General features: G+C 39.9%; 1 protein-coding gene and 1 pseudogene across 2 annotated transcripts; one reads left to right on the forward strand and one right to left on the reverse strand.

Moving 5' to 3' along the window:
• The first annotated feature begins 172,806 nt into the window (after positions 1-172,806).
• LOC101279525 (tropomyosin alpha-3 chain-like) lies at positions 172,807-181,260 on the forward strand (annotated as a pseudogene).
• Positions 181,261-192,319: 11,059 nt separating this feature from the next.
• PLCH1 (phospholipase C eta 1) lies at positions 192,320-433,232 on the reverse strand. Of its 2 annotated transcripts, XM_049709695.1 has the most exons (24): positions 433,052-433,232; positions 406,113-406,231; positions 303,221-303,367; positions 300,969-301,211; positions 292,692-292,822; positions 289,233-289,403; positions 273,351-273,444; positions 271,002-271,205; positions 262,760-262,880; positions 258,329-258,500; positions 252,891-252,998; positions 231,781-231,942; positions 225,810-225,881; positions 222,492-222,583; positions 219,481-219,578; positions 208,427-208,606; positions 208,228-208,335; positions 207,092-207,216; positions 202,748-202,832; positions 200,666-200,812; positions 200,347-200,426; positions 198,780-198,839; positions 197,988-198,342; positions 192,320-195,546 (listed from the first exon to the last, which is right to left on the reverse strand). In XM_049709695.1, exons 2-24 carry the CDS (start codon positions 406,189-406,191, stop codon positions 193,460-193,462), a joined length of 5,121 nt encoding a protein of 1,706 aa, XP_049565652.1. In that variant the 5' UTR covers positions 406,192-406,231; positions 433,052-433,232; the 3' UTR covers positions 192,320-193,459. The 2 variants fall into 2 exon arrangements, with proteins under 2 accessions (XP_049565652.1, XP_049565651.1); XM_049709694.1 differs by lacking the exons at positions 198,780-198,839; positions 300,969-301,211; positions 303,221-303,367; positions 406,113-406,231; positions 433,052-433,232 and having other exon boundaries at positions 292,692-293,328.
• Between the last annotated feature and the right edge of the window lie 11,909 nt (positions 433,233-445,141).

Raw genomic sequence — 445,141 nt, forward strand, 5'->3', positions numbered from 1 at the left:
TACCCAAATCAAAGGTTTAACAAGGGAGATGCAAGCAGAATAATCATGAAAACCCAAAGCAATACAATAGCAACAAAAATTTCTAACTTCCAATAACAGCTCAATTTAGAAGAGGGTTTATATCTTCAGAACAAAAGCATTCCTCCTTGACTTTCTAACCAGTCAAAATCTGTGTATTCTACAGAAAATCTGTGATTTTATTCCCATAAAACTACCCTTTACTGTTCCTGCCGCCATTGGTTTTCCTAAGCACTAGTGTTTTAATGTACAGGTTAAAAACAAAATCCTAATGTGATTTATTTATAATGTGTGTGTTCTTTGTCTTATCCTAGTGTGTAAAGTCTTCTCCATGGCTGGACCCCAAATAATATTCCTTTACGTTCGAAGTGATATCTAGAGAGTGGGAGAGGCTTAATAAATACCCTAACCCTAATGCGTACCCTAACCCATACCCTAAATCTAAACCATACCCTAACCCTAACCTGTACTCTAAACTGTACCCTTACCCGTACCCTAACCTGAAACCGTACTCTAACCCTAAACCGTACACTAACCCAAACCCTAACCCTAACCCTAACCCGTAGATGTACCCTAACCTGTACCCTAACACTTACCCATACCCTAAACCTAAAGCGTACTCTAACCATAACCCGTACACTAACCATAAACCCTAACTCATAGCCGTATCCTAACCTGTACCCTAACCCATACGCGAACCCGTACCCTCATCCTAACCCGTACCCTAAGCCTAACCCGTAGCCGTACCCTAAACTGTACCCTAACCCTAACGCTAATCCATACCCTAACCCTTACCCTAATCCTTACCCATACCCTAACCCTAAACCGTACCCTAACCTGTACCCTAAACCATAAACTAACCCGTACCCTAAACCTAACCCATAGCTGTACCCTAAATTGTCCCCTAACCCTTACCTGTACTCTAACCCTAACCCGTACACTTACCCATATCCTAAACCTAACCCGTAGCCATACCCTAACCTGTACACTAACCCACACCCTAACCCTAAACCTAAGCTCTACCCTAATCCTAACCTTAAACCTAACCCATAAGCTAACCCGTACCCTCATCCTAACCCTAACCCATACCCTAACCAGTAGCCATACCCTAACCTGTACCCTAATCCTAACCCTAACCTGAACCCTAACCCATACCCTATTCCTAACCTGGACCCTAACCATAACCCGTACACTAACCCATACCCTAAATCTTAATCCTTAACCCTAACTTAATTTTTTTTGTACTTTAAAAATTTTGGGGGGGGGGTTAAAACAAATTAGCAGAAGAACAAAATAAAATAGAAAGTAACCTGAGTGTCCCTCAAAATGCTAAGTCTGAAATATTTGGTACTTCTGTTCTATGGACTGTTATGTAGCCTATAAAAAGTGTGAGAGCTAAATCTGTTTTTCTACAGTGAGAAACAGGATGTTCCAGATGTAAGGAACACCTGGATAAAATGAGAAAACTACACATTATGCTGGTCGTTACAGGGAGTGGGAAAGGTTGGCAAGTGGTAAAATATTCTTTTCCTTTAATCTTTTAAAATTTCCCTTGTACAAAATACTTGAATTATAATTGTACTTTTAAAAAGTAACAATGAAAATTTAAAAAATATATATATATAGTGTGTTTAATTGTATTTCATAGACTTATTATCCCTGAATCATAATTCTGTTTGTACACCAGTATAGAGATTTTTTCCTAATATTTAGGTGAGAACCATTTCCTTCTGTTTTTGAGAATAATTCTCTAAACTCATTTCCAGTAATGGCACTCTTCCACAATTCACAGGTTTAACAAGGGAGATGCAAGCAGAATAATCAAGACTTCACAAAGCAATACAACAGCAACAAAAAATTTCTAACTAACTTCCAATAACAGCTCAATTTAGAAGAGGGTTTATATCTTCAGAACAAAAGCATTCCTCTTTGACTTTCTAACCAGTCAAAATCTGTGTATTCTACAGAAAATCTGTGATGTTATTACCATAAAACTACCCTTTACTGTTTCTGCTCCATTAGATTTCCTAAGCACTAGTGTTTTAATGTACAGGTTAAAAACAAAATCCTAATGTGATTTATTTATAATGTGTGTGTTCTTTGTCTTATCCTAGTGTGTAAAGTCTTCTCCATGGTTGGACCCCAAATAATATTCCTTTACGTTCTAAGTGATATCTAGAGAGTGGGAAAGGCTTAATAAATATGCTAACCCTCATGCGTACCCTAAGCCTAACCGCAACCCGTACCCGAACACTAACCCATACCCTAACCCTATCCCTAAAGCATACCCTAACCCTAAACCATACCCTAAACCTAACCCATAGCCATACCCTAACCCGTACCTTAATCCTAAACTGTACCCTAACACTAACCCATACCCTAACCCATACCCTAAACCTAACCTGTAGCCGTACCCTAAACTGTACCCTAACCTTAAACCGTACCCTAACCCTAACATGTACCCTAAACTGTACCCTAACCTTAAACCGTACCCTAACCCTAACATGTACCCTAACATGTACCTTAACACTAAACCGTACCCTAACCCTAACATGTAGCCTAACATGTACCTTAACACTAAACCATACCCTAACCATAACCTGTACCCTAACCCATACCCTAACCTGTACCCATACCCTAACCTGTACCCTACTCCATACCCTAACCCTAAATCATAGCTGTACCCTAACCTGTACCCTAAACTGTAAACCAACCCAACCCTAACCCGTACTCTAACACTAACCCATATCGTAACCCATACCCTAAACCTAACCTGTAGCTGTACCCTAAACTGTACCCTAACCCATACCCTAACCCGTACCCTACACCATACTAACCATTGGCACATTTTTCAAGAAAACCATTTGAAGAAGTAAGCTGTAATAACAGTTTGAAAAATAAAAGGACATGACTGAAAGCTCAATTTCAAGGGATTATGAGACACATGCAAATCGAACCACACAGAGGTATCAGCTCGCACCACTCAGAATAACCATCAGCAAAGAACCTACAAACAATCAATGCTGAAGAGCTTGTGGAGAAGTGCATACCCTCAACTTTAAGTGGGACGTAACCTGGTAAGAGCCACTAATGAGAACAGAAAGGAGGTGCCTTTACAAGGTAAACATTTTGCTACTGTATGATCCAGCAGGCCCACTCCTGGGCCTATAACCTAAGAAGACACAATTGGAAAGACACAGGCAGGCAAATGTGCATTGCAGCACTATTACAAGAGCCAAGACATGGAAGCAACCAAAAAGTCCATCAACAGATGAGTGGACAAAGATGAACTGGTACATGTACAGACGGAATATTAGCCAAGGAAAAAATGACACAATGCCATTTGCAGCACCGTAGATGAGTCTAGAGGTAATCACACAACTTGTAGTAAGTCAGAAAGCGAAAGACACCTATCATATGATATCACTTATAGGTGTTACCTAAAAATTGATAACAATGAAGATATTTCCACAGAGAAAGGCAATCACAGATTCATTAAACAAACTTATGGTTGCCCCAAATCGAAAGGTGTGAGGATTGGATACATTGCGATATTGGGGTTAACAGAGATATACAAACACATGTGAAATATATAATCACCAAAGACCTATGGAATACCAAGAGAAGACTACTCAACATTGTGTCATAACCTACATGGGAAAAGGATCCGAAGAAGAATAGATATATGTATATGTGTGAAAGAACCACATCTTGCACACCTAGAGCAAACAAAACATTGTAATCAAATTTGCTGCAATAAAAAATAAAAATTAAATTAAAAAGATGAACAAGAAATGAGACATAAACTTAAAGGAATTTTCCTGGCACATTCCATTCTAATTTACAACCTAGAACACGACTTCCATTAAGGCTCTGTTGCCCTGGTAAGCAGATTTGGTAAAGGAGAAATGCTGCCGCCTTGTGGCTGTTTCACACAACAGCAGCTTTAAACAAAGTGCTAATGGTCACTTAATATTCAAAATATGTGCAGGACTCTAAAGGACACTGGGCCTCAAAAAATTCCTTGGGTCGTAAGTCGACCAGAAAATTCAAAAGACGTCAACATTTCAAAAAGACAACATCAAGAGGCATATTTTACACACATTTTGTCTTTTCTTTCTTTTTGTTTAAAAATTACATGGAATAATGCTCAATATCAGGAACTAATAAAGCCATGCAAATCCAATCTACAAAAACGTTCACCTTACCACCGTCAGAGTGATCATCAGCAAAAGTCTATAAAACATGAATGCTGAAAGGGTTTTAGAGAACTGTTTACCCTCTAGCTGCTGGTGGGACGTAAACTGGTAACAGCCAGTAGTGAGAAGAGAATGGCAGTGCATTTAAATTAAAAAATTGAGCTAATCACTCTGTAATAACCTACATGGGAAAGGGACCAAAGCTGAATAGATAGATACATAGATATAATGAACCCGATTTTGTACACCTAGAACAAACACATTTTTATCAAATTTGCTCTGATAATAAAAATTAAATTAAAAAAACAAACAAGAGCTAAGGAGATATAAGCTCTTGTGGGTGTGTCCTGGCCCATTCCACTCTAATTTGCAGCCTACTAACACGATTTTCAGGAAACCTCTGTTGCCCAAAAGCCCAGAGTTGGAACTGTAGAAATGCTGCCGCCTTGTGGCCGTATCCCGCAAGAACGGATTTAAACCCGCAGCTAATGGTCACTTAACGTTCACATGGACTCAGGGCTGTAAAGGACACCTGCCCTAAAAAATTGTGCTGAGGTAGGGAATGACCAAAAAAATTCAAAACAGGCAAAATTTTCAAGAAGATAGTATGAAGACGTAAGTTTTACTGTCTTTTAAAAAACGGAAAATGGATAAAAGCTCAACCTCAGGAATTATTACATTCATGCAAATCTAATCTACACAAAGGTTTCAACTCACACAGGTCGACTGACCATCAGCAAAAAGTCTACAAATAATAAATGCTGAAGTGGTTTTTGAGAACTGTGTACCCTCTAGCTGCTGGTGAGATGTAAAGTGGTAACAGCCAATAATGAGAACAGAAGGGAGCTGCATTTAAAAGTAAAAATTGGGCTACCATTCGATGCAGCAGGCAGACCACTGAGCCTCTCACCTGAGAAGACCAGTATCCAGAATACACAGGCTGCAAAAGCTGCACTGCAGCCTTATTCACAATAGCCAAGACATGGAAGCAACCTAAATGTCCATCAACAGATGAATGGATAAAGAAGAAGTGGTCCATGTACACAATGGAATATTAGCCATGGAAAACAATGAAACACTGCTTTCTGAGGTACCATAGATGAGCCTAGACAAAATCACAGAACATGAGGTAAGTTGGAAACAAAAGACATATATCCTATGATATCACTTGTAGGTGTTACCTAACAACTGACAAAAATGGACATATTTCCACAGAGAAAGACACACACAGACTTAAAAAACAAACTATGCGTATCTAAAAGGAAAGGTGGTGGCAATGGATAAATTAAGGTTAGGTTTACCGTACCTGTGCAAATACAGATTAAGTACATATGTCAAAAAGCCCGAGCACATAGCAAGGGAGGGCTACAGAACATGCTGTAATCCTTTACATGGGAAAAGGATCTGTACATGAATAGATATATATGATGTACAAATGAACCAGACTGTGTACACCTAGGACAAACTGTATGCTAATCATTACTCTGATTAAATCAATTTAAACAATGAACAAGACATAATGAGACATAAACTTCAGGGGCTTTTTCCTGGCACATTCCATTCGAATTTACAACCTAGGAACAGGACTTCCAGAAAGGCTCTGCGGCCCTAGTAGCCAGATTTGGGAATGGAGAAATGCTGCCACCTTGTGGCCGTTTCCCACAACACCAGCTTTAAACCCAGTGCTAATGGTCACTAAATATTCACAATCATTGCAGGCATGTAAATGGCACCTGCTCTCAAAAAAAAATCCTGGGGTCGAAAATCGACCACAAAATTCAAAAGAGGGCAACCATCCAAGAAGGCAACTTCAAGAGATATATCATACTCACACTTTTTTTTTAACAGAAAAGAAAAAGGCGTGGAAAAATGCTGAATATTAGGAATTTTTAAAGACATGCAAACCCAAATTACAAAAACCTATCAGGTCACAGCAGTCAGAATGGCCATTAGCAAAAATGCTGCAAACAATAAATGCTGAAGTGCTTGTGGAGAAATGCGTACCCTCGGTTCTAAGGGGGACGTGGTAAGAGCCACTAATGAAAACACAATGGAGGTGCTTTGAAAAGGTAAACATTGAGCCACTAGTCAATCAGTCACACCCACTGCTGGGCCTATCACCTGAGAAAATGAGAATCAAAAAGTCACAGGCTGGCAATCTTGCACTCCAGCAATATTTAATATAGCCAACAATTGGAAGCAACGAAAACGTCCATCAACAGAGAAATGCACCAAGAAGTGGTCCATATACACAATGGAATATTACTCCAATAAAAATATAAATTAGGGCTTCCCTGGTGGCGCAGTGGTTGAGAGTCCACCTGCTGATGCAGGGGACACGGGTTTGTGCCCCAGTCTGGGAGGATCCCACATGATGTGGAGTGGCTTGGCCCGTGAGCCATGGCCACTGAGCCTGTGCGTCCAGAGCCTGTGCTCCACAACGGGAGGGGCTACAACAGTGAGAGGCCCACATACCACAAAAAATTTTTAAAAAAAACATTTAAAAACTTAAATTTAAAAAACAAACAAAAATAAGTAGACATCAGCTTTTGGGGGTTTATCCAGGAAAATTCCACTCTAATTTATAACCAAGGAAGACCACTGGCCGGAAGGTCTGTTTCCCTAGTACGAGCATGGAGAATGAAGAAAGGCTGCCGCACTCTGGCCATTACCTGCAAAAGCAGCTTTAAAACCTGTGCTAATGGTCACTTCATGTGAACAAGTACTGCAGGGCTGTAAATGAAACCTGCCCTCAAAATGTCTTGAGGGAGGTAATGGCCAATAAATTTCAAAATGTGACACATACTTTAAGAAAACACTTTGAAGAACTAAGCTGTAATCACAGTCTGAAAAATAAAAAGGACATGCCTTAAAGCTCAGTTACAGTGGATTATGAGTCACATGCAAATTTAACCACAAAGAGGTATCAGCTCACAGCAGTCAGAATATCCATCAGCAAGAAAACTACAAACAATAAATGCTGAAGGTGTTGTAGAGAAATGCATACCCTCAACTTTAAGTGGGATGTAACCTGGAAAGAGCCACTAAGGAGAACAGAATGGAGGTGCCTTTAAAAGGTAAACCCTGAGAAACCATATGATACAGGAGGCCCACTCCTGGGCCTATAACATAAGAAGACAGAATTGGAAAGACACAGGCAGGCAAATGTGCATTGCAGCAGTATTAAAATAGCCAAGACATGGAGGCAACCAAAAAGTCCATCAAGAGGTGAGTGAACAAAGACTAACTGGTACATGTACAGATGGAATATTAGCCAGAGAAAAAAATGAAACAAGGCCATTTGCAGCACTGTAGATGATTCTAGAGGTAATCAGGCAAATTGTACTAAGTCAGACAGCAAAAGACACATATCCTATAATATCACTTATAGGTGTTAGCTAAAAATTGATACCAATGAAGATATTTCCACAGAGAAAGGCAATCAGATTCATTAAACAAACTTATGGTTCACCAATGGAAAGGTGTGAGGATTGGATACATTAGGATATTGGGGTTAACATAGATATAGAAACACATGTGAAATATATAATCACCAAAGACCTACGGAATACCGAGAAGACTACTCAACATTGTGTCATCACCTACATGAGAAAACGATCTGAAGAAGTATAGATACCTGTATATGTGTAAAAGAACCACATCTTGCACACCTAGAACAAACAAAACATTTAAATCAAATTTGCTCTGGTAAAAAATAAAAATTAAATTAAAAAAAGAACGAGAAGTAATGAGACATACACTTAAGGGACTTTTTGCTGGCACACTGCATTCTAATTTACAGCCAGAAGACGACTTCCATTAAAGCTCTGTCATCACTAATAAAGCAGCTTTATAAGCAATGTTGAAGGTAGATTAAAAGAAGTCTCACTAATTATTGATAGTAACAAGCAAACAAACAAAAGTAAAAATCTCACTGCAAAAAGTATACATAGAGTAAGGGTAGTAGACCAAACACTTATTAAACTTCTGTAAAGAATAAAAGACAACAGTAGTATGTTTTTTTAAAAAGAGAGGGTCCAAATAAATCAGAAATGAAAGAGATGGTGTTACAACAGCCACCACAGAAATACAAAGTATCCTAAGATACACACAGGGTAACTCAGGGCTCAGACTGGAAAGAGCTCATTCTCCATTCCCCTGTACCTGACTTACAGGAGCCTCAGGAACTGAGGAGGTGGTTCCTGAAGACAGGCACAAGATAGAAGATGTTAGGCATTAACATGACTGCATTCATCTTAAAAGTGCCTGAACTACATTCACACGAGATGTTTTGTCCTGTATGTACATCAGCACCTCTCGTCGGAACTGCAGATCTTTGGGTTCACCACCTCTACTGACAGCATTAGCTTCACCTGCTGTGGACTGTCTCCTATAGGATTTCTAGAACCACAAAGCATCGAAGCTTCACAGGACCCAGAGTCTGTGCGACTCCACTCCAAGTCTCAGAGTCTGAACTGCACTCAGAGACTCAGTCTCAACAGAGACTCCACTCTTGCAGGTCACACACAAAGTAGTGTGCAAAGCAGGGCCCAGGGGAAGGAGCTGTCACCCCATAGGCGAATGACAGACCTACCTGCTAGTTTTAGAGGGTCTCCTGCAGAGGCAGGGTGTGGCTGTGGCTCACCATGGGGATAACAACACTGGCAGCAGAAGTTCTGGGAAATACTCCTTGGTGTGAGCCCTCCCAGAGTCTGCCATTAGCCCCACCAAGAGCAAGGTAGGCTCCAGTGCTGGGTCGCCTAAGGACAAACAACCAACAGGGAGGGAACCCAGCCCCATGCATCAGCAGACAAGTGGATTAAACATTTTATTAAAGTTTTATTTAATCCACAAGCAGATTAAAGCTCTGCCCACCAGAGCAACACCCAGCTCTACCCACCACCAGTCCCTCCCATAAGGAAGCTTGCACAAACCTCTAAGACAGATTCATCCACTGGAGAGCAGACAGCAGAAGCAAGAAGAACTACAATTCTACAGCCTGTGGAAGGAAAACCACATTCACAGAAAGACAGACAAAATGAAAAGGCAGAGGACTTTGTACCAGATGAAGGAACAAGATAAAACCCCAGAAAAACAACTAAATGAGGTAGGGATAGGCAACCTTCCAGAAAAAGAATTTGGAATAATGATAGTGAAGATGACCCAAGACCATGGGAAAAGAATGGAGGCAAAGATTGAGAAGATGCAAGAAATGTTTAACAAAGACCTAGAAGGAACAAACACCTAGAAGAATTAAAGAACAAACAAACAGAGATGAACAATACAATAACTGAAATGAAAAATACACTAAAGGGAATCAGTAGCAGAATAACTGTGGCAGAAGAACGGATAAGTGACCTGGAAGACAGAAAGGTGGAAATCACTGCCATGGAACAGAACAAACAAAAAGAATGAAAATAAATGAAGACATGCTAAGAGACCTCTGAGACAACATTAAACACAACAACATTTGCATTATAGGGGTCCCAGATGGAGAAGAGAGAAAGGACCCAAGAAAATATTTGAAGAGATTATAGTCGAAAACTTCCCTAGCATGGGAAAAGAAATAGCCACTGAAGTCCATGAAGCACAGAGGGTCCCAGGCAGGATAAACCAAAGGAGAAAAATGCCGAGACACATAGTAATCAAATTGACAAAAATTAAAGACAAAGAAAAATTACTGAAAGCAACAAGGGAAAAATGACAAATAACATACAATGGAACTCCCATAAGGTTAACAGCTGATTTCTCAGCAGAAAATCTGAAGGGAGTGGCATGATAAATTTAAAGTGATGAAAGGGAAGAACCTACAACCAAGAGTACTCCACACAGCAAGGATCTTATTCAGATTTGACAGATCAAAAGCTTTACAGACAAGCAAAAGCTAAGAGAATTCAGCACCATGAAACCAGCTCTACAACAAATGGTAAAGGAACTTCTCTAAGTGGGAGACACAAAAGAAAAGGACCCACCAAGACAAACCCATAACAATTAAGAAAATAGCAATAGGAAGATACATATTGATAATTACCTTAAACGTGAATGGATTAAATGCTCCAACCAAAAGACACAGGCTCGCTGAATGGATACAAAAACAAGACCCATATATATGCTGTCTACAAGAGACCCATTTCAGACCTAGGGACACATACAGACTGAAAGTGAGGGAATGGAATAATATATTCCATGCAAATGAAAATCAAAATAAAGCTGGAGTAACAATACTCATATCAGATAAAATATATTTTAAATTAAAGAATGTTACAAGAGACAAGGAAGGACACTATATAATGATCAAGGAATCAATCCAAGAAGATATAACAATTATAAATATATATGTACCCAACATAGAGGCACCTCAATATATAAGGCAACTGCTAACAGCTATAAAAGAGGAAATCAAGGGCTTCCCTGGTGGCGCAGTGGTTGAGAGCCTGCCTGCCGATGCAGGGTCACGGGTTCGTGCCCTGGTCTGGGAAGATCCGACATGCCATGGAGCGGCTGGCCCTGTGATCCATGGCCACTGAGCCTGTGTGTCCATAGCCTGTGCTCCGTAACAGGAGAGGCCACAAAAGTAAGGCCCGCATACCGCAAAAAAAAAAAAAAAAAAAAAAGGAAATCGACAGTAACACAATAATAGCGGGGAACTTTAACACCTCACTTACACCAATGGAGCTCATCCAGACAGAAAATTAATAAGGAAACACAAGCTTTAAATGACACAATAGACTAGATAGATTTAATTGATATTTATAGGACATTCCATCCAAAAACAGCAGATTACACGTTCTTCTCAACTGCACACAGAACATTCTCCAGGATAGATCACATCTTGGGTCACAAATCAAGCCTCAGTAAATTTAATAAAACTGAAATCATATCAAGCAGCTGTTCTGCACAATGCTAAGATATTAGAAGTCAATTACAGGGAAAAAAATGTAAAAAACACAAACACATGGAGCCTAAACAATACGTTACTAAATAACCAAGAGATCACTGAAGAAATAAAAGCGGAAATCAAAAACTACCTAGAGACAAATGACAACAAAAACACGATGATCCAAAACCTATGGGATGCAGCAAAAGCAATTCTAAGAGGGAAGTTTATAGCAATAAAAGCCTACCTCAAGAAACAAGAAAAATCTCAAATAAACAATCTAACCTTACACCTAAAGGAACTAGAGAAAGAAGAACAAAACTCAAAGTTAGTAGAAGGAAAGAAATCATAAATATCAGAGAAGAAATAAATGAAATAGAAACAAAGAAAACAATAGCAAAGATCAATAAAACTAAAAGCTGGTTCTTTGAGAAGATAAACAAAAACTATAAACCTTTAGCCAGACTCAAGAAAAAGAGGGAGAGGGCTTCCCTGGTGGTGCAGTTGTTGAGAGTCCACCTGCCGATGTAGAGGACACTGATTCGTGCCCTAGTCTCAGAAGATCCCACACGCTGTGGAGCTGCTGGATCTGTGAGCTGTGGCTGCTGACCCTGCGCATCCGGAGCCTGTGCTCCACAACGGGAAAGGCCACAACAGTGAGAGGCCCGCGTCCCACAAAAAAAAAAAAAAGAAAAAGGGGGAGAGAACTCAAATCAATAAAATTAGAAATGAAAAAGGAGAAGTTGCAACAGACACCACAGAAGTACAAAGCATCCTAAGAGACTACTACAAGCAACTCTATGCCAATAAAATGGGCAACCTGGAAGAAACAGACAAATTTTTAGAAAGGTATAACCTTCCAAGACTGAACCAGGAAGAAATAGAAAATATGAACAGACCAATCACAAGTAATGAAATTGAAACTGTGATTAAAAATCTTCCAACAAACAAAAGTCCAGAACCAGATTGCATCAGAGGTGAATTCTATCAAATATTTAGACAAGAGCTAACACCCAACCTTCTCAAACTCTTCAGAAATTTGTAGGAAAAGGAACACTCCCAAACTCATTCTATGAGGCCACTATCACCCTGATACCAAAACCAGACAAAGATACTACAGAAAAGAAAATTAGAGACCAATGTCACTGATGAATATAGATGTAAAAATCCTCAACAAAATACTAGGAAACAGAATTGAACAACACATTAAAAGGATCATACACCATGATCATGTGGGGTTTATCCCAGGGATGCAAGGATTCTTCAATATACACAAATCAATCAATCTGATACACCGTATTAACAAATTGTAGAATAAAAATATGATCATCCCAATAAATGCAGGATAAGCTTTTGACAAAATTCAACACCCATTTATGATAAAAAGTCTCCAAAAAGTGGGGATAGAGGGAATCTACCTCAACATAATAAAGGTCGTATATGACAAGCCCACAGCAAACATCATTCTCAATGGTGAAAAACTAAAAGCATTTCCTCCAAGATCAGGAACTAGACAAGGATGTCCACTCTCACCACTATTATTCAACATAGTTTTGGAAGTCCTAGACACAGCAATCAGAGAAGAAAAAGAAATAAAAGGAATATAAATTGGAAAAGAAGTAAAACTGTCACTGTTTGCAAATGACATGATACTATACATAGTGAATCCTAAAGATTTCACCAGAAAAATACTAGAGCTAATCAATGATTTTGGTAAAGTTGCAGGATACAAAATTAATGCCCAGAAATCCCTTGCATTCCTATACACTAACAATGAAAGATCAGAAAGAGAAATTAAGGAAACGATCCCATTCACCATTGCAACAAAAAGATTAAAATACATAGGAATGAACCTACCTAAGGAGGTAAAAGACCTGTACTCAGAAAACTATAAGACACTGCTGAAAGAAATCAAAGATGATATAAACAGATGGAGGTATAAACCATGTTCTTGGATTAGAAGAATCAATATTATGAAAATGACTATACTACCCAAAGCAATCTACAGATTCAATGCAATCCCTATCAAATTACCAGTGGCATTTTCTACAGAAGTAGAAGAAAAAAATCTTAAAATTTGTATGGAAGCACAAAAGACCCCGAATAACCAAGGCAGTCTTGAGGGAAATTAAAAGAGCTGGAGGAATCAGACTTCCGGACTTCAGACTATACTACAAAGCTACAGTAATCAAGACTATATGGTACTGGCACAAAAACAGTAATATAGATCAATGGAACAAGATAGAAAGCCAAGAGAGAAACCTACGTACCTATGGCTAACTCATCTATGACAAAGGAAGCAAGGATATACAATGGAGAAAAGACAGTCTCTTCAGTAAGTGGTGCTGGGAAAACTGGACAGCTACATGTAAAAGAATGAAATTAGAACGTACATAACACCATACACAAAAATAAACTCAAAATCGATTAGAGATCTAAATGTAAGACCAGGCACTATAAAACTCTTAGAGGAAAATATAGGCAGAACACTCTATGACATAAATCACAGCAAGATTCTTTTTGACCCACCTCCTAGAGAAATGGAAATAAAAACAAAAATAAACAAATGGGACCTAATGAAACTTAAAAGCTTTTGCACAGCAAAGGAAAACATAAATAAGATGAAAAGCCAGCCCTCAGGATGGGAGAAAATATTTTCAAATGAAGCAAATGACAAAGGATCAATCTCCAAAATTTACAGGCATCTCATGTAGCTCAATATCACAAAAACAAACAACCCAATCCAAAAATGGGCAGAAGACCTAAATAGACATTTCTCCAAAGAAGATATACAGATTGCCAACAAACACATGAAAGTATGCTGAACATCACTAATCATTAGAGAAATGCAAATCAAAACTACAGTGAGGTATCACCTCACAGCAGTCAGAATGGCCATCATCAAAAAATCTACAAACAATAAATGCTGGAGAGGCATTTATTGGAGAAAAGGGAACCCTCTTGCACTGTTGGTGGGAATGTAAATTGATATGCCACTAGGGAGGACAGTATGGAGGTTCCTTAAAAAAACTAAAAATAATAGTACCATACGAACCAGCAATCCAACTACTGGGCATTTACCCTGAGGAAACCATAATTCAAAAATAGTTATGGCGGCAGGGGGAAGATGGTGGAAGAGTAAGACGCGGAGATCACCTTCCTCCCCACAGATATACCAGAAATACATCTACACATGGAACAACTGCTACAGAACACCTACTGAACGCTGGCAGAAGACCTCAGACCTCCCAAAAGGCAAGAAATTCCCCACGTACCTGGGTAGGGCAAAAGAAAAAAAGAAAAAACAGAGACAAAAGAATAGAGACGGGACTTGCACCAGTGGGAGGGAGCTGTGAAGGAGGAAAGGTTTCCACACACTAGGAAGCCCCTTCACGGGCGGAGACTGTGGGTGGCGGAAGGGGGGAGCTTCGGAGCCGTGGAGGAGAACACAGCAACGGGTGCAGAGGGCAAAGCGGAGCGATTCCCACACAGAGGATCGGTGCAGACCGGCACTCACCAGCCCGAGAGGCTTGTCTGCTCACCTGCCGGGGCGGGCGGGGCTGCGAGCTGAGGCTCGGGCTTTGGTCGGAGCGCAGGGAGAGGACTGGGGTTGGCGGTGTGAACACACCTTAGGATGTTAGTGCACCACGGCTAGCCGGGAAGGAGTCCAGGCAAAGGTCTGGAGCTGCCGCAGAGGCAAGAGACTTTTTCTTCCCTCTTGGTTATCTGGTGCGCGAGGAGAGGGGATCAAGAGCGCTGCTTAAAGGAGCTCCAGAGACGGGCGCGAGCCGCGGCTAAACGCGCGGACCCCAGAGATGGGCAGGAGATGCTAAGGCTGCTGCTGCTAAGAAGCCTCTGTGCGAGCGCGCATCACTATCCACACCTCTTTTCCGGGGAGCCTGTGCAGCCCGCCACTGCCGGGTTCCCGGGATACAGGGACAACTTCCCCGGGAGAACACACGGCGAGCCTCAGGCTCATGCAACGTCACGCTGGCCTCTGCTGTCACAGGCTCGCCCCGCACTCCATGCCCCTCCCTCCCCCCGGCCTGAGTGAGCCAGACCCCCCGAATCAGCGGCTCCTTTAACCCCGTCCTGTCTGAGTGAAAAACAGACTCCCTCCGGCGACCTCAATGCAGAGGCGGGGCCAAATCCAAAGCTGAGCCCCTGGGAGCTGTGAGAACAAAGAAGAGAAAAGGAAATCACTCCCAGCAGGCTCAGAAGCAGCTGATTAAAGCTCCACAATCAACTTGATGTACCCTGCATCTGTGGAATATATGAATAGACAACGAATCATCCCAAATTGAGGAGGTGGATTTTGAGAGCAAGATTTATGATTTTTTCTCCTTTTCCTCTTTTTGTGAGTGTGTATGTGTATGCTTCTGTGTGAGATTTTGTCTGTATAGCTTTGCTTCCACCATTTGTCCTAGGGTTCTATCTGTACTTTTTAAAAAATTTTTTTTCTTTCTTAATTCGAATTTTAATTACTCTATTTTATCTTCCTTCCTTCCTTTCTTCCCTCCCTCCCTCTCTCCCTCCTTCCCTCCTTCCTTCCTTCCCTCCTTTAGACAACAAATCATCCCAAATTGAGGAGGTGGACTTCGAGAGCAAGATTAATGATTTTTTCCCCTTTTCCTCTTTTTGTGAGTGTGTATGTACATGCTCCTGTATGAGATTTTGTCTGTATAGCTTTGCTTCCACCATTTGTCCTAAGGTCCTATCTGTCCGCTTTTTAAAAAAAATTTTTTTTCTTAATAATTATTTTTTAATTTAATAGCTTTAGTATATTTTACTCTGTTTTATTTTACTTTATCTTCTTTCTTTCTTTTCTCCTTCCTTCCCTCCTTCCTTCCTTCCTCCCACTGTCCCTCCCTCCTTTCTTTTTTTCTTTCCTTCTTTTCTTCTTCTTTCCTTCCTTTCTTCCTACTTCTAATTCTTTCTCTCTAATTTTTCTCCCTTTTATTCTGAGCCATGTGGATGAAAGGCTCTTGGTGCTGCAGCCAGGAGTCAGTGCTGTGCCTCTGAGGTGGGAGAGCCAATTTCAGGACACTGGTCAACAAGAGACCTCCCAGCTCCACATAATGTCAAATGGCAAAAATCTCCCAGAGATCTCCATCTCAATGCCAGCACCCAACTTCACTCAACGACCAGCAAGCTACAGTGCTGGACACCCTATGCCAAATAACTAGCAAAACAGGAACACAACCCCACCCATTAGCAGAGAGGCTGTCTAAAATCATAATAAGTCCATAGACACCTCAAAACACACCACCAGACGTGGACCTGCCCACCAGAGAGACAAGGTCCAGCCTCATCCACCAGAAAACAGGCACTAGTCCCCTCCACCAGGAAGCCTACACAACCCACTGAACCAATCTTAGCCACTGGGGACAGACACCAAAAACAACGGGAACTACGAACCTGTAGCCTGCAAAAAGGAGACCCCAAACACAGTAAGATAAGCAAAATGAGAAGACAGAAAAACACACCACAGATGAAGGAGCAAGATAAAAACCCACCATACCTAACAAATGAAGAGGAAATAGGCAGTCTACCCGAAAAAGAATTCAGAATAATGATAGTAAAGATGATCCAAAATCTTGGAAATAGAATGGAAAAAAATGCAAGAAACATTTAACAAGAACCTAGAAGAACTAAAGATGAAACAAACAACGATGAATAACACAATAAATGAAATGAAAAATACTCTAGATGGGAATAACTGAGGCAGAAGAACGGATAAGTGACCTGGAAGATAAAATAGTGGAAATAACTACTGCAGAGCAGAATAAAGAAAAAAGAATGAAAAGAACTGAGGACAGTCTCAGAGACCTCTGGGACAACATTAAATGCACCAACATTCGAATTATAGGGGTTCCAGAAGAAGAAGAGAAAAAGAAAGGGACTGAGAAAATATTTGAAGAGATTATAGTTGAAAACTTCCCTAATATGGGAAAGGAAATAGTTAATCAAGTCCAGGAAGCACAGAGAGTCCCATACAGGATAAATCCAAGGGGAAACACGCCAAGACACATATTAATCAAACTGTCAAAAATTAAATACAAAGATAGCATATTAAAAGCATCAAGGGAAAAACAACAAATAACACACAAGGGAATCCCCATAAGGTTAACAGCCAATCTTTCAGCAGAAACTCTGCAAGCCAGAAGGGAGTGGCAGGACATATTTAAAGTGATGAAGGAGAAAAACCTACAACCAAGATTACTCTACCCAGCAAGGATCTCATTCAGATTTGATGCAGAAATTAAAACATTTACAGACAAGCAAAAGCTGAGAGAGTTCAGCACCACCAAACCAGCTTTACAACAAATGCTAAAGGAACTTCTCTAGGCAAGAAACACAAGAGAAGGAAAAGACCTACAATAATGAACCCAAAACAATTTAGAAAATGGGAATAGGAACATACATATCGATAATTACCTTAAATGTAAATGGAATAAATGCTCCCACCAAAAGACACAGATTGGCTGAATGGATACAAAAACAAGACCCATATATATGCTGTCTACAAGAGACCCACTTCAGACCTAGATACACATACAGACTGAAAGTAAGGGGATGGAAAAAGATATTCCATGCAAATGGAAACCAAAAGGAAGCTGGAGTAGCAATTCTCATATCAGACAAAATAGACTTTAAAGTCTATTAGAAGAGACAAAGAAGGACACTACATAATGATCAAGGGATCGATCCAAGAAGAAGATATAACAATTGTAAATATTTATGCACCCAACATGGGAGCACCTCAATACATAAGGCAAATACTAACAGCCATAAAAGGGGAAATCTACAGTAACACATTCATAGTAGGGGACTTTAACACCCCACTTTCACCCATGGACAGATCATCCAAAATGAAAATAAATAAGGAAACACAAGCTTTAAATGATACATTAAACAAGATGGACTTAATTGATATTTATAGGACACTCCATCCAAAAACAACAGAATACATATTTTTCTCAAGTGCTCATGGAACATTCTCCAGGATAGTTCATATCTTGGGTCACAAGTCAAGCCTTGGTAAATTTAAGAAAATTGAAATTGTATCAAGTATCTTTTCCAACCACAACACTATAAGACTAGATATGAATTACAGGAAAAGATCTGTAAAAAATGCAAACACATTGAGGCTAAACAATACACTACTTAATAACGAAGTGATCACTGAAGAAATCAAAGAGGAAATAAAAAATACCTAGAAACAAATGACAATGGAGACACGATGACCCAAAACCTATGGGATGCAGCAAAAGCAGTTCTAAGAGGGAAGTTTATAGCAATACAAGCCCACCTTAAGAAACAGTAAACATCTCGAATAAACAACCTAACCTTGCACCTAAAGCAATTAGAGAAAGAAGAACAAAGAAACCCCTAAGTTAGCAGAAGGAAACAAATCATAAAAATCAGATCAGAAATAAATGAAAAAGAAATGAAGGAAATGATAGCAAAGATCAATAAAACTAAAAGCTGGTTCTTTGAGAAGATAAACAAAATAGATAAACCATTAGCCAGACTCATCAAGAAGAAAAGGGAGAAGACTCAAATCAATAGATTTACAAATGAAAAAGGAGAAGTAACAACTGATACTGCAGAAATACAAAAGATCATGAGAGATTACTACAAGCAACTCTATACCAATAAAATGGACAACCTGGAAGAAATGGACAAATTCTTAGAAATGCACAACCTGCCAAGACTGAATCAGGAAGAAATAGAAAATATGAACAAACCAATCACAAGCACTGAAATTGAGACTGTGATTAAAAATCTTCCAACAAACAAAAGCCCAGGACCAGATGGCTTCACAGGCGAATTCTATCAAACATTTAGAGAAGAGCTAACACCTATCCTTCTCAAACTCTTCCAAAATATAGCAGAGGGATCAACACTCCCAAATTCATTCTATGAGGCCACCATCACCTTGATACCAAAACCAGACAAGGATGTCACAAAGAAAGAAAACTACAGGCCAATATTACTGATGCATATAGATGCAAAAATCCTCAACAAAATACTAGCAAACAGAATCCAACAGCACATTAAAAGGATTATACACCATGGTCAAGTGTGGTTTATTCCAGCAATGCAGGGATTCTTCAATATACACAAATCAATCAATGTGATAAACCATATTTACAAATTGAAGGAGAAAAACCATATGATCATCTCAATAGATGCAGAGAAAGCTTTTGACAAAATTCGACACCCATTTATGATAAAAACCCTGCAGAAAGTAGGCATAGAGGGAACTTTCCTCAACATAATAAAGGCCATATATGACAAAACCACAGCCAGCATCATCCTCAGTGATGAAAAACTGAAAGCATTTCCACTAAGATCAGGAACAAGACAACGTTGACCACTCTCACTGCTCTTATTCAACATAATTTTGGAAGTTTTAGTCATAGCAATCAGAGAAGAAAAGGAAATAAAAGGAATCCAAATCGGAAAAGAAGAAGTAAAGCTGTCATTGTTTGCAGATAACATGATACTATACATAGAAAATCCTAAAGATGCTACCAAAAAACTACTAGAGCTAATCAATGAATTTGATAAAGTTGCAGGATACAAAGTTAATGCACAGAAACCTCTTGCATTCCTATATACTAATGATGAAAAATCTGAAAGTGAAATCAAGAAAACACTCCCATTTACCATTGCAACAAAAAGAATAAAATATCTAGGAATAAACCTACCTAAGGAGACAAAAGACCTGTATGCAGAAAATTATAAGACACTGATGAAAGAAATTAAAGATTATACAAATAGATGGAGAGATATACCATGTTCTTCAACTGGAAGAATCAATATTGTGAAAATGACTCTACTACCCAAAGCAATCTACAGATTCAATGCAATCCCTATCAAACTACCACTGGCATTTTTTACAGAACTAGAACAAAAAATTTCACAATTTGTATGGAAACACAAAAGACCCTGAATAGCCAAAGCAATCTTGAGAATGAAAAATGGAGCTGGAGGAATCAGGCTCCCTGACTTCAGATTATACTACAAAGGTACAGTAATCAAGACAGTATGGTACTGGTAGAAAAACAGAAAGATAGATCAATGGAACAGGATAAAAAGCCCAGAGGTAAACCCACGCACATATGGTCACCTTATCTTTGACAAAGGAGGCAGGAATGTACAGTGGAGAAAGGACAGCCTCTTCAATAACTGGTGCTGGGAAAACTGGACAGGTACATGTAAAAGGATGAGATTAGATCACTCCCTAACACCATACACAAAAATAAGCTCAAAATGGATTAAAGACCTAAATGTAAGGCCAGAAACTATCAAACTCTTAGAGGAAAACATAGTCAGAACACTCTATGACATAGATCACACCAAGATCCTTTTTGACCCACCTCCTAGAGAAGTGGAAATAAAAACAAAAATAAACAAATGGGACCTAATGAAACTTCAGAGCTTTTGCACAGGAAAGGAAACCATAAACCAGATCAAAAGACAACCCTCAGAATGGGAGAAAATATTTGCAAATGAAGCAACTGACAAAGGATTAATTTCCAAAATTTACAAGCAGCTCATGCAGCTCAATGACAAAGGAAACAAACAACCCAATCCATAAATGGGCAGAAGACCTAAATAGACATTTCTCCAAAGAAGATATACAGATTGCTAACAAACACATGAAAGAATGCTCAGCATCATTAATCATTAGAGAAATGCAAATCAAAACTACAATGAGGTATCATCTCACACCAGTCAGAATGGCCATCATCAAAAGTCTAGAAACAATAAATGCTGGAGAGGGTGTGGAGAAAAGGGAACACTCTTGCACTGCTGGTGGGAATGTGAATTGTTACAGCCACTATGGAGAATAGTATGGAGGTTCCTTAAAAACCTACAAATAGAACTACCGTATGACCCAGCAATCCCATTACTGGGCATATACCATGAGAAAACCATAATTCAAAAAGAGTCATGTACCAAAATGTTCATTGCAGCTCTATTTACAATAGCCCAGAGATGGAAACAGCCTAAGTGCCCATCATTGGATGAATGGATAAAGAAGATATGGCACATATATACAATGGAATATTACTCAGCCATAAAAAGAAACGAAACTGAGCTATTTGTAATGAGGTGGATAGATCTACAGTCTGTCATACAGAGTGAAGTAAGTCAGAAAGAGAAAGACAAATACCATATGCTAACACATATATATGGAATTTAAGAAAAACAAAATGTCATGAAGAACCTAGGTGTAAGACAGGAATAAAGACACAAACCTACTAGAGAATGGACTTGTGGATATGGGGAGGGGGAAGGGTGAGCTGTGACAAAGCGAGACAGAGGCATGGACATATATACCCTACCAAACGTAAGGTAGATAGCTAGTGGGAAGCAGCCGCATAGCACAGGGATATCAGCTCGGTGCTTTGTGACGGCCTGGAGGGGTGGGATAGGGAGTTTGGGAGGGAGGGAGACGCAAGAGGGAAGAGATATGGGAACATATGTATATGTATAACTGATTCACTTTGTTATAAAGTAGAAACTAACACACCATTGTAAAGCAATTATACCCCAATAAAGATGTTAAAAAAGAATAGTTATGTACAACAATGTTCATTGCAGCTCTATTTACAACAGCCAGGACATGAAAGCAACCTAAGTGTCCATCAACAGATGAATGGATAAAGAAGATCTGACACATATATACAATGGAATATTCCTCAGCCTTAAAAAGAAACAAAACTGAGTTATTTGTAGTGAGGTGGATGGACTTAGAATCTGTCCTACACAGTGAAGTAAGTCAGAAAGAGAAAAACAAATACTGTATGCTAACACAGATATATGGAATCTAAAGAAAAAAGAAAGTTTATGAAGAACCTAGGGGCAGGACAGGATTAAGGACACAGATGTAGAGAAAGGACTTGTGGACACGGGGAAGGGGAAGGATAAGCTGGAACGAAGTGAGAGAGTGGCATGGATATATATACATTACCAAATGTAACATCAATAACTACTGGGAAGCAGCCACATAGCACAGGGAGATCAGCTTGGTGCTTTGTGACCACCTAAAGGGGTGGGATACGGAGGGTGGGAGGGAGATGCAAGAGGGAGGGGATATGGTGATATACGTATATGTATAGCTGATTCACTTTGTGATACAGCAGAAACTAACACTCTATTGTAAAGCAATTGCACTCCAATAAAGGTGTAAAAGGGAAAAAAAAAAGCCCGGAGATAAACCTACACACCTGTGGTCAACTAATCTATAACAAACGAGGCAAGACTATACAATGGAGAAAAGACAGTATCTTCAATCAGTGGTGATGGGAAAAATGGACAGCTACATGTAAAAGAATGAAATTAGAACACTCCCTAACACCATACACAAAAATAAATTCAAAATGGATTAGAGATGTTAATGTAAGACGGGATAGTGTAAAACTCTTAGAGGAAAACATAGGAAGAATACTCTGACATAAATCACAGCAAGATCTTTTTTGATCCACCTCTTAGAGTAATGCAATGAAAAAGAAAAATAAATGGGACCTAATGAAACGTACAAGCTTTGCAAAGCAAAGAAAACTACAAACAAGACGAAAAGACAATGCTCAGAATGGAAGAAAATATTAATCTCTAATATATATAAACAGCTCATGAAGCTCAATATTAAAAATAAAACAAAAACCCAATACAAAAATGGGCAGAAGATCTAAATAGGCATTTCTTCCAGGAAGACATAGAGTTGGGCAAGAAGCACATGAAAAGCTGCTCAACATCACTAATTATTAGAGAAATGCAAATGAAAACTACAATGAGGTGTCACCTCACACCTGTTAGAATGGGCATCATCAGAAAATCTACAAACAACAAATGCTGGAGAGGGTGTGGAGAAAAGGAACCCTCTTCCACTATTGGTGGGAATGTAAATTGATACAGTCACTATGGAGATCAGTATGGAGGTTCCTTAAAAAACTAAAAATAGAATTACCGTATGATCCAGCAATCCCACTACTGGACATATACCCAGAGAAAACCATAAATCAAAAAGACACATTCACCACAATATTCATTGCAGCACTATTTACAATAGCCAGATAATGGAAGCAACCTAAATGCCCACAGAAAGACGAATGGATAAAGATGTGGTACACATATAAAATGGAATATTACTCAGCCATAAAAAGGAATGAAATTGGGTCATTTGTAGAGACGTCGATGGATCTAGAGACAGTCATGCAGAGTGAAGTAAGTCAGAAAGAGAAAAACAAATATTGTATATTAATGTGTATATGTGGAACCTAGAAAAATGGCACAGATGAACTGGTTTGCAGGGCAGAAATAGAGACACAGATGTAGAGAACAAACGTATGGAACACCAAGGGGGGAAAGCCTTGGGGTGGTGGTGGTGGGAGGAAATGGGAGATTGGAATTGACATGTATACACTTATATGTATAAAATAGATAACCAATAAGAACCTGCTGTATAAAAAAAATAAATAAAATTAAATTTAAAAATTTTTTAAATAAATAAAATTAAAAAAATAGAATAGAAAAAAAGTTCTTCCCTTCGCATAGATGTATTTATATGAATGAATTATTTCCATGCTTATATCTATAAATACAAAAAAGAGGAATAAAATATACCTTGAACCAAAAAAGAAAAAAAAAAACAGAACCCACCAGTTATACAGAGGAAAACCCTATCAGGGCACTTGCTCCAGTGGTAAACAATGGTGAAGTTGGTCAGAGGTAGGGAATCGTCTCCCATGCAGCCAGCAGCACCCCCGCAAGGAGCGTCCTCATTGCAAAGCTGGGGCACCGTGCCGAGGCGTCTCTGAGTAAACGTGAGCTGAGCCCCAGGCCAGCTGCTGCTGAACTGTTCCCACCCTTCCCAGGTAAAACACCTGAATGCGTGCAAGGACTTGAAAGCCTAGAGGAAGGGCCGTGGAGCCACACCAGCCACAGCACGCAGGCCAACTTGGTGCCTGCAGGCCAGCCAGGATGGTCCTGGCCCTGGGTGCACTTCTGGAAGCTTTCCATTTCCCTTCCCCCTCCTGTCCCGGCCCCCAGTGCTTTTTACCTTCCTCACCTCTGCCCGGGGAGAAATTTCAGCAGCAGGTATGGGTGACACATCCTCTTGTTTAGCAGGTGGCAGCCTGGCAACTCCTGCAGAAAGTCCAGCAGAGCCCCACTCACACCAGGCCACCCACAGAGCCGTGGCCCCTCACTCCCTCCCACCAGCTCAGCCCTGAGACTGCTGACGGGGTAGAGAATATGGCGTCAGGCACAGCTGCAGGGGCTCTTGCTGCCTGGAGCAGTGTTTATATTGACCTCAACCCAGGCACACCTGGGGAGGGCTGGCCGGCAGGGTCAGGCAGCCCAGGTCAGCCAATCCTCGCCCCTCAGGGGCTCACAGTTGCAGGAAATGGACCTTGCTTTACCGGCCAAGTCCAAGGAACTGGTGTGGCGTCCTGAGGGTCAGGATAGACAAAGGGCTGCAGCCCTGGCTTGTTTTCTAATCATTTTATCTGGCCCATGAGTGGGAGACAATTTCAAGAAGACCCTCTCCTAATGAGAGGAACCCAGGAGTCAGGGAGAGGAGGGGTGGTAGATGGAGACAGAGGCCTCGTGCCCTGACTGCAGTGGAAGACTCTTGAAGACCAGGCGGAGGGAGGCCGCACAGAGTGATGCCCAGGGTCACAGACCTGTCGGAGCTGCTGTTTGTTAGTTCAAGTCCTGCTCTGAGGTGCTCTGTGTCAGCTCTGACCAACAGGTGGGCTGGGGGTGCTCTGCAATGAGGGCTATGTGCACGGTTCCTGTGTGCCCAGCCATGCCGGGGTACCTGCCCAGGGAAGCTCCGTATCCTGGGAGGGACCTGACCACGAGAGCCCCATGGGCTGCTGGGTAGCTGCACAGGTGAGCTCCATACCCTGGGACGGGCCTGACAACGAGAGCCCCGTGGGCTGCTGGGGACCTGCCCAGGAGAGCTCCATATCCTGGGAGGGGCGTGACCACGAGAGTCCCGTGGGCTGCTGGGGACCTGGTAAAGGATGTCAGGACAGTCAGTGAAGCCACCGAGGATATACAGCCAGTAGTTCCTAATTCCTACACCCTGCTGGTCATTCTACCAACCACCAGGACATGGTATTCTGTATTAGACTTCAATGATGCCTTCTTCTGTATTCCGTTAGTCCCAGAGTCACAAGAAATTTTGGCTTGTGAGTGGCAGGACTCAGCATACAACAAAAACAATACTGCTGGGCCGTCCTGCCCCAAGGGTTCAAAGATTCCCACAACATCTTTGGGGAAACGTTAGCTAAAGACCTAAAAGTTCTACCTCTGGAAAAGGGAACCTTTCTTCAATATGCAGATGACATTCTGATCGCCAGCCCTACTAAGGAATCCTCTGAACTATGTAGCCAATAAAGGATAGAAGGTGTCCAAGAAAAAGGCTCAGATATCAGAGACTAAGGTGACCTGCCTGGGCTTCATTCTCACAGAAGGTCGGAGAAGCCCATCTCAGGAAAGGGAAGAAGCCATTTGCAGCCTTACCCCTTCTAAAACTAGAAGACAGCTTAGGGGTTCCTGGGGAGGCTGGGGTTTGCTGCACCTGGATCCCTAACTACAGTCTAATAGCTGGGCCTCTATATGAAACACTGAAAGGAAAAGATGATCCTTTTGAATAGAATCCAGAAGCAGCCTTTCAAGAATGCAAAGAGTAGTCAATTCAGAGTCTTGCCCTGGAACTCCCTAATTTAGCTAAACCCTTTGACCTTTTTACTCCCGGTCGAAGGTGAATCGCCCTTGGAGGATTAGTGCAAAAACTGGGACCACTTGAAATGGAACAACGCAAGAATGCCCTCCAGGTAGGATAAACTACGGTCACCAAGGGCTTGGCCCACAGCCCCATCCAGACAGGATACTGGGGGTATCTAAACACCTGGAAATCAGCAGCCCACAAGGCCAGCTTCCTCCCAAGGGAAAAGGACCCCACGTGGTGATTCTAACCACCCACCATGCCCTGAAGTTGCAGGGGTGGCTCCGTGGGCACACTGACCTCGAGTGAGGAGGCCCTCCAACTCCAACCTCCAGAGAGACAACCGAGGCAACGGGCCCCCATGCCGACTCGTGTGACCATCACATGACCTGGAGTTTCTGTCAGAAAACAACAAGAGTGTGCCCCGAAAGAGCAGACTACTGCTTGCAGGACTTACTGCACCCAGAGGGGAGCTAATAAGCTTGGTATGGGAAACGTATATCACGCTGTCACCATAGAAAAGCCTACAGACACCTCGGTGACGGCGACCAATAAGACCGGCTGGACTCCTGGCTACTTCAAAAGGCCGTTGACTCAGTGGCCGTCATGGTCCTGGATCACCACCGGCCGTGGACTGTCTGGGAGTTGAGCAGGCAGGGCTCTGACACCTGGTGCTGTTTGTACGTTAATTCAGGGGCCTAATTGAAGAAAGCGCAGACTACTGGTCAGAGCATCTAGGCTGGCAGAAACCATCAGCCTAAGGTGGCCGAACAAATGTTGGGCGGGGTAAAACCGGCCCCCCACCAGCGTCTCTGTGCATCTCTTTCCTGGACCCTTAAAGGTCATTAGAATCTATAACGCTTCCAATGCTGATACTCAGGCGGACGAGCAGTGAGGCAGGAGGCCTGGGGACAATCAACCTCACCTGGAGGCTGCTGGGGAGAAGTTCTGCCCCTCCCCCCCCGGGTATGAGGACTCCCAACTCAGCACGAAGCAGTTACAGAAGAGGGGTCTGCACCCTCAGCACCCCAACAATGAGGAACGGGACAAAAGGCAGAGGAGGGGTTTGTCACCGGCAAAGCCCATTAAAAATATGTGGGAGATAAAAATAGAATCTGGGCAATAAAATAGAGTCTAACCTTTTTTTCCTTTGTGCTTTGTCTAATTTCACGTGCTCCTAGGGTTCCGCATGCAGAGGTCCCACAGCCGGTACTTCAGACCCGATTTCCTAGTGCAAAATGGCTGGGCCGACACCTCAGCTCGCGGGGCCCCGTGCAGACTCCGCGACAGAGCCTGAGCTGCAGCCAAACCGGCCCTTGAGAGCTCCGCCCCCTCCCTCCCGCCGACGCTGCCGGGATCCCTACACAGCAGCCCGGCCCCGCAGCCCGCGGGGGAGAGCACGCTCTCACCTCTCCATTCTCTGATCAAAATATAAAGTTTCCTTTGCTTCTGAACCACACTCAGTCTCGATCTGTTGGCTCCAATGACACTGGGCAGGGGGACCCTTGTTGGGGCCCACTCTGTAGGATCAGTAACAGAAATTGAGAACACTGTAACTTCAATGAACAGATGTGTGAGCCAAACTGTAGTTAACATAGAACAGTGTATAAGGCTCGGGTAAAATAAGATGTTTCTAACACTTCCATTGGATATTTCCATCACTTTATTATAGAGGTTTGTCTTATTTGTCAGGTCAACATTAGAGAAATGAAGTGATTTCTTTCCAAGGATGTACATCTAATAATCTTGGCTGAAGTTTCAATCTTGTTTTGAATGCTTTTCCATTGAAAATGATACCTCTCTTTCAGCTCCCCCAATTCTGAGAAGTATAAAATCTTATAATTTATTATTACCAAAGGGGAAAGGTGGGAGGAGGGATAAATTAACAGTTTGGGATTAACACATACACACTGTTATGTATAAAATAGATCATCAACAAGGAACTACTGTATAGCACAGGGAACTACACTCAATATTTTGTAATAACCTATAAGGGGAAATAATCTGAAATAGAATAGGTATTTTTATCAACATCATCTATCAACGACAGATAAAATGTAACCTAAGGGAAGCCGATGGTGAGCGCTTCTGACTCTGAAGGCTTCCCTGGTGGCGCAGTGGTTGAGAGTCCGCCTGCCTATGCAGGGGACACAGGTCCTGGAAGATCCCACATGCTGCGGAGCAGCTGAACCCGTGAACCATGGCCGCTGAAACTGCATGTCCGGAGAGGCCACAACAGTGAGAGGCCCGTGTACCACAAAAAGAAAAAAAAAAAAAAAAAACTTCCAACAAACAAAAGTCCAGGACCAGATGGCTTCACAACCGAATTCTGTCAAACATTTAGAGAAGAGTTAACACCTATCCTTCTAAAAGTATTCCAAAATATTGCAGAGGGAGGAACATTTCCAAACTCATTCTATGAGGCCACCCTCACCCTGATACCAAAACCAGACAAAGATATCACAAAGAAAGAAAATTTCAGGCAAGTATCAGTGATGAACATGGACACAAAAATCCTTAACAAAATACTAGCAAACCAAATCCAACAATACATTAAAAGGATCATACACCATGATCAAATGGGATTTACCCCTGGGATGCAAGGATTTTTCAATATCAGCAAATCAATCAGTGTGATACACCACATTAACAAATTGAAGAATAAAAACCATAAGATCATCTCAATAGATGCAGAAAAAGCTTTTGACAAAATTCAACACCCATTTATGATAAAAAAAAAACTCTTCAGAAAGTGGGCATAGAGGGAACCTACCTCAATAACAATAAAGGCATATATGACAAACCCACAGCTAACATCATACTCAATGGTGAAAAGCTGAAAGCATTTCCTCTAAGATCAGGAATAAGACAAGGATGTCCACTCTTGCCACTTTTATTCAACATAGTTTTGGAAGTCCTAGCCATAATGTTCAGAGAAGGAAAAGAAATAAGAGAAATCCAAATTGGAAAACAAAAAGTAAAACTGTCACTGTTTGCAGACGACATGATAGTATACATCAAAAAACCTAAAGATGCTACCAGAAAACCTGTAGAGCTCAACAATGAATTAGGTAAGGTTGCAGGATACAAATTTAATACACAGAAATCTCTTGCATTTCTATACACTAACAATGAAAGATCAGAAAGAAATTAAAGAAACAATCCCATTTACCATCACATCAAAAAGAATAAAATACCTAGGTATTAACCTACCTAAGGAGGCAAAATACCTGTACTCTGAAAACTATAAGATGCTGATGAAAGAAATCAAAGATGACACAAACAGATGGAAAGATATACCATGTTCTTGGATTGGAAGAACCAATATTGTCAAAATGACTATACTACCCAAGATAATCTACAGATTCAGTGCAATCCCTATTAAATTACCAATGGCATTTTTCACAGAACTAGAACAAAAAAAATTAAAATTTATATGGAAACATGAAGGACCCAGAATAGCCAAAGCAATCCTGAGAAAGAAAAATGGAGCTGGAGGAATCAGGTTCCCTGACTTCAGGCTATACTACAAAGCTACAGTAATCAAAACGGTAATGGTACTTGCACAAAAACAGAAATCTAGATCAATGGAACAAGATTAAATGCCTAGAAATAAATGCATACACCTATGCTCAATTAATCTATGACAAATAAGGCAAGAATATACAATGGAGAAAAGACAGTTTCTTCATTAAGTGGTGTTGGGAAAACTGAACAGCTACATGTAAAAGAATGAAACTAGAACATTCTCTAATACCATATGAAAAAATAAACTCAAAATGGATTAAGGACCTAAATAAATGTAAGACCACATACTACAAAAATCCTAGAGGAAAACATAGGCTGAATATTCTTTGACATAAATCACATATCATTTTGGATCCACCTCCTAGAGTAATGAAAAGAAATACAATAATAAACAAATGGGACCTAATTAAACTTAAAAGCTTTTGCACAGCAAAGGAAACCATAACAAAACAAAAAGACAACCCACAACATTGTAAATCAACTATACTCCAATAAAAATTTAATTAAAAAAAAGACAACCCACAGAATGGGAGAAATATTTGCAAATGAAGCAACTGACAAGGGATTAATCTCCAAAATATACAAAGAGCTCATGCGGCTCAATATCAAAAAACAAACAACTCATTCAAAAAATAGGCAGAATATCTAAATAGACATTTCTCCAAAGAAGACATACAGATGGCCAAAAAGCACATGAAAAGATGCTCAACATCGCTATGTAATAGAGAAATGCAAATTAAAACTACAATGAGGTATCACCTCACACCAGTCAGAATGCCCATCATCAAAAAGTCTAGGAACAATAAATGCTGGAGAGGGTGTGGAGAAAAGGGAACCCTCCTACACTGTTGGTGGGAATGTAAATTGGTATAACCACTATGGAGAACAGTAGGGAGGTTCCTTAAAAAACTATAAAGAAAAATATTATATGACCCAGCAGTCCCACTCCTGGGCATCCATCTGGATAAAACCATAATTCAAAAAGATACATGCACCCCAATGTTCACAGCAGCACTATTTACAGTAGCCAGGACATGGAAACAACCTAAATGCCCATCGACAGACGAATGGATAAAGAAGATGTGGTACATATATACAATGGAATACTACTCAGCCATTAAAAGAGAATGAAATAATGCCATTTACAGCAATGTGGATGGACCTAGAGATTATCATACCAAGTGATGTTAAGTCAAACAGAGAAAAACAAATATCATGATATCACTCATATGTGGAATCTGAAAAAAATGATACAAATTAACTTATTTACAAAACAGAAACAGACTCACAGACTTCGAAAACAAACTTATGGTTACCAAAATGGAAAAGTGGGGAGGGATAAATTAGGAGTTGGGATTAACATATACACACTACTATATATAAAACAGATAATCAAAAAGGACCTACTGTATAGCACAGGGAGCTCTACTCAATAATCTGTAATAACCTATATGGGAAAAGAATGAAAAAAATGGATATATGTATATGTATAAGTGAATCACTTTGCTGTATACCTGAAACTAACGCAACACTGTAAATCAACTATACTCTAATAAAATAAGAATTTAATTTGTAAAAGAAAAATAACTGTCACCAATTCCATTCTGGCTATGTGGCCATCTTTGTTATACAGAGATATTTATTCAATTATTTTAATATTTATTTCCATTTCATAAAAATGAGTGGAAAATGGAAAATTGCAATGTACCTTATTAAAGAAACAAAAAGCTCAGGTCTTATAAAATTGTGACACAGGGGCTTCCCTGGTGGCACAGTAGTTGAGAGTCCGCCTGCCGATGCAGGGGACATGGGTTCGTGCCCCGGTCTGGGAGGATCCCACATGCCGTGGAGCGGCTGGGCCCATGAGCCATGGCCGCTGAGCCTGCGCCTCCGGAGCCTGTGCTCCGCAACGGGAGAGGCCACAACATTGAGAGGCCCACGTAACGCAAAAAAAAAAAAAAAAAAAAAAAAAATTGTGACACAGATGAAAGTCCTTTCCTGTGTCTTAAGTGATAACTCTTTAGCTTCAAACTACAGTTCACTGGATATAAGGTGATCAAGTATGGGTTCAACTGTGAAGGAAAAACGCAAAGTTTAAAAACATGTAAAAATTGCTGCAACAACAGCTTCATAATGTGCTACTGAATGCAATGGTAAGTTAAAAATGTTTATCTTCCTTTTATTTGTCTTCTATAACAAAACTCTTTATAACACATAAATATATTGTTCACCTTTCAGACTTTTGACTTCAAATAGATTTTTCAGAAACTCATTATATAAAAAAGCAGAGAACTCTCTGTGTAAAACCTTAAGAACAGAAACATGACTACATTAGACCAGCAGTCCTCAATTAGGGGCAATTTTACCCTCAAGGGGACACTTAGAATGTCTGGAGACACTTCCGATTATCATGGCTGGAAGAGGGGGGGTGCTATGCACACCTAGTGAGTAGAAACCGGGGATGCTATAATGCATAGCTCCCGCAACAAAGATTTATCTAGTCCAATAAGTTAATAGCACACGGTAGAGAAACCTTTGGCTTAGGGTAAGAAAAAAGCTGTAAAAAAAACCAACCAAGCAAGCAAAAGATCTGCTGTCTCTGTGACAATACCAAAGGTTTATTGCCTCTGTCATAATCCAATGTGGATTGGCAGTGGGGGGCTCCTCTCCTTACAGGCATTACCCCTGTAATTACAGCCACTTACCCCTAAGGCTTCAAAATCTTCCATAGATCTTTACGGGAGGCAAAGACAGGAAAAGAGCCTTTACAGAAGTACATGGGAGAACTCTTGGGCTCTCCCTAAAAGTGATGTATGTCAATCTACCCACATTCCACTGGCTAGAACTCCACCACATGTCTGTATCTAATGCCAAGGGAGTCCAGGAAATGTAACCTAGCTGTGTGTTTAAAAAGTGGAAATAAGTTTGATGAGTACCTACTCATCTCTGCCATCATGTCTGGTTATCTTTGTGACTAACAAAATATTCTGCTCATGGGTGCTTATTAACAATAAATTAATAATATTAATTAATACAAAGAAACTTGTATTAATACAAGGTGATATTTCCTTTTAAAAATAGGAACTAGAAGAATCTGAAACTAACATTTAATACAAGGGCATCTACAAATTTTATTCTAAAAAATGTTATGTCACACTATAACAAGATTTGATGCTTGACCAGATTTTTAAGCACTGTTTCTAAAACAAAATTGTATGTATTACTCAATATTTATTTCATATCTTAGACTTACCATACTCTTATCTATATTAGCTAATGTAATCTATGTTTCTTTTCTAATTCATTTTTTAAGATTCCTTCTTTGTGAATTTTTTAATTGCTTGAATTTTAAAATAAAAAGCATGCAACATTCACATAAAAAGCAAAATTATCATTCTTTTAAAATTAATGTAAAATCAAATATTGGCTTTCTCTACCATTCTTACAAGGAAGAGAGACAAAACAGCAACAATGATTGACAGCATAATGTTTTAATTTGACCTTTTGATGTCTTTGAAGAGATATTTTTAAGCATACTTCCATATGCTTCCTTTAAAAGGAAAAGAAAAGGCTAACTTAAAAATTATGAGCCTTGCACCATACCCCAAATATCAGTGATCTGGAATTTTCCAAGCCCGGTTGCATGTTTATTTCTATAAGGGAGAAAAATAAATTTTAGTACCATCAGCAGGTAAACTAAATTAGCCGGCAATCATCTTCTCAGCTGCCTATATTGACACTGTTCTGAAATTAACCACTGGATTTAGTTTAGCCATGAATAGTATATTGGTCAAAAATAACCAGTTTCAACAACTTCTATATGATATTTTTCTCTTCATTCCTTTCTGAACGCCAAAGTTCCTCTCACTAATGGATTGCTTATGATATGCTAAGGAGTCCATCACCAGCCTAGAGTAAAGGTAGAGATAGAATGTGGTCGTGATGAAATTGCTGTATTCCATTGCCGAAGTGATAAAAATGCAGGGGGACTCATAAATATTTTTGACCCATTTGCTTACAGGGATGGAAGTATTTATGGTTTGGAAATCTCTGGCTATAAAAACGCATTCCCGTTTATTCTATGCTATCAAGTAGCCTTTTGTTAAAGTAGAGTTTATGGGTAAGTTATTACTGGGAAATCTGCCTTTAGAACATTAGTAATGCAATAAATTCCACCCAGTCCATCCAGGCTATTTTGGGCAGAACTATGTCTAAATGAGCCAACTGCGTTTCACCAAAGATATTATATTCCATTCAGAGGCTCATATGTGATTTTCTTGGTCCTTTTGGTCTTTTTGAGATTAGTAAAAGCAGGAATAGTCATGATAGGAGTTTCTTTTATTTAGAGAATTTCAATCAAAAGATGACATAAAAAATTCACTGAACAAGAATGGGTAGTTAAGCCAAGTAGTAACTGAACTGATCTTTATTAGCAACTGAATCATATTGCAGCTCCTGAAAATAGCATGTGAAATCCATGAAGATATTTTTCTATCTTGAATCCCTTGCATATGAAGTTTATAAATGATTCTTTCAAATTTGTATGGGCACTATGAAATCATAGTTCTTTGTATCATATGTGTTTGTTTTGTTTCCAAATTTGAATGAAAAACACATTGATATAAAGGATCACATATTCACAAGAGGCAGTTCAGCTTTGGAGTCAGATGTTCCGGGTTTAAACAATGGCTCTGCCGCTTATTAGCTACGTGGCCTTGGACAAGTTACAAAGCAATCTTGTGCCTCACTGTCCTGCTCTGTGAAGGGAGGATGATAAAAATATCTATTTTGTGAGGATCAATTAAGTATTTGCTCCTATTATTATTATTCTCCTTTTGTATGTTCTCACACACAGCATCCTGCAGAACAATGGCACCACAGGAAGCACTCAGTTATATTTATTGAATAAATTGGCCATAGTAGATTTCATATAGTTATAGAGGCATGTAGTAGCCTAGTACGGGTGAGAAGAGGAGGGAAGGCAGGGATTGTGGGTCTGAGAGAACTGAAAATCCAGTTTATTAGAAATATAGCCTTTACTGAGTAACTAAGTCTTGGTTTTATTCATCTGTAAAATGGTGCCAAGAAAATGATCTTTAAAAATTATTGGAATTGGAAACAACATATGGTGAGCATTGGCAAAATATCTGGCCCTTCATAAATGATAGCTATTACTAATACCATGATCTGTTTCTGCTCCCAGAACACCTTTGACACCAAATGTGTGGGGTTTTTTCCCGCAACGATGAATTCTCCAAATCCTGTGCCTTACAATTCCATTCCGACACTCACTACCTGGAGTTAGTGCGGACCCCACAGGTTGAGGGCTCGGTTCCACAAGATTGCCCCACCCCCACCCCCGCTTCAGATACCAATCGCAAGTCTGGGCTTTCTGTACTCCTGATTCACTGGCTGTAAATCAAGGGTTCCCATGACCCTCAGGTTTGCTAATTTTTCAGAACTCAGGAAAACGGTTTACTTACTATTACTGGTTTATCATAAATCTTATAATTCAGGAACAGATAAATGGAAAAGATGCAAGGGCAGGGTTTCCCTGGTGGCGCAGTGGTTGAGAGTCTGCCTGCCGATGCAGGGGACACGGGTTCATGCCCCGGTCCGGGAAGATCCCACATGCCGTGGAGCGGCTGGGCCCGTGAGCCATGGCCGTTGAGCCTGCGCGTCCGGAGCCTGTGCTCCGCAACGGGAGAGGCCACAGCAGTGAGAGGCCCGCGTACCGCAAAAAAAAAAAAAAACAAAAAAACGATGCAAGGGCAAAGTATGGCAGGCAGTATGGAGTTTCCATGCCTTCTCTTGGGTGCCCCATCCTCTCAGCACATGATGTATTCACCAGCCCAGAAGTTCTTTGGGCTCCATTGTTTAGGCTTTTTATAAAGGTTTCATTACTTCATTTACATAGGCATGATTGATTAAAGATGATTGAAAGATTAACTCAATCTTCAGCCCCTCTCCCCTCCCTGGACACCTGGGGGTGGAGCTGAAAGTTCCAACCCTCTAATCACATGGTTGGTTTCTCTGGCAACAAGGCCCCATGCTCCAAGAATCACCTCATTAGCATAAACTCAGGTATTAGTTGAAAGAGTCTAGTTATGAATAACAAAAGATGTTCCCCTCTCCCCAGTCAGGAAATTCTAAGGGCTTTAGGACCTCCACCATGCTGGGAACCAGATAAGACCACATACACATTTCTTACTGTCACAATGTCACTATACTGTGTGCTGGATGATGCTAAAAAAAAAATGACAACACTGACCTATAGGCACAGTTTCACCACATTTTAAAAATATCTACAGTGTGCAAGGCATTTTGCTGGTGACGTGGATGGAGAGATAGAAAAGACAGGACTTCTGTTGCTCAGTCTGTCGAGCTCAGTCTGTCTTTTAAAAGACCATGAAGTAAATGATTTTATGCAGAAGCATTGTCAAATGGCAAAACTAAAACAGTTTAGTAACAAGTTTGATGTCCTTTATTCACGGGAAAACAGTCCATGGATTGGGGGAGCACAGTACCTCCCAGGCAAGTGGCTCACTCTTTCCGGGGATTTTGGGTGAGAGTGAGTTTTATAGGGCATTAGAAGCAGCAATGAGGAAACAGGGCTCATTGGCTGAGGTTGCATATCTGACCTTATCTAGAAAGATCAAGGAACAAGGAAATAACTATAAAGCCCAGAGTTAGCTTGGCATTTGGGGATTGGCTGACTGGATATACTGTGTTTCTGGTCAAGCAAAGCATTTACAGGAGCACAAAAGTGCAGTTTGCTGACATAGTACTGTGGGCAGGAGCTGATCCGTCTTGGACCTAGAAATTTATTTCAACAGCATAAATTTTCAAAAGTGACCCCCAAATAAGTAAAAAAGCACAAATATAGATCAATAATCACAGTGTAGTAAACCATGGCCAGGCCTGTTTCATCAAAATCTTAAGTAGGTACAATAGCACAGTAAGAAATTAAAAACTAGGTTATATAAAAAGCACTTGGTAAATATTAGGTACTTCAGTGGTCCAAAGTGGTACTCAAAAAAATTTAAATCTGGAACCCAGAAAATGGGCCTAAGTAACATAGTTTAAATAAAATAGAAATGCAATTTTTAGTATAAACTCCTGAGAACCCACCTACACTTCCCCAACACAGGAGGTGATATCAGGCAGTCAGTCAGCTGCCTGGGGTCCAACCTAACAGACCCCTGCCTCCATGTGGACAGCTGAGGCCATAAGAGGGCAGCATCCCTCCGTGGGGAACAAAGGTGGTGCCAGAAAGCCCAGTGCACTCACACCATCATGAATTTTTATTCCCCTTGAAGAATAAAGAGAATAATAATAATTCTCTTTATTATCCTCTGAATTGTTTGTTTGCCAGTCAGGAAATCAAACAAAAAAAAATTATGTTGTTTAAGATAGTTGTTTTTTAAAAAAAAAAAAAAGAAAGAAAGAAAGAAAAAGAAGAAAAGAAAGTTGTGTTGCTCAATAAATAATTCTCATTGATCCTTAAATGTGGAATGACTTTTGTTGACTGGCCCATCTTACCAGAGAAGAAACTGAAAGAGGTACAAATTATTTGCATTATTATAGTGACTTTAAAGCATTGGAGGAAAAAAAAATCTAAAGTTTCCAATTCATTCTACAGAGCTAGAAAAGCTTTCAAAAAACTATAATCAAAAACAAAACTATAGGTCAGCATTTCCAAAACTGATCCACAAATCCCTCTTTCTAATACATATTAATGAATGGTGTACCCACAAAAAAGATTTTGTGATCAAACAACTTAGAAAAGTGCTACATAAATTTTGGGAAATTCAGCCTAAAATACATTTTAAAGGTACATTGATTTCAGTACTGAAGAGTCATAATTTTGTTTCATGAAAGATATTACAAAATTATGAATTCCTCTATTTATTAGAGAAATAAAATTTCTATATGTCATATATATATTTTAAATGTATATCAATCAAAATTTCTAGGCATTGCTTTTATATAAAGTCCACTCTGTTTTGTTTGCTAATTTCTAAATCTAGCAAGAGATCATAATACTAAAAACCCAATATTTTCTCTAAGAGGCAGATACCAAGAGTCTCAGCTGAATATCTCTTTTGGCTTGGTTAAAAGGTGGACAGAAGTTACTAAGTTCAATTATGATCCCCCCCAAAATCCCTAAATATTTCAAACAATTGACTTTTCATACAAAGCACAGGGTATACGCATATGGACTGGTATAATTAGCACCAGTTTAGGCTGTCTCTTTGAAATTTTCATTGTTTTTTATGGCTCTGATTTGAGTCACAACAATGAAAAGATAATTAGTCATAAGAAAAAAAAATCTGGTTTTAATGTGGTTCAGCTATATTACTTCTTATGAAACCAATATCAGACATTTAAAATTTTCCTTCTAATGAAGATGAAAACGGCTAGTGAATAAATCATATAGAGACACTATAAAAGGAAGAAGTGATTATCACACTAAGCAGTATCTTGCAATTTTTTGAAGACTGCTTCAATGTATCAAAAGAGGGAATGAGGTTTTAAGGATACTTGCGATAAGCAAAAGGAATCATTTTTACTCCAGAATCATAAAATCGCATCATTGTTTTTTAAAAAAACTACTGGACACTAGAGTGAAAACTACAAACACTGAATTTAATGTGTTAAAATTCCAGACAGCCAATAATAACTTCTCCAGAAGACTTCATCTTACTAGGATTCAGTGTGGACACTGGGGAAATTCACACCATTAAACAGAAAAAGTTGCCGTCTTTGGTCAGTTCCAGGGAAACAGACTCTGAGTCTGGGATTAGCGTGCAAGAGGCTTGTTAGGGGGCAGAAGCAGGGGGCAGAACACGGGGAGGTAGAAAGGGATGTGGGACTGGGCAGAGGGGAAAGTTGAACTGTGATGTGGCTGTGATCAAAGTCTCAGTCAGCTCCAGTGAATCCTGTAGGAAGCTGTGGAGCTGGGATGGCCTTTTCAGAGCTATGCAAACTTGAGGCAAGAGAGCCAGTTCCTTGTATCTCCATACTGAATATGGACTGCCCTAGGGAGGAGATGGAACCTGGGGCAAGATCACCCGCTTTGGCCAAGAGCAATGCCTGGGGAAGGACTCAGCTGTGAACCAGCAGCTGGTGGAACGTAGGGTTCCTGAGCAGTGCAGGAAGCATCTCGGGGACTACTGGTCCCAAGAGTGGGGACTGTTACTAATCAGTGATATTGAGCTGCAAGAATTCCTGACATTAGTGAAATGCAATGAGAAATTCATTTCATGCTTGTCTACTCAGGTAAAGTTCAAAGAAGAAAAATCAGCAGAACAAAAATAAATAAATAAACAAACAAACAAATAAATAAATACATGCTAGAGTAGAAGTTTGGGAAGAACAGAAATAGATGTAATGTAACTCTGGGATAATTGACATCTGCTGAAGTCTGATGTTAAGTATTTATTTAGATTTTCTCCCCCAGGCACATGCACATACCATACACACCATGATCCTTAAGTCAAGAAAATTTAGTCTAAGCAGTAACTCCTGGTCAGAGAAATGTGTCACCACTCTGTTGAACAGATATCTGCATGCTATTACATAACTCAGGCCAAAACTAAAACCACACACTTGTAGGTAGGTAATACCAATGCACAGCGACCTCGGCTTAGCAATAGCATTTTATTTCCCCCTATTTCCCCCTAGTATTTTGGCTGCTGAGAAAGTCCTGTTTCCAAACACCTAACCCAAATAAAATGTAAAATGTAATCTCCCTATTTCCTATTTCTCTGCCTTCACTGCATCTCAAATCTAAAATGGCTCACACCAACCTCCCTACCAAATTCACTCAGAGATTTTTTTCAAATTAACAAGATATAAAACAGACAAGATAGGTACATGATGCTCTCAGTTGCATTCACTAAAATCAACCTGAAAAGCAGGAAATCATTAATTATTTTTAAGTAAAAGGAACAAAATACTAGAAATTCGATCAGTTTTCAGTGACACAATTTTGGGGTGGAGGTGTTGATGAAATACATATCGTGCATTTTTCCTCAACCAGAAACCTACCCTTTTTTCAAGACTAGTTTCAGAATCACTTATATACCTGAAATACATTGAACAAGCTATTACATGTGAAGAGTACAGATTCAGAGCAAGAAAGGATCTTAGATCACCTAGTTCAACCCATTTTACAGGTAAGGAAAGTGAGGCTAGAAATGGGAAACAACTCATCAAAGAACATGGAGCTAATTAGTAGCCACTGCCACACAAAAACCCAACTCTAAAAGCAGTGTTCTTCCTACAACAATAGCTCTGTTAACATTTCGGGAAGTTTCAATGTGTTCTTGTTTTCTATGTCATTGCAATTAACATTTAATCTAGTAGGAGACTGTGGTTCCTAATGTGGCGGCTAATGTTTAAATGTTTAAGCTACTTTGGTATTTTGTGAACAGTGCAGGAAACTAGCCAGATTTTGTTTCTTGGATAAACCTGGTTATATGTTTTGTATGGCTCTCAAAGCTGGGTAATGTGGTTACCAAGTCACAAAATTTTAAATGCATCTAACGTTAGTTCTTTACCTAGGTTCCAGGCCCGGTACAAAAGAACTGAGTCCATGAGACCCATGTGCTAATGGAACCAGTGGCTCTAATAACCGCCAGCAATGTTCTGTCTGGCAAGAGGTTTCCAGCTTAAGAGGATGAATGGCCCAAAGCCAGCACCAATCTTACAGCATGAAAAATTAAAACCAGAATATAGTTTCAAAATCTGTAAGGCATTTTAAATGTCTGGCTAACCCTGCGCTATAATTTCCATTCTAGCTTTTCCACTGTATTCAGAATGGGATTTTGTGTTAAGAGTTTTAAAGAAGATACAGAGGGGAAGAAAATCCATAACCATACATCCTCCCAACCTCTAAAAGTTCTTTTACTTCTTTTTGCTTTTGCTTTTATTATGGTTCTTACAAGGAAAATAAAGAAAAGAATATATATATATATATGTATATATATATATATTCTCATATTTCACATATTTTCCTCCTCATTTCCAGACATGATACACTTTTGCTGAGTATATTTTATATATTATCTATGGCACTTTGGCTCATTCCATGCTTATGAAGCCAAGGTTAAAAGTTCAATTGCAGCAAGAGTCAATGACCTTCACTCTGACCTGTGGCCCTAACTACCCTCCAATAAAAGATGTTAGGAAAACCCCATACAGGAGTGAATGGTCTCCTGGAACTACTGGAAAATATCTTCAATGACATGTCCTTTGTCCAGAGACTGGTAGCACTATCTCCACATACAAAAAGCAGAGGCACTGACATTTTTTAAAAAACCAACTACATTCCAGGCCTTTCCTTGGACCCTGGGGACAGACATGTTAACGAGAAAGTTAGGTACAGTCTCTGGATTCTAAATTCTGCTTCTTCCAGGAAGCCTGTTGGAAAATTTCAACTAATCCTGATTCCTCTCTTCTTTGAGCTCCTATAGCACTTAGAGTCTGTAACTAGATATTAGAGCACCTTCCACTGGTATCTCTTGCTTCATTTTCAATTGTTCTTCACCACAAGAGGGTCTCATTTCCTCAACTAGATTACAAACTCTTTGAAACCAAGAACCATTGCTCTTTATTCTCTGTCCCACACAACGCTTAACACAAGAGTGATCACTCTATTGATACCAACTGTTGCATTTTAATTGCCCTTAAGCAGCTAAAAAAAAAAAAATTAGTTAAGAAGGAAGACTGAGTGATTGCAGATAAAATTTCGACTGAGAATTCATTTCCTTAAAAATTCTCTCCAAAACATTGACAATAACTTTTAATCCACATAAAATGCAAAGCCTAAACATAAACTAGTAAGTAATACACTCATACATGAATGTTAATACACAGTATACAATATTAGGTGAAAAAGCAAATTATTATCACTATATGTATAGAAAAAATAAGGATAGATACCAAAATATTGCATTAAGCCATAGGAAATTGTGCTTTTTTTGCTCAAGAATGTTCAACTCCCACCAAGTTCGTATGGCTAAACGTGTTATTAATTGTGTTTGGTTCTAGATGTGAACGTTATAGGTAAATTGAAATGCTCTTCACATTTTAGGATATTTCTATTACTTTTCTATTTTTCTACAGTGAGTGTTTATGTTTAAATTAGAAAAACAAAACATACTCTGATTTATTGACTATACCAATAATTTTTTTTTTTAATTTATGAAAAGATGGCTCTGACACAGGAAATCTGGCATCTAGCCTCCTGAAATCTTGGTCAGATTGGCTTCATTAGATTCAGCTCAATGCTCCTTGAGAAAGCAGCTTTTTAGTATCTAACCCCCTCTAGTGAGCAGATTGCAAAACCTCAGCTCACTCTTGGAATTACACTTGAAAACAGACCAGCCGTACATTGGACGCTAGCATTGTTCCTAATAGTTTTTAATTGCAGAATATTGCAAGCTCATTCCTCAATGAATTGTTTTTATTTATCTCCAGGCCAAATGAGTCCAACATTTCTTTTATTAATGGGTCCATCCCTTACCTTCAATTCAATTTGAATTGCAAAGACTCAGAGTAGAAAATGGTATCACAATTTTAAGAACATCAGGGTTAGCTGGATCGTCCACCACATTTCTAACTTCAGTGCAACCCACCTCTGTTACCTAGGGCACATGTCATAGGGATAATACCCACAGAACTGACAGGAAGAACCAAATATGTGATATAGTACAGGCGGGCTGGAGGGATCATTAAATGCTACACAACAAAGCTGGAGGCTAATACCAAACATGGCTTTCACTGTTGGTTTGTACTTATTCAGAAATTTTATCAATGTCAGTCTTTTATAGAATTTCAATTTAGCCTTCGGTTGAACTTCTCCTGTGGGTTTAGATTTATTGTGAAAATTTTAATTTGATGCGTCAAATAAATAAATGAACATCTAGGGACTTCCCTGGCGGTCCAGTGATTGAGGCTTCACCTTCCAACTTAAGGGGTGTGGTTTTGATCTCTGGTTGGGGAGCTAAGATGCCACATGCCTCGTGGCCAGAAAACCAAAACGTAAAAACAGAAGCAGTATTGTGACAAATTCAATAAAGACTTTAAAAAATAGTCCACATCAAAAAACTCTTTAAAAAAATTTAAAAATAAATAAATGAACATCAAATATACGTACTCATTTGTAATTATAACTCATTTCCTAGATTTATTATCCATTGCTTCCTGAGGCTGAATTACTCCTGAAGGAGTTGCTGTTGGCACATCTACAGGATCACCCCCTCTTCCTCCAGGAAGGTCCCACACACAGTCTCGTTTCCCTTTACACTTGGAGGAGGGCTCTTTGTGAGATGCAAGCCTCGGGCTGAAAACCATCTCACATTTCCTACTTTTGTTGGTTCAACAAGCATTTACTATGATCCCATTAGACATAAGTCACTGTGATGTGTGGAATATAAAGATGATTTAACTTTTTTTTTTTGAAAATGGAAAATTCCCCCAGGACAGCTGATCATCTAGAAAAGAAACTCACATCTATATGTAAGTAACTATAGAGTGAGGCAGAGTGTGACAAGAGGCCTCTGTGAAAGGTGCAAATGAAGCGGGGTTGTGAGGAAGCGGTAGTGTCATCATCACAGATGACCTTAGGGAGAAGGCAGCACTAGGTCTTAAACAACCACCCAGCTCAAAACCTTTCCTCTGCCCATTCCTACCCCAGTCTCCTCTGCACCAACCTCTCCTCTTCCAAATGTTTCCTTTTTTTTTTTCTTGCCTATCACCCATCAGAACTAAGTCATAGATAGGGGTTGGTCAGATACCAAGGGGGAGGTGGACCTGGGAAAAGAAAAAGAAAGTATAAAAGGCCAGGAGATCGAAGAGAAAGACAAAATGTGTCCCAGGGAGACAGGCAAAGTGCTCACACTGCAGGACTCAGGCAGGGGCAGCAAAAACCTGCTGCAGGTACCCCTTTCAACATGTAGCTTGGTGCAGGCCCAGGCGCAAGGGTACCATGTAGGTAAAACATACCTACGCCAAGAAATGTAAGTGCTTAGGGCTCCAGGTAAGTATGGCCCTTCTTTCAGCCAAGCCACAGCTGCCGTGCAGGGAAGAAGCATTTCTTCCACTCCCGCGATGGCCAAGGTCACCTAGCCCAGTGAGGAGGCAGCGCTCCCAGAATTTGAATGGCAAATTCAAATCTTTGCGCTCAGGCTCACTTGGTTTGGATCATCATGTTTCATGTATGTTGAGAAAGCAGGAAAAGACCCATTCTTCTAAAGTAGGAGTAGGATGGACTTTTTCTTCAGTGTCCCTAATAATCTCCTGTTGTAGAGAAATGGATAAAGAAGATGTGGTACATATATACAATGAAATATTACTCAGCCATAAAAAGAAACAAAATAGTGCCATTTGCAGAGATGTGGATGGACCTAGAGACTGTCATACAGACTGAAGTCAGAAAGAGAAAAACAAATATCGTATAATATCGCTTATATGTGGAATCTAGAAAAATGGTACGGATAAACTTATCTGCAAAGCAGAAATAGAGACACAGATGTAGAGAACAAACATATGGATACCAAGGAGGTGGAAGGGGGGATGAATTGGGAGATTGGGATTGACACATATACACTATTGATACTACGTATAAAATAGATAACTAATGAGAACCTATTGTATAGCACAGGGATCTCTACTCAGTACTCTGTGGTGACCTAAATGGGAAGGGAATCCAAAAAGGGGGGGATATATGTATACATATAACTGATTCACTTTGCTGTACAGCAGGCACACAACATTGTAAAGTAACTATACTCCAATAAAAATTAATAAAAAAAATATCTGTTGTAAGCACGGGATAGCGTGGAGTAGACCTAAGGAAACAATCCTTCAAGGACACAGCCCCACCTTGCATCCTTACACAAATGACAGCAGAAACGCAAAAGGACCAAACCAGGCAGGGAACAAGCCAGCAGCCCCTTCTGTTCTCTTATTGACACCCCTTTCTCTTCCCTGGTCCCCTGCCTCTAACCTACATCTGTGTCACCCTGACCCTCCAAGCTTTCAAACTCTGCCCTCCATAAAGACTTGGACTTGATTCCTCTGATAAATATCCAAGAGTCATTTAATCTCAATTCCTCGTTTAATCACAGTTCCTCATTGCCTTACCTGTAGAATGGAAATAATAATGACTACTTTACAGAAATCGGAGGATCACATGAGATGATGTTTATAAGTTAAATGATTTTATGTACGTAAATTTTATGTGCATGATTTATATATATATATATATATATATATATATATATAAATGATTTTAGGTGAGGCAATCTGCACACATTTAGACAATGTTGTCTACCACACAACAGTTCTTTAGCCCCCTTGCTGCTATCACCTTGGATTTGCTGTCGTTTATGCTATTACAGAAGTTAAGCATTAGTATGTGTGAAAGCGATTTATAAACTGTAAAGATCTATGCAAATGTGATATTGCTAACGATTTACTTACTCTGTACCAAGGGATATTTCCATTTTACTTGGAGACAAAATCTTAAGCTAAAGGTGATGCTATAATGGCGGGAATTCAGACATGGAGGAAGAGAATGTAGATAAGGAAGGCAATCCCCTCAAGGTCCCCCCAAAAGATATTAAGTAAGAAAGTAAAGCAGCTTGACACTTTCTCTACATATAAAGGCAACTCTGAGTAAAGTCAGTTAGTGATCGTACACCATGTTGAGGATAAACAGAAATAGATGGTTCCAAAAAGTCTGTCATAAAGATGGGACGTATTAGTCTTTGAGCATCTCAGGTCTCCTCGTATCTCCACCATCACATAAGGACTTCCGTAAACATGCAAATGCAAACATGCACACACCTTCCATCATGCAATACTGAACTTGCTTCCCTCCCAACTTTGCTCTCCCGCCAGACAACTGGGAGAGCATTCTCTTTGAGTTTAAGGATCAGAATCATTTACTATGGAAGCTTCCATTTTACACTCGTAAGTGAAGGCCAGAAAGGTCATGCAGCTGAGCATGAATCACAGTCCAGAGAGGGGCAGACCCAGCTGGAATCGAGGCGTCCTCTTCCCCCGCCACCCCGTGCCTATACGGCCTCATGCTGGCATCTGGCTTTTAGTCTAGGGTCTAAGGTGAATGCATGTTCCAACATCATTAGCCATATAAGCTATTTTAAGGGAGAAGCTTTGGTAAATTATGCCTGTTTGGATTTAGTACAACACCGATTCCAGCAGACGGCAATGAAGAGCTTCATAATTCCCACATATGGGTGAGGAACCCAATTTATGCTCTTAAGTGATTACAACAGCTTTGGTTCTTTTTTTTTCTTTTTTTTGGTAGGTAACAACTAAGTTTTTAATAACATTTAAAGATTTATGCAACCATCACCAACATCAAGTTTTAGAATATTTCCATCACCCCCAAGATTTCTCCATGCCCATCTAAGGTGAATTCCTGTGCCTACCTCCAGTCCTGGGCAACCACTGATCTTCTGTCTCTCTTTGTAGATTTGCTTTTTTCTGGAAATTTCACACAAGTTGAATCATGCAATAAGAATCTTTTGTGCCTGGCTTCTGTCACTTAGCAAAACATGTTTGAGGATCCTCTCTGTTGTAGCATGGTTCAGTACTTTGTTCCTATTCATTACTGAACAGCATTCTACTATATGGATAAGTCATGTTGTTCTGATGGACACTTGGATTACAACAGTTTTTGTTCTGATCTAACCAATGTTTAGGTACAAGAAGAAAATTGTTCTCTTCTGAATGACATTTATTTTTTCCCTTTTTGTCTGAATACCAAAAAATCTGAAATCTAAATTTGTTAATTCATCTGACCCAAAATATATTACACTATGGCTCTGAACCAGGTACAGTGGAGGTTCTGTGGAAGGATACTGAGATAAACAGACGTGATGCCCCATCAGATCAAAACAAATGAGTCTGGTCCATCCACGCAGGGACTTTCACAGACAGTTCAACAACCGGAAGTTAAAGAGAATGAGTTTTAAGGAGACCTACTTACTTCTGACTCTAAATGTGAAGACTTAATAAAATCATGAAGGTGGTTGGACCAGAGCAGCAACTCCCAGATCTGGGTGATGTTTTCTCAAGTCCTTCTTCCATATATTCTGATTTATTTAACTTTCAGATAAGCACTGAAAGTTATGTATTATGAAGCTCCCCAGGTGAATCTGATAAACCTGATGTCAGGTTTGGGATCTTCTTGTCTCTAGATGACCTTTGCTGTCCCTTCCAAGACCAAAGGCCCTCATTACTGTGGAAGGCAGCCAAGAGCAACAGAATCAGCTCCTGCTGGCCCCCTTGTCAGCTGAAGCCAGAGCTGAGAGCACTGAGAGTTTTGGAAGCAGTCTACTTGGAAATAGGGGTGGATTTTTTTTTTTTTTTTTTTTTTTTGAGGTACACAGGCCTCTCACTGTTGTGGCCTCTCCAGTTACACAGCACAGGCTCCGGACGCGCAGGCTCAGCGGCCATGGCTCACGGGCCCAGCTGCTCCATGGCATGTGGGATCTTCCCGGACCGGGGCACGAACCCGTGTCCCCTGCATCAGCAGGCGGACTCTCAACCACTGTGCCACCAGGGAAGCCCAGGGGTGGATTTTTTATTCTGCATATGGACCTTAAAACATGAGTTGTACACACATATGTATGCAAACACTGGTAATATATATCTCAACCAAAGGTGGTTATCAATATGAGGGCTAGAAAATGCTATTAATGCCATTTCCCTAAAAGAGCCACTATTTCAGCCTTTTAGAAAGCACCGTATGTGGTGAATACACTTTTGAAGAAACATATCAACATATATAATTACCGAACAGAAAGCAATGGGATGCATAATATTGCTAATCTGCTTTACTTGAAAGCAATTAGAACACTGAGCATTGGCTTATATTCCCTTTTCAGGGAACAAATTTAACTGAGAGCCAAATAGCACAAAGCTCTGTAACTTAGACAAAAAGAGTTATTAAAACTGTCAAGGCCAATACATACTTAAGGATGAAAGTAAACTGTAGCTGGCACCTTCTTTCCATTAGCTCACATCCATATTTCCCTTGGATGTGTGCTTGGAAATTCAAAATTATTAAGTTCCAAATGAGTCATTTGTTTTGTTTTGTTTTTTTACCATCTTTATTGGAGTATAATTGCTTTAAAATGTTGTGTTAGTTGCTGCTGTTTAACAAAGTGAATCAGCTGTATGTATACATATATCCCCACATCTCATCCCTCTTGCATCTCCCTCCCACCCTCCCTATCCCAACCCATTAGGCGGACACAAAGCACGGAGCTGATCTCCCTGTGCTATGCGGCTGCTTCCCACTAGCTATCTATTACATTTGATAGTGTATATATGTCCATGCCACTCTCTCACTTCATCCCAGCTTACCCTTCCCCCTCCCTGTGTCCTCAAGTCCATTCTCTACGTCTGCATCTTTATTCCTGTCCTGCTCTTACTGGGCATACACCCTGAGAAAACCATAATTCAAAAAGAGTCATGTACCACAATGTTCATTGCAGAACTCTTTACCATAGCCAGGACGTGGAAGCAATCTAAGTGTCCATCAACAGATGAATGGATAAAGAAGATGTGGCACATATATACAATGGAATATTACTCAGCCATAAAAAGAAACGAAACTGAGTTATTTGTAGTGAGGTGGATGGACCTAGAGTCTGTCATACAGAGTGAAGTAAGTCAGAAAGAGAAAAACAAATACCGTATGCTAACACATATATATGGAATTTGTTTTGTTTTGATGGAAATATCTGAGATTCTTTTTGGATGTTATTTCTGAAGTAGAAATAATGATGTACCCCTACTGATTATTGGCAGATTTATGTTTACATATGAATCCCTAAAGAATCCACTCGAGAAATACGCTGTCTTGATAGAGACCTTATGATAAAGGTCTTCAGCTCCAATATTCTCCTTCAGGTTCCTGCACCACCACTGTCAGAGCCATTCTTTGGACATTTGCTATATATTACTGATTTGTTGCAGCTTAGGTGTTTCTGTTTTGTTTTGTGTGAAGTGTTTCCTGGTAGACAACTGTTTGCAGGCTGTGTCCTCTGTCCAGGTTAGAAAGAAGGAACTGTTAGACTGTCCGAGTTGACACTGGTGCCCAGATATCTGAAGTGTCACCCTGGCCCTCCTCCTTGGGGGATGGGGTTTTGGTGTGACCAATGGAGTCCACTGGGTCTGTAAACCCACCAAGTGAGTGACTACCTGGTTCCTGAATTTATAGTTGGGAAAAGAGGGCTTAGTCAGTGGGTGTAATGCCCACATTGGATCCTCAGTCTGTGAAATAAGGGATCTCATGGTGGGGAAGGTCAAACTGAAATCTCTGAAACTGCCCACCCCCAAATTTAAAAACTTATCACATCCAATGGGTAGGGGATGGCAGGAATCAGTGCCAGCTTTAAGGATCTAAAGGATGCAGTGGTGGTGGTCCCCATCATATCTTCATTTGATTCTCTAGCCTGGCCCATGGGAAAACAACAGATGGGTTCTAAAGGGAACCCTCCTACGCTGTGGTGGGAATGTAAATTGATACAGCCACTATGGAAAATAGTATGGCAGTTCCTCAGAAAACTAAAAATATGGTTACCATATGATCCAGCAATCCCACTCCTGGGCCTATATCCAGAAAAGACAAAAACTCTAATTCAAAAAGATACACGTACCCCAATGTTCACAGCAGCACTATTTACAACAGCCAAGACATGGAAACAATCTAAATGTCCATCAACAGATGAATGGATAAAGAAGATGTGGTACATGTATACATAAATAAAAGCATAAAAAAGAATGAAATAACGCCATTTGCAGTAACATGGATGGACCTAGAAATTATCACGCTAAGTGAAGTCAGAAAGAAAAAGACAAATACAATAGAATTCACTTATATGTGGAATCTAAAAAAAAAAAATGATAAAAATGAACTTATTTACAAAATAGACTCACAGACTTCGAAAACAAACTTATGATTGCCAAAGGAGAAGAGGGAGAGAGATAAATTAGGAGTTGGGGATTAACAGATACACACTACTATATATAAAATAGATAAACAACAAGGAATCTACTGTATGGCACAAGGAACTATATTCAATATCTTGTAATAACCTATAGTGGAAAAGAATCTGAAAATAATATATCTATAAATATATATATGTATAACTGAATCCCTTTGCTGTACACCTGGAACTAATAGAACAATGTAAATCCACTATACTTCAATAAAAAGTTGTTTAGAAAAAAAAAAAGAAAAAGCAGATGGGTTCTAGAGTGGACCTTTGAAAACTCCACCAGGTAATAGCCCCAATTGCAGCCACTATGCCAGATACGGTATTCTTCTAGAGGAGATTAACACCACCTCAGGTACATGCTATGTGGCCATTGATTTGGCATATACGTTTTTTTCTATTCTAATCAGAAGAGAGGATGAGAAATAGTTTGCATTCACATGGAACAGGCAGCACCGTACATTTACAATTTGCCAGAGAACTATGTTAAATCTCCTTCCTCTGGTCATAGTATATTCCAAAATACCTGTATTATCTGGATATCCAACAGAGAATCACATTGATTGATTAGACATATAACATTATGCTACTGGGCAAGATAAATGAGAAAGCTAGCATGCTGGAGGTCTCGGTAAGACCCATGCACTCCAGTAGGTGGTAGACAAGCCTTAAAAAGATTCAAGGGGCTACATCAGGAAAAATTTTGGAGTCCAGTGGTACTAGGCATGCCAGTAAATCCTCTCCAAAGTACAACAAGAATTATTGCAGCTTACCTTCTACCCTGAAGTAGGAAGCTCAGTGCATTCAGGCTCTGACGGCAGCATACTTGATACCTGGAACGCTGCTCCAGTCTCGGTACCAGGTGATGCAAAATACTGCCAGCCTTGAGTGGGGCCCCAGGAAAGAAAGGGCTCTTCAGCAGGTCCAGGCTGTGGTGATACAACAACACTGTCCCCTTAGCCTTCTGAGCCAGCAGAACCTATGGTGGTAGAGAGATCCATGGTTGGAAAAGATGCTGTATCGAGCGTACGTAAGCCGCAGTGGAGGATGAAGTCCTACAAGTCCTAGGAATCTGGAGCAAGGCCATGCCGTAGGCAGGAAAGAAGTAGACACCTTTTGAAAGACAACTTCTCATTTGCTCCTGAGCTCTGGGAGGGATGGGGTGCTTGGCCACAGGGTACCAGACAACCATGCAGCCAGAAATGCTCAGCACAAGTTTGGTCCAATCAGACCCACCAAGGGATGACGTCAAGTAGGCCCAGCAGCGCTTCATCACAAGGGTGACGAAGGGTATATCTGGGATCAAAAGCCCGCCAGATCAGAGGGCATAAGCAAGCTGCATGCACAAGTAGCTCAGACCCCCTTACCAACCACTCTGTCAACCACTTTGCCATTCCCTCAGCTCAAGCCCACAGCCATTTGGAGAATCACGTCTGATCAGCTGACCACCACACTTTAAGGATGGGTTGGCTCAGCAGGTGGTGCAAACTAGAAATGGATGGCAGCTGTTTCACCCTCACTTGAAAGAACAGTTTCAACGCCTCAGAATGCTTATATCAGGACCAGAAAATAATCTGGCCCAAGGAAATTAAAGACCAGCAACATCTGACCAGCGCTGAAATGATTTATTTTTCAGTTGACTGATACCCAGGATACTATTATTGTCACCGGTGTTCATTATCAAGCAGATGTTAACTTTTTCACATTAACTGACAACCTGAAAGCCAGGCAGCTGAGCTACCCTCAAGCTAACTGCAAATGATGTTATTCAGAGTCCCAGATCCCTTCAGTTTCTAGTATCATCTTCTTTACCTGCTGAGGGGGGTAAGGCTTTGATACTGGGTCACCTCACTTCACAATACAAAACAGGTTTTGCCAGAAGCCTACAGCAGCCTAGGATGCAGACACGTACCCAGCAATTCACAGGAACAAATGCAAAGCATCTGCCCATGTTAATTACATTAAGATCAGTGGAAAACTGGCTGCCCCTTAAAACAACAGAGTTAAAATGAAAGGAAGGCTGGTTCTTTGAAAAGTGATAAACAAATGACATTATTCCTTCTTGGGAAACTTATTCAGAAAAGGCATATCATTTTACACACAGGAAGACAAATACACAGTCATTTCAATTACACCACACTCAGGAATCCAGCCCAGCACCTACTTCTTTACCACCGCAGCAACTCGATTAGCTTTCTCTGGTTATCATTTTATTTTGCTGCCACAATTTTGGAATGACCACCTTTCAAACACAATCATATTAACATGTAACATGCTGCCCTGTGACATGCCCCCTGCTATGCGGCAGTGGTTTTTGCAGAGCCTGACATGTGCTGCTTCCCCTGGCAAAGTTGTCTTACCTGAACCCGGCAGAGACTGTACAAAACCTTTCTGTTTCCTGTCCAGGAGGCAGGGCACACCATGGGGCCAAATCGTTCTGCTTTCTTAATCCCGTCTTCACTTAGCATATGGGAAGAGACAGGATAGCTTTTCCCAACCGACCCTGAGCAAACACGTCAATTAGTTCAAGAGGAGCTTCACAGCTGAAAGGAAATGTGGGATTCATCTAGACTAATACTCATGTTTTGCAAATTGAAAATCCATGTCCTAAATAATGGATCAGACTTCCACCAGGCCACTCAGCTAGAGAGCAGGGAATGTTAGCAGGCATGGGGTCATGACAACGCACCCTGCCAAAGAGAAGGCAACAGCTGAATTAGCGGGATTGCCTCAGCAATCCACCCACAGTGACTGCCTCCCATACAGCCCCAGACCTTTGCTCTGGCTACCGACCCTCTGCTCCGTCTTTGGCCTCTCTCTGGTTGGTTCCAGCTCTTCCTCTTGGTGTATGGCGTCAGCTGGGGTCCAGTCCAGAGGATAGTTATGCCAGTTATTTAAAACCATGGGGATTTAATTCAGGGACTTTGTTGTATGGTTGTTGGAACACTAAAAGAGCAAAAAATAGCGCGCAGAAATAACCCAGAGGTTAGTGATTGCAGGAAGCAGACACCACCACAGGTGGGGGAACAATAGGAAAGAAGTGGGGTCACAGAGGCTCTGCAGTCACAGGAATGCTCCCCAGGATGTAGGTGCTCCAACAGCCAAGGCTACAGCCGTCAGCTGGTGCCTCGTGGCTGATACCTGAATCCATGAAGGAATTGCCACGTGATTGTTGCTGGTCAAATCATTCCGATAGGACTTATTCTACCGCTGAAGAAAACAAACTGTTTATGAAAACAAACTCTTTTGTAACAGCTGAAAGCCTTGTTATGCTAATGAAAGATCATTTTATGTAATCATTAAAACCAGTCCCTTAAGGATATATATACTAGGTAAAACTTTGTAGCCTGGCCCTAATTACCACATGTAGTTAAAAGTAATCAAAAACCATTTCTTCAAAATTATTCTGTAATTAAGACGGCTCATCAGTTAGATGTGACTTTTTCCCTATCCCAACTTGTGCGAATTAGTAAAGTTCTTACCAAGAGCAATAAATCAAAGCCATTATAATTACACTGATTGTGTTCAGCCTCATCCATCATAGGTCTCTAATCATTTGACCTATAATTGCTTTTGTAATTGCTTCAGGCTTTAGTAACAATAATTGCTGCTATTTATTATGAGTTGATTATGTACAAAGTAAGTTATAAAAATTTCATTTGGGGGCTTCCCTGGTGGCGCAGTGGTTGAGAATCTGCCCGCTAATGCAGGGGACACGGGTTCGAGCCCTGGTCTGGGAGGATCCCACATGCCGCGGAGCAACTAGGCCCGTGAGCCACAACTACTGAGCCTGCGCGTCTGGAGCCTGTGCTCCGCAACGAGAGAGGCCGCGACAGTGAGAGGCCCGCGCACCGCGATGAAGAGTGGCCCCCCCGCTCGCCGCAACTAGAGAAAGCCCTCGCACAGCGACGAAGACGCAACACAGCCAAAAAAATAAATTAATGAATAAACTCCTACCCCCACATCTTCTAAAAAAAATTCATTTGATTGTTGCACTTTACCTGGGAGGTGTTATTCCCATTTCAGAGATGAAGAAACAGTTCTGAAAATGTCCTTGACTCACACTCACAGAGACCTTTTAGGAGGTACTTTATGATTTATAGTATTTATCTCTGTTCCTTATGCTACTACAGAGATTAATGGAATTATATAAAAAATAATCCAAAAAAACACATAGCAATAAAACTATCCAAAATAGAACATATGAAGCATTTTTATTAGAGTTGTGGTAGCATCTGTGTCTGCTAACTCCATCCTCTCAACAGCTTCTACTCTGTATCTCCTGATTGATTTTTCTTCTGGTTATAGGCCTTATTTTTCTGCTTCTTTGTATGCCTGGTATTATGGGTTAAATTTTTTTTTTTTTTTTTTTTTGCGGTACGTGGGCCTCTCACTGTTGTGGCCTCTCCCGTTGCGGAGCACAGACTCCGGACGCGCAGGCCCAGCGGTCATGGCTCACGGGCCCAGCTGCTCCGCGGCATGTGGGATCTTCCCGGACCAGGACACGAACCCGTGTCCCCTGCATCGGCAGGTGGACTCTCAACCACTGCACCACCAGGGAAGCCCTATGGGTTAAATTTTGTCCCCCAATAAGGTATGTTAAGTCCTACCCCCTGGTACCTTGGAATGTGATCTTATTTAGAAATAGGGTTGTTGCAGATGTAATTAGTTGAGACCTGGATGAGGATGGGCCCTTAATCCAATATGACTGGTGTCCTTATAAGAGGAGAGGGCAGAAACTCATGATGAGAGCACCAGGTGACAGAGGCAGAGGCTGGAGTTATGCAGCTGAAAGGCAAGGAGCACCACGGATTGACAGCCACCACCAGAAGCTAGGAAGCAGCAAGAAAGGACTCTACCCAGAGTCGTAGAGGGAGCACAGTCCTGCAGACACATTGATATCATCCATCTAGCCTCTAGAACTGTGAGAGAATCCATTTCTGTTGCTGTAAGCTACCTAGTTTGTGTTCCTTTGTTACGGCAGCCCTAGGAAACTAATAAACTTGCCAATTTGGATTGGATGCTGGATATTGTGAATTTTGCATGTTTGGGTACTGGATTTTGTTGTATCACTTTAAGGAGTATTGGGCTTGGTTCCAGCATGCAATTAAGTTACTTAGGAACAGTTTCATCTTTGTTCAACTTGCATTTTTTTAAACTTTATTTTATTTGTTATTATTATTTTTTTGGCCACACCATGTGGCTTGCGGGATCTTAGTTCCCCAACCAGGGATCGAACCCGGCAGTGGAAGTGCAGAGTCCTAACCCCTGGACCACCAGGGAATTCCCAGAACTTGCTTTTAAAGTTCATTAGGATGGCTCAGGAGAAACCATTGTCTAATGCTAACACCCTTCTTCAAACTATATTCAATGCCCACGTTTTACAAGGCCTCCCCACTGTGGTTGATGGGACTAAGAACTATTTCTAGCCCAGTGTGAGCTCCTGGAAATGTTTGTCCTATTGCTGTCTGTGGGTCTTTCCCCAGCCTCGGGGAGTTTCTTCTCAGGCTGGTGCAGATCAGGACTCAGCCAAAGACTGGAGAGGACCCATCTGCCCATCTCAGGAATTCTCCGGGTAGCACTCTCTTCTCTGGTGTTCTCTCCCACAAATTCTAGGCATCTAGTCTCTCAAAATTCTGATTTCTATCTCTTCAACTCAGCCAGACCTCTGGGCTCCACAACCTGGAAACTGCCTTTGGGCAGTAAGTTGAGTCGATTGTAGAGCTCATCTTACTGATTTGACTGTCCTTTTCTCAAAGATCAGTCCTGCACTGCCTTAGTCAATTCATGGAAATCTTTGTTTCACATATTTTATTTGATTTTCCTTTTTTTTGATGTTGAAGATTGAATCCAGTCCCTATTACAACATCATGGCTTGAAGGAAAGTATGTTATTTATTTTTTTAAGTAAACAAAAATATGGTGTTTTGAAGTTTCTTTCTTTTCCCCCCTTCTTAGTAGCTGGAGGGCACATCTCAAGTCACTACTGCACATGAATGTGAAACATATCATGTATCTTTTTTGGCACCAATAGGTTTCCTGTGAAGTCTCCGAGAAAGAGAAATCTAAAAAGTGAATCAGAGCCCGGAAGATCAGACCCAAGGACCCCCAATCTCAATAAACATCTTGAGTTACTTATGACTGTTAGAGGCAAACTGGTAACAGAAATCGCATTTTGCTTTTCAAGTGATTTCATGAGCCAAGCAGATGGTAAACTTCCTCACTAGTCAGCAAGTGCAAACTCTGCGATTGCCATCTTTGAAACAGTCTTACCTTGACACCGTGTGGGACCAGGCAGGGCTGGAGGAGACAGAAAGCACTGAGATGACAAGTGAAATGAGATGTCTTGTGTGGTGTGATCATTAGAAACCAGGAAATTTATGTAAAAGTAAGTTGGGCAAAAAGCAACACTCTATACTAAACACATGCTAAATTACAGAGAGTTCATAAACATGCCAAACGCCATATTTTTATAGCAATTCATAAATTATAAAACATTCCCACGTTTTTTTTTTTTTCAAACCTACTCTATACATCGTCTTCTATTTCTCAGCTGATGGAAATTCCATTTTCCAGACGTTCACACCAAACCTCCCAGTCATTGCTGGCTCCTCTCCTCTCACACACCTCCTATCCAATCCAACCCAGCAAATCTGGTAAGTTCTAATTGTAATAGATCAAGATGCAACCATGCCTTAATACCCCCACTGTCTGAGTAAATAACTGTCCTCTCTCCCTGGATTCCTGCAAGAGCCTCCTAACTAGTGAACCTGCCTCAAATCCAGCCTTCCAAGACTATTTTCAATCCAACAATCAAAATGGCCCTAATATAAATCAGATTATGTCACTCCCCTGCTCAAAACCCAGTGATGGCTCCCTATTTCTCTCAGAGGAAAAGACAAAGTTCTTACAGTAGCCTATAAGACCCCATAGGACCAACAACTACCCTACCTGGTTCTCCTTACCCTCGTCTACCTTTTCCTTTTGCCATAATTTCATCATCTAGCCTGCTATATAATAGGGTTATGCCAAAATGCAACCCAGTCTAGCAAACCAGCTGCCTTGGCTGATAAAATGATACATATAGCCTCAGCTAATACATCTGGTGAGGACCGGTTTCCATACTGTTGCTAACTACCTTAGCCAACATGGTCATACACAACTCTCCTTTTTGGTAGATAACAGTTATCCATAGAGCAGTTTGAGGTAGATGAGGGTGAATTGCTGCCACGCTCTTGCTATTTAGGTTATAACCAAAGCAAAGCTGACATGCATGCAGGTATGGGTTGAGCAAACAGTCATTAGCAAGCAGCACAAAACATCTCTGCTGAACTGTGTAAGTTCAGAGAGGTTCCAGCTCCCTGGATCCCTTTAATGTTACCTGACAAGTTCTCTCGAGGCAGACACAACATTTCAGAGGCAAGATTCTGTTAGCCTTTTAGACATCATCAAGCAACAAGAATCCTCTGAAACCAATGGACAGAGGATCATTTAGGGAATGAGCCTGGTGTGCCTTCCCTAAGGACATAGACTACAGGCTTTCCCCGGTTTTTATACATTACTCATGCAAGAGGTATAGCCAATCCTCTTATCTTGACCACCTCAAATTTCACAGAGAGCCCATTTCTAACATACATTGTATAGTCAACAGGTCCCCACTTTTATCAATAACACAGTTCTGACATTCAATTCTAATGGAATATCTAATTACATACCCTTGGTTTGCTCAAGATACCAATAATCCTTATGGTAGCCACGTCTAGTATGAGACTGCTATAGTCTAGAAGCTGATTACCCCTTTTGTATAGATTCTCCATGGGGCAAATCTCTGCCCCTAGATTTAAAACTTGTGTTAACTAGCACATACTTAATTTCACATTATCTACAGGGAGTATATTAGATTAGAGATCTTATAGCACATGGCAATGAGTTAACTTGTGCCTCCACTGACAAATAGTTCAATGCCTACTATTTTCACTATAACAAGTAGCAAGACAGAGTAGGTTTTATTTTCCTTTTTTTTTTTCACAGCCACAACTGTTGATCAATTCCTGGTATCATATAACATGCCTGTGGCAGAAATTGAAAATCCAGTCACAAAGAATTGGAAGACAGGAATGTCACATCAAAATGTCTTAAGTGTGGGTAACTGCCTGCTCTCCACCAAAAATTTCTTATGTCTGAAGTGAAAAAGAAGTGGAAAGAAGTGATGGAAGAAAAATGGGCTTTCTGCAAAATCAGAAAATTCATAACCTAGAACATATAGTAGAATGCAATCAGAGTCCTACATGTCAATCATTTTTATTCTTTTTAAATGCTTTCTTTTATCCTTTGTGACTTGAATGATTCTGTTGTGAGTGTAGGATAATTGGCTTTTCTGTTTGAAAAAGGAGTAATGTGTTTCTAGTAAAAGTACTAGATTAAAAATATTCTTTTCATTGTATGCCAATATTTTTCATTTTTATGTTTGCTAACATGTCTGAGCAAATAGAAACATCAGATAATTTAGACGTGAATTTCAATGTAAAAATTATTCATTGAACATGAGTCAACAATATTCCCTACAGAAAGCTCTGCCAAACACTATCTGTCTAAAAAGTATTGCTCTATCAGGCCATGCACCGTTCAGGGAGAACTGTACAAGAAAATCTTTCTTGGTTTTTTATTGGGTTTTGCCAAATAATATTTTCAACATTTATGACCTTCAGATCATAAGTTCTCTAAAATTAACTATTTAAAAAGAGATCTTGAATTGTGTTCTAGAAAGTCAGTCACCTGGTTTTTCCAAATTTTCAGTTATTGATGAACAAAAATAAAACCCGTATTGATTCCGGCAGGGCCAAGGTGGGGTTAAAAGAATCTTTCTGTCCTTGGAGGAGAAATGATTTGGCTGGGCCTTAGAGAATTGCTGGCATTCAGCTCATGCTTCATGTGTTTCCAGGTAAGAGCCAAACACGAGTTTGTCACAGAGACCAGAAGGAGCACTTGTCAGGGTGAGAGTGAGGTTGAGGGTGGAGGAGGAGAGTGAAGAGGGAGGGGTCAAATGAGAAAAATCAGCTTGGCAAACTCAGGGGCATGATCCAAGGAGCAAATTAAGCACTGGCTCAGGGCACGAACACAGCAGAGGTCCCAAGAAAGGAGAAATATTAAATTTTGCCAAGCTGATCTGGAATTTTACAAGCCAAAATTGTAAAAAAGGGGCTATTTTCATTTCAACATAGATGTGACTTGTACCTTTTATAGATGAGTGATGCTTTATTTTGAATATGTCAGATGAGAGATGGGAGTGGCAGGAGCTCTGGCACCATCACCTCCTTAGTTCTGGGGCCTCTGAAGGTCTTATTTGGGCTCCACGTGGAGCTCTAGAGGAGAAAGCTTGGAAACGTAACAGGAAAAAATACACTGGCACATCAGGGGAAAGAAAGCAGCATCTTGTAAGATGAATCGCACAGCGATATATGAGGTGGAGGAGAGCACAGTGAGAATTGTCACAGAGGGGTGAGGTGACGGGAACTGCCAGGAAGACTAGCCCAGGGGTATTTTGAGAAATATTTCGTTTATCAGTACAAAGAGGCAGTGTTGAAAGTAGCATAATCCGCTTTCATTCTATTTTTGTATGACAAAATTATCCTATTTATGTAGGTTAAATGTAACTAATCTGTTAATACTCTTTATCAAATATTCTCCTTGTAATAACATCAAATCTTATAAAACATACATTCATATATGTGTATGTATATATGCATGCATGTATATATACAAATGTACATAGAGAGGAAGAACTGATTCAATTCCTAAGATTACTAATGTCAGTGTATGTTTTTAAAGCAGCTTTGAGATAATAGTTCACATAGCATACAACTCAGCCATTTAAACTGTAGAACTGAATGTTTTTTAGTATATTTACAGGTACATGCAACCATCACCACCATCAATTTTAGAACACTTTTATCACCTCTAAAAGAAATCCTTTAGCTATCACCCCCTGCCTTTCCAGGTCACTCCCAGCCCTGGGCAACCACTAGTCTCCTTTCTGTCTCTCTTCTGGATATTTCATATGAATGGAGTCATATAATATGTTGTGTCTTAAAGAGGGGCTTTTTCACTTACAATGTTTTCAACATGCAAACACGTTGTAGCATGTATTTGTGCTTCATTCCTTTTTATGGCTGGATAATATTTCACTGTATGCAGGTATGTACCACATTTTTAAAAATCCATTCATCAGTTGATGGACATTTGGACTCTTTCCATCTTTTGCCTATTAAGAATAATGCTGCAGGGCTTTCCTGGTGGCGCAGTGGTTGGGAGTCCGCCTGCCGAGGCAGGGGACACGGGTTCGTGCCTCGGTCCGGGAGGATCCCACATGCCTCGGAGCGGCTGGGCCCGTGAGCCATGGCCGCTGAGCCTGCGCGTCCGGAGCCTGTGCTCCGCAACGGGAGAGGCCACAACAGTGAGAGGCCCACGTACCGAAAAAAAAAAAAAAGTCAATGGGAATCATTCCTACTACTTTAATGAGTAGATATCCATCATTTCCTCCAATGTCCTAATTCCAATCTTCCACAAATCTGGTACAGATAGAGCAGATGCATCATTTTAAAACGCTCATTCCCCTTGCTGATGGGCAGAGAAGGGTCTCAGAGAACCTCTGAAGCTTATTGTATTTTGAAATTGGAGGAACTTACATTCCAAGGAGAGAACACTGAGTTTTTTTTTTTTTTTTTGCGGTACGCGGGCCTCTCACTGTTGTGGCCTCTCCCATTGCAGAGCACAGGCTCTGGACACGCAGGCCCAGCGGCCATGGCTCACGGGCCCAGCCGCTCCGCGGCATGTGGGATCTTCCCAGACCGGGCACGAACCCACGTCCCCTGCATCGGCAGGCGGACTCTCAACCACTGCGCCACCAGGGAAGCCCGAGAACACTGAGTTTTGAGGAAGCTGATAGTGTTAGAAAATTACTGTTTTCTTGGCTTCTGACTGGGCTGATTTATGTCAATTTGTATGTATATTTATCATAGTTGGGTAAAATGTTAACTTGTCCTAAAAGGAAGAGCTCTAAAAAAAGGAAGAGCTCTAAACACTAAAATAATTTTCCCCAACTCATTTTGTTCAGAAATTTCTGGGAATACTAAATTCTAAAATACCTCGATGACACCTTGGAATTCAGATGTAGTCTCCCACCTCCCTTTTCAAGATATATTTCCCCAGGGGTTCTCTGGTGGCGCAGTGGTTGAGAGTCCACCTGCCGATGCAGGGGACACGGGTTCGTGCCTCCGTCTGGGAAGATCCCACATGCCGCGGAGCGGCTGGGCCCATGAGCCATGGCCACTGAGCCTGCGCGTCCTGAGCCTGTGCCCCGCAACGGGAGAGGCCACAGCAGTGAGAGGCCCACGTACCGCAAAAAAAAAAAAGATATAGTTCCCCAAAAGACATAGCTAATCAATGTACTCATAAACCAGTAAGAATAGGAGAAGTTTGTCACTCACTCAATCAAAACCACAAACGTAAAAGGTTCTGTTCATTATTTCTATTATTTTGCTCTAAATTCTTATTCTAGGAATGTATTTAGGGAGTAGACTTTACTATTGGAGCTTTAGAATCACTTTTAGGGTTTTTTTCCCAGGAAAATAAAACCGCATGATCTTTGCTTTTCATGAGAGTATTTTTCTGCCAATAAATATAAAACTCATTTGACTTTTTCCCATAGGAAAAGTGTTTTAGTGGAAATATAGGCTCCTCCAGGGACTGGGCATTTGTAACCAAATAGTGTGGCAGTTGAGTTACTCTGTAGCCTTTTAAATTAGCAGATTCATGTGACAAGACAGATGGCCAAAAAAGAGTTAGACAGCCTTGGGTTGAGCTTTGGTGATGTTATTCTTTTACTGTGTCATTTGGGGTCAGGTTAATCTGGCTCAATTTCTTCATCTCCACAAATAGGGGGGAAAAATGTCCATCTTACAGCTTTGCTACGATTATATAAGAAAAGAAAAAGAAAACTGTGTAGACGTTAACCCTCAACAAAACTATAAAATATTCCCACAAGATTCATGCATTTTTAATGCAAGCTTCCTCATATTCTCTGAATTATACAGATAATGGAAAAAAAAAAAAAAGCCCAATTCTGCCTTGTCTGACTTAAGATTAATATTTTAACTTTACTTGTCTTTTAAAACCTACATATTATTTTGGGAAATGATTTGAATGATCCATGTCACTACAAAAGATATTTAGGGAAGATTCTACTGCAGAATTTTCTGTGTGATACTCTTCAGGGAGCAGAGACTACTCAAATCATACCTTCAGCCATTTCCAAAACTAACGTGCATTTCTCACTTCTTGACACTAGATGGCACACCTCTGAAATAAATCAAGGAATTTGTATAAGGGAGGAAATGAATCTGGGTTAAAATAAGCCTCCTCAAACCAACATATCGTGACATTTGAAATGGAGGAAGATGAGAGTGCCTGGAAAACCATTTATCTTTTCGACAATTAGGAAATGACATGGGAAATTAACCATTCAGCCATTGTATTATTTTCCTAGGGATGTTGTAACAAAGTACCGCAAACCAGGTGGCTTAAAACAACAAAAATGGGGCTTCCCTGGTGGCGCAGTGGTTGAGAGTCCGCCTGCCGATGCAGGGGACACGGGTTCATGCCCCGGTACGGGAAGATCCCACATGCCGCGGAGCGGCTAGGCCCGTGTGCTATGGCCGCTGAGCCTGCGCGTCCAGAGCCTGTGCTCCGCAATGGGAGAGGCCACAACAGTGAGAGGCCCGCGTACCGCAAAAAAAAAAAAAAAGTATGACCTCACAGTTGTGGAGGCTAGGTGTCGGAAACCAAGGTGTCGTCAGGGTTGGTTCCTCCTTGAGACTCTGAGGGAGAATCTGTTCCAAGATCCCCTCCTAGCTTCCGGTGGTTGTCAGCAATCCCTGGCATTCCTTGGCTTGGAGATGCATCCCTCCCATCTCTGTCTCAGTCTTCACATGCCTTCTCTGTGTGTCCCTGTGTCATCCCATGGCCTTCTACAAGGACACCAGTCATTGGATTTAGGGCCCACCCTAATCCAGTATGACCTCATCTTAGCGAATTACATCTGCAAAGACCCTATTTGCAAATAAGTCACAGTCTGAGGCTCCAGGTGGATATGGATTGCGGGGGACACTCTTCAGCCCAGTACACACAGCAACACCCAAACTGGGCAGTCAGGTTTGGAGCTGAGCTGTGAGACGCAAGGACAAGCCATGTAACCTGCCTAAGAACCATGTCTTCATCTTGTGAAAAAGGAATATTAACATATGTGCCTCATAGTGTTGTTGTGAGGGTTAAATGAGGTCATACACACAATGTACTTAATGACTAGCACATAGTAAGTACTCAATAAATATTAGCTGCTACTGATGTTATTGTTGCTACTGGAATTCAAAAACGGGTCCTCCCACCTTACGTTTCCTCCAGAGCCTGACATAAAGGTTTCTCTGGTCTGAGTTTGACAAAATGATGAAGAGGGCAAAATGCATCTCTTAAAAGACCCAGACTTGCTTCTGTACTTCTCCTCTGTGGGAAAGGGTCCACCTGTGTCTTGATTTTTTTTATCATGTATTTATTAATCTTACTGAGTCTACTTTCCAAAAAGGATTTGTGACAACAATGTCCTTGTGTTCTCTTCCTGCTTCCACAGGTTCTAAATGTGCCCAGGAATGGTCCAGACCTAGAAGAGTGGAGGACTTCGCAGCATTTGAGTAAAGGGGTAATATGGACTGACAAGACGTAGTGACTGTCCAACCTCAAGCAGAACCAGTTCAGGACAGGAGAACAGAGTTGCACCTGAGCACACAGAAAGGGAGGGCCAGGCTGGGTCTGGGTGGGACTGCAGAGGTTGTAACAAAATAATCACACTTGGGGCCCAAAGCCAGCAGTGGATCTGGTGGGTAAAAGTGATGCTCTAGGGGAGGAGCCCCCCAGGCCACTCAGACGGGAAGGAGTTTAGGGACAGCCTGAATACCTGCCAGTCAGAAGGAGAAAGGCTTTCAGACAGAAGGTGGTACCAAAGAAGCAGAAGGTGAGGAGGAAATGTCTCTTTCCAAGGTAGCCAGGATCAGTGGACTCTGAAACCCTTACCTAGTTCCCTGGGCCCCTCAACTTTCATGCTCTAAGCAGACCATCACCCCTACCAGAGGCCTGCTCTGGCTTCCACATTCCCTTTCTCAGAGAAGGCCCTTCAGAATCACCAGCCAGAAGCAGGGGTCATTCTGGAACCCTCCCTCTCCCTCATGGTCCATATCCTGTGGGTTCTACAGCTCCAAAGTCACATGACTCCATCCCTTCTCTCCCTGCCCCTCCCCAGTACCTAAAGAACAAAGTCTTCAGCATGAACACAAGGCCTGTAGAACCTGAGCTCTTGTCTACCTTTTCAAACCTCACCTGCTTGGTTCTCCATCGGTACCCTAACCTCCCTCCAAGACAAACTGTGACAAGATTATTGCTGAATGAATACAGGAATGAATAAATGCATCGCTACAAACAGGAGGAGGTTTAGAGCTTCCAAATAGTTTTCTGTCAAATTCTACCTTTTAATAAAACAAACGTTCTGGGGTTCTCTTATTAGATTGATAAGATTGAATCCGTTGTGGATTTAAAAAAAAAAAATCCAAAAAAAAAAAAAAAGACCCTATCTGTTATGAGAGTAGAGATTGCATCTTTCTCAGTCCTAGCATGGTACCTCACACAGTGATATGTGTTGAATGGCAAGATCTAAATTCTCAGCCCTGGGGAGTTCAAGTTTGAGTTTTCTTCCAAGGTTGGGTCTTCCAATCTGCCTTGTATATGGAAGGAGCAGAAATGAGTGTGACCTGGGTGAATGCACCTGCTTCTGCAGCAAGAAGCCCTTGGCAGACACCTCTGACACAAAGGGCAGGAACTTGGAGGGAGAACTGAGGCTAAAGAGGAAGCAATGTGTGCAAGTAGGAGATAGGTGAGGGGCTAATGTTGATCTGTGGATGGAGTCAGTTGTGAAAGTCTTGGAGGTGAATCCCAGGATGGATTGTCAGGTGAGATACAAAGACATCAGTACTGGAGCCTACAAGGCAGGGTCAGACATCAGTTCACATGGGTGCTCCTCTCCCTGGGTCTTCTTCAAACTGAACTCTTTACCCCCAAAATTCATATGTTGAAGCCCTAACCCCCAGTGTGATGGTATTTGGAGACGGGACCCGTAGGAAGGTAATTAAGGCTAAATAAGGCCATAAGGGTGGAGCCCTAATCCGATAAGACTAGTGCCCTGACAAGAAGAGGAAGAGACACCAGAGCATTCTCTCCCTCTCCCTCTCCTTGTGCACACAGAGGATGGGCCTCGTGAGACACAGTAAGAAGGTGTCTTGTCTGCAAGCCAGAAGAAGATCTGTCACCAGGAACCAAATTTGCTGGCACCCTGATCTCGGACTTTAGTCAGTTTGGGCTGTTTTAACAAAGTACCATAGATGGGATGGCCTATAAACAACAGAAATTTATCTCTGGAGACTGGAAGGCTGAGATCAGGATGCCAGCAAGGTCAGGTGAGGGCCCTTTTTCGGGTTGGTTTCAGACTTCTCATTGTAACCTCACAGGGTGTAGAGAGAGCTAGTTAGCTCTCTGGCCTCTTCTTACAAAGGAACTCCACTCTCATGACCTAATTACCTCCAGAAGGCTCCATCTCCAAATACCATCATATTGCGATTAGGGTTTCATCCTACGAATTTTGGAGGTGACCCAAACATTCAGTCAACTGCAGACTTCTAGCCTCCAGAACCGTAAGAAAATAAATGTCTGTTGTTTAAACCACCAATTCTGTGGTGTTTTGTTATGGCAGCCCTAGCCACTAAGACAGGTCTCTCTGGAAGGATCAGGCCCTGCCCTGGTATAGGAAGCACTCTAGTCTTCCTATAGAAGCCACACACTGTGGTGGCTGCAGAAGACAGCCCCTGGCAAACACACACACACACACACACACACACACACACAGATAAAAGAATGTATCTATAACTGTGGAGTACTGAGTATCAACCGAACAAGGCAAAGGAAGATATCCTGAAAGTAAGGCTATGCAAGCTGTCCATGAGGCCAGATCTCTCTCCAAAGAAGTTATTTAGGGACCCCACAAAGCAGGGCATTAAAGCAGTGACTCGTGCAGTTTGGGGACTCACAGACATCAAAATGGTCAGTCACACTGTCCCTAAATGATTGGCTTCCAAGTGTCTGTCTAGGTTCTTACTTGTTCCTCACCCGCCTGCTGGCTGACCTTCACTGGGCTGCTTCTACTTCAAGATCAACAGTCTTATCTCCATGACCATGAGCCTTCCTGATTCCATTTATGCTTCACTTTGGAGATTTGGGAAATTAGAACCACCATGAAACCAGACATCTATCTTTTTATTTTTGCAGAAAAAGTCCTTTAACAAAATTATTGCTAATACTCCATGAAGATGCAATTAAGAAAGTTGCTTCCTCCAATCAATCTTTTTTGACTACTTCCCCTGTAATCCAAAGAGAATTTATTTATATGTCTGCAAAAATTGAATGAAGCCAGATATAAAGACATTTTTGAAAACCCTTTGGTCATGAAATATACAAGTTGCTGTCTGGCCCAACAGGTTTCCCAACACTGGAACATATAAAGTGATCCTGTAGTTAAAGCCCATGTGTTTAGAAGATGTGAAACATCCTCCCCTCTGTCTGTGAGTAGGGATGGTGCTTCGGTTTTTAACTACTACTAAAAGCAAGTTTGTTTTCTGTTGAAATCCACCAGATCAATCATTTCTATATTCCTGCATCATGGCAGGACTTTTGCATCATTGCTGAAAGGGTATCTTGACAACTGGCTTCTGTGTTCCAGGTGGACCCTTGCACCAAAATAATGAACCTACCATTACATGAACTTTAAAGAACGTCATCCAGTGCTTTACATGTAACAAGGAGGTCTATTACTCTCAAGCACAGTTTGGGGTACACTTACCATGCAGTTAGACCACAAAATTAGGGGGTTGGGGATCAGAATGATTTGTGCAGGCTTTAGGATATACAATAGAGGATCCATGAACCCTAGTGTGACACAAAGCCCCCTGCATCAGGAGCCTAGCTACAGAGTTTTTGAACAAGTAATTAATAAATAATAATTAATTAAAATTAAAATAATCAAACAAATGTTGAGTTACCAGTTTACTGTTTAAAACAACCTAGTTCAACAGGCTGAAAATCTTATTTTCTGGAAACTTTTCTTCAGTATTAAAAACACAAAAATATTTTCTTTCTTAATAAAGAAAAGTTTAGCTCCTTATGCAGCGATAGAAGGCTTACAGAAAAACTGGACATGTTTGCTAGTTAAAACTAAAACCTACGCCTCTGAACTACGTGATGGCATGGCAGTGGGATTCTGGACTGCACTTCTCTCTTTGAACCACCAGGGGTCATGATTTGCACTCTTTAGCAGAGAACAAAGCGAGCTGGCTGTGAAACAAGGTCAAGAGGGACTTTTTTCCTGGTAGTTTGAGCAAAGGCCCAAAACCAGGAACAAAGGCACTAAAGGCCCCTTCTTAGCTCACAGAGCTGCCAACACCTGCCTGCAGCTGGAGCCGGTTGCAGGGCCTGCAGGCTGGCTGAGGGTTCCTAAAACCAACCTGAGCTCCAAGAGCATCCTACCTGTTACTCAGACTAGACGAGAGGAGGGAGTCTGTCACTTGGGGGACTACAGCGTCCATGGAGAGAGACAAAGCCTTCCTTATGGGGAGAGAGACAGGGGTTACTCTCCCCAAAGTCTAGTGCAGGAAGGAGCCCCCAAGAAACTCTCTTGTTAAGATGGGGTGTCTGCAAGAAAGAGAGGAGGGCAGTCCATCCCCTCGACCATGTCTGCTCAGTCCCTGACTTGCTGATCTGCCCCCAGCAGAGAACAAAGAGAGGTGAGGTCAGGGCTGGGGAGGGGGCAACAGTGGAGCGGCTCAAACCCCTCTGATGGCCGCGGGAAGGGTGCCGGGTTTCCCCAGGGATGGGGTGGTCACCTGAGACAGTAGCTGAGCTCGTACTGCCTCACCAATCCTCACCCTAACGTGCACTAGCTGGGGAGAGAACCCAGCACACGGGCCCGGGGATGGGCTGAAGGGTGAGGTGAAAGAGGCCCAGCAGGAGCCGGCTGTCCCAGGCAGGGCAGGGAGCTCAGCATGGGAAGGCCTGTGGCAGCAGTGCCCACAGGAGGGGACACTGGGCCCCAGCCCCCCAGGGACTCTGCCTGAAAGGGCAGCCTGGATGAGCCAGAGAATGAGCAACAAGAAGGAACACCACAGCCTGCCCAGGGAGGGAGAGACACCTCTGCTCTTTGCCTCTCCCTCCCTCTGTTCCAATGACTGGAGGGCTTGGCTGGGGGCAGGGGAAGCTTATAAAGAACAGATTGTGCTCCTCCCTGTACACACACACACACACACACACACACACACACACACACACACACACACGGCCATGAAAACCATAGACAGTTGTGACCTCCAGGGGCAGGAAGAGAGTTTCAAAAGGAGTTTGAACTTGAAATTTTAAAATGAATGAGGGACTTCCCTGGCAGTCCAATGGTTAGGACTCTGTGCTTCCACAGCAGGGGACACAGGTTCGATCCCTAGTCAGGGAACTAGGATCCCGCATGCCACACGGCGTGGCCAAAAATAACCCCAAAAGAATGAAACTTAGTCAAATACTAAAATAAGATTGGGATAAATCAAAGTGACTATAAACTTAATGGTTACCCTCACGGTTGTACTCAGTTACTAGTCTTCTACTGTCCTTTTAGAGAGTGTCAGCTCTCTTTCCCCTAAACTGGGATTTGCAGTGAACCAGATCACTCAACACAGCAGGGAAAACAAAACGCGCACACACACGCACACACGCGTGCACACACACACACACACACACATAAATCAAGAATTCATGGAACTAGTACAACAAACCTTAAATATTATGAGAAAACTCATAATCCTGTTTGATAAAAAGATATAAATTCAACTTTATGGATAAAATACACCCTAATTATAGACTATTTAGGCAGTCAGAGTGGGTGTGGAGAAAAGGTGAAATCATGTCAACCGCCCATAGGGTAGGTCAGATGGAGGATCATTGCCAACCTGCGTCTTTACCTACAAAGTGTGGAACTTGGATTAGGCGGTCTGTAGCCTCCCTTGTCATGCTCTGATTTTATAATCTTATATATACATTTTTATTAAAGCACATTCTCAATTTCTCACATCCTTTTTAAAAAGGCATGTCAAAGTGCACCACACTGAAACTTGCAACTCTGGAAAGAAGGCAAGGTGGACTCCTGGGTGGGGGGCTTCCAGGGTCTAGAGAGGAAGGCAGACGGCTTCCTACTCCAGACAGATGGTGCCCTTCTACCTCCAGCTTCCAACTTGCCAATTGCCAGAGCTCCAAAAGTTGTTTCCTGGCCAATTGTTTGGAACTTGGAGCCCCAGAGAAGTGCAGTGACTTTCCAGTGTTGCGTGGCTAGTTAATGAACTTGGACAACAGATTGGTTCTCCTAGTGCCTGTCCAGACCTGAAAGTTAATCAGATTCACTCACATGTTACACAGAGTAGTGAGGACAGTGCCTCCCCAGAGAGGCTCCTTCTGCCACAATCTCATCCAGTCGCTAAGAGATCAAGAGCTGCCATTTCCGGGCTTCCATGGTGGCGCAGCGGTTGAGAGTCCGACTGCTGATGCAGCGGACACGGTTCGTGCCCCGGTCTGGGAAGATCCCACATGCCGCGGAGCGGCTGGGCCCGTGAGCCATGGCCGCTGAGCCTGCGCGTCCGGAGCCTGTGCTCCACAACGGGAGAGGCCACAACAGTGAGAGGCCCGCGTATCGCAAAAAAAAAAAAAAAAAAGAGCTGCCATTTCCATGGCCGCTGCCCATCCCTGGGTCATCTCACTTCTTACGTTTGTCTCCACTTCAGTCTTTGTCTCCCCATACCTGCCATGTCTCCCCTCCCTTTCCAACTCTCTCAACTCCTCCTGAACATAATAGTAATAATATTCTCTGTAACACTTTACAGTGGACAAAATGCTTTTGCCTGAGAGCACATTGCCTAAATTCCACCACAGTTCTATCTTGTGATTAGGGACCAACACAATTTTACAAACAAGGGTACTGGGGGCGGGGGTGAAAGGGACCTTCCCAAGGTGACAAGGCTAGTGTTAAAAACAAGACAACAGGCTAAAAATTTGAGTCATTTTGTTACTGAACCAAACTTGGGTCCCCTAGCGCACAGTAAAGCCAATCTACTGACACCAGGTTGTGGTGAAGGAAAGCACAGCATTTACTGCAAGGAGCCTGATGTGGGACTGAGCAAGGAGAACGAGCAGGGCAGCTCCTACTCAAAAGACCTGAACTCTCCAATGGCTTTCAGGGAAATGTTTTTGAGGGCAAGGTGAGGAGAGGGTGGCAGGGTGCCTGATCAGCTCGTGAACATTCTTCTGATTGGTCAGTGGTGAGGTAATCAGGAACCAATACCATCAGCTTTGTGGTTCCAACTATCTGGTGTCTAAGTACTTTGATCAGCATGCAGTTAACTTCTTCTACCTGGTGGGGGTCTTATTATCTGCAAAACAACTCAAGGCCATGACTCAGGGTATTATCTATAACCCTTGAGGAGGAGCTAAAAGCCTGTGACTTTGTTTTATGGCTCAACTATTATTACTTTGTCTTGCTTGACTGTTTCCCTTTGCTTCTGCATTTTCTCACTTCTGATTGAATTTGTTCTTTGGGACTCAGGAAAGGTCTAGAAGACTAAAGCTTTTCTACAAACAACAGGCAGGTGAGGGACATGGGCTGGTGGGGGGGGGGTCTGTCCCCAGGAAGGCCCGACAGTGTCCCACTCAATTTCAGTTTATGCTAAGCCCCACATCACCAAACCAAGCCGTAATTATGGCTTCCTTCAGGGTCTCCCAGAAATGGAAGCTTAAACCAGGCAATCAGGAATCACCTGATCAGTACTAGTTAGGCAATCTGCCTGATAGACCCTACTGTCCCCTAAAGGAAAGAAAACTTGCAACAATTACTCTTTTTGTGAGTCCCTTGTTCCTGCTTCCTGTTCCTGTTAAAAGTCTTTAATTTTATACAGCTTTTCAGAGCTCCTTTATATCTGCTGGATTGGATGCTGCCTGATTCAAGTTGATTTTTGCCAAATAAACTCTTAAAATGTTTAATATGACTCAATTTATCTTTTAACACTAGTATTAGTAGACTTGAGGATTTGTTCTCGTTCTCTGCGGCCCCCATCTTTGTTCCTCCCATTCTTTAAGATTGTGATTTTTTTTTTAAATAAGAAACTATGGTTCAGGAACCCTCTTGCATTGTTGGCTGGAATGTAAATTGATACAGCCACTATGGAGAACAGTATGGAGGTTCCTTAAAAAACTAGAAATAGAGTTACGATATGACCCAGCAATCCCACTACTGGGCATATACCCCGAGAAAACCATAATTCAAAAAGAGTCACGTACCACAAGGTTCATTGCAGCTCTATTTACAAGAGCCAGGACATGGAAGCAACCTAAGTGTCCATCGACAGATGAATGGATAAAGAAGATGTGGCACATATATACAATGGAATATTACTCAGTCATAAAAAGAAACGAAATTGAGTTATCTGTAGTGAGGTGGATGGACCGAGAGTCTGTCATACAGAGTGAAGTAAGTCAGAAAGAGGAAAACAAATACCGTATGCCAACACATATATATGGAATCTAAAAAGAAAAAAAATGGTTCTGACGGACTTGGGGCAGGACAGGAATAAAGACACAGACATAGGGAATGGACTTGAGGACATGGGGAGGGGGAAGGGTAAGCTGGAACGAAGTGAGAGAGTGGCATGGACATATATACGCTACCAAATGTAAAACAGATAGCTAGTGGGAAGCAGCCGCATAGCACAGGGAGATCAGCTTGGTGCTTTGTGACCACCTAGAGGGGTGGGATAGGGCGGGTGGGAGGGAGATGCAAGAGGGAGGAGATATGGGGATATATGTATATGTATAGGTGATTCACTTTGTTATACAGCAGAAACAAACACAACATTGTAAAGCAATTCTACTCCAATAAAGATGTTAAAAAAAAAAAAAAGAAACTATGCTTCATTATGGAAAACAGTGTTTGTGCATTTAAAATGCAAATCGTGTTAGTCATGAGTGTTTGACCTTACCACCCACCTACTGATAATGTGCCCTCTGATGACAACCTCACTGCTTTTATTCAATTCACTTACATCCACCAGAAAGGTGGGTGTATGGGGTATTTTCCTGTTGTTCTGTTCCCACTGACTTGAACTGTGCCTGACACTTAGAAGAGTTTCAAGAAATATTAAATGAATGAGTGAACAAGACAACCAGTATTTTTTTAAAAGCCAGTATAGACTCTTCTAGAGCTAGAAACATTGCCAAAGGTATTCCTCCTTGTGAAAAGTTATTTTTAAGTAAAACAGAATGATTCTAAAAGATTAACTTTAAACCTGATGAGAATTGTCATTTTTGTTAAGATTTTATTTATCCTTTCTTTTTTTCCCCTCTTCCACATGCCATTGCTAGCATTGTCCAAGAAGACCCTCTCCCAGTACCAGTCTGGAGTTGAAGTGAGAACCTAAGAGTTTGTGTATGCGTGTGTGTGTGTGTGTGTGTGTGTGTGTGTGTGTGTGCCTGCATGCACACACAAGCATGAGTTATAGAGGGAAGAGACAGGAGCAGGTGATAGACAAGTAAGACTGGGAAGGGGAGGAGAAAACTCCAGGAAGCAGTCTCCTACCTCTTTGCCACTTAAAGAAGCTGATATAAAAGCATATACATTCAGGAAAACGTTGCTTCCACCGCCAATGGGACAGATTCCAGGATGATGAGGAAGGGCCTCAGCAGGTAGAACTACTAGAAGCCACTGGTGGACATTCTGAATCTTGCATTTTACAAAAAGCTCTCATCTGGAACCACTGCCTCACGTGTCTTTCTCTGCATATCACATAAGCAATTTTTCTAATGTTGTCACATAAATTGATTTGGAGGGCAAAACTTCTCAGAGCATTTCATTGCTGATTCTTCATGAAGCCTAAACAAAAGCCTCTTGGCCTAAGAGATGTTTACAAAAATCATTTCTACTGTATGTGGTTCACTGAACTGAAAATGAATGAATCAGACTGAATTTTAAAATCATTTGATAAAAATAAATGGATTTGAGTATAACCATGACTGTTCTACCCTAGTCATTCAATTGTTAGGTAAGATTCTATTTGCAACCAGGTTATTTATCTCCCATCCTTTTCCCGAACCCATCCCACCTTCTCAGTTGAAGGACAGTGATATGCAAGTGAGGAGAACCACCCAGCTCCTCCACCCTCTGAAGAAGGGCATGCTGGCTTGTTGCTCCACAGGCCACTGCTCTAGGAATTAAATGTCACTGCCTAATCCTTGCAGAGTCTGCCTTCCTGCAAAGGCCACCTTGGAGAGGTTAGTTGAGCTTCAGGAGAATGGGATGAGATTGCCGTTTTTTGAGATTACTGAAATGCACAGTTACTATTTTAGAACATTGTTTACAAAATGTTGATAGAGCATTCATCACCTCCTTTACATAGCACTTTCTCAGAGATGGTAAATTATCGGTCCAAATACCAAGTTTGGCTAGTTGCCAGGCTTTTATTGGGCCCATTCAGTATACTGTTTTTTGATTAAATCAGTTGTCATCATTTAAAATTTGGGACGCTGTACATTTAAGAAATGGATTTCCACCTTCTCTTAAGAAATAACAAATGTCCTAAGTTTAGGTCCATGTTTTTTCATGAAACAAAATCTCTGGAGTTGAGTGGTAGCTGACCTTTTTAGTAGACAGGACACGGTCCCACTGCTTTCTACTGCCTTACACACAGCCCATTACAACTTGTATTATCTGCCTGAACCATTTGAATTTGCAACTTCTGCTTTTCACTCAACAGAATAGTTCTGAAAGTGTCCTTTTTATTGTTAATCAGAAATCCATGTGCGCTTGTTAGTAGTTTATGAAACATTGTGCATCTATAATTTGTCAGTTTAAAATATTTTTACAATGAGAGGCTTTAACGTGTACATTTAGTCTTGAGACATATAATAGGACATTGAATAGTATTTTTCTTCTTGCCTCAGAACTTTTAAGTCCCAATGCTCAGGGTAATTAGTGATAATGTCCTCAAATCCTAAAGAGAAGCTGCTGGACATATTTCGTGAGAATCACTGAAAGATATAGAAGGTCATCCCCCAGGCCTTCATTCACCTACATGTCCTATGTAAGGAAAAGAATAGCCATCCAGAGGGAAGGCATCAAAGTAAAGAGCCCTGGGGAGAGAGCTTTGGTTCTCCTCACTCTGGAACCAAGGAAGGGGGAGTTCAAAGAGCATCTCTTGGGAGGTTAGAAGTGCCTGCAGGGAGGGGATCCTGATAGCAATCTCCTTATCTGGATGAGGCCAAGAAGCAGAATCTCATAGGCTCACCTTTCCAAGGAGGAGCACAGGGAAGGAGCACCTAGGAGAACGTGCCATGCATCCTCTTAAGTTGGGGACATGCATGAGCAGTGGCTGGGGCTCACCTCTCACCTAGAGATGCTTTCAGGCAAGAGTCAAAGGAGGCTGAGCAGAGAGGGTAGCAGTGGGGTCACCTGCACCCTCCCCAAGGATGCTTGAGTGCCTCAGGGAGTCCTGAAGTTGGAAAATTTCAAGACTGTTATAATCTGATGTCTTGTTAGTCACTAAGGACTTGGATTCTTTCCCCTTAACAACACTTTCTGAAAAATCAAGCCCCCCCCAAGGTGCCTAGCATTCTGGTTTCAAGATGTCATTTCCTAGGGTTACATCTGCCTCAGTTCCATCCTGAGGGAAAGTGTGTCAGGGTTCCAGCATTTCAAGAAAGTGTCCCGAGATGTACTCCTGTTGCCCCAGCTAAGGGTACACTCCAGGCTTGAGCCAGTGACTATGGACAGGAGAGCTGTTGAGAGGGTAGAGGTGGTGATGGGCTTAAGCTGGTCAGCCTCCATCTCTGGAGCAGGATTTGAGCTTTGAGGGTAGGGGTATCCAACTGAATGAAAATCATTTGGAAGCAGGGAGTGAATTGGGTAGGCAACAAATATTCATTCTCTGCAGAGGCAATTAAAGATATTTAAGTAGGGAGTGACACAACCAATCATAGATTTGAAGTCATTTTGGCTACAGTGTGAAATTTGAAATGCAGCAAGGCAAGACTGGAATGGGTATCTTTCCTATAAATAAAGACTTGGCTGTATTTGAAAGTAAAACCTTGGCCTTTAATATGTGCCTTCATGCTTATTTCAAAACTGGGAGCAGTGAAGAAATGAAGGCAAATATTTCCTGAAATTGCCTAACATCCTGACATTGCCACGTCATCTCTGATGATGTGTCTTCAACCTATCAAAACCACTCTTCTGAAAACCGTGCTGTCAACATGGATACAATTTCCCATCTAAAGAGCACAAAAAATAGATGTGTCATAGATCTACAGAAGTTTGACTTGTTTTCAAAAGAAATAAATATCTCAGTTCCTATTTGCACCTAAATGCATACATACACATACATACACTCACACACTCACACACATATTCATTCACTCACATGTACTTACATACACTCACACACACACTCGTAATCACACACACAAAAAACATTCACATGCACACTCATGCACTCACATATGCTGTCACACACACACACTTTCTCACTTACACACTTAAATATGCAAGAGCCAATGCAAAGAGAATCATGTATTGATATTACTCTGTAGGACCCAAAATGGAAGAAGCAAAATGATGAATATTTATTTGGGTCCAGTTTTTAATATCTTGCTGGTTTACTTTTATATTTCAAGGAGAGAGGGGAGATCAGTCTAGGTTTGGGGATTCAGATCTTGGAAATTTCCATCTTCATTATGTATTCTAACTGTCTGGGGAAAGGCATTTTTCTCATTTCAGCTTTAGCCTGCTCAATCAGTTTGCAACAGCTAGCATCTCTAAAAGAAAGGGCATCAGCAGACTTTCTTGGAATCCAAACTGGAAAAAAATTTCAAACATATTTATGCCACTATCTTAAAAGAGAAAAGGATGAGGATAATATTATGTTACTAACAGAAATAATGGAACAACAGTGAAGTAAGCTGTGGCAGCATCTCAAGTACAGTCTAGAGAGACTTGGGGAACTGAGTGTTAGCCCCAGGTCTGCCCCTGACCAGCAAGGAGACTTTGGTTAAGTCCCTTGAACTTTTTGAGTCCAGTCTTTATTCGTTCAATTCTGATAACCAAAGTTTTTTTTTTCCAAATGTTTGCAAATTTTATTGGGTAATAGTGAGGCAGGTAATTTTCTTTGCAGAGTCTGACCTTAACCAGAGTCTGAGTCCTGGCGATAATATGCTCCGTGTAGCTAAACACTCATCCCCGGGAAACTCATTGCTGGGGTATCTGAAGCCCCTGACATGCTCCTTAAAACCTCAGCACAAATCCAGACCCCTCTCTCTGCTATGCCACGAGAATTGGTCACACCCACAGGCTGAGGACAGAGGCTGGAAGTGAGGAAATGTGGTGGGTCATCTCCACAGTGCTGCTCTCCATGGGGTGGAAGTGAGAAAGCGCTGTAGCAGCATCTCTCCTCCGAGACCCACTGCATGCAGCCCGGCCTCAGGCCTCATAAAACGATTTGTGTAAACAAAGAAGACACACCCTTATCTATGTCAGAATTTGTCATCCTTGATTTTCTTTTTTTTTTTTTGGCACTGGCTTGAAAATAATCTTAGCAAGTTAGACATACTGATGTCAGTACATAACAATATGACTCTATTACAGTTTTCATTCCAGTCCTAGAAAAACCCAAGAAGTAGGTGACCTGTGTGTGAGCTTAGGGTCCCTCCAACTTTACTTCGTGGGCTTTTAACCCCAACACTGAAGGTCTCCCCGCTGAACCTCAGATTCCCAGGATACTCCATGAAAGCCTCCATAACAGCAAGAAGCATCTCAAGCCCTTTGCCCTTTTGTTCCCTTCAAAACCTAGAAGTCCTAAGTCCCTATTCACTAATACACAACTCGTTGCCAGAAAAGCCATTAGAGCATGATGTATGCCTATTTAACTTGTGCAAATTGAATTATACACAGGTAGGGAGACAAAACAGAAAGATATACATTTATATAAACACGAGCCAAGTACCTCTCCTAGTGTTCAATAGAAGCAGCAGTCATTTATTCCAACTCTGGAGGAAAGAACTGCTGTCTGGGCCTTAACAAGAGGCAACAGAATCCACAGAAAACCAGGCCCACACTCTTTATAGACCTTAGCACTGTGCAACTCCACTATAACTCAAGGCAAAGAAATAAAACATGTAATAAAAGCTTAATATTTTACCCCTTGTGAGTCATTTTTCTCTCTTAACAGGGCTCGTTGGTATTCAGTGCCAAACGGAAGTTACTGTAATTTCCTGTTACCTACAGGATAAGTAAGTGACCACAGCAGCATGGCCCACCTGCCTCGTCTCCCTCCCTCAGTCTTTCTTTTTTTTTAATAACTTTTATTGGAGTATAGGCCGTTACAGAGCATTGAGTAGAATTCCCTGTGCTATGCAGGAGGTTCTCATTAGTTATCTATTTTACACATAGTAGTGTATATATGTCAATCCCAATCTCCCAGTTTATCCCTCCCCCACTGCCCACCTAGTGACCATAAGTTAGTTTTCTACATCTATGACTCTACTGTGTTTTGTGAATGAGTTCATTTGTACCATTTTCTTAGATTCCACGTATAAGTGATATCATATGATATTGAATATTTGTTTTTCTCTGTCCGACCTACTTCACTCAGTATGACTACCATCCATGTTGCTACAGGTGGCATTATTTCATTCTCTCCCTCAGTCTTCATTCTGGAACCTACCCTACACTTTCTTTAATTTTCTGACTGCATATTTTTCTATTAAAATAATATAAACTCATAAAAAGCTGAGTTTAAAAAATATAATGTAGCAAAAAGCAATATGTATATTTTTCTTCTAGACTTTTATATAAAAAAAAAGATGAGCTCATTCCACATAGACAATTATATTCCCTTATTTTTCTCTTAACTCTATAGCCTGAGCACCTCCCCACAATGTTAAAATCTCTCTGTAAACATCATGTAAAAGGTTTATGTACTAGTCCATGGTGGGACTATTTAGCAATGCACTTAGGCCTTCCCCTGTTGTGTCGAGCATATAAGTTGCTTCCGTTTTTCACTACGATAACGTGTACTGATCAGGCACACTATATGCTTCTCTGCTGTCGTTATGTTGTCACCTGCCTGTCAGATCTTTCCCTCTGCTCTCTGCCTGGTAAACTCCCACATACCCTTCAAGTCCCAGCTCAAGTGTCACCAGTTCTGCCTGCTAACCTGTTCTATAACTAACTCCTCTGGGTTAGTTACTTTCTGTTCTGGGTCTCTACATCACTCTGTGTATCTCTATTACAATACCATCCACACTGTATAATATTAAGATGTTTGAGCAACTCTTCCACCAAAATGTGATCTTCCTGAGTGTACACTCTTGTGTTTTGCATCTTTCTAACCATATCACCTAGTACAATGCCCAGCCCATAGCAGGTGCTCAACAGATATTTGCTGAATGAAAGGATTTCAGTCATTTTAGCAGAGTGTCTGAGGCCCAGGGGTGTTTTATTTTTTCCAGAACTCTTCAGTTATAGCATTCAGAAATTATGTCCATTCATTCTTTTTTCCATTTGTGCTAGGGGTCTGGTAGGCTCAAATAATTTCTATGGCTAAAGAGTGTATTAAAAAAATGTTTAACTTCCTACCAAGTATGTGCCCAGAACTTTGCAAGATCCAATATGGGACTCAATGGGAGAAGCTGAAGTACTTTTCAAAGGGACGTTAAAATGAGTGGGAAGACAGAGATAACTTTAAAAAAAATGTGAAAATCAAAAGGATAGTTATAACAATTTGCAAAAATGAATATCGGTTGCAATTTTCAAGGCAGATTTTGTGGAAGAGGTAGATTTTTAGCAAGAATACAGATAATATTCTGTCTCCCCTCACCCACCCCTCCCTTCTTTCTCAAGTTCTACCAATTCCATACCTATGTCTACCTCTTTTCATGGCTTAATTAGAACAAAAACTCTAGGATATGGTGGTTCTTGTCTCTCCAGTAAAGTGGGAGGAAAGTTTGGGTCTCCATTGCCTTCCTCAATCTCCTCTGCTTGTTACTTACATTGTCCTTATCTCCTCTTTCTATAGAAGAAAGAGTACAATACCCACTACCAGAAAATTCTTGTACTTAGTATTATATACGTTAATCTCTCTTAGTGAACTTGAATGTTACCTGCATACCTAAAATTTATATAAAGAAGTAGTGTGTCGGATTTAAGTAAAAATGATTATTTTTCCTTGTGTGAGAACTCCCAGATGGAATACCTAACAAGTGAATTTAGGAATCAATTAAAAAGGCCATTCGCACTAGGCTGTGTATGAGAACATGCAGAATATGAAGAGGAACACAAACCAGAGCCTGCAGTGAGCACAAGCAAAGCTGATAACGGGCGTTAGGGTGCCAGCAGACGTTTCCTGTACTCACATTAAAATGCCATCTTTGCAGTTTCCAGGGTCTAAGAAAAGTTTTACAGATCTGCCCTTCCTAGTGACAAAACCTGAGTTGCCTTTACCCAGGAAGCAGTTATCAGTACTAATTCTGATTGCTGGTTTGGTGCTTTGAGCACAAACTAGATTTTTCCCCCTGAAATACAATAATTTTCCTCTCCACTATCTCCAGTAAAATTTGCACCATTTTAGAATGTTCCCCCAAAATCTTATGAAGAAATGAGGTGGGCTGAATTCCATCCCCTGAAAATTCATACTAACAAAAATCATACTAACCCCAATACCTCAAAATGTGACTGTAATTGGAGATAGGGTCTTTAAAGAGGTAATTAAAGTTAAATAAGGTCATTGAGGTGGGCCCTAATCCAATCTGACTGATGTCCTTATCAGAGGAGATTAGGACACAGATACACACACACACACACACACACACACACACACACACACACACGAAACACCATGTGAAGACACTGAGTGAAGACGACCATCTACAAGCTGAGAAGAGAGCCCTCAGAAGACACCAACCTTGTTGACATTTTGATCTTTAACTTCCAGCCTCCAGGACTGTGAGAAAATAAATTTCTGCTATTGAGCCCACCCAGGCTGCGGTACTTTGTTGTGGCAGCCCTAGCAGACTAATACAGGAGGCTTTCACTGCCATGAATTTGACAGATACATAGGGAGAGAATTTGCAATGTGTGATTAACAAGATAAACTAACAAGGTGTGAAGTCTCATTTGTTTGTTTGTTTTTAATTCCTCGTGTAAAGAAAACGTTTTTAAATTCAAATTTCTTACCTCTGAATCAGTTTACCTATAATGTTTTATTTGAATACTTATCGTAAATATAATCTGTGAACCAGCTTTCTCATGGCTTTAGCTTTCATTGTACTCATTTTATTTCTAAAAGTCAGAGGATGAGGGAAGTGCTGGGGTGGGGGGAAGTGGGGGGAGAGGACGAAGGTGAATCCTTTGTGTGTAGAGGACCTCCAAAATGAGGCTGCCTTTTACTCGGGGCTGTCTGATGACCCACCTCCCTCCAGGTGGAACAAAAGGGAGTGTCTGAGTCTGCGGCCACATCGTCACCAGGGTTAGCTGTGGCTCTGTTACAGAGGTGTGTAGCTTCCCGGCAGTGGCTTCCCAGCTCTGCTGACACTTCTCCTCTGAGCTTTCTCCGCACTTCTGTTCTCATCTAAGGAGCTCCGGCTGCTCCCACCACCTTCCATGACTCGCAGGACCTGGCGTCACAAGCTGAGCTCACAGTGTGGCCACCCAGGGAATCAACAAGCTTTCTCTACCCAGGCTTTGCCCAGTTAATTGGACATGATATTCAAGCAAATGACTTCACTCAGTACTATGTCTAGAGGGAAAGTAGATATGTTTTCCCCAATTTCTTTAAAACAACAACAGCACAGGCAGAAAGGTAGTCCAGCCAATCCACAGAGACTATAGTAAATGTCACACATAAAGACTCAAAGGTGCTAAAATAAATCACAGGCTGCCTTATTTTTCAGTCACACCGTACTTTCCATGCTCACCTCTGTTTTCACAGAATCTCATTGAAAAGCTGCACACATCAGGGGCGGTCACCTCTCTGGCTTGACACACACACCCCTCAACATGGGAAACAGTGCTCCCTACCCCACAAAATGGAAATATATTAAGAGACCCACAATGACAGTCTGTCCCAGTTCAGTAAGATACAGATACGTCCAAGTGACATGCACCTTGGTAAAAGCCAAAATATTTAAGTTCCTTGATTCATGACCTGACTCCTGGGATTTAACCTTAAGAATTAAGGTTAAGGAAAATAATCCAAAAGAAAGAACAGTAGATTACAAATGTTTATTTCGGCATTATTGGGGGTGGTACAACAATCCCCAACAGGAAAATGGTTAAACAAAGCAAGATATTTGCACTTTAGTCTGTTATAGACTGATTTCTGGAGCCATATAAATCAATAGAATGGAAATTGCCTTAGAATAAATCAAATTATAGGAAGATGTGATAGAATTTCCCACTCATGTGCTAGGAAAAAGGAGTCACTACACCCCACACCTCACTCACCCAGAAAAAAACGTTACCTTTGGTATGTGAGTGAACAGCCTTGTCAGGTGAAAGCAGGGCCCAGAAAAGGCTGGAGCTGGTAGGTTGCCAGTCTCCCACAAGATAAGGAAAGAGGGGACCACATGGCAGCCACAAGCATTTGGCCTCTGGGAAGAGCCCTGGGAATGTCAGGCATGTAATAAATGGTGATGGAAGGTGCGTGGTGACAGTGCAATGCCAGCTGTGCCACATGTGATCCAAATGACCAGCTGGGCCAATCAGGAGCTGTCCTTGGATGCACATATACGGAAAAGAGCTGGAGAGGAACACAGTAAATAAAAACAACTGGTTTGTTACTGTACTAAGACTACTGACTCATTTCCCTTTAGAATTTTTATTGATATCATTGAACAGGAAATATTTCAAACATGTATTTCAATAGACTTTTAAAGAGTGGCACATGCTGGTTGAAGGAAACACCATGCATCTTATTTATTATATGGATCAGAAAGGGACTCCCAGATGTGGAGGAAAGGGAACCCTCCTACACTGTTGGTGGGGATGTAAATTAGTGCAGCCACTATGGAGAAAAGTATGGAGGTTCCTTAAAAAAACTAAAAACAGAGTTGCCATGTGATCCAGAAATCCCACTCGTGGGCATATATCCAGAAAACACCCTATAATTCAAAAAGATACATGCACCCCTATGTTCATAGCAGCACCATTCACAATAGCCAAGACACAGAAACAACCTAAATGTCCACTGACAGATGAATGGATAAAGATGTGGTACATATATACAATGGAAAACTAATCAGCCATAAAAAGAATGAAATAATGCCATTTTCAGCAACATGGATGGACCTAGAGATTATAATACTCAGTAAGTGAGAAGGAGAAAGACAAATACCATATAATGTCACTTATATGTGGAATCTAAAACATGACACAAATGAATGTATCTACAAAACAGAAACAGACTCCTAGACATAGAGAACAGATTTCTGGTTATCAAGGGGAAGGGGGGCTGGGGGAGGGAAGGATTGGGAGTTTGGGATTAGTAGATGCAAACTATTATATATAGACTGGATAAACAACTAGGTCCTACTGTATAGCACAGGGAACTATATTCAATATCCTGTGATAAACCATAATGGAAAAGAACATGAAAAAGTTGTATGTATATATAAAACTGAATCACTTTGCTGTACAGCAGAAATTAACACAACATTGTAAGTCAACTGTACTTCAATAAAATATATTTTTAAAAAAAGAAAGGGACTCCCAGCAGCAGGGACTTTCAGGATGTTCAGTGGCCAGGAAAGAGTCTTGTTTTCATTTATCAACAGTTTTAATACCTCCTGCCTCCTTCTCTTTCAGGAAAAATGACACCCTGACAAACATCTTGTCCTCTTCCACTGCCACTTTTGTGGCTCCTTTGCCATTCACCAGCCGCACTACAATTCAGATTTAATGTGGCCCTTTGTCAAATCCAAACAGCTGCCTTTGCCTCAGTATTCAGAACAAACTGTGCGGGCACATTCCCTCCGTACCCTTCCTTTAGTGCAGCTCCTTTGGCAAAGTCCAGGGCATACCTAATGGTCATGAGGGTCAAGTGTTGGTTCCTACTAACTTAAATAGCCCCCTTCCCTTTAAAAACATCTGACACAGAAATGAAGAAGAATAATTCAATCAAGTTTCTCTTGGGATTTATGCTAATACCCTGAACTCTGGGAGAATGATCATACTGCCAGGACCATCACTGCCTTAGAGTATTTGTTAATATTAATATTAATAAAATGCAAGCAAATTATTCATTCAATATATATTCATTGAGACCCACCATGGGTACTGGGTAGTAACAGAGCTGGGGCAAGCATCCAGGTCCATTCTCAACAGATTGAGTCCTTACTCCTAGGTGCCCCAGGTAGGTTCTTACTCCGGGCAATGCCCTCTTCTCAAACTAGAAGGATAGCAACATTTGCACTCTGCACACTTACAGTCTATTTGGTTGCCTAAAGTTCTCTGTTTTTTTCAACCCTCCCTGGAGGCTGTACTTCCTACAGCCATTACCTGGCAACCCCCATACATGCACCTACACTTCCATTTGCTTTTAATTTCCATATGTTTAGCTACACCTAAAAAGCTTTCCTTTGGAGGAAATGTCTTTAGCAAGTGTGTTGCCTACTTTGAACTTCTTTCTCTTAAGCCATCAGCCTTTCTCTGTTCCCCACTGTGAAACTGACTAAAAACAGCATGAAGCTGACAGGTTTTTGTATAGAGAACTGACATAGCATTAAAAAATGTCAGATTTTTGTTCCCTCTTTTAACACATGGCATCTTCCAGTGCATCTTTTTCTTCATGTTGTTATTATCATTATTCACCAAAAGTTTTTGTTATCCAAAAAGATAATTCAGAACTAGAAACTGTATTCAAACAATCGTTCTCAAGTGGAGCTCTCCTGGAAAATGACCTATACCCTAAATGCAATATTAAAACGCTTTCCTGAAGAATAAAGTAAGTAAAAATGGATTTTTCAGATTTTCTTTGCTCATTTGGGTTTATTCAACTCATAGCACATTTTTCAGTAAGAAATGGCAGGATATTCACCCTGCTCTGCTCAGAAAGAAAAAATACAGGAGGGGACACAGAGCTTTAAAAATAACATCCGTGGCAGAAGTAGACAGACATCTGGGTGTGTGTCTTACTTAACCTCATGTCCACTAGACAAAGCCCGAGGCCTGGCTCAGAGCAGATGCTCAATGAGTGTTTGCCAAATAAACCCATGAGTGAGCGGAATCTGTGCCCTGGCACCAGCTCTTTGTTGGAAGAAGGGCTGGTAGATAGAGGTGCTCAGTCAATAGCCTCACCACATTCATGGTCCTGGCCAGCTGAAGATAGGAAGAGGCATCTAACCCTACAACCTGCACCCACAACAGAGCCAACCTCAAGAGGACTCTGTTTGGACATGAGAGTCCTCTAAAAGCTATGTCCAAAGAAGGTTCTGGGGTCCCCTCCAGAAACTTTAGAGGCCTGAGGTCCCCAGGGCTATCTCTGGAGTCCAAGCTGGAGTGTAGGCCCACCCAGAAGCTCTCACAGCAGCATCCAGAGGTTGCTGCCCAGATGCCTGGCATCTTAACTGTATGCTTTGGTTCCCAAAATTATGCCTCCAGTCAGACAGTTTTCCTGGATCTCAAACCATTTCACATTTTCTCTTGAACATCACCCTGGGGGCATCTTATAGAAATGTCCCACTCAAGCCATTGACTTTCCTCTGAAATATGCACTACCTCTTGCGTGCCCCAATACCAGACTCACTGTTTGTGCCCCCAATGGCACCCTATCCTCCCTCAACACAAAACTCCCCACGTTTCCTGAACACCTCCACATTTTTGTGAGTGGCATTTCTGGTGGCTGAAATCTCCTTGCACCAATAGCTTTCTTGGAAAACTACTCATCCCTCAAGAACTTACTCCATGTCACTTTCCTCTCCTTACCTTTCCTCACTCCTCCCGCATGGAGTGAGCTTTCAGAGAACTTTGTTCAGGGGTTCAGCTAGCACTTGTAATTTATCTATGAGCTTATTTGTCACTTCCTGACTGTGACCGCCTCCCCCCAAGAGATTCTCAAACCCAAGTGAACATCCAAATCATCTCGGGAATTTTTGAAACAGAAATTCCCAGGCCTTCACCTGGCGATTCAGACTCAATAGGTCTGGGGTGGAAGCAGCAATGCTGAACCTCTAAAATCTGAGAGGATTCTGGAGATCAACCATGTGTGGGAGCCTCTTCCTAGATAATAGCTCCTGTGTTTTTTGGGTTTTTTTTCCCCTAAAGTGTTTATCCATTCAATGTATTTGTTATTCTAAATATTGCAAGGCAGGATGGGAATTTTAAAGATGGGGGATAGAGGACTCAAGCACAGACAGCTCACTCCACAATCATATTGCTAGAATACTGTAAAGGAATAGCTCCAAAATCACAGCCCCCACTGCCATGATGTACAATTTACAAGACAGGGTGTGTCAGGAGGAAAAAAACGCGACCAAGGAGAAGCCTTTGTGAAAAGAGTACTTCAGGACGTTCCCCATCAGACAAGCACAGCCCTGATCCTGTATGCTGTCTCATGCAGCAGGTGGCAGAGCATCAGTGTGTAGTAGAAGATTCATCGTTGGTGGGAGCATGGGTGAGTAGACAGAAAGATGTTTGGTGGATAACAAAGGACAGTGAGACATTCTGAACCACTACAAAACTGAGAAGATCCTGAAAGAGACTCTCAAGTTAGTTCAGAGCCTCTGGAAATAGGTGGCAGAATTGAGCCCCATTTCTAGCTCCAGAAAGCCTTGGCTACTCTGGGGAGCAAATTGAATTTAATTTCTGGTAGATTCTCTCTTCTCCCTTTGTGCATTTCTTCCCCATCTCCCCACTTCCTCAAAGGTTTTTATAGACCAGAAGCTTCTCTAGTCTTCCCTAAACCCCAGATCAGGTGTTTCCAAAGCCCAAGGGGATAACCTGGCTGAATACCAGGGGCCTGGTATGTGTCCAATAAATGGGTCCAGCTGTCCAAAAGGATCTCTGAATCAACCCTGGGCAGGGAATCCGACCGAACACAACTTCAGAAAGGTGAGAAAAACCTTGAGTTGGAGATGTGTGTGGCTGGTTCCCTGCTGTATAGGAAGGAGGAAGTTCCCTCCCACGGTGTTATCTCTGCAAGAGGCAGCCGGTACAGGCTCCCCTGCATGGCTCCCCTGCCATCTGGCAGCATTTGAAGCCCCTTGGGGACTCTGTTTAAGAGCCATTTAAATCCATAATTCAAACTCAAGAGCATTTTTGATGTAAAAAAAGAGTAATGCTTGATTTAATTTTATTGCCTTGGGCTTACAGGGAAAAGGGAAGTGGGGAGGGGAGGAGAGGGACATCTGCTGCTGGTGGGAAAATGCCCAGGGCAGAGCCTTTCTGTGTAATTATTCCTGGGCAGGAAAATAAAAACAATCCACATTTTCTTCCCAACCTACGGCCTCTTTGCATCTCAGGAAACAAGCTCTCTGCCACTGGAAACTTGACAGGCTGCCCTGCAACAAACATCAGCTGTCACAGGCATAGTGCAAGGAGAAGGGAAGCCTCCGGGGCCAAGCAGAAGCCATCAGGAGAGCTCAAATGTGCCCACCAAAGGGACCCTCCAGATAAGCATCAGAGAGCATCAGGGTAGGTTAGGGTCCAGCAGATGGCTCTCCAGGGTCTGCTTGTGTTTCAATGTCTGTTTTCACATGGAGAATTCATGGGCTATTTCTACACACAAATCTCACATCCTTGGAAAAACAACAGCAAGATTAGAGCAAAAAGAGATGCATCTAAACCAATATCATTGAACTCTTCAATCAACATAAAGTCATAGCAATCCTAGCACCCTCCAAATCTTCCCAGCCAGTATAGTCCTCACGCTCAGGTTGAGATGAGAGGAGGATGCAGCTCTCCTGGAGGTGGAGAGCATGCTGGCTTCTCCTGCTCCCTTGCCACCTACAGATGCTAAAGTGGTCTGGCCAGGGCCGCATGGCTCCCTGCAGCCCTAGTCTGTGAAGACCAGTGTCCCTGGAAAAGTTGGCAACATGGGTTAGTTTGGACTTCGCTGAATGTATCACATTTCAGTGAAGGAATTAATCGTGGGATAGCATATGGCAGTAAGCAAGTCCTCCAGTGGTTTGTATAGTATATGTATGAACAGCCATGCAATCTGTCTGTTGGACCCATCCCTTGCTCTGGGATTCCAGCCACACCCACCCAGTTAGCTATTTGGTACCATATAGTCCTGCAACCCTGGTTACAGCTGGCTGGACCACGGAGGTATGCGTGACTGAAGAGCAACCTGGCTCAGGGACCCTGCCCAACAGGCAAAACTGTGATCTAATTAAGCTGATCAGATCTCATTGCTTAGACCTTGTGAGAGCCAGCATTAGGGAAAAAAAAAAAAAAAGAATTAGCCGTTGGTAGAGGGAATAAAAACATTCTGCTTACCAAATATGCAGACAAAGTTCATATCTAATCACCAGAGTACCAAAAAAACTTATTTTGGAAATAACTGATATCTGTTTTATTTTATAAAAAATTAATCATCACAGAGGAAAAAATCAGAACTTTTTCTAGATTTATTTATATTTATCTTAAAACTCTGCACGGCAGTTATTTTGAAATTCAGGATCGGGAGTAGAGAGCAGTCTACGCATTTTCTGGTCTAAATGCCTTAATGTGAACCTGAAAAACTACAAGGAGAAGCAGCAGGATGAAGCCCTGAAGCAGTAGGAGTCAGGAGTAGGAGAGAAGAAAATATCAAGTGGCCAGAAGGCAGGAGCAAGAGGCGCAAATCAGAGACTTGCTGAGTCACCATAGTGACCGGGCAGCAGAGAGAGGACGCAGGCGCCCCTTTCTGGAGGTAACCTCTGAAATTTCTGCAGCGCTCAGAGCTGCTCTCTGGCCTCAGTGCAGCCTAAGGCTCCCTCTTTCCTCATGTAGCCTTATTGCAAATACTTACCTCCTGAGCTTGAGGTTTGTCTTTGCTTCTTGAAACCTAAAAGAACCTAACTAAGGCATCATATTAGCAAATAAAAGAAATATATGCAGATACTATAATCAAAGGTAAGAAACATTAAAGGGAGTGGACAGGATACTATGATTTGTGTGTCTCAATTGAGAGGCTTAATTCAAGAAGAGCTTTGAGTTGAGAGACAACATTACAGAACATAGAATACCTTCAGGAAGATGGCGGCCAGGATAAATACAGGTAAAACCATGTCTTAAATGGGCAGCAATCAGGAAGCTAGGGATGTACCACCAGAAGAAGAGAAGACTCAGGGGGCTCATGATAGATGGTGCCCTGTGTCAGAGGACTATCAGGTGGAGGAAGGATTGAAATTTTTTCATGTGCCAAAGGGAAAGAAACAGGAACAGGGAGAGTAAAGGTTTCATTTTAATAATTAGAAAAGCTTTTCAAAAATCTGAATTTTTCAGAAGAGGGGGTGGTCTGCTTTAAAAGGTAGTGAGTTTTTGTCATTGAAAATGTTCAAAGAAAGAGAAAATTTAAGAATCATCTCAATTCTGAAACTGTTTGAGAGAAAGACTCCTTCTATCCATGACATTTCCTATGTAGGGAGCACAAATTTTGGAGCCTTACTACTCAGGCTTGTATCTTGGATGACCCTAAGCAAGTTACTTGGCTCCTCTAAGCAAATTTCCCAATCTAGAAATTGAGAAAATACTAGTACCTATATCATAGAGATGTTGTGAAGATTAAATGAGATCATTCAAATAAAGAGTTTAGAACAATGTCTGGCACCTAAGAAGCACTAGATATATATATTGGTTGTTGCTGAGATTTGGTCCCCAGGACTTCTTCAAAGTGCTCATAGTTAAACTAATTATAACTGTGAAGAGAATATCTGCTCATCATTGAAGGAAATAAATATTAGAACTGCTTTATTAAGTGTCATTAAATTAGTAAATTAATGCTGAAAATGACCTTAGGTTTTGCGATATTCCCTTCTCCTTAATTATAAAGCCATGTATGACTTTTAAAAGAACAAAAAAAGGCAGGCCCAGGGGCTGTAATTGAATTCCACCACTGGTTCAGTAAATATTTGGGAGGTACCTTCCACGTTCCTGGTACTGTACTACACAAAACTAACACAACCAAAGAAATAACTTGCTCCAAAGGAACTTACTTAAGTCAGGGAAATAAACCATCAAGATGAAAACAAACAGGTGGCCAAGATGGCAGAGTGGAAACACCCTGAGCTCACCTCCTTCCACAGGCACACCAAAATTACAACTGTTTGCAGAGCAACTATTTATGAGAAAGACCTGAAGAGTAGCAGAAAAGATTTTCCACAACTAAAGATATAAGAAGGAACCACAATGAGATGGGTAGGATGGCCAGAGATATGATATAGTCAAGACCCACGCTCCCAGGTAGGCAACTCACAGGTGTAGCCAGCTGCCTTGAGACTCAGCCCCTCATACCAGCAGGTCATCCCCAGCCCAGGTCTCCCCAGACTCCACAGCCAGCTGCATCAAGACCCAGCTTTCCCCACAAGTGGCCAGAAACCACCATGAGGGGCAGGACATGGCAGCCAACTGGGCTGGGAGCCAGTCCCGCCTGCCAGTATGCACACAGTAGTCAGTCCCACTGCAACAGGAGGGCCTACTCAGTCCATATAGGGGGTACCCCTATAGCATATAGCTCTGGTGACCAGAGGGGAGTGTGCTACTGGGCCCCATAGGACATCTCCTACATAAGGCCACTTCTCCAAGATCAGAATCATAACTGAATTACCTAATACACAGAAATAAACACAGAGAATTAGGCAGAATGAGGAGACAGAGGAATATGTTCTAAACAAAGGAACAAGACAAAACTCCAGAAGAAGAACTAAGCAAAGTGAAGATAAGCAATCTATCTGATAAAGAGTTCAAGGTAATGATCATAAAGATGCTCAACAAACTTGGCAGAAGAATGGATAAACATAGTGAGAAGGTTAACAAACAGTTAGAAAATAAAAAGAAGAACCAAACAGAGCTGAAGAACACAATAGCTAAAATGAAAAATACACCAGAAGGAATTGACAGTAGATTAGATGACAAAAAAGAACGGCTTAGCAAACTAGAAGACAGAGTAGTGGTAATCATTCAAGCTAAACATAGAAAAGAAAAAAGAATTTTTAAAAATGAGGACAACTTAGGAGGCCTCTGGGACAACATCAAGTATACTAACATTTGCATTATAGGGGTCCCAAAAGGAGAAGAAAGAGAGAAAGAGGCAGAGAACTTATTTGAAGAGATAATAGCTGAAAACTTCCATAACCTGGGAAAAGAAACAGACATCTAGGTCTAGGAAGCACAGAACGTTCAAACAAGATGAAACCAAAGAAATCCACACCATGTAATTATAATTAAAATGGCAAAAATTGGGGCTTCCCTGGTGGCGCAGTGGTTGAGAGTCCACCTGCCAATGCAGGGGACACGGCTTCGTGCCCCAGTCTGGGAGGATCCCACATGCCGCGGAGCAGCTGGGCCCGTGGGCCATGGCCGCTGAGTCTGCACGTCTGGAGCCTGTGCTCCTCAGCGGGAGAGGCCACAACAGTGAGAGGCCCATGTACCGCAAAAAAAAATAAATAAATAAAGGCAAAAATTGAAAATAAAGAGAGAACCTAAAAGCAGCAAGGTAAAAACAACTAGTTATGTACAAAGGAACCCTGATTAGACTATCAGGGTTAGACTGATTAGACTATCAGGGTTAGACTATCAACTGACTTCTCAGAAGAAACTTTGCAGGCCAGAAGGGAGTGGTACATTATATTCAAAGTGATGAAAGAAAATAATCTTACAACTAGAAATACTCTACCCAGCAAGATTATCATTCATATTTGAAGGAGAGATAGAGCTTTACAGATAAGCAAAAGCTAAAAGATTTCAGCACCACTAAACCAGTTTTACAAGAAACGTTAAAGGGACTTCTCTAAGCAGAAAAGAAAAGACCACAACTAGAAATGTGAAAATTACAAAAGGAAAAATCTCATTGGTCAAGGCAAATACACAGTAAAGGTAGTAGGTCAACCACTTATAAAGCTACTAGGAAGGTTAAAAAACAGAAATAGTAAAATCATCTATATTCACAATCAGTAGTTAAGGGATATACCCACATAAAAAAATATGTAAAATATGATGTGAAAAACATTAAACATAGGTGAGGAGTAAAAATGCATGTTGTTAGAAAGCATTTGAACTTAAGAGATCAGCAACTTAAAATAATCATATATATATATATATATGCACATATATATAGAGAGATATATAGATTGCTATATATAAACTTCATGGTAAGCAGAAATCAAAAATCTATAACAAATATACACAAAAAAGAGGAAGTAATCCAAACATAACACTAAAGATATTCATCAAATCACAAGAGAGCAAAAAATGAAGAAAGGAACAACAACAAAGAAAACTATGAAAACAACCCCAAAACAATTAACAAAATGGCAACAAGTACATACTTATCAAGAATTACTTTAGGGGCTTCCCTGGTGGCGCAGTGGTTGAGAGTCCGCCTGCTGATGCAGGGGACACGGGTTTGTGCCCCAGTCCGGGAAGATCCCACATGCCGCGGAGCGGCTAGGCCTATGAGCCATGGCTGCTGAGCCTGCGCATCTGGAGCCTGTGCTCTGCAACGGGAGAGGCCACAACAGTGAGAGGCCTGTACCGCAAAAAAAAAAAAAAAAAAAAAAAAAAGAATTACTTTAAATATAAATGAACTAAATGGCCCAATCAAAAGACACAGAGTGATTGAATAGATTAAAAAAACCAAGACCCCCATATATGCTGCCTACAAGAGACTCATTTCAGATCTAAAGACACACACAGACTGGAAAGTAAGGGGACAGAAAAAGGTATTCTATGTAAATGAGAATGAAAAGAAAGCCAGAGGAGTAATACTTATATCAGTCAAAATGACTTTAAAACAAACACCAGGGCTTCTGGTGGCGCAGTGGTTGAGAGTCTGCCTGCCGATGGGGGGGGACACGGGTTCGTGCCCCAGTCCAGGAAGATCCCACATGCCACGGAGTGGCTGGGCCTGTGAGCCATGACCGCTGAGCCTGCGCGTCCAGAGCCTGTGCTCTGCAACAGGAGAAGCCACAAGAGTGAGAGGTCCACATACCACAAAAAAACCAAAAAACCCCCAAAAAAACACCATAGTAAGGGACAAAGAAGGACATTACATAATGATAAAGGGATCAATCCAAAAAGAAGATATAACAATTGTAAATACATATACACCCAACATAGGAGCACCTAAATACATAAAGCAAATATTAACAAACATAAAGGGAGAAATTGATAGTAACACAATAATAGTAGGGATCTTTAACACCCAGACAGAAAATCAAAAAGAAAACACTGGCCTTGAAACACACATTAGACCAGATGGACTTAATAGATATAGAATACTCCATCCAAAAAGCAGAAAAATACACATTCTTTCCACATGTACATGGAATATTCTCCACCTAGATAACATACTAGGCCACAAAACAAGTCTCAATAAAGTTAAGAAGAAATCATATCAAACAACTTTTCTGACTGCAACAGTGTAAGACTGGAAATCAACCATAAGATAAAAACTGCAAAAAAGCACAAACATGTGGAGGCTAAACAATATGCTACTAAACAATCAATGGATTGCTGAAGAAGTCAAAGAGGAAATCAAAAAATACCAGGAGACCAATGAAAATAAACACAACAATCCAAAATCTATGTGATACAGCAAAAGCAATTCTAAGAGGGAAGCTTATAGTGAAACAAGACTACATCAGGAAGCAAGAAAAATCTCAAATAAACAATCTAACCTTATACCTAAATGAACTAGAAAAAGAAGAAATAAAACCCAAAATTAGTAAAAAGAAAGAAATAAAAATCAGAGCAGCAATAAATGAAATAGAGACTAAGTTTTTTTTTAAAAAAAGCAATGAACTAAGAGCTGGTTCCGTGAAAAGGTAAACAAAACTGATAAACCTTTAACCAGGCTCATCAAGCAAAAAAGAGAACAGACCCAAATAAGTAAAATCGGAAATGAAGTAGAGAAGTTACAACCAACACCACAGAAATAGAAAACGTCGCAAGAGATTTCTACAAACAATTATACAGCAATAAAATGGACAACCTAGAAGAAATGGATAAATTCCTAGAAATGTGAAATCTCCCAAGACCGAATCAGGAAGAAATAGAAAATATGAACAGACTAATTACCAGTAAGGAATTTGAATCAGTAATGAAAATTCTCCCAGCAAACAAAAGTCCAGTACCAGATGGCTTCACAGGTAAATTCTACCAAACGTTTAAAGAAGCGTTAATACCTATCTGTCTCAAACCATTCCAAACAATTGAAGAGGAAGGTTTGCTTCCAAACTAATTCTACAAGGCCAGCATCAACCTGGTACTAAAAGCAGACAAAAGTGCCCACCCCCCAAAAAAGAAGAAAATTACAGGTCAATATCATTGATGAACATAGATGCAAAACTCCTCAACAAAATATTAGCAAGCTGAATTCAACAACACATTAAAAGAATCATACATCATGATCAAATGAGATTTAACCCAGGAATGCAAGAATTGTTCCACAATATCCACAAATCAAGCAATATGATACACCACATTAACAAACTGAAGAATAAAAATTATATTATCTTCTCATAGATGCAGAAAAAAGCTTTTGACCAAATTCAAGATCCATTTACGATAAAAACGCTCAACAAAGTGGATATAGAGGAAATACAATTCAACATAATAAAGGCCATATATGACAAACCTACAGCTAACATTATACCCAATGGTGAAAAAGCTGAAAGCATTCTTTTTAAAATCAAGAATAAGACAAGGATGCCCACTCTCACCACTTTTACTCAACATAGTATTAGAAGTCCGAGCCACAGCAATCAGATAATAAAAGGAAATAAAAAGAATCCAAAATGGAAAGAAAAAAGTAAAACTGTCACTGTTTGCAGATGACACTGCATATATAAAATCCTAAAGACACCACCAAAAATCTATTGGAACTAATAAACAGATTCAGTAAAGTTTCAGGATATGAAATTAATATACAGAAATCTGTTGCAATTCTATACACTAACAACAAACTAAGAAAAAGAAATTAAGAAAAAAATTTTCATTTACAATTGCATCAAAAAGAATAAAATACCTAGGAATAAATGTAAGGAGGTAAAAATCCTGCACTCAGAAAACTATAAGACACTGATACAGGTAATTGAAGATGACACAAACAAATGGAAAGATATACCATGCTCATGAATTGGAATAATTAATATTGTTAAAATAATCATACTCCCCAAGGCAATCTACATATTCAATGCAACCCCTATCAAAATACCAGTGGCATTTTTAACAGAACTAGAACAAATAATTCTAAAATTGGTGTGGGAACACAAAAGACTCTGAATACTCAAAACAATCTTGAGAAAGAAGAATAAAACTGGAGGTTTCACACTCCCTAATTTCAAACTATACTACAAAGCTACAATCATCAAAACAGTATGGTTCTGGCACAAAAACAGACACATAGATCAATGGAACAGAATAATGAACCCAGAAATAAACTCATGTGTATATATGCAATTAATCTATGACAAAGGAGGTAAGACTATACAATGGGGGAAAAGTCTCTTCAATAAGTGATGTTGGGAAAACTGGACAGATACATGCAAAAGAATCAAACTGGATTGCTTTCTCACACCATATACAAATATAAACTCAAATGGATTAAAAATTAAATGTAAGCCCTGAAACCGTAAGACTTTTAGAAGAAACATAGGTCTTTGACATCAGTCTTAGCAATTTTTTTATATATCTCCTCAGGCAAGGAAAACCAAAGCAAAAATAAACAAATGGGGCTACTTCAGACTAAAAACTTTTGTATAGTGAAGGAAACTGTCAACAAAATGAAAAGGCAGCCTACTGAATGGGAGAAGATATTTGCAAATGACATATCTGATAAGGGGTTAATATCCAAAATATACAAAGAACTTATACAACTCAACATCAAAAAAACAAACAACCTGATCAAAAAAATGGGCAGAGGACCTGAATAAACATTTTTCCATACAGGTGGCCAAAAGGCACATGAAAAGATGATCCACATCACTAATCATCAGGGAAATGCAAATCAAAACTACAGTGGGATATCACCTCATATCTGTAAGAATGACTGTTATCAAAAAAGACAACAAATAACAGTTGTTGGCGAGGATGTGGAGAAAAGGGAACCCTCGTGGATTGTTGGTGGGATTGTAAATTAGTGCAGCCACTATGGAAAACAGTATGGAGATTCCCCCCAAAAAATTAAAAGTAAAATTATCACACAATCCAGCAGTTCCACTTCTGGGTATATTTTCAGCAAAAAACAGAAACACTAATTTGATAAGATATAAGCACTCCAGTGTTCATTGTAACATTATATACAATAGCCAATATACGGAAGCAACATAAATGTCTATCAATAAATGAATGGATAAAGAAAATGTGGTATGTACTATATATATACACACACACACACACATACATATATATACACATACATATATACACACATACATATATATACACATGCATATATATATACACACATACATACATATATGCAATGGAATGTTACTAACCATAAAAAATTATGAAATCTTGCCATTTGTGACAACATGGATGGGCCTAAAGGGTAACATACTAAGTAAAATAAATCAGACAGAGAAGGACAAATACCGTATGGTTTCACTTGTATGTAGAATCTAAAAAACAAAACAACTGAACCAACAAAACAGAAACAAATAGATAGATGCAGAGAACAACCTGGGGGTTGCCAGTGGAAAGGGGGTGGGTGGTTCAGTGAAATAGCTGAAGGGAGATTAAGAAGTTACAAAATGAATAAGTCATGGGGATATAATATACAGCATAGGAAATATAATCAATAATATTGTAAAGACTTTGTAAGTGACAGGTGGTAGCTAGACTCATCGTGGTGACCATTTTGTAATGTATAAAAATACCCAATCTCGATGTTGTACACCTGAAACTAACACAATATTGTAAGTCAATTACACTTCAATTGTTAAAAAGTGAAAAAAAGATAACAGATGAAGGCAGGGAATAAACAGAGTGCTGTGATGAGTGTTAGAGAGAACAGTGAAGTGAGGGTGAAATGCTTGCCTGTGGCCTGAATCTTCAGGAAAAGACAGGGTCTTTATTCCCCTGGGGGGAAAAGTAAACGACTAATGCAAATCCTTGTTTCCACAAAGAGGAAGAGAATTGAGGATAGGTAAGAATCTCTGTTAAACATCTCAGGTTTTTTACCAAAAATAGAAAGATTGGCCATTTTTACAAACAAAAGAAGTCTCTGCAATGTTTTAGTCATGCAGCCTCCATATAATTATATATTCCATTTCTCTGCAACCACCTCAAATATTAAATTTCTCACTTTTCTCATAGTCCATTCTGCTTCAGAGTAATAAGATCACATCAATAACTGAAACTAATATATAAGCCAAAATTTTCATTTTAGTGAAAAATATCCAATTTCCTCAGCAAATCTTTAGTAGCCAGCATATCTTCTGATGGGCTAGACTAAAAGGAAACCAGAGATTAAAAGAGACATAAAGAGGCATACTCCTCCTGCACTATCAGCTCCCATGTAAGAGTTGTCTAGCTGAGCAGTTTATTAATCAGGTTAAGCTGCACTATTCTAATAAAGTATTACAAACCTCCAAATCTCAGTGGCTTAACATGACAGCAATTTATTGCTTTGGTCATTTAAAGTCCATTGCAGACAAGCAATTCCCCAAGGTAACTTATCCTCCACATGGTGACTTAGAGATACAGGCTCCCTCCATCATGATTTTAGGATGTGTGTAGCAAAGCAAGAGAAAGTGATAAGAGCTCACACCTCCTCTTAATTGCCTCTGATTAAAAGAAACACATATCTTTTCTATTCAAAATCTGTTAGTCAAAACCAGATACATGGTTTTGACCTCCCTGCAATGAGGCTCAGAAAAGTAGGGGAGCACATGAAATATTGAGGGAGTATTACTGCCTCTTTTGGTATATGCAATTCTCACCAAAATCAAACTCAGGCCAGGGATATTCAGATGTCTTGGGAATTCAACTCCAGGCAGGTGCAGGTATCCCAGCCTCAACATTCCACAGTTTAAGAATTTCTACTTGTCTATGTTTATTTTTTTTAATTAATTAATATATTTATTTATTTTTGGCTGCATTCGGTCTTCGTTGCTGCATGCATGCTTTCTCTAGTTGTGGCAAGCGGGGGCTATTCTTCACTGTGGTGTGCGTGCTTCTCATAGTGGTAGCTTCTCTTGTTGTGGAGAACAGGCTCTATGTGCGTGGGCTTCAGTAGTTGTGGCACTCAGGCTCCGTAGTTGTGGCTTGCGAGCTCTAGAGCGCAGGTTCAGTAGTTGTGGCGCACGGGCTTAGTTGCTCTGTGGCATGTGGGATCTTCCCAGACCAGGGCTCAAACCCATGTCCCCTGCATTGGCAGGCAGACTCCCAACCGCTGCGCCACCAGGGAAGTCCCACTTGTCTATGTTTAAAACACATGTAAGTTTTCCTCATAAGGAGAGTCCCACTTGTCTATGTTTAAAACACATGTAAGTTTTCCTCATAATGTTACACCCTGGCACTTGAATAAAGTGTTACAGAAAGCAAACTGAGCCCCAGTTTTGCAAAAGATGGAACTTTAAAGATAGCAGCAAAACCAGCACTGTTCTTGTCAGACTTGGTCTAAGATTTGGAGAATATCATACACCATAGACTGGACACCATGCACATAAGCCTATCATTGGGCATAGATCAGGTAATTAACAAACCTTTTTTTCAAATTATATCCACAACAAAACATAGTGCCTTTCTATTGTTCCATGATTTTTTTTCTGAAATGGTGTAGTCTTCAAAAAATTTTTATTTTTATTTTTGTGAAACTAAGATAAGTCTATCTCTCGGTAGGAGAGAAATACCTCTCTTATCTCTCTGGGTTTTTTTTTTGTTTTTTAGTTTTCTTTTTCTTGGAGCTATGTGTATAAAACTTCCAAGTGGATCAACCCACACTGTGCAACAGTTTTGCTGCCAGGTCTATGTGGCAATTTACATCATGACTTTTATCTAGTAGTGGTTGTTCTTGGAAAAGTCTTCAGTTCTTAGTGTACATATAGGAGAATGACATTCAGGAAAGAGACTCACAGTAATAAATCTGATTTAGGAAAGATATGTGACTGAGAAATATGAAATCATCCTAATAGCACCTGGAGTGGTAACTTTGCAGATTTTTTTCCTCTCTTTTTTTTAATGGCAATTAGTGACCTCCAGGTTTCTTTCCAATATGCACTGACTCTTTGACACCTTTCTACACAGCTATCTCTGCCATCGTCTTGGACAACAGGAATCTACTTATCCAATAGAAAGGCTCCTGGGCACTTCCCTCGTGATCCAGTGGTAAAGAATCTACCTTCCAATGCAGGGGACACGGGTTTGATCCCTGGTTGGGAAACTAAGATCTCACATGCCACGGGGCAACTAAGCCCATGCGCCACAACTACTGAGCTTGTGCGCCTCAACTAGAGAGCCTGCGTGCTGCAAACTACAGAGTCTATGCACCACAACTACAGAGCCCATTTGCCCTGGAGTCTGTGCACCACAAGTAGGGAAGAGAAAAAAACCCGCACACCACAACTAGAGAGAGAAGCCTGTGTGCTGCAAGGAAAAGATCCCACATGCTTCAACAAAGATCCAACGTGCCGCAGCTAAGACCTGACACAGCCATAAATAAATAATCTTAAAAAACAAGAAGAAAGAAAGAAACACTCCTGTCTCCACAACTTCCTTAACTTCAGTTACCTTATTAGGCTCTATACACATCAATCACCCATATAGGTGTGACCCAAATCCTGTGACTATCCCCAATAATTCAACTGCTCAAACTTAAACTCTAAAATTCCAGTCTTTAAGTATGATTTTCTTTTCTTAGAGTACACTCATTCTGTCAATCCGTATACCCACTTTTCACATATTTACAGCATCCAGTCCCTAATGCCTGCCCTGGGAGGTAGTGAGCTTCTTGTCTCTGTGGATTCAGGAAAAGGAAGGATGATCATCTGTCAGGGATACAACACAGGCCTACCCTGACCTTTTGAGAAAGTCATGTTGCCCTAGAAGGTGCAGGGATACGGAATTCATGGACATATTGCAACTGTGATTTAAATGCTTGATTCTAGTAGCTGCAGGGACCTGACCTTCCAGTAAGTTTTCCATATTTAAATGACCAAGGTTCTAAATCAAGCACTAGATAATGACAAAATAATTAAAGTGATAAATACTGAAAAACTTTAGCAGGATTAGGAAAACGTGTCAATTTAAATAAGTTGAGCAATAGGGGTAGGGGATTAAGAGGTACAGACTATTGTGTATGAAATAAATAAGCTCTGAGGATGTATTGTACAACATAGGGAATATAGCCAATATTTGAAAATAATATAAATGGAGAATAACCTTTAAAAATTGTGAATCGGGACTTCCCTGGTGGCGCAGTGGTTAAGAATCTGCCTGACTGTGCAGGGGACACGGGTTCAAGCCCTGGTCCAGGAAGATCCCACATGCCGCAGAGCAACTAAGCCCGTCCGCCACAACTACTGAGTCTGCGCGCTAGAGACTATGAGCCGCAACTACTGAGCCTGCATGCCACAACTGCTGAAGCCTGTGTGCCTAGAGCCCGTGCTCTGCAACAAGAGAAGCCACCACAATGAGAAGCGCGTGCACCGCAACGAAGGGTAGCCCCCCGCTCGCTGCAACTAGAGAAAGCCCGTGTGCAGCAACGAAGACCCAACGCAGCCAAAAATAAAAATAATAAATAAATAAATTTACAAAAAAAAAAAAAATTGTGAATCACGGGCTTCCCTGGTGGCGCAGTGGTTGAGAGTGTGCCTGCCGATGCAGGGGACACGGGTTCGTGTCCCGGTCTGGGAGGATCCCATATGCCGCGGAGCGGCTGGGCCTGTGAGCCATGGCCGCTGGGCCTGTGTGTCCGGAGCCTGTGCTCCGCAACGGGAGAGGTCACAAGAGTGAGAGGCCCACGTACCACAAAAAAAAAAAAAAAAAATTGTGAATCACTGTGTTGTACACCTGTAAATTTATAATATTGCATATCAACTATACTTTAATAAAATAAGTATAGATAGATAGATAGATAAAGCTGAGTAATGTTACAGCCAGTACCTTGCAAATGCAAGAAACAAGAGACTGTAATTAATGTAATACCTGGAAGGAAAATGGTGTTGCTCAAGAATCATATACAGTGTATAGGGTAACACTTACTAGGGCCATAACATCAGCCTCAAATCCGGTATGCTGAGGTAAATTAAAACTTGCCTCAGTTTTTATTTTTTTGCTGTACGCGGGCCTCTCACTGTTGTGGCCTCTCCCTTTGCGGAGCACAGGCTCCAGATGCACAGGCTCAGCGGCCATGGCTCACGGGCCCAGTCGCTCCGCGGCATGTGGGATCTTCCCGGACCGGGGCACAAACCCGTGTCCCCTAGCATCGGCAGGCGGACTCTCAACCACTGCACCACCAGGGAAGCCCTTGCCTCAGTTTTTAGACTCCAATTTAGATCGGACTCAACTGGAAGAAACTTATTTGTTGTAATAGAAAAGATAATACAAGAAAAAGAATCCTAAACTTACAAACTAAGTGAAAGCAACACAGTAAGTCAAATATACACAAACTTGTGATCAGTTGGAAGTACCTAAATGGTAATCTCCAGACTGCTGGGATAGAAATACTCCTGCATAGAAATCCTAAGCATTTATTGGATTTCGGATTATTGTTTTAGTATTCTTACATTGTCATCAAGGCAGATAATCATTAACTATACATATTTTTTTAGCTTAAGCGATCAAATAAGAGGATATTTTATGCATCAAAGAATAATGTCTCAGACATTGGTTACCAATTGATAAAATCAAAGGGTAGAATATTAGAAGAGACCCTCAAAAATCCTAGGACAATCTAATGTGACTATGGAATTATTTTTCTCTTCCTTGGGGTACAAAAGGAAGTTAATAGAGCATAACCATTGTTTGTAAGCTATTTACAAGAAGATCTATGTGCTTCCTTTCCAGAACATAAATACACTGAGGGAGGAGAAAATACAACTCCTGCCACAAACCTTGCTCAAAGCTCTTTGTTAGATGATGTGCTGACTTACTTCCTATGGTTCTTCTAGAGGAGAGAAAGAATCTCATCTCCCATTGTCCTGAATGAATCAAGAGAATTATTGTTGACAGACAAAATGGACCCAAAATTTCTGCTCTGAATAAAGTCTAAAGAAAAGAATCAGACCACCTTCTCATTACTACTGTTCTCTCCTGAAACAGCCACTGCATTTCTGCCCAAGATGTGAGAACTAAGAGTAAAACCTTTTTACTATATCCCATTACCAAACAAGACCTGCAACCTTGAGTTCCAGGGTTATTCAGATCTTTAAATCTCAGTTTTGTTGGAAAACTGGAAGCAAGGTAGACAAAATAAGATTATTTCTTAGCATTGTATTTGATAGCAAAGATAGGGTCAACAAAATGCTTTGACTTAAGAGTCCTAAATTGTCCATCTCATTGCAAGGAAAACAATATCAATAATTTCTAACCCTGGCTTCAAGAGACATCCTCTAATTTGGGGAAAGTTCTATGATACTTTATTCAGTGGTCGACTGGGCAAATAACTTCTAAGCTTCCTTGCAACTCCAGAGCATTACACAGTGCTTATTACGTAGCTGGCTCCTTATATAGCTCTGAAATAATATCTCATGCAAATGTTCAAAGGAAGGGAAAGGAGATACAATGAGAATACCTTTAGCATTCCCACAAAGGAAAAGCTGATCTTTCTCATCTGACGTGCAGACACTGGACAGACCTAGTCCACTTGTTAACTTTTCAGCAAGAATCCTAACGATGTTTAAGAGCTGCCACTGTTGTTGTTGGTAGTTCTGACTCCCCTTTAAAAATACATATAGAACTTTGATAGGTAATTCAAACCTGAAAACAATTTGTAAAATACGTCAGTTGTTTTATACTACGGAATATTAAGCAGACCCCAAGCTGCTCAAATGAAGTCAAAAGGGGAAAATATATCTAGCTTATTAGCTTTTCTCAGCCATCCCCATTATGGCCAAAAGTTCTTCAGGAAAATAATAGAAGACAAAAGCTAGTTTGAAACTAATGTCACAGGGAAAAATGGTCCTAAACTCTAAATAAGTTGAGTTCTAAAAGAAAAATAATGAAGCCACTAGATTAAAAGCAATATCAATTTTAAAAGATAGAAATGCAGTGGGGACTACTCTGCATTTAAAATGACTAAACTCTTTCATTTAATGCAAGCCAGGTATGATGTTTACACAAACCGTTAGAAGTTGCTGGAATATATGAAATCCTAAGGAGTCCAATAACACACACTGTGTGATGAATCACACAATGCTTCTGAACATAAAACAACAGAGACAACAAAAATTTGAGATTTGAAATCTTAAAAAATGAGATCTGACATCTTTGGTAGAAGTGCTTGTACTAATAATGGCACTTTAAAGTTTATATTAAAGAGAAAATAAGCAAATCCATGTTCTTTTGGAATGCATATGCCCATTAAGAGAAGCTAACAAGCTGACTGCAGCAAATCGTACATAAATGTCGTCTATCCCAAAGTCAGGCTGAGGAGTGTTTATGGCTTCCTCTCTCCCAGTCACATGAAGTTGCCTTGGTGACTATCTGTCTCGTACTGGTTTGGTCTCCAAAAATACAACAAGCCAGATGCCTGTGGGTTCGGGTGTGTCTAACTGAGCTACACTGAGCACCAAATGACCTGGAAATGTTTAATCCAGCTTTTGTCAGAACAAATTACTGGGATGTTCTCATGCCCTTTAGGGACTAATTTATGATTGAATCCCAAGTCCTGTGCAACACTATGGGCCAAGGCTGATGCCCTCCTTCCCCCCTGCATGCAGAGTCTCTGGGTATGGTGCTCTGATATGAAGAAGATCCACTCAAAAATGGTAGGACTAATAAGAGGATGGCCACATGAAATACTGCGAGGGTCCCAGAGAGAGGTGTGCATTTTGCGCTTTTTGCTCCTCAGAGAGCTCTTTTCTGGAAAGAGAGCCTCGGTATGCTATCTACAAATTGCCCTGTGACGTATTGCCAAAGAGACGATATAACATGTGTTATGGACTGAATGTTGATGCCCCCCAAAAAAGTTCAGGTCTTGAAACCCTACCTCACAATGGGATGGTATTAGGAAGTGGAGTCTTTGTGGGGGAGGGGTCACTAGAATTAGGTGAGGCCATGAGAGCGCAGCCCTCATGAATGGGATTAGTGCCATTATAGAGTCAGGAGAGAGCTTGCCCCTCCCTCTGCTCGTGTAAGGCTATAACAAGAAGACAGCAGTCTGCAATCAACCTGAAAGAGGGACTCACCAGAGCCTGACATGCTGGTCCCTGATCTTGGACTTCCAGCCTCCTGAACTGTGAGAACTAAATTTCTGTAGTTTATAAGCCACCCAGTCTATGGTACTCTGCCAGAGCAGCTGGAACTAAGACACCATGCCCTGGCAGTGAGCACTAACCTGGCAACTCTAATATTTTCAGTATCAAATTATTCCCATTTCATAAACACTTCACTAGGGTGCAGGACTTGCAGAAAGAAACTCGAAGATCAGGTCTGAGCTCGGTATATATTGATGTCAGGTGGGGGAGGCTCGGCCCCACTGAGCTCCCTCTCGACTGCCCGCCCTGCCACAGGGCCCTGAAGGGGCACAGGCTGCAGGGTATAAGCGGCTCAGTGGGTGTCTCCAGATGACACCTTCTCTGCACTCAGACCTCTCACTCGGTCTCATGGACTCACCCGTCTTGCACACTCCTTACTTTGTTATTGCTCTCCTTTTGGATTTTGGATGCAGAATGTTTAGTATGATATTCTTCAGTTTGAGGGTCTTCTATCATCATCAATCCATGCAAAGTCCTTCTCTTGTTTTATTTCTGTGTTTTATTATTTCTGTATTTTTCCCCATCATAACCTATCCACACACTTTTCTTCCCCCTGCCCCATAGGCATTAATTCTAATGTGTTTAATATATATCCTTGGATCTATATGGGTCTTGGAAAGATATGTGACTGTGATTTCAATTTATATGAATGGTATTGAATTACATGTCATTCGGTTTCCTCCTCTGCATCTACATAGGTACAGTGTTGTTACCTCTGACTGCTATGGAGTATTCCACTATTTGCATCCACTGCTTATTACTAAGTACAGTCATATTGCTCTGCAGAGATTGCTCCTTTACATTCCCAGGAGAGATGCATGAGGATTTCTGTTTGCCCACACTTGGTTTTATCCAACTTTCTAACTTTTACCAATCTGATGGTTGTAAAGTGGGTCTTATTACTGTTTCCATATGCATTTCTCTGATTGCTACTAAAATTGGACATCTCTTCACATACTTGATACCCATTTACATTTCTCTTTCTGTGGGTTTCCTACTCATTTCTTTTGACCATTGTTTGTTTATTGATTTGTTCATTGTATGTCTTAGATATTAATCCCTTGTTAATATGCAGCATATATCTTCTTCAGGATGGTAGCAGAGTTCCGAGAGAGCACAGAAGTATACAAGGCTTCCTGGAGCTTTGGCTCAGAACTGGTACAGTATCACTTTTTGCTACATTCTAATGGCCAAAGTAAGTCACAAAGCCAATCCAGACTCAAGGGATGGGGAAATAGACTCCACCTCTTGATTAAATGAGCTACAAATTCACATTGCAAAGGGCACAGACACAGGGAGGAAAGGAAAATCAGGATCAGTTTTGCAATCAATCTACCACTCGTTTCAGTTATCTATTGGTTTATAACAAAGCACCCCCAAAATTTCGTGGCTTACAATGACAATTCATTATTATCTCTTTTCATTCTGTATGGTGGCCAGATTTATATGAGAAGTTCTCAGTTGGGGTCTCTAATGCAGTTACTGGAGTTGGATGATGGATGGCTGGGACTGGAGTGGTCTGAAGGCTCAGCTGGGCTAGACATCCAAGACGATTCCTTTCCTCCCATGTCTGGTGCCTCAGCTGAGATGACTGAAATAGCTGGGGACTTCCTCCCACGTGGCTTCTCCGTGTTGCTAGCTTGGACAGTCTCAGCATGCCTTCTCACGTTATTCACACTTCTTACACGGCTGCTCATTTTCACCAGAGAAAGCATTCCAAGAGATCAGAGCAGAAGCTTCAAGGCTTCTTCTCACCTAGCTTCAAAAGTCACACAGTGTCTCTTCCAGAAAATTCTATTGGTTACACAGGGCCAGCCCAGGTTCAGTAGAGAAGGGGGCTGCACAAAGTTGTGAATACTGGGCATTTGTGATCACCTATATGTGTAAGTGTGTGCAGTGACATATATGCATGCGATGCAATATCATCTTCACCTTTAGTTCTGAATCTGTAGATTTTTCTTCCATGTAAATAAATATATGTGTACATGATACTGCTTTTTTAGACAATACAGTTTACTTATTTTTCTATTTCCTGGAGTATTGGGTTTATTTTTATTCTTCCAGAATGTATAATTCTTTCAACTGTGTTGTCAGAGTGGACACTTTTGAGGCCTCGCGTGAAATGACCTGGAAAGAATATCTTTATTGCATACTCACTTTTAATTTTTTGACATTTCCTCCCTTCAATACTTTGTGTCTAGTGTTGCTATTAAAACACTTCTTCTCTAGGGTCATTAGACAAGTTTCCTTTGTCTTCACTTTTTTTTCCTAGTTTTGCTCTCCTTTTTGTCAGTCTAGGCTCAGTTATTACCCACTTCATCCACCCCCTCCCAATGTACTCATCAAGTGATGCTGTCTCTAAAGGAACTTCCAGGCATTGCTCTTTCTCAGTAGCTGCATCAGTGATAATCCAGTTCTTGAAGTGGAGAGCAAGGAAAGCAGGGAACATTCAGGGTCCAGTTCAAGGCTGCACTTGCTTTCATCCGTGCATCCTGCCAGACCACAGTGCTTGATACTATCTTGCAGCCTCCAGCTAAGGGGCTGGCCCTGCCATTGCCCCTCCTCACAGTGGCTTTGGGAAAGGCAATGTCACTCAGGGAGATGTGGGGCACAATGAAAAAACTCCCCTAGGCTACTCTACTCATACTACCTACATCTCCTCCATTCCAAGTTGCCCCTTCCACCCAGCCTTTGTAATTTCCACACCTACCTCTGGCATAAAGAGACTCAACCATCTTCCACCTCCTCAGGCCATTCTCACAATCTTTGTGTTCTGAGATATGCCATTGCCCCTGTGGGCTCCGTGTCATCCTCTGAGCAGAGATCACATTGTTTACCCATCTGATCAGGATCCACATGTCCAATGTCCCAGACCCTTCACTTCATTTTTAGATAACACATTATTATATTAAAATGCAGTCTTGAAATTAAAATATGCTAAACTTCAGAGCATAATCTTTGAAATAAGTTTTCTCAAACAACTCTACAATTCCGTTAGATATCGCACCTTATAGAATTACCTTGTTTTTTAAAAATGAGGTTAAAATGAATAAATTAGCACACATTATACATGTTTTTTTCTAAGTTTGATTAATCAATAAGGAATAAAAATGAAAAATTACAAATATATTCATCTTGCTAAAATAAAGGACACTAGTGTTTCCTTACAAATTAATGGATATATTCCATTGTTTCCCTTTTTCCAGGACATTTGACATTCTTTATCAACTGGTACATAAAAGAATAGAAAAACAAAGGTTTCTCATGTTGTCCTTTGTACTTCTATATGAATAAATCAGAAGGATAGTCCACTAGAAATTAGTAAATGACTTCAATTATAGAAAGGAAAGGATCTGCCTTACCATTTTGATAGGGCCAAAAGCAACTGTTTCTTATTTGGGCTCAACCTGTTTCAAACTTTGAAGTCACACACTCGTGAACATTTTAATTGCTTTTTTCCTTTGGTATGTATAAATATAATTATTTTCAGTATGGAATCTTTTTCTTACTCAATTCACGCCAATCACAACCCTCTTATCGTTCAGGGTTTGTTTTGGGGGTTTTTGTTTGTTTGTTTTGTTGTTTGTTTTGCATTTAATACATGGTCTGTCAGGGTCATTATTTTTGCCTCTACTTTGAAGTCTTTTTTACAGATGAAGATACATACCTTTTCCTGATACAGAATTGGGACCAGGTAAACCAAGCACCACATTCTAGTCTTTTTCTCCATATTCTTTTACATATATATATTATGTATATTATTACATATATAATATGATTATATATCTATAATATATATATTATATGTTACATATTGTATTAATTTATCATATATAATTTATATTAATATAATGTTATATATAATATATATATTTACATCTTTAGATTCTAAGAGTTTTGAATGTATAGCAGTACCTTTGCATCTGTTTCTTTTGGATGTTTATTGATGTGAATCAACAATAAAAATCTCACAATCTATTCTATTAGTACATTTTCAACTGGAACCTCACAGGTATAACTGAAAACATTCTTGAACCATCACTTTGGAAATACTTTCTTTCTCACTTAGCTGAGCTTTTGGAAGAACTTCTTAAGTATAAGTTTTGAAGGGAATATTCAAAAATAATAAAGTAGTTAATTACTATTTATATTCTTTGAACTATTTTCTTTGAAAAATTTGGGTGGATGAAGAGATATTTTCCAAAGCCCACTTTTACTCTTAGCTCCCTGCTTGCTACTCTCCTGGCCTCAGCCAAGCCCATGCCATTCCCATACTTCATCTTAGTGCCTGGAAAACCAGCTGTGTTCTGTGCCCTAGGTCTGTGCCCTGGGAGGGAAGTGAGACACTTAAAGCCTGTAACTGACCAATGTGAAGTGTAGCCATGATGCTCTCATGAACCTTTCTTGATAGCTGAGTATCAACATGCTTACTATTTGGGAGAAGATTGGAGAGAGGCAAGTTCATGCTTGCAAAGAATACAGCATGGCGAATTCAGTTAAATGAGAGGTTGAGAGCAACCATCTGCTTACTGTGTAAAGCAAAAAGCAGACATCTGGGGAGACAGGTGATGGAGTGGAAACAGAGTTGAACTGAAAATCAGGAGGCTTGTGTGATAGCCCCAGCTTTGCCTGTGCTGGCAGCATTGTGACCTTGTGTGAGGTCAATTAACCTCTGAGGACCTCCGCTTTCTCAGCAGCACATCAAGAGTATGAGACGAGATGACACCAAAGTATTTACAAACTCAAAGGATTTTTTCTTGACCCCAATTGACCTCTCCTGCTAATGCAGACACACATCAAACACAACTGTTTGTTCCTAATAGGGATTCAATATGCTAAACGGAATGTCCAGGGACAACCTAATTAGGCAGGCAGTGGGGCTGTGGCTTTATCTGATGTGACTCCAATGCCCTTGAAAAGCGTCCTTTGGTCTGCCCGGCCTTGACCCTAGCTGTCAGAGTGTTAGTGTTCTTTGCTGACTTACGGAGAACAGTAGCTACACCCATGTTGAAACTCGTTGTCACCTATGCAGAATAACATTCTTACTGAGTAGTTAATATACTTTATTCCATGTGCAGAAAGCTTTGGGCTTCAGTTGGTTAGTCTGTAAGCTAAGATAGAGTCATTTTTCCCAAAATTAGTTCCTATAAATATTGGCAATGAACTGAGGCAGTGGCAGAGGGACAAAGGGGAAAGGTCATATCTCAAAGATGAACGGTGACAGGCATCCCCATTCTCACCTCAGATGGCAAGATCAAGAGGTCACTCCCAATACTTCCTGGGGTCCTTTCATTAACTTGAATATTTTCATAAGTAAGAGTTACTTTCTTCTGAACAGGAAGGCATATTAAGTACCATAAGTTCCTGTGTCTTTTTCAGAAATTATTCACTGAGGATGAACATACCAAATAGGAAAACCGCTGTTAACAAATAGGGCAAGAAATATTACTATGACCCAAGTCATAGGTTCAGAAATTGTATACACATTGCAAAGAAGTAAAATATTGAATTGCAATAACAGGCTCGTCTCATTTTTTTATTGCCCGAATGGTTGGTGCAATGGAAACAGTGTGATTTCTATACTATATCAATAATTCAATAGTCTGAAGTGGCATTAAGGATAAAAACATTCATTTTGTTAAATTGTTTTACCACAAAATCCATGAACAAAATCAAAGCAAAAGGAGAACATCCTATGAGGATCAGTTTGCTGGAATGAGACTATTGTTTATTAATATAAATAATCTGTTAAAATAAATCCCTATTCCAAACAGTAGCATGCATCCCTTTCTCTCATTCTCCCTACATTTGACTCTCAAACTGAAATTAAGTGGTAACTTGGTTCTATTTTAGAATGATCTAAAGATACACATTTTTGGATACATTATAAAACCTTTCTTCTAGTTATTAATGGTATGTTTAATTCAAGTAAGAGCTTTTCTATCAAGTATATTTTTAAAATCTACTGTCTATACTTTATTGTCTTTTTTTCCAACTCTTATTATCAGAACTGTTTTGCTTCATCAATAGTCATTTACTGAAACCACTATGTGCTAGAATGATTTAGTTTTCTTCATTCTAATGGAGGCCTAGGTGTCATATAATTACGGGTCCTTCATTAGTAGTATTGCTTCTTCCTAACTCTTTTTATTGCCTTCTCCCTGATTACTTGAATCTTCAGGTTAATTGAGATTTCTCTGTACTGATGAATTGGCATCAGTCCATGGGCTATTCTAAATAGACCAGAAAAGAGAATCCTGCCTTTTCAACTATATACTAGTTGAAGCCAAAGGATGGAGAATGTTTCTTTAAGGACTCCTCAAGCAGCTACAGTGGAAATGACAGGATGGCCGTTTCTATCCGAAGTCCTCCAAAAATTCCCATGCCATCAGTGTTAGGAGAAGGTAGGTAACACTGTAATGACTAACAACCACAATGCCACATACATTTATTTCTTGCTCATGTCACATGAGAAAGGCAGGTCAATGAGGGGCTCTGCAGCACACCATAGCAGGGAGACTCAGACTGAAAGAGGCCTCTCTATTCCCAGGACTATTCTATTGGAAATATGTGACCTTCTCAGTCTCTGCAACAGAAAAAGAGAGTACTGGAGTGACTTGCACTTGGCAGTTAAATGCTTTGACCCACAAGTAACATGCCACTTCCATTCACAGCAAATGGCCAGAACTAATTACTTCCCCCTGCCTATCTGCCTAACTGTAATCCTCCTGTGTACCTGGAGGAAAAATAGGCAGGATATGAGTAAGCACTCAGGGTCTTTATGACACCACTCATGGATCAATGAATGCAGGATAAAGGCTTTGGGCTGGGGTGGCCAAATGGACACTTTCCCCATGCCCTCACCTGGTGCCATTTTTTCCCCATATGACACTTATTGTAACGCAGAAGAGGGAGGCCCACAAGAGTCTCATATCCACATAAGGAGCACAGCCACTAGTATTGACAGGAAGTCATTTGAGAGATTTGGCTCTTTTATCAGATGGCTGAAGATAAATGATGATTAGAAAAAAGATGGTTTACATAAACAGTAGATGCCAGCTAAGGATACAACGTCCCATTTTCACCCATATAGTGGTCCACATAAGCCACCTCACCATCCACACACATAGAATTTAGATGAGATTTGAGGGAGAAAGGGAGAGATCCTGAATTTATTTGAGGATATCCCAGAAGTCACTAGTCCTGCATTATCCAAGATTATGTTTCGGCTACAAGTGGACTGAAGGTTCAAGATCGATGTTACATCATTCTGGGTAAACTCATACCCTCAACCATGGTTTGCAAGTATCATGACTGGTACATGATAATGAGTTAGTAAAATAACTAAGGCGTTATAGAAAGACATATCAGTTAGGTGTGGAACATCTTGGATGAGAAAAGTGAAAAAAAATGGGAACCCTGACACACAGACAGAAAACAGGTGTTCCTGGACTAAGTAAGTAAAAAGTAGGTAAGAAAGATTTGGCCAAGCAGGGAATTATATTTAGTCTCCTCCAATTTTAATTTAATTTGTTTTGCCTCAGTGCTTTTTTAGGATAAGAATCGGGGCTTGATGGAAAGGAAAAGGTCAAATTATCTCTGTTTGCAGATGATACAATCATATATAGAGAGAATCCTGAAGACTCCACCAAAAAATTATTAGGACTAATAAACAAATTCAGTAGTGTTGTAGGATCCAGAATCAACATACAAAAATCAGTTGTGTTCCTGTACACTAACAGTAAATTATCTGAGAAGTAAATTAAGAAAACAGTCCCATTTAAAATAGTATCAAAAATAATAAAGTATAGGGCTTCCCTGGTGGTGCAGTGGTTGAGAGTCCACCTGCTGATGCAGGGGACATGGGTTCGTGCCCCAGTCTGGGAGGATCCCACATGCCGTGGAGCGGCTGGGACCGTGAGCCATGGCCGGTGAGCCTGCGCATCCGGAGCCTGTGCTCCGCAAAGGGAGAGGCCACAACAGTGAGAGGCCCACGTACAGAAAAAAAATAAAATAAAAATAATAATAATAAAGTACTTAGAAAGAAATTTAACCAAGTAGTGAAAGATCTGTGCACTGGAAACTATAAAACATTAATAAAAGAAATTGAAGATGACACCATTAAATGGAAAGTTATCCTGTGTTCACAGATTGGAAGAAGTAATATTGTTAAAATGTCCATACTACCCAAAGTGACCTACAGATCCAATGCAATACTTATCAAAATTTCAATGGCATTTTTCACAGAAATAGAACCAAAAGTCCTAAAATTCATATGGAAAAACAAAAGACCCAAATAGCTCAAGCAATCTTGAGAAAGAACAAAGCTAGAGGCATCACAGTTCCTGATTTCAAATTTTATTACAAAGCTATCAAAACAGTATGGTACTGGCATTAAAACAGTCACAGAGATCAGTGGAAGAGAGTAGAGGGCCTAGAAATAAACCCATACATATATGGTCAACTAATCTTTGACAGGGTGACAAGAATACATAATGGGGAAAGGACAGTCTCTTCAATAAATGCAGTGGCCACATGCAAAAGAATGAAATTGCCCATCATTCTCAAAAATTAACTAAAATGGATTAAAGACTTAAACCTAAGACCTGAAACTGTAAAATTCCTAGAAGAAAACATAGAGGGTAAGCTCCTTGACAATAATTTTTTTAGTCTTGACAATAATTTTTTGATTTGACACCAAAAGCACAGGCACCAAAAACAAAAATAAACAAGTGAGACTACATCAAACTAAAAAGCTTCTGCCTAGTAAAGGAAATCATCAACAAAATTAAAAGAATAGGAGAAAATATTTACAAACCATGTATCTGAGAAGACATTAATTTCCAAAATATATAAGGAACTGTGACAACTCAATAACAACGGCAACATTAAAACAAATAACCCAGCTGAAAAAATGGGCAAAGAACTTGAACTGACATTTCTCCAAAGAAGACATGCCAATAGCCAATGGGTACATGAAAAGGCACTCAACGTCACTAATCATCAGGGAAATGCAAATCAGAACCATGAGCAGCTATCTCATCACACCTGTTAGGATGGCTATTATTGGAAAAAAAAAAGATAAGTGTCAGCAAAGATGTCGAGAAAAGGGAACTCTTGTACACTGTTGATGGGAGTGTAAATTGGTGCAGCCACTATGGAAAACAGAATGAAGGTTCCTCAAAAATTAAAAACTGAACTACCATATAATCCAGCAACCCCATTTCTGGGTATATATCCAAAAGAATTGAAATCAAGGTCTTGAGTGATACCTGTACTCTCGTGTTCATTGCAGCATTATTCACAATAACCAATATATGGAAACAACATAAATATCCAGAAACAGATGAATAGATAAAGAAGATGTGGTACATACACACAATGGAATATTATTGAGCCTTAGAAAGAGGAAATTCTATCATTAGAGAAATGTAAATCAAAACCACAATGAGGTATCACCTCACACCAGTCAGAATGGCCATCATCAAAAAATCTACAAACAACAAATGTTGGAGAGGGTGTGGAGAAAAGGAAACGCTCCTGCACTATTGGTGGGAATGTAAATTGATACAGCCACTGTGGAGAACAGTATTGAGGTTCCTTAGAAAACTAAAAATAGAACTACCATACAACCCAGCAATCCCACTACTGGGCATATACCCTGAGAAACCATAATTCAAAAAGAATCATGTACCACAATGTTCATTGCAGCTCTATTTACAAGAGCCATGACATGGAAGCAACCTAAATGTCCATTGACAGATGAATGGATAAAGAAGATGTGGCACATATATACAATGGAATATTACTCAGCCATAAAAAGAAATGAAATTGAGTTATTTGTAATGAGGTGGATAGACCTAGAGTCTGTCATACAGAGTGAAGTAAGTCAGAAAAACAAATACCTTATGCTAACATATATATATGGAATCTAAAAAAAAAAAATGGTTATGAAGAACTTAGGGACAGGACAGGAATAAAGATGCAGACATAGAGAATGGACTTGAGGACAGAGGGAGGGGGAAGGGTAAGCTGGGATGAAGTGAGAAAGTGACTTGGACATATATACACTACCAACTGTAAAATAGATAGCTAGTGGGAAACAACCACATATCACAGGGAGATCAGCTCTGTGCTTTGTGACCACCTAGAGGGGTGGGATAGGGAGGGTGAGAGGGAGATGCAAGAGGGAGGGGATATGGGGATACATGTATATGTATAGCTGATTCACTTTGTTGTACAGCAGAAACTAACACACCACTTTAAAGCAATTATACTCCAATAAAGATGTATATATATAAAAAGAGGAAATTCTGCCATTTGCAACAACACAGGCAAACTGGAGGACATTATGCTAAGTGAAATAAGCCAGGCACAGAAGGACAAGTACTACATGATAATACTTATACATGGAATATAAAATAGTCAGACTTATAGAAGCAGAGAGAATAATAGTAGCTGCCAGAGGTTAGGGGAAAGGAACAAATGGGGAGGTGAGGGTAAAGCAGTACACAGTTTCAGTTATTTAAGATAAATTAAGTTTTGGAGATCTGCTATACAGCATAGTGCCTACAGCTAACAATACTGTATACATAAAATAATCTAAAAGGGTAGATCTTGTGTTCTTACAATAATAATAATGATGATAATAATGATAATAAAGGAAGTGGGAGGAAACTTTGGAAGGTGATGGATATGCCTGTAGCTTTGATGGTGGTGATGATTTCAGGAGCATATACTTATCCCCAAACTCATCTAGTTGTACACACTAAATATGCACAGCTTTTTACAGGTCAGTCATACCTCAATAAAATGGTTTTTAAAAACAAAGAAAAAGAATTGGGATCTGAGACAGGTCAGAATTGAGATGAAATTGCCCTATGACTAATTAAAGCATTGTTTTGACTGCATCCTATTAGCCCATTGTTGCCAGAATGACCTTTCTAACCCAAATCCCATCCTTCCATCTACTACATAAAACTTTCATTAGATCACTTTATCCTTGTAGGACAAAGTGCAAACTTCTTAGCATAGTGCACTGTTCCCACCTTCCTCTTTATCTTCATGTTCTCCAAACAATCATGGTCTAGTTATGTTGAAAAATCTATAGTTCTCTGTCACACTCTTTTATTTCATATGTCCACATGTTCTGTCCACATGTTCATAAAATGAACACAAGCATCACCACCCCCAGCACTAGTGCTACTAGCACCACCACTACAAGCTCTACCATCACTTTTAATCCATCAACACAGTCACCACCACCACTACCAGTATCATGTCCACTGGTACTGTCACCACCACCAGGATCACTTCCACTGCCACCACCAGCAGCCATCTGGCAAAGACCCTCTTCAACTTTTAAGACTTGGTTTTAAGTGTTAGCTATTCTACAATATTATCCTCTGTGCCATCAATGAACCCTTGTGTCATCAACATCCTTTCCTAAAATGTGATCATGGAAGCATTTGCCTCCAGATATTAATATTTGTTCCACACAATTACCTTTATTAATAGCTGCTTTATGTCATTTGAACTAGGCCTTTAATATGATTTAAAATAATGTTTTTAGAGGAGGAACCAAGATGGCAGAGTAGAAGGATGTGCTCTCACTCCCTCTTGCAAGAACACCAGAATCACAACTAGCTGTTGGACAATCATTGACAGGAAGACACTGGAACTCACCAGAAAAGATACCCCACATCCAAAGACAAAGGGGGAGCCACAATGAGATGGTAGGAGGGGCGCAATCACAGTAAAATCAAATCCCATAACTGGTGGGTGGGTGACTCACAGACTGGCGAACACTTATACCACAGAAGTCCACCCACTGGAGTGAAGGTTCTGAGCCCCACATCATGGTTCCCAACCTGGGGGTCCGGCAATGGGAGGAGGAATTCCTAGAGAATCAGACGTTGAAGCCTAGTGGGAATAGATTGCAGGACTTCAACAGGACTGGGGGAAACAGAGACTCCAAACTTGGAGGGCACACACAAAGTAGTGTGCACATAGGGACCCAGAGAAAGGAGCAATGACCCCAGGGGAGACTGAATCAGACCTACCTGCCAGTGTTGGAGGGTCTCCTGCAGAGTAGGGGGTGGCAGTGGCTCACCTTGGGGACAAGGACACTGGCAGCAGAAGTTCTAGGAAGTACTCCTAGGTGTGAGCCCTCCCAAAGTCTGCCATTAGTCCCAGAAAAGAGCCCAGGTAGGCTCCAGTGTTGGGTTGCATCAGGCAAAACAACCAACAGGGAGGGAACCCGGCCTCCCCCCATAAGCAGTCAAGTGGATTAAAGTTTCACTGAGCTCTTTCCACCAGAGCAACAGTCAGCTCTACCCAAAACCAGTCCCTCCCATCAAGCCTCTCAGATAGCCTCATCCACCAGAGGGCAGAGAGCAGAAGAACTACAATCCTGCAGCCTGTGGAACAAAAACCACATTCACAGAAAGATAGACAAGATGAAAAGGCAGAGGGCTACGTACCAGATGAAGGAACAAGATAAAACCCCAGAAAAACAACTAAATGAAGTGGAGATAGGAAACCTTCCAGAAAAAGAATTCAGAATAATGATAGTGAAGAGGATCTAGAGCCTCAGAAAAAGAATGGAGGCAAAGATCGAGAAGATGCAAGAAATGTTTAACAAAGACCTAGAAGAATTAAAGAACAAACAAACAGAGATGAACAATACAATAACTGAAATAAAACTACATGAGAAGGAATCAATAGCAGAATAACTGAGGCAGAAGAACGGATAAGTGACCTGGAAGACAGAATGGTGGAATTTACTGCTGTTGAACACAATAAAGAAAAAAGAATGAAAAGAAAGGAAGACAGCCTAAGAGACTTCTGGGACAACATTAAACACAGCAACATTCGCATTATAGGGGTCCCAGAAGGTGAAGAAGGAGAGAAAGGACCCGAGAAAATATTTGAAGAGATTATAGTTGAAAACTCCCCTAACATGGGAAAGGACATAGCCACCCAAGTCCAGGAAGCGCAGTGAGTCCCATACAGGATAAACCCAAGGAGAAACATGCCGAGACACATAGTAATCAAATTGCCAAATATTAAAGACAAAGAAAAATTATTGAAAGCAGCAAGGGAAAATCAAAAAATAACATACAAGGGAAGTCCCGTAAGGTTAACAGCTGATTTCTCAGCAGAAACTCTACAAGCCAGAAGGAAGTGGCATGATACACTTAAAGTGATGAAAGGGAAGAATCTACAACCAAGATTACTCTACCCGGCAAGGATCTCATTCAGATTCGTTGGAGAAATCAAAAGCTTTACAGAAAAGCAAAAGCTAAGCGAATTCAGCACCACCAAGCCAGCTCTACAACAAATGCTAAAGGAATCTCTCCAAGTGGGAAACACAAGAGAAGAAAAGGACTTACAAAAACAAACCCAAAACAATTAACGAAATGGTCACAGGAACATACATATTGATAATTACCTTAAACGTGAATGGATTAAATGCCCCAACTGAAAGACACAGGCTTGCTGAATGGATACAAAAACAAGACCCATATATATGCTGTCTACAAGAGACCCACTTCAGACCTAGGGACACATACAGACTGAAAGTGAGGGGATGGAAAAAGATATTCCATGCAAATGGAAATCAAAAGAAAGCTGGAGTAGCAATACTCATATCAGATAAAATAGAGTTTAAAATAAGGAATGTTACAAGAGACAAGGAAGGTCACTACATAATGATCAAGGGATCAATCCACAAAGAAGATATAACAATTATAAATTACATGCTCCCAACATAGGAGCACCTCAATATATAAGGCAATTGCTAACAGCTATAAAAGAGGAAATCATCAGTAACACAATAAGAGTGGGGGACTATAACACCTCACTTACACCAATGGACAGATCATCCAAATTGAAAATAAATAAGGAAACAGAAGATTTAAATGACACAATAGACCAGATTGATTTAATTGATATTTATAAGACATTCCATCCAAAAACAGATGATTACACTTTCTTCTCAAGTGCGCACGGAACATTCTCCAGGATAGATCACATCTTTGGTCACAAATCAGGCCTCAGTAAATTTAAGAAAATTGAAATCATATCAAGCATCTTTTCTAACCACAACACTAAGAGATTACAAATGAATCACAGGTAAAAAAAACGTAAAAAACACAAACACATGGAGGCTAAACACTACATTACTAAATAACCAAGAGATCACTGAAGAAATCAAAGAGGAAATAAAAAAATACCTAGAGACAAATGACAATGAAAACACGATGTTCCAAAACCTATGGGATGCAGCAAAAGCAGTTCTAAGAGGGAAGTTTATAGCAATACAAGCCTACCTCAAGAAACAAGAAAAATCTCAAGTAAACAATCTAACCTTACACCTAAAGGAACTAGAGAAAGAAGAACAAACAAAACCCAAAGTTGGCAGAAGCAAAGTAATCATAAAGATCAGAGCAGAAATAAATGAAATAGAAACAAAGAAAAAAATAGCAAAGATCAATAAAACTAAAAGCTGCTTCTTTGAGAAGATAAACAAATTTGATAAACCATTAGCTAGACTCATCAAGAAAAAGAGGGAGAGGACTCAAATCAATAAAATTAGAAATGAAAAAGGAGAAGTTACAACAGAGAGCACAGAAATACAAAGCATCCTAAGAGATTACTACAAGCAACTCTACACCAATAAAATGAACAACCTGGAAGAAATGGACAAATTCTTAGAATGGTAAAACCTTCCAAGACTGAACCAGGAAGAAACAGAAAATATGAACACACCAATCACAAGCACTGATATTGAAACTGTGAATAAAAATCTTCCAACAAACAAAAGCCCAGGACCAGATGGCTTCACAGGTGAATTCTATCAAACATTTAGAGAAGAGCTAACACCCATCCTTCTCAAACTCTTCTAAAAAATTGCAGAGGAAGGAACACTCCCAAACTCATTCTATGAGGTTACCATCACCCTGATACCAAAACCAGACAAAGACACTACAAAAAAAGAAAATTACAGACCAAAATCACTGATGAGTATAGATGCAAAAATCCTCAACAAAATACTAGCAAACAGAACCCAACAACACGTTAAAAGGATCATAACCATGATCAAGTGGGATTTATCCCAGGGATGCAAGAATTCTTCAATATATGGAAATCAATCAATGTGATACACCATATTAACAAATTAAAGAATAAACACCATATGATCATCTCAATAGATGCAGAAAAAGCTTTTGACAAAATTCAACACCCATTTATGACAAAAAAAAAAAAACACTCCAGAAAGTGGGCATAGAGGGAACTTACCTCAACATAATAAAGACCATATACAACAAAAGCAGAGCAAACATCATTCTCAATGGTGAAAAACTGAAAGCATTTCCTCTAAGATCAGGAAGAAGACAAGAATGTCCACTTTCACCACTATTATTCAACATAGTTTTGGAAGTCCTAGCCACGGCAATCAGAGAAGAAAAAGAGATAAAAGGAATACAAATTGGAAAAGAAGTAAAACTGTCACTGTTTGCAGAGGACATGATACTATACATAGAGAATCCTAAAAATGCCACCAGAAAACTACTAGAGCTAATCAATGAATTTGGTAAAGTTGCACAGAAATGTCTTGCATTCCTATACACTGATGATGAAAAATCTGAAAGAGAAATTATGGAAACACTCCCATTTACCATTGCAACAAAAAGAATAAAATACCTAGGAATAAACTTACCTGGGGAGACAAAAGACCTGTATGCAGAAAACTGTAAGGCACTAATGAAAGAAATTAAAGATGATACCAACAGATGGAGAGATATACCATGTTCTTGGATTGGAAAAATCAATATTGTGAAAATGACTATACTACACAAAGCAATCTACAGATTCAATGCAATCCTTATCAAATTACCAATGGCATTTTTTATGGAACTAGTGCAAATCAGCTTAAAATTTGTATGGAGACACAAATGACCCCAAATAGCCGAAGCAGTCTTGAAGAAAAAAAACAGAGTTGGGGGAATCAGACTCCCTGACTTCAGACTATACTACAAAGCTACAGTAATCAAGAAAATATGATACTGGCACAAAAACAGAAACATAGATCAATGGAACAAGATACAAAGCTCAGAGATAAACCCATGCACCTATGGTCAACTAATCTATGACAAAGGAGGCAAAGATATACAATGGAGAAAAGACAGTCTCTTCAATAAGTGGTGCTGGGAAAACTGAATAGCTACATGTAAAAGAATGAAATTAGAACACCCCCTAACACCATACACAAAAATGAACTCAAAATGGATTCGAGACCTAAATGTAAGACCAGACACTATAAAACTCTTAGAGGAAAACATTGGAAGGACAATCTTTGACATAAATCACAGCAAGATCTTTTTTGATCCACCTCCTAGAGTAATAGAAATAAAAACAAAAATAAACAAATGAGACCTAATGAAACTTCAAAGCTTTTGCACAGCAAAGGAAACCATAAACAAGACAAAAAGACAACCCTCAGAATGGGAGAAAATATTTGCAAATGAATCAACAGACAAAGGATTAATCTCCAAAATATATAAACAGCTCATGCAGCTCAATATTAAAGAAACAAGCAACCCAATCCAAAAATGGGCAGAAGACCTACATGGACATTTGTCCAAAGAAGATATACAGATGGCCAAGAAGCACATGAAAAGCTGCTCAACATCACTAATTATTAGAGAAATGCAAATCAAAACTACAATGAGGTATCACCTCACACCTGTTAGAATGGCCATCATCAAAAAATCTACAAACAATAAATGTTGGAGAGGGTGTGGAGAAAAGGGAACACTCTTGCACTATTGGTAGGAATGTAAATTGATACAGCCACTATGGAGAACAGGATAGAGGTTTCTTGAAAAACTAAAAATAGAATTACCATATGACCCAGCAATCCCACTTCTGGGCTTATACCCTGAGAAAACCATAATTCAAAAAAAGTCATGTACCAAAATATTCATTGCAGCTCTATTTACAATAGCCAGGACATGGAAGCAACCTAAGTGTCTATCAACAGATGAATGGATAAAGAAGATGTGGCACATATATACAATGGAATATTAGTCAGCCATAAAAAGAAACGAAATTGAGTTATTTGTAGTGAGGTGGATGGACCGAGAGTCTGTCATACAGAGTGAAGTAAGTCTGAAAGAGAAAAACAAATGTTGTATATTAACGCATGTATGTGGAATCTAGAAAAATGATACAGATGAACTGGTTTGCAGGGCAGAGGTTGAGACACAGATGTAGAGAACAAACGTATGGACACCAAGGGGCAAAACCGCGGTGGGGTGGGGATGGTGGTGTGCTGAATTGGGGGATTGGGATTGACATGTATACACTGATGTGTATAAAATTGATGACTACTAAGAAACTGCAGTATAAAAAAACAAAAGAACAAACAAAAAAACCATAACTAATACTAAACTTTCTTTGGGTTATTTGTATGGAAATATGTTAATATAAATGTTTCATATATGACATGAAATTTCTAAAAATCTTATATGTACTTTTATAATGTTATAAGTCATAATTGTAGTTATTACTTTAAAATATGTATCTCAGAAGTAACTAAATTTCCTTGTCAATTGCTTTATTATGAACTTTCATCAAATCTTTAACCGTGGTCATTTTTAAGTCTTTTGTCATTACAGACAGTTCTGGGTTTACTGTGATGCTTTTGCAAATATGTTCCTATAAAAGGGTTTTGCAAATATGTTCCTATAAAAGTAAGGAATTCATGGAAAACACTCTGACAAGTACAGGTTTCTGGTAACTGACTATACTGCTGAACTGAATGAATAAGCATTTTCAGAACTCTAATGGAAAACTGATGAATTCATAAAAATGCTAACAAAAGACCATGATAAAAAAAATTAATTACATGGGACTGAGTGAACTGATAAGGATGATTATAATTTGGGGGACTTTCTGTTTGAATAAAAAAAAAATCCCACAAGGACTCAGAGGCAAAAAATATACAAATCAATTTTCACTGCAAAGTAAAGGAGCTGTTACAGTGGAGGATTACTGGACTGAATGTCAATATTATGACATAGTATGAGTGTGTTTCGTGTTTGGTAATTGCAATCATTGTTGCTTTTGTTGTGGTCATCTATTTACAATGCTTGTTGTCAGTTTATTTACCTCTTGTAAAAATAAAATACAGTGTGTGTGTGTGTGAATAAAATAAAATAATGTTTTTAGATAGTATAAATAATAGAAAATATAGTTTTCATGCCTTTGATGTAATAATTATGAACAATTATGATAGATTTACTATCCTTTAAGTAATAATTTTAAACTATGCTGTTTGAGAGTCTTTCTGTGTTGGAATTATTTAGTTATATTTAAACCTAGTCTTTCCTCTATTTTGTGTACTAATATTTAGACTACATCATTGTTTAAGGAGGTTACATTTACATATACACATATACATATGTGTGTATATATACAACTTCCTTAAATAATGATGTAGTCATATAAATATACACACACACGCACAGGTGTGTGTTTGTGTGTGTGTGGTTTTTTAGATTAAAGTGGTATAAGTGTGACGTCCTTACGCAGATGAGGGGAGATGGGATTCCGTGCATAAGCAGTGTTACAGACAGAAGGTTTTGTCCCCTAAAATTCATGTGTTGAAACCCTAACCCCCCAATGTGACTGTATTTGGAGATAAGGCCAGTGAGGTGACAAAGGTTAAATGAGGTCATAAGGGTGGGGACCCAATCCGATAGAACTGGGGCGTATAAGAGGAAGACACCCTAGGGTTCTTCTCCCTGCCATGTGAGGACACAGCTAGCCAGGAAAAGAGCCCACCAGGACCCAAATTGTCCAGCACCTTGATCTCGGACTTCCTGGCCTCTAAAACTGTGAGAAATAAATTTGGTTTTTAAGCCAAAAAAAAAAAAGATTTAACTGTTTATAAAGATGTTTTTTTCTAGCCTTCTTGGTTACAGGTGAAAAACCAAAAGCAATGTGTAGGTGGATGCTCATGTGGCATGGCACTCTCAATACTATGCCAAGGGGGAGAAAAGTTGTAAAACCCATGAGATACATTTTCTATTTTTTAAAGCTAAATCTGCAACTTAAGTGTTGAAAAATTTATTCTTTCATCCATTCATGCAAGTAGTATTTGTACAGTGCCTTTTCTGTGCCAGGCACTGAGCATCAATGGTAAACAAGACTGACCCGATCCTCATCCTCAGTGTAGATTCCGTTCTATCAGGGCAAATGGATTTTTTTAAAAAAAGTTAAACAAAATAATTACAACTTGCATTGAGTACTGTGAAGAAAAGAGGCAGAAAGATAATTCAGGGAGGCCTGTCTGTGAATTGAAAAGTGAGAAGGAAATTAGCTAAGCAAAGATAGGAGGTTAAGGACGTTGTAGGCAAAGGGTACAGTATATACAAAGGCCCTGAGGCAGAACAGGGCTTGGCATGTTTGAAGAACTCGGAAGAAACCAAAGCAGAACACAGTAAGATGACAAGACTCAAAAATCTAGGCATGCCCTGGATCTGGCAGAAGATTCTAAGCCAAGGTTGGGAGTTTGGATTTGATGACATGGCCCCAGGATTAAAAGGTTTTCAGCAGGGGGAACATGACCTGATTGATGTTTCCAGATATCCTAGCTTTTGTGAGGAGGCAGTGCTGTTGAGGGGAAAGATTAAAGCAGGGACAGCAGTTAGGTGGTCCAGACAACAGATGATGGAGGTCTGGCCCACATGGTGCCTATGGAGATAGAGAGGGCAGTAAGGAACTTTTCTGACTTGTCACCAACCCTCAGAACTGTCCTGCCAGCGAAGTGCTGGTATCAGCACAGATGAGTGGCTTCTGTTAACTCATCTAGTCAACTGACAGCTGAGGCCAGATGGAATCCCACAACTGTCTAATTCTCAAGCACAGCTTTTTCTGCTGTACTGCCAGCCTCTTACTGCCCTTGGAGGGCTGCCTGCCCCACATCAATTTTCCTGCTCCTGATTAGAGGCTGAGATACCACTGTTATTGCCAGTAGGGAGATATCCTTTCCCTTTTTTCCTTTCTTGGAACATAGGTTCCCATCCTAGGGTACCTGTGACCATTCAGCTGGCAGATAAGGATCAGGAGAACGTCCCCCAGATTCCCTCCAGGCTTAGCCGCGATGCCTGTCCCCTCTGCCCCCTGCCCTCGTTCAAATACCCCAAACACCACCATACTGAGAGTTCAAGCTTCAAACTATGAATTTTTCAGGGGGACACAATTCAATGCATAACACCGTGTGATGCTTCAAATCTTCCCTTTCTCAATTTATATTATTCCATGATTCTGATTTGTCTCCACATTTCCACTACCCAGGAGCACTGGCAGTGTCAGTGAGGCTCTGCCTGGTACATTTAGTTAGGCTTCAGTAAGAGACAGGATTTCATAACCTCTCAAAACAAGTACCGCAATCAATTCAGAGACCAAGGGAGATATCAGAGGCCCAGAACAGGTTAATTTACCCATTCCATATTTCATATGGCTGAAATTTAAGCTGTCTGCTGAGAGGCGCAGGGAATCTCTGCAACTTAGGTTTCTCATGTGTTGTTTCACACTTCTCAAATAATGAAGTGGATGTAAGAATTTAGTCTTCAGATCTCATTATCAAAACTGGAAGTGAGTGGGGTGGAGCAGCTCTGGAGTTCTTGCCTGTCTACGGTGGGTACAGTGGTTAGCACCTGGGTTCTAGCCCTGCTTCTGCAACATATTAGCTGTGGGACCTTGGCAAGTCACTTCACTCTCCTGAGGCTGCTTCTTGATTTGCAAACAGGGATAATAAAACATCCTCTGAGCATCTGACCAGATCACTGAAAAGGACCAATACCAATGAGGCAACTTAAAATGGTGATGCTGTTATGGTCACACCTGAAATGTCACCCTCTAGAAATGGTTTAAGGTCTTGGTTTCCCAGAATTACCATAAAATCAGCATTCCAGAGCTGCTTAGTAGAAGTAACCAATCTTTTCCACTGGCCTTGTGCATGTGGTTGCTCCCAGTACTTCTTTAACAGATCCTAAATATGATGAGAAGGGATAAAGTGTGTCCCTAAAATCAGAGCTCTGCTCTAAACACAGTCACTTGTCTCAAATGTCACTTAGGAGACTGTTGTCTGGAACTTCATTTAGCCTTTTTCTCTTCAAAGCAAAAGGTTCTTAAAGGATTGACTCTTTAACAGTAGCAAAACAAGCCACTGCTTTGCCTCTTCTAAAAGTTTAGGGTACTTGGACAGGCATGAAGAGAGGAAAAGTTATTAACTTAGACTTTTCCTCTTCCTCTGACTCTAGCTGCCTTGTCTCTTAACCAAACACACTTAAGTAAGCAGTGCACCAAAAATTAGGTAACCAGTCCTAGAAAGGGGATCTTTAACAGGTAGGCAGATACAACCAGTTTAGAAAAACTAGCTGTTATGGGGCAGTAAATTCTGTGTACATACAGAGTAGTGAAGCTTTGAAATGAAACCTGAGATGTTAGCCAAACCTGCAGATAGCCTGCCTGGCTCAGGAGCAAGTGGGCTGCTTGGCAGAGCAAGGGAAAGGAGGGCTGCAAGAGGGAGTGATGGGCTGTGTGGGAACCTCAGGATGTGGCAAGGAAGGGAAAGGGTTGCCAAGGTCCCACTCTGGGTAGCCAGAGCATCTAGTTCAAAAACAAAACAAACAAATCTTAAGAAAGGTCTAAGATAATCATCAAGCTGTTTAAAGTTTCAGAAGGAAATTCCACTAACAGCTGAGTCATTCCAGAAGTCCAGACTCAGTCTCCAGACCAGCTCAGGGCCTTTCTGCACACTAGACAATCATTATGGGCTTGTGTTGCCCTAAAATTAACATGTTGAAGTCCTAACCCTCCCCCCCCAGTACCTTAGAATGTGGCCATATTTGGAGATTAGGCCTTTAAAGTAATAATTACAGTTAAATGAAGTTTTGAGGATGGAGTTCTAATTCAATAGGACTGATGTCCTTATAAGGAGAAGAGGAGACACCAGGGATGCACACACAGAGGAAAGACCACTCGAGGATACAGCAAGGATGCAGCCATCTGTAAGCCGAGGAGAGAAGCCCCAGGAGAAGTCAAACCTGCTAATACCTTGATCTTGGACTTCTAGTCTCCAGAACTGTGAGAAATCAATTTCTATTGTTTAAACCAGCAGTCCCCAACCTTTTTGGCACCACGGACTGGTTTTGTGGAGGACAATTTTTCTATGGCAGGCGGTGGTGTGTGGGGGATGGTTCAGGCAGTAATGCGAGTGATGGGGAGCGATGGGGAGCAATGGGGAGCAGCAGAGGAAGCTTCGCTGGCTCGCCTGCCACTCACCTCCCGCTTGCGGCCCAGTTCCTAACAGGCCGTGGACTGGTATTGGTCCGTGGCCTGGGGGTTGGAGACCCCTGGTTTAAACCACCCAGTCTATGGCACTTCGTTATGGCAGTTCTAGTTCTAAGTGTAGTGGGAACTAATTGCAATCCAAAATCCATTAGTACTTTATTTTTTAATAGTTCAATTTACAAGGATTTCAGAATCTGAACCCCCATATTCGCTCTACCCCGGCAGGGAACAATCAAACCACAGTTAGTCAGGGCATAGAGAAGAGGAGGCAAAGGCCCTATCTAGCCCTTGGGTGTTATGACATTCTTTTGTCCACATTGGTCCTTCAGGTGGGGATCTCTGTAAGGCTGCAATAGTCCCATTGGCCTAGATGCACCATTACATGTTTTTGTTTTCTGGAGTCACACCACCTCCCCTTGACACTGACAGAAAGCAAGACCTGGGACCCTACTCTTATACAGCATACAGAGGATGCTCTCTCTAGTATAACAGGAAGTTCAGTTTCACTATCAACTTTTTTCTGTCTATAACTACAAATATCATTCACTGGGGTAAAATCAGAAGATGGGTCTGATACCCTGAGAAATGGGCTATCATCCTTCCATACCCTAATTATAGCTATAGGCTGGAGTGGTCTAACCTTGCTACTGACAAGCCAGTAGCACTGGCATCACTTGGGAGCCTGTTAGAACTTCAATATCAGGTCCGAACCTAGAATCAGAAACTACATTTTAACCATATCCCCAGGGGATTTTAAAATCCATATTAAAATTTGAATAGCAGCAATATTGCACAATGATTCTCAAATTTTAGCAAGCATCAGAATCGTCTGGAAGGCTTGGTGAAGTACACATGCCTCGACTGCACCTCCAGACTCTGACTGTATGGCTGGGGTGGGGCCTGAGGATTTGCATTTCTAACAATCTACCAGGTGACGATGCTGCCAGTTTGGGGACCACGATTTGAGTCGAACTGGTACAGAACATATAAAGATACATTAATGTTTTATAAGTTAAGAGATCTCAAGTAACTTTTTCTGACTATTTCATTATTAGTTGAGGCAAGCCTGTCATACATAACATTTGTGGAGTTCAGGGCAAGAGTACAAAGACACCCATGTACCATTTACATAAATATTTAACAGTTATAAACCAGGATGAAAGAAAAAGGATTTAAAAATATTCTGTCCTCTATCTTGACAGATAACTTTGCATGATGATGTGGAAGATCAGGTTCAAAGGTAGAATTCTCAGGAGTTCTCAGGATCCTCAGAATTCCGTGCCTATCCTCGTCCCAGCCTACCTGCTTTCTCTTCCTAGTCTCGCCCCCTTCCTCAACCGGGAAGAAGACTCAAGAAGTGGGCTCAAGGCCTTTGGACAAGGAATTCCAGCATCTCAGGAATTCAGAGGAATGGGCTCAGAAGGGACACACAGACTCCAGGGTGTCATATCACCTGACCTCAGGGACTCATTGCCTAATGGGGAGGAGGAGGCCAGAGAAGGACCAAAATGCACAAAACAAAATCAGAGAACACAGAACAGGACTCAACATGGTCAAATCTAAGTGTAGTACAGATTGGAAGTCTTGAGGCAGCCTATGGTTTTCTGATAATATTCTTAGAGTCATAAAACTATTTAGTGCCACCTAGGAGGTCTGCAAGATAAAATATAACAGTTGACCTACTAAGTTCTGTGACTCTCAGTGTGGTCCCCAGACCAGCAGCATTGTTATGGACTGAATGTTATTGAATGTTTGTGTCCCTCCAAAATTCATATGTTGAACTACTGTGAACAAAATGTTGGTAGAAATATGCACAGTAAAGGCCATGCTGGTGATAGACAGAAATGAGGAAAGGATTATTGGGAAGTGGACAAGAGATGATCCTTTTTATAAAGTGGCAAAGAATTTGGCTCAACTGTGTTCTAGTGTTTTGTGGAAGACTGAACTTGTGAATGATGAAATTAGATATTTGGCTGAGATTTCTAAGCAGAGTGTTGAAGGAATGGCTTGGTTCCTCCTGACTGTTCTTAGTAAAATGTGAGGGCAGAGATTAATTGAGGAAGGAACAGTTAAGCAAAAAGGAACCAGAATTTGGAGATTTTGAAAATCCTCAGCCAATCCATTTTGCAAAAAATGAGAATGCTTGTTCTGAAAAGAACACTGAACAATCATTTAATAAAGAGATCATGTTGCAGTTCATGGACTTTATCAGTCATCTCTGAAGAAATCAGGAGCAGAGGTGGGATTACACTGGCAGAAACACTGTCAGCTGGGATGAAAAGGGCAATGGAAAAAAAATGGGACAGAATGAAAGATGGTCAGACCTCTGGGATTCTATAGAACCGGACAATAGGCATAGAGCTATCCAGCTGCAAACATGTTTTATTCTTCAAGAACAGAGAAAAATGACCCTGAAGATAATTCGCAAATCATCAGGCTACCACCTCTACCATAGACCCAAGGTCAAGGCTGCTTATTCCTTGGCTTCAAAGGGTGGGGCACTCTCAGAGAGCTGTAAGGGTGGTGCCCTCTGAAGCCAAAGGGGTGACGACCCCACTGAGCCATGCGGGTGACACTGCCACCCCAGTCAACCTAGAAGGTAGAGCATCAAACTAAAGAGGATATTCTTGAGTCTTAAAAGCTCATGGAATTTGTCCTGCTAGGTTCCAGATTTGCTCGGGACCCACCATATTTTTCTTCCTTCCAATTTCTCCTTTTGAAATGGAAATGTCGACCCCACCCGTCGACAATACAATGTCCCACCATTGTATTTTGGAAGCTTATCTGGTTTCACAGATTGCCATTGTAGAGGAATTTTGCCTCAGGCTGAATCATATCTCAAGTCTCAGCTGATTTCCATGATATTTAAATAAGACTTTGAACCCTAGACTTTAGAATTGAGGCAGGAATGAGTTAAGATGTTTGGGGGCCGTCGAGATGTTATTTCCCTAAACTGAAGATGCTGTTATAATTATATAATTCACAGAAAGAAAAAATGCACAGCTTCCAGATCCCCCTTTTTCCGGAAGAGAGAAAACTCAAGGAACTCTTGTTGTTCAAGTTTCTACACAGGCGTGGGCCCTGATTGGCTTTCATCAGTTTCCTTGCTTCTAGTCTGCACAGGGAAGGGGTGATAGGTGGGGCTGATGAATTCAGAGGTGACCGTAATGAGCCACCGTGGTGGTCAGAGGTTAAACCTTCCTGGAAAAAAAAAAGTTGTATACATATTTTGTAGTTTCCAAGCACCCTCAAACAGCTAAAAATCTCCCTGAATCTAGCATTTTACTCAGAGTTCTTACTTCTTGGGAGAGCTGATTTTGTCTCCTAGAAAAGATAGATGAGAATTTGGCCAATGGCCTCAAAGAAACCTGCTATTTTAAGAAGGGGATGTATATCATCAAATTCCTTTCCTGCCCTTCAGAAGTGGCACTTTGCTAGATTCAGGGCATTCCACCTTCGTAAGTGTCTACCTAGGGAAGTCCCCACCCAGGAAGTTTTACCACATAGTCTAAAACCACAGAGTTTGTCGGGCCAGTCAATTGAAGGAAGTCTAGTTGATGAGTCTAGTTGACCACTGGCTAAAAGAGGGACTAGAGAGCTCTGTGGCAGGATTCAGGAAAGAGAAAGCTTGCTTATCGTCCCCAGAATTGGAAGGGCAATGCCTGCCTATTAGAAAAACAAGCACATCCCTGGTGCTAGAAGTGCAGCTGTTGCCATGGCACCCATCCAGCCAAAGTTTCATTTGCTGTGGAGGCTCCACAGAGACCAGGTCCTCAGAGCTGACAGCAAAAGTAAGATGCAGCTGCTAATTATATATTAAAGTAACAAGAAAACCCCCTCTGACATGCTGCATATGGTGTCATGTCCTGAGGTAAGCTCTTGGCAAGAACAGAGCTGCCATTGATAAATTCCCCTTGTTTGTCCATTAGAAATGCACAATGCTGGGTCATGTCTGGGGCAACCAAACCCAGTCTATGGAACATTGAGAGTATATACCTCCTTTGCTTGTCCCTACAGTTTACACTGTAAATTCTGCCCCTTTTTACCTTTAGCACATTAGGACACCTTTTATTTTCATGGTATGATCTTGGCATCCATTTATCCAATTCCTTCATTTAACAGATGAGGAAACTCATGTTCAAAGGTGTATACTCCCTTTCCCAAATCACGTAGCTAATAAATGATGGAGGCAGGATTAGAACCCAGGTCTGTCTGATTCCAAATAAAACCCATGTTTTTCCTCATCAATCTGCATTGCTTTCCTGAACTAGTAGAAACTGTATTATGTCCTGTATCAATTAGGAATGATTTTGACTGCAAGTAACTACAAAAAAACAAACAAACATAAACACCCAAAACAAAACCGAAAACAAATCTAAGAGTATCTTAAACTATACAGAAATTAAATCAGAACATAGGTAGTTCCAAAACTGGCTCAAAAGCAATACAGGGTCAGGACCCCAAGTCAGCATCTCTGCAGTTCTCAGGCCTTCATCACATGATCACAAGACAGTCAGTGCAGATGCAGGCATCAGGTCCGCATGAGCATGTCCAAGCCAGGATCAGTGGACAGCTTTATAATAGGAGGAGGAAGATGAAGGTGAAAGGAACTATTGTGATGGTCTCTCCTTTTCTTAAGGAGTAAAATCCATCCCAGAACCCTCCCAGTGGATTTTTTCTCAAGTTTCACTGGACAAAACCAGATTATATGGACAACTGTAAGCTGCAAGGGAGGCTGGAAAAGTGAGGATTTGGCTTTTCTCAACTGCTCTAATGGGAAGTAGTTAATAGAAGTGCATTGGAATGGCCATTAAGTAGCCAAACACAAATTGTCTGCCACAGGTCCTAACAGGCTCCAGGGAAACTGTGCTCAATGGCAGTCCCCTGGCTCTGTGCTCTTGATCATTTTCTAGCACTACTCTAAGAGCCTCCTAACTGATATTCCCTGTCCAGGATTTATCCATTTAGCAGAAAGATTTGTCTGAACCTTCCACTCAGCCCTCAAGCCTTTTCCATCACAGGACCTAACTAACTATGCATACATTTAAACATAAGCATTTAGAGAACTGTTGTTTAGATTTTCTATTCCGTGCATAAGTGGAGAATATTTTCAACAAAAATACAGCAGAAGAACCTACTGTCTTTCTCTTCCCCAGACCACCTCTCTCACCCAGGGTCATTTCATACACGTTCTCCAAATGATCTCAGTCCCAGATGAACTTGAAATGTACTCTGTCTGGAGGAAGAAACACACACACACACACACACACACACACACACACACGCTAAAATCAAGAGTAAAAGCAAGACAAAATCCTTACAGACTTACAAATTGACTACATGGAAATTTAGAGGTTTTCTTTCTTTCTTTCTTTCTTTCTTTCTTCCTTCCTTCCTTCCTTCCTTCCTTCCTTCCTTTCTTCCTTCCTTTCTTCCTTCCTTCCTTCCTTCCTTTCTTTCTTTCCTCCTTCCTTCCTTCCTTCCTTCCTTCCTTCCTTCCTTCCTTCCTTCCTTCCTTTCTTTCTTTCTTTCTTTCTTTCTTTCTTTCTTTCTTTCTTTCTTTCTTTCTTTCTAATATAATCATTTCAGTATGGTTGCTGGTTTTCAGATTTATTGACTTGGAAAATTAAGGCTTTCCTATGGGACATTTTACGTTTGTCACTTGATAAAGTCCCTGCCTATCTGATTCGAAGGCCCAGACTCAAACAACTTCATCTTAAAAGGCACAGAACATTTACATTTACTTTGTATCCATAAACTAGGGCTGGAATGATGCATCCATAAGAATGCATAGCAGCATCCCCCCCAAGCATTACAAACTCCAGGAGGAGCCATTCACATATTATATGTAAATGCAGCCCCCTGGAGCTTTGCAGCTGCTGTCCTAACAGTAGGTGCTCCAAGAAACAGCAAATGGTACACCAATTAGCCTGAGAGCTAGTCCCCCAAGGTATGTGCTCACAGCAATGAGCCAGTCCTTTCTGCTGCTGCCAGAGCACGTGTGTGAAGGTTACACATAGACCTAGAGTCTGTCATACAGAGTGAAGTAAGTCAGAAAGAGAAAGACAAATACCGTAGGCTAACACATATATATGGAAATTAAGAAAAACAAAATGTCATGAAGAACCTAGGGGTAAGATAGGAATAAAGACTCAGACCTACTAGAGAATGAACTTGAGGATAAGGGGAGGGGGAAGGGTGAGCTGTGATAAAGTGAGAGAGAGGCATGGACATATATACACTACAAAATGTAAGGTAGATAGCTAGTGGGAAGCAGCCGCCTTGTACAGGGAGATCAGCTCGGTGCTCTGTGACCACCTGGAGGGGTGGGATAGTGAGGGTGGGAGGGAGGGAGATGCAAGAGGGAAGAGATATGGGAACATATGTATATGTATAACTGATTCACTTTGTTATAAAGCAGAAACTAACACACCATTGTAAAGCAATTATACTCCAATAAAGATGTAAAAAAAAAAAAAAAAAGAAATGATTGTCCTGTTCAGAGCCCAGGCTGATTGCACCCCAAGCGGAGCAGTTGCTCCTTTAGTCTTTGTATATGATGCATAGCTCTTGTTTTTAAATGACAAAAGGAAAGGGGGCCCTGGTGTTTCAAGCCCTCCTCTCCTCAGAGAGAGTAAAGACAAAGGACAGAATAAGGGAATGAAGGTTAGGCAAGGGACAGAGCAAGTGCCAGGAAGATACTGAGCAGAACTGGGAGCACACAAGCTTTTTATTCTCTGAGAGAAAGAGGCAGGTGATTTTTCAATCAGAGAACATGCCAATTTGGGGGGAGCCTGCACACACGCAGAGTGTGTTGGAGCAAAGAAGAGAAATTCCAGCTGTTAGATTAGTCCATGGGTAATCTGATTTAGCAGAAGAGAGCAGTCACAGAATTTTTATTGTGCTTTTCATTCATTCAACAAAAATGTATCGTCAAGCACAGTTCTGTGCCAGGCACCGGGGCTGGGATTCAGCAGTGGAGGCACGCATGGTCCTTGCCACCAGGAAACTTATAGTCCAGTGGGTAAGGAAGACATTTAACAAATAATCACACAAATAAGTGTGCAATTTGAATTGTGACAAGTGATGGGGTTTGGGGTTCAGGATATGCTACCCAAAATATGGCAACTTGGCATACTGAATATCTCAAGCTGAGGAAATTGGAGAAGTGGTGTATGCAGGAAGGACTTTCTTTCCCCTGAAGATCATTAAATCCTCATGTGAGAGGCGCCCTCCCTATACCTGGAGTTGAAAGGAGCATCCTTATCTATCTCCAAAGATGAAGAGACAGAGAGAACTAACAAGCCTTGCTGGGCTTCCCCGAATTTACTACGCTTAGTTCACCTTTGTCCTATTACATCTTTCCACAACTTTCCACTCTCCATCAAAACTAGAATAAAACACTCAGGTCTGTTTCTTTGGGTCTTCATTTCCTTACAAAGGCTCCTGTGTCACATAAAACTTAAATAAACGTATATGCTTTTCTTCTGTTAATCTGTCTTTGTCAATTTAATTTTCAGATCCAGTCAGGGACATTAAGGGGGTCAAGGGAAACTTCTTCCTCTCGTACCTCAGCATTTCAAAGGAAAAATACAGGGTACCAGAAGAGTGAAAAAGAAAGGAAAGATACCCAGACAGGGCAGAGTGCACCCAAGGAAGGGATGTTTAAGCTCATGAAGGATGAGTAGGGTTCAGTCAAGTGAAGAAGAGAAGTGCTAGAGGCAAAGGGAACAGCACGTTGGGAGACCCTGAGTGTGGAAAAACTTGGCACTTTTGAGGACAGAAAAGAGACCAGCATGAGCAAGGAGAGTGGTACTGGAAAGCCGAGAGCTTGGATTGGCTCTAACATGTGGGGACTTTTAGAGAACATTCAGGTCCTGAATCCTCCCAGGTCATATCACATCCACTGCAAAAGTGTCCCAGTCATCAGCTCATCAAACACCAGGCAGGAAGCCACCTTGCTTTGAGAACACTGCCGCCTGCTCTGAACCTTCAGCAGAGTAGAAATTTGCATCCCAGAGTAATTCAGAGGTATTAGTAGAGGAAGCACCAGGTCAGGGCAGGTCAATGGCTATTCAAATCTCTGACGTTTGGGGCACTGTGTCAGGTTCCTGGGGCCTCCCTTAAATCACACATGGCAACTGCCAACGCCAACAGGTAGGGGAACTGGCTTCAGACCAAAGCAGCAGATTCTCTCAAAGAGTTCCCTCCCCTTCCTCTCTCCTCCCACTGCAGACTAGTAATAGCCCAAAGCAGCCTGGCCCCTGGCTTCAAGACCTCTTTGGCTTCATTCCCTAGTAATTGAAAAAGGAAGCATTTCCATAATATGAGATTTCAGGATTCTAGTGGTTTCAGTTACCTGTTACCTGATACATCAGCAATTTCTCCACAGTAGACAGGAGAGGAGAGGAGAGCTAGGATGGAAGGAGGCTGTTATCCAGGCCTCCTCACAGGCACAGCCTTGGCATTCAAGGGGCCAGAAAGAATTTACCCATGCTAACTTCCACTAAAATGCTAATGTGGAAATATCTGGAGCTCTTCAGATCTGTGGACCTCAGAGAGAGGCTGCTCCAGAACTCTCTAGAACAGCGTTGGGCAAAATAGCAAAGTGAAAGGCATAACTCTAGTCTTGTTTTGTTTAAAAACAAAAAAACTAAACTAAAATCACAAAGGACTCAGTAATGAGAGACTAAATATTCAAACAGACAATGGCCAGACAATATATAAAAGAGAAATCTGACCCACAGCCTGCAGCAACCAGGCCAGGAAAACAATGCTTTACCTACATTAGCCCGGCCAGGAAGTCCATCTGCTACCTAAGTCAGGCTTACAGGAAGTCAGACAACTATCTAGTACAACCCAGGAATCCAATCAATAACCCCTGTAACTATCAGGCCAAAAAGGCCAGGACTTGATTAGTAATTGACATCTTCCCTAATATTTGTCCTTGCTTCCAACTTTGGACCAATTAAAGGAAAGCCTGCCACGCACCTCCAACCAATCACATCGATGCCACCTACAGCTTCCCCGCCAACAGGCCCCAATCAGGCATGTCTGAAGCCTTCCCTCTTTTCCACGACAAAGCTTTCCCACTCCTCTGCCAGTCTTTGAGCCTCTGCCTAAACGTAAGTGACAGTGGCTGATTCCCTTGCTATAGCAAGCCCTGAATAAATAGCCTTTGCTTGCTCTCATTTGGTTGGTCTGCATTTATCTCCACATTAGGGTTCCATCTTTTGCTGGGTACCTGATACATACCTGCTCATCGTCTCTGGACCTCGGTCTGCTCCTCCATAAAATAGAGTTGATATTGCTAACCTCTGTCTTCTTCATAGTATTAGGAGGAAGAAATAAGTGCTTTGGAAATGAAAACACTGAAGCAACAAAGTTATTACTTTGGGTGTCAACACTGCCCTCCATCACCTTCCTCTGCTCTCCCTGTTCCTCTTCTCATTTTCGCATCTCCATCTTAGTTCAGCACTTCAATTTTAGTATGTAACACATGGAGGAAGCCATGTAAATGTCTATCAATTTAAAATGTTAGACATAGAAACACGGAGTGTTTTTCTCCACTGCAATGTCTCTTTTAGCCCTTCTTAGCTTCCTTCCTTACCTCTCTCTGGCTCTCCCCCCCCTCCACTTTGATTTTTCTTCCCCAAAGTGTGTCTTTTGTATTGTGAACTTCTCTCTTTCTCCTTCCTTCCTTTCCTAATTATTGATGTTTTCTGTTCTCTGATGCTAGATTCGAGGATTTCTTTTTAACACCTTTATTGGAGTATAATTGCTTTACAGTGGTGTGTTAGTTTCTGCTGTATAACAAAGTGAATCAGCCATATGTATACATATGTCCCCTCAAGGATTTTTTTGATATTTTTTAAATATTGAAGTATAGTTGATTTACAATGTTTCAGGTATACAGCAAAGTGATTCCGTTTTATGTATATATGTATATATATATATATATATACACATACACGTGTATATATATATATACACGTGTATGTATATATATATATATATATCTTTTTTCAGATTTTTTTTCATTACAGGTTATTAAAGATATTGAATATAGTTCCTTGTGCTATACAGTAGATCCTTGTTTATTTTATATATAGTAGTGTGTATCTGTTAATCCCAAACTCCTAATTTATCCTAAATTATCCCTCCACCCTCTTTCCCCTTTGGTAATTCTTTGTTTTTTATGTCTGTGAGTCAATTTCTGTTTTGTAAATAAGTAGTAATAAAAAATTTTAAATTATAAAATCCTGCAAGTTTTCCCTGTTTGAGGACAAATGTCTGTCTGGAGGGTCTGACACCATTTTAAAAGAAATAGTTTCATTACTCCCAAGGACAAAAGACAACACTGGTTGAAAAGTGAATAAGAAAGCCTTGCACTTGAACAGATCAGAGTTGTAATTAGCCTATTCATTGTTTGCATGCAAATTCAGGCTCACAAACTGAGAGTATTTCCCTTGTTTGTGCTCTTAATTCCGTTAGCAAATCTTATTCTCTGAGATGCAGAAAATCCCATTACAGAGTAATATTCATCATAAAAATTAATCCCAGGGTCTCCCATAATCACACGTATTAATCCCTAGGACTGGTCCAGTGCTTTGTTCACATGATTACAACAAATTTTCCACACGTAATAACTTCATACAATAGATGCTGTCACAGCAAAAAGGCCTGCCTTGCTTATGCATCCAGAGTGGTGATTCCCAGGGCAGCGTTCTCAGACTTGAGGGTGATTCTGCACTGCCCCCTCTCCCCCTCACCTTCTTGAATTTCTGAGTCAGGAAATCTGGTGTGTGCAAGGCGTGAGCATTTCTAAGAAGTTCCCAGATTATGTTGATGCTGCCAATCCAGTGCCCACACAAGAGAACTGCTGCTTTAAGTGTCTGAGAGATTGGGCCAGACTTGAGTCCAGCCAAAACCACTCTGGTCCTCTGATGCACACTTTCAAGTTATGAGCTTTCCAGCTGAGACCAAGCCTCCTGTCCTTAGAAATCAAAAGGTAACCAAGGACTTCAGTTCATGCTAAGACACAATGAGTGATATCAGCTCCTACCAGATGCTACCTTGAGAGGAGATTGGAGGGAGGACAATGACAGTGAGTCAACTGAAATGACAGGGCCAGAGGGCAGAGAGGAGACCCTGAGAGCATGGAACAAGCTGTGTCCACACCATCTGTCTAACCCCAACTGGCTTTCTCAACAAGAGCCTCTCCCCATAAGGACATGCCTATTTCTACATCTTCCAGTTGTAAGTGAAACAATAAAAGGAGAGCTGAGAGTCAGGGTGTGGTTGAATGATTCTGGGTCCTTGCTGGCCCATCTACCAGTCAACTACATTTATCTCCCGTCCTGGAGCTTTCTTACAGTTCTACCTATAGTCATCTCACTCTGGGACTTTAGAATCCTAAAGGATGGGAGTCACATTTGATAGCTGGTATCTTTTGTTTAGATATAAAAGGAACAGGACAGATTTGTATTGGCTCTCTTGACTTGGAGCTCTAAGAAGGCTCTGGTTTCTAGGTATCACTAAACTGTGTGCACTGAGCATAATAAAGCAGTAGAGCCAATATGAATTAGGTTCCCACTTCTCTGAGCAGGACTGAGGGTTACATAATACAAAGCAATAAGTTCTTGCTGCTGATAGAATAGCTTGGGGTAGAAGGGCCTATGAGGGGGATGATTCAAAATGCTTGGGGTAAAGTGAGGAGCTCTGGAAGAGAACTAAGTAAGTGCAGGCAGGATACTCACCTGTTGATTATACACTTTTTGCCTGTTCACATAATAGGCTGAGGCCACCTTGATTTCACTGACTTCTTCAGCGAGAAAACCAAGCAGTTAAAATACGTGGGGACAGAGACAAGTCTTACCCAGAGTGGAACTGCAGGAGCATGGCCACTACTGCAGGGCACTTTCTCAATGTCAGGGACTGTTTAACAGTTTTTAACATAATGTATGGACATGGTAATTGTTAAGACAATGATGAAAGAATTTAAAAATGAAAGCAAGGCTTCCTACATAGGCTCATTCTACTCCTGTAAGTACCTCTTAGATTCATCTGTGGGTTGGCTAAGAGTAGAATAAGAATACATGTTATAATAAGCATAGCTTGTGGTTGATTATGAAGGAAGTCCAAGGTAGTGGTGAAAAGAGCATAATTATTTTCTGAGATGCAGAAAATCCCATTACAGAGTAATACACATCATAAAATGTAATTCCTTCCATGAATACTTTTACTGAAAATAGTAGGCAAGAATCCCTCCCATCAAGCCTCTTAGATAGCCTCATCCACCAGAGGGCAGAGAGCAGAAGCAAGAAGAACTACAATCCTGCAGCCTGTGGAACAAAAACCATATTCACAGAAATATAGACAAGATGAAAAGGCAGACGGCTATGTACCAGATGAAGAAAAAAGATAAAACCCCAGAAAAACAACTAAATGAAGTGGAGATAGGAAACCTTCCAGAAAAAGAATTCAGAATAATGATAGTGAAGAGAATCTAGGGCCTCAGAAAAAGAATGGAGGCAAAGATTGAGAAGATGCAAGAAATGTTTAACAACGACCTAGAAGAATTAAAGAACAAACAAACAGAGATGAACGATACAATAACTGAAATAAAACTACACGAGAAGGAATCAATAGCAGAATAACTGAGGCAGAAGAATGGATAAGTGACCTGGAAGACAGAATGGTGGAATTTACTGCTGTGGAACACAATAAAGAAAAAAGAATGAAAAGAAAGGAAGACAGCTGAAGAGACCTCTGGGACAACATTAAACGCAGCAACATTCACATTATAGGGGTCCCAGAAGGCGAAGAAGGAGAGAAAGGACCCGAGAAAATATTTGAAGAGATTATAGTCGAAAACTCCCCTAACATGGGAAAGGACATAGCCACCCAAGTCTAGGAAGCGCAGTGAGTCCCATACAGGATAAACCCAAGGAGAAACACGCTGAGACACATAGCAATCAAATTGGCAAATATTAAAGACAAAGAAAAATTATCGAAAGCAGCAAGGGAAAATCAAAAAATAACATACAAGCGAACTCCTGTAAGGTTAACAGCTGATTTCTCAGCAGAAACTCTACAAGCCAGAGGGAAGTGGCATGATACACTTAAAGTGATGAAAGGGAAGAATCTACAACCAAGATTACTCTACCCGGCAAAGATCTCATTCAGATTCGATGGAGAAATCAAAAGCTTTACAGAAAAGTGAAAGCTAAGAGAATTCAGCACCACCAAACCAGCTCTACAACAAATGCTAAAAGAACTTCTCCAAGTGGGAAACACAAGAGAAGAAAAGGATCTACAAAAACAAACCAAAAACAATTTAAAAAATGGTCACAGGAACATACATATTGATAATTACCTTAAACGTGAATGGATTAAATGCCCCAACTGAAAGACACAGGCTTGCTGAATGGATACAAAAACAAGACCCATATATATGCTGTCTATATGAGACCCACTTCAGACCTAGGGACACATACAGACTGAAAGTGAGGGGATGGAAAAAGATATTCCATAAAAAAAAAAAAAAAAAAGATATTCCATGCAAATGAAAATCAAAAGAAAGCTGGAGTAGCAATACTCATATCAGATAAAATAGAGTTTAAAATAAGGAATGTTACAAGAGACAAGGAAGGCCACTACATAATGATCAAGGGATCAATCCAAGAAGATATAACATTATAAATATATATGCACCCAACATAGGAGCACTTCAGTACATAAGGCAACTGCTAAGAGCTATAAAAGAGGAAATCGACAGTAACAAAATAAGAGTGGGAGTATTTAACACCTCCTTTACACCAATGGACAGATCATCCAAAATGAAAATAAATAAGGAAACAAAAGCTTTAAATGACACAATAGACCAGATTGATTTAATTGATATTTATAGGACATTCCATTCAAAAACAGCTGGTTACACTTTCTTCTCAAGTGTGCACGGAACATTCTCCAGGATAGATCACATCTTCGGTCACAAATCAAGCCTCAGTAAATTTAAGAAAACTGAAATCATATCAAGCATTTTTTCTAACCACAACACTATGAGATTCCAAATGAATTACAGGTAAAAAAACGTAAAAAACACAAACACATGGAGGCTAAACAGTACATTACTAAATAACCAAGAGATCACTGAGGAAATCAAAGAGGAATTCAAAAAATACCTAGAGACAAATGACAATGAAAACACGATGATCCAAAACCTATGGAATGCAGCAAAAGCAGTTCTAAGAGGGAAGTTTATAGCAATACAAGCCTACCTCAAGAAACAAGAAAAATCTCAAGTAAACAATTTAACCTTACACCTAAAGGAACTAGAGAAAGAAGAACAAACAAAACCCAAAGTTAGTAGAAGGAAAGAAATCATAAAGATCAGAGCAGAAATAAATGAAATAGAAACAAAGAAAAAAATAGCAAAGATCAATAAAACTAAAAGCTGCTTCTTTGAGAAGATAAACCATTAGCCAGATAAATTGATAAACCATTAGCCAGACTCATCAAGAAAAAGAGGGAGAGAACTCAAATCAATAAAATGAGAAATGAAAACGGAGAAGTTACAACAGACAGCACAGAAATACAAAGCATCTTAAGAGACTACTACAAGCAACTCTATACCAATAAAATGGACAACCTGGAGGAAATGGACAAATTCTTAGAAAGGCATAACCTTCCAAGATTGAACCAGGAAGAAACAGAAAATATGAACACACCAATCACAAGCACTAAAATTGAAACTGTGATTAAAAAGTTTCCAACAAACAAAAGCCCAGGACCAGATGGCTTCACAGGCGAATTCTATTAAACATTTAGAGAAGAGCTAACACCTATCCTTCTAAAACTCTTCCAAAAAATTGCAGAGGAAGGAACACTCCCAAACTCATTCTAGGAGGCCACCATCACCCTGATACCAAAACCAGACAAAGATACTACAAAAAAAGAAAATTACAGACCAAAATCACTGACGAGTATAGATGTAAAAATCCTCAACAAAATACTAGCAAACAGAACCCAACAACATGTTAAAAGGATCATACACCATGATCAAGTGGGATTTATCCCAGGGATGCAAAGATTCTTCAATATAAGCAAATCAATCAAAGTGATACACCATATTAACAAATTGAAGAATAAAAACCATATGATCATCTCAATAGATGCAGAAAAAGCTTTTGACATAATTCAACACTCACTTACGATAAAAGTTCTCCAGAAAGTGGGCATAGAGGGAACTTACCTCAACATAATAAAGGCCATATATGACAAACCCCAGCAAACATCATTCTCAATGGTGAAAAACTGAAAGCATTTCCTGTAAGATGAGGAATGAGACAAGGATGTCCACTCTCACCACTATTATTCAACATAGTTTTGGAAGTCCTAGCCATGGCAATCAGAGAAGAAAAAGAAATAAAAGGAATACAAATTAGAAAAGAAGTAAAACTGTTACTGTTTGCAGATGACATGATACTACACATAGAGAATCCTAAAAATGCCACCAGAAAACTACTAGAGCTAATCAATGAATTTGGTAAGGATGCAGGATACAAAATTAATGCACAGAAATCTCTTGCATTCCTATACACTAATGATGAAAAATCTGAAAGAGAAATTATGGAAACACTGCCATTTACCATTTCAATAAAAAGAATAAAATACCTAGGAATAAACCTACCTAGGGAAACAAAAGACCTGTATGCAGAAAACTATATGACACTGATTAAAGAAATTAAAAATGATACCAATAGATGGAGAGATATACCATGTTCTTAGATTGGAAAAATCAATATTCTGAAAATGACTATACTACCCAAAGCAATCTACAGATTCAATGCAATCCCTATCAAATTACCAATGGCATTTTTTACAGAACTAGAACATATCATCTTAAAATTTGTATGGAGACACAAAAGACCCCGAATAGCCAAAGCAGTCTTGAGGGAAAAAAATGAAGCTGGAGGAATCAGACTCCCTGACTTCAGACTATACTACAAAGCTACAGTAACGAAGACAATATGACACTGGCACAAAAACAGAAACATAGATCAATGGAACAAGATAGAAAGCCCAGAGATAAACCCACGCACCTATGGTCAACTAATCTATGACAAAGGAAGCAAAGATATACAATGGAGAAAATACAGTCTCTTCAATAAGTGATGCTGGGAAAACTGGACAGCGACGTGTAAAAGATTGAAATTAGAACACTCCCTAACGCCATACACAAAAATAAACTCAAAATGGATTAGAGACCTAAATGTAAGGCAAGACACTACAAAACTCTTAGAGGAAAACATTGGAAGAACACTCTTTGACATAAATCACAGCAAGATCTTTTTTGATCATCCTCCTAGAGTAATGGAAATAAGAACAAAAATAAACAATTGGGACCTAATGAAACTTCAAAGCTTTTGCACAGCAAAGGAAACCATAAACAAGATGAAAAGACAACCCACAGGATAGGAGAAATATTCGCAAATGAATCAACGGACAAAGGATTAATCTCCAAAATATATAAACAGCTCATGCAGCTCAATATTAAAGAAACAAACAACCCAATCCAAAAATGGGCAGAAGACCTACATGGACATTTGTCCAAAGAAGATTTACAGATGGCCAAGAAGCACATGAAAAGCTGCTCAACATCACTAATTATTAGAGAAATACAAATCAAAACTACAATGAGGTATCACCTCACACATGTTAGAATGGGCATCATCAGAAAATCTACAAACAACAAATGCTGGAGAGGGTGTGGAGAAAAGGGAACCCTCTTGCACTGTTGGCGGGAATGTAAATTGACACAGCCACTATGGAGAACAGTATGGAGGGTCCTTAAAAAACTAAAAATAGAATTACCATATGATCCAGCAATCCCACTACTGGGCATATACACAGAGAAAACCATAATTCAAAAAGACACATGCACCCCAATGTTCATTGCAACACTATTTACAAAAGCCAGGTCATGGAAGCAACCTAAATGCCCATCGACAGACGAATGGATAAAGAACATGTGGTACATATATACAATGGAATATTACTCAGCCATGAAAAAGAACAAAACTGAGTCATTTGTTGAGACATGAATGGATCTAGAGACTGTCATACAGAGTGAAGTAAGTCAGAAAGAGAAAAACAAATATCGTATATTAATGCATGTATGTGGAACCTAGAAAAATGGTACAGATGAACCAGTTTGCAGGGCAGAAGTTGAGACACAGATGTAGAGAACAAACGTATGAACACCAAAGGGGGAAAACCATGGTAGGGTGGGGATGGTGGTGTGCTGAATTCGGCGATTGGGATTGACATGTATACACTGATGTGTATAAAATTGATGACTAGGGCTTCCCTGGTGACGCAGTGGTTGAGGGTCCACCTGCCGATGCAGGGGACGCGGGTTCATGTCCTGGTCTGGGAAGATCCCACATGCTGTGGAGTGGCTGGGCCCGTGAGCCATGGCTGCTGAGCCTGCACGTCCGGAGACTGTGCTCCACAACGGGAGAGGCCACATCAGTGAGAGGCCTGCGTACCGAAAAAAAAAAAAAAAAAGAAAAGAAAATTGATGACTAATAAGAACCTGCAGTATAGAAAAACAAACAAACAAACAAAAAACAAGTAATACTAAACTTTCTTTGGGTTATTTGTATGGAAATATGTTAATATAAATGTCTCAGACATTACATGAAATTTCTAAAAATCTTATATGTTCTGGTATAATGTTATAAGTCATAATTGTAGTTATTACTTTAAAATGTATATCTCAAAAGCTTTCACAAAAATATTCCTATAAAAGCGTTTCATCTTCAAGGAATTCATGGAAAACACTCTGACAAGTACAGGTTTCTGGTAACTGACTATACTGCTGAACTGAATGAATAAGCATTTTCAGAACTCTAATGGAAAACTGATGGATTCATAATAGTGCTAACAAAAGATGAAGTTGAAAAAAATATTAATTACATGGGACTGAGTGAATTGATGAGGATGATTATATATATATATATTTTTTTGCGGTACGCGGGCCTCTCACTGTTGCGGCCTCTCCTGTTGCGGAGCACAGGCTCCGGACGTGCAGGCTCAGCGGCCATGGCTCACGGGCCCAGCCGCTCCGCGGCATGTGGGATCTTCCCAGACCGGGGCACGAACCCGTGTCACCTGCATCGGCAGGCGGACTCTCAACCACTGCGCCACCAGGGAAGCCCTGATTATAATTTTTGTAACTTTCTGTTTGAATAAAAAAAAGAAAAGAAAAGGAACTAGTAGGCAAACAGATTCTAGCGGGTCAAATTCAGATTGGTATGGGCTTTTTTGTTTGTTTGTTTGTTTGTTTGCGGTATGCGGGCCTCTCACTGCTGTGGCCTCTCCCGCTGCGGAGCACAGGCTCCGGACGCGCAGGCTCAGCGGCCATGGCTCACGGGCCCAGCCACTCCGCGGCATGTGGAATCCTCCCGGACCGGGGCACGAACCTGTGTCCCCTGCATCGGCAGGCGGACTCTCAACCACTGCGCCACCAGGGAAGCCCCTGGGCTTGATTCTTCTGTGAATATGTTTAATTGTGATCATTAGATTGTGATAATTACTAATACAGAAGTGAATGGTATAACTACTAGTAGTTAATACTAGTAGTATTAACTATAAGTGACCTTTCAAATTATTTCTCTCTTGTTTCTCTCTTGGATTTATGTCAAAAGTAGCTGATTTGAAGTCAGTTGTACTATTAGTACTTGAAAAGTAGGCTCCTCCTCAACAAATTAATACATGAAAGAATAGTCATATGACATTTTCCAAGGGTCAGTATCAGACAGCAGTTTCAAGCCTAAAGCACTGATTAGATGTGAAGTAAAATTTTAGTTGATGTGAAAAGTATATGATTAAGAGTTCTGTATCAATAATTATATGTGATCCATGACATCCTATTTCTCTCAACAATGCTGTCAGAAATAGTGACTCTCTTTCATAATACTGTGAAGTTTATAACTATGTAACCTCTTAGAGCAATGGTAATAAACATTGGTTGCAATATTTGTTTATGATTTCCTTCTATTAGACAGTGGTGAACTGAGATAATAAAAATGCCAGAAGTTGGAAGGATTGAAGTGTTAAATAATGGCACTTCTAGTGGATGTAATAGGTAAATACCTCTTGTTGGTCAGCAACTGCCAAGTTCTAGCATAGGTCTTATGTTTGAGTGATAGAAAACTCAGAAATATCCAGCAAAGAAACATGCTCCTGATAGAATAAAGAGTATTTTTCCACATCAAAGTTGTTTTATACACCGATGTGTGACAACCGTGGAAAATATACTCCTATACAATGTCTCATCATCATCAGTACATTGTCAATGTATTGGTTAATAATCCTAGTATTAATGGAGTTGATGTGTTGAAATAGAATTATCAAATCAATCCTGAGATTTTTAATAGGTAATAGGAGCTATACAAGATTGAAAGTAATTTTGAGGAATTTGGTTCTCAAGGGGTTTGATGTTTCAAGTGTTTTGAGTATTTAACTTTTTTTTTTTTTTTTTTTTTGTGGTATGTGGGCCTCTCACTGTTGTGGCCTCTCCTGTTGTGGAGCACAGGCTCCGGACGCCCAGGCTCAGCGGCCATGGCTCACGGGCCCAGGCGCTCTGCAGCATGTGGGATCTTCCCGGACCGGAGCACGAACCCGTGTCCCCTGCTTTGGCAGGCAGACTCTCAACCACTGCGCCACCAGGGAAGCCCAGAGTATTTAACTTTTGTATAAGTTGGTTCTTCAAATGTCTGGTATGATGGAGGGCATACTTCTTCTTTTGAAGCAAATGCTCCTCTAGTTATAAATATTATTAGTATTACTGTTTTTAGTGAAGTAAATGACTCTATGAATGAGACAGTGTTTATGCTGTATAAACATGTAGAATCTAAATAGTCTGAGTATTTCTGTAGTATACCAGAGAAACTAAGAATATTTTGAGAGTGGGAGTTAAATTAACACCTAGTAATATCACTGTAAGGTGGGCTTTTGTCTCATGGCCTATACCCTGAAAATAATGAGAATCAGTATACAAAGCCACCTGCTTTTTATATAGAAGGACATAGTGGAAATGGGCAAAAACATAATATATATCCTTGTGATGGTCAATTTTGTGTCTCAACTTGGCTAGACAATAGTACCCAGATGTTTGATCAAACACAACTGGATGTTGCTGTGAAGTTATTTTTCAGATGAGATTAACATTTAAATCAGCAGACTTTGAGTAAAGCAGCTTGCTCTCCACAATGTGGGTGGGTCTCATCCAATCAGTTAAGACCTTAAGAAAAAAGACTGATTTCCTCAAGGAAGAGGGAGTTTCTCCAGCTGATTGCCTTTGGACTCAGGCTGCAACATCAATTCTTCCCTCAGTCTCCAGACTGTCAGCCTTTAGATTTTGGACTTGTCAGTCTTCACAATTGTGTAAGCCAATTCCTTATAATCAATCTCTCTTTCTCTATTCCTCTCCCTTTCTCTCCCTCCACTTTACATATATATGCATGTATATAGATAGATAGATAGATAGATAGATATATGATTGGAGATTATCTATTCACCTATCATCTATCTTTCTATTCTATATCTATAAATAGAATATATATATTCAATATATAATATATAATTATAGATATGCTATATATGCATATATATCCAGGGTTCTTCAGACAAACAAAATCAATATGTTTATATATACATATAAAGAGACTAAGGAACTGGATCACCTGTTTGTGAGCACTGGCAAACCTGAAATTTGTAGGGCAGGCCAACAGGCTAGAAACTCAGGCAGGAGTTAATTCTGCAATCTTGAGAGAAAATTTCTTCTTCTATAGGAAACCTCAGTTTTTGCTCTTAAGGCCTTCCAACTGATTAGATAAGGCCAGCCACATTATCAAGGGTAATCTCCTTTACTTAAAGTCAACTGATTGTAGATGTTAACCATATCTACAAAATTCCTTCACAGCAACACCTAGATTAGTGTTTGATTGAATAATTGGTACTACAACCTATCCAAGTTGACACAAAAAACTAACCATGGCTTCCACCAACAGTGAATAAGAAAATAAAGTCTAAAACTTATAGTATATCTGGCCATCACTTAATATTTCTTCTATGTAAAGCAGCTAGTCAACTGAAGAATTTTACTCTTGTTGGGCAAGCAAAAATTATTGTAGCAGATGTGAGATATGCTTTGTGTCTAGAACTATTTCTGTGATAAATATATGATGTACTCACAATGTATCCTAAAAATCTAACTGATGGTTTTGCTCATATTATTTCTATACAACCAAAGGATTCATTTGGCTTCCTGCATAAATAATAAGTGAAATTATTCTGAATCCAGATAAAATTAGAATAAATCCTTCAGGAAGTTCAAAGAATCATAATAAATACTGATGTGAAGTTGGGTCTTCACATCCCACTTGATCAAAGAAGGCCTATTAACAGTATAATAGTTATGGCTTTAAGTACTAGAAGTAATAATAATACAACTGCAACAATTAATACATATGGAAGAGAATGTGGTGTGCTGTTTGGGGTATACTAGGTAGTTTTTTTTGTTTTTTTTGTTTTTTTTTTGCTGTATGTGGGCCTCTCATTGTTGTGGCTTCTCCCGTTGCGGAGCACAGGCTCCGGACGCTCAGGCTCAATGGCCATGGCTCACGGGCCTAGCTGCTCCGTGGCATGTGGGATCTTCCTGGACCGGAGCACTAACCCGTGTCCCCTGCATCGGCAGGCGGACTCTCAACCACTGCACCACCAGGGAGGCCCATACTAGGTAGTTTTAAGTTAATAATTGCAGTAATGAAATTAATGGCGTCTAAAATGGTAGGTACCTGCTAAAAGAAGGGAGAAGATAGTTAAATATATGAGATACCTGCCATATGTTAGATTTCCAGCTAATGGTGTACATTCTTCATCCTGCTCCAGTTCTTTAGGGAGAAAGTCAAAGGATGTAGGCTCATTCCAGTAGATGAAAAGTTATAAAAGCTTTCTGCAATTCTTTAGGCATCTCAAAAGGGCAATCCTAAGGAATATACTTAGAATCATTCCAGTGAGAATAATCTGCCCAGTATGCTCTACTTCAAGCCAGTGTTACCCCAGCCTTCAGTGAGTGCTGTCTCCACACCCCAGGGATATCTGCCCCTGGGAATCAGAGCAAGGCCGCAGCCCAAGCAATGAATGGACAGATCTGCGCTTCCAACCCTACCCACTCTTCTCCTCACCCCAAATCTGGTCCTGTCACTTCCCTTAGGGGCCATTGAGAATTGATGATTTTTTTCAAGCTGACTCATTCTTTCTGACACATGCCTTGGGCGGGTTAAAACATTTGAATCTTTCTTTACCCCTCACCTTGAGAATGACTGCTGGGTTCAACTCTGCTGACAGAGCAAGTTATCCTCATGGGTCTTGGGGAATATTATAGATTGGGAGCCCAGATTATAGTTGGGGACCCTTAGTGTATTCATTGGTATATTAGCCAGATAGAAAATCCTCTTCATGATCTGGCATCTTCCTATACTTCTAACATTATCTCTCATCACTATCCTCCACTCCCATCACCACACACTATGCTTCCAACAATCACATCATACTTATTCACCCCTAGAAAGACTTTTCCCTTCTTGTCATTTTGGATAGTCTATACTAATTCTTCAAGACCCAGCTCGGTGAACTCTGTGAAGTCTTTCCTGACCCCTGTCCTGGGCAGAAGAAATCACTTCCTTGCTGTTGCTTCTACAGCATCACTCCACTGTACTGATAGGTTTTTTTTTTCATGCCTCTCTCCCTACCTGGTAAGCAGCCTAATGGCAGGAACTAGAGCCCAATCATATCTGTATCTTCCAAATTTTTGATCTCCTGGGACGGAGCAGATATTCAATGAATGCTTGTTGAAAAAATAATGAAAGGCAGCAGATTATAATCCTCAACCCCATGTGTGGTGTTTGTCAAAGTGACAAACTCTCTTCCCTTCTGCCCTTCCACCACATCGTGAGTCACTGATGACACCTGTAGTAGAGCTGACAGGGATAAAGATACAGGTCTTTTTCATTGGAAACCTCTCCAGACCTCAGATAGCTCCCTTGTTGGATGATTTCCAGACCTTCCCCTGGGGTCCAGCCTTTGTCTCTTGAGGCAGGGTCGAGATGCACTGTACCTAGTCTGGATTTTGTTCTCCTCGGGTCACCTCCCACAAGCTATACTTTATAGTTATACCCCTTTCTGGCACAGTCTGCAGGCAAACTTCTATGGTACTTGGCAATAAACTCAGTCTTCATAGCATACCTCACAAGGATGAGGAGCTATTCTATTAACTCTTTCCACAGGCTGACACAGGCACCCAGCCTTCCAGAGAAGCAACTTGCTCCTTGCTAATGGCCTTCTGTTATACTGTGGAGTTCTCTGTACTTTTCAAATCTGTTTCACACATAACATTTTCATCTGACCATTACCATAGCTCCCTGTGCTAAATAAGAAGAGTAGATCTAGTATTCCAATTTTCAGATGCAGAAGAGACTCCAAGAGTTCTCAGCCACTAGGTAAGGACTCTAACCAAAACCTGATTTCAGATCTTAAGACACCTAGTGTCCTGTTCTGTGTACTATACTATACCATATTATGTATCAATATATTCCAAGCTATCTCCAAGATCTGCTCATTCAGTACAAGTTAACTCAGCTAACCATTTCATGGACTAGTTCAAGGAATTTCCAGCACAAGAAGCAACAGTAGCAGCAGAGTTGGTGAGCTAAGCTAGAAACACTAGTTAACAAAAGTATTCTCAACTACAAGTCCATTCTTAGATATTGCTGGAATTGGGATGTGAACATACTGAAAATATTTTTAATTATTCCTTAATCAAAAATTCCTTCCACTTACCTAATGTCTATCAAGTGGCACACTGTGGCTTTCAAGAGATGGGAAGAGATTGTATGTCTCACTGACCAACAAAGGAGTTTTCAAGACTACAGCTTACCTTCATATGAACTCACCACAGTCCTTCCCCAGAAGCTTCTGTTCTGAAATGTTAAAAGGTAGCTGAAGAGGAGAAAGGGTGAATTTTTGTTCCAGAAAGCCCTTCTCTCTCTCTCCCCCTCTCTCCCTATTTCCATGCCTTCTTCAATTTAAGTTCTTAGATAAATCATCTCATCCCATTCAAAATAAAACTAAAGGACAATTCATTCAAAGAATACTAATGACTGACATTGTCAGAGAAAAATTAAATATTCTAATGGTATTTCCTTGCTTTTGTCAAGAATTCACCTTTAAAGAAAAAAATAAATAAATATGTGCTTTGCAAAGTTGAAGTGATTCATCTTATTCCTCCAAGGTGAGGTGACCCATATCATTTCATCCTTTCAGACTAGCAGTCATATGAGGTTTCAAAATGAAATGTGACTACTCAAAGGTAAAAACCAAGCATACCACAGTGAAAAGTCAAAATTTTCATTTCTCTATTTTGCATTTTCAACTCCTCCCTGTTTACATCTCTTTCCACCTTGCCAGAATAAGACTTTTTTCTTCATAATATCAAGCATTTAGATGTGGAACTGTCTGTCTCAATTTCACTGTATATGGAAGAAGTCCAGTGAGAAAAACCTCAAATATTTCTTTGATCTCCCTAAACATCTCAGGACCTTGACTCAGTTCCCTAGGAATGGTCAGAGCCTAAATCTTATTTTCTTAATAATTATAATCCCAATGTTGGGTAGGAGAATGGTAAATTTGCCTACCCTAAGAGGCATGGATTCTCCAAAACATTTCCCCTAATTTATTGGATTTTCCAACTTCCTTGCACAGATAATACAGAACTTTACAAATACTTCTTTGTTCCTCTCCTTTTACTCCTGGATAACTCCTTAATATTTACTTTAGATATAGCCTCTAAGCTTCTCTCCCTCTTTCTCTGAGATGGGTACTCCTCCTTTCTGCTCTCATGGAAAGGTATGCATAGTGGCTAAAATATCTGAAGACCAAGATTTGAACTCTGGTTTTTCCATTTATTAGTTTGTAACTTTGAGAAAAAAAGAAAAAGAAATTAGACTCTCTCAGTCTGAGTTTTCTTATCTGTAAAACCCGATGAAAGAAATTAAAGCAAACACAAATAAATGGAATGATATCTCATGTTCATAGTTTGGAAGAATTAATATTCTTAAAACGTCCATACTATCCAAAGGTGATCTACAGATTCAGTACAATTCTTTAAAAAACATCACAAAGTCTTTTTTCTAGAAATAGAAAAAAAAAATCCTAAAACTCATATGTAACTGCAAAAGACCCCAACCAGCCAAAGCAATCTTGAGTAAAAAGAACAAATCTGGAGGCATCACCCTTCCTGATTTCAAAATATGTTACAAAGCTACAGTAATCAAAACAGCACAAAAACACTGGCACAAAACAGACACATAGACAAATGGAATGAAATAGAGAGCCCAGAAATAAATCAATGCATATATGGTCAACTGATTTTTGACAAGGGTGACAAGAATACACAATGGGGGAAAGGATAGTCTCTTGAATAAATGGTTTTATAGAAACTGGATATCCACATCTAAAAGACTGAAATTGGACCGTTATCTTACACCATACATGAGAATTAACTCAAAATGAGTTGAAGACTTAAACATAAGATCTGAGACTGTAAAACCCCTAGAAGAAAACATAGGGAAAAATCTTGACATTGGTCTCAGCAATGATTTCTTGGATATGACACCAAAAGCACAAGCATCAGAAGTAAAAATAGACAAGTAGAACTACATCAAACTAAAAAGCTTCTTCACAGCAAAGGAAACCATCAAAAAGATGAAAAGGCAACCTAAAGAATGGGAGAAACTATTTGCAAACTTTACATATGAGAAGGGTTCAACTCCCAAAATATATAAGGAACTCTGACAATCAGTAGCAAAAAACAAACAAAAACTAATTTAAAAATGGGCAAAGGACTTGAGTAGACATTTCTCCAAAAAAGAGATACAAGAGGCCAACAGATACATGAAAAAGTACTCAACATTACTAGTCATCAGGGAAACGCAAATAAAAACCAGGAGATATCTCTTCATACCTGTTAGGATGGTTATTAAAAACAAAGATGAAAACAAAAGATAAATGTTGGCAAGGTTGTGAAGAAAGGAAACTCTGGTACACCACTGGTGAGAATGTAACTTGGTACAGGTACTATGGAAAAAAGTACTGAGGTTCCTCAAAAAATTAAATAAATAACTACCATATGATCAAGCAATCCCATTTCTGAGTATATATCCAAAAGAATTGAAACCAGGATCTCGAGGAGATATCTGCACTCCCATGTTCACTGCAGCATTATTCACAACAGTCAAGATACAGAAACAAACCAAATGTTCACTGACAGATAAACTGATAAAGAAAATGTGGTGTATACATAAAATGGAATAGCATTCAGCCTTTAAAAAGAAAGAAATCCTACCATTTGCCACAATACAGATGGACCTAGAAGATATTATGCTAAGTGAAATAAGTCAGTCACAGAAGAATGAATATTACATGATTCTTCTTATATGAGGCATCTAAAAGAGTCAAAAGTATAGAAGTAGAAAACAGAATAGTGGTTTCCAGGAGATGCAGGGGAGGGAAATATGGGGAGCTATTATGTAATGGTTATAAAGTTAGACTTTTACAAGATGAGTAAATTTCATAGATCTGCTGTACAACATAGTGCCTATATATAACAATAGCTATCATGTACCAAAACTTTTGTTAAGAGGGTGAATTTCATGTTACCTTTTCTCACTGAAACAAAGGGGAGACAGGAAACTCTTGGAAGTGATGACATGTTTATTATCTTGACTGTAACATAAATGCATACATATGTCCAAACTCACCAAATTTTATACGTTAATTATGTGTAGGGTTTTTTCTTTTTGGATAGCAGTTATACCTTAATAAAGCTGGGGAGAAAAAAATCAATGCCTTGATTTTTATAAATGCCCAATAATGCCAGCTATCGACATAGTTATTATTCTAATATTTATGGTATTGTTGTAATTTATGTTTGTATGTCTGTCCCCCACCAGTGTCTCTTCCAAGTACTTCTTAAGGACAGGAAATATGTTTATACTTATACAATTATGCTTATAAAAATATAATACTTTTGTCTAGCAAACCATCTAGCATAGAATGGGCCTTCAAAATATAGTAGAAGAATGAATGACTAAAGAAATCAGGTTTAGTGATGTATCTGTGATAGGGCTCTACATCCTCTTAACCTAATTAGGTCAGAACAAAAATCTGTAAGACAAACCCAAAGTTCTGAGAGATTCAAGGCACTCAGAGGCCCAAGCAATGTGTTTATACCAACTGTCTGATCCATCATATCCTGGACACAATTACAGTGACATAATTAAAAATATGGATTCTGAGGTCAGGGCTTGAGACCTAGCTCTGCAACTTAATTGCTGTTTGACTTTAAACTGCATAAGTCACAGCTTTCTCATACATAAAATAAGTATAGTTCTGCTTCATTGATTTGTCATGGGAATTAAGAAAAATAATTTACAAACAGTGCCTAGCATAATTCTTGGCATATAGTAGGTGTTCAGTTTCCTGGCAGTGAATTTTCCTGAGTCTTGTTTGTCTAAAAAAAAATTTTATTTCATCTTCCTCTTCTCTGGTTATATATAGAAATTTAGGTGGGCAAAATTATTTTGTTGAGCACTTTAAAATTGTCATTCAATTGTTCCCTGGCTTTTATTGTTTGGGTTGAAAAATCTACTGTCAGTCCTACTGGTGATCCTTTGAAAGGAATGTGTCTTTGTTCTCTGTTTTTAAGATGTTCTTTTTGTCTTTGAATCTCAACAATATTATGTGACAATGAGATTTAAATTTTTTTTTCATTTGTAGTTTGTGACCTTTTTGATTTTGTAAAACTCTTAGCCATTATATCTTCAAATATTTCTGCCCCAATATCTTCCTCCTCTCCTTTTGAGACTGTAATGAATATATGTTAAACCTTTTCACTGAGTCCCACGTTTCTAACATTTGTTTCTGTATTTTCAATTTTGTTTCCTCTATGTACTTCATTTTGGATACTTTTTATAGACCGCTTGGCAACCTGGTGTGTGTGTGTGTGTGTGTGTGTGTGTGTGTGTGTGTGTGTATTTGTGTGCATGTGTGTTGGAGCCTCCTCACTCTGGCAGGGGATAATTTATTTAATACTGAGGAGATCCCCATTATATTAAGTCCTTAAAGTGAGGGAATTTTTCTTCTTTTTCAGAAGTTCAATCTTGACAACACTCAAGATCTGAAGAAATACACCTCATTTTAATTCCTTACTGAAAAAAACTGGATGTTTGTGTTTCCCCAAAATTTGTATGTTGTAAACCTAATCCCCAGCATGAAGGTATCTGGAAGAGAGGCCTTTGGGAGGTGATTAGGTCATAATCATGACCTAATGAATGGGATTAGTGCCCTTATAAAAGAGACTGTGGAGAGCTCCCTCATCCTTCTGCCATTGTAGTTACAGCGAGAAAACAGATATCTCTGAACAAGGAAACAAGCCCTCGCCAGACAATGAATATGCTGGTTCCTTAATCTTGGACTTTCCAGTCTCCGGAATTATAAGAATTAAATCTCTGTTGTTTATAAGCCACCCAGTCTATGGTATTTTGTTATAACAGCTCTAATAGACTAAGGCACTTACTTTTTATTACATAGGTTATTATTCCTACCTGTCATTCATTAACATTTTTCTTTCCTTCATTATTTTGGTTTCAATGTTCTCTATGCTTTTTAATCCCTTGTGGGCTTGCTTCTAAACCAGGACTAGATATTCACCATCAGCATCAGGGGTTCTGCTATAACCAACAGAAAATCTGGATGGAGATGGGCAGAGGGCTAAAATCTTTTCCAGTACACTCTAGAGCTATAGTAGGGACACTTAGACCAAACAAAAAAATCACACCATGTTTCTTTCTGGTAATAGTGAGAAAAGATTAATATGATCTAAAAGAAGAAAAATGGAGCACTGCATGAGAATTAACAGACATCTTCAATTTGCAACACTCCTTAGTGTTTATTATAAGAAACTAAAAACCAAGAATCTTCTGTGCTTTTAAAAATGTAACACTGGCACACCTAAATATCATTTAAATTCTCCTGGAAGAGGAATATTTACAATATATGAACATTTAGAAACCTGAGACATGAGAGAATGTAAACCCTGCATTTTTTGGTTATAGATATTCTGAATAGAACTAGGTTCATTTCAGGTGAATAAACATGAGGAGGCAGCTACAGAAGTGTTCCATGTTTATTTAAGTAATTACTCCCCCTCAGGGAAAACACTTTATAACAGCAGTGGGGAAGTGAGGTGAAATCATGCAAGTTAAAATGCCTTCAAGCATAACCAATGGCCTGGGGACCCCAGAGAAGAAAGCCATATGCTAAGGAAATATACAGCTTTGCAACCTTTAGAAAACATTCCAGAAGCAGAAACTTTCTGGTCCTTTCAACTGCTCTAACAAGGGCTCCTGCACATCATCTGCTGCCATTGCCAGCTGCAGTACCCAACCTAGAAAAAAGCATTAGATTCTGAGGAGAAAATGGATTTTATCCTCAAAACTAGAGGTAGAGTTGGCAGGGGGGTGGGAAATGGGCAGAAATGGTTGCACAGAGAAAAATGTGAGTAAAGATAGCCCAATTCTCTTGTCACTAGCCCTCCCCCTCAGAGTTTCTTGATAGTGGGCTGCATAGCCCCTTGAATATTAATATTAATCATCTTCTCAGATTATATATTAAAATAAATTATTTTAGAATTCTTAGAAAAAATTCTATGGGTTGCACAGCTCTCAGATATCATTTACTGCACTCTGCTTTCTGCCACTAAATAAAGCATGTTAAGCAGTAACTGAGAAATGAGGAAAGCTTCCTCGTGCGTGTCCGGCGGTGTTACAACCAAGCAGAACTTTGCAAGATACAGTTGATTCAGAGACCCTTACAAATCCAAAAGAATGCCAATGTCTCCACCTCTGTAAGTGGTCAGCATTTACATTAAGAAAGAAGAAAAATTACTGAGAATCCACTTGTTAAATATGTTTATAGGCACAGGATAAAATGGACAAGCAAATGAAACTCTGATCCCCTTATCAAAGGCAAGAATGGCTACTCTTGGTTTTGTTTTTTCTTTTCCTGTGATTGTAAGACCTCTGCAAAGTAACATTTTCAAAGGTTTTGTTTACCTCTGTTGACTACGGAGATTCTGAAAAGTGCAGTCAATAAAACAAGCTAAATGGCACAATATCAACTCCATCATCTTTAGCCATTTGGATTTCAATTTTCACTAAAGAGTATTTCATTCTCCCCCACCCCATCCTTACTGCAACAGACCTGGTACTATCACCTCCAGAGCTCTTTCTTTGCTCTTTGATGCAATGAAATTAGTTGTTTCCCGAATATTTTGCATGACTAAGAAGAAAGGAATTGAATAAAATATTATAATTTACAAATCTCACTTGGGAAAATATGTGCATATAAATCAACATTTCTGGTAAAGGCCCCCAAATCCCTTTAGTCTCCCACTGAATTCACTCAGTGTTCCACCTATGAATACATTCAGAGGAATAACACATTTTGAAAGTGATTCACTTGATAAAGGTGGTTAAAAAATAATTCAACAAGACAATCCCAGCTTTAAGTCTCATTTGAGTCCTCAAGGCAAAGGTGGGCATCAGTCATAACTATTTATCCTAAAGCTGCCAAGGTGAAGACCCAAAGAAGAAAGACATCTAGTCTTTAGCCATATAAATAGGGCCATTCTACTCAATAAAAGGACTCTTTATAGGCACACACTCATACACATTCTAAGAGACACTGTGGTAAAATGAACAGAACCTAGACAGGGCTTCAGAGTTGGGAAGAACTAAATTTGAACCCGAGCTCTTCACCATGGTCAAACCACTCTTGACCTTGGTTAGATCATTTAACCTTGTTGAAATTCAAGTCCTTCATCTGGAAAATGAAGGTAATAATATCTACCTCCTGGAGTTTTGTGAGTATAAGTTCACATCCAATGGTGGTCATCACAACTTCATCCTCCCTATCTCCCAGCTATAACAGTCTGGCAAGGAATAATAAAAGCACCATAACTCAAGTAATAGTTCTTAAATTATATCCAGTCTTCCAAGCTCTATGCCTTCTGTCTAGGAAAAAAAAATCACATATATTCCTGAAACCCTAGTATTTTTGGCTTCACATGGAAAGAGTGGGGTAGTAAAGTCTAGATCTAAATTGTCTTTCTGTTAGCCCATCAGACATATAGAGTCCCAAAGAATATATAAAACATTTTATTTCCTCCTATTTGACTTTTTACTGGAGTGGGACCTTAGTTCTTAACCCTTAAGACACCCACCCACATAGCCACCACCTTAGAGACAGCAGAGAAAACTCCTCTCCTATTCCATCTTTATCTTCCCCAAGGCTCCTTGGACATGAACAAGATTTCTCTTTAATTTTGCATCTTTAGAATAGTCTCTTTTTATGTGCAGGTAATCATCCCTTCACCCCACCAAATACCATCTAGATGGTTCTTGGGTAGGGCATTCTGGGAGGGAGAGGAGACTAGGGACAGAGAGAAAGAGGCATGCATAGCTATTTTCATTGAAGATGCTATAGCTTCTTGGTGATGAGCACTTTCAATGTTCAGAAATCCTGTGGACATTTTCAATGTGTTTTTCCACCAATGAGAACAGGAAAAGGAAAAAATAGACCCATCCTGCTATGCACCCTCTCTATGGAAATTTCTCAGTCCTCACAAAGGTCAGTTTCCCTCCCCAACTCCACTTGTGGGTGAAAAGGTACTGAGGTTACTCCATACATACTTTGCCTACATCATTTGGTCTCTAGACGTGTAGCTAGTCTCCCAGAAGCAACAGCTTACGCACAGCTCTCCACCACTGGTACTCCCTCTGTCACCCCCATACAGATCCTAGGTCACTCTGCTTCCAGTGAACCATTTTCAGTTCCCTTCTGGACACTGCTGGCTTCAGATTAAGTTCTTTACAAGGGGTGCACTTCTTCCCTGTTTAGGAATGGTAGAAATCTCCCCACGCACCTGAGGGGAGAAATTCCGAGCCCTATGCCCACAACTCAAGTGTCACCCTCCCACAGTACATCTCTCCCTATCCCTAGGGAGGTCAGAGGGGACTCTTCTTGGCTCTGTAGTAGAAACTACTAACCTCTTTATGGAAGACAAGGTCAGCGTCCTGAAAAGCAGCAGATCCTCTCTCCACTGGCTCCCAGCTGAATAGGAGAGCATTCTGAGCCCTGGTTTGGTGCAACCTTGAAACAAACTTCATAAACTTGATGGTATCCTAGCTGGCCTTTTATTAGATTGAATGGTGAGTTCAAATATGGTTTAGTACCCATCTATTAAGTATTCTGGGTTGTTGATGCCTCTGTGGGTGACAGTGGACTAGTTCCAGACTTTTTTTTAAAGATTTTTTTGATGTGGACCATTTTTAAAATCTTTATTGATTTTGTTACAATATTGCTTCTGTTTTATGTTTTTGATTTTTTGGCCACAAGTCATGTGGGATCCTAGCTCCCCAGCCAGGAATCGAACCCGCACCCCCTGCATTGGAAGACAAAGTCTTAACCACTGGACCTCCAGGGAGGTCCCAGTTCTAGACTTTTTAACCCCAAACAATTGAAATACTTTGGGTGGTAAACAGCTCTCAAAATTTCTCCCTTGGGGCTTTCCTGGTGGCGCAGTGGTTGAGAGTCCGCCTGCCGATGCAGGGGACACGGGTTCATGCCCCGGTCTGGGAAGATCTCACATGCCACGGAGCGGCTGGGCCCGTGAGCCATGGCCGCTGAGCCTGCACGTCCGGAGCCTTTGCTCTGCAACGGGAGAGGCCACAACAGTGAGAGGCCCGCGTACCGCAAAAAAAATAAAAATAAAAATTTCTCCCTTGATCAGAATGCACTCAAGAGAGAAATCTTTAAATTGTTAAGATTTTTTTCTGAACCTGTATGGTATGTGCCTGGGGGAAAAAGTGGGTAAACAATCCATTGCCACCAATATATTGCCAAGGATTCAGATGTCTGGCCCTCCAACAAGCAAAAAAGAAGTCAATGCGAATTAATTCTAGGGGTTTGCTGATTAAATAGTTTCTAGATGGGCTGCCTTCGGGGAAAAATATTTTCTTGAATGTAGCAAACCCAGGGGTCTCACTTTGTCACCCCATCTCCACCATCAGAGGCTGAAGAACTGTCCTAAGCACCTGTGGTGCTTCATTCCTCTCCAAGCGGCTTAAGTCATCATGCATCACCCTGGGCCTAGAAGGCACTATTTCCAAATGCTTCCCTAGCCCACATATGGGGCACTCAAAGACTTTCAATGATATTCCACTCCTGAAGCAGAGCCTTCCTAGTCCTGGAAAAGTTGGGTAACCTTCCCTGCTGCAGGGCTCAATTTCCCCCTTCTTCCACCACCCATAGCTCTGAGGCTTCTCACTGAGCATTTTGCCAACCCCTTTCCCACAGCAGCAGTGGTGAGGAGTCTGGCCTGATAAAAATTCACCACAGAGTGTGGGCATCTCTGAGGGCTTATCTTGTCTTCCTCAGTCAGGAGTCTCTGATACAACCACTTCTCCAACATAAAACTGAAAACAGCAACCCTTTCCCAACAGTCTAAGCCATTCAGAATCTGCAGCACAGTATACTGATCCTTTTTTGCCCATTTGTTCAATATTATACTTTCTTAAAGAATGTTTCCTTCCATTATCCTAGCACTTTATATGTCCTATGCTAGGAATAGGAAGGGAAAAGAGATGTCCTTCCACTCACAAACATGCACAACCTTGTATACAATCTTGTATGCCAGCCACTGTATTAGTTTGCTAGGGCTGCTGTGACAAGTACCACAAACTGGGTGGCTTAAACAACGGAAATGTATCATCTCACAGCTCTGGAGGCTAGAAATCCAAAATCAAAGTGTCAGCAGGGTTGGTTCCTTCTGAGGACTGTGATGGAAGGATGTGTTCCAGGCCTCGCTCCTTGCCCTGTAGATGTCTATCTCTGGGTGCAAATTTCCCCTTTTTGTAAAGACACTAGTCGTATGCACTAGGACTCACCATGACCTCATTTTAATTTGATGACCTCTTTAAATGCCCTAGATATCCTTCTGGGGAGGAGGGAGTCACACAATTCAACCCACAACACCGCCCATTCATAGACTCTGTTCAAGAATGCTCGGAATAAAGCATCACCCTGGTACAAGACAGACTCTAGTGGCAATTAGAAAAGAACTCTGTCAAGTTCTCATCTTGTTGCTCAATCAACAGCAAGAAAACTGTATTCCCACCCACTGATTCATAAATCTCTCCAATTACATAGAAACTATAAACATTTCTTTATTCCAAGATTCTATCTTTAACGTGAACCCTTTCTAGCGCCTTAAAGCTCAACTTTTACATGGGTTATTTTTTAAATGCTCTTGGTGTTTTAAATTAATTTTGTTCATAATATTGTATACAATTATGAAAATATTTTTGAAATTTATTAACTTTAATGAATTAACAATATGTGCTGAACAAGTTGCCAGAGTGAATAAGATCGCATAGAAAATTAGTTGTCCACTTGCCAATTTTCTGTGTTTCGCTGCCTGAGCAGTTACCTACTTGCTTCTGTACTCAAGCAAGACCAAGAAATTATCATTCACATATTTACCCATTTTAGCTAAGCTCAATGAAATTTGAAAATTTTCACCTACTTTAGAAGCGCGCTCTTCAAAACAATAAAAAAAACCTTCTTCCATTGTCCTTTGAACAAATGGCATCAAAAGACAAATTAAGTCAGACAGGCAATAAGGTTTTTAGAAGGCATATTGGTTTTACACAGAGTTGAAATTTCAGAATCACACCTGCCCCCTAAGCCCAGAATCTATTTCAGAAATTAAAATCACATTTTGCTTTCAGCTTTCAAGTTGGCTTTTGGGATCTTATTTCCCTGACCAGGGATTGAACCCGGGCCTTGGCAGTGAAAGCGCTGAATCCCAACCACTGGACCACCAGGGAACGGCCATCAGCTTTCAAGTGTTGATAAAACGTAAATCCCAATTTTTCCCTAAAAGTCCCATCTTAGGATGATACCATCTTTTCATAAAGGTTTAAATACTCTTATATTCCCATACAAACCCCAAAAGAATTCTGGAGATTCCATCAAATAAAAAACACAATGAGAAAAATCAATACTGGGAAACAACATAAGCTTAATTTTCTTCTTTTATATTTAGGTGAAAACCCTGAAGCACTTAGCGACTCAAAGTTTCCAGGAAGGGTGAGGTCACCTGAGCCTCAAGTACTTGAATCAGGCCAATTCTACGGTGAAACTTGGGGGTTGGGGGGAAGAGGGGAATATCCAGGACACTGTGTCATACTGAATAACTGAGACAGTTTATCAATGTCCAATACCACTTTGGAGTACAGATAGTTAATATCCTTCTACACTAACTTTATTGGACTTAGTATCTATTTTCAAAAATGTGTCCTAGGTGATCTCCCAGCCTATTCATCTACTCTCAACACTATTCAGTCTGAACATTTGAGGGGGTTAAACAAAGGGGGTTTACCCTTTAGAACTCACAGCAGGCACAACTGTGCCAGGCATGTCAGGTACAAGCCTGAGAAACTGACAGTCCAGCTTACCTGGCTCCTAAAACAGTAGCCCTTGTTTCTATCTCTTACATCTCTATCTCTGGGTTCCCCAACCCTGGCCAGTGTCTCCTGTATTCCTTGGGTTGGCCCAATGGACACAATTATTAGCATCTCCATAGTCTGGAATTTGTGAACTAATTTGCACGTCAGTTTCTTCTGGAATATTATGGATGATACATCAGTATTTAGAAGTTGTATAAGCAATTTCATTATTTAGATTTGTGACTTGGTGGGTAGACCCAGTTTCAGATGGAATGGCCAGCAATAATAGGATACCTCCTTTATGATCATGGCTCAAATTGTTCTGGGTTTCCACTTCAGATCTTGGAGCATTTCCTAAATGAGTAGGTTAGTTTGGGTTCTGTCCTCTTCCAGTGTTTTTCCTCAAGTCAATTATTGGAAATTGGGGATTGTTTCTCATTGATTCATGTACTGGTCAGAGTTCTCCAGAGGACCAGAACCAGTAGGAGATACATATAGAAGAAGGTTTATTATAATGTAATCGGCTCACATGATTATGGGACTGAGAATTCCCATGATCTGCCATCTGCAAGCTAGAGACCCAGGAAAACTGGTGGTGTAGTTTAAAGGCCTGAGAGCTGGAGGGCTGATGGTGTAGATTCCACTCTGAGTGCGAAGGCCTGGGACCTAGGAGTGCTGAGGACAGTAGAAGATTGATGCCCCAGCACAAGAAGAGAGGCAGAGAGCAAATTCAACCTTCCTCTACCTCTGTTCTATTCAGGCCCTCAACCGACTGGATGATACACATCCACACTGGGGAGGGCTATCTGCTTCACTTAGTCCAATTCAAATGTGAATCTATTCCAGAAACGCCCTCATAGACGCACCCAGAAATTATGTTTAACCAGATATCTGGGCACCCCGTGGCCTAGTCAAGCTGATACATAAAATTAACCATCAAAAGCCATAGCCCCTGGGATTGCCACATGAAAAACAGCTTACTTCCCCATTGACTTGCTTCCTTCTAAGTCATAAAAATGAGGGTTATTTCTCATTGACCCATCAGCTTAGTAATTCTTAGTAAACAGCAATTAGCAATACTAGGAACCCGCACATATTTGCAGTCAACAGTTACTACTTCATACAGATTCAATCTGTTATCTCCAAATGGTATGTGCTGCACATAAGCTAACTTAATGCTTTCTCTCATTCCTTTATCTTGTAAGGCAAGATAATAGAACAGAACAGAGAATCCCCAATACATTCAGGTTAACTTGACCTAGAATTCATTCTTAACGAAGGCATGAGGGGGAACACCAAAACAAGAGAAATGGAATGGAATAGACAAAATGGCGAGTTGCATTCTTTCAAGCTGCAAAAAAAAAAGGGATCATTGTTCTTCCACAATTGCATATAACTTAATACCACACTATAATGCACATGACTTTGGAGACATGTTCCAATTAGTTTAACAACCCTTAAATTATCTAAACAATTTATTTTATAAAAAATATATATAGTATGAAATATATCTTTTCTCCTCCTCCTCCTTTTTTTTTTTTTCTCTTGGTAAATGCTTAATGGTATGAGGATAGAGAGTATTCATTAGATTGCAATCAATCATCTCCCCTTATACATTTTATGTGATGCTCTGCAAATAAAAGAAACTTATGTACAGGATTTAAATCAGTAATACTCTAATGGAAATTCAGTGATATTTAAAATTTTCATGGAGAGAAGACAAAATTAAATACAGCAGTTTATAATTATAGAAAGAATTACTATCTATTAAATTGTTTTCTCATTAAAGAGTAATTTGTATTAATTGTAAAAGGTTCTATGTTCAATTACATGTAAGTGAATATAGAATTCAAATATAAAAATATTCTTACTGGGCTTCCCTGGTGGCGCAGTGGTTGAGAGTCCGCCTGCCGATGCAGGGGACATGGGTTCGTGCCCCAGTCTGGGAAGATCCCACATGCCGCGGAGCGGCTGGCCCCGTGAGCCATGGCCACTGAGCCTGCGCGTCCGGAGCCTGTGCTCCGCAATGGGAGAGGCCACAATAGTGAGAGGCCCGCGTACCGCAAAAAAAAAAAAAAAAAAAAAAAATTCTTACTGTGTAAATAATTTTATAAATGACTTTTTCTTAACTTAGCTAAGTGATCTGAATATTTTTTCTTATCATTAATAGTTTTGGACAAATTTTTTAAATTGATCTCCACAAAGAGAGTGTTTGTTGGCAATCTGTATATCTTCTTTGGAGAAATGTCTATTTAGGTCTTCTGCCCATTTTTGGATTGGGTTGTTTGTTTTTTTGTTATTGAGCTGCATGTAGCTCATTGTTTTTTTTGAATTTCTTTGACTGTAGGTTGAAAAATGTGTGGCCAATTCAATGACTATTTCCTTTTCAAGTTACTCATTTAGGGGTATTCACCTTGTTCTCATTGGCATGTAAGAACTCTGTATGTATTAAAGATAGTAATCCTCTGTCTTTCATAAATGTTACTAAAATCGTTTCCTTTTCTCTCACTTTATCACTTGTCTTTATATTTTTAAAGTGTTTTTAATGTCCTGAAGATTTCCATTTTCATGACATCAAATCTATATATTGTACCTTACTGTTTCTACCTTTGGTGTCTGTCTGAGCACTGACTCTCTACCTTGAATCTTTATAAATACTCACCTATGTTTTGTTCTGCAACTTTCATGGTTTTGTTTTTTATATTTATACCTTTAATCCACCAGGAATTTATTTAGATTTAAAATGTAAGTTGGAAGCTACATGTTCCTCTGTGCCCCACCCCACATAGCAAGTTGGCCAATTTCTCCATGATTTACTAAATAAGTCATACTTTCCACATAGCTTTGACCCTCTTCATCACTCTTCCTCACTAAAAACAAAAAAACTCCTGTATGCAGATTCTTCCTTAAGGTCATTCTGCAATTTTTGTCATTTCTGTTTTCTTTTAATCTCACTGTTATGTGATTGGGATTACACTATATTCTGAATTTACGTAATAGGAAGGGGACTGACAGTTTCACAAAATTAAGCCTTCCCTTCAACAGCTCTTTCTAATCAAGTCTTTTATGCCCTTCAGTAAAATGTTTCAGCTTTCTTACAGAGGACTTGTTGAATAAGCATTTTACATTTTTATTTGTGATTTGGAATGGAATCATTTTTTCCCTTTTATTTTCTGTCTGATTGTTGTTCCTGTGAAGAAGGGTTTTTTGTTTTTTTGCTTGCTTATTTGTTTTGTTTTCTTTTTCTGTCTATTACACTCCTGAAGATTTCTGGCTGAGGAGAATGGGGTGATGGTATACATCTGAATTACAAGGGATTCAAAATTATTTCTAGTTACTATGGTTTGTTGCCTATAAGGATTGAAAGTAATATTAAATATCTGTTAGAGATTAGTGAAAATAAAGATGCAATTTTTTTTTCCATCCAAGTTCACAAATCCCAGGTTATAACCCCTGATGGCTCTGGCATTTCTTAGGGTATCTTTGGAGTTTTCTGCTGGGTCCCCTATAATCAGCTGCAAGAGATGGGGAGAGGGAACATGCCCTTAACCACTATTTGCCTGGGATACATTTTCCATTCTTTATTTTTCAGTCTTTCTAAGTCTAAGATGAAATGACTCATGTACACACCACTCTTAGACTTTAATCTGGTCTCAGTCACTCACATTTATTATGAATACTGAACTACTTCAGACTTACTTCTGCGATCTTAATTTCCCTTGATATTTTTCTTTCATGCTTTTGTTTTGTTTGGTAATTTGTTATATTTTCTTTCCTCCATTTTTTCCTTATATAAATCTGGAAGTTTTATACAACCAATTTCTATCCTTCCAGAGTTTTAAAATATATGAGCTTACATCTTTCTATTGTTGTTACTATCAACAGTTACTTAAGACCAGAAAAGAAAAATAAAGATAGCCATATCTGAAAGGATGTTTACTTGTCTCTCTCCCACCCCACGTGCCCATTTACCTCCAAAGAACATAAAGGAGACAAGAGGAGAATGGGAGAAATCCTATCACCCACCTTCTAGTCGTGGCAGGCACTGAGGGGTAGAGAACATATAGCTAATAGAACAAGACAGAGCAGTATTCCTACACTTCTTTGCGGATGACAAGTAGACATGCCCCTTATCAAATTCTGAGTTAGAAGCAGTCCAGGAAAGTGATTTCTTCTTGAGGTAGTTTGCTTACGATTGTAATGCCATTAACTGGGTGTAGACTGACAACGGAAGCATGACCAGGAGCCTGGTCTACCAGTTGCAATATTTTACCCAGGGTGAGTATCCATCTATCTCTCCACCAGGGGCTCCTCACCTATTTTCTCTGTGTTTTGGGGTCCCTGGTTTAAAAGACAGATTTCACTTCCAATGAAGGGAGCGGGGGTTCGCTCCCTGGTTGGGGAAATAAGATCCCACATGCACAGCCAAAAACGTACTGAGGGAAGGAAAGGGGAGTCTCCCATATGTTGAGGAGTCCCAAAAGCCCCACTGAACTCATGTATGTGTTGTCTTAGACCCCGCATGTTCGTGACACCCAGGGCAGGGGAACGTGGGGAATTTTACAGTCCCAGCGACACACTGCCACCTGGGTTCTTTCTACCCAGCCCCTTTCTCACAGTGCTTGGCCTGTGAAATCCTAGTGGTGTGTTGCATTCTGGGAAATGTAGCTTTCACGATTCTGTGCTATATTCTCAGTGTAGGGGATGGGGGCAGGGGTGAGACCTCTGAAATTATCTAGGAGAAGTAGGGATTGGGGAAGAATTCTTCTGGCCTTCTTAAAGAAGCGAGTGTCTCTTTTTTGGTTGATGTAGACTGGCTCCCCGACGACAACAGAGGGGATACAAAGTATCTTCCTACTGTTTTTATGCTCTCTTTGTTTCCAGGATAAAAGACAGAATAAAAATTTTTTTTCTCTCAGTCCAGCTCCATTTGGTTTAGACTTAGTGAACTTCTTCCCAGCTTATTATAATCATTTTTAAGTTATAGCTTTTAATGGCATTGCACCTTTTTTTCTTTTGCTGTCATAAGCAAGTTAACTGGAAGCTGTTAGAAAACTGTCATTTGAAACAGGAGTCTCTGCTACCATCTTTTCCTTTTTTAACTGTTATTAAAGTCCCAGATGTGTATGATTCTAAAATATACAGTAACAGGTTACTTAGTGCTATTCATTTAATTGCCTAGAGTCAGAGAGTTGGTTCTTTGAAAAATAAGCCAAGTTATGGTTTGTCTTTCCAGAGAGAAAACTTTTGCAATCAAGCCCTAGTTTCCTACTCATTTGTAGTCTACTATTTTGAGTTCCAAAAAACTGTATAAAGGAAGCTTCTTTTACATTGCTCTGAATTATCAAGCAAGAGCCATTATTTCTCATCTGATCAGCCAAATAGACTTGTTCCCAGGAGGTTGCTTGATATTGGATCTCAGGAAATACTCAATTTTCTCAGGAGAAAGAGGACGTGATTGAACTCTGCCATCAGTGACTGTAATTCCAGGTGGGAATTCCATGGTGGGAATTCAGGAAGTTGTGTTTCAACAGCGTTGGTGATCTGGGGCAAATATTTGATACTGCTGTTCTTGGACATTGAGAATGTTGTTGCCTTGTGTCTTATCCTGTTGACGTTGAACCCAAGAGCCATGGCCTACCCCCTTTTCTACACTGGCAGAGCCTGCCTCTCGTGAGACAGGTTGAAAACGTCAGATGCTTACTTTGTCAGGCTCACCTGCAGCTAGAGGTGCCATGCAAGCCAGTTCTGACTGGTGTGGTGCAATGGAAAGTCTGTAGTGATGAAAGATTTTTCTTCCCTGATTGGAAGGGGAGGGGAATTGGTAGAGAGAGGCCCCACTCCATCTGATAAAGAAGCTAGGAAACCCCACCCTCCTCTTCCTGCTTTTGGATACTGACATGAGAGGATGTGACAGTTGGAGCTGCTCTAGTCATCTTGTGACAAAAAGATGTCCCTGACAAATCAGGGACAGCAGATTGGAAAGACAGGAAGCACCTAAATCTTCAATAATCACCAAGCCACTGCAACAACCGTGGTACTGTCTACCCCCAGATTTTCTAATGGAGAGAAAAATAAACCCTTGGGAATACCTATTACCTCTGGTTGCAAATGTCTTGTTCTTCTCTACTTCTGGACACACAGGAGCACAGCACTTCTCTGCCACCAAAGTATGGCTCACACATCTGTGACTTGAAATGATGTGTGACCAGAGTATTGTATTTTGTGTTCAGTGATTGATCCCTGGTGCTCTTCCCTGCAGTGGTAATCATGGGAGCATGTACATTTGTGGAGGTGCCAAAGATCCAAGCAGCCTGGAATAATGAGCTAATGCCTAAAAAACCGCTGCTGTGCTGTGGACAGTTGCCTGGACCCTCAGCTGATTTTGCATGAGTAAGCAATAAACTTCTGTTGTGTTAAGCCACTGTTGGAGGCTGTTACTGCAGCATAATGCAGACTATGATGCCAGATACAATCTCTATTCTTTTAGCCACTTGTATTTTTATATGCTCCTACTTGTAGCTGAAAGTACCTAATTGATACAACATATATAGCAATTTGACCTGCAGACAACTGTTTCTGAAAAATGAGATGGTTGCATTGGTGGGGAAATGAACATTTACGATTTTCTCCTGCCCAGACTTTAGTTTCCACCTTCTAGTAACAACATCCCAATTTTGCTTAAGGAAACCACTCTGGCAGACATATCCATTCCCTGACCATGTCTTCTCAGCACTTACTTCTACCCACAGAAAGCTGCTCACTTCAAACTCTTATGACTCCTTGTCTGAAAACTTTTGTCTAATTGTAATAACATGCTGAATTCATACAGAGGACAAGCCAGAATTACCTAAGAGTTAATGTCTCAGAAGCTCTCAACCAACCATGTAAAGACAGATGGTTAGAAAATATTCTAGTTTCTTCATCTCTCCGTTGAAATAACTCTGATGTGCATTCTAAACTGTCTCCCTTTGAGAGCAAACCCCAGTTGCCAAGAGTGGGAACTGCTTTGATAACACATCTTTTATTGGCTTCTTCCCCTTCCTTGCCTCTCTTCCCCACTCTTGAGTAAACCTCCCTGGGGTCAGCTCCCGAATGAGCGTTTGCTCCTGAATCCTTGTCTCAGAGTTAGACTCTGGCGGAACCTAAACAGACACTATCCCTCCCCAAGTGGACCCAATCTTTCTGGGACTATCAATAAAGGTACATTACTTTCTCTGTCTTTTGTATGTGGACCTTGAATGGAATCACACAATGACTATCTTCAAGAAGTCAGAGGCTCTTCAAAAGGTCTACTTATTAGTTCCTTCTTTATAGATTCCTGCAGCCCTTCTGACACCTGCCTTTTCTGAGCCAGATACCTTAGTTGTTTCCCCTGGTTCAATGAGTAAACCCATATTCTTTTAATAGATTCATTTTGGGATGAGATAGCTAGAATTGCTTTCTGTGATTTGTAGTCAAAGCAACCAATGGATATAGATGATGTATTAGACCTCTTTCAGCTATAAAGATTTCATGATAAAAATGAACGAGTTATAAAAAGTATAAGATCACTAAATGCTGTATGTTATTCATAAAATCAAATCCATAGAAGTCACTTTAAAATGTCAGTGTTTTCATATTTCTTCACATTTTACTTGAAATAGAATCTCTAGCTTGTGAGAATGTCTTTCTAACATTTCAACACAATTCCCTTAAATAGTTATTGACCTGAAAGAGTGAAATAACTTCATAGTTGTAGGGAGGGGTCATTGCAGTTGCTGCTATTTTGTTTCTATCTGGGTGACTATTAAGTTCCCATTATCTGGTGTAAAATCTTTTGAAACATTTTTAAGAATAAAAAGTTCTTAAGAAATTTCTATGCAAAGAAATCCATAATGCTAAAATCATAGAGAAACCTTGTTTATTTACATTAATCTTACATACCTGAACATGAGAGTCACAGAGAAAAACTATTTAAATATACACTAACAACAAAAGATCAGAAAGACAAATTAAGGAAACAATCCCATTTACCACTGCATCAAAACAAATAAAATACCCCTAGGAATAAACCTACTTGAGGAGTAAAAAGACCTGTACTCAGAAAACTATAAGGTACTGATGAAAGAAATCAAAGATGACAAACAGATGGAGAGATATACCATGTCCTTGGACTGGAAGAATCAATATGGTCAAAATGACTATATTACCCAAAGCAATCTACAGATTCAGTGTAATACCTATCAAATTACCAATTGCATTTTTTCACAGAATTAGAACAAAAAAAATTTACAATTTGTATGGAAACATAAAAGACCCCAAATAGCCAAAGCAATCTTGAGAAAAAGAAATGGAGCTGGAGGAATCAGGCTCCCTGACTTCCTACTATACTACAAAGCTACAGTAATCAAAACAGTTTGGTACTGGCACAAAAACAGAAATATAGATCAATGGAACAGGACAGAAAGTCCAGAGATAAACTCACACACCCATGGTCAACTAATCTATGACAAATGAGGCAAGAATATACAATGGAGAAAAGACAGCCCCTTCAATAAGTGGTGCTGGCAAAACTGGACAGCTACATGTAAAAGAATGAAATGAGAACACTCCCTTACACCATATACAAAAATAAACTCAAAATGAATTAAAGACTTGAATGTAAGGCCAGATACTATAAAAGTCTTAGAGGAAAACATAGGCAGAACACTCTCTGACATAAATCGAAGCAAGTTCTTTTTGATCCACCTCCTAGAGTAATGGAAATAAAAACAAAAATAAACAAATGGGACCTAATTAAACTTAAAAGCTTTTGCACAGCAAAGGAAACCATAAACAAAATGAAAATACAACCCACAGAATGGGAGAAAGTATTTGCAAATGAGTGACTGACAAGGGATTAATCTCCAAAATATACAAAGAGCTCATGCAGCTCAATATCAAAAAAAAACAAACAACCCAATCAAAAAATGGACAGAAGATCTAAATAGACATTTCTCCAAAGAAGACACACAGATGGCCAAAAAGCATATGGAAAGATGCTCAATATCATAAATTATTAGAGAAATGCAAATCAAAACTACAATGAGGTATCAGCTCACACCAGTCAGAATGGCCAACATCAAAAAACCTACAAACAATAAATGCTGGAGAGGGTGTGGAGAAAAGGGAACTCTCTTATACTCTCAGTGGGAATGTAAACTGGTACAGCCACTATGGAGAACAGTATGCAGGTTCCTTAAAAGACTAAATATAGAACTACCATATGATCCAGCAATCCCACTCCTGGGCATATATCCAAACAAAACTCCAATTTAAAAAGATACATCCACCCTGATGTTCATTGCAGCACTATTTACAATAGCTAAGACATAGAAGCAACCTAAATGTCCATCAACAGTTGAATAGATAAAGAAGATGTGGTACATATGTACAATGGAATATTACTCTGCCATAAAAAAGAAAAAATAATGACATTTGCAGCAACATGGATGGACCTAGATATTCTCACACTGAGTGAAGTCAGACAGAGAAAGACAAATATCATATGATATTGCTTATATGTGGAATCTAGAAAAAGATGGTACAAATGAACTTATTTACAAAACAGAAATAGAGTCACAGACGTAAAAAACAAACTTATGGTTACCGGGGGTAAGGAGAGTGGAAAGATAAATTGGGAGATTGGGATAGACATATACACACTACTATATATAAAATAGATAACTAATAAGGACCTACTGTATAGAACAGGGAACTCTACTCAATACTCTGTAATGACCTGTATGGGAAAAGAATCTAAAAAAGAGTTGATATATGTATATGTATAACTGATTCACTTTAGTGTACACCTGAAACTAATACAATTTGTATATCACCTATACTCCTATAAAAATTTAAAAATAAAAATTTAAAAATTTAAAAATTAAAAAAAATAAATATCATCTTCCTTTAAAAAAAAAAAAGTATCTCCTAATACCCAAATCTAGGACAAGATGAGAAAAAAATGTAAGAGTAATGGATTATAGCCTAGTATATAGAATATATAATTCATGAGTCCATACTGATATAATTGAGCAAATAAATGGGAGAGAATTCCAATTAATAAACGTAGAAGGAATAATGGCAATATAAAATAATCATTTGGCAACATAATAGTAATAATTATCTCAGTCAAGAATCATTAAGAGATGCTAAAATTAGCAGGAGAAAGTACAATGAGAAGCAGAATATTTACATACTCCCAAATATCTCCTCACAAGATACTTGCCAAATACAAAGAGGAAAATAGTAATGTTACAGTGGAGAAATTTAGAAGACTCTGCCTTATTCAAGCACTCCAATATCACCACTAATGAGACTAAGTGTCATCATGTGCCTCCTGATTTGATATGCTGAGAACGTGTCATGGTTAATTTTATGTGCCAACTTGACTGGGCCATGGGGTGCTCAGATATTAGATTAGACATCATATATGGGTGTATTTGTGAGAGTGTTTCTGGATGAAATTCACATTTGAATTGGTAGAATGAGTGTAGCAGATTGCCCTCCTCAATGTGAGTGGGCTTCATCTGATGTGTTGAAGGGCTGAATAGAATAAACAGGTTGAGTAAGAAAGAATTTTTTGCTCTGTGTATCTTACTAACTTCAAGCTGGGACATCAGACTTCTGCCTTCAGGCTCAGACTTGGACTCAAACTATACCATTGGCTCTCTTGGGTCTGGACTTCTCAGCCTCCATAATCACGTGAGCCAATTCCTATTTATATTTGTGTGTGTGTGTGTGTGTGTGTGTGTGTGTGTGTGTGTGTGTGTACACATACACATATACACACACTATTGGTTCTGTTTCTCCTGAGAAACCTCACTAATACAGATATTTTGGTACCGAGAGTGGTTCTAAAGGAACAGAATTTTAAGGATGAGTTTTCTGAATTGATTCTGGCCTTCTGGAATTGACTCTCGAATCTGATTAGATTTAAAGATGCAGAATGACTCTGCATCCAATAGTAAAGAGAGCACTTATAGTCCATGGCATGATCTGGCAATGGAGATACAGAAAATATCTGCATTGGATACTCCTAATCAATCCTTTATAAGAAGCAGGATGTTGGGTGACTGTGTATATGATACTTTCAAACATTTTGGGAAATCTAACATACCAATATAATGAGGTTGGCTGGTTGCTCCTAATGTTGCTGGACAAAGTGATAAAAAAAAAAGGATAAAAAAAAATAAAAGTGATAAAAAAAATTGAATTCATGGGTGAATTCAATTTCCCAGCTCAGACACCACATAAATGAGCTGAAAGCTTCTATACATGCCTTGGAATACTCTTACCTCCTGTAGCTGCAGGGCCGAGATTGCTGAAAATCAAAAGAATCTCACCCTGTGATTAACTGAATTACAGGTTAGAGTCCCAGTCTCACAGAGTGCCTACCGTTAAAGTGAGGGCATTGACTGGGGAAAAAATGGGATCCTGCATGCTACCATGGGGATATGTGGGAAGAATCTGATGAAGCTGGAGACACCGAACCCTTAAATTCTGATGAGCCTTCTTTGCCGGTGGAAGAGGGCTCTGCACTCCCAACTGGAAGTGGCATTGGGTCAGGTATGTGGGATTTTTGCAACAATGCATAACCTGAATTTAATCATGAGAAAATATCAGACAGACCAAAACAGAGCGACATTCTAGAAAATAACTGGCCAGTACTCTTCAAAAAGATCAAGGCCATGCAGGACAAACAAAGGCTAAGGAACTTTCACAGATTGGGGGAGACCAAGAAGACATGTCAACTAAATGCAATATGGGATCACTGATTGGAAACTGGTCCCCAAAAAAAGGTCATTAGTGGGACAACTGATAAAAGCTGCATAAGACTGTAGATTAGTTCATAGTACTGTATCAATATTAACTTCCTGTTTCTGATCATTGTACTGTGGTTATGTAAGATGTTAACCTTTTGGAGGGATGGGTGCAGTGTATGCAGGAATTCTTTGTGCTATTTTTACAACTGTTTTGTGTCTTAAATTATCTCAAAATGAAAAGTTCAAAAGTTAAAAAAAATAAGTTCAAAGCATTATTTAAAGTGAATTACACAAACATGCACTGAAACAGCAACTGGAGATGGAGAATATACTGAGGGAGTAAATGTAAAAAATATCCGGAATATTGATTAGGCTCCCTGAAATCATACTGTGTTCAAAACATGCCACGGTCACACTGTGCAAAGCAAAATGGAAATAAGAAACTAGATGTAAAAAAAAATCACAAACAGCCTGAAGAACAATGCAAAATGACCACTTATTCAACCCATGAATTGAAAGGAATTTGGAGTAAAGAACTGATTAAAGAAGGGTTTGGAAGATTTAAGAAAAATGTGACTGAACACAAGTGAGGATTTTGACATATATAAGTGATTTCCCTCCTCTACTATTTCTGATAAGAAAGTATAAATATGTATTTCTCTATAGATGAATATATTCTATTTCTTCTAGTAAGTATGCATGTGTCTATAAATTATGAATAGAAATTTATCATCATCTCTATAACTAGGAAAGAGTGAATATAAAGAACTGTGCATAAGTCAGAAAATTCTGCAAAAAAAAAAAAAAAAAACGGAGTTGTACACCAGGGAGAAAGAAACTGATCAGACCAGTGGTTACACAGGAACTAAATGGAAAGAAGATCTAATAGTATATCATCATCATTATCTTAAGGCAATTATAGTAGAGCAGCAAAAATCTGAGCATTTACTATATACCAGCTACTATTAATCAAGGACTTTATATGTCAATTCACATAATCCTCACAACATATGAGGTTAGTCTACTATTCTTCCCATTTTACAGATGATGGTAAAATGTAAATGGCAAAAATGGGATTTGAGGACAAGCAGTTTGGCCCAAAAGTAAAGTTTTTAATCACAAGGTTTAACCACTGCCGTGAATTTGCAAGAAAAGACTTGACTCAACAGACTGGTTTTCCCTTCTCCTGGGAGATGAAGTTTCTAATTTATAATACTATTATGCCTTAATATGATCAATACCCAGGATTAGGATCTTCCTGTCACCAGGAGGTGATGGACTAGGGCATGTGTGGCAAGGTGAAGAGTTGAAGGTAGGGAAGGGGTGACAAGAAGGCTCAGACCATAGGATGGAGAGCCCACACCCCTCACGCCAGCACTGAGGCTGGTTGTAGTTCCCTACTGGCCAGGGCTCTCAAAGGGACCAGAGGCAACTGCTCCTGCCATACAGACACTGCCTTGTTGAATAGAAAATTGTCTTTCGGGTAGAATTTGAACTGGTGATGTCAGGCCTTGTCACACCTACCACTTGACTTCAAATTGGCAGCTGGGAGGACAGTCAGCAGAGGGCAGTGGACAAATGCTCCTAAGTGTGAATTTAGATTTGAAACACATCCTCAATCAGTTAATATATCCTGTGCTCAGAAAATATGGACACCAACAGTCAGGACTCACTGCGGTTAACTGACTAGGAAAAATAACATGATGAAAACATTTGTTCTGGAAACAGAATTTGCAAATGAATTTAGAGTAGGGTCAACTCAAAAGCCTACAGAAGACGAGGTAATGGATTCTAATCGAGTAAAACAGGCAGAGCTGTTTCTTTTGAAGAGACTTTGTTTCCTTATTAAACACATAGACTAGTCATCACTTCCACAGAGAAACATGCCCTCTCCAATGTTGCTCTTAAAACACACAGCTCTTTTGGGCTATCTTTTGCTTTCGTGGCTTTGATGGAGAGACGCACAGAGAAATAGTTCTCTCCTGTGGGACTTTCAGTAATGTAGGCATGATGATAAATGTGGACTGACAAGCCCTAAGAGGGAGACAAGAGGCAGTGGGTGGGAGGATGGGAGGATGGACAGCACACGCACACTGATGAGTACAGGCTCTGTTGGCTGGCAGCTGGTTTTTGCCAAGCAGAATGTGGGCCCTGTGTTGTCAGACCTCCGCATTGTTCAAGAAAGCCTGAAAACATTTTTATAGGAAATATCTTGGCTTCCAATATTTACCTCAAGCTTTCAAATTAGGTGCAGACCTCCTTCTTAAAACACTTTCATCATCCTCTTCAGTGACACTCTCCCAAGTGTCTCCCTTCTGTACTGGATGCTCCTAAGCTCCTTTTCTGGGTCCTCCTCTTCTGCTCATCATCTAAAATAAGGGTGTCCCAGGTCCACTTCTCTGCTCTATCTACATTCTCTACCTGGGCAACCTCACCTGATCCCATGGCTTTCAGCCATCTGTGCCAGAGATTCCCAAACTTATATCCAGCCCTGACCTCTGCCTGGCGCTCCAGACACTTGTTACCATGACTTCTCCAAATAGATGTCTAATAGAAAACTCAAATTAACATGGCCAAAATGGAACTCTCCCCTGACCTACCCATACCTTCTCCTCCCCATCTCAGGAAATGGAACACCATCCACCAAGGTGTTCAAAACAGAAAAAAAAAAAAAAAAAAACATTTCATGCTTTATGTAATATTTACGTGTGGTATAATTTTATGCTCATACTTGTTTATGTTATTCCCCCTTTTTAGGAGACTCTTTCAGCCCCTTCCTCATCCCTTTCACCAGGAAAATTCCTATTTATCCTTCAAGAATCAGTTCCAGCATCATCACCTCCAGGCAGGGCTGATCACATAATTTTCTGGGCCCCGTGCAAAATGAAAGTGTGGATGAAATCAATCTACTTGTCACATGTTTGGTCGTCCCAAGCCAAGGGATCGTAGCCTCTGCACGGGACACTCCTGGCAGCTGAACTGAGGGTGAGAGAGAGGTCCTCATGAGTTGCCTAGACAATGAGCCCGTGGAACTGCCAGCGCAGGATAGGGACAACTGCCACCTTGCCCCACCCCAAGACACTGCGGGGCACAAGCCTGACCTTGACCCTCCTTGCTCCTCTGCCTGGTCTCGGCCTAGGATGGAGGGTGATGGCAGTACGCGGGCCTCCCCCGGCAAGGTTCACTGCCCCATGGCTCCAGTGGCTGAGGATGGGCTGCTGAGAACCCCTCCTGTGGAGACCGGGAAGCAGAGGAAGGTGGGACTGCACTGAGCTGGGGTTCCAAGCCCCGGGTACATGCCCATTGTCCCACTGAACTGCACCTACAAAACACACATTTCAAGGATAAAGCTACAATATTGAGAATTTCGAAAGGTGACCACAGAGCATTAAACCCCAAGCATGAGCACTTCTGAGCGTGAGGCCCTGAGATACTGGTTGTATGCCCATGAAGCTGGTCCTGCCTCAGAAATTTTCCCTGACCGGTCCCCCCAAACTGAACTAGCTGCCCCTTTCTGTGCTCCTTGCTTACCCCATGTTTGCATGTATCACTACATTTAGCACATTATCTTACATTATCTACTTATACGTATGTTTCACAAAATATTTTGTAAACTTCATAAGCTCAAGGAATTTGGTTAAATCCTTTTTTCTTTTTAATTTCTAGGCCCAGTATTGAAATTGCTTATCAGTAGACCTTTGATAGGTGTTCAAATGGCCTGACAAATATACTAACTGGCTGAGCAGAAACCAATTTATACACCATCTCTTTTCGGCCCTGCCAACACGCCTACCATGGTTGTCTCCCTTGTGTTCCAGCCCCAGCAATGGATCACACCTGATCCACAGTTTTACGTCCCCACTACTATAGCCACTGCCACCACCACGGACTAGGAAGTTTCCATGCACAGCTCCAGCTGACAAGGAGAGATCATCACATCTGAACATCTGAACACTTGCCAGATGGGATCCACAGAGGCTCTGGCTTCCTCTGGGGAGCTGGGAAAGGCTGCATAACATAGCTGGAAAGTGAGAAAGTTAAAATCCTAAGGAGGCAGAATTCAACAATGAAAGGCACGAGATAGAAAGGAGTCAGCAGATATTTACCTGTCTTTCCTTCCCCTAATGGATTGTGCTGAAATGCAGTCATTTTATTTGGCCTCTCTGGAAATGTCCCACAAGGCTGGGCAACCAGCCATATTTATTCTGAAGTCATAGCCAGCTTGCCAATACTCCTCCTTGCAGTTTCTTACCCTACTTAGGGTAAGCTTAGGGATATCAATTCGCTACTGCAACTGATCAAATGGGGGTAATGATAATTATAGTACTTTTGCAGCGGTCAGCTACTTACGATGGCACTGAAACCCTTGATAGGTTCGGGGCAGCAAACTATCATTTTAAGGCATTCTGTGAAAGCCATAGATGGCTTTAAGGCAGGTAGTAAGTCCAGATCATGAACACATCAAGCAAGAACCAGAGGAACATCTGTGGGGGTAGATCTTGACGGTGTTGGACGCTCAAGTGGAAATGGAATTTTAAACTAAGCAGGAGAAATTTGTTGAAATTCGGCAACTCATCCATAAGTTGGAATTTAGTGTCTAGCAAGTCTTAATACTGTCCTAATAAAATTCAGTGTTTACCAGTCCTAATAGTTAGCTGGGATGACTCCATAAAGCCTGGATTCACAATGGCTCAGTTAGTTGAGGTGGATTTGTTGGAACTTAATTGGCAGAGTAATGAGAAAGGGGTGAGAAGGCTCAGGAAAAAGAGAATATTGGAATGAAGACATGCAAACCCACTACCTGAGTGTATTCTCCAGGAGGGGACACTCCCCTCGCTAAGAAGTGTACCCATGATGGGAGAGCCAACATCACTGAGAAACTCACTGTTGGTTGTCTTCTTCAGGCCAGGGTTGACAGTGGAAGATCCTGGCATAGCACTGGACTTTATATCAATGGAGATATTGGGATTCTGGAAAGGCAGAAGCCAGGGGAGATATAATTACTAAACTGAGTAGTATGGTCAGAATGGCAATCAAAGTGCCTTGGCCCAAAGTGATTATTACCTCAAATTGATGATGGTTTTCCCAAAGGTAACATAGACAAACCACCATCTAAGAGCACTGGTTGTCAAAGTGCTGTCCTAAGATCAACAGCTTTAGCATCACCTAGGAACTTCTTTGAAAGGAAAATTCTCAAACCCCACTCCAGACCTACTAATATAAAAATTCTGGGGATGTGGCCCAACAATCTATCTTTTTTTTTTTTTTTTTTTTGCGGTACGCGGGCCTCTCACTGTTGTGGCCTCTCCCATTGCAGAGCACAGGCTCCGGACGCGCAGGCTCAGCGGCCATGGCTCACGGGCCCAGCCGCTCCGCGGCATGTGGGATCTTCCCGGACCGGGGCACGAACCCATGTCCCCTGCATTGGCAGGCGGACTCTCAACCACTGCGCCACCAGGGAAGCCCCAATCTATCTTTTAACTAAAGTTTAAAGACCATTGATTAGGCTTTTGTTTGATTTGTACAACCAAAAAGAATTCAAAACTGATGATCATAAAGCTGATGTCAGACACTGATGGAAAACTGAAATTTCCAGTTACTAGATCCAAGCCAGTTCACAGAGCCGGAGCCCATTGATTAAAGGGAATATTGGATCCCCACAATGCCACCACAGCATGGCAAGTATCTCTCTAACCTTTCCTCAAAGCCAGAGTAATTGTGTGCTGAAGAAAAGAGAATACCCAGATTTTTTTTTTTGCTGCACCACGAGGCATGTGGGATCTTAGTTCCTCAACCAGGGATCAAACCTGTGCCCTCTGCAGTGGAAGTGCAGAGTCTTAACCACTGGACCACCAAGGAAGTCCCCAGATGTCTTGAGGATAGTTAGAATGAGATCACAGCTGACAACAATATTAGAGAACCCCAAACACCACCATGGTCCTCCAGTTAAAAGGGAGCCTTATAGATACCAGATTGTAAATGGTGTTTGGGTTCAAGTGCATCTCACAATGGATCCAATAGATCCAAGGACCCACTCTGTTTCTGTATCTCTAGTCTCTGAATGCCTAATGGGATAGATATACTTAGAAGTTTGCCCTTGGTTTCCTGACCTATGAATTAAGGAACATTATGATTAAAAAAGGTGCAGGGCACCTTCCCTCCAAGCCAGGACAGTACATCAGAAGCAATATCACCTGCCAGACAAACTGCGGAAATTAGTACCAAAAAAGGCTTAAAAGATTCAGGGATGGTGATTCCCATAATATACCTAGTTATTTCACCTACCTGGCCTCTGCAAAAAAATCATGTGGATCATGGTTGGTGCCAGGGGACTACTATAAACTTAAAATAGTATCCCCAATTATAGTTTCTGTGCTAGATATGAATTTTATGGGAGCAGATCAACTCAATCTCTGGCACTTCATTTGTGACTACTGTTTTGCTAAATGCTTTATTCCTGATTCTCATCAATAGAGAGGATCAAAAGCAGCTCATCTTCACGTTTCAAGGACAGCAGGAAGTCTTCACTATCTTGCTCTAGGTCTGTGTTAATTTTCTGCTGTCTGTCATGGTCTATTCTATAGCGATCTCCATCATCTTGCTGTTCCACCGTGCATCATGCTAGCCTTCTACACTGATTGACCTTTTACTAATTGGACCTAATAAGGAGAACAGGTCAAGTAATTCAAATGCCGTATTAAAACACATATGTGTCAGAGGGTAGGCAGTAAGTCCTTGATGATCAAGGGGTCTGCAACATCAGTGAAATTTTTAGGGGTCCAGTGGTCTGGAACATGAAGGGCCATACACTCTGAAGTAAAGCCTGAGAGCCTGACAATGGTACACCAGGTAACTGTGCAATTGGGGCTGCCCATCATGAGCTTAGTGTTAACAGAAACTCCCAGAAGAAGGTTGAGAGTCAAAGAAGCAAACTATTGCATGAAAGAAATGGTAGATTTAGGGAGACTCAAGTACTCCAGAAGATGCAAAAAAAATATGACTTGTTGGCCTAGACCTCCATATCGCCTGCCTCTGCTGCATTGATGCAACTCTCTCAGTCCACACCTATTCCAACTGAGGGAGAAAGAAGGACCTTGAACTCAAGTCAAAGACAGTTTTGTAGTATGCTATATTGGGTCCTATAGAAATGGATCACTGCCACATTATGCCACAAAGAGACTCTTAATAACCAGGTAGATAGAATGACTTATTTTCTGGGTGTCAGTCAGCTTCTCTCCTTGCTCAGTTCACTGCTTGCACAATGGGCTAATGAACAAAGTGGCCATGGTGGCATGTTCAGGTCCTGTACACGAATCCAAAAGCAGGGGCTCCAGGGGAAGTAGGGGTGAGAAGCGGCTGCAACTCTGGGCAGAGGAGGCAGGAACCCGAAGGCGAGCAGGGGTCGGGTGGGCACCACGGCGGGGGTCACCAACGAGGCGGTGAAGCGCGAGACCCATGTTCTGCAGCAGCAGGTCGGTGACGCGGAGGAAAGGGCCGAGCGCCTCCCACGGAAGTGGAGGGAGAAAGGTGGCCTGGGAACAGGCTGAGGCGGCCTCCTTGAACCGTAGGATCCAGCTGATTGAAGAGGAGCTGGACCGCGCTCAACAGCGCCTGGTCACTGCCCTGTAAAAGCTGGAGGAAGCCGAGAAAGCTGCTGATACAGCGAGAGAGCCATGAAGGTCGCTGAAAACCGAGCCTTAAAAGAGGAAGAAAAAATGGAGCTCCAGGAAATCCAACTCGAAGAAGCTAAGCACATTGCAGAAGAGGCAGGTAGGAAGTACGAAGAGGTGGCTCTTAGGCTGGTGATTATTGAGGGAGACTTGGAAGGCACAGAGGAGCAAGCTGAGCTGGCAGAGTCCCGTTGCCGAGAGACGGATGAGCAGATCAGATTGGTGGACCAGAAGCTGAAGTGTCTGAGTGCTGGTGAAAAAAAGGACTCTCAAAAAGAAGACAAATGTGAGGAAGAGATAGATTCTTACTGATAAACTCAAGGAGGCAGAGACCCGTGCTGAGTTTGCTGAGAGATCGCAGCCAAGCTGGAAAAGACAGTTGAAGATTTGGAAGATAAACTGAAATGCACCAAAGAGGAGCACCTCTGTACAAAGGATGCTGCACCAGACTCTGCTTGACCTGGATGAGATGTAGAGCGCCCTAGTCCCGCCCTGCGCTGCCCCTCCCTCTGACCCCGACTCCGCTGAGGCCAGCCTGCCCGAAGCTGACCTTGAAACTGATGGCTGATCTCTAACTGGAAGGCTGCTTTCTCCTTTCATCACGTCTCCCACCCCCTCCCCTGTGTCCTTTTCACCAAACTGTCTCTGAATCTGAATCTCTCCAGAGATTCCAGTTGGACTAGAGGCTGAGCACTTTTGGGAACAACCGTTTAAGGGAATGTGAGCAAAGTGTCTTTAAAAGCATGCTGTGATGTACACATTTTATAATTACCTTTTTTGTTGTTGATGTAGCAGCCATTTGTAAAACATTCCAGATAATTCCATAGTTCTGAAGCAGCAGTCTAATCCCTGTCTCACTTTTGGAAGGTAACTTTTCAGCTTAACGCATATTGCCCTCTCCGCAGAGGAGGGGAAAAGGCATGGGCCTGCCTTCCTGAGAACCAAACAGCCCAGAGAAAGGCTCCATTTTGGGAAACCTCATTGCTCTGTAAAAAGTACCCACCAAACCAGAGAGGTGATTCCAGGAGGAGTCAGCAAAAGAAAAAGTACTGTTCAGGTTTTCAGCTGAAAATGGTATCTTTGGGCAACTTTTTTTTTCATCAGAACTGACCAAAGGAAAAGAAGCCATTTTGAAATATGCTAGAGGATTCTGTCTTCTCAACAACCACCCCCACCCACCACCCCCAGGAGAAACTATTTTACCAAAACTTAACCTGCTGGGGTTTTATCAGAGCCTGACCAACTTGAGGAAAGGGAAACACCCAACTCCAGCCCCCTCTAAGCATCCTGTACCACCTAAGGGGTGGGTGGGGGGGGGATACTGAGAAGTACCGGTGAACTTCACAGTCGAGGCACACAGACTCATGAGAAAAGGGAGACCTAATCACAGAACTTTCAAATGCTGCCCTCTCCTCCTCCACATGTTACCACCACAACAATAAAGACCTACATACTTCAATTCCTGGTACATCACATCCACCTTTCAACCAAAAATTACAAGGCATACTAAAAGGCAAAAAATACTGTTTGAAGAGGAATGACAATCATCAGAACCAGAGTCAGATATGGTAGGAATGTTGGAATTATCACAACAGTAATTTGAAAAAAACTGTGATTAATATGCTGAGGGCCTTGATGGTAAATGTAGACAACATGCAAAAACAGGACATGTAAGAACACGAAGTAGAGAGATGGAAATTCTAAGAAAATATCAGAAAGAAATACTAGAGATCAATAAAGACATTTGATGGGCTCATTAGGAGAATAGATAGAGCAGAGGAAATAATCTCTGAACTTGATGACAATGGGAACTTCCAAAACTGGAAAGCAAAGAGAACGACGAATTACAAAAAATAGTACAGAATATCCAAAAAATGTAGAACAATTATAAAAGGTATAACATACACATAATGGAAATAGAAGGAAAAGAGAGAAAGGAACAGAAGAACTATGTGTAACAACAATGACTGAGAATTTCCCCAGATTAAATGTCAGACACCAAACCACAGATCCAGGAAGCTCAGAGAACACCAAGCAGGATAAATGCCAGCAAAACCACTACAGATTGGTATTGAAACTTCAGAAAATCAAAGCTAAAGGAAAAATCTTGCAAGAAGCTGGAAGGAAAAAACCCTTATCTATAGAGCAACAAAGATAAGAGTCACAACCAACTTGTCCCCAGAAATCACAGAAGCAAAAAGAGAATGGAATGAAATATTTAAAGTGTTCAGAAAAAAAAAAAACAACAAACAACAACCAAACCCTATTATCCTAGCACTCTGTACCCTTTGAAATATACTTCAGAAGTGAAGGAGAAATAAAAACACTCTCAGACAAACAAAAATTGTGGGACTTTCTTGCCAGTAGACCTACATTGCAAGAAATGTTAAATACTTCAGAGAGAAGGGAAATGATATAGGTTAAACTCATATCTACATAAAGAAGAATATCAGAGAATGAATAAGTGAAGACCAAATAAAAACTGATTTTTCATAATTCTTCTAACAGCTAGCAATTTATTCAAAATAATTACAATAACATTTTTGATTATGTATACTTATGTGTGTACATATAAAACGTACATATATATGTGTATATATGTATATGTGCTTATATATGCATATATACAATGAAATGAATGACAGCAATGAAACAAGGGAAGGGAGGAATTAGGATTATTTTGCTATTATAATGTATTCACACTACCTGTGGAGTGGTACACAGGCATACCTTGTTTTATTGTGCTTTGCTTTATTGTACTTTTTACAAATTGAAGGTTTGTGGCAACGCTGAGTGAAGCAAGTCTACTGGCATCATTTTTCCAAGAGCATTTGCTTACCTCATGTCTCTATGTCACATTTTGGTAATTCTTGTAATATTTCAAATTTTTTCATTATTATATTTGTTATGAAGATCTGTGATCTTTAATATTACTACTGTAATTGTTTTGGGGTACCATGAACTGCAACCATATAAGACAGCAAATTTAATAAATGTGTGTTCTGACTGCCCCACCTACCAGCCATTCCCTGTTTCTCTCCATCTCTCCTCAGGCCTCCTTATTCCCTGAGACACAACAATATTGAAATTAGGGCAATTAATAACCCTACAATGGCCTCTAGGTGTTCAAGTGAAAAAAAGAGTTGCACATCTCTCACTTTAATTAAAAGCTTAGTGAGGAAGACATGTCAATAGCTGGGATAGGCCGAAAGCTAGGCCTCTTGTGCCAAACAGCCAAACTGTGCCAAACAGCCAAACTGAACAGCCAAAGGAAAAGTTCTTGAAGGAAACTAAAAGTGCTACTCCAGCAAGCACATGAATGATCAGAAAGCAAAACAGCCTCATTGCTGATATGGAGCAAGTTTTATTAGCCTCCAGAGAAGATCAAAATCAGCCATAACATTCCCTTAAACCAAAGTCTAATTCAGAGCAAGGCGCTAATTCTCTTCAATTCTCTGTTGTCTGAGAAAGGTGAGGAAGCTGTGGAAGAAAAATTTGAAGCCAGCAGAGGTTGGCTCATGAGATTTAAAGAAAAATGCTTTCTCCATAACACAGAAGTACAAGATGAAGAAGCAGGTACTGAGGTAGAAGCTCCAGCAAGTTATGCAGAAGATCTAGCTAAGATAATTAGTGAAGGTGGCTACACTAAATAACAGGTTTTCAATGTAGATGAAACAGCTTTATATTGGAAGAAAATACCATCTATTACTTTCATAGCTAGAGAGAAGTCAATGTCTGTCTCCAAAACTTCAAAGGACAGGCTGAGTCTTGTTAAAAGCTAATGCAGCTGGTGACTTTAAGTTGAAGCTACTGCTCATTCACCATTCTGAAAATCCTAGAGCCCTTAAGAATTATGCTAAATCTATCCTGCCTGTGCTCTATAAATGGAACAACAAAGCCTGGATGACAGCACATCTCTTTCCAACATGATTTACTGAATATTTTAAGCCCACTGTTGAGACCTACTCCTCAGAAAAAAGATTCTTTTTGAAACATTATGGCTCACTGACAATGCACCTGGTCACCCAAGAGTTCTGATGGAGATGTACAATGAGATTAATGTTGTTTTCATGCCTACTGACACAACATCCATTCTGCAGCTCATGGGTCAAAGAGTAATTTTGACTTTCCAGTCTTATTCGTTAAGAAATACATTTCATAAGGCCATAGCTGCCATAGAAAGCAATTCTTCTGTTGGACCTGGGCAAAGTAAATTGAAAACCTTCTGGAAAGGATTCACCATTCTAGATGCCATTAAGAACATTTGTGATTCATGGGAAGAGGTCAAAATATAAACACTAACAGGAGTTTAGAAGAAGTCGATTCCAACCCTCATAGATGATTTTGAGGGGTTCAAGACTTCAGTAGAGGAAGTGATTCAGTAGAGGAAGTGGTAGAAATAGCAGGAGAACCAGAAGTACAGCCTGAAGGTGTGAGTGAATTGCTGAAATCTCATGATAAACTCTAATGAATGAGTTGCTTCTTATGGATGATAAAGAAAGTGGTTTCCTGAGATGGAAACTGCTCCTGGTGAAGATGCTGTGAAGACTGTTGAATTGACAACAAAGGATTTAGAATATTACACAAACTTAGTTGATAAAGCAGTGGCAGGGTTTGAGAGGACTGACTCCAATCTTGAAAGCAGTTCTACTGTGGGTAAAATGCTATCAAACATCATTGTACACTACAGAGAACTCATTCATGAAAGGAAGAGTTAATCAATGTGGTGAACTTCACTGTTGTCTGATTTTAAGAAACTGCCACAGCTACCTCAACTTTCAGCAAACACCACCCTGATCAGTCAACAGCCATCAACACTGAGGCAAGACCTTCCGCCAGCAAAAACATTACAACTTGGTGAAGGCTCAGGTGATGGTTACCATTTTTTTTTTTTTTTTTTTTTTTTTGCGGTACGCGGGCCTCCCACTGTTGTGGCCTCTCCCGTTGCGGAGCACAGGTTCTGGACGCACAGGCTCAGTGGCCATGGCTCACGGGCCCAGCCACTCCGCGGCATGTGGGATCTTCCCGGACCGGGGCACGAACTTGTGTCCCCTGCATCGGCAGGCGGACTCTCAACCACTGCGCCACCAGGGAAGCCCTGATGGTTACCATTTTTTAGCAAGAAAGTTTTTTTTTTCTTTAAAGCTGTGGTTTTCTTTTTTTTTTTTTTAAGATGTTGGGGGTAGGAGTTTATTAATTAATTAATTAATTTTTGCTGTGTTGGGTCTTCGTTTCTGTGTGAGGGCTTTCTCTAGTTGTGGCAAGCGGGGGCCATCTTCATCGCGGTGCACGGGCCTCTCACTATCGCGGCCTCTCTCATTGCGGAGCACAGGTTCCAGACGTGCAGGCTCAGTAGTTGTGGCTCATGGGCCTAGTTGCTCTGCGGCATGTGGTATCCTCCCAGCCCAGGGCTCGAACCCGTGTCCCCTGCGTTAGCAGACAGATTCTCAACCACTGCGCCACCAGGGAAGCCCGAAAGTATTTTTTTTATTAAGGTATGTACATTTTTTCAGAGATAATGCTATTGCACACTTAATAGACTACACTATAGTGTAAACATAAACTTATATGCACTAGGAAATGAAAAAATTCATGTGACTCACTTTATTGTGATATTCACTTTATTGTGGAGGTCTGGAACTGAACCCTCAAAATCTCCAGGGTATGTCTGTGGGCTTGGATTAGGTGTAAAGGTATATTGCAAACTCTATGGCAACCACTAAAAATGGAATCATAAAATTATCAATTAAAACCACAAAAGGCAAAAGAAGTGTGAAAGACAAAAATAGGAACAAAGAACAAGGGCAACAAATAGAAAATAGTAACAAATATGGTAGATATTACTCCAACCATATCAATAATCATTTTAAATATCAATGATCTAAATAAACCTATTAAAAGACAGATTTTCAGAGTGGATCAAAAACCAAGGCCCAATTATATGTTGTCTATAAGAAACCCACTTTAAATATAAAACCACATAGAGATCAAAAGTAAAGAGATAAAGATATACCATGCTAACACTAATCAAAAAGAGTGAGAATAGTTACATTAATTTCAGACAGCAGACTCAGAGCAAGGAAAGTTATAGGAATAAAGATGCACATTAACATAATGATAAAGGGGTGAATCCTTAATGTGTATGTATCTAACAACAGAGTGTCAAAATATATAAGGCAAAAAACTAAAATAGATGGAATACACTAATAGAGTTGGACAGTTTAATACTTCTCTGTCAGTAATGGACAGATCCAGCAGGCAGAAATTCAGTAAAGGCAGAGTTGAACTCAATAACATCATGAGTCAACTGGACATAATAGACATTTATTGATTACTTCATCCAGTAGCAGATGACACATCCTGCTCGAGCTCACATGTAACATTCAAGATAGACCGCTTTCTGGGCCACAGAACATACCTTAATAAATTTAAAGAATATATATCATACAATGCCTGCTTTTAAACCACAATGTAATTAAACTAGAAATCAATAATAGAAAGCCAACTGGAAGATCCCCAAATACTTGGAGATTAAACACCACACTTCTAAATAACCTATGAATCAAAGAAGAAATCTATATTCACTAAAGAAATTGAATTAATAACCTTCCAAAACAGAAAGCACCAGGCCCAGATTGGGTTCCCTAGTGAATTCTACCAAACATTTAAAGAAGAAATTATACCGATTCTCTACAGTCTCTTCCAGAAGATAGAAACAGGGGGAATACTTCCTAACTCGTTCTATGAGACCAGTATTACCCTAATACCAGAACCAGACAAAGACATTATTTAAAAACTACAGCCTAATATCTCTCATGAACATTGACATAAAAATCCTCAACAAAATATTAGCAAATAAAGTCCAACAATGTGTAAGAAGAATTATACACTATGACCAAGTGGGCTTTATCCCAGGTATGCAAGGTTGTTTCAACATTCAAAAATCAATTAATGTAACCCATCACATCAACAGGCTAAAGAAGAAAAATCACATGGTCATATTAATAGGTGCAAAAGAAGCATTTGACAAAAGCCGGCATGCATTTATGATAAAAACTCTCAGCAAACCAGGAATACCAGGGAACATCTTCAACTTGATAATGAACATCTACAAAACACCAACAGCTAACATCACACTTAATGGTGAGAAATTCGAAGCTTTCCTGCTAATATCAGGAATAAGGCAAGAATGTCCACTTTTATCTCTGTTTTTAAATATTGTACTGGGAGTCCTGGCTAATACAACATGACAAGAAAAGGAAACAATAAAAGGAATAAAAGGTATTCAGATTGAAAAAGAAACAAAATTGTCTTTGTTCACAGATGACATAATTCTTTATGTAGAAAATCTAGAAGAATTGACAAAAAATTTTTAAAAACCTCCTGGAACTAATACATGACTATAGCAAGGTTGTAGGATACAAGGTTAATATGCAGAAATCAATTGCTTTCCTTATACCAGGAATGAACACGTGGAATTTGAAATTAAAAACACACTACCTTATACATTAGCACCCCCCCAAAATGAAATACTTAGGTATAAGCCTAACGAAATGTGTACAAGATCTCTATGAAGCAAACCTCAAAACTCCAATAAAATATCAATATATCTAAGGAGAATAAAATAAATGGAGAGATAGCATGTTCATGGATAGAAAGACTCCATATTGTCAAGATGTCAGTTCTCCCCAACTTGATCTATAGATTCAGCACAATTCCAATCAAAGTCCCAACATTTTGTGGACATCAACAGACTAATTCTAAAGTTTATATGAAGATTAAAAGACCCAGAACAACCAATTCAATATTGAAGGAGAAGAACAGTACTAGCGAGGATGTGGAACAATAGGAACTCTCATTCATTGCTGGTGGGAAGGCATAACGGTACAGCTACTTTGGAAGACAGTTTGGCAGCTTCTTATGAAACTAAACATACTCTTACCATATGATCCAGTAATCATGCTCCTTGGTACTTAATTAAATGAGCTGAAAACTTATATCTATGCAAAAACCTACACATTGATATTTATTGCACCCTTATTCATAATTGCCAAAATTTAGAAGCAACCAAGATGTCCTTCAGTAGGTAAATGGATAAACTGTAGTACATTCAGACAATGGAATACTATTCACACTAAAAAGAAATGAGCTATCACACATGAAAAGACCTGGAGGACATTTAAATGAGTATTTCTAAGTGAAAGAAGCCAATATGAAAAGGCTGTATGGATCCAAGTATATGACATTATGAAAAAGGAAAAACTGTGGAGACAGTAAAAAGATCAATGGTCTCCAGGGTTTGGGGGTGGAGGGTGGAGAGATGAATAGGCAGAGCATAAAGGATTTTTAGGGCAGTGAAACTATTCTGTATGATATCACAACGGTGGATATATATCATCATACATTCATCAAAACCCACAGAATGTGCAATACACCAAGAGTGAACCCTAATGTTAACAATGGACTTTGGGTGATAACAATGTGTCATTGTAGGTTCATCAACTGTAGTAAATACAGCTACTGTAGTGGATGATGTCAATAGTGGAGGAAGTTGTGGATGGGGCGTATGGGCGGGAACAGAGGGCATAGTGGAAATCTCTGTCCTTCCTGCTCAGTTTTGCTATGAACCTAAAGCTGCTCTAAAAAATAAAGTTTATTAACTTTCAAAAACTGGGTTATTCATGGACGTCATAGGCATGGCAACATAACTTTCTAATTCTTTTTCCTTATATTTTCAACTACCACACGTAATATTGTTTCTAAATGTTTGGACATTTGGAACAAAACCAATACATTATGTCTCAGCATCTCTACCAGCTGGTGGCTCCCTAAAGACAAGTCCCTATTCTCATAATCCCAGCAGCCAGCTGAGTCTCTAGCCCAGAAAGGATGCTAACCAAATATGCACTAAAGTCTTCAGGAAAGGCAATGGTGTATAGAGGAAAGAGAACCAAAGTAGGAGTTGGATTAACCTTTCTTGGTGATTTCCTAGGCCCCATGACCTTGGGCAAATCACACGTTCACTGAGATTAATTTTCGGAAGCTATGAAATGATAATAACCTCATCTCTTCACAAAATTGTTGTAAGGACCAAGCGAGATGCACCACATATAAAACTATTTTTAAATTGCAGAATCCTTTACAAAAATCAGCTACTCTTACTCATGGGGAATGAAATAGATACTAAATTAAAAAGGAGAGAAAAAGATGGGCTGGATGGAAAAAGGGAAATGAAAAAATTAAAGGGAAACAAAGATAAATTGAGTCATCACCACACTTGAAACAAGATTCTGTGCTTCCTCCTCCTTCCCTGCACACAACAAACTGTGACAGCAGACACAGGTTTTCTCTCACATTTTCCCTAAGTTCTCATTCATCAATGTATCAAACATTTACTGAATACAAATAAGTACCAGGCCTTGAGCTAGGAAAGGGCACAAGGCCTAATCAGTGCCCTCAGAGAGGTCTACGTCTAGTGGGGGAGGCATACAAGTGAACAGACTGATACAATCGAGTGCAGTCAAAGGCTTCTAAATGGAGCTGAGGGATTCTTGATGGGTTGGGTACAACCAGGGAAGAGGAGATGACAATCAGAGAAGGCTCTCTAGAGGAAAGGACCCTCCAGGATACATCTTGGAAAAGGTAGTGGGTAAAGGAGGAAAGGGCAGTCTAAGGCAGAGGAGACCAGGCTATAGAAACAAAGGTACCGAATAGCAGACCTTATATGCAAAGGCTATGGAACCTTATTCCATAAGAGATGGGGATCCACTAAAGGGTTTTAAGTGGGAAAGATGGCTTGATCAGATTTATGTTAAGAAGCTTTACAAGAGGGAGGGGATATGGGGATATATATATATATATATATATATATATAGCTGAGTCGCTAAAAAAAGAAAAAAAAAAAGAAGCTTTACTCTGTCCTCTGTGGATACTGCCACTGCTGCAGGCAACTCTCCCAGGCACCTGTCGCTGCCCAGGCTTGGAATATTCCATTCAGCCTCTAAGAAAGGAGTCAAATGAGAGAACTATGAAACCTCACAGGGCTTGCTCTAGTCAGACTTGGCAGAGAATGGGGGCTTCCTGGACTCTCTAGCTCTCAAAAGAAAAAAATTAGAAAGCCTGTTAATATCTTGCTTGAGATCTCACTGGCTGTGTGATTTCCTTGTGACTGAGTGAGTCCCTGATCCATCTTCCAAACAAATGAAACCCTGGTCAGGAGTCTAACCCAAGCACTGAAAGCTTGCAGTAAAATTTAAGCTTTATTGCTTCCTCTTCCTTATTAGGCAACCCCCAAATAGTCATCATGAATTCACTTTCCCTCCTCTTCCTAAGTCTATCAGTAGAAGAATACTTCATGTATGGGCGACAGACACACAGGGTACCTGGGGGATTGGTCTCATAACCCATCACTTGGCACCAACCATTTATGTTACTACTAAATCACCTTGAGATAGGGTTGACATCCATATGTAAACTCCTGAATTTTTTTAAGAATACAGATTTCTGGGACTTCCCTGGTGGCGCAGTGGTTAAGACTCCACGCTCCCAATGCAGGGGGCCTGGGTTTGATCCCTGGTCAGGGAACTAGATCCCACACGCATGTCACAACTAAGAGTTCACATGCCACAACTGGAGCCCGCATGTTGCAACTAAGGAGCCCATGTGCTGCAACTAAGGAGTGGGTGAGCTGCAACTAAGGAGCTCGTGAGCTGCAACTAAGGAGCCTCTGAGCTGCAACTAAGACCTGGCGCAACCAAATAAATAAATAATCAGAATGCCTCTATATCCATTAAAAAAAAGAATACATATTCCATCAAATTATAAAAGGCAGATAAATTCTATACCTTTTTGCAAATGAATTTCAACAACTTTATACCATGTTAATCTCTTTAAGACAAAGATACTTTAAAAACAAACCAAGGTCTAAGGATGGAACTTTGTGGGTTCAGAACCCCCAAGATGATGAAATATCTCAGGTTCACTAAGGGATGGAAAATGGGTCCCTCTCCTTTCATTATTACACCCGTACCCCAACCAGCGTCCCAGTGCTTGTCCAAAGAGAGGAAGACCCTCAGCACTGGGGAGAAGTTCAGGGTTGGGAACTGAGAGAAAGGGGAGTCTAACTGCTTTCCTCCCCACTCTCCCCACACACAACAAAGATTCAGGTGGCCTAATTTGCCAAATACAGCCTTTTGCCTGCATTGCCTGCATATCCTCCACCGCCCCCCCCGCCCACGCCCGTCACACGCAGGATTTGGGAAGGATTTTTAAACTAGCAACATCATCACCAAATGCAAATAAACTCATTACATTGAATTTCTTCTCAAGTCGCCTTACAAATATGGTCTTTAAAGCACAGTGAGAACACTCAAAGACATGAAACGCTGCTTAAAACTGTCCCTGTAGAAGTGATCTCTTCTGCTGCAAAGAGATGAAAAGGCAAATATTTCTGAGTGGTTTGGGTTCCCTACTCAACAGTCATCACATGAGCTTCAATTGCAAAAAAAAAAAAAAAAAAAAAAAAATTCACGAAGTGTTTAAAAATCTCCTTTAATTATATTTTCATGAACTCCAAGAACATCATCATTGCAATTAATGTTACAAAAAAGCAAAGAGGGACATCTGAACATGCAATAAAAAATGGATTCACAGTGAAAATAATGTATGTTGGTACTAAAATATAGTTACTTGGCTCCCTGAAGGGAAAAGCTTTCTTCTAAATATCTATTCACTTGGGTTTTATCATGAGAAAATATTTTTTTTCTGGAAAGCTTTGGGAAGTTTTCAACTTGTGCTACTGTTATTGTTAGCATCTGCTGGAAGTCCCTCATTCTGAAAGCCATTATTTGCAGTCTATAATTTAATCAGAAAATTCAAAAGTACAACAAATAGCTTGGCAACTGTGTTGTTACATACAAAGCCATTAGCAAAAATATGTAACAAAATTTATGTGAAACAAACAATTTTGTCCTTATATACAGAAGTTTGCTTTATTCCTCATACCCTCACAGCCTACTCAAAAATGAGAGGGTGTGGCAAAAAAAAAAAAAAAAAAAAAAAAAAGAGAGGGTGTGGAAGGAGCCGGTACCAATCTCCTTTGAACTCTCCTTCTGGGTAGGGTAGAGAAATCTTAAAAGGTAAGTTAACTATTTTAATCTTCTTTTAAATGAGTTACAAAAATGCATCTGGGCTTCTTAATAAAGAACAAAAACTAGGAAAAATGATAGTTGCTTTAAAATAAAGAATTCCTCCCTTTGTCCTTTGTAAAATCTCTTAACAGACAGTAAAAATGGCTACATTTGTGACTGTGATCTGAGGACAAAGAGTAAAGAGCATCTTGGTGAAACATACGGACGGTAGAAACCAAGCTGCTGAGAAGTTTCACATCTAGGTCATGCACATACATCATACCAATAGAGTTTATACCTCAGGGGAGAAAGGTCAGAAAGGTACATGGGAAATGTCACCCGAAGCTATATACAAACGCATGAACAAGAAGAACACATGGAGTCAAAGGGAGACGGTAATACAAGTTTAAAAATACATTTTAAAATCATCTCAAAGCCAAGGACCGTATTTACTGAAAACTCGGACATTCTACAGAATATCTTGTAAACAGTGAAAATGCAGCTTATTTAAAATGTAAAAAAAAAAAAAATGCAGCTTCATGTAATTCACAGTCTCAAAAGAAAATAAATTTCTGGTTTATCATCATTGCTCGGCTCGGTCTGCAAAACGGAATGATGTGAACAGAACTGGTCGGCATGCCCGGAGCGCAGGGCTGCGCACGCGCCCTCGGGGATGCCGCGGCCCTCCACGCCGCAGGCGCCCTTGGCGCTCCGCAAGTAGCCCGCGATGTACGAGCCGGTGGAGTGCCGGTTCCCCACGGGCGCCGGCGCGCAGGGTTTGCTTCGAAGAACCACTCCTCCCACAGGGCTGGGGTTCACACTTTTCTGCTTGTTGGCTTCCTGCTTTTCCTTGGCGCGACTGGCAATGTTACGCACTCTGCTCTGACTTCTGGATGACAACTTTCTGACCAGTGCCCTGGGGAACTGATTGACATCTTGCTTGGAATACAGCACTTGGCAGCCGTCTTCCTGGTCAAAGGACACAAGCTTCCGCAGCTGTTCGGTCAGGGCATCTATAGGCTCTAACGACTTTGTTTTCACAGTTACGCTCTTCTTGTCTCTGATGCCCGTTGTAACAAAGCTCTTACTAATACACTGGTACTTGCTTTCAAAATTACAGGCGATGTCCTCTGATGTTAAGTCTCCCAGACTTTTGGATTTGCAAGGACTGGGCAGCTTCAGAGCAGGCAGAGGAGGGTGTGTGGACCGCTCGGGGGCAGGGTCATGCATGTCTTGAACGCTAGACAGGGGCCCAGGGGTCTGGTTCTTTTTTGCATCTGAATTTGAGAAACGGTTATGCATAAAACCAGCACCCTGATAGGCTAGACGAGAAATATTTTGATTTTTGACATCTTGAATACTACTGTTGAATATTTCAGAGACAGAAGAGTGGAGAGTCTCTTTACAGTAGCCATTTCTCAAGCCTCTTTGAAAATGTTCCACCACATCCTGACTGTATTTCAGTTTTAAAGGAGAAGCGAGGTGACTTGTGCCCTCTCTCCTATATCCATAGGTTGTTAAAGGCAGACTTTGTGAGTCTCCATCCATTTCCACGAGACTGCTCTCCCCAGAATTTAAACAGAGAGTGGGATCCACCATTACATCTTTCAGTGTCAAGTCAGTGGAAGTGGCAGGGCTGTGGTTCTTCAGTATTTCCCAGTCTTTTTTGCGGGTGGGACTTTTTAGTAACCAGCAGTGAGGATTAGTAGAGGACAGAGGCAGATTGTTTTCCATGGCCCCTGTCTTGGTCTTCCCAGAAAGGTCATCATCTGCTTTAGTTTTAGAGACAGGAGTGCAGATAGATTCACAAACAGCTGCATGTGTTGAGCATTCAGAGTTCTCGTGCCCCAAGAATGCAGTCTGCTCAGGAGATGAGCACAGGAAGGATGACTTGGGTTTTCCACTGGAAAAGCCATGCTTGAAGGGCATTTTTAGGTCCATGGTAGGCAAGGGAGGATGGCCTGCTATCACACTGGGGCTCTGAAGATGAGACAAAACTGTGGGGTTAACCTGGTCGCTGGTCTCATCAAACTGGCCAATCAGTGCTGAGATGGAACTGCCAGGCTCATTCTCATTTGTCAAAGTGACATTATCAATAAGATGGGAAATTTCACTCTCCTGGAGAATTGCAGTGGAATGTAAGTCAGGTATGTCAGAACAGAGCGTAGAGACGTCTGACAAAGAAAAGGATGTTGCAGCTCTGCCCTTATCCCAATTACCTTCCAGCTTCTTAATCTCCAGATTGCTTTGAGAAAGGATGCTTCCTGACAATGCGCTTTTCCCTACCACGAAGCCCCCAGCATTCCCATTTTCCTTGGTTTTCACACCACATAGATCTTGTGTTAGGCTAACTGCAAGGTCACGAGCCAAATGCTGCCTTGGGGAGAGGGATTTGTTGGTACACTGGTGTTCCTGGCGATCACTTAACACATTTGATTTGGTTCTCCCACCCTTTGGACCTGGTAGCAACTGTTCTGTGATTGACAAGTTGGCGGTAGAAACAGCAGAGTCCCCGTGGCTGATGTCTTTGTGGAGGAGAGCACTGGAGGAAGCGGATAACTTTTTGTTGAAATTTGGAAAATGTTGGTCTTTTATACTTGCCTTCCCATCTCTTCTGTCATCCGTATCTTCTGCTGAATGAAACAAACAATATTTTAAGTGACAGGTATCACTTTATGTAGGACCTGCAAACACTCATGTTTGTCTTCAGACAGACAAATGGAAAATGTAAATCTGTTACATCGTGACAATATAATTATGGATTGCATAGATTTGCAACAAAGTGTCTGTGTGATGGATAAATGGTAAAATTTCACTGAAACTTCCCTTTGAATAGCTATTACATCAGCTAAGGATGTAATATTCATTGTAAAAAAAAAATGTCAATGAGTTACCATACTTTTACAGTGAAGATTACCTTAAGTTGTTTCCTATTCAGATTTGTACTACACAGAAGCATGGCAATAGAAACAGAACAAGACAGCTCTGTTAAACAAAGTATTGTGGTACCTGTAAGCAAGATACTGTAAGCTTTCAAAGTTATACATGTGTTAGAAAAAAAAAAACCCACACAAATCATTTTGAAAAACATTTTGTCAAAATACTGATTTTAACCAATTAATTTCTAAAACAAATTGGAGGGTGCAATAGATGCATTAAAATATCAGTATCTGTTGACTTTAAAATGTAAAAATAAAGACTTGGTCACCAATTTTATACCATTGCTAATATCTAAGTTTCCATTGATCCTATTTTTTGGTTTTAATACATAAATTTCATATTGCACTCTCCCCTAAAAGAGGCAGTAAGATATCAGGCACAGTAAGGAAAACTATAAAAATACACAATTCAAAGTAATTTGGGGTACCCCATCCTGTTTAGAATAGTGCTAAGACAATATTGATATTAGGTGTTCAAGTGTTCTTAATCACATTATTTTAACGGATTTTATGCTTTCAGTTATGAGAATCAAGAAAATATGTTTAACTTTTTATTAAATATTTTCCTAACTAAAAAAAAATCATAAAAATTTGATAAACCCAAAAACTATAAGGAAAAAAATAAAGATTATATGATGTTACCACTCAGATAGCCACTGTAAGCTTTTGTAGAGGGATAGAATTATGTATACAATTTTTTATTCTGAATTTTTTCCACTTAATTTTTCTTCTACATGATAACTTGAATCATTGCATGGTTATGTACTGCTCCACATTTATAAGTTTTATACTTAAGTATTATTAAATATATTATGCTATATATATATGAATAACTTATATAAATTTCCTGTTTTTTAAAGGGAGGAAAGAAACATAACTGTTGCTTTCTAACTCACCTTAATGGTAGTAACATCTGAATTGTGGCATTACAGGATTAATTATTACTAATTTCTTTTGCTTTATTTTCCCTCAAAAATGGAGTTATTTATATTTACATGTAGTTTACTTTCCCCCAAAATGGAATTTTGAAATAAATTTTAAAGCATATATTTCATCTCTTCTCTGATACTGCTCTTAGCAAAATTTCAAACTTGTTAACTGCCTTTTTCTCCTTCAAATAAGCCATTCAAAAATTGGTTTGTCTCCCTACAATATCTTACAATAAAAATCAAAACAAGCAAAGTGGTGTTTGTGAGAAAATAGATCACTGAAATTAGATTGCATGATGAAAGACTTTTGCTAAAAGAAACAGGTATCACATTCTCCTGTCTGAAGTGATTTTGATTTAATTAAAACATTTGTTGCAGAGACCTCACATGGACACAGTTTGGGTGCTTAAATTATCTAAAATAGGGTGGGGGAAGAGTCACAGACACAAGGCAAGAGCTCTTTGGTACACTGTAAAGCAGATATCACTCTTTATCACGTTCTTGATATGAGTGAAGCATTATGCTCAAATTAGGGGAAAAGGTGGGTAATGCCTGCTTCCTATGCCTGAGGACTCTATGAATGGACAGGAGCTGCAGACATGCTGCTTCCTTCCCTGCCAACATCCAGGGGTCAGGGAAACGAGGCCACAGGAAAACAGCTAATAAGCTACCTCTTGTGGAAGCAAAGATTTCTCAAGTGAAGAAGGTGGATTACTTTTAACATCTGGCTTTTCCTCTTTCTCCATAAACATTTCCAATTGTAGAAAACATGTTATATGGTGGGAAAGAAATATAACTAAATTCAACCTCGGAAAAGTCCATTTAATTCTATTCCTCCTCAGAAAACCAGTAAATATTGTGCCCACTTAGAAAACCATGATCTCTGCTAATATTTTGCAGGTTTCATCTCCCTCTGTTGTGCCTCATAGACCCGTAGGCTCCATTCCATCACATCTGACCCCTCACTGTCAATTTCAGATGTCAATGTTATTTTGAGGCTTTAGGTGACTAGGAGATAGCTCTTTTACCACCCACTCTCCAAAGTTTAAAATATGGTATAAAAGGTAACACTGTAATGTACTGTAATGATTTATTTTTCAGTATATTTTACTTTGACTACAAAATGTCAGCCATGTAATAATGGTAATTAGGGACCAAAATGGGCCTTAAAGGGGTGTATTCTTAGAGAAACTTAAAGCATCTTACCCAGAGAGTTTTCTTTTCCTTCTGTGTCTTTTGCAGTTTCGGATATAGGCAGCGACAGAGCCCCCAGAAGACTTCTGTCAACAGGCATAGAGACGGGGCGTGCTTGCAAACTCCGCGCGGTCCTTCTCAGGACCCCATCTTGTCCTCTTGCAGCCTCAGACACAGAATCCTTTACCTCTACCATTTCTTGGAAGCCCATTTTGCTCTTTTTTCTGCCTTTGGCTGGAGCACTGGCTGTGCGTCGCAGAATCCTATCTCCAATCGATCGCTTCCGAACATAATGGGAACTGTTTTCTGAAGAGCTGTGCCTGGGATTCTTATTGAACAGCCCCTTCAGACCTTGGAGCTGTCTGTTCTGAAGACACAAAAGGACCAAGCACAAGTTAAGCAAATACCACTGTGTCAACTGCTTGCCTTTTAAATGACAGCTCCATGAAAAATGGATACAAAACGAAATCTCACAGCCACTGAAGAATATTCAAACCAAGAAAACAGCAGCTCACAGCATGTTTGCACAACGTCATGCACATTTTATCAACCCGACTTCGGGAGGAAGGCAGCCTCCCATTTTCACAACCAAGCTTTCCCACAAGTTTTCTGCCCGAAGATGACAAGGTGGTAGGAAGAGTTTCCACAGTGAAAAGACTGTAATGAACTTGAGCCACCTTAAAGCAACGGATGCATGTTTTAAAGTGGTAAGCAGGAAGATGGAGCGATGTGAGCGAGCATGCCGCCGTGACCACTGAAAGAGAAACGTGCCAGCAAGAACCAAGCACCATGCTGAGAAACTACCTTTGTAGCTCCTAGAAAGTGCAATATAGTGTAACTGGGGTTGAGTATTAAAGGGCTCCACTGCAAGGGGGAAAAAAGCACAACAAAACACATTTTGGGCTCATTCAAGAAGGCTGCACAAGTAAAAACAGAAGGAGATAGAACACATATGCTCTATAAACCCTTTCTCCCACTTTGGATTTTTAGTCACAAGTTCATTCATCGCTCAGTTCGCCACCATCATGTTGCGGTTTACGCATATCAACCCAAACACCCCTTGAAAGTAATTAATGACTTACACATGGACATTTATTTAAGGAAAGAGAACACAAGTCCTACAGAACACCTTCTTGGCTCAAGTTTTTAACAAACTGATTTTTATTATTTCCCTCAAGCATGTTAAGTGCTAGAGATGCTGCTTTGTTCACCTGGGATTCCTAGAAATTCAAGAATCATTTTTCGATCATTTACATTTGTGTATGTTTAGGCCAGAGGAGAGAGCCCAACAAGCACAAATAGAAACCCAGGACTAAACACAGAAAGTCGTAAAACTTTATCACTCTTAGAAATTAGGATCCTTAGCACCTCACCCCTCCCAACTGATGGATGTGAGAATAAACACATACCTCCTATTTCAGGCCAAATTGGTCCACTACCTGCCAGTTGGATTATAGTCTCTAATAATATTAATATTCGCCAACATTTTTGAGCATTTACTATGTGCCAGGCAGCTTTTTAAAAATAAAGTATTTGTTTATGAAGTAGGTACTATTTTTACCCACATGTACAAATAAGGAAACGGAAGCACAGAGAATGTATATACCTCTGGAGGAGGAGCTCCAGGCAATGCAGACCTTCTGATAAAGAGCACTGGACATTCCCGGGCCCTGGTCAATGCTACAGTCCCTCCAAATCACATCTAGTCCTGAAAATTGATTCCAGTGGCCAAGTCCCCAATTACTTGGCATTACCAGAGGACAGCCTACTGATTTGTAAATCTCAAGTGAGCTCTGCAATGAAGAAACTGGCATCAGCAAAGAGCTAGAATACACTTTTATGGTCTCTTCCTTTTAAGTCCTGTGGGTGGCTTTTAATTCATTCATGATTTTCAGGTTTCCAGTTGAATACAATGGCACTGAATGAATGCATCCTGCCTAGAACTGGCTGGGATCATAGCCCAGTTAGTACAGGTAATTCAAACATCTGAGACTACATTTCCCACTGCAGTCAGCTGGGTCTTTTTAAGGATTATAATAAAATTCAAATATGTAAGTCTATCCTTCCTGTTTTAGTCAAACAAATGATTGCCCTAGAGAGTAATAGTTTTCTCAATTCTTTTAAGCCCAGAGAGGGCCCCTAGGTGGAGGGAAGGAGTACACACCCCTAAAAAGAGGAAGGAGCGCACACGGATGGCGACCTGTGGGCAGGAGAGCACACAGAGCACAGTGTGGGCTGGGCTTCACTAGAGTTTTCTGTTAAAAAAACAGCTTGTCAAGATACACGTTCCCTTTTATGAAATGAATTAGAAAACTTTATTAAGGACCATATTACTGTTGCATGTGGCTTTAAGCCCTGTGATCTTTCTTACCTTTCCATAGATTTCATTGATTGTTATGTGGACAAAAATGGATGCTTCTGTCAGTCCTTCCAAATAGACATGCCGGTAGCCTGATAAAAGTAGAGAAAGTAGTTTCCTTTGAGTTGAACTTGTGTTTGGCTTTCCCACGGGTGCAACAGAATTAAATACCTGACTTTACTATAGTTCTTTATGTTAACACTCACATTATCATATAACACATATTTTATATATCATATATGCCATGTATCATGTATGTCACATATCATATATTAAATCTTCCAAAGAAAAGGAATGGTCAGTCTAGAGAGAAAAGGCCAGCCAGACTTACCAGGCACTAAGCTGCTAAAGGTCACAGTTCTTTGCCCAACAAAATCTCGTCCGATCGGATCGTGATCCCACACAAGGAACCGAACCAAAGCTATTTCTGGCATGTGTACTGTAAATGTGAGGGTTTCTTCCCACACAGGGTTAAATCCTCAGAGAAACAGGAAAAGACAAATTAGAAAAGCAAAGGGGTTGGCTAAAAATGATTTAGCAGCAACATCTGCAAAGCAGACAGTGAAAATTGCTTGCCATGGTTATTAAACTCGTGAAGACAACTGAGCCACCCCGGGATGCCTTAGTGAAATAAAGCCTTGGAATTTACCCCATTGCTAGAAAATAATTGGTAAGAAATTGCCTGTAAATTATTACATCAATTCTAATAATCTTTGATGCCACATTGCATTGTAGAGAAAGCTCTTTTAGACAATATCTAGAATGTTTCAATAAGCTCAAAAAGTATCTACAGTAGCGATCTAAGAATAATGTTTTAGCAAAAGCAATAAAGAATGACTCCTCTCCTCCACCCCCATCCCACCCCAGTAGAATGATGCTTCTCACCCAGCAAAGATTCTGCTGCTGTAAGCATCACCAGCAAGCATTTTGTAAGGTTTCAATGCTATGGTACATATACCATCCTATTTAATTCTTATGGTAATCCTCTAAGGGTGGCAGGGCAGAGGTTTTTTTCTAATTAAGAAAAAATATATATTACTGACTTTCAAAAATATATAACACTTAAAAATTACACAAGTAACCCATGCTCACTTTTCAACATAGGAAATATAATGCTCATTTTATAGTTGAGAAAACTGATGTTCAGAGAAAATAACATGCCTAACATCATGCAACTAGTGACAGAGCCAAAGGAGACAAGGCACTGCTGATTTCCAGTGGCTTCTCATGAAGCAAGACCTTAATACATGAAAGATGACATATTTTCATAGCTACTGAAAATAAATAGAAAGGCATATAATTCAACTCAAATTCTAAAAGGCAAAACCATGTTTATTTCTTGGTAAAATTCTCTCAGATAAAATAATTAAACTGATAAAAATTCAAGCACTCTGTAAGTTTGTTTTTCTTTTCTAAAAATGAAAATTCATGTTATTAAATGTATGCATTCAGAAGGCATCAGCCACTTAACCCTAATGCCTTAGCTAATGAAATAATTATGGACTGAAAATCATTGAGATGTCCCTCCTGAACAAGAGAAGGGATACTTTTTGTTGACTTAGTGATGACATCTCAATTATTTCTGAGACCAAAAATAATATATTGAGCATTGGTAGGAAAATGCAGTATGGGAAGTTTGCTTATTTTAAGCATGTTATTTCCTAAATAACAGGTTTGTGCTACTCTTGAACCCTCAAATTCCTTTCCTTAAACACCTCTTAAGGTCTCTCTAGGAACCTCTAACTTCCCAAGCATTTTGAGGATTGGGGTTTAGATTTTTTACAGTATTAAGGACTAGAGATTGAGAAAAACAGGCATGCAATAATGTTTGTCATATGTATGAATAAATACAACCTTAGAAGATTACTAAGAAAAAGACATGAGGCTTGAGTAAAGAAAGTTTTCTTTACATGATGGCCAAAACAGAAGAAGAACGCTGCCCACGCACCACAAGTACATATTCAAGAAGTAAACTTGCCAGAGCACGCTGCACTTGCCTTTACAGTTGTACATGCTCCAGAAAAAAATGAGAAATCATTGGGACGTGGGCTTCACAAATGAGAACTTTGAAGCAACTCATGTCATGAAAACAATATAAAAATATAACGAGTCATTTTCCTACATGAAGTTTTAACCCAGATCTTTAAAATATCATTCATTTCACTAGAAAAAAACATTTGCTTCAAAAGCAGAAGTCTTGAGAGCCTAGATTACAACATCCATCAAAATATACCATGCATCAATACCATATTTACTTAGTTTTATGTGTTGAAAAATCTTAACAAAACTCAGATGGCAGTTACAGATTTTAGAAATTTGTTTCTCTTCCATGTAGACAAATTCTCTTTTTCAGTGCAAACTCTATTTCTAGAGCATCCTTATTAAAAGTGAACAGAGATTATTATAATCTTACCATTGTCATCTACCACACGAGTCTGATCTTTACAACAATCTACTGGCAATCCGATAATTTCAACTTCTACAAAAGGATCAATGATCTATATAGATAAAGAAAGTATTACTACAACTGATAAATTTCTACACATGTTAATTTAAGAATATTGGCCAAAATATCACATATCAACAGCAACCCATTTATTTAGGTGCTTACTAAGAAAGAGAAATTGTACCAGATTCAACAGAGTCAACTATGAAGCAGGAATAAAAAAAAGATTACATTGTTATTTGCCAATATCTACTAATGCTACAAAAACTTAACCCAATGAACCTTCAACTCCAGTTGAAGGTATATACCCAACAGAAATGAGAGTGTCTATCTATGCAGAAATGCTCAGAGCAGGTGAATTCATAATAGTCACACATTGGAAGCAACCTCAATGTCCATTATGAGTAAGATGGATAAACTGCAGAATATTCATCTAATGAATACTACACAGCAATGAAAAAATAACAAAGTTGTGCTACACAGCCATAATGTGGAACAAGCCAGACACGAAAGAGTGTACACCGTCAGAGTCCGTTTACATAAAGTTTGAGCACAGACTAAATTAATCTGTTTTGACAGGGACTGGTATTTGATGGGGGGAGGGGAGGGCTGGGAGTAGATATTGACTGGGAGGGTGGACGGAAGCCTTCTGGGGGTTCTGGATATGTTCTACCTTGATCTGCTTACACAATAATTAATCAAATTATCCACATTTGATTGGTGCACTTTAAGGTAGTTAAATCAATTGTGTACTATGATGTAAATTTAGAAGTATTTAAAAATAAAAAGATGAAAAGGTAATCAAAAGAAAAAGATGAGTGTTTAGTTCCCCTCTTCCTCACCTTTACCTCCCCCATATCCCCTGCCCTCTGGGAGAGGGATCCTCCTTTGTTTGTCATCTGTAAGCTCTCCTTTGTAGTGCCAGTACTGGATAAGTAGCAATGAAGGAATAAAATCCTAAGGAACCCAGAAAGGAGAGAATTATGAAGTCTGGGAAACCATATTTTTAGGAGCTTGGAGACTAAGGAGAATACAGTTTTGGAGGGAGCTTCATGGAATATGAGCTAGAGGTATGATAGAAAAACATTTTGAGACAGTTAGGTGGATAGACACGCTTTTTGTTCACTAAATAAATCACAGCTAAAGTTTACTAGTTTTCCATTAATTCTTTGATGCTAAAAGTTTTTCCTTAGAATAGAACACTGTGGTAAAACTGTACCATTGGGAGTCTTGGATTTGGGGACAGCTAATAAATATGACTAAGGAAAATAAAATTAAATTCCTTAATTTTAAGGAATTTAAGAGGATTAATTTAAGTCTAAATTAAGGAATTTAAGAAGCCACAGGCTTGAAGAACAACTTCTTGCTTCGACACTTGGTTCCTGTGCTGGACTTTGGCAAGTCGTGTAACTGTCTGTGCTTCAGTTTCCTCATCTGTAAACCTAAGATAACAGTGTCCGCTTCATCATGCTGTAATCCAGGTGACATGCTGGGAGAATGGAACTGGATAGTGGTAGCAAGATTAGGGAGAGATTTGGGAGGTAGAATGTCCAAGAGATGCTAATTGAGTAGATGTGGAGAGCAAAGAAAAGGTGAAAATTAAAGATGACAATCAATTTTCTGATTAGGAGCAAGAAAAATTATTATTTCATTCTCAGAGATATGAACAATGTGAGAGATCACAGGTTGAGAATTCAGGGGGACTAGAGGGGGGAGAAACTATATTTTCATTAGCCTCTGACTAAAGCACAAATAGTAGAGTATTAGTACTGTAATTTTGTGCCTGGCAGAAATCACAGATGCTTTCAAGTCACATTATAGTTGCTGCAGAAATCTCCGTGTATCACCCATACTTATCACAACTTCAAAATTCTAATAGTTATTCAACCCCCCTCTAGAACCTGCTATTTATTGCATACATATTTGTATGTCACAGTTTGTTTTTAATATGCTGATAAGTGAATTTCAATATAATCTGTCCTGTGTACCTTTATCTATTTTATTTTATGCAAACACATTATTCTGAGAAGGGGTCCAAAGGCCTCATCAGATGCCAATGGGTTCTATGGCTCAAAAAAGAGTTAAAATCTCCTGACAGAGAACCTCATAAATCACAATAAGGAGGTTGGATTTTATTTTAATTATAATAGAAGATAATCCTCATACATTTAAATGATTACTCTAACCCCAAAGACTATGTATTACAAAGATAAAGAAATACCGATGCAGTGAAAAACACCTGGAAGAAACCTCCTTATCCAAGTAACATTATCAATCCTGGGATAAACTGACATAATATGGCCCCGGATATGATACACTGAGAAGGATACACATTGCCCATGTAGTATTCCTGCCAAATATGTTTAGTCTGATTCTAATCATGAACAAACAATCAGGTAATCCAAACCGAAGGACAGTCTGGACACAGCTGGCTTGGGCATTTTTAAAAATATCAATATAATGAAAACAAAAGCTGGAGAACTGTTTTATATTTTAAAAGACCAAAGAGAAATGACAACTATAAGCAATGTGTGACTCTTAATTGGATTCTGAATCTAAAAAGAAAAAAAGAAGATGTAAGAACAATTTGGGGACAATGGGGGAAAATTGAATATAGATTTTATATTAGGTAACATTCTTGTACCAACAAACTATTGGGTATAAGATAGGCTCAAGGATGTATTGTACAACGTGGGAAATACAGCCAATATTTTGTAATAACTGTAAATGGAAAGTAACCTGTAAAAATTGTACAAAATTTTTTTAAATAAAATTTTAAAAAATGAATAAAGTTCTGATGGTCTAAAAAAATAAAATAAAATAGAAAAAAATATACTATTGTACCAATATTAAATGTCATGGGTGTAACGACTGTATTGTGGCTATACAGGAGGGGTCATGATGTTAACTTACTCTCAAATGACTCTCCAAAGAAAAGAAAATGCATATATATACACACATATATATAATTAAATTTTGTTATATTTGCTTTATTTCTCCCTTTCATGTGGATAAGTATATATGTATGTGTATATGTATATTTATGCACACATTTACACATGAAAGGAAGATAAAGCAAAAGTAACAAAATTTAATGAGTTAATTGGTGAATCTAGGTGCTGGAGATACTGTGTTCATTTTATTCTTATTGCAACTTTCCTGAGGTTTGAAATATTTCAAAATAAAAAGTTTTGGGGAAAATATAGGAAGTGAGTCTTCCTTTTTGCAGACAATAAAGAAAAATGGAAAGAAGAGGAAGTAAGGATAAACTTTCTGATACTACCAAAATAACTATTCTTGCTGCTGAGAGAACAGAACTGGAAGCAGGGAGGCCAGTGAGCTGGGAGGCTACTGCAGCAGAACTGCCAAGAGATGATGGTGGCTTGGATTAGGCTGAAGGCAATGCAGTTGAAAGACATGGTCCCATCTGAAGCTCCTACTTTCTGAGAAGGAGGACATGGCGCCATCTACTGGAGAAAGTGATGAGAACAAATGTTTGAGGAGAGACGAGGTTGAAAATAGCCACTGTGGAGAACAGGATAGAGGACTGATCAGGTGGAGTTGGGATGGCAGTGCAGCACTACGTGTGGGTCAGTGGAGATTTGAGACAGAGTTGATGGTGGGACCACTGCAGAGCTGCATGGTTTCACCATCGACATTCAAGATCCAGAAAGGATAGTTTAACAGGTGGGAGTGGCAAAGAGCCTGAAGTGATGGACCACTCCTGAGAGGAAGGACATGAACAGAGGAGGGGCTGACAGGTAGGGAGAAAATGGAGGCCAAGGAGGCCAACAGCAGGTGGAATGGGAATAACGGAATGAAAGCTCTGGAAAGAGCGGAGGCTGTGGTCACAGAGGGAGACATTTTAAAATCACGCAACAGAAATGCATCAAGGCAAGAGCCAGCCTGTGGCCAGGGAGCAGGTGGCTGATGTGCAGCAGAGATGAGGGTCACAGTGGATGAGAAAGGCGGATGGAAGGTTAAGATGTTCTCCTAGGCAATGTGTCTATTAATAACAAAACTGCTTCTTGCATCTCAGTTTAGCATTGCCCGTGTCAGTCTTGAATCATGAATTGAACTGTATTGCACTCGTGCCTCCAAAATAGATGATGCACTGCACTCCAGAAAGAATTGCGTGTGCTTTGCCAATAAGTCAGTTAATATCTGATGAGCTGAGGTCAGTGCTCATTTACACACACACACACAGACACACACACACACACACACACACAGCCCTTAAGACATTTCAGATGAAATGTAAACACAATAAAATAAATCACATAATTAACCACTTGGTCGTATACAGCTTACCTCGCCTCGGTCTCCAAACATGGAATCTGGAGGTTTGGGGAGTTGTTGTCCACTAATTACTTTCAGGATGAACTGCTTCTTAGGGTTGGCAGGAAGTGGATCACCAGAGAAAGGGTTGAAAGTACCTAAGCCAGGTAAAGCTGAGGTTAAAAATCTAGGTTTGGTAGCATGGAAACCTAGATACCCACATACCCCCACATACCTTAAGCTTGTAGAACAAAGAAACAATAAATGCTGGATTACTATAGTGTTTCTTAAAGCAAAGAAATTATCACCTAACTATCAGCGTGGCTTTTGCCTGAAGGCAATGCCAGCTGGCATTTCCATAGCTGTGTTTTTTTGTTAGAATCTATGCTCCCAAAGGCCAGAAGAATGGACCAATTTAAAACAAGCGTCTGCGATGCAATTATCAACCAAGGCAGGGGGTAAGAGGAACATTTTATTTGAATGTCCATAGTATAGAGAAGGGGAGCAGCTGTCAGATTCACATAATTTTCTATCCTAAACTATTGCAGGTATAGAGTGAATATAATAAACAGAAAGAAGACCTGAATTAAGTAAACAGCATAGCAAGAAAACACGCAAAGCACAAAATTCTGAAGACACATCTGTCAACAGTTTTGTACCTGAACTGTTAAAAATCCAACTTGGAAAATTTAAAAAGAATTTTGATGAGCAGAACCAAAAGGAAGTGTTTTTGATATAACATTGCATTACCTTTTGTTGTTGTTGTTGTTAGCACTGTTTTGTAATTGGAATAAATTGACTAAAAGGGCTTGATAAAATTGTTTCAGGTGTTATTACAATTTTGCCAGCAGGTCTCAGACTCATACTCCCTTAGAGAGTTTCTGAAAGCATTCAGTTTACAAATAATGCCTAGTGAATATAACGCTGGACCACCGGATTTCAGGTGACAATCCATGCTATTATCCATGTCCCTGTTTAAGTGCATAACATCACAAGGAACATTGTAAACATCATGCTACCCAAATATTAAACAGTTGTGACAAGAGTTCTTTATTTACATTTCAATACCGAATTTACCTCTTTTTTAAAAACCATGTTGCAAAACAGAGGCATCACACTTTCCACAGAGCTCCTTCAATAGAGGCTATGACTATGAAATTAACACACACCTTTGCACATCTGCTGGGGTTTGAGGACATAGCCGCAATTGCCATTTGTCTTGAATTTGGCTCGATTTAACTGCATCATTCGCCCTTCAGACTGGTAGTTCAATGCCACTGTGCAAGTTCAAAGTTTAAGAGAATTAGGCAAGACAGCAGCATAGAGTCAAGACACACGGAGAACCGCTCCTCCCCGAGGCATACACACCTAGCTGGCAACCTGCGTTCCAGTAGGGCAGAGGGTTGAAATTACTGGAATCGATGCGGTAGGCAGAGGGATAAATCCTCGTGAGCTGCTTCTGATTATAAGTCATGAACTGCTCAGATTTCTGCTGAACCACCTGATGTGCTCTTGTTTCACTGAATGATAACACATTTCCTGTGGTTCCTACAAGTTTTTAACAAAGAAAACAGAAATGTGAGAACTGCTGCAAAGAAAACACCACTCATAAAAGATCTTATAATGCTGTCCGTTTACACCCATAATAAAAGGCAGAGCAAAAGAGTGAATTCAACCAGAGCAGGCACAGCTCCTAAGTAAGAAAGGTCTAATAAAGTTCCACTCTCGGGACTCTTTTGCCATTTCAGATCAGAGCTGTGCATCTTGCTCAGATAACTGCCTGTTTCTGGATCCCATATTCTCCCAAGAATTCAATCATCTCACTACTTCATGTCTATCTGACTAGTATGAAGAGGACAGAGAGGAAAATTATTTTCTAGGCGCATGATTCAAGCAGAATAGCTTTGCCAGAGATCAAGACACCTATGGATAAATAAAACTATCTTTGTAACTCATTCCTGATAAAAGGGAGACATTCGTTGAAGGCATTCATCTAAAAAGCATACATATGAAACACATTAAGTGACAGCTTTCAGAGTCGAAGAAAATAAAGGGAAAAGACCAATTCCAAAGCAGGAAAATTGGGTTTTAAAGTTACTTTGAATAGAATTATGAAACCAGTCAAAACCTATTTGGGAGAAAGGAATCATAATGGAAAAAGAATTCAAAAGAACATCATAAAGAAATAAAAGTTTCAGAAACAAGAACAGCCATCCCCCTAGCCAGATTTATAAATAATGGAAAAGTAAAGGGAGGTAAAAAACAGGAAGCCTATCATCAGAAAGGGTTAATCCAGGACCGACGAAGCCACAAGTTAGGGGGTCATGATGGAGTAAACCTCCAATTATTTAATATCTTACCCTTTTCTCCCAGTACTACCTTTTGTACCACATCTAAAATGCTCCCACTACTCCCACTCCTTCACCAAACATCCATACCCCACCCCCCAAATGACCACCCCATGTCATCTGGTACCTGTTGGAATAGACCAGCCTAGATAAAGATCCAAACGTGCCCAGAGTCTCATTCTCATTCCAAGGTGTGCTCTGAACCCAGACTGAGGGACATGGCCCATGAAACAAAGGAGGTGAATTATAATCTTACTGAGCCTGAATGGTATCCAGACTCTGCACGTTTATTCATGCACACAGTCTCCCAGGGCCCTTGCTGTCCTTAGGGTTGTACAGCCTTAGTTATTAAACACTGGCCAAATGACTAGCAACTACACTCTACAACATGGAACAGTCATAAACACAAGTGGAAGGCAAAGAAATTAGAGAATTACAGTGCTTAATCTGATGATTTCCCTCAAATAGACTCTTTCCTTATCACATATATCAATATCTTACTGACATAACTTAGCATAGTTTACATATCTCAAGCATACTAAAAATGACCATATTTGTAGATTTTGATGAGGAATACTTTGAACAGGGTAAGAGAAAATATAGTCTTTTTGACAAACCACATTCAGGTAGAGTAGCACTAAAATTAGTACCACTATTTTCTCTGTCTCTCTACATAAATTATGCACACCACATTATCAATAAGATGACCTTGCTAATTAGGTACATGTCAATTAGTATATTAATAGAGTTGAGCTGCTTTGCATTAGGATGAGCCATGCATTCATTATCTATTGCTTATTTTGTGGCTAACACACACACACACAAAAGACAAAAACAGATAAAGTTCAAGAACTAAACAGTCCTCAATATTATTTTCCATTAAGCTAATAGGATGATGATTATCTAAGGCATGTAGTAGAAATATTTCTATGAACCAAATATACCTTTAACTCCATTAAAATACTTCCTGAGTTTATTTTCTAGCTGTGGGCAGATATTATAAGAATGTGATGTTTAGGTACCACCTCACACTGGTCAGACAGTCATCTCAAAAAGTCTACAAATAATAAACGCTGGAGAGGGTATGGAGAAAAGGAAACCCTCCTACAAGGTTGGTGGGAATGTAAATTGGTGCAGCCACTATGGAGAACAGTATGGAGGTTCCTTAAAAAACTAAAAATAGAGCTACTATATGATCCTGCAATCCCACTCCTGGGCACATATCCAGAAAAGATGAAAGCTCTAATTCGAAAAGATACACACCCCCCAACGTTCACTGCAGCACTATTTACAATAGCCAAAACATGGAAGCAACCTAAATGCCCATTAGAGGGATGGATAAAGAAGATGTGATACATATATACAATGGAATATTACTCAACCATAAAAAAGAATGAAATAATGCCATTTGCAGCAACATGGATGGACCTGGAGATTATCATACTAGCTAAGTCAGACAGAGAAAGACAAATATCATATGCTATCACTTACATATGGGATCTAAAATATGACACAAATGAACTTATTTACAAAACAGAAATAGACTCACAGACATAGAAAACAAGCCTATGGTTACAAAAGAGGAAAGGGGAGGGATAAATTAGGAGTTTGGGATTAATATATACATACTACTATATATAAAATAAAGAACAAGGTCCTACTGTGTAGCACAGGGAACTAAATTCAATACCTTGTAATAACTTATAATGGAAAAGAATCTGGAAAAAAAAAAGAATGTGATGTTCACTTGCTGAGAATCCTATAGGGTCTCATGTTCTCACATGTGAAATTAATTTTTTTTAATAACTGTCACCATCTAAAGAAAGAATCAACACCAAAGGGAAGAAAATCTGCAGATAGAAAAAGATACACTTGTGGAATGGGGGGGGGAATAAAGATCTGAGGAAAGAATCCTGGAGGTTGTAAGGACATAAGACTCAGCACAGGCAGTCAACAAAAACAAAGATTGAGAGGGGGAAGATGGCGGAAGAGTAAGACGCGGAGATCACCCTCCTCCCCACAGATACATCAGAAATACATCTACACGTGGAACAACTACTACAGAACACCTACTGAACTCTGGCAGAAGACCTCAGACCTCCCAAAAGGCAAGAAACTCCCCACGTACCTGGGTAGGGCAAAAGAAAAAAAGAATAAACAGAGACAAAAGGATAGGGACGGGACCTGCACCAGTGGGAGGGAGCTGTGAAGGAGGAAAGGTTTTCACACAGCAGAAGCCCCTTCGCGGGCGGAGACTGTGGGTGGCAGAGGGGGGAAGCTTCACAGCCACGGAGGAGAGCACAGCAACAGGGGTGCGGAGGGCAAAGCAGTAAGATTCCCGCACAGAGGATCAGAGCCGACCAGCACTCACCAGCCCGAGAGGCTTGTCTGCTCACCCGCCAGAGCAGGCAGGGCTGGGAGCTGAGGCTCGGGCTTCGGGCTGTCGGAGCGCGCAGGGAGAGGACTGGGGTTGGTGGCGTGAACACAGCCTGAAGGGGTTAGGGCACCATGGCTAGCCGGGAATGAGTCCGGGGAAAAGTCTGGAGCTGCCGAAGAGGCAACAGACTTTTTCTTCCCTCTTTGTTATCCGGTGCGCGAGGAGAGGGGTTTAAGAGCGCTGCTTAAAGGAGCTCCAGAGATGCGCGCGAGCCGTGGCTAAAAGCGCGGACCCCAGAGACAGGCAGGAGACGCTAAGGCTGCTGCTACCGCCACCAAGAAGCCTGTGCGCGAGCACAGGTCACTCTCCACACCTCCCTTCCGGGGAGCCTGTGCAGCCCGCCACTGCCAGGGTCCCAGGATCCGGGAACAACTTCCCCTGGAGAACGCACGCACGGCGCGCCTCAGGCTGGTGCAACATCACACTGGCCTCTGCCGCTGCAAGCCCGCCCCGCACTCCGTGCCCCTCCGCCCGCCCGGCCTGAGTGAGCCGGAGCCTCCGAATCAGCGGCTCCTTTAACCCCGTCCTGTCTGAACGAAGAAGAGACGCCTTCCGGGGACCCACACGCAGAGGCGGGGCCAAATCCAAAACTGAAACCCGGGAGCTGTGCGAACAAAGAAGAGAAAGGGAAATCTCTCCCAGCAGCCTCAGGAGCAGCGGATTAAATCTTCACAATCAACTTGATGTACCCTGCATTTGTGGAATACCTGAATAGACAACGAGTCATCCCAAATTGAGGAGGTGGACTTTGAGAGCAAGATTGATTATTTTTTTCCCCTTTTCCTCTTTTTGTGAGTGTGTATGTGTATGCTTCTGTGTGAGATTTTGTCTGTATAGCTTTGCTTTCATCATTTGTCCTAGGGATCCATCCGTCCGTTTTTTTGTTTGTTTTAATACTTAAATTGTTTTTCCTAAATTATTTTTTATTTTAATAACTTTATTTTATTTTACCTTACTTTATTTTATTTTCTTTTATCCTCTTTCTTTCTTTCTACTTTTTCTCACTTTTATTCTGAGCTGTGTGGATGAAAGTCTCTGGGTGCTGCTGCCAGGAGTCAATGCTGTGCCTCTGACATGGGAGAGCCAACTTCAGGACACTGGTCAACAAGAGACCTCCCAGCTCCACGTAATATCAAACAGTGAAAATCTCCCAGAGATCTCAATCTCAACACCAACACCCAGCTGCACTCAACGACCAGCAAGCTACAGTGCTAGACACCCTATGCCAAACAACTAGCAAGACAGGAATACAACCCCAGCCATTAGCAGAGACGCTGCCTAAAATCATAATGAGTCCACAGACACCCCAAAACACATCACCAGACGTGGACCTGCCCACCAGAAACACAAGATCCAGCCTCATCCACCAGAACACAGGCACTAGTCCCCTCCCCCAGGAAGCCTACACAACCCACTGAACCAACTTTAGCCACAGGGGACAGACACCAAAAATAACGGAAACTATAAACCTGCAGCCTGCAAAAAGGAGACCCCAAACACAGTAAGATAAGCAAAATGAGAAGACAGAAAAACACACAGCAGATGAAGGAGCAAGATAAAAACCCACCAGACCTAACAAATGAAGAGGAAATAGGCAGTCTACCTGAAAAAGAATTCAGAATAATGATAGTAAAGATGATCCAAAATCTTGGAAATAGAATAGAGAAAATGCAAAAAACATTTAACAAGGACCTAGAAGAACTAAAGATGAAACAAGCAACAATGAACAACACAATAAATGAAATTAAAAATACTCTAGATGGGATCAATAGCAGAAAAACTGATGTAGAAGAACGGATAAGTGACCTGGAAGATAAAATAGTGGAAATAACTACTGCAGAGCAGAATAAAGAGAAAAGAATGAAAAGAACTGAGGACAGTCTCAGACACCGCTGGGACAACATTAAATGCACCAACATTCGAATTATAGGGGTTCCAGAAGAAGAAGAGAAAAAGAAAGGGACTGAGAAAATATTTCAAGAGATTATAGTTGAAAACTTCCCTAATATGGGAAAGGAAAAAGTTAATCAAGTCCAGGAAGCACAGAGAATCCCATACAGGATAAATCCAAGGAGAAACACACCAAAACATATTAATCAAACTGTCAAAAATTAAATACAAAGAAAACATATTAAAAGCAGCAAGGGAAAAACAACAAATAACACACAAGGGAATCCCCATGAGGTTAACAGCTAATTTTTCAGCAAAAACTCTGCAAGCCAGAAGGGACTGGCAGGACATATTTAAAGTGATGAAGGAGAAAAACCTACAACCAAGACTACTCTACCCAGCAAGGATCTCATTCAGATTTGATGGAGAAATTAAAACCTTTACAGACAAGCAAAAGCTGAGAGAGTTCAGCACCACCAAACCAGCTTTACAACAAATGCTAAAGGATATTCTCTAGGCAAGAAACACAAGAGAAGGAAAAGACCTACAATAACAAACGAAAAACAATTAAGAAAATGGGAATAGGAACATACATATCAATAATTACCTTAAATGTAAATGGATTAAATGTTCCCACCAAAAGACACAGACTGGCTGAATGGATACAAAAACAAGACCCATATATATGCTGTCTACAAGAGACTCACTTCAGACCTAGAGACACATACAAACTGAAAGTGAGGGGATGGAAAAAGATATTCCACGCAAATAGAAACCAAAAGAAAGCTGGAGTAGCAATTCTCATATCAGACAAAGTAGACTTTAAAATGACTATTAGAAGAGACAAATAAGGACACTACATAATGATCAAGGGATCGATCCAAGAAGAAGATATAACAATTGTAAATATTTATGCACCCAACATAGGACACCTCAATACATAAGGCAAATGCTAACAGCCATAAAAGGAGAAATCGACAGTAACGCATTCATAGTAGGGGACTTTAACACCCCACTTTCACCAATGGACAGCTCATCCAAAATGAAAATAAATAAGGAAACAAAAGCTTTAAATGATACATTAAACAAGATGGACTTAATTGATATTTATAGGACATTCCCTCCAAAAACAACAGAATACATATTTTTCTCAAGTGCTCATGGAACATTCTCCAGGATAGATCATATCTTGGGTCACAAATCAAGCCTTGGTAAATTTAAGAGAATTGAAATTGTATCAAGTATCTTTTTCTTTTCCGAGCATAACGCTATGAGACTACATATCAATTACAGGAAAAGATCTGTAAAAAATACAAACACATGGAATCTAAAAAATACATGACTTAATAACAAAGTGATCACTGAAGAAATCAAAGAGGAAACCAAAAAATACCTAGAAACAAATGACAATGTAGACACGATGACCCAAAACCTATGGGATGCAGCAAAAGCAGTTCTAAGAGGGAAGTTTATAGCAATACAATCCTACCTTAAGAAACAGGAAACATCTCGAATAAACAACCTAAACTTGCACCTAAAGCAATTAGAGAAAGAAGAACAAAAAAAACCCAAAGTTAGCAGAAGGAAAGACATCATAAAGATCAGATCAGAAATAAATGAAAAAGAAATGAAGGAAATTATAACAAAGATAAATAAAACTAAAAGGTGGTTCTTTAAGAAGATAAACAAAATAGATACACTGTTAGGCAGACTCATCAAGAAAAAAAGAGAGAAGACTCAAATCAATAGAATTAGAAATGAAAAAGTCACATATTAATCAAACTGTCAACATACACTGCAGAAATACAAAAGATCATGAGAGATTACTACAAGCAACTCTATGCCAATAAAATGGACAACCTGGAAGAAATGGACAAACTCTTAGGAATGCACAACTTGCCAAGACTGAATCAGGAAGAAATAGAAAATATAAACAGACCAATCACAAGCACTGAAATTGAGACTGTGATTAAAAATCTTCCAACAAACAAAAGCCCAGGACCAGATGGCTTCACAGGCGAATTCTATCAAACATTTAGAGAAGAGCTAACACCTATCCTTCTCAAACTCTTCTAATATATAGCAGAGGAAGGAACACTCCCAAACTCATTCTACGAGGCCACCATCACCCTGATACCAAAACCAGACAAGGATGTCACAAAGAAAGAAAACTACAGGCCAATATCACTGATGAACAGAGAGGCAAAAATCCTCAACAAATACTAGCAAACAGAATCCAACAGCACATTAAAAGGATCATACACCATGATCAAGTGGGGTTTATTCCAGGAATGCAAGGATTCTTCAATATACGCAAATCAATCAATGTGATAAACCATATTAACAAATTGAAGGAGAAAAACCATATGATCATCTCAATAGATGCAGAGAAAGCTTTCGACAAAATTCAACACCCATTTATGATAAAAACCCTCCAGAAAGTAAACATAGAGGGAACTTTCCTCAACATAATAAAGGCCATATATGACAAACCCACAGCCAACATCATCCTCAATGGTGAAAAACTGAAAGTATTTCCACTACGATCAGGAGCAAGACAAGGTGGCCCACTCTTACCACTCTTATTCAACATAGTTTTGGAGTTTTAGCCACAGCAGTCAGAGAAGAAAAGGAAATAAAAGGAATCCAAATCAGAAAAGAAGAAGTAAAGCTGTCACTGTTTGCAGATGACATGATACTATACATAGAGAATCCTAAAGATGCTACCAGAAAACTACTAGAGCTAGTCAATGAATTTGGTAAAGTAGCAGGATACAAAATTAATGCACAGAAATCTCTGGCATTCCTATACACTAATGATGAAAAATCTCAAAGTGAAATTAAGAAAACACTCCCATTTACCATTGCAACAAAAAGAATAAAATATCTAGGAATAAACCTACCTAAGGAGACAAAAGACCTGTATGCAGAAAATTATAAGACACTGATGAAAGAAATTAAAGATGATACAAACAGATGGAGAGATATACCATGTTCTTCGACTGGAAGAATCAATATTGTGAAAATGACTCTACCAACCAAAGCAATCTACAGATTCAATGCAATCCCTATCAAACTACCACTGGCATTTTTCACAGAACTAGAACAAAAAATTTCACAATTTGTATGGAAACACAAAAGACCCTGAATAGCCAAAGCAATCTTGAGAACGAAAAACGGAGCTGGAGGAATCAGGCTCCCTGACTTCAGACTATACTACAAAGCTACAGTAATCAAGACAGTATGGTACTGGCACAAAAACAGAAAGATAGATCAATGGAACAGGATAGAAAGTCCAGAGATAAACCCACACACATATGACCACCTTATCTTTGGTAAAGGAGGCAGGAATGTACAGTGGAGAAAGGACAGCCTCTTCAATAAGTGGTGCTGGGAAAACTGGACAGGTACATGTAAAAGTATGAGATTTGATCACTCCCTAACACCATACACAAAAATAGGCTAAAAATGGATTCAAGACCTAAATGTAAGGCCAGAAACCATCAAACTCTTAGAGGAAAACATAGGCAGAACACTCTATGACATAAATCACAGCAAGATCCTTTTTGACCCAACTCCTAGAGAAATGGAAATAAAAACAAAAATATACAAATGGGACCTAATGAAACTTCAAAGCTTTTGCACAGCAAAGGAAACCATAAACAAGACCAAAAGACAACCCTCAGAATGGGAGAAAATATTTGCAAATGAAGCAACTGACAGAGGATTAATCTCCAAAATTTACAAGCAGCTCATGCAGCTCAATAACAAAAAAACAAACAACCCAATCCAAAAATGGGCAGAAGACCTAAATAGACATTTCTCCAAAGAAGATATACAGAGTGCCAACAAACACATGAAAGAATGCTCAACATCATTAATCATTAGAGAAATGCAAATCAAAACTACAAGAGATATCATCTCACACTGGTCAGAATGGCCATCATCAAAAAATCTAGACACAATAAATGCTGGAGAGAGTGTGTAGAAAAGGGAACACTCTTGCACTGCTGGTTGGAATGTGAATTGGTACAGCCACTGTAGAGAACAGTATGGAGCTTCCTTAAAAAACTACAAATAGGGCTTCCCTGGTGGCACAGTGGTTGAGAGTCCGCCTGCCGATGCAGGGGACACGGGTTCATGCCCTGGTCCGGGAAGATCCCACATGCTGCGGAGCGGCTAGGCCCGTGAGCCATGGCTGCTGGGCCTGTGCGTCTGGAGCCTGTGCTCCGCAACAGGAGAGGCCACAACAGTGAGAGGCCCATGTACCGCAAAAAAAAAAAACAAAACAAAAAAACTACAAATAGAACTACCATATGACCCAGCAATCCCACTACTGGGCATATACCCTGAGAAAACCAAAATTCAAAAAGAGTCATGTACCAAAATGTTCATTGCAGCTCTATTTACAATAGCCCGGAGATGGAAACAACCTAAGTGCCCATCATCGGATGAATGGATAAAGAAGATGTGGCACATATATACAATGGAATATTACTCAGCCATAAAAAGAAACGAAATTGAGCTATTTGTAGTGAGGTGGATAGGCCTAGAGTCTGTCATACAGAGTGAAGTAAGTCAGAAAGAGAAAGACAAATACTGTATGCTAACACATATATATGGAATTTAAGAAAAACAAAATGTCATGAAGAACCTAGGGGTAAGACAGGAATAAAGACACAGACCTACTAGAGAATGGACTTGAGGATATGGGGAGGGGGAAGGGTAAGCTGTGACAAAGTGAGAGAGTGGCATGGACATATGTAAAATAGATAGCTAGGGGGAAGCAGCCGCATAGCACAGGGAGATCAGCTTGGTGCTTTGTGACCACCTAGAGGGCTGGGATAGGGAGGGTGGGAGGGAGAGAGACACAAGAGGGAAGAGATATGGGATCATATGTATAACTGATTCACTTTGTTATAAAGCAGAAACTAACACACCATTGTAAAGCAATTATACTCCAATAAAGATTAAAAAAAAAAAAAGCAAAAAAACCCAGACTCAACACAATGTTGTTTTCCCTTCACTGAGACATGAGAAAATGGGAGATTCTGACGTACATTTCTCTTCCACTAAAATTACAATTAGATTGAAAACCCATATGACCGCAGTTTATTTTCATAAGCACCCATTAACTGAACAAAATACAAGTGAGAAAGGAAGAGGATAAAGAGAAAGAGCAGCTAGCAGGAAACTCAGGGTAAGAACAGTTGTAACTAGAATTTCTCAACTCCACATATGGCAACTGATGGGTAAGAAACTGTGAAAGAGTCAATGCTGCTGAAACTTCTGCTCTTGTTGTTAAAATTGCAATCTGTGGATTAAATTATTTTCATCAAGGTCAAAATTTTCAATGAGAAAATACAGGGCGTTTCAAGATGTTATATTTGTCAATTAATTTCCTCTTTCTTCTAGTCATTCACACTTGGAACAGCCATCTGTGATCTGGCCATCAAACTAAGTCAAGTCTCCATAGTTTGAAGACTGGGAAGACCTTTCTCTGATACATTTGTCTTTTTAATAATAATAAAGTCTTCCTCTGACCTCTAGCCAATTAGGCAAAGTAATCAATAGAGCCCTCCCTGTGAGCTAAGCATTGTACCAGCCATCAGTTTCCTGACCCTCAAGCTGGATTCTCCACAGTTCCAGAAATGTGTGCTGATGATCCGATTAACAAAAGTTTAATTAACAATTGACAAAGAAAGGTCAGGAGTGTGTATCCAGAAGAAAAAGCGCTCAGGCCTTACCATCATCCACAATGTCCTGGGCTGCCACGGAGTTTGTGTACACAACCAAATCAGAGAGCTCTCGACAGAGCTTCATGGTTTTCCTTCGGCGGCCCAACCTGTAAAATACACACCAGGACTCATGACATTTTAGAGCTGGAAGAGGTTTGGGCTTCTGGTTACTCCACCTTCCCTACCTGCTCCTGATGGAGCCAGGATTAGAAACCAAGTGTGATTTTTAGTTCAGCATTCTCTCCACCACAACACCATACTCATGTGGCTTTTTTCACCACTCAGCCAGACTTCATTCACAGTCTCTTCTCCTGAATTTGTGAGTTCTATTGTGAAGGGCTCGATTCCCACCGTTACCCAACTGTGGCGTAAACCAGAATTTAGCAGGGAATCACTCTGCTTTGTCAGAAGGAGAACCTGGACTAAAACGCAGTAGGGATACTGTACTGTCAGTCACAAGAATCCTATACCTAAAGATAAATACACCAAACTTTCCATAGTCATTATCTTCTAGAGGTATAAAAGTACAGTGATTTTTGATTTCTTCTTTATGCTTTTTCTATATTCTTCAACTTCTTAAGACAAATATCCATTACTTACTCTCTCTGTACGTCTATATCTTCTGTATCCCATAAACCACTCCTAGGATCTGCTGTACAACTTTACAAATTCTGCTACTTACTCTTTGCCACAGTAAAATTCTCCATAGATTATCACATTCTCCTCACAGACACACTTTTCTCCTCTAGGAAAACATATAATCATTAAAAACTTCAATCCCCACCAAAGGAGATACACAAATGGCCAATAAGAACATGAAAAGAAGCTCAACATTAGTCATTTAGGAAATGCAAACCAAACTACAGTGAGATACCACTGCATATCTACTAGGTTGGCTATAACCAAAAAGGCAGGCAATAATGAGTGTTGGCAAGGATGAGGAGAAACTGGAATGCTCATATATTGCTGGGGAATTTTCAATGGTACAACTGCTTTGCCAACATAGTTTGGCAGTTCCTCAAAAAATTAAACAGTTACCATGTGACTCAGGAATTCCACTTTTAAGTATATACCCAAGAGAAATAAAAACCTATGTCCACATAAAAACTTAGAAATGAATGTTCATAGCAGTATTATTCATAATAGCCAGAAAGTGAAAACAACCTAAATATCCTATAGCTAATTAATAGATAAATGAAATGCAATATATTCATACAATGGAATATTATTCAACAATAAAAAGGAATGAAGTACTGATACATTCTGCAACATGGATGAATCTTGGAAATATTATACTAAGTGAAAGGAGCCAGACAAAAAAGGCCAAATATTGTAGGATTCCATTTATATGTAATGTCCAGAAAAGGCAAATCTATAGAGACAAAAAGTTGGCACCAGAGACCGGGGGAGAGAGAGATGGAAAGTCGCTGCTAATGGTAGAGTTTCTTTTTGGTGTGATGAAAATGTTCTGGAATTAGATAGTGATGATATAGATTTATTCACTCAGTGAATATTTATTGAGCACCTACTAGAGATAAAATAGTGAACAAATCAGAAAAAATTCTTACTGTAATGATACTTATATACATTCAACAAAAGAATTAAGGCCAAAATGTGTCAACAACTCATTTTGCCAAGAAAGAAGACATGCACATAGACAGGTATAAAAACCAACGGGAAGAAGAATCCATGTTCCTCCTTTACCACGTAATTAGGAAATTCTCTAGCCATTGGTAAAAGTCTGGTTTTGTGAAAGCAAATGATTATAAATCAATGTGAGGGAGGTAATGCCTAGAAATGACAAGTAAAACTCCCAGGACACTCCATAACACAGACAACTTCTGTATAACGTTAGCCCTTTTAATCCTTATCTTAAAATTGAATTAGTTTACTGAAGTCCCCAAAGGACACCGTCATCAATGCTTGAGCCTCGATAGCTATTACGGGCAAATCTCTAATTGACTCAAGAGCAGCATGCAACGTGATTTCACGTGATAGCTTCCCTGGCTATATGATTCAGAGTCAAGCCTTTCTCAAACTTATATCTGAGAAAATTCACAGCAGAGGTCTCCTGGAAGGTAATTCTATTTCTCTTATATCCTTTACTGTAACTACATATTGAATTTTCTGTACTCTAAGGGTAGGAACCATACACATCTCCTTTGCCCTCACTAATTAGTTACTATTTTATGTATGGACATTCTGTTGGAGTGAAGCTCAAATATAAAATTTAAGTGAACACTAAATGTGATTCATTCCTATAGGACCTCTGTGCCTCCAATTTCGTTTAGTTTCAGTCTTATGATAAAGTCACAGAGGGGTGTGTGTGTACATGTGCACGTGTTTGTATATTTATCTGTCTATGAAGGATATAATTTACTTTCCTTTGCGAGACTCTGTATACATAATTTGCCAGGAAATCCTGTATCAAATCATGTGTCACAATTTGGGTTCTACAATTTTGGCCATTTTACTCATCCCAAATTCTACTGGCAATAATAAAGACAACAGTAGCTAATGTTTTTGAGCACTTAGTTAATTGGAGTAGGGCTCATCAAGCCAAATAAACTTTAATTCCTTTAATCCTTACAATGACCCTAAGAAATAGATACAAATGAGGAGCCTAACTTGCCCCCATCTTAAAGTTGGAGGAACAAGAGTTTGAAGTCTGGCTGATTTCAGATCCCTGACTCTTCACATGTTCTCATCATCTATCTTCTCCTTCAGTCTCCTGTGAGAGCCCCTCTGTACTAGTTCATGTGGTCCCTCTCTCTTCTCTGAAGATATCTTTTACCTGACAACTGCTACAGCCAGCATTTATTAAGAGCTCACTGTGTGCCAGGCAGCACAAGTCCTCTACATGTATTATAATCTCATATCCTGTTGATCTTCACATGTCCCACTGCAGAGCTCTCTACCTTGCAATCTGATTTCCTAGACATGTACAACTAAAATAGCCAAGGTGGTGTGGATGGAGAGGCCCCAGGAGCCTGAGCAAGAAACATGGAGAGCTTTCTTACCTGTACAGCTGGCCAGTCTCCTTGCCAGGATTCTGCTGTGCGTCCTCCTCTTCATCAGCACTACAAGATTTGGACTGTGATTTTGTGGTTTTCTGCCGGAAAAATCAGAGTTCACTTAACACAAACTCAGCACATCAGGTACATCTACAACATACAGAGGAATGAGCTTTAAAATACACACACACACACACACACACACACACAAGGACAATTACTTGGAAAAAAACAACTGACCAAATATTGCAGCTTGCCTCACCATCAATAATAAGCATGTCTGTGGCCAAAATTATCTTAAAATATCAAGGCAAAACGGAGGGTTTCATGCTCTAACATTGACTTCTAAGCCACATAAAATGTAGGTCTTAGACTATTAGTCATGCATTGAAGGTCTCTGTGAGGGGTAGGGTTAAAGTTGTAATATCTATTTAAACGATTATAAGGGATAAAGGGTCCTTTTATATAGGAAGCTCACTATTCCCTTTGACTTACTTATAAAAGGCAGATTTGATAAAAAAGACAAGTAGTAATTTTTAAATGAATAACTACCACTCCTGCTTTTGTTCAGTATGCATTCAAAAACCCATCTAAATCAAACTGTTCATTTGAGACTTTGACCCATCTTAATTTCTAGAGCAGAATGAAAATTGTTACCTACAGGAGTCAGGCTGAAAGATTGTAGGACTAACCTGGTGTCTTTGGACAGATTAGCTGTTAGACATAAAACCTCTTAGGAATGATACACTTTCAGCCCCACCACATTGGAGATAACCCCAATATTTGGCAACACACACGTCAACGATACAAATGATGGGGAGGGGCCCTAGTAACTGCAGAAAAACTTGCCACCAAAATTACAGCTTCTACAAACAAAGGTAAGACCTTTAGACAGAGTACCCTGCACATTTTGGGAACATGGCTTAGAAAAGGAAAGGGATTCCATCCCCACATTACCATGGGACCAAATCAACTTCTAGATTTTCTCATTGTCAACAAATAAAAAATTCAAACTACCCTGTTGGCATAAACACATTCAACTCTACTGCACTGACGGCAAGGCGCCAATTTAGTCTAGAACATTTTTACATCTTATTTATGCCTTGAGAACTTCAGTGCACATGGCGTGGACCCAGGCATCTGATGATCTCATGTTCCAGATTGGCCTCTCACCAAGCTGATAAATTGGCTAATCTCTCAAGCTTTCTATTGTGCTTTTTTAAAGGGTAGGACAAAAACATCTGTCCTAAAGGATTATTATTTTTGTGATGATTAAATGAGATGACATGGAAAGTCATTCTGTAAACCATAATATTAACTTTCAATTTAAAATACTATTAATACTTATTTAAATAACCTGTAAATAATCTTGTAAACATTCACTCTTATGACTTGAGACGTAATAAATTCTAATTCTATACTAGCAAAGGTACTCCCTAAAAGCTTTACTTTGGAAAATAATTTTAATTTAAATGAGTGGTTGTAATCAAGAAAAGAAATATTCTCCAATTCCGCATATAGTTAGTAATTTGAGGTGTTACAATAATAAATCTGTCTTTCCCAGGTTCATTTTAAAATATAAAATGCAGAAAGTAGAAATAAGTAATGAATCGTCAATGATAGATATTTGGAGAAATGATGATATATTTTCTTTACATACAGTTTTGACACATCTTATCATAGTTAACATACGACATAATCAGTTTTTCATCTTACTTTTTTATTTAATGTTTTGCATGTTGAGCTCGTCAGAGTGATCATCTTTCTTTCTTTCTTTTTTTTTTTTTTTTGCGGTACGCGGGCCTCTCACTGTTGTGGCCTCTCCCACTGTGGAGCACAGGCTCCGGACGCACAGGCTCAGCGGCCATGGCTCACGGGCCCAGCCGCTCCGCGGCATGTGGGATCTTCCCGGACCGGGGCACGAACCCGTGTCCCCTGCATTGGCAGGCGGACTCTCAACCACTGTGCCACCAGGGAAGCCCAGAGTGATCATCTTTTAATGGCTGCATAATTGTCCACTGTGTGAATGAATCATGATTTACTCAAGCAGTCTTTATGGGAGAACATTTTGGTTGTTTTCAGTTTATTATGGCTATTTTGTCCAACCTTTCAATAAATTATCCTATTGATGGGGCAGGAAATTCCAGATACAATATTCATTAAAGTACAAGAAATGGTCTTGGAGAAACCTCATGCATAAAGTTCATCACCCAATAATTGACTTCTTGTTTAACATGTTTTACCTTTTTATTGAAGGTAAAGCATACACTTAGAAAAGCACAGGAATCATAAGTGCACAGCGTGATGGCTTTCCACAAAGTGAAACCACCCAAATGAGGAAATGGAATGTTATCTGCCCCAAAGCCTTCAGGTTCTCCCGTTCGGTCATCACCTTCTCCCCAAAGGTAACTACTATCCTGACTTTTATCCCATAGATTTTTTTTTGCCTGTTTTTGAGCTTCATATAAATGGACTCAAACTGTATGTACTCTCTTGGGTCTGGCTTCTTTTGCTCAATGTCATGTTTACAAAGATCACACTATTGCATGTAGTTGTAACTTTGTCATTCTCATTGCTGATAAATATTCCCTTATGTGAATACGCCACAATTTTTATCCTTTCTAATGCTGATGGACGTTTGAACTGTCTCCTGTTTGTAGTATTGCAACTAGTGCCCCTGTAAATATCATTGTTTGTCTCATGACACACACCTAACAATGGAACTGATAAGACATGGTTCATAGAGTGGCTTTAGTTGGTACTGTGAAACAGTGTGTGGAAGTAGCTGCACAAAGGCAGGTTCCCATTAGCAGCTGATGAGAGTTCAAGCTGCCCAGCATCCTCACTAACACATGCTGTTGTCAATCTCTTTATGTTTGCTGTTGTGGTGGGTGTACACGGAATTTCATCATCATTTTAGTTTGCATTTCCCAGAGGACTGATAAGGGCGAGAACCTTTTCCATATTAGCCACTTGGATATCTTCTGTTGTGAAGTTCATTTAAGCCTTTTGCTTGTTTTTTAAAAATTAGTGTGCCTTCTTTATTGATTTATAGGAACTCTTTATATATTCAGGAAAGAAATCCTTTGTGGACTTGTACAGAATATTGAAAATATTCTTTCCCAGTATGTTATTTGCTCTTTGATACTTCTGATGAACAGAAGTTCTTAAATTATAAAATAGTTTAATTATCAACTTTTTCCTTTTCTGGGGTCCTCGTTGAGAAATCTGCAGTTATTCCAAGGTCATGATGATAGTCTCCTGTCACCCTCTGGACTCTTTAAATTACCTGAATTATGCACACTTATCTTCCTTAAATCGTACCTTATGTTTTCCGAAGTTGGTCATGAGGGATCGTCCATGTGTTTTCTTTCCACTTTCCTTCACATCTGGATGCTGAGTAAATAAAGCATAATATGACTACTTTTCTTCTTTGCTTTTGTTTTCTCCTTAGTTCTGGTGGAAGGGCATGGAGTCCCTCTCTCCTTCCATCTCTAGGTGGGCAGCCAGCAGGTCCTGCTCATTTCCTCCTGCTCTACCCTCCACTTCCCTGAAGGTGGCTGTGTCTGCCTTGAGAGAGGGGGGATGCTGCACAGAGAGACCTGGGCACCAACAGGAGATGGCAGCTGCCAACAGCTCCCCAAAGCTGGGGTCAAGGACCTCTCAGTAATGCCCAGGTGTGCAGGCCTCTCTACTGCCTGTTCACAAGGCTCTCTACAGCACAGGATGGATTCCTATCAATGCCCTGAGGGGGAATAAATCATCTTCAGTTAAAAGTAGATTTAATTTTGAAAAATGGCCACAAGTCATTAACAGCCAATTCAGTTGACTAAAAAAAACTAATCAGACTGATCACTTAATTACTATTTAGAATTTGGAAACATTAAAAACATAAAATCCAAGTATATCTATGAGGCAATAAGATTGTTTTTCTTTAAGTAAACTGCAGCAGAGCTTATCTGTTCATTAAAATCATTCCCTCTGTGGTAAGCACAGGAAAGATGTATTGTAGATTCTGAATTCCTCCTCATGTGAATTAATTTTCCAGGCTAGAGATCTCTTTACTCTAGGGGACAGGAAAAAAAAAAAAAAGACCACTCTGCTAAAAGGGTTTAGACTCTTTTACCAATTGTCATCCCTAAAAATATGTATTAGGTGATTCACTGCTAATTACATGCTGTAAGAGGAGACCAAGAGGCCCCGGCCTCCCAGGACTTTCAGCTGAACAGAGATAATCTCATAAATAGAATAAATGTAGGTGAGCAAAACCACCCGAAATCAAAGGGTCAGGAAGAGCATCTACATATATCCATAGAAACTAATCAAAGATACAATGCGGGATGGGGAGGGGGAACTGTGAGAACTGGGTTGGGGAAAAGGCAGTTCAGAAAATAGTGGAGGAGGGTGGGTGGCAGGTTTACAGGGTAATTTTAGTTGACTGGTTTATATACATTGACTGCCTTTGAAGATCAATTAAAGCTGATCATTAACTATTCAAAAACCCTAGAATTAAGAAAGTAGTAAGATATGGTAATAGAAGTAACACTGCTCTTCAAGTTAGGAGACCCAGTTCTGCCACCATGTAGCCTCAGGTCCCCCATCTCTTTTTTTTTTTTTAAGGTGATTTAAAAGATCATTTTTAACCTATTAGAAAAGTTTTACAGAACTAGGCTTATTCAGTCTGAAGAACAGAGAATTGAAACGGTGTTTTAAGGTGAATGAGAGTCTCTCTGATGGATTTAAGTCTAAGCAGGAAATTATATACATCAATACATTGATGGGAAACAGAAGCTGAACACATAAGAAATACCCTGGGACTCAGAATCAGATGGAAAGAGAGGGATTAATAGGTGAAGCAAAACATAGGAGATTCCAGCACACACTCTGTGCTAAAGACTTGCTCCTCTGGGGTAAACACCCACCTCTTGACCTCAGTCCTCTTATCTGTGACATGGGGGAGGAATGGACCAATTAACCTCTGACTTCCTCTCCAGTTCTAGTAGTTCATCTATTAGTAGGGAGACCATGTCATCTATTGTCCAAAACAGGACTCTTAAGAGTGAAATGGGGACTTCCCTGGCGGCTCAGTGGTTAAGAATCCGCCTGCCAATGCATGGGACACGGGTTCGAGCCCTGGTCCGGGAAGATCCCACATGCCATGGAGCAACTAAGCCCATGCACCACAACTACTGAGCCTGTGCTCTAGAGCCCGTGAGCCACAACTACTGAGCCCGCGTGCCACAACTACTGAAGCCCGAGCGCCTAGAGCCCACGCTCCACAAGAGAAGTCACCGCAATGAGAAGCCTGCGCACTGCAACGAAGAGTAGCCCCCGCTCACCACAACTAGAGAAAGCCCGCTAGCAGCAACGAAGACCCAACACAGCCAAAAATAAATAGATAAAATAAATAAATTTATTTTTTTTAAAAAAAGAGTGAAATCGGGCACCTTTAATAATTACGCTGGGACAATAGGTATAAAGCGAGGTTGCCCCAAGCAAGCTGAGGTATAAGGTCATCCATTTTAGTAGGCACCTGCTATGCCCCAAGGATCATGCTAAGTGTATTACATATATTCTCACTTAATATATACAACCATCCCTGGAGATAAGTATAATTAAAATCCTAGTTTTGCAGATAAGAAAAACAGAAGTATAGTGAAGTTAGATAATATGCCCAAAGTTACAAAGCTAGTTGGTGATAAAACAGGGATTCTGTGTAGTTCTGTCTCCTCTCTGGCTTTCTCTCGCTCCCCCACTCTACACTCCTTCTTTATGTACCAGAGGAATACACACAGATATCTCTCCCCAACTTGACCTCTCCTTGAGCATCAGCACTGCATCTTTCATTGAATCCATGGATCAAACACTGTGCTAGGAACTCAACATGAATACAAGGGAGACAGCAAGCAAGAGAGATGTAGACTTTGTCCTCTCTGGGCTTGCACTCTTATGATGGAGACAAATGATCATAACACACTATAATAAGACTATGATGGGGAAAGTTCAGGGTACTGCCTGAGGGCACGGGAAGGCCATCTACCTAGACTTGAGGATCGAGGAGGACTTCTAAGGGGACATGTTACAAAAGCTGAAGCCAGAAGACAGGTAGACATTATCGACGTGAAGTGAGGAAGAGGAAGTGTGCAAGGAAAAAGCAAACACAAAGGCCAAGTGCCAGGAACATGGCACTTTCCAGGAAACAAAGAAAGGCAGGGGTTGGGTTGTGTATTTGTACTGTACACACGCACATTAATGAACAAATCAGAGCTGGGGTCAGATGATGGAGAAAGGATCTTTTGGGCTATAGCTTTCAATTTGAGCTTTATCCTCCAAACTATGAAGAGCATTTGAATGGTTTAAAATAGGAGAATGATGTGATCAGATGCATGTTTCTGAAATATCGCTATGGTAGTGGTATAAATGAGAGACTGGAGGGAGTGGGACAGCAGGGAGAGGTGCAAAAGTTCATGTAAGGAATAATTAAGGCTACCCAGATGGCTGTAGCTGGGATGTAAACAAAGAAGTGAATTCAGAACTCTAAAGAAGGCAGGCATCCTTCTACTAAGTTCTTCCAGCGTGAAGGATGAGAATTTCATTTTTATTTTACTTCGGAGATCTCCAGGAAAAAGCTGGCACCAGTAGCACACAGTATTGCACTTCTGAGTGACGACCCAGGAGGGAAGGGAGCTGAAGTGCTGAGCTGTCCTGAACCCCACAGCACATTCTCAGCCTTGGCTCTACATGTGTATATGTATCTGACACAGATGGACTTGTCTCTACAGTAACTTGTCTTTGCTTGCCACTGAACCAAAACCATATTTTAAAAACTAACACAACAGCAGGGTTAAAAACCTTAACACTTCATAGTCCAGTTTATTAAAGTTGCAGGCTCCATTTACTTTCTGCAAGTCTGATACATTCTTGCAGTCACCCAGGTTTAAGGGAGAGTAAAAAATAAAAAAGAGGAGGAGTTTTGTCCTACTACATCTCTGAAATTTGAAGTCCCTTACCATCTTACCTGATGGGGAAATTACCATTAGGATCTCTTCCATAAAAAGAAAGATGGGCTTGATTTGTTTCTTCAAAAATCCCCAAGACCTGCTGTTGTCTTTCCAGTTGGAATGATCTAGGATGGAGCAAGCAAAGACTTCTCCAAAAGCATAAGGGGAAGTGACTGGCCCAGATTAGCCAAAGAGAGTTCACCAGGGACAAGAAGCAGAAATCAAGCCGGGTTAACCGAATGTGATTTTACAGACATTTGTGTGGTTTAAACTAAGAGGCTGGAGGGTCAGGGAGGAAAGGGAGAGGCTAACTGGTATTTATAGAAATGTTCAAGAAAATTCAAAATTGTATGATAAACTATAAGGGCAGTAATGCTGTAAATGACATTTTGGTTGTCTCCCAACATTCCATTCTGCCCCTCCAGCATGCAGGGGCAGAATGCATTTTCAGAGGGGCAGACCTTGGTGCCAGTTCCAGGGGTAAGTTCTCAGTGGCATCAGCAAGCCAATGGTATCCTATGTCCTTGCCAAATTACTGTTCCAAGAAGGACACATATGCAAGGCCACCATGGGGATCAACTCAGGGGTGGGCACATGAGCTAAGATGCTCAACCAGAGCTCAGCACAAACTCTGGTTTGTTGGATGAGGCACATACACTGTCTCACTCTCTCTGTACTTGGACCAAGAAGCACATAGCTCAGGGGCCTGTTGGCAGTCACCCTGCAACCACCAGGAGAGGGGGAACCAACATGGGATGATGCTAATCACGTGGTAGGTAGAACAGAAAGACAGGTCTTTGATGACCCTGCTGAGCCTCTGAATTAAGCCCACCTTGAAGGCCACTCTGCAAATGAACTTGCCACTTACCTAACCCAACGCCTTTCTTCATTATTTAAGCCATTTTGAATTAGGTTTTCTATGTTTGGAAACTAAACAGACCTGAGAAACAGCCAGGCGTTTGAATGGCTGGACTTCTGTAGAGTCTAGAAAGTAACCACCAAAGCCGAGTGGTTGCTCACATCCAAAAGTGATGATCTTCCCTCTGCCTGGGGAGCTCTGAGCTCTGGAGGGTAGGCAGCAGTAGCAGGGGAGGCTGCTATCAGCTAAGCCAGGGGCCACATGGATCTCCTCTGGTCCAGAATAAATGCCCTCAATGTCCTGCCGTGATAACATCAGCAAACCCACTATCCCTCTTCCTTGCCCATTTATGATATTTTTATTAGAAAGCAGAATAAAAACCTCAGCCAGAGCCCAAACCATTCATTCACTCAGCAACTATATATGAAGGTCATACTAAGGTCCAGGCACTATACAAGTCAGGAAAACAATGGTTATCAAGACTGACATGGTTCCTGCCTTCACAGAATCTACAGTCTAGTTGAGAAGACAGATATTGAACAAATAAATGCAAATGTGTAGGAAAAAAAAAAAACTTCTTGAAAAAAGAAGATATAACAGGCTACCATCAACAATATAAAAGGGATAGCTAACCTAACCTAGGGGTCAAGGCAGGACTCATTTAGAATACCACATGGTTGCTGGAATTTAAAAGCCTAAGTAGGAGTTAGCTAGCGTAGATGTGGAAATGGAGTGTTCCAGGCAGAGGAAATGGAATGTGAGGAAGACCATGGCATTTAGATGGTTGTGGCTGGTGTGACGTCGTGGGTGGTGGTGTGACAGGGAAAATGGGGAGATCTGAGACAGGAGAGGTAGGCAAGGGGAATTATGCAGTTCCTTGAAAGCCCAGTTAGTTTGTAATTTATCCCAAGCATAATAGGAAGCCACTGAAAAATTTTGAACAGCGGAGTGACACGATCAGATTTGCATTTTTAAAACATCATGCTGATTTCAGTGTGAAGGTTAGATTTAAAGAGGGCAAGAGAAGTCTAAGTGAGAGTTAACATTGGCCTGAATTAGGACACAGCCGTGGAGAAGAAGTGGACAGACATACACATTCAGAAGGTGTGATCAACAGGGCATGGAGGCTGCCTGAATGAGTCCCCACCCTCACCTGAGCACAAGTGGGGAAGATGAATGCAGGGGCACTGGGGTTCGTCCTGAGGGTGCCAGTGAAGGAGCATATGAATCATTTCTACACCCACCCATGCACTTTAATCTATTATTCACTATTTCTCTCCATTTTTTCAGGAGCAGATTCTCATTTTTCCAGCAATATAAGGATAGAAATGGAAGAAACTGGAGAAGCCTTCCACAAATGACAAATGATAAGAAACAAAGCATGAGGTGCTTTCTTTTTCCTGTTGAAGGACAAGTACAAGAGGGAAATGTATACCTGCTTCAGGTGTGCATTTAAGCCTTCATGCGTGGCCTTCAGTAGTGCCCTCACTGTGAAACTATCAGGATCTTCCTTGTCTCGAATTTGAGATTCTTTTAACAGCGACTCCAGTTTTTTCCTTATGAAAGATTCCACCTGATGCTCAGTGGTCCCGTTATTCTGCGAAGAATTAAACAGTGGAAATAATTTCCCTTAAGGAACACAGAATCACTTAGAACACAGCCTTCACTCAAGCCAATATTGCTGCTATAATTTCTCTCTCAATTACCTGTAAAAAGTTAAGCTTAGTGTACAATTTTTTGTCCTTCTCCCACCAGCCCTCCACCAATCCCATAAAATAATGATGACTATGACTGCATTCAACCTTTAACAACCCTATAGTCTTACTATCATTCCCATTTCAGAGACACAGAATCTGATGTTTAGAGAAATAAGTTGATCAAGGTTGCAAAGCTAGCAAAGAACTGAGGCAGGATTCCAACTCAGGGCTCCTAAGTCCTTCTCCCCACATTACTTTATACTTTCACTAGAGGGAAGGCCAAGGAAAGTTTTGGGAGAATAAGTTTTCTATACCTACATAGGGAAATTTGAACAAGACTATACTATTTAAAACAAATCACTTCCTTCACTGAAGGGAAAAAAGTGCTATGGAAATCTTTGTAAAGGAGGATTATTCTGAGATAAAATGTCTTTCCTATCTCTGCCCCACTATGTAATTGGAGGGAATTCACTACTGACTTGTGCCGTGACTCAGCACTGTAATTACCTTAAGATCACAACTAATTTCAAGTGTTTTGGATAATAAAGCTCTGCCTGTGTCCAGGAGATAATTTACACAATGTTTAAGTGATCAAGGGATGCAGATTTCCTAGAAGTCTGCCTAGTGCAGGTTTTTGGCCCCCTTGTTCTACCTGAAACTAACGGCCCAGGCTCTGTTCACTGCTTCTCCCCTTCTCAACTCCCTTCTCAACTCCCTTCTCAACTCCCTCCCCCTCCCGCTATGTCCAACACCCTTCTATAAACTCTTCAGCCACTTGCCAAAGGCCAACCCACCCAAAGGCAAGGAAGGGGCGCTCCTCCACCAGAACAATGCCCCTAGTCCTCACCAAAAGTTTAAGATCCATTTTTCCACTTGCAAATTTGTTACTAAGAGGTCATTATATTTAAACAAGAGAATGGGCAGTTTTTCAGTAATGCATTCATTTTCACAAAATCTTATAAGAGCAAAGCAATATAAATACAAAGGGAAACTGGAAAAAAAAATGCTACATCAGAACAGGTTATTGAATTTCCCTGTATTAATACCACATGCACGAATATCTTTAATATACCCAGTGAATGAGGCACTCCACTTCACTGGAGGCCCTCAGGTCCTGCAGGAGATGCAAAGGTGGAAAAGAGCTGGCCTTTGACATCAGGAGCAAAGATCCCATCAGGCTAACAAAGGCATGTCCCCAAATATCCTACCCAGGTCCACACAGCTGCCTGCAAAAGCACAAATGACCAGCACAACAGTGGTTCTGAGAAGGAACACGGCATTCCTGCCTGAGTGACCAGGAAGACCTCAAAGAACAGGGGGGACTCTGTATGGTAACTAAAACTTCAACAGTGATGAAGAGATGTCATCCATCACTCTAGCAAAGATTTTTACATTCGCAAAGCATGTTTTATAAACATAGGAACAGATTTGTTTTCCTAGAGCAGAAGTTCATGAAGGGGGGTAGTGGCAGATAAAGTTGGAAAAGTACTTTGGGAATGGGTTGTGGAGGTTCCTGAAAGCAAGAAGTCAAGAGGTGTGGAGTCGCTGAGAGTCTCTGGGTAGACAAGTGCCTGAGTTGCATTTTAGAAATAACAGTAACCAGGCAGCATATACAGAAAGAGAAAAGATACCTTACAAATGAAAAGCCAGATGCGAGGATTGGTTCAAGATGGCGGAGTAGAAGGACGTGCTCTCACTCCCTCTTGTGAGAGCAGAGAGCACCAGAAGCATAGCTAACTGCTGAAAAATCAATGACAGGAAGACACTGGAACTCACCAAAAAAGATACCCCGCATCCAAAGACAAAGGAGAAGGCACAATGAGATGGTAGGAGGGGCTCAATCACAATAAAATCAACTCCTATAACTGCTGGGTGGGTGACTCACAAACTGGAGAACACTTATACCGCAGAAGTCCAACCACTGGAGTGAAGGTTCTGAGCCCCACGTAAGGCTTCATAACCTGGTGGTCCGGCAACAGGAGGAGGAATTCTTAGAGAATCAGACTTTGAAGGCTAGCAGGATTTGATTGCAGGACTTCGACAGGACTGGGGGAAACAGAGACTCCACTCTTGGAGGGCACACACAAAGTAGTGTGCGTATCAGGACCCAGAGGAAGGGGCAGTGACCCCATAGGAGACTGAACCAGACCAACCTGCTAGTGTTGGAGGGTCTCCTGCAGAGTCAGCGGGTGGATGTGTCTCACCGTGGGGACAAGGACACTGGCAGCAGAAGTTCTGGGAAATACTCCTTGGTGTGAGCCCTCCCAGAGTCCACCATTAGCCCCACCAAAGAGCCCACATAGGCTCCAGTGTTGGGTGGCCTCAGGCCAAACAACCAACAGGGAGGGAACATGCCTCAGCAGACAAGTGGATTAAAGTTTTACTGAGCTCTGCCCACCAGAGCAACAGTCAGCTCTACCCACCACCAGTCCCTCACATCAGGAAAATTTCACAAGCCTCTTAGATAGTCTCATCCACCAGAGGGCAGAGAGCAGAAGCAAGAAGAACTATAACCCTGCAGCCTGTGGAACAAAAGCCACATTCACAGAAAGACAGACAAGACGAAAAGACAGAGGGCTATGTACCGGATGAAGGAACAAGACAAAACCCCAGAAAAAGAACTAAATGAAGTGGAGATAGGCAAACTTCTAGAAAAAGAATTCAGAATAATGATAGTGAAGACAATCCAGGACCTCGGAAAAAGAATGGAGGCAAAGATCGAGAAGATGAAAGAAATGTTTGACAAAGACCTAGAAGAATTAAAGAAAAAACAAACAGAGATGAACAATATAATAACAGAAATGAAAAATACACTAGAAGGAACCAATAGCAGAATAACTGAGGCAGAAGACCAGATAAGTGACCTGGAAGACAGAATGGTGGAATTCACTACTGTGGAGAAGAATAAAGAAAAAAGAATGAAAAGAAATGAAGACAGCCTAAGGGACCTCTGGGACAACATTAAACGCAACAACATTTGCATTATACGGGTCCCAGGAGGAGAAGAAAGAGAGAAAGGACCTGAGAAAATATGTGAAAAGATTATAGTTGAAAACTTCCCAACATGGGAAAGGAAATAGACACCCAAGTCCAGGAAGTCCAGAGAGACCCATACAGGATAAACCCAAGGAGAAACATGCCGAGACACACAGTAATCAAACTGGCAAAACTTAAAGACAAAGAAAAATTGTTGAAAACAACAAGGGAAAAACAATTAATAACATACAAGGGAACTCCCATAAGGTTGACAGCTGATTTCTAAGCAGAAAGTCTACAAGCCAGAAGGGAGTGGCACGACATATTTAAAGTGATGAAAGGGAATAACCTACCACCAGGATTTCTCTAGCTGGCAAGTATGTCATTCAGATTCGATAGAGAAATTAAAAGCTTTACAGACAAGCAAAAGCTAAGAGAATTCAGCACCACCAAACCAGCTCTACAACAAATGCTAAAAGAACTTCTCCAAGTGGGAAACACAAGAGAAGAAAAGGATCTACAAAAACAAACCCAAAACAATTAAGAAAATGGTAACAGGAACATACATATCAATAATTACCTTAAACGTGAATGGACTAAATGCTCCAACCAAAAGACACAGGCTTGCTGAATGGATACAAAAACAAGACCCATATATATGCTGTCTACAAGAGACCCACTTCAGACCTAGGGACACATACAGACAGAAAGTGATGGGATGAAAAAAGGTATTCCATGCAAATGGAAATCAAAAGAAAGCTGGAGTAGCAATACTCATATCAGATAAAATAGAGTTTAAAATAAAGAATGTTACAAGAGACAAGGAAGGACACTACATAATGATCAAGGGATCAATCCAAGAAGAAGATATAACAATTATAAATATATATGCACCCAACATAGGAGCACCTCAATACATAAGGCAACTACTAACAGCTATAAGAGAGGAAATCGACAGTAACACAATAAGAGTGAGGGAATTTAACACCTCACTTACACCAATGGACAGATCATCCAAACAGAAAATTAATAAGGAAACACAAGCTTTAAATGACACAATAGACCAGATAGATTTAATTGATATTTCTAAGACATTCCATCCAAAAACAGCAGATTACACTTTCTTCTCAAGTGCGCACGGAACACTCTCCAGGATAGATCCCATCTTGGGTCACAAATCAAGCCTCAGTAAATTTAAGAAAACTGAAATCTTATCAAGCATCTTTTCTGACCACAACACTATGAGAGTAGATATGAATTACAGGGAAAAAACGTAAAAAACACTAACACATGGAGGCTAAACAATACGTTACTAAATAACCAAGAGATCACTGAAGAAATCAAAGAGGAAATAAAAAAATACCTAGAGATAAATGACAATGAAAACACGATGATCCAAAACCTATGGGATGCAGCAAAAGCAGTTCTAGGAGGGAAGTTTATAGCAATACAAGTCTATCTAAAGAAACAAGAAAAACCTCAAATAAACAATCTAACCTTACACCTAAAGGAATTAGAGAAAGAAGAACAAACAAAACCCCAAGTTAGCCGAAGGAAAAAAATCATAAAGATCAGAGCAGAAATAAATGAAATAGAAACAAAGAAAACAATAGCAAAGATCAATAAAACTAAAAGTTGGTTCTTTGAGAAGATAAACAAAATTGATAAACCATTAGCTAGACTCATTAAAAAAAGAGGGAGTGGACTCAAATCAATAAAATTAGACATGAAAAAGGAGAAGTTACAACAGACACGGCAGAAATACAAAGCATCCTAGGAGACTACTACAAGCACCTCTATGGGAAAAAAATGGACAACCTCGAAAAAATGGACAAATTTTTGGAAAGGTATAACCGTCCAAGGCTGAACCAGGAAGAAAGAGAAAATATAAACACACCAATCACAAGTAATGAAATTGAAACTGTGATTAAAAATCTTCCAACAAACAAAAGTCCATGTCCAGATGACTTCACAGGTGAATTCTATCAAACATTTAGAAAAGAGCTAACACCCATCCTTCTCAAACTCTTCCAAAAAACTGAAGAGGAAGGAACACTCCCAAACTCATTCTAGGAGGCCACCATCACCCTGATACCAAAACCAGACAAAGATACTACAAAAAAAGAAAATTACAGACCAATATCACTGATGAATATAGATGCAAAAATCCTCAACAAAATACTAGCAAACAGAACCCAACAACATGTTAAAAGGATCATACACCATGATCAAGTGGGATTTTTCCCAGGGATGCAAGGATTCTTCAATATAAGCAAATCAAAGTGACACACCATATTAACAAATTGAAGAATAAAAACCATATGATCACCTCAATAGATGCAGAAAAAGCTTTTGACAAAATTCAACACCCATTTATGATGAACACTCTTCAGAAAGTGGGCATAGAGCAAACTTACCTGAACACAGTAAAGGCCATATATGACAAACCCACAGCAAACATCATTCTCAATGGTGAAAAACTGAAAGCATTTCCTCTAAGATCAGGAAGAAGACAAGGATACCCACTCTCACCACTATTATTGAACATAGTTTTGGAAGTACTAGCCATGGCAATCAGAGAAGAAAAAGAAATAAAAGGAATACAAATTGGAAAAGAAGGAGTAAAAGTGTCCGTTTTTGCAGATGCCATGATACTATACATAGAGAATCCTAAAGATGCCACCAGAAAACTATTAGAGCTAATCAATGAATTTGGTAAAGTAGCAGGATACAAAATTAATGCACAGAAATCTCTTGCATTCCTATACACTAATGATGAAAAATCTGAAAGAAAAGTTATGGAAACACTCCCATTTACCACTGCAACAAAAAGAATAAAATACCTAGGAATAAACCTACCTGGGTAGACAAAAGACCTGTATGCAGAAAACTATAAGACACTGATGAAAGAAATTAAAGATGATACAAACAGATGGAGAGATATACCACGTTCTTGGATTGGAAGAATCAATATTGTGAAAATAACTATATTACCCAAAGCAATCTACAGGTTCAGTGCAATCCCTATCAAATTACCAATGGCATTTTTTACAGAACTAGAACAAAAAATCTTAAAATTTGTATGGAGACACAAAAGACCCCGAATAGTCAAAGCAGTCTTGAGGGAATAAAAACGTAGCTGGAGGAATCAGACTCCCTGACTTCAGACTTTACTACAAAGCTACGGTAATCAAGACAATATGGTACTGGCACAAAAACAGAAAGATAGATCAATGGAACAGGATAGAAAGCCCAGAGATAAACCCACACACCTATGGTCAACTAATCTATGACAAAGGAGGCAAAGATATTTAAGAGACTGTCTTTTCTCCACTGTATAAGTGGTGCTGGGAAAACTTGACAGATCCATGTAAAAGAATGAAATTAGAACACTCCCTAACACCATACACAAAAATAAACTCAAAATGGATTAGAGGACTAAATGTAAGACCAGACACTATAAAACTCTTAAAGGAAGACATAGGAAGACTACTCTTTGACATAAATCACAGCAAGATCTTTTTTGATCCACCTCCTAGAGTAATGGAAATAAAAACAAAAATAAACAAATGGGACCTAATGAAACTTCAAAGCTTTTGCAAAGCAAAGGAAACTACAAGCAAGATGAAAGGACAACCCTCAGAATGGGAGAAAATATTTACAAACAAATCAACAAAGGATTAATCTCCAAAATATATAAACACTTCAAGCAGCTCAATAATAAAAAAACAAACAACCCAATCCAAAAATGGGCAGAAGACCTAAATAGACATTTCTCCAAAGAAGACATACAGATGGCCAAGAGGCACATGAAAAGCTGCTCAACATCACTAATTATTAGAGAAATGCAAATCAAAACTACAATGAGGTATCACCTCACACCAATTAGAATGGGCATCATCAGAAAATCTACAAACAACAAATTCTGGAGAGGGTGTGGAGAAAAGGGAACACTCTTGCATTGTTGGTGAGAATGTAAATTGATACAGCCACTATGGAGAACACTATGGAGGTTCCTTAAAAAACTAAAAATAGAATTACCATATGACTCAGCAATCCCACTACTGGGCATATACCCAGAGAAAACCATAATTCAGAAAGACACATGCACCCCAATATTCACTGCAGCACTATTTACAATAGCCAGTCATGGAAGCAACCTAAATGCCTATTGACAGACGACTGGATAAAGAAGATGTGGTACATATATACAATGGAATATTACTCAGCCATGAAAAGGAACAAAATTGGGTCATTTGTAGAGCCGTTGATGGATCTAGAGACTGTCATACAGAGTGAAGTAAGTCAGAAAGAGAAAAACAAATATTGTGTATTAACTCATATATGTGGAACCTAGAAAAATGGTACAGATGAACCAGTTTACAGGGCAGAAACTGAGACACTGATATAGAGAACAAACGTAAGGACACCAAGGGGGGAAAGCGGCTGGGGTGTGTGTGTGTGATGAATTGGGAGATTGGGATTGACATATATACACTAATATGTATAAAATGGAAAACTAATGAGAACTTGCTATATAAAAAAATAAATAAAATAAAATTCAAAAATTCGAAAAAAAAAAAAGAAAAGCCAGACGCATTGGTTCCCACTACGAGCACTAAGACCAAAGTGCTGGTGGGGGAGTTAATACAGGTGAGAGAGAGTTTGAGAGCATTCTGCATAAAACAAATATATATTGAGCTGTTATATGCAAGGTGAAAACATTGTTAAGGTACAACCCCACTGTCATAGAACTCTCAGTGTCACAGAGGAGGCAGACACATTCGTGCATAATTACACAACAGGTGCATGTAGGGTGACAGATGGGCACACAGAGGAGGGGCACCTCGCCCAGCCTTGGGAATGCAGGAGAGACTTCCAGGATCAGAGGACGCTTGAGCCGAGCCTTAAAAGAGGCGTGTATTAGGTTCCTGTGGCTGTTACAATAAGTTACCACAAACCTGGTAGCTTAAAATGAAGAGCTATTTATTTTTTCACAGTTCTAGAGGCCAGAAGTATAAAGTCAAGCTGTTGTCAGTGCTACATTCAGCCTCCCCAAGGCTCTCAGGGAAAAACCTTTCCTTGCTTCTTCCAGTTTATGGTGGCACCAAGCACTCCTTGGCTTGTGGCAACATAACTCTTGTCTCTGCCTGTCCTTGCATGGCCTTCTCCTGTTGTCCCCACTCCTAACCTTAATAAAGGATGAGCTGCTCCCACAAAATAAGAGCACTTGTCATTGGATTTTTAAGGCTTACCCGGTTAATCCAGAATGATCTCATCTCAAGATTCTTAACCTAATTACATCTACAAAGAGTCTTTTTCCAAATAAGGTCAAACTCATAGGTACCAGATGGTAGGCCTTGGACATATCTTTCGCTGGCCACAAATCAACCTTCTACAATGGGCTGTATGAATAAGAGCTGATAATCTGGCAAAGAGTGGGGTAAAAGCATTCCAACATGAGCAACACTTAGCAAAGCAGTATCTATGAGAACGAGTAACCTATATGAACATGGAGAAAAGAGCACCGGGAAACACAGAAAAAGCAACTAAGACTTTATATGCTGTGCTAAGGCTTACAAAGCACTGTCATGTAACGACACTTTGAACCACCCAAGACCCTTTAAGGCAGTAGGGCTAGCCAAATTATGATGTTTCTCTTTTTAAAAAAAAAAACAAAAAACTTTTTATTTATTAATAAACTATAGAGAAAATTGAAAAAATAAAATAAAATAAAATGGATAACCAACAAGGACCTACTGTATAGCACAGGGAGCTCTGCTCCATGTTATGTAACAACTTAAATGGGAAAAGAATTTGAAAAAGAATAGCTACATGTATATGTATAACTGAATCACTTTACTGTACACCTGAAACTAATACAACATTGTTAATCACCTATACTCCAATATAAAATAAAAAGTTAAAAAAAAAAAAAAGACTAGCCAAATTTTACTCATAATGATGCAGAGGCAGAAAGATTCAACACCTTGTCCAAACACATATGCCTATGAAGTGGCTGAGGTGGGACCTAAGACTTCCAATTCAAAATTCTGTGTCTACTTCACCATACAGTGCTGCAGTCATCCCTTTTCTACTGTTACAGAAAAAGATAAATTCCTAAGTCAAATTAATCATATTTTAAATAATCTTTATTCCTACAGGGCATCTGGGAAATAAAGCATCACAATCCCTCTGTAGAAAAATATACAATAGTAGGTTTCACTTAAGGTCAGAAGTGAATCCAAGAGGGACTTCCCTGGCGGTCCAGTGGGTAAGACTCCACGCTTCCAATGCTGGGGGCGAGGGTTTGATCCCTGGTCGGGGAACTAAGATCCCACGTGCCATGCAGCCAAAAGTAAATAAATAAATAAAATTCTTTAAAAAAGAAGTGAATCCGAGAAAGGAAGTCCAGGTCTCAAACTCCCAACACGTTTCAAGTGACCCAGAGCCTGGCAGGGAGCACGTGTGTTGAAAGATACAAAAGAGAAAGTGTGTAAGAGCACCTAGCATGCCTGGTGTCGCACAAATGCCCCAAATAAGTAAGCATCAGTTTCCTTGCCTGGCTCAGGGCCACATGAGGAGTCAGAGACAGTGAGGAAATGAACCGTGGCAGTTATGCCCAAACACTTTCAGTGTCAGCAAAACAAGGCTAAAGATACAAATCTGGACCCACTGGTGCTGGTGAAATAATGAATGCTTAACACAAAGGCTATAATTATTCACCTTACATCCTCTCAACGCTGGGAGTTGCTGAAGGAACGATATTTCTGCCTGTTGATCTTTTTCTTCCTTGTGATTTACAGCACAAGAATAAATAAATGTGTGGCTGAGGTTTCATTAATATATTATCGTTCGGCCCTGGAACCCAATAGCACTACTGAAAAAAAGCTGAGACACACTTAACCTGGCAAGAGTCAGTCACCGTGCAGCTGCAGCAGGGACCACAGTTGAAAGCCATAAGCATCTTGCTCTTTTGTTCCCTGAGCGGTGGGAGAGGGAGGATATTGCAGCTGGAGTTGGGGGGAGGGGACAGCAGCCCTTCAATATGGTCTGGAGTAGTTTCCACCTGAGCCGCAATCAGGCTTCCTAATTCCCATTTCTGAGACGCAAATATGATCTAGGAATACCAACCACAAATAAATAAGTCAAACACAAAACACATTCTTGTTTTGTCTCCAGCGTGAAATGAAAAGATCACTGGAAACAGAGAGGGCTGACCACTTCCAGGCTGGGAAGCAGCAGGAAAGGGGAGGGAGTGGGTTGGAGGGGCTGCCCCTTAATGAGGGACTCTCTCTACCACCATGCAGAGTGGTGCTCTACCTGGGCTGCACACTGGAATCACCAGGGGCATGTGGCAAAATTCCAGGCCCCACCCCAGACCAATTACATGGGATCTCTGGGTGAGGACCAGGGCATTGGGATTTTTGAAAGCTCCCCTGTCATTCCAATGTGCAGCCACAGTTGGGGCCTTTGCTTTAAAAACGAAAAACAAAACACTGGAATATCTCACTGTCCCAAAATGTCTTTTTTCCCCCTCTGGGTTAGAGTTGCAGACAGGAAGGATAATATATTAGCTGCCCTTTGTGAGTGCCTTAGAGCTCTCCAAGCTGGCCACCTGAGTGTCTTGGGCTGAAGAGCAGCTGCTTCTCAGCCATCCGAGGCTGTGCATTTACTCCTGTCCTCTCCTGTCTCCTGCCTACTCCTTTAGCTCCTTAAAACACCTTCTTCTGCTCAAGGACCAGCTCAGGACTTACATTAGCGATAATCATGCTGCAGCTGCTATTCTTCTTATAGATCGTATCTAACATTTACTGAGTACAAATTATGTGCCAGGCATTGTTCTGAGTTCTCTACAGAGTATGAACTTAACTTAACCTTTATGATAATCATTTTCCTTTGTTTTCTTCAGTTAAATAATGATTTCATTCCTTTACTACATAATAAGTCAAATTTATACAACTATGGCAGAGGATGAGAATGGCTTATATTTCCAACCAGGAGAAGTCACTATTCCTTTTTGTAAAACTGAAGTATAGTTGATTTAAAATATTATATTAGTTTCAGAATGGGAGAAAATATTTGCAAACGATGCAACTGACAAGAGATTAATCTCCAAAATATACAAACAGCTCATGCAGCTCAGTATCAAAAAAACAAACACCTCAATCAAAAAAGGGACAGAGGGCTTCCCTGGTGGCGCAGTGGTTGAGAGTCCGCCTGCCAGTGCAGGGGACATGGGTTCGTGCCCCGGTCTGGGAAGATCCCACATGCCGCAGAGTGGCTGGGCCCGTGAGCCATGGCCGCTGAGCCTGCGCGTCCGGAGCCTGTGCTCCGCAACGGGAGAGGCCGCAGCAGTGAGAGGCCCGCGTACCGCAAAAAAAAAAAAAAAAAAAAAAAAAAAAAGGGACAGAACCACTGTGGAAAATGGTATGGAGGTTCCTCTGAAAACTAAAAATACAATTACCACGTGACCCAGCAATCCCACTCCAGACAAAACTATAATTCAAAAAGATACATGGACGCTTATGTTCATAGCAGCACTATTTACAATAGCCAAGACATGGAAACAACCTAAATGTCCATCGACAGATGAATGGATAAAGAAGATGTGGTACATATATACAGTGAAATACTACTCAGGCATAAAAAAGAATGAAATAATGCCATTTGCAGCAGCATGGATGCAACTAGAGATTATCATACTAAGTAAAGAAAGTCAGAAAGAGAAAGACAAATACCATATGATATCACTCATAAAATATGACACATATGAAACTATCTATGAAACAGAAAGAGAATCAGGAACACAGAGAACAGACTGGTGGTTGCCAAGGGGGAGGGGGGGTGGGAGAGGGTTGGACTGGGAGCTTGGGATTAGCAGATGCAAACTGGAATATACAGAATAAATAAAAATGTTTTACTGTATAGCACAGGGAACTATATTTAATATCCTCTGATAAACCATAATGGAAAATATGAAAAAAAGTGTATATATATATATATATATATGTATAACTGAGTCACTTTGCTGTACAGCAGTAATTAACATAACACTGTAACTCAACTATAAATCAATAAAAAATATATTTTAAAAAAATGGGCAGAAGATCTAAACAGACATTTCTCCAAAGAAGACATACAGATGGCCAAAAAGCACATTAAAAGCTGCTCGACATCACTAATTATTAGAGAAATGCAAATCAAAACTACAATGAGGTATCACCTCACACCGGTCAGAATGGCCATCATCAAAAAATCTACAGACAATAAATGCTGGAGAGGGTGTGGAGAAAAGGAAACCCTCCTACACTGTTGCTGAAAATGTAAATTGGTACAATCATTATGGAGAGCAGTATGGAGGTTCCTTAAAAAACTAAAAATAGAGCTACCATATGATTCAGTTATACATATACATATATCTATTCTTTTTCAGATTCTTTTCCCTTATAGGTTATTACAGAGTATTAAGTAGAGTTCTCTATGCTATACAGTAGGTCCTTGTAGATTATCTATTTTATATATAGTAGTGCATATGTGTTAATCTCAACCTCCTAATTTATCCCTCTCCCCTACCTTTGCCCTTTTGTAACCATAAGTTTATTTTCTATGTCTGTGAGTCTGTTTCTGTTTTGTCAATAAGTTCATTTGTGTCATTTTTTTAGATTCCACACATAAGTGATGTAAGATATTTGTCTTTCTCTGCCTTTACTTAGTATGATAATCTCTAGGTCCACCCATGTTGCTGCAAATGGCATTATTTTGTTCTTTTTTATGGCTGAGTAATATTTTATTATATATATACCACATCTTCTTTATCCATTCCTCTGTTGATGGACATTTAGGTTGCTTCCATTTCTTGGCTATTGTAAATAGTGCTGCTATGAACATTGAGGTGCATGTATCTTTTCAAATTATAGTTTTCTCTGGATATATGTCCAGGAGTGGGATTGCTGGCTCATATGGTAGCTCTATTTTTAGTTTTTTTAAGGAACCTCCATACTACTTTATCCAGAGATAAACCTATGTACCTATGGTCACCTAATCTATGACAAAGGAGGCAGAATATACAATGGAGGAAAAACAGTCTCTTCAATAAGTGGTACTGGGAAAACTGGACAGCTACATGTAAAAGAATGAAATTAGAACACTCTCTAACACCATACACAAAAATAAACTCAAAATGGATTAAAGATCTAAACATAAGCCTGGGATACTATAAAACTCTTAGAGGAAAACATAGGCAGAACACTCTCTGACATAAATTGCCTTAAGATATTTTTTGATCCACCTCCTAGAGTAATGACAATAAAAGCAAAAATAAACAAATGGGACCTAATTAAACTTAAAAGCTTTTGCACAGCAAAGGAAACCATAAACAAAATGAAAAAACGCACAGAATGGGAGAAAATATTTGCAAATGAATCAACCGACAAGGGATTAATCTCCAAAATATACGAGGAGCTCATGCAGCTCAATATCAGAAAAACAACCCAATCAAAAATTGGGCAGAAGATCTAAACAGAAGATTGGGCAGAAGATCTAAATGTCTTACTGTATAGCACAGGGAACTATGTTCAATATCTCTGATAAACCATAATGGAAAATATGAAAAAGAGTGTGTGTGTATATATATATATATATATATATATATATATATATCTCCTGTTCTCCTATCCTGTTCCACTGATCTATATTTCTGTTTCTGTTCCAATACCATATTGTTTTGATTACTGTAGCTTTGTAGTATAGTCTGAAGTCAGGGAGCCTGATTTCTCCAGCTCCGTTTTTCTTTCTCAAAATTGCTTTGGCTATTCAGGGTCTTTTGCATTTCCATACAAGTTGTAAAAATTTTTGTTCTAATTCTGTGAAATGAATCACTTTGCAGTACACCTGAAACTAACACAACATTGTGAATCAACTGTACTCCAAGATAAAATAAAATTTAAAAATAAATTGCTTATTCTTATAATATAGAGCCTATTAATTTAGTTGCTGTCAGTAAGAATCAGAATTTAGAACCCTTATTCTTTCTGTTTGTCTCAAGATTTTTTCATGTAGTAATAGCTTTTTTAAAGAGTAGAGATCCCCAGGAAGATAAGGAGATAAAATGGATGACTTCAAGATTCTCAAGATATTATGGCCAGTCACACAATGTATTTGTGCAAGGTCATGAGAGTCCCCTAGGTTTGTAGACCTGCTCCTTCTCCAGGTCAGAGGTCAATGTCAGCCAGGAGAGGACACTCCTACAACAGTTCAGAGCCAACTGGGACAACCCCTTCCCAGGAGTGTGAACGCAACTTATGAAGGTGGTAGGCAGGTCAGAGAGCCAGAAAAAGTTTTTTGACGTATTATTTTGATGTCCATTTAGAAGATGAGGATAAAGAAACAGGTCTAGAGTGGCAGAGCCAGGCTTTGACCTAGGCTCCAAAGCCTGTGTGTTTGATGACTGCTACCCAGTATGTCATCTGACCTACTCTGGGTATTCCAGGCTACCCTCAGCTCTCTTTCCTCTGAATTCACATTTTCTTAAGTCAATTCCACATGACATAACAATTTGTCAAGTTTGTTATTATTTGTTGCCAGTGTGATAAGTGTGTCTCTCCAGCTAGATGAACTCCCCAAAAGACATAAATCTGAGAGGTCATATAAAATATCATGCTTAAGAGCAACGATGGCCCATATAATTTTCCTCCTCTAAATTAATCACTAGATTAATTACTTTATCTAGCACAACCCCATTTTCCTAATCTGTAAAACATTAGAAATGATAGTTTCAACCCCATCCCCATGGCTATAGGAATAAAATGAAATTCTATAAGTATAAAGTCCTTAGCATAGTGCTGGTGCTAGTAAGAGTTCAACAAGCGTTTCATATTTAAAAGCTGATTTTAGCTCAGGTATAAAAAAATAATAGTACAATGTCAGAAAAATAGCAAAAGGTAATGTTTCTTCAGAGCTGTTAAGCATACACTTTTTTTGTGTGTGTGTGCGGTACGCAGGCCTCTCACTGTTGTGGCCTCTCCCGTTGTGGAGCACAGGTTCCAGACGTGCAGGCCCAGCGGCCATGGCTCACGGGCCCAGCCGCTCTGTGGCATGTGGGATCTTCCTGGACCGGAGCACAAACCCGTGTCCCCTGCCTGCATCGGCAGGCGGACTCTCAACCACTGCGCCACCAGGGAAGCCCAAGCATACACTTCTAAATGTTATTAGAGCAACCATTCTTCATATACATTAAGAAAAAACAAAAAAAATACTGTCCAAAATGAATGTAAGTCTGGGTTTGTGCATCTGTACATACATGTGGGTTTATATATGACAATGTACATTCATGCTTTAAAGTCCCCCACTGCTGCAATGACAGAAGAACTAACAAAGAGAAAAACCATAATCTTGGTCGAAATAAAATAAACAAGATCACTGCAGATCATAAATGTAGTTGAGCTCCACATTCACAGTGGGCAAAGGTGGCCAAGAATTTATATCTTTTAGTACAATAGAAACTAAAAGTGTTCCACATGCTGTGGGAGATTAGAGCTGGTCTCTCAACATGAAACCAGGTGGTGAAGAAAGCTGGAATGGGATCCTTGCTTATAATAGGAAACATTAAAAAAAAAAAACTATTGTGAGGAAGATTCAAAATTTAATATCAAAAGAGGTAAGAATGAATAAGAAGACAAACAAAGTGCTGGTTTGCTTGGTGACTGAATGGGTAATATCTTCAACATCTCTAGTGGCAGAGAACTCTCAATCAATGTAAGGTCTGGTTAGGAACCTGGGGCACAGGTGGGCTGTGTGTATATGTGTGGGTGCCATGGGGGTGGGGGTGCTTAGTGTTCAAGTAGAAGCAATCTCAAAACCACTAGATAAGAAGGTTAAATACAGAAAGAAGGAGAATGGAAGGGGAAAAAACATTCCACTCAAAACTGAATATTCAACCCAAAATTCTAAAACCCATGTGGAAAAACTAATGCTAAGATGGAGTGCTAAAAACATCAACACATGGAAAGGAAAGTTACTCTTTCACTTTGAAATAAGTATGTTTAGATGCTCAAAGATATACAGAAATAGCTCCATAAAAAGAACAAGAAACTAAGAAGCCAAACAGTAAAATAAGAACAGGTGTCTATGAAAAAAAAAACAATAAAAATGTTGTAAATCAAGTATATAGTCATTGAAATTAAAAGAATAGCTGGGATAAATTCTAGACCAGATGTAGTCAAAGAGATAATTAACGAATTGGAAAATAATACTGTAAACATATAGTACCCAGAATCAGCAGAGACATAAAGAAAACATTAGGGCCTCCCTGGTGGTGCAGTGGTTGAGAGTCTGCCTGCCGATGCAGGGGACACGGGTTCTTGCCCCAGTCCGGGAAGATCCCATGTGCCACGGAGCGGCTGGGCCCATGAGCCATGGCCGCTAAGCCTGTGTGTCCGGAGCCTGTGCTCCGCAACGGGAGAGGCCACGCCAGTGAGAGGCCCGCGTACCGAAAAAAAAGAAAACATTAAAGAATTAAGAGATACAGAAAATAAAGTAAGATTCTAACCTAAATCTAATAGTACTTCCAGAAAAAGAAGACTGATAAAATGGCATAAAACATATTTAAAGAACAAAACTGTTGAGAATTTTCTAGAATGAAAGAAAACATGAGTTCTCCAGTAGGAAGTGAATATGGAGTGCTAAGAAAAATAAACCTACTTCTAGTCATTTAATAGTGAAGTCACAGAACAGCTAGAATAGAAAGGAAAGACATATTACCAACAAGAAATAGTTGTAGAAAACAAACTTATGGTTACCAAGGGGGAAGGAGGGAGGGATAAATTGGGAGACTGGGACTGATATAGACACACTACTATATACAAAACAGATAACTAGTAAGAACCTACTGTATAGCACAGGGAACTCTACTCAATACTCTGTGATGACCTATATGGGAAAAGAATCTAAAAAAGAGTGGATATATGTATATGTATAGCTGATTCACCTTGCTATACAGCACAAACTGATACAACACTGTAAATTAACTACACTCCAATAAAAATTAATTTAAAAAAACAACAGGGATAGTTGAGTTCTCGGCAATAATTCTCAGAAGATAATAACTTTGAAATATAAGGGAAATATGTACATACACATATCAATAATACATACAGTACATTAGACCTTAAATGTTCATTACCTTAACTCTCTGGCAGGGCAGGGAGGAAGAAATTGTATCATATACTAGAAAACAACTGGAATCTTCAGCTCACCTTCCACTCCTCACCCCTTGTCACCAGGATGCGACAGCATGCCCGGCACGTGGGTGTTTACCGAGGAACAGGACCTCACAACATCATGAGGTAACTCATCCTTTCCATGAGTGCTGACAAGTCTTAAACCAACAAGATTCATAATCATCCTTAAAATGGCTCAAATCATAAAATGAATAACTTAGGAAAGAAGGTTAATCTAAGGTAATAGGGAGGGAGGAAACTATTAAAGTATTTAGTATGAGACATGCAGAGTGAATAATGGTTTTAGGGTACTAACATAACACAAAAAGTGGTTACATGTTACTCTACTAGGGCTTGTTTAAACTTGTTGGAAGGTTTGGTGTTCACGGGATGAGCTTCATATAGGAGACAGACAGCTTGATATTTGTGCCTAAGAAGCTGGCTGAACCCAGATTCAGAGAGTGCAAGGAACAAGATACTGAATAGCTCAGCAGAAGAGGAAAAAATCAGTGAGGTTGAACCAGGGGGGTGGAAAGTCTATAAGGCACACTGACATTAGAGGACCCCATAAAAATGAATAATGGTGAGCTGGCCCCACTGAATCAAATTTGTTAGATTACTGTGCTGTGGTTGAAAGAAAGCTGTCCCCGGAGTCTTTGAGCTGTGTGATTCTTGGGTCATTGAACACACCGGCTTTACCTATGGCTTATTACAGTATGAGCCAGATTTTCTCTATGGCTGAAGCCTCAGATTAATGAGGTAGAAGCTTAAAGGATTCAATTAATTCGAAACAAAGCATTTCTTAAAAGAGCAAAAGCTTTCGGTGTGGTTTGAATCCCTTAGCTTGATGGTAGACTAGGAGGAGTAAGAAGGCCAGCGTGAGGGTCCTGCCTCCCTCTCTGTTCTAACGTCCGGGTAAAGCTGGGCGAGCCACAGATCCTGCTTCTGACCTCTGCATCTGCTGTTTCCTCTGCCTGGAACAACCCCCCACCCCACCCCAGATATGAGCATGGCTAACCTCGCCTCTTTCCGGTCTTTGCTCAGGTGTTACCTTCTCTGTGAGACCTTTCCTGACCATCCCATCTAAAATGTCAACAGACCCTTTACACACACACTTTCTACACTTCTTCCCTCCCTTTTTCCCTTTAGCACTTACCACTGCCTAGTACACTACACGTTACTTATTGTCTATCCTCCCTTCTCCCACCAATGCAGAGACTCCACGAAGGCAAAGATTTTTGTCTGTTTTGTTTACTGATATATGCCCAACATCTACAGCATGTTGGTGCATCTCCAACAGGAGTTCCTCCATAAAAATCTTTTGAGTGTGCCAATGAATCTTGCATAAGCCCCATGACAGCTAGCATTCCAGTGTTCGCGAATGCTAAGCTGAAAATCTTTATTTATTGCAATAATTATTGCAATATCTATAACTTCTAAATCTAACCACATTCTGTTAACTTAAAACTGAGGTTAAGAACTTCCTCTAAGGTAATTATTGGTTTCACACAAACTATGCACAGTACATCCGCCTTTGCAGAAATATGATCAGACACTCGATTTAGATCAGACAATTTACGTTCAACACTCAGATAAGGCATCTGAGCCCTCTGCTGACAACAGAACTAGAAATTGACTGATTACGGGATAACACTTTGGCTTTCTAAATACAGCACTGCCTTTTCTCAGAAGAGCTCAAAAATAGACAAAAAAGATTGGAAAAAGATGAGTAAAAACCTTATATATTTCCACTAGAATGTTGATTTCTTTATATATTTTCTCTCCTAAAGTCTAACAAAGAGACACCTGTAAAATGTTACAGGTAAGGTGCTCTCCACTTTCACTTAGGCCCAAATCAAAGAATCCAAATGAAAGATCATGGCTATCTTTATGGAATCACATTGTAAACTCTCGACCTATATGGGTTCCTAGACATCAACCAAGAGACTTTGAAGACTGAGAGGAACCAAGTTGGATATTTTCACAGGTGAATTTATTGGTCTGTTTCCATAAAACTATACCTAATTCTCTTTTATAATTGTAGATATTTAACTTAGAAAGTTAGGAGGCTCACTGATATCAGAAGAAATTTTATATTACTGGGTGGATTTAGAAACTAGAATAACTTGGGTTTTACTCAGAGCAACAAATGACTATTGTGATAGTATCAATAGCTAAATTTCCACCACTCATTTTCACTAAAAACTACATTCGCTAAATGCATAACTTAGTCAAGACTCTCTGCTCCTTGCTTCTAAATGATAGACTACTCTGAGGCTGGCAACCAAGAGTTTTGGGAAACAAGAGGCAAAGATATTGAAATTCAGAGATAAAATCTGGCTTATAAAATAAAGTTTAAAGAACGAAATTACCTATAATAGCAAGTAATTAATTATAAAAATAGCAATTAGCTGGAAGAGCAAAAAAGAAACAAAAATATTAATTGTATTTTCACTTATGTAAATCTCTTGAGATTAATTTTCTGTAACCATAGCCCTATTAGTGGTATTTAATTGAGCTAATAAAAACTATTAAAAGGCAATGGATTAATACAGATGGTAATTTTTCCTTTTCACTTCAAGGCTGAGTCTTCTCCACTTCATCCCTTCTAAAATGCATCAAAGCCAAGAAAGAACTATCTACTGAGACTTCAGCTGTCATTAAGCCCTTGCCCTCTTTGAAAATAATACCAGCTCTCTTTAATACCTATAGGAAGCCATCACAGTTACTATTATTTCAAAGAGAGTAGACTTTTTTTAATGATGTAGTAATTGAATTCAGGGCAATAATGTAAATTAGCAGATTTTATACAATATTTCTCTTTTTTTAGAGGGTAGAATAATTGTCCAGACATCTAGAGGAATACTACTTTTCTGTAGAAATGAAATTGTAAACCTTATAACAAATTAACATGAGCAGGTGCTACTCTCAGATTGTCATATGTTCCTGGAAATCATGTGAGTTATAGAAGGTGGGGGAAGTCAAGAAGTCCTAGTCCCCCACAGTGATGGGGGGTGGGGGAGGTCTTTCTTTACATTTCTCCCAGGTTTGCATTTCCATTGGATTACCAGGCTAAATGGTGCTTTTCTACAAAGGCAATTCCTTGATCTAGGACAGAGGTCTGAAGCACCATGCAGGTGGCAAACTATTCTATGCCATTTTATCTGAAATGTGGCAAATGTAAGATTTAGCCAAGAGATCCATGTCTGGAAGAGCTTGGAAATCTTCTGGTCCAAGGTACATTCTCTTAGGGAGGGGATGAGCATTCTAGAGAAGCATACACACTTGCAGCTGGGTTCTGTGAGCCAGCCTTGACAGGCAGCATGGTGGGGCTTAAAGCCCATTTATGTCAGCAGACAGCAACATTTCCAACCGCAATTTGAGTTTTGACCAAGCTGTAATAGGAGGGAATTTGTCCCTGGAGAGAGGGTCAGATGGGTTAATCACTAACATTCCTTCCAACTCTAGGACACAAGAATCCTTGACTCACTCACTCAATAAACATTTGGGAGTCTTTGTGCCAGCACACAAAGTAATTTTCAATAAATATCCTTTTTACACTACAGCCACCATATCTGTGAAGATTCCAACACAGCAGCAATTTTTACTGTAGCACACAGAGGGTAAAAATTATGGCCAAGCCTGTAACTTACATAATGGAGCTTGAACTTGCACTCATCTTCAATTTCATCTGCGCTGTCTTCATCAGAAACTTCCCCTTCCTCTGCATCATCTCCAAGGTGATAAGGTAACTTCTTGCCCTGAAATGAAACAAAACACTCAATTTAAAGATGAAAATTCAGCAAGATAGGGGTATGGGAATTAAGAGGTACAAACTACTATGTATAAAGTAAGCTACAAGGATATATTGTACAGCACAGGGAAATACAGCAATTATTTTATAATAACTTTAAATTGAGTCTAATCTATAAAAATATTGAATCACTGTTATACACCTGAAACTAATATTAGTCAACTATACTTCAGTTAAAAAATAAAATAGGAAATGAAAAATGAAAATTCACAATAGCCAAAAGGTGGAAATAACCCAGTGTCTACCAACAGGTGAATGGATAAACAAAATGTGGTATACGCATACACTAAAATGTTATTCAGCTTTTAAAAGTAAGGAAATTCTGACTCATGTTACAACATGGATGAACCTTGAGGACATTAGGCTAAAGGAAATAAGCCCGTCACAAACGACGACTGTTGTATGATTCCACTTATATAAGGTACTCAGAGTAGCCAAATTCATAGAGACAGGAAGTAAAACAGTGGTATCCAGGGGCTGGAGGAAGCGGGTGGTGGGGAAGATGGGAGCTGTTTAATGAGTATGGAGTTTTGGTTTTGCAGGAAAAGAGTTCTGTACGTGGCAATGCGAATGTACTTGACACAGCTGAACTGTACACTTAAAAATGGTTAAGATGGTAGGTAAGTTTTATGTATGTTGTATTTTACCACAATTAAAAATAATTTTTAAAAACTGAAAAATGAAAATAGACTGTCATACTGAGTGAAGTAAGTCAGACAGAGAAAGAGAAATACTGTATGATATCAATGTGGAATCTAAAAAGAAATGATACAAATGAACTTATATAAAACAGAAACATCTCATAGACTTAGAGAACAAACTTATGGTTATGGGGATCGGGGAGCAGGGGAAGAGATAGTTAGGGAGTGTGGGATTGACGTGTACACACTAATACATTTAAAATGGATAAGCAACAAGGACCTACTGTATAGCACAGGGAACTCTGCTCATATTATGTAACAACCTAAATGGGAAAAGAATTTGAAAAAGAATAGATACATGTATATGTATAAATGATTCACTCTGCTGTACACCTGAAACTATCACAACATTGTTAATCAACTATTCTCCAGTATAAAGTAAAAAGGTTTTTTTAAAATAAAAGAAAAATGAAAATAAAATTTGTTATCTCCTTGCCAATCATTACTTCAGACTGACTTGAAGGCAGATCGCTTGAATTAGGGGCAAAGCAAAGGGAGAAGAGACTTTCACGAAAAGGCAGTTTTATGACTTCCAATTAAATACAATTAATTAGGGATACTATATTTACAAGTAAAAATCAGACCAGGCTTCTGTTCGAGAATATATGACTCGTCATAAACAGGCATCACCCCATCCCATGTCCTTAGAGCAGCTTGTTCTCCTGGGCAGGTTAAACGCGCCCTCCTCTCCTGCTGGTTGTGTCCTCTGCACTGACCAGACCTGCTTTTATGGACAATGCAATGACACTCCTGCCCAGCCAGAACATGCCCCTCGCAACCACTCACCAACACACTTTAGGAATCAGGGGCTTTTGGACAACAAGGGGGAATTCTTATAACAAAATGGTAGAAAACCCAAGTTATACAATTATATGCACATTACGATCTCAATGATATATAAAAATTCAGGGAAAAAAATCTGGCAAGAAATATGGTCAATTATTAGGAGTACGAATGTCTGGGTAACAGCATTATGGGTGATAGTTATTTTCTCCTTTTCTACATTTCCCAATTTATATTCAGAAAAAGTAAAACTAAATAAAAAGCAGAAGAAGGAGGCATGGCCCAGGAGCCTGATAAGGGCTTCCAGGACGGCTAATCATCTGTACCAGTAAAAGCATCTTACTTGTAAGCAGAAAGGAATATTAATAGGAAATTGACTCACTCCCAGAATCTTGGGGAGCAGAGAGGGCAGAACCAGACTCTGTGGCTAAGGGACCAAGGTCACTGTGGTAGACAGCCTCTAAAATACCCACAACGGTTCCTACCTCTTGGTATTCATGTACTTCTATAATCCCTTCCCGTTGAGTGTGGGCTGGACCTAGTGACCCCACTGAATGAATGGAATACAGCAAAAGCATGAAGATGGGGGAAATTCTTTAAACGTGGAAGGTTGTTCATGTGCTTGGCAGCCAAATATAATGATAAATTTCTAAACATCATCCCAGACTACTACCCAGGCTGATCTTCTCTAAACTAGAGCTCCAGTGACTTCTGTTACATATTCCTGCTCTTCACACCATGACTGGCCCACCTTCAGCACTCTGGATCTTCCCCTCATCCACTTCTCCTCCCTCCACAGGGCCACCAGCACAGTCAGATTTTCAGAGAACTCTCCCTCCCAGTTTCCTGTATCTTCCCTGATACCCAAAGCTCTTGACCTAAAGGGCTTGGCAAAGAGATAAATTTAAAGCTGGTTAAATCATTTATGTAATGAAAACAAAATCTATATTAAGAATCCAAACTCTTAGAATTTGAATACTTAAATATTTTTTTCAACTTACAAAAGGATGGTTATAGGTTTAAAAAGGTGGTATTTAATTTGCCTTCATATCCCTATGTAATATACTTCTTATTTGTATGTGCTATCTGCAAAGTGAAAACTACATTCTTTTCCACAGGAATATATATAGCTATAGATATATAAATATGGCACTAAGCTTCAAATCCCCTTTACTTAAGTGTGGCAGTAGGTGGGGAAGCAAGGAGAGAAAGTTGCCATCTAGAGTATTCACAAGGCGCCCTCATTTTCAGTCCTTTCAAAATCCCATTAAAAGATATCAGGCGGCTTCCCTGGTGGCGCAGTGGTTGAGAGTCTGCCTGCTGATGCAGGGGACATGGGTTCGTGCCCCGGTCCGGGAAGATCCCACATGCCGCGGGGCGGCTAGGCCCGTGAGCCATGGCCGCTGAGCCTGCGCGTCCGGAGCCTGTGCTCCGCAACGGGAGAGGCCACAACAGTGAGAGGCCCGTGTACCGAAAAAAAAAAAAAAAAGATATCAGGGCCATATCTTCTGCCAGCTTTTTCCACATTCATGGTCTTTGAAAGATACCTTATACAGGCAGATAGGAAGAAAAGCAACACCACAGAACATTGTTTCTTAACGTCTCTTATGAAGAGTGTTACACCTGAGGAAAATTATAGAATAAACTTAGGTAGAATTTTATGAACTTAACAGTGGCCCAGTGTAAACAAAGAATGACCTAGGAGTCCCCTTCTGATCTACATACTATTTCATGTGGGAGTCACACTCAAGAATTAGATTAATTTCTCCATGGTACTGAAAATATTTCTAGAGACAGGAACCATAGCCATCTCTTAGCTTTTAGCTGCCTGGCCCCAGGACCGCGGTAACTGCTCTATGACACATCTGTAAAAGTAAAATGCTTGGACCAGATAAGTGTTCTTTCAGTAATGAGCCTATGGAAAATTACTAAGTTCGTTATTATTTTTGTTCAAAAGCAAATTTTTGTTTAATTTTTAGGAGATAAGTACACACACAGTTGGCCCTCCGTACCCAAGGGTTGGTTGAATCCACAGATGTGAGGAGCCAAATGTACTAGGCCATTTCATACGAGGGGCTTGAGCACTGTGGATTTGGAACCAATCCTGTGGGTAATGAGGGACTAGTGTATATATCTGTGTGTGTGTGTGTGTGTGTGTGTGTACACACAAGGTTGGAAAGTTTGTGTGTTACAGTTATAATAATAAACAACTTACCCATCTCCAAAGTGGTAAGTAGCCATTCAAATGCTGCCTTTTGGATCACAGATTGCTCTGATGCTAAAGGAACTTAGGAAAATCAGTTCCCTTTTTGTTGTTTCAAATGGGAGTGTGTTGGTCTAGAGATCTAAGAAATCTCCTTAAAGTTTGGAGAAGGTTACTACCAGCAAATGGACTGCAGCTGCTTTGAAACACCCACAGCCCACATTGCTGCCACTCCTTCCAACGAGTGCCTCAGGTCGTCTGGCTTCAATTCATCCTGGTGCCCATTAGCCCTAGGACATTCTATGCCCAATGATCTAAAGCCCAGTTATGCACAAGGGATTCAATGAGTTCATATCAAATATTCCTTAAGTTCCACTGTCCAAATGAGAAGTATTTCAATCAGATGGACTCATTCTGCATTTAACCTTCTGACGCTTGGCTAAAGACCATTTGGGAACATGGAAATATTTACAAGGCTATAAAGCTGACACCGAGCTTTCTAACCTAGCAATCAGTTTTCACCACAAGAGACTGCGTTAGCAAGACTTCAGGAAAATTGACCTTAACGTTATTTCTCACATTATATAATTGGAGCTTTTATTCAAAATGCTTTCACACGTACAAATGCCCAATGACACCCCTTTGATGAATTCAGCCTATAACTCTCATTTAACTGATAGAAAAACAGGTTTTGACCCATTCTAAAGATGAATACTTTACATCTTCCCCATGTGCTGTCCTCTCTTAAAGCCCCAGTTAAAGTCTTGCTATGAAATTACACTATCTGACTTTCCTGCGCCTCCTCTGTGATATTTGGTTTTTGTACACACCCTTTTTAAGTAAAATATAACCCCATCTGATCATTAATACTCTACTGCTTTTCCTTAGGTTTTCAGTCTCAAAACAATACAACTATCCAAGATGCTTTTAGTCCAAATACACAAAATTAACTGGAATTAAATAAAATCACATCAGCAATCTGAGAACACAAAGAGCTGTCTTTCTGGCTATTCCTTGCATTAATAATATTCATTTCAGGTAGTAAGTTTTCTCCCTCAGAAGATCTGTTTATGAAATGCCACTCTATTCACCTACTGCTCCTCTGCCTACACATGAATCCTCTGGGGCACAGTGTCTGAACGTGTGCTCCACTTTGAAGTGAGCTCTTCTCACTTACATAACCAAGGCTGACCAACCATGAAGACTTTTTTTGACAGACAGTTATTGGAGCTTGAAATGGCAGAGAAGAATCTGAAAGAAATGCTTTTGGATACGGACACATGTAATCCAGGCCTCGCATACACAGACCCCTCTCCAGCGTCAACTACTACAGACTAAAATATTCAGTATTTGATTTACAGTACTGAGGTTCTCACTTCATAAAAACAAATCCCAGAATACATGACCAGTCAGTAAAAAGCTTTTTCTGAAGGTATGACTATAAGTAAGTTGGAACAAGGTGCATGCACAAATCTAGACAGCCCTTCATATATTGACTATTATTCTCTTGATAAACCAGTTTTCAGTCCTTAAGGGAGGGAGGGCTTAGCAGGTCATTAGTGCCTTTTATTGCATTCCTGAGGTAATTACCTTCACTAGGATTTTGCCTTTCAAACTTTGAGGGCTTGGAAGCTGCTTGGTCTCTCCTGTGTCTACAGATGACAGGTCGAGTTTGTCTTGAAATATTCCTTTCAGGTACTGAGCAATTTTCCTTTGCTGCTGGACACTGCAGTGATTCTCAATAGACAGTATGACCGGGAACCTGAGAGAACAGCAGTACATTGTAAAGGTGTCGAGTACAGCAACTCACAGGGACTTTTGAAAATTTTTCTGTATTCATTATGTTCTTACAAGCCTAGTGACAGTATTTGTGAGAGAGGTGATAATTAAAATGCTTCTAAAATGAAAAAGATGAGAGATGCATTAAAAAAAAAAACTCCTCTGGCCAAATATATTTTACCAGGCATAAGGGGTGAACAAAATACCAATCCATATGAGATGACTTAGTCTAATATTTTGTAGCTCTCTCTCTCCCTCACACACACATGCACACACACAGTACATATATTTTGTCTCTTTTACAAGAAAAAATAAAAGAGAAAATTTTGAGAGATAAGAAACCTAAAGAAAGAAAACTCATAAGGTAATTTTGTCTTGTTTATTCAAAAGTCTAGAAACATCTAGGAGACCACTATCATTAAATGAAGATATTTACTCTAAAAATATATATTTAACACACAGCTTGAAAATTACTATTGAGGATAAAATAACACAATGGAATTTTGTGTTTTATAGTGTCCTATGTCAGGCATTTCAAAATCATTTGTATAGAATTACATACTAGTCTTTACTTTCAGAAAGGAAAAAAAAAAAGTCAAGCATTCACTCTCCTCCAGCACTCAGGGATCTGTGCAGAGAATGTGAGACCCCAATGGAGCGATTAGTACAGACAGCCTTAGGAACCAGCAACGATTCCATGACCTTACTCCTCTTCTGACTTTGTTTTTTCCTCAGAAAAACAAATTAAGGCTTATTTTCATTTTTTTTCTAGTTTCCATCACATATCTTCTGAAGTACTAGGCAATATATTTTTTTCTGGAATAGACAAACCAATATTTAACTTGCGTAATATGTCTATATGGAGAAAAAAATTTATTTATGCGCTTGTATGAGAAGCACAAACTCCACAATACAGGCTGTGACCTCCTGAAATTACATTCTATCCTCATTAGTAAACCTGATGCCAGAGGTAACACGAGAGATGAACCTTTGTGACTGAGGTTGGTTTGGTTACCGGACTATAATCTGTTTGCTCCTGGGTCCTCACATGGGTTTTACCCCAGAGTGTTAGAAAGAGAAAAACAGCAGACTAGCAACCCTGAGTTGTCTGCGCAGTCACATCAGGGAGTTCTAGCAATGGATTTTTAAATTATCAATCTGTTTATAAAAAGGCTATCAGTGTCTAATGATGCTTGGTGTATTAAGCAGTGCTTCTCGACAGGGGCTGGGGTGACTGTGTGGCACTCCTTCCAAAGGGACATTTGTCAATGTCTGAAGACATTTTTGGTGGTCACAATGTTGGGGATGGGGGCTGCTACTGGTGTTTAGTGAGTAGAAGTCACAAATTTGCTCACCATCCTGCAATGCACAAGACAGTTCCCCATAACAAAGAATTATCTGATCCAAAATGTCAATAGTGCCAAGGTTGAGAAACCCTGGTGTAAATATGCAACTAAGGACTTCCCTGGTGGTCCAGTGGTTAAGATGCTGCCCTTCCACTCAGGGGTCGTGGGTTCGATCCCTGGTCAGGGAAGTTCCACGTGTGGTGTGTTGAAGCCAAAAAATAACCACACGTGAAACAAAACAAAACATTTTCAGTTTGGGACTTCCCTGGCAGTCCAGTGGTTAAGACTCTGCGTGTCCACTGTAGGGGGTTGCGAGTTCAATCCCTGGTTGGGGAACTAAGGTACCACATGCTGGGCGGCACGGCCAGAAAAAAAAAAAAAAAGATGCAACTAGATCTTAAAGCTGCACTTTTAAAATGTGCTAAACAAGCTTATTAATTGTTTTAATTTGAAGAGCTTTTCTCCTAAGGATCCCCAGACTTTAAGTAAGCATAGTCAAGTCACCAGAGGGTCCTCCGAAGTACATAGACAGCAGGTCTTCTCAATGCCCTACTTCACATGTTGGAAAATAACGGCAAATCACTTCATCAACTTGGCTAAGATTAGTAGCAATCAGGGTAAAAAGACCCATCAGAATTTAGTACTCGGATTCTTCCATGTGCAAGTCACCACAAACCAAACCTGCTATGCAGCAAGTGTCTCTTATCAGAACAGCATTTTAACTTCATATTTAATTAATGAGAAGACGAAATGTTAGAAATTTTAAAGGCTACTAATGTCTATAAAATGAATTTTATGCAATTGTAATTTTAATTTGCCTTTTTTAATGCAAAAATCATTTCTTGAATGTCTGGTATATTGCAGGCACTGGCTAGGCAATAAAGAATGAATAAGGGGGAGTTCTCTGGTGGCCTCATGGTTAGGATCCTGAGCTTTCACTGCTGGGGCCCGGGTTCAGTGCCTGGCTGGGGAACTGAGATCCTGTAAAACGCACACAGCAGCCAAAAAAGAAAGGCGGTGGGGGGGTGGGAATAAAGTTTTATTTTTAATTTCTCTTAAAAATGAATGAATAAGACATAGCCACATATTTTCAAGGAGTTCATGGTCCTAACTACTTAAAAGGAGGCAAGTCACCAACAATTGCAAGAAGGTGCTGTATGATATGATAGAAATATGTTGAGTGCTAAGGACAGCGAAAAGAAGCATTTAAATCAGTTGTAGTACTGGTAAGTTTGCCAGAGGGACAATGCCTAAGCAGTCTTCTAGGATGAGCAAGAATTGGGCAGGTGGAATAATGGAGATGAGTGTTTCAGACAGAGAGAACGGCACAAGCGAGGGTAGGGTCTGTGAAAGCACTGAGATCCCCAGGGACTCCGGAAGACAGTCAGTGACGGCAGAAGCCCAAGTCTCTGTGGAGCAACAGTGGAAGACGACACTGGAAGAGCAGGAAGAGGCCAGGCCTTGAAGGGCACGGAATGCATGACCATGAACAACAGGGAGTCTTTGAAGGACTTTAAGAATTACAACATCAGGGCTTCCCTGGTGGCGCAGTGGTTGAGAGTCTGCCTGCCGATGCAGGGGGACACGGGTTCGTGCCCCGGTCCGGCAAGATCTGGGAAGATCCCACATGCCGTGGGGTGGCTAGGCCCGTGAGCCATGGCCGCTGAGCCTGCACGTCTGGAGCCTGTGCCCCGCAACGGGAGAGGCCACAACAGTGAGAGGCCCGTGTACCGCAAAAAAAAAAAAGAAAAAAAGAAAAAAAAAAGAATTACAACATCAGCTTATATTTTCAGAAAGAAACATACTACACCAGCGTGGAGGATAAACCAAAGAGAAATGAAAATGAAGAGAAGGCAGTGGAGTCAAAAGATACTTTAGCAACTAGAATTGAAAAGATTGGCTGAATCGAGAGTGGACTCCCAGTTTCTAGGTAAAGCCATTGGTAAACAGTGCTACCCTCCTAACTGGAAGGAAATGGAGTAAGAGGAAGCTTGGCAGAATGAAATGCTGAGTTCAGTTTGGGGTGGAGGCCCCGTGCTGGTAGGAGTCTTATCCTCGCTCAGTGTTGAGGCTCCCCAAACCTATTATAGTATGCCTGGCTTAGAGTGGGCAACTTTAAATATCTAAGTAAATGTCTGAATAAATAATGAAATTTGTTAATTTTCAGGTACCTATGGGATACTCAGATGAATTTGTAGTAAGAATTTTTCAATATATCTCTGAAACTTAGGGAAAACATTCTGGATATATAATGGGCAAATAACCAAAAAGTAGACCAAGGACAACAACTTAGGAAATAGTGACTATTAAAGGAGTGAGGAAATGGACTAGAAGACCGTAGGCTAAAGAAAGAGGTCGAGAAGCAATGGCAGCAATAGAGGAGAGAATGCTATGATAGAGGCCCCCCAAAAGCAAGTATTAAGGAGAAAATTTTCACCATTATCAAATGCCAAGGAGAGGTCAAGTAACATAAGGACCCCAGGCACTTCAGTATACATAGGACATCCAGCAAGTCTGGAAACCAAGATATTATTATTTTATTGTATTGCAATATAATCCCAATAAGCTATTTATTATGTATAGTAACCTGTGTTTCTAAACTTCATAGACACTCTGTACACCCTGGCTTTAGAAATTTTGAGGTCACTCTTTATAAGAACGTGCTTCGAGGAGGCAACATCTTGAGAGAGAATGGGGTAAGGAATAAAGAGAGCACAAGAAAGTATCTACATGCGGCCCTTGTTTGTTCAGTGTTTTGTTGGGAAGGAAGGAGAGAACCAGGGCAGGAGAAAGCGAGATGTAGACTCCAGGGAAGTGTGTGGCTTGGTGGCCGTGTTACGTCAGGCAGTGCTGCATGTGCCAGCTGAGCCTGGCTCCCAGCTGCTGCTCTACTTACTCGTTCTTCACAAAGGCATGCTTGTTGATGGTCTCCACAACATCTCTGAAGAGGATCTTTGAAGTGAGCGTGTAACCGTGGTGTACGACCGGCTCTCCGTCGGGGCCATCCCAACAGTCAACTGCCAAAAACAGAATGTCACATCAACAACTCAAAGTTTCTGGTGTGTCCTGATAGTTCTGGAAATAGCAGACAAGTATTAAGTTTATTGTTTGAGCTTATACGTATTATGATCATGACAAAGATGTCAGACCGAAATGAGTGTTCTGGCATATTTATCAGAATAAGGAATTAGAGATTATAAATGATTTACTGCAAGTAAATCTGCTTATAGTTAACAAAGAAGTCATATACACAAGCAGCTTAGCCTTTACCAAGAACTCTCATTAGAAACTGCTCTAAATCCAACCGAGTATGCCTGAGCATAGTGATATTTCTTAACAGGTTGTTTCTCTATTTTACTTCTTCTTATTCAGTTTGCTATAGTCTTTTAATGTTTCAATGACCCTCTCAAATCAGTAACAGGGTTTTTCATCATTGTCCTCCTAAACTCATTATGTTTCCATTAGATTTATTTCCATTTGATTAATTCGACAGTAGTTCTAAAATAGCATTGACTTCTTAACTTCGAATCTTCAGGCCCTGCTAAGATTTATGTGCGTATGGGCGAATGATTTAATAATTTAAAGTATTGCTTCCCCATGCATAAAAGGAACACTAAGAACAGGACTTGAATCATAAGTTTGAGTGATTTATAAGTACATGAAAAGTTGATTATAAACCTGCATGGCACACAGTAATCATTATTATTAATACTATTGATACTGTTATGTGTATGGACAACCTCACTGACCCCCAGCTGGAGAAAGACAACAGCTTCCTCACCATCCTCCCCAACTTAGAGTTTGCCTTCCCTTGTTTTACACTTTGCCACCAGACTAATTTCTCAAAACACTGCTTTCTCCATGTCACTACTTTGCTCAAAAGCCTACTCAGTGCATAACATAGCATCCGACACACAGTATGCACTCAGTAGGTCTATGTTAAATTTATTAATAAACAACTTACAGCAGCTCCTGCCTGTTTAACCCCAGGGTCCCTATCTCTGGCACTAGAGACTGGCTAGCCATTCAACTAAGCCTGTTTTCTCTCTCGCCCTAGCTCACAGCTAGACTACAGTTCCCAGCCTTCCCTTTCAGTAGGACATGGCCATTGAAATGTGGGCAGAAATGATGTGCACCACTTCCAGGTCTGCATTATGAAACCCTGCCCTCACAGTTATCCATGCCCTCTCTTCTGCTGTGAGTTTGGAAGTCATGTGCTGAAGATGGCACAGACACAGAAGGAAAGAGCCTGTACCCCTAAATCACTGCTTGAAAGAGTCACCCATTAAGAACAGCTATTTCGGACTTCACATAAGAAATAAACTTCAGTTGCTTTAGGGCACAGAGATTTAGGCTTAACTGTTAAAGAAACTAGTTAATTAATATCTTAGCTCCTGTTTGACAAGTCAAACTTATTTTCTCCTACTTCTAAACTCACAGACTTATTCTTCCAGTTAGGCAAGCTTCCTCACATACGATCCTACTTCCATGCCTTTGCTTCTTTCATTTAAGATCAACTGAAGTGCCCTCTTTCACTTTGCTTATCTCAATCTCAACCAAGGGTCAAATCCTTGATTAAGGATTTAGATCCTAAACCAGGATCCCCCATAGAATTTTGCCAGCTCTCATGACATTGCCCTTCCTTATGACAGGGGGTCACAAATTCAAATACCAACAAGAACCTAGCAGGTCACATAAATAAATGTAGCAGCCCAACAGGGAATGTGTGTCTAAATGAGGTAACTATTTCTCACTGTCAGTCAATCATTCTTAAGTAGGAATAAGGACCCAGTTACCAGATCTGAGAAAAGTCAAAGGTCTCCTTCCTCTCTCTTTCTGTCTCTCTCTCTCTAGATAGATGAGAGTGGGGGGGGGGGGGTTCTGTTCCCTAACTAATACAGTTACATATATCAATTAAATACTGCCTATTAAAATATCCTTGGGCGGGGGAATGGAAAAAGGAAAAGGAGAAAGTACTTTCAAGGTTAAAACCATAGGAATACTGGAAACAAATTTTAAGAACAAATATTTTGGGATGCTATCATACAGTGTTATACCGTTCCTTTGGGCCTGTAAATGAGGTCAAACATATAAAGGCATCTTCTCAGGAGAGAGGCTCCATCCCTCTTTTGACATGTGCTTGACATTCTTTAATTTGCCTTTGGATATAAGCGTGAAAAGAATAAACAGATGTTTCAAAAGTATGTAACTTAAACAATATACCCCAATTTATACCCCATTTTGGAAGAAAAAGGGCTTAGGAGGGTTTCTCATAAATGAGCTCATATATTTTCAAAAAGAATGCAAAGTAGACGAGGCAATGCCACAGCTGACTTGATGGTCATGTACACATAAAAATATCTCTTCATAAGAAACTACTTTGGTAATGAAAGAAGGAGCCCTTTTGCTAACATTTATAACACAGGCAGAATATGCATAGTTGAGGATGGTTCTCCTAACGTTCACTTTTTAGGTCTATTTTATCACTTGTCTGTTAAATGAGGATAGCAACATCCCCAAATGGTGCTGCCATCTGAGCGTGTGGCATCCACAGTCAAGTTCAAATGGCCATGAAGAGCTCCTGTAAGAGCTAGTGCTATGATGAGAATGTTGGCAAAGTAGAAATCCTCTAACCAATTTCCTAGCCACAAAATAGCCAGGCCCACTTTTTCAATCAGACCACATGTTAGAAGCCCCCAAAAGCACCCTGACAAACAGCTGGTCAGATGTGAAGGCCAGCTGAGAGACTAACATGACAGCTTTTCATAGTGGAACTCAAAATGTTTCACCCTGATAGTGCTCCCAGAGATAACACGAAAAGTTGTGAACTGATTACAACAGCAATGCAACGTCAGTTCCATAATGAAAGTGAAAACCCCCTGGACAGAACATCCATATTTATAAAGCAACTAGGGCTGATAATCAAGGGAAAGGAAAGGCCGTGTAAAAAATGTCATCAATCTGATTTGCTGGCAAACCCACTTCACCAACAAAAGACTTACTCGTCTTCCCCAAGACACCATATATATCCTGACCGAGGACATTGTTGCAGCTGAACTAATGGAGATGGAAAACACAGTATTATCAAAATAGAAGCTTGAAAGTGGAGAGATTCTTCAGGTCACAATACCGTGAAAGAACTGTCCAGAATCATTACTCTCCATCTCTAAGAACTATACTTGGCAAAAGCTGCTTCAGAAAATTATCTGTGGGACCTGAAATTTTTAATCCATGACCTGCTACATTCTATAAATCAGGTTCTTTAACTCCTAGCTGCAGCTGTTTAAGAATAAAAACAACTTCATCCAGAAGCAAGGTAGATAAAGCACCACTGGGTGTGTATAGATTGGTGCCTCCAGGTCCAAGCTTGAAGTGTAAACTAAGATCTTCAAATTACAGGGCTGACAGAAATTGTCAGGAGAGCACAAAAAATCACGTTATCAAGTTCTAACGTCTTCAGGAATATCTAGATATTTAGATGCCAAGCCTAATCACAAGTCAAGCAAATGCCTCCTGTTAAAGCCAACCTCCTCTCTGTGCTGTGCACTGTTCTTCCTAGTCTTCCTTATGTGACCAGATGGCCCTTATTTGATCCCTCGCTTGGGTTGGTCATGTCATTCAATGCGTGTTCTTCCAAAAACCCCAAAGGCTTCCCGGAGAAGCAAAGTGGGGGAGTCAGACAACTTGCGTTCAAATACCAGCTTCCAAGCTTCCTAGCTATGGGACCTTGAGCCACCAACCCTACCCCAAATTGGGGTGCCTTCTTAAGGAGATTATTCCATCTTCCTTAGTGTTGTAAGAATTAAAGAAGGCTGTATGGAAAGCAGTTAACCAGAACCTAGCCCACAAAAGGGGACGAAATCATGGTGGTTTCCCTGTTCCTTCCCAGTATATTCAAAGCCAAGGTGACAACCATAGTTTCAGACAGGAAATAGAGCAAGTACAAAGCTGACCAAGTCTCCTAGATAAACACAGTATAATGCTTCTTCTCAACAAAACCTTCCAGAAATAGCAGCTTGACTTTCACTGTCCAGTCATAGATTATTCCAATAGTGAAAACTTCAAGCCAAACAACAGAGGAGAAGTTTGCTGATGCAGGCTTGGCGAGGGAGATATTTGAGAGATTGCACGTCCTTTGAAATTATATACAAGCTGTGCATCTTCTCAGTTTGTGTGAATGTCTGGAGCAAGCAACACCTTTTACACAAGGAGGGCAAAGATCAATAGCTTCTATTACTTTGGTGACTGGCAAAGAGGAGGAAAGAAGGTACAAGGGAAGGCCCATGTTCAATGTCATCTGCTGCACACAATTTCTAAAAGCTAATTTTAAAATTAAAAGATCCCTGAAAAAGCTAAAACTAAAAATTATTTGTGTCTTACTATAAATTATCTTAATCAGATAACTTTCCTTCTTAATAGCCCAAGGAATGCCAGAGAATTAGAAGATCTGATTGAGTAAGGAGTTGATCATTAGAACATGGTTAAGCTTGGGTAAGACACTGATTTTGGACAGAGAAATCCAAAAAGAAATGATTGGGCACCTGAAAGACCTGAAAAGCAAAGGAAACAGTACAGGGCACAGAAGTAACAAAATTGCAAAACTGCCTGGAGTTGACTTTCACTTCATGCAGTCACCAGAAGTCATTTTCCATATTTGGCCTCCAAGAAAATGTCACCATTTAAAATGATAGGCAACCATCACTCTCTGAAGCCAATAAGGGTGTGGGCCCTGGCATCTCTATGCATGACAGACTTGTAAAACTGCTTGAGTGCTGAGTGAACAAATGGTTGAATAATGGCTGAGAACAGAATGTCACCTCAAGACCTTCTGTTGCTCGAAAGGTTTTCCTTTATGCTAATATTTTATAAGCATCTTCATTATCCAGTTGCTTAAGCTACTCAATTATCAGTCACTACTGTCAGTAGGTGTTCTCTGCATCTACTGCAAAAATGCCATGTCTTAAATCATACACTTCCAGAGTGCTAAATTGGTAGTGGTCCTAATGGTTCTGTATGCAGATAGTTTTTAATACCTGTCCATTTTCAAAATATGTCAATTTGCCTTTATAACATTACTACTACTATTACTGTAACATTACATCTGCTACTTTTGTAGCAGAAAATTCTTCAAGCCAGAAACTCTCTGACAAAGAAGCGTTCCTCTACTCACCAGTATTATCTCACTGCCCTACTGCTTCATTCATCTCCTTACACTATTCCACCACCCCAAGAACAACTTGCTACCTACTGCTGACTCCCATATGCACCCACCAAAAAGCAATTCCCCTTTGCTCCATGGAATCTCCATTCCAGTGTAAACAAACCCCCTTTCATCATCAGACTCTCTAACAAACCCCCTTTCGTCATTAGACTCTCTAGAATTCTTCCTCAACCTCCTTATCTTGGTTAACAACCAGTTTACCTGGGAGGATACTACTTCCTTTCTCCACAGATGCTTTTTTTGTATAAATCACAAAATGAGGATGCTACTTTTAAACAATTGTTGTTCTACATTCATTTAAAAAATCCCCCCACTTTTTTTTTTTTTTTTTTTTGCAGTACGCGGGCCTCTCACTGTTGTGGCCTCTCCCGTTGCGGAGCACAGGCTCCGGACGCGCAGGCTCAGCAGCCATGGCTCACGGGCCTAGCCGCTCCACAGCACGTGGGATCTTCCCGGACCGGGGCACAAACCCATGTCCCCTGCATCGGCAGGCGGACTCTCAACCACTGCACCACCAGGGAAGCCCAATCCCCCCACTTTTAAACCTCACTTTATCCATCTCTGCCTTCCAGGAATCTTCCAAGTGCCTTTTCCGTAGCATTCTTCTTCTACTTAAGTATGTGGTTTACAGTTTTTAATATCGAATTTTTGATCTTTTAATTTTTTAGCTTTGAATCGCCCTGTCAGCATCCTTTGACTTAAAAGTCCATGTGGGCAATCTACCCAATCACTTAACCTTGACCTCAGTGCCAACAGCTCCTTGCTTCACTCTAATCATGCTCACCCACCACACGCCCTGCATATAGTCATTACCTCAACTATATCCAAAATCCCACCTTGTGATAATAATTCTCTGTTCTTGTTTACGGTATGCGTGATGCCGACATTCTCAGTATTTCTGTTTCTTTGAGTCTTCTAGTCTCTTAACCTCATTTTGTGGCCCCTTCATTTCCTTTCCTAGTTCATGGACCCACTGTCACTTACTTAAAAGAGCTCTCACCAACATCTTGAAGATATTTTATACGACCTGGAAATCCAGAGGCTTGATCAATTCTAGAATCTGTCTTCACTGCTCCTATACCTAGTCTGTTGGGAATGGGGTGGGGAGTAGTCTGAGCATGCAGACTTTGTATAACAAAAAGACTGTTCTGTTAAAGACTGTTTTTGAAATTAGCTAGGCCTTCCCCAGTTTATCTTGTCAACTCCTTACTCATTATTTGCTGATCTTTTTAAGCCTCCCATCCCCCAGCCAACCTCCACCCACTCTACACTTAGTGGATGGTGTTCTCTCCTACTATCCTGAGAAAAGAGAGGGTAACAGGCATGAACCATTTCAAAATTTCTTGTCCCCTACCCCATCTAAAAGCAAAATGAATGAATCCTCATTTCCCCCTCTTCCAAGTCTCAAAACCTCCCCAACCCTGTATCAAGTCTTCCCCTAATGCAGAAAAATGCCAAGTGACTAACTCACAGCAGATTATCTACCTGACCTTCCCACTGAAAGGCCACCAAAACTATATAGCAAAAGACACTAATAACCCCCCAGCTGTCAAATGCAACCGGACTGGACACTTAGTCTTTATTTTACTTTTCTATTGCATGGGACATTTTTGACCATTTCATCCCTTAGGTCCAAGTGACTGCTTTGCGTTAGTTGTCTTCGTCAGTTCCCCTTGTTCTTTCTGCTTCGAAAGGTTGGAATGCATAAGTCCTCAGGCCTTGTTCTCTTTGCCACTCCTCTAAGTGATCTTGTCCACTGTGATGTACATTTACACACGAAGGTCTCTGTAAGTGATCTTGTACGCTAACACACAGAAAACTCGGAATTGTGGAATCTTTATCTTTTCTGGATCCTTCTGTTGAGTTCACATATTGTTATTTGACTAATAAAAATGTCCATGTATATATTACAAAGTCACTATAAACTCAACCGATGGAAAGCTGAACTCATTAATGCTCAGTCCCCACAGTAGATGATGGCTCCATCATTCATTCCAGCTCTCCCCTTCAAGCCTTACATCCTTTGCTTTGCTCACCAGGTCCTGTAAGTGTACTTCTTTAATATCTGTATAAGCATCTCTCTCACCTAGTCTAAGTTTTTATGATCCTTCCTTTCACTCATTTCAATAGCTTTCCCACCATTCTCCTTGCTCTAGTTTCACCTCCCTTCCCCCACCACAAACATACATCTTAAAGAAAAATTATCTTCCTACACTGCTGCCCAAGCAATCTTTCTAAACTGCAAGTATGACCGTATCACCCTAGGTATTAAAACAATCCACCGGACCCTCGTTACCAAAAGCTAAAGCTGAAATTCCTTATCACAGCACTCAGAACCCTTTATCGCTGACCCAAGTCTACCTTCCAGGCTGATTTCTCATATTTTACGTCACCCCTCACTTTCTGTATCACCTCTCAACCACGTTTGATTCAACTGGTGGAATTCTCACACCATACTATGATTTTTACCGTCCACCCCTTCTAATGACTGTGAGCGCCTGAAAGATAGAAGCCACATCTTACATCTGTGTCCTAACCCCCAGGAACCTCCTAGAAATTTAATAAGTGTTGGATGATTGATAGACCATGAAGTACCTTAAAAATAAATATTTATCCTGAACCATCTTTACCATTGTTTAATCAAAAAAAAAAAAATCTTTCTAGGAAAAACTTTCACATTCATCACAATTTTTCAGCACCTGAAGGTGTGCCTCCCAAATGCTAGTACACATCTCTCTCTCTGTTTGAAGTGTCAGGAGGAACCGGAGAGGATTATGAGTTAAGAATAACTTTACAGTGAGTGGGAAAATAGTTCTGATTAGCATGAGTGCATTTTTTTAGGTCTCCATTATTTACAGTAGACGTGCCTGACTAAAGCACGTGTGCACCCACACACACTCGCGCTCAAAGCACGCACCTTCCACGCAGCGACAGCCCTCCTGCAGCACCCGTGCATACATGTCCACTTTGGACTGAGACAGGAGCTGGTCCCCGGTCAGGTATGTATTGTGGGAGGAAGCGATGTAGTAGTGGCACAGGGGCTGGTCCATGTCCTGGTACACTTCATGGTGCAGTGGGTTAAATATGTCACAAGCAGGACTACGCATGAAGTTCGTGAAGCCTTTGGAAATGAGAGAGAGTGAAGTACTATAGCTTTGAAGCATATATACTTAACCAACTCTAACAAGGACAAAAGAGATCAAAGTTTGTTCATACTGATTACCTCATTTACCTTCAGGACAGCCTTTGCAGGGAATACCAGGGCAATGAGAGATGTGCTTCAGATCAAATAGACAGTGTCAAAAACTGAAATATGACTTTGGGGAGTAGCAGTTTAAATATAACCTACAGAAAAACAGACTTTTTAAGAGTTTTGATTGAGGGAGGGAGGGGGCTTATTGCAAAGCTCTTCAGTAACTGCTGAACTCAAGCTATGATTATTCAGTGTGACCTAATGGGTAGCTCATGCAGTGTTCAAACCATATTTATCCTAAGTGATATACTGATCAACAGCAACCTGATAGGTTATTAAGTTGATTTGAAAAATAGTATTGTCAGTGCCATAGCTGAGGTAACAGGTCAGAAGTTAGGCATAGCTTAAAATCAGGGTATGATTATTTGACTATGAAACTGGTTTGGCAAGATGCTACTAATGGCTAGCACATTTGAGTAATGTGAAAAAGTATTTCAAGATTATGTAGAAAACCCTATCAGTTTTTCAAAAACATAGTGCCTGGGTAGGAAAGGCATTCATTAACATATTAACAGATATGTGAATGTCCTACAAGTACCTACATGGAATGATTATTAGGGTAAATTATTTCAAGTCTTCAAGAATCCTGTGGTAAAACTACTGGTAAATATCCTCTGGAACTCTGGAGAATTTCTTCATGCTCATCTTTATGGCCATAACTTAGAAATCAGGTTTAACTCCATCTTTTAAGGCCCCACCAAAGAAAAGATTCATTTATTGGTAAAGAAAGGTCCAAATTAGTTTATCTTCTTTGGTTGTTTTTAAAATAGCTTTTAATTATATAAATATTAAATAATTTCTCTTCATTTTAATTAGCCTCTATCCCTGGAAGTAAACATAAAATGTCATACCCCCTTGTCCACACTAAGCCTGTTTGGGAGAATAGGAGGCCAACAATCAAAATTGGTAAGATAAGCCATGGTATCATATGCTCTTGCAGGAAGTGGGATGCCCCAGTAGTTTTTTTATTAAGATTATCTATTCTGCCTGGGACATGTTCTCTTTTGGAGAGCAGCCTACAAATTTCTTTCCCTACATATTTTAAATACATATGACTTATAGATACACGTAGCTATATTCATGTCATATCATTTATACGTAATATCCTAGGAGCTAGATTCTAAATATATATTCAGAATCTAATATATATAACTGTGGGCAAGTTACTTATTTCTTTTTTTAAAAAATTTATTCATTCATTCATTTATTTTTGGCTGCATTGGGTCCTCATTGCTGCGTGCGGGCCCTCTCTAGTTGCAGAGAGCGGGGGCCACTCCTCATTGTGGTGCGCGGGCAGCCTCTCCCATTGTGAAGCACGGGCTCCAGGCGCACGGGCCCCAGCAGTTGTGGCACACAGGCTCAGTAGCCGTGGTGCAAGGGCCTAGCCACTCCAGTGTATGTGGGATCCCCCAGACCAGGGCTCCAACCCATGACCCCTGCATTGGCAGGCGGACTCTCAAGCACTGCACCAGCAGGGAAGTCCCAAATTACTTAATTTCTTTAAGCCTCACTTTCTTCAGTTATAAAATGAGATAGTCACGTTAACAAAATTTGTGGTCCCTACAACCTCTCTACCACTACCAACTAGGGAAAACAAATTAGTTGCCAACATTTAAAAAAAGAAAACAAAAAAACATGTTTACTTATTTTAGGGCCAAATTTCCCATCATGAGATTATCTGGTTGAAACTATTTCTAAAAATTAACCATTTGAGAAAAGTCAAAATATTTCTTGGCATCTATCATACATAGTGGCATCAAGTTCACTTGTTTGAGTGGAAAATGCTACTGTCCTTGCAAAAGTAAAAGAAACAGCAAAAAAAAAAAAAAAAAAAAAAAGAAACAGCAAAATCATGGCATCTGATTTGTAGGAAAATATGTGTGTCATGGGTTTTATTTGAATCATCTGTAATTCCAAGGTTATCTCCCTATTTCTTTTCCTAAAAGTTTTGCTAGAATATAACTTAGCAAACTAAACTGAGAAATGAGAAATTAAGGATATTGGTTATTTTACCTTCTATGCCAAGGACATTTTTTGCCTTATTTTCTTCAGAAACTTCAAATTTTCTTATGACGTCAATACAATAGTCTGTTGTCACATTCGTCATCTAAACAAAACAGAACAATAGTACAGTACCTGCAATTTCATGAGATATGTTCCTCTATGCTAAAAGGGCATACTGATTTTTTTAAGCATTCGTGATATAGTGCAAAATGGTTAAATGAGCCATATTTGAGGTTACTAGTGTCATAACTACTTAACCTTTGGAAAATGATCAAGATCTCAGTATTCCTTGTATCTTTCAGATTTAATCAGTGAAAACAGTCCTTCAACTACTAGACAAATATTTTCTATGAAGCAACAAGATTAATAAAACCAAGTCAATAATCACTGCAAATGCATTGCCAAGCATCCACTCACTGTAAGCTAGTAGTTATCTGCAAAAGTAATGCTTTCTACACAGACACTGAGGTTTGCTAATCATGAATTGTATGCAAAAAGAAAATGACTCTCTACCAAAGAAGCGTATGCTAGGTAAACCACCTGTGTGTTTATAGCTACAGATCCTTCAACCGATTCATGAGAGCAGTCGGCCATGGTGACTCAAGAACGCAAAGGTTAGCAAAAGAAAATAAAAAGGTAGGTGAGAATTCTGGAGTGAGAATTCTTGTATTCAAATCAGCTGGCTCATACTATTAACAGTGTGGTCTTAAATAAGTCACTCACCTTCTCTGTGGCTACCTTATAATGTAGTTGTGGGGATTAAATGGATTAATATTTGTAAGAAAAATGTATGGTACCAAAAAAGCAGTATATGCTAACATTACTGAGTTAGTCTCAAGTTTGCTGCATGTACATTTCATGCTTAGTATCACTGGGAAAAGCAAACTCTTTGAGAATAATTTCTTTAATACTAATAAAGGATGCAATATTTTTATCAAAAATCCATTCAGCCCCAAAATCTCACAATGATATTTAAATATGCTAATAAGCACCAGAGAGCAGACAGCAGAAGCAAGAAGAACTAAAATCTTGCAGCCTGTGGAACGAAAACCACATTCACAGAAAGACAGACAAAATGAAAAGGCAGAGGACTATGTACCAGATGAAGGAACAAGATAAAACCCCAGAAAAACAACTAAATAAAATGGAGAAAGGTAACCTTCCAGAAAAAGAGTTCAGAATAATGATAGTGAAGATGATCCAGGATACTGGAAAAAGAATGGAGGCAAAGATCGAAAAGATGCAAGACATGTTTAACAAAGACCTGGAAGAATTAAAGAACACCTAAAAGAAGAAAAGAACAAACAGAGATGAACAATACAATAAATGAAATGAAAAATAGAAGGTATTTCTACTTTTTTTTTTTATTCTAGAAGGAATCAATAGCAGAATAACTGAGGCAGAAAACGGATAAGTGACCTGGAAGACAGAATGGAAGAATTCACTGCCACGGAAAACAATACAGAAAAATGAATGAAAGGAAATGAAGACAGCCTAAGAGACCTCTGGGACAACATTAAATGCACCAACATTCACATTATAGGGGTCTCAGAAGGAGAAGAGAGAGAGAAAGAACATAGAGAAAATATTTGAAATGATTATACTTGAAAACTTCCCTAGCATGGGAAAGGAAATAGCCACCCAAGTCCAGGAAGCACAGAGAGTCCCAGGCAGGAGAAACCCAAGGAGAAACACACTGAGACACATAGTAATCAAACTGACAAAAATTAAAGACAAAGAAAAATTATTAAAAGCAACAAGGGAAAAACAACAAATACCATAAAAGGGAACTCCCGTAAGGTTAAGAGCTGATTTCTCAGCAGAAACTACAAGCCAGAAGGGAGTGGCACAATATATTTAAGTGATGAAAAGGAAGAAACTACAACCAACATTACTCTACCCGGCAAGGATCTCATTCAGATTCGATGGAGAAATCAAAAGTTTTACAGACAAGCAAAAGCTAAGAGAATTCACCACCACCAAACCAGCTCTACAGCAAACGCTAAAGGAACTTCTCTAAGTGGGAAACACAAGAGAAGAAAAGAACCTACAAAAAGAAACCCAAAACAATTAAGAAAATGGTAATAGGAACATACATATCAATAATTACCTGAAATGTGAATGGATTAAATGTTCCAACCAAAAGACACAGGCTCGCTGAATGGATACAAAAACAAGACCCATATATATGCTGTCTACAAGAGACCCACTTCAGACCTAGGGACACACACAGACTGAAAGTGAGGGGATGGAAAAAGATATTACATGAAAATGGAAATCAAAAGGAAGCTGGAGCAGCAATACTCATAACAGATAAAATAGACTTGAAAATAAAAAATGCTGCAGGAGACAGGAAGGACACTACATAATGATCAAGGGATCAGTCCAAGAAGAAGATATAACAATTATAAATATATATGCACCCAACATAGGAGCACCTCAATACATAATGCAAATGCTAACAGCTATAAAAGAGGAAATCGAAAGTAACAGAATAATAGTGGGGGACTTTAACACCTCACCTACACCAATGGACAGATCATCCAGACAGAAAATTAATAAGGAAACACAAGCTTTAAATGACACAAGAGACCAGATAGATTTAATTGATATTTATAGCACATTCCATCTGAAAACAGCAGATTACACTTTCTTCTCAAGTGCACATGGAACATTCTTCAGGATATATCACATCTTGGGTGATAAATCAAGCCTCAGTAAATTTAAGAAAACTGAAATCACACCAAGCGTCCTTTTTGATGACAACACTATGAGATTAGAAATCAATTACAAGGAAAAAAAATAAAAAGGAAAAAACACAAACACATGGAGGATAAACAATACATTACTAAATAACCAAGAGATCATTGAAGAAATCAGAGGAAATCAAAAAATACCCAGAGACAAATTACAATGAGAACATGACAATCTAAAACCTATGGGATGCAGAAAAAGCAGTGCTAAGAGGGAAGTTTATAGCAATACATTCCTACCTCAAGAAACAAGAAAAATCTCAAATAAACAATCTAAACTTACACCTAAAGAAACCAGAGAAAGAACAAACAAAACCGAAAGTTAATAGAAGAAATCATAAAGATCATAGCAGAAATAAATGAAATAGAAAAAAGAAAAACATTGCAAAGATCAATAAAACTAAAAGCTGGTTCTTTCAGAAGATAAACAAAATTGATAAATCTTTAGCCACACTCATCAAAAAAATGAGGGAGAAGACTCAAATCAATAAAATTAGAAATGAAAAGGAGAAGTTACAGTGGACACCAGAGAAACACAAAGCATCATAAGAGACTACTACAAGCAGCTCTATGCCAATAAAATGGACAACCTGGAAGAAATGCACAAATTCTTAGAAAGGTATATAACCTTCCAAGAGTGAACCAGGAGGAAATAGAAAATATGAACAATCCAATCACAAGTAATGAAATTGGAACTGTGATTAAAAATCTTCCAACAAGGCTTCCCTGTTGGCGCAGTGGTTGAGAGTCGCCTACTGATGCCGGGGCCACAGGTTTGTGCTCCGGACTGGGAAGATCCCACATGCTGCGGAGTGGCTGGGCCCGTGAGGCGTGGCCGCTGAGCCAGCATATCCGGAGCCTGTGCTCCACAATGGGAGAGGCCACAACACTGAGAGGCCCACATACCGCAAAAAAAAAAAAAAAAAAAAAAAAAAATCTTCCAACAAACAAAAGCCCAGGACCAGATGGCTTCACAGGGGAATTCTATCAAACATTTAGAGAAGAGCTAACACCCATCCTTCTCAAACTCTTCCAAAAAATTGCAGAGGAAGGAACACTCCCAAACTCATTCTATGAGGCCACCATCACCAAAACCAGACAAAGATACCAAAACCAGACGAAGATACCACAAATAAAGAAAATTATAAACCAATATCACGATGAATAGATGCAAAAATCTTCAACAAAATACTAGCAAACAGAACCCAACAACATGTTAAAAGGATCATATACCATGATCAAGTGGGATTTATCCCAGCAATGCAAGGATTCTTCAGTATATGCAAATCAACCAATGTGATACACTATATTAATAAGTTGAAGAATAAAAACCATATGATCATCTCAATAGACACAGGAAAATCTTCTGACAATATTCAACACCGATTTCTGATAAAAACTCTCCAGAAAGTGGGCAGAGAGGGAACCTACCTCAACATAATAAGGCCATATACAACAAACCCACAGCAAACACCATTCTCAATGGTGAAAACAAGAAAGCATTTCCTCTAAGGTCAGGAACAAGACAAGGATGTCCACTCTTACCACTTTTATTCAACATAGTTTTGGAAGTCCTAGCCACAGCAGTCAGAGAAGAAAAAGAAATAAAAGGAACACAAATTGGAAAAGAAGAAGTAAAATTGTCACTGTTTGGAGATGACATGATACTATACATAGAAAATCCTGAAGATGCCAGCAGAAAACTACTAGAGCTAATCAATGAATTTGGTAAGCTGCAGGATACAAAATCAATGCACAGAAATCCCTTGCATTCCTATACACTAACAACGAAAGATCAGAAAGAGAAATTAAGGAAACAATCCCATTCACCACTGCAACAAAAAGAATAAAATACCTAGGAATAAACCTACCTAAGGAGGTAAAAGACCTATAGGCAGAAAACTATAAGACACTGATGAAAGAAATTAAAGATGACACAAACAGATGGAGAGATATACCACGTTCTTGGATTGGAAGAATCAATATTGTGAAAATGACTATACTACCCAAAGCAATCTACAGATTCAATGCAATCCCTATCAAATTACCAATGGCATTTTTTACAGAACTAGAACAAAAAATCTTAAAAATTTGTATGGAGATACAAAGGACCCCAAATAGCCAAAGCAATCTTGTGGGAAAAAAACGGAGCTGGAGGAATGAGACTCCCTGACTTCAGACTACACTACAAAGCTACAGTAATCAAGACAATATGGTACTGGCACAAAAACAGAAATATAGATCAGTGGAACAGGATAGAAAGCCCAGAGATAAACCCACACACATATGGACAACTAATCTATGACAAAGGAGGCAAGGATATACAATGGAGAAAAGACAGTCTCTTCAATAATGGTGCTGGGAAAACTGGACAGCTACATGTACAAGTATGAAATTACAACACACCCTAACACCATACACAAGAATAAACTCAAAATGGATTAAAGACCTAAATGTAAGACCGGACACTATAAAACTTTTACAGTAAAACATAGGAAGAACACTCTTTGACATAAATCACAACAACATTTTTTTGACCCACCTCTTAGAGAAATGGAAATAAAAACAAAAATAAACAAATGGGACTGAATGAAACTTAAAAGCTTTTGCACAGCAAAGGAAACTATAAACAAGATGAAAAGACAACCCTCAGAATGGGAGAAAACATTTGTAAACTAATCAATGGACAAAGGATTAATCTCCAAAATATATAAACAGCTCATGCAGCTCAATATTAAAAAAACAAACAATCCAATCCAAAGATGGGCAGAAGACCTAAATAGACATTTCTCCAAAGACATATAGATGGCCAAGAGGCACATGAAAAGCTGCTCAACATCACTAATTATTAGAGAAATGCAAATCAAAACTACAATGAGGTATCACCTCACACCAGTCAGAATGGGCATCATCGGGCTTCCCTGGTGGCGCAGTGGTTAAGAATCCGCCTGCCAATGCAGAGGACATGGGTTTGAGCCCCGGTCCGGGAAGACCCCACATGCCGTGGAGTAACTAAGCCCGTGCACCACAACTACTGAGCCTGTGCTCTAGAGCCAGCAAGCCACAACTCCTGAAGCCCACGAGCCACAACTACTGAAGCCCACGCACCTAGAGCCCGTGCTCTGCAACAAGAGAAGCCACTGCAACGAGAAGCCCGCGCATCGCAACGAAGAGTAGCCCCTGCTCCCTGCAACTAGAGAAAGCCTGCATGCAGCAACGAAGACCCAACGCAGCCAAAAATAATAAATAAATAAAAGTTAAATAAATTAATTTAAAAAAATAGAATTGGCATCATCAGAAAATCTACAAACAACAAGTGTGGAGTGGGTGTGGAGAAAAGGGAACCCTCTTGCACTGTTGGTGGAAATGTAAATTGATACAGACACTGTAGAGAACAGTATGGAGGTTCCTTAAAAAACTAAAAATAGAACTACCATATGACCCAGCAATCCCACTACTGGGCATATACCCTGAGAAAACCATAATTCAAAAAGAGTCATGTACCACAATGTTCATTGCAGCACTATTTACAATAGCCAGGTCATGGAAGCAACTTAAATGCCCATCGACAGATGGATGGATAAAGAAGATGTGGTACATATGTACGATGGAATGTTACTCAGCCATAAAAAGGAATGAAACTGGGTCATTTGTCGAGATGTGGATGGACCTAGAGACTGTCATACAGAGTGAAGTAAGTCAGAAAGACAAAAACAAATATCGTATATTAATGCATATATGTGGAACCTAGAAAAATTGTACAGATGAAAAGGCAGAAATAGAGACACAGATGTAGAAAAAACATATGGACACCAAAGGGGGAAAGTGGGGGTGGGGGTGGGGTGGTGGGATGAATTGGGAGATTGGGATTGACATGTACACACTGATGTGTATAAAATAGACAGTAAGAACCTGCTGTATTAAAAAAAATTTTAATAAAATAAAAAAAGATCAATCAATAAATAAATATACTAATGAATAATGATAGAGGAAGCTAACTTGCGAGCCAGTATTTTATATTTCAATGATATTCTCAAAAATTCTATTATCTCTTAGGTTCAATACCTATTCTTTAGTGAAATCTAATTCAAACTGTCTATTTAATAGCATTTAACTTATTGCAGGGGGAAAAAAAGCTCTGTTATGCAACCATTTTTTGCATGTTTGAAAGAGCACAGAATGCTTTTTTTCCCCTAAAACTAGCTGCATAATGGCTAACACATTCTTTGAGTAAATTTTATAACCTTTACTCCATGCAGAGGCCTACATTACCAGACACCACACGAAAATACCATAAATAAATGAAACCATGCTGCCTGCGAGGAACTCAACTGACCAAGTCTGGCTTTAAGCAGCTCATTAATTTGTCTGCTATAAGCTAGAGAGGCTTATCACGTGCAGTCTAAAAGATAAATAATTTCTCACAAAATAGAAAGAACCAAATTGATAAAAATTGTATGTGCCATTGGAAGACTGAATTCACATTGCAATTATTTGGTTTACGAGGCCATTTGTCCAGAGATGTTGGGGACTTGCACTAGACTCAGGTAGTCTACCAGGAGACAATGAGATCTAAAAAAATTCAAGCAAACAAACAAAAAAAACCCCAGCATCCTGGGATGGAGCTAATTGCTAATGAGAACATGTTACTAGCTCAAAATACAAAGCAGGATGTGTTAACAAAAATCATCATATTTGAAAAGTATTCATTAAATTGATGAAAATATCAGTAGGCATTCTAGGAAGCCCAAAATTTCCTGGGCACCATGTAAGAATTAATGGGAGCTAATCCAAAATTCAAGTATTAAGGATTAACTCAGTGAAATACATTAAAACCTCATAACAACGAGAATTGAAATGTAAGTCAATCTGCTCTCATCCTTCCTCCATCCCTGCTTTCATTTAATTAACTTCCCAATAGCAAAATCTTGCATTTTACACAATTGACTTTTTCAGACCTCACTTTGAAAGTTACATTGGGATTTTACTGTATGAATGAAGGTTTAACATAGTTTAGTTTAGCTCTTTATTGTTCTTTTTCCCCTTGCTTTGCTTTCTATTTGACATGGCTGATAAGATGAAATAGAAACATTTTCTCCCTGTTTCCCATGGAGTTTACTTGAAAGTCTTGTTTGCTATCAATATCTGAGCCACTCACTGTCTCTTAACACTAGTGATTGTTTTTTCTATACAGAGCAATTTGTGCTAAAAGAAGAACTTGAGGAAAACTTGATTACGTTTATATAATGTAGTCAATGTTATGCAGTTTATAAAAAGTTTTTACATCCATAATCTTAAACAGTTCTTATAAACTTAGTATCTTTATCCCCATCCTGTAGGTAGGAAAACTGACACTGAGAATGGTTATCACAACCAAAGTCATAAAATCATTAAAAGGCAGCACCAAAGTTCAAATTTCAACCGTCTCAATTCAACTCCAAAGCTTTTTCTTTTACCTTGTATCTACTGTCTGGGTGTTTTCTTTATTTCTGCTAAGAAATTGAAATACTTACTTTTAAAAGTGATTATTTTTTTCAGTATAGCTGAAACTCCTGGATCTTAACTTTTGAAATTTTTGCAACTTTCAAATCAGTTATCATAATTTGACCTCTTTGATGATTCCAGATTGGAATGACTCCCAAAACACACGAAACACAAAATCATAATATAATTTGCAAAGAATTTTAAGGTTCCTAAACTCTTTTCCATTTATTTTTACTGAAGTAACATATCCATAATTAAGTCAGTCAAAACAGAGACGCTTATGACTAAAAGCAGAATTCCCCCTTTATACGCAGAGCCACTGTCCAGAGGTAATAATGCCAACATCTCTAGATATTTCTTGTGGAATGAGTCTTTATACTCCTAATTATTATGTTAATGATGTTATTTTATATTTCATATACTTTAAATATTATCTCTTAACTTTTTATTGTTTTTAAATAAAGACAACTCTTCTGGGCCAGCAAAACTAACTTTCGCCCTCTATCAATCCTCCCAATACAGTTATATCTTAACTTTTATTAAACTACAATTCAGTGTGTAAATTGTCCTGAATATGCAAATGTTAACATTAGGTCTATTGTATAATCTGATTGTTTCTATTCTTATAGAATTTTCTTCTGATTTAACTGCTAGAATTCCCATCCATTCATTTAATTTGTAATGTCCCTATCACAAATTCTTCCCAATGACTCTAATGGTCTCTTGGTATAATTTTCCACATCAAAGGCAAGAGGGAATCCATGAATTCCATTTTTTCCACTATAAAAGTCCTCCTTTTTCCAGGCTGGTTAAGTTCTAAAATTTCACTCAGTTTTTTGTCCCAATTTCATTCTGTCACTCTTATCAAAGAGCACTTGAGAGGTAAATTATTTATTTCTTGCACATATTTTTGTGTGTGTTTTTTATTCTGTGCCCACACTTGGTTGACAAATTGACCAGGTAGAAAGTTCTAGGTCGGAAATCATTGCTTCATGATTTTTGGCTTCCAGAGTTGCTGTTGAGAAGTCTGATGCCATTCTGATTCCAATCCTTTTTACAGGACCTGTCTTTGTTCATTAATTTGATAAGGCTTTTTTTTCCCCCTTTCTGCAAGTCTTTAGGGTTTCATTTTATCCTTGGCATTGCAAAATTTCACTTTGATTTGTCTCTGCGTGGACCTTTTCTACATTCACTGTGTTTGGCACTCAGTGGACCCTACCAATTTAGACATTCCTCCCTTTGGGCTCTAATCATTTTTTGTATTACTTATTTGATAATATCCTCCCTTCTATTTTTTCTTATCTTTTTCTGTAACTCCTGTTATTGAGATAGCGGACCTTCAGGATCGATCTACTAATGTCCTTATGTTTTTTCCATTTCTTTCCTGTTTGTTCTCCTTTGGGGACAATTTTCTCAACTTTATCTTCTAAGCCAACTAATGAATTTAGTTCTCTGCTCTCTTCTTCCTCTGAATCTTCTTTTCTCATAGCATCTTTCTCTTGCTTCACAGCTGAAATTTTTTTAATCGCTCTGCTGTATTAATGTCAGTTTTTAAAGTTTCCTTCTCCCTGCATTGCCTCTATTTCCTCCAAGTTTCTTGATTCTATTTGTTTGCCTTTGTCTCTTTTTTATAGCAAAGAATTTCCTCAAACGTGGTAAGCTTTGGTTATTTAAAGCCCATTTTTTAAACTGACTATTTAAAAACCTATTTCAAACTAAGGCAAGAAAAAATTGGCTGGAAGCTCTGTATTCATGAGCAGAGCTTACTGACTAGTGGGCTTCACCTTAGAATTCTCTGGCTGGACTCAGGAAATTTCTGATGTAAATATCTTTAGGGGTTTTTTTTCCTTGGGTTGGTGTGTTAGTTTCCTAGGGCTGCTATAATAAAGTACCACAAACTCAGGGCTGAAAACAACAGAAACTTATTCTCTCTCAGTCCTGGAGGACAGAAGTCCAAAATCAAGCCGTTAAAAGGGATGACTCCCTCTGGAGACTTGGACGGAGGATCTATTCCATACCTCTCCCCTTGCTTCTGATGGCTGCTGGCAAATCTTGGCATTCCTTGGCTTGGAGCTTCATAACTACAATCTCTGCTTCCATCTTCACACAGCCACCTTCCCTCTGTGTGTCTATGTCCTCTTTTCTGTTGCTTATAAGAACACTCATCATTGGGTTTAGGGTCCACACAAAATGTAGGATAATTTCATCTTAACATCCTTAAGTACATCTACAAAGACCCTACTTCCAAATAAGGTCACATTTACGGATACTGGGAGTTAGGACTTGGACATATCTTTTCAAGCTACTATTCAACCCACTATAGTCTGTAATATGCCTCCAAGGAAAATTTTCCAATGTCCTACTTGTAAGGGATAAACCTGGGATCTGAACCTTGGAAGAGGGTTATGGCTCTCACACTTCAATGCATAAATATTCACTTAATCTTTGTATTCATATCTATTTTTGTGAAACAAACCTCCCAAAACTTAGAAACTTAAAACCACCAGCACTTATCAATACTTGTTCACAATTGTGTAGGATGGTAAGTGGGACTGAGTCCAGCCACATGGTTATTGTGTTTTCACCTAGGGGTTACTCGTGTGACTGCAGGCATCTAGTCAGGTGACTACGGTCAGATGGTCCAAAATGGTCTCATCAACATGACTGTAGCTGGTGCTGGCTGTTGGCTGGGCCTCTTCACATCATCTCTCCTCCTCAGAGAAACTACTTGGCTTCCTCACATGATAATCTCACAGCCCCAACAGGGCAAGAGTGGAACTGCCAAGGCTCCCTGAAGCCTACGTTCCTTGTACATCTAGTCTGCTACAATCCATGAGTCACACCAGGTCACAAAGCCAGCCCAGATTCAAGGGGCAGAAAAACAGACTCCACTTCTTGATGGGAGGAGAGGCAATGTCACGCTGCAAAGCCACACACATACAGGGATGTGGGAGCTACTGTAGCCATCTTTATAAACCATCTGCCACGCTCCCCATGTTTCAGTGCCCACACTCAGGTGTGCCTGGTATGCCTCAGTCCAGATTCTTCTGGTCCATCCTCCTCCAGCTCTTATTTTCAGTTTTATGCCAGGGTGGAGAAGGGACAGCTGTCCTGCTGCAAGAGGTAGGGGAGAGAATCTGGAGCCCTAACTACATCTGGATCAGACTTCCAACCAGTGCTTGTGTTTTCAACCCCTGCTCTTCTGTTTTCAGAGTATCATGTAAATTTCATTTTTGATCTTTCTTGGGTTCTTCTGGGCAAATGAACATGCTTCGTGATTTCCTGCTCCGTGGGCTTGAGTTTCAGTGCTCTGGGGTCTTCTTTGGATCAGACAAGTTTTAAGATTTTGTTGTTTCTGTTTCCTCTCCCATTCTCTTTGTCCTTGTGGTTTTACAGGGGGGAGAGGTCTTTTTACTGTATTTTTGGGTAATTTCAGCAGGGAGTAGAGAAACATCTCTAAATGAACGGTCATTCAGTTTCCAGCTGAATAAGACAACCATGATAGCTATTTATCTCCCCAAAATGGCTACTCTCACTCATCCAAAAATTAATCCACAAATTTCAAAGCATTTAAATACATGACTATCTCACAGAAAAATGTCATTTGGGAACTATATTCAAGGGAGAAAAAATATTACATGACATAATTACTCTCAACAGTCTCTCACTGCTTTAACTGTGAATAAGAAAAATGAAACAAATTCAGGAAAGCCTCTTAAAGAACTGCTTTTATGATGAGGAGAATGATTTAAAAAAAAAAAAAAGAAGATAAAGGTACACTAGCACCAGAAAGGGGTAGTTATAGCAAAGAAGAATTTATAATTATTTCTCACAAGGGAGGTAAGATTAGAATGACCACGACTCTCACCAAACCAGTCTGGATTCAGTAAAGGGTAGTGAAGGGAGAAGGAACAAATGACACCTATAATTGGATCAGAAGAATCAAGGGAATATTTCAGCAGAAAGAATAAAAAAGCAAAATGAGCAACTGTTAGAACCACCACAAAGGGATAATGTATAGGTCTATGTCATAAAGTTCAGCAAGAAGAGGGCGCGCTAGCATGGGATCAGAAAAGTTCTGAAAACTCCCCTGGAATTAACCATCCACATGCATATTTCAGAGAAAAACACTACATAAATAGAAATCTGCTTTTGACTTATCTATGGAAGTAGCTTTTGCTCTTGGTTAACAGCTAGAAGGGTTTGAAAACTATAAGGACTCTTCAATATTCCTGCCTTCTCTTCCTCACTCTTCAATCCATGAGAAACAAAAAGATAAAAAGAAGGTAGAGGCTTGCTAAGAAAGGTTGTCAAGGAGAGTGGGGGGAATGAAATCAATTTCTCACTCCTGAACCAAAACTCTGAAAAGAATTGAACTCAAAACACATTCAGCGCCAGTGCCAAAAAATGGATAGGAACTCTGGAAGAGATGAAGGTTGCTTTTTGGCAAACAGGGGAAAAAAATGAAACAAAGAGCCTCAACCAACCCACGTACTCTGTCTGGAATCACAGACTAGTGGACATCTGTGATCTTGATCTGTGGATGCAAGGAAGCAACGGAAGAGAAACCTCAGCCAACTGGCTTCTTCCTTAACTGGCACTTCTTCACAGATATAAAAGACAGTAAGAATTTACCTTAGCACATCATATTTTAAGGATGAAAGTCCTAATCAAACAGCAGTTGGACCTGTCAAAGGCACAAATTCATTGTGCAAAGAGTTTCAGTGGAATAAAAATCTGACTCAGGGGCCAATATTTGAACTCCCATAATCCCGGACAGCATATGTGGCCGGCAGTGATACTTCATTTCACAACTCAGTAAATCTGTAAAATCTGAATACTCTGGTGTCTACACCAATCTTACACCATCAGAAATGAATGAATTACTGCCATATGGATCATCAAATTGCCTCAGGTTCACTCCACTGTGAAAATCCCATTTTGAAACTCAAAACCCCGCAAAACTCTTGACTAATGACTCTCCTGCTGCACTTTTAGATCATGTCCAATTTCTCTCTGTTTTAAAGAATGCTGAAATGCACAACTTTATAACTTTTTTTTCTATACACAATTATTTCCTTAGGATGAACTACTAGATGTAAAATGGATTGGTAAAAATTTTATATATGATATACAATTTAATGATAAAACTGCCCATAGAAAGATTGTACCATTCCACAGCTTCACCAGAAATATAAGAAATGGACACTATGTTTGGTAGTATATTTTTTTAACCTTTACTAATTTGATGGGTGATATATGGTCTCTTAACATTGTAAATCAACTATACTCCAATAAAAAAAAAATTTTTTAATGGAAATAATGCAGAAGCATATTAAAATAAAAAGTAAAATTCAAAAAGTCTTGGTTTTATTTCACATTTTTAAATTACTAGTGAAGGATGAACATTTTTAATAGATCATTGACATTGTGCAAATTTTTTTATATGTTTCAAATGTTTTGCACATTTTTCTATTGGGTAGTCATCTTTTCCCTCAATTGTCTGTGGAAGTACTTTCCATATTAAGGAAATTCACTATTTCTCTCTTTTGTATATTATAAATATTTTCCAAGTTTGCACTTGACATTCATTTTATGATGTTTGATATATTGGACCACATATAAAGTTTCAGGACATTAATATTTTCCTCTTGATATATGATAATTTTAAAAAATTTCTTTCATGTTATACCCATATGTAGCTTCAAGCTAGTTTAGAAAATTAAACTGGAAACGCGCGTAATCATTTGCCAGGAGCAGATGTCACAGAACACTGGCTTCTGTTTTCCCCAACTAAAATTTACTGGTTGAATGTCAATATAACAAAAGGAGGGAAGAAACATATGCCCCTTAGCAAGTGACATCCACTATTGCTATTCAAATGGATTGGGTAAATTCCACTAGCACAAATGAATTTGAAGTGCTTTCTTTGAACATTTTAATTTCTCACACTGCTGTGCTTCTGAATATCTCTGTCAAAGGGCTTTCACATTCATCATCCCAATCAATTTTCAATCTGACATTGTGAGATAAGAAAGGTAGGTATCAGCTCCCCTTTGTACAGATCAGGAAACCAAGGCTCAGAAACAATACTGATTGGCCTGCCCAAGATTCTCCAACTGATAAAGCTTGCAGGATATGAAATGCAGATTTCCTGTACTCCTGGTCTAAGGTTCTTTCCACTATACTGTGAAGAGTTCTTCTGATGACAATGCAGGAGTAGTTATAATTGCAGGAAACAGGGAATAATGATTTAGAAAGGGCATGTTCTCTGGGGAAAATAATTCTTCTATTACCCCATTCCCATTTTCTGCCTGCCTTAACAGCTAACTTTGTTAATGGAAAATCTCTGCCTTTGCCAAATTATCAAACTAAAATAACTGATTTTGATAAAACATTTTGCTAACCCTATCTGGCTTAATCCTTAAAGCAACAACAAAATGTATAAAATCTGGATCTGTGATTCCTAAAATGCATGTGATTGTGGTAACGGGATAAAGTAAAATATTACCAGGTCTAGTGTCTTTTTTCTGACACCACCAACTCTGACTCTCCGACACTAGCTGGGTATCCAGCAATGCAATTCAGTCATGACGCTTACCATCTGGAGTCAGCATTAGACCCTGCAGGGCTCAGTCCCACAGGCTAACCCTGCTTCAGATGCCGCAGATGAGGTCTCAGGCTACCCCCACTTCTGCCTGGCCTACTACAAATTTGGGAGTTCTGGACATTACTTAAAACAGTAAAAATAGATTTTAATCAGTAACTGTTACAAAACGGAAAAAGAGAGCTCAGTATAGAACTGGCTTATTTGTGAATACAAGTGGGGATTTATAGCCCAGGAGCAAGGTAGTGGTCAGTGGAGGCATAAGAGGGGATTCTGGCTAACCCAACCTAACAGGATTCTTCCTGAAATGCAGGCCAGGCTGATCAAATATCACCCAGGGAATAGTGATAGGCGAGGAATTTTATCAGATATTGAGGGCAATTAGATATCGAGGACGGAGACTCTGGTTAAACTGACTTAGGATTCTTGCTACAGCTGGACTCTTAAGGCCAAGGCCAAAGGATGGAACCTTCGAAAAACTGGCTCAAAAGAGCCTGCTTAGAGTTTGTTTCATTAAGGAGAAAGTCTTTGTCAATTCCCACAACTCAGTTTCCAAGATTCGCCAGAATGACTCACAGAATTCAGAAAAGTGCTTTACTTACTATTACTGGTTAATTATAAAGTATACGACGCAGCCAAAATGGAAGAGATGCACAGGGCAAGGTATGAAGGAAGATATTTACCAATGAATTACTATACTGCTAGTTAAGAATTATGTCATAGTTAATAAATGTCTAGCTATGTTATTACTATAAAGAAAACATTACCATGGTATCTGAAAGGAAACACATGAGTTAACTGCCACTACTCTGTGGAAAAATATGCATATTTAAGGTTAAAAATTGTATAAGTGTTCAATTTGTCACTCCCTCTTTAAAGATGCTGGAAACACATTTTAAATAACTCATAGATAAGATTTTTGTGGAATTGTGATATTTACCCCTCTATTCTAAATGTAAAGTATACCTACACCCAACCTCAAGAAAAACTCATGTATCTTTCACAAGTATTTTTAAGTAAACATTCAGTTTAACAGTCTAATGATACCTTTTGCTCCACCTTCAAAAACTGAGCCAGTTCTTCCACAGTTAGGTGATCTTTCTTGTCACTGTAGCTCAAAAGCAACAAATAAAGGTCCCGTCTCAATGACATCATTTTGTAAAAAACACAGAACTCTTCAAATGTCAAAGTTCCCTGATTCTCATCTGTATCAGCTTCCTGAAAGGGGCATAGAAAATAACAAGGCAGTGTGAGAGTTTGAAATAGGAAATTCAGTAGCCGGAAATAATATTTACTATAAAAAAGGCTAATACACATTTCACAAATGGTAAATAAGTTCTTTCAAGCACACATGGATCAATTTAAAAACTGACTATATATTAGGCCACAAAAAAGTTTCAAATTATAAAGAATCAACCTTATAAAAACTAATTTCTCTGATCACAGTAAATTTAAAAAGCAACAAACAAAGCTTAAAAAAAACTGTGTCTGGAAAAAACACATTTCTAAATAGGAAATGAAACGTACAGAAGTAAACGCATGTACCACGTGTTACAACTTGCGTGATGCAGTAGTTAGAAGGAAACTTGAAGTTTTCAATGTATAAGCAATGTAGATTAAAATCAGAGAAGCTAATAATTCAACTCCAAAAGCTAGAAAAAAGTTAAGCTAAAGAAAATAGAAGGAAATAAATTATAAGCAAAAGCAGAAAGCAATGAAATAGAAAACAAGCAGATATAACATCAAAGGTGAGCAATTAAACCCAAAGCTGGTCTTTTGACAAAACTAATAAAAGAAATTTTGGACAAGACTAATCAAGAACAAAAGAGAGAAAATACATTTAATACATGATGAAAATTCTAGTCTCTCATCAGCTTCTGAACTGCGATTCAATCAAATGTAATTTTTACCTATAATAGAATCTCTCTTAATTCTGCATAGGTAGCTTATTGCTCTTACAGCCATCAGCATCATTGGTACCTTTTCCTCCATAAAAGCCTGAAAAATCCATCTGGACTGATCACTAGTTGAAATTATTTGTTCCTAGTAATTATTGAGCAAGGATCTTTCGCCACGTACCTGCCTTCGGATTGGCTGAATTTGTCATAAAACCATAAAACTGTTGGGGATATATAATGAAAAACCAATCCATTTACATGATCTCCTATCAAGTGAACACAGTTGTAGCTGAGCAAAAACTGACAGGGACTGAATGGCATTTTGAAATTCATAGATGTTGTGACATATAGTCAGCTGGTATGTGGTTTTAAATACAGTTTTGAAAGTCAAAGTGTGTATAAAAATATACTTTTTTAAACTTTGCTAACTTTGGGTCAATTATGAGCAAACACTTAGACCAATATTTAAATCATACACTGTTTCTCTGTGATGCTGTTGCTTTCTGTCATTTTAAAGGCAGAGACAGATTGGTCTACAGAATACCAACATTTTTGGTGTTTGAGGCTCTTGGTTGTAGAGTCTTTGCATCCAAAGAAAGTAGGTCTAATGTTCATATTTCTGCCATAAGTTTGTTTCAAAATATCTAGACCTGGATAGAGAGATGATACATTTTTCAAGACTTCCTTGGAAATGCCTAAACCATTAAGAACAGTAAAACTCTAAGGTTTAAGCAATAGCATCAAAGACTTCAAAAGAAGCTATCCATACCTTAAAAGACTATTTTTAAAAAAAACCAGCTGAATCTTGCACTGCAACAAAAAGGCAAAGAAAATTCCAGGAAGGCTTTAATGTCTTTACCAGCAATTCAGTAAAAAAAAAAAAAAAAAAAAAAAAAAGTTCCTTAAAATAATACTAAGATCTTTGTTTCCATCACTCCACCCTGAGCACTCACAGAACTCTGCTACATGCAAGACCTATGATAGAAATATTCTACATACAATAGAAGCCCAGCTGCTTCTCTAGTCACTGCCGGCTTGAGAAGTCTTTCAGTCTTTAAATCCAAGGTCATAAAAAGAGACCTTACTGTTTTCTTAAAACTTCTCTAAAGCATTAACTTTGAACTTACAAGACTTTTGACATAAATATTTCCCGGTTTACCCTCTAAAATACTCAGTGTATTAGAGATAAAATGTGTCTGAAGGAGGAAAAAATATAGAAGTAAAAATAGTTTAATATCTTATGTTACTTCTCTATCTTATTTCCAAAAAGTACCCCCCAAATCATTATTTTTGTAGGTATAGATTTTGCCCTCCTATTTAAGCGTGGCCTCTCTGATTTAATCAGAGCTATCTCTCCAGTACTATGAATATCTCCTATGGAAAGGAATGCATGGGGAGGTGGGACTCGAAATAGAACAAAAGTAAGGTGTCACAGGGAGTGCCAAGAACATGGCAAACCTTTCCATATAGCTTAAAAACAATTCACTCTGTGACAACTCATTTCCCCTCCAAAGTCCCTCATTCCATCTCTGGTTCCTTTTATAGACTATCTCATTCCTTCCTCTTCTTTCCATTCTCTTCAGTGCAATGGGACCCTGTTCCCCCAGTGCAAACCATCTCCAGCTTCCAAGGACAAGACCACAGGACCTGTGACCGTAAGAGGTCACAGATCGAAGCCATTCTCCATCTTCCATTCATTGTTGCAACTCACCCCTCATGCTGTTTCTGCCCTTACCATCTCTGATAACACGAGGTTAGAGAACAAAGGAAGCACAAAACATTAAACATCATAAAATATAACGCTTATACTTAATTTTACATATTAAAAATATCACCTACCTAGTCACTTAGAAAATCACTGCAAAACATGGATTATACATATGACTTATCTCCAAATAAGAGCATTTCCTGAATTAGTAGTCTACTAATTACTAATAATCTGACATGTCTTTGCACCAACTTTAACTTAACAGAACTTACTTTTGCACCTTAGGTGGAAGACTGAGTACAATCCCAGCTGGGGGCCACAGAATAAGTTTGGGCCCATGGATTTTCCTCCAGAACTTACCAACAGGGAAAGAGCATCTCATCTAACACCAACAAGCAGCTGGAGTGAACTTCTGGAGGGCTCCCTAAATGGTAGAAGTGATACAGCACTTCTAAGCCTTAAGGATTCTAAATCTTAAACTCCTCTGGAACAAAATAGAGGGCTCTTGAGGATTTCCACGCGTGCTATTTTGTCGTGTTACTCGGTCTTTATTCTGATCCTCACAACAGACCATGAGGTTGGTAGATGAGATCTTATCATCCTCTCCAAGTGACTTGATCCCATTTACCCCATTATTTAAGTATCAGGTTAAATGCTTAGAATTACTCTCTGAAAATGGCAACAACAAAGCACTTTAGGAAGTGAAACTGTGGATGCATGTTAAGTTTAGGAAGTTTTCCTTGATGAAATAAAATGCCTCTGTCTTCAAAGAAAAACAAAACAATACAGAGTAGTAATATTAGCTTCCAACAAGGCAAAATAGCCTTTTGAAATACCTCAGTATATCGATAACCTCCAACGTGTATTTTACATAAGGCCAATCCAATTGTGAAAATATACCTGAAACATTTGTCTGACTTTTCTTCGGGGCAGATTGACATTTAGTTTGTGCATCAATTGGTGTATCTCTTCAATGTTCAATAAGCCATCACCATTCTTATCAGCTTCCTCAAAGGTCTGCTTCACCCACTTGCAGAAAGGTCAAGAAAAACACTTGCATTTTCATCAAAATAAAAACTGCTTTCACAGAATACTCACAAGGACATTTATCATTAACACCAAACTTGAGAAGAAATTCTTCTGAGGAGGACCTGCAATCCACAGGCTCTTAGTGAGCTACTAACAGTGACAACAAAAGGAACTGGGGGAAGGAGAGCACATATAGGTGATTCCCTTCACTGGGAAATGAGAGTCAAACCATATTACACTGGGAGCTTCTTTAAGATTTTATCCAAACTGTTAAAGCATCTCTATGATGTGATGAGACCCCATGTATACCAAATTTAGGCCTTATCTTCTCCATCTATGACCTTTCATCCAGCATTTTTTTTTTTACCTTCACAATACCCCTACACAACATGATCTTTTCAATTCCCTTTTCTCAGTCCCCCTCTTACAGTTAGAAGATTAGACCATCTCATTCAATCTCCTCATTGTTCAGATGAGGATATAAAACTAGAAGAGAAGGAGAAATTTCGTAAGAATTAGTAAGAGAACCAGGTCTCAACCCCAGGTCTCCTTCAACTTGGTCTAGCACTGTTTTCTCCTGCACAGAAGGCCTGTCTCTACACTGCTCCTTTTCCTATGACTAACTTTGACAATTCTTACCTAATATCCTCAACTTCTAAATCAAGGGCATTAATAGGAACTGCAAGCCTGATGTGATAGAGGTTGCTTCAAAGCTCAGGTATGATACTAGGTGCCTGAGGATATGAGTTTAGATACAAAGGATTTACATCATGTGAACTGAGATTTTAAAAGGCCCCCAGGAGGATGAGTCTTCGGTCGTTTTACATAGTGAGGAAGCAGAATAACTGGTAACAAATGGATGAGCTTAAAATTCCCAGTTAAGTTTTAGCAGAGGGCTTTTAAAAAATGTATGATTCACAGTTGTTAGGGGGTAGATAACAGAAGGTAGGAATGGTATGTACATTTAGAAAACCAAATTGAGCTTCAAAATTCAAAGGGTAATGAAGAGGAAAATAATGAAGATGATGGGAGAAAAACAGAATCAAAGTAAGGGAAAGACTTAGGTTTAAATCTAAGAAATGGGAGAATGGGAGTAGGTCAAAGGAAAGTGTCAAAGAATAACGTTTGCTTATCAAACAGGTGACATCAAACTGAAAAATTTTCATTTAAGACGAAATATTAACTAACCTCCCAGTAGTAACTCAGAACACTTATACTTCTTAGGTGATTCAAACTATGATTATAGGAGATTATACCTTAGAAAGTAAAAACTGGAAAATTAGTCTTATTTCTCCTAAAGTTAAATAGAAGTGATTTATCAATCATAAATATCTGTTTCACATTTTGTTCCCTTTATAATATTTGAATATAACCAGCCCAGTTCTTTCAAATTCAATTGTTCCTCATAGAGTTCAGGAAGGACCTCATTATATATGATACCTGGGAATTAAAGGGTGACCCAGGACCAGGGGAAAAATAACTGAAGAATCAAAAGAGTGAAACATTTGGGCCAATTACTAGTAAGTACCTGAATCTCATTTTTTTCTGTTTTCTGGGAATACAGCACCCATTGCATGAGCTCTATTTCTTTTGACTGTGAACACTGCTCTGTGCCTCACAAAATATTTGGCCAGAGTTCAAAGAAATGAATAAATGAGTCCAAGGATGGCAGCATTTTCATCCTTTTATTTTATACTTCTTTATCAAAGCATCTCAAAGACTTCTCCAGAGAAGAAGCAGATACAAGCAGACACTAAGCAGGAATATTCTGCAGAAACAAACCCTTTTGGGTGAGCCTGTGTCTGCAAGGCCTTCAGTGTCAACACACAGGCTGGCCTTGACAATTGGTTTAGGGGATCTGGGATTGGTAAGACAGAAACAGAGGCCGACTCAGACCAAGAAATATACACTACTTCTGATTCCATGCTGACCTGGCCCTGTGACAGTGGGTCACTTACATTACCTCTTGGGGCTTCCATTTCTTCATGTATAATGTCAGTGAGCACAACTAGATGACCCTGAAGCCCCTTCCAACTGTAAGATTCTATGAAAGGAAATACCATTCTCTCTCAGTAACAGTACACATGGTATAAGATATAATTACAGGTAAAAGTATTCTGATACCTCAAAGTTGTTGTTCATAATTGAGACGTGAGTGCCCAAGAAAACCCTGAATTAATGATTCATAGCCAATACATGATAAATTTAAGAAAAGAAATAGTATTTCTGCAAAGAAAAACTAGGAGAGTAAAAACTGAATGAAAAGTTACGGCCTAGTATTGTCTAATCAAAAAACTTTAGAAGAGGGCTTCCCTGGTGGCGCAGTGGTTGAGAGTCCGCCTGCCCATGCAGGGGACGCAGGTTCGTGCCCCAGTCCGGGAATATCCCACATGCCGCCGAGCGGCTGGGCCCGTGAGCCATGGCCGCTGAGCCTGCGCGTCCGGAGCCTGTGCTCCGCAACAGGAGAGGCCACAACAGTGAGAGGCCCGTGTACCGCAAAACAAAAACAAAAACAAAAACAAAAACACTTTAGGAGAATGTAAAGCATTGAACGGTATTATTTAGTGCAGGGGTGGGCAAATTTTTTCTGAAGAGGGCCTGATAATAAATATTTTAGGTTTTGCAGGCCATTTGGTCTCAGTTGCAACTACTCTACTATGCCATTGTTACACAGAAACTACCATAGAAAATACATAAATTAATTGGCTAAAATTTCATGTCACAAAACTTTATACTTCTTTCGATTTTTTTCAACCATTGAAAACCCATTGTTAGCTTAGGAGCCCATATAAAAAGGTGGTGGGTCAGATTTACCTATAGGCTGCAGTTTGCAGGACCCCTGATTTATAGGGAAGGTGTAAGGCTTCAGTTTACAACACCCATAAAGTCTTCTACAGGTAATAATTTCCCAAGTGGCATTAAGAGGTAAGGTGGGGGCACCAAGGAGGAGAATGATCTGATGGGGGAATATGCCAGCATCATCATCTTTGCATGCTGGGACCATCGAGTTTTCAGACATCAACCTATCTGAACAGGAAAAGCAAAAGATTTGCCAATCCTTATCTCTCTTTAGCAATAACAACAGCAGCTACTGTTTATAAAATGCTTAATATGAGCTGGACAGTGTTCAAAGCACTTTGTGTATAATCAACTCATTTGATGGTCACACAATGACATAGGGCAGACACCATCATTATCGTCATCACCACGTTACAGATAAAGACTCTGAAGTAAAAGAGTTTAAGTAAGTCCCCCAAAGTTACATAGTGCACGGCAGAGCTGGGGCTGGACCCAGACAGGGCAGCACTGTCTTGCTCCTTAACCACAATACTGTATTGCTTCTGATAGACCCGAGTACTTCATCTACCTCCATTCAACATGGCCACACTGCAGAAATAACTTGAATTTCACTTTACACTGGATGGATTTTTTTCACACAACTATTTAAGATTCATTATTCTCATTATTCATTCACAGTTGAAATTTTCAGGCCTAATTGAAATGTAATGATAATGAACATATCAGCTCTGTTCTCCTCAATTAATGTTATTAAATTTACATCCAATCAAGGATGTCATTTTGATATTAAGACATTATCTAAACCCCTATCCAATTCTGACAAATCTGTATGAGAATGGTTCTCTGACTCAATATAACATTCCCTATTTTTGACATCAGCTTCCTCTTCATTATTCATTAATTTCCTGTTTCTTTTTCTTTCCTCACTGACATAAACATCAACTCTTCAATATTTCTTGTAAAATTGTTCCCCTGTGTGGTTCTGGGGTACACTCGGTTTCCAGATAGCATATTTTCAGAATATGAAATTCCTCAACTGTCAATCTGATTAATTCAAATATGAAAACTTTCTACTGCCAGTAAACATGGACAAACAAATCATGTTAAAAAAACTATTCACCTAAGCTGGTAAAAATTCAAACTACAGTATTGTAATTTTAGGACATTAAATGTAATCCCCAAGGTAACCACAAAGAAAACAGCTATAGAATTTATATAAATGGGATTTAACTATTTTAATACAAAAAAAAGAAGACATAATGCAAGAAATAAGAGGCCAAGAAAGCTATAAGGTATAAAGAAAACAAATAGCACAATAACGGATATTAATCCTTATCAATAATTATTTTAATGTAAATAAATTAAACTCCCCAATCAAAAGACAGATTGACAGAATAGATAAAAACTCATGACCCTACTATATGCTGTCTACAAGAGACTCACTTGAGATCCAAAAACACAAACAGGTTGAAAATGAAAGGATGGAAAAAGATATTCCATGCAAATCATAACGAAAAGAGAGCTGGGGTGGCTATATTAACATCAAACAATAGACTTTAAATCAAAAAAGGCTGTAAGAAACAAAGAAGGATATTATGTATTAATAGAAGTCTCAATACAGCAGGAAGATATAACAGTTATAGACATTTATGCATCTAATGACAGATCATCAAAATATATAAGGCAAAAACGGTGAAAATTGAAGAGAGAAATAATTCTACAATAATACTTGGAGACTTCAGTACCTCACTAACAATAGTGGAGAGAACAACTAGACAGAACTAAGGAAATAAAGAATTTAAACAACACAATAAACCAACTAGATCTAACAGACATATACAGACACTCTACCCAACAATAACAGCATATACAGTCTTCTCAAGTGCACATGGGACATTTTCAGAATAGACCACATTTGAGGGCAGCAATTAAGTCTCAATAGATTTAAAAAGATAGATAGCAGAAAGAAGGAAATAAGAAAGATGAGAACAGATATGAAGTAGAAAAACAACTGAGAAAAATCAATGAAACCAAAAGTAGTTTTATCAAAAAGATCAGTAAAATTGACAAAACTTTTGTTAGATGGACGAAGAGAAAAAAAGACTCAAAGTACTAAAATCAGAAGTGAAAGTGGGGACATTACTACTGATTCTACAGAAACATAAAGGACTATAAGACACTACTATAAAAAATTATACACCAAAAAATTGAATAACCTAGATGAAATGGACAAATTCCTAGAAATATAAAACGTACCAAGACTATATCACAAATAGAAAATATGAATAGATCTATAACTAATAAGAAGATTGAATCAGTAATCAAAAATCTCTCAACAAAGAAAATCCCTGGACTTGATGGTTTCACTGGTGAATTCTATCAAATATTTAAAGAACAAATACCAAAATCCTCAAATTTTTCCAAAAAAAATTAAAGTGGAGGGAACACTTCCTAACTCATTCTATGAGGTCACCAAAGGCAGACAAAGACACTACAAGATAACTACAGACCATTATCTCTGATTTACACTGATGCAAAAATCCTCAACAGGGGCTTCCCTGGTGGCGCAGCGGTTGAGAATCTGCCTACTAATGCAGGGGACACGGGTTCGAGCCCTGGTCTGGGAGGATCCCACATGCCGCGGAGCAACTAGGCCCGTGAGCCACAAGCACTGAGGCTGCGTGTCTGGAGCCTGTGCTCCGCAACAAGAGAGGCTGTGATAGTGAGAGGCCCGCGCACCGTGATGAAGAGTGGCCCCCGCTTGCCACAGCTAGAGGAGGCCCTCACACAGAAACGAAGACCCAACACAGCAAAAATAAATAAAAATTAATTAATATATATTTAGCCTGAAATTTAAAAAAAAAAAGAAAAATCCTCAACAATATATAGTTGATCCTTGAACACCAGGGGTTTGAATTGTGTGGGTCCACTTATATGGGAAATTTTTTTCAATAAATAAGTACTACAGTACTACACAATCTGCAGCTGGTTGAATCCACAGATGCAGAACCTCAGATACAGAGGGCCAACTATAAAGTTATACTCAGATTTTCAACTGCTCAGGAGGTCTGCACCCCAACTCTTGCATTGTTCAAGGGTCAGCTGTACTAGCAATACAATTCAGCAGCATATTAAAAGGATTATACACCATGACCAAGTGAGATTTAGTCCTGGAATACAAGGATGGTTCAACATATAAGAATTGATCAAAGTAACATGCTGCATCAACATAATGAAGAGAAAAACCACAATCATCTCAATTGATGCAGAAAAAGCATCTGACAAAATTCAACACCCTTTCATGATAAAAACACTCAACAAAATAGAAATAGAAGAAAACTACCTCAATATAATAAAAGCAATATATGAAAAAACCACAGCAAATATTATATTCAATAGTTAGAGACTGAAAGCTTTTCCTCTAAGATCAGGAACAAGACAAGGATGCCTGCCTTCACCACTTCTTCTTAGCGTAGTACTAGAAGTTCTAGCCAGAGCAACTAGGCAAGAAAAAGAAATAAAAGGCATCCAAATCTGAAAGGAAGAAGTATAATTATCTGTTTGCAGATGATATGATCTTACACATAGAAAACCTTAAAGACTTGCAGAAGAGTAGAGCAATACCACACTTCTCACTAATTTCTTTTACTTTGAAAAAGTTATTTTTCATAAAAATACATTAACATGTAATAGTTTATTATAATTTTTAGTGAGATTTTTTGAAATTCTCAGATTTAATGTCTTATATGACAAATATCAATAGATTGAACCCACATAAAAACTCTTTGGGGTCTTCAGTTTTTAAAAATGCAAAAAGGGTCCTGAGATCAAAGTCCAATTATGTTAATTTCTCTTGTCAGAGGTTGGTTTAGGAATGGGCCTGTAATAGCATTTCTGGCCATTGATGAGAGGTAGTCTTTTGTGGAGCTCCTGGGAAGTTTTTCTTTGCTCTTAAAAAAAAATGGGGGGACGTTTATGAGAAGAAACTTTGTTCCCTCTGGGCAGGACTTCTCTGTGTTTAGAGCTGCTGCACTTCTCTTTGACCAAAGGGTAGCCAGCTAAAGGACCAAGCCAACATGCTGAGAATGGCAGAGCCTAGGTCTCTAATGACATTACCTAGGTCTCTAATGAGCCACTGAATTAACTAACCCTGAAACTGCTCTATCTCAGATCTCTTGTTCATGAGAAAATGAATATTCTTTATTGTTTGAGGCACTGTTAGTATGGTTCTGTGGCTTGCACCAGAAAGCATTCTCAATGATTCAGTATTTGTTTTTATCAAATGTAAAGGAGTTAGGAACCAAACTAGCAGGAAAAAGCACAGAAAGTTAATTCCTACGTTTATGTTTTGTTCATTTATGAATCCCAGTTGCATTTATCTGCATGCTGTGAATACTGATGAAAACATCATGGCTCATCAGCTTAGACCTTTACACTGTCAACATCCTTTCAGGGGCTGAATATTTCCAGTCTGCTCCAACAATGCCCTTGGTGAGGGATTATAGCTAAAGCAGCACAAATTTACCACCACTCTGGGAAAAAATTAGGGTGCACATTCCAATGACACCCAAGGAAGGAAGTGGTACTATTTCCTACGTGGAGAGGGGGAACATGTATTCTTAAGACCATTCAAAATGTGAGGAAGGGAACCAAAGCGGTCAACGAACCTAACACTCTCACTTTACAGATAAGGAAACTGAGCTCAGAAAGGCCATACATGTCACAGATTGTGAAAGTAAGTCCAGTCCCCTCAGAAGAAGTCTGCACCTCAGTTCACGCAAGCTTAAGTTTCTACGTGTTCTATGCATTCATTTACTTGGGGTGGGAGTGAGGAGGGGACAGAAAGATACTAAGGGTAAAGAAAAAAACAGCAATGGGGGGCTCCCCTGGTGGCACAGTGGTTAAGAATACGCCTGCCAATGCAGGGGACACGGGTTTGAGCCCTGGTCCAGGAAGATCCCACATGCCGCGGAGCAAATGAGCCCGTGCGTCACAACTACTGAGCCTGCGCTCTAGAACCTGTGAGCCACAGCTACTGAAGCCCACACACCTAGAGTCCGTGCTCTGCAACAAGAGAAGCCACCGCAATGAGAAGCCCACACACCACAACGAAGAGTAGCCCCCACTCGCTGCAACTAGAAAGCCCGCATGCAGCAACAAAGACACAACACAACCAAAAATAAATAAATAAAAATTAAATTAAATTTAAAAAACAGCAAGGAAAGTGGATTTAAGCCTCAGAATTATGGGAAAAAAATATAGTCTAATCCACACACACACACACACACACACACACACACACACACACACTCACACACAGTTTAGAATTAAAGTTCTAGGGAGGATATTGGTCGTGGGTCCTCTGCCTTTTGGCAAGGGAATCTTCATCACTGATGCCGGCCATCAGGTACTTGAGGCCTGTGATCCAGGTGCGGGCCTCCTCAGGGTTGGAGGTGATGAGGTCCAGGGACTCCATGTGGTTGCCATGGTAGATGGTGAAGCAGCAGCTGGGATCAAAGTTCCCCTCAGCCTGTCTGTGGAATATTTCAGACTGCCGACCCTCGGTGACTTTGTAAATGGAGTCAATAAGTACTGTGAGGAAAGAGATACACAGTTATGTGGCAGGTGAAGATATGTAGGGAAAGCAAAATCATCTTAAAATTTAAAAATAAAATTCATTGTCTGTGAATTGTGATATTAAGCCCGAATGTGAAATACAAGCTCTGTCATTTCCTGCTAGTAACCTTCTCCATGTACCACTTTACTCTCCTGGACAGCCAGACAACACCCTCCTGGGTGTTGCGTCAGGGTATTGAAATTTATGATAGGAAGACAGATATGCCCAGCAGGACAAGAAGGTTGGTAGAAAAGGGGGCTATGAATATGTCAAATGTATAGTTTATACGTTTATGCCAGGAAAACATACAAAGAACTAGAGCCAACTTTGACGTTTTACAATATGCATAAAACAGCCATTAAAAATTGAAGGGAAAAAAAAATTTGGTGGTAACCAAATAGCATAGCTAAATGTGATTGGGATTTATAGAGAGAAAGCTATGAGGGTAAAGGCAGAGCGGGGCTTAGAGAGGCGGAGGGAAAAACACAGTGGCAGCCCAGGGAAAGAGACATAAAGATACAGAAACATGAGGCCCGCTCCACAGATGTTAAACAGGCCATTTACACTGGACTGAAAAGCTCAAGAGGGAGAGTAATGGGAGATAGAGCTGGAAAGAGATAAATCGAGCTGGAGGCTAGATTATGAGGAACTGAAGTAACAGACCAGAGATTAGCATTATTTAGGTAGTGGAGCAATGCTGCCAGTGTGTGTCACAGAAGCACTTGCAGAGCGGATTACTTTAGACTAAGATAGTATTTTTTGTTTTTTTGCTTGCTTGTTTGGGGGCACGAATCAGAAGGGTTGTAATCTTACTGATTGCCCATATACACCGTCCACGCCTCTGCTCTGCCTTAATGGCACGTTCCCAATTTGTCTTTCTAACTCATTCTCCACATGACTCACAGGGAAATGAGCCTATGCCCAGCCCCCGGGCAAGTTCTAGTGGGTCCAAGCCAGTGGGGTGGCCCCACTTCTATGTCCTATGATTGCTTTAGGTTTGGGAACATAACCCAGTTCTAACCAAGGAGACATGGGCACCCTGCTTTGAGAGAAGGGTGTGGAAAGGGGTTCTTCGCTCTTGAAAAGGAAGCACTGAAGAGAAGGTCCCTTTCTGCATCTTCACCAGCCTATCAGTTGTGAAGCCAGGTTGCTGCTGCCTCGATTACAATGTCAACACGCAAGGGACAGAGCCAAGGGCACTCAGGGAAAACAGAACTAGAGACTCAATGTCCCACGCCTGAGGCCGGCCAATCTGAGTTTCTCGTTATGTGAGAGAATAAATTTGTGTATCACGAAAGCCTAATTAGTCGAGGTTGTCTATGAGCTGAAGAGGAAAGCATCTTATCTGATAGGGGCAGAAGAAACTAGCAAAATGGAGCTTGGTTAGGAGACTTTGCAATAGGCCACCGGAAAGGTGAAGAGACCCTAGACGAAGAAGACCCCTGTGAAAACAGGAGGGAGGGAGCAGATGAGAGAGACACTACAGGGGACTCAGCAAGGACTGGGTGCTGAGTGTAGAAGGTGTGGGAGAGAGACTTTACAGAGGAGACAGATCAACGCTATTTTACTTGATATCACTGAAACAATTTTGTTAATTCATTCATCAGTTAACTGTGCTCAGAATATGTCAAAACACTTTAAATCCCACTGGATTTATGATGTCCTTTACTTTTCATAGGAAAATAAAAGACGTCAAGTTATAAAACCTCATATCCCAACTACAAAAATATGTCTCCAACACAGGGGAAATATTACCGTTCACAGCACTCGTGGATAAGAAAACTTTTTATGGATTTAAATTCCTCCAGAGAATTAACAAAAGTAAAAATGGTCATCACTTATTCTGTCTCTTCACATTCTCTAACAACTGACCCTAAAACTTGCAGAAATATGAAGTCTACAGATCTGAAGCTTCAGAGCCCACTCAATAGAAGCCATGTGTTACTCTGTCAAGCCGAACAGAGAATTCAAAAGTTAGTCTTACTTTTTGCCTTCTCGCTCTTCCTAGAGGGTCTCCATCGGAGGCGGGTCCTGTGCTCATCCAGGTAAAAGAGCCGGACGAGCCCTTTGGTCCCACGCTTCAGTTTGATCATCTGTGTCCCGGACTGCATGACACTCATGCATCTTTCAACTGCAAACAAGATTAGAGTACATTCAGCTCTCATACAATGCAGGTGAGTCCTGGTGTTCAGAAACCTTACTGTCAAATAAAACTTCTGATCACACCCTAAAGGCTCAAGATCCAGAAGACAAATTTAGAAGAGGTACTCTGAAGAGACAGGTGTTAAAGCATTGATTCATCAGGCTTAAACCAGTGAAAAGCCTTACCGATAGAAAGAAAATGCTACTTCTAGATAAACAATGCATTACTGTTGAACAAAGCGTCTTTTGCTCTAGCTGGCAACATGTCTTTTGGTATAAGATCGATGATAATTTGGTGCTTGAATTTATGTTCATAAAACAAGTTCTCAGGCTTCATGTTAAAACTTGTGAATTTTTATATAGCCAGCAGTAAAAACATCTTATGATAATGCTTCAAAATGCAATTAGCAAAAACACGACTGGCAAAATGTTTTAACAATTGTTGGAAGTTGTATATGGGTTCACATTATAATTTTGGGTATGCTTGAAAACAGCTAAATAAATGTTTTAAAATGTGATGAGGGGCTTCCCTGGTGGCGCAGTGGTTGAGAGTCCGCCTGCCAATGCAGGGGACACGGGTTCGTGCCCCGGTCCGGGAAGATCCCACATGCCACTGAGCGGCTGGGCCCGTGAGCCATGGCCACTGAGCCTGCGCGTCCGGAGCCTGTGCTCTGCAACGGGAGAGGCCACAACAGTGAGAGGCCCGCGTACCGCAAAAAAAAAAAAAAAAATGTGATGAGGAAAAAAATCAAGTTTTTGCAATTAAACATAAAATATTTGTTAATGAATTTAGCTGCTAGGATTTTCTAAGTAGAGAAATAACTTGGTGATTGAACTCAGATAAAATCCAAATCACTTATTATCCAAGTCAATGCTATCATTTAAATTCTCCTCTTTGAGATGAACCTTGATGGAAGTGAGCATCTGTATCTGTTGGTGGTGTCTGTTTCCCTTTCTTTGTTAATTGCACCCACTTTTCCTTTGGAAATACTTCTTTCCCATTCCATGTGCCTTTGGTGGCCCGTCAATCACCCCAAGCAAGAAATGGCCACCTGACTTAAGCTGAGAGCAAACCTGACTCCCTTTCAAGGAACATACACCCTGAGTAAAGCACTGAATGAAAACAGAACTGAGTCATTTCAAAGTACAAGATTTAAGAGACACTCCTGGTTGGCCATCCCAAGATGTTACAGTTGTCACAGTTACTCTTCCTGAAGCTGGCAAATTATTCCATTTTCCCCTATGGCTCTCCAAGTTATACAATACTCTTCCAAACGCCCTTTTCTCACTGCATCAGCCAGAAACAGCTTCTGTTTCACCGACTAATATACATAGGACAGATGCAATCATTAAAGCACTAGGAACAACTGGCTCTGAGTACCTACCTGATCAAGCAGCCTACCATTAGATAAAAGAAACGCAGTAAGTCAACTCCAACAATGTTAGCCTTCGGCTTCTTTGGCTAACTTGTTTTTACTAGGAAAAATCCTGATCCCAAAGCTTAACATTGTATGCACAGAGTACTCAAGGTAACTTCAACATAACCAACTTCCACTATTTCCTCCATGCAGAGTCTTTCCTTCTCCCAAAGGAATCAAGGAAGAACTGCACAAAATCAAGCATGGTTTTGGGATTTGATTCTGCAAGAAAGGTGAAGTGTAGGTTGCTCTTACCCATTTCATATGACATACCAAATATACAAGTAATAAAATACTGCTTAAGAAAAAAAAAACACAAATTTAAAATGTTTACTTTGAAGACCAGAACAAAATCTGAGATTTGGTTTCATGCACATTCGTAAATTTACCTACCACTGAGCACCATTCATTTAGGTAATGAAAGCCACAGATTTGAATTCTTGACAGTCACCCTGACCATCTCACACCAGTAATTAGAGGGAGAACAGAAGACAGCCAGTGTATCAAGATTAAATCATCAAGTCTAACCACGCAAGCCAAAACTCCCAGAAAAATCTATTAGAACTTCTTTGGCCACTGACCTTAGGTCACATCAGTAAGCAGATATTCACAGTCACCCCCTGCACCATGCACAGGGCTATATAATGAGGTGAAGCAGAGAACAAGGAGACTTTGACTTAAAGAGGTTAACTTTCAAGAGCATGAAACCTTTAAAAAGATAACTTATAAATGGTGGTTTAGAGCTATGATTCAGAACAGTGTTTGGATCTAGACAGCCTGGGATGGAACTCCATATCTGCCACTTATTAGCTGTAGGAGGTTAGGCACATTATTTAATCCCTCTGTGCCTCTATGTCTTTGTGTATAAAATGGCAATAATGTTACCCCTTGAAATGTTGTTGAAGACTGAATGAGTTAATTCATGTAAAGTACTGAAAATGGTGTCTGGAACAATATAAACACTATAAATGGTAGCTATTATTACAGTTTTATTACTGATATTTTAAAAAATAAATGCCAAGACAAAAATACATGAGAGTCCATAGTAAAAAGAGAATACAGTGTGCTGGGATGGGGTTGAGTGTAGTAATAAAACAGTGTCAATGGAGGCTTGGGGACAGGAGAGAGCAGGGGTATGATCAGAGGATAGGAAAAGATGGTCCTCTGTCTACAGTGACCTAAAAGGGGATTAACAGGATATTTGATTCTTTGGGCCAGATAAGACTAGGTGTCGGGGGTTAGGAATGCTGGCCTAAGATTGAAATCCAACAGCAATAAGAGAGAGACTCACTCGATATTTCTGAGCAAAGGAGTAGTGGCATAAAAAAACATAATTCAGGAAGATGTCTGTTTGGGAAGAGAGAATAAAATGAACTGTTTATACCAGCACAGAAAATTGAATTAACTGTACCATCAGAGATCTAAAGCAAAGACTACAGACCTATGGAAAGGACCCTCTATATATCTGGCATGGTGCCCTCTACTTTATTCACACTGCCCCTTCCTTCCCTTTACTTTTCACAGTCCCATTTCTTTTCCCTGAAATGGAACTGCTATGGCTACAATATTCTCAGCATTTTAACAGGAAAAGCACAGCGATATAAAAGTTTAATCACTTACTTGAGCTAATAAATACCGCCTATCACTTAGCATCGTCCAAAGAAACCCAAACATTTTAGAAAGTGGAATCCAACCCCTTAGAGAGGGAGTGTGTTTGAATAATATATTAAATATTCGCTAGCTTCACATTTATCCCACCAACTCATCCATGGGCTAAAACTCCAGCATTATCCGTTGCCATGAACAAGTACATATGGTCAAAATATACTTGGCAGAGCTAGGGTATGAATCAATGTCCTGCTTAAAGTGTTTATGTAGTCGCTTTATGCTTTCTCCATGATGTTCCCTATCACACAAAAAAAGCCACATGGTCAGTCACCTTGAAAAAAATCAAGTCTAGTGAAGTCTTGAAAGTCATCTAAACCCATTTCTCCCTTCCTCAAACGAGACAGTCCATTGGAGCTGTACAGCTAACCAGAGAAGGAGAACCCTCCTTCTTTCTAACTCATTCCCACTGGGTAATAATCACCCATGTTAGAGGCAAAATATTCTTCCAGTGTCAGCTAAACTACTTAAGGGTCAGCATAATCTCTTCATGTTCTACCTTCAGTTGAGATAGGTAACAGTACCCACTATAAAAGTCATTCACCAGCCATGCCAGATCAGTAGATTCCATAAAATAGGGTGAGAAACAAGGAGACAAAGGCAAAATTCCAGGGGCAGGAAAACAAAGGAAGAGTGCCAGAGGCTTAGGATGATGTAACCTCATCACACACATTTCCACTGCTGCAAGGTATCTGGGGAAAGTCTGCAAATGCAGGTTACAGATTCAGGCAGCTACAAACTATGTCTCTGATATCACATTCTCCCTGTGGTAGCCTTAATATTTTTAGAAAAGAAGTTTATTTGGATACAATGCAGCAATGTTCAAGAATATTAAGGGAGAAACGCCCATGAGCCCATTACATAACACACATACTGTTTTTGTCTATTGTGCTCCAGGCCTCAATATGAATACATAGCTGACATACTTGTTGCAATCATGATATTTCAGCCATTTGGCACCCTGCTTTTTTTTCATTTGTATTGTAAACAGCTTTCCATGTTTTTACAGACTCTTAATAATTATTATTTTAATCGCTGCATAACAGAATAGTATAAATATTTAAAGAGCAGAACAGATGAGTAGATTTCTAACTTTACTACATAATTAGAGTTTTAAAACTCTCAGAGTCTCATCTGTAAAATAAAAGGCATAACAAAGTGGTCTATAAGGTCCTTTAGAATTCATCTCTTTAAAGGGATTAAATCAATCATTTCTGCCACAGTTAGTTTAAAATAAGTAAATTTTCTTAGGGTTTATCATTTCACTAAGTCCCTCAAGCAGAAAATGCTGTTAAAAAATACATTTCCTATTTGAAGCATTGTAGTAGAAAGTATCATTTGGGGGGAGAGATGCCTAACATTGCCACTAAGTCTATATGGCATCCAAGTGGGTTGAAGTCTTTAAGCCAAGGTCAAATCAGAGAAAATCACATTCTGTTAGGAATGCCATACATGCCACCTGATGACAGCTTTGAGATATAACTTACATACATTAAAATTCAAATGTTTTAAATGTACAGTTCCATCCATGGCTTTGGCATATTTAGAGTTGTGTGATGATCTAATTTTATTTTACTTTTTTTTTTAAAATTTTTTTGGGGTGCGTTGGGCCTTTGTTGCTGCACGTGGGCTTTCTCTGGTTGCGGTGCGCAGGCTTCTCATTGTGGTAGCTTCTATTGTTGCTGAGCACGGGCTCTAGGCGTGCAGGCTTCAGTAGTTGCAACACATGGGCTTAGTAGCACGTGGTGCCCTAGAACACATGGGCTTCAGTAGTTGCGGCATGTGTGCTCAGTAGTTGTGCCTCGTGGCTTTAGAGCACAGGCTCAATAGTCGTGACGCACGGGCTTAGTTGCTCCACAGCATGTGGGATCTTCCTGGACCAGGGATCAAACTCATGTCCCCTGAATTGGCAAGCAGATTCTTAACCACTGTGCCACAGGGAAGCCCCTGATGATCTAATTTTAGAAAATTTCCATCACCCCAAGAAGAAACCTCATGCCCATTTGCAGTCACTTCCCATTTTCACTCACAGTCCTAGACAACCACCAACCTACTTTCTGTCTCTACAGATGGGTCTTTTGCAGATATTTCATATAAATGAAAATCATACAATATGCAGCCTTTTATGTCTGGCTTCTTTCACTCAGCATAATGTTTCTGAAGTTCCTATGATGATTGTGTTCATTTGCTTTGTCTTCTCTTTCGCCTTCTTCCCTGACATCACACGAAACTCTTCCACTGTCACTTAGGGTAAAAATGATGTAGAATGGGAGACTGGCTGAATAAAATAATATAAACATAGCACAAGGCAGTACTATGCAACTATAAAAAATAATAAGATCTCTATGAACTGGTACAGGGTTTCCAGGAGATAATAGTAAGTGAAAAAGGCAAAGCGTTAAGTAAGCATATATACATTTATAGTATGCTACTTCTTGTGTAATAAAAAAGGATGGGAATTTTTTAATATACAAATATTGTTTATCATTACAAAAAGAAATATAAGAAGGATAGCCCAGAAAACAGTGAAGCTGGTTACCTATAAGGGTGGGAGAGAATTGAGTGACGAGGGTAAGGAAGGGACTGATACCGCTCGTAGGATCCTACATGTTCAAAGTTAAAATTGAATCAGTGAGAATGAGAGGAGTGGAAACAAACACAAAAAGTAAACAAATTCATACACACATAGACATGAGTATTCGTGTATGTATTTGTATGCTTGTGTGTACATACACACAAGCATACAGATCTTCTATTTCCTAGATCTGTTCTCTAAAAGGCCAAGAAGCAAAATCCCCTCCAATAGTAATGAGCACACCTGGTGCCCTGCTCATTCTCTGCTCTAAAGGTCACCTTGAGACAGTTTCTCACATACAGCCTCATGGCCATGCCTGTGCTGAGACCATACAAAAATATCACTTGCACTCTCTTGTAAACACATCTATTCTGGGACACTGACCAACAAAAACTGTGCGGAGCGGGCAAAAAAAAAAAAGTCCAGATCCTCTGCAAGAGAATCTTTTCAGCCAAAAGGTACATGAAAAATGTGAATTGATTTCTTGCCAGCTTCCACAGATCAGAGTAAATCTGTGTGGCTGAAAGGGATTAGTTTCTGAAAACAATTTCATTTCTATATGGCAACGGTACCAAACAATGCAGGTAATGTTTCTGTCAAAGGAAGGAAAGGGAGATTTCCTAAAATCATCAGAGCAGAAGTAAAGGGTATACTTAAGTCTCAGCATAGACCAAAAACATATTTTGGGACCTGGTACATAGTGAACCCTGAGACACCTTGTTGATGGGCTGGATGACAGAGTCAGTCCAGATTTAGGGACAGAAGGAGGGGTAGCAAAAAGAGCTCTGGTTTGGGTTCCGTCACTAGCTGTGTGGACTTCAGAAGGTCACTGAGTATTGCTGATTATCCTACTTCCCTCAACCTAAAAATACATTTTTCTCTAAGTTCTGTGATCTGGCTGATCTGGCTTTCACAAATATTATTTTACCTTTCGATGAGCTGAAAGCCTAGTTCAATCCAAATGCCTATTAGAATAACTTTAAAGGAAAAAAAAGCTGATTAACATCTGGATCTCTTACTACAGATATGAATTTTCAAAATGATCTTTATATAAAATTTAACTGCTCTCACAGGGAATGGCTTCCACTTGAAATGCTCTTTCATGCCAGTAATAAGGCCTTAAAGGCAAATAATATCAGCTTATAAGTGTGCTTACAAACAGCCGTGGAGACTCCACTCTTATTAAGTCATGATTCTTCCCAGTGAAGAGCAAACAATGTGAAGTTCATTGATTTTTTTTTCATTGCCTAAATCACTCTTGTGTAGAAGATAAGATTATTTGAAAGGCTTTTAGAAATTAATTGATTAGCAGTAACATTCTAGAAGTTGTTTGCAAACTCTATATACACATAATCACTATGTTTGCAAAGTTGATCAATACATATGGGAGGATTTAGGTCAAAGAAAGGGTGAAATGAATTAATCAGTAATTTTTTAAATGTCAGAACCTGTTTTCTATTTTATTACAGCCTTTAACATGATACTTTCTTTTTAAACAAGACCTGTCTAGGCTGCTAACTGGCTCACCATTGATAAGTCTTTCCAACAGCTTTGCCTCCAATTTTCTCATCTATAAAAACAAGGAATCTGTTTGCTGGTTCCTTAGACCCTTTCTAGCAAATACTAAAAATCTATAATATACCAGGTCTAGCTTTTGTAAACTTTATCACAGTGATACTACAACTTCATGGGAATGACAGCTCTAGTAAGTAGTATGTAAAAATAACAATAAAATAGGGGTGGGATGCAAAAAAAATAGGGACAATAAGGAATGGGGGTGGGGAATGTGGCATGGATCAGGTGAACTCCAGAGAAGACAGAGTTTGAGCCTGACCCCTGATGAAAATAATAAGAGCACTTGGTGCATTTTTTACATTGTTCTTGTTCTAGGTCTGCGCACATTTTTTCTTCCCACTTAGAGTATGCAAACAGTAGCTGTGATTACTTTAAATGAATGACAAATACTCTGTTTACCACAGTAAAAATTAGACCTTGACATTTCTTTTTAGTAACTAGAAAGCCAGTTTCATTTATTGCTTACTCCTCAACTTAGTTGTTTCCTTGGTGACACTGGACAAGGGGACTTAGTGAGGCTTAACCTTCCCTAAAACCAGTAAAATATTTTCCCTTAGTTCTACAAAAACTGCCATGTCAAAGCACAAAAGCATCTCTACTGGGCATATTAAAAAGAATAAAAAGTTTACTATACCATGTATTAATTTCAAAATGCTAGCTTGTTGTTTGACTGATGGTTAGGTCAAAATGGAAGGGTACACAGCTGTTAGGAGACGGAAGTCAAGTGTGATCCTTGGACAAATCCAACTTCTCTTAAGGCAGCAACTGGTCCCCAAGCTTGGCTTTCTTTGAGATAACAGACTCCCAGCCCATGTCTCCAGAAATCCTTGTTGCTTAAGAATCTGTATTTTAAAAGCTCTTGCAGGTAATTCTGAGGCCCATTTAAGTTTGGAAAACAGTTCCAGGCACCATTACTGCTCACCATACCTGTTGAGCATGTGGTTATTGGGAGCCAATCAGCTTCCCAGGTACAGCACTTAATTCAGAGTCACTTAAATGAAAGAAGCAAAGGCTTACTAGCTCGGTTGTATATTAGGATGTTAGCACAAAGTCTCATCCCCTACTGAAAAAATATGAAATATCCCAGTTAAAGCAAGTGTTAAAAGATATGAAAATTCTGATTTCCAAATAATCGTTATTGATTATGTCTCTATAACTTCTTGTCCCCTTGGGAGCTGCTCAGCACCTCACAATTTCAGATCTACTCTAACTTGTAATTAGCTGCTAAGTAGGGCAGAGGTGCTTTCTTAGTTCGGAGCCTTATGACCAGTCCGCATTTTATCTGATCTCACCTACACCCCAACCAGAGACACTTCTTTGAAAAGCAAGATACCTCGACAGGAAACTTACACAGTGGGCTACACACACTAACACAGAATAAGTGTCTGTTGAGGTTGTTAGTGTCTCATTTATTTCTTTTCTTTCTTTCTTTCTTTTTTTTTTTTGCGGTACGCGGGCCTCTCACTGTTGTGGCCTCTCCCGTTGTGGAGCACAGGCTCCGGACGCGCAGGCTCAGCGGCCATGGCTCACGGGCCCATCTGCTCCGCGGCATGTGGGATCTTCCCGGACCGGGGCACGAACCTGTGTCCCCTGCATCGGCAGGCGGACTCTCAACTACTGCACCACCAGGGAAGCCCTCATTTATTTCTTAAAGTCACTGTACACACTTTCCACTTACCTCCTGTTTTATTTTAATTGCATTTTAAAAGAATGTCTATTTTGTACTCTAACAAATTCATAAACCCCCAGCAGTTCCCAATTCTTACACTTAAGCCTCTATATCCCTCAGCAACCACTGGTTTGCGGAGTCGATCCTTTTTTGCCAAAAACAGCAACAACAACAACAAAGTCAAGAAAGTTTAACTGATTTCATGCAAACTGTCCTAATTTTGTCCACAGAAGTCTTACTTCTGTGTGCCTGTAAGGCTTTCTGTCTGTGAGTCAAAGAACAGAGAATGGAGAAAGAGATCACATTTTCTCTAGAAAACAAAGAGCTTCCCTACCCCCAAGTCTTTTTGCTTTCAGGCCAATGGTCTCCCAAGGGCTGAAGGAGTCAGAGACCACCTGCTGAGCTGAAGCAGGCCTGGCACCTTCCAGCCACAGCCAGTTGGAAACCAAGTTGTACGGCATTTAAAGCAGGGACCTTATTTCTGCGGCAGGTGGTTTTGTGCGGGGGGGGGGGGGGGAGAAAAAAAATCCATGATAAAAAAAAAAAGATCTCCCTGTGGTAAGGAAAATGCTTCAGCATATCCCCTCAGGTTTATTTTTCAAAAATCGTTTGCCCCTCACCCCAACCCTGGTCCTAATATCATAAGCTTTTCCTTTTTTGTTTTTTTAATACTACGTAAACATCACTAAGTAACTGAGCATTCACCATAGCTTATTTGTGGCATTTTGATTAGAATCGTTATCCCAAATCACTGACTACAGATCTTAAAATCATTTTTTTAAGTAGAAAAATCTAAAAATGGGAGAAAGATGAAAAAACCCGAAAACTTCTTTTAAGCAAAATTTGCATGTATAATCAGAGCAGATGTGCTATAAAGTTTTCTAAATAGTCAGTCCCCCCCCCAACAAAAAGGCTAGCATTAAAACTGAAACTAACTGGTTACAAGACTCCTTGAGTCTCTCTGCATTCAGAAATAATTACACACACTAACACATGCATGTGCATGTGAACACAAACATCCTCACACTTCCTCAGCAGTATAAGGATGTCCACCAAGCAAGAACAAACAGGGCTGAGAAGTGTCCATGATCACCCTATGACTGGTGGGGTAAATCTTGGGAAGCATACAGGAATTGACAAGGGACAGAAAAAATGTCAGAGAGGAGAATGTCAGGAGAATGTCAGGGATGGATCAAGAAAGAATAGGAAATATTAAACACAATGGTGGCAGGGACAAGAAGAAGCAACTGGAAGCAAAACTTTCAATGGTGAAGAAGAGAGTCAGTGAGAAAGAACCAACAGATAAGAAAGAGCTGTGGCCCAGGAAAAAAGTAGGAGGTAGGCAGAAAGTTGATGAACACCCGACAGCTGTCTTAATGTCAGAAACATAGGACACTGGGAGAGTCATATATGACATCAGTAGTCAATGGAATGCAGGACCTATTTCAGCCACTATCGCCTACACAATTTTAAGCACGTAAGCAACGCCATATGACTCAGTCTGTCCTCATAGAAGCTTTTCCAGAGTAAGGATTCTACACTTTCTATAACATAGGCAAAGGATAGAAGTCCTAATGGAAAAGGATGACAAACTTAACTACATGTAAAAATATCTATATAAACCATAAACATAATTCAAAATTAGCAAAAGATTAGGAGAAAACATTTGCAAAGAGACATAACAGAAAAAAGGATTAATATCCATGATCTAAAGGGTTCCTGCAAGTCAACAGGCAAAAGGATAAGAAGAGACAATTCACAGAAGAAATGACCAATAAATAGATAGAAGAAAATGCTTAACCTTACTCATGGTTAAAAGCTTAAAGTAAAAAGTGAAATGATATTTCACTTGATAAGCACAAATTTTAATGTGAAGAAAGCTATTGTGGATGAAGTTGCAGGGCTAATAATAAGATTATAAATTAGGTAACATTATTTGAATCAATTTAGCAATATTTACCTACATTTAAAATAAACATGCATTTTGACCTTGCAATCAAAATACCAGGGCTTTATCCTGTACAAATACTGGCATAATAAAGCAAGAAATAGAGGTAATATGGCTGATCACTACCACCTTGTTCGTAATTGTCTAAAAACAAACTAGAAACCACCTAAATGTCGATGAGGCCTGATTAAATTATAAGTTAATCATAAAATATTATGATGTCATTTAAAATAATACAATAGGTCTAAATTTGACAAAAGAGAAAGCTGTCCAAGATACAGTATTAAGTGAATAAAAAGTTACAAAGCAATATTTAGAGCATGATAGTTCTATTTGAGTTTTGTAACATACATAAATATATGTTATATAGTCTTGGAAAATTTCTAGAATTTGTGGAAAAGGAATGGTACTTAAAGAGGAAGAGAAAAGGGTACTTCAATTCCTACCTTAAAGCCTTCTGTACTGCTACAGGATTTTCTTGTCTTTGCTGTAAGCCAGTACTACTTTGAAAAAAAATTTTTTAACGTATGGGAAGTGTTATATTTACTTTAAAATTGCATGTAGTTTGCAAGAGCAAGCAAAATAAAATATTGCCACTCCTTTGCAATTCTGCCAACTGCAAACATGATGAAGCAAAAAAGAAAAAAAGTCCAAAGACCTGCATTCAAATCCTGGGTTCATTTCTCAGTCACATTGTCACCTGGCCTACCTAGCTGACTCTGAGCCAGTCACCTCACATGTTAAACACAATAATCATGGTAAAGATTCAATGAGATGAAGTATAATAAGTGTCATGCTCAATTCTCAGCACACATTGCACCTTCAACAAACACTAGTTTCTCTCCTTCCTAAATGATATCAAAGCTCAGAGAAACTAGCAGCTCAGGGTATTGTCAGCAGAATCTGAATCACTGAAAACTCTATGGCAGGACAATACAACTGCTTCCAAATACTGAAGGAACATTTGGTTTCTATACCACCCTATGCAATGTGGCCTAATCCTGGGGTATTGATTCCAGTCCACACACAGATGACTCCAAGTGTAGATCTCCAGCACCATTCTCCACCTTCAGTTTCAGGTGTCTACGTACAACTGCCGGATGACAGCGCTGGGATATCTAAGAATCTTAAACATCGTATCAATCCTAAACCTGCTCCTGCCCCAGCCTCCCCATCTCAGTAAATGGCTTCACCAATCCCTAAATTGTTTAAGCCCAAAACCAAGAAGTCATCATTGTTTCCTTTCTCCATCCTTCACAAAGTCTTGACTCTTCATCGAAAGCACAACCCAAATTCACCATTTCTCTCTGTCAGTATGGCAACCTGGTGATTCAAACCCCACCATCATCTCTCTCCTAGATGTCTAAGCATTCCAGCTGACCTCTCTGCTAAAAGTTCTCCATGTCATGACCTCTCTGCCAAAAGTTCTCCAAATTCCTCTCCTCATAAAAGTTCTCCATGTCATAGCTATTGTGGTATTTTTTTTCTTTTTCTTGTTTTTTTTTCTGTAGGTCCTTGTTCTTTATCCATTTTATATACAGTAGTGTGTATCTGCTAATCACAAACTCCTAATTTATCCCTCCCCTAACCCCTTTTCCCTTTGGTAACCATAAGTTTGTTTTCTATGTCTGTGAGTGTGTTTCTGTTTTTTATATAAGTTCATTTGTATATGTTTTTTTCTTTTCAGCTGCATTGGGTCTTTGTTGCTGCATGAGGGCTTTCTCTAGTTGTGGCGAGCGGGGGCTACTCTTTGTTGAGGTGCGCGGGCTTCTCACTGCAGGGGCTTCTCTTGTTGCAGAGCATGGGCTCTAGGCGCGCGGGCTTCAGTAGTTGTGGCACGCCAGCTCAGTAGTTGTGGCTTGCGGGCTCTAGAGCACAGGCTCAGTAGCTGTGGCGCACGGGCTTAGTTGCTCCATGGCATGTGGGATCTTCCTGGACCAGGGATCGAACCCGTGTCCCGTGCACTGTCAGGCGGGTTCTTAACCACTGCACTACCAGGGAAATGCCTGTATCATATTTTAGATTCCACAAATAAGTGATATCATATGGTATTTGTCTTTGTCTGACTTTCTTCACTTAGTATGATAACCTCTAGGTCCATCCACGTTGCTGCAAGTGGCATTATTTCATTCTTTTTTATGGCTGAGTAGTATTCCATTGTATATATGTACCACACCTTCTTTATCCATTCCTCTGGTGATACACATTTAGGTTGCTTCCATGTCTTGGCTATTGTGAATAGTGCTGCTGTGAACACTGAGGTGCATGTATCTTTTCAAATTAGAGTTTTCTCCAAATATAGGCCCAGGGGAGGGACTGCAGGATCATATATCTCTATTTTTAGCTTTTTAAGGAACCTCCATACCGTTCTCCATAGTGTCTGCACCAATTTACATTCCCACCAACAGTGTAGGAGGGTTCCCTTTTCTCCACTCTCTCTCCAGCATTTATTATTTGTAGACTTTTTAATGATGGCCATTCTGACCAATGTGAGGTGATACCTCGTAGTTTTGATTTGCATTTCTCTATTTAGGTCTTCTGCCCGTTTTGTGATTGGGTTGGGTTATTTTGTTGTTGGTTTTGTTATTAATGTGATATTTTTTAAAGGTCAAGTAGACTTTTCAGAAAACTCCAACAGCCTCTCACAATAAGTATAATCAATCCCAAACTCCTCGCTACAGGCCTACACAATCTCCCTCCAGTCTGTCTCTCTTACTCCTCTTCCTATGATCACTGAGCTCCACGTGGTTCTCCAGTTCACTGTGACTCACTGTCCCTTCTCTCTCGAATGCTCTCCCTCCATATTTTTGCAAGACTGACTCCTTCTTGCAATTCAGGTTAGAATTAAGTAACACAGAGGAATAGGTCCTGATCACCCAAACTGGAGAGGCCTCCTGGTTGTCTGTTATTAACAGCCATTTACTTTATTTTCTGTCATTTCCCACTAAAATGTTAGCTCCACGAAAATAGAAATGTTTTATTCACTCATGATTCCTTGTGCCTAGAACAGTGCCTGGCACACAGTGGTGATGCCACACGTTTTTGTTTATTGGATTAAAGATTTTGTGGTTCCTGATGAACAGATCTAAAAGAGATCCCCGACTGTTATCTGTCGCCATGAAAAAAAAGTATTTATGAATAAAAGCTGGGGATTGATTTGTATTTATCCCAGGAACAGTGATTTCTTTAGCGTTTAAAACTAAGGTTAGAGTAAGAGTCAATATGGATGATGAGAAATGGTAACTATCAGCTTAGTGGCAATCAATGTATCGTCATTTCTGCTAATAATGACTAATATGACTGACAGTGTTTTTATTAGACCTTTCAGAGTACAGTGGAGTCACCTAGCTGGCCGGAGGGCTCATCTAATCAAAATATTTTATTCTCCCAGAACTCCAAGTTAAGTATAAGTAAACTTCCTAAAGCTGTTCGTGAGCTCTCCATGTGATTTCACTGTATTATGGATGAGGCAGCATTATTATAAGCCCTTTCAGTTATTCTGGTGACTCATCTGCTCATTTGCTATCTACCATCTAGATTTGCTTTTTTCTGACTCCTGCACTTTAGTGAATCACACAAAAGTAAGGCTCCAACATTACATCTGTATACTGTACATGACAAGAAAAGGAAAAAAGACTAGAAGACTTTATACCAAAATGCCAACTATAGTCATTTCTGGATTACAGGGTTATGGATGATTTATCATTTTCTTCATTTTCTTCTGTGTTTTCCACTGTTTACAGTTAACAAGCAATATTTTAAAAATAACTTTTTTGTTTAAATATCTAATATGCTATTTGCCCATATAGAATAAGAACTGAAAAAGATTTGAAAATTAAAAGACAAATACTAAAATGCCTTAATATGATGGAGAAAGTTTTTAGAACTTAAAATATTCTTTTTCAGTTACCACAAAAACTACTTCTAATCTTTAATTTTGAAGAGAAAAATATCCGCCTTATTCCTAAAAGTCATTTCTCTTAACCCTAAAATTTGATCCAAATTTATTATTAAAAATTTTACTGATCCATATTTAAGTCACATTTGCTTGACTTAGAGCCATAGCAAAGCATAAGACAGAAAACAATTCTGGTAATTTTGGTAAATTCAGAAAAGCATAGTAGTAGATCCAACAAACAAATCACAAGCCTTAAAAATGGGATGAGGCTTCCCTGGTGGCACAGTGGTTGAGAGTCCGCCTGGCGATGCAGGGGACACGGGTTGGTGCCCTGGTCCGGGAAGATCGCACATGCCGCAGAGCGGCTGGGCCCGTGAGCCATGGCCGCTGAGCCTGCGTGTCCGGAGCCTGTGCTCCGCAACGGGAGAGGCCACAACAGTGAGAGGCCCATGTACCGAAAAAAATTGGATGGTGTACTTGCACATAAGTGATTGTATAAGCCTCAGTATAATGCTAGGATCATTGCCAAATTCAAGCTATGCTATGTTTAAACATAATGCATGTACCAGGAGCAATAGGACTTCAGTCCAAAAACAGCCAGTGAGGCAGCAGCATAAGTCAACACCCAGGAGATGCACAAGCCTTCCCAGGATGTCTGCTCGCCCTGCCCTGGGTCACAACATTCATAGGGGATTCAACAAGCTATAGACCCTCATCCCATTAGGCTGCTTCCCTAAAGATCTATTCACAGGACAATTACGTCCCAGTCTGCATGCTCTTTTAAATTTTTGCAACTGACTCAGCACTGCAATTGCTAATAAGTGCTGTAATCAGAAATTCTTTTCCTCTAGCAGAACAAGAACAATGCAAACATCGGAGTTTATCCTCACAATCCAGATCTGAAAGCGAAAAAAGCACCAACTAGGCCTACATCTTCTTTAAATCTCAGAAAACATTTGCAGCGCTGTGAAAGCAGTGTGATTCTAATGATAGAAAACACTTTTGATGAATAATGCAAAAGCATCTGTCAGTATTTAGGAAACAATCACCACTACTGGCCATTTGAACAAGTCCATTCTAGGTGAACGAATAACCGGAAGGACTCTTCTTTGTTTTTAAGTATTCAATTCAGGAACATAAAAATAATCAACAAGGTTCATTTAACTGGAATCATATTTCCAACCAATGTACCCTTCCTTCTGTTCTTGAAATGTGGGGATCCAAGTTTTAAGCCGTTCAAGCCAGCTTGACTCATCTAAAGCAGCCTTCAGTAGTTTCACAGTGACCATCAGCTCTGTCAGAGGGTGGATGTGGCTTCAGAGGGTCATACCAGCAAATGATAATTACTGTGTTAAAAGAGCTATTCTCAGTGGCATAAGTGTCCCAGCTACCAAAAAGCTACAAGTGGAAACCCTACAAAACCAGCTGATTTGTTGTTATAAAGTATCCTATTCCAACGCATTGCAAGCACTCACTACTCTCTGTATCTCTATCAAAACCAGAAAGTCAGATCTCCTTTAAATCAATTACCATGCTCTAGTCCAGAATTTGGAATTATTCAGGACAACTGAATCAAGTATCTATTACCTTCCAGAGCCATCATCATATCCATGAACAAACCAGCTATAAAGCAGTGTATCACTAGAGACAAAATATTTCCCAGTCTAAGCTGCAGGGTTTTTTTGTTGTTGTTGTTGGGGGTAGGAGTTTATTAATTAAGTTATTTATTTTTGGTTGTGTTGGGTCTTCGTTTCTGTGCGAGGGCTTTCTCTAGTTGTGGCAAGCGGGGGCCACTCTTCATCACGGCGCGCGGGCCTCTCACTATCGCCGCCTCTCTTGTTGCGGAGCACAGTCTCCAGATGTGCAGGCTCAGCAGTTGTGGCTCACGGGCTTAGTTGCTCCGCGGCATGTGGGATCTTCCTAGACCAGGGCTTGAACCCGTGTCCCCTGCATTAGCAGGCAGATTCTCAACCACTGCGCCACAAGGGAAGCCCCAAGCTGCAGTTTTTATAATACAATTTTCTGCCTTCCTCATCTGTATTCTGAGATGACTGGGCCTAAGTCAATTTAACTGTCTCTATATAGCCATGCCCATGTAAGCACTTTAAAATGCTTGATCACAAAAGATTGTTAAGGGCTCTGCTTAAAGGAAGATCTTACAAAAGGGGGAAAAAAATTCCCTGGTGCAGTTAATTTAAAATGAGAAAGACAGGGAAGGAGAAAGGGAGAAAGAGAGAGAGAGGAAGCAAGGAGGGAAAGGAAGAATTTCTTAAAGTTTCATCTGATTTATGGGAATCTTACTAGTAAATGAAAGAGGACAGCCTGCACACGACCTGTAATAGTAATATTATGAATGCTCATGGCATTCACATTAGGGAAGTAACCCCCATTTGAGTTTGTGATCTTAATAAAAAACTTGTTTCTAACTTGCCAGATTCCTAGGCTGACCTCCTTGCCCTATCCCTCTTAGACGACACATCAAAATTCTTTCCTGGAAAGAAACATTGCCTGCTAACATTGCCAATGATGACAACAAGCTACCATAAAATATTTTTTATGACTCTGTTTCCCCTCCCTTAAGTGTGAAGAACTCCTAAGTACAATATCTCCCTTTTTACGATGGTCAGTTTTACTGACAGGGCCAGAGGAGAGAAAGGGCAGAAGATGTGGTAGAACGTGAAGAACGCCACTCTTGAGAGTTGAGAGGGGTCTATAGCTTCCCTGGTGGAGGTATCAAGAGTTTCCTACTGTCAAGATGCCCACCTTCTCAAATGTGTCATAGTCCAAAAATGTAAATGTCCTAAGAGGCTACATATTTTAAATGTTATAATCTTCCTGTTTTACTTATAATGTCTGCCTCTCCCACTAGAAATAAGTTCCATGAGGTTAAGAATTTTTATCTGGAAATGCAAATCAAAACTACAATGAGGTATCACTTCACACTGGTCAGAATGGCCATCATCAAAAAATCTACAAACAATAAATGCTGGAGAGGGAGTGGAGAAAAGGGAACCCTGTTACACTGTTGGTAGGGATGTAAATTGATACAGCCACTATGGAGAACAGTATGGAGGTTCCTTTAAAAACTAAAACTGGGCATATACTGCCACTCCTGGGCATATACTCAGAGAAAGCCATAATTCAAAACCATACATGCACCCCGATGTTCACTGCAGCACTATTTACAATAGCCAGGACACAGAAGCAACCTAAATGTCCATCAGGAGAGGAAAGGATAAAGAAGATGTGGTACATATATGCAATGGAATATTACTCAGCCATAAAAAGGAATGAAATTGTGCCACTTGCAGAGATGTGGACAGACCTAGAGACTGCCATACAGAGAGAAGTCAGAAAGAGAAAAACAAACATCATATAATATCACTTATATGTGGAATCTAGAAAATGATACAGATGAATTTATATGCAAAGCAGAAATACAGACACAGATGTAGAGAACAAACATATGGATACCAAGGGGGGAAGGGGTGTGTGGGATGAATTGGGACATTGGGATTGACATATGTACACTACTATGTATAAAACAGATAACTAATGAGAACCTACTGTAGACCACAGGGAACTCTACTCAGTGCTCTGTGGTGACCTAAATGGGAAGGAAATCCAAAAAGGAGGGGATATATGTATACACATAGCTGATTCACTTTGCTGTATAGCAGAAACTAACACAACACTGTAAAGCAACTATACTCCAATAAAAATTTTAAAAAAGAAACATGAAAAGTCAAAAAAAAAAGAATTTTTATCTGTTTTATTAGTGCTTTATCCCCCACCCCATACCTGTCAGTAAACACTCTGTAACTAATTAATGAGTAAATCAAAGGATAAATTATAGCAAAGTCTCCATGCTGATGCATTCCTGACTCAACCATTTTTTAACTTAAGGTAAACATACATTTAGGGGGCTATGGGCTGAAATCCGTGACTTCTCCGAATTCCTGTGAGTTGTCTAACTATATCAGTAATTAAGCCTTAAGCAGACCTATAACACTCTGCTGCTTATCACCCTGGGATGGCAAGAAAAGTTTCATTTCAATATAAAATTAACTATTAAACTAATCTCACAAATCCTTCCGAAATGATCAAACGAATTTCTTGGAATCAAAACAGCTCAGAGGAAACAGGACATTCATGACCAGAAGAGGGATGCAAGGAGGCTGGCCATCTCCCCTCCATCGAAAAAACACGCACTGTGTTGTGCTAGGATGGTGCAACTGTGCTGTAAGCAGAGGAAAAACAGTGCTCATTTGCACCACCTACTGATGACTGGCGAATAGGAATAAGCACTGTCCAGGGTAGCAATGAAAAAGATAGCTTTTCTCCCAAACCACGAGGCACTTTCTGTTTTCCCATAAGGCTCGCAGTGGTGAGAGGGGCTGAAATGTTGGGGCAGCTGGTCACCAGGACCAACAGTGGGCAGTGGGGTGTTACTGAGCACTGGCAGGGAAATGAGGACTAAATGAAGGCTAAAAGGATCCACCCTACGTGGTCCAGAGCTAGGCTCATTGTCTAGGATGCAGAGCTGAGGTGTGGCTCTGGGCTACAGAAAGAAGGCTCAAGAAAATGACTTCCAGTAGCCTTCAGAACTGCTGCTTAATTAAGGGCCCAGGAGGTATGAGAAAGTAGACCCAGCTCCTCTAGCAAAAACTGACCCAAACTTCATGCCAGAGAAAGAAAGATCACAGAAAGAGAGGGAGGGGGGGACTTCCCTAGTGGTCCAGTGGGTAAGACTCTGAGCTCCCAATGCAGGGGGCCCAGGTTTGATCCCTGGTTGGGGAACGAGATCCAGTGTGCATGCCACAACTAAGAGTCTGCATGCCACAGCTAAGAAGTCTACATGCCGCAACTAAGAAAAGATCCCGTGTGCCACAACTAAGACCCAGCACAGCCTAAATAAATAAATATTTTTAAAAATTAAAATTTTTTTAAAAAGAGAGGGAGGGGTAGGAGCAGGGAGAGGTGCTCAAGGACCAACTATGTCGGTAACATTGAATCTCTCTAAATGACACAGTGGAGCACTGGATATCCGGGTGAGTCTTAAACTATTCTGTGTACTTGTCCATGCAGCTGAAATATTCCACGTGGAGAGAGCGTAGTTCAATGGTAAAGAGCACGGACTGTGGAATGTGTGGGCCTTGGGCAAATTACCTAACTTGCCTGGAATCACTTCGTTCATTGTAATAGCGCATGATAATGGTATCTGTTCTGCGGATTTGTTGTGAGGATTAAATGAATAAGTGCCTAGAATAATACCTGCCACATGTCAGACTCTTACATGCCATTTATTTCATAATTTTAAAAATTAAAATCTCCCAGCTCTATTGCCACTCCTCAAACACTCCAACTCCCAAAATGCCTGGTAATGGTGCTTTTTACACCACAAGGTGTTTCTCAAGCTGTGCAGCTTCTATCTTCCTCCATCTGAGCATTTCAGTAAACTTTAAAGGATAAGAGCAGAGTGCCCGGTGCGGGGAGAGAATGTGCAACCCTTCAGTCAGAGCTTCCAGCAGTTATTGATAATCCAAATCCTATAGCCTGCTCTGAGAGTACCATGTACACTGTGCGCTTTCCTTCACACTCTGAACAAAAGATGAAGACTTGATTTTAACCTATCCCACTCCAAAGATTAGAAATGCCCTGTATCTGAAAACAAAAACATCAGCTGTGATGCATCTTGTTTTTATGACAAATGCTAGTGCTGAAACGTATAGCTTGCAGAGCAAATCCTACAGAGATCTATTTAGCTGTTGGAGGCTTTTTGCCTGCAACTCTAGGAGCTTCCACGTGATGAAAAAACAGGCCGAGGGGTAGAGCACTACTTGGAAAACTGATTTTTAAACATCAATCAATTTTTGCTTTTCCTTAAAAGTTAACTCATTATTAAAATATACTCATTGAAGTTGGGATTCTCCTTGTGAAAATCTTAATATTTTTTTTTGCAGGGATGGGAATTTCTCATAGTGTTGTTTTAAAAATGTCAGCTAATGTTGAATTTAGTACATAATTTCAAAAATAAAATGATCAAAAAAATTTATAGAAAAGAAATATATATGCATTCAACTACTCCTAAATTACTCTGTGTAGATGCTTTGGGCTGCAAGCAAGAGAAAGACCAACTATTACAAATTGCTTAAATAATAAAGAGGATTTTTCAATTCCACATAGTAAGTTTGAAAGGTAATAACATGGTTAGTTCATTTAGCAGTTCAGTAATTCATTATAAAATCCAAGTTTCTTCCTAAACTGATAGGTTACACCAAATGTATAATAGCATCTCCAGGCATCATGTCTTCCTATCATAACACTATGTCATTTTTAATAGGAAAGAAAACTTTCTCCAAAGTGCCCTGATTTTCTTCACATCTAATTGGCTGGAATTGTGTCATGTGTCCCTGCCTACAACCAATTATTCAGAGGAAACTGGAATAACAAATCTGATCAACATTCACCCAGACTGGGCAGATGCTCAGATTTCCCTTGAATAGGACTGATTAACCGGACTGAGGTTCTGTCAGAAAAAAGGAAGCTGTTTTAGGCAACAATATTAATATAACAAATTTAAGTCAAGATACAATTCTCAGAAATTTCTTAAAAAGGAACATCTAGACATGATGTAACTTTTTCAACTTCAGCTGTACAATTACATTCAATGTCTCAAAACTAACCCCAGGACCCATGCTGGATATGATGGGTCCAAAAACTGAAAGAATATAGTACTTTTATAACATTGAACAGGTTAATTTTATATGTTAAATCTAATAAAAATTTGGAGCTTGTCTTTTTTATGTCTTGGTTTTTATCTCTGGTAATTTATTTTTATAGTATTCCACAAAATTATCAGTCCATGATGGCCTAAAAACTGAAAAACAAAAACCCAAAATAGAAGCCTCAAAGACAGCCTCATCCACCAGAGGGCAGACAGCAGAAGCAAGAAGAACTACAATCCTGCAGCCTGTGGAACAAAAACCACAGGCACAGAAAGACAGACAAGATGAAAAGGCAGAGGGCTATGTACCAGAGGAAGGAACAAGATAAAACCACAGAAAAACAACTAAATGAAGTGGAGAAAGGCAACCTTCCAGAAAAAGAATTCAGAATAATGATAGTGAAGATGATCCAGGACATCAGAAAAAGAATGGAGGCAAAGATCGAAAAGATGCAAGAAATGTTTAACAAAGACCTAGAAGAATTAAAGAAACAGAGATGAACAACACAATAACTAAAATGAAAACTAGAATAGAAGGAATCAATAGCAGAATAACTGAGGCAGAATAATGGATAAGTGACCTGGAAGATAGAACTGTGGAATTCACTGTTGCAGAATAGAATAAAGAAAAAAGAATGAAAAGCAATAAAGACAGCCTAAGAGACCTCTGGGACAACATTAAATGCAACAACATTCGCATTATAGGGTTCCCAGAAGGAGGAGAGAGAGAGAGAAAGGACCAGAGAAAATATATGAAGAGATTATAGTCAAAAACTTCCCTAACATGGGAAAGGAAATAGCCACCAAAGTCCAGGAAGCACAGAGAGTCCCATACAGGATAAACCCAAAGAGAAACATGCCAAGACGCATAGTAATCAAATTGGCAAAAATTAAAGAAAAATTATTGAAAGCAGCAAGGGAAAAATGACAAAAAACATACAAGGCAACTCCCATAAGGTTAACAGCTGACTTCTCAGCAGAAACTCTACAAGCCGGAAGGGAGGGGCATGATATACTTAAAGTGATGAAAGGGAAGAGCCCACAACCAAGATTACTCTCCCCAGCAAGGATCTCATTCAGATTCGATGGAGAAATCAAAAGCTTTACAGACAAGGAAAAGCTAAGAGAATTCAGCACCACCAAACCAGCTCGACAAAAAATGCTAAAGGAACTTCTCTAAGTAGGAAACACAAGAAAGAAAAGGACCAGCAAAAATAAACCCAAAACAATTAAGAAAATGGTCATAGGAACATACATATCGATAATTACCTTAAACGTGAATGGATTAAATGCTCCAACCAAAAGACACAGGCTTGCTGAATGGATACAAAAACAAGACCCATCTATATGCTGTCTACAAGAGACCCACTTCACACCTAGCAACACATACAGACTGAAAGTGAGGGTAGGAAAAAGATATTCCATGCAAATGGAAATCAAAAGAAAGCTGGAGTAGCTATACTCATATGAGATAAAATAGAATTTAAAATAAAGAATGTAACAAGAAACAAGGAAGGACACTACATAATGATCAAAGGATCAATCCAAGAAGAAAATATAACAATTATAAATATATATGTACCCAACATAGGAGCACCTCAATACATAGGGCAACTGCTAACAGTTATAAAAGAGGAAATCGACAGGAACACAATAATAGTGGGGGACTTTAACACCTCACTTACACCAATGGACAGAGCAACCAAACAGAAAATTAAAGAAACACAGGGCTTCCCTGGTGGCGCAGTGGTTGAGAGTCCGCCTGCCAATGCAGGGGACACGGGTTCGTGCCCCGGTCCAGGAAGATCCCACATGCCACAGAGCGGCTGGGCCCGTGAGCCATGGCCACTGAGCCTGCGTGTCCGGAGCCTGTGCTCCGCAAAGGGAGAGGCCACAACAGTGAGAGGCCTCCATATCACAAAAATAAAGAAAGAAAGAAAGAAACACAAGCTTTAAATGACACAATATACCAGATAGATTTAATTGATATTTATAGGACATGCCATCCAAAAACAGCAGATTACACTTTCTTCTCAAGTGCACATGGAACATTCTCCAGGAGAGATCACATCTTGGGTCACAAATCAAGCCTCAGTAAATTTAAGAAAATTGAAATCATATCAAGCATCTTTTCTGACCACAACGCTATGAGATTAAAAATGAATAACAGGAAAAAAAACGTAAAAAACAGAAACACATGGAGGCTAAACACTACGTTACTAAATAACCAAGAGATCACTTAAGAAATCAAAGAGGAAATCAAAAAATACCTAGAGACAAATGACAATGAAAACACGATGGTCCAAAACCTATGGGATGCAGCAAAAGCAGTTCTAAGAGGGAAGTTTATAGCTATACCTCAAGAAAGAAGAAAAATATCAAGTAAACAATCTAACCTTACACCTAAAGGAATAGAGAAAGAAGAACAAACAAAACTCCAAGTTAGCCGAAGGAAAGAAATCATAAAGATCAGAGAAGAAATAAATGAAACAGAAACAAAGAAAAGAAAAGCAAAGATCAATAAAACTAAAAGCTGCTTCTTTAAGAAGATAAACAAAATTGATAAACCATTAGCCAGACTCATCAAGAAACAAGGGAGAGGACTCAACTAAATAAAATAAGAAATGAAAAAGGAGAAGTTACAAGAGACACCTCAGAAATATAAAGTATCCTAAGAGACTACTACAAGCAACTCTATGCCAATAAAATGGACAACCTGGAAGATATGGACAAATTCTTAGAAAGGTATAACCCTCCAAGCCTGAACCAGGAAGAAATAGAAAATATGAACAAACCAATCACAAGTTATGAAATTGAAACTGTGATTAAAAATCTTCCAACAAACAAAAGTCCAGGGCCAGATGGCTTCACAGGTGAATTCTATCAAACATTTAGAGAAGAGCTAACATCCATCCTTCTCAAACTCTTCCAAAAAATTGCAGAGGAAGGAACATTCCCAAACTCATTCTAGGAGGCCACCATCACCCTGATACCAAAACAAGACAAAGATACTACAAAAAAAGAAAATTACAAACGAATATCACTCATGAATATAGATGCAAAAATCCTCAACAAAATACTAGCAAACAGAATCCAACAACACATTAAAAGGATGATACACCATGATGAAGTGGGATTTATACCAGGGATGCAAGGATTCTTCAATATAAGCAGATCAATCAATGAGATACACCATCTTAACAAATTGAAGAATAAACACCATATGATCATCTCAATAGATGCAGAAAAAGCTTTTGACAAAATGCAACACCCATTTATGATAAAAACTCTCCAGAAAGTGGGCATAGAGGGAACCTACCTCAACATAATAAGGCCAAATATGACAAACCCACAGCCAACGTCATTCTCAATGGTGAAAAACTGAAACCATCTCCCCTAAGATCAGGAATGAGACAAGGATGTCCACCCTCACCAGTATTATTCAACATAGTTTTGGAAGTCCTAGCCACAGCAATCAGAAAAGAAAAAGAAATAAAAGGAATACAAATTCGGAAAAGAAGAAGTAAAACTGTCACTGTTTGCAGATAACATGATATTATACATAGAGAATCCTAAAAATGCTAACAGAAAACTACTAGAGCTAATCAATGAATGTGGTAAAGTTGCAGGATACAAAATTAATGCACAGAAATCTCTTGCATTCCTATACACTAATGATGAAAAATCTGAAAGAGAAATTAAGGAAACACTCCCATTTACGACTGTAACAAAAAGAATAAAATACCTAGGAATAAACCTACCTAGGGAAACAAAAGACCTGTATGCAGAAAACTATAACACACTGATGAAAGAAATTAAAGATGATACCAACAGATGGAGAGATATACCATATTCTTGGATTGGAAGAATCAATATTGTGAAAGTGACTATACTACCCAAAGCAATCTACAGATTCATTGCAATCCCTATCAAATTACCAATGGCATTTTTTACAGAACTAGAACAAATTATTGTAAAATTTGTATGGAGACACAAAAGACCCCGAATAGCCAAAGCAGTCTAGAGGGAAAAAAAATGGAGCTGGAGGAATCAGGCTCCCTGACTTCAGACTATACTACAAAGCTACAGCAATCAAGGCAATATGGTACTGGCACAAAAACAGAAACATAGATCAATGGAACAAGATACAAAGCCCAGAGATAAACCCACGCACCTATGGTCAACTAATCTATGACAAAGGAGGCAAAGGTATACAATGGAGAAAAGACAGTCTCTTCAATAAGTGTTGCTGGGAAAACAGGACAGCTACATGTAAAAGAATGAAATTAGAACACTCCCTAACACCATACACAAAAATGAACTCAAAATGGATTAGAGACCTAAATGTAAGACCAGACACTATAAAACTCTTAGAGGAAAACAGAGAAAGAACACTCTTTGACGTAAATCACAAAAAAGCAAAGACAAAAGCAATATCTTTTTTTTTTTTTTTTTTTTTTGTGGTAAGTAGGCCTCTCACCGTGTGGCCTCTCCCATTGTGGAGCACAGACTCCGGACGCGCAGGCTCAACGGCCATGGCTCACAGGCCTAGCCGCTCCACGGCATGTGGGAACTACCCAGACCGGGGCACGAACCCGTGTCCCCTGCATTGGCAGGCAGACTCTCAACCACTGCGCCACCAGGGAAGCCCGCAAGATCTTTTTTGATCCACCTCCTAGAGTAATGGAAATAAAAACAAAAACAAACAAATGGGACCTAATGAGACTTAAAAGCTTTTACACAGCAAAGGAAACCATAAACAATATGAAAATACAATCCTCAGAATGGGAGAAAATATTTTCAAACGAATCAATGGACAAAGGATTAATCTCCAAAATATATAAACAGTTCATGCAGCTCAATATTAAAGAAACAACCCAATCCAAAAATGGGCAGAAGACCTAAATAGACATTTCTCCAAACAAGACATACAGATGGCCAAGAAGCACATGAAAAGCTGCTCAACATCACTAATTATTAGAGAAATGCAAATCAAAACTACAGTGAGGTTATCACCTCACACCAGTCAGAATGGACATCATCAGAAAATCTACAAACAACAAATGCTGGAGAGGGTGTGGAGAAAAGGGAACCCTCTTGCACTGTTGGTGGGAATGTAAATTGATACCACTATGGAGAACAGTATGGAGGGTCCTTAAAAAACTAAAAATAGAATTACCATATGATCCAGCAATCCCACTACTGGGCATATACCCAGAGAAAACCATAATTGAAAAAGACACATGCACTCCAGTGTTCATTGCAGCACTATTTACCATAGCCAGGTCATGGAAGCAACCTAAATGCCCATCGACAGACGAATGCATAAATAGGTTGTGGTATATATATACAATGGAATATTACTCAGACATAAAAAGGAACGAAATTGAGTCATTTGTTGAGACGTGGATGGATGTAGAGACTGTCATACAGAGTAAGTCAGAAAGAGAAAAACAAGTATTGTATATTAACGCATGTATGTGGAACCTAGAAAAATGGTACAGATGAACTGGTTTGTAGGGCAGAAGTTGAGACACAGATGTAGAGAACAAACGTATGGACACCAAGGGGGGAAAACTGTGGTGGGGTGGGGATGGTAGTGTGCTGAATTGAGTGATTGGGATTGACATGTATACATTGATGTATATAAAATTGATGACTAATAAGAACCTGCAGTATAAAAAAACAAGCAAACAAAAACAACTAATACTAAACTTTCTTTGGGTTATTTGTATGGAAATATGTTAATATAAATATTTCAGACATTACATGAAATTTCTAAAAATCTTATATGTTCTGGTATAATGCTATAAGTCATAATTCTAGTTATTACTTTAAAATTTATATCTCAGAAATAACTAAATTTCCTTGTCAATTGCATTATTATGAACTTTCATCAAATCTTTAACCATGGTCATTTTTAAGTCTTTTGTCATTTACAGACAGTTCTCGGTGTACTCTGATGCTTTTGCAAATATGTTCCCATAAAAGGGTTTCATTGGGCTTCCCTGGTGGCTCAGTGGTTGGGAGTCCACCTGCCGATGCAGGGGACATGGGTTCGTGCCCCGGTCCGGGAGGATCCCACATGCCGCGGAGCGGCTAGGCCCGTGAGCCATGGCCGCTGAGCCTGCGCATCCGGAGCCTCTGCTCTGCAACGGGAGAGGTCACAGCAGTGAGAGGCCCGCATACGGCAAAAAAAAAAAAAAAAAGGGTTTCATCTTCAAGGAATTCGTGGAAAATACTCTGACAAGTACAGGTTTCTGGTAACTGACTATACTACTGAACCGAATGAATAAGCATTTTCAGAACTCTAATGGAAAACTGATGAATTCATAAAAGTGCTAACAAAAGATCAAGATGAAAAAAAATTAATTACATGGGACTGAGTGAACTGATGAGGATGATTATAATTTTGGGGACTTTCCGTTTGAATTAAAAAAAAAGAAAAATCCCACAAGGACTCAGAGGCAAAAAATATACAAATCAATTTTCACTGCAAAGTAAAGGAGCTGTTACAGTGGAGGATTCCTGGACTGAATGTCAATATTATGACATAGTATGAGTGTGTTTCATGTTTGGTAATTGCAATCGTTGTTGCTTTTGTTGTGGTCATCCATTTACAATGGTTGGTGTCAGTTTATTTATCTCTTGTAAAAATAAAATACAGTCTGTGTGTGTGAAAAAAAAACCACAAAAAAACAAAATAGTCATTCAACAGAGATCGATTACCCCATGCAATGCATCTAAGTTTAGTTTAAATGCTATACATAGAACAACTTAAATTTTTCCTTTAATTGTCATAAAAAAATCTCAGCTTTTTTTAGGTCTCAAAGTGCTCCTAAATTTGTGGTCTGAACATTGTAAAATAGATTTGAATGTAAAAATTGTATTAAAAAATAAAACTGGCTAGGACTATTGAGCCCTAGGTCAGAGGTCCATTACTCGGTTGGCTAGTCAGTTCCAGAAGAAACTAGACCTTTAACTTTGGCCAGCCCCTGGACACATCAAGTAAAAAGGGAGTAGAAGAGAGCTGTGTATGCATTTGAGCAGGCCACTAATACTAGAAAAACCTGTTAGGTTCCCTCCTAACACAAGATGAGAAAAGTCCTTAGGATAAGCAAAATGCCATTGTTGGTAAGGACTGGTTTCAAAGTTCACATCCCTTTTTCCTTCAAATGAGAAAATCACCTACATTCAATTAGCACTTGAGCTCGTCTGCTATGGAAAATGTATTTTGTAAAGAGTCCCACATCTTATCATATTTATTTTCTCAGACAGAAATCATATTAATTAATTCTTGCACCTCTCCATAAAGGACAGGACAGACCTGTAGTTAATACTGAAGATTAGGAGATTACCTTTGCCATAATTAGTGTACATCAAGAGCACATTTTCATAACCAAAGAACCTTTCCACCTACTTGAGTATGTTTATTCAGTAGATTTAAAGTAAACTTTCAAATCACCAACTGCAGAGAAAACGTTCCATTTCAAAATGTATTCAAATTGGGCTCTTGTATGGTGTTTTTACGAAATTATTAACATACTGTCTTCTTATGAAAAGCTCTCCGACATCCCTGAGAGCACTAACCAGGGCATAAAGGAAGCAAGGTGCTCAACAGTTAAGAATTCTACACTGATTCTCAGACAGAAACTTGACAGCAAGGATCATCCTGAGCTTTAGCACATCTACTGATAGCATTTATTAGTGGGTTACACTTTCTTCTCCTTATTTATTTCCCATTGCTTATCCTGGCACAGCTCTCCAAGTGATTTTTTTAAGGTATTCAATTTTAAGAAGGCAAGTTCAAGTACACTCCCTCCCTTACTGCAGGAGAAGGTAATTTCAAATATTCAACAAATAGGTTTACCAACAGTCTTTTTGTAAGGGTTCCCTACTTTTCATCCACTATCATTCTAAGAAATATTCCCATGAAATAATCCCTTCAACAGTTCCCACATTAAGCCTTAAAATTACAATGCCATACCTTCAACCACACACAAGCCCTCCCACAAGTACCAGTTCCCACAAAGAGCTAAATTTAAGCCTGATAGGAGAGACAAAACTCCACTCCTCTTAGACTCTGGGACCTACACTTTGGACATGAATAGCTGACTTTGCCGTCAAAGCCCATCCTGCTTTTCTCCAAGTAGCCAGCTGTGACTTCATTTTGGGCTTTAGGCTATGATTTTTCTCTTTGCATGTAAATGTTTATTTGTGAAGTCTTGAACTTTGAGCTACCTGCAAATCTAGAAATGATTTGTGCAAATTGCCATGTTCATAATCATAAAGGCTCCAGCTTCCCGGATTATAAAAAATCTCTTGTTATTTAATTAATCTCAAACTCATAATGTCCTGTAACATTGCTATTGGAAAATTTCTGTTTTTCCAACATGTCTATTCTCTTACACATAACTAGAATGAGTAAAATTTCTGAATAAATCAGAGGCATCTGTACAGGCAAATGATTAAAGAGTTTGACTGCCTGCCACAATATTGGAACAAGATCTGGGAGAAAATATTACTGAATAAAGGATTATAAACTTGGACATGCAAGTAAATGCAGCTTAAATATATACCATTAGTTTCCTCAGAAAATAGACTTTAGACATGCTTATATTCCATGCATCTCTGTATTACAGCACTTTAAATAATCTAGGTAATGAATAAATATTTATTAAAACGAATACATCTTAAAAACCACAAGATATACCACCTGGTTGAAAAGGCAACTTTTTGGTGGCATTAGGCTCCCCCATAAATAAACCACACATAAGGCAATCACAGTCCTTGATACCAAAGACAAAAGCCCAAGTGTATTTGAAGATGTCTGAGGATAACTGGGGGAGGGGACTCAAAGGTGGAATATCTAAAAGAGTTCCCTGTGTTTTCACCTGGGAGCCTTTTGAACAGTCCCACCCAGCAAATGGCAGCCTGTTTTCACAACCACTACTACCCATGTGAACATCTCCCAGGCTCAGTGCACCAATGAGCCCATCTTACTCTCGTCCATTAGATTCACTTCCCCAAGAACTTGTAGTAGGGCCTGAGAAATTAGTTTCCATCTCTGCTGATCACTTGCAGGAAAGATCTAAATCAGGAGTTGTGAGATGGCCATTTCCTAGCATGCCAAAGCAAAGAAAAGCAGTCTACAAAAAAAGGGAATGAGGCAGGTAGTAGGGAGAGCCATGGAGATCAGAGTTGGGCATCCAGGACTGCCTATGCTCCCAGTTCCAGTCTCCTGTGAAGCCTGGCCATCAATGTGGTTCCTTGAGTTGACTCAATATCCAAGATGTCTGCAGAGTAAAATGGTGGGGTAGAATAAGAGAAAGGATGCAATGATAGTCTGGGCTTCCTTTGAGGGCTCTGGGAGCCACTGAAGGGCTTTAAACAGAGTGACCCATATTTGGGAATCATCTTTACAAGTACCACCCTGACTGAGAATGGGCTCAAATGGAGCAAGATTGTAGTGAGGAGGTTGCGTGGTAATTTAACAGCCTATGGTCCCAGGGAAGTATCTGTTGCTAATGTTTAATGCTGCCTGCTGGCATAATTTAAACAGATGGTCTATTTCTCTTCAAAGGAGCATGTTTTATGTAAGATCTCTAAACATTACACAAAACTCATTCTTTGTCACCCCAGCACAATGAATTATTAGATTGTTAGTCTAAACCTCCATGAGTATGTAATTAAATCATTAGCATTAGAGATTAAGTCACTAGAGAGTTTCCATTATTTAATAGCACTGTAGTTTGGAGAATATCACTCTACTGCTTTTAGCATATGGTCTCTAACATTTTTTCCTCAATGTCGTCATTCCTTTCTTTCCTAAGCCTCTCAAAGTAAATTTCAACACATGAATTCATACGGTATTACTTGGTAGCAGATACTTTTGCTAATTTCACAGAATCTTTCTAAATCCCTTAAGATTGGGTGCTTTTCTAAACATAATTGATTTTTAAGTTGGCTAAAGAGAGGGAGAGCACAAGTTGGGTATTGAAACAGGGACCAACTTCGCATTCTACAACTACTCAAGATCTACAGCAGATGCAGCTCTTGGAACACATTTTAAAAACTGATTTTCATTCTAGAAAATAAACCACAAAAACAAATACTTTTTAAGATTATTTCACTGGCACTGACATTTATCTTTTTTTAAATTAAAAATGTTGAGAATTTAAGTCAATATTTTCTATAAGCTGTCTTTATAGTTTTTTTTTTTTTTTTTTAAGAGTTAAATGGTCAGGAACATTATACTGACTCGTATTTCTATCTGTATAATAAGCCCAAATTTTCCCTAACTATGCTTGATCCATTTTGTGGTCAAAATTTGGGGCATCAAAACTCAAGTTTAGGGCACCTGAATCCTGCTAGTAGAAAATTCAACTAAACCTTCCAAAAAAACCTGTGTTATTCTGGCAGAGACGTTATCAAACACTATCAGCCCAAAATCTTAATAAAACCACTAATTCAAAGACTCACCAGCTACTGAAGGGTGGCATATTAAAAAATGGGTCAAGTGTAATTTTTTCCAGTTCTAAGAATAGTGAAAACATTAATACAATAATAAAAAAGAAGAGCTAAACTTTATCAAGCACTTAATATGTACCCACAATGCACTATTCACAGTGCTTGGCATGCTTCCGATCATTTAATAATCAAAATAACCCTGTGAGTAGTACTGTCATTATCCCTATATTACAGCAGAGGATACCGAGGCATAAATAAACTAAGTAATTTCCCCAAGGTCACTCAACCAAGAAGTGGTAGAATAGGATTCGAGCATCCACACTCAACTACTTTCCAAGACCCACATATTACCTTGAGTTAAAAAAAAAAATCACTGCATTCTTTAGTATAATGAAAGCAGAAAGAAAAAATATTCAGGGTAAATTGCAGACTCTTCCACGATGCTTCTACCATCACTTTCATTGAAAGAAGCCTAAGGGACTCCACTCTGCAGTAGTTTCTATAGCCAATTTTAAATAACCAATTTTAAAAAGACAAATGTATAAACAAGTGGCAACCTCAAGACTTTATATATTAAAATTACATTTAGTAGAACAGTCCTATGGCACCCAGAGGTGAAGTGCATTTCCCAAGTAAGGATCTTCCCAAAGCCAGGAGGTCAATAGAAGGTCACAGTTCTTTTGGGGACATGACCGAGGCTCTTCAAGGAGTACCCATACACTTAACTCTATCATGCATACCAGTGACAACCACACAGCAAACAGCCAAAATGTCAAAGAAATCAACCAAGTATGATCAGCTATTTGGATTTTCCCCATTAGTATTATTGTTCCCTTTAGAATAACAAGTGTTCCTTTATCAATGGTCTATATTCACATGGAAACAGATACCAAAAAAATTTTTTTTTAATGCATGAGAATATCCTTCCACTAACTTAAGATTTTTCTATAGTTTGTGTAGTGGAGGTTGGGGGAAACTGCACTGACCAAATTTTAACTAACTAAGTTGAATTTAGCTCACCAAATTTTGTTTTATGGGACTATGGTTTAAGAATCACTGATCCAAAGCCCTTCTTATCCTTTGTGATTAATCTATTTATTCTAAATAACTGCCTGCCATGCTAACTAGTAGAAAATTTTGCCTTTTCCCTCATCTCTTCTAGACATTAAATTTATGTTTGGGCTTTTTAAATAAGCAGGGAATTAGAACTAAATGTAGAACTAAGACCAAACATTCCTATTTTCTGGTTCAGGGAGATAAGGCTTTAGGCAAACAAGCAAAAAAAAAAAAAAGTCATGATAATTAGCTAACCCAATTACCAAATATAGAACAGAATGCACAAGTACCCTCTGTCCATTCTGGATGACGTCAAGCACTTGAATGAACAACGGCAGAAAATTCGCCTGAAAAGCTGCTCATATACAGGAACTTTATCTACAGTATTTGAATTTCTGTGGGCATATTAGGAAAACAAATTCTCCTGGTAAAATGGTTCTCAAACATTGGGGCCCTAGAAATCATCTCATTCATAAAAATAAACATTTTAGCTTTATTTTGTTAGGTATTTTCCTAAAAATAATAACCCTTGTGATCAAAAACACACATTTGCAAATTGTTTGTTACTGAAAACAAGTGGGTTTAATGGTCCACAATCAATGTACACAAGAAGCAAAAGAGCATGAGTTGTTTTTTTTAATTTAACCTCAGGCAGATGCTGCCCATTACTTATTCAGGCATGCTTTGGCCTTGTGCCTAGCTTAAAAATATTTCCCAGCCTCCTTTGCACATATGGGATACCAAGTCATGTTACTAATTTCTGGCCAATGTGATGTAAGTGCAAGTTCATGAATGGATTTCTATGAAAAGTATTCTAAAAGGGGACTAATTCAGTTAATGGGTGCCCTTTTGTTATTGATCCTTCCTGCTATCTGAATGTAGATTTTAATGGCTGGTACTGCAGCAATCATCTTGTAATTACAAGGCTTCCTTGAACAAGGAACCAAGAGCTTTCCCTTTTCCCTTCTCTCTCCCCCTTCTTCTCCCTTGTATCACACAGCATAATAATTACAAAAGTCCTAACAATGTGGGGAAGACAGAAGAAACCTGAAACCTGGAAGGGCACAGAGTTGCCACGACAGTCCTGCACTGCCTATCCTCAAGATTTTTACATGTAGAAAAATGAATTCTTGTTTAAGGCACTGTTATTTATATTTCATGTTATATACCTGGCTTTAATCCCGAAACAATACCTGTGGGAGCCAGCATCCAAGGGAGCTCACCCTGCCAGAGAGTCAAGGTATCTGACTATACCCGATATCTTTGTAGAGTCTCCTCCCACATTGAATCAGACAGCCTATAGCATATGGCAAAAGGGACCTGTGATTTCCAAAGCTAGGTCATAAAGGGCCTTGCAGCTTCCAAGCTGGTTTCACGGATCATTCCACTCTGGGGTTAATGTCACAACATCAAAAGGAAATTCAAGCAGCCCTGTGGAGATGCCCACATGAAGAGAAACTGAGGTCTCCCACCAGCAACCACTTGAGAAGCACACGAAGAAGCCATCTTGAAAGAGGATCCTCCCTCCTCAGTCAAACCTTCAGATTACTGCAGTCTCATCCGATATCTGATTGTATTCTCATAAGACACCCCAAGCCAGAACCAGACATTCCTGAATTCCAGACTCAGAAACTATGAAAGGTAATAAGTGGTTATTCATTTGGGGGTAATCTGTTATTGGCGATGGATAATAAAATGTGTGTCTGTTGGCATTAATCCTCCAGAACGCCCTGGTATTATAATGTAACACCCATGAAATTAACCTTGAACTGCTCAAAATTATTTCATTAGTTATACTCAGTATTCACAGGGGATTGGTTTCAGGACCCCTGGTGGACACCAAATCCATGGATGCTTAAGTCCCTTATATAAAATGGTGTAGCACAGTCAGCTCTCCATACCTGCAGGCTCCACATCTGCAGATTCAACCAACCCTGAATCAAACTCCATTGGTACAGACGTCCGAGTGTATTCTGCATTATCATTTTATTAGACCTGCCAACATGATGCCCTGTAGCACATAAGCTCTATGAGATTAAGGATCATGTCTGGTTTTGCTCATCATTGTATTTCCCCAATATAAGCAACAGAACTTGGTATGTTCAGTAAGCATTTGTTGAATAAATGAACAAATAAATGTATGACTGAAGAATGAAGGAATAGTGGCAGTCAGGTAATAAGGTTATTTAGTTGTGTGATTTTTATTTTCTTCTCTCTTTGTTGGCTAGTCCTGCCTGACCAGTGGCATGTTGTACAATACATGAAAAAGCCTGCCCAGTCCTTGATTGTTATCAGGCCCAGAAAAGAAAATTAACTTGAGATCACATCCTGAATTGGTTTCCATTCCATTTTGTTTTGAATTCCAAATAAAAAACAGAGCGACTGAGATGAAGGGTCAGTGATGTTAACAGACAGGTATAATCACAGAGGTAGCACCTTGTAGCAGAGAAGGTGACAAACACAAAGCTATGGGAAGATGAAGGGATGTGAAGGGTGGGGTTACATGGTCCCACTCTCCAGAGTCACAGCCCTAGTCACTCTCTGTGATCTCTGGGACCCAGAGCTATTTAATCCCCAATTTAAGAAGCACTTGAGTTGAATTCAACAAGTCTAAAACTACTAACTCCAAAAAGTATACCATAAAAGAAATAATTTTTTGAAGGAGAAAGAAAACAATTCCCAAGAAAGGAAATTCAAATCTTGATTTTATGCTAAATCATATTTTTTTATTCTTATTTTAGTCCTCCAATTACTATCTCTAGATCAGAACAAAGGAAAATACAGTCATCTCTCAGTGGATACCAAAATCTGCAGTTGCTCAAGTCCCATAGTTGGCTGACTCTCTGTATTCGCGGTTCTGTATCCACAGAAACAACCAACCAATCAACCAACTACATGTAGTACTGTAGTATTTATTGAAAAAAATCTGCATATAAGTCAGCTCATACAGTTCAAACCCATATTGTTCAAGGGTCAACTGTATTCACTTCCTAATACTCCCCTCTTCTGCTGTTAGGACAGGTTGCCCTTTTATTTATTTATTTTTAATTAATTTATTTAATTTATTTATTTTTGGCTGCATTGGGTCTTCGTTGCTGCGCGTGGGCTTTCTCTTGTTGCAGCAAGCGGGGGCTACTCTTCATTGCAATGCATGGGCTTCTCATTGCGGTGGCTTCTCTTGTTGAGGAGCACAGGCTCTAGGCGCCCAGGCTCAGTAGTTGTGGCACATGAGCGTAGTTCCTCCGTGGCATGTGGGATCTTCCCAGACCAAGGCTCGAACCCGTGTCCCCTGTACTGGCAGGCGGATTCTTAACCACTGCGCCACCAGGGAAGCCCAGGTTGCTCTTTTAAATATCAAACCCAAGCCAGTATAGTGGTAGCAACATCCTGCCAGGGAACTCCTATAACAGTTTCTGTCTAAATAGAGATTGACAAAATAATTTTTGTCAAATTTGATAAGGCAAAAATTCCTTTTTCACTTATTCTCGGCAAGGTACATCTATGTCAACAGTATATAGCCCTAGACTCTAAAGGAAAGTGATAAAATAAGAATTTTTTTATTGACATAGCACTTCATAATTTTCAAAGGCCTCCTCCTACATTATCTTACCTATTTCCCACAGCAACACTATGAGGCATAATGAGAAGCAAATATTGAGATTTCTTCCCTAAAGCCCAAAACCCATATGTCCAAATGCTCCTAGACCTCTCCATCCAGATATCCCAGTACCCCAGACCACTTCAAACTCAACAAGGATAAAACCAAACTCTCCATCTACCCCACTGTTTTAAGGGTATCTGGAGTTTGTTTTAAAATTCCAGTATGTTTGGTAGGACACATAGATACAGAAATGACTGTCATGTAGGAACAAGTTTTGTACACTCTCAGCTCCCTACAAACAGGAGGCACTGCAGTGCGGAGCAGGGGGCACAGAGGGAAGACCAGGGTCAGTCAAGGCAGAGGGGGCGTTGGGGTGGGGCGAGGGTGAAATGAGGGCAAGAGCCTTTCCTGTGGCTTCCACAGGAAGGACCAGGTGAGGCCAGGTGAATGAGCTGAGGATTCACTTGTTTAAATAATTTTAGCAGGCTGTGGGACTTAGGGGCTATCTCTAGCTGGTACCCGGGTGTTGGGTGATTAGGGCAGGTGAATAGTGACCTGGGTATAAGAGACTGATAAATGAGGCAGTTGGGGTGACAACTCTGGATTGCTTGGTTTGAATATATAAAAAGTATGCTCACAGGTGAGTTTTTAGCTCTAGGAATTAGCTAACCCCAGGAGGGTCAGTCCCCCAGGGTCAGTAAGATCCCAGATGTGAAGCATCAGAGTACAGAAAATAAAAAAAGAAACGGTTAATACACCTACCTACACATCGTTCCCCATCCGCTTTCAGTCTCATGAATGGGTGGCATCACCAACCTCCCACGGGCCCAAGCCAGACACCTTGTTACTACTGACTCTTCCACTCTCCTACACCACACATCTTCCCTTCTGTCTCCTGGATATCTCCCCTCAGACCCCACCCTGCTCAGTCCTTCATCTCTAACCTTGGCTATCGCACCACACCTTTGGAATGCTATCCTGGAAAAGCTAGCCAGTGTCATGTCCTAGCTCACCCACCCCCCTCCTCAGTACTGACAATAGTGACCTTTCAATGTGCAGCTCTAATCACTTAACTCCCATACTCAAATCCTTTGAAGACTTTTATCTTTATACGTGAAATTGTATCCTCAACTCCTTAATAAGAATCCCCCAAAATCCTTGAGTAAAACTAGCTCTTTTGTCCTGACACTCCCCTAAATGACCCAGAGAGTGAGGTTACCACAATTTGGGGAACACAGAACTAAGCAGAGAACCTAAATCAAGGTCTTTCTGGAGCAGCCTCCTAACCAGCCAGCCTCATTTCCCACACAGCCTGCCTCCTGCCCCAAGTTCACGCCCTTGACTCGCCACTAACTCTGAAAATGTAAACCCTGAACACATCATGCCTCTCATAGTCTTTGACCTGATTTTGCTGGGCTCTCTTTTTTTTTGCAGTACGCGGGCCTCTCACTGTTGTGGCCTCTCCGGTTGCGGAGCACAGGCTCCGGACGCGCAGGCTCAGCGGCCATGGCTCACGGGCCTAGCTGCTCCACGGCATGTGGGATCCTCCCGGACCGGGGCACGAACCCGTGTCCCCTGCATCGGCAGGCGGACTCTCAACCACTGCGCCACCAGGGAAGCCCTGGGCTGGCTCTTGATAAAAGAGTTCAGTGAAGCAATGGAGTGTGGACATTACAATACATAACTGTGGTGATTTAAGACATGTCCACAAATTCTTTGTCACTCCTGTCAGTGAGAGATCAAGTCCAATTCCCCAACTCCTGGATATGGCTTCACCTTAGCGACTCATCTGACAATCAGAACGCAACACCAGAACAAACACCAATATAGACTCAAGACTTCTTGCAGCTGTGCAAAATTAACTACCACCTTCATTCTTGATTTCCAGCTCTCCCCAGAGAGTGAGACAATTTTATATAAATGCAGTATCATGCAGGGCAAACCCCATTTGCTTTTCCTATTCAGTAGGCTGAAGATACGAAAGCTTAGCTAATGCATGTATTCTTAACCTGCGAGTCAATGAGGAAAATGAATGTGCTCTCCTACCCAGCATAACAAGAAGCATTTGGGCTCCTAACAATTTAAATAACTCCCTGCACACACTTTAACAGTCCCAGGATGAAAGATGCTTGAAGGCTTCATTCAAAAGTACTCTAACAACGTTCCTGGGACAGCACTAACAGCCAAGGCACATTTCCTAAACTGCTTTCTCTCAAACTTGCAGAATCTTTTAGATAGATCAAAGGACACAATTAACAGGAAATTGCATTTTCTTTGCAGATCAACAAAGCAGCCAATTTAGGAGATCAGAGAGAAAAAAAGTTGTACACAGAGCTTTAGGAAAAATATAGAATCCAGAGGCTCCTGGTAAAACAACGCCCACACAATTTTCGACACGGAAAAGGTTTTAACTGATGACTAGCAAACACTTAAATTAATCCCATGCCTGCCCTCTAAAATTTAACGAGAACTTCCAACGCCTTAAAAAATAAAGAAAAAATTTAACATTTAAAACTCCTGAGATAAGAGATAAAGAGATGATTGTCTGAAGAGTAAACATTAATTCTTTCATGCACTCAACAAGTAGTTTTAAGCATCTATGGAATATCTAATCCAGTACTAAGAATTTCTAAGCCTAAATCAGAGGTACAGTCTTAAATCCTGGGCACGTAACCTGTTCTCTTCCGTTTCCTTAGTATTGACTGTCCTCACTATATGTAGTAGAGGAATTTTGGCAGGGTTTTTGGAAGGAGCAATTTGTGTCTTCAATCTGCCATGTTTACCCACAGGCAGTAAAAGAGGAATTTGTACATGTTTTCAAACAGAAAGCTTGAAAATTTGACTCTTGGATCAAATGAGAGAAAAAGCATAACCATCAGTGATATAGTCATATAAAAATCCCCCAGCCTTAGGAGTATAGCTCTACTATACTGGCTCAGGAGATTGTATCCAGAGGGTCACAGCTCAGGAATTTAAATTCTTCCTCAACCCCAGGGGGCAAGGGTGGTGCTGTTGGAGATTTCCTGATATCTAACCTTAACCCTCTCACATTCATCAAGTCAGATTAAAAACCAAGAAACAAACAAAAAGAGGCAGAGGAACCATCACCATAAGATGTTGATAGCCTCGAAAAGGAAAAGAAGTCACTAAAAGACAGCTTAAGAGCAGGTGGGACCATTTATAGCCTAGGTATGGTTACAGGTCTCTGGTCTTGGTATCCTGCCCAGAAAAAGGGGGATCCTCCTTTGCAAAGGCCCCTCCTTCTCTGGCAAATGTCAGCTTCCAACAGGGAGAAAGGCCTGGTCACATTTAAATTTCCCTAAGTGCCAAATTATTTATGTAGTCATTCATTCTATCTTTCAACAAATAAATAGTGTCTACTGTGTACAAGATGTATTTCGAGGTGCTAAGGGTATAATAATGAACATGACACACAGAATTAAGCAAGCGTGATTGACAGTACACAACAAATTAGACAACAAACTATTTCATAATATTTGTCATAAGTGCTATGAAAAGAGCAGGATATAAAGAGAAAGCAAATGACAGAGGACCTGACAGAGCCTGGGCTTCCAGGGAAGGGAAGGCTTCTCTGTGGAGGTGGCTTTTCATCTGAGCTCAGACTGAGCATCAGCTAACAGGGAACAGGTAGGAGGGATCAGCGCATTACAGGGATGGACACGGGCGGGGCGCTGGGACGTGGCGGGAGGGGGAGCAGGACAGATCTTGTAGGATCTCCTAGGCCGCACTAAGGATCTCGGCTTTCATAATAAGAGCAACAGAAATCCACTGGAGGCTTTTAAGCAGGGAAGTGACATGATGAGGTTCATCTTTTCTAAAGATCAGGACAGTCTGGGAGGACAACAGTGAGGCTGAGAGGACAATCGGAGAAATACAGCTACATAAGGGGTGACTTAGACCAGGGCAGAGCTGAGCTATGTGGGCTCATAATTTGAGGTCTTCATCACTGATTTAAAGACATGTCTGCAACTGCCCGAAGAAAGTAAGGCAAAGAAGGCTCTCCTCCGGAGCCCTCAAATAATACCTTGATTAACAGAACAAACGCTACCACTCAGCAGGCCTTGTCCTCCTTACAGGGAGGTCAGGGACCCTCTGATGAGCACATACCCTTCAGGCAGGGCCAGCACATGTGGTGGGATGGCTGTGTAGACCACAAGTAGCACAGTACACATCCTATGCAACAGTACAGAACAAACCTGCTATGGGGGGGTGGAGGGGGCAGGGGTCTCACCTCCTACCCTGTAACAAGTTCCAACTCATTTTCTCCATCTCAACTTTCTAGTGATTACATCACTCCCTTATCCCAGAGCTACCCAGCTGACCCATCTTTAATCCAGCTTTGATTTGGACTCAGATGATTGTAGTGGGAATGGAGGGAAAGAGAACAATTCCAAAGTCTATTAAGAAGTAGAATTAGAGGGCTTCCCTGGTGGCGCAGTGGTTGAGAGTCCACCTGCCGACGCAGGGGACACGAGTTCGTGCCCCGGTCCGGGAAGATTCCACATGCCGCGGAGCGGCTGGGCCCGTGAGCCATGGCCGCTGAGCCTGCACGTCCGGAGACTGTGCTCCGTAACAGGAGAGGCCACAGCAGTGACAGGCCCGCGTACCGCCAAAAAAAAATAAAGTAGAATTAGGGACTTCCCTGGTGGTCCAGTGGGTAAGACTGGGCACTCCCCATGCAGGGGACCTGGGTTTGATCCCTGGTCGGGGAATTAGATCCCACACGCGTGCCGCAACCAAGAGTCCGCATGCCACAACTACGAAGTCCACACGCCACAACTAAGAGTCTGTGTGCCACAACTGAAGATCTCACGTGCCACAACTAAGATCTGGTGCAGCCTAAATAAATAAATAAATAATTTTTAAAAAAGAAGTAGAATTAATAAGACTCAGTGAGTGTGTGACATAGGGAGGCATGGAAGAGGGAAGAGTCACACTTTTACAACTTCCTGGGGTCTTCCTCAAACGGTTCCTTACTAGTCCCCCCTCAAAAAAACCTGTCACATGACTAATAAAAACTTGTATAGAGCCCTTTATAACTTATACTAATTTATTTTGGGTATATCATGTGACTACCACAACAGTCCTGTGAGACGTGACAGGCATAATCCTTGTTTCAAAAGTGAAGCTCACAGAAGACCACACAATTAGGTACAGCAGGAAAAAAAACCCAAACCAAGAACTTCTGAATCCAAATACACACTCTTGCTACTAAAACACATTGCCTGTAAGTGATACAATAATCTAACAGTGCCACAGACAAGCACTCGGTGGGCTTCTGTTATCTTGGAGAGGCTGCCACAGGAGATAAGCTGGCAGGCCTTCAGTGGGGACTGCTCTGGCCAGGGGGCTGGAGGCTTCACAGTCTAATGTTACTTGGGAGCCTGGAATTAGCCTCAAGTCACCAAACTAGAACATTTCTTCTTTTTTTTCTTTAATTAATTTAATTTAATTTAATTTTGGCTGCATTGGGTATTTGTTGCTGCGCGAGCTTTCTCTAGTTGCGGCGAGCAGGGGCTACTCTTTGTTGTAGTGCTTGGGCTTCTCATTGCAGTGGCTTCTCTTGTTGTGCAGCACGAGCTCTAGGCACGCAGGCTTCAGTAGTTGTGGCACGTGAGCTCAGCCGTTGTGGCTCGCGGACTCTAGAGCGCAGGTCCAGTAGTTGTGGCGCACGGGCTTAGTTGCCCCGTGGCGTGTGGGATCTTCCTGGACCAGGGCTAGAAACCGTGTCCCCTGCATTGGCAGGCAGATTCTTAACCACTGCGCCACCAGGGAAGTCCCTAGAACGTTTCTTTTAAACTAAAGAAACAGTAAAACACACCAAAGTCAGAACTTAAAAGAAAATGGGTAAATATGTTTTCAATATATACGACAGATATTCCATTTGCCTCACTCAATGAGTTATTACAAGTCAATAAGAAAAAGATAAACCAATACAAAAATGGTTATAGGACAGACAATATATAGAAAAGGAAATTACCAGTACACATGGAAAGATGCTCAACAATGCTAATGATTCCAGAAATGCAGATTAAAACAAAAATATTCTACTGTTGGCTGGTATCATCCAGTGTTGGCTAGAGTGTGGGTAAGCAGGCACTCCCATAGACTGAGGAAATTTAGCCACATCTAAAAATTTTCCTATTCTTTAAACCTGCAACTTCAAAGCTTGGAGTTTACATACTGCACAAGGGTACAAAGGCAAATGTAAGTGAATGTTTGTCATAGCATTATTAGTAAGAACAAAAAACTTAAGCAACCATCAATAGAAAACTAGTTTCTTAAAATATGGTACAGCCGTCATTATTGAAAACAATACAGTTGTTAAAAAGAATGAGGTGGATGTGTATTTAATGACATGAGTGTGTGTGTGGTTGTGGGTGTGTGGGTGTGTCTAGAGAAGGAAGTAAAACAAAACCAATTAAACAGAATGTATAAGGTCATACATTTTTATTGTTAAGATATGTATGTTTGCATGTGCACAGGTAAAGTTGGGAAAGATACACAAAATTGTCAATTGTGAATACCTACAAAGGTTGGAATAGCTCGTGAGGAACAGAGAAGTATAGCTCAAAAAAGGACTTTTACATTTTATTTCCTATACTTCTGTATCATTAAAATTTCCAGTGATAAGCATATATTAATAATTTTTAAACTAATAAGAATATCTTAATATGAAAAAAAATCTCTGGAGTTTAATGTTCTTCAGCAAGTGAACTAAAATATTGAGCAAGGTACTCTCTTCTTATTCCCTTTACTTCTGGATCACTTTGTTTCAGTATGAAATTACTTACCAGTCAATCTCACATGAAACAAGAAATAGCTGTTTTCTTCTTCCACTTTTATCGTTAGGCAGATTAGATGTTCCAATTATCTTCTCCGAAGAGCCGCTCTTTCTAAATCAGTCCCCGGAAATGATCAATTCTTAGCTAAGATAAACTAAAAGGAAACCTGAGTATCTACCTCTTGGCCTCCATTTTTCAAGTCTCAACTTCCTAGGCTTTCCTCCCTCCAGGAATCTCTAAAAATATGTAAGTTATGCCTCAGAGCCTTTAGACCCATGCAGTTAACCATGCAGAACAAGCTGGTTAATTTGACTTTCTCGGCGAACATAATGATCAAATCAGCCTAAATGAGCAGGAAGACAGAGCAAAGTCCAAGTGGGATGTTAGCGTTTATTTGACTTTACATCTAACCCTAGGTCTCACTTTTCCAAGCATTCCAGGAGTATTTAGGCCACGAGAGCCAGTTAGCTTTAATCACTCATGCTGCTCTATCCCTCAAACGGCTAGAACGTTTAAAAAGCACCACATTAAACTTCTTACACGTGATCATTTTATAACTTGCTAATAATCTACATTTGCACAACATCATTTATCTAATGCACACAAAGAAGCCAGCATGGCCTAGATGGCTAGACTCAGACTATAATCCACCAGAGCTCTGCAGAGTCAGTAGGACAAATCCACACTCAGTTCTGGGAGGCCAGAATTTCCCTTCAGGTTAGCAAAGGGAGAGGGTTCTGTTTTGTTTTTTGTTTGGGACTCTGTTGAACACATTCACATTTTCTGAGCCCACTCTGAACACAGTACAACATTTTCAAGATCATTCATTCACCAAACATTTAGGACTAGATACCATCTGCGTTGCACAGAGTGCTTATTACACGCAGGAAGATCTTTAAGCGCTTGATCTCATTTACTTCTCCTCACTGCTGCTTTCAGACCACGCTCCCTCTCACGCCTAAAACTGAAGCACATACCTCCGCTTATGACACCTGCTCCCTCGCCTTGCTGCGGACACAGGCACTCCCCCTATTCACTGACAGTTTCTGCACCCAGCTCCACTTCTACTCCTGTCCTCATTCCTGTTGACACTGACTTAGAGCTGGAAGACAAACCCAAGGCTCTGACATTTTTGTTCCTGGATCTCCTCACTTCCAAAAATCTTGTCATCAAACCACCTTGGCCCCCCCCACTTCAGTGGTGTCACCCTAGACCTCTAATTATACAATTACCACTAATTGTTTCATTCCTAAAATCTCCACTTCAAACTTTCCACTAGACTATCACCACCAGTTCTGTTTTGTTTTGTTTTCTCCCTTCCTCTGTTATCCCAATTACTTGACCCCATCATTAGTTTTTGGCTTTTGCTTTTAAACTGTCCATACGCCTTCCTCATGGCCCTCTTCACCCAGCGTTGGTTGGACAGCCTTGCACGCACACAAAATTCCTTCCCCCTACTCTCCCTCACCCACGTCAGCGCCTGTCTCCACTTCTTCTGTGCCTGCACTCGGTTGGCAAGAAGAAAACATAGGAACAAGTCTCATTTTTAAAGTTACACTGTCGGTTTTCAAACGGGCCCTCATTTCCCTTCTCAGTTCATTCCCTCACACTCCAAAATGACTTCTGTATAACATTTCACCAGTATGAGAAATAGGTAGAGAAATTACCCATTCCACCTGCCATCTTTATCTACTGTCCACGTGCACCGTTTCCTCTCTCTCCTGCATCATCAATTTGTTTTCTCTCTACTAGATGATACATAATAGTTTTCAAATGTGCCATAGAAAGTCCCTTAAATATTCCACACCTTGATGCCACACTCCTCTCTGGTGACCACCCCATGTCTCTATATATCTTTAGTGAAAAAACTCCTCAAAAACCGTTATCTGTCTCTCTCCACTTCTTTCCCTCCCATTTTCTCTTTAATCCATTCCAACCAGCCCTTTCTCTCTACCTCTCCACTGAAACCATGCTAATTAAGCATGCCCATGACCTCCGTGATACCAAATCCAATGGTCATTTCTTAGTATTCATTGTACTCAACTCCACAGTGGCATCTGACCCAGATGACCTCACCTTCTCCTTGAAAGGCTGCCCCGCAATGGTTCCTGCAACACCATATTCCCCTAATGTTTCTCATATCATACTGGCCAGTCCTCCTTGGTTTCTTTTGCTTGGTTCCTTCTTTCCTTGAGCTCCAAATCTGGAGAAATCCATCTTCTTTCACTCATTTCTTACAGAGCTAAGCAAGTTACTGTGATTTTAAATATACTGACAATTTCAAAAATGTATATCTACAAAGCTACACTCTCTCACCTATCAACATCTCCACCTAGAGGTCTAATAAACATCTCAATCCTAACATGTCCAGAGAAAAATTCTGGACACCCACCACCACCACCACCACGACCTGCTCTTCAGTCAAACCTTTCCATCTCAGAAAAAGGAATCACCATCACCCTATTTATTCTGGATGGTTCTCTGGCACATCCCATATCCAGCCAATCAGGAAGTCCCATCCAGTAAACCCTTCAAACATATTTTGAGACTGATCACTTCTTGTAACATGCCCAGTTGTCACTCCAGTTTAGACATCATCATCTCATACAATAACATTGTAATTAGTCTCCCAGTTTCTGTCAACTCATCAAGTCCATCTTCTGTGGTGCAGTCCAAGAGGTCCCTCTAAAGAGAATTCTGTCACTTCCCCCTTAACATCCTCCAATGGCTTCCAGTTACCCTTAGGAAAAAATCTAAATACCATGGTTGGATACACAAAAAAAAATTCAAAATGGATTAAAGACCTAAATGTAAGGCCAGACACTATAAAACTCTTAGAGGAAAACACAGGCAGAACACTCTTTGACATAAATCACAGATCTTTTTTGACCCACCTACTAGAGTAATGGAAATAAAAACCAAAAATAAACAAATGGGACCTAATGAAACTTAAAAGCTTTTGCACAGCAAAGGAAACTACAAACAAGATGAAAAGACAACCCTCAGAATGGGAGAAAATATTTGCAAACGAAGCAACTGACAAAGGATTAGTCTCCAAAATATATAAACAGCTCATGCAGCTCAATATTAAAAAAAAACAACCCCATCCAGAAATGGGCAGAAGACCTAAATAGACATTTCTCCAAAGACATACAGATGGCCAAGAAGCACATGAAAAGCTGCTCAACATCACTAAGTATTAGAGAAATGCAAATCAAAACTACAATGAGGTATCACCTCACACCAGTTAGAATGGGCATCATCAGAAAATCTACAAACAACAAATGCTGGAGAGGGTGTGGAGAAAAGGGAACCCTCTTGCACTGTTGGTGGGAATGTAAATTGATACAGCCACTATGGAGAACAGTATGGAGCTTCCTTAAAAAACTAAAAATAGAACTACCATATGACCCAGCAATCCCACTACTGGGCATATACCCTCAGAAAACCACAACTCAAAAAGATACATGTACCACAGTGTTCATTGCAGCACTATTTACAATTGCCAGGACATGGAAACAACCTAAGTGTCCATCGACAGATGACTGGATAAAGAAGATGTGGCACATATATACAATGGAATATTACTCAACCATAAAAAGGAATGAAATTGAGTTATTTGTAATGGGTGGATGGACCTAGAGTCTGTCATACAGAGTGAAGTCAGAAAGAGAAAAACAATTACTGTATGCTAACGCACGTATATGGAATCTAAAAAAAAAAACGGTACTGATGAACCTAGTGGCAGGGCAGGAATAAAGACATAGAGAATGGACTTGAGGACATGGGGGTGGTGGGGGAAGGGAGGGAAGCTGGGACAAAGTGAGAGAGTAGCACTGACATATATATACTACCAAACATAAAATAGATAGCTAGTGGGAAGCAGCGGCATGGCACAGGGAGATCAGCTCGGGGCTTTGTGACCACCTAGAGGGGTGGAATAGGGAGGGTGAGAGGGAGGCTCAAGAGGAAGGGAATATGGGGATATATGTATATGTATAGCTGATTCACTTTGTTGTACAACAGAAACTAACAAAACATTGTAAAGCAATTATATGCCAATAAAGATACTTTTAAAAAGTAAAAAAAAAAAAAAATACATACATACATACATACCATGATCGGACCTGTGGCTACTTCTCTGACTCCATGTCCTAATATTCTTTTAGCTCTTATACAGTCACTTTCTCACATTATTCGGGATTCTTCTCAAATGTCACCTCTTATAAAGGTCTTCTCGGAACCTTCTATCTAAAATATTCCCGTTTCGTAGCTATTTCTCTCTGGTACTTGGATCGATCTTGTACTTCCAGAATCTTTGCAGATAAAAGAAACTGCCTGAATCCAGATCTATCCATACATCCACAAAAGAAGAGCAAATAATATTGATACCATCTATAACCCATTCCCAGAGCATAGCTAGGAGTCAGAGTACACTACAGAGTTTGATTTACATAAAAGCAATCAAATACATGGCATAACCAAACATAGCAAGTCCCAGAATCAGGTAGCTATTGCATGAAAAAGAGAAGAGGATAGTAGTAGGGACCTGGAGATGGTGGAAAACAGACAAAAATCTCTCTCAGAAAGAAAAGGAACCATCCGAAAGGCTAGTAAACCCTAAGAAAACAGAAAGGAAAGAAGAAAATTTTTGAGTAAGATTACTAAATAAATTTTAAAATGCAGATTCCTTGGTAGAAAACACCAACAAAACAGACCAAAAAACAACGAAAAACCAATAACAAACCTACTCAAGAAAGAAAAAAGCAAAATAAAAAACTTCAAATAAAAACAAAATAAAAAACTTCAAAAGGGAAAAAATATTGATACAGACGTTATGTTTAAAATACCAAAAAACAATCTTTCACCAACTCTAAGCAAATAAATCTGAAAACCTAGATAAAAGGGATACTTTCCTTAAAACAATGCATTTTCTGCATTTCCAACACAAACTTAAACATCAATTTTCATAGAAGAAATAGAGAAAATTATTCCCTCATATAAACTACTGCCATAAAGCACCACAGGCCCATGTAGTTTTATGGGGGAAATTCTACCAAACCTTCAAGGAATTGATAATCCCTATGGTAATAAAACTGCTCCAGAGAAAACAAAAAGAAGCATAAATTGCCAAATTCATTTTATGAAGCAGATATAATACTGATACCTAAACTTAACTTTTAAAAAGACTGCCAAAAAAACCCTACAAATCTCACTTATGAATACTGATGTAAAACCATATATAAAAAGTGAGTAACAAAAAATACAAATATTGCATTAACAAGTGCAATTTTTTTCCAGGAATGCAAGAATGATTCACTTTTAGACATTATACATTCATTAATGTAATTTACCATCTTAATAGATTTAAGGAGAAAAACCATATGATTTTCTCTAGAAATACTAAAAGGGCCTCTGAGAGAATTCAATACCATTCCTGATGTCAAAAAAGAAAAAAAAAAAACCACTCAAAAATTAATGGAAGTGTATCCTTCAGTCCTAAAGCCAGCATCTTATTTAATGGGGAAACACTAGAGCCACTTGACTAACATCTGAAATAAGGCAAGGATGCTCATTATCTTTATATAATATTGTATTAGAAGAGGCATTACCCAATGTAATCAGACAAGAAAAAAGCAACTAAAGACATGAAAATTAGATATAATTGCATTTCCTTTCTATTTGTAGATTATGCAACAGTATACCTATAAAACCCAAGATAATTAAAGATAAAATTTAAAATAATTTAGTAAAGCAGAGAGTTATAAACTTGACATACCTATAGTCATATGTCATACAGTCACATAATTATGCAGTAACCAGTTAGAAGATATAATGGGAAAGAAAACACCATAAGCAGAAACAAAAAACCTTTTTTTTTTTTTTTTGGTGTTTCTGCAGGTAAACAAGTTGATTCTTAGTACAAAGAAAAATAAACAAGCAGAAGCTCAGAAAAGGGATTTCTGCTTCTGACCAAGACAGAGTAACCCACCATAAAAAAAAAAAAAAAAAACTGAACAAAATATATGAAAAAATAACTTTCAAGACTTCAGTATAGGGGAGAATTTACAAGGGTATTTTTCCTCTACCCTTGTAAATTCTCAACTGGGAACTCAACAAAAGGCAGATTAGCAAGAGAGAAACATACAAATTTATTTAATATAAGTTTTACATGACACAGGAGGCTTCATAAGGAAATGAAGACCCAAAGAAATTAAATCAGTTAAAACTGATTGTTTTTAATGCTAGGTTTCGTGAAGAGTGGAAAGTTATGCAGCAATATGATAGGACAAAGAGTAAGAAGTAAGTTCATTTAATGGGGGGAAACCTAGCAAGGCCTGTTTGTTCATATTCCTCTCTGTACCCCTTTGTCTTCAGAGATAAAGAAACTCTTTTCCTCTGGTTATATGGGCACCTCTTACATAAAAACTTCATAACTTGTTTCAGGGGAAGGCCAGAAAAGTCCTTCTTACAAAACACTCCCAAACTCATTTTAAAAGACTAGCATTACCCTGATATCAAAACTAGATAAGGACACTATAAGCAAAGAAAACTATAGACCAATATCCCTGATAAATATAGATGCAAAAACTCTCAACAAAATATTAGGAAACCGAATTCAACAGCACATTAAAAGGATCACACACCACAATCAAGAGGGATTTATCCCTGGGATGCAGCTAGTTCAACATACACAAATAAATGTGATACACCACATTACTACAATGAAAGATAAAAAAATCATATGGTCACTTCAATAGATGGAGAAAAAGCAATTGACAAAATACAAGATCCGTTCATGATAAAAAAAATCCTCAAAAAATTGGGTATACAAGGAACAAATCTCAACACAATAAAATTCATATATGATAAACCCGCAGCCAACATCATAACTCAATGGCAAAATGCTGAAAGCTTTTCTTCTAAGACCAGGAACAAGACGAGGGTGCCCACTCTCACTACTCCTCTTTAAAACAGTATTGTTAAGTCCTAGACAGAGCAATCAGACAAGAAATAAAAGGCATCCAAATCAGAAAGGAAAAAGTAAAACTATCTGTTTGCAGATGATATGATCTTACACACAAAAAATCCTAGGGACTTCCTTGGTGGCGCAGTGGTTAAGAATCCGCCTGCCAATGCAGGGGACATGGGTTCGAGCCCTGGTCCAGGAAGATCCCATATGCTGCAGAGCAACCAAGCCCATGTGCCACAACTACTGAGCTCGCGTGCCACAACTACTGAAGCCCGTGCACCTAGAGCCCATGCTCCACAACAAGAGAAGCCACCACAATGAGAAGTCTGTGCACCACCATGAAGAGTAGCCACCACTCACCATAACTAGAGAAAGCCCACACACAGCAACAAAGACCCAACGCAGACAAAAATAAATTAATTAATTAAAAAAAAATTTTAAAGAAATATATATTTTTTTAGTCCTAAAGATGCCATCAAAAAGTGGCTAGAACTAATCAAAGAATTTAGTAAAGTTGCAGGATAAAAATTCAACATAGAGAAATTAGTTGTGTTTCTAGGGACTTCCCTGGCAGCCCAGTGGTTAAGGTTCCCCCTTCCAGTGCAGGGGGCGCTGGGTTGATCCCTAGTCGGGGAGCTAAGATCCCACATGCCTCGTGACCCAAAAAACCAAAACATAAAACAGAAGCAATACTGTAATAAATTCAATGAAGACTTTAAAAATGGTCCACATCCAAAAAAAGATCTTTAAGAAAAGAAGAAGAAATTAGTCATGTTTCTATACACCAGCAAAAAAAAAAAAAAATTGGAAAAGAAATTAAAACAAAAAACCAATTCCATTTGCAATAGCATCAAAAACAATAAAAATACTCAGGAATAATTTAATCAAGGAAGTGAAAAATCTGTACACTGAAACCTACATTACATTGATGAAAAATACACAAACAAATGGAAAGATATCCCATATTCATGGATAGAATTAGTATTATTAAAATACCCATACTTCCCAAAAAAGTCTACAGATTCAATTCAATCTCTAACAAAAGTCCAATGACTTTTTCTCACAGACATAAGAAAAACAATCCTAAAATGTGTATAGAACCACAAAGGATCCAAAGTAGCCAAAGCAATCTTGAGAAACCACAACAAAGCTAGAGGCATCACATTTCATGATTTCAAAATATATTACAAAGCTATAGTAACCAAAACAGTATGGTACTGGCATAAAACTAGACATATAAACCAATGGAACATAATTGAGAGCCCAGAAATAAATCCTCACATATATGATCAACTAATATTTGACCAGGGAGCAAAGAATACTAAACAGGGAAAGTATCCTCTTCAATAAATGGTACTGGGAAAACTGGATAACCATATGCAGAAGAAAGAAATTGGACCCCTATCTTATACCCCCTCACAAAAATTAACTCAAAATGGATTAAAAACTTAAACATAATAACTGAAAATGTAAAACTCCTAGGATAAAACAAAGGAGAAAAGCAATGATTTTTTTGAATTTAACACCAAAGAATAAGCAACAAAAGCAAGTATTAGTAAGTGGAACTATACCAGACTAGAAAATACAGCCAAAGGAAAAAAGAATATATATCAATGAAAAGGTAACCCATGGAAGGGGATAAAATATTTTCAGATCATATATCTGATACAGGGTTAATCTCTAAAATATATAAAGAACTCATTTAACATAATAGCCACCAAAAAACTCTGATTAAAAAATGGGCAAAGTGGGCTTCCCTGGTGGTGCAATGGTTGAGAGTCTGCCTGCCGATGCAGGGGACACGGGTTTGTGCCCCGGTCCGGGAAGATCCCACATGCCGCGGAGCAGCTGGGCCCGTGAGCCATGGCTGCTGAGCCTGCGCGTCCGGAGCCTGTGGTCCACAATGGGAGAGGCCACGGCAGTGAGAGGCCCACGTACCGCAAAAAAAAAAAAAAAAAAAAAAAAAAAAGGGCAAAGGAATACATACAAATGACCAACAGGTACATGAAATCATCAGCGAAATGCAAATCAAAATCACAGTGAGATATTGCCTCACACCTATTTAAAATGCTATCATCAAAAAGTCAAGAGACAGCAAGTATTGGCTAGAATGTAGGGGGAAAAAAGGATCCTATGTACTATTGGTGGGAATGGAAATTGGTGCAGCCACCAGGGAAAACAGTATGAAGTTTCTATAAGAAATTAAAAATAGGGCTTCCCTGGTGGCACAGTGGTTAAGAACCACCTGCCAAAGCAGGGGACATGGGTTCGAGCCCTGGTCCGGGAAGATCCCACATGCTGCGGAGCAACTAAGCCCGTGCACCACAACTACTGAGCCTGCGCTCTAGAGCCCCTGAGCCACAGCTACTGAGCCAGCATGCCACAACTACTGAAGCCCACGAGCCTAGAGCCCGTGCTCTGCAACAAGAGAAGCCACCGCAACGAAGAGTAGCCCCCGCTGGCTGCAACTAGAGAAAGCCTGCACGCAACGAAGACCCAATGCAGAAAAAAAAAAAAAATAATAATAAAATAAAAAAGAAATTAAAAACAGAACTACCATATGATCCATCGATCCCACCTCTGGGTATATACCCAAAGGAAATGAAAATAGGATCTCGAAGTATGTGCACTCCCATGTTCACTTCAGCATTATTCACAATAGCCAAGACATGGAAATGACCTAAGTGTGCATCAGTGGAAGAATGGATAAAGAAGATGTGGCATATATATCCAATGGAACATTATTCAGACATGAGAAAGAAGGAAATTCTGCCATTTGCAACAACATGGATGAACCTTGAAGGCATTATGCTAAGGGAAGTAAATCAACCAGGAAAAACGAATACAGTATGATATCATTTATATGTGGAATCTATAAAAGCTGAACTCCAGGTCCTCAAGGCAAAGATGGGCGTAGATATCAGTGGCCAGGACAGCGATCAACCACTCTGGACAAAGGCCACCACCAGTAGCATGGGGGCAAGGAGGCCCCAAAGTGCAGAATAAAAGATGCTCAAGTCAGAAAAAAAAAAAAAAAAAAGCTGAACTCATAGAAACAGAGTGGAGTGGTGGTTACAAGGGGATTGCTAGACAGAGGGATGCCAAGAGGAATCCAGATACACGGGCCTTGCTAAATTTCCCCAAGTTTGCTACCCTTAGCTCATACCCTTTTTTCCTGTCACATTTTTCCACTCTTCATCAAACCTACTATAAAAACGCTCTGGCTAAACCAGTACTTCAGGTCTTCATTTCCTTATGAAGGCTCCTGTGTCATATAAAACTTTTATTAATTTGTATGCTATTTTTGGCAGTCCAATTTACAGGGCCCTCTGCCAGAGAACCTAGGAGGGTTGTAGGAAATATAATTTTTCCTCATCTATATTATTTCAAAAATATTTATTGAATTATAAAATCTGAAACTATACTTTTGATAAAAAGCTAAGGTATTCCCCATCATTTCCCATTTTTTACTCCTTAAGCTTTATTACTAGAGTATTAAATGTCATTTAGTAAAGAATATTTCTTAAAAAATAAAACTTGCTTTTAAAGAAGTATGTTTCCATAGTTAATCTCTATTCATCTTTGATGCAACAACTTAAGTCTGTTTTTATCTAATAGTTAAATAATCCTACTGAGAAGTATGCCTTTCTTACTTGGAAAGAAGTAGTCACACATTTAGCTGCATTCTTTTTCCCTTGGCTGCCTGCCAAAAACAATCACAGTTTGATATTACAGCTTCTCCTTCAGAAGTAATTAAGAAGTTAATCTTACTTAGAAAACATAATTACCCAGCAGCCCATAGAACTAACCTATCTACTTGTCAAAGCAGTAGTACCACACTCACAAAGACAAACCCAAATTGTCTCCCTAGCTATCCCATCACCACTGTTTGGAGCTGGATAGAGCCCATTATAATGTATCAGTCACTGGAAACCAAGCCTCCTCAGCTTCTTTGAAGCATGAAGAAGCAATGGAGCTGAAGATGGTGAAGGACATTAGGCACAGGTCAGTTAAGTTCCTAGTCATCAGGATAAGAGATATGTCTCAACAACCAAGGAGACTTCCCTAACTCAAAATTGCAAAATACTCCTTTATTGTTCCTGACCACCTGACAGCAGTGAGATGTTCACTCACCCTTAATCTTCTTCCAACATCAGTCGATCATGAGAGAACGAGGCCTTCTGCTTCATTTGACATTGGTATATCAAGTGCCAACTATGTGATTTCTCTTATTTAACATGGAAAGCATTTCTATCTCTAAATTCATTACCTATACCCATGAAAGGGGGAGCCAGATGTCTTCTAGAATGGAAGGATCTTTTGAAACGGCATCCACACCTGAATTATAAAGGCACTGCCCCCTCTGTGTGGCAGTCTTCATTGCCTAACAGGCTGAACACAATTAAACACTTTTCCCAATAGTGCAGATCCCATGGCCACCTGTGCACATCACCTTTAGAACTGTATTCTTTGCACAAGTCAACAGCCACTTTTACCAGCCTCTTCTCTCTCTAAGCTAGCTCTCAGAGCAAATTCTGAAATTCTTAAGAATGCTACAGAAGCTGAAGGCATGTGAAATTGAGATTGCAGCAGCAGACCAACTCCAAGGCTATTTCCAGCCAGCTACAGTAGGTCATACACAATAAGGATGTTTCAACAGTTAATAGCCCTTAAAAACCTGCTATGTGCACAGCACTATACTAAAAAGCATAGGGATTTACAAGGAAAACAGCATCCCTTAGAAACATATACTCCTCCTAATATCTTAATATTAGAAGTGATCTAACTACAGCTACACCTGAACTTTCGTTAAATTATTTCAACTACTGCAGGAATGGGAAGGTGGGGAAGGGGACATAAAATAATTCTTCTACCCATTTACCCATATCAGTCTCATGAGTTTTGCTTCATCTTTTGTGCATTTGGATTTTACATTATTAAAAGAAAATCAACATGCTCCTTTTAAAAAGAAATCCCTTTAAAAAAAAAATGGTTCTGAAGAACCTAGGGGCAGGACAGGAATAAAGACACAGACATAGAGAATGGACTTGAGGACACAGGGAGGGGTAAGGGTAAGCTGGGACGACGTGAGAGAGTGGCATGGACATATATACGCTACCAAATGTAAAATACATAGCTAACAGGAAGCAGCCACATAGCACAGGGAGATCAGCTCGGTGCTTTGTGACCACCTAGAGGAGTGGGATAGGGAGGGTGGGAGGGAGATGCAAGACGGAGGGGATATGGGGATATATGTATATGTATAGCTGATCCACTTTGTTATACAGCAGAAACTAACACACCATTGTAAAGTAATTATACTCCAATAAAGATGTTTTTAAAAAAAAAAGTAAGAAATCCCTTGTTGGAAAATGAATTGACAATTTTCCTTTTCCTATCTACCCTAGGATGAGCGGCTCCCCTAGAGTGACTTCATAGGTAATTGAATTTCATATGAAATTTACCAAGTAACAAAGGTCTGCTGTGCTCTGCAGAACATTCCATATAGCCCAAATCCCCACCTGCCTGAGGCTTTCAAACATAATGTCACATGGAAAACTGGCATATTGAGGAACAGGGGAGTACTGTCCCCTTGATAGGCCAGCAGAATCAATACAGAAAGCCCCAAAACTGACCCAAGATGGAGCTATCATCTCCATATCCTGGCTGGGGGCCCATCACCCACATAGTTCAATAAAAGGCCTTGAAGGTGCAACTTTGTACAAGCTTATCATGGGGACATTCATAATTATATAGAGGAACTACCATGATCTAAAAGCAATATATATTTTTTTTTACCATAAGCCTGAGACTACAAAATAAGAGACCAGAGAGAGCGGAGAATGCATTACAGCCAAATAGCCCCAGTCCCAATGAGAACTCTGAATTGTTCAGTGATTGATCTTTGCCTCCTGTGTCTATGTATTTGCTTTTTCAATAATTAAAAGGATTATTAAATTAAAATTCCCAATATTAAAACAGTAAACAATTATTAAGGACCAACTCCCACTGTTGTAGATTCTAGGGGGCCAAGTGAAATGAGACTCTATCCTTTTTCTGCTAGTTTCTTAGGAGTAATATATCTGAGTAGTTTCCTTTTTTTCCCCATTTTATTTTTTGAATTTTATTTATTCTTTTGTACAGCAGGTTATTAGTTATCTATTTTATACAAATTAGTGTATATATGTCAATCCCAATCTCCCATTTCCTCCCACAACCACCACCTCACCCACTTTGCCCCCTTGGTATTCGTACATTTCTTCTCTACATCTGTGTCTCAATTTCTGCCCTGCAAACCAGTTCATCTCTACCATTTTTCTAGGTTCAACATACACGCATTAATACCCAATATTTGTTTTTCTCTTTCTGACTTACTTCACTCTGTATGACAGTCTCTAGGTCCATCCACGTCTCTACAAATGACCCAATTCCATTCCTTTTTATGTGTGAGTAATATACCATTGTATATATATACCACATCTTCTTTAACCATTCGTCGATGAACACTTAGGTTGCTTCCATGACCTGGCTATTATAAATAGTGCTGCAATGAACATTGGGGTGCATGTGTCTTTTTGAATTATGGTTTTCTCTGGGTATATGCCCAGTAGTGGGATTGCTGGATCATATGGTAATTCTATTTTTAGTTTTTTAAGGACCCTCCATACTGTTCTCCATAGTGGTATCAATTTATATTCCCACCAACGGTGCAAGAGGGTTCCCTTTTCTCCACACCCTCTCCAGCATTTGTTGTTTGTAGATTTTCTGATGATGCCCATTCTAACTGGTGTGAGGTGATACCTCATTGTAGTTTTGATTTGCATTTCTCTAATACTTAGTGATGTTGAGCAGCTTTTCATGTGCTTCTTGGCCATCTGTATGTCTTCTTTGGAGAAATGTCTATTTAGGTCTTCTGCCCATTTCTGGATGGGGTTGTTTTTTTTAATATTGAGCTGCATGAGCTGTTTATATATTTTGGAGACTAATCCTTTGTCAGTTGCTTCGTTTGCAAATATTTTCTCCCATTCTGAGGGTTGCCTTTTCGTCTTGTTTGTAGTTTCCTTTGCTGTGCAAAAGCTTTTAAGTCTCATTAGGTCCCATTTGTTTCTTTTTGTTTTTACTTCCATTACTCTAGGAGGTGGATCAAAAAAGATCTTGCCGTGATTTAAGTCAAAGAGTGTTCTTCCTATGTTTTCCTCTAAGAGTTTTATAGTGTCCAGTCTTACGTTTAGGTCTCTAATCCATTTTGAGTTTATTTTTGTGTATGGTGTTAAGGAGTGTTCTAATTTCATTCTTTTACATTAGCTGTCCAGTTTTTCCCAGAACCACTTATTGAAGAGACTGTGTTTTCTCCACTGTATATCCTTGCCTCCTTTGTCATAGATTAGTTGACCACAGGTGCGTGTGTTTACCTCTGGGCTTTCTATTCATTTCCATTGATCTGTATTTCTGTTTTTGTGCCAGTACCATATTGCCTTGATTACAGTAGCTTTGTAGTATAGTCTGAAGTCAGGGAGCCTGATTCCTCCAGCTCCGTTTTTTTCCCTCAAGACTGCTGTGGCTATTCTGGGTCCTTTGTGTCTCCATACAAATTTTAAGATTTTTTGTTCTAGTTCTGTGAAAAATACCATTGGTAGTTTGATAGGGATTGCATTGAATCTGTAGATTGCTTTGGGTAGTAGAGTCATTTTCACAATATTGATTCTTCCAATCCAAGAACATGGTATATCTCTCCATCTGTTGGTGTCATCTTTAATTTCTTTCATCAGTGTCTTATAGTTTTCTGCATACAGGTCTTCTGTCTCCCTAGGCAGGTTTATTCCTAGGTATTTTATGCTTTTTGTTGCAGTGGTAAATGGGAGTGTTTCCTTAATTTCTCTTTCAGGTTTTTCATCATTAGTGTATAGGAATGCAAGAGATTTCTGTGCATTAATTTTGTATCTTGCTACTTTACCAAATTCATTGATTAGCTCTAGTAGTTTTCTGGTGGCATCTTTAGGATTCCCTATGTATAGTATCATGTCATCTGCAAACAGTGAAAGTTTTACTTCTTTTCCAATTTGTATTCCTTTTATTCTTTTTCTTCTCTGACTGCCATAGCTAGGACTTCCAAAACTATGTTGAATAACAGTGGTGAGAATGGACATCTTTGTCTTGTTTCTTATCTTACAGGAAATGCTTTCAGTTTTTCACTATTAAGAATGATGTTTGCAGGCTTCCCTGGTGGAGCAGTGGTTGAGAGTCCGCCTGTCAATGCAGGGGACACAGGTTTGTGCCCCGGTCTGGGAAGATCCCACGTTGTGGAGCGGCTGGGCCCGTGAGCCATGGCCGCTGAGCCTGCGCGTCCAGAGCCTGTGCTCCGCAACGGGAGAGGCCACAAGAGTGAGAGGCCCGCATACTGCAAAAAAAAAAAAAAAAAAAAAAAAAAAGAATGATGTTTGCTGTGGGTTTGTTGTATATGGCCTTTATTATGTTGAGGTAGGTTCCCTCTATGCCCACTTTCTGAAGAGTTTTTATCATAAATCAGTGTTGAATTTTGTCAAAAGCATTTTCTGCATCTATTGAGATGATCATATGGTTTTCATTTTTCAATTTGTTAATATGGTGTATCACATTGACTGATTTACATATATTGAAGAATTCTGGCATCCCAGGGATAAATCCCACTTCATCATGGTGTATGACCCTTTTAATATGTTGTTGAATTCTGTTTGCTAGTATTTTGTTGAGGATTTTTGCATCTATATTCATCAGTGATACTGGTCTGTAACTTTCTTTTTTTGTAGTATCTTTGTCTGGTTTTGTTATGAGGGTGATGGTGGCCTCCTAGAATGAGTTTGGAAGTGTTCCTTCCTCTGCAATTTTTTGGAAGAGTTTGAGAAGGATGGGTGTTAGTTCTTCTCTAAATGTTTGATAGAATTCACCTGTGAAGCCATGTGGTCCTGGACTTTTGTTTGTTGGAAGATTTTTAATCTTTAATCTTGTGATTGGTCTGTTCACATTTTCTATTTCTTCCTGCTTCTGTCTTGGATGGTTATACCTTTCTAAGAACTTGTCCATTTCTTCCAGGTTGTCCATTTTATTGGCATAGAGTTGCCTGTAGTAGTCTCTTAGGATACTTTGTATATCTGTGGTGTCTGCTGTAACTTCTCCATTTTCATTTCTAGTTTTATTGATTTGAGTCCTCTTTCTCTTTTTTTGATGAGTCTGGCTAATGGTTTATCAATTTTGTTTATCTTCTCAAAGAACCAGCTTTTAGTTTTATTGATCTTTGCTTTTGTTTTCTTTGTTTCTATTTCATTTATTTCTGCTCTGATCTTGATTTCTTTCCTTCTACTAAACTTGGGTTTTCTTTGTTCTTCGTTCTGTAGTTCCTTTAGGTGTAAGGTTAGATTGTTTTCTTGAGATGTTTGTTGTTTCTTGAGGTAGGATTGTATTGCTATAAACTTCTCTCTTAGAACTGCTTTTGCTGCATCCCATAGGTTTTGGATCATCATGTTTTCATTGTCATTTGTCTCTAGGTATTTTTTGATTTCCTCTTTGATTTCTTCAGTGATTTCTTGGTTATTTAGTAATGTATTATTTAGCTTCCATGTGTTTGTGTTTTTTGTTTTTTTCCCTGTAATTGATTTCTTACCTCATAGCGTTATGGTCAGAAAAGATGCTTGATACGATTTCAATTTTCTTAAACGTACTGAGGCTTGATTTGTGACCCAAGATGTGATCTATCCTGGAGAATGTTCTGTGTGCACTTGAGAAGAAAGTGTAATCTGCTGTTTTGGAATGGAATGTCTTAGAAATATCAATTAAATCTATCTGGTCTATTGTATCATTTAAAGCTTGTGTTTCCTTATTAATTTTGTTTGGATGATCTGTCCATTGGTGTAAGTGAGGTGTTAAAGTCCCTCACTCTTATTGTGTTACTTTCGATTTCCTCTCTTATAGCTGTTAGTAGTTGCCTTATGTATTGAGGTGCTCCTATGTTGGGTGCATATATATTTATAATTGTTATATCTTCTTCTTGGATTGATCACTGTGTAGTGTCCTTCCTTGTCTCTTGTAACATTCTTTTTTTTAAAGTCTATTTTATCTGATATGAGTATTACTACTCCAGCTTTCTTTTGATTTCCACTTGCATGGAATATCTTTTTCCATTCCCTCACTTTCAGTCTGTATGTGTCTCTAGGTCTGAAATGGGTCTCTTGTAGACAGCATATAGATGGGTCTTGCTTTTGTATCCATTCAGCGAGACTGTGTCTTTTGGTTGGAGCATTTAATCCACTCACGTTTAAGGTAATTATCGATATGTATGTTCCTGTGAGCATTTTCTTAATTGTTTTGGGTTTGTTTTTGTAGGTCCTTTTCTTCTCTTGTGTTTCCCACTTAGAGAATTTCCTTTAGCATTTGTTGTAGAGCTGGTTTGGTGGTGCTGAATTCTCTTAGCTTTGCTTTTCTGTAAAGCTTTTGATTTCTCCATTGAATCTGAATGAGATCCTTGCTGGGGAGAGTAATCTTGGTTGTAGTTTCTTCCCTTTCATCACCTTAAATATGTCATGCCACTCCCTTCTGGCTTGTAGAGTTTCTGCTGAGAAATCAGCTCTTAACCTTATGGGAGTTGCCTTGTATGTTTTTTGTCATTTTTCCCTTGTGGCTTTCGATAATTTTTCTTTAATTTTTGCCAATTCGATTACTAAGCGTCTTGGCGTGTTTCTCTTTGGGTTTATCCTGCCTAGGACTCTCTGCCCTTCCTGGACTTGGGTGGCTATTTCCTTTCCTATGTTAGGGAAGTTTTCGACTATAATCTCTTCAATTATTTTCTCAGGTCCTTTATCTCTCTCTTCTCCTTCTGGGACCTGTATAATGCGAATATTGTTGTGTTTAATGTTGTCCCAGAGGTTTCTTAGGCTGTCTTCATTTCTTTTCATTCTTTTTTCTTTATTCTGTTCTGCAGCAGTGAATTCCACCATTCTGTCTTCCAGGTCACTTATCCGTTCTTCTGCCTCAGTTATTCTGCTACTGATTCCTCCTAGTGTATTTTTCATTTCAGTTATTGTATTGTTCATCTCTTTGTTTGTTAATTCTTCTAGGTCTTTGTTAAACATTTCTTTCAACTTCTCAAGCTTTGCCTCTATTCTTTTTCCGAGGTCCTGGATCATCTTCACTATCATTATTCTGAATTATATTTCTGGAAGATTGCCTATCTCCACTTCATTTAGTTGTTTTTCTGGGGTTTTGTCTTGTTCCTTCATTTGGTACATAGCTCTCTGCCTTTTCATCTTGTCTATCTTTCTATGAGTGTGGTTTTTGTTCCACAGGCTTCAGGATTGTAGTTTTTCTTGCTTCTGCTGTCTGCCCTCTGGAGGATGAGGCTATCTAAAAGGCTTGTGCAAGTTTCCTGATGGGAGGGACTGGTGGTGGGTAGAGCTGGCTGTTGCTCTGGTGGGCAGAGCTCAGTAAAACTTTAATCTGCTTGCCTGCTGATGGGTGAGACTGGGTTCCCTCCCTGTTGGTTGTCTGGCCTGAGGCCACCCAACACTGGAGCCTACCCGGGCTCTTTGGTGGGGCTAATGATGGACTCTAGGAGTGCTCATGCTAAGGAGTACTTCGCAGAACTTCTGCTGCCAGTGTCCTTGTCCTCACGGTGAGACACAGCCACACCCCAACTCTGTAGGAGACCTGCCAACACTAGCAGGTAGGTCTGGTCCAGTCTCCTATGGGGTCACTGCTCCTTCCCCTGGGTCCCAATGCGCACACTACTTTGTGTGTGCCCTCCAAGAGTGGAGTCTCTGTCTGCCCCAGTCCTGTCGAAATCCTGCAGTCAAATCCTGCTGGCCTTCAAAGTCTGATTCTCTACGAATTCCTCCTCCCATTGCCAGACTGCCAGGTTGGGAAGCCTGACGTGGGGCTCAGAACCTTCACTCCAGTGGGTGGACTTCTGTGGTATAAGTGTTCTCCAGTTTTGGGGTTTGTTTTTTATTGTGATTGCACCCCTCCTACCGTCTCATTGTGGCTTCTCCTTAGTCTTTGGATGTGGGGTATCTTTTTTGGTGAGTTCCAGTGTCTTCCTGTTGATGATTGTTCAGCAGTTAGTTGTGATTCCGGTCCTCTCGCAAGAGGGAGTGAGAGCACGTCCTTCTACTCCGCCATCTTGAACCAATCTCCTATCCTCGTATTTTCAATGGCCAAGTTTTACAAAGATTATACTTTAAAATACAACTGTGCAAAACAAAAATGAGAAAAAGCTACAAATACATATGTACTATACATAGCTGTAAAAACATCCCTTTTGTAACGTGTGATTTAATCAACTTAGACAAGTGCCTTTGGTTAGGTTTGGGTAACTAAGAATATGCATGGAGAAGTAAAACTTGACCCAGTTCTATCACTAACTAACTGATGAAATCTTATACTTTTTTTTCTCTTTCCTCTTCTGCCCCTCTCCTTCACTGTCCATAACCTAGCCAAAGTTTTCCACCTCCTGATTATTCCAGTTGCACAGACTGCTGCTCCAGATATTGATGTCTATAAAAATATCATCTCCCAGGAAAATTCTCCCTATCTCTCAAAGGTAAGGAGATCTGCCAGTTCTTTGTGTATCTTCTCCCACTAAGCTGTATGTGCCTCAAGCAGAGACTCTGGCTTATTTATCCTACTATTCTTGGCACCTAGTCCAATGCATGGTGCATAACAGCTACTCGGCAGTTAATAAATGTTAGTTCAGTGAACTACCTCTCCATTACCTAGAGTAATATCTCTATGTGCTAAATGCTGAATTTGTACTGACTGACTGATATATATCTATATCTATATCTATCTATCTATCTATCTATCTATCTATCTATATATATATATTTGGCTGCTCCAGGTCTTAGTTGCGGCATGCGGGATCTTTTTAGTTGTGGCATGAGGGATCTAGTTCCCTGACCAGGGATCGAAGCCGGGCCCCCTGCATTAGGAGTGCAGTCTTAACCACTGGACCACCAGGGAAGTCCCTTATATATACTGTTAATTTGCCAATCATTAGAAGAAAAGAGTTATTATCAACTTTGCACTACCATTGTTCAGGCTGTCATGTCTTCAAACTTGCAAAAGTCAGGCTTCATAACAAGCAAAAGCAAACATTCATGAGACAGTGCACTTGTAAAATAAAAGCATTCCTCAGTCAACTCCCTTATTCTGCCTTTTACTCCCTGCAATAATCACTCACTTAATATTTGCCAGCGATAATGCGTTGAATAGTGATGCACCATAAACAGTTTGATGATTGGACCAATTATAATGATGAGAAAGAGCATTTGCTTCTGTTCAGAAAAGAGCCTGGCAAAGGCAGCATAGTAGAGGGGATTCAGCTGGGCCTGCACTCAGGGTGCCTGATTATTTTTGCTCTTTGGCTATTCAGAGAGTGCAAAGGAACCTACAGTGCTCATCCACGCTGACAGACAGGCATCTTTCCTCCTAAAGTTGCCTTCCGGCTGCATAATCTGAGCTGCAGGGCTCTAAAAAGAGATTTCAGACGCTCGGTAAAGATTCCCTGAGCATCTGCTACATCTCAGACACTACACTGAATAGCAAATGAGTGAGACCTCAGACACTCACAGTCTAGTCCAAAGGTCAGCAGACATTTTCTGTAAAGAGCCGTATAGTAAATGTTTTAGGCTTTGTGGGCCATACAGTCTCTGTGGCAATCACTCAACTTTGCTTGTAGTACAAATGCATCCTTAGAAAATATGTACACTATTGAACATGGCTGTGTTCCAATAAAGCTTTATTTACAAAAACAGGCAGCAGGTCAGATTGGCCCACAGGACGTAGTTTGCTAATTCGTGGTCTAATCCACAGGTCGGGTACATTCTTTAATGCAAAACAGAGATATCTGTGTTGGTGAAATCTCCCCCCTTGTATCTGTGTAACATTTCAGAAATAATGAAGCTATTTCATATATAATGACTCAAAGTTTAATCCTCATACCAACTCTTTGCAGTGGGTAGGTCTTATTATCCTCATTTTATAAGTGAGAAAACTGAAGCTCAAATAAAGAACTTTAAGTCATCCCACAACAAGGAGTGGAGGTAGGATCTGAGCTTCTGCATAATAGGCAGAGATTACTATGTGTTCACCAAAAGTAATTTCCTCTTCTACCAGGGCACACACCAGATTACATTTCCCAGGCTCCTCTGCAGTTAGGTATGTCCATGTGCTTGGGTTCCGGCCAGTAGAATTTCCACCTTGCCCCTTAAAACTTCCTCATAAAAATCTCCTGTACACGATTCTCTACTTCCTTTACACTTTTCAGTTGTCTGAGAAGGAGACACCCCTAAGGCAACCTTGTAAGTCACATGTTGACAAAAGCAGAACCACAAAATTGAAAGAGTCTGAGTCCATGAACCACCACCTGGAAGAGAGCCACCCAACCAGAAACATCTGCATTATTAGACTATGAAGGCTGCAGGAAATTTGCATTAAGCCACTGAGATACAGAGCTTTATCTGTTACAGGAACTCCCTTAACAAACGCAGCCTGTGCCCAGGTCCAGTGCTGTTTGCACTCAGCTATAGAAGAGATGCAAATGCTGTGTTTATCAGGCTGATGAAGCAGAAGAGATCATATTTCAGGCAAGAGATATATCAGAATAAGCAAGGGGTGCGTTTAAGAAAGTACAAATTGTTCTAAATGGTTACATAGCAAATTAGCAAAGCAGTGGAAGGAGAGCCAGCAAAGATAAGCACTGGAGGGGCTTCCCTGGTGGCGCAGTGGTTGAGAGTCCGCCTGCCGATGCAGGGGACACGGGTTCGTGCCCCGGTCCGGGAAGATCCCACATGCCGCGGAGCGGCTAGGCCCGTGAGCCATGGCCGCTGAGCCTGCGCTTCCGGAGCCTGTGCTCCACAACGGGAGAGGCCACAACAGTGAGAGGCCCGCGTACCGCAAAAAAAAAAAAAGAAAAAAAAAAGATAAGCACTGGGAAGGGACTTGTCTACAACCCTAAAGAAGGACTTGGAGAGAAAAAGAGACAGCCCAAAATAAGAGAAGTGCCATTAGTATACCCAACCAGAGGAAGAATAGGCTCGAGGCGGTGAGACCAACTCAACAGTCTCAGGATAGTCCTGGCATAATCAGAGCAGAGCTGTGAGCTAGCAGAAGATTGTTCTTTTCATAATTTGATTTTTAGGGTCTTTTTCTGATTATAAATGTAATATGTGCTAATTATAAATGTATGAAGAACTGAGAAGAAAATAAAACATACATAATCCCATAGTCAAAGGTAAATAGTATTGTAACTTTGAGGCATAAACTTCTGAACTTATTTTGCCCTTTTTATGCACATATATGTAGGCATTAAGAAAAATAGGAATATAATATTTTCCAATGAATATAACCATGGGAAATCTCCTCACATCAAAAGATCTTCACATCATTGTGAGTAGCTGCACTGCCCCACGATACAGATGTGTTATTTTTCAAAAATCAGTTATTTCCTAGTGCACATTTAGGTTGTTCCCCTTTTCTTGCTATTACAAAAAAATTACTGTAATACATTCCTATTGATAGATATATCTATGAAAATGTGCAAGTACTTTTACAAAGTTAAAAAAAACAAAGACTCTTTACCAAGGGTCAAACTGCCCTCCAGAAATACTAATTCAGATTCCCACTAGCTATGTATAAAAATGTCCATTTTCCCACACCTCTGCTGACACTGGATATCTTTTTTTTTATCCTTTGCCAGTCAGGTTAGGCAAAAACAAAAAACAAACCTCTCATTTAATTTTTGAAAACACAGTTAAACAATTTTTTAGTTCTCTTCCTTGTATTTTTTAAAAAACATCCTGTTTCATCTGTGGAAGATCCTAAATGCATAACATTTAGAAGTTATCTTTAAGGTGACAGTATGCTTAATTTATACAATTGGTCTTAGTGACTAGGAGCAGAGCAACTTCTGGATTTGAAAGACTTAACATGAAGAAATCAGCACGAACAATCAAATATTAATTTTTCTCAGGGGATACTTCCCAAGTGATACTGTATACTGTAGCTGAGCTATGACTATCAGAATTGAGTGGGTAATCTGTTTCTAAATTAAAAAGCTGTTTTGCTAATTACAATCAACTTTATTTAACTTATTGCTTCCTTAGGTTTTTTCTTTCATACTTTTATCAATGCTTGACTTATTTTTGGTTTTGGTTATATAGTAGGTACCTAAAAGGGTAAGTACCCAAGAATGAGTGGAAAAATACAAATAGAAACTGATAAAGGTTGTCAACACTGAGAGAAAGGAAGGAGGGGACACAGATGAGGGGTGTGTAGAACACAGGTACTGAAATGAGCAGGCGTGTATTATTAGGGGAGGGATGCGACATTCACTGAAGCCCTAGGTACCAAGCACTGGGCAAGACTAGTTGCACACATCTTCTCATTTAATCCTCACAACTCTTTGAAATGCATGGAATCCGTATTTGTTAAATGAGGAAAAAAGTGCCAGAGAAATTGACCCAGGTGATTACCTAAAAGGCTAAGCTGCTATTAGAACTTTTGGTTGTTTTTTGCTACTTTGTGTGTGTGTGTGTGTGGTACGCGGGCCTCTCAGTGCTGTGGCCTCTCCCGTTGCGGAGCACAGGCTCCGGACGCGCAGGCTCAGCGGTCATGGCTCACGGGCCTAGCCGCTCCGCGGCATGTGGGATCTTCCCAGACCGGGGCATGAACCCGTGTCCCCTGCATCGGCAGGCGGACTCTCAATCACTGCGCCACCAGGGAAGCCCATCTTGCTGCTATTTTGTTCCAGATCCCACATTCTCCCCCAGTGTACCACTGCACTGGAGAAATCCTGTGGTCTCCCTGCCACCAGTTTCCCTTGTGTCTCATAAAAGCGCACAAAGAAACAAAGAAATGGTAAAGTTAAAAATGTGAGAATGGGGGAAGGTCCCAGCAATACGAATAAAAGAACAAGGAAAATAAATTATGCATTGAATAAATGAGAAAATAAAGAAATTGAAGAAAGGAGTGTAAACGTGGAATTGTGTCCACAAGAATAAAGGAGTAGCACAAAACAATGGCATAAAAAAAACCCACATTAACATATGCACACTACTATATGTAAAATAATCAACAAGGACCTAATGTATAGCACAGGGAACTCTACTCAATATTCTGTGATGACCTATATGGGAAAAGAATCGGAAAAAGAATGGATATATGAATATGTATAACTGAATCACTTTGCTGTACACCTGAAACTAACACATTTTAAATCAACTATACTCCAATATAAAATAAAAATTAAACTTAAATTTAATAAAATAAGATTACAGATAGAAGAAAACACACATTAGTCAAATGAAGAAGTTAAGAAGTATAAAAAGGTAAATAAATAGCTAGTAACCGCAGAATTACAAAACTGAATTGTTCAACCAAGAAACAGTATATTCAGCCCCTTAATCTTGACCTGTTCCTAAAGGAACCCATTTTCCATTCTGTTACTATCCATTACCATACACCAATTTCCACCCTTTTTAAATGCAGTGACCAAAATTGAACTGGCTCTTCAAATAAGGGCCACGTCCACCCAGTAAATCCCAAGAGAACGTTAGCCATGGCCTGCTGACACTATTTGTACTAATGGTTGATAACTTTAGAACTTTCATCAGTTTGTTGCTCTCCAAGATCCTTATGGCTTCTGCCAAGCCTGCCAATGTTTTTGTTGCTTTGTTTTTGTTCTTAACAACACTTCTGAGCTCAGAATGAGAAAAATCACAGAAAGCATCTTAGAAAGATCCCCTAACTCAACATAACGGGTAGGTAACTGCTCCAAGATCTTACAGCTAACTGTGTCTGAACCAGAATAATACCAACCACTGATTCTGATCTTCATGGACTTGCATGTGGCTTTATAAATCAAATACATTCGAAATTTTATTTCTATGGAAAAAAAAGAACAAAAGGAAATTAGAAAACTAGGGCAGAGACGTTTAAAAACAAAAAAGAAGACTTTGTGGAAGAGAGGTCACAAGCAACAAGAGTGAGTGCTCAGAGTAGAAAAAGAAAGAAATGCAAGCCTAAGAAGAATGGGATAGCTTCATTCTTCATTCATTTTATTCTTCCTTTGTTCCTTTCTGCCTATCTTTCTTCCATCTGCCACATCTTCAGGGGAAAATAGGCATATATTTGAGACAGAAAAAAAAGTAAATAGTGAAAGAATATGAACTAAAGTTCAGAATGGCTACACACCATGATTAAATAAGATTGGTCAACCAAACTTTTTAAATAAGATGAAAATAAAGTGGTAAATAATATGAAACACGATTCCCCCCTTCCCCCCACTGCACCACCAAAATTTGTATATTCCTATTTATTACGCTCCCCATGCCTGCTTTCTTTCATTTTCCTACTAGATTTCCGGTTTTTGTGGGGGTTTTTTGCGGTAAGCGGGCCTCTCACTGCTGTGGCCTCTCCCGTTGCGGAGCACAGGCTCCGGACGCGCACGCTCAGCGGCCATGGCTCACGGGCCCAGCCGTTCCGCAGCATGTGGGATCTTCCCGGACCGGGGCACGAACCTGTGTCCCCTGCATCGGCAGGCGGACTCTCAACCACTGCGCCACCAGGGAAGTCCTCTACTTGATTTTCTGAGCTTCATTTTTCGAAATATCAGTGAGAACCCGAGAAAAGAAATGAGTAAATAAAAAGTACAAAAATGAGAGAATAAGGATGAAATAATACAAATTAACCTTAAAACCCCAGTATCAGGAGAATGCTAATTGTATGAGAGGAATTTAGTTACTAAATCTAGCTTAGTAACTAAGTAATTCTAGCTAAATAATAGCTGAGGTCCTACCTCATGTTCATACTGGGGCTCAACAAGTAAAGATGGGAAGGTAAGTTACGAACGGTCCACACAATTTATATTTTTCATCCTCCTTGCTGATTACATAAAAATTTAATTCCCCAGGAAACCTTCCCTACTGATGTAACACCTTTCTGTATATGTGTGCACACACATAACACACACTCCTGGAAGGATGCAAACCCACAGGCCAAAATACCAAGCACAATTATATCTGAGGAGTGAGAAAAGCAAGGGGAAATTTCACTTAGCACTTAATATAAAATCAATATTGCTTGTTTTTTTAAACAGTCTTTGGACATAACTTCGGACATTCAAAATAAACAATAAAGAAAAGGGCAGGGCTTCCCTGGTGGCGCGGTGGTTGGGAATCTGCCTGCCGATGCAAGGGACGTGGGTTTGTGCCCCAGTCCGGGAAGATCCCACATGCCGCAGAGCGGCTGGGCCCGTGAGCCATGGCCGCTGAGCCTGCGCGTCCGGAGCTTGTGCTCCGCAACGGGAGAGGCCACAGCAGTGAAAGGCCCGCGTACCGCAAAAAAAAAAAAAAAAAGAAAAAAGAAAAGAAAAAAAGAAAAGGGCAAATGAAGAACTTAGACATGAGGGGAAAATGTGCAAAGAGAAACTATGCGAGGGAAAGTAACAAAATTGTTCTTCACAGCTTTTACATCATTCCTTCTTATCTCTTCTCCTGATTTTGTACATTTGAAGGGGGGGGGGTGCCTCAGACCCCTGCTTGTATATTTTCTCAAATTTTATTTTTTCATACCCTCCCTTGGGGGAAAGACAGACAATACTGACATCAATTTTAAAGAAAAGTGAGAAGCAACAGGTCACTGGATTAGACGGAAACCTTATGTTACACACATCGACCACTGTGGCTTATTCTTTAAACAGATCAGTAGAAACAATCATTCACCTTTCTTCAAAGAGACAGCTTAAGTAACTCTAGCTCACTCATGGTAGCTTCTGTTTTGCTGACAAGTAATTAGAGACAGTAACAGATCATTCGTCAAAACCTCAGTGACAAGTGTTCATGGCCTTGAAATACCTGAACCAATTTCTCAAGTAGACTGAAGGACTCTTTATCTTTGGCTGTTGAATCAATCCTTCACAGCACTTCTTTCCTCCTTAAATATCCTATTTTTTCCTAAAATACCATTTTTTTCTGTAAAATACCACTTTTATATCATCCATTCACTCCAAAGCTTACCATCCTCTCCCCTTCTTTGTTAGATCCAGCCCAAACTCCTCATGGGCGTATCAAAAACCTTGTGTGATCTGGTCCCACGCTAACCATTATTATCCCACTGCTTCCCTATACCAACCCCCATGTAATCTACCACACATTATTCTTTCTGTTTCTTACTCAGGAAGTACTCATTTGCAGGTCCCTTTACTCAAGGTAATGTCAGGCCAGGCTGATGGCTGGGGAAAGACATCTGCAGAAAGCAGAAGTTAAACCAAGATGTCTGTAGAGATACAGTAGAGAACCCTGTACAGAGAAGGCAATCGATTGCTTCCTGCCTACATATATTACCACCTACAGGACAATAATATCATCACTAAGAGAGGGAACACGACTGCAAGTCGAGCTCCAAAGTCAGCCAACAGGATTCAAATGTCAGCTGTACCCATTACACTATGACCTAGGGCAAGTTACAATATTTTTCTCTCTCCGCACCTCAAATTCCTCACCCCAATAACGGAGATACCTATACTTGCCTCATTGAGCTATGATCAAGACTGCTAGTTGTCAAACTATCAGGTTCTCAATTTTCTCTAATGAATTTGATACCATCATGTGATAAAGAAATCTCCACAATCTGTCCTTTTCCTCATATACCAACTTCTGAAGTAGTACCCTTAAATAAAGTTAACTTAGGCAATTACCTTGCTCTGGTGAGCATTCATATAGTCAAAATTGTGTAAACGTATGTAATCAGAGTATATAAACTTTGCTTACTGATAATAAACTTTCTAGGACTTCCCTGGTGGCGCAGTGGTTAAGAATCCACCTGCCGATTCAGGGGACACGGGTTTGATCCCTGGTCTGGGAAGATCCCACATGCCGCAGAGCAACTCAGCCCACGCACCACAACTACTGAGCCTGCGCTCTAGAGCCTGCGATCCACAACTACTGAGCCCACACGCCAAGAGCCTGTGCTCCGCAACAAGAGAATCTACCACAACGAGAAGCCCACGCACCACAACGAAGAGTAGCCCCCACTAGCCACAACTAGAGAAAGCCCACGTGCAGCAACGAAGACCCAATGCAGCCAACAAAAATAATAAACTTTTAAAATCAACCTATTATTGAAACATGGAATGAGTATTTATAAATACAGAACAAGAATGGAAAAATTATTATACGTGAGAAAAGTTAGGAGGGATAACCGAGAGAAAGGACTGGTAAAAGGGAGTGCTATGATCACTGAATAGAGTATTTCTTTCTTTTTTTAAAAAAATTTACTTATTTATTTATTTATTTATGGCTGCTTTGGGTCTTTGTTGCCGCATGCGGGCTTTCTCTAGTTGCAGCGAGCGGGGGCTACTCTTCATGGCAGTGCACGGGCTTCTCATTGTGGTGGCTTCTCTTGTTGTGGAGCACAGGCCCTAGGCGCATGGGCTTCAGTAGCTGTGGCACATGGGCTAAGTAGTTGTGGCACACGGGCTTAGTTGCTCTGCGGCATGTGGGATCTTCCCAGACCAGGGCTCGAACCCGTGTCCCCTGCATTGGCAGGTAGATTCTTAACCACTGTGCCACCAGGGAAGCGCCCTGAATAGAGTATTTCTATTTGGCAGGGCAAGGAACACGAAAGTATAAAAGAATTGTTAAAGTTAGAAAGGTAAGCAACGGGGTAACTAAGAGACAGGGGTTATAAGTGAGTTAATTCCTCATCTACCATAGAATAAAATCAATAGACAATACCAAAAATCAGTAAATAGTATAGTACATCATTTAGAGATATGAAAGTAACACTAAAACTCTACAAAAAAGGATAGTAAAAGTAGTTTATTTAGGAAAGAGGTGAAGAGGGCTAAGAGAGGGAACTATACTTTTTGTGCCAATTCTTCTATACTACTATGTTTAAATTTTAACTATTTTCAAAAATAAGAAAATGTAACTGAAAAAAATCTATTCACAATACCAACTGAAACCACAAGAATAAACCTAAAAAGAAATGTAGACAACCTGCATGAAAAGAAAACTCTAAATCTTCAGACATAAAAGAAGACCTAAATATGGTGCCTTCTACTGTGTTCCTGAAAAGGAGGACTCAATATCTTAATGTTGATGGTTCTCCGCAGTTAATTTATAAATGTAATGCAATTCCAATAAAAAAGTTCCAACAAAATTACTCTTGGGACTAGAGAGGCTATTTCTAAAATTCATCTGGAATAGAAAATACATGAAAAGAGCCAAAATTTTTTGAATAAGGACAATGTTGGAGAACTTGCCCTAACAGATAGTTCAAGAAACAGACTCAGAGAATGAACTTGTGGTTACCGGGGGGGAAGGATGCGGGGAAGGGATAGTCAGGGAGTTTGGGATCAACATGTACACACTGTTGTATTTTAAATGGATAACCAACAAGGACCTACTGTATAGCACAGGGACCTCTGCTCAATGTTATGTGGCAGCCGGGATGGGAGGGGAGTTTGGAGGAGAATGGATACATGTATATGTATGGCTGAGTTGCTTTGCTGTGCACCTGAAACTATCACAACATTGTTAATTGGCTATACTCCAATATAAAATAAAAAGTTAAAAAAAAAATGTTTGCCCCAGTTGATGCTGCAGTTCCATTTCTTGGAGTTTATCCTGAAGGAGAGAGGCAAGTATGACAAGATGTGCATAACTGCTAATAAAAAATATAAAAAGTAAAAAAAAAAAAAATTGACAGATCTGTGGATCAGAATAAAGTACACAGCATCATGAGCGTCATCATCTTCATTAAATAAGGAAATAGCCATTTTCAACAAAAACAAAATTAAGTACCAAGAAATGGCCACCGACCTCCCAACTCTAACGTTTTAGTTGGAGTGATTATGCAAGCAACATGACAACACTGAAACCAATGTCCTACAACCTACAAAAGGTGGAGTTGGGGTTCTCTGAGCTTCTTGAGGAAATAGGTTTCTGTTCTCTGTAAAAGAAGAGCAGAGATACTCATTATTAGGCACAATTCTGTCTAATGGGCAAGAGGTTGCAAACTTAGTAAGAACAGAAATGTTAAATTTCGTATAAGGCAAACACCTACTTGTAGTTAATTTAGTTCAACTACAAGACAGTGATACAAAGCGTATGCCGAGGAAGAAGCAGTGTGGGTTCTAGGGCAGCTGTGACCAGGGCAAAGGACACCAACGTGGACTTGAGAGCCTAGTGTTTTCTCCTGAAAGAACATCTAAGCTAAGAAACCCAAGTTGAGGCCACTGTATTCTCACCTGTTTACTTCAACAGACTTCTGGTCTCCCTTGCTCAAGCCTCATCCCTCCCATCATTCCCTAAACTGTTGTCAGAGAGATCTGAAATTCAAATCAGGTCACTCTCTCCCCAGTTTAAAACCATCTGCTTTTTTTTTCTTGGATAATGCCTACATTTCTTAACCTGGATTATGAGGCCTTTTATTGGCCCTTGCCTACTTCATCTTCAATCTTTGCCTATCCACCTGATATAATCCTTCTTATCCTTCAAGGCTCAGTTCAAATGTCACCTCCGGAAATCCTTCGTTGACTTCTCCATGCTCAAGTTACCACTGGAATGCTCCTCTGCTACAGTGCTACCATAGTTACAATGATATGAGCATGTCTTTGCACTAGGTCATGAGTTACTGGAAAAGAGGTTAATACTTTTATTCACTTTCATACCCCCAATTGGCACCTTGTAAATAAAGTATATATTTGATATATTTGGTTATTCGTTTTCAGCAGTTAAGAATTCCACAAGAAACTCTGTTTTCCTCTCCTTAAAAATGGCCTTGAACAAAGAATTCAAATGACACAAGATGAGAGAGATCACAAATATCTAAAGGTTTAGCATCTGCTAAAAGCAAAAATCTGTATTTGAAGAGAGTGGGTCCAACCATCATGATCTGGGAACTGGAGGGCCTGATTCCAGTCACAGATCTGCTCCATGTCTTAAGAGAAAATTGCACAGCCTATGCTTTTTTCTCCTTGAAAAAGAGAAGGATTAATATGGTTTCTTCCTGCTCCAGGAATCTAGGACTCACTCCTACATTGACATCAGCCCTTCCATAAGGCATTCATACACAGCACGCACACTGCTGGCATGTAGGTTATACCAAGCCAAGGGGAAAATCAGTAGCAGATGGTACCAAGGTTCTAGGTCAAAGTGCTTTTGATTTGCACTCCAGAACAAATGCAAATTCTTTTCAACTAAAGTAGACAGAATATGCCTTATCCTTATTTTCATGACTGTATCATTTTCCATTTCTGTCGTCCTTTTCCATCTTCCAAATGCTTTCAGAGACATTATACCAGTAATTCTTATAACAATCTTGTGAAGTAAAGCAAGAAAGCAGTGTTCTCTCGTTACTAAAAAGGAAACTGGGGTTCCTAGACATGATGAGATTATAAAACACTTGCCTTACATGCCCGAAGCTTGCTCTGACTTCTGTTTTTATGCTGCAAATCAAGTCCCTTACACATTCAGTGTTGTTTTAAGAATCAATAAAGATGCCTTCTAATTTGGAGGTTTATAGTACATTGCATTAAATTATAAGGCAAATGATGACAATAAGAATAATTCCCTAAAGATATGCACAAATACAAAATGTAGGAGCAAACATGAGTTTTACACTTAATAGATGTTTTAAGACTAAAGATATACCATCAAAGCTCAGGTTTCTTCTTTCTGGTCTTCCTGCCTCTGAATGAACATTTTTGAACTTCGTACCCGCATATATTGAAATCACTTCCACTGACATTACTGTTAAATAATGCAACTCAGATTTCAAGAGAATTCAGCATCTATTAATTTCACACACTTGGAAATGGAGTTGATCTGTATAATTTAAAAGGTTCCACTTAATAGTGATTTGGAATTCAGAAGAAAGATTGATTCTTAAAAAGTCTTGCTACCCACTAAGATGATTTTAATACCAAGATGGACAGTCCATAAAGAAAATTTTTCACTCAGCAAAATAAATCAGTAAAATGAATAAATGAAAATCTATTAAGTAAAATATGAAGTATATGCCCATTTAAAAAATCTCCAGTAAGACCATCTCTTTGTGACTACATCTACCTTCAAACAAGACACCTTACATTTGTCAACTTTAAGAGCTTATCTGACTAGAAAAATTCATTCAAATTTCCATTAGGTTTAAGAATCAAAGCTTAATTTTAACTTTAATCCTAAAGATTACTTTATGTGGTAAAAGTAATAGAAGTCATTTTCATCATTACTTCCATGATGTGTAAAGCAAGACAATTCTGATGCTATGCTATGCCATTCAATTGACTCCCACATTCAGCATACCAAAGAGTTTCCAAACATATTAAAAGATAAAACTAATGGAAAACCCTTCTGACAAACTGCATACGGAGTAAACCAAATCCTACCCCATTTCTGTATAAAAGCTCCTTCTTAAGTCTTAGAAAAAAACCTCAAGCATGGTTTAATTTATATTTTGAATAAAAAGCAAGCATCCCTGCTGGTACTGCAAACATGGCACATTGAAGTTGCTATCATCAACTAGCAACAACCTCCAGACAGGCTCTCAGAGGGTGCATTCACATGATAAAGTTACATTTGAGTAGACGCACATGAATCATCTAAATAGCTGACAAATTTCAGTTTGAAGATAAGTTCAGAAGACATTTCTTGACATGTCATTGATTCTGTCTGACCAGGCAGGAACATTTCTTATAATTCAAAAACAATCTCCATATATTTCAAATTTCCGATCTCCTAACCCATACTTTAAAATGTTTCTTTCATGCAGGGGAGCTGACAGATAGGCTCTGAGAACATGATACGTGGATTCTGCCTCCATTTTATCCATGCTGAATACTTATGCCATTTCATTTTCAAAAGCTACTTATTTTCACTCTTCATGACTTTCTTTAATTGATACAAATTGGGAATGATTTTGTCCAGATTACTGGACAAAGTAGGAAGTTAAAATAGAGTTTTATCCATCATTATACAAACTGAGTAAGACTAGACAATGTTTAAATTAAAACCCACTGTTTATAAGTATCAGACAAATGAGATTTTTAAGCACGTCTGTATCCTTGACTTATATCCTAAGAATACAAATGGTTTTGTCACTGACCACTTTACTATAATGATACACTTCCAATTTGTCAGCATGCAAATTCTACCATTATAAAAGCACACATTGGCAAGGAGAAAGACTAATCAAAAATACTTTGTTACCTTTTCATCTCATATTGAAATACAATACCTCAAATATGTTGTCAAGAGTTCAAATAAATCTTTAACTTAACTCAACATGAAATAAAATGACATGTATAGCATCTTTTACTAGGACTATTACACTTACCTTAAAATTGGTAGTATGACTCTTACCTTTTTCTGGACTTAAGTTTTTATACACTTCAAGGTCTGCCATTAAATTTAATATTGTTAAACATTATTGGCAAGAGCAGTAAAATTTCTCTCTAAAGGCAAAGCCTTTTCCTGATACACATCTCCAAAAGGGAAAACGAAAAAAAAAAGGCAAAGAAATCCTTAGCAGCCCCAAGAACTTGACTCATGTTGCCCTTTACGGCATGATGAGGTCTTCACAATTCAGGCTTTACAGTGTGGAAAAAATAAATCCATGAGATATGATTACAGAACTTTGTCCCAAAGTGAAAAGCACAGCCAGATAAGAACACTAGAAGCATCTGCTCAGGGCTGCCGCTATTGTGGGAATGCAGGCACTGTGGCTACTTTGGGTATGAGACATGCATGCTTAGTGCAGCGCTGAAAGCCCTCAAGGCATTATGCACATTTAATGTCTGGGAAGTGTACGTCTTTAACCATCAAAGAAACCTCCTCACCTACAGAGGCCATTGAGAAACACTGATTACCATGGTAGTGACGCAGGCTGAATGCAGAAAATGAATGCACACACAGAGACACACAGAAGCACACACAGACGCGCACACACTCTCGGAAGCAAACATCACTCCATTTGAGGCAAAAACAATCCACTGAAAATAAGCTACGTGTGGTCCTCTACACTGCACACTGCGTTTGTGCCAGTCAGGTTAAGCACGTATGTACTGACAGTGTTGAAGCTTTTCCTTGATTTTTGTTCTGATTCCACACACAAACATAGCAACGATCACAGAAAAGACTGGCATGTTTCCAACTTAGAATGAATGAGGTTACAGTAACAAAACACTTAGGCAGTGAGGGTTACTTCTCAGGTAAAAAGCATATCCCTGTGGGCAATGTAAGTAGCATGAATGGGTCTGAAACAGCCAGTTTTTAGTGAATGAACCAGCATGTTACCAGAGGACAATTTTCCTTCAAGTATACAAAAGCATTATTTGCATGTTTTAATCCATAGAGACAGGTAGACAGACAGGTAGATATTTCAAAAACAATTTACTATAGTCTTGTATTTAAGCGCTGTAACTAGGTCTCTTCATCTTGAGCATTAACTCCCTTACTCCCAGAATTCTGTATCTAGTATCAACCCCTCTTAACATTTTCTTCTTCCTGGCTTCAGATGTGGCCCCTGAGACTCCCAGCACCTCCCATGCCAGTGTCAACCCCTTTACTCCATTCCCATCAGGACCACCCAGTCCAGACTCCTAACCGCCCCCCTCTCCTCTAAGATGCAAAGCTCTACCCCAATTCCCATTCACCTGTTTCCCAATTGGCCTACCTCTCAGCCAATTTGCAAACCCCACTATTTACTCTTAAATACTCCTGAGAAATTTGAATTTCAAAGGTGTGTGTGTGGGTACAAACAATTAAAACATCCTTCTGGCCAGACTTTATCTGACATACATATATATACAACTATACAAAACAGCAGTTAAGAGTTTAAGAGCCTATGGGGACTTCCCTCGTGGCACAGTGGTTAAGACTTCGCGCTCCCAATGCAGGGCACCTGGGTTCGATCCCTGATCCAGGAACTAGATCCCACATGCATGCCTCAACTAAGAGTTTGCATGCCACAACTAAGGAGCCCCCCAGCCGCAACTAAGACCAAACGCAACCAAATAAATAAATACTTTTTTTTTTTTTAAAAAAAAAAGGAGTTTAAGACCCCAGGTTTGCCTGGGTTCAAATACTGACTCTGCCACCAACTAGCTGTGTGACCTTGGGCAAGTTACTTAAATTCTTTGCTCCTTGGTTTCCTTATTTGTACAATAGGCATATTAATAGTTCCCACTTCAAAGTGTTACTGCAAAATTTTAATACATATAAAGCACTTAGACTCAATTATTTTATATTATCGTTGTTATGCTATTATTATTAGTCTTGAAATCCTTTACATAAGCCCAGAAAAGAAGTGGATTTTATTGTTTAATCTGAACTAACCAGGACTTTGAACACACAGTAGCACCCCAAAATTTGAGATATCTCAGAAATACTCCTGTTAAATAATTCAAATAATTAACACTCCTAGATAATCTTTTACAAAAAGACAGTGGTTTCCGAAACACAAAATTGGTGTCAAGTGACGGATTTCTAGTTCCTTTAGCTTCCCAGAACCAAAGCTACCTGAAAAGCAAAAGGCATCTTTGGGTCAATTTCCCACTCAATCCGGAAAAGAGATGGAAACCAAAGTGGCCCCAAGGAAGGCTTGGAAAACCTCTCTTCTTTTTTCCTTACAAACACCCCCCACCACAATCTTGTGATGTCAAGAGAAGGGGGTGGGGCTTCCCTGGTGGCGCAGTGGTTGGGAGTCCGCCTGCCGATGCAGGGGACGCGGGTTCGTGCCCCAGTCCGGGAAGATCCCACATGCCGCGGAGCGGCTGGGCCCGTGAGCCATGGCCGCTGGGCCTGCGCGTCCGGAGCCTGTGCTCCGCAGCGGGAGAGGCCACAATAGTGAGAGGCCCGCGTACCACAAAAAAAAAAAAAAAAAAAAAAAAAGAGAAGGGGGTGTGAGGGGAGGGAACAAACTGTTCCTCACCCTCCTCATACACAGGGGAGTCTTTTCCTCCCCCAAAAGTTCTCCAGCCCTCTCGCCCTAGGCTCCTCCCTGGAAAAGCTTGTGTACGTGTTAGAGATGGAGCCCAACACCACAGCAATGGGCAGTGCCTTGCGTTTATCCTGAATGGCTCTGAGGCATCCTCAAGGGCCAAGCCAGATATCCAGTGTGAGCACTCAGTGGTTCCACAGGGCAGGTAGATGACTCTTAAAAAGCAGGCATGGCCCATGAGTATGCATTTGACCACCAAGGAACACTCATGGATTTTTTGAGAGCCCAGAAATATCTACCCCTTATTAAATACCCAATGTCTCAGCAGCAGTAAATAACCTTCTGTGCAGCCCATTCAAAAAATATCATAAAACAAACGCCAATTCTGAAGTCAGCAGGGGCACTGGATGACACAAACATGGCAGCCACGTCACTTAATGAGTCAATGATTATAAAAGCTACCATTTACCAAAGACCACTAAACAAACATGCCCTTCTCTAAATCTTCATGAAACTTCTGCAAGGAGATATATCAAGATCCAAGAAAAATATTCAAGTGGACAAGATGTGCTAGAACAAAAATTCAAACTCAGGCCAACTCTAGATCCGGGCCCTTCCCACCAGCTCCACGTTTCAGGTCATGGGAACCATCGGCAAGATTTCAGGCCTGATTTCAGAATTCCTTGCTTTTCCCAGTTAGAGAATATTCCCACACAATGCCAGAGCTGTTAGGGCCTCTGGCACAGGAGCTTAAAAAGAAAAATAGCCTGTAAAACCCCAAATAATCCCAAATTACCATTCAATTTTTTAAAGTATATTCACAATGTTGTTTACCACATGCAAAGTAGCACAAAAGTAAGTGGAGAGCAGCAGTAGCTTCGCAGTGTAAGAGCCTCCAGGTGGCGCCCAGCCTGGACCTTCCACAGACCCTGTCCTCTGGCCCTTCATTCAAAGCACCTAGGTAACTTGGTGAGGGGTGGATTTCACAGGAACTTCCACACACTGCTAATGTATTATAAACTGAGATCATGAATCGTAACAAATTTAATAAGAAGTCAGTCATCAGGCAAGATGCAGCAAGTTTCGTAAAAATGTTTGTACTTATTTTAGTCAATAATCATTATAGCTAGAAAGCTATCATAAAGCAATCACCAGCAATATAAAAATCTATGTACAAGGATATTTCCTTAGTATTAGTTATAATAGTAAATAACTAAAGCTAAATGCCTATCAACAAGGGAATGATTAAATAAAATATATATTCATGCTTTGGAATACTATCTAGCCATTAACAATGTTTTTAAGACACTGCAACTACCTAGAGAATGTTTGACAAGCTATGTGAAAAAAGGATCCAAACTAAATATACGAGTTTAATTATGTAAAATACATGTGTATAGAAACACAGAATAAAGGACTAGAAAAAACAGGTGAAAAAGATTAACAACGGAACCTCCAAGTGTTCTTATTTTCTTCTGAAATTTAACTATATTGTAATTTTTTAGAACCAGCATTTCTTTCTTTTATTCAGGGGAAAAAAAATTTTTTTTTTACAGTGTAGCCAGTTTAGTAACACTCAACTAGGGAGGAGATAATCCTTTCCCACTGCTGTGTTGAAACAATGGAGAATTTTGAGGATTACTAACATGTCTGAAGCACTTTACTATGTTTCAGACGTTACTCCTAGCATGGCACACACCTTATTTAATCCTTACAGTGTCCCTGTGAGTGAATTCGGTATAATCCTTTCTTCAGCTTCAGATGTGGAAACTGAAGCAGAGATAAGTAACTTCCCTGAGCTGGCACAGCAAATGAGTGATAGACATAGGCTTTGAATGCCCACAGTCTGTCTCCAGGGCCAGTACTCTTCACCAGATAAGGTAACACGGATATCTTGAGCATGTCATATATATCCTGCTAACTGTTTTATTCATCTGAAAACCCCGTGGAACAATAAAAAGAGCCACTAGAGCTTAAATCCTTTCAGAAAATTTCACCGTGCACTCAACTACACAGGAAACCCAAAGTCCTCAAAATAAGTCATATAGCAAAATCACCAGTGTAACTACACAAACACATGAAACCCCAAAACAAGAATCCTACACATAGGTACAAACCAAAAGAGCTAGATGTGGGGAAATTCCCACATAGATGCTTCGGGGGTATTCCCAGGATGAGCAAACACATTTGCTTCCAGAAAACAGAGGGTACCTACCACTGCAGCACTGTCCTGTGTGAGCCCCCCTGCTTAGCCCCAAGCTGTTCCAGGTCATTCTGAGGACTCTGGGCACCAGTCCTTCATCAAAATCCCCTGACTACTCAGGGCCTTCTGTACTCAACTAGCTGTCCTGAGCAATATCTAGCTTTTAAGTAGAGGCACCACCATCCCGTTGCTTGGCCTATGTGAATCACAGAAATTAAAAAAAAAAAAAAAAAAAAGGCGGGGCTTCCCTGGTGGCGCAGTGGTTGAGAGTCCGCCTGCCGATGCAGGGGACAAGGGTTCGTGCCCCGGTCCGGGAAGAACCCACGTGCCGCGGAGCGGCTGGGCCCGTGAGCCATGGCCGCTGAGCCTGTGCGTCCAGAGCCTGTGCTCCGCAACGGGAGAGGCCACAACAGTGAGAGGCCGGCATACCGTAAAAAAAATAAATTAAAAAAAAAAATTAAAAAAAAAACACTTAAATTGCAAGCCCAGTATACAACAAAAATTTCAGCTGAGAGCAGAGGTAGAACTGTAGGTTTACATCCAGCGCCTGTTAAACTAATACTGAGAATGGCAGAAACAAGGGTTTTATTTAGACAGCAGGATAAACATGGCGGTTTATTCAACATCGGAGAGAATAACTATACATTCTAATGATATAGAACATGCCCTATAGATCACACATGCTTGTCAAGTAAACCAATTTGGACTTCCCCTATGTTAGAAACCTGACACACATCAGTAGGCCGCAACTGCTACACATTTTTAAGCATCTGAATTCCAAAACAAACTGAGTATTACCCATATTTAATTTTCCTATGTTCCACGGGACAGAGAGGAGCCACACTTTAGGCCGACAGTTCTTTGAAATGAGTCCTCCTTGATGATTTATTGATCTCCCCTTCAAGACTCTTGGCTTTAAAATAAAATTCTCATATTTTTTGAAAGACTTGACTATTTGTTGGTCACGTCACTTTAAATTTTATGGGTTAGGGCTTCCCTGGTGGCGCAGTGGCTGAGTCCACCTGCCGATGCAGGGGACACGGGTTTGTGCCCCGGTCCGGGAAGATCCCACATGCTGCAGAGAGGCTGGGCCCGTGAGCCATGGCCGCTGAGCCTGCGCGAACGGAGCCTGTGCTCCGTAACAGGAGAGGCCACAACAGTGGGAGGCCCACGTACCGCAAAAAAAAAAAAAAAAAATTATGGGTTAGCATAAAAATTTATACGCACATCACTATCAGTTTGATGATAATGTCATTATAATTCAAAATAAAATCCCTAGTAGGCTCAGAGCTTGATTTCAGCTTAAGCTATCCACGAATACAACTGAGACGTCAAGGGCAGGATCTTATTCACAGGCCCTGAAAGAAACCCAAGAGCTTACAGCCAGTGATCATATACAGCACTTGAACTGGTTTTGGTAGAGACTTGAGAAATGTGAAAATTCAATTGACACTTGGGTTTCATGAACTCATACCCAGATATAAATAAAGGTAGCCAGACTTTATAAATCAGCATCAACTGTTTGGCTATCTACCATCAGTTCTGATCAGTGTTAATTATAACATTAATAGAGGGGAATTAACTAGAGATAGGTAGGCACGTGGGAATCGCTAATGGTTGTTGACAGTGACATATATTAAAACAAGTATCTACCCTGAGGGCTAACGCTTTAATTAAATTCTCAAGATTGAAGTAGTGACATATTCAACCTCCCCCATAGCACTCAGGAGGCACTTGTACCTTGAACAGAGAAGCCCCTTAAACCTTTCCACTGGGAGGAGGAGCTGGACAGCTTGAGTGTAAAAGTCCGGAAGAAACCCTAAGTGCTTGTACTCTCCAGCTAAAGGAGGACTATTTTCTTATAAAATAACCATGCTTGTGCGTATCTGATATATTTTTTTAATACATTTATTTTATTTATTTATTTTTGGCTGTGTTGGGTCTTCATTGCTGTGCACAGACTTTCTCTAGTTGTGGCGAGCAGGGGCTGTTATTTGTTGCGGCACACGGGCTTTTCATTGCGGTGGCTTCTCTTGTTGCAGAGCACGGGCTCTAGGCATGCGGGCTTCAGTAGTTGTGGCACTTGGGCTCAGTAGTTGTGGCTCGCAGGCTCTAGAGCATAGGCTCAGTAGTTGTGGTGCACGGGCTTAGCTGCTCCGCGGCATGTGAGATCTTCCCGGACCAGGGCTGGAACCTGTGTCGCCTGCATTGGCAGGCAGATTCTTAGCCACTACGCCACCAGGGAAGTCCCCATATCTGATATTTTAATAGAGGAAATTTTTCCATGCTTTAACCTGACATCCCTGGGTCTAATAAAAGGTAAATGATATTATGTGCCAGGCCTTGCTTGGCTTACAGCCAGTTAAAGAAGGATTACAATATGTGCATTCAAATGGGAGGCACATGCGCTCATCATAACGCAACCCCCTTATCTGGTAATACTGAACCCCTGAACACTATATATACAGACGGATCCCATGAGGAATGCAAACATAAAGATAACTATGAGGATAGAGGAGTGAGGAAAAGGAGATTCTAGATTAAGAAACAACCTCCTTCTATACAAAGCTCTTCTGAGTACAAACAGTTGAGAACAACTCAGGTGCCCAGAATACAGAGTCAGTAGCCACAGAAGTTCAGGCCCAAGAGACAGAAGCCACACTTCTGTAAAGTCTCTCACAGGCCAGCCCAAGCCAAGGCCTGGCTAAGGAGGGGCCAGACCCCAAGGCTCCTTCAACATAGCAATCTGGCTTCAGGGCTGTTGACCTTTGCACAGCTGACCAGAGACTCTCCAGAGAATAGGAAGCTGGTCTGAAGGAGAGCTGGGTGGACATTAACCCCCCTGAAGGACAGAAAAAGAGATGCACTCCTCTGAAAATCGAATCCTGTAATGGCTGAGGAGGACATTTTCATAACACAACATGACCTTTAAGGAAGGGATGACCTTAAATGACCTAGGCAGAGAGACATCACCCCTCTTTCTGGAAGAAAACCAAAGTAAGAGATGGTACTGACTCCTCTGATAACAATTTTCATTATGTCACAGCACACAGAACTATCACAACAGTCTGAATTCCTAATGTAGATTACTCTACAGAACTGAAAAATCGACTCCTTTGTCTCCTTCTTGATGAAATAGAAAGTGAATGTTCTCCCAACTTCAGCAGCGCATTTTTCACACGTATTAATATTTTATGGTCTCTCTTCCCCAAGTCAAACAACTTCACTTCTTCAGCCTTTCTCCTTATCTTATTTTCCTCAACAATGATCTTGATTTATTCTTTTTGTGCCTAATAGCCATCCCAACAGGTAGATGGGACACAGCAAACAGAGCACCATAATGTAAGCTCCATGACAGCAGGAATGGTGACTACCTTGTTCACTGATGTATCCCTGGGCCTAGAATGGATCAGGCCTTAGTGACACCAAGAAGGTCTGAGCAGGAAGACCCAACCGAACACAGGAACTCAGATTCCAAACAGTTCTCCAATTCTCAGACAGACACTGGGAATAAAGCAGGACCTGGACCCCAAATGCTGACAGAGGGACTCCAAAAGCTAGGAGCATGAAGGAAACCACTTGCTGGAATTGTGATATACAGTAAGGGCGAAAGAGGGAGTGACCACAGGCAGCCTTTTTCTACAAATATAGGAGAAGATTAATATAGAAACTACTCACAGGCAGTTCCTTTGAGACAAAAATTACTGATTCATTAAAGTTTCCCAAATGGCTTTCTAGTTAACACTTTACCCCAGGAATTTAGGACGAAAGAGAGCCAGCCTGTGGTACCAAAAAGAAGGTAGAATTCCTAAGGAGAAAAACAGAAAGGACAGGTCAAGTCCAAATCCGGAAATAATTAAACACAGTGCAGGGAGAGTTGCAGGCATGGAATAATAATTGGAAGCGATGCGACGGCCACTGGATATGGGATCAAAAAGACCTGAGGTCAAATCTGGGTTCCACCAGGTAGCTCAGCAACCTAAGCCAAGTTATTTTAAGTCCCTTGAAGCCTCAGTTTCCTCATCTCCAACGGTACCTACAATAACACAGGCAAAAGCTCCTAGCCCAGTACAGAAAGACTCTAATCAGGACCAGCTACATAATCTGCAAGTTCAGTGTGAAATGGAAATATGGGGCTTTCCCCAAAAAATAAAGAATTTTAAGACAGCAACAGCAGAGCATTAAACTAAGCACAGGGTCCTTCTAAGGCACAGATCACACACAAGTGAAGCTTGCCTTCACCCTAAGAACTTGGTAGGTTTTGTGATGCTGTAACATTTTCCCCATGTTTTTTACTCTCCTTCTCCCTTCTCTGTTTCCCGATAGATATCGGTTGAAAAAAAGTTCTTTCAAAAATAAAGGACCTTAGGGCTTCCCTGGTGGCACAGTGGTTGAGAGTCCACCTGACGATGCAGGGGACACGGGTTCGTGCCCCGGTCCGGGAAGATCCCACATGCCGCGGAGTGGCTGGGCCCCTGAGCCGTGGCCGCTGAGCCTGCGCGGCCGGAGCCTGTGCTCCGCAACGGGAGAGGCCACAACAGTGAGAGGCCCGCGTACCGCAAAAAAAATAAATAAAGGAACTTAAAAAGAAATTAAACAGACTTATCGATGTTGAATTTACTTAAATTAATAACTGTACCCTGCTTATGTAAGAGAATATCCCTATTGTTAGGAAATTCACAATGAGGTATTTGGGGCAAAGAGCTATGAGGTAGGCAACTTATTCTCAAATTATTCAGAAAAAATAAGTGTGTGTGTGTGGAAAGAGAAGGTGTGCAAGCATACAGTGATAAAGCAAATGGGGTAAAATTCAACAGTAAATAAATCTGGGTAAAGGATATATGGAGGTTCTTCATTGCATATTCTTGCAACTTTTCTATGAAGATAAAATTGTTTCCAAAGAAAAATCTAATGTAACATAAAGGTCCCATGTGAGCTCTGGGGGAGAAGAGGGAAGAAGAGGGTAACAGCAAAGAGAGGCAAGATTGAAAGCTCTGTTTAGATAGGGGCCGTTTCTTCTTTGTTAACTGCTAAATCTGCAGCACAGAACCTAGGTCAATAAATATTTAAGGCAGGAAGAAGAAAAGGGCAACATCCCATGGGGAATAAGGGCTCAGGACAAGGACAAATGATTGATGGTTACACCAGCACTTGGAAATCAGTGAACTGCCTCTGTTTAGAATGAGACCAAGGAATCTCAACCAGAGGCACATGGTGTGACATGGTGTATACCGCACACTGCACCACCAGGGCCTTGGCTCTCACTGCTTACTAAGAGTTCGGTTAGACCCAGCTTGGGCCCACCATTTAACCTTCCCAGGCTTCAGGGTGCTCACTGATGAAATGTGGAAGGTTACTAACTCATTCACCAAGTACTTACCGGATGTCTCCCATAGGCCAGGCCCTCAAGTCATGTTCCCTGATCTCTAGAGCTTTCATTTTAGAAGGGATCTCACAACTGACTGCATTAAATAATTTCTTGATGTCTCTTCCAGCCCTGAAAATTCTATGCAAAAATTCTGGGGCTTTTTACTTCAAAAATGAGAATGAATATTATAGTTTAACCACTCTCTAAAGTACTCATAATAAATGCATACTCAAAGGTGAAAATATACTCAGATGCCCTATGTTCATAACTTAAAAGAAGTCTGTACACACAGGCAGGGAAATGCCTAAGAGCATATATAATTAAGCCTTCTGCAAATGATCAAGTTGATTTTAGTTGCCAAAATTCTCCTTCCTTGACAAGTTATATAAATAGCAAGAATTTCAAAAATCTAACAGAGCTCTGTAGATAGAAAAAACATTATAAAGATAGAAATACATTTTTAAAAGCAATAAATTTATCAATGAGAAAAACAACTTTGTAGTGTAGATTAATGATTAGTATTAAAATTACAGCATCGAAAGTATTTTAATTTTCTGCTTCATCAGTCCTCCTCATTCAGTCAACTAGCACAAAAATGGTTACAAAGGCTAATTGTGTTAAAGACTTTGGAGAAAAGAGGAAAGAATTGCTCCTTCATGAATACTAAAGATGATAAAATAGGAAACCAATAACATTTCATCACTTTATATAAATTAATCTAATTTAGAAATAATTTAGTACTATGATTTATGCAGAACTTATCTAGCCAAGAAAAATTTTTATATTACCAGTATCAGAAAACATGGTACGTACGCTTGCCAGATATTAAACATCTGCACTGCTTTATACAATTTAGGAGAAATGGTAAGGGTAGAGGATCAAAAACTATAATTATGAGATTCAAAGAGATCAAAATAAGAGGCATATGAGAATATTATTTCCCAGATGGGTTCTCAGGAGCTAAAATAGGAGTACACATCTATGAAAGATGGTTGCAATCACAGGCTGCAAGTTGAGACAACTGAAACTGAGTATTTGTCCTTGAAAAACAACCATTCTCCTGACACTAACATAATTCACAAAGATCTGGACACTCTTACTATTTCTTGGTAGATGCAAAGAGGGACCACTAAAGAGTTAACTTCCACAACTAAAGGCTATTCATCTGTGGTCTTACAAAGCAGCGGCTTTCAATGTTTTATTACTAGAAATGAAAAATGTTCTAAATGTCCTTTGGATTCATGGAGTCAACACTTTACCAGATAGTAAATTACCAGATAGTGAAATCATTACTTGATCTAAATGCTACATGGATTATATGACTTTCTTTGTAAAGTTCAGCACCTGGTTCCCCACAGAGAGTTAATAATCATTTATTAGCCATGAAGACAAAAAAAGTCAGTTGGATGCCACCAGGTGAGGAGAGCCCTGTCTCACAGAGCCCTGCTGCCCTCAGTGATGGAGAAACCAGGGCGATGCTCAGTATGCCCCCTCCTCCAGCAGCTCTGCAATGAATATTTCACACTCACTTGGCCAACACACAGAGGCTTTAAAATGCTTTCATTGCTTTTATGTCACAATAGTCCAATGCTATAAAGATGTAACCATTTCCAATAACCAGAAAATGCAGAGATTTGTGAGATCGATCCCACAGAAATCCACTTACCATTTCATAATATTTAGCTCAGATCATAAAGACCAGCTGAGTTGGAACGGCAGCATGTTGGCTTTTAGAATTAACCCTGCAGCTAGCTGGTTGAATACGAATATGCTTTCTCATCTATAAGAGGAGAGTGGTTTTAGTCAAAGGTTTATAATGTTCCAAAGGGGCAAGTAACAGATTGCTTTGAAATATGATGAAAGCTAAGGACTTTGTTCATAGGAGGGGGGTGAACAAATGTATATGCATATATACACAGAGTGTTTGGAATGATATTTTCAGAGATTACACAGCTTCCTGAAGCCTAGCTAGAGGTTCTGTTCAGAATTCCCCAATCAGATGGCTTCTCAAGTTCTTTCTAGTTCTGCTATGCCATGCACACTGCAGACCAGGGTGTTGCTTACATCCTTAACTATATACACAAGTTTCCATCCTCTAAATGTGTTGGTTTGTGGGAGTTATTCTCTTCCCTCTAACCCCATTCCTCTTCCACCAGTTCCTTGAAGAATAAGGACTAATCCCTCACTCATGAGGACTCACACCCAAGCCCAGTGGGTCTCTCAGAGCAGCACTGCCCACACTTTACTGTACACTCAATCACCTGGAGATCTAGGGAAAATGCAGATTCCAATTCAGCAGGTCCCAGGTGGGGCTGTGAGTCTGCATTTCTAACAAGCTCCCAGGGACCACTCCAGTAGATACCAGCTCTCAGCCCCTACCCCAGTTCCCTAAGCTCCCTTCTCAGCCTGAGGGCAGCTCACCATGGTGTTTCTGTGGAGTTCTCTAGTGACCTCTAAAAGGTCTGAAGTTCTTTTAAAACATTCGAATCCATCCTACCCATCCCCAAATCCGAACTGCTTTAAAAGAAAAAAACTTCATGTAATACATCATTGTGTCACAATAGTGGAAAAACTCTGGATTTTAGAGTATGACAAACCTGGGTCTGAACACCATAACCTAACAATGTGGTTTTTGGCAAAATGTTTACCTCTCTGAGTTTCATCCCTAAAACTGTCCTGATGAAAGACTTAAAAGAGATAACGCTGGATGCAAACTATTATATATAGGATGGATAAACAACAAGGTCCTATTGTATAGCACAGGGAACTACATTCAATATCCTGTGATAAACCATAATGGAAAAGAATATGAAAAAGAATATATATATTTATAACTGAGTCACTTTGCTGTACAGCAGAAATTAACACATTTTAATCTTCAATAAAACTTTTTTAAAAGAGATAATGTTAGTAAAGCAACCAGCATCGCCAGTCCTAACGATAACCTTGATTCAGCACCAGCCCTAACATTTCCCGATGGTGCCCCAAGAATACTGGAATACAGAATCCACCGGTTCCTCCTGACAAGGTCTAAACTTAGTTATCTTAACATTGACCCCAGATTCCTCTTTGTGTTCCCCATATGACTCCAATGTGCAAAGAAGGAACTATCATGCAAAACAAGAGTGATCTGAGAAGACAAGATTTTTCCTTCACAACTCTGAACTTCTAGGAATAACATAGGGACACTGAGAATCGGTCTTCTCGCATGTGAAGTGATGAAGGCAGAACACATGTCTACAGGGGCTGACAAAGTTTGCCTTAGTTTTCCAGGGTAGACAGACAAACACAATTCTAATAATACTCAAGATTAAACTGATGTACTCCATGTGATGGCACTGTTCTCCCAATTCCTGTGTTTCATATTTATTTCTGCATCCCTCCTTTAACTTATCCTGTTGTGAACTGTATAGTCCTCATTATGGATTAATCAAAACAAAACACTTGGGCTTCCCTGGTGGCGCAGTGGTTGAGAGTCCGCCTGCAGATGCAGGGAACACGGGTTTGTGCCCCGGTCCGGGAAGATCCCACATGCCCGTGAGCCATGGCCGCTGAGCCTGCGCGTCTGGAGCCTGTGCTCCGCAACAGGAGAGACCACAACAGTGAGAGGCCCGCATACCTCAAAAAAATAAATAAATAAATAAAACACTTTATACATTCTGCTTCCTGTTGTTAAGAATCTTCCCAAAGTATTTCTGTTTACCATCAGGAGGCTATGGATAACCCTGTGAGGTCAGTTAAGGCTAAAAGGTATATATTTGTATCATGCAACAAATATATCAGCTGTAATGTTAAGACAAGTCATACTTAAAGGGCACTAAGGAAGCATGATATTAAAAGGAATATGAAATAAATCTGTTGGAAGAAAATGACCATATGAAGGTGAGCATATCACTTGCCCCTCCCACTCCTCTGCATAAAATCAAGTTTCATACATCACTTTTGCTCAAACTAGCAAATAATTACGTACTGTTCTAAATCAGTAAATTAATTCGATTTAGTTTACTGATTAGATCAATATTTTAGTAAGTCAACAATTTTAGCCCAGTAATTCTCACCCCTCACAGTGCATCAAAATCACCTGAAGTTAAACAGAAAGATACTGATATAAGGAATAAAAGGATGAACACACAGGCCACCCACGCCCACCTGCCTAGAGATGATTTAAGTAGGATCGGGTAGAACCCAACCACCAGTATTTTGTAAGCACCCCAGCAGATTCTAATATATAACTAGAGTTAAGAATCACTACTTAGGACTTCCCTGGTGGAGCAGTGGTTAAGAATCCTCCTGCCAGTGCGGGGGACACGGGTCCGATCCCTGGCCTGGGAAGATCCCACGTGCCGCGGAGCAACTAAACCCGTGTACCACAACTACTGAGCCCGGGCGACACAACTACTGAAGCGGGCATGCCTAGAGCCCGAGCTCCGCAACAAGAGAAGTCACTGCAATGAGAAGCCCGTGCACCGCAATGAAGAGTAGCCCCCGCTCACAGCAACTAAAGAAAACCCACGCGCAATGGAGACCCAACGCAGCCTAAATAAATAAATAAATTATTTTTTTAAAAAGGATCACTACTTAGTCTTTGGTTTTTTGTTTGTTTTTTTGTGTGTGTGGTACGTGGGCCTCTCACTGTTGTGGCCTCTCCCGTTGCAGAGCACAGGCTCAGCGGCCATGACTCACGGGCCCAGCCGCTCCGCGGCATGTGGGATTTTCGCGGACGGGGGCACGAACCCGTGTCCCCTGCATCGGCAGGCGGACTCTCAACCACTGCGCCACCAGGGAAGCCCAGTCTTTGGTTTTTAAATCACTTTAAGAAAGTACAGACTTAAAACACATACTGAGATTATAGATTATTTCTTTAGTCTTTTCTATACTCTCCAACTTTTCAGTGGTGAACTTGTATTGCTATCAGAAAAAAATTAAGTGAAAAAAAATTTTATAGAAAACCAGCATCCACAAAATGCCAAGCATAAACCTTTAAGATTCAGTATAAAATAGGCTATCATCACAGAAAAATAACCATTATCAAATTCATGAATTCTATAGTTCCGTTGAGAGAATATGTATTTGCCACCTTAAGTCTGGAGTATTCAACACACCAGAATCTAATTGGTTGCCCACTGGAATTACCTGCAGAGTTCTAAAAATTCCCCCAGGCCCTAACCATAACCCAGACCAATTAATCAGACCCTCTGGGCTGGGACACGCACAACAGTTTTTTTAATACCCCCAGGTGATTCCAACATGCAACCAAGGCTGGGAACCATTGGCTAAAAGAGTTCATTAATACAAGCCTCTAGAGATAAGCCTCTGCTGAAAGGTATTAAAATTCTGACACTGATATAATTTCAAATAATGGTCATTTGTGGATATGTATTGATATTCAATTTGCCAAGGAATAAAATAGGACACTAAACAATAAATGTGTGCACTGTTCTCCCTTTAAATTGGGAATAAGTCACCACCTTCTACATTTAAATACAAGAAGTTCTGAGATCACTGTTATAAGTCAGTCACATATGCTGACCAAGAAAGGAATACTGACAAGACAAAATTGGACAAAAAATGTTTTCACAGATTCTACATTTATTCTACCCAAGTAGGTATTATTCTTGGGGTAACTTTGCTACCTAGAAGTCAGAAATGTACTCTCCTGTTGCTTGAGATTCTTAGATGAAAGGCCTAGATGCTCACCGTTTTTCTTGTTTGTAAATCTGAAATAAAAGTGCATCTTCTTAACTTTTAAAGAAGCTGTTTGATTATTCTCTTCATGCACCCCCAGGCCTCCTTTCCACCTCTCTTACTGAGAAAGCTGGTGCTTTTGTTTTGGTGCAGGTCTATTCTGCTCTCTGGGGTAAGAATTACCCTACAGATGACAACTCACTTCTGTGCCTGAAGATTTTCAGACTCAAGCAGCAGAGAATTTTAATAGTATGCAAAATACTGCAACTAAACATCTTTTATTAAGAGGGTTATTTTAACAGGCAAAACCTCCATTTTCAGAGTTGAATAAAATAAACCCATATATAACCAACATGGAAATTCTGGAAAGTATTATTAAATGAATTCAAAAAGTCTAAGAAATTCTTTTAAAGAAATGGGTTTTTCCTTTTCCACTTTGAGGCATTATACATTTGTAATCATCTTTTCTAAAGCACACTAGGACTCTCAGCAAAGTGGGCTTTCCCTTCTCAATCTCAGGAAGGAATGGTTTAGGTGCATTCTTTTGTTCTCCAAGGCAAAAGCATGAGTGAAGGGAAGAAGAGGGTCTGCAGCCAAGGAACTGATGTATTCCACAGCACAAAGATGAAAGGCCAAGAGGCGCATGAAAAGATGCTCAACATCACTGATTATCAGAGAAATGCAATACAATGAGGTGTCACCTCACACCAGTCAGAATGGCCAAAGTCAAAAAACCTACAAACAATAAATGCTGGAGAGGGTGTGGAGAAAAGGGAAACCTCTTGCACTGTTGGTGGGAATGTAAATCGGTACAGCCACTATGGAGAACAGTATGGAGGTCCCTTAAAAAACTAAAAATAGAGCTACCATATGATCCAGCAACCCCACTCCTGGGCAAATATCCAGAGAAAAGCATAATTTGAAAAGATACATGCACCCCAATATTCATTACAGCACTATTTACAATAGCCAGGGCATGGAAGCAACCTAAATGTCTATCAATAGAGGAATGGATAAAGAAGATGTGGTATATAGAGAGAATGGAATATTACTCAGCCATAAAAAAGAATGAAATGTCATTTGCAGCAATGGATGGACCTAGAGATTATCGTACTAAGTGAAGGAATTCAGACAGAGAAAGACAAATATCATGATATAGTTTATATGTGGAATCTAAAAACTTGGTACAAATGAACCTACTTACAAAACAGAAATAGAGTCACAGATGTAGAAAACAAACTTATGGTTACCAAGGTTAGGGGGAGGGATAAATTGGGAGATTGGGATTGACATATACACACTACTATATATTAAATAGAAAATCAACAAGGACCTACTGTATAGCACAGGGAACTCTACTCGATATTGTGTAATGACCTATATAGGAAAAGAATCTGAAAAAGAGTGGATATATGTATATGTATAACTGATTCACTTTGCTGTACAGCAGAAACTAACACAACATTGTAAATCAACTACACTCCAATAAAAATTAATTTAAAAAAAAAGATTAAAGGCCAAACTTGAAAGTGCAAAAATAATGAAACAGTAGGTGGTTCTTATCTCCACTGTAATTAAGATGAGTATATGCAATGCACTCTACTATGTACTGGAGATACGAGTGAGAACAGTCTCTACTCCCCTGGAACTTAGAAGTACAAGGAGGACAAAAATTAAACTGGTTATCACAAAATTAATTGTTTTATTACAACAGTGATAATACAATGAGGCAGCAATGCAGGGTGATAGGAGAGTATAAAAAGGGAACTGACCCAGTCTGGGAAGTCAGTATAAGCTTCTCTGCAGAGGGGACCCTTATTCTGGTGTCTGAAGGATGGGGTAGCAGCCAGCTAAGCAAAAAAGGGGTAAGTTTTGTGGGCAAGGAACGGGAAGGTCAGTGTAGCTGTGGTGCAAAGAGGGAGGGGAAGCAAGAGATAAGGCTGGCAAGGCAGCCGGGTACTGGTGCGGAAGAGGGAATTCTGCGCCAGACATGCTGAGTCTGAGGACCTGCAGGCATCAGTGGAGCTGTCAGGTAGGAGGATGGACATCTGGGTATGGTGCTAAGCCAGGAATACACTGTTGGGAGCTATCGGCACATAGATGGGAGTTGAAGCTGCTGGAATGGGTGAAAAACACACTAGGCTATGGGCTTTAAATTTTTAAAAAATCTGACTATCCCTTTGAAACCAACAGTTTGCATCTGTAACAAGCCCAAACATACCTGCTGAAAGGAATGAGCCCTAAAAATATATAAACTATCACAGGTCCACTGGGATGACTTTTCATGTACACAGTGTAAAGGACCAAACTGGAATTTTTAATCTTTGTTTGGATAGATGGGAGACAAGAGGGTTTTGTGATTACAAATACAATCACTAATAATTATTACTGTGGTCCAAGAAAAAAATCTGGATCTTTTGTATAACTAAATTAAATAATTATGCTGCTCTGGAAGAACCCTGAATCTACCCATGGAAAGACATTTCATCCTCGTATCAATCTCTGTGCATACGTTAGGCACAGAGTAGAAAAGACAACTGGGAAAATGAGAGAGCAGAGGAAAATTAATTATAATTATGGAAATGCAGATTAAAGAACAAAGGCTTAAATTTGTAACACAGGTCTAAGGGGACATAATGCTCTTATGTAACCACTTAAAACGTGAGAAGTCTGCAAATCTGAAGGAAAAGTTGATTCTTTATTAGATATATTTCTTCTAACTTAGTAAACAGAAAATTGGTATTCCCAAGCATAAGGAATAAAATAATCAAGGGCCCTTCTGCTTGACTGGACTCCCAATGGCCACAGGTTTGAGAGAACTTGAGAGTCTATCGGGAAAGGCCAGCCAAGGTTATCACTTAACACAACAGGCTTGTTTCAAACAACGACTAAAGCTAAAGCTTCAGAGACTGACCACTGTTAACTTCTCATCCACCTGGGCTTCCCAGGTATCCAGATCTTCAATTTGTCATTTTGCTACGCATTCCACCGGGATCTTTTTATGCCCTGCATCGTTACAGAATGTGAATGACCTCAACACGGAAAGCATGACAAAAGAGAACACAGTGGGTTCTCTTTTGTCAGCAAAATCCCATCAAATTAGAATTCCCGATGGGGAAAAGAGATGTCTCGGCCGAGACATCTCACCATGGATTTTTATAAATCTAGATCGTTGTTTGGCTCTGATCGATCCAGCTACACAACCTTGCAAGAAGCAAGCACAATAAAGAACACTAGTACCTTTGGGGAAAGGAAGTTTCTCTAATCCAAAATGTTCACGGACAAGGACCAGCCTGGAGTGGCTCTAGAGCGGTCCAAGGAGAACTGTCAGGGGTGAAGAGGGTGGGACTCCATCCATTCAAAATCACATGACCTGAACCCCTGTTATGTGCACAGCCTAGGCACCTGGAGTGGCACAAACAGTACTCTGAGGATTAAAATCGGAGCACCCCTCATTCCCAGAGACAAGCAGGGGAAGGGCTACAAAAGAATAGTTCAGAGGCTTCCTAAGGCTTGTGGGAGTAGCCCCCATAACAGCGTGAGTAGGTCTGGGAGGAAGACAGGAACAGCTTCATAACCAGCCCATCCTCCACAGCCCTCGGCAGCCTGCAGAACTCCACGTGCAGAAACAGGGAGATAAGAGAAAAGGCAGGGACCAGGCAGCTGCCCAAGAGTCCTCAGGGCAAGGGCAGCCAGGCTTCAGCCAGAGGGAATGAGAAATGGACAATGGGTGGGGCTGAAGGGAGACAGTGGGTCCTCTCTGCAGAGTCCTAGGTGACAGAGGGGTCAGGGTGAAACCAAACATCCACAGAAGAGAGAACAGGAGAGAGAGTCTTGATCACGTCACTGCCGCTAACATACAAACCGGCCGGGGTGAAGCTCAAAGACCTTTGCTTTCCCCCATCTCTCTTCCTTGTACCAAAATCTGAGGATGTAGGCCTTGAATTCCTCTTCAAGGAGAAGAACTATAGCAGAGCCAAATGAACGCCCCCCCTCACCCCTGACAGACAGGTCAGGCCCACGCTGCAGGTAAGGGAGAAGATGGGATTTAGATGAGTTTGAGATTAACCTTTTAAACTGGATTTGACCCTCAGTAACCAAAAGTAGCCAGAAAGTAATAGAATTGCCCAAGATGTTGCAAAGTATTTTTTAAAGTAGCAACTGGTGAAAAATAAAACAATTTTGTTTATATGCTACACTAAGTTGAGAATGTTCAATAAGCCAGTTTGGTCATCATGGAGAAAGACCAAAAAAAGAAAAAAAAAAAGGAAATGAACTTTGGATTTTGATATAAATAGCATTTCACTGAGACTTTCCTTGACAATTTTCTCTGTCTCCAAGGGATGAAGGAAGAACACACGTTACCAAAAAGTTATAGAATAAGATTGTTTCATACTAGCTCACGTTAAAGTTTGTGTTCTAACTAGATATAAGTATGTACTTTTGCAAGGCCTGAATGGCTGGCTCTAATTTGTCTCAGGCAAGTACATAAATCAATTTGGTCAGTTAATTCACTGCAAATTCCCCAGCTGGCCTCTGTTTACAAGTGGCCTGAGGTGGGGAAGTGGAGAAACAAGCATTTCTCGAAATTTTACCACTTAGGAAGAAGTTTAGAGGTCATTTGTCCTAAATTGAAGCATTTTGCTGACATGGAAACTTAGTCCGAAAGGAACAACTCATCCAAAGCAGCCCAGAGGGAGGGTGGCCCCTGCAAGATGCCACACGTGGGACAGGCCTTGCTCCCTTTGCTGAGCCTTCACTGCCTCTGGCATGTTCACGAGATGCCCCTGAACATCACAGACCTGAAAGTATACCTGCCCTCCGTGCTTTCTGCCTGGTGGCCATGGAAGGGGGAGGGGGAGACTTGAGTGTGGGGCTAAAGAGGAATCTTCTGGGCAAGGCTGCTTCCAGAATTAGTTCTATTACATCATTTAAATGACTCAAGTACATTCTCTCCCTTTAAGGCCTATCTTTTTTTTTTTTTTTTGTACTTTCTCTCAACTGTCTTTGAAATTTTTTCCATTCAGTGCTTCCTCTAAGAGATAATACTTTTGATCTTAATGATGGTCACAATATCTTGACTATCATTGCATTAGCAGGAATTCTCTGTGTGCTGGTGTTTTTCTGGACCTAGAAGAGGATGTATATACAGTCATTGGCTGGAAAAGCTAGGGTCTGACTCAGTTAAGAAATGACACTCTGATAAAAAAATCCAGTAATGCCCCAAACCGCTAAAGCAGACAGGCTGCCAAAGTCATACCTTGCTAATAAACTGGCCTAAATGAATGAGAACCGAAATTCATGCCTGCGTAATTTCATTCTCCTTTCATATTTACCAGGCCGGATCTGGCATTCTTCTTTTTTACAATGAGGATGGAATTCCAGTGAGAACTTCTCCACTCTTCTTTGAGTATAATGACGTTTGTCCTGAAAGCTTGTCAGTCCTAGCTACTGGTCCCTCCATGTTTGGGAGGGACTCAAGAACAACCCTACACACACACACACACACACACACACACACACACACACACACACACACACATGAGGGACTCAAGAACAACCTACACACACACACACACACACACACGAGGGACTCAAGAACAACCCTACACACACACACACACACACACACGAGGGACTCAAGAACAACCTACACACACACACACACACACACACACACACACGAGGGACTCAAGAACAACCCTACACACACACACACACACACACACACGAGGGACTCAAGAACAACCTACACACACACACACACACACACACGAGGGACTCAAGAACAACCTACACACACACACACACACACACGAGGGACTCAAGAACAACCCTACACACACACACACACACACGAGGGACTCAAGAACAACCCTACACACACACACACACACACGAGGGACTCAAGAACAACCTACACACACACACACACACACGAGGGACTCAAGAACAACCCTACACACACACACACACACGAGGGACTCAAGAACAACCTACACACACACACACACACACACACACACATACGAGGGACTCAAGAACAACCCTACACACACACACACACACACACACACACACACACATATAAAGGGAAATGCAGCTTTTTGCCAGTGCAAAGGTAACTACAAAGTTTACAATCAAACAAGAATCTTCCTCCCCTTCATTGCCATCTTGTCAGCCCTCTCTTCCCATGTTCTGGCCTGTAGGACACTCCCGTTCACCACACATCCTGTTTGACTACACAGAGACCACAATGTTGCTGCTAGAAGGGAACTTTGGAATCTGGAAAAACCCTCATTTTAGAAAGAGGGAAACTGAGGGTCACCTAGGTGACAAAGGCTACACAAGTGAGTCATAAAAATGGAGCTAGAACTAGTCTCTGGGATCCAATTCAAACCTACTTTGCTTTACAAACTGGCAGTCCAGTTTCTGTCCTACATCACCAATTAGGCCTCTGGCCAGGAAGGGGAGGCTGGCTAAAAACTAATTATTTAATAAGCTAATTAGTTTGATTAGAAGTTTTTTGTGAGGCAAAGTCAAAGTACATATAAAGCACTTTTTAAAAAACATACTACATAAATATTTAATACCAGAACTATCCTTAATTTTATCCCTAGATAGTAAGAGACACTCAATTCAATTCAAAACATTTCTAGTCTAGATTTGTCTTGGTCATTCAGAAACATTCATATAACAACATGAGAGCAACAGAAATAAATTTCAATATAGTAAGTAGGGGTGATACCATATAACTTACAGGAAAGCAACATCACAATTTTTTCAACATCACAATTATAACTAGCAATGCATGAAAACAAAAATTAAGTCACCTCCAAGTAGGAACTCAAATGTTTGAAAAAAGCTTATGTGCATTAGAAATTGGATATATATAAATTGTAAATACACTGATAGCAGGTTTAAGAATGTGTGTCCCAGGTCAGAAAAAAATGCTGCAATTCACGACAGCCAAGAGAAAGAGCTGAGGGTACAGGTAATTTTCAAATAAAAATAATTCATGAAAATATAAGCCATTAAAGCAAGGTTCATACTACACAAATTATTCTTTGCCCAAGTTTTTTCTCTATATCAAACATGTTAAAACAAAAGCCAACTAGAGAAAACCTCTAGCAATTGGCTTCTTTGATAGGCTCAAAATCCCTTTGGATTCAAGATTCCCTAAAAATCTGGGCAAAGGCCAGGACAAGTGGGAAATACAAAAACAGCTCATCATAATGCCTACCAGGGGTCCTCTCCTGACTGACACAGAATTGTCAATTCAATCAGCTCATTTCTGTTGCCTAGTACCCACCGTTTCCTACCTTTTCCAGGTATTCCATTCCTACATCAGGATTGTTGCGAAGATGAGAGGAGATAAAAGACCGGGTAGAAACATACAATTAGTGTTATTCTGTTACTCCAATTTGGGTTGGGAGATTGTGGGTAATTTTCTACATTGTTTCCAATGAGAACCTACCTCCTCTATACTCAGAAAGGGAGGCTATGAATGTGCTTTATGAACTGTGAAACAGTATACAAATATTACATTTTTATTTTTACTTTTATTGACCCCCTACTGCCCACCTAGTCCTCTTTTTAAGGTGGTTCCTTTCTCCTGGGAATACTGCTTAAGTCTGGCTAGCACAATTTGCACATCTGAGTCTGCATATTCTAAAAGTCTATTATCTTGCAGAGGAAATGGTTCTTTTCTGTTTATAATGAAGGTGTTTTGTTTCTTTTTGTTTGGCTTGATTTGGTTATGTAAGGAGAGTTACCAGCAGACCAGGAGAATCCCCTCTAAAAGAAATCTGACCTTTCTAACTCAACCTGTCCTGTCTTTTCTCATAAATGTTCAGAAATCATCTACAAAGATGTTATCACTAGTGCCCCCTTGGCTTAAAATACACCAAGACTCCTCACAATCCTCCATGAAGTTAAATAAATTCCTGTCTTCACAGACATTACTTTTCTGCAGAAGTAAATACAGTGGAAGAGCAGAGGCATCGTTCTTTCCTGAATTACATATCCTTTGGCATAGAGATCCAAAATGATATTTTAACTATCAGAAATACTTAAAGCTACTGCTTTATTATAAATGACCAGAATCATAATTCTAACTGGCTTTAGTCCTTTTAATCTTGGGAAGATTTGATATCTCTAAATCTTCTCAAATGAGGAATTCTTCAACGTAAGTAACCAAGTCATATTTTAAGTATTCTACTGCCCTCTTGTGAATCTCATGTTCAGAGACAAGATAGCTCACAAAATACATACAGCAACTGTAATTCTCAGAAATACTTCAGTGGAATCTCAGAGACTAGAACTAGGAAGAACCTAAAACATCATCGAGACCAGTACACTCATTTCACAGACGAGAAAACTGAGATGCTGAAGGATTATATAACGTAGTCAAGATCAGACATGGCTAGTTAATAGCAGAGCGAATACTGCTGAATAGAACTTAAACCTCTCAGAGTGTTAATTTTTCTATTAAAATGGAGGTGCAGCCTGGAAAAAAAATAGTGGGGTTTTGGAGTTAAGCAGACACGAGTTTGATTTTAGATCACCACTTCAACAACCTCCCCAAACCTCTGTTTCCCCATCCATAAAATGGGATGAATAATAACTATCGCAAAGGTGTTGAAAGGATTCAATAGGATCATGTTCCTCAAGCCCTCAGCAAAACTATCAGCAATACAGTAATTCACTAAGTGGTAGCACAGTTTTAACAATACATAGGAAATTGTTTTTAAGTTGTTATAGCCTTTGAGATCTCTGGACAAAGGTATTCTAAAATAATGAATAAATAAAATCTGAACTTTTTCAAAATTGGCACAAAACTTGGAAAAAATAAAGCTAATTTTTCTAACTCCTGTGTTTCTTTATATTTATTCTTTTTTTTTTTTTTTAATACAAGTAAATTTGTAACAGAAAGCACCACACAGCAAACACTGTGTGAGAGATGAAGCAACGAACAGGGTCCTTAGATGAGGTTCACAGGAAAACAAAGCAGAACTCAGTGCCAGCGTGTTAAGTCACCATATCTTAGTCTCCTTTGCTAAGAGGCTGTCGCTGCTGCGATGCCAAGAGAGCCAGCCTGGAAGGGTAGAGGCTAGAATTTTAGATCTGACCTTGCTAATAGCTGACTATGCCAACTTGGGCTGGTCATTTCATCTCTGCTTCCCTTTCTTGACCTGTAAATGAAGGCATCCTCTACGGAGTAAAGTCCGATAGTGAGGTGGCATAATGAACGTGAAAAAACATTGTAAGATGTGCTTTAACAAAGTAAGTAGGGTTAAGTTTGTTATCTTAAACTTAATCTAAAGCAATAAAAAAACAGTAAGTCTGCACTAAATTGGGGAAGAAAAACCAAACTTAGAAAGTTGAAGGTAGCTTAGATCAAGGATTCTGTTCAGTAGCACTCCACTTCTCATGAAATCTCTCTTCCCTCTACAATTCCACCAGCTCTTAATGGAGATTACTCCAAAAATTCTGCCAACACATGAATCTCTGACTCTTAAGTAAATTTCACTCAAGGGCACCCTGATATCAGGATTGACAGAGCTTATCCCTGGCTGTATAACACAAAACAAATATGCCAGCAGGGTAAAGGCAATTCATCTTAGTTTGCCATGAAAATGACTAATGTTGATTATTCTCTGATTTACAGCTGCAGTCATCCAACCTGATCGTTATGGTTAAGTGCCCTCACCTGCTCTGTTTTTATATGGAGCCTGATAGAAGGCACACACCATGCTGGTTATAAGCCCTGATTGATGATCCACCGATATTAACCGAGAACTACCTAATGGGTCTAGCTCCCCCAATTTCAAACATCGGAAAGGGATATTACTGGAGTTGACAGTGTAGTAGAAGAGGAAAGGCACTGACATAAACTAACCTGAGAGGTAGAAAGTAACGATGCTGTTATGGCTGCTGAGGGGTGGCCCACAGCTTGCAACTCTGCGGAATGAGTCCAGTGGGGATTCTTGGGTAATTTTTCAGCAACAAGTTAACTCAGGCTCTTGGTTCAACCCAACAATCATACCACATTTGCATCCAGAGTGCTGGAATAAAAGTGCTCTCAGAAACAAAAGATCCGCCTACAGGAGTAGAAAAGGCAACTCACCGTGAAACAGACTGTTGTCCACCAGAAAATGCCTGCGGTACTGCACACAGTTCCTTTTCTCCAAGTTCCAGTAACTCATTGTCAGAAGATTTCTGGCACAGCATCAAAACAAAATTGCTCTGTCAAGGGAAAAGGAAGGAGACAAAAATGAAGAAGGCAGAAGCCACACACTCACGCTGGCCACCTGACGCCGTTAGTCCCCAGGCCTTAGCGGGCAGCACGCAGGCCTCACACCTTCCCCACGTGGGGAGCTGGAATGCCCCAGGCCCCAAGAAATTCCCCACAAGTCTTCCCACTGGATAGAAGGTCACTTAACATACCACAACAGGAGCTTTTTCTAATAGCACCTGAAGGGGCTCAAAGTTACCGTTGTCCTGGGGGGGAAAAAATCAATCCACCAATGGAGAACAAGTTTCAGAACTGGTTTATGTGCTCCAGGCTTCGCCCGCACTCAGCCAGGACTCAAACCAGTCAATGCTGGTAGCTTTTCAGGAAATCTCAGTTGCAGGCGGGGAGGGGACTAACAGGAGGGTGACTGACATTCCCAGTTTCCGACTTTTGTGTCAGCACCAGTCTGGTGGACTGCGTGCCTGACCAATCCAGGGAAATCTTGGAAATTATAATGGCATCCATGTAGCCATGGGCCAGGCAAACACAGCAACAAAGGCTGCCTCCCTCTCTTGGACTCACTGTGGGTGCCCATTTAGGGCCCCTAGGGCCTGCCTCTGCCCCCTGTAACCAGAGCCGGGTGAACAAGCAGTGGGCCTGCTCCTCCAGAAGGCTTGCCCCTCCACGGACAGAGAAACACAGTGCTAACCAGAGCAAGGACTTGAAAAGCAGAGATGCCAGCTGATGAATTAGACTCCTCCAAAAGCTGGTGTGCATAACCCCAAACAAGGCTCCCTTTGTTCACAGGATCTGGCTAAAGCAACTTTTCAGAATTCCATCTTCTTTTCTGGTCACAGAATAAAGCCAGGCAAAACCAAGCAAGGCTGGCATGAAGGAAAATCCACAGGTGGGAAACAATTTGTCATCTGTCCTATTAAAGCAATCTAGACTTTTGTAAAGGCACTCCAGGATGGAGTCAGTACTGAAAACAACAAATGATCAGAGCTGTGCCTATTCGTTAATGGAACCACAATTGGTGTAGGTTCCTAAAGCTTCTGCCAGAGCTTCTCCTTGGCTCCCTAAGCCTCATTCTTCCACCCTCCCCTACCTGTAACCTATCCTACCTTTTCTCAGGCTCCAGGAGACCTGACCCCCCCCCCTTCTTCTTACCCCACCCCCACCTGGCTAAATCTGGCTGCTTCTCCCACTCCCTGGGGCTGAGGGTGAGTCCCATCACGCCAAGATACAATCACTCACGGAAAAAACTGTAAAATAAGATAGAAAACAGGTGATTATGGAGACAACCCTCTCTGCCCCCTCCCCACCCAGTATTCCATACTACAAGGATTTCTCTCAAAAAGTATTTTAGGTATACAGTTAGATATGCTCAGTTTTAAAAAAACTCAATACTGAAACTCAAAAAAAATTTTTTCATTGAAAATCCCCTCTTCCCTCATTTCATGTCTCTCTCCTGGAATGACCACTTTTGCTTGGTGTGAATCATTCCAGTCTTTTTTATGCATTTATTTATACATGTATTCATGTATTCGATTTTGAAGACACGTTTTTAATAAGAATACCTTTTTTCAAGAATTGGAAATAATTTTCAGTAATATCAGTAGTAACTATTTCCTACAAAAGTATATTCATGATTTATATTAGAAATATTTTACAAAGAAAAATATTTTAGGTTATACAGAATTAAGGAGAACTGTCTGTATTCATGCTAACTTTTCCTTAGTAACTTGATCTTATGGTTTCATGTGTCATTCTTCTTTTTTTTAACATCTTTGTTGGAGTATAATTTATTTACAATGGTGTGTTAGTTTCTGCTGTACAACAAAGTGAATCAGCTATATGTATACATATATCCCCATATCCCCTCCCTCTTGTGTCTCCCTCCCAGCCTCCCTATCTCACCCCTCTAGGTGGTCACAAAGCACCAGCTGATCTCCCTGTGCTATGCAGGTGCTTCCCACTAGCTAGCTATTTTACATTTGGTAGTGTATATATGTCATTGTTACTCTCTCACTTTGTCCCAGCTTACCCTTCCCCCTCCCCGTGTCCTCAAGTCCATTCTCTACGTCTGCGTCTTTATTCCTGTCCTGCCCCTAGGTTCATCAGAACCATTTTTTTTTTAGATTCCATATATATATAAATATATATATATATATATATATGTTAGCATACGGTATTTGTTTTCCTCTTTCTGACTTACTTCACTCTGTATGACAGACTCTAGGTCCATCCACCTCACTACAAATAACTCAATTTCGTTTCTTTTTATGGCTGAGTAATATTCCATTGTATATATGTGCCACATCTTCTTTATCCAATCATCTGTCGATGGACACTTAGGTTGCTTCTCATGTGTCATTCTTTATTTTGCCCTCTCTGTTCATTCTCAATCCAAGGAAGGTTAGCGGAATCAGAAGATCAAAGAATAAGGTGCTTTTGTGTATAGTCAACAAAACACAAGCACATACCTGACTCTCATTTGGCCCTTCCTTTTAACCAGATGAAAGGAGAGAAGAGGATGTTAGAGTCTGTGACTCACCCATGCTGCTAGGAAAAAGCAGCAGTGGGACTTGAAATCGTACCTTTGGATTACAAACTCTTCTGGGTAGGTGTTTTTAAGAAGAGGGGACTCAGTTTAAATGGTTGAACTAGAACACAAAGGTATATGTAATTGAACCCTATGGTCTCCAGGCTGTGTGCCCCCTATTTTGGTTAATCATGGGCATGTCTTACCTCCCCTGGCATCTGTTTGCTGCTGAAGGGCAGACAGTAAGCCACCCCTGGGTGCCAGACCTGAGCTGGGCACACATTACAGGCCCTCAGTAAACGTCAGTGACGTCCTCGTTCTATGCCGCATTTCCTGGATTCCCTCCAGTATGAGACTGAAGGAAGGAAGTGCCCACTCTGGCCTCCAGAATCACAGCAAATGATTTCAAAATTGAGAGATACCGGAGGTGGAGGTAATGAATGGAGTCAGTAGGGCTGAGGCAGGGGAAGAGACAGCTGTGCAATAAAGCCAATCTCAGCCACAACCAGATTTAGATGAACCAGCGGCCCAGCACTCACTAAGGGGAAGCAACTGAAAGGGACCTTAGAAACGAGCTCAAACCCCACATGGTGTAGCCAGAAGGAAACTGAGGCCCAGAAAGTAGGTGTAACTTGCAAGATAGCACTGCTAGGTAGCTATTCGAGAAAGCTGGCAGGAACCCCAGGCTCAGCAGTACCAAAGCAGGGATCTTTTGAGTGTTTCATGATCCCATTTGTGTGAACAGAATGGGTGAAAATATCCACTAAAATATACTTTCATTGATTTAATATTTGCTATTTAATATATGTTACATTTGGAACTCTTTATAGAACATACAGATCCCCAATCCTTGTAAATTAATACCTGACAGTGACTAAGGAACATCGGGTAGAGAAACAACTCATTATTAAGACTAGTTTCAAATTCTGCCTTCAGAACAAGGTTAATATGAACTTTTTTCGTGGATGGTAAAGTTATAGGAAATGTTATATGTATGTATTTTACTTATCTTTAACAATTTCTTTTTATCCATTTTTAGAACTTGAAACATGCAGAAAAGCTAAAAAACAAAAAACAAAAAACTTATATAGTGATATCACTTACCACCCAAAGACAACTACCATGGATACTGTGGTCTTTTTTTTAAACAAACTAGATCCTATTAATTTGAAGCCTTTTTTCTTTTCATATAACTTACTAATATATGGTGACATTCTAGCCATATCAATAAACATACTTCTACAGAATACATATGTGATTTGAAAAAGTGTAATCAGCTCTACTCAAAACCTCCAAACTCCAAAAACTCTAAAGCAGCAACAAGAAATAAAAGAAGACAAGCAAGTATGCAGAGGATTCATCAGATGAACTAAAAATATCTAAAAAGTTGAAATGTTCCTAAGCCCATTTTTTAAAAATTTTATTTATTTATTTTTGACTGTGTTGGGTCCTCATTGCTGCGCATGGGCTTTCTTCTACTTGCGGAGAGCAGGGTCCACTCCTTGCCACGGTGCCCGGGTTGCTCACTATGGTGGCCTCTCCCACCGTGGAGCACGGGCTCCAGGCGCGTGGGCCCCAGCAGCCGTGGCACACGGGCTCAGCAGCTGCGGCTCGCAGGCTCCAGAGCACAGGTTCAGCAGCTGTGGTGCACGGGCCTAGCCACTCCACAGCATGTAGGATCTTCCTGGACCAGGGTCTGAACCCTTGTCCCCTGCATTGGCAGGCGAACTCCCAACCACTGCACCACCAGGGAAGCCCCCTTAAGCCCATTTTATAAGCGATTAGTAACTTTTATAACATTCCACATTTCTTTATTTTTGCCATTTTTTTCTATAGATACATGACCAAAGTTGCCAGTGTCAAACTACAGACCAGACATAAACCTGTGGTGGCAGGACACCATGAAGAAAGAAAATATTAGAAATTCGAGGACACTTTTCACTAAGAAAAGCAGGAACAATTTTGATTAATAAGCATTTGTCAATGCGTTTAAAATGCCACAAAGGAAAGAGAAATCCTTCACAGCAACACCCACTCATTTTAACTAAAGCCCCCTAAGAAAAAACACACAATGGCAGCCACCTACTGGTTGTTCCCCTGCTTCCTCTGGTTTTCCTCTAGGAAACACCTTCTCCCACTTTCTTTCCATGAGACTTAGCTGGTGTCAACTCCATCCCTATTCAGGTGAGGACGTGGTTTAGGTCTGACAAAGCTGAGCACTGCCTCCCCCAGGCCATACTAGTACAGATGGTGCACATAGCCCACCTAATTCAGACCACTGAGAGTCAGGCATGGATGTCTGTCTGAACTGTTGGAGAAAAGAAATTTTCTTTTCTGTTGGACTCAAGGTTGTGAGGCTGTGAAGTTGTGAAGCCTAGAAACCTAGAACTCCTGGCAGCCATCTTGTTACTACAAGAGAAGAAAAAATCTATGTGGGACTGGATTCAACCCAGAGGAATGAAGATAAACTTGGTCCTACTGATATCATTTAAGGCACACCTGAAGCCAGATCTCTCCCTGTACTTTTTAGTTAAATGAGCCAGTACATTCCCTTCCTTGCTTTGTTTAGTTTTGTTTAAACCATATTGAGCTGGGTTTACTGTCACTTGCAACCAAAGAGTTCTGACTGATGAAATGTGTCAGCAAATCAGAGTAAAGAGAGCCCACAGGGCAGTCATGAGCTCTCTTTTTTGGTTTCATCTCTAACAGTTGACTCACTGGGGGACCTTGGGCCAGGTTTTTTAGCTGGTCCTCTGAGTTTCAAAATATGACTCCCTATTTACTTGGGCTTTCCCTAGGGATATGCCGCATTCAAGTCCTTTGTTTTGGTAGTAAAGGATTCCCTCACACCCCTTGAAGGTGTATTTAAGCAGAGCAAACCCTGAAATCTTTTCTTCTTTAGAATTCTCTTAACTGTTTTTACATGTGAGGCAAATCTATATCACTGCTTTAACATGAGTTTTATGGAACACTACAAATCTGCTCAAGCCACTTGAATGGCTTAATAAAAGACAAACTATTCAAGTTCATATATGGAAATCAGAGTTCTAACAAAGGAAAAGGAAGAATAGGAGAGTCTTAAAAGAGAACTTTGGGGAAGGGGGAATATATTCATATATGTGTATGTATGTGTATATACACACACAAACACACTTTTTTAAGTACAGGGATTTGTTACTACATGCTATCTCCACCTCTTCACCTACTGTGACTGCTACTACCACAGCCAATTCTTCTCTGGCACCCCTCTTCCATAAAAACCAACACTCCCACTCCCACTCTTTTATATTCTTTCTTTCTTAAAAATAATATATTATTTGGGCTTCCCTGGTGGCGCAGTGGTTGAGAGTCCGCCTGCCGATGCAGGGGACATGGGTTCGTGCCCCGGTCCGGGAGGATCCCACATGCCGCGGAGCGGCTGGGCCCATGAGCCATGGCCGCTGAGCTTGCGTGTCCGGAGCCTGTGCTCCCCAACGGGAGAGGCCACAACAGTGAGAGGCCCGCGTACCGCAAAAAAAAAAAATAATAATAATATATTATTATTTGTAAATCATTTTATGGTTCATACAATATTTCCATTTCTATCTTGTATTTTTTTAAAAAAAGATCCTTACAATAGCCCTATAAGTCATGCATCATTAAGCATGAGTTCAAAGAGGCTAATAGGAAATAGTAGGTTGCAAATTCATGTCTTCTGACTCCAAATCCACTGTCCCAGTCCCAGGGCTATACTCTGTCCAGCCGTGTTTCCTCCCTGACACTCCTTCCCTATGGAAAGAACCTAGAGTTGTATTACTCATAATATACAAGGTATAATTCTTCTCATATCCACCACTCAATCCAACTCCACTATGGGTCAATGAAGGGGAAGAGCCAGAAGGAGGAGAAGAGATGACTAAATGAAACATTACTTATTCAAAATATACCTACCTTGTCCCTCCAGCCAGGAGACTTTGGAGTATACAGACTGGAGGGGATCCAAGCAAAGTGTCAGTTCTTTGAGAATCAAATGGTGGGAGGTTTCTTTGCAATGAAATTTGAGTGAGCTATTTGGACAAAGCTCAGAAACACCAAGGCCAAATTTTCGAGCCAGAAATCATTGTGAAAACTATCTGAGGGGTTCATGTGCTTTCCAAATTGCTAACAACAGGGAGGAAGGCTATAGCCAGAAATTAAAACAATGCATAAACTCACCCTGCTGTTGGAAAAGGAGTAACTGCTTCATGGGATGCGGTAAGGCATCAAGGGACAATGGGAAAATGTCTGACTGGATGTCAAGAGGCCAGAGTTGCAGCCCAGTCCGCCCTCTGACTAAACAGTGTCAGGTAAATCTCTTCACTCCCCTGTGCTCGGGCTGCCTCATCTTTGGAACAAAAGACGAGTGGTGGTGAATGAGATGCTCTCTCAGAGCTTCCAAACTTAATATTCTACAATAATAAGGACTATGGGCAACCCGTACCCCCGACTAATATCCCCATCATTCAGCTGTAATTATAAATTAAAATAGCCCTGAGAAACCACAGAGTTAATTCCCATTAGTATACCCTTTAACTCATATGCAGAAGTGATTTCCTTCTCCTTAAGCCTCGCTGAGAGACAAAAGACATAACTAATATGCTCTGACAGCAATATTCATACAACAGCAAGTGCTTAGAAAGAGGAAGGCAGAGGGGAAAAGTCCCCAAACTGTGTCCTGCACCTCACAGCCTCTGACACAACACGTTTGGGAATTTCTGCACCAAGTTCTCTCTAATGGTTGAGAATTCAAACTCAGTCCAGTTAAAAGCTAAGATTTCAAAGACAGCTGCTCTTCTCTCATTTCTCCACTAATTTTAAGACAAACAAATCAAGAGACTTACACAGCGCAGGGATGGGATGGGAGGGCCCACGGCTCCTGTCCCTGGACCAGGCCTAGACTAACAGGTTCTAAAGCAGCTCAGACGCCTGGGTCAGAAGGCCCTGGTCAGAGGGGCCCCACTCCACTCCGCAGATGGCAGGTCACTATCCTCCCCTCCCCCTTCATAAACTCCCTCCCCCACTTCCCACAGGTTTCCAAGCACTGCCAAACTGGTTGTTAAAGGGCTCTGCAAACAGCTTAATTCCATAGCTAGCCCCCTCCCAGCTATGTACACACAGGGAAAGAAATAAAAGGGTACTTTGTTCATTTTTTAAGGCTCACAGGGGACACCACTAAACCCCAAGTTCCCTGTGTGTTTTCTTTAAACCATCAGGAGCTGAAAATATTCTGAGCTAAGTTGAGCAGTGAGATACAATCACCCTCCAAAGACACATGGATGCTTCATTTGAAAGGGCTGGTTTCAAGTATATAATAATAGGTATCCAGTGCTTGAAAGAGTTCATACCTTTTGGTTCAGTAATTCAGCTGCTGGAAATATATCAAAAAGAAATCTTTAAAGATACAAAAATGTATACACAAAAAATATTCACTGCATCATTTTTTATGATGCAGAAGAATTAGAGCACTAAACAGTCAGCTACTGGGGTAGCACTGACTGTAGGTTAGATATTAACAATTGTGTTCTGCAAAAACTTTGTAAGTGAACATGGAAAATGCTCATGATACGATGCTATGTGAAAAAATAGGATACAGTATGTATCAACCATCAAAAGCAGTATTGCATAGAATAATGGATCTTCATCTTAAGAAACAAAGTGCTTTTAATATTTTACCACTAAGTGTAATGTTTGCCATAGGTTATTTGTAAATATTCTTTATGTTAAGAAAACTGGCTCTATTCTGATTTTCTGAACAGCTTTTTGCATAATTTGATATTAAACATTATAAGACATTTTCTCTGCATCTACTTAGATCATAAGATATGTCTCCATTAATCTGTTAATATGAATTTTCTAATGTTAAATCAACGCTGCAATCCCAAGATAATACATTGTGAACAAATTGGATTTATCTTTTTAACACATTGCTAGATTTGGCCTGCTCAGGTTTTATGATTGTTACATGTATATTTCTAAGTAAGTGTGGCCTATAATTTCCATTTCTCATATCGTTCTTGACACGTTTTTATACTGAGGTTATCACAGCTTCAAAAAATGTATCTCTATTCCCTGGAATGATTTATGCAAGTTTGAAATTACTTTTTCCTTGAGTGCTTGGTAGAACTTGCTCATAAACCCATCTAAACCTAGACCTTGCTTTATGGAGAAATATTTGACTAATGGTTTATTTAATTTAAAAATTATAGAATTATTCAGCCTAGTTTTTCTAATTTAGTTTCAATAAGTTATACTTGTCTAGAAAGGTATTCACTTCCTCTAAGCTTTCAAATGTTTTAGCATAATGTATTTCATAACTTTTTTTTACTATCTACATCTGCTTTTCCACTCCTAATATTGTTTAGGAATATTGTGCCTCTCTCTTCTTTTGAAATCGGCCTCACCAGGTGTTCATCAACATTACTAGCTTTTACCAAGAACCAAACTGTATCATTTTTGATCCTCTCCATTGAATAATATGGAATTATTATTATTTCCCTCCATCTATTTTCTCTGGGTCTACTTTGCATCTTTTTCTAACTCTTCAACTTCAACATCTAGCTAATTTTCAGGCTTTCTTCTTTTCTAATATAAGCATTTATACATGCTTTAGCTGCTTATCCCCACCCCAAGTCTTGACCCAAAATATTTTTGTTATCATTCAGTTAAAAATATGTTCTGATTTCCACTGCAACTTCTTTGATCCAAGGGTCATTTTGAAGTATATTTCTGTAATTATTCAGTCATCTTTTGTGATCAGTTTCTAGCTTAACTGCACTGTGATCACAGATCTGGTCTGGATGATACCAATCATTGTTTGCTGTTAAGACTTGCTTGATGACATAGTTTGAGGTCACTTTTTGTAATGTTCTATGTATGTTTGAAAATAATGTGTATTCTGCAGTTTTGAGATGCAATGACCTTCACATGTCTATCAGCTCAAACTTACTAACTGTATTGCTCAAATCTTGTGTGTGGTAGCTGACCTTTTCCCCTCTTTATCAAGTACTGATGAAGTATATTAAAATATCACTAGGAAGGGAATTCCCTGGTGATCCAGTGATTAGGATTCCATGCTGTCACTGCCGAGGGCCTAGGTTCAATCCCTGGTTGGGGAACTAAGATCCCACAAGCCACGCGGCACGGTAAAAAAAAAAAAAATCACTGGGAATATATGTTTCCCATTGTAGTTCTCTCAATTTTTGTGTAATATATGTTGAGACCACGTATTAGAGACCACGTTTTGCGTTATATTGAGACCATGTTTAAAAACCACAAAAGGTTTTTCTCTGATGAGTTCCAACTTTTGAACCAATATGACCTTCTTTTATCTCTAAAAATGCTTTTGACATTTAAAGTCTATTTCATCTGATATCAATATTGCCAGCTTTTAGTTTTTGATGTTAATAGTGACAGCTTTTAGTTTGTAATCACTCATTTATCTTTTTCTATTATTTTACCTTCACCTTTCTGTATCCTTATGTTTTAGACATGTCTTTTATAAACAGCAAATAGCCGAATTTTCATTTTTCATCTAGTCTAACAATCTTTGGTTTCTTTATATTTGCTAATACATTGGATTTTATTTCTACATCTTATTTTGTGTTTGCTACTAGTCGCCTATTCTATATTTCTTTTCTCAACTTTCTTGACTTCAGAGTTAATAGTTTTCTCATTTCAATTTTCCCTGTTGGAAAGTTATTCATTCTTTTACTAAATTTTAGTGGTTGCCCTAGAAATTTTAACAGGTACACTTTACTTATCAAAGTATAAATTTAATCTGTATCTTTAACTTCCTCCCAAACTATACAGGAACTTTAGAAGATATTGACTCCTTCTGCTTCTCCAATTTATTTATGTCACTTATTTTACTTAGTTCCCACTGAAGACATGATTACTACTTTATACAGTCAATGTGTGTTTTACTTACAAATTTTCCTTTTCTTTGTTCATTTTTTTGTTTCTGAGACATTCCATCTGGTAATAATTTTCTTCTGCCTGAAATGTATCCTTTTTGTGAGGATCTGCTAGAATTCTAGGGTTTGTTGTGGTTTTTTTGTTTGTTGGTTGGTTGGTTTTAAGTCTGAGAGTCTTTGTCTTTGCTTTTTAAAGATATTCTTAACGAAAACTGAATCCTAAGCTGATAGTTAATTTCTATCAGGGCATGAAATTTAATATTCTACTGTCTTCTGGCTTCTATTGTCACACCGTCAGGATAATTTGTCATGTCTTTGAAAATAAGCTGCCTCTTCTCTCTGACCTTGCTTAAGATCTTCTCTTTACATTTTGTGTTCTGCAATTTAATTATATTTTGTCTGTGTGGATTTTTCCTTATCCCGAATGGAATTCAGATGACTTCATGAATATGGAAAGTGATACTTTTTATCAGTCCTTGAGAACTGTCAGTCATTATCTTTTTAAATGTTGCCTCTTCCCATTTTCTCTCTTCTTCTGAAATTATAATTAAACTTATATTGAGTCTGAATTCTCTGTCTTCCACATTGATTAACCTTTATTTTGGGGTTTTCATTGTCTTGCCTCTCTGTTGCTATCTGAAAATTTTCTTCAGATCTATCATTCAGTTGACAATTTCCCTGTTCAGCTTCGGTTAATCTGTTCACTGAGTTCTTTTTTTTTTCCCCCAAGTTCTATAATATTTGGTTCTTTCTCAAATCAGCTTGGTTAGTCTTCAGAGTTTCTGGTTCTCAGCTTAAATCTTGTGTTTAGTGATTTTTTTCAAACTATGAGATGCTAATTTTCCTTCTATTGGGTAGGACAAAAGGTTCATTCAGTTTTTTCCGTAAGATGGCTCTAGTAGCACTTAGATGCCTTTAACTTCATTTGAAACAATTTTGTTAAACTGTATGCGATAGCTGTCATATCAGTGTGCATTTAAAAAAAGACATCTAATAAATTAGTGATGTTGAGCATCTTTTCATGTGCCTCTTGGCCATCTGTATGTCTTCCTTGGTGAAACGTCTATTTAGGTCTTCTGCCCATTTATTTATTTTTTTTTGCCGTATGCGGGCCTCTCACTGTTGTGGCCTCTCCCGTTGCGGAGCACAGGCTCTGGACACGCAGGCTTAACGGCCATGGCTCACGGGCCCAGCTGCTCCGCGGCATGTGGGATTTTCCCGGACCGGGGCACGAACCCGTGTCCCCTGCATCCGCAGGCAGACTCTCAACCACTGTGCCACCAGGGAAGCCCCTGCCCATTTTTTAATTGGATTAGTTTTTTTTGATATTGAGCTCCATGAGCTGGGTGTATATTTTGATGATAAATCCCTTGTCGTTTCATTTGCAAATATTTTCTCCCATTCTGAGGGTTGTCTTTTCATCTTGTTTATGGTTTCCTTTGCTGTGCAAAAGCTTTTAAGTTTAATTAAGTCTCATTTGTTTATTTTTGTTTTTATTTCCATTACTCTAGGAGGTGGGTCAAAAAAGAGAGAAATGCAAATCAAAACTACAATGAGGTATCAACTCACACCAGTCAGAATGGCCATCATCAAGTCTAGAAACAATAAATGCTGGAAAGGGTGTGGTGAAAAGGGAACCCTCCTGCACCATATGTGGGAATGTAAATTGATACAACCACTATGAAAAACACTATGGAGGTTCCTTAAAAAACTAAAAATAGAACTACCATATGACCCAGCAATCCCACTACTGGGCATATACCCTGAGGAAACCATAATTCAAAAAGAGACATGTACCACAATGTTCGTTGCAGCACTATTTACAGTAGCCAGGACATGGAAGCAACCTAAGTATCCATCAACAGATGACTGGATAAAGAAGATGTGGCACATATATACAATGGAATATTACACAGCCATAAAAAGAAATGAAATTGAGTTATTTGTAGTGAGGTGGATGGACCTAGTCTGTCACACAGAGTGAAGTAAGTCAAAAGGAGAAAAACAAATACCGTATGCTAACGCATATATATGGAACCTAAAAAAAAAAAAAGGTACTAATGAAACTAGTTGCAGGGTAGGAATAAAGATGTAGACAGAGAATGGACTTGAGGACACGGGGTGGGAGGGGGAAGCTGGGGCAAAGTGAGCTTAGCATCGACATATAAACACTACTGAATGTAAAATAGTTAGCTAGTGGGAAGCAGCAGCATAGCACAGGGAGGTCAGCTCGGTGCTTTGCAATGACCTAGAGGGGTGGGATAGGGAGGACGGGATGGAGGCTCAAGGAGGGGATATGGGGACATATGTATGCATACGGCTGATTCACTCTGGTGTACGACAGAAACTAATGCAGTATTGTGAAGCAATTATACTCCAATAAAGATCTATTAAAAAATAAAAATTTTAAAAGGCATCAAAATTGAATTTTTATAGCCATTTTAATATTGAAGATGGCAGAAAAAAGCAACATTTTCCATATATTATGCTTTATTATTTCAAGAAAGGTAAAAATGCAACTGAAACGCACAAAAAGATTTGTGCAGTGTATGGAAAAGGTGCTGTGACTGATCAAATATGTCAAAAGTGGTTTGTGAAGATTTCTCACTGAACGATGCTCCATGGTCGGGTAGACCAGTTGAAGTTGATAGCGATCAAATTGAGACATTAATTGAGAACAATCAACGTTATACCACGAGGGAGATAGCCGACATACTCAAACTATCCAAATCAAGAACTGAAAATCATTTGCACCAGCTTGTTTATGTTCATCGCTTTGATGTCTGGGTTCCACATAAGTTAAGCGAAAAAAACCTTCTTGACCGTATTTCCTCATGCGATTCTCTACTGAAACGTAATGAAAACGTTCCACTTTTAAAACAAATTGATGGGCGATGAAAAGTGGATACTATACAACAATGTGGAATGGAAGAGATCGTGGGGCAAGTGAAATGAACCACCACCAACCACAACAAAGGCCAGTCTTCATACAAAGAAGGTAATGTTGTGTATATGGTGGGATTGGAAGGGAGTCCTCTATTATGAGCTCCTTCTGGAAAACCAAGCGATTAATTCCAACAAGTACTGTTCCCAATTAGACCAACTGAAAGCAGCACTCAATGAAAATCGCCCAGAATTAGTCAACAGAAAACGCATAATCTTCCATCAGGATAACGCAAGACCGCATGTTACTTTGATGACCAGGCAAAAACCGTTACAGCTTGGCTGGGAAGTTCTGATTCATCCGCCATATTCACCAGACGTTGCACCTTCAGATTTCAATTTATTTCGGTCTTTAAAAATTCTCTTAATGGAAAAAATTTCAGTTCCCTGGAAGACTGTAAAAGGCACCTAGAACAGTTCTTTGATCAAAAAGATAAAAAGTTTTGGGAAGAAGGAATTATGAAGTTTCATGAAAAATGGTAGAAGGTAGTGGAACAAAAGGGTGAATACATTGTTTAATAAAGTTCTTGGTGAAAATGAAAAATGTGTCTTATTTTTACTTAAAAAACAGAAGGCATATTTTGGCCCACCCAGTAATTTCATTGGTGGGGATTCTTTGAAGTCTAGGATAAAAATAGATTCTTCCAAAAGAAGGGGGAAAATTGGTGTTCGCTCAGTACCAGGGACACTTGCAATGTAGGAACTCTTTAAATCAAATTTTCATTTTGAGGTTTTTCTGACCACCTAGTTATTATGATTCCAGATGCAAATCTGTATTAAAGCTGGCTCAGGATCACAAATTCTCAGGACCAAATAATCAGGGTCTGCTCAGAACCAAGATTTTTGAAAGGTGATTTTCCTTACAATATTATAGGGTTAGAAAGAAGGTAGATAATTATTTTTATTTTTGTTTTTATTCTAATTCACCCTTACAATGAGGGAGAAGCCCTTTGAAGTCCTAGCTTTATGACCAAATGGTCCCTTCTCAGATGTTTTAACTTTATCTCTTGTCCCTTGTGCCCTCAGGCCATGAAAGCAGAAGTTCAAGTTAACCTGGTTTGGCAAATGTCCTCAGGGCAAAAAGCCAGCTTCATTGCTCAGTAGACCCCTCTTCACTTAGCATTTAAAGCCTGAATATTCATTACTTTCTTACAGGTTACTGCACTTAAGAAAATAATCTTTCTACTGTACCCAACATATTCAAATTGTTTCATCGGGAGTATCAGTGAACTATATTGCTAGAAACAGAATTCAAGCCTGGGAATTCACATTCAAAGCCACAGAACCTTGCAATCTGACAGTCAAATCAGGACCTGATCTAACCCAAAAGCTTATTAGGCTCAGTGCCTGCTAATTTGTAATAACGGCTGATACTTTTTAGCACTTCCTATGTGCCAAGTATTGTGGTATATATTTTATGAAACATTATTTTTTTCATCTTTACAGTGATCCTAAGGGCTAGGTATAATTATTATCCCCATTTTACAGATAGAGAAACTGAAGCACAGAGAGGTTAAGTAACTACCTAAGGTCCACAGCTATCAAGTGACAGCACTGGTACTTGAACTAAATAAAAATTAACTTCAGTGATTACACTTTTAAGATCTATGTAATTTTGCTCCCTAATAAATAATGAATATAAGACAGGGAAAGAGAAAAAAGACAATAAAAGAAAGAGAAAGGGAGCGAACGCACTACTAGGTATGGCAAACTCAGTAATGAGATCCAGACTTTTCAATGTACAATCTTTTCCAATTCCCTATGTTCATGTAAGGGTTGAGATATTTTTCATCTTCTAAAAATATATTCCTTCACTTTCAAAGTGGGCACGAAGTGCAGATTGGAAATTAAAACTACATTGAGAAAAAAAACACTCAAAGGAATGACTGTTTGGTAATTAGATTTCAACTCTCAGTGGCCATCAGTCTTGAAATCCAGCCCAATATTAACACCTTTGATCATATATGAAGACTATTCCTGATGACACACTGACATCCAAAAAATCCTTGATTTATACTAGTTGTCTCTAAACCAGTGATTTCCATACTTTTTGAATATTAGAAATGGACTTCAGAATAGCTCCACCCACAATTCCCTCATATATAAGGATGCCCAAAATTCAGTCTCAGAAATGTCAACCCCCAGAGAAGGGCAGATCCCCCAGCTTTCCCAAGTTCATCTTATCCTCTTCTCTTGTCCACTTCCCTACCCACCAGTGAGAGAAGGGAGCTTATCACAAGGAATGTGTTGGATTCCCAACTTTGCCTGCTTTCCCTAACCCTTCCACCGAGCAATACGCGCGGCTCCAACAGGAGATCTGCCTTGAGCTGGCCAGCTAAACCTCCAGGCAGTACCTTCTCTCCTTCCCAACCACAGCAGGGTGAGTAGGGGAAGTGTCCCCCTTTTTGTGTTCAAAAATAGGATCTCAGGACCCCTTAATGTGCAAAAAGCTATAATCAAATCAATTTATGAATCAAATAACCCACAAGTATGCTCTGGGCTCTACTATACGTACTGAGGGGATGGAGAGATGCCTAAACACCGTCCCAGTCATCAAGAAGCCAACGATCTAGATGGGAGAATAGTGCATAGATGGAAACAAAAGATTTATATAAAACTTGCACAGGAAAACGCAGAATGTATGATTGGTGGCAAATGAAGCATATTGTAAAGGTTCAAAGAAAAGAAACCAAGGCTGTCAGGAAAGAGTTCCTGGACGGTGGGAGCATAGAGCTAGATCTCAAAAGATCAGTAGGTTTAAAAGAGGGAAGATGAGATGGAGGGGAACAGGAAGGGCAGTTTAGTAGGAAGGCACTGTGAATGCTCAAAATACTGCTCAGTTATCAAGGTAAAAATTACTAATTTACATTGTTAATATGATGTTTAAATACATTGTGATAGGGAATTCCCTGGCCGTCCAATGGTCAAGACTCTCCCCTTTCACTGCTGAGAGCACAGGGTCGATTCCCTGGCCAGAGAACTAAGATCCCACAAGCTGCATGGTACAGCCAAAAAAATAAAAAAATACATTGTGATATAACAAAGTATATATAAGGAAATTGGCAAAAATAACATTTCACCAAGAATGCCTAAACATAACTTATTCAGAATATAAATCCCACAATAGGCCTCTCTTTAAAAGGATGGTAGGGATCAAAGACAATTTTGCAAACATTTCAGCCTAAGATAATGGTGGTAAAATTAAGAATTAAAGTTTAGTTTCTCTAAACCAGCAGAGATGTTAACTTTCTAACTGTTCAACAGAGAACTTATATCAATGTAAATATAAGAATATCAGAAATTATAAAAAGGACAAGTAAAAGGTCCTAAAAGCAATACAGAAGGAGATGGGATATTAAACTTAATTTGCTCATATAAATTCTCAAGTTCAAAAGAACAGCAAAAAAATCTAGTCAAATATTTTGAATTGTGGAAACTCAGCTTTGTTTTTCATGTGCCGTATCCTTAATCTTTAAGAAGCTCTGGGGAAAAAAAATCCGAAGCTGATGGAGGTAGCCCAAGTTAAATGCATCTAACACATTTCGTGTTAACTTACTCTTTTCAAGCTTATAAGTTCTTGATTCTTTAAGTCTAGGTAATAAACAGCCTGTTTGAAGTTGCCATCTGACGAAAGGTGTCATAGAAAGCATTAATAAGAAAAAATAGGGAAATAAAACCCAAGCAGTATTACAAATTCCTCAAATGAAATTTATAGTGTGGATTTGATGTTTTCTTCTTAAAGTAGAACAAAATAGATTATAGACACAGAAACTAACTCCTGGTTATTTCTCACTGGCCTATATGTTTTCTATTATATTCTCTTGCATAGTTTCCTTCCATTGAATATCTAATATGTTCCCACTAAAATCATGGGAACCAGACTGAGACACTATTCTAGTGGCCAGGTCTTGGTTCATGGCCACCCTCAGAATCCTCCATTATTCCAAAAGAATCTTGTCCACATTCAAGGAAGAGCAGCGTTCTCCTGAGTGTCCAAACAAACAGAATCAGAACCCACCAAAGTCTGAACGCTCAACATTTCTTCTTTCCTTCAGTAATGCTAGGACACAAGAACCTATGCAGCCACAAGAGACAATAAGGAATTCAAGTTAGCTTTGATCCCAGGCAGTGGGAACCAAGCAGTGCTACAGCCAAGCCCAGTGTTGACACCATCCTGCCAGGACTGGAGATACTTTTGGATTCCAAAGACACCAACTCTCCCATACCTGGGGAGATGAGTGAAATATTTGAGACTTGGAAGGAAGTGTGAAAAGCAACTAAATGCTTATCATATAAGAAAAGTAAGTGTGCTGACTCTGATCCTCTATCAGGCAGTGATCTGAAACCTATTCATTTGTCTCTTCAAAACTAATTTTTTAATCTATAATAGAAAGAATGAAGTGACACCTTCTACTCTGAGGCTCTGCTCAAAATGGAAATTTGTAAAGTTACCCGTAAGTGAATATGAGGAAAGCAAGTTTTATCTATATCAAGATGCTAATTTTTTACCTATCAGGTCAGCAAAAATCAAGAAGTTTAATGACAAATGGTGTTGGTGAGGGTGTGGAGAAATCGTCATGTAATACATTTCTGATAAGGGTAAAAATTGTACAAATTCTATTGAAGTCAATTTGACGATATTTAGCAAAATTACAAACGTACATACCTTTGACTTAGCAATCCCACTTCCAAAAATATATTCTATAGCCATACTTGAACATGCAAACAGTGTATATATAGAGTTATTTACTGTACCATTGTTTTCAAAAGATCAGAAGCAACCTAATTGTCCATTAATCTGGTTAAATTTTAGTATATCCATACATTGGAAAATAGGTGGCCCTTAAAAAGAAATCCAGAATAGCCAACATAATATTGAACAAAGTTGGGAGACTGAAACTATCCTACTCAAGACTTACTCTAAAGCTATAGTAATCAAGACAGTGTGGTATTGAAGAAAGAGTAGATAAATAGGTCAATGGAACAGAATATATAGCCTGGAAATAGACCCACATAAATGGAATCACTGATCTTTTACAAACAAGCAAAGGCAATACTATGGAACAAAGACAGTTCTTTTCAAAAAAATGGTGCTGGAACAACTGGACATCCACATGCAAAGAAACGAATCTAAACATAGTCCTTATACCCTTCACAAAGATTAACTCAAAATGAATCACAAACCTAAATTTAAAACACGAAACTATAAAACTCCTAGAAGATAACATAGGAAAAATATCTAGATGACCTTGGGCATGGTGGTGACTTTTTAGATACAACACCAAAGGGATGATCCATGAAACAAAGAATTGGTAAGCTAAACTTCATTACACCTTAAACCTTCTGCTCTGTGAAAAACAATGTCAAGAGAACGAAAAGACAAGCCACAGCCTGGCACAGAATATTTGCAAAAGACACATCTGATAAAAGACTATTAGTCAAAGTACACACAGAATTCTTAAAACACAAAAAAAACCACCTGATTTAAAAATGGGCCAGAAACCTTAACAGACACCTCACCAAAGATACAGAGACGGCAAAGAAGCATACGAAAAGATGCTCTACGTGATAAATCATCAGGAAATGCAAATTAAAACGAGATACGATTACACACCTATTAGAATGGCCAAAATCCAGAACACTCACACCACAAAATGTCGGTGGGGATGTAGAGCAACAGGAGTGCTCCTTCCTTGCTGGTGGGGATGTAAAATGGCACAGCCTCCTTGGCAGACAGTTTGGCAGTTTCTTACAAAACTAAACATATTCTTACCACACGATCCGGCAGTTGTGCTCCTTGGTATTTACACAAAGGAGTTGACAACATATGTCCACACAGAAACCTCCACATGAATGTTTATAGCAACTTGATTCATAATGGCCAAAACTTGGAAGTAATCGAGATATCCTGCAGTAGGTGAAGGCAGAACACAGGATGTTTAGGGCAGTGAAAACACAGTGTATGATATCACAATGATGGATACAGGTCATTACACATTTGCCCAAACCCACAGAATGCACAACACCAAGAGTTAACTGTAATGTAAACCATGTAATCTAGGTGATTATCATGTGTCAAAGTGGGTCATCAATTGTAACAAATGCACCATTCTGCTGGGGGTTGTTGGTAATGGGGCGTCTACGAACGGGTGGGGCAGGGAGCACATGGGAAAGTCTGCACCTTCCCTTCAATTTTGCTGTGTACCTACAACTGCTTTTTTCAAATAAAGTAAAAAGAAAAAAGAATTAAGAAGCTCTATGTGCTAATATGGAATGATATAAAAATATATTGTTACAAGAAAAAATGCAGAATCACATGGATGGTGCATTACCATTTGATTCTTAAAAGGAAGAAAGCATCCATATGTATTTGCTTGTATATATATATATCTTTTTGAAAAAATACATAAGAAACTAATAACACTATTGGTCTATTAAAGAACTGGATGGCTGAAGAACAGAGGTGAGAGAATTTTCACTCAATGCCCTTTTACCTTTAAAAAAAATTTACACATGAGAATGTATGATCTATTCAGTTATTCTTTTCTAGCAAAAGTTACAGAGTAATAAGAAGAATTCTGTGAGGAAAGAATGTTTTATTTACTTCACCAAATTTGAGATGAGAAATTTTCAAGAAAGTGCTGAGAGCTGACCCTGACTTGAGTTTTTGCTTTTGATTGAAACTGGACACTAAATAGTAGATTTCACATTTCTCTTTTGACGAGTAAAAAAGAAGGTGGTACACAGTTTGTGTTCACTCTCTTCCAAGACTGTATTTTAATGATTTACTCAGTAAACAGAAAACTACTTCCAATTCACAACCTATTTCAAACAAGAAAAGCTGTGGTTCACAATAAAACATTTGTACACAAGTTTTTTTTTTCCCTTGTTCAATTTGAGAAGAAAAGATTCCTCTGACATTCACATTCAGACACTGCTCAGCAAAATAAAATCATCACATTATAGGGATTTCTCTATGGGTAAAAAAAATGGGGCGGGGTGTGGGGGGCTTTCTGGGCTTCACTCCATAAACACACTGCCAGCATAAGACAGGTTTAGTGACTCAGGAGTGGGACAGGTCTGATTCCCATTGGCCCACTGAGTCTGGGGGCAGCCAATACCTGATGCTCTATGAGAGGGAAGAAAACCATGAAAATTCAAAACAAACCTCCCCAAGCCCTGTTATTGAAATCCAGTGTTAAAAAAACATTTAAAAATGACTAAAAAAAAAAATTACTAAACGTGAAATTTGAGACTTAAGATAGTGAGAAAGAGAATTTCTCTTCTTTGAAATCACTTCCCAGTTTCCTACTTCTACCACTTAGGACCCAGGAGGTGGTTACTTATTTCTTTATTATTGAAACCCAAGTATTGTTTTTCTTACTTTAATTTTACTTATTAAGTTTCAAAATCTAAAGGCATAATAAAGGTATACAATGAAGAGTTTACCTCTGGTATCTGTCTCGCAACTAACATTAGTTTCTAGTGTACCCTTCAAGAAATATTCTATATGCATGGAAGAAAATCCTCCCTTCTTTTCTCAACCCTCCCTTTCTGTTTTACACAAATGGTTGTAAGGAACCAACAGTCTTTACATTGAAATAAAAATCAAAGGATCTTTTCATAATACTAACTCCTTTTTCTATAAAGAAATCTTTTTTTAAAAAAATTTCTTTTCAATCCCATATCACTCAAAGTTAAGAAACAGTTGCTTGGCAAAAAGAAACAGGAGGTCTAGAGAACTAAATAACATACAATTACACAGCAAATCAACTCACTTAACTTCTGGTCCAGGATTCTGACCCCTGAAAAAAAACATACAGGTCTTCAAAGTTCCCACCAGAGGTTCCGCTAGCACTCCACGGAGACCTGTTCCAAGATCCAGATGCTCCTTCAGTTAAATTGAAGAGGGAGAGAAGAGGAAGTGGGAAGCTAAATTCAAATGTTTGGTTCTGGCGGACTAGCAACAAGGAAGTGAAGGCAGATCTAAGAGAAACCATGATTGCCTTAGATCAGTTAATCAGTAACTCACATGCGATAGCACCAAACTAGATCTTTCTGCCTTCCAGTGGCAATTTAAAGCTAAGGCATGGGCACCTGAATGGTTGGACAGGTTCTTAAGTCCCTTGCTAAATTCAGAAGACAGAGCCACAGAGAAAAGAGGCTGCTAGTAGGATAAGACACAGAAAAACTCATGAAGGAGGAAACTCAGAGCGCTCCAGGGCCCTATGTGTTGCCTCAAGCGAGGCTGGCATCCAGTCTTCTGAAACCCTCCACCTTTTCTTCTCCCCTGCAGTCAGACATAGGGAGAAAAGAAGGCCCAGGATAGAGGTGTGCTTTTAAGGTGTGGTGTACTAATAAGGTCAGTAGACCAGGTGTCTGCTGGCAATGTCAAGGTTCAAGTCCCATTTCAGCTCTGTGAGTGTGGACATTCCTGAGCCTCAGTTTACTCATGGGTAAACCCACTCAAAAATACAGCAGATCTGAAACCAGCTTAGTACAGTCTCAACACCACAGCCAGCGTGGTTTTAGAAGCACCAAAACTCCAGATTCTAGCCTAAATTTAGAAATTTTCAGCAACTGTGCAAGTTGATTCAGGTCTCCAATTTGAAAAGCATTACAGAAAGACACCATCTGATTCTATCTAGCAGTAAAGTTTATGCAAGATAAAAATCAACATCTAAGTCTTGGGATGCCAGAAAATACACATTAAAATCATGAGGGGTCCTCTTAGACCCAGCACAATTTGACAACACAATCTCAAAGTGATAAGTGGGCCACTTTGATGTGAAAAAGCATCGGCAGAAGAGAATCTAAACACCACTCACTTCTAAACAAATAGCCAACACAGTTTATAAACAAAGTCTTGAATGTGTTTCTGGAACCAGGCCTGAATTTATAACCTCCTAAACTCCATAGAGGGAATGCAGCTTCTCCACTCACCAAAAAGCTGAACAGAAAAACCTCTAAATGTCTATTTTGATTGGCATGGTGAGTTTGAAATGAAAACTCAGTATTTTTCATAAATTAAGCCTTGCCTTTCTGAGTGGGAACATGATGTAATAGAGCACGTAGGCAGACAGACCTGGGTTCAAATTCCAAGACTATTCCATACTCACTTAGATCTTGGGCAAGAAAGAAATCTCCAGGTCTCACTAGTAACATGGGATAATAACTCCTGCGTCTTTTTATGAATTTTAAAGTGACCTAAAATAAATGCCCAGGCACGTGGTTGGAATAAATCAATGTTTATTTCCTCCTTTACTTCCAGAGTCCCTTGTTTAAGATATTTACTGGACAATAACGAGAAAAGCTGCTCTACCATGTATTAAATCCTAATCATGGCAGAATTCCTCAGGCCAAAATACATACTGAAAAATATCTCTTTTGCGTTTATGCATGTGAACCATATACATTCTCACGACATACACGTGGTTATAACCAAATATCAGAAGGTGCCCACTGTCAATTCCACTCAGTGAAATTAGATTAAGTCATAAAACATTGCTGGTGTTTGAACATTTTATAACTACAACTATAGCAAGTTCATACGGTTACAAATACCCAAAGTCTAGAGCGAGGATTTCATATCTGTCCTCCCTGGATTTCCTAGAAACAGCAGGATCATTAGAAATCAGAACATTTTCACTGGGTTCTTTCATTTATTAGCTGTATGACTTTAAGGAAATCCTGTGGCAACCTTAGGCCCTGGTGTCCTGATTCACATAATAGTAGACATATTTTTCTGCTCTGTAATTTCATGATGATCATGAGGTACAAGCATTTAGTTTAGTGCATCTAAAATGCAGACTTGATGAGAATTTTTTTTAACTTTGCTATAAAAGTTTTCTTAGTTGTCCCTCTGTGTTCATCCTGTCCTCTTTTACTTTGAAGCATGGAAGACAGAGACCCTGAGGATAATAACACAAAGCTGTGTAAACTTCTTCATGGGCTTCTTAAAATGCACTTCTAATTCGGCACACCCTACCACAGCAGTCCTGGATTTCTCCTTAAACAAAAATCGTCACGGGTGTCAAAGAGATGTGAGTGAGTGTCCACTGAACTGTGTCTAAATGATTTTCCTTGTGAGCAAAGCTGGCCTGGAATAAGCCCCTACCAGTGAGGAAAGAGAACATGCTTCCCAGGCCGAGGAGGCATTGTTCAAAGTAATGAGTTCTGCACCACTTGGGCCACAATTCACAGCTGAGTCTGATTTTCCAAGACAGAGAGCAATAACCAAATGGGGATGATCTTCAGCAAGCTTCTCTGAGCTGATAATAAAAGACTCATGAGGTGGTGAAGGAAAGGAGGCTATAGTCTCCCTAATGTTCTGTGTCCTAAGAGTGACAATAGGAAATGTTGGTCAACCTTGGTCAATATTATGCCAGAGGTTTGTCACTGCTGTAATGGATTTCAATAGAGTCTGAACTCATGAAGAATGCCTAGAAATTATTCCAGTTCAAAAGTTAAAACGTTCAAATGCCCTACTGTATTCCTTTTATCCGTCTACCATAATTTTGTATCCTTTTTTTTTTTCTGCTCAGAGAAATGATAGTCATGATCCTTCAAGCATGCAGACCAACACTATTCTTAGAAGGGAGCTGCAGGAGGTTTATTATGTCGTGAAACACGGAGCCAGAACAAAGGACTACTGAATCACTCACCTTATCTTCATCTAAGAAACCTGAGAATTACAGGATTCCTCTGTTGCTCCCAAACTCTGAGCTGCACTTGCCAAGAAAGAAGGTTTTAGGGCTGAGACTACATTACAAAAATGTAAAAAGACAGGTGCACACGATGCTTCTTACCATATATATAAGATTCTTATCTAAAATGCTCAAAAACAATGTTCAGGGTTTTTTTCAATCAGAATTTAAGCATTTGTTTCTGAATCTAGACATCTGATTACTTGGCACTTAATTAAGTGCTCCCCCCTTAAGAATACCAGATAGTATCTGTACCCTGAAAACCTGAAACAGGATTAGAATTATTGCAGAAGTCACGAGTCTCAGTTCATTGAGGACAGAAATCTAGGTTTATTTGTCTATATCATATATAACTAGCTTTCAATAAATATCTGTTGACTAAATGAATAAATTAAGTAGAAAGCATGTAACAGTTTTCCTAGTATATTACATCAAAGCACCCTAACATAAAGCACCTTTATCATATTCTATTTCTATAATTCTATCCTTATATTTAGAAGATTGATTCTAAAAATAAGTTTAACTGATGTTGATGTAGGAAAATGTTATCAAGCAGAAGCAATGACTGTAACAGCTTTTATGAAGAATCTGGTGCAGCAATAAATCCTGGCTCTGCCCATCAACCTTCCCTCCCTTTGTCTCATCCCATCACCACCCCCCAGCCTTCCCCCAAGCACTCCCAATCTCATTATCCCATGATCTGCTAAACTGCAGTTTATACCTCCTGGAACCAGCAGACACACATGTCACTGAGAATTAGGGAACTGGAGGCAGTTACGAGCCACCAAATAGGGTCACAAAGTATCTGAACCTGGAAATTAAGAGGTTTTCTATTTTTTTAATTATGGAAAAAAAAGAAAAATTTAATTGGACATTTTTAAACATTTGAGCTAGATGGACTGCATAATGTCTCGGCATTTATAATGACTGCGATGGGAGAGAGAATTTTAACAGCACGTTATTTGCTAATCATCTGAAAAATATTACCGTTGACTACATTTGCTGATGGTGGAAGGATATTGTCTGAAAACTTCTACCACTAATAAACATTTGCTATTCTTGAAGGCAGATTATTTAAAAATAGGATACTGCAAGACAGTACTCATGTGTTACTTCATCTAAGGTAGTTTTATGCCACACTTTATCCCAGGAAGAGTAACTTCATTTTAAAACTTTTATTAGCAGTTAATTCTAACCAATGTTTAGTTAACAACAACTAGGTATACCAACCATGCTGCCAAATATTGATGCAACCTAAGAAACAGTGAGCCACAGGAAGCTACAGCTCATTCTACATGCCCCTTAAGATGTGTACCCTTGCCAAATGCTAACCTGTGTGTAAACAAATGAAACTTTTAAAAGGGGACGGAGCTGTCAAGACTTAGAATTTTAAGGAAAATGACTCTCAATCTCTTAACAGAAAGCTTGAGGAATCTGACTCGTTCGTATTAAGGCTTCTTGAACATTCCCTGAAGATTAAACCCAGAAGTGACCAAAACGCCGGAGCAACTGGAAAAACAATCACTTCTTCTGGGAAAGCCCTTGTTTCTTTTCTTTGGCATTTTACTTTGGTCCATTTTGGAACGCATCTCGTTCTCGTTAACAAGCCAAAAGGAAGACACAGGTGCTGCCCGTTTGTGCGCGCCCGGCTCTCCACCTGCGGAAAGCCGGCACAGGTCTGTCCCCTTAATGCTCAAGAGCAAACACCTGACCAATTTTTTTTTTTAAACTGCTTAAACAGTAAGTAAAAATATTTTATTGGTCTCCACTTTCATGGGCTAGAAGGGGGGGGGGGGATCTCAAATACTGCCCTAATAAGCAATTCCTCACCTCTTCAGTCTAACATCAAAGTGGTATTGCCGTGGGAGGTGGGAGTCCTCTTTTAAATTTTAACTGGTTATTGTTTGAATGCTGAACTCCTACCGTCAAAATGAGATCATAAACTTATTCCGAGTTACAAACAACAAAGAATAAGTCTGAGGGAGCGCGAAAGAGGGCGCCTCAGACGCCCAACAGGGAACAGGGCTTGGGGGCACGCGGGCTGGCGTCTCGGACTCGCGGCGCGGTCGCCATGGGAACCCCGCGCAGGCGCAGAGCGCGCTGCTGTGTGGCCCGGACTTGCCTCTACCGCTCAGCGCTGCGCCGCTCCGGTGCCCCTGGTTTATTCCAGGAAGGGGCAATGGAGTAAATCCTCCTCGCGCTGAGAGCACCAGGTCTTCTCCGAAAACGCCCTGAGTGGGGTCACCGGGCGCAGGAAGAACCGTGAGACTCCAAGTGTAATGGACACCGCACTCCCCTTGCTGGGAAAAGCGGACCTGCTCTCTTTGCGGCGTCTGGCGGTCAGAGACAGGTCCCGGGGGTCCCGCGTAGGGGTGAAGCATCCTGCAACGAGCGATGCTTTACCGTCCACGGGGCGTAAACCCCACTCACCACAAGAGACCCGAGAATGAAATTCTGGCGCGGGCTCACACACCCATTCTGCCGAATTACGGAACCCCAAGACCAGCCGAGGTCCAGTTCTCCGCACAGGGTTTGGGGGATCCCCACTCACACCACCACTCACACTGTCCTAAAGAGCGTGTCCCGTCTGGAACTGCCACGAGAGGAACTCGAGCCACCTGCTCACTTGCACACGGGGACTGCTGTAACAGTCCTCTTTTTCTTTCTTGTCCCCCCCCATTCCCCCCCCCCCCCCAAAGCACTGACCTGCTCAACTTCTGACTGTTCGGGAGATGAAGGACTTCTCGGAGTCGCCGGCAGAGCAGCAGCCTCCAAAGTGCTGGCGTGATGAGTTACTGGCCCCTGTGACTCCAACTTCAAAACCCTGTCGAGGAGCAGAAGAGCCCCCAAGAAGGGCCCTTCTCCACACCGGCCTGCAGAACCCCCGAGACGGGCTGGGCAGAGTGGGGCGCCGCTGCCACAACCTGCTTTCTCATTCAAATGCTCACGCTCACTCCGGCGCCCCCACCCTCCCAGCCCCGCAGCTCCCGCGGAAATCAGGAACTGGAGCTCGGGAGAGCGGACTGGAGCTCCCGCCGCCACCACTGGGCCCAGCCGGCTGGGTGGAGGGGGCAGAGCGCCGGACCTGGACCCCTGGGCCTACACCTCCTTGCGAGTCTCGCCGGCAGGCAAGGGCCAGAAGCACTGGGGATGAAGTCTTTTTCTTCTTCTTCTTCCTCAAGTTTCAAAGGTTCCCAAACCCAGAACAACCCCCTTGATACTCATTTTGGGGCTGTGCTGCGGAGAGCGGTGGTGGGAAAGTACAGGAGTTGCGAAATGAAGTTGGAGAGGAAGGGCGCAGGGACTGTGTGCAGGTTGTACCAAAGTAAAAAGTGTCAGAAGCACATCTTAAATTCCGAACTGCCCATTTTCTCTCCCCTTGCGTTTTGTACCATTCTAAGAAAAATAGCATCTATTATGCTACTATATAACCAACGAGATCTCTTGTAAGTCAAGTCCAGCTAAGACTGAGGAAGAGAGAGGGTAGTTAACACTGCTTTTATTCCCTCCCGCCCCCACCCCTCCGGCCCCATCTCTTCTTCCAGATGCTTCTCCTAAGCGCTAACAGGCCAATTATTCAATCAGATCAAATTGATGGCAGGTGGACTCAAGCGGTGAATGAGAGCACGGCCCTGGCGGAGGAAAGCTTGCACACAGTAGGCACTCAAATGGTGCTGAAACGATGAAGTCTAGTGAGCATCCTGACGTGGTGAGTGACCAGGTGGCTGCAGCTGTTGGAACGCTGACCACCGCTGGCCCGGGCAGCAGCAGTGTGATCCGGCTTCGGGATTCCAGGATTTGCATTTATCAGCCTTCATTCAACCTGCCCTATTGTTAGTTCAAAGCCTGGCTGGGAGGGACTGGGAGACGCTGCTCCTCACTCACCTTCAGTTTAAAATTCTCCACCAATAAGAAGGTCCTAGAAAAGCTGGCAGCTTGGGGTTGGCAGGGATTTTCTGGGCTTAGTGACAACATAAACTAAAGTCATTTTCTTTTTCAAGCGTGAATTTGCTCAGGAAGTTACAAATGAGTGCCGGAGCTCGGAGAGCTTGGCTGCCCGTCAGCTTTGACGGACAGTTAGTGTGAGGGGTGGTAGCACCGTGACCTCTCAGCGCAAGATCTAAGGTTTCACCTTTTCATCCCACTTAGCCGATACCATAGAAACAACCCATTTGTATTATTCAATTCAACAGAGGCAATTACAATGTCACAGCAAAGCACCATGGGCAAGAAGAAACTTTATCCCGAAAGCAATCCTGGACTTTCAGAAAAAAGGAAAAAGCCACCAGAATAGTCACTTGGATTTCTTCCTGCCAGGGTACCAGGAAGAAATGAGTCTGGGAAAAGATGTATAAGGTCCTTTGGCTCCATAGAAAGAAACCTTCCCAAATTTTCTTGCCCAGCTGCAAATTCCCAGTTTATAAGAAATTAAACAGATATCCCTTCTACCCGTAGATTGCTTTTTGGAGATTTGACTGGTAATCTCCATGGTGAGTAGGAAGTCCCCCCACCCCCGCCAAAAAAAAAAAAGAGAGAGAGAGAAAGATACCAAGACACCCCCTCACACAACCACGGAAGTTATCCACCCCCCAACCTCCTGTGTCTGTCTTTCTCATATCAAAAACTGTAGATGCAAATGGTGAAATAAAATCATACAAAGTTCATAACAAGAGCACGTGTTTGCTGTGCATTCTTTATTTTGATAGTTTTAATCGATTTCCATAATTTTGAGAACTTAAATTTTTAAAAAAATTATGCAATATTTCAAACCTACTAAAAACAAGGCAAACATGCATATCATACTCCCCCTCCCCCACCCCTTTTTTTTTTTTTTTTCACCCCTTCTTTTTTAAATAAAGTGTTACAGATACAGGTAAAACCCCATCTCCTTGGCCCTTCTTCCTCCCTTTCTCCTCAAAGGCAACCATTCTGAAGTTGGTGTGAATCATACTTCATCATGGTCCTAACGTATATTTCCATAAATCTTTTAATGTAGCTTTTCCCTCTGAGTCCTTTTTTCACCATTAATCAGAGAAAAATTACTAACTAAAACCAAGAAAATGTTGTTGTTTCATTGCTAAGTTTTTAGAAGCAGGACAGACCCGTTTTTCCCTGCTTGTGACAATCAGAGGGAACAATAACAAAGGGATTAGACACTGGGTAGGACAGTGGGTAGTAAACAGCCTCTCTAGGTTACACAAACCCTTCCATGGTTACTGAACAGTCAATAGGAAAACAAAACAAATAATACCCCCTTCTGCATTCACTGGTTACAAGGGAATTGGAGAAAATGGGACCTAGGTTAACACTTCTTTAGGCAGGTAAAACAAAAGTCCTATATGGTAATAAAGTACTTTTTGACTGGTCTCTTGGTCACGTAAGCTATAATCTTTTAGTAAGGATTTCCAAGTGTAAGGAACTCCTGCTGCTAGCTCAATTCAAGGTTGAAATCAGCCCTGCTGAAAAATCTGGGGTTTAATTCTCTCAGCTTCCCTATACACAGGGACCTCCATCCATGCAGTGAGTTACAGAAAGCCCTTTATAGCACTCCTTTGACTTAACCTCCTCCCAGCAGTAAAAAGGCTATGAAAGCACCAATTTTTCTTAAATGCCATTGACTGGTGAAAGACATCCTTCCCAACCCCCCTCTCCTCTTGCTTCCAGAGCGATGACTCTCATTAATTATACTGGCACAGCACTGCCTGGCCTCCCTTCTAAATAGCTGCCAGATTCCTACATATCACCTCTGCCTTGATACAGAATGTGCACTGACACCAAGATCACAGAAAATCCTGTAAAAGGCGCCTGATACACGGTAGATGATTGATGTGCCTCGTGGTGGGCCCGCTGTGCTGCATATCGTAAGGAGTTCTTAGAAAACTGCACTAGAAATCTGTGTTGGAAATAGCTTTTTCTAGCTGTACAAAAATCATGCTTTCAGTTGCAAAAATAGCTATATTTGAGACACTCAAATTTAGCCAGCAGTAATATGCGTGAAACGAGAGTGAAGGAGATGAATGTTATCCCTGTTTTAATCAATGCACCAAGAAATCAAGAGAATGACCAAAGAGCTTAACAACTGTCAAGGAGGAGTTACTGCTCTTTCAACACATATGTCTTAAGCACTTGCCATGTACCAGGCACTGCTTAAGTCTTAGCTGGAATATAGATAGTACTCCTGAAATACAGAGCAGTAGCTGTCCTTGTGGCTTATTTAGATAAAAATCCCAAATCAAACTAGCTTGAGGGAAAAAGGCAACGTGCTGACTCCTACCTTAAGACAAGAGAAAGGATAAGGGCTTCAGTAATGACTGGATCCAGGCATTCAGAGTCATCATCACACTCATTCTCACTTTTGCTCCTACTCTTTTTCTCTCTCTGCTTTTTTTCAGTATTTTGATCGTATTCTCTCTTACTACACACTAGCGTCCTCTACAGGCTGGTGGGGATGGAGCATGACCAGGGACAGCTCCAGACTTCAATGGTCTCAGCTAATGATCACAGAGGAAGAGAGGCCTTCTTGCTTTTACCATCTGTAAATAAGATTGAAAGGGGGGCTTCCCTGGTGGCGCAATGGTTAAGAATCCACCTGCCAACGCAGGAGACACGGGTTTGAGCCCTGGTCCAGGAAGATCCCACATGATGCCGAGAAACTAAGCCTGTGCACCACAACTACTAAGCCCGTGTGCCACAACTACTGAAGCCTGCCCGCCTAGAGCCCGTGCTCCCAACAAAAGAATCCACTGCAATGAGAAGCCCGAGCACTGCAACAAAGAGTAGCCCCCGCTCACAACTAGAAAAAAGCCTGCATGCCGCATCGAAGACCCAATGCAGCCAAAAATAGATAGATAAATAAATAAATTTATAAAAGAAAAAAGATTGAAAGGGATTCTAATTGACCTGGTTCAAGTCACGTGTCCATCCCTAGGTCAATTAATGTGGTCAGCAACAAATAGAGTATATATGTGACCAGTTCCTGATTATATACCCACCCCTATAGGCAGGAAGGTGGGATACTATGAGTAGCAGCCCCACCAGACTTGGTGGAGTCAGGGAGGATTTGCTCACCATAGTAAGGGGGTTGCTCTTCCCAAATGAGGATAGGAAGGGAATCTGGCAGATGAAAAAAGCAGGTGTTCCCTGCAGTGCCCTCTCCTGAATGTGCCACTAAAGAAAGACAGGAACACCTTTTGTACAGATTCATATGTGTATGACAGAGAGAAAAATGAGAAGAGAAACTTCCTGAGTCCATCAGGAAGGATGGGGGGTAGGGGACTAGACCAGTGTAAGTGCCACCAATCTTTCCCTCCCCCGCTGGAGAGTCATGTGTCCACACATGTGGCCAACCGTCATGCTGAGATGGAAATGGACAGAAAGCAACATAAGCAAAATGGATGATCTTGGGAAGAGTTGCCTGGGTTTATGTTTTTTACTTTTTATCATGGAAATTTTCACACATACACAAAAGTAGAATAGTATAATGAAGCTCTATGTATTACTCAGTTTCAACAATTATGAATACTTTGCCAATCTTTTATCTATTCAGGAATGTGGGAAATCCACTGGAATACTTAAATTCGTAATGGAAGAAATGCATGCCTCCAAAATAACTAAACTGAATAAGACCAGTACATGTGAAGCTTCTTAGCAAAGTGTCTGGTACAAAATGAGCTCTCAAAAATGTCGGTTATCTTTACTGCTATTATTGGCAACCTGTTTCAAGCTTTTAAATGCTAACAAAGTCTACACATTGAAATGTACTTGGCCTACAAAAGAAAAAAAATTTTAAGGCCAAACTCTTTACCAATAGACAATAAATAACATTTTAAAATGATCCATTTTTAAATAGGCTATTCATATGCTTTTTTCTAAAAAGTCTTTATAATTGTTTCCCCTTTTTTATGGAAATGTCAAAAATATTACAAGCAAATGCAATTTTCACCTTACAAATAAGGAGAAAATATAGGTTAAACTGTTTGTCAAGATCAGGAATGAGTTTGGAATTGATATCCAAATTCAGTTGTGGCTGCCTAAGTTCTTCAATTCAACTAAGATTTTCTTATACACCAGTTATACATCTCGAGAGAGTTTCAGTTCCCAGCATAGAATGAATACTTTAAAAGGCAGAAAGTATGCTAATTAAAGTGAACTTTTCCCATTTTCTATTTTGTCCCAACTTATTTCATTGTTTTTTCCCAACTTATTTCGTTGTTTTTTTCTCTTGGGGGTTGGGGGAGGGAATGAAGTATTTTATAGGAAACAATAGTGTCAGAGAAGGACACAGCCCCTTTTCCTTCCTCCTGAGAGCTTCACAACTCAGCTCTGTGTGTTTTGTTTCCAAGAAGACCTCCCACAGAGCCAATATCTACAACTTTCAAGATGGCCAGAGCCTGAGGGTCAGGACAGGCATATAACTGAAGTTTCCTACAGCTTCCTACAGCATAGGAAATAATATTAAAACTTTGAGATTACATGTTTCCATTACGGAATATACTGGGTTTCTCCCTCCTGTACCACACCATTAGAAATTCCTGCAGAATCCCATAATATAATCAAAAGAAAAATGAATCTTCTTAAACTAATTGCAGACCAGTCATCTAATACAGCAATCATTTTTATAGACATTGAACAAAAGTTTAGACAAATGAGCAAACTGTATTGCAGAGAGAAAATGTAGAAAGAAACTGGTAAGACAATATAAATTCTAAAACTTTGAAAGCTGGGGGCTGGACGAGGCAATTTACACCCTGAGGAACATTCTATTTGGAACCCTAATGAGGCATGTACTCTCTATTACTAACACTTGTTTATTTAAACCAGACAACAAGTGGTTAGGTTTTCCCATACAAACACAGTGAAAGGGAAAACTGCATTTTAAAAACCATATGTTACTTTTTGTTTTATTTGCATATTTAAACTAAATATATACTTAGGGGGCTTGATTTGTCCAAAATAAATATCATGTTCAAATTTGACAAGTTTAAAAAATGTTCTTTCAGACTATTTAAGGCAAATTAATCTTCTTGGTGTAGGATCATGAGATGTATAGGGGAAAATCAGACTGGGAAAATAGGTTTTGGTCAAACCGAGAAGGCAATGCTGTAATGGTCCACTTCATTCCTTATTTGATTCCTCTATTTAACAAATATTTATAGAGTCCCCCAGTGAGCAAGAAACTGAGCTAAATGCTGTGGAGGGAGCGGAAATGATCCAAAATTTATAAGGTATCATTTGAGTAACAGGACCCACTATACCTTGGATGTGAAAGAAGGCAGATCTGCACATAATGTGTCAAGGGCTAAAATAGATATGTGTAGTGTTGTTGAAGAACAGAAGAGGGCGCTAATTACTCAATTTCATTGATGGTTAAAGTCTCTACAAGATGTGTTTTGATAACCAAAACAAACGACCCCAGTGAACTCAATTTTTGTAAAACCTCATTTCTGTCTGAATTAGCTGTGGTCCTAACTTCAGTTACATAAATCTGTTGATTAGGCTTCTTCAAAACAGTGTGTGGAGAATGACAGCTTCTGTCGTGACTTTCAGTAACCCAAATATTTTTGTATTCCAAGCCAGTACACACATTCAAATATATTTGTAACAAAAAAATGTAACAAACCAACACTTATCTTTGCTATGTGCAATGCACTCTTATATATTATCTTCTGTTCTTTTATCTTTTTTAATTGCTAGTGGCAACCCAATAAATTGATTCTCCATCTCACTAGTTATAGTTCATGGTCTACAGCTGAAAAACACGGTTCCAACATGTCCTTTAAAAGTGAAAAGGAGGCAAAGCAGTAGTGTTCAGTACACTGATAGATATCAAAGCCATACAGAATTAAATCTCTGGGAGAAAAGAAAAAAGGCATGTGATTGCTCAACCCTTTGGCCATGAACCCACATCAACAGAAAGGGGCTTCTAAAGTTGTCCAGCCCTCCAAGGGTGGGTCCTCCCCAATGCCTACTTGTGAAGAGGCTATGGAAGATAAGGGCAATCTTCCGGATAGCAGAACTGGGCACCCAGAATGACTGAGAAATTCACACACTGCCAGGACTGGGAGTCATCATTATCACTGTCCAGCAGGGTGAGACATATGCTATAAACCACTGACATTCTATTTTCCCTCCAGGTTGTAGATTGGATGCACTGACATTTGGCCTTAGGCTTCCAGATCATGAGGAACTACCTTGGGACCTAAGCAAAAGGAATTCGTACCAGTCAGAGATTCCAAACTAGGGTATGGACTTACTTCCTAAATGAACTCACCTTCTTTCCTGAGGAATACTGAACCCTAGAATCATCAGTATCTTAATCAAATTCTTTTCATCACAGTTTGCAAAACTTCAAAATATCTAGCTAATTAATGGCATTATTGATACACTGTTTTCCAACTCTGATACCATTTTTTTCCATTCTAATATTTGTTTGATATTTTGACATAATTTGAATAGAAGTTAAACGAGTGAGCTCAACAACCATCTTGAAATAGAAATATGGTTCATTTTTAAGCTTTTTTTACTATTTTACTTTTAAATTTCTGTTAACATTTTAATTTTTAATCCTGGGTTTCTTTATTTTCTTCACTCTTTTCATAAATTTGCATTACTTTCTTCCTGCGATTTGCCTTCAATGAAATCGCTACTTTGGTAATGGCATTAGAAAAGTTCCAAACCAATGGTGGGGTTTGGGACATGCTACCCCCAAATATGGCACTTTAGTATATTGAATATTTAAGCTGAAGGAGTTTGAGAAAACAGCAGAAGGAGGAAGTTCACTCTGACCTCCTCCTTCCCTCACACTTCTTCCCTGAAACAGGCCATAAAATCCTCACATGAGAAGTGCTGGAGGAAAGGAGCATCCTTATCTCCAAAGACAAAGGGATACCGAGAGGAATGCTAACAAACAGGGCTTGCTAAATTTCCCCCAGTTTACAATTACCTCAGACTCCTTTCCCTATCATATTCCTCCATGACTGTGTTCTCCTCACCAAGCCTACCATAAAGTACTCAGGTCTAACTATTTCTTTGGGTCTTTATTTCCTTATGAAGGCTCTTGTGTCATATAAAACTTGTATTAAATAAATATGTGTGCTTTTCTCCTGTTACTCTTTGTCACTTTAATTTTCAAACCCAGCCAGGGACGCTCAGAAGGTCAAGGAAAACTTTTCCCTCCTCACATCACAAAAGAGAGCCAGAAAATCATCTCCACCCCAGCTACCCAGCAGCAGTTGCTTCTCCTTAGTATGTCCGCCATCTTTTTTAATGGTGACTTAAGCAATAATGACTCTGTTGGTGCCTTGAACTTCTGAAATGCTGCTGTTTCTTGGCTTTTAGAAATATGCTGTCTCTTTATGAAAAGTCACTGTCTTCAAACCAATGCCATATGCAACCACTGAATTTTAGGACAGATGGTCAACAACATGCCCCTTGACAGCACATGGAATTACATTTCTCCAGGGAGAGACTCATATCTCAAAGATGTAAACTTCACCTTGGTGAGGAATCAAATGATGCTGGAGACCCTTCCACACTGTTAGAGGGAATGTAAATTGGTACAGCCACTATGGAGAACAGTATGGAGGCTCCTAAAAAGCTAAAACTAGAACTACCATATGATACTGCAATCCCACTCCATGGCATATACCCAGACAAAACTATTACAATTCGAAAAGATACATGCACCCCAATGTTCACTGCAGCACTATTTACAAAAGCCAAGACATGGAAACAACCTAAATGTCCATCGACAGATGAATGGATAAATAAGATGTGGTACATATATACACAATGGAATACTACTCAGCCATAAAAAAGAATGAAATAATGCCACATGCAGCAACATGGGTGGACCTAGAGATTATCACACTAAGTGAAGTCAGACAGAGAAAGACAAATATCATATGGTATCACTTATATGTAGAATCTGAAGAAGAAGAAAAAAGACATACAAATGATGCTAGAGAAATCCAGAAGAGGATACAACTCTTGGCACACCACTGCCTGCCTGCTTCAGACGTAGTTCACTCTCCTAAAGCAGGTTTTGCAAGTATACCAGCTTGGTATGAGGTACTGACTGGGATCTTTACCATGCTCGGAGTTACCAGATATGAGAGACAGCAAAACTGTTGGGATCAGTGGCCCTCATTTTTCTTTGACTCCAGTTTTTAAAAGATGGCATTTCAGGCAGCAGATTCCCCAGGCTTTCCCAGGGGTGGGAAAGGTCAAGCCAATTTAGAAGGTTCCATGACCAGGAGATATAAGAGGTCTTGGAGTAAGGAGGAGTTGGGCAGTTAGTTTGTCAGGCAGCAACCATCCCTGCCCTCTCCTATTTACATAGGGGAGAAAGACTTGACATTAGCACTGCACTCTCCTTTCGACAAGGCTGAAGGTGCCAAGTATCCTGTTTCCACTAAGTTTGGAAATAGTGATTATCTCTTTCCTGACATTTACTAAGCCACTGGACCTCATTTTCCTAAGGAGAAAGAAGCATGATAAAAAGTGGGAAGCAAAAGAGGAAATGCCTGGTGGTCAGTTTGTGACTACAGGAGTTTCCTATAAGTTGGGCTGACATCATAGAAAGTGGCAGGAATGATCAGGCTTGCTAGTACACTCCCCAACATACACAGTGAGTGGAGTAACTAAGCCCAGTCACCTACCACAAGCAAACTCAAGTGTCCTTCCCATCCCAGATGATGAGAATCCAGCAGTCAAAGGCTGTGGACTAGACTGCCTTGGGAGTCAAGCAGGTGGGGAAAGAAGAGTTAAGAATCTCCCAAGCCTGAGGACTATGATAGTGAGCCTATGGAGCCCTCACTGAACAGTAATTGTCCCATGTGCTAGAGAAGAGCCAGTATTTGTCCATCTGTCTCATGGATGGAACTAACAGAAACACCAACACAACAAACAGAAAGCAACATGTAAGGAGCCCTTAGCTGTCTGTTTTCTTCCTTTGGATGTGGCTGGAATATGCTTTTAGCTGCCAGTAATGACAGTGCTGAATGATATACGTATGGGCATAGTTTTCACTCTTCTCCCAAGTTTTGTTCACCATTAATTATGATAAAGCTGGTATTGCTGTCAACATGGCATATATAAGAAGTATGATTGAAAAATGAAAAACAAATAAAACCCCAAAAAGGAAATGTGGTTCTAAGACAAAATAGATTTGAAAGGGCCATAAAAATTCAACCTTTAAGAAATACAATAAGAACTAAACTCATTTGATAGAAATATATTTAAAAAGTAAAGGGTTCTAAATACCCAAGATACCAAAAAGAAAAAAGGTCAAGGAGAAAACGGTGGTCATAGACCCTGTTGCTTTGAAGATAAGAGACTAAGAAGTAGTAAATCCTCTATTTGAAAAAGGTAAAGAACCTGGGCTTTAGTCAAAAATTCAGCCTAAAAGGCCTTTTCCACTTTTTTCAGATGGCCCTGTTATAACCAGCTCCAGTGACAAAGATCTAGCCTCTCTGTAATTATCTAGTTCACCTTGCCCTTGGACCATCAAACAAACTGGTCTAATCAGGGTTCCCTACTATGTCTTCAAGGGAAAGATTAGACCAGGTCACCTAGTCCCCAGAAAGACCTGCACCAGCCCCACATTCACACAGCTTAACTGGAAAGACAAAAATGCACTGGCAGAGCTGGTAGAGGCCATCAGTGATAACTGTGATGAGATCTGACATCATTCGGAGGCAAACTGAGAAAAAAAAAAAAGGCTCAAGAGCTTGCCACAAAACTAGTTTAACATCCTTAAATAAAAATCTTGTTAAAATCTCTAAATAAAAATAAAACATCCTCTTAAAACAAAACAAAAAGCTATTGAGGCACTAGACCCAGGGAATAAAAACTACCACATAACTTCCTATCCTACCCCAAAGATGATGAAATAAAGTCACACACACAAAAAGTATCTTTGGAAGATTTGAGACCTCACTAAAAATTAATATTGTTTAATTAGAAAATGTTGAGAAATCTACTTTGCAATGTTTTAAATAGGAAAGCAGCAGTTTCCTGTTTTAATCAGGTAGCAGCAGTAAACTTTTCATTCTATATTACTGATTCTGACAGGAGTCAACTATTTAGACCAGATGATACTCTGACTTTGGTCAGTGTCACAAATCATTAAGAAAAACTTCTGGAGGGTCTTCCCTGATGGTCCAGTGGTAAAGAATCTGCCTTCCAATGCAGGGGACACAGGTTCGATCCCTGGTCAGGGAACTAAGATCCCAAATGCTGCAGGGGAACTAAGCTCACACGCCACAACTACTGACCCCACGCACCTCAACTAGAGAGAAGCCTGCACACTGCAAGAAAGAGCCCGTGTGCTGCAACTAAGACCCGACACAGCCATAAATAAATAAATAAATAAATAAATAAATAAAATAATTATAAAAAAAGAAAAACTTCTGGAGACATTGTGGGTGGATTATTGCTGGTGTTGTGAAAAAAGCTTATACTGTCAGGAGGATTTTGCAGCAAGTATGTGTGTATATCACATCCTCAAACCAACTAAAACTGGCTTTAAAAATAAAGAAATTTACTATCTTGCGACGTAAGAAATTGGGAAGCAAGAGGGTTCAAGCCCTTAGGGACTCGACAATGTCAGAAGGAATCCCTATTCTTTTTATCCTGTGTGCTGCCATCCTCGGCTCATTCATGATTTTGTCCTCAGGATTATCCCCCTCATCTAACAACAGGTAGAAATAAGCCACTCTTTTTTTTTTTTTTTTTTTTTTTTTGCCGTACGCGGGCCTCTCACTGTTATGGCCTCTCCCGTTGCGGAGCACAGGC

Source organism: Orcinus orca, chromosome 5 (genome assembly GCF_937001465.1).
Source record: "Orcinus orca chromosome 5, mOrcOrc1.1, whole genome shotgun sequence".
Taxonomy (NCBI): domain Eukaryota; kingdom Metazoa; phylum Chordata; class Mammalia; order Artiodactyla; family Delphinidae; genus Orcinus; species Orcinus orca.

Coding starts and splice junctions, on each gene's coding strand:
- PLCH1 (XM_049709695.1), bottom strand. CDS start 406,191: ATGAGTTACTGGAACTTGGAGAAAAGGAACTGTGTGCAGTACCGCAGG. Junction 258,501..262,759: donor CATGCCTTTGTGAAGAACGA/GTAAGTAGAGCA, acceptor CTGTTCTCTCAG/GTTCCCGGTCATACTGTCTA. Junction 195,547..197,987: donor AGGAAAAGAAAACTCTCTGG/GTAAGATGCTTT, acceptor TGTTTCATTCAG/CAGAAGATACGGATGACAGA.